The following is a 550,213-nucleotide window of genomic DNA, read 5'->3' as shown; positions in this document are numbered from 1 at the left end:
CATTTTTTTTCGTATAACCAAATTTGTATGACATATATATGACCTGAGGCACAATACTTTCAAATTGAAGCATAATATATACATGCAGATGGAATATATTCTACACATTTATTTGTTGTCATCTTCCAAAATCAGATACATATATATATACATATACACAATCTGAAATAAATAAAATTTTTATCATCATTTTAGATTTTAAATGACAATTTCCCTTCTAAGAAGAAGAAGACTAAATTTCCTTTCAATGGGATGGAGTAATTTACTATATTTCTCTAATCTTTTAAAGTCTTGCTGGTCTCTTGATTTTTATTTTTTTTTTTCTTAGCACTTCTATTAACTGTGGAAACATCAGATTGTGCAATTAGATGCTTCAACAACAGTTTTTGTGTTACTGTTTGAAAAGAGAAGTAATTCCGGAAAACACAAAGTCAAACAGATGGGGCAAAGAAAGAGAATTAATAAGTAATACTTTGCAGCTCTAATAACATCAGAGTTGGAGCTGATTGAGAAACCTCAGCCAAAAGATTTTACAACAATTATTTAGTTCATGTAACAAACTCTTTATGTAGAAACATTTTCAATAAGATTTTCATCCAATGAAAATAAATCATTGGATAATCTGGTTCATGATTAATTTTTTAATACAACAGAAGGGAAAGCGACTTCGCACCACCTCAGTAGTCTGGTGGATAGACTCACTTGGCAGCTTCAGAATGTCAGAATCTCAGTTAGAAACAGAAGGAAATTAGATTCTCTGTTACAAGTGAACATTTTGACTAACCTAGTTTGTATCTCCCAAAATACCTTCACCTCATGCTGGTGTAGAATAGGATTTTTAGGCTTCAAAATTTTTGAGAAGAGAGAAAATCTTTTACAGCCTTCTCTGCTTGAAATTCCCTTGCTGAGACAACTACTTACATCTTGAATTTTAAATCACAAAAATCTAGGACCACGGTAGATAACTTTTATATGAAAAATGTTGCCAAAAAAATCCACCTATAACAATAAGATAGTGGTCATTATCTGAACTACATAGTAGTTACAATATTGAAGAAATATATGATGGACTATATGCAAGCAGAAGTGAATAATTTGGAACGATTTTTGGTAAATTCTTTTGTGCAAGTTGTTCACTTACACTCTTTGAAGTTTCTCTAGTTTTCTGACACGTAAGGATGTTGATCTCAAACAGTGCTCCTATGTGCTGCATTTTTATAATACAGGCTGTCAAAGGCTAGGGACCTCAGGGCTGAGGCTGAAGAATGCATCAGATTTCATTCAGAACCACCACAGAATGCTGATGTAAGTCTACTGAAAGCCTGACATTTTTGTTAAGGTTTTCATCTTTAGGAAAGAAAGAAAAAAAAAAGTGTAGGGGAAAAAAATCCTGACCAACTTTAGTCTTGGTATTTTTTAAATAGCAAAAAATATTTACTTACAAAATGTGAAAATAGATGATGTGGAAATGTTAAATGTTTTTTGTTGCTACTGACTTCATTTTGAAGAAGTGTTTCTAATTAAGTAAGGAAAAGAAGCTTGACAGGAGGAAATGTAAAGAAATATCTAAACAGAAAATGGATTTAGAACATAAAAATAAATCTATAATATTTTAATTACAGCAAAAGAAGCAGAAATACTGTGAAATGAAAAATATTTCAGTAGCGCTAACTTGTATTTTAGACAGGATTCAAGTCCTCAAATGGAGTTTCTGTCCATCATAGACAAACCAAGGCAAATATGAATTCAAGATAATTGACGAGGAAAGAAAAGCTTTTAAAGTTGATGGACTGATAAAAGAAGACACTCAAGTCTTTAGATGACAAGGAAGATCACTGACTTGAAATAACTTCTCATAAAAGCAGATCATCTGGTCGGTGGTATAAGATCATTTATGATAAGAAGTCACAGGTAGAGTGCTGCTAGATATAAAATACATATCTTCAGATGCCTGAGGAGAAGCTATTGTATATCTGTCAGTTTTGAAAGCAAAATAAATCGTCCTGTACTTTTTGCTCATTTTTTCTAGGATTCCGAAACAAAAAGAAATGTTCTTATATCTAAAAAGTGTATAGCTTCCAATAGCAATGTTTTAATCCTAAACAAGACAGTATAAATCACTTTCCATCACATATTGTTTATATAAAATGCAATTGCTAATTCCAAGATATTGACACAAAAGTAACTTTTTTCTCTTAGAATATTTATTCACTAGTTAGAATTGTGCAAGCAGTTAATTTATACCCTAAGGTTCCCTTGACTTCAAAATAATGTATTATCAAGAGGCTGGAAATTGTTTTCTATGTTCTTCTTGCTAATAATTTTATAAAAAAATAGGAAGCTGATACAGAATTTCTGACCTTCAGGTAGTAACTAAATTTCCTCATTTTTCTCTGAAGCTGTATTAATATGGAGTCACTGGTGAAATATATAAACTTTGGAAATATCAAGAGTATATATATTACGGTTATGAAGGTGTCTGTCTCTGGATAACTACTTTTCTCTAGGTAAAGTGATTCAGCTATTGGTCAAAGAAACTACCCCAGCATCCTACAACAGCAAGTACCTCAGAAGAATGGAAGAATCTAAGGAATGACCCTCTCCTCACCTGTCTTCCACTGCTCACTTGGACTGCCACTGCTACCTGATGGCTGCTGGGTGGTACCACAGAAGCAGCTGGAGACAGGAGAGCCTGGAAGATTTTTCCCAAACCTGATACTCTGGAAAACTGTTCTACATGGTGTACATCACATAGGCTAGTACTGCCTGCATCTACATTAAATTATGGCAGTGCTGTTGATTTGAGGGCTCGTCATAACTGATATGATTAGGAATGACAGAATGATGGGCATTTTTAGATATACTGGAATAAGCTAGCTCAATTCTGCCTCAGGTGTCTCCAGCCCTGAATGCCTCCACACAGAACAACTGCAATTTCTTCAGTTGTTTGTGTGCCTTTGCCATTTTAAATATATTTAACGAAAACCTGTAAAATGGTTTGATATCTTGCTGAGCACCTTTTGCAGAAAGGAATACAGTCACATAAAACAGCAACATATCAAGATTTCTCTTTTCCTTGCATTACTAATTCTTTAATGTGTAATAGGAGGTGACCAGAAATATATTTGAATAATGATTCATATTCCTTATAATCACAGAACCATAAAATTGTTTGGGTTGAATGGAACCTTAAAAATCATCTAGTTCCAACCCCCCTGTCATGGACAGGGACATCTTCCACTAGATCAGGTTTCTCAGATGCCCATCCAATCTTATTTATAACCAAACAAGTTGGGGTTTTTTCCTGCTACCTAAGCAACAATAGAACCAATCTTCCATGATAAGGATTGTAAAGTGTGGTAGGTAAAAAAATAAATTAAAAGAAAAAACAAAAAAACAAAGCACAAATATTTCCCAGAGGCTTTTCAGTTATGTCCCTGAAAAATACTGCTACCCCCTACACCTCTTGCTTCCATAAATAATGGTATGTACAATAATAGTCACCTCTCAGATGACCTTTGCTAGCATAGATACAAGTGTGTTAAACTATTAACAAAGATAAAGACCAAGGTGCTTGCTTAGAACTAAATCCAAAACCAAAACCCATAAAGATATTGAGCTAGGGGCTTGAGTAATGAATAAGATTAATCAGAACTGTTTGTTTACATGAACATACTCAATAGAATTGGTATTGCGGCACCCTTGTGAAATTATTTGCATAACATGAAGAATAAAATGTAATTTATTTAAAAAGGACAGAGAAAGCAAAGGGAAGCAGCACTCTATCAAAACAGTATTTGGCTGTTATTAACTGCTAGATTTGGTTGATTTAATGTTCTTCAAAGTAGCTGGTATGGGGCTGTGTTTTGGATTTGTGCTGAAACCTTTGTTGATAGCACAGGGGTATTATTGCTGAGCCAGCTAGCACAGTGTAAAGGCCTTTTCTGCTCTTCACTCACCCCCACAGTGAGGAGCCTGGGGGTGCACAGGGATTTGGGAGGGGACACAGCTGGACACGGACCCCAACTGACTAAAGGGACTTTCTGTACCATATGGCATCACACTCAGCACATCAGACTGGGGGAAGAAGAAGAAGGAAGGAGTTCAGAGCGACGGCATTTGCCCTCCCAAGTCAGCACCGGGTGTGATGGAGTTCTGCTCTCCAGGAAATGGCTGAACACCTCATGAGAAGTGGTAAATGAACTCCTTTTGCTTTGCTTGTTGCACGCAGCTTTTGCTTTACCTGTTAAAGTGTCTTTATCTCAACCCACAAGTTTCCACACTTGAAATTCTCTCCCTCATCCCCATCAAGCAGGGGGTGGAGGGAGAGGGAGAGCGAGCTGTGTGGAGCTCAGCTGCCTGTCGCTGTTAACCCACAACAGTTATCCACATCTGACAAGCAAATGATCCTTGAGAAGATTATGAATCACTATTCAAATGCATAACAAAGGTTCAGAGAATATTGATACCAACTCTTACAGTCACCTACATAAGTAAAAGAAGTGATATCACAGCAACCTTTATTCTCTTTGAAATGTGTTTCACCCTCTTGATACAATTTATTTCACCAATCTATGACTTATGTGTTAATCTCCTAATTTAGGAACAGTTTTGCCTAATTGAGAGAAATTGCAAGTCCATTTAGTTACGATCACAGAACTAAAATGACTTTGTAGCAAGTGCTCTGGTTTTGAATATATTTGCTACGTGAAAGCGGAATAGGAGAGTAAAAGTCTTTATGTACATTTTGTGCTTAAAAATCTCATTTTCACAAGTCTAACAGGTAATTGTAAGTTAAATCAGCTACTTTCATGAACAGAAGAATGTGAATTTCAACTAAAATATTACATTATATATTTCAAAAATTTGTAACTAAGAAACTATAATGTTTGCTTTGGTTTAGAGACGAGAAAAAAAATCCAAATCAGACATTATAAGTAATAAAAGGTAACATATAGTAAATGAAGGCTGGAATTTTTTATCAGTGACAATAAAATAAAAATTAGGGAAGGAGGAAGCCAAAAGATAAGCTGTCTCACTATTAACTTATAAAGCATAAGAAAATATATTCTAATACTGATGAATGGCAAATCTGTTAACAGAAATGCAAAGCACATAGAAGTATATAATGAACATAGCTCATCAGTATTTGGAAAAAATGTGGTGATAAACACTCCACATGAAATAAGAATTATCTGCCACTTCATAAGTAATTTCATATGGCAGTGCACTTCCTTAGTTTAGCAGTTTAAAAATTATGATTCAGATTTTTTTTACCTGAGCATTTGAGAGAGCATTCTGTATCATAAATACAGATTCTCGATAAGACTTAGACCTTTGCAAAATACTTATTTAGCATGAGACTAGGCATTGAAATTAAAAATTAATGTAAAATAATAACACTGTAAACATTGGTTGAAACCAATTTTCAGAGCATTAGGGATTTTCAAGTGTTACTTTCAGTCAGATTCAACTACTCTATTAAATTCAACAGAAAGGCACTAGAAAATTTTAGAGGCACTCTCTATCTCCATCATTGTAGCTCCTTACCTCATGAAAGCTTCAAAACCCTCTGAGAAGATTAAAATCTGTTAAAACGTTCAAAATTTTAAAATGTAAAATCCAAAACCTTGCATTTAGGATTAAAAAAAATAATTATGTGTTGTCTTACATTCCATAGTCTATAAGCAGAAGTTTTCCATGAAAATGATACTCGCATGGCTACGATTCTGTAAAAAATATTTTCATTGGAAAAGCATTTTTGTATTTGTGTTAAACAGCATCTGCCAATAATTAATCCAGAGAGATTTAAACAGTATTTTTTGCCATTGCTTACAGCAGAAGACAGGGTAACCACATGGCATAAACTGTGACGTGACATAACTTTGCGATCATGAGCTTGTAGTGACACGGCTGACTTCAAATATGGCATGCTACAAACATGCTAGTGATTGAGGCAGCTGCCTGTCATCCTTGTCAGCAGCCTAAGCTGGCACCTACTTGTCTTAACATGAAACAGTCTTGGTGATATGGAGTTATTTTCTCCCTGCTTTTCTGTCAGAACTTTAAAACTGATCAATTTTTACTCCATTGCTTTGTTATCCTCTGTACTCACTGCTGCCATTACCTCCAAACCTTTTTAGACCACTCAAAGTACAACATCTTTTACTAACTGCTCAGACTCCTAGATTTTTCTCTAGTATCAGGACGAATTCATCCTTGTGCTACAAAGCAGTATGATCTGGGAATTGAAGTTATCTGCATGTTTTGTAACTATGTGTCATGGTTTAGGAATGGTACTCCCCAGTTCAGTGCCCCCAGTAAGACTCTCCCAAAAAAGGAGCAACGCACTCTTCCCCCCTGCTTCCCACTCTGGGGATGGAGTTGAGAAAAGACGGAAGTAATGAGTTGAGATAAGAATGATTTTACTGGAGACAGCAATGACATAAGAAAATTAACAGTAACAGCAACAATAGTAATAAAAAAGTGCACAAAGAGAGGGTGATTTACATGCAAAATTCTCACCAGGCCTGGGAAAATGAAACAATGGCAGATGGACCCTATTCCCCCCCAGCTTGCTCCCCCAACCAGAAAGGGACTGCTACAATCCATGCCCACGAAGGTGAGGGTAATCCAGGTTCTTGTTAATAGGTTTCTTCAGGTGGATTAGAGTGAAATGACAGTGGATGAATGATGTTTGCAAACATATACACTATGGTTTATTTTTAAACAATATGGTAGCAATGGAAAGCAGATATGTAACCATTTTGGTTATTATTATTATCTATAGTTACATAGCACATGAAAGCATAAAAATATTGCTTTAGAAAATGTATGGGGAAAAGATAGAAAAAGAAAGAAAGAATAAGAGTAGAAAGATACATGATCATCACCCACGGATCTGTGACAAGGCTCTGTTGTTGCAGCTGGGATGTCCATTGGTCAAAGCAGGGGTTTTAGTCAAACTGGATCCTTAGGGGTGGGTAAAGAAACCCACAAAACACAAAGTCAGATGGGTTTAAATATGCCCAGGCTCAGTGGGAACACCCAGGAACCTCCCCAGGGCAAGGAAGCTTTCAGTCCTCTGGCCTTAGAAATGAGCCTGAGGGCTCTTTGAGGGTCTCTGAGGGTTTGTGATACCTTTTCAGCTGCTGAAGTGAGGAATGCCCAGTGAGACCTTCCTCAGGGGAAGAGAGGGGAATTTTACAACTGAGCAAGTTGTATTAGGGAGGGCAATTGTCATGGTAAGAGGCACCATCTAGCCTTGCAGGATTTGCCTCTTACTGGCATAGAAGTTGGTTTGTAGCCTCCATATGGAGACAGCTCATTACCTTTGTCATGTGCAACGAGCCATTACACACCCAAAAACTCAACTCCTCCCTCGAGGGATGCAAACCTGGCCTCAGCAAAGCACTAGAGCAGTTCTGAAGGATGCAAGAAATAATGCAATGTCCAGTTGTGTAAGACACGGGGAAAGAGTTCAGCCTGAGTCTAAAAAGTGACTATTTAACCACAGGACCAGTGACAATTTCATGTCTGGGCTCCTAGTGTGTACTCCTGGATCTGTTGTGGCTTGCCTTGATTGGACTGAGGAAGCTTGACAGAAACAATAAAATTGAACTATACCTAAATGTCAAGATATCTCAGTTGTTTTGCACTAAATAAAAGTGGAAACTTGAAAAGCTGAGGGAAAATATTAATAATCTTAGTAATTCAAGCAGTTTTAAAAAATGTATTAATGGCAATAGGCAGTGCAAAAATAATATCAGCCCATTCCAGATGAGGACTATATTAGTTCAGCCTCTGTCCTACCCTTATCACAACAGCAGCTCAAATTCTTGTTGAAAATTCAGCAACAAAATATCAGTATGCAATCTGCTTTATGTGTTACCATCTTCAAAATTCAGATCCAGTATGAAATGTGGAGTGGGAAGAGAACTGGATAAACAAATGGGTGGAGAAGAACACCATTAAATGTAATATGTACATTGCACCATGTTTAAAGACGTAACACTTTAAGACAACTCAAACAATAAAAAAAACCCACCAAACCCATAGCATAAAGCTACAGGAGGTGGACAAACACTAATTATGGCTTAGAGATACTGCAACTGAAAGATCCCAGGCAAGATACTTCACACCTTTACCCCTAGTTCCTTTCTACTTCATATCTTCTCCTTAATTTTTTGATCCTCTTGACAGCAATGGTCACATACCACAGCTTTGTATAACAAACAAAACAGAGATGCTTCAATTTATTCCCACTGCTCTCATTAGTCCTCTTGCTAAAACAAAACAAACAAAAAAAACCACCCCACATCTTGAATTCTGTCCAAACTGTCTGCTACCATGGAAATTGAAAATCATCTTGGTATGAAAATGTTACATTATGTCTACTAATATTTCAGTCAAAGTACAGTCTACAGTGGTGGAGATTTTGGAAGAACTTAATCCCATGACCTGAGAACTGTTCAGTACATCCTGTCAGATAATTAAGGCTCTCAATTCCTGCACACTGAAAAGCCAGAAGCTGAAAGAGTATGTCACTTTACAGGAAACATTCAGTACTTTACACTGTTAAGTCTTGGAGCAATTTCTAAGAAACACCTCTTGTTTCCTTCTGGTAACATTACCTTGCATGTTAAGGACATGCAGTTCTTACTGTTGAAGACATAAAATAAAAGCTCAATCCAGTTTAGAAAATAGATTATTCTTGGCTGTGTTCAAGACAGAATACCTTTGGAAGGTCTGGAACAAGCTGTTGAATTAATTTAATGAGCCATAATGGGAATTAAATATTTCATTGTTTTTCAAAATGAAGACCTTCTGATCATTCAGTGGGCTTTGTATTCGTATTTCAGACTAGACAAATTCAGTTTGCCTACAATATCTCAGATGACCTTTTTTCTTTTTTTCTCCTTTACATTATATCAGCTTGTACAACAGGAAAAACAGAACAGACATCTGCTACATACTACTCAGGTAATGTAGGACACAGAATTATTTCTAGCATTTTGCATACAAAATGCTGGAAACAGATATAAAGAACTAAAAGTTCAGAAGAGTAGAAAGTATGAAGTAATGGTAACATGTCAATTGCAGAAGGATTATAAAGTAGGAAATACATTTTTGCAGACATTAACCTATTGTTTTAAAAGAAAAAAAGTTTTACAAGGGCATGAAATATATAATTTAATGTCTTTTTGCCCTTAGTTTCACTACACAAATAGACATAAACCTGTATTTCAAAATATTTATAGATCTTCAGAGGAAGTATTTGTTCTTTCCTGCAGTCTTGGATGAAAAAGAAATCTAAATTCCAGACTTCTATTTATTATTATTCCCATTTTAATGAAGCTAAACGAAAAACATTTGCAATCTAACTTTTGAAAGCTGCAGGATTTGTCAAGCTTCCAGTATTTTACATCTCTCCTAGCTGCCAGTACAGGCAGATGTAAAACTTTCCTCATGTTAGTTCATTTATACTTCGAAACAGGCAGATGTCAGGGGAAAGCATGAGGGCAGAACTCATAATCTTGCTGACAGCAATGCTAAAATTGTTCCAAAAATTCAATATGAGCCTAATTCTGCTTCCATTAAAGTCAGTCAGATTTCATCTCTTGACTAGAACAAATGTAGAAATAGAGCTTAGAAACAGGCCATACAAACAGCTCTTGGGGAAACACTGCCATTTTAGATTTTGAATACTCACATGACTACTCATTGTGAAATGAAGTAAGTCTCTTTAGATTCTACTAGATGCTGATAACACTTTATCACACACCGCTTTTCACAGATGATTATGTCCACTTATTTGCTGAAACCAAGTTTCACATTTCCTATTTAGAGTACTTCCACATGCCAGCATTTCATAGCACAGACAGAACCAGTCTAGTTCCGCCTTCCTCCTGATGCCCTCAATGTGGCAGCAATTCCCAGTTCCTCTACTTGCCTCCTTCAGCCAACTTTGATGCAAGGCAAAGAGGTTTCCTGAACAGTGTCAGTTTATAATTATGCTCAGAGTTTCTGATACTGCTTCAGCCCAGGATTTTTAACCATGGGGGAGCAACATATGTCAGAAGTAGACATGAAAAAGTAGGCATTTGGAAGACAGACTCCTATTCATTTCTATATAAATGTAAAGTTTGATCTCTAGCTCCTCATGACTCGTGTTTGTAGATGTAAAAAAGCCTTGACATGGAAGATATCTTGATATAGAAGGACCTTTAGGCTTCAGGTTTTTCTTTTCCTTTTTTAGTGGGCATTTTACTCCTGCTATTTACCAAGGTTTCTGCAGGAAACTTTCTTTCCTCAGCATGAAATAAAATCTCTAATTAAGATCATGATACTTAATGCTTCTTCTCTCAACTGGTTCTAAGGAAACCATAAGAAAATCCTCTTCAAGAGGAAAAAGCACTGTCATTACACTTTCAGAAACAACTTTGTATTTCCTTCTCTCCTACTCTTTTCAGTTTCACATCAGCAGCCAGCCTAAAACCACAGTGGTCCTCAACCACCTCCTGCCAAGTGCAGTCTGTAGGCAAAACACTTAGCAACCTCCCTACATTACCAGCTAATTACACATACGGGGAGAAAAAACAATTTTTGCTGGTCAAATTGGAGTAATGTAAAAGTAAGTGTTCTCTTTTGCCGGTTTCGGTGAAGGGAAAGTTTCGTGCCTGAAACTTGTCTCCTCTCTTCATCTGAAAATATCTGTAAGACTTCTTCATATTCCAATTACCAAATTCTTTATGCCAGAAAATCAGCATGCCCTCTCCCAAGTACGAGCGCCCGTGAGGCTCAGACCAGATCCTGAAAAGCCAGCACAAAGGTCATCGGAAGAAATAATCTTTGCTACCAAAACTAGGAGTCATCCCCAGACTTTGTGACTTTTCAGAGAAAGGAAAATCCCAGGTTTCATTGAAATTCTACTTCCTTCATTAAAGACGAAAGAGCAGAACAAGTAGCTTCTATTTTTATATTCTTTCTAAAACAAACATCCTTTTCTTATCTCCTTTGATTATATTGTCGTCCCATTTACCCACACAAGTTAGAAAAGACTAATCTCAGACACTTGCGAGACATCTTCCTGAAAAAGTCACACATTTTAAATGGGTTCATCTTTAAACACTATTGTGAGGTAGAAAAAGAAGATTTAACACTGTATTAAATAGGAAGTTAAGCAACAAAGGATTTACAAGGAATGGTTACTCTTGACATAATTGACATTAATTATTAATCAAGGCAGAATATTAATTTGGTTTGGGAATTCAGTTGCCTTAAATTCAGTGTTTTTATCTGAGGTTTCAGTGCCGATGGTTCAGGTTTGCAATTCATAAAAAAGAAGTCTTATGGTATCTGCACAGCACTTGCTTAAGTATTGGTTAATTGTAGGAATAGGCAGGAGACATCTATTTTCTCAAAATTTGACAGATTGATAACACAGGAACTATCACATTATTTATTTTCTGATGTTGACAAATACTGTATAAGACAGTTTTCATTTTTTTTTTTAAAAATACATACTTTTAAACTTTATGCGTTTGCCTTCTATTTATTTCAAATATTTCATACATAAATATGAAGTTCTTGGCTATCATGTAGCTTGCCTACAATGAAGCACTACAAAGGATGCTTTCAGAAAAAGGTATATTATGGACTGGAAAGTGCTCTCCACTTGCTGCTTTGCAAAATTTGTTCATTGCAATAATTATTCTAAGGTATCACCCTGAAGCATGACAAAATCGCAATATGGAAATGTACATCCATCACAACTGGTTTGAGTCACTGATAAGACTGAAACTGATACCACAAACGTGTCACAATGAGTCATGTTAAACAGCAAAACAGCACCTGAGTTTTGTTCTCCTAGCTTTGTTCAATTCTTACTTGCTGATATTCCCTTTACAAATTTCATTTGTTATGAATTTTCCAAGTTTCTGCTGAAAACTCTGTGCCAAAGAATTGCATAGAAGTGAGGGGGAAAAGAATATTTATATGATTTTATAGATTGTATCTCTCAGGCAGGCCACTTGAATTTGCTTTCTAGAGAAGAACCCTTCAGAGGTCTCCTCCCAAAATTTACCCTAAACCAGGACAATCGGGAAAACATGAAAAGGGACATCTGCAGGGAATATTAGAGAGGAAATGAGAAATAAAGTGGGGTGCTGGGGTAGGGGAATTAAATGTATTAACACCTATATGAGTATAAAAAAATATATATATTGCTAGGTATGTATAAAGTTGTCAGTGTTTTCATATACCTACATATAAAACTGCAAACTGGTACAAAACTACAAGAGAATATTTGTCTAACATGACATCCAGAAAATTGGCCTAGCAGTAATATACTACCAGGTCATTAAGAGATGAAACTCTATATAGCACATAAATGTATAATGCCTCCTTGAGTCAAATATAAGACATTTTCTCAGACAAGTATAAGACATTTCTTATATCTGGGCCTAAATCCCAGAATCTGGGAAAAAGAATAAACTTCATTTTCAGGATTGTGACCTGAATGAAGCACAATGAACAAAGTTATTGGGTAGATGACAAACCTGAAAGCTTGGGTATATTCTAAGGGGTGAATGATGCAGATCAGTGTTCACACCATTTTATAAATATATGTGATATATGTGATATGCCAGAAATATGTACATGAAAAAAAGATTATGGCCCCATTGAAATGACATCTGTGTTACACAAACTGCTCTTGGAATGGACAAGACAAAGAAATTCATCTTGACATTCATATCAATTAGCTACAGGTACTAAAGAGGAATCCAAACAAAGGGATTCCTTCTAAGGCTGAAGTTACAGATGCTAAGGAGGGTAAACAATTGTGTCTGAGATAACGATCAAAAGATTTTAAATTCCCAGTTAATCTGAGAGGGTCTTGGAATTCCAATGACGACATCACTTGCTGTGATGATTTCAGGAAGATTAATAAAAATGTATCTCAGTGGTATATCACCAAAGCAAACATTTGAGGTACTTACTTCACTACAGCACCACTGAATTTTAAAAAGCAAGGTAGCAAACAAAAAATCACCTTCATTATACTTGTTTTGGTTTAGCTGTCTTCATTATTTTATGGAAAACTTACTTGAAAAAATTTCTCAAACCTTCTATCTATTGCTACTTTTCCCCTGATAAATGCACTTATGCCCTTGTGCAAAGCTTCAGCAATTATTTAGAAGGCGAGAATAGAAAAACAGACTGTCTGTGATCCTGACTTGCAAAGTACATGGTTCAGCTGTCAACTCATTGACTGGTCACCTCATGTGGGGTTTTTTTTTACACTTTGATCATTAAAGCTCTCCCAGTGGCCTCAGGTAGATGTTCAATCAGAAAGGAGACAGAATTAGCCTTAAAGACAGAAACACCCAGAGTGAAAGAAGATAATCTCATCATGCTCCAGCAAGTTCTACTGTTTTACAATGAGTTATTCAGCTTTACCTAACTCTAGATATCTGTGCTGAGTCACACCAACCCATCAGCCAATGGTTTTGCACAGCAGTTTCAGAGATTCATAGCAGACTGAAAAATACTCACATTGACAATTCAGTCTTGTCTATATCCCTGAGGACACTACCCATCAAAATAAACACCATGATATTTATGTTGCTTAGATTAGGATTGAAAGAGATCCAAAACTGTAATGTGTTAGGAACATTTGCATTTGGCCTGGAGGAAAAGAAGAATAGCTGTAGAGAAGACACATTCCCCATCAAAATGTGGATGAAAAACCCATGTTGATACTAGCTTTATATCCTAGTTCACTAGAAACGGTTACAAACAATTAAATGAATTTAATCAGAAAAAGGACTTCAAATTGATATAACTAAAAATAATCTATGCATGTTTTCAGATCATCAAATAATATCTGTTATATACTTTCTGGAAAATAAAAACTGAGAGAAGTTCTGCACCATCATAAACCCAAACCAAACTGCTATTACAAAGTAGTCACATTTTAAAAAGGGATAGCAATCAAAGACAATTATGCTCACAATTTGTTCTGATCAATCCTGCTACCTATATATATACATCTGACTAATTTTTTCCCCCTCTGTCAAATTACTTGAAATATATCAGCTGCTCCAATCACACTGCAACCACTTCGTTTTACAATGCAACACAGCACGATGCAGTGGAACCCAAACAACTCTGCAATGTATGTCTACACAAAGTAGTGCTATAGTATTTTTCAAAAGTGGGCCTTAAAGCCTCCAGAAGAATCCATCTATCCTTTTTGTTTGCTTCCTCTCTTCCAGGGCCATTCATCAGAGAGAGATTCTTCCCAACACCAGGAGGAAAGGACAAGACACTCTTCTCCTGCTTCAAGCAGCTGTACTTCCAAAGTGAAAAAGTCCTGGTTCTGCTGGACTGAATTATTTAGTCTAAAACAAAGAGGTTCTATACAGATGGAAAAACATGTGTGTTGAATGACAAACAAAGTCTTATTTACTGAATGTATTAAAAATTGTTTTTCCAGACACATTTCATCAAAGCAAAGCTCCATCCTTGGGAAAACAGCTATATTCACAATCAAGACAGATGTACAAGTCATGTGAAATAAGGCTGCCACTGGACTGAATTATTTAGTTGTTTGCTAGAGACTTGATCAAATTCAGCCTCTGTGTAAACATACAGAATTAAATGGGACACAGTTTGAGATGTTCTGCATCCTGATCCAATTTGATCATCTGTGTGCATCAGATCTTTGGAAATGCTAGTGTAAAATGTAAAAATGTCCTTCTAGTAAATGCAAGCTTGTGGGTATATTTTGGATTAAATAGTCCATAAGACTCAATAGCATAATTTAGAAAAAATGCAATAATCAATCACACATGCATGAAGGAGTTTGAATTTCCAATGTGATCAATTCTGAAAGAGTCTGTCTTCTGACAAACAAATGCAAGTGGATTTTCAAAAACACACTTTTTTCTTGGAAAGGTGAAGACTTATTCTCATTTTACATCTAGCCCTGAACAATTTCCTTTCTTTAACATTAACTGTCTTCTTAAATACACTTCTAACTTACTGACTGTAGTCCAGCTTGTTGTTCCAACAGATTATTCTGTAGTTTAGAAAACTGCCTTTTCTGTGACACCTATTCACGCAGTAACAGAAGATATTGGAGAAACTGCTCACAGATTATTAGAATGCTTGCGAAGCATAAATGTATTTAAAGTTTCCTAAATATGATCTCTAAACAATATCTAAATATAGTCATTTCATATTAAGACACCACATTATCCTGTTGGAAATGAATTAATGGTTTACTGCTTTGAATAGCCAGTATTTTATTACTGTTGTAGATTTTCATTACTTTGTGTTGACAGTTGCAGTTTTTGTACCACATACCACACAATTTTATTTGTGTGTGATCACAGGAATACATTATTACTCTGTTTTAACAGAGTTTCAGATTTAGCTCTTCATTAGCCAGATCATAAAAATGCAATGAAATAAAGTGTGAAACTCTAAGTGTCTCAAAATATCTCTAAATCAGTTTGCTTAACTTAGTAAGAAACTGAAACCATAAATATCAAAGTTTTAGATTAAAATATGACTCCACAAATTTTATATCATGCTTAAAAGATTTATAATAATAGTGAAGGATGTATTGCACAACTGCAGTTGTTGCTAAGCACTAAGAATATTGTTTTTGTGAGGTTTTTACCTCAACAAAATGTATCTGCTTGCATGAAAGCAAGAACCATGAATGAGCCTCCCAATTTTAGGAAAACATTTTGAGGATGAAAACTGCAATTAAAAGAGAAGCGTGCTCACTAACCGGTGGTCTGAGCAGATGTTAATCAATTGCAATGTCAATTGATCTATCTCTTATAAAAAAAGAAAAAACTAAAGATGACAGAGGTCCTGATAACTAAACCTGACCAGAGGCATTAAGTAGTTATAGAAGTAGTTTGCCAGTAGTGTTTCACCAGAGGAGACTGGTGCTCAGCTGAGATGCTGGGATGAAATTTCAACAGGTTTTCCCTGGAAGATCACTTGATGTAGCTCAACACAACAAGATGAAGGGGTGGGCCTGCTGCCCACCCAGCACCCAGCACCAGAACAGGGGGGTTGCAAGAGGAAGGTGGCATTTTGTATGCACACTAATTCTATCACTTTGCCAGTAGAGAAAGTGCAAGGAATTGTTTGTAACACTGTAAAGTTCCTTTGCAGGAAAATGGGTTGTTATTGCATTTAGTAAACCAATATCTGTGAAGCTGGCGAAGGTTAGCAGGAGAACAAGCAGAAATGATCCCAACAGCACCTTTCTCTGTAGACTTAGAGGCACCAAGTTCCTCCAGTTATTAAAAAAACTGTAAATGGATGGAAGCTCTTCCCCAACTGTGGTCTTCCCCTCAAAATAAAAATGCGGATGTATCTGGATAAAGTGTGGAAAATGGGTCCTAACTCTCCACAGAAACTGGGTAAGTTCCTTTAGTCTGCACAGGAAAGCCTAAAGCCCATCATCTAATCAGTTGAGCAGGGAGCAATGTACAAAAGCCAAGAGGACAAAGCAGTTTACCCTTGTCCTGAATTGTACAATATTCCATATTCAAATTGTGTCCATAACACAAGTAAAAGAGGAAGAAAACAGAAAGTGTATGTATAGAAATTTTAACCATGTTATTGAGACTTATTCAATATAAAAGTGCTCAGATTTCTTTTTGTTTTCTTCTTCATAACAATTAAGTTTCTTAGATTAGACTCTTGAGATGCCAAATAAGTTAAGAATCAATTCTTTCCTTAATATAGGGACAGTACCTTTTGTCCGAAACAAGATTTTGAGTTTAACATGGCCAAATAGTCTGGTAGACTGTGTCAATGGCAGAAAGTTGTAGCACAAGGAATAAACATGACCAAAGATTAATATAAATCAATTAATTTCAAGATTTCACCATGCTCAAATCAGGGATATAAAGTATTAATAGAGAACTTGAGTGACGAGAGCAAAAGTTTTTGAACTTTAACATCTACCAGAAAAAGGAAAATTTCAAAGGAATTAGAGTTTATGTCCTTATCAGATAATCTTTAGCTAGACCATCCTATCTGAGTTACCATAAAAAAACAATTAAAGAAGAACTGAGTGGTTGATTTTCCAAAATTACAATAAAAATTAAAATATATATAATATAATATATAAAATATAATTTAACGTGGTACAGGTCTTACATCATTGCCAAAAGTGTTTTGAAATAATGCTCCAAAGTCAGTAGTCTTTGAGAGTCCATTAAAGTAAAGAGAATCACCTCCCTAAATTATCACCTCCCTAAATTAACTTGACACATGTAGTGTGGAAACATGGTAGGTGACTCAGTCACTAATGTAGCAGAAGGACACATGCAGTTCTGACTATAATTTTTAGTCCCAACAGTGATTATCTGGAGCTGTAAATAGTGACAAAATTCAGTCTCTCATTGGCCAGAACTTTGAAAATCTCTGTAGTGTTAACAGTATGTACAAACATTCTAGTTAAAGGGAATGCAATGCTTCAAAACTGAGAAGCTTTTCCAAAGCACCCATTTTCTCACCATGTGGTAGACAAGTTAGTTCTTTTACAGAAGTTATTCTGGCACTATAGATTGCCTTTAGCAAAAGGATACAATATCAGTTATGAAATTAGTTATATAAAATACCAAACACCCCCTCAAGGTCAAAATACCACTGAATATGCTAATTCTTGATGTACATTAAGCCAGACTGTGACCAGGCTTTCACTATGCTCTTTAAAGGATGACACTGTTGCCTCTATTTTTTTGTCATAAAATAAAATTGTCCTGAGAACAGCACAACTGCTGTGAGGGAGGGGAATAAACATGATTAATACAGCATCACCTACTTAATATCTGCTATTCTGCATTACTCTCTACTGTGCATGAAGAAGACTGTTCAATGGAAATAATAATTAGAGAAACTACATTTAAAACCCAGCATAATTATATTGTATGTATGCATTTTTGTATCACCAATGGATATTTTAACATCCCAGTTAATTTATTTTTCTGTCATCAAGTAGAAAACATCCAAGTTACATGGCTTCCTTTGGAACCTACTCCATAGCCATAAAGCAGTAAGTATTTCACATTTAACACTCCATTTACACAAATAAATATAGAAAAAAATGTTTTTCTAAAAAAAACTTCCTAAATTACAATAATTTTAATGGAAAAAAATTGTAAGAAGTTTTAAGTCTAATTGCCAAAAAATAATTTTGTTTGTCTTTCTTGAAACTCCTTCCTATTTCTGCAACAGTCAGGGAGGGATTTGTAATTACATGTACCAGGTAAATCAAATCTATACCACCTATTATTTCAAATACACTTTAAAATCATGTAACCTGTGTCATTATATGTCATAGGCCACTTAACATATTTCATTATAATTACTTGTTTCATATCATCCTAAGCGATTAATTTTTGTTTCCATGTTTAGACTCTTTGGAGTACACACATAAATGCATAGTGAGGTCTACAAAACACTGCCTGACATCAAACACCTCTCTATAGAATCCTAAGAGAAGTCAATTATAGGGAAAATTGACTGGTATTTCACCACCTACTGTTTTTAGTGGGGTGCCTTCACAAACAAAATTCATAAACAGAGTCAGCTTTAACTGATGTATCACAAGAGCTGTAATACTGGAGGTGGCTTCAGAGGATGCACTTCTCCTAAGACAACCATTCTAATGGATTTTGCATTTAAATTACCTAATACTGCCTAAGGGTGATTTATACCATCTTGGAGGATCAGACCAATGCATACAGACCTAAAACACTGTCATAAAAGTGGCACAAGAGAATTGTGTACACATCTTAATCCTCATCACTGGAAATACAGAGAAACAATATCAAACAACTATTTCATCTTAATAGCATTTTCTTTCATATAAGAATTTTAGTTAGATTTACTAGGTCCTAAGTGCAAGAAACTAGGTTTGCCAATGGAATTAGATGCCATTGTGCTATTATCACAAATTTTCTGTAAATGACAAAAAGAAGACAAGAAATCATTAGCATAAAATGAGATTAGGTAATAGGCCCTAATTTTTCCCATATCAACTTTAACATAAAAAAGTAAATGCTTACTAAAAACCTGAAGTTATCTAACAATACCTAATAACAGATTTCATACCCTCTTAATATAAAATTATATTGCAGCATAACTAGGATTTATCCAACCTTACTATAATTTTATTAAGTTAGGATATGGCAGCACATCAGCAAGTAGTCTAGAGCTATGGGATCTGTGAAGAACTGGCGATTAGAGTTAAGTCCAGAAGTGGCTCAGGGTTGTTTCAGGTGGTGCCCAGCTTCATTTCACCTCACAAGAATTTAATCTATATGCTTTGGGACCTTGGGGCAGTGTGTATTCAAGTGAGAGCTATGTGGAAATTCTCTGTGAAAATGGATGTCTGTTCTGAACCAAAACACTAATGTATGTAATTTAAACATGGCACATCCCATGGCCTTGGAAAACTGTTCTTTAATTCTTCTTAATAACCTAGCCCTTAGAAAACTAGACCTGAACTTAAGTTTACAATACCCATGGTGACCTAACCAACAGATTGCCAGATTTAAAAAAAGAGGAGATTCACCAATTCATCCTCTCCAATAGTTATAATGGTCTACTATTGCTGCAATACTTAAATTTAATCTATTAACCACGTATCCCAGAAATTAAGTTCAGATGTGATTTATCCTGAAAGAATGTAAACTAAGCAAATACTATACATCCCTTGAAATTACACAGTTCCTTGAAGCTGCCAAAACTTTGTCCCCATGCCTGTACTTGGAAAGTGCTTCTCATTAGACTGTACTAGTAGCTGGTAAACAGATATAAATAGCATACACAGTTGCAGTAAACAGCTATATGCCAGTATACTTTGACTGGAGTTACAACAGCAAAATCCACATTAGCCTAAGCATGAACTGCCAACAATTGGATTTTCAGTTGTTGAAGTAGTTGCCAGCTATATCAAGTATATGAAATCAGCAATATTATGTGCCATGAAAATTACAGTACAAAATAAAACCTCTAGTTGTATACTTCTTATATGTAAAGAACGTAAGGAAATTGGGACATAATACTGGTCTTGTAACTGGAATAGTGGATACTGTACTACTTTGTGGACAGAAAAAATTGATGCAATGTTCCACAATCCAGTAGCTAGTTTACTGACACAGATCACAAACATTGTGGTTTTTGTTATTCTTGAACAGTGTTTTTTTATCCACCTTTTTATTATTGTGTTCTGCCTATAACAAATAAAATCTGTGTAGGAGGGAAAAGGTGATTTTCAAACACTTATGTATCAGCCACACAAAAAAAGCCACGATTATGACCTGGTACAGGACTACGCTTACAAGAGAATCATATTGGGGCCATCTGTTATCTGTGCATACACTGAGCAGGCAGGCTGCTCTCATCTCTTACTGACTTGTAGTTTTCTGCAATTCATTATATAGAGGCCTTTACCTAGGCAAAATCAAACTTCTGCAAAAGGAAGAGGTACATAACAGACATCAGTCTATGCCTATTATCAACACACGAAAATCAGAAGAACCAAAGTAATCCAGAGTGCTTCCTCATTAAGTATAGCAAGAATAACATAAAAATAATACATTTCACACATGAAAAGCTTGATCTGCACAGAAAACAGTAATATAATACCATGTTAGTAATAGAAATGCTACACTTCTAACTACTTCCATTTCAAAGACTACACACAAAACATTGACCAGGGTGCTAATTATTAAAGAATAAATTCATCTTGAGCATAACAACACAATTGTCACAGAACTCGTCACAAGTTGTCACACCAGATAAATTTGACTGAGCATTAAAATGCTCATTACTGTAATTATGATTTTTCTTTATAAAAATTCATTGAGAATGATCTGAACAAAATTACTCTATGGCTGATTACAGCTCATGAATTTACATGACAATCAGCAGGAATATTTAGAGCCAGTTAACAACATGTAAGTGATTACATTGAAAAATAACAAAACTTAGTAATTGGTTGTACAATGCAGGGTGTTTCAGATTTAAGAAAGTTTGGGCTGTTTTTCTTATTTGTAAATCATGTGATAAATACATAACTTTCTCTTAAGATAAACATATTTTTCATTATTGTGGAAGCCCTTAAAATGTCACATGTTGAAAACATTCTTTCAGCACTGTACCTACTTTTATATAGAAAGAATCAAAGAATTCAGTCTTCAAAAAATGAAGATGAAATCCTCTATTTGAATGAAAATGTTATATTCATTAAAAAATGTCCAGGTCTATTATCAGTCTTTATCCCTCCTCAGCTATAAAGGTTTGCAAACACTTCAGGTAATATCAGTCCTTAGCCTCTCTTGGTGAAGTACATAATTTGATCATTATTTGTTTTGGCTGTTCTTTATTTAGCTCAACAGAAGAGTTCAATCCTATCTCATCCAGGTTCTCAGCACTCTAATAGTGACATTTCTTTCTGAAGTTCAGTGAGCAGCCTGATTATACCTGTCAGGTGTTGCTTGTTTTCCCTCATATTGAATTTTTTTGTTGCTGCTTTACTTATTTATGATGTGCTGTGATTGACTTATTGACAAAAGAAGAGTTGCCAAGTTTCTCTTTACAGCTGCAACAGAAGGAAATGACTTTTCATGTTTCATGATTTCTAAGGAAAAGAAAAGAAAATTCTTCCTGTAGTTATTCCTTAGTTTTAGTCTCAAATTCAGATGCCAAGTATCCCTGTACTTCAGAGATGCAAGTATCAGGGACACCTTCAAGTTCAGCACTCAATTCCATGAAGCCCTAATATGGGCTCTAGAAAGGACCTAGTTCACATCCAAATCTCCCAAAAATGTTGGATGGGTTCCTGATCAAAACATCTCTCCTAATTCCATATTCACTCAATCTCAGCCTAAGTTTTGCATGCAGTGGTGTTGTTAGGATTGCTCACAAGAAGAGTAGCTCTCCCTTCCCTTTTGCCTCAAATTCTGAAAGCCCTATCATTTTGAGTTAGAATTAATCAAACATCCATCTTTGGCAGTCATGGTTGACAAATAATACCTTTATCTTCATAATAAATCTTAAAAATTAAGATATTCATATACTACTTCCTTTAACTTTGAAAGTATAAACCTCTAATGCTCTGAATCTTTCATGCAAGAAGGTACAAAAACAGGAATCAATCCCACTTTGTAGGGAAACCTTTCCAAGTCTTCATTTTCTCGAGACCCTGGATCACTCCCCTATTCCTTTTTTTAATCCATATATTTCTATTAAACACTGGCAGAAAAAAAAAAAACCTCATTTAATTTTTTAAAATGAACAAATAAAATAATGGTAATAACACAGCTTCTTACATCTTATATAACTGGTTCTTCTTACATCTTTAGGGACAGCCACCAAAACCTCTCCATGTCAGAGTATACTTTGAACATGAACTTTCAACATCCACACATTAGAAAAAGTTTTTGGCAATGTAATACTTTCAAGGTCAAAGAAGTGGCATCACATAGTATATAGATTAAATCAGTGTATGAAATTAATAAGAATAGTAGGACTTCTTAACATGCTATACAACTGGGATGCATCAATATATGAAGATCCCAAGTCTGATAGGAAACTATTCCATCCTCTGAGTACACAACAAAGCGTGATGGACAACCTGGACATTTATAATTACAGCTTGTGTTAGCTGAGTCTCCACATCATCAGCTGAAGCACAACCATTCCTCATTGTAACCAGAACCTTATCTATCCCATAAGTTCCATGGGCAACCCAAATCTGTTTCTTAACGTGTATTAAACGGATGCAAACCCACTGCCCATAAGTGTCACAAAGTACTTCCATTGGCAGCAGTTTAATTATCTCCACATGTGTAACAAAGGAAGAATAGATCTTTTTTTGTTAATTATCTCTAAATCTGTAATAAAGAAACATAGAATAGAAAACATTTTGTTAAACAGACTCTTTAAAAAGAAACAGCCACTGCTGTTGATTAAGTGCTATCCACTGGAATTCTTTGGGTTGTAATTCTTTGTTGTAGCCAAAGATTATCCGCTCAGTGATTTTCATGAGCTTCATAAATCCTTGCTCCATTTTTTATCTCATACTCTAAACCAATTTTTGTTCTTGGTGTAAAATTAGAATGTAAACACACAGAAAACCTCACATAAATACCTTGTGTTTCACCTTGATGAAGTGCAGCTGAAGGGTCCCCAAAAGAATTTACTTTGAGTTCAAATATCAAGGTTATTTGAGACCATATTCTATACCCTCTTCTGAAAGCACTTGTAACGTTGCATGTAAACATTATTGTGTATAAGCTCATAACATGAACAGTTGCAAGATAAAGCCTCTAAACTACCTGCAAAAAACTCCTGCAGTTCCCAAATCTACAGAGTTACCCAACACCACATATAGGCACCAGCTTGGCACCACCCTCAACAGCTTACCTGCAATACACACACAGACAAAACTTAAACAGCCAAAATAAGAATGAAATCACTGGCCTTGATAACAAAATACTTTGTTATCAAGGGATACTTTGAGCAAAGATGCCCTGACAGATTATTCTAAGCAGGATGCTATCCATATCTCTGTTCTAAAGGTAGAGAAGATTAGGTGAAAGGATATCTGATTTATTTTGATGATTCTATTTTTCTGAAAGTAGGCAGAATTATAAACAGTTTTGGTTTGGGCTCTCCCCCCCCAACCACTCTCTTAATTAGCTGGAGAAGGCAGGACTCCACATGAAGATCAGAAGGGCAGGTGAGCAGTTCAGGTTTAAGACTAACTACTTAAAAAACAAAAGATTGAAGAGATGTGGATTATTGCAAATACTATGGTTAAACGAAAGTTGTACATTTTTTAACACAATGATGAGAAATAAAGAAAATATTAAATGAAAGCTAAGCTACTATTAATACTAACAACATGGATAAAGTGTTCCTGCTTTGGTACAGTGTTGAACTACATGACCTTTTGAAGTTCCTTACATCCTTATTCTCTATAAATATTAAATTAAACTAGAAATACATCAGGGCAGTGACTCTCAGTATTGAATTGGTTATAAATCAAATTAGCCACCAATAATAATCAATCCTTATTTAGTCTAAAGAATCTTCTGCCTCTCCAATTATAAATCCTAACTAAAGAATTCTATCAAAGCAAGTAAAAGTTGAAGTTTGAATTGGTAAGTAAATTAATAATGGGACCAAATCACTTAGTGTCTGCAATACAGCCAGATCTTATAAAGTTAGAAATTATAAAGTCTTTTTTTTACACACCAATCAGTTTTCACAGGCACATCTTTCCTTTTCTTTTAAGGTAAAAGACTGCTCTCTTTTCTTTGCAAGAAATCATATGGAATAATGGTTACAGATTTAGGACTATAGCTAGCATTATTACAAAATGATACTTAGGAACAATTCCACCTTCATAATTTTTCGTCTTCCTTATTTGCATTTCAAAGAACACATAAACAAGGTAATTTAGGGGCAAATTCTGGTTTTATTGTAGATAACTACCTAATTCATATTGACTCCTTTCATGATTTCAAAGCATCTTTACTATTCTTGGATCTTTGCAGAAAATTATACTCCACAAAATGAAGTGAAAAGTGGATCTATTTTAGCTCCACAAGAAGTTGTCCCATAGTTCTATACACTATAGTTTATATTACATCTTTATAGAGCACTATTTGTAGATTATACCATAATTTATCTCATGTCCTAAAACATGACTTCTGCAGCAAGATGAAAGCTGCAGCTTGACTAATGTTTAGTGCCTCTTTCCCTTAGCAAGTTTATTCCTATTTCCCTTCCCTTCCTTCTTATTAAAATCATTTTCACTTGTACAGCTCTTGTAGTATCAGCCACAACAGAACACATATCATGCCCCATGGTTTCCATTTTAGAAGCAATTTAAGGATTCAAACACTACTATTTCAACTATATTCATGACATTATCTAAATTGCCACTGTGATTTTGCAGCCCTGCTCTGAAACCAGCCTTAATAGTAGTACCAGGGGGCTGGTTTTACCCTGGCTGACAGAGAACTAGTCTGAGGGATGGATGTGTTACCATTCAAGTCCTAAAATCTGTTTTTCACACTTATTTTTTCAGGTAGAGATATAAGAGTGCAATTTTAGATTGACATCGGTATCTGCTTTGAAAGAGCACCTTGCAGATACCACAAACAGAGAATAGCCCAACTCCAGAAAAAGTTTGTTCACAGAGCTCAGGAGTTATAAAATGAATCTCTTTCCTCAGGTAACTTGAAGTGAAGCCTCCTGGATGGAGTAACACAGTAAAGTAATCCCTTCTTCTCCTAGAATCTGGTTTTGTTTGAAGTTCAGATATACAAGCTGTAGGGAGAACACATGCTATGTTTCATTTGAAGGAATGGGGAGCTTAAATCTACACTGAGCCCATTTTAAAGGAGTGTGTCAAGATGACTGACAAGTATGGAGGCTAGCAAGAAAACATCAGGGCCCCTGAATGACTGTCTATAGAAATAATGTCATCACTGGGAACATTGACTGAGGTCATTGATCTACAGCGCTGGACCCAAACTGGCAAACTATTTCCAGGGGCAATGATATGAAGTTTACTTTTTGGCTGAAAGTTTCAAAAGAGGCTTTCAGACCCAAAACATAATAAAGGGCAGAAAAAGTAAACTGCTTGGAAAAAAGATGCATGAAAAGAAAGTAAAATTCCAGGATGAGCAATGGAATCCAGCTACAAAATCACTATCCTAAGGTGGTCCAGAGAGAAACCTGAAGCACTAGCAATTGCTTTTACAGTGGTGCTTTAAATTATCTCCGTTTTGGAGAGATAGGGAACTTTTGTTCTGACTCACACAAAGCAGCTGATACAAAAGGACATGTATCCAGCCAATATAATTTCCTCAGAAAGAGACATTCAGCAATAATAGCATTTTCCTTTGAACTGTACCAGGAATTTTCTTCCTGGTACAGTTTTTACAGGAATAGCTGATTGAAATTTCACAGAAATTTCTTACAAGCACTGAAATATGGTAACTTGGAAACTTGGAAGAGTGGGGGAAGAGTGCTACTTCTGATGTGAACATTGTGTAGTTAATGAACAGCCTGAAAAAAAAATTCACATTTTTCCATATACACATCTGCCTTTTGTTTCATTTTAGCCACCACATATTCTAGTTATTTCCACAGGATAAAGAAAATGCTATGCCTAAAATAAAATAGGAAAAAAGGAACTATATGTTATTGCTCCAGAGCATATGATTTAAAAGTTAATCAATATGCAATAGGGGTAAAAAGGAATATGCTTACTAATAACTTTTCCAAATGTGTTTTACAGTTCTGAACAGTGACACTAAGCTGTTCATAACACTTGCACAATTTCCAGTATCCTCTGCCACATCATATTTATTCTAGGATGTTGAACCATTTTGAATAATTTCATGCATATCAATGTCTGTAATTATTTCAGACACTCCAGTAGCACATGCTTCATTACTGGGTCTTGTTAATTTAGAGAGATTGTTTTTTGTCAGCACTTCTTCCACACTGGATAGTTGTGAAGTGCACCATTTATTTTCATTATTTCACTGTACACTGACCCAATCTTTGAAGAGTATACTGTTTTTTTAAGTGAAGCAGGTTAATGGTAACCCTACAGCATTGTTTAAAGGTAGCATGCTGCTTGTTAGCACACTGTGTCATAGTGTCACATTTCCTCGCTTTTGTATCTCTTTTCACACATTATTTGAGGAAAAGAAGTGGTGGCTAACATTAGTATAGACATTGCAAAATTGGTTTTTGTGCAGTAAGTGTCATGAGGGCCAATTTGATGCACAAATGACACTCACTTGATGCTTACTTGGTAGAAAAAATGGAATTGAAACATTTGAAGAGTTCAAGCTCACAACATGTGCAGTAATTTTAGTTTCTTCTGTCTTCCAAAATTTAGCAACGTAGAATTTCCCAGCTATCCAGATCAGAGACAGTATTTCTCATTTGGGTTATGCCATCCTGTCAGATTCAGAGGATTAACTCCTAGATTTCTTATCTTCATCATTCCCTCCTGTAGATCTTGCTTTTTTGATCAAGTGACAAAGAATCTTGCATTTGTTACCACATTTACTACCACATCACTAACATCTGTTTGACAGGAGGCAACAGCATGTTGTACATCTGTGCACTGAGAGCCTCAGTACACCAGAGCTGTAACACAACCACAAAACAGACATACTACTACATAATATATGTACATACATATCCCACATGCTGGGTAATCTCAACTACAGCACACACAGTACTGCATTTCTGAGTGTCTTATTTACACACATTGCATAAATATAGAGTCAATTCTGAGCTTGCCCCGTTTTATGCTCAGTAATTATCAACTTCAGCTAAAAAACTCATGAATTTGATCTCAATAAGTTCAGCAGAATTGGCCTAAAATGTAAATTTCTTGTATTTCTTTTTGTGTGTATGTGTTGATCTGTAGCATTTCTGTTTAATCTTTTTCCCACAGCAACTAAGGCTTTAAAAAATGCTGAAAAACAAAGTTTAGCAAATTACAATAAAAAGACAACTTACTGAAAAAAGTCTAATCCTGGCAGCATAGATCTCCATGAGAGATAATCTGATCTGGAGAGTTTTATATGACAAAATTCTTCAAGTGTCCTAATAGGCTTATGTTGCATATCTCTTCACTACACAGCAAAGGTATCCTTATGACACGATGATAAGAGTCTGTAAAGAAAATAATAAATGACAGATGGCAATGACTTCAGAAAAGATTACAAAATTGTTACTGTCAGTACACTAACTTCTGCATGAAAGAGACATTTTCCATTCTCTCTCCTAGTATTCTTAAGTCTTTACTTTGATTGCTTTTTCCTGGGGTTTGTTCAGACTGTAGTGACAAATGCAGTATCACTTAAGTATCCAGGCAAATGAAAGACAGATTGAATAGGTGCAGCAACACACAAAATGAATCACAAAATCTGCTCTCACACCTGCAAGGAATCAGTGGATCTTCTATCCTAATGAAGTCTTCGTTTTCAGTCACAGGGAATAAGGCAAACAGGGAACCTCTGTGTCTTATTAGAAACAAAAACTGATTCCAGCACAGCTCATCAGTGTTCAAAAGCAATCAGTTTAGTATACTGCCAGCTCTGCCTTTTCTTTTTCTTTCATGCTGAACTGACAACTTTTACTCCATCCATAGAGAAGCTGACAGGTGGAGCAGCAGCTGAGCAGCTGCAGGCATTTGGCTGCCTGTGGCTTGGTGCTGATGGCTGAGAACTTCTCTTCAGTCTGGTGTTCATCCCTGGAGAACTCTGGAACTCAGAAGCACAAAGCTAAGTCCTTTCTACTGCAACTGCCCCAATAGCACAAAAGAAGGCAAAAAGGTTAGAAGGTCTTAATCTATAGCCCATTATTTCCAAAATATGGATGTGCATGTCTCCCTCTTGGACAATCAGGATTCTATTACCTCTGAATGGTTAGACAAGAAAGAAAGGATATTGAAAGTCTACTTCAACCACAGGTTTGAAAGTAACATGTGATTACTTCATAGCATTAGCAACCTGGTGGATAACAATGGTTATGCCACTTTAAAGCAGACATCTGTTTTCAAAACTCTGGACCAAAGCTGAGGACCCTGCTCATGTTTTCTAGCATGATAACTTCACTACTCTACCTCTATCTCCAGTCTATTAGAGAGATAAAACATGAATCCCAGGAAGTAGGAAACAAAAACCCATGGCAGTCCTGCTGAGAGCAGTACATATGATATGCCCTACATACAGTGGAAGAAGCTGGTGCAAGCTACATGGATGTGGTGAGCAAAAAGCAGAGGCTGCATCTTTCATCTTCGCCAACCTCAATGCACTTTGTGCTATCTTATTCCTAAGGTCTTATTACAGTCCTCCAGGACAGTTATCCATTCAATCATCTATGACATATGAGTCTATTCATTTCACTTGCAATTATGCAATGCTGACAGAAATAACTGACTGTCACAATATTTAGTTGCAAAGTGAAATGAAACAATGTCAATACAAGAGCTGTGCTAAAAGATAGCACAATACATTATTTAATGTGTCTCTGAAAAGAAAAAATAATTTTATATTCCAATCAGAGCAACATGCATAGGGCTGGCAGACAGGAGGTTCTCTCCTTCTTTCCATTTCTGACACGCCTTATACTTTGTTGAAGGAAGACTCCAAGTATGAACAAGCTTCTCTGCTGCAGTTTTTCCTTACAACACACTAGTGACCTACTTAACTCCCCATAATCTATCATGTAAGAAGTCAGTTTTATGTATAGTTCCTGCAGTTTGTAACCTGTCTGGAGATCCACAAAAAACATGTACAGGGAGCAGAAACTGTGAAAATGTTTACTGGAGTGGTAAGGGAACGTCCTGAAACATTATTACTGAGTGCAGCAATTGTTAAGATTTCACTTGGAGCATGTCAGAATGGATATCAAGCACCATAGCAGGTTGCCCAGGGAAGTGGCAGAGTCACCATACCTGGGAGGTATTAAAAAGACATGCAGATATGGCTCTTAGTCACAAGGCTAAGTGGTGGATGTGGCAGTGCTGGGTTAACGGATATGATGCTCTTAAAGGTCCTTTCTAACCTAAGTGATTCTGCGATTTATCTCACCTCCATAAGCCAACTTCTGATGGCTCTAGAGCTAGAGAAGGATAAAGTTTAGGTAAATCCTCCAAAATATCTATTCATCCAATGTTAACAGAAATTATAAATTTAATTCAGTCCAGCTATGTGTTTTCATCCATTTTCACCGTCTCTGCACTGTTTCCCACATTAGTTTATATTTGACCCATTCACACAATCAGGTGAGACTCAGAAGGTATTCACTTCTCTCTTCTTATCTAAACTTCTGCTAGCCCCAGTGCCAAACAAAACAGTTGTTCTGTCTATCTCACTGTGCCCATCTGCCAGGAACGGGTGTGAGTAAATCTGTCACTTTCAGCCAAATCTAAAGGTTGAATTTTAGAAGTAACCAGACTAGTAAATTAGTACAAGGTTTATGAAAATCCATAGGTGAAGAGAGAGAACAAAACTCACATGCACCAGAGAGAAAAAAAACTCAGTCTTTGTGCCTGTTAGCCAGCTACTGGCGGTAATTTCCCAAAGGCAGGCCTGCCAAATGGCACATGAGCAGCTTCGGCAGAGTAAAACTGCTTCCAGAGATTCAGCGATGGAAATCTCACAGCCAACTTCCCAGGAAAGCCCTGCCCCTCTTGCTATTACATTGCCCCTCCCTAGTCCCAGAAGTCCTTACCATCTCTAAGTTACTGTGTCCCATGGAACTCCACCTGTTTCTGTCTTTGGGGGTCTCTGTTGTGTGAAATCTCCTACCCCATGTGATCAGAGTTTCATCTCATTTGTCCATCAGGACCAGCTGCCCCTTCCCACTTATCCAGGAGGAGGGCCAGCTTGGGAAGCCCCTTCCCTATATGGACACAGGTGTCAGTTTATGGTTGTGAGCAACAATTTGTAAATATGTCAGCCATTGTGCTTTCATTTTTATCCCTATTTTTTGATTCTGTTAAGCTTTATGGTGACCCTTCCCCTTTGGTTTATCAGTTTCTGTTACCCATGTAATATCATTCTTCTTTATGCAAGACAAATTGGAAAAATGTTTATCATTGATAGAACAGATTGAAACAAGTTTGTTGAGTAATAAAATAAGTATTTCTTTAATTTTTAAATAATATTCTAAGTGTTTCCCCTGTGAGTTGTCATAGTACCCTTTCACTGACAGTCCTGCTACATATTTGTCAAGGTCTGCCTTACTGGCTCATCAGAACTTTATTGGTTTCAATAGAGATGCCACCTGACCTCAGATAAAGATCTCAACACAAGTTCCATATGCAGCGTTTCTAGTCAGGAGTGGCAGCTGCCTCTTTCCTCAGGTTAGCAGCATATTAAACACTGGCATATAGTAAATACAAAGTTTAGTTCACAGATCCTTTTAATGAGAAATTCAGGATGTCAAAGGGAAAATTTTGAAAGAATCAGGCAGATATTTTAAATTAGTTTATAGGAATAAGTAGAATGCTTTTCCCACATGACTCTACCACAGAGCATTTCATTTCATAGCATACATGGAAACAACTTCACAATTCATGTAAGGCTTGTATATTTTGCCTTACATTCTGGTAGTACTGTTCAGCTGGAGGAAAAAATGTTTCATAATAGGAAAAAAAGCCTATTCAAATATTTAAACATCAGACAAAATAATTTGGAATGTTGTTTCCAAACTATGAGTATGGTCATAAACATCTAATGGTAAAAATGTAAGACTGTAAGCCTTGAAAGATACTTAAATTGCATAACTTAAATTGCATAACTAAAGAGTGATAGAGCAACCTCTCCATGCCTTTGTATTGATTAAGATTATTGTCTTTCATGTCAGTACTGAAATGTCATCCAATTCCAGAAACTAAAGTCCACACAAAGGTAAAATAAAAAAGTCCACTTTTACAAAGGTAAAATAAATATATAGTTAAAAGGTGTTCAATAGGCTTCTGAAAATCTCTAGAATATCTCTTGTACCTTTACAGCCTAGAAGAAAGCTTAATAGCAGAAATATTTGTCAGACAAATGGAAAATCCAGTTTTCAGAATTGTTACATCTTAATAGAATCTTTTGAATCAGATACCCAGGTAAAGGAAAACCTTGTTCCTGGTCAGACACAGCAGTGTAACAGAATGAATGTAAACTTCTTATTTCCATCTTGTCTTTGGTGACAGTTTTCTCCAGACAGGATTTCCGTATTTGCTGAGGAAGAAATTAGTACTTCATTACTTTTCTTAGAATGTAAAACACTAAGGAAGGAAAAAGCACTGAATGGTAAATTGCGAAGCAACTGAAATCACACACAGGAAGTTTAAAGCGTTGAATAGCTTGAAAGTTTATTCATTCATATTTCTTCCAAAGTCAAGAGTACGAATGAAAGTAAAGAATAACCTGTACGTGATTTTTGTGTGAAGAGGGGAGATTTACTCAAACCCTTAGTGCTGATGAGTCTGTCAGCACCCCGGGAAAGCTGTGACCCTTGTGCCTGACCAGTCTGTCAGTATCCTGTTGTGGGCACCCTTCACTGAGCAGGTCACTAGATCTGAGGGTGGCTCCACTGACTTGTTCAGGGTCACAGATCTAGGAGAGAAACCTCCTCTTGGGTCTCCACACCTCTACCCGCTGCTGGCAACTGCCAGTGCCCCTGGAGGACTCACTAACAGTTTATAGAATAGCACCCTTTATTAATAAAATTGTGACAGGTTAAGGTTTGAGAATTGTCAATAATAGTCAATAGACTGCAACAATATATTTAAAGCAATATATTAAATCAAAGCAATGTACTAACAAGCTCTAATTCACAATAAAAGCTAGTTCTTGATAACCATTGAGCATGCATAGAGAATAGTTCTTATGCAATAGGCCTCCTTATAGAGGAGAAGGCAGGTTCAGCCCATCAAGTGATCCCAAAAATTACAGTAGAGTCCTCCCTCTCATTTCTCTGCATTTTTAACTCACTTTTATGCTATTTCTTTATGTTTAGTTGGAGCTTGAGGGATTTTGGTCATACCTTTTACCTTGGGGGTAAGCACCTCAGGATAGTACCAGAGATAACCTTGGGATGGAGACGTGTCAGTCCAAAGAGAGTGATTCCACCATGGTTGCTGGTTCAAGAACAGGACATTTTCCCTTACCTCCCTTGCTCTTCAGCTGCTGTGGGGCTTAGCAGCTAGAAAGTACCACTGAATTCCCTCTTCTGCAAGGGTTTTGACAGAGCCTGGCCATAGTGTCTCCGCTCCACTCCACCCTTCGTTTAGACCCCTGATATTGCATTATGTGTGGGAGGTCACATATGCTGACCACATGCCATCCAGAGACTAGCAACAGTATTTTCCCCCATAATTCCCAGACCATTATCTTTTTATCCTTGGTCATCTTCCCACAGTGCTGGAGAAGCATGTGTTCTAATAACTGCTTTCATCAGAATAGTGAAGGTATAATTATGTTTGGGTTTTACCATCAGTCTTCCTGACCAAAATCACCTCAAATAAATCTTACTAAATGATAAAAATATTCACTGGTAATGTGTAGAAATACAAACAGTATTTTTTTTGTGTAGAAAAAAAATACTGTGTAGAAATGCAAACAGTATTTTTTTTTGGTGATCATTAAAATGTGAAGAAACAAAATGAAAAATAATCATATTAATAAAGCACACAGTTTCAGTAGTTCTAAATATATGAAAAACATCAATATTTACAAGAAGAACTCAATGTTTTATTCACTTCTAATCCTTTCTCTTTTAAAGTGCGATTATGCAGCCTTGTGTAAGCTGTAAGCATTCAGGTTTCTTCTTGCCTTTGGTTCAGGCTATTTCTGTTTGGCTTTTAGCAGCTTCTAACACAGCATTTATGTTCCTATAACTTCCCACTTTCACAGGGGCATATTGAACTTTTAACAGAAGTAGTGGCACAAACATGTTTACCAACCAGCAGCTAGCATGCATGTGTAAGAAAGGAAACACTGAACCAGAAATTTAAGTCATGAACAAAGAGGGTATGAAGGCAGTTGGTTTCTTCTCAGGCTTCTCCAGCTTTTTTCCTTTTATTTTCTCAAAGATTGGTCTTTCTTCTGTATCTGTTCTCCTTCCTTTGATTGCCTTAGGCCCAGACAGGAAGGTGAATAGACTGTGGCACACCTCAGTCAATTAGCTGGAGTTCTTTAAACTCTCTAGAAGCTGATTTTCTTAAAGATAAGGAAACACACATGGTACCAACCTGCACTCTGTACATGTAAACTCCCTACAGCCCACAGGGGAAAGGGAGCTCACCCCACCACCAGCACCTGCCTTTTCTGTGTGAAACCTACCTCAAAATACCAGTTTCTGGAATTTCTTAATCAGAAATTTATCAGTGGCTACTATTTTCCTAGTTCACTTGGGAATTTCAGGAATCACTTTGCATTTTTTCCTTATTGTCCTCATTTACATTCTCTCCTGAAGCTGAGAATTTCCAATTGCTCAGGTAGTGTTGCTTGTGTCTTGCAGAAAGATGCAAAGCCCCAAACTCCACCTTAGTGCATGGCCATCCTAACAGTGGTCTGGGGCTGGATGCAGGGCATGTTGGACCAGTTTACTGCATATCTCTGCTTTGCACGTAACAGGAACTTGCTGAATTATGGCTCCATAGCTTTCGGTGCATGCCAAAGTGCTATGGAGCCATAAGGCTACCCACCCTTCTCCCAACCCCTCTCATGAACTTTCCCCCATCCCAACATGTCAGAGCTTGTTCACCAGCCTTGTAAAATGAGAGGCATCATGCTTGCCTGATTCATTTTATACGCTGTGGAGAGTTAGAATGTAAAAAAATAGCGCAGAAGGTAGTCTCACCCCTGAGGATTTGCAGCTGTACTAATCACCAAAGATTAGGAACAGGCCTGCCTTTAATAGACCACAGCTGTGTCCAATAAGAAGAAGAGTGCTACAAAAGAGTGGGTTAGCTGGTGGTGAGGAGAGTGTTGAAGATTGTTGTCTGTGCTGTGAAGAAGAAGGAGTCAGTGCTGCTGCAAAGAGATGCCCATGAGAAGTCACCGAGAAGGTATGGGAACTTTGCAGTACAATAACAACAAAATGCCAGTTGTTAATTTTATTCGCTATTATGAAAGGAGGTTTTGCACATGATGCATGCATAGAGAATGGTGTGAGAGCGTCCTTGCAGAAAATGTACCTACGTTTTCAGGTACGTATTTTTTGATGTATGTAACTTTGTGTGTATGTATATGTACTACAAATATGCACATTAAATGTAAGTATAAAGAAATTGTATGTATGTTTATTCATATCTCCACACTCTTATATTTTAACTTCTATAGAGAAATAAACTATTTATAAATGTGCATTTTTCTCTTTATAGACATTTGTGGCCCAGATAGGCAGCCAGTCACAGGTCATGACCTTTCCAGAAATGTCACCTCCCTGCCGTAAAACATCAGCTAGAACAACATTGCAGCCCAGTGTATTTTGTGAAAGGAGAATGGTGATGGCACAGCATCATTCCAGTGCAGACAGACAAGGAAGTTTGTCCTGATGATGAATCTTGGCCCTGTCTGAGATTACAGGGGGCATCACACTGTCACAAAAAGCCATCAGCCAGTGGCAAGGCCATGCAAACACGTCATGGGTTACACACCGTACAAAATGGCCGCTCTCTGCCGTCAAATGGCAGCTGAACAAAATGGCGGCCCCATGTGTGCCACAGGAAGGGGCCTGATGTGAGGTAACTCTGGGTTAGGATGGAGCAGCTCATCCTACCAGTAGTAGGGCATAGGGCCTACAGGTGGGCTGCGAGGTCACAGAAAATGGAGACACCCTGACAGAAGGACATGGTTGAAAGAAAGCACATCACGGGAAGAGGGGAGGGACATTTTTATAGGAGACCATGTGAGGGCCAGCAGGGGCAGAGCTTCCAGGGAACATTTTTGGCAGAGACAAGGACATCTCTCACTTCTTCTAGACAGTTCATTTGCTGCTTACTTAAGACAATCCATTCCTATTTCTCACTTCTCAAACCAAAAATAAGGTAGACTGGGTGGATTACTTGAGGAATGGGAGAGGGGTAGACTTTAGAAAGAAGAGCTCCAAATAGCACAGAGGTAAAAATGCAGGAAAGCACAAAACACAGATATTTTGTTCTTTCTTGTTAAAGCTATGATGCAGTAAAGGACTTATTTCAGGAGAGATAAAGAACAGGCTGAACCTTTTCTTACTACAAGATTCAAGCCTGTCTTCTATCAAAGCATTAGTTTACCATTAACATTATTTGGTCAAGTGGGACACATATTGCAAACCCCTCTCTTTGGAAGCTAGAATCCAATTCCTGAGATGGATCTATCACACCTTATTTTTTATAACATATCTTAGCAAATTAGGGACATCTTGTTCTGTGGAGCTTCTTTTCTTGCTCCAAGAAAAAAACCTATTTCTGAAAAACAGATCAGACATTTTAACTTAACAGTAGTACCCTCTTTTTATTTTGCTTGCTAGCCAGAAAAATGGGACTATATTAACATATTAAATTAAATTCTGTGTTTCAGTGTTAGTTAAAGTTAAAATAGAGTAAGTTATAGTTAAATTCACTTTCATGTGCAAACTTTATTTCTAACTATCGTACAATATGCTGAAATTTAGGTGTAGTCCAAGCAATAGCTAACTTCCTCTAAGTGACAGAAAAAGTTACAGTACAGTAATTACTGTACAGTCCCACAACAATTCATTATATTTATCTTAGAATAAATCTGTGTTAGCCTTTACTAATTTGTGTACATCTACTACTGTATTTCATATCTAGCTGCACTATCCATATGGAAAGTGAATGAATTCTTTGTACAGTGATTTCAATATTATATACTTAAGAGGGAGATTTTTGAATATAGCATACTCTGACAAACTGAGACCAAAATTATTGATTATATTGAAACCAAACCTGAAAATCTCTGAACAGGTTTTTAAATTTTATTATGAACTGAAGTAACAGATCTTTTGTCAGTTCAATTTGATGCTGTATCAGGTCATATTGACACTGGAACTGCCGTTACCAACAGTTGTCTACCCCAGGAAAAGGCAACACTGATTTCTATTTTGAAGCACTATACTTTCACTCATTTTCTTCCTGATTATGACTGTAAAACTAAACACTTTTGCATATATTTTAATATACAAATACTCTATTCAGTGTAAAATCATATACTAATATGGTTATCAATGAACGAAAGTGACTTTATCTGATTTTATAACTGATGTGTTTTCTACAGATTACCTACTTATAAGCCCAATTGTGTTTTCCTCACTTCAAAGCCAGCCTACAAAACTTATCCTTTGAAAACAATGGAAATTCTTTAGATTCATATAACACTTGAGAAGCTTTGACTTAATGCTATGACATAGTTGAGAGTCTTTGATCAAAGAATTTCTCAACCTAAGCTTGTAAAATATTCAGACCAATCTTTTTGTTTTTTCAGTGCATTCATTAGTCCTCTGCAGTGTTAGAAATTTAGACTTTTTTAAAGCATCCTCTTGATTCAAAAAAGATTTTTTTTTTCTTTAAGAAATCATAGCTATCAAAATCACAGAGATTTTGAATAGGAAAACTGTAATATGTCCATATTATCTGGTTTGTCAGTAGCTAGTAATTCGTTTAAGAGGTCTAAACAACATGTTTCTATCACTCAATTTGCTGAAAATATTTTAGCAGTGGATTTTCCACATATTTGGCCTTAGCATTTGGTCAAATTGATTTGGGTTTGGGAATTTTTCTATAAAACACATTTTCCATTGTTTATATGTACCATAAAAGATATATTTTTCTTTAGTTCATTTAATGTGCTTAAACATGAAGCTTCACAGCTAACCAGATTTGTTAAAATACTTACCCAACAATACAAACAACCTGAAATGGAGAAAACATACAGAGTATTTTTAACATTTTAAATTGTCTGAGGTTAAGTTTTCACCATAGGTCCGGCCAAGTATATTGAAAAAATAATTAAATGTCTCCCAGATTAAATTAAGGAGCAATAATAATTAGTAGAAAACATATCTATGACAGAAATTTGGAATAAAGCTTCTGGCCACTAAGAAATTAATTTCCAGGGCAGTTTCCAAGATAGCAGGAGAAATGAAGCTAAAATGTTTTAGAATTATGCTTGGGTGGCATATAGAAATGATTGTGACAAAATTGGAATTACAAGAAAGAGCAAATTAAGCTAATTAGTAAAGTAATTATGTTTATAGGTTGATTCAGCCTGACTAGGGTCACCCATAACCCTTCTCAAAACACATTGTAGTAGGATGTATCAGTTTTGTTCTTTTCTGTTTTTCTTTCGATGGCAACACATGGTTATGGAATTTTTGTTTTATTTTCAGCCGTATGTTTGTTAAATATTGCTGGAGAGGATTACATGGCCTTGGCTGGCTAGCATCATGTAAAACAGATGATCTGTGTAATTTTATGAATCTGCATAATTGATTACTCAAGCAACACCCTAGACCCAGGCAGACATCCCTTCCAGTCTTCAATCCCAGTGTCCTCAGCATATCCTGCATTAAGACTTCAAACACTGCTCTGTCCAGCGAGTGTTGTTGGAGAAAGGACTGAGAAAGTTAAGATGAAGAGAGACAATATAACATTATGCCATTACCAGCTTCACAGGGTACCCATATCTGTAATGTTGAGTGAAAATACCTCATAGCCAGATGGATTTAGTAGATCTGCAAAAATTTCAAGGGAAAAAAGATGATCCAAGGCCTACAAAGTCTCCTATAAAGGCTTATGATGTAAGTACTCAGCCTTCAAAAAAGAAAATAATTTTAATCAATTATTCACTCCTTCTTCCAATTTAAGAACCATGGGCAACGAATTACTCCATCAGACAGTAGGCTAAGGCAAATCAAAAGGCATTTATTCACTCAATGTGTAGCTATATGGTATATGTCATGGTTAAACCCCAGAAGGCAGCTAAGCACCACACAGCTGCTCACTCACACCTCCTCATTGGGATGGGGAAGAATATCAGAAGACTAAAAGTGAGAAAATCCATGAATTGATGTAAATACGGATTAATACATAAAAGAGGTGTGCATTAATGAAGAAAGATGAAGAATTCACTCCCTGCCATGGGCAGGCAGGCGGATGTTCAGACATTTGTAGGGTTTCATCACACATAGCAGAAAGTTGGAAAGACAAATGCCATAACTTCAAACATCCCCACTTTCTCTTTCTTCCTCCTCACAGCATTTAGTGCTAAGCACACCACCATATGGTATGGGATATTATTTTATTCAGTTGGGGTCAGCTACCCTGGCTTTGTCCCCTCACAACCTCTTGCCCACTCCTACCCTACTCGCTGATGGGGCAGTGTGAGAAGTAGAAAAGGCCTTAACACCGATCAATGCTGTCTTGGTGACAAATCCAAAATACAACAGCATATTATACCCTACAAAGAAAATGAACTATCTTCAAAAGCCAGTACCATATAATATGTAGAATCTATGTCACAGAATGCTGAAAATGGTGGTGTCATGAGCTGGACAAGTTCATGAGGGAGCCAGCAGAGGCTTTAAGTATCTACCAGCCATTTCTAGTGGTAGAAATTGCCGAGTAATGGGACAGAACTCCAAGAAAGGATCAGATATGCTTTCCCTCTTCTCCCCTTGATGTGAACAGCCACTGCTGACCACTGCTGGAGGCAGGACAGCTGAGCATGAGTGGCTTTCATCTGACACAGAGTGATCCCTACTATAGCAGACCTGCACAAAACATTTGTGAGCAAATTGCAGTCTTAAACAATGACATAATATAATAATTATCTCTGCTTAGTTCTTTATTCCTAATAAATCCTAGCACAAATGACATCTCAATTACCACAGTTCATTATAACTCTTAGATAATTCTCTTTTTTCCCAGCTGAGTTCAAAACATGGTTTAAAGTATTCTTCATAACGAAGTAAAGTGTTTTTTTTTACAGCAGGATGACTCAAGGGGCGACTTGAGATCCAGTTAAAAAAAAGGAACTAGTTACTAATAGCAAATACTTTAATTAAGTGAGATCCGGGTTTTTTTGCTTCCTGGTACTGTTACTATGTTCTTCAGTATAATAAACTTTTATTAGAACAAGCACGCCTCTCCAATCCTTGCAGATAAAACAAGGTCAGAGCATGGACAGTTGTAACATCTGCATGAGTTAGCACTCAGGGCTCTGGGATGTGTGAATTGCTTAATGGGTTGTTAACTCAGATGTGCATTGATAATAACTGAAAGATCAACTTGTCAACATTACTTATTTGGCCACTGATCAAAGCACTATAAGAGGATGAGGGAGATAATATGAAGGTCAGAATAATTTTCTGGGAGAATTTCACTTAGGCGCAGGAATATTGTTACTCCCTAATAGGTTACTGAGGGGAAAAATACCCAAAAACCAACAAACAATTGTGAAACTCAGGGTGAGCCAATATGTGGAACACCATTCCAAGCAGAGAGGTAGTCTGAGCCCATGCTGCATTTAAAACTCGCTGGTGAGCCCAAGGAGTCAAAGGCACAAGATAAAATCTTGTTCAAGGCTCTGAACAGGTTCTCATTTTAGTGTCTCATATGTGTGAAACCTAATTTACAATTCCTAGAGTTTCTTTGAGTTCAAGACTTACTATCCTAGTAACATTCACTAGAGACATCCCTATGGCCCAGATATGCAAGGAACTCTGCAATAGAATAAAACAATGGCTGCCTGGGAGAGTTTCATCTAATATCTTATATTGTTTTGAAGGCAGGCATAGAGCACAGAAGAGAGAAGGTTTCATTTAGTTTCAGTATTCCAAGGAAATTACTTAAATTATACCAGCTGAATGTTTTTGTTTCATTATACAGGTTCCTGTCTTCATTATATATCTTTTTCTTTTAATCAGAATTTTGTTCTGAAAAGATCTTCTTGAAAGAAAAATTGAAGAATGCAGACTATGAGGTCTCAACCTCATTGGGGCAAAATTATCCACAAGACTCTATGAACTGAATGTGACAATGGATGAAACAGGCACAAAATTTGCATGAAATAATTCTGTATCCTGCAAGCTTTTCATTATCATTCTATTAACAGAACATCAGAGTTTTTACAGTTAAAAAGTTTAAAAGTGCACAAGCTTTGTAGTAAACATAGGACCCAAGTAAGACCTCTAACACCCTCTCTAATAAAAGAAAATATAAAACTAAATCTGCTATGTTGCCAAGCACAAAACCCAAAAATCTGCTATATTGCCAAGTACAAAATCTGCTATATTGCCAAGCACAAAGCCCAAAAAATAGAAAGTAAATTCTTCTTCACTGTCTCAGTGGGTTCCATCAGTTACCTTTAAGGAAAGAAGAAATTAAGGCAGAGGCCAGTAATAGCAACTTATCTATAAATGGGGTCTTGTATCTGTCAAGGAGGTGTTGTATCTATTCCGTTGTTCTAACTGGAAGACCATTTAAAGTCTCCTGTATTAGTGGTTTAGCTATTCTTAGATGACTTTGCCAGAAGACACTGCAATTCTGCTCAAGTATACTATAGTAAATCTATTTTTTTTTGGTGAAAGAAAAATTATATATTCAATGTGTCCCCATATATTTAATTCACGGGCCATAAATGAGCAGTTACAAGTTTTAGACATTTCTAGGAAGACTCAGGGTATGTGGTATTGAGTTGTATCTGTCACCTTGAATCCCTGCAGCACCAGGCTTGTTATAACAAAGCTCCTGTCCTGCCACACTGCAGGTTCAGCTGTATCTGAACAGATAAATCACTGTAATACAGAAGCACATCTACAAAACATGGTTGTCACATACTGACATTTATTAAGCAAAAAAATGGCAGCAAAAATACATGAAGCTAATGCCAGTCATTGGGAATATGCAACTATTTATATATATAAAAAATATATGTCAAACTAGAAAACACAGTGGGATCTGGAATCTTGTTACCAACTGTAACTTAAGCAAAATGATGCAACATTACCCTCTAATAAGAAACAATATTTTTAAGCACTGGAATTACAAGGTGTTGTTCCATCATCACAAGTTTTCTTTTAAGATAAGAGTAAATTATTGAAAACTTGAAAACAAATCTACTAACCTTCAGAAGACCAGATTATTCCTGCCAAAAAGGATTTTTCCAGGAAAAAAACCACCTCAGTCTAAAGATATTGGCTACCTACTGTTTCATTGGCCTATAGTGCTGTCCTGTGGATGCTACCACTGGACTAAAAATGAAGATACCCAGGGTGTTCTTGCACCACTATTTTAGTTCAGAACATGAGTGTCTTTTATTGCAAATTTCTGATCATCCTTACTTACATTCATATTGTGGAAAAGCCTTGGAGCATAGAAATTTTACTGCTTTCATGTGAAACTGAAACAGAAGCTGTGCCCAAAAGTGACAGACAGAGTGCATTCAAACAGGAACTGGTGTTCAGTGCAGTACAGAGATAGTCTGAAGTAACACAACAGCCTGCAGATGATTCTGATGTGGGCTGTGAGGCCTTACCTTTATCTGGTTTTCTTTCTAATCTGCTCCAATTACACCATTTGCTCATGTGGATGTACTCTCAACCAAAATGGAAGTACACAAACTTACATATTTATTGTCCTATATGCTTGCATGGCCCTAAAACAGTGTCACAGTAATCTCTATAACAATAAAATCACAAGTGCAACCTTGTACATGTACATTTAAGTAGTTCTGTAAGAAATGCTGGTACACTGCAAATTTAAAAACTAACATTAGTAACATGATAGGACAGAAAGCCTATCTCTTTTTGTGCTCACTTTTGCAAATAATGCTGATGATACTACTGGAATGACCTATTTAATACAGTCAGCTCCTTACAAAGTTGGAGTTGCAGTATTTCTCAGATTTGCTAAAGTGTTTTACAGACTAAGAGAACCAATCAGTTTGCTTTCACACAAACTAACCCTGGGGAGGATTTTTGTATACTGATGCCATTTGACTGCACATGCTCACAGAGGACATTCTGCAATGCTCTCACCATGCTTCAGTTTTCCTGCAGAGTTCACTAGAAATAGGAATATCCCTCTACTTTAGGTGTTACAGTCTTCTTCAGATGGACAGTGTAGACTTGGTCCAAACCAAGGTCTTTGATTGAGACTTTGGCCCAGCGGAGATTTTAACCCACTCAGTAACAGAGAAGCCAATTGCTATGGCCCACAGGTCCCCCACTCTGGAAGAGAACAGTAAGGAATTATTTAGGTCATATCTAACTCATCTTAGCAATTAGGCCAGACTTCCCACATGCAAAGTGCTTCCAAGGTTATGCAACTTTTGATAATCAAGACTCCTTTCTTTTAAGCCTACTACCCAGCCCAAATGTGCCTAATTTAATCTAGCTGAGTTCTACACTTTAAACTCAGTGGAAATGATTAAAGGTTTGAAAAAAGCTATAGAATGTGGCAAAAAAAAAGACGTAAGAATGAAAGGATAATGGACTTCCAGATTACCAAGTTCTTCTAAATAATACTTTGAAATTTTAAGCACTAAAGAATTTGAGGACTATGAATAATATCTTCCCCCAAATCCAGTGTTTTACTTAATACAAAAGCCTTAAAAAGCCTTAAAATAGATGCCTGGGATTTATTTTAGATTTAGAAGTAAGAGTGCCACCTAGTGAGTCACTATTACCACACTGTAGTTCCTCGTCGAATTTATGGGAAATCCCTCGCCAGTAACTCTGAAGTGGGGGGATGACGTTTGGGAGGGATCTTATTTTTCCTTATGCTGTGTATGTAACACAAACAGAAGTTACAAGCTTGAGGCAGAAATCACTGTGAGGAGATTCTATAGGCTGTGTTATTCAGGAAGGCAGACCAGGTAATCACTAACCATCATGGTCCTTAAAACCTATTGAGGTTAGTCATTTCAGCTGGCAAGCTCTGACAGGCTGGAGAAAAAGGATATTCAGCACTGATGTTAGTATGTATTCTGCTTCTCCTACATATGTGCTAGTTTTAGTTCATCTTGTGAAATTCAGATAGTCCTTGAGGGCAGGCTCACATTTCTCCAAAGATGTAGTTAACCCAGCTGGCAAGTCATTCACTCATAGCACAGATGGGAACTGTGCAGATGCTCTCCGATCTAACTTAAATAATAAAATTCCTGTGGAATCTCATCAATGTGCAACACATAAAACAATGTGAATTACTGTTCATTATTCCTCTGACAACTACAATCAGTAATGCAAAATAGTCCAAAGTCTGACTAATATTTGTAAAGAAGTTTCTACTGAGAAAACAGCAGTGTATATTCTGTTCCTAAGGGACAATATAATCCTTGATTTTTCTGTTTCATCACTTGGTTTTATAAAATCTATTTTTAAAATTTCTACATACTAATTACTAATCCCCACATTAACTATCCTGGAGATGTCTCAAGGATGGCTTTTTCAGCTAGTCAGAAAATCTTACAACAGCAGATTAGGTGACATGGGAGTAAACAGAAGAAATGAAGGAAAGCAAGAAAAGGTGAGTCAAGACCACGCCCTGCAGGATTCCCTTTCCTCCCTTGCTCCACTGACTTCATCTTCCCAGCTGTTTCCTTCCTCCTGCAGCCACTTCCCTCTACCAATTTATATATACCACTTGCATCACCCTGCTAAGGCTCCCAGAGCCATGCCAAAGGCTGTGGGATACACTGGAGGGAATGCCTTTATCCATAGGAAGGAGCAAACCCAAGGTACTGCTGAGGGAGGAGCAGTCCCCCCCATACTTTTCAACCCCTCCCTTAGCAGGGTGCAGCCTGTGATGGTAGCAGAAGGGGACGGATCAGCTCTTGCAATCCCCATCTGAAGGACAGGCAGTGCATTACTCTCTGCATATTGCTGCCCCAGTCAGCAGCCCAACTGCCTTAAGCAGTTAAATCAGTTAACTCTGATTTTTCCTCCCATATAAGCACACACTGTTCAGATCAGTTCTAATAAGCCTACATCACACTGATTTTTCTCCTAGTAATCATTAGTTTCATTTTCTATGTGCTTATGTGCATTCATGTCTCTGTCATCCACTTGGATTTATTCCCAAAACTGCTTTTCATTTGAAAGCCATTGTTTTCTGTAATTTTTATACCTTGTACCCCTGTTTATATTAGTGCAACTTTTCTCTGTTGTATGCCCAGTAGGGCCATTTACAAAAGAAGAAAAATATCATTATCTTTGTTTAACAGCTAGTGAGACTCAGACACAGAGGTTAAGTGACTTACCAAGCAGAAGTTATTGGCTGAACTGAAAATAAGTCTGTTATCTACCCTCTGCAAACATCCTATCTTCTAGACTGAATAAAACCAAGTGCTGATTGCAAAGGGAAATATAAAATGATAAATATCACTTGCTCCAGTTCTATTACACTATTAAGTAAATCTTCACTTGTCAGGTAAAGCCATTGGTAACTGACTGCCATTAGTTTCAGCTCAGTGCTTACAGGCTGTAGGAACAAAAATACTACATTGAACATCCATTTAAAAAGCAATTCCATAACTTTGAAATGCCACTGGATTGCCATCACTGATTTTGTAATTATTTCAGATAATTTCATAATATTTAGGAAAAAGTGTCTAAAAATAATTTTATCACATACAAGTTCATTTGAGGAAAAGAGCTACTGAATACTGAAGCTGTTTCTTCTTTACTAAGATAGCTCTTTTATGTGTAATTTTCATTAAATGGTAGTGGTCAGACAGATATTCAACATAAGCTCAGAGGCAAAACAATAAAAAAAGGAACAATACAGGCTGCAAATCTCAAAGCAATTCAAGCAGAGAATGATAAATGACAGATCTGGTGGTTTCATTAGCTGCTTGTGCTGTATGTAAGTCATATTAATACAAGTGTAGACTTTTAAATATGTTCACCGAGGAAAAAGTCCACTAAACAAATCAAACAGATAAAGCCTCACTCCTGCAATCTGATAAATCAGGCAACTTGAAAATCTGATGGCTGGTTTGGACCATTAGCAGCAGATGCCCCAGAAAGGATATTTGGGCATTGGGAAGCAGACCCAGGAATCACAGAGGTCCTTTGCTGCTGTTGTGTTCTTTTGGGGGTTTTTCTCCCAGCACTCTACATGTAAAAACTAGAACTGTCCAACTTCTTTCACCTAAATTCAAGTGGTCTCCTGTTAGAGAGGATGCCCAGCAGTAATCAGGAGACAATAAATGATCATATTATCAAAAGATTACTCTGCAAAGAAATTTATCCCCACAAGTTTTTCTTAAGTTATTGGTTACAGATGCCTGTTCCCCCTTTCTTTGCTGGATTTAATGTTTTCTATATTTTAAACTTCAAAGCTGTGGTAAAATCATTGAATATGCCCTAGGAAGACCTCCTTTAAGGTGAAATAGAGGGAGGCATGCCCTGGATGGGATATATTACCACAAATTAATGGTGTGTTTTCCTGGTCTCTCAGAAACACAGATCTAGACCAGAAAGGGGAGATGAAATCAGGGAAGATTAAAGGTTCACTATTTTAAGATTTTGAAGGAAGTCTTGGTGAGAAATATGGACAGATTCAAAACAAAAATTACAAATCTTATTTTTGCAAGCTAAGCTTTTATTCTCAAAGGTGATTTTGTATTGAAGAAATTGACATTTTTAGAAAAAAGAAGCAAATAAAATATCATTGACAGGTAGAAAAATTGATTATAAATGAACGATTATTTTTGTTATTTTAATGATCTTATATATTTTAATCAAAGATTTCTTAATATTGCACCCCTATATGAGATAAGGTAATCACACTTCGTAGTTCCTAAAGGTAGCTAAATGAAGGAATAATTATTCTGTTTAGCTAGTTAGGACTGATAGAAGTTTTTCCTTTTGATTTTTATTTTGATAAAAATCAAAACTTTCCTTCCAATGTGATAATCATACCCTGATACACTTAAAAACAGACAATGCAAGCAAAAATGCAAGCATGATTTCATAATAAACATGCCTGAGCCTTACTTGTACAGTTTCTTCCCTCTGAAAAAAGTGATGTGTTTATTACTTCCCAGTAGGTTATTAGGTTTACTTACTAAGGCCATCCTCCAAGAAAGCTGACTTTTGCAAGAATACTGAGTAACTGACAAAAAGTTTCAACTGCAAAGTTCATATGATATAAATAGGCCTGGTAAATCTGGCAATGTGAAAAGTACTTGATTCAACTGAGCAGTTTTCAAAGTCAACTACTCAAAATTACATAATTGCTACAAAATTACACATGTTCTTTACAGATACTATACATGAAACTTCAGGTATCTCAAATGTAGGTGTTGACCTGTGAAGTGTCTATGCGCTTCCTTTATCATGAATGTGGATCTACTCTGTGCAAACATTTGAGTATCAGGAGGGCCCAAGGGCAGAAACACAATTAAGAAACACATGTGCCCACATATTGGTTCCTCTGGGTCTGGATTGAAGGCACTTGAGACAGTAATTCATGTTCAGACTCAAGTGTTTATTATTTCTTATCAGTAAATCAGTCTCACTACTGTGAGTTCGGCAGCTTTTCAATAGCAAAGCACAAAATGGCCAACAATCTCTTGTTACAAGGTCTTTTAAGACTAAACTAAGAACTGACACCTGGATTATTCTCCCTTTTAACCCAATAACTGATCCCAAAGAGCTTCAATGCAGAATTTTCTGCCCAATTACAAAATGCCACCCAAACCCATGAAGAAGAAGGAAGAAGCAGCATGAAGAAGAAACCCAGGACAATACCCTCTCCCTTCCATCTTGCTTTCATTCACAACATACTAAAAATCCCAAAACCTAAATTTCTCACCAAGTGATGCGCCTACACTTCTCTCTATTATCTATTTCAGACTTTTGTGGATTCTGGTCTATCCTGAAGTCTAGGAAACTTTCTCCATGAATGAGGGGCAAAGTCAGTGCTCCCCTGAGGGTCAGGGCACCCCAGAGCAGCAGAGAAATATTGCTGGTGCCCTGGGTTTCCACACCCATGGTCATCTGAAATGTTCTAGCAGACCCAAAATACAATAGAGGAAGATATTCATGGGACTTGGGGAATGCTTGCGTGTTTTGGTGTGACAGGGAAGATGTAGAACATTTGAAGGCATGCTGAGTGATACCAGAAGTATAGGTTTAGAGGCAGTGTCCTGCCCAGAATCTCAAATGTGGGATATTCCTCCAGTACTGTGTGCCTGGACCTGCAGGTAATGCAGGCAGGCTTGTAAGGCACTGCTCAGCCCAAAGTCCTGGGGAGCTTTCACAGAAGGCTCTTCACCCGATCACACAAATTGTCCTGCTCCTTACTGGCCCAGAGCATGTCACACAGAAAATAACGCAGTATCCTGTTTTTTCCTGAAGGGTAGCCAGGCACACCAGCTGTACTATTGCCAGCTCTTCTTCCACGCATACAGAGCATGCCTGGTGAATGCGTCCGTGGGTGGGAGAAGCTCAGAACCATGATCAGACATGAATTGTTTTCCAATGCCTTGCATGTACCCCACACCTTGATCATGGCCCAAGGTCAAGAGAAAGCCCCAAAAATAATGTGCTATTGTAGCAGAGTGGAAAGAAAAGAAGGGGAGAGTCTGCAGCTGGTGTTTTCCCAGCTTCATGCCATGCAAGGATGATAAACTGCAGGCCTGACAGAGCTGTTTCAGATAATACACAGGGTGTAGGATGCATTCACTGAACGCAGTGTATCATTTCCCTGCCAAAACTGTAGTTGGTTTCAACAGAGGGAAGGGAGGGGGAAGCCATGTGCATGCTCTGATAAAGATATCTAGGAAGGACAAATTTCATCATGTGGCACATGTTTATTTCTTGATCAAAATTATGATCATTTATGTGGTCAATGGAGAGCAGTCTCATAATTCTTTTGCTAGCTGCAAAAACTTTTGGAAATGATTGCAGGAGCAGAGAACAGCCTGCTAACAAAAACTATAAGCATATTTGCTTGCCAGATCCTATAACAACTCCATCTTTTATATTTTATTTTAGAAAAATATTTACTGATGCTGCCTTTATCCCTTAAAAATAACAACTTACCTTCCTATAAGATTCCTCTTATTCATGCCTATAAATCTTTGTATTTGTAGAGATATTTATTCATATTTTTAGAGCAAAAGTTCTAGTGAAATAGACTGGTGGATTGATTTTGATTTGTCAAAATCACTTGTAAGACATGCCCACATATAAATATTATAATCTTTAAATGTTCTGTATGAGGATTTTTTAATACAGGAGATTACAGTTAAAATACTGTGGAGTCTTGTATAAGGTAAATATACAGCTAATTAAAATTTATACCAAATTCTATCTAACATAAAAAGTCTGCTGTAGTCCCACAGAGCCCATATTAGTCTAGAATCACACTGGTATATTTGAGAGAAGAATGCAAGGGTAATTTCATCTTCCCATCTGTCAGCAAACCCTGTGCTCAAACATAACAATACATAGACCAAACTATAGCACTGAAGTTGACAGAGGAGCAGAAAAAACATGGTAGGACTATCAATAAAGGAACACCAGAATAACATCTCCAGTTACAGCTTGCTTTCTCTATGTGAGTGTAAAAAAATATTTATATAAGAGTTCATTGCAACCTTCTGCAACATGGAAGAAACATACCCTGAATAAAATGACAAAAATTGATAGATACAGAGATAGAGAAAAATAGATAAGTATTTAAGAGCTATAGATCTAGCAGAGCAAGGCCAGTGAAGGGCCAAAAGGATGATGAGGGGACCAGAGCATCTCTCATGCACAGAAAGACTGAGAGCTGGGAATTTTCAGCCTAGAGATGAGAAGACTCAGGGAGAATGTTATAAATACCTGAAGGGAAGGTGCAAAGAGAGCCAAGGCTCTGAAAGTAGTGCACAAGAGGCAATGGCACAAATGAGACATAGGAGGTTCCCTCTGAACTTCAGGAAACACTTTTTTTTTTACTATAAGGGTGACCAGGCACTGGCACAAATTGTCCAGAAAGGAGGAGTGTCCATCCTTGGAGATTTTCAAAAGCCATCTCAATGTGATCCTGGGCAACGGGTTCTGGGTGCCCCTGCTTGATAAAGGGTGTTGAACCAGATGACCTCCTTTCCATCGTAAACATCCTGTGATTTTGTGAAAATTTCTTGCGAGAGATTTTTTTCATCCTATCCTATCTACATTTTAGAGTAAACTGTAAGGAAACAAATTAAAGATAAGATATATATTCTACTTTCAAGTTCTGTAACTAATTCCTTCAGTCTGAAAGGCTAAAGTTAATCAATATTTTTTCCTGAGCGACATTTGCATTCAGATGCAACCCTTCAGGTGTGAAAACATGCTTTCTTCCCAGAGGTTTAATACCACAGTCATACATTATTCAGTCAGTATGCAGTGAATGAAGCAGTGCTAAATCCAGCAGAGATGCACTTCTTTCAGTATACATCATCAGTCTTGGATATTAAAGATGTACTCATGCAATCCACCTTCCTGTAGAATTTTCTCAGAACATACGCTCTGTTCCTAAAGAAACCATATATTTTATTCTCTACTTTGTTCATTACTTTTATCCCAAAATGTTAATTATGTAAACCAGGCCCAAAAAATTTCTTGCCATGAGGTAAAACTTTGTGAGCAATGAGCAAATGACAAAGCCCTTTAATTGCACAAAGCCCTTTAATTTGTTGTTGCACACAACAAAAATTAAAGAAAATAAAATATCTGACTACAACTATATTTGTTTCTGTCTTAGTGCTTTAGAGGTCTAAAATCTAAATCTAATATGTTTCACATGTAAGTACTAAATAGATAATGCAAAATTACCTTATTTTTTACTGCAAGGAAATTTTGAAAGTGACACTTCAAATACAAATATGCAACTCGTTAGTCTTCACTTGAGTCAGTTTCTCTTGTCTGTCCTTTGCTTGAGCATATTTCTGCTGTTAACCAGCAGCTTTCCTGAATCATGGTGTCCACAAAACTGATCATAATGTTTCAGCGTTTCATGTAAACACCACTTTATTTACACAAATAGTGTGATGGTTTAAATTTGACAGGTTCCTACTCTAGTCTTTGCTTTCAAAAATATTTTTGGAAGAGAGGCTCAGCTATGGAACAAAGAACATCAATTATTTACATGACTATCCAATTAGTCAACGACTATCAAATCTAATGTCTTGGCACTTCAGGGCCACCAGCTCATCTGGGATAGCAACCACATTGTTTCACCTGCACAAAGGAAATGTTGACACAAGCAGCTGTGACATCTACTCCCTGCATAGACAGAGATACTGAAGATCAGATGAAGTGAAATAGATTATATATTACTTGAATGAAGCGAGTGAAAGAAAAAAACACAGTGAAGTTTGACACTGAAGTCATAAACTAAGTGTGAACAGAAATCTACAGAGAGAAGAATTAAAGATCTGTTGCTTGAGAAGATCTTTATAGAGAAATAGTGCTAAACCTTTTGTTGTAGATGATTGCTATGACATGATTGAAATAAGCTAGACTTAAATAGCATTCAAATAAATAAAATGGTGGGCAGTACATTTATTTCACATGGTGAACAGATAATCTAAATATTTTCTGAGGAATAACTTTCCTACATTCATATTTTTTGTTGAAAGAGGTTCCTCCAAAAAGTAAGAGGAAAAATTACAGAAGACATAAATCATTTGAACATAAGAAACTCTAATCTAAAATAGAATTCCCTATAAAAGTGACGGGTGCAATGTAAATTTTGAATGTGTAAACATTATGTGAACCAAAGCAGCAGTGATTAATTCCAAAAGCAACTTGGGGAATGGCTTTTATACTTGTTATACCAGCTACTTGGTCTTGAACATTAGAAGTACAAACTCAGAGAAATCTCTCTCTACATCTGTTCAGAGACTTAATTTTGCTTTTGCATTTGCAAAGCTTCTGTGGCTTGAAATACAGAGTTATGAGCATCTCTGGCTTCCGCATTAGCTTGTGTTTGAGTTGCCTCTGGGCTGTGTGTCTGCTGCAGGCGTGTGCCACACAGCTACTGAAGCACAAGTCTGCACTTGAGAGCTTCCCATCAAGGCAGCTCTGCAAATCTCTAAACATGTACTGTGTGTCAGCTCACTGCAGCACTGCAGTGTAGAGAGGACAAAGTGATGTGGCTGATGGTATCACTGAGGAAAATACTGAGGGATGCCTGTGGGTATTGGAGATTCAATGGTAGAGTATCAGCAAATGTGGCTCAAACACTTGGAAATTTTCCAAATGCCCCCAGACTGATGCTGTAGCACTTCCCAGTTGTTATTCTGGCAAAGATGCAAATTAAAACTAGTAGAGGTTGTTGATGTAGGCCAAACTGTAAAGGGGAAGATTAACACTTGCAACACATAGATGATAACCCACATACTGACAAAATGTTTTCCAATAACATGAAAGAAAGTATCACTGCCTTAAATCATGTGGGATGAAGCGGTTTGTCCCCAGCATGTAACCAGTCCTGCTAAAACTTGTCAGTATGAAACAATCTATGTATGAACACTCAAGAGTTCCCAGAGGCTGGAAAGTACTCTGGGAACTTGAGGCTCTGATTCTCCCTATATAAGGAATGCAGTAAATGCAGTAAACTACATCTGACTTCTGGAAACAGGAACCAAGGTCATCTGGGGTCCCACTCCAAAAAGAGATGTACACTTAGAAGGAAATTTAAATTTAAGATAATTACCCTTCAAGAAATATATGACAGCTAACCACAGTATCTACAAGAGTAGATATGTATGAGCTTATATTTTTCTGTTTTGAGGACCCTGGCAAAGATAACAGGTCCTCAATGTAAAGAAAAAGATTCAGTTCATAATTTTAAAAACTCTAGTAAATTTTCTGAAAGCACATGAGCTGTCTAAGCCCCTGTTACAATTAATAGATATTGAGAAAATATAGATTGTGAGTGTGATTCAGGTGATGAGCCACTAGGTGACTGCCCTATACAGGGCCAAATTCTTTTCTGAGTTTCATTGATGATATTGAATATATCTTTATTGACTTACTGGAATATGGCCATTGCTAGCCATCTAGATTTTAAACACAAATTAAATCCTCTGAAGTGATATCTTGTGCTAGTTTTGTCTGGGGTAGAGTTCATTTTCTTCACATGGGCAGGTATGGGGCTGTGTTTTGGATTTGTGCTGAACACAGGGTTGATCATACAGAGATGTTTTTGTAATTGCTGAGCAGGGCTTAGACAGAGCCGAGGCCTTTTCTGCTTCTCACACTGCCACACTGGGGAGGGGGCTGGGGGTGCTTGGGAGGCTGGGAGGAGACACAGCTGGGACAGGTGACCCAAACTGACCAAAGGGACATTCCAGACCACGTGACATCCTACAACCTCCTGTTGAGGTAACATGGGGTTTTTTCTGTATACTTGTCATGGATAGAGCCAACTCCGTGTCTTTAAACCTTAGGTTTACACAAGCCCCCTCTATGCATAAATTACTAGATATGTTAACCTGCAATATTTATAATTTCAAGTAAATATTAAATCACCTCACAAGCAAGATATTATCACATAGCATTGCTGAAGAGATCGATAACAGTTAAATGACAGAGTTTATACTGCTGGAAAATAGTCTGTATCTTCAGTAAGCATATTCTCTTTGAACTGTTTTGCCTATTAACATTTGGTCAGATTACTATCTGGCAATAATGATCAATTCTGCATCACACTGAGGGATGAATGCTGAAACCATTAACATTTCAGTGAAGTACTATCTGTATTATTTTATTATATTAATATGACTATTAAATCTCATCCTGAGATTGAAAAATTGAAATATAGTATAGGTATATGACTGCTCATCCAAAAAAATTAAATCTGGGTGTGGTTTGAGAAGCTGTACCACCTTTGCAAATATCCAGCTCATTCAAACTGACACTCACAGAAATTGCCAAGAGCACCCCTTATGACCTCAGTCATCTTCAGGGTAATACAAGAATGAGGAGTTGAGCCTCTCTCTAGGCAGATGACCAACACCTCTTTTGACAGAAAATTGATTGCTCATCCTAAAACATGCAGGAATCTGTCTAGGACCAAATAAATCTTTAGCAGACACTAGCAACTTCATCAACTACTGCCAGCACCTAATCTTCTGTAAGCAAGCTAATAAAGAAACAAGCAATCATTGTCTCCTGTCACCTGCCAGTATTCTGGATAGATATCAGGAGACTGCACAGGGGCAGCACTCTCCACTTTGGGAGCTGAACTCCTCCAAGTCAGAAACAGAGGTAATAATTCTTAGTTATTCTGAAATTTTCAATATCACTGAATTTTTAGCAAGTTCATTGTTACCCCAGGGAGAGGCAGGAATACATAGGCATTCCTTCAAAATAACTGTATGAATCCTTCACTTCATACTCAATTTTATAGTTCAGTCTTCACCAAAAAAAAGTAAATAGGAAAAATATTTTCAGCCCCGGTAAAACTCTGCGTGTATCTGTGTGGGTGTGCACACAAAGATGTTCAAAAAGAGGTATGAAAAGTAGTGTATCACTTTGTCATTTACACTCACTCATTAATTCCTCCCTGACTAAAATACTTTTAACAAATAGAAATATTCTACTCCCTTAGTAAATAGTGCCAGGATGCAGTTTAGTTTTACATTTGAAAGCAGCTTTAATCTTTAAATACTTTCTTCTTATCTTGCATCTTACTCATTTTATTCTATTGGAAGAGCAAAATCTTCACATTCCAGTGACATGCAAAGCCATGGGTCTCCAGTCTCACCTCTAGTCTCCTCTTGAGACAGGAGACACTTGTGTTTGAAATTGAGATATTATTAGAGACAGAAAATTAGTTCTAGTTCTTTCTAAAAGTTTTTTGTTTTTTGGTTTGTTTTTTTTTTCGGTTATTTAAATTGTATTGACTATAACTCTTCAATCCCTCAAGACCTTTGAGCTGGGATCATGACAGCAAAGACTAAATGACATGAGGATAATAATATATCACTCTGACCATAGAAATCAAAATTTAAACTTAGATTGATTGCTATTTTCACTTACAAGGCAAACAGAACAATCTAAACAAAACCAACATATTAAAAAAGTCATTTTTCTGTGCTTTCCCTTCTTTCTCAAAGAAAACTTCTGTTCAGACATCTGATTTTGCATTTCATGCATTTGAGAAAAGGAAACTTTCTGAAGAAGATGTGGGATGAAATGAAAATCAATAGACAGTAGAGGAGGAATGGGGAACAACAAGTTGTTCTGTAAAAAATTCTTATGTTTAAGCTTCAATTCTTATTGAAATCTGCAAGGCTGGGATCAAATTGCTGGAAAGCCCCTTATAGAGAAGTTTGAAATAATTTTAAACATTTTCCTTTACATAAAAACTCTCTAAAATTAAAAGACCATGCACACAAATGATGTTATAATTAAAACATATATTGGAATACTACCTGTTCAACGGAGATTGAAAATTATTTCAAGTGATTTTATTACTAAGTTGCATAGCAGTCAATTTAAGCTATTATTTACATATTAGCTATATGAATATACAGATTATAGTTTACATATAGAAGTTGCTTTAGAATCAGCAGACTTGTTTAGAGCACCTAAGAACACCAGATTTTTGCTGAGGAGCATCTGTCTGGCTTGCTGTGGTTCCTAGGGATTTTGTCTAAGCCCATATCTACAATGGCTTTTTGCATTGCAGAAGACACATAAGACACTTGCATTTGTAGTTTATAAAAGGAGAGGACAATTGATATTGTCACCTCTAGGTAATTTGAAATAATTGTAGTTCCTCTGGCAACATCAGAGAATTGTGCTGCTGTTGGTTTTCAGGTTTAGACATAAATAACAAAATTGGAGGCAGAAACGCCATTTTTCCCCCAAGTTTTCCATAATCTTTTGTAAACATCTGCATTTTAAATTCTCCAAAAACTAAAAAGAGAGTCAGACATCATAGCTAAAAAAACATGGAAGAAGACATATAAATAAAAGTTTGAGTGAAGAATGTACACAAAAATCCATGGGGAATTTATTTGTAACATGGATGATCCCTAGAGCCTGACATAAGTGATCCAGTAAAGAAAACTAAAATGCTGCAATGCAGTTTGCTCAGATGGTCTTTAAAATCCTAACCCAGTTAGGCTACAGGACTAAACTGTGGAAGGTGCTATGTCTGTGTATCCCAACAAAGAAGAATCCCAACGAGGGCAGGAAAGGTATAGTCTTATAAAATCTGTGTAAGGGAGTTTCTATGCTGAACAGTCTCTGATCACCTGTGTTCTTGGTAAGTCCAGTTCAATTGCAGAAAAGCATATAAGCCCCAGGCAAGCCCTGGGCCACGAAAGCATCCAGAGCTACATCAGGTACCAGGAGCCCTTGCTGCTGTCTGTAAGAGACATTCTAAAGTACCAGCTTGAGGGGCTACAGCCCAACTCACAGCATGAGGCCACTTCTGAAGGCAGTGCCCAGGATGGAAGTGTAGATGCTGAGGAGACAAAGTAGGCAGGAGTGATGCAGACAAAGCAGGCTTGCCAGAAGATATTATTTCAGTGGATTAAAAGAAAAAAGGGATACCTGGTAAGCCTAAAAAAGATAGGACAGGTACAGCCAATATTAATTGCCCAGCAGCAGTTACACTTTTCAACTCCATTTCATGGGCTTCTATTTCTGTGAAAAAAACAGTAAAACCAAAAAATATTATGGTCTTTTAATCATGAAACATAGTGGAGCTTTAAAAACTGAATCCTTTCCCACCCCCTCCTTTTTTTTCTTTTCCATTGGCTCATTCATACATTGAGACAGTAATTAAAACAAGTGTATTTATTGGTCTGAAAAGTGCCTCCATTATTCCAAGAAATTTGCCTTAAATCAGAAAGGAAAACTGGCTTTCCTGCATGCACACAGTACTATTCAGTTGTTTCAAATATTCAGCTGGGAGGGTTTGAAAACTTGGACACATAATTCTGCAATGTCTTGCTTCGTGCTTTTTATATTCCTACCACAAAGCATGAGTTCAGTCCCCTCCTTTTTTTTCAGAAAAGATCCATCCCCATTAGAATGTAATGACTTCATTTAAGTGGAAATTTAAATGGGCCAGCTGCACATGGGCTGCTTGGGCTCCTGAGATGAGAAGGGGATGGGGAGAATTTTGCCCTTTGAGGGCCCCAGATATACTCTGGGTATTGGTACCTTCATTTGTTACCAAATCTTTGTCATTTTGCCAGGCTTCCCAGAAATACTGTCAGGTCTCCACGTGTTCCTAAGGCCAAAAAACAGCAAATGAGTAGGTGCTCCAGTGCCAGTGTCTGAAGGAGAAACTGCAGTGCAGTACTAGAAACTGTATAAAATGACCCTATTTGTTTTGTAGACTTAAAAAGAAAAGGCTATTTACAATAATAAAACCACTTTTTTTAAACAACAGAAATTTGAATTTATCTTATGGAACTCAAGAGTAAGTTAATTACCTACAGCCTTCTTTTAAATATGAAGCAACTTATTTATTTTTACATCTGATCTGCAGAAACTTCTGTTTTTAGTGTTTGGCTAAATAAGGCACCAAAAAGAAACAGTTAATCCTGTCAACAGCAGTAGGAAGCTAAATGTATCCATTAATGAGTTTTATGACCTGATGAGCATAAAAACCCACACTGATTAGCTGATCACCTCAGGAGTGCTCGTTACATTTATAATGAAGCAAATCAAATAGCACAGTTTGTATTTGGAAAGCTGAAAAAGCTGATCCAAATAGTCACTGATGTGACCTGGCAAAAATCAATAGTGCTAAATTTGCACTTCTATTCCTCAGTGGCTGTAGATGGTCATTTGGTTAAAGTCAATTACATTAGTTAAACTGATCTACTGCACCAGTGACAGCAAAAGTCAGAACCTGTTGATTTCTAAGTTGTGCTGGGTTTCACAAATCCCTGTGTGAAGTCAGCAGCAAGCATATGTGAATTCTCAGTGATGGTAGTACTTCCAGTCCTTCTGACTGACAAGTACCAGCCTACAGGAAGGTGTTTTGTTACTTAGTTGTCAACAATCTTTTTCATAGATATTACTACACTGAGTTTTGTCATGTGTAAAAGTTTATGCCAACAGCTCAGGAAAACGAGGTGGAACACTATGACAGAAACAAAGCAAGGATAATGAACACTTCTATCTGTTAAACCAAGAAGTCTCATGATGAAGATCTGGGATTCTGATGATGACAGTGCTGCTACTGAATATGAAAATGCATGCAGCCATTTAATCTCCATGACCACGGTAACAGATAAAGAGAACTTTGTCCCTGGATATTTCTGATTAATATTACCAATGAAATAGAATGTGAGTTGTAAAAAAAGAAGAGATTCTGCCAACAGTAAAAAAGAGAGAACAAAAGGTAACCACAGATAAGCATTTTATACATATACTGAAGAAAATGTTTCTGAATGACAAGAAAAAATTACCATGGCTTGATTTATTGTATGACAGGGATTTGAGAAAAATAAAACAATTAAAAACTCCAAACAGAATATTCAGAGACATTTAAAGAATGATAGGGATGTCATCTCAGCTTAATGACCTTATTCTTCAAAAAAAACCTGCATGAAAATTGGCTTCTTAAGCATTTTTTTCTTGTTCTGTGATGAATAAAGCAAGCTGTAAAAATTTAGGTGCATAGAATCTGAATGTGTAATAAAACCAAAAGAACATTTCTTCTTTCAAGACAGATGGATGAACAGAAGAATGCTAAATCTACGTTGGTTTTTTTATTGTTTTCCTTAACTTCTCAATATATATTTTAATAAAATCTTTGGAGGGGTGTTGCTTTTTGATATTTGTTTTGTTTGCTTAGGGGGGTTTTGTTAATTTTGTTGTTTGGTTTTTTGGGGTTTTTTTTGTTTTTTTGTTTTTTTTTTTTTTTTTAATTTGGCTAGTTGTCATGCTTCAACCCCAGCCAACACCTAAGTACCATGCAGCAACTTGCTCACTGCCCTCCAGCAGAATCCAGGAGAAAACTGGAAGATAAAAAGTGAGAAAACTCACGGGTTGGGATAAAGATGGATTAACAGGTAAAGCAAAATCCGCATACTCAAGCAAAGCAAAAGAAGGAATTAATTCTCCACTTCCCATGGGTAGGCAGGTGTTCAGTCATTCCCAGAAGGCAGTGCTCCATCATGTGCAATAGTGACTCGGGAAGACAAACACCATCACCCTCAATGTCTGCTGCTTCCTTCTTTCTCCAGCCTCAAGCTCAGCATGATGCCATATGGCATGGGATAGCCCTGCAGCCATTTGGGGTCAGCTGTCCAGCTGTGTCCCCGGACAGCTCCTTGTGCCCCCCAGCCCTCCTCGCTGGTGGGGTGGGGTGAGAGGCAGGAAAAGCCCCGATGCTGTGCAAGAGCTGCTCAGCTGTAACTAAAACATCCCTGTGTTATCAGGACTGTTTCCAGCACCAATCCAAAGCATATTTGCCCATATCAGCTACTATGAAGAGAATTAACACTACCCCAGCTAAAACTAGCACATTAGTTTTACACTGTTGGATAATATTTAAGTATAGTCCTTAGTGATCATTCCAGTCCTAGAATTGCTGCTGAGAGCTTGGTTTGTTACTGTTCAGGGAGAAGCAGGTATCCCTGGTCCTACAAAAGATGCCCATACAAAATCACCTTTTAGAAGAGAATGTATCAGGTATACAATTCAGTAACAGACATACTGCCTTTTCACACAGTGATTCTTGAAACAAATCAAGTTCTTTCAACTGACACCAGAAGAGAAAGTGGCATCCAGAATTAAGGAGCATTTCCAGATACTGTTTTTCCACCACTAAAGCCTGAGAGTATTTAACTATTTCTCATGTACCAAAATAACGCAGAATAAAAACTGTGACAGCTGTGGCTACAACTCCCCAAAGAACTAGAGAAGTAATGGCCAAACACAGACATAAACCAGAGAACGCACTACTAAAACAGCCAGAAGAAGTTGGTGTTTGGAACTTCTCTGTTTCAGCAGCACCCACGTAACTACTAACAACTGACTTGAAGATGTTTCACGGTAAATTTCTCTTTAGATGATTTAAAATTGTGGTATACTAACTTGAACCAAGTCATTAGGTAACAACATTGTGGTTTTTTCTGTTTTCACAGTACTAAACTGAGAGTTTTTAATGTTGCCATGGAAATATTAGATAGTGCATTCAAAAAGTAATTTTATTTGCTTGCTTGCTCTTAGCAGAAGAAAGCATTCTGAGACAAAAGGCAACAATATCTCAATCTACCAAGAAGAAATCCTCTCCGTTAAATTACTTTAAAATCACCACTATTAGAGTCAGTCAAACAGAACCTAATACACAATCATCATACAATGGTTCAGGTTGGAAGGACCTTAAAGATCATCTAGTCCCATCTCTCCTGTCATGGACAGGGACACTTTCTAGGACAGGTTGCTCCAAGCCCCATCCAACCTAACCTGAACCCTAAACCCAACCCAACCTGACCTCGAGCACTTCCAGGCATGGGGAATCATCCTGGCAACTTCTCTGGGCAGCCTGTTCCAGTGTCTCACCCCCTCACAGCAAAGTTCTCTGGTAAGCTCCCTTTGGGTACTGGAAGGCTGCTGTAAGGTCTCCCCTGAGTCTTCTCTGGGCTGAATAACCCCAAGTCTGATCGCCCCTAACACTGACTTGTAAGTAGCTTTCCCTTGTAATTTCTAGCACAATATTTTAGCCTAGTAAGGTCTCGTAACATTGCTTACACCAGACCACAGACTTAGGGTTAACAACACAGGGGCCAGGACAGGTCAAGCCTTGTGCAGGCTCATCCTGGCCTGCCTGGAGGTTGGCTTTACCAGATAACAGAAATTGCCCAATGACCACGGCAGTACCACAAAGTCTGTTTTTTTTAATTTCTACTGAGCTTCAAACAATTGTACAAATGGCTTCTATTGTTTGATACATTTTGAAACTAATACATTGTAAGAGCACTTTATGCTTATCTAATACCTTATCCATGACCCTAGTGTGAAATACTGTGTTGAGGAGAATGAACAGCTAATGATAGTGGGAACGTTAAAATGACCGGCATAGGAGACAGCAGAGGCCACTTGCAATAAGGAATGTCATCTTAGGATTTTAGCTTTCATATTTTTCATGTATTTGTAAGCCTGTAATTCTTTAGTGTATTACTCTAGACTCCATACACAGTGCTAGCTACCATCTTTACATTTTGATCAGACAAAACAATTCCTCTCTAAGCCTGGGAATCAAGGTCACTTCACTGTCTCAGGCTCTGAGAGAAGTAAACAAAAGTGAGTTCGGGGGAACAAACTTGGGGTAAAATGACTTCATTACCTGAAGCTGTAAGTGGAAGATTAACCCCCAATATGCGAATGGACCAAACTTATAAAAGTGTGAAAACCCAGGACCAGCTGTTCATTTTGGGTGTAGCCCCTGTGGGGCTTTGTCTGCCATAAGTGTAGCTGAAGACCTTCAGTAAATATAACTGCTTTTTATTCTCTTCATTTTGTCTGGCCTCTGTCTCTAGGTGAGCCTGAAAAGACATCAGTAGCAATGGTCATCAATTACAGATTTTCAAAGTAATGCAACATTCAGAACTGGCCAAAACCAGTTTCAGGTGTGAGAGTAAAGAAAAAGTATCTAAGACATATAAATGACATCAAATAAAATGAATTTGGATCTAAAATTGCCTTGAGGACCAACAGAGAAAGAGCAAAGTGGTGACTGCTTTAGCAAACATAAAAATAATGCTAAGTGGATTCTAGAGTGATGCAGAAGACTTCATCATCATACTTCTCCCACTGAGATACTTGTGAAGCTCTAAGACCCAGAGGCACACCAGAAGGTTGAACATAACATGACAGAATGGGGTAGATACTTGAAAATTTGTGGATATTTTAACTGTCTGTAATTTGAACTATAAGTGTCTTACATATTTATAGCTTTCATTGCTGGTTGCATTAAAATATCTTTTGTTTTATGGAATGTAACTTACCAAGAAATTTAAGTAATACAGGATAATTCTAAGCTCTCTTTATTTAACACTGACAAATTTTCAGTTTCAAAGAAGTGATGAAACATCCAGTAGTGTCAGACCCACTCTCAACTCTTGCAGAACACCTCACAGGGGTTGATTTCCTTTTGATAACTACTTGTTCATAGGTTATTCATTAGTCAGTTCACAAGTTCATTAAATGCATAGTTGTGTAGTACTGACTTTGCAATCAAGATAGGATGCAAGACAAAGTCAAATAATTTATAAAATTAAAAGTATGTTACAAGCAGCTTCTTTTAGCAACCAAATCTGTAATCTTAATGAAGTAAATCAGGTTTATTTGACATTACTTAGATTCAATAAATCCATAGTGATATACATTCCTTAATTTTTTTAATAATTGACTATTAAAGCACCTCCTTATTCATTTTTCTTTCAAGAACAAAGTCTCTTATTTAGTTATGTCACAAAATATCCACTTGTTTAGTCATCTGGAATGTATCAACTATTCCAAGATTTCTTAAGAGTGCACATCAGCTGGTCAAACATTCCTTCAACCATATCTTCTGAAATTCCATCCAAACCACTTAAATTCAGAATTTTCTGTCACAACATGTGTTTATCACCTTCTTAGTTACTAATGGAAAAACTTTATGGCCCTCCTATGAAATAAGCCCTTCACTGCACTTCCTGCAGAATGCAGGACAGACATGTTCAGTGACAATCACCAGTGAGCCACGCATTGCATTCATACTCCTTGATTGGTTTTCCATACCCTTAAAAAACCCCACTCTATTAATGTTAGCACAGCTGTCATGGATCTTTTCCCAATGTTGTTACTTTCCTTCATCTTCTTTCTTACAATAATTCTACCAGGCAGTTCTTGGTATCTATTTAGTATTTCATATGCTGCATATTGTGATTTATGTCTAAATTTCACTTTACTGGTGAGGCAAAGGGGGCTTGCCTACACTGTAGGATGAAATAATTTTGGTCCTCCAGTAAATTTTCATCAGTCCTTTCTGATTAATGGAAAACACTCATAGAATCATAGAAGCTTCTGAATTGAAAGGGGCCCACAAGGATCAAGCCCAAATTCTAGCTCGTTTGTTTGCCAGACTGCATATAAACCTAACAACTAGTCTTGATTCAGGCCAAGTCACTAAAGCATCTTTATCTGCTATAATGGTGACCAAAATAGAGAAATAACAACTGGGAGCACAAGTTTTCGTGTTAGAGAGCAGTCATCTATCATGTTTAAAAGAGGCTAAAGGAGGCTGTTTTAAGACCTGTACGAGACCTCAAATATGTCTCTAAAGATTACAGCATTAACTGACAATTACTAATTTTTCTTCACTCTTCTGGACTGTGCTAGTTATCACCACAAAGTTTCTTCAGTGTACTCTGTTACCTCTTTTGACTATTTTGTTCTCCTTAAGTAGGTAATAGCCACTGATTTTAATGTTCTAATCATGCAAATCAACTCATCAGCTTGTAGCAATACTAGTTATATCAAATTTCTTCTAATCAGTGAGAATTTTCAATTCCTCCTGCCTGTCTTCTAGCAGCACCATATAGCAAATGATATATATATTCTTTCCACATCTGTTGACCTTGATCACAACATCCCGAGTTTGTGTTTATACCACATTTGCATTCTTATAGGGTTTTCTCTTTTATTTTTGTGTTAACAGCCTCATAGTTGCTCCAGCTAATCTCCAGTGGAGGAGCTTATCACCATTATTTTTTTGTGAGAAGCTGTAGTATTCATTATCCAACCATCTCAGGATAAATGTTTGACAAACTGAAACCTTCTCTTTCATACTAGTTATGCAAACAGTGCTTCTGTCTGGTATCTTCTGCCTTTTCAGGGCTACTAGAATGAGTGTGAGAAGATTACGTTGCCTTTTGTCTTCTTCCTCACTACAAGGTAATGGAAGGTTCCTAAAGTGCATAGATCCACGTGAGTGTCAGGTAACTAATTTCAATGTACATCATTCCTTACAAATACCTCCCTAATGCCTGGTGGATTCTCTGTCTTCTGGTTTCAACACTGTCAGCAGTGATGACTTCTTGCCTTTCTGGGGTACCTGAGCTCTTCTGTAGCTACTTGCTTCATTAAAAAAAGAATAGAACTCAAAATATTCAATAGGCTTTTGTTCTATTCTGCCAGAAAAAAATAGGACAAGTTGCTGATCACCTGACGATCTGGCACTTATAAAGGAAAGTGATGACCTTCAAAGTAAAAAAGTGTGCTATCTATTACACTACCATATCTTACATTACAATGCAAATTACTTCAAAAATCTTATTCATCATTCAAGGAATGCATTCTTGTAAAAATGTGTAGTTTACTTGTGAGTAATACAAGACTGTAGTTAAGGAATTACACCTAGAAGCTGTTCTGAGGTCCCAGTCTCCCCAGTTGCTGGCACCTGATGCCCCAGCCCCACTTTAGCTGCTGATACAGAGCCCGGTACTCACACATACACACATGGTTGGGACTCCCACAGTCCTCAATATTTAACTCTCCCTTGGACTCGCACTGAGAGGCACAAATGGCTCGCTGGCCATTGCTGGCTCATCCAGCTTGGTCTTCACTATTAACACATTCACAGGCACCACAGACACAAACACACATACCTAAGAACAGGGTTGGAAAATGGATTTTGGTAAGAATATAGGACAGACTGAGCAGATAGGGCATGGCCAGACAAGCGTACTTATCTTGTTTACCTGCAAGTGGCCCCTCCAATCCCCTTACCCTTCTATTTCTCTGTGATTGCTCCTCCCCAAATCACCTAGATTTATTTCCTTCCCTGCCTTCTTTCCTTCCTCAAATGTCCCATTAAGTTTCCTGCAATGACAAAATGTTTCTTCCCATGCACCCCATAACATGTCCCATACCCTTATGCAGGGACTGCCTCCATCTGCAAGGTGCTCTGAGACTCATCTTGATGGGTGTCACCCTGGCTGAAACTTACCTGGGATGCCCTGGAAGGAGTCCAGGCAAGATAACTTCCAAGTCCATAATTCTGGTAACTTTGCCAGCTACTGTCTCTCTATGCTCCCTTCTGTGTGTGCAAACCAGCTTTTTACCAAATAATCTAACAGAAACGTGAGCACGTGACAAAAAAAACCCAATCACATCCCTCCAGTCAAACTAACTGGTAATATTTTAAATAGGACCATTCTGTCAAAGGGTTTCAATGTTCAGTTCACACAACAATTGTCCTCTCCAATACAAGTAATTGGTTCCCTGAAGAGTCTTCAAAAGGGGGAAGGGACACAATGATCACATCAAAACTCATACTTTTTATCTGTACTAAAGGACACTTGGACAATCCTTATGTATCCTTTATGAGGAACAAAGAAATAACCTCAGCAGGGACATCTCAACATCTTTTTTAATAGAAGTACTTTGAAAAGTCTTTTGGCTAATAGAATTCCCCAGAAAAAATACATGAAAAATTCTGGTGTCCATAACAAAAGACTTACCATTCAAAATTCTATTTATTGATTTCTTTCTGCCAACCATCCTTTGTCAGAAATGAACACACCAGCTTCAACAATTTACAAAGCACAAGATATTAATCATCTTGTACTAGGACAGCTCTGTTGTTTAGTGTCCTCAGGCAGCAGTTTTCTGTCTCTCAACTTCACTGTTTTTCCTTTTCATTGACAAATCCATTTCCAAACAGGGCAATGTTGACATTTGTGTCTGATTTGATATGTTGAAATATTCTCTATTTTTTTAGCATCTTTTGAAATTATTTGCCTGAAGTCATTCTCCAAGTTAGTGACTAAGCAGGACTTAAAATGTCCTTGCTAGAAATTATCATGCCTCTGGTGCTTCTGCTTTGCGGCTGGTAGGAATGATCTCCTCCTACCCTGCAGTGTATGTGACATGAATCCCTACAGCACTAGCCCATCTTGTGTCAGCAGAACTTTCAATAACACTCTGCATTTCTTTTGATACTTAAGCCTCTGAGAAGCCTCCTAGTATATATTAGAAAAAGACACTACAATAATCTAGATATCTGAAAGAAACTTGTACAAAATCCAGAGGTTTTTTCCCCCCTCTGTCTACTTATACAAACACATACACAAGTCAGCAGTTTGTGTAAAGAGTGAACCTTCAAGCTACAGCAGATCCTCACCACTTTCTAACAGCTACCAATCCCTCTCACATATTCATTTCTGAAACAAGCCCTTTAATCAACCTCTTTTTCAGGGCACTATGCTCAGTGATACGAGTCAGAATGGCAAACACATAGCAGCAGAACAGACAACAGCCTAGCACCTGGCATTGCAAAAGATGCTCCACTTTCAGCAGAACTCACAGGGATATCCTGCTGTGAGGCTGTGGTACTTTGAAGAGGTAAGCAGAAAACAGAGTTCAGATGGCATTTGCAATTGTAGCTGACAGAACAAATTCTGATTATGTCCCACTTTCAGAGTCTGGCAAAAAATACTGTTGTCTTTCTCCAGATTTGATCCCTCAGGACTTGCCTTAAGAGGATCAGTCATCAGTTACAATGAGAAAGGGATGTGCCAGTCAGTTCCTGGCTAGAAAAGAAACCTTTTCTTACTTCCTTGGGAAGGTGCACTATTCTGAGGTGATTCTAGATGAATTTGGTCAGGTCTAAGTAAATACCACCATCAGACTGCATAACTTACAACACAACCACCTTACTTTTGAGGAATGTATCACACTGGAAACATAGAGGGCATAATATTTTGAGATAAGTAACACAGAAGAATAAACCTCAGCATTCTTGGCTTGAGAGTACAAACTTTCATTGACATAAGGAAGAAGGGGAGAGAGGCCTAGGGAGGCACAACAGGCACATAATGATATTGCTTTTTGTGGTATTTTCCCCCCAACCATGTGAGTTAATCCCTTATGCTCGCCTTTCTTCAGCATTATCCAGTATGTAGAGACAAGATATTGATACTCTCATCGACAAACTGCCTCCTTCAGTGTCACAGTTGAGACAGCCACAATACACAGAGTATCATCACACAATTTCAGATAGCTACAACCCATACAGTAACACCATACCATTGCAGAATGCTTCAGGCATCTGCCCGTACAGCATAACACCATACTACTTCAGAAGGCTTCAAGCAGCCACCCTTGTTGTGCTTTAGCCCAGCCTTTTATAGCCCTGAGTGTTCATGCATTGCACCTGTGTGCCCTCTGTTCCCTTTGGTGGCTGGTCAGTGCCCCTGGGCACTCTGTGTCTCATTACCTTCAATGCTGCTCACCTGCTTCTCACAGCTGTGGCCCATTAGGGACGAGGGTCAGCCACACCCCCCTCCCAATTACCCAATTACCCAATTAGCACAGCTGCTGTGCACCTACACTGCAGCAGCTCTTCTTTAACACTTTGTTCAAGGAAACACAAAGAGCGTGAATCATTGCAGAAATACAACTGAGAGGGAGAACCAGTTCTATCGCTTTTTCAATATGCTACCAGGGTATAGAGAAACAGGTAAGGTTTACCCACCAGGTTCCAAATGTGATTCCATGTTATTAGCAATTAATATCAGCCTGAATGGTTATGAAACCTGTTGACCCTGATGATTTAACTTTTCAGCTCAATTCGCTTCAGCACCACATTGAAATTTTCTATGTAAAAGAATTATTTAATGTGCATTCTTTCAAAAACACAAATGAAGAAATGAAAAAGAAGTAAGAAATAAGACACTGTCTATATTTGGATTTGTATTTCTGAGCAGGTCCCATTTTCATGACACACACATGGTTTTTTCTCAGTTTATAAATAATTTTTAAAATAAATTAACAAATGATGAAACATGGAATTCAGTTCTAGCCTTCTCCCTGGGTTTAACTGTTTTTAATAGTTCTATAGTTCATGACTCTTTAGTGAAAATATTCTCCAACATATCAGCTCTCTGGCAAGATAGTGTCATATCAACATTAGATAAGTTATGAGTTTTCAAACATATTAATATCTCTCAGAAAGACTAAAATCTGGCAATAATATGTCTGCCAAAAACATCAGTTGCAATTGTCTTCAAAGTTTTACTCTATCCATTTGCAGAAGTGTAAATTGGGAGAGGAATGGATGGGGAGCCCTGAAGAGGGCCTGGGGATGCAGGCTGGCAGCAGATCCAGTAGGAGGCAGCTGTGTGTCCTGGCAGCCAAGACAGCAAGCCACATCCTGGGATGCATCAAACACAGCACAAAGAGTCAGAAAAGGTGAGTGTTCCACTGTATTCAGCATTGGTGCAGCCTCACCTGGTGTGCTGTGGGCAGCTCTGGGCCTCATAATTTAAGAAGAATATCAATGTCCTTGAATGTGCCCAGAGGTGGGTAACAAAGCTGGAGCAAGGGCTGGATGTCATATCCTGTGAGGAGCAGCTGAGGATGTCAGGTTTGCCTGTACTGGAGACAAAGAGGCTGCTGAGGGGTGACCTCATTGCTCCCCACTTTAGCTTACTGAGGAGGGGAAGTGGAGAGGAAAGTGCTGAGATCTTTTCCCTGGGATTCAGTGACAGGATATGTGGGAAGAGTTCAAAGATGTGCCAGGGGAGGTTTAGACTGGGCATTGGGAAGCATTTCTTTACCGTGAGGGTGGTCAAACACTGGAACAGGCTCCCTAGAGAGGTGGTCAATGTCCCAGTCCTGTCAGGGTTTAAGAGGCATTTGGACAATGCCCTTAATAACATGACTTAATTTGGCCAGCCCTGAATTGTTCAGACAGTTGGACTGGATGATCATCGTAGTTCCTTTCCAATTGAAACTATTCTAGTCTAATCTAGTCTATCTATTTCTACTCTATTTTTAAACTGCTGCATATGGTGATTTTCAAAAAAGAAATGTTACTTGTTTCATGTTCCAAATGAATAGACATTTTTATTTGGTTTACTTTATTTTTTCATTTTCCTCTGATAAAGAGCTGGCAAATATGTCAATGCAAATTCACAAAACATGACACATAGAGCATTTCTCTTGAAATTATGCAAGCATCAATCAGATTCAACATATGACCAAGGTACAGAAACATGATGGTGAAAGAAGACTCCCAAAATTATTCTCTAAATCAATATTGGGAAATATTTTTAAAATATCTATGATGTTTTCTAAGTACAGGATTCTTGTTGGATATAATAGCATACATTTTCTATTAGATTATGATGTATTTATTTAAAAAAGAAAATAAATCACTTTTCTTAATGAAAGGTGCTTTTTTTTTCTTTTCTGAAAGAAAAAAGAGCAAAATTATAATGTTTTCCTTATTTAACTGCTATATATTTAAAGTCATTAATTATTAATTCTATGAGAAAGAATTAAAATTGTAGTGGTGGGGATTACTAGGAAACTTGTAACTGTTTAAACTTAGGCTCAGCAACTGAAATAACAAAAAAAAGAAAACAAAGAAGACTTGTCCACTACCACTCAAGAATTCTGTCAAATTATGATAATGTGTATTTCTACATCCATACTGTGAAGCAAACAATCCTGTTGAACTTATAAATACACTTAAGAAATAATAAATGAAGATTAACAAGAAACATGTTTTCCATTCTAGCTACATAGCTATTCACCAGCAAAGAAGTATCAGACTGCTTAATTAATTTGAAAAACCACGGACAAAATTTAAGACTGCTTTGAAAACTCACTGCGCTAAAGAAAAGCAGCTGGGGGTTAAATCCAGGTACATTCATATCCAGTAGAAGATAAGAGAAGTAGATTGAAGTCAGAGAGCAGTGCATAAGAACCAGTAATAATGGAGATGATACATCCCCTTCATGTAGCCTGCATGACATTATAAAAGGCTCAGGTCTCAAGGAACAAATTTGAATTATGAATTTTTATGCAGCGGTAGATACCTATTTTCTTATTCATATCTTCCTCAGCAGTATCTTCTTATAATACACTGTGTATTCAGATTTAAGAACTTACAGACCACTCACAATATCTGTGCAACTGTATTGTGTGGCCCAAGTTTGGTAATGAGGGGGGGAGTACAGGGTTAGGCTTCTGTGAGAAGCTGCCTGAAGCTTCCCCTGTGTCTGACAGATCCTGTGCCAGCCAAGGCAGACCCACCCCTGGCCAAGGCTGAGCCTGTCAGTGTTGATGGCAGCACCTCTGTGATAACAGACTTAAGAAGACAGAAAAAAACTGAGCAAAAGCAACTGCAGCTGGAGAGAGGACTGAGAACATGAAGGGAAAAGCTCTGAAGATGCCAACATCAGTGAAGGAGGAGGGAGAGGAGGTGCTCCATGCACTAGAACAGAGATTGCCTGGCAGCCCATGATGCAGACTGTGGTGAGACCAGCTATCCCCCTGCAACCCAAAAAGGTCCACAGTGGAGCAGCACAAGGAGGAACCCACACCAGAGCAGCTGGATGTCCAAAAGGAACCTGTGACCCTGTGGGAAGCCCAACTGGAGCAGATTTGCTGGAAGGACTTGTGCTCCCACTGGGGGTCCCACACTGAAGCAGTGTACAAGGCACACATGCTGGAGCATTTAATGAAGAACTATGAAGCTGGGAAGGTCTCACCTTGTAGAAGTTTATGGAGCTCTGTCTCATGTGGGAGGGACCTCATGATGGAGAAGATGATGGGTGTGAGGAATCCAACCCCAGAGAAGGAAGCAGCAGCAGAGACAATGTGTGATGAACTGGCTGCAGCCCACATTCCTTGTTCACCTGCACAACTGACAGGAGGAGGGAATCAAGTTCAGCTCAGAAAGAAGGCAGCAATGAGGGGAAGGTGTTTAGGATTTGGTTTTATAGCTCATTATTCTACTCTGATTTTGACAGGTAATAAGTTGAACTTATTTTTCCCCAAGTTGAGTCTGATTTGCCTGTGACAGTAATTGCTGAGTGATCTCTCCCTGTCCTTATCTCAACCAACAATCCTTTTGTTACATTTTCTCTGCCCTGTCCAGCCAAGAAGAGGATTGACAGAGTGACTTCAGTGGGCACCTGGTATCGAGCCAAGGTCAGTCCCTCCTCCCGGTGACTTTTAAATGAAGTATTAAAATCTATGGGAACAAGATGACTGTAAAGAATTACAGCTCATTTGAATAACAGCACCTCCAACGCACTGACTTTTGCTAGCATTGCAGTTGCAGCATGATATGATTACTTTGTAATCACAGGCAATAGAGATTTGGAATGTTTTCTGAGGAACCTGCATTATTGTCACATAATAACATTGATTTAAGATTTTTCTCCCCGTGTTGGTTACAGTGACATCTGCAGAGAGCAGTTAGTTTTGAATGCTTGATACTCTCATCACAGCAAAGATTAATACTGATACAAGGACATCTGCCAGGTTCGTTTTACAATCTCAACAGAAAATGAATTTTTTGATTTTTTTTTGTAAGACAGTGATTTAATAAGTTTTCCATTGTCTAAATACAAAGTTATTTTAATTACTAATCTATTTCTTTTCTGAATCTGAAGTACTCTTCAAGTAACTAAAATTCATGGGTCATATATTAGAATTAATGTTTAGCTGTTAAAAAGAAACCAAAAGAATCAATTCAATAGTCCACAAATTGTAATGCATTTGCAGACAATAATTCAAGTCAGTAATACCAGACAGTAATTCAGGACAATAATACCAGCTGGCAGTACTCAGTGACCATAAACTGGGATTGGGTCTTGTGAGTGCCCATTGTTCTCCAGGTGAACAACACTGGTTTGACTCCAAATAAAATATCACTTGGTTAACAAACACGTGAAGTGAGAAGTACAGTGGTGAATTAACTCCCGTAAATTTCCAGGGTGTTTTGCAAACTCAAGATCAGGTATGTTTCTTGCTTCTCAGATTCTACAATATTGAGCCTGCTTGACTGAAACCTTTTTTCTCAAATTTGAATTAGAACTTCTCATGTGGCTATGCCAGAAGGATTTCATGCAAAAGATGGAGAAATACATAGCAGTCAAATAAAGGACAAGACAGTAAACAGTATATTTACATAGTAATGAATATTGAAATGCTGCCAAAAATCTGGTATAACACAGAAGAGAATAAGCAAAGGATTGTTTAAGATGTGGACATCAAACGTCATGTCTTCCAAAAAAATTCATACATACTGAAGGAAAGGAGAACAATTTTTTCCTGAGGCACATATTAAGTCTACGTTATGGCATCTGCATTTGAAAAAATTAATTCCATGCAATGTCTGGTATTTTTAGTCCACTGAATATCTGGCAGATAATATTTTTATTGAAAATTTTTTATTGAAAAGCATCACATTACACATAGAGTGTGTGTGTGTATATATATATATATATATTTATATATACACACATATACAGCTGAGGACATAGGCCACTTATTTAAAGAGCTTGCTTCAAAAATTATACAAGTGAATAAGTGGAAAAGCTCTAGAGGCCACACCGAGGTAGACATATCGTTTGGCAAGAATAACTTGTGCAGGGGATGGATGAGCTGCTAAAGAGCACTGAGGCTGAAGGCCACCGACACCCACATCCAGGAAAGCCCCAGGCACTGACACAGGAGCACAAAGTCTTATGGGGAGAGGCTGAGAGATCTGGGGCTGTTGAGCCTGGAGAAAAAGAGGCTTAGGAGGAATCTTACTGCTCTCTACGACTGCCTGAAAGGAGAGGGTAGCCAGGTGGCGATCAGCTTCTTCTCCCATGCAACCAGCCACAGGACAAGAGGACGGTCTTAAGCTGTGCCGGGGAGGTTTAGTTTGGACAATAGGAAAAAATTCTACGCAGACACAGTGATTAGACACTGGAATGGGCTGCTCAGGGAAGCGAAGAGGCACCGACCATGGAGGTGCAAGACTGGACGCGTCACGTGGCGGCATGGTTTAGGTTGCACGGTGGTTGGTGTTCGGTCATACGTTGAACTCGGTACAGATTGCGTCTTTATACGCGTAATTCATTCTGTGATTCTGTGAAATACTGCTGGGCGCTGCCCCCACGGCGTATTCCACGCCGGGCATAACCGGGGCGGGCGGCCGGGCTCAGCAGCGGCGGCACCTCGGCGGGACGCGTTTGTCTGCACCGAGAACGCGGCGGAGGCGCGGCCTGCAGCCGACGTAGGCCTGAGCGCGGCGCCGGCTCGGCGGAGCGCGGAGACCCGGGCAGGCGCCAGCGGAGGCCGGGGGCACCGGGACAGCCCCGCCGGGGGCACCGGGGGAGCCCCGGGGGCCGCGCCGAACACGGGCCCCGCCCGCTCGCCGTACGGCAGTGTCGCGCCGCGCCGGCTCTTGGCGGCAGCGGAACCGGCGGGCCGTAAGGCAGGTGCGCGGCGGGCGGGGGTCGGGCGGGCGCGGCGTGGGGGCCGCGGGGAGGCCCCGGGCGGGCGCTGCTCTGCGCCAACGCCGGTGCGGAGCCGCGGTCCAGCACCCCGGTGGGGAGTGGGACCGCCGGGACCGGCCTGCCCAGGCGCGGAGGGGCGTCCCGCCGCCGCTGCGCAGGTCTCTGCCCGCAGCCCTCGGGGCAGGGGCGTCGCTGCGCTGCTGGCGGGGCGCGGGGCTCGGGGCAGCCGGGCCCCGGGGTTCGGGATAGTCGGGCCGCTGGCCGGTGCCACGCGTTGCCTCCGGCGGGCAGGGCAGGCAGCGTGCCCGGGGCTGGCAGCAGCGGGGCCGGGGCTGGCGCAGCGCTCGGCGTGCCCCAGCCCCGGCGCGCACCGCGGCCGGTGATGGCAGGCCGCTCCTGAAGGCCCTGGTGCCGGGGGCTCCCCCCTGCATGCCGGGCTTTGCTTCTCGGAACGGCTTTGCTGGTGGGAGTGGTCAAGTAGGAAACGCGCCGCTCTCGAATGTGCTTTCAGTACTTATTAGTGGTATTAATAAATGTAGAGAGCCAGAAGTGAAGAATGAAAAAAGCATGTGGTCACGTAGAGTGTTTTTTCCTTTTGGGTATTGCTTCATTTTGATTGGTAGTGGTAAACTGACTTCTTTGCTTATAAAACACTTGAGAGTCTTGTAGCGACCTAAGGCTTCCTCTTCAGGTGCTTCAGGAGTGTGTATCGTATTGGAAGTTAAATAATGATTTTGCTTAAAAACTTCTATGAGTAGTAGTTTTGTTGTTGTTCTTAAAATACTAACATTGGTGTAGACTCTAAGTCTTATGGCTTTTTGAACAATTGACTGTAAGGTAGTTCTGTTGAAGTGAAACCAGTAAATGTAATTTCTGCAGAGAAGAAATCTAATAGTCACGCTTAGTTACTTTCCAGAAGATAGACTTGATTTGAGTCTAGCCAATGACTAGAAAAAAATATTGGAAGTTTCAGACAGTGCAGCAAGAGTTATGTATGTTCACATGGTAGGTTGCAAAGCTAAGTTTTTAGGAGGAAGAAAACCAAGCCAGCTGTCAGGTTAGATGCAAACTGTCCTTCATCTAAAAATGGCATTGATGATAACAGTGAGGTGGTGTGTCTGATTAAACACATGCTGCTTTTCAGCAGGTGCTGTAGTAAAATGTTTTCCTTTGGATCTGACTTGCTTCTGGCCAGAGGAGAGTAAACTTGCATCGTCTTAGAATTATATGTGTAGATTTTGGAAGAACTCTCGTCACATTTGTGTGGGAGTACAGACCAACTCCCAGCTGGGGACTTTATGCACTGTATAAAGGCCTGTATATACTATTGTATGTGTAGTTTACATGTTAGACCTCAGTTTTCTCTAAAAGCTAGCTTGGCCTTTGGAAGAGGTTAGGTCACGACTTCCACTGAATCAGAGAGAAGGCAAGAAATTGTCAAACAACAGTGTTTTAAACTGACAGTTCTGTGTTTACAGAACTTGCTTTGAAGCTAAACCTGAAGCTCCTGGAGCAGGTCTGGTGGAAGGTTATGAAGATGATTAAAGGACTGACACGTCTCTCTTATGAAGAGTGGCTGGGAGAGTTGGGCCTGTTCAGCGTCAAGAAGAGACAAGTGAGAGGAGACCTCATAAATGTGTATAACTGTCTGAAGAGAGAGTGTCAAGAGGATGGATCAAGGCTCTTCTTGGTGGTGCCAAACACTAGGACAAGAGACAGTGGGGAGATGTTCATGCACAGGAAGTTCTGCTGGTACATAAGGAAGAACTTCATTGTATAGATGACTGACCACTGGAACAAGTTGCCCTGAGAGGTTGTGGAGTCTCCTGCACTGGACGTACTCAAGAACTGTCTGCACTGTGCCTTGTGCTTTAGGATGGACCTGCTTGAGCAGAGAGGTTGAACCAGATGATCCACCATGGTCCCTTTCAGCCTTACCCATTCTGTGATTATGTGATCAAGACTATTGTAATTTGACTTCTAAAGTAGTTGCAGTCCCTTGCTTCTCAGTATAATTTTCAGTTTTCTATTGTGTAGTGTTAATTCTGTTTTCAGGAAGAACATTTATAGTTGAAAAATATTTTTTTACAGAGTTAATAGATCATCCTTCTCCAAAGGCTGGTGTATATTTCTGCAGGTCCTGGTTTTGTCTGAAAAAGTTATCCTTTATAAATACTAAACTGAGCTCAGGCTGATCCATGTTATTCTTGCATGTTTCATTCCTCTTCTGTTACAGGAGCTAGTTACAAATAGTTACAGGAGCTGCTAATGGGGTGTGGAGGTGGTTGGGGGAAGGGAAGACACATGTTGTCTTTCTCTGGTTAGTTATAAAGTGAAGTTTATTTGGAAGCTGTTAGAGGTGGGATTAATACCAGCTCCTATGGGTGTTTTGAGTGCTGAACAGGTTTCTTTTCTCCCTCCTACAAAATTTCCCCATAGAAAATTGAAGTCCTCATTACTCTAAATAACAGCTTACTGTTTTCCTGGTAAATTGTTTGTAGTAACAATTGTTGAAGTTAGTGTTGAGCACTTTCTAGCCTACACATTTTCTTATACTGAATTATGCTTTAATGTTTGAAGAGAGAACTGAGACCAAAATCTACTCTGTAGTTCAGATAAACTTATCTAGTCAAAAGCAATTTAGCAAATGATCTGTAATGTGTAGCTGGATGTTAGAAATATAACAGCTGATGTCTGAACTAAAAAGAGAAGGAAACAAGGGTAAGACCCAGAAACAGACTGAGAGACATTAGACTCCTAAATCCCAAATTGTAATCCTCAGAATCTCTGTTATTTCACCCTGTAGCTTTGTTTCCAAAGATGTTTGTCTAGTGTCTCTCTCCTGTAGCAGCCAGTGGGAGGTGCTTAGGTGATCTACTGAAAAAAAAGGGAAGACGAATCCAATTAAGCCTTCACTTTCATATTATGATTTAAGTGACTGATTACCACTTTCTAAGCTATTGAGTTCAGAGGCTGCCAAGGTATTTGATGTCCCTTGATTCATCTAGACATACCTGAACTTTTAGTCTTTTTGGCATCTTGTGGCAATGAATTCCCAAATTCAATTCTGTTCTTTGTAGGAAAGGCATTGTACTTGGGATTATTTTCACCTTAAACCATTAAGTTTTGTCATGTACCTCTGTATTCTTACATTATAAGCAGTAGTCAGTCATTGTGTATTTAGCCCTTCTGGCTTTTTAAATACCTCATCACATCACAGAAAGGAGCAATTTTGTGTTTATTGCAAGCACAACCCATAAGAAAATGCACAGTCAGGGCATTCTTTATGCTCATCTCTCTCTGAGGAACCTGATTGCCTCTGTTTGAGCAATGCCAATGTGAGCACATTCCTAACTGGGTTTAGGAGTTAACTTTTGTCACAGTAGAAGTGCTTGAGATTTGTGGGTTAAACAGTGTTGATAGCACTGCAATGTTTTGGCTGCTCCTGGCCTGCACAACATCAAAGCTTTCTCCCACCCTCCCTGCCCAGCAAGTAGGCAAGGGGGTGGGCAAGAGGCTGTGTAGGGACACAGCTGGGACAGTAGACCCAGACTGGCCAGTGGGATGTGCTGTACTGTGTATTGTCATGCTCAGAAATAAAAACACAGGTAGAGGAAGAAGAAAGGGTGCGTTTTTTGCTTTCAGGATGTCTGGTTTTTGGAGATTAGTAAACTGGAGCTTGTAGCATTGGTCACCCTGTGGGATGTGGTGAGCATTTCTTTCCTTCACTTGGGGGTTATTTTTCTTTTTCTTCATCTGTTAAACTGTATCTCAACCCTGTAAGTTTTTTTTTCCCTTTCTTCTTCCTATTTTCTCCCCTGCCCCACTGTGGGGGGTGAACAAGCAGCAGCATGGCTGCTGGCCAGGGTCAAGCCACCCCAACACTGCACAAACACATAAAAATGTGATTGAAGGAAACAATAGGAACAGCGGCATCCTATGGTTCTGTGGTAATCACGCTCACTGAATTAACCAGTGTTGTGAAAGATCCCTCTTCTGGGTGTTTCTTGAGCTTATTCCAGATACAGATATTCCTCTTGAAGTTGTACATGACTGTGTGTAGTTCAAGGAAAATTCATGAGACTGGACTGAAGCCAAGAAAGAGTTAGGCTTCAATGTGGACTGTTTGAGTATTGCAGAAAGGGCAGTAGGTGTTCTCAGTCTTCTATTCACTACATAAACTTGTGGGCTAGAGTTTGGTGGCCAACCTGTTGCTGAGTGCAGCTTTGAGATGCAAAATAAAACTTGTTCTTTTTCTGTGTCATTAAATCTAGTGTGTGGTGGAGAAAAATAACTTTAAAAGGAAGGTGCAGAATGTTTTACCTAGTTGATATTTTAGGGATTGAAGAGTTGCTGTCTCTCCCCTTTCATTGTATGTGGAATTTATGGGTATAAATTATATTCTTCCTTCGACTTTACTGTTCTAAAGCATGAGCTTACTCTGAGCCATCTGTTACTCTTTTTTGTCCAAAGGCATGTTGGATAAAACATAGACTGAATCTGATATTACAGGCCTGCATCTTAAACATAAAGAGGTCTTACAGCAAGAATAGATGATTGTGGAATGATAGGTTGGTGATTGAAGCATTTGTCAGGTGAATTGTGGAGCAAATTTCAGTTTTCCAGTTGTAAACTTGCTTCTGAGATGTTGTCAGATTAAGTAGATGACTTTGTACGGTTGTGACATCCTTGTCTGCATTCAAATACTCTGTAAACCATACAGCCATTTAAACAATTGCTCCTTTCTTTGAAACTGGTGAGGACTGCTGAACTGTGTCACTTAGGGAATTTCTGTTTGGAAACTGGATTCTGATGAATTTGTTCAAGAAATAGGAAGCCATTCATCTTAGCTGCTGCTCTGAGGGGGAGCAAGTGTGCAAAAAATGAGTAGACATGGCACTTCATGATACATTTTAGTGAGCATGGTAGTATTTGGTCAAAGGTTGGACTTAATGATCCTGGAAGTATTTCCAACCTTAATGATTCCATTATTCTAATGTGTCCTCTCCTTGAAGGATTCAGGAAGAGTAAAGAGGATCTCTGAAAATTGTCTCTTCTGTTTCTTATAATAAATTTATTACTTGTGGTGAGTTGACCCCAGCCAGTAGCCAAATGCCCCCCTCACCTCTCACTAACTCATTCCCTTTGGCTGTGAAATGGGCAGAAAATATCAGATGTCCAACAGTTGCTTGGGAAGACAAACCCCATGAGTGTGGATGTGTGTCTTCATTCCCCACACCCCTTGCTTCTCCTTTCCCAGAGCTTTTACTGCTGAGTGTGACATCATATGGTACACATCTATGTTGCTTCCAAAACATGATATAAATAAAATCCTTGGTTATATAATTTTCATTTTAGGGTAGCATTTTTGTTTCTGAGGTTTCTTTAAAAGTTGATTCTGTAAGTCTGAGCAGGCATCCTATGTGCCATGCTAAATACTCATAATAATTATTCAAAGGCTTTTAACTGTTCAATGGGAGATTTTTGTATAATATGTACGTATGTATCAGCTTACAGTACCATTTTCTAAAATATTTTAAGAAATTTTACATACATTCTGGCAGAATATGACTATTACTCGAGAAATGCAGCCATTTAAAAAATGTACAGCTGGAAAAACCCTGTTTTAACCTCCTCAAATCACTAGAGACATAATGGGGCCATTTTCCTTTTTATTATATTTGCCAGGAATAATATTATGCCTCAATTGATGTTCCCCTCATTTTCTTATGTGATAAGCAGACATGTTTGCAAGCTCTGGAAAGATGGTTTGGGATTTCCTCACTGTAGGAAATTGTGCAGGTGTTCTTCTCAAAATATCCTCTTGCATATATATGACCAGCATTATAGACAGCCCAGGAAGGATCGGCAGCATTTGTTAGTTTTAATTCTAATTTGCACTTTTAACATTGCAGCTGCCTTTTTTTAAGTTCTAATTCTCAACTGCAGTAATGATGAATTATCAATTAGAAAGCTGTTACTTGCTAGTCATCAAATAGCTGGTGTGTTGTTTGAAGTGCCTGTGTGGCATGTGAGCTCTGAAGAGAAGACAAGGGATCCTGCCTTTAATAAAATTACTCTATGTGACTATGTATCTATCCAGTAGTTGAGTCTTGCTTAAATGTATTTTTAATTAACTTACTTTTTTTCTTTGTAGAAGAGTCTCTGCCTTGAAGTAGACGTTTTCAGGCTGTAGGGGTATACTTATAATGCAGGACAGACCTTGAATTAATTTTTTGGCATAAATTTTAGGCTGAAATTTTGACTTTTTTCACCCCTGTATCCTACCAATGTTAAGTAATATTTAAGCTAAATCGAGTGGACAGTGGTCTGGCTTGGGACAACTCATTGTGTGTCTGTTACAGCCTTGGGTTTCTTTACAATTCTCTTTGTGGAGGAGGGGGTGGTATTGCCTCCAGGCAGCAGGAGGAAGTTCTGAAGGGAAAGGCATCCCCAAAAGGCTGCTGTGATTTGGACTGAAAAGCTTGTTTTGGTAGGTTGATTTTTGGGACTCTCTGTGCATCTCCACTGCATGAGGTCAGTGAGCTGCCTTATGAATGTGCCTCTGTCTGCTTTTCTGATAGGAAATACCAACTTGTAACTTTTTAGCCACTGAGCTGGACTGAGCCTTTAGTGTGACAAGGATCCAGTAGGGATAAAAGGACTGCTAGACCATGAGTGGTTCATTTGTATGGACATACCTTTGGAAAAGTTGCTATATATGCCGACAGAGGCTTTTAGGAGCAGTGTTAGAAAGATTGAGGGGCAGTGTAGTGTATTCAGAATGAAAACACTTTTTAGAGGAATTATGGAGAAAATGCACAGCTTTTGGGTCCCTGTGTATTATTGGAAAGATATAAACTAGAGAGTTTTCTGCAAACTCCATCATGGCTTTCTGACTCCTTCCCACCTCAAAAATTATGACAGATATCAAATAACATACTGAATTATAGAAAAAAAGCATAAAGGACATCTTATAGAAAAGCTTGCAAACATTATATAAAAATTAAATGAATGCAAAAAATCCAAATATGACAAAATGTAGTAAACACTTAAAATTGCACAATACACTTGCATTATTTTAATTAAATTGATGCATTTGTGTGGACATTGACATCTGGTTCTTATTTTATGTAATGAGTCATTTTCTACGTATTCCTGTATTATTTACTGCAACCACTGGTAAAAAGTCTGACTCAAAAGCTGCTGGAAATAGGATGACTTTATAGTTTGGGAAACAGTTTGTTTAGTGATAGGCGGAGTTGTCCAGAATCTGTGTTTCTTTTGAAGGCTATTTTCATCATTTTAGTGCATGACAATTAAATTAATTTTCTTGTCTATTACTAGAAGGGCTGTAGAATCTGCAGCTTCTTTCTTAACTGGTCTAAAACTCAGCATTTTTCAGTTCTGAAAAATAATTCTGTAGTTTAGGTACTTGCAGGTTTTCTGTTTCAGATTGCCAATATTACCATTATTATTACCAGTTGTATTGATAAAATTGCTTAACACGAAAAAAAATTTATTATTTTCTCTAAATGAGAAATCCTGCTTCAGTGCTTTCATAGAATAATTGTTCTGTAAGATTAAACGTGAATCTTGGCATAAGTTGCACTGTGCTTACACAGCTACTGTGCGTTGTCTGCAAGATGCAAAGACCTTATTAGCCATAATTAATTACTAAAGAAATCCTCAAGAAGGAATCTCAATGTTTTGCAAGATAATTAATTCAGAACTGACATCCTCCTGTCTTTGCAGGTAGTATGAACATTGCTAATGACTTTGCTGTAAAGAAAGCGTATGACTTAGTGGTTAATAAGAAGTAAGACAGGAATCCTACTCATACCACCTCTCTTTTTTGATTTGACTACTAATGTACAGGCAGGGTCTTAAGAATTAGTGTACCTGGCTTAGTCTTTTATTATATTGCACTTGAGATCCTTTGTAAATGCTGAAATATGTTATGTTTTTCTCAAAAGAGGTGTTAAGTGTTTCCTTCAGAATCATTTGGGAGAATGCTCCAGATACAAAATGATCCAATACCCAACTTGAGGCTTATTGAAACCCTATTTTGAAGGAAATCAGGTTAATTATGAAGGATAATATGGTGTTGAGTGGCTAATAAGCATCCAGTTATTTAGAACTTGGGGATAATTCAGTATTTGAGGCATTTGTTTAGTTGTCTGTAAATATGGTAAGTGATTTGAGTGCTTGAACACATCTCTGTGAGACTTAAAAACCTTGTAATGGTGAGTAGTTCACTCTGGGGGCTTTATCCTTGTATGCACTTGCTGTTCACTGCAGGAGCATGTTACAGAGACTTTTTTTTACTACCATCTGAGCAACTTCTCCAGCACACTCTTAGCCCAGCAGCCCAGCAGTTCTGCAGTTATGTGTTATACATGTATTGTTTTAGCACTTATATTTGCTGAAGTGCATCCCACAGCCATCCTCAGTGAGATGCAATGTGTGTTACCTAGCTGTCATTAGCTGAAAACTTCTATTTTTCTTCCTCCCTTTCCTTCCTTCCACCTACATCCCTATTTACTTCCCATACATCTCTTCCTTTAGTAACAAGCCTTTCTAGAACAGAGTAAGATGAAGCCCCTGAGGTTGTTTTCAACCTCTGTTGATGGCATGGTGTGTAACAGAGGCACAGAGTGCCCCCTATTAAACTTAAAGCAAAACTAAACAAGTAACATCTCCACCGTCCCCATCTTGTATTTGTGGCTTATGCCTAGTGTTTAAATGAATATTCATGTTACGTATGTTGAAGTTGGAAATTTGCTTATAGTACATCTACACATGTAAGGCAAGTCTGGAAGTTTCTGTAGCTTGGGATACAGTTTATCTCTCGATGCAGGGAAGTTAAAAGTTAAGGCCATGAGGTTTAGAACTACAGACATTTTTTGGTTTCACAACTGAATTACATTTTATGTTCTTGGAAAAGGAAGATGAGTTATTCTGAAGAAAGGGTTGTTTTAATTTCTTTTTCTTTTTTAACAACAGCAATCCTCAGTAGCTATCTCAAAGTACATGTAAAATGAACACATTATTGAGCCAAGCCACATGTTTGGCATCATCCCAGAGCAGTATCAGGCATAATCACAGGAAATGGTTCTCCAGCTGATGCAAGCAGATACAGTGTTAGGCAGCTGGCGATCGCATGTGCATGGTTAAGATTATGAAAAAATGTGGAAAGGGTTAATACTGTATTGAATGAATGACTTGTAATTTCATTATTTGATTTTCTAGGGTTTTTGTTTGTTTAGTGACTTCTGTAATTAAGATGTTGAAATTGTCTTTTATGTGAACAGTGGCACACAGAGGCACTGTTGTGCCTTCTTGTTATGCTGAGACACTTGTCTGAATTTTGGTATTCGCTGAGGAGAATATTGTGTGTCAGGAAGCCACTGTTTCTTCCTGAGTACATATTCCTTAATCTTGCCATCACCCTTTTAAAGATTGACCCAGTCTAGTCTGGAGATCAGTAATATTTGACCCAGACAACTTGAGAGAATTCCAGGGTGATGTCTGGGCCTTTTGTAGAAAGTGAGACGTCTGAAAGCGTACAGTTGGTACTGCATTGGCCAGCACTGTTTGTAAAGGTGCAAAATACAAAGTCTGAAAATACTGTTGTTTTAGTGTCATGCTATTTCTGATTAATGTCCCAGACATTCTTAAACCACTATTATCCCTGGCTAACAACTTTGTTGTTAGGTGTATTTGTACTGTTGACATCAAACATGCTTGGATAAGAAATTTTATTGAATCTAATAAAAATGTTCTCAGAGATCCAAAATAGCTTTTTTATCTAATGATTTAATTTTTTTTCTTTATGTGTTTTCTTTAAAACATTTTTCCTTTGGTGTATATGATTTAGAAAGGATATATACGGAGTAGAATGTGTTGTTTGGTTTTTTAAAATATTGAGTCTTATTTGTAAATAAAATATCAAGTTTACCTTTGTGTTAAGGAAGTTGTTGAAGTTAATTGTAACTATTCTAAAATGTGTTCGTATCAGTAAAGTTTAATGTTTGGGGATTTATTTTTAGTCTTCTTACACAATAGCGTAAAGTAAAATATTGTATGTATTGATAAATGGTCTCACAGTTTGAATTATATATTTAAAATATATGAAAAAAGCTGCAGTGTCCCTTTAGCTTTTGTATGGCCTTGTGGGTGGGATATCTTTTGCCCTTTCAGTTTACTTTTCATTTGAAATGTTTCCACTTTTTCAAATGAAAGAGGAAATGTTGTTTGAAATACTTTGTGGTCAATAGCAACCTGCTATTCACTGCCACTGCCTAAAAGCCTCTTTTTCTTTATAATGTTCTTTGATTAGATTAGTTACTAGTAATAACTTCTTTAGGTTTTATAAATTGCAGGTTTACATAGACAGCAAGAAACTTATTAATAGCTGGAAGAATTATAGGTAATACAGGCAAAATCTGGGAACATGGCTTAGTATTCCTTAAATACTTTAAACAGAATCACTGCTGTGAAGTCTTAAAGGACAAATAAAAAGTGAAATATTATAGACTACTGAAACTGGTACTTTAGGATCTTGTAGCTGTGGATTTTACCTGTGATTTTTAGCTGTGTTGATGCTATGTTATTCCATCCTTTGTAAGGAAGGAAAGATTTCTGTTCAGCTTGAACATTGACGTGCCTGATCTGAGCATTCACCTTCTCTTAGCCCTACTGGGCAGCTGGCTTGATCTGTTAGAGGGCATAGGAATTCAGTAAATTTCAAAAGGAGCTGTCTTTTACAGTAATCTCTTTAATATTTCAGCAAAGAAGAAAAGAAATGGTTCTGTTATTTGCTTGTATTAGAAACATAGGAAGGCCAGTACTTGGACAAAAACCTAAGTAGCTGGTGAAAATATGAAATGGAAAACTTCTCTAGAATTGTTGTTACCTTTGTGGTATTGTTAGAAATTTTTTTCATGTTTCACTTTAATGAGTAAAAACCTGCTGAGATTATGATTCATGTTTACTTTCAAACAATAAACTTTGAATTGTTGTTTACCTGAACTCTGAGTATAATCTGTCTTTATGTTTTATTTTCTTCTATACAAAGTTTCAGTGTTAAAATCACACTTGTTTCTAAAAGAAGCAAAATAGACTTTAAAAGTTACCTTCTCTCATCTTCACAAAGCTTTAGAAGGGTGGATATTGCTCTTTCTAATTTACAAACAGGCTTGGTGGAATTTGAGTGTTTTTTAAAAGAGGCAGGAAATCTGAGATAGTTCTAGGAATAATAAGCAGAATGTACCCAAAATGTCCTTACTTGATTGGGGGTGGAGGAGGAGAAGAAATCTTTTTACCATGTAAAGTCACACTGATATGAGGGTTAAATTCCCATTCCATTTGTCCTACAGAAATGATTTAAGATGGTACCTTTCTCACACCTTTCTTTAGGGAGAATGGCCAGAAGGATGGCAAAAATTCATCTTCTGTATGTGGTCTGTGGAAAAGAGGATTTAATTGCCACTGCCTTTTAGGTCCTTGTTTCAAAACTAGCAGATTTTAGCAGGATCATTTGGTAGTTCAGTTGTTTCGCATCCACCTCTGAGCAAACAGATACATTTCTTGCAAACCAGAAGGAATGAGTTACCCTTTTGATGGCTGTGCAATGATGAGGAGTAGCTGATCCACTCTAAAGGCAGTGTGATGCGAGCAGGTATCTACATAAGGAAGCTTTATGTGAAGGCAGGTAGCATATTTTTTAAAAAACAAATATAAATTTACAGTACATCTTATAGGGCCACATGATTTTTGATTTATTGTTCAGAGCTGGCTCTGATATGTTGCAGAATAATAGCTAAAGTTTCTAAGTTTTAACAGCGGAGTAATTAATTGCACTTGTCCCCTGCATTCTGTTTACTAGCTGGTTTTGGTTTTTGTTGATGCCCTGCTGAGAGTGGGTGTGTACCAGAAGCAAAGGGGGGTGTGATATTTGACTACAAATGGGATGCAGAAGTTCTGCAAAACCAGCCTCCTCAGACACCTGCAAGTTCTGAAAGCACACAGGCAAGTGTGGGGCAGCATTTACTAGTACAAGATCAGAGTTGCAGGGATGGATTTGGCTCTTTGGCCACGCCTGTGGTCAGGACAATGTGCCCTTTCTTGTTCTCTGGTGTTTCAGGTTTTCTATTTCAGGAGCTGCTAATAAAGAAATTGAATAAAAGAGAAAGAAATATCCATTTAAAATTCAGTTTCCTGATAAATGAGCCTGCTGGAGATGTGTTGAAATTTATAAGTGTGTGTGAAAAGTGAACTTTTTATAAGTATGTTCTAACTTTCATAAATTGATGTGCATGGTATTTCAGAAAGGACAATTAAAGTAATATTAGAGTTATGTTGTTGCATTTTTTTATATATAAAGGCACATAATGCTACAGAAAAGGGTATTTAAATGTAGGTATAAAATAAATAGGTAGAATAGACCCAATAGCTCTAATAGCTAATGGCAGTTCTGTCATTAGAACAGTGTGAGAGTGATGTACCCTCAAAGTCTGGACACATTACTTCCCTTCTAATAATGGTTGCTAAAATGTTTAGAGACCATTTCACTAGGAGCTATGCTGGTATGAGTTACATGTCATATATTCACTGAATATATCAAAAGAGCTGCAGTGATGTTTTTCTCTCTCTGCTTCTAGGCTTGAATACATGCTCTCATTGCCCTTCACAGTTAAAGATTTTGTATTTCCAAATTTTGTAGCTTTATTGTTATAACATTTGTCTCCAAAATATCAGCTGTTGTAAAATCATTCTCAAAAAGCATCTTAAGGCAAGGTGGGAAAACAAGCAGACCTGACAAGTCAGTGACATTTCTCTGTTTGTGACTGGAATGCTGCATCTGGATTTCTTTTGCGCTGTATTGCAAAGCTGATAGCTAAAATACAAATGCAGTCATTAAATAAGGAAAAGTGTTAAGGATAATTGGATGAAAGCAGAAAGTTCTGTGCCGTATGACTGGGGGGGAAGTAATTCTATTAACTCTGTTATGAGTTCTTTAAATTCTGGATGGACGTTGATCTACAGGCATGCTAAGAATGATGCAGATCATTAGGTTTGTAATGGTATCATTAATTGTTTCAAAAATAATCTAAATCTGTATCTTATCTACTACCATCAGGAACTGTAGCTGTGTGTTAGGGTTCATTAAACAATTCAGCTGTGGGCACCTTTTGAAATTAAATAACTTTGAGAATAATTTCAGTAAAAGGCTTGGAAGAAGTACAGTTTCAGATGGAGAACAGCTGTGTTTTGGTGCATAGATATGAGCCTGTTCCACAGAAGAAATAAAACTGCATGGAAATTAGCTGTAGTTCTGAAGAGAGGCCTGCTCTAAGTGTGTGTGCACTCCCAGTTGTGAGATGAAAACATCCCAAGGCATAGTGTGTTCAGTTTTCTGGTAGCCTTTTTTATTCCCTTTATTTCTTATAATAGTTCAATGCTATGCCTTTGACAGTCTTTATTTCCTGTCATAATTTTCTTTCCCTGTGTTGCTGGTTAAAAATGGCTAAGCACTTGTCGAGAAAGATGCCTCTCTCTGCATCAGTGCCAGAGGCTGTTAATGACCTGAGAGCTCCCAGCATGGGCTGGCTCAGAGGAAATCTTCCCGTAGGTTGTAATCACTTACTGCTATTGGGAGCTAAAGTTCAGTTACATAGATTTCACTGTAATACTCAGTGTTAGGGGTGCTAAAGAAATAATTGCCACTTTGCCTCATTGCTGGTAACTTTTATTTAGGGAGGAAAGAAAAGAACTACCTGCTGAGTGACCTCTGCATGTTCCCATATCTTGCCTCTGCTCTGTGCCTTTCACCTCCTTTTGTTTAATTTTGATTATCATTATTTTAAAAGATCTTTTTTTAACTGGCTTAATTGAAGTTCCAGCCAAGTGCTGCTAGCTCGAAAAGGTCTTTCAAGTTTATGATGCAAGTTTGTATTTATAACATTAATAAAGCCATGTTTTGTTCTCATCTAGGTGCTTGAACTGGGATTTGATTTCTCATCCTATGGATCACTGAATGAGTAACAGATGGCCTTGCCTCGTCTGACAGGCGCTTTACGCTCCTTTTCAAATGTCACTAAACATGAGGATTACAGTGAAGAATTAGCTGACTTAACGGTAAAGCTTTTTTTCTTTCACAAAGCATAGCTATAGTAAGAATCATTTGTTTTCTTCATTTACATTGATATTTTATAAGAGTAGGTGAGCAAGCAGGGCAGAGTGTGTAAAATTTCCTGTACATTCCTTCATAGCGTCCTCACTCAAAGTCAAATTTGCTGTAGATTTGTGATTTGTATTTAGCCCTTACAATCATATGGCAAAGCTTGCTTGGTTGTGTTAATTTGTCTTTCAAGAAGTTGGACAGGGCTGCTTTTAGCTCTGAGCTTACATAGAGCTGGGAAGCCAAACATTTCCCTTCTAATATTAAGTTCACTGAATTTAGGTACTTCTTTTTCTTCCTGAGAAATAATGCATTAAAGCAATAGATGCCTTGTGGGAACCTGTGAAATGACTTTGGAATCTTGAGAACTGTAGGTCTCTTGAAGTTGCAAGAGTTTGGCTTTATAGAGGATTTTTCTCTGGAAAGAGTAAATTAGTGAGAGTGTTTGCTTTTGTGTATCTTTCTTTCATACAGTTAGGAAAGAGTCTAAAGATCAGGCAACAGGAAAAGTGCTTCCAGTCAGTACTATACACTGACTGAATGCAATTGGAAGGAATTGATTTTATCTGATGTTTAATTTTAAAGCAACCCTCATGTATTAATTTGAAATAAATTTAAAAACCCAAATATTTTGCATTTTCAGACTAAAAGATCAAAACTACATGCCCAGTTGCTGAAGTCCGATCTTACTTGGAAGAAGATAGTAAAGTTTGTTGATGACAATTTGGACAAAAAAGAATACCAAACTGTAAATGGTGATTTAAAAACTATCTTACAAGCTGCAAAACAAATAGGTATGTTTCTGTTCTCTAGTAGTCTAATCATACATTGTTTTGTGTGGGGGTGGGAGCAGGTTCAAGTTGCTTCCTGCCTGCATACTTTACTGGTACAGTTTTGGTTCTACCTCGATGCCAGTTTTGCCCTATAATAACTTTGAAACTCCATTTAATCTGATACACATATACACAATTTGGCCTTCTGTTTTATTTTAAGATTCCATTGTTATATGGATATTCTTACTTGTTTGATAGTATTGTTTTGTAGAGTGTGGTATGGTTTGTGATTGACAGTTATTAAGCAAAACCAACTGTTTCTTTTGGAATAGCAGTACTCTAAGAAAAGAACAATCCTGATGTTGTCTGCTTTAATTCTACATAATTGGTATAATGAAAAATTGGACTGCTGTGCAGGCAGATAAAAATGAAAGAAATATTTTCTCCTTGAAGTGTTTGGTGTTGAGGAGAGAAATAAAAATATATTGCACTCATCTGGAATTAAACTTCTAATACTGAAATACACTATGACAAAGAAAGTGTGAAAACTTAGTTTTGATTGGAAATTTAGTTTTTGGTTGACAGACTAAAGCTAATGCAGCTTTTGCTTTTAGCAAAATTTAACTTCATCAGCTCATAAACTGAGTGTGTGGCTCAAGCTCTTGCAGTCACATATTCAAGGATCTTTCCTTTCAATCTTTTTCAATCCTTTCAATCAATATTTTCTCCTTTTCTGATTGTTTTTTCAAATATCTTTAATAGAAACATTAGTAAAAAGACAGAGAGAATGAATGAAAATAAATATATTTGCCTGGTTTTGGTACTATAGACCAGAGATTTTTATTACAAATATTATATACAAATGTTAACCTGCCCCTCTTGTACTTCTATTTCTTGACCATTTATTTGGAAATACCTAGTAAATTGAGAAAGAAAACAATGTCTAAACACAGGCTTTCAGAAAAGGCTAGGCAAGTTATTCATGTTCAACATGTGGTGGTAGTCAATTGTGCTATACAGTTGCAGAAGATGCCTATTAAAGCTATTAATGGTTGTAAATGAGTATTGCTTTTTTCAGTCATCAGAAGTACATTTTTGAGTATTTCTCAAATTACTGGCAGTTTTAAACTCTGGTTAGTACCTTTAGTAGACTTTTAACCTCTTTGGGCTGCAATTCAAGCATGTGGCTGCTGTCTTTCTGAGACGGGCCCTGGGGGAGGGCCACTCTCTGCCCTAACTCAGGTGCCTCTCCTTCAGTGCACAGATTTCAGCTGGCACTTGCAACACACAAGGCTTGAGGGGAAGTCATGCAAGATGGGGATTGAGTTTGTAACAGCTGTCAGTCCAGAATTAGTAGAAGTATCTATTATCCATCTTTATTGATAAGAGATATTGATTGAGAAAGCTGTTTTAAATATCCGCTGTGTCACAAGTGGTACTGGACTAAAATGCTGGCTGGCAAACAAAACAAAATACCAAAAAGAGTAGCTTCTAGTAGTGCATCTCTTTGCCATCTTGTCTGGTTTATTTTGTTGAGATGGAAGGAGTAGTATTTTCTCAAGAGATGCTTTCACAAATAGGAGATGTCGATAATAAAGGAGAAATACCACATAGTAAACCTAAGAGATTTTTCTCAAATGCTTCAATTTCTCTTTCAGTTTAGTAATCTTTACTTCTGTTCTGAGACAATTGCCTCTAAATAATAACATGCATTTTTATGTTAGGAATGTATGAGTGAGCTTCATGCAGACAAACTGCAAGTTTTTAGGTGTAGGGGTGTTTTTTGTGCTTCCTCTATAGCTAATGCTAAAAGGGAGGGGCTGAACCACCTTTTTCCTCTGAGACCTGTTTACGTATCTATGGTATATGTGTGTGTCTATGTCATGTATCTTCCATATGTAGGTATCTAATTATCTTGTAAATATCACCTCCAGTCCTCTCCTGGAACTTCTCAGATTTTCAAAGTGCACCACAGGAAGATTCAAGCTAAATAGTGAATTTGTAGCCACCTTAATTTATTTATATATTGAATTTCTAGCTACTTAGCCTTGTTCCATCTGCTTATGCTAGAATTTTTTGCTCTTTCCTGTTAGACTGTGGGGAAGAAACCCCTTGCTTTTTCTGGTGTTAAACCTAATCTAAGTTGAATCAATCACAAGTAAAAAAAAATTTGTAAGTTGTCCTCATTTAAAATGAACAAAAGCCCCAGTATGCTGGCTGATTTTGTTTAGGTTAGGCTTGGTGACTTTAAAAATGTTGTAGTAGTTACATATTGGTTCATCACATGGAGTTTTCCTTATGTTTTCCTCGACTACCTTTGTGAATATTTGTGTGAGAAGTAAATTAATATTTTTGTCTAATAATATATTGTTTATTTGCATAACATGGTATTTTGTCGATGGAAATCCAAATTCTTACATCTATTTGCTTTAAATTTTTTGAGCAGTTTTTCTAACTTAGCACATACTCAGAAATAATTCTACTGAGAATTACCACAAGGATTCAGTAATCCCCAGCTGAGTTCTTTATATTTATTCTGTTATGAATATTCAGATTAGGCAGTGAATAAATAGTGAGACAAAGTGGAAATTTGTTAACATTAAATAGCTTATAAATATACAATTGTGAGTTTAAGACCTCTAGCATGTTTTTTTCTCCAGCTCAGAAAGATAAGAAAGCATTGGTAATTCTTACTATAAATTTTTAGTATGTAGAAGGATAATGAAGACAGATGCTTTATTACCATATACCGTTTGTAATTCAGTACCTTGCAACAATTCTTACGTGTTGTGATCTTCTTTTGATATCTCTGCTGATGAGACTTGTGGCAAGAATTTGAATACAGTTATGTTACAGGTAATGAAACACTCTTAGTATTAAGTGTATTCAGTTGCATTTGTTTTTGTTAACAGTTGGAGCTGAAAATGGACAAGAGGCGATTGAAAGTGGAGCTGTTTTTCTTTTTAAGACATTTCATGGGAAAGAATGTGTTGGCCATGATGAGACAAAGGTGATCAAGCAGATGTTTGGGCCATTTCCATCATCGTCTGCTACTGCAGCCTGTAGTGCCACGTCTCGGATTGCTTCTCACTTCCCTGAAGAACAGCTTAGAGCCCTCATACAGTTGGCTGAAGAGCAAAATGGTGATAACAGAGTGCTGTTTGGTAAAAATATAGTGTTTTCATTTGACATGCATGATTTGGATCACTCTGAAGAGCTGCCTGTGAATGGTGAGACTGACGTGCAGAAAAGTATAAGCTTAGACTATAACAAGTTTTTGAATAACCAGCTGAATCACTTACAGAACTATTGTGATGAGAAATCTAATATCAAATCTTTGGAAAAAATAGATGATTCTTTTTTATGGTGTGAAGTTGGAAAGTACCTGAAGGAGTCTCAAGGAGGTAACCCTGGAGGGCCAACAACAGAAGACCTCTGCTGCACTTTGTATGAGATCCTTGCTTCTACCAAAAGTGCCGATGAACTTCAAAATGAGGTACACTAGCACAATAACTGTACTGCTTATATTTGAATGCCACAGAAATAGACAATAATTTCATATTAGTTTATGCCAATATATTTTTTCCAACTGTTGTCCATGCTTTTTTAAAAAAATCTGTCTTGAGAAAAATCTCATGGCAGTGTCATAATTTACTAGGGAGAAGGATCTAGTATCAATTTTATATGAGTAATCTCTTTCCCCCACAAAAGACAGGATATTTTTTGTGGCCATTTGCTCAGAGTCTCCATTCATTCTTTTTAAGCAGAACCCAGTTTAAGCTGCCTATAAAAGTGTGAGGAAATTGCAAGGACAAGCTGAACTTTTTTGGACAGGTTTCATCTCAAGTTTCAGAGCCTCCCTGTTGCTGGAAGGCTGAGCAGGTGGTGCTACTTTAAAATTTTGTCATATGACATCTGTTCCTTTTGATGAGGAAAGGAGGTGGCTGGGTTTGTTACAAGAAGGACAGAGAAAATGTGAAGGAGAGGGAGCAGTTGATGGGGTTGAAAGATAAGCATAGCAATAGAAGGGGGGAAAATTTTGATTAAAGCTGGGAGAAGATGTTTTCCGAGTGTGTGCGCAAGAGATGATTGGATTAATCTAGGGAAGAATTCCTGCAATTTGGTAATTTTTTTTCTCTCTGAACTTTTCTGTTATGTTTACTTTATTTTTCCTAACTTGCCTTGCTTTCCTTCCCTGAAAACATCCAGTACTTAAATTCTCAAACTGAATTTTCAGAAAGACTCTAAATTTGCTACCAAGATGCAACTGATAGTAGGAATAGACAATCCCATGAAAGACAAGATAGTGAAAGTTTTCAGGAATTTTGCCATTGCAAATTTTTATTTTTCTTAATAAAAACAGTAGGAATTAGATAAGAGAACGTGTGTACTTCATTTTAGGTTTAGATAACTATGTATGGATATCTAATCAGTGGACCATATTTTGGCTGTCCTTTGAGCTTTCTGGACATGTATGTTTTGTTACAGATCCCAAATATAAATGGAAGTTGATCTAATTTCTTCTGCATTGAAGTATATTTGAAAAATAATACCTTAATACGTGTCTGCAAACAGTTTCATACTTTGGATGGTAATATTGAGTGAAGACGTGAAAATGGAAGGCTGAACAGGTCTTGGATAGGAAGATTGGATAAAAAACTTGCATGTCAAATGAAACACGAGAAAAGTATATTTGGGAAAGGAACCTGTAGTTTATTAATTTTACAGTGATAAAGATTTCCAATATCATTATTGGGTATGCAGAAATAATTCCATGCTTCTGCATAATGCCTACTTAATGCCTAAGTTTAATTTGTAAAATGTTAAAGGAAAAGCTCTAAACCTTCGGCTTGAAGCAAGAAGAAAAATTTTTTTTTTTTGCAAATTTATGATCATAATGGATTGCTAAATCATTTGGCAGAAAGTTCAAGCTATCAGTTCTTATGTAGGTCACCAATAAAGACTTCCTTTCCATTAGTTACTGGAACAAAGAATTCTTGGCAAAATATCTGATTTGATGGCTTTACAGAAGTTTTAATTTGATAATATGAAAAAATTGTTTGCCAGTGAACTGAAAACTAACTTAGCAAGAATAGTTTCTTCAGTTTGCAACATTAGAGAGGAAAAGAATTTCTTCTCTGAAGTGTCTGAAAACTGCATTTTATTTAGGGTTTTTTAAAACTCCAAGTAATAAAAGAAAGATCTCTCATTATTTTGGCCCCTTTGTTGCCTTTCCTTGCAACACTGGTATTTTATTGTTCATTACACAATGTGGGGATCAAGGAAGGAGTACAACAAACTTGAACCTGATCACCTTTTGTTAAATGCTAGCTGGCATTTGAATTGTGCTCTCTGTAGGCATAGTCATGACTTGAAAATGTCTTCTGGGCTTTGGATTTTACTATCACTTAGGGATTTTTTTTTCCTTATTACAGTTATTTTGTTAGTGCCATCATTAAGAGCAGATGGTGCTTTTAGACCTGAAGATAACCCATTTCTAGAGCTATGTCAGAGACTTGCCTTGTGAGATGGCATAACAAGTTGATTGATCATGAATTCTGAACATCTGACATTTCTTGGTGGAATGAATACACGCTAAACTGTCTGTGAGCTATAAAATATGTTTTTTCTTAATAAATAAAATACCCTAAAAACAAAAACAAAACAAAACAAAAAGCCACCAAAAACCAAAACAAAAAAACAACAAAAAACCCCCAAAACAAAAAATTAACCTATTGATATGAAAGGATAAGTCTTCATAAATAAAAATCAACATCTATAAACCACATTTTTATGTCTGTTTGCTATTAAACAAGAAAATAACATGATTGTGGTGATTCTATTGGCAAGTGGACTTCTGTAAGACAATTTCATTTGATCCCTAAACAAATGTTATTGAGGTGCCAGATCACATTAAGAATATGAGCAGTTTAGATAATTTATGAGGTGGCATTCTGGTTTGTTTTATTTTTTTTTTTGTAGTGTATGTGTAAGCACACATATACACTAGTTAGGTTTTTATCTACTTAATGAGCTCTACAAGGAATTGAAATTAGTTGCTTTCTCCAGCAGTGTATAGTTGATGTTTAAAATGGTTGGTGAGGTAGAAGAAATACTTTATTTTTTGTTTTCACTGTTTGAGAACATTCCACTCTTCCTTTGGGACAGTTTGTTTATCTGGCATATCACTGGTGACTCTTAATTACAGGCAAATTGATTCTTATAATTGGAGTGATATGGGAGTTATAACTTATTTTCTAAGTGTTTGGGACATGTGCTTTTCATTGGGGACATAAAGTCTAGTAGAGCTAAATGACAGCTACACTCTTTTCACAGTGTCTCAGGTTCTGTTGATGAGCATATGTATTTTGTTGATGGTAATGATGCGGTAACAACATCGTTATTTAAAAAGAAGAAGAAAAAGCCAATAACCAGCTACAGAGTTGGGCCAATAACTGTTGTGAGTTTTTATTTTTATATTGGATTAAAACTTAGTATTCAGTGCATTCCTGAATTTCTGAGAGCCCTCAGTTTCCAGTATATGATAAATGAAGACTGGAGCCATCTGAGAGCATTTTAGCAGCTTTGCCACCTGGTACCTCTCAGAGTAACTAGAAAAAAGTTGGAAGAGTTTATTCTCTCTGATTAGACCATGCTATTCTTAGAGGACATGGGTCTTTCATTTGTGAACCCTTGCCTAGTTTATCTGCAAAATTTTTCAGAATTTTGTTTTGGAAATAATTGTCTTTATTTTTACAGTAAGGCAGAGGTACATTATCTCTTAATCATAACAAAACAAGGAGATATTTCCTGTAAAGATAAAATAACTAGGAAAAAAACGAGATGTAATCGGAATTGTGTTAAGATCTTATTAATACAGCATCTATTATGAAAAACTGTGCATTTTATTCTTCTTGGGACAAGGCAAGAACTTTGCCCAAATAAAATTAAGAATATTAATGTCACTTAGAAAATTAGATTAAGTGATGTTTCCCAGACAAAATCACTTTAAATGCTGTATAAATGGCCAGAAGAACACTAGGCTAAGATATGAAACAGCAGAACTGTTTCAAGAAAACTACATTGTAAGCAGTAGTTTGAGTATTATGTAATAGTAGTTATATTTACTTATCTCTATATATAATGCATTTAATTGCCCACTTAAAAGGCCAGGCACAAGGCTTCTTTCATCTGCTTTATGGTTGTGGCTGTTTCCAGCTCTCTGCATTAAAAGGTTAGCATGTACACATACTATGGCATCCAGGGCTTCTGTCAGTAAATACAATCCACCTGCATTGCAAATTGTCATGGTGTGAAGAAAACAGTTTTTTTGTTTCATTCCTAAAAATAATTCAGTATTCATCACTCCTAGCAAAAATGTGAGATAAGTTTTCTTCCTTGTTGTCATAAGCACCCACCTGCGAACAGCCAGGTAGTAAAAACTACAGTAAGAGGCCAGAAGGTAATAATGTGGAGTTTGAAGGTTCTCAATCCTTCCTTCAAGGCTGAAAAACATTAATTTTGAATCAAAATAGATCTGAAATCAGGAAAGTATGAGTAGTGTAATATAGGTTTTATATGACGAATAAAAAGAGGTCATGAGTTGGGCAGCACATCTTCCTGTATGTATTCCTTGTTAGTTCAGTCCAGTAATGTGCTCTTCCTTGGAGCTAAAAGGTTATTGCTTTATTACTGGAATTAAGTTCTTTTCATACTTATTTCAGAATGGAATTTAATAGATTGTTTTTGTTGTTTCATTAAGTAGGAATTTTTTTTCAGTATGGTGTTTGTGTGCCTCTGAATGCTTGATGTAGCAGCAGATTTTTGGGCAGTTTTCCCCAGTCTCTTCTAAGCGAACCCCTGTTGTCTCTCAGGCTTCTGCATGTAAGTTTTCTTTAGCTGCCTTTGTCACTGGTAGCAAGATAATGATTTTTTTTTCTCCACGTGAGTTCATCTACATTGCTTCTGTTGCTTCACGTTAATCCCACCACAAATGTCTGCCAACATGCTTTGTTGGTTGAACCTGTAGATGCTCATGGGATCAAGAACAAGGGGAGCTTAACTAATTTGTCAATTCAATGAACTGACAGGAAGCTCCTCTGAGTCTGCCACCAGCCTTTTTGCAAAAGTACTGGAGAGTAAAGGAAAGCAAAGTCTGTTTAAACTTTCACAGACTCTAGCGGGCATCTTTTCTCTCACTGATACAGTATCTTCCCCTGAGGAAGACTCATTAACAAAAGAATGTGGGAAAATTCATCCCAACTTCTCCCCTGAAGACTACTCCAGAGTCTTGTTGCCTGCCTGTTTAAAAAGAACCCTTGTTTTTTGCTTTTTGACTTTATTGAGGGCTGGTTTTATGATCACTTTTCCTGTGCTGTATACAATTGTCCCTTTTTTTTCTTAAAGCAGTTTTAAAAATAAGCACCAAAAAGCTGTGCTTATAGCTTCCTTTCCAGGTGTTCCTATGCCTTGTAAACACTTCCTTTCCTTTCATTTAGCCTTCAGGCAGTTATTTGCCAACTTTTTAATTCTTCTATCAACACTCATCTTCACAAGTTTAACAAATCCTCATGTGGAAAATTGCAATGTTTTAAATGAAGTCGAGATGTGAGACAACTGCTATTTATTAATTTTCTATAATTCATCATTCTATTCATGATGTATCATGAGTATGCCTGTGAAAAACGCCAATCACTTGTTTTAAAAATTTTTAAAAGTTTAATAGTAATAAAATAGTTATTAAAATAGTAACACAATTAGAGTAATAACAATTTGGACAAATTGAATTAAGACAATATGAGACAATAAAAACAAAGAGTTACGGAGGTCTGGGTACCTTTTTCTGGGCAGCACAAGCCCAAAAAAGGACACCCATTAACAAAGGATTAACCCTTAAAACAACAGCCTGTTGCATATTCATACACTTCACACATGATGCATAAATTCCATTCAAACACAGGATTCTGTCTGGTCAGTGTCAACTTCTTCCTTCTAATCCTAACAGCGCCTCCAAGCCGGGAAGAAGTTTGTTTCTTCTGATAAGAAGGCAATAAATTCCCTTTTTCTGAAAGATCTAGGTGTCCTGTGGCTGCTATCTCCCTGCAAGCCCTTTCTGTTAAACAAAGCATCCCACATAGCATCATTTCTATTTTAACAATTTTTATAACCTAAAACTATATTTAACACCGTACTTAAGAAAATTAATACAGTATTATTTTCTAACACAACACATATAATATTCATTTTAATATTTGTGAAAAGCCAATCATAAAATACATGCATTTTTCACAATGCCCATGCTATGTTTATGCCATTTGCCAGTTAGCTGGATGTCTTTTTGATTCTTTCCCAAATACCTTTAACTTATCTCCAATCATATTTTCTTTTGAAGTGTGTTACTGCCCTTGTAGATGTGTGATCCCTGGCCTACAATTTCATGTCAGTTTATGAAGATTTATGAAAGATTACATTGCACTCAAGTTGTTTTAACAGTAAACTCTGAATTTCATATTTCATTCCTAGCTTCGGTGCAATCATTTTTATATACACACTCTTATCTTTAACCACTTTATCCTTATATCTAAAATAATATTTTAACTGTAGAAAAAAAATTGAATTTTAATTTTAAAATTGAACTGAATTAAAGTATTGTTAGTAACTTTGAAGAGTCAAAATTTTCCTTTCAAAAGGGAAATCTGTACTATATGAAGGGACCTAGAAAGTGAAGTCAGCTGGTCCATGGAACTCAAAATGGAAAACATGCCTGGAAACCTGCAAAGGAAAATACACTAAAATTATTTCCTGATGTGTGGACATGAGCCAATAAACAGAATCATAGAACGCTGCTTGTAAGGAACCTCATGGATCATTTAGTCCAACCATTCATGGCAGAGGTGTGATCTAGGCAGGATGGCTCTGCAGCCTGCCCACCTAAATCTTAAAAGTGCCCAATGCTGGGGAATCCACCACATCTCTGGAAAGAATATTCCAGTGACTGATTTTTCTTATGGTGAAAAGTCTACCTCTTTTGTTGAATAAAAATCTTTCCATCACTAACTTGTACCTGTTTCCCTGTCCTTTCCATGGGGATCCTTCTAAAGAGGATTCTTGCATCTTCTGTGCAAGGCACCCTTTACGTGCTGGAACACAGTGATGAGGTCTCCCCTCAGCTTGCATTCTCAAGGCTGTACAATCCAGTTCTCCCAGCCTTTCCTCACATGGCAGGCTTCCCAGTCCTTGGATCATATTTGTGGCTTTTCCCCTGACTGTCTCTAGCCTGCCCACTTCTTTTAATATGGAAGGGACCAAATCTGAGCACTGCATTGGTGTGGCCTGCCAAGTCCCAAGCAGAGTGGGAAATTGACTTCATTTTCTGTGCTGGTAATGCCCTGGTGATGCCACCCATCATCCTGTTGGCTTCTTTGCCACAGCAGCAACGTTCACTCACTGAGCTTGTTGTTTACCAGGATCCCCAGCTCCACTTGTACAGGTTTGCCCCCCAGATGCATTGACCCCAGCCTGTGCTGCACTCCTGGGCTATACTTGTCCTTGTTGATCCTAGTAAGATTCATGGATTTCAATGTGCTTTCTTGATACTTGAAAGCTAAGTTGCATTTCTTAAACTGTATATCCTTCAGCCTGCAGCAATGATGCTTTGTTTTTAAAAATTCTTCCTGTCTAAACCCAAAAGTAATGGACAGATTTGGCAATAGGAGTAGCAGCCTTCCACTGCAGCTTGCAAATCATAGGGCACATCAGTCACAGTAAACTGGGACTGGTCTGTGTTGTTAGTTCTGATCAGAATGGTACCTAAAGAGCCTGACAATGGATTATATTGTTATGGCCCTTCAGGTACAGTTGACCTTTTTTTTTCCAGAAAGCTTTTTATCTTTTAATATTGAGCATGGTACTCTAGAAACTGATAAGTTGTTAAAGATAGTAAGAGCCCTTAAATTTTTCTGCATAATGTTCACTGTTATGTTTGCTGGATATTTTGCAGGGAAAACTCTACTTGGTGTTTCACAGTGCTTGCAAGGAAAATTGTGTGTGGTAAAGCTGGGTAAATAGCACCTTCCCCTGTCATAATTGTCTTTCAAAAGCCCCACAGTTCTTAGATTACTATTACTTACTTTATCTGACGCTGTCCTTTCTTATTTGAACAATACACATACACACCTTGAATCTGAAAAGATTTTAATTAAAAAAATGTTGATGTTTCATCTCACATGGCAGTCTGATCATGACAAAATGTGTGTCTAGGCTTTGATCAGTATTTGCTTCTTAATCTGGAGAATATATGGATTCCCATATCTTTTCACATTATTATTTACAGTATTTTATTCAGAGGTATACTTGGTTTGGTTTGCTTATAAAATGGAGAACAAACACAAAGCAAAAGCTATGAAAACTGTCTGTAGTTAATACTTAAATATTAGACTTTGTTAATTAACATTACACTGCTATGCATTTTATTGGCTTGGCTTTGAGTAGTAGGATGAACAAATAAAATCTGAAAGGTGTAGAGTGGTGTCCAGTGTGGGCACACTGGACTGAGGCCAGCAAAGGCCCACTGGGATGATGAAGGGACTGGAGCATCTGGTGTATAAGCAGAGACTGAGGATGCTGGGGTTGCTTTGCTTAGCTTGGAGAAAGGAAGTCTTGAGATTCTGATCAGACCTGGTAGTGAAGGTGTGGTGAAAATGGAGCCAGGCTTCTCTTGGTGATGCCCAATGGCAGAACTAGAGACATTGGACATGAATTGTATTACAGGATATTCCACGTAGACATAACCTTTTTGTCCCTGTGAGGATGGTCAGACACAGGAGCAGTTTGCTCAAGAGGTTGTGGAATCTCCAGCCCAGGAGACGAGATCATTTCCAGAGGTTTCTTCTAACCTCAGCCATTCTGCGATTCTGTCATCTCAAATGATAAAATAGAGGTAATTGGAGAAAAATTTTGTGTTATATTTATACCTAATCCCATATTAATTTAAATCTTCACTTTCCCTGATTAATTTCTTATCAAAATGTCAATCCCTTACCCTGATATGTTTGGGTGTGTTAAAATTAAAAGCTTGTTGTTTTTTAACAAGTTTGTTGCCAGTAGAATCTCATAATAAGCAAATGGAGTGTGCCTCTTTAAGTATTTATATTTTAACCTTATGTGTAACTTAATTAATGAATTATGGTATACAGGAAATAAATAGTCCTTGTGTTGCAAGCAATCTCAATTAGGTTTTAAAGTGACCTCAATTTCAGATGTGTTAATTTGGTCTCCTAAATTAAGTCTCTATCTAAATAACAGACATTTGTTGTCCAGAAAAATCATTCATTTAGTTTGTTGCATTAAACAGGAATCTGTAATGGTCATTATTCTTGTAAGAGAATATTATATAAAGTCTTAATTCACATGACTAAATTTCTAATACCCTTTAAAAGCCTGACATTATTTATGTGAACATTTAAATTTTTTTCTATGTGTAAGCTAAGACAAATTAAAGACTCTGAGATAACACTGAAATACAGTTCAATAAGAAAGAGGTATTTTAGAGCTCATAAGGCAAACCAGCTACAAAATATTTTTTTAGTTCCTACACACTTATTCACTCCCTCAGGTAAATGAATGGAAGAGCTTACATACAGCATTGCACAACATCACAAGCATTTTGTTTTACAACAAAACTTGGAAAGTGTGTGTAGATTTTGTTTCATGCTAATGACTTAGGGGGCTTGTCAGTAGCAAACACTGCAGATGCTGTTCTCTCTTTATATCTTGCTTATTGCTTTCCAGCGTAACCTTTGCACATAAAAGCTGTATGTTCTAACTGTAAGTATCCAAAAGTCTGTTGACCTGAGAAATACTTAGTTTACATTTCTAAACCTGAATTCAGTTCAATAATTCTCAGGTCTGTATTGAGAGCGATTCCCCGAGCAGTCTGAATATGTAATTTATGTTAAGAGCTCTGAATTCTTCACAGTTCACCTTATAGCATAGACTGCGAAAAGTACTTCAGCATTTCATTTTTTTTGCAGACAAGGTTTTTCTTCAGGTGCTAGTTTTGAGATCATTCATCTGACATGCTGTGCAGATCCGAGCAAAAGTGCTTTCAAGAAACAGGCTTCACTGTCTGTGCACAATGCAATTGGCTCTGACTCAATATTTGCCTAATGCCATTGCTTGGCTCAGAGGGCAAGTGGAGCTTGTTTGCATGTTCTGTGCAGCCATTTCCCTAGCTACAAGCTAACCTTCACCATCGGAACTGTGCGGTGTGCAGGTGTGAAAGTGGATGTTTACTTTGCTTTTCTTAAGCAAAATAGGACCTGAAGTGTCACTTTCTTGCTGCTTAATAGAATGCCAAGTTTTGGATTTTGCAAAGGCTTGGATCCTCCAAATGCTCTGATATGAGAAATTCAGTTTTACCTGTCACTAACTCAGCACATCAGTGTAATTGTGTATGCTCCATTGCTCCCAGAGGGTCATCTGTTCCCTGTCAAAGCCAGAGCTTGCCTTTTCTGCTGCTCTTCTCTTCTGGCATATGGCTCCAGCCACAGCCTCTCTGGCTCATCTGAAGCAGAACCAAAGGTGCTCTGAGACCCCAGCACAAGGCTGCTATTTTCCCTGCACAGTTTGCATTAAGCCACTATTAGGGGAAGAAGGTCAACTTTGATGTAAAAATGCAATTTGAAAGAACTTGAGGAAAATATAAGTTTATATATATAAACTTTATATATATATATATATAATATATATAAAGTATAAGCATTAATACACAGTTTTTACAAAATTTAGTGGGATGCACTGTCTGAAATATAATAAATAGCATTATGTACTGAAGCATAAATAAACAGTACAGTTTGTTAGGGAATGAGACATTCAAATTAACCAGAAACTGAAGTCAGTGGTGAAATAGCTGTTGAGATTGTCCAAAGTGTAAGAAATAGGAAAATTTAATCACTTTTAAAATAATAATTATTTGCATATAAGTGCAAAGGCAAAACCTCTGGGATAAAATATGAGCATCATTAAAATCTGTTGGAGATTTTTTTTCCCTTGATTTCAGAAGGATTTTTTTTTTACTACTTGTACTAGTCTGAGCATATGTTTTAACTTATTTCACAGAAATGATTTCTGAACCCAGCTGATATTATACACCCACAGCCAACAAAATAGCAGTGTTACAAAATAGGATTGCTCTAACACGTGTTTCTGCATTGCTTGGGAAAATTTTGCCACTTAGAAGATGTATGGTACTGTGGCAATTTTATGAGACTTTCCCACAGAGGAACTGGGTATCTGGTTAAACTGGTTAAACTGGTAAATACTAGTTAATCTGCTGAATTTTACACTGTTAATAAAATAGCCTTGAAAAACTGATGTAAGCAGGTGTAGTAATAATGACATAAGCCATTTAACAAACACTGAATAGTCGTGTGAACAGAGAATAGTCATACAGCAAGTTTCGTTCAAAAAGCAAAATAGATTTGGGGGGTTTGCAAAAAAAACTTTGCCTTTGGTTTGGAGCATAAACCAATTTTTTTAAATGAGCTATTGCATTTATTATGGAAATATAAAAGGCATTGTGAAACAGCTTTCCAATATTCATTAATACAGGGAAAATTTTGGATATTTGATGTTAAAACTGAGTGTCTCGTGTGTATTTCTGTCATGTTGCAGAAGTGCTGTAGGCCTCTAAGCTTAGCATGTTAATGCTGTGCTGGAGCTAGGTATGAGCTCTGCAGAAATGCAACAAATGCAATCATTCCATGCTTCAGAATCTTATATTACTTGTTCTATTAGTTGTATTAAATACAGTATGAATGCTGCGCACTGTATAGGTAGGTATATATTACTATCTTGTATTAATCATCAGTGTTTCTGGAAGACCTTACTTTGTGATGATTAGATTTGTGGATACTTTCTGTAAGAATGGCAAAAAATTGTGGTACTTGATTTTGTCAGTAGAAGTAATGATTAAAGCTTTCTGTACTCATGTTAAGTTCATTAGAGGACAAAATAAAACTGTGGAGATGAGCTGAGTGGAATTTGCAAGTGGAATTCTAGAATGAGTCTACTGACTCTCCTTGTTCTAAGTAATCAAATTAAATGTTAATTAGCTTGACATGCTGCCTAAATTGTCATTCTTTAAAAAAATGCAGATGCTGAAAACATAAAAATATTCATCCAGCAATGTAGATACTTACATTAAAAGCCCCCCAAAATGAGAAACACAGTTCTATTGTGACAGAACATATTTTAAAGACATCAACATTTGTATGTTTATATCACATTGTGAAGACTTTAAAGGTCTTCATTGTAAGCACTGCCAGATACTTTCAGTATTTCAACTACATTTTTAGTTGATTTTAAGTGGAGAATGTGTTAATACAGAAAGCTTGCTGGTAGAGAAAGCAGTTTCAGGAGATGACTTCATCATTACTGTATATAGAAGGTGCTGAAATAATTGGAAAAGGATTCACAGGAGGTACATCATGTGTGAAATAAAGCATGGAAAACTGAGGAAATGTGAAATAAAGCATGGAAATAAAGCATATGAAATAAAGTGTGGAAACTGATGAAATGAAATATGAAAAAAATAATTTCCAGTCTGGTTTGATGTGAAGAAGTAGCAGTAATGCAAACATATTTAGTGTGGGAGGAGTGCATCAGTGGACTGTGGCTTGCAGGAAAAGGCACTCAGAAGGAGGGAGGGAGAAAGCAATAGACTGGCAGCATAAAACAAACGTTTAATGAATGTTGTCTGTTCATCTTACCAAGGAACAGTCTCGCCAAGAGTTTCAGTTAACTTTCAAATTCCAGGGAAGTTGGTTTCCAGTTCTGTCACAACTTTTGCAGTAGCCAAAAAAATGCACATGAGAGTCATCTCTCCGAAGTCTTAAACACAAAGCAATTGTCTACTCCTTGTGAGATGTCCTTCAGGATGCTTTGAGATACCTAATTGCTCCATTTGGACATGGCTGTTCAGTTTTCTGTAAGGGCTTTAAGCAGCCACTGACAATTAGAAGTCGATTAGTATTTTTTCAATAAATATTCAATTGCCAGTTTTGTGTAGGCCATGGCTAGACTACTAGCCCTCTTTAGTAATGGTAATTTTCACAAGTCATATTGATATCTCTTACATACTTTCTGCTGCTCATACTATTTTTTCATTATTATTGAAACACTGTTCACTGGGTAGCTTGTTTTTGCAGTATTGAACAAAGTCTGAAGTGATAGTTAAAATGTTATCTGAAAATCATATAAGGCACTTTAAGGTTATAAATAGCTTATTTTTGGAAAGAAATGGAAGTACTTATCTGATTTCCAGAAATGTTCATCATTTCCTCCTGAAGAAGAACTCTTCAGCTAGCCCTTATTGTGTTTTTTACTAATCTACCCACGACCATAAAGTTAGCTGTAAGTTTAGTAAACTTATCTAGAATCCTTGTCTGAATGCTTACAAGTTGTGAATCTCTAGCTTAGGTATCAGAGATAAGAGACTTATGAGAAAACATGGAAGAGCAATATGTAGTAAGTTTGTTAAATATCTGAAACGTAATGAAGAAGAGGAAGTGCTCATAGACATGGCAACTTTTTTAATAGTAATATTTAATACTTTCTATTCTGTCATTGTTTGTCTGTGTTCTTCCTGAACTCATCTAGAATTTCATCTTCAAACCTCTTTGAAAACAAGGTGGCTTCCCTTTTGTCTTAAGACAATTTAGGTTTTTGCCAAGGAACAATCCTGAGGTCAGACTAAATTTCTGTTGCAATTGTATTCCTTTCATATAACTGTTTACTAATTTGTGAGGTTTATCTCTTAATAACTCTTCACACACAAGATTACTATAGAAATTTATACACAGTAGAAAAGTCATGCTGTTCTTATAAATTTTTATTAATTAAAATCAATAAGGAAGTGGAATAGCTCTTGTTGTGAGGCTCCTTTGAGAGAACATTTCCAAAAGCTACAGTTTAACATTCCTTTTCACTTAAAACCAGCTAATTTAAACGTTCACTTCTATGTGTATGCAGCACCACATGAAAACTTCGCATATGATAATATATTGATTTACCTTAATCTTCATTTTTCTTAATGTACCATGAAATTATGACATTAGCTTTTAGTTTTGTGTGTGTGTAGCCTCGCATGACATATGATATTTTGATGTCAAAGCAACTTGTCTCATAAAACATGTTTGGTTTTAAGTGTCAAAGTGGCACTTCCTTTTGTTCAGTATAATGACTTTCTAGCCCTAACAAATTAACATATCACAAAGCTTATTCCCCATTGCCTCGTCCATAAAAGAGTATCCATTTAGGGAAAGTACAGGCATATGTGGATCACCCCTGTGGTTTTTTATCTTATCATCAAAGCTTCCAACTTGGCATGAGATTGGCTTTTCAAGCTCATAGTTTCTTTGTAATTTTATTAAAATTACCAAGAGTTTTATATTCAGACAATAGAAAGCTTGTGTCTCATTACTCTTTACCATAGAGCTTATCTGCTCCCCTTTCATGTAGAGAAAATAATCCTTATTTTGGATACATTTTCCCCTTTTTTCAGTTTGGGCTTCTTTTTTTAAATCCAGAAGTATACAGCTTTGTTGTTGTCCAAGGACTGTTGAAACCCCACAGACGATAGGAGACTTTTTCTTTTTATGAAAACAGAACCATGCTGTCTCCCTTCATAAAAAACTTAAATGAATGGCATTTGAGTGCTGTTTTTTAGGGATGGGACTTAAGAAAAGATGAAAGAGCCACAGAGAGGGACAAGAAATGGTAGGCTTAATCCTGGTGCTGAGAGCTGTTCACTGTCCTTCCTGTCAATAACTTTTCCTCTTTCCTGTCAACTCTTGACTTCAGTTTTGTACTGAGAGAAAGTTTGTTGTATCTTTGAGCCAGTATGAGGCTTGATCTATTAATGATACCTTTTGAATCACTTTCAATATATTATTAAACTTAATGAGATCTTTTTTTAGAGAAAGCCAGTCTGTAGTGAATGGAACTTTTCCCTTTTGATTTTTTTTGATGCTGAGTTCTTCTCACATCCACACGGAGACATAAGGAAATACGAGTTCTGTCAGAAAGGCAGTTAGATGGCACCTGAAACATTAGGGCTCTCTAATTAACTGGGCACAAAATTGCTTTCCTCCAAATCATTTTATGGAAGGTGGGTAAATGAGCCTTAATTGGTCTTTTCCTAGGCAAGCTATGACAGCTCCAGAGCTCAGCCCCCAAGGGGACTGAGTGCCAGAGGCCAGCTCGCTCAGACCAAGGCCGCAGGTCAGCCCCTAGCAAGCAGGGAACATTCAGCTCTTAGTGATTAGCCAGCTCATATGATTTCAGCTTTGCTTGCTAGGTAGCTTCCCTTGGCTAGAGGCTCCAGCAGACGGTAGAGAGAGGAGAAGGAGAAGACGCCGGCTGTTCCACCTGTATGGCTTTATTGGAGGGGTTCGTGAAGGCTCTCAGCACTTCTTCTTCCGAGTTAGTAGGGGTACAGTGTGCTACTGTTATAGCCTTGGCCCGGTTCCTATCCCGACCAATGGCAAAGGTTAGAGGGACCATAAGTGACCGATAGTAGGGTTAACAAGATATTGCCTTACATGGCTATAGGGATAGGGTATAGGATGGATGTCCCTGGAGTCAGGAAGCTTCTTTGCTGCTGTGTCAGCATTTCTATTATTCAGATTCTCCACGGGGCCCTGGCTAAAACTTGTAGGTTTCACTGCAGGTGGGGAAGGGAAAATCCCGCACAGAAATCCGTAGCCCACAGCTGCCTGATCTGTGGAAGTGGCAGGGCCAGGTTTGCTGCAGGGCTGGTTTCTGTCACGCCGCGCCTGCCGCAGTGCGAGCGCTGCAGCTCTGCAGGCTGAGCAGAGTTTGTGCTCACTGGTGCTCACTGGGGCTGGGCTGGTGCTGGGCTGGGCTGGTGCTGGGCTGGTGCTCACTGGTGCTCACTGGGGCTGGGCTGGTGCTCACTGGTGCTGGGCTGGTACTGGGCTGGTGCTCACTGGGGCTGGGCTGGTGCTGGGCTGGTGCTCACTGGGGCTGGGCTGGTGCTCACTGGGGCTGGGCTGGTGCTGGGCTGGTGCTCACTGGTGTGTGCCAGTGCCACCGTGCTCCTGCTGCAGCCTCCCAGGGAACAATGGCAGGAAGCACAAAGAGCAGTCATTCAGGTCTGTCTCCACTGCTGGTCCTGAACTCTTCTGTCTCTCTGTCAAAACTGGGAATTACTGAGGAGGCTTAACACATGTTGGTTCACACACTACCAAATGCACAGTGATGTGGTAGTCCTGGTTACCTGGGAAAGCTAGGCTTTAAAATCTTCCATTTTCTGAAATAATTTTTCAGGCCAAAGCTTGCCTAGTTTTCTTCTCACTCACTCATATGTGTGTCTGCCAGGGTGCTGGAGTTCACCGCCTGGGGTTGGTAGACTTAGTCTGTTTTCCTGGCTAACCCTGTTGGGTCCAGCAAAGAATATTAAAATTCTGGCTTGACTATCCTAATTGGGATAAAACTAGCTTCTAGTATTAGGGTCCTGTGCTACTCTTCATCATTCATTGCTGTTAAACAACATAAACCAACTCCTTGCCTTACTGGTATTTTGCTTTACTCTGTCAGTACACGTTGGGGTAGCGGATCCACCCTCAGCCAAGTCCTCCTTCTGAAATGGGCAGGTTTGGGAATTGCTGTCCTTTGAGATAACCTGCGGATTTTTGCCTCTTGCAGAATAGAATTCTGTGCTAACCACTGCCATTTTAGAAGTTTCTTAAACCCTCATCCCTAAAAAAAAAATTAAATCAAATTGATTCTGATACAGAAATCACTTCCATAAATGTATGTTTTCTGCTGGGTACTGTCAGAATTCCTTGCCCTTGTATCTACAAGTAGGAAAAGTTGCAAGTCCTAAAACATCCAGTTTCAGGACTTTTTTTAAATGTCAAAATCATTTAGAGCTTATCCCAGAATACTTCTGAAGATAAACAGCAGTTTAAGGAATCATGTAAAAGTGAGGTTTTCTACATTTCAATTTGTCTTGAGGGTTTTCTTTTCATAAGGCAAGTCAGTACTCTGCTGTTTGTAGCTGCTGTTTGACATTATTTCTAATTGCCAAAGTCTTCAGGCTGAACAAGCTGGTAGAAGTTGCCTTGTAGCTATGTATTTGAAATTTTCAAAATAAGTGTATCTGTCTAAGTTTCTGATTAGTCTCTGTTAAAATATTGTTGATAGTGACGATGATCTCTCCAGTCTACTTATTTTCACGCAAAAATATTGAGAAAATTTGCTATGATTTGTGATTTTGTGCTTGTCTCTTTTTCAGATATAGTAGGTGGTTTTAGGATTTGCACAAGGAGCTGGTGGAAGATTTTCATCAAATTCAAATTATGCTGTGACAGATTGTGCTATTTTTTAAGACAAATAGTAAAGAATTATATGCAATCAAAACTGATAGTAAAATAAATAGGTTTAGGCCTATTAAGCAATATTTACATACACTTTCAATCTGATAGTCTGGTTTTTAAGTCTTGTTATAAGAAAAACATTTTTTTTCCCTTTAACTGATCAATTTCAGTGTTTTAACTATAGATTTCAATTTGATTTAAAAGAAGCCTTGAACCTGTAGGCTTAGTCTTCTAAGACATTTGTTTTGATGTTTTAATACTATTTTTGAAGTTTTACTTTTTGAAGTTTATTCTTATCTATTTACTGATGTAAATACTAGTTGGAGTAAAATTTTACAGTCATCTGTGGATACAGAAATACTTAAAAATAGAGTATAATCCCAATATGCTGAGGAGAGATGGTATTTAAAAGAGTAATTGTCCATGTCTTTGTCTTCTGGACTAAAAACGTGTCCCATATTGAAGACCAGGTTTCCATCAGTTTTTGTTGGACTGCAATGGAAGAAGTAAACAAATGCTGAATGTTGAGTAAGAATTTGTTACAACTTCATTATCTTTGTGCAGATGTCTTCCTCAATGAAAACTTTTCCATCAGCTTCCTTACTCAGCCTTCTATCATATGCTTCTAAATGTGTTGGGGGGATTCCTGCAATTTTGCTGCTTTTTTAAAATCTATTTCTAAATTTTTATTTAGTTAATTATTTTCTTCTGATTGACAACTGGTAGTGAAATCTAAAAATTTAAAGCTAACTAACAGACAGATCTTCAAGACTTCTCTGATAAGAAGGAGTAATTCATTCATCTTCTTGAAGCTGGTGTTTGATCCCACTGGAGGCTGCCTGAGAGCCAGATGCTCCTGGTTCCTTGGAATTAGAATATGGCTTATTCTGCCTTATCTGATTCCTGTGCTCAGTGAGATTGCCATGTGAGAGAACTCCAGGAACAGCCATCAGAAAAGCACTGGGCATATATGTGGGTTATCAACAACTTCTTAAGAAGGCTTGAAGTGTCTGGTTACTGTTCTGTTTGTTGTGAGACCACTGCGATTAAACTGAGCTTGCTTAAATTCTGCCAAGTCTCCTAGGTGGTTTGTAGGGTTGGAAGATCATTTGTGTGTAGATGGACTAAATGTAATAGGTGTTTTATTCAAAAAAGCCAGGCTTTTAAAAAAGAAAAACAGATCTGAGGGCTGAATTCCTTTCTTACACACTTAATACCTGCTATTAACAAGAATGGTAAGAAATGGTATATCTGGCTTGTCTCCTTTAAATCAACCTGTAAGAAACACAAGAAGACAAAACATCTGAGATTTGTTTTTAAACCAAGTGTTCTTCTATAGTCTGTAATTGTTAGAGGGGATGATAGTCTCTTCAGCACAGCAGTAATTAGCAATCAGTGTATATATGATATCCGTAAAGTTTGTGTTGATTTTTTTATATTTAAAAAAACCTCTATCTTCAATGTCCTTGTTTTTGTTACTGAATCTTTGTAAGCAATATACAAGGTGCTGTATTCAGATAGGTTTTCCAATAAGCCTGTAGTCCAAGAAAAATGTTCTATTTACCCCATATTTTTTTTTTTTAAATGAAGCAATCATTTCAGTAGCTTCAGAGCTACTAGGACAGAAGAAACTTGAGATCTTGCTATGGTGATTATTCTTCCACAGCTGTTTCAAAACTGTTCCTTGTAAAGCAATATCATCTGCAAACAAGCCACAAAATGCAGGGGTAGCAGTTGATTGTGTAGGTGGGACTCTGTAACCAAAACCTGCTGTTGGGCTATAAGAGTACAGAGGACAACCACTGGTTGGCTGAATTTGGGTTTCTGTTTCATTTATTGCTGTAGAACAGTACTAAGACTCAAGTGAGGTACAAGGACTGTTCGTAGTCTATTTTTGTGTGCACTTGTAAAACAAAACATTTTCTGAGATTTATAGGGCTCTTTCCCACCTCAGGGAAGATGTAGAAGTCAGGAAAATGCCCTTGTGATGGCAGATAGTTTATGATGTCAAAGTATTACTCACAGTTCCGTGCCTCATATTTGAGGACCTCCAAAGCTCCTTGTAAATTATACTTTATAGAATTGAAAAGAGAATAGTACCTATTTAACATTCAGAGTAAAATCTTGTTCCAGTCTTGAACATAAAGATGTACTTTTTTATGTCTGAGCCTTACTTGAAAAAATTTGCTATGTCATGTGTCTCATTGGGGTTGAACTCCTTTCTGGTAATTCTAGCAGATAGACTGCTGTCTATATGTAAGACTCTTGTCTGCCTCCTTGCCTTTTCCATAAAGCTGGCATTTATTCAGGAGAAATCATTTGCATGGGGACCTTGCCTCACCTTTCTAATGCAATATGACACATCTTGTCCTTTTGTTCCTACATTGATTACTCAATATGCTTTCTTCCAGTTATTAAGCACATAAAACGAAATGTAACAATCACTCAAAAAATATCAGTGACATATATCTCACTCATCTGTGTCTTCATGGTTACAGAGCAGTAGCTGAAGTCATGTGGGACCTTTGTTAGTGAAGGCAATCGGGGTTGCCTTTTGGGCATAATCTATTACTGACTTCAAGGAGTGTAATAATTTGGCTGGGATTCAAGAAACTGCTGATTGACACACAGCCTCTCCATCTGTTGGCCACTGTCTAGTTTATCTCATTATAACTTAATCAACTATGAATATTTACCAGATTCCTTTGCCTGCTCTCAGGGTCTTTGGTGTTGATTATTCAGGCCAGAATATATAATAACATGTCAAATCTGAAATGTTAGTGCCTACCCTGCTGGATTGGGTTTACATGGCCAAGCCTTGCTAGGGGAGGCTGCTTCAAGGATGGCTTCAGTGAGAAGCTCCTAGAAGCTTCTCCCATGTCTGTCAGAGCCAAAGATGGATGTGCTATGGATCAAGGCTGGGCCAGATAGAAATGGTGGTTATGTCTCTGTGATAACATATCTAAGAGGATGAAAATTTATCATGCAGTTGACTCCTGGCAGGGACCTGCACACCCATGGAGAGAGAGGCCCATGCTGGAGCAGGATTCCTGGTAGGACTGGTGACCCCATGGGGAACCCATGCCAGGGCAGCCTGTCCTTGAAAGACTGCACTTTGTGGAAGACCCACATGGCAGCAGTTTGAAGGGATCTGTTGCCTGTGGGATGGACTCACAGACTCTTGGAGAGCTGTCTCCCTTTGGAGGGACCCCACGGTGCAGCAGGAAAAGGACTCCTCTCCCTGAACAGTGGGAGAAACTGCCAGTGATGAACTGACCATAACCCCCATTCCTTGTCTCCCTACACCACTGGGGGAGGAGGTACAGCTGGGAAGGAGAGAGGGGTGGGGAGAAAGTATTTTTATGAGCTTCTTTTACTTCTCATTATCCTGCTCTGATTTTGATAGTAATAAGCCTCCTGCATGGACGTGTTTTCATAAGTATCAAAAAATGATAGGGTAAAGAATTGTACTTCAAAACAGCAGCATTCTGTGATAGCTATTAATACCTTAATTAGAAAGCAATGGATTACTCCTACAGTATGAACAAATATGAATATTAATAATATTTTGGTCTTGCAAGTTCTCAAGTTTAGTTATTTTTGGTCTTTGCAAACTTTTTCTAGCATTGTCAGTATTGCTGCCATCAGTGGTAGGTGGTGAGAGATCTTGCTGTGTGACTTTGTCTCTCAGTACTTCTGCTTGGTTTAGCTCTCAGTTGTTTTCCACCCAGGAGCTCTGGCAGGCTTCTGGTGAGCATGGGAGACATCTTGTCAATAAGAACGGGTCATTGCTTCTGATCTTCTATATCCTTTTGCTTTTCCCCTCATTCTTGAGCAATGAGCTTACTGTGGCTTAGCTGTTTAAAATGTCCTGAAAGCCTCCTTTATATTCAGGAACACCAGGGTTAATTAGGTGACCAAGCCAGCTCTCAAACTGCTGGTAGCAAATGAATATCTGTCCACCCATCAAGATGGCAAAATGGAGTGACTTCACCACACAGGTGTTGCAGAGTCTGGCATGGAGTATTGTATGGCTTTTGCTCTCTCTGACTGGTAGGATGGCTGGAGAGTGGGATGTCCAATTTCACCTTGGTGCTCTTCCTTTGAGCCCCTGTCTCAACAGGGCTGGAGTTTTTGTTTCATGATGTCTGACCATGAAGCACAATGTATTGTGTAACATTGCTGCTTCTTTTTGAGGTTCTGCTGTTCTTACTGGGTGAAGAGTAGGACATGAATGGTTTTTGTTTCAGAATAGGTTGGGAAAAAAGGGGAGGGAAAACACTGTCCTGTAAAAAAAAAAAAAAAAGGATGGTATCTATTTCCCCAGCAAATACCATCTTTTCTGACTGATGCTTTTCTAGATTGTTGTTAACAACTTCAAGTGAGAGAGATGTTTTGGAGTCCTGTGCAGAGACAGAGATCTACATTGGATGTTTTAGAGCTAGTGTGTTATTTGTCTTCTGATGGTGATGGTGGTGGTGTGAGTTTGAGTTTGGGCATTTTGGGGGAGTAACACACTAAGTCAGAATGTGCTTACATTGTGTCTGCTGCCTTGATGAGAAATTAGTGTTTGAGCCCAGATCTGGTTGCATTGAAAGAATTTAATTTCCCTGTGTTGCTGGTATTTCACATTCAAGAAATCATTAGATAAGTCAAGACAAGTTTGTGTTCAGTTCTTTATACAATTAAGCTATTTCAAATACATTTGTTTTTTTGCTGCTTCAGTGATTATTTTTCTCTCCCTGTCTTAATACCTCCTCAAACTTACCAGTGCTAAATTGCCACTTTCTTTTGAAATGTAAAAACAAGGTCATCTTATAGCTTCAGATAATATTAGTTAAAATGTGTCTGTAAAGTGACAGTAAAGAGCTATGCAAAATAGAAGAATTAATGATCAGTGCTAGATCATTAAGTGAAGGCTGGATAAAGGGAAATCCATCATAGCTTGAGATCCCTGACAGCAGAATTGATGTCTGACCAGCAGTTCTCTGTTCTGTATTTTTGTAGTATGTTAATTTTGAAAATCTTCTATTTGTCCACATTTATTGAATTCTTTTATTTTGTGGAGACTGCTTCTCCAGCTTGCCATCACTGGTTAGTCTAATTAAAGAAATACAAGCCTTTATACCTTTCAGCTATTAGTTCATGGTCTCTGCAAACTGCACCATCACTGTACTAATTTGCAGAAATCTTATGTTTTCCTAGAAACCCCTGAGGGCCTGGAGTAACACTCTTTCCTTTTTTCCCCCTCCCTTATTTTTAAATGACAGCTTGTATTATGAAGTACAGATTGACCTGAAAAAAAGGGATCATTGATTTGATGCCATTGGCACTGTTCAGAATTTTGCAAATATATGAAGAGGTAACATAAAGTTTTCTCAAGGTGTTCCCCAAGGACAGTAGTCATAGAGAGCCACAGAAAAATTCTTTGTTAAGGAGTTGGCAAATTAAATACGGGACAGTAAGAGACCTCTCTCTCCTTTTATGGTTAGAACAGAAATGCTTGAACCCTACTGTGCCAAAGTCTTACTCTTTCATAGAACATCACATCAAAGTACATTACACATTTTATTCTTACCAGATTGCTGAAGTTATATGGATAATATTAGCAGCAAATTCAAAAAGCACTAAGGAGAAACTGGTCTATTTTCCTTTTTAGAAATAGAAAAAATGGAGATAAAAAATTGTTTTGAGCAGTATTAAAAATCAGAAATGCATTTTGAGTAACTTACTGCTTATTGTAATGATTTGATTTTTGACAAAATAATTACAGCTAAGATAGAGATGAAAGTACTTTTAGTGGTTTGGGTTGTTTTTTTTTTTTTCCATTTCCATTCCATTTCCATTTCCATTCCATTTTTTCCATACGGTATTAAGTGGAAAATGGAACTTTAAATAGGGAACTGTATTTGTCTAAGCTGCTACAAGAGAATCACTTGAGTAAGAGTATCATTGGGCCAAAATACCACTTACTGGTACAGAACTCTTTTCTGATGTACGTCACTTACCTTATGTGTTCAAATTGCACACAGGATTATATGTACAGGTACTGAAGTCAGTAGTGGTGTCGTCTTAAATGTTTCTTCATATTCTTGCTGTACTCCACATCTATGATTTTTTTTTTGGTAGGACAAGCCTGTGAAAGTACAGTAGGCTACACCTCCTGTTGACTATAAAGGGAATAACTTCCTACATTCCTGACTTTCATGAGAAAGCATTGGTTCTCTTGATTCATCTGCATAGATTATGGAGAAGTAAATTTACAGCATATGTAAATAACCACTAAGACACGTAAAGTTTAGCCTTAAGAAGAGTTAAATTTTATATAAGAATCCCCAAGAGAAAGTGAGTTTTACTTAATAGACAAAATTCACAAATTTTTAAATATTTCCAGCTGAAAAATTCTCCCTTGTTGTAATAGAGAACCTGGTATTAGAAATTATAATTTCCTTTGGATTAAATTACTGGGAAGTGAAATTCATTTATTTTTTAGATATTGTCAACAGATATGATGTTGCCAAGGACAGAAATATTGCAGTCCTATTTAAATTTAAAAATTTATGTACGTTAGGATATGACTTTATGACTTTATTTTCTTTTTAGTTATTTGAGCTGCTAGGCCCTGAAGGTTTTGAACTCATAGAGAAACTCCTACAGAACAGATCTCTGATTCTGGAAAGATCTTTGACTTGTCCAAATGATAACAGATTCCAGGCTCTCCAAGGTAAGTGACTACAAAATTTTTGTTCCGAATCAGATAAAAAGTAGATTTCTAACTGTTCTGTTTTGTTTCCAACAGTAGTACTGTCCATGTGTAATTTAAAAACAAACAAAAAAATCCCAGGAGACAATTAAGGAATGTATTTCTGGGCTTAAGCAAAGAAAGTCTGGTTATACAGAAGAAACAAATATAGATTGCATATATTTATTTACTTTTCTGCACTGCCTGTGGGCATGTGCAAATTTTGAATGTATTAACAGTTGCACTTTTCCTGTTTTAATGGATTACTCTGGAAATAATCTGATCTTCTATTATTCCTCATTTGCTTTCCTGCTTCCTCTCTACTTTGTACTATCATCTAATGTAGGCCTTGGGGAAGAAAAGCACAGTTAAAACTTCTGAAAATAATAGAGTCAAACTTAAGCATGAATAAGCGAGAGGGTGAAAAAAAGGAATTCAGGTTTTGTTTATAAGTTGATATGTCTGCACCAAGTAATTATTTTAAAATAAGTTTTACAGATCATTGGTTTAAAACAAGTCTTATAAGTTTCTTTGACAAAAATAAATCTGATAGCATATGGGTTGTGACTTGGGATAAATCTTACATGGACATAGCACCATGCAGCGCACTGCGTGTTACAGCATATGGAGTTGGAAAATGTGAATAGAGCCAGAAATGGCGGACTTGTGTATCTCCACAATAACTTTAAAATGCAACTGACCCCTTTGTAATGTTTGTCTTCATTGAAACATTACATAAGCAAGCGTTCAGAAGTTCATCTCTTGCTGTGCTAATGGTTAGTCTAAACTCATCAGAACAACTGTTAGTTTTACCTTTCATGATTTCAAAGATAAATGTCTTGCTGTATGACAAGGCTTTGTATCCTGATAGCTTTCCTTTCTTAGGTCATCAAATAAAAAATTAAAATACATTCAGTATAAATTGAATTAATACATTTTTCTCCTGTGTACAGAGTTTAGTTACAGGAGTATTTTCTTCTCACTTAGCAGAATTAGTATTTTGGAAGCTTTTATGAAATTACTCTTCATTATGCCATCAGTAAAATCAATCACAGTAATTTCAGCTAGAATGTGGAGGAAGAATATTTTCAATGTTATGTTTTTCAGACAATAGAAAAGCATTAACTGATTTAATGCTTTTTTTCACTGATGAAAGAATTCTTTCTTTAACTGTGTAAAAAAGTCAGTGATATTAATTGTATTTGCTCTGAGATTGAAGATGCTCTTGGCCCTGTGTTCAGTATTTTAATTTTAATAAGGTTTTATTCTTTTTAAGTTGATCAAAATGGTATTTCTAATGGAGAAGTCTTATCTTTCCAAAATTTCACTTGGGGAAGAGACTAATTTCTGTCTGCAGAAATTTAATAAATTCTGAGTAATTTGTGCCTTTAAAAAATTAGCACAAGTCGAGAAACTGTACATGTACTGCTTTTTTGTACCATGCTGTATTATTTGACTAATTCTTATGTAATTTACTTTCATGACAGTAAAGGGGTTTTGTGGTGTTCATCAGACAAATCAAGTAACATTTCTGTGCCCTGGTGTGTTCAGTCTGAATTAAATTTGGTCAGAGAATTGTGTCCATTGTTGTCCCCTTTTAATACAAGAGAGAGGGAGAGAGAGAGAGAGTTAAAAGCCGCAGATATGATGGTATTAATGTGGACATTCTGACAGTTTATTACAATTTTTTTTAATGCTCTTCAATGAGTTATTGTTGCCTTATCCAGTATGCATGCTGTGAGATGTAGGAGTTTCACTGTTGCTGTAGGTGAAAACTAAGCAGCACAAATTGTTCAAAATGTCAGTCAAGTGGGTTTATTTGATGAAAAAAGGTTTTCAATTTTTTTGCTTCAGAGTTTGGCTGCAGAAGTTCATATGAAACCTAACTGAGTTAAGTATTTAATATGCAGTCAAACCTATATGAACTAATTATCTGTTTGCAGAACTTTGAAAAATGACATTTAAAACCACCAATATTATTAAAATGAAAACAAAATAAATCTCTCCCAGCCTGTCATATATAAAAGACTTGGTTGTGTCTTCAGTTTTAGCCAGTACTTATCTCAAAAACATGAATGTAACAGCTTTTTTGGGTCCCCTGCTCCCCTGGATTTATTGTTTACTGTAATTGTTCTGTGGTTCTGATTCTTCTTGATAATCCTGCTGCTTATTGACATAAAAGAAAGGAGTCCTTGTGATTGTATAGAGTAGGATAGATTTCCTCACTTGTTCAGGGAAATTGCATTGTGAGTATGCTTTCAATACAGTCATGTTATCTAGTTTATATACACTAATTGTTATGTGAAGAGGCTGTTTAAAAAAAAAAAAACACCCTGTTTAATCTGTTGTCACCCATCCTGCTTATCAGTGCATGTATGTAAGAGCAGTGATAAGAGGCAAAGTGGCCCTTCCACTGTAGATGAAGTTGTTACAAGTACAGAAAACAAAAAATGTCCTTCCTTTTGCTGCTAGTCCATCCCCTTGCTTTGGGATTAAGTGTATTTTAGATGTCCTGCCTTTGGGACATGACCTGGTGGTACTTCTGGATGTCTTGAGCCCAACTGCTGCACAGTCTACGTAAAGTTCAACTATTTTTAAACACAGAATACACTCACACATGCACACACAAACCCCCCAAAACAAGCATGAAACCCCCAAACCTTTAGAATGAAACTGGGGGGGAAAAAATGGAATCCAGTACTTATGGAGATGCATGTCTGTTATCATATTGCAGAACAGTGCAAGAAGTTTATAGGAGAAAATGCTAAACCAAATTATGGTTGTCAAGTCACAATTCAGTCTGAACAAGAAAAGTTGTTAATGAAGCAATATCGTCGGGAAGAAAAACGAAATGCCAGAAAAGAAAAACAAGCTGTGGAAGATGGAGAAGGTTCTGGAGAAGGACAAATGTGCTTTGATCCCAAAGAGCTGCGGATGCAAAGGTAATAAATCCCAAAAGTTGAGAAATGCTTCTATTGTAATTGGTACTTCAACATATCATAACAGTTTATTTTCTTTTAGCTTGCTTTGGTGATTAGGTGATTCTGACTTCAAGTCACGTTTTATTACAAGCGTAGAATTTTTTTTAATATGAAAACCTAATTTTCAGGAAAGAAAGCAGTGATTTGCTTAATGAGAATCTTCTTGATCTCATCTCTGTGGGCTGGAATTGCAGATTAGTAGGGTAGGCTATCTTTCTTAGTTCCTGTATGCACACTGCTTGCTTAGGATTTATGAAGTCTGTACTAAATCTATCAGAACTATCTTTCTTTTTCTCTCTCAAGATTAATGGGTACTATTTTCCAAGTTGACAGCTAGAAGGTAGTGGGAGGAGTAGAGGAGGGAGAGAATAAGGAGCAAATAAGCTGTTGTATTTTGTATTGAGAAAAATATAGTGAGAATGGTATCTAACTGTGAAATCGTGTTGCTGTGTTGCTTAAAAAGAGTCAAAACTGCTTTTAGGAAAGTCTTGCACTTGTTGAATTGCACTTCTGAATTTTATCTAAACCGTGTGTTTTAAGGTTTTGGTCTAACTAGCGCCAGAGAATAATACTGTAATTTGTTTTTTTATTTCATTTCCTCAAATCTTGCTCTGACTTTAATGTACCATACTCAGTTTTTGTGATGGCAGCTTGAAATGGGCAGAATTACTGCAGGTATTTTTCTGCCCACAGAGAACTAGCGCTTCTGAATGCTCGGAGTATGCCAGTCCTAGGTAGACAGAGAGAGCTGAGCGTTGAAAAAATTCATTATCCACATGTCTATGACTCCCGAGCTGAAGCTATGAAAACATCAGCATTCATTGGGGGTGCAAAGGTATGTTGGTGCATGACCCTTCTTGAACAGTGCATCTTTCCCCATGAGTAATGTGCAGCAGGGTTCCCTTTGTTTCCTTAGTCTCCTCCTTCTCGGAATCCAACGTATGAAGCGGTGCTTCTTTGCAGAGGGTTTTAAAGGCTTTGATATATTCTATTTTTACTTTGATTCTGAAAGAAATAATATCATTTTCAACTGATGTATTTGCTTTTATTTCTAGGGTCATTTAAATTCTTAAGATATTATTTTTTTCTTTTGGATACCTTTGAATTTACTTTAACAAAATAAATGCTTTATGAAATTCTAGACCTAATGGATTCTGAAATTTAATAAAACAGAATTATCTTTTTTGGGGTTTTGGGACTATTTTATGAGTAGTAAAACTGATTTTTTTCCATTTGGGGGGTTCAGTTCTATCTATAAAAAGGGTGAGATTTGCTTTTGGTTTGGATCCATTTTTTGGAGGAAAGTGATAAAGCATTGTTCAAAGTGCGTTATGCATAATGACACTTTCTGTTTTCATACTTTTAATTAATTTTCCTGTAATACGCTTTCAGGTGTTCTTACCAGAGTCAGTTCAGCGAGAAAATAATAAAATGTATGAAGAGGTGAAGATCCCCCATAGTGAACCAATGCCTATTGGTATTGAAGAGAAAATTGTTTATATTAAAGACTTAGATGAGGTGAGTGTACCATTTCAAAGACATTAAATTAGTTTTTACTTTGTATTATCAAAATTTAACTGGAAATATTGCCAGTTTTTCCAGTGATATGTGATAGGTAAATGCAGGCAGTTAATTTCTTCACTACTAATTTGAAGAATATTTATTGGGGAACGTAGTTCAGTGATACAATCCCTTTCATGTTGACTCAGATTCAAGGAATTGTTCATGAGTTGCAGTTCTCCATTCCTTTGGCATTACGTTTTCAGTTTTTTATGGTTTTGAGCTGTGATCTGAATCAATGAAATGAAAGCATTACAGTGATTCTGTTCTCTTCTGAAGATCACAGGAGAAAGTGAGCCTGAGCTTCTGTACCTTGACCTGTACAGGTTGGCTTCTGACTGCACAGCCCTATTCTGCACCAGAGTTACTGTGTGATGCAGCTCAGGGGTGTTGAATATGGTGTTATGGACTGTGTCATGTTATGGGGTGCAAAGTCGTCTCAAAATGTGCTTTGATGATAGAAAGTGAAGAGCAGAGAGGAAAAAAGCGGATAAAACAAATGTTAACATTTCAACTTTTAGTGATTTAAAATGGTGAAAAAGCTGAGTTCAGGGAACTTAATTTCTTGTTTGTTATTTATAGTCTAGAACTTGCAGTACTCCATCACAGGTACCTTTTTACTCCTTGTTGTATATGTCAAATCTATTGAAAAGGGGAAGATTTGGTATTGATTTGAACAGAGACATAAAAAGCAAGCTCTGTGTACAGAGAGGGTTTTATGTCTCTTAGTTCTGCAGCATATAACATGGATACGTTTTTCCACCTTTTTCTGTCTGGGAAAGCAGGAAATGAGAATATATGCAAGGAACTTTATTGTGATTATGAATAAAGATTTAACTCTTTCAAAACAGAAGACAGTTTTAGAATCTGAATCTATTATTTTCTGCTTAGGTGACAGTGTTGTGTTTATGAATTGACTGACAGCCCTTAACCAGATTGAAAAATACAGAAACTGCAGCTATTGTCATTTTATATGACAGTATTCAGCATGACAGCTTTCTGCAATAAAATGTCTTTTTCCTAAGTTAAATACTACCTACTAATCTGTAAACTTTTTGGAAGAAGTACCAATATTTCAAAAGGCAGTAAGTGGTTTCAGAAAAAATATGGTTCAGACAGAAAAATACCTATCTAAAATGAATAGTTTGCTGATTTTTGGACATGCAATATTTAAAATAAATGTTTAAAAATTCATCAGTAATACAAATTTAATCGTAATTGTCTTTTGTAGATTGTGTATCATCAACAAGTCTGCTTTTCAGTTTTACAGTGAAATTTTGAAACAGAAGCCATCTTCTTCAGAACTTTATTCTTTGATATGATTCTTATTACATGAGATGAAATAGAAGTGTCAACAACAAAACCAGTTTTGATTGTTTGAACGCATATGTGTAATTCTTGCTCCTAACTTTAGTATTGATTTGAGACAACAGATGTGAATTTTATGAAGTTTCTCCAGCTGTAGGACTTCTCAGTTTCTTGATTTCACTAATGAGACTCATAGATTTGAAATTTGTTAAATAGAAATTTTTTATCAAGGAGCTAAAAGAGGCTGGAACTCCCAATGAGTAAGTTTGTCAAGATGTATCTTTGTTAGGGCAAAATTATTTTCTTTTTGTTTTCTCTTCATGTCTATTTTAAATCTCTAAGCTCAGAAACACCTTGGTTGGTGTTTCAAATTTTGCCAATTAACAAGTCAGTTTAGAGAGCATGAAGATTTTCTGTCAATATGTTTTATTTTGGATTAAGCAGTGTAAGCAAAAGCAGAAAAATAACGATTTTCAAGTATTTCCTAGCATGTATAGGTGCTCATAAAATGGCTCTGTTGTATCTCTGTATGGATATTTTTGCAGGATTATCTAAAATTTGAGTATGTGGTCAAGGAGTAGAGATTACAGTAAATATAACTAGATAATTCCTAACTAGGAACTTCTAAAGGCATCCTGAGGAAGCTGACAGTTCTGCTGCTGTTGACTACTATGAGGTGCCATTAGTGATAGAGTTTTGATGTAAGACATTTAGTCTAGACATAAAAGTACTCAGCCTGTTTGACAAGTCAATATGCATGCCACCCATAACCCCAGGGGTGAAAAGGCACAGAACAACCAAGCCATCTATTGTTGCTGGGGTTTTGAGTATTGTATATAGAGCTTTATAAGTACTTGCTATTCTCTGAGGAAATCTTGATGGTATTAAAAATTATAAATATTCTTCTTCCCTTTCTTTTTAGTCTGTATGTTTTCATTTGCACAAAAATAAGTTTAAGAACTCACTATTTCTCATGAGGTATGTGATTTTGATCACATTGTCAGCAGTAGAGTATTTGTGTAACATTTATTGCAGCATACACTATTGCATTTCAGCTTTGAAACTCCTAAGGTCAGAACTGAGTTCATAAGGAAATAATTCGTATTTTGGACTGTTGATCAGAAGTTAAAGCTCTGCATCATATCAGCTGGAAGTAATCTTATGTTTAAAATTATTTAAAGTATTAGTTAAGGTTTAGATTTTCTTATTTCCTGTAAACCCAGGTTGAGAAGAGATGAGAGAAGTGTATTCCTCTAGACACTAATTCTAACAAACCACATTTTAAGCATATATATGCTTCCCTTTTTAATAGTTTCTTATGTGAAAGCATAAGGCAAAATGGCAAAACTTCTACGAACCAGCACCAAAGGCAGCAGCAATGCCTTAAACCAGGACGGATATTAACACAGGGTTCTGTTTTATAGGATTGGCAGTGTAGCCAGGGTGCATCTGCCACTGCACTCCACAGTGAAGAAATAACACATTTAAGTTAGTTTTAGTACTATATTATCTGAAATCTTATGTGTGGTATTTTCAAGGTAAGTATTTAGTTTAGTGAGGGCCTCCTTGCAAAGGGTCAGAGTTTTCCTAAAAAGTTTATGACTTCATGATTAGTGAAATAACTGCCTGAAAGAACGCAGGTGCTAAGATGAAACTCAGATGAACTGATAAAGGTCGAGATTTTTACAGCTACCATTCCTACTTAATCCCATTATGCACTGCAAATATGAGAGCAGGAGTGACTGACCCTGCACAATTTGGCAGCCATAAAAACATTCCATAGCCTGTCATAAACAGCTGGCTTCAGCACTCTCGTGCTTTCTGTGGTGTTCCTTTTTCAGCTTTGCCTCCTACCTTTCTTTCTCCATTGTGGTCTGAACTGCTGTGTCAGTTCCCCCAGCAATCTCACTCCACCTGTGTTGTCTCATATTGTTTATTTCCTGCCTGTGCTGGGTTGGGAGCAGGAGCTGGTGGCACGGAGGGAGCTGAGCTGCTGCTCAGGAATGTTGCTGATGCTCAGAGGTGGAAGGGTGCCTGTGTCCCATGGAAGGAGTCTCAACGGGCTCTTACAGAAAGCCCACAAATCCCACCCCCAGCCCCCTTTGTGGATATCTGTTTTTCTTGACATTTATTATTTCTCAGAGAACTGTGGTTTTACCGCTGTTCAGGCACAGGTGGTTCATAAGTAGCTGCTTGGTCTCTCCAGTTTAATCTAAAGTATTATAATTCTACTATTTGTACAAGTGAACATGCCAGCTACGTTGTTTCAATAATGAGAATTTTAAAAATTGGGAAAGCACAAGCTTAGCTGTATTATCTTTGCTCAGCTGACATGCAGCTTGACCATTAGTGAAATATACTTTTTGTATTTATTATAAAGGTGGTTTTGTGCCAGGCTTTTTGCCAAATAAATGTACCTTTAAAGTCATAAAGTCAGGCCAGGGAAAGTTACTCTTCAAGACTGTGAAAACAAGTTTTATCTAAAAAATTGCTGATGGAGAAAAATTACTGCAGCTTTTTACCTAAAGTGGGTGTTCAGGGTAGGATTTATTTCTTTTCTTCATGTTATTTCCATTTCCTTTTACTAGCACTGCTTAATGATCTAAAGAAAGGTATTTTTTTTCTCTCTGCATTATGTGAAGGAATTATTACAAAATCAATATGCTCTCTTTTCCTGTAATGTTTTCTTGTTTTTAGAATTGTACAAGGTAAGTCTACTGAATTAAAGTATGCATGTTTTTGGATAAATTACATTTTTCACATCCAGAATATTGGATCATTAATTCCAAAGTTGATCTTAGTGCATATTTCAGTTGCTTATTTTCCAAACAGCAATTGATGGTTGAACCATACAGAATAATTTAAAAAAATGTTTTGCACTTATTGAAATCTTGTCATTTATCCAATGAATTATAATCAGAAATTGCTCTGAGGAGAGTTTAAAAGTTCTGTAATCATTAGCCCCAACTAAAGACAAGGAAAAGCATGTATGTCAAGGTACAATTGCTTTAATGGCTGGTAGTATATATTAGGGATTGCACTCGGTCTGCATATTTCAGGGAGGGGGTGGCCAAAGAGGGTTGAATATTTGCAATACAAAGTGAACAAAAATATTGGAGTTAAGATTCAACACTGATGATGATCTTAAAGCCTACAAGTTCTGGCTTAATTTTCTTCAATATATGTGTTAATGGTATTTTCTCATTTTTTTAGAACTTCAGATACTATGTAAAATTTCTGCATCAAATTGTTTGAGTATTTCTCTTACTCTTAAATGAAGCTTTTAGGCATTGTTTCATTAAAATTCTAGGAATAAATATTATTGCTTTGGCTTAAAGCAAGCAAAAATATGTGCTTCATGCTGAACCAGCAGTTTATTGTCCATTTTGTACAAAATTATCATATTTTCCATTAAGAAAATACTGTTTCCTAGTAGAAACAGTTTATTAACTCTTCATCAAAAAGATCTGTAACTATGATGTGCAAGCTGTAAAGTGGTATTCTGATTTAAAAATTTACCTGTAATCTCATCAAAAAGATCTGTAACTATGATGTGCAAGCTGTAAAGTGGTATTCTGATTTAAAAATTTACCTGTAATCTCACGTTGCAGACATGCAAACACACTCTGTGACTTGCTACTGATTCACCTTTGAAAGACACTTGCTGTGCTTGAATATAATTCATTGAATGTAATATTTTTAAACATGTGCCTTACTTGACTGCAGCTTTCACTGCAGATAGATGTGACTATATGATTTCCTAAAAGCTAAGAAGTTCTTTTTTCTTTCAGCAATGGAGAACATCTTCCCGTTATGATAAATCAAAAAGTATTTTGAAAAAAAAACCTCTTACTTTATTGATATAGCTTTTAATACTAGAAATGGTACTATAACATTTTTCTGGACTCATAAAACCTTTCTACTATTCTAATTTGCCTTTGACAGTAAGATGAGTTTTTTTGTGCAATAGGATCACTGATTTTAACGAGTGCCAGATCACTAACTTTTTGTTGTGTAACACCTTTAAAACAAAAAAAAAGTTATTTAAATAGATTAGAGGAAAAGAAACCTGATATGGTCATGTGAAATAGATCTGATGCTGTATTTGAGGTACAGGTACATTGCAGGGATAGCAAGGCTTTATGAATGTTATAGTACAACTTTGAATTAATTGCATAATAAAATGTGAAGGTCTGGACTCCTTGATTTAACATGACAAGAGGATATCTCAGCTTCAGTGAGGCAGAGTTCTTAGGAGCACAGCTTGGAGGATCAACAGTTACAGCCACTCTCTAATAACCAGGAGTTTGACAAGTTGAAAGCTTAACACCAATGGAGAAGATTAGTAATGAAGTAGGGCAGATAGAAAGGAATAAATACGTGATTAACAAATACGTGATTAACAAATACATTGTTTCAAATGTAGTTCCACCTATGTCTACTTTCTCCTAATAGGAGAATATTTTTTTATCTGTAGTTTGTATCAAAATATATAAAGCAGGTTTCCTAGAATATCAGAATAAGAGCTTGAGCTAGTGCTGAAACAAGAGAGAAAAGGATGAACTGTCTCAAAAGAGCTGTACTGACCGTAAAGATTTTCTCTTTTAGAGTAATGATAGTAAAAGATCAAAAAAATTGAATAGTTTTATATTTTTCATAGTTATTGTTTTAAAATTATATTGCAAAATGCTTGTCAGTAAGGACTGTAGTTTTCCTTTAGAATTTGAAAACTGTGATTTTTGACTCACCAAAAAGCTGTTTGATAGTATTACAGTCTTTGAGAGGACCTGTCTCTTAATGCAGGATAAGAAATTGAAACTATTTTCTCTGAAGCATCTCCACGTTTGGCAGGTGTGACTTCTCTGGAGTCTGTCATCCATTCTTAGTCCAACGTTATCACAGACTTAAAAAAGACAGTAATATATACATTTTACACAGTTAAAAATATCTTTTTAAACTTCATCTGTATATATGAAACACATATGTACAGCATGCATATGGGGTATGTGTATATATATATTTCCCACTAAGAGCTGATTATTAAAGTAGCAGAGGCTTTTAAATAGACCACTACTTTATATGTCTTTCTCTATGCCTCCCTCAGCTTGCCAGATTTCTACTATTTTATTTTTAAGAAAGATCTGTATGCAAAGGAGATAGTCAAGCCAATCTCTGTCTTTATAAGAGATGTATGTAGGATGCAAAAAAAATAGGGAATGATGAATAATTGGAGATAGATGAGAACTGAAGCATGATCTGATGTCAGATTCTATGAAAAGCAAAAGACGGCTTTCACTGAGCAGCAGCCTGCACTTACTGGAACAATATGTGTCTATCCACCATTGTGGAAGTAACAAACAGTTCACCTCTTTTGGGATAGGGAGGAATGAAGGTAAAGGAAGCAAATATGTCACATCTCACATAAGTTTTGGAGCTAGGCGTTATATAATTGATCAGATGTAAGCCTGTATTTGCTCAAACTACATCCTCCTTGGCCTATTTATATGATGTGGCTTTTATTTTTGGTATGATGATGTGGATCAAAAATCACTGTAATGTGGCCTTTTTAAAACAGACTATATTTATACAAACTGGAAGTATTTTCACCAGAAAAGTGTAAGGAAAACAGGCTTTTATTATTTTCCCATAAGAATGGGGAAGTATTATAGATACTTTCTTATCATTTTGGTTTACCACAATTACTGATGAAATTGATAAATAACCACTTGCACCCACAAGTCTTTCCAGATTGTACAGTATATCTCTGATTTAAAAAAGCAATCAGCACAGCAGTTAGCAATGTAACTCTTTTCTTATTCCAAAGTAGTGTTCTCTTTCTACTTCTGCCATAAACCTGTCGTTTGGTAGACTGACAGCAGATTTATTTCCTTTGGTTTGATACTGGGCAAGTTGGATCCTTTTAGAATCAGACTGAATGAAGATTTCCTTTGCAGCATGTGCTGTCTTAGCTTATCTACACAATTTTTTCAGAAGACTTTTCAGTGTAAGACTATTTTGGTTTTTTTTGGCCAATGGGCTTCTCCTTGTTTTCAGCTGTACAATAATGCCCTTACCTACCTTGTAGTGCTAAAATGGAGTGCTTAAAATATAATCTTTCAGTTGCATTTGTCCTAGTCTCATGTGCAGTTTAGTTCAAGACCCTTTGTAATCTTGTGCTTTTAATCCTTTCAAGATTACCAAGGCATTTATCCTTTTTCTTTAAAAATCAGTTTGCAGGTGCTGTAAGGATACAGTAGATTGCATAATACTGAGTGAATTGACACATACAGGTGATCACCAAACCACAGCTGCCATGCGAAGAGTAAATTTATTTCATTACCTCGCCAGCAAGGCTGGGTGGCAGAGACACACAGAGACACAAGCCCCCTTAGGCTTGGCTCATCCCAGCAGGCAGAGCCACAGAGACACAGGCTCCCTTAGGCTTGGCTCATCCCAGCAGGCAGAGCCACACAGGGACACTGGCTCCCTTAGGCTTGGCTCATCCCAGCAGGCAGAGCCACAGAGACACGGGCTCCCTTAGGCTTGGCTCATCCCAGCAGGCAGAGCCACACAGGGACACTGGCTCCCTTAGGCTTGGCTCATCCTGGTGGACAGAGGGGCAGGGGGAGGTAGCAACCCCACTGCCAAACCCAGTATGTCACAGGGCTTCACACATTGGAGTTTATCACAAGGCTGTGCCTTTATGGTCTCTCTTGCAGCAGGGAGCTCAAGCATGTCTGTGAGAGGTCTGTGGGAATGTGTTGTCTCAACACAGGAATCTTCTCAGAATACTTCTCAAAACAGGCAGAGGATGAACAACGCTAGGCACAATAAATGGAGTTCTCCCAGACCAACATTCTTAGCAGTCCCAGCCACAAAGGCACTTTGAGCAAAACTGTTGCATCCTTGTCTAATCTTCTGGTTTGAACCCTTTTGTCCCAACAAACACATTTTTTTTGTGTCAGCTTATTTATTTACATACTCATAATAAGACCCTTTTAACATCTTGTAAGTTTGATGGTGTTATATGAACAAACCACATTTAAGACACTGAAGACGAGAGGGGCAAGGATGCTATTAAAAAACTGGTAAATATGCTCTTTGTTGTATCAGTCTGGGCTGTGCTTTTATGTACACTTCTATTTTCAAGGGCTTGATACTAATGACAATAATATTGTGAATAAAAAAGAATGTTTTCTAATGTCCTTTCATTAGTGAGGTTGTAATTGAAACTTTAACAGACCCTCTCATTTAGAGAGACTTTGTTTATTCTATGTACAACCTTTTTTTTTTTTTGAAGAGCTCTGTAAAATCTGGCATTATCTCTTCTTGAGCAGAGAAGTTCAAAGAGAGGAGCAATTAACTGATAATATGGGTCAAAGTCTAATAGGGGCATCTGTACTGGTGAATATAGAGAACTTCATTTGTTTTAGTCTGTTCTTTAAACTAGCAGGGCTGTGTATAATACACAAAGCAAAAATTGCTTTAAAATATTTATTAGCTACTGTCTTGTAAGAGTTTCATATATTCTTATAGTTGTTTAGGTTGCTCCTTTTCATGCAAGTAGTAAATATGAATAGGGAAATGGACTTTTTAATATTAACATGAGATAAAATTGACTGCATCCGATTTGAATAAAATGTTAAGTCTTTTTCATTTTCTACACAGCTGCCAAGTGTGTTTATATTGTGTAGTAGTGCCTCTGAAATAGTTGAAAATCTGATGGGAACACTTACAAAGGCAAACCAGTAAAGGGCAGCAGCTGCTGAGAAACACCTGCTGAGCCACTGTGGGAGTAGATGCATCTGCCTGTACCTAGAAGTAATCTAACAAAGTACCTGCTTTTACCTGTCAGGATTTTAATTTGTGTATAGATTCATTCAGTAAAACTGGTTCTGAATACTTAAATAAAGAAAAAAATAAGGCTGTTTTTTTGTTTTGTTTTGTTTTTGTTTGTTTTGTGCAGAAGAGCACCACTTCTGAGCAATTTTCTCATTCTTATAACTAGTTAAAGTTATTCTTTTAATAAAATACAAACCCAGATTTGGCAGTGTAGTGTGCTATTACAGGATACAGCCAGTCTGGAGGAGATCGTGCTATCAAAGATGAGGTTTTCAGTTTTTGTTTGGCTTAGTTTGAGAGATGTATCTCAGGGGGATTTGTGAGAGTATATGTTCTCTTTTTCATTGTAGCATATTTCATTCACTGTTGATGGTAATGGACAAACAAAGAGAAATTTTGCAATCAGAACTAATTAGACAAATTTTCCAAATAGCTTTTAAAACTGTTGTACTTTTTGTCTTTTGGTACTTAAACTTTTATTGTTCCCACATGTTGGTGACCCTATCACACAAGGTCATCATCCCTCACCTATTTTTTATTTTCCTGTGATAGGAAAACTTCTGTGAACGCTGCTAAGTTTAGCTGCAATTCATGAAAACAAAATAGCTGTGTTCTTGTAGAATACTGACTATGCTTGTAGTCTTTTCTTGTAAAATTTAGGAAAAAGTCTTCTAATATGTATACTGTAAAACAGGGCTGCCATCTTGCATAACAAAAGTGTCAATTTAAGTGAAATGGGGAAGAAAATTGAGCTGAAGAAAGATTATGACAGCAATAGTTAATCCTTGGGGAATATTCTTCTGTTTGCCATTTTTTCATTTTTACGTGATGTGTTAAAATTATTAGTAATTTCAGCTAAAATTACCTTCCAAAGAATTCTGATAGTTTTTCTGGGCTTTGTTAGGTTTTGTAGGAAGAAATAGTTTGTTGCATTAACATAAGCTAAAGTAAATAATTCGAAAACGTTATTCTGAAGTGCCTTCTACATTAACAGATTAAATATTCACTTCTACATGAACATTTAGAACTAATGCCTTTGCATGCATAAAATAATATTGAATTAATAAGGGGTCATTTAAAAATAAAATACTGAAAGAGATCTGTGCTTCAAAACTATACGGTAATATTAAATGTTCTTACCCTGCTCTTAAAAATAGGGTTCCTTGCTTTCAAGGAAGATAATTTTGTGGATTGAATTTTGTAGAATAAAACCAATGACCAGTAAAAATTCAAGAAGCATTTCAGGTGGACATGTCCTTACACAGTGCAGCTGCATGCAGCTCAAAAGAAATGCAGCTTTCTGGTTCACAGCATTCTTTTCCCCTTGTACTTAACCACTGTAATATTTGAAATCCAATTATGTCTACCTGGTGACTTTGCAGCTGTTACAGTTTTTTTTTTTTTTGGCCTCATTAAATGATCATAACAAGTGAAATATTTAAATTGAGAAAGCAACTTTAAGTTAATTTTTCATTCTTTAGTCATTGACTCGAAAATGGACTTTAGTATAAAGCACATGCAGAAATCTGAAAAGTTTTTAATTAAAACAACTCAAAGTAGTTTCAGTCGTTGTGGTAATTAAGACTGGAGAATGAATAATGTGTTCTGCTGCATCCTGTTTAGGGAATAGCCGCTTCTCAGTGGAATTTCACAGTGTGAGTATGGAAGAATGCAGTAGTCTGCTTTACTTTGATAGCATCCCCAAAGGCAGACTTTCATTCTTAGGAGTATTCAGTCTTCATTTAAGGTGAAATACAGGATAGTATCTTAAATTCTAATTCAAATTATACCAAAGACCAAAATTGGTTTTAATTTTTAAGAAATGTAATCTCAAAGTGGGAATTTTGAAATTCGAGGGAGGTATATGCTAGTTCTTAAACACTGCAGCATTTAAAAGATTAACTCTCACTCAAATTAATTTAGACAAGTTATAGTTTGTCTGATTTTAATGTTGTCTTTAATTAGCACAAATTTCTGTATGCTCCTTAAGAAATGAATCTTTTATCTTAGATGAGGATGGGCTGTGTCTTTCAGTGATAGAAATGGGACTGAGATGGTTGATCAAGGCATTTACTTAGAAATCACCAAATAAATGTTTTTTAAAGATTTTGGGGTAGAGGAGCTATATGACTAGAAGATTGACTTTATAACTGATGGGCTATGTTAGTAGTGAAATTTTTTCAAAACTGCAACAAGAAGAAAAAGGATAAATTTCTCTTGATGTGATGCAGTTGTTACAAAATTCTTCCAGCTAGTTCATAAATGGTGATTCATAGAGGAATTCAATTACCAAAAAGTAATTTTTTTGTAGTTTTGTAGCATATCATAATCTCTTTACTTGGGAAATGTTAGCTGAAATAATTTTATATTGGTCAGAAGAAAAGACTTCAGTTCCTTTGCTGCATTTTAATAGGCTAACTTTTTTTTCAGCAATAGCCAGAATGTATGTAGTTACTTTCTCAATGCCTTCATTCTCTTTCCTTATTATTTGTTGGGTTTCTCCCTTTGCCTTGCAGTGTCTATATTCTTGAAAAACTAGGAAAGGTTTTTCTATATTAAGTCTTTGATTGCACTTGTTGTATTTAAGTATAAGAAATAATGAGAGTGTTCTCTGAATTGGAAAAAACCCCAACAAAACCTGAAGAATAAACTGTAGCATATGAACATCAGCAGTTTCCTTGTAGAAAAGCTGGGGAGATAGTGGAGATAGATACAGCTCAATACATAGCAGGCCAGGACATCTAAAATGTTTCTTAAAAAATTGTAGATATTTTGAATGTAAATTTTAAATATTTTTTAAATGTGTACAGCTTTTTGTGTTTCACTCTCCCGTAGTTTTAGCTTTGCACAGCATATTTTTTAATTTTATAAGGAAAAAAGCCTTTATTTGGTTACATTTAATATGGATGAAATGTGATCAAATTCATCCCAAATCCTCCTATCCTCATAAGACTAACTTCTGAAGTTATTAGGAAATGCCACAACTGTTGCCAATTTTCCTTCAGCTGCATTAGTTCAAGGTAATTTTTGTGTGTAATTCACAAATGGCATCAGAAGGCTCCAAGAGGAGGCTGTGTTCTGATCTCCATTTCATTGCTATAATCTGGAATAATTCTCTTGACATTGGATACTTTTGAGTTTGCAGCAGTGTCACTGAAATCAGAATCTCTCCTGTGTGTCTGTTTGGATGCCAAAACTTATGCACATTTTCTGTAGAAAGAGTTGCTTTTATGGAAAAATCTTTCTGAAACACTTTGTTATCCAATTCCTCAAATCAAATCACCAGAGGGTACAATCACTCTGTCTATAATCTTTTGTCACATTATAACTAGGTTGATAAACACGACACAGTTCTCCCAGCGAGGGGAGGTGATCCCCCAAGCTGTTCCAGTTTTTGAACTCAGAGCAGTGAAAGTCTTATAGTGGGGTTCTGTCATGTCCTTCAAAATTATTTGGGATATACACATGCAGATGTCTTTGGATTTAATCTGTAGAATTGAACCCAAGAATATTTCACCGTGATGTCTTTTTACAGAGTAAGTGGTTCAATAATTCAGAAGTCTGTAGAAAAGGTATGACTGCTGCAGTTGTTTGTATAGTGTTGTTCATCAGTTTATAGAATAGTTTATATATAACAAAGTTGGTGACAATGTAACTGTAGAATTACAGGGATTTTTGTTGAAATTGCTTCAGGCATGTAAACTCTTAGCTGTCATATATGAAGGTAAATATTTTCCCTAAAACCTCTTGATTTTGAATAGATAGGTTTTCTTTCTTCAAGAGTGCAGAAGACAGGACTCATGACAAACAAAGCAAACAAACAGAAATAAAAAAATAAAAATCAAAGAACCAAACAACACCACAAACACACAAAACAAGAGATAGAGGCTTTTTTTTTTTGACTTGTTTTGGTTTTCACTTGTTCTTTTTTTCAAGGAGGACCTGTTTCCATAGCTGGTAGGAGAATATTATACTTCTAAATTTTGCTGCAATTTGTTTTTTAATGGAACTGTTCTGGACTTCTCTGGATGGAGTCTGGATCTTCTTTAGTGAAAGTTTGTTTCTTGAACAGCCCTCACTCTTATTAATTGCCCAGAATTTTGACATTTCTGAGAATTGAGTAATTCAGTAAAACTCTCAGTGTTTGGCAAAAGTATAAAAGCTCTGGAGAGGCAATGTTTAATAACGATTTAGAAGCAGTATTCCAAAAAAAGCAAAATGGTAATAATTTTCATAGTTTTTGTGTTATGGTGACTTTTTTTTTGAGCTGGAGTGATCCTTTAATATAGAGTGAATATATAACTTTGTTTTCCTCTCAGGATAGTTCCTTTTACTCTAGTGACTTCTGTTAGAATCCAGGAGAATTATGCAGTGTTCATTTTGAGTTTAAAGATCCTAATATAGCTTGAAAGTATGGAAATTCCCCTAGTTTATGATGGCCACTGCTACTTAAATACTTACTGCATTAACCAGTGAATGTGGAGATAATTTTAAAATAAAGACTCCAAAAGATTATGTTTAATTCCAATTAAGAACATATTTAAAGAAGTCTTATATGGGCTCCTCTGTTCTAAAATATCAGAGTATCATTTTACCCTTGTGGGTCATTATTTGTTGTTTCTAGGAATTCTTCTGATTTCTTAATCTTATTAAAGGACTGGAGCATCTTTTGGGTGAGCAGAGTGTGAGAGAGCTGAAGAGGAGGCTCAGGGGGAATCTGACGAGTGTATAAAAATACCTGAAGTGAGAATGACTAACAAAGAGGGAGCCAGACTCTCACCAGTGGTGCCCAGTGGCAGCACCAGAGGAAATGGGTACAAATTAGACACATGACATTTCATCTGAACAGAGGAGAGTAATTTTTTACTGTGAGGTGGGGGAATACTGGAACACTTTGCTGAGAAAGGCTGTGAGGTTTCCATTGGCTGATAGTTGAAATGGAACTGCATAGGTGTAAATGACCCTGCTTTGAGCAGAGGGGCTGAACTGGATGTTTCTAACTTAAATGATTCTCTGATCTGTGGTTACTGCTATCAGTGACCCCAATAGCCCACACCATGCAAGAGTTGCTTTCAGTTCTGGGCTAGTCAGGTGTAGCAGGTATGGTGCTGAAATAAGCTGCTGGTTCTCTGGTGTTCTTTGTTGTTTGCATCTGTCTAAAGTGTTTTACTCCAAGCTTCCTTTATTTCACATAACTCTTCAGGTACTCCACTCTGGATGAGCTATAATTTGTACTTACTTGAAGAAATTGTAATGCTGATTATGGCCCAAAGCCAGTCGTAAGCTCTATTTGGTACGCTTGTATAATTTTCATATCTCTGTGTATGCTACTTGTTCCTGCAAAAACTGTTCCCCTAAGTCCAGTGAAATCTCACTGATGTGATTTGGTGCTAAATGGAGCAGATCCAAACATCATGCAGTTTTTCTTTTACGTGTTATGAGCATTTGCTTAAAATTTATATGCACACTTTGAAAGACAACATTTCAGTCTTTGGGGCAGACAGGAAATTATATTCTCAAATAGTTCTCCTAAGATAGTGGAAAAAATAATTTTAGTTTTATGCTATTTATATAGTTACATTTTTATTTATTTCTCTTCCTAAATCTCACAAGCTACCACTTTCTCATGGAAGTAGCAGAATATGAAAAGTATCATCAGGAGAGGGAAGCTGTGGAAGTCCCCAGGTGTAACATCTGTGTTTATTTCTGGGTGTACCTTCAATAACAAAATAGGATTTACACTGGCACAAAAGTGCTTTAAGTGTATAGATGCATAATTAGAAAGCAGGGGGAACAACTAATTATTTATAATTCAGAAGGACAGGGGAAATGTATTTATTAAAATGTGTATGTGTATATACATACATATAAAAGCATATGTTTGTGTGTGCAAATGAGTATATATGCATAGATATGTGCTTTAACCAACAACATTCTAAGGGACAGTGGAGAGGATGGATGACCTAGAGATTATTTATGTGTCAGAAAAAGGAACATCAGAGCTTCATATCCTGAATTTCATGGGTTTTACGTGAAAAAGCATGGATTAGTCATACTATTACCAGTTAGACCAATTAGCTTTTTAACTGAAAGTGTAGTAGAACAGCTGACTGCAAAATGGGATTTGTTTCACCTGAGATACATAAGGTACTTTGCATAAAATAGTTCTACATTAAAATTAAGCCAATGAGTAGGGAAAATACTGAAAGCTCAGCCTTGGCTTATGGGTGCAATGGATTATCTCTAAGATAAATGGGTTGTAATCTTATTACTTTGTTATAATATGACAGAAGAAGTCATCATTACAGAGCATTTCTACAAGGTCTTGGTGATGAATTGCATGACTAAAACTCTATCTTAAGTGCTGATGGTCTGTGCTATTCAGAGCAGATGCTGCCACTACTGAGTTGCTAAAGCAGTTGTGTTTCTGAGCTGAGGCTTGCCTGCAGACTGAACTGTATGGACTCGTTCATGAATATTAATTTAATGACTTAAACAAATTTGTCCTATTTTTAAATTGCTGTCAGAGCACCAACACACAAATATCTTTCTGATGAAATTTCTGGTTTAGAATATCTTGATTAAGTGTAATTTTATTTATTCATAAATGCATTAGTTGTATCAATAAATTCAGTGGGAAAGAATTGGAAAGCTTACTGAAGTAAAATCAGGGGATTTATTCATTCACGTCACAGCTGCTTTGAGCATCATCTGGTTTGTGGAAAGCGTTGCTTCTCGGTGGCTTTTCATATTGATTCATACTTGTGTAAAAATGGCATCATCTTAGGCTTGAAATCCTGTTAGTTGAGAGTAACATTCAGATTATATTCTACTCAAACTTCCTATGGTTTGTGTTGAATTCTAGGGATAAATCAGCTGTAGAAGGCTAAAGATGTTGCATCTCATTCATTTTCAGTAAAAATCACTTTCTGCCATCCAGTGGCTACCAGTCCTTTAAGCAAGAAGAGGTTTCACTGGATATCTGAAAAGGAGTTGGTCTGTAGAAACCATGGCTGATGTTTATGTGCCAGAGGGGAAAAAATTGTTTTCCATTTAAAAAATATGTAGTATGTGCAAATGACAATTTAAAAAAGCAAATCTTCTAGTACCTTTGTCAAAGTGTGGACTTCCATGCATACTGTTGCATTTCTGTATGCTGCCTTACTATTTAATAAGGGCAAAACTACTGGTTTCAAATTATGCATTTGTACTTACTTCATGGAATAAAATGGAATTTTGAGGAAAGACAATATTTTTTAAGTTAATGGGGACTTAGTTTGAAAATGTCTTAAGATATTTTTTCCTCTGGAGGTACTTTCTCTTTTAGCTTTTTTAATCCATAGTATATTCCTGCAGAGTGAACTTTCAAAGATCATTCATTGACTGTTTTGATATTCTAAATGTTGTATATTGATTTGTGAGTGTTGGCTTGAAAATTAATTGGTGTTTTGAATAAAAAATTAGCTTCTAGTTCAGAACACCATTATTTTTAAAAAGTACTTCTAATTCTTAACCAGGCCTTTTTTTGGTTTTGGGTTGTTGGTTTTTTGGTTTTTGTGTGTGTGTTGTTTTTGTTGGGTTTTGGGTTTTTTTTGGTTAATCTTTATTCTGCTCTTAATATCCCTGTTTCAATAGGCTTAGCATCTTTCTAGAAAACAAGCTGAAGTTAATTTTTCTAACTTGCTATGCAGCTTCCTCTATTTTTTCTTGGAACATCTGGTTTTTTATTGCTGCTTACCAAGTCAGTCTTAATCCATGGTGTTAAAATTTTCCAACAGGAAGAGAGGCAGGAAATTATTTTTATTTTTCTAAATATGTGTTTATTTTTGCTTACAATTGCATATCCTAGGGCTATAGTATATGTAATTTCTGCCAAATGTAGAGGAAAGGAAAAAAATATTTTATGCTGCGCACTTAAAGTTTAAGAGAAGCTGGAACAGCATATTTTTATGGGCAGTAGTTTAAGAAAACTAAAGATATATTTAAGGGTATCAACAATCACACTGCTGTAAGGTGATCTGTATGTGTAAAGCCACACAAATTCAGCTGGATGACTGTGAAAAATTCCTGTCATCCATTTCTAAAGATACTTAGGCTGGGCTTCATTTAGACAGCAATGTTTCTGCTTTTTTTAAAAACTGCTTCTTTAAATAATGTAATATTGTGTGATGTAGTATTTTATTAGTTCAATTCTGTAATTACCAGTTGTATTTGTGAGTTTCTCTCTGTAGATCCTTTGTTATAAACACTCTAAATGGTTTCATCAGTGTGAACTTCATGCAGTGTTTACAATAGCTTCTAAAAGCAACTCGATGGAATGGGAGGGGACAGGAAAAACACAACCAATTACAAATGCCTGTCAAGAAATCTCAAAATGAATAACAGGCAAGTTAGAAACCTAAAATGACTAAGGAGGCTATACAAGTAGCTGATTGAACCCTGACAGCACTGAGATATTCAACAGGTCTCCCAGAATCCTTTAATATTTTGAGTGTCATTCATGAAGATGAAATGAATTTTGAAGATGACATACAAAGTACACATTATGTATATGAAACTTGGCGTAAAAGAAATAAGCTTTCTTCCTGTGGTGTTGCAAGCAGAGCAAACAGTGCAAAAACAGTAACAGTGAAAATTGTTGTGATCTTGAAACTCAGCCACTAAAAATCTGAAGAAACTTGATGAAAAGTTCTCAAATTAGTTGTGTTAAATTCTTTATTTTTCTTCACCAAAGACAATGGTTTAAAATAGATGTTTGGATATATCTGAGATTTTTTAAATCCAACAAATACAAATGAACTTCATGATTTTAATGGTGCATGCTCTTTCAGTGGGGCATAGGAAGTTTTCAAGCCAAAAGCTCTAAGACAAAGGCATTGTTAAATTGAAAAGGACATTTTTCAAAAAGAAAGTGTGTTGATTGCATAGCATTTTCATTGACTTCTATATCAGTGAATGTTGTTCATTCATATTCAAAGCCGTCTAAAATAAAACTACAGTTGGTTAGTCATTAAGTACATCATTCCTATAGATTTAAAAGTAGAGCATTTTCATTTTTTGTGAAAATGGTCTATTAATCTAAATTTGTAATTTGTATTGTGGGCCCTCACATGAGGCTACTACAAGGAAGCTGCACCATAATGATTGACCTAATTTTGTTTGTTGCAAAATTAAGTGAAGTATTTGATGTAAATGGCTGTTGAGGCCCTCATTCCTAAGCTTGCATTACCTGGGGAAGCCCTGCTCAAATAATTGGTTAGTATTGGAATGAATTGGGAAGAGTATTTGGTATTGGAGAGGCTTTTACCATAGAAAACCACTGTACATTAATTCAAGCACCTAGAATAATGGAAAAGAACTTCAGAAGATTCTTTGAGGTCTGTTCTTTACTGTACTTTTGTTCCTACAAGTAAAGCAAAAATTAGAATCTTCAAATATATCAGTAAGATACTTTTCATTCTTTGTAGTAGAAGCAGTGCAGGTAATTAAATCTGTAGAAAGAAAATAATTATGTACTCTGCAGTCTATTTTAAACATCTATGAAAAGTAACTAAGAAAAAGTAAGTTTATTGGAAAATTAATTTCATATTTTAAGGGCTGTTCCTCATTTGCAAAGCTTTTATAATCTTCAAATGCAAGAATTGCCACTGTCTCTGTACAGTGGTTCTTTCCTAGTAAAAATGTAATTTTTCAGAGAGACCAACGGGACCAAAGTATTACTGTAACTGATGATTTGTACTTTATAAGATTTAAACATGCATTAAATTCTTATAAGCATAATTTCCTGTATCAAGTATAAAATTTAGTTTTTCAAAACATTCTCTTAAGTTTTTTTTTGGACTACACATACAAATTGTATGTTCCTTTTGGTACTGCAGCTTGTTGTGAATATTGTTGGAGAAAGGTCTGAACAGGGACAATTGCAAGATGGAGATCTTTTGAGATGCAAGAGAACGCTTTGACTGAATTTGTGTGTCTGTGTTTGCAAAATTGAACTTTATTGAGTTCTGTTGTTTTGCTGCCTCCTCTTCCAGTAGTTTTTCATCTTAGATTTTGAGGTGTATATTGGTCTTTTCCTATTAATGCTGTTTTACTGATGTTTAGTTACTAATAGATCCCTATTTTAGTAATAGTTTTGGTGCCAGTCTTCAGTAAAAAAAATGGGTGGTGAAATAGTGTGAGGCTAAAGATTTTGATTAATTTTACCAGATATTATGCTGCTATAATTTGTTTTCTTTATTGATTCCCTATTTGAGGGTTTAAGTGGTACCCTCAGAATAAAAAAAAAACTTGGAATAATAAATATGATCTGAAGGTATGTTTCCATGTGTTCTTTTAATATATGCATAGATACACAAACACATGTACAAACATCTGTGACAAGATATGTCTGGTTTTTGTTTCAACAGATTGGACAACTTGCTTTTAAAGGCATGAAAAGGCTGAACCGAATCCAGTCCATAGTTTTTGAGACTGCCTACAACACAAACGAGAACATGCTGATCTGTGCCCCCACTGGAGCTGGGAAGACTAACATTGCCATGCTGACAATCCTGCATGAAATTCGCCAGCATGTCCAGCATGGTGTTATCAAAAAGGATGAGTTTAAGGTAGGAGTTTAATGAACCAAATAACAGCTTTTTAACTTGTAAGGTAAAATCTATTATATGTTGTACATGGAATATGAAATCAGGAAGTTCTCAAGGATATTAGACTTTTCCAAGTTAAAGATAAGGCTAGTTTTGATTTACTTCATTATTATTAAAGCTATTCTTATTTGTGTTCTAAAAATATTATTATGTGAATAAAAAGCTATGAAAATGCATTTAGCTTTCATGCAGAACCAATTTTCAAAGCGATGAGGCTGTATAAACAAAATCCATTGTCCTTTAAACAGCTGCACACTTATCCAACAAAGATAACTACTTTTCATATATCACTATTAAGATTTTTCACTGTAAGTGCCTGGCATCATATTTCACAATAAATTGTGATTTGTAATGGTTGCCATGAAACAAACGACATTGTGGGGCTTGCTCATTTATCAAGTGAGTGTTGTTTTGGTGCAGATTGTGTATGTTGCTCCTATGAAGGCTTTGGCAGCTGAAATGACAAATTACTTCAGCAAGCGTCTGGAACCACTTGGCATAACTGTGAAAGAGCTGACTGGTGATATGCAACTGTCAAAAGGCGAAATTCTGCGAACACAGGTATGCTTACTCCTTCCAAATACTGTTCTCTGTGTGTGTGTGTTTGTACCTTTTCATAGGTACACTGCTCTTCAAACTCCTTGTAACAGTATTGGTTAATCAGCTGAAGCATTATCACTGCACCTTTAATTACAGTGATTATGTACGCTGATATAAGTTCAGAATTCTTCAATAAAAACCATCTTCAAGAAGTTTAAAGTTTGGTCTGCGAATTATAAGTTCCAAATAAATAAGAATGCTATTATAAGTTCCAAATAAATCCAGAACAACAACATTGTTGCAAATATATTAAAATAACACTTACCTTCTTTTTTCTTTAAAAAAACAACCAAAAAAAACCAACCAAACAAAAAAAACTAGCAACAAACAAAAACTGTAGGTTCCTGCTAATGGTTGACCTTACTGTTCCTCATTTGTCCTTAAAAAGTAAAGATATTGCTAGGCTAAACATTTGAACATTCATAGAAATTAATAAAATTTGTGGGGTTTTGGCCTCTTAAATAGGATTGTATGAATTGAGATTATTTTGTTTTAGCAGACACTTTTTGCCATATTTATTTCATGCTGTTTGTGTCAATGAAATATCATTTTTCTAAAATCTTAAGATACTTGCATACCTGTTATTGTATACAGTTCCATGTGATTACCTTTTCCCCGTCTGCCTGGTCCAAGAAACAGAAAAAAGAACTGGTTGTATTATCAATATGAACATTTAGAAGTATAATAATTGTTGATCCAGATGAGTAATATTTTAGCAGTCTTAGCTTTGAGATATTTAACAATTTTATGGTGAGTGGAGAGAAAAACGCTTCACATGACAAGAATATGTGTAAGTATGTAATCAATGATTATGAGGACCACTGCAGTGGTTATCCAGTATGAGGTTGTGAATAGCAATCAGGAGATGTACATGCACACATATTGGTACATACAGTCACAATAATGTCGTAACCAATAAATAGCAAACCAATATCAATGAGCGACAGTAAAATCTCTGGTACTTTATCAGAGTGACTTTGCAACACCATCTACCTAAAATCCGAGTTTACAAAATTAAAAAAGTTTGGTAGGAACTTTTAGTAATTGAAATTATTTAGATATACCAAATTACCATTTTAAATTGCTTCCTGTTTTCACAGTACTTTTCAGCTAGGGCACATAATCAAGTAGATCATGGTTTTAATAGAGAGAGAGATAATGTGTAATCACTGCTGAAACTGAAAGTGACAGTAGAAAAGCCTGCTCTGAATGTAAGGACAAAGCTGGATGAACAGAATGAATGTAGAATGGAAAAGTGCTATTTATGCTTGCTCTTCTAGTTAGCAATATAATTCCTACAATCTCATCTCATTATTAGTACTCTGCTTATATCCAGCAAAAAAAGTAAGGGGACAAAAGAAACAAAAAAATATTTCAGGATTTATTAAAAAATGTGTATGGGAAATAGTTTACAAAGCTGAAATTTATTACTCTTGTAATGGGAACTTATTAATATATACAGAGTATTAACTCAGTAACTTGAGTGTAGAAAAGACTATCTGGTTCATCATGCTCTTTTATTTAATCCAGCATGCCACTACTAGCATAATTCTTAATTTTGTTGTGGAGAAGAGGCTAAAGCAGATTGATGTATAAAAATCAAGGAGAAATAGAAAAGGGAGGATGTGGGTAAAATATATTTTTTTCCCTGCCATGGACTCATTTCATTGCTTTGAAATTAGCTTTTTTTTGCCTGAAACTTACCTTCAAGGGATTTCTACAGTTTCCTATATATGTCTTAGTATAGAAACACTAATCTGAAGTATATTTGTATTTTTGAAACATCTAGGAAGAGTGGAGGTAAAAGAAAAATGATGTCCAGAAAAGGAAAAATTTGGAAGCCGTTGTATTTGTGACCCAAAACTCGGTTCCTACATTTTCAAAGAAACTATAGTTAAAGTGTTGATTAATTTCAGTTTTGCATGTACTCAATTTTGTGTCTTTGGTCTTCAAAACATTGGGAAGGTTAAAAGGAAAACAAAAATATATAAAGGCTAAAATTCTGGGACAGTGAAATAACAATTTTATGTTTTCTCTTGTTTGTCATATCTAATCAGTCTTATGATTAATCAGAAATGTGGAAGGTGAGGATGAGAGATTCTAGCAATACAAGAGTTTCCAGTGTAATTGCTGCTACTGTTCTTTAAGATTCTGGAGCCCAGCAGTGTGCAATGTTTCATTGCTGCAAAACAAAGCAAATATGTGGCATGTTAGAAACTGAGCAAAGAGCATTGCTTGTGCTGGATCTTGCTTATTGTTCTGCACACATACTGTTTTCTATCAAAACTCATGAGCTTTCTTTGCTCAACTAGGCACTTTAAACCACTTCATCCAAGCAGGTTTCTTTCACCATTTTTTACCCTGTATTAAATTGATTCTTGCTTCAAAACTTCATTTTACTTGTCAGCCTCTCTAATGCACACATTTCTCAGAGAGGAATACTCTGATAGGTGTTGCTGCTTTCTTTGTAGTTTCAGATTTGCTTTGCCAGTCATTGCTCTGTTTTCTAGCCTTTAGTAGTGTAAGTAATGAAGGACCTTTGTTTAACAGAAAAACAGTTTTTCCTGTAAGAATTAATGGTACAGCAGGTAGATGCACACACACAATTTATGTATATATCATATATATATATTGTGTATACATATGAGGCAGTAAAAGGCAGAGGGCAGGATAATCAGCTGAAGTAGATGCTGATACCTAAGGCTGGATAACATTTTCACAAGATCTCAGCTGGTACTTCTAGGCAACTGAAGGCCTGATAAATATCTCCTGTGACAGTAGTCTTCTGCCTCTTTTCTGAGCAGTTGCACTTTCACTACCTTTATTTTTGTCCTCAGGTGAATCAAATCAGTCACGATGAAAGATGTAAAAATAAGGTGATTGTCAGGTATTAGTTAGAAGTAGTGCTTAAGTGACAATCCTGATCATTTTCTGCTTCCTTTCCATCCTGCTTGCTTCATCCTTCATACTTTGCCTGTGTATATTTAAAGATATATCTTTTCTAAGTTATTACATGAAGCTCTACTGCTTATCCTCATGAGGAAAAATTGCTTTATCTGACAAATTTGGTAACTGTCTCCCTTCTCAGGAATGCATCCTTAATGTACAGTGGGAGGTACCACTATTATTTTTTTCTACAAATATTTTTAAAGGATATAAATGCTAGCAAAAAAAAAAAAAGTAACAAGGAATTTACATTTTCATTACCTTTGTGGTGGAATCAAATCTTTTAAATATTTTTGAAAACTTCCAATTAAAAAGGTCTATAGGACATTTTTCCAGCAATAACTCTCTCTGTGCTTTCCATGCTGTCATTTATACCCATCCAGAAGGCAGCCATGTTTCTTGCTGCTCCATACTTCTATGGTATTAAACATTATATGATTTTATAATGCTATTTTTGAATATTAATTAACGTTACTGTATTTCCAACACACTTCATAAGCTTTTAAAATAAGTTATTTCTGACTTAACCAATAATGAAATTGATTTAAAAAGAAAAAGGAAAATAGTTTTATTGACTCTTCAGTCAGTTTTCCAACCTGCTCCCCACATCTTATGCCTTGAAAGCCACAGTTACAAGTTTAATGTGGGATGTGTGTTAAAATTCTGAGACAATTGCCATTCAGAGAATGGTTTGACCTTGCATTTGCAACGAATACAATGTAGTTATAGTTATCTTTTGAAAGTTTGGAGAATACAGCTGGAATTGGAGCAGTATAGATTTATAAGGTAATCACCAGGTCTGAAAGCAGTGCCTTGCCCTGGGCACAGCGTATTGTGAGCTGATGGATGAGTGGCATCATGCCTTAGCTTGTGCAAAACAGTGGTACAGAGTGCAGAAATGCCTTCTGGCCTTAATACAAAGTTAGTGGGCATCAAAAAATGTAGAAGATAATTTCTTTTTAATGTTTTATGTGAACATAGCATAAAACAAAGTTAAGATCCTTAGCATACCATAGTAAAAGCTTTTCAAAGTTTCTTCCACCTTTATAAACTTTAAATATAGTTTTTGAAAATTACCCTGTTAAATATATTTTATTTTCTTTTTAAAGAAAATTATTTTGATGTTTTATCGCATCTTCAGTTAGTGTGAATGTTTCTCACCTTTGAACTGGTACCTCAGCAGTTTTGTATTAGATGCATTTTGGTATAATCATTGCCAACAGCCTGCATTCTAATTCAAATAAGTACATGTAAGTGAGACTGACATTTTGAAGTTGAAACAAGTTTTCTATAATGTTTTTGCTTTATTTTGTGCCTCAGACCTGCAGTTGCAATCATAATTACTTTTATTGGTCTTAGATCTCTTCTTTTGTTTTGAGGAGTGCCTGACTGTCATGAGCCTTACTTGTTACAGATATGTGTTAGTATTAAGGCCAAATCATAAGTACTTCCTGTGTTGCTAAAATTATGTAGTAGTTGGAAACAAATCTGCTTTCAAATTTTGAAAGCAGGCTAATTTCCCCAGCCTATAAACCTCTACATATCTCTGTTCCTTCATTCAGGGATTCAGACAGCAGGACAAAGAAATTTACTGTCTTTTAAATAAATGTTATGAGAAAATTAATCAAGCTGTAATTGTGTGAATAGTCCTGATTCTGCCACTTCTGAACCACTGAATATTTTTTTAATTCTATAGGAATATAGATTTTTTTTAACAAAAGAATTTCTATTTTTGTTATGGTTCTTCTTGATCAAAAAATTAATTATACAGAAAGCAAGGTCATTCATTTAAAACATGTTATTGGATTTTCTGTAACGTTTACATAGTACTCAGGTACTTAGAGGTCCACAGAAAGAGCTGTTTGTAATTTACTGAACTGCAAGGTTGTGTCTGTCAACATGGGCCTGAAGGACATCACAGAAACAGACATCTCCAAGACTGCTGGGCTTCTGCTGGACTCCACATACCTCTGTCTTTTTTCTGATACAGATTTGATAAACATTAATTTCATGTCTGATTAAAGAAGGGGGTATCAGAAGCAATTCAGAAGCTCTATATCACCTTAGTCTGCTTTCAACCTAATGTGCTTCTAAAACATTCTTTCTTAATGAAGGCACAAAATGGAAAAACTATAGGAGCATTCACCCATTAAAAAAAAAATAATAATAATAATAAAAAAACCCCAAACACATAAGAGCAAACAAACAAACAAACAAAAAACTCCTTAATTCTTTAGGATCTCTAAAAAATTCCAAGAATTTGAATTTAAAGTTTACATTTTTGCTGTCATGTCTGGGTAGTGAGGAAAGTCCTGCTAAATATGACTTGTACCATCATTTAGAAAATGGGCAGCTGGCTGTCATATTTGTTCTCTTCCCATCAACCTGTATAAATGTAAGTCACATTGCTTTCAGAGCTGATTCTTAACAATGCTCACAGTTTATATGAGAGCTATCTTCACATTTTGCTAAGAAAGTATCTAAACCATAGGTTTAGAAAAGATGCCACTTTAATTTGCCAAACATGTTGTTGAGCAGTTCAAAAATGTGAATGATTTCCAGGCGCCTGGGTCAGAGCAGAAGGAGGGGAGGAGGTGCTCCAGGCCCTGGGGTGGAGATGTCCTCACAGCCCTTTGAAGGCCGTGGTGGAGCTGATCCAGGTCCACCCTGCAGCTCTTGGAGGACCCCACACTGCAGCAGGTCCGTGGTGCAGTAAGGGAAAAGGTGGCCCCTGGAGAGCTGGTGCAGGAACAGCTCCTGGCAGGAATTGTGCCTGTGGAAAGGAGCCTGTTCCTGTACCCTGTGGTAGGGATACACAGCAGAGTGGGGAAAAAGTGTGGGGAAGGAATGTGTGAGATGAAGTTGTGGACTGACTATAACCCCCATCCCTGAGTTGTAGAGAACTTTGGAACAAAGCAGTAAAGTTGAGCCAGGGGAGAAAGGGGACCAGCAGGAAGAGGTTTTTAGGTTTTGTCTTTATTTCCTCACTTTTGTACTCTATTTTTAGTTTGCAATAATTTTTTCCAAGTCTGTTTTGCCCATGACAGTAATTGGTACATGACCTTCCAGTCTTTTATCTTGACCCATACACTTTTCTATCTTACTTTCTCTCCCTGTCCAGGAAGGGAGGGGAAGTGAGTGCTTGGTTGGACATCTGCCAGCTGCAGTGGTTAACCTGCCACAGTTACTTCTAGCTCAGTTAGTTTTAGTTTGGGATTTTTTAAAAATAAATTTACTGCTTTCACTGGTGATTTAATTTTGGTATTTAAAATCCAAGTGCATTTTGTTTAGTTTATTGCAAATGTGATTAGCTGGTTATTTTTCTATTTAACTTTACCCAGATGTTTATACTTGAAATAAGAGTAATTTAGAGCAAAAGGGCAATTGTTATTGAAGAGCACAAGTAATACAACCGCATTGGTGGTGTCATTGTAAACAGTAGTGTTGTAAATGAAAAGAGAATTTGTGTAAGCTGCATTTGCATTGGCAAATACATTTGTCTGATTACTGAAAATAATGCTTTTCTTGAAGAGGGGAAATAGCCTGAAGGACCAAGTGTATTTTGACATCTCAAAGATTAGCTGATTAATTGTACTTTGGATGGCAAGGCAGAAGTGAGAAGTGAAGCAGAGACCACAAAAGCATCAGAGCTGAATAGGGCAAGTAGTTCTGAGAACAACAAATGGCATCAGGACCTCTGAGTGATATGGATGGTCACTCTGATAGATTCTGTCAGCCAATAGACTCTGATATTAAGTCATGAAGGCTCTATTCCCTATTGGAATCTGATACTAATAAAATGGAATAATGCTTTTTTCTCAAGTTCTTAACTGCAATATAAAACTAATCAAGTCCAAAACTATTTGAAGCAAAAGAGGGCTATAAAGCTGAGGTGCCTGATGTTTCATCTACAACTTTATTTTTCTCATATACTGTTTCTCATTTCCTGCACTTTAATAGGGTATAGAGATGCTTCTAAGTAAAAGCAAATAGTGAAGTTGATTCCTGCTACTTTTCCTGTGTACATTTTATTAAATTTTAGAGCATTATATTCTATGATATTCTGCAAGGTATGTGCTACACACTTCACAGATATACAAAGCCCACTGTTAGAGGCTGAATATGCATAAACTGTGACTTTTCTTATTCCTATAGTAAATACATGAGATAATGATTCTTTACAGTAATAAAGATGATGTTATCTTGACATGCATATCACACTCATTCAAAAATGTTTCAGTTTATGAACAAGAATTATGAATGTTTTTAATTCAGAATATCGACAGCTCTTCTCCCATAATAGTAATTCACAGGATATTGTATTGTACTGCATTTTAACAGAAATCAACTGTAGAACACATTTTTTTTTGAAGGTTGATTTGTCAGTTGCTATCCCATTTATATTACCACAGCATTTTGTGAAAATTATATTAAGAACTTCACTGAAAAATGGTGTAGAATGTACAGTCTAAAGTGTCTTTGAAGGAAGATAGTGCTATTTCATTTTCTTGTCTCTTGGTGCTTTGTCCCTATCTAATCTCCTTTTTGCTTATTCTGTATATTTTGTCCATCCCTTTAAGCACTTACTCTGATGTTAGTCTTCTGCAAATGGCCTTCATTTCCTATTGCATGCCATTGGTTTTTACTTGGAGCTGTTGCAAACATCTGTGTTACTCTTGACTTTAGATGCCAGTCTATTTCCTTCCAGAAACAAAATTATGCTTTGGATGTGTTAGATGAATAAAATCTAGAAATTTCTTTTGGTATGAGGAGTTAAACTTTCATGAAGTGGCCTTCAGAAGTGATCCAGCAATTAGAAAGCTCACAGACTGAAAAACCTTCTGCTTTTCAAGTTGTTCATTTCAAAACCAGAGTTTAACCTGGTTAATAATCTCTCTTCCAGTATGCCTTGAATGTAAAGTAGTGCTGGATTCTGTGCACACCCCTGGTTTCAATAGTAGAATATCCTCTTTTGATCAAAATTTGGACTGGGACAGGAAGATATCAAAAAAGGAAGGAAGGAAGGAAGTGTCGGAAGGAAGGAAGTGTCGGAAGGAAGGAAGTGTCGGAAGGAAGTGTCGGAAGGAAGGAAGGAAGGAAGGAAGGAAGTGTCGGAAGGAAGTGTCGGAAGGAAGGAAGTGTCGGAAGGAAGTGTCGGAAGGAAGTGTCGGAAGGAAGTGTCGGAAGGAAGTGTCGGAAGGAAGTGTCGGAAGGAAGGAAGGAAGGAAGGAAGGAAGGAAGGAAGGAAGGAAGGAAGGAAGGAAGGAAGGAAGGAAGGAAGGAAGGAAGGAAGGAAGGAAGGAAGGAAGGAAGGAAGGAAGGAAGGAAGGACGGACTTGTGTCTATTTTGAGCAATTCAACTTCATGAATGTTCCTTAGTACAACCTTGCTGAAAGAAAACTTTCTTCTGGATTTTCAAAGACATGCACAATCTAAAAAAAATCTTTCTTTCTCTAAATGAGGTTTCAAATGAAAAAAAAAAAACTGAAATACTTAGAACAGAAGTCCTTGCTAAAGTGGATGTCTGAGTCAAGAAGGATCAAAATCTTTTTTATAGTGTAGGATTTCTGTGTCCCAAAATCATCTCCACGTCACACTGTTGTTTCCATATGTATTTCCATTGTTTTAGAAGTTCTCATAGTGTGCAAAAAAAATTTTGCTACCTGATTCATTGATCATGCTATCTTCAGGCAAATGTGTGTTTAAAAAACCTACTATCCAGGATCTCTTTGAGGCAAGGAGGCTTGATGACATGCCACAGACTGTTACGCTTTTTTTCTGTCTCACTTTTAAATTTTTTTCTGTAAATGTTAATTGTAATTCTGAATTAGTGATTAGTTCTGAAAGCAAGATTATTAAAATATTATCAGAAGGGATGTGTCTTTGTACATCTGCAAGATTTGAAATGCTGTGGAGTGTTTTAAAGTTCTGACTGTGGCAGTCTCTTCACAGTAAGCAGTGTGCACTCCCAGTTGATAGCAGTCACACTCAGGTTTGTGACCAGCAACACTCAAGTCCTCAGCTGGGCTGAATTAATCTTCTTCAGCTTTTGGAGGGAGAAAATAGAATCCTAAAAGTATTTCAATGGATAAGCAGAAGGAAGAAAAGTTAAGGTTACTCTCTTCAGAGATCCAAAATAGGAAATAACAAAAAGGAAATGAAGACATAACCTGGATTAGATGAATCTGCATTTACTTACTTGCAGCTGAGGCAAATCCTTATATTTGAAGCTCACTTCCTTGCAGGTTGGGCTCATTACTGTAATGCTGATATGCCCATCTACCTCACCTCAGAAATGAGTTTCCAGGTTTTTAGCACTGTAGTGTTATTTCCTGACCTTTAAAGACAAGGAAGGAAATTTTCTGTGGGTGCCATTTTTATGAAGTCTATGGTTTTCCCAGTTTTCTTACTTCCTTACACCAACTTGGGCAAATAGTAAAGCAGGTGAAAAATTTTCACGTTAAACAGCAGAGAGGTAACTTTGGGCCTCTGATATTAATTCTAAAGGGTGACTGAACTCACCCTTTAATCCTCAAAAATAAAGGCAGTAAACTCTGTGACATCACGTGTAGGATTCTTGATTGTCTCTGCTGATGAAACCTATTAGGAAATAAATGAAGTTTGAATAAGAAATGAAGTTTGTATAAGAAATTGCTGGATATTTTTCCAGTGGGTTCAGTTAGTAAGCTTGTTGTTTGGTTGAAATGTTGTCTGCATTGTTTCTGTTGTTTTGTTGCTGGAACAGCTACATTGCTTTCTCAGGCTGATGTTATCAGTCTATGCTTTCAGCACTGGACTGCCTTTTTTTTTTTTAGCATCAGTCTTCCAGTATTCTAGTGAAATTGTTGGAAGTCCTTCTGATTTATGACCCTTCCATTAATATATGTGCCTATGACAGCTGAGATTTTGCCAGTGGGGCAAAGTACTTATACATCATCAAACAGTAGCAGTTTGAATAAAAAATAGTAGTCCTTTATAAGGAACTGAAGGTTCTGTCTGTGACCTAAATTAGTTTCTTCATTTATGACAGATTTTACTAAAATCAATCTTCCCATGCTTCAGAAATTAGAATCACTGTTCTTCAGACATGCATTTACATTTTATTTGAAATAATTTACTTTTGAAATAGACAGACACAGTTGTTTATTTTGCTAACATGCCTGTTTGCTTGTAGTAATTGCATAATCTGTAGAATTTTAGTGCATGGTTTGACTAACCTACTTTGTGATTAATAATCAAATGTCACATACAATGATAAAGTGTGTAATTGACTGGCATTCTTTGCTATGACTCACTTGGCTAAAATCTCTTTTGACTGGGCGGAAAGGTGGGAGTTAATTTTTGGTTTAGCAGTAAAAACCTAGTTGAAACAAGGCCAGATAAAATTACAGACATTTTGAACAACAGGAAAAAAATTGGTTTATGTATTCTGTAGCTAAAGGATATAAGGTGGAGTTGCTTTGTAATTGCATTCTTGGTAGCGTGTTCCCTTTTATTGGAAATAATTATATTCATGCCTGACTTGGCTACTAGAAGTTTTTTTAAACTGCTTTAAAACCAGAATTTTTGAGTGTTTTTCTTTTTTCTTCCTCTATAAGTAATAAACTCTTTGGCATTGTACTTCAGCACTTAAATGTACAAATACAAATACTCGATTTGGATGAAGAGCCCTTGCTAGAAGTATATACTTTTGGTTTTTTCCTTTTCCTCTCCAGTGGGTACATTTTTTCATTACTTTAGGCTTTATCAGAGCATATTCAGTTTTAATATATCTGTACTTTATGCACTTTCATAAATCACTGTCTATGAAGGGGTTTGATATTAAAATTTGTGCTGGTTTGGCTGGGATAGAGTTAATTTTCTTCATAACAGATAGTATGGACTGTGGTTTGCTTTTTTGCTGGATGCAGTGTCAATGACACAGGGTTTTTTGTTATTGCTGAGCAGCACTTTGAGAGAGTCAAGGCCTTTTCTGCCTTTTTCCCCATCCCACCAGGAAGGGTACTGGGGGTGCACAGGGAATTGAGAGGGGGGCACAGCTGGGACAGCTGATCCCAACTGACCACAGGGATATCCCATACCACAGGCTTCCTCCACAGAGCTGGGGGAAGGAAGGGGGGACATTCAAAGGGACCGTTTGTATGCCCAAGTCACTGTTACACTTTGGGGTCCCCTCATCACCTGCTGCCAATGGGAAGTGGTGAATGAATTCCTTGTTCTGCTTAGAATGCCTCATATGCACCTTTACCTCTCTCTACCCTGTATCTCAAGCCTCACTTTTACCCCATCCCACCAGAGGGGACTGCACAAGTGGCTGTGTGGGGCTCAGTTGCTGGCTGGGATTAAACCAAGACACAATGGAACTGAAAAGGACTAGCATAAAAATATAAAAAACAAACAAAAAAAAAAAAAAAATTTATGTTTTGGAAACGCCATTGTTCCAGACCGCAGGAATGCTGTTGCTCTTTGGTTCTATGGCTAAGACCAACAGTGTCACCTACAGGTGAATCAAGTAGATTTCTTAATTTTTCAAACTGATATATCAGACACTCAAGATAAGTTAGTTATTGAAAATAGGAAGTTCTGATTTAATAGTTTTTCATTTAATATCTTGAATAAATTTTTCTGCTTATTATTGTTATGAAATTAAATGCAAATACATAATTCAAAATATTTTTATAAGCAGTACTAGCTAAAAAATTTTGAAATTATATTTTAATGTGTATAGAAATGATTATTAGTAATATTCTGCCTATTTGCTATTTAAAGTCAAATTACACTGAAAATACATGTAATTTATGACATTAAAGTACATTTAGTGTATGTTTTTACAGAGGTCAAAATTCATTGTTTGTCAATGATTCATCTCAATTCATTGTGGCAGAATGTTGCTGAAGTGAATATGAAATAAAATGTTAAAGATATGGCATTGAAAATATCAAATTAGTAAACATTATTTAAATCTGTAAAAGATTGCTCTTAGATTATTGCATCTGTTTCTTCAGTACAACAGATATTAACAATGCTGAAGTTTTTCTGAAAATAGACCATACAAAATTAATGTATGTTAAGAGAGAGGACTCTTGTTCTTCAGCCTTTTTTTAGGGGTTCAGCATCTTCCTTTCTCTGTTGTCAGGTTTGTAATCAAATTATTACTTTTTAAAGGACCCTTCTTTACTTTTGCATGACTGGGACTAGTTGAATCAAATTCTGTCCTGACTTGATGGATTTTTAGGTGTATTGCTGTAGTGATGTGACCATCCAGTGACACTGAATCACATGAGTTGCAAAGTATTTGTAATGTTTTAAGCTAGATTAAGCATATTTTCATCATAGAGAGGCTGCTGTGTAATAAGGATGTGTGGCTGTGAGAAGAAGAAAGACTGTTTGGAGCTGGTAAGTTGCTCCAACTTCTGCATCAGAATGAATAAAGCTCCTAAGGGGAGGCTGCCTTTAAGCTTTCTATTCTTTCTATTCCTATTAAATTATTTATTTCCTTATATATATATATTTATATAAATATATATTTATATATTTATTTATTTCCTTATATATATATATGTATCTGTCTATATACATATATATATGTATGTATGTATGTATGTATATCCCAGTCTTATGGTCTGAGTTTAAAGAGATTTGAATGTTTTTGTGTAGATTCTCATGTCAGCTGTTGCTTTTAGAGACCCCAGTGTTAGGTGGTTACCTTACATAAGATTCAGTAATAGATTTGAGACTGTTTCCTGTGCCTTCATAGGCACCAGTTTTGATGTGTGCTGGTTTTACCGTGGCTTTTTGTCATTTAAGAAAATACTTAAGACAGTGACAGTGAAAACCAAATGTTATTTCTTCATGTCAAAGGCACAATGCTAAGCACAAGATCTCTTTACTGCTCCTTCCATTTACTTTGTCTTTCTTTACTGTGTTTCAGACAGTCCATCTTATACTTGCCAAGTTGTATTTGCTGCTACATCTCTCAAAACAGATAAATGTAACACTGATTGGGCAACCTTTTATTGGGGTGGGGGAGGGAGGGAAGAATTCATTGTGTAGTAGAAAGTTTCAAAGACTTTTAATTCAGTTGTATGCTGATATACAAAAATCATAGATCCAGTTTTATAGCTGTAATATGTTCAGTTAGCTCAATACCTTTGTGTCATGCAGCATGATTCTTGAGTTGGAGTCTTCACTTAATGTCCTTCAGAAACTGCATTGTGTGTGAGGATATTATATGTAATGTAGCACGTTACAGCAATATTTTCTGCACTCCATTGTAAATGGCCTTGCAAGTGAATGAGTTCAATAAGCTACTTCAGTATTTTTTTAATCTAGATGGAAACTCAAAGTCTTTCAGACTTTAAAACTCTCTAGCAATCCTTTGTACGTTGTATTCCTGCTCAATGCCTCCAAACTCAGGAGTGGCTCATCCTGACATCAGCAAGTTAGACAAGAGTGTCAGGAGACCCACAGGAGGAAAACCAAATATAAAAAAGGAAGCATGCAAGAGGTGGATGCAGGAGCAGCTGACCTGGAAGGATTGTAGTTGTGCATGTTGAGCATGAAGGGACAGGATTAGGTAACAAAAAGGCCAGGAACACATGTGAAGGGCAGCAAGAAGGGCTTCTGTACAGCAAAAGAAAAATTGGAGAAAACCTCTGCTAAATGGAACAGGGTGCCTGATGCCAAAAGGCATGTAAATGGCTGAGGTGCCTAATGCTTTCTTTGCTTTGGCCTTTATGGTTAGGCCTGGTTTTCAGCAATCCCCAGCCCCAGAGACAAATGGGAAAATCTAGAGAAGGAAAATGCAACACTTGGAATAAAGTCAGGTTAGGAAATGTGCAGACAAACTGAGTATGATACAAGTTAATGCAATCTGATGATACTTTCCCACAAGTCCTGAGGGACCTAGTCAAAATTACCATGAGGTCATTCTTGATTACCTTTGAAAAGTCATGTTGATCCTCTGTGTGGAAACAAAGCAATTTTGCAGATGGCACAAAGCTGGAAGGAGTGGTTGACAGATCAGATGTTTGCACAGTAGTTTAGAGTAACTTTGGCAGGCTGGAGAAATGGGCCAACAGATATCTCATTAAGTTCCAGAGTTTATGCCACATCCTGTGCAGGAGTGAGGGAGTAATTTTATGAACCCATCCAGGCTGGGGCTGGTCAGATGGAAGGCAGCTTCCCAGGAAAGATAACAGATATTCTGGTGGAAAACAAAACTGATATGAGCAAGCAACATCCCCTTCATTCTGGGCTGCATTTCGGAAGGGTGTTGCCAGCAGCTCAAGGGAGGTGGCTGTTTCTCTCTGCTCAGCCCTGGTGACACACATCTGTGGTGCTGGGTCCAATACTGGGCTCCCCTTTATTGGAGGAACAGGGACATTCTAGAGCAAGTCTGGCAAAGAGGCATGGAGGTTATTGAGCGATAGGACATCTGTCACAGGAGGAGAGGGAAAGCAAGTTGGAGTCATTCAGTCTGGGTATGGAAAAGCTCAGATAGATAGATGTGATGTGAGTACATTGTGTATTTATGCTTAAAGAAGACTAAGCCAGACCTCAGCAGTTTGCAGTGAGTGCAAAAGAGGCAGTGGGCACACAGTGCAATACAGGAAATTCTCTGTAAATGTGAGACTTAGTTTTTTTTCTTGTGAGGGTGGTCAGACACTGAAAGTTTTTCTAGACAAGCTGTGGAGTCTTCAAAGACTTTGAGTATCACCTGAGAGGTACTGGATCCATCTCTGTGTGCAGTGTTCAGCAGACTCCTCTAGGTGACCCTGATCTGAGCAGTGGGTTGGATTGGTGGATCTCCAGAGGTGACTTCCAACCTTGTCCTTGCTGTAATTCTGTGAAAACCAAAATTAGTCTATTTTGATGGAATTGCCTATCTGATATTTACTGCCCGTATCAGTAAAAGTAAAAGATGAGCAAGGAACATTTTAGACACTATTCTGCCTGTTAAAATGTACCTGTGTAATCATTGAAGATGACATTTTGTCAGAAAAAGTTCAGATTTTCTTTCCTAGTGATGAAATGCTAATAAGCATTTTTCTTTTCATGTTTTTCTATGTAACATTAAGACTAAAATTCCTTAAAATACATTGTCTGAATGTTAAATTATGAAGTGCAATGAATCTCAATAAGTAAAAACAAAGAATGTCTCAATTTAAGTTCTTAAACTAATACCAGAGAACTGAAATAGAGAACTGAAATTGAAGTACTTTGTGGTATGAACTAACTGCTCATCTGCATATGATTAACTAATGAACTTATTAAAAACACTAAATAAAATATTATAGGTTTTGTCTCAGGCTTTTTTGTCACTGAAGATCTTCAGTAAAAGTTGGAGGAAAGTAATTTTCAGGAGTCTCTATTACCATTAATATTTTATCTGTGAAGAATTTAGAAGAATGATTTACTTCTGTTTGGTTTAATGGCCTTTTATAGCTGAAAAGGTTCTGTGGAAAAGGTGTCTACACGTCTTTAAAATTACTTAGTAACTGTTTTGCACTTCCAAATACTTTTTTAAGCACAGTAAATTTTACAGGGTGAAAACGCACTCTTTTATAGTTAATGCAAATGATGCATTAAGTTAGACCCTTTTCCCAGAGTACAATTTAAATGTACTCAGAAGTCCAATTATCTTTGATTTAGCTGTAAAAATTGCAGAATAACAGCTGTGCCTGCTGAGTGAATATTCCTCTGCAAAAAGATAGCTTATTTGAGCAGAGTTGAGGACAGGTTGCTCAGGGAATGTTTGCCTCTTTTGGATCTTTTTCAAATTTAACTGCTTCTGGTCAGTAGAAAATACAAGTAAATTACAAAAGAGTATCAGGGCAATGGAGAGTTTATGTCCCTTAAGTTGTCATTTTGCACATAACAGAATATCTTTAATTTGTCTAGTATTTATTACAGTTTATTTATCTTGATTGTCAAGCATTTATTGTGATTTATTTGTGGAACAAACCCCAGAGATTATATTTCAAATTAATGCTTGCAAATAATTGCAGATAATAATGCTAAATTTGATGGCATTTAGAACACAGCTTTTTCTATACTACAGCAAAGAAAAAATTTAAGCACCTCTGACACAGAAGAATCAGTTTACATGCAATAACTATAATAAAATGTAGTGTAATTTAGAATAAAAGTAGAATATATGTAATAGTAGTATAAAGAATTCTTATTATAACAAAAAATATGTTGTTATTATGAAGTTCCTATTGGTTTATATTGTAGCATGCAGTACTAGCAGGAAATGTATTAGTAGCATATTAAATTACTAATATAGAGTAGAATATATTTTCTAGGCTATATGTTATACATAGTTACCTAAGTTACCTATAATTGAAATTTGAAATGAGTTTTTTAATTTAAGTTTTTGTTTACCTTGTAAACTGATCTTAAAACTATACTATAAAGTAGTTTGAGAATTAATCTAATTTGTCCTTCTGAGAACACAAATGTAATATATATATATATATATATTACTGTTGATAAATATTGCTCAAATATCATTTTGCAACACCCTGATCATGGAGCTTTCTTAAACTTCCCATTAAATCTCCTTCAGGGCTTATCCCTCTTCATTTTTAAAAAAGGTTTGGTTTTTTTTAGATGGAAAACTATTTTCAACCTAAATCCTAATCAAATTTTATTGCTACTCTCTTTACCTGAATGTGTGTCTTCCCCAGTCACCACTATTTGCTTTAGGAAATCTCTTGCAGTTGTAGTTATCTCTGTTCAGACACATTTATTTAGCCTAAGCATCAGTTTATTTAAACTTTTTGTAAAGGTCATGCTTCATTTATGTTTAGTCATTCTCATTTTTCACTTCTGGACTCTCAGTTGGTTTACACTTCTTGAAATAAGTTGCCCAGAACATAACGTATTGCCCCAAGATCATACTGCTGCTGAGCAGAGTGGAAGCTTTATTTAGCACATCCAGATAGCAGCATTTCTGCTCCAAGGTTTCAATTTTTGCATCAGCAGAGCATTTCTGGTTTATGGGCAGACTCATCTGCTCTTTCTCTTTATGCTGTCCAGCTACTGCCTTGCCAGTTGTTTTGCATCCTGCATTTGTTGGATAATTATTCCTAAGGATCAGATTCATCTGCTTTGGCTTTAGTCATGTAAGAGTTAGGCAACTGGTCTAAACTGGTTGCACAGACTCGTAGGGAGAACACAGTAGAGAAAAGACTTTTAAGGCTGGTTCATACTTGGATGGATGAAATGAACCAGCTAGAGGGAGCCTAGACATTAATTTGAGGGTGATTTAGTAAGTGAGCAGGTAAAATAGGCAAGATAAATCCTATCCTCTGTGTAGAATCTTGAAATTATTTTACTGACTCATGCATTAATGTATCTGTTCTTTAACTTATTAAGCCATTTTAAAATTCATACTCCATCATGCAATGTGTTTGTAACACTGTCCAGCATAATATCAATGTAAAGTTTAGTGAATATAATCTGTAGTCTGTTACTAGGATTACTCATGAAAATATGCAGTGATTTTGAAGTGCATAGACTCCTGTGGAACTCTGTGTGATTTGATCCTTTCATTAGAACAGCAAACTGTTGATATTTCCTCTTGGTGCTTGAAGAATGCTGCTAAAATCCAAAGGGGATTCTAGTTCTTAGTTAATGTAACCAAAGAATATAAATCTGACAATCTTGCTGTCTGTTACAATAACCTTCAACATTGGTTATCATTAATATTAGAAGACATAATTTTCTCTGGAGTGTAAATTCGAAAGGAAAATTTCGTGAAATCACGTTTGCACGCAAGCAAATGAATTGGTGTTTGAGTTGTCATTTTGTAAACTAGTGTCACAAAATTGACTTCTAATGCAGTTCTGTTTAATATCAGCATCTCAGCTGAACCAAGGCCTTTTTTTCTTCGTCTTACATTTAGTATGCCTCCATATCAGTGATTGCAGTGATTGGCTTGCATTGATTCTTGGAAAAACCTGATTGGTGACAAAAACATGGCCTTGTTCCCTGTTGTATACAAATCTGTGATAGAAAATAAAACTGTTGAGTAAAGGTGTGTGAAAAAGGATATTTGCAACAAAATGTCTTTGTTGCCTTTTGGTCCTTTTTCACATAAAGTTGGGTTAATCCACATCTTGGGGTAAGGCTTGACAGGAGCGGAACAGGGGGGAAAATCTGGGTAGTCTTAAAATATAAATAAATAAATAAAAGATTATCATTATGTCAACAAAAGTTATTCTGAACCTTTTAATATTTACAGTTAATGAGATATGAAGGACCCCTGTGATGAGTCTTAAAAGCATACCAGTATAAATAAATTGAAAAAACTGGGAGCTGAGCTAGTCTTTTATCTTTGTCTCCTGAAGCTGTGCAACCAGAGCCTAAAGTTTCCTTGCAGAACAGAGGAGTAATACCTTTGAAACCCTTTTCCTTGCAGCTATGAAAAAAAAGAAAAAGGAAAAGAAAAAACTTTAAAAACCCACAATTATCAGACAAAACCACCAAGCAAGCAACAATACTGGGTTTCTCAGAAACTTCAATTTCCAAGAAATTTCCTTGTTCTTACTTTTTCCTTGTAAATTCTTAAACAAACTAGCAATTTTATCCCAAGTATTGCGATAATGATATATAAAAACATACGCCAATGTATTCTACAGTCATGTTTTGTTGTTATTCTGTTGTATCTCTGTTAGATATGAAAAAGGGGCTAGGGGAGAAGGAAAGGCAAAATAACACTGTGCAGATTTGAAAACAAGCAGGCTGGATGCAGTGTCTCAAGAGACAGGCACTTGCTCAGAGTTGTCAGATTCGATTAAGGGAGCTTTTGGTATCAATCAGACCTGACAGTAGCATATCAGAGGTTAGTAAAACTATAATTGCTGAACTGATTAACAGCAAACAGGAAAAGAGGGTAATGCTTTGGATCAAACTACTTTAAAATATTTAGATCATTATTTAAACTTGAAGTCTGAGTAGCTAATTATATATCTTACAATATAAGAGATTAATTTCACAAAATCATGCAAACTGTTCTTCCTCGCTATGGTTTTTAAAATAAGGTTTGTACTGACTTTAAATAGACTGTTTTATCTGGGGAAAAAAGAATACAGAGAGCAGGTGCTCATATCCTATTACTCAGTACAACTATTGTGATTCTAATATACATTGTTTTCTGTAGTTTAATCTCAGACTAATGTAACTACTCCGCATGTAAACGACTCCATATTCTTTTACTAAGACTATAAAAAACTTAAGGTAAGGGCTTTCACATCAACAACAAAAGGAAATTACTATTCCTACTGTTTTATCTAGTTTATTTTTATTGTGTCAGTGTCTGTTGTATTGAGGTCTAAAAGTAGTACTGGAACTTCTAAATGAACTTTGTAATTTCTGGGACATCCAGGATTGTGCTGAAAGCATAAAATTTTAAATCTTCACATACAAACTTAAATCTGTTAGTCATAATTGTGAAACTGAACATGCAACAAATAAACTAATATTGAAAAAAATCAATTCAACAGAATGTGTCACAAGTATCTTGCTCTGCTAAGTCAATGTGCTGGTACATTGACAATCACATGCCTTTTCATTAGGTGGAATAGCTGGGTTCTGTAAAGGAACGAAAGCATTATGCCTTCCTAGGACTCATTATAAAATAAAACATGCTGAACAGAGTTATGTTGCTTCAGTTAAAAAGTCATTGGATATTCTAAGATCTGAGTGACAGCAGTTACAATCCCTTGTTGATTTCTGTTGTTGATTGACAATTGCTGTTAGCTTTGGTGACTTACTAATTGCTTCTAATATGCATCAATATAATGCTCCTCTTTTGTAAGTCTTCCTAGCGTGATGAACTCAAGTCTTTTATGTTAATACTTCTTGTAAGTGTAGCCCTATTATTAAATATTTCTAAGATGCATATACATATATAAATCTTTATTTGCGTATATATGGTCTTGTATTGACATTACTTTAGACCACAAATACATATTCAGATTTGTTAGAACATCCTCTTCAACTAAATGGGCATACTCTCATCTGCATATCTTTGTATGGTAAGGAATCTGCTTTACTAGAAACATGATTCTGTTTTAACTGTGTTAAACACATCATCAGATAGTTGTTTCTGATCTATGAAGAGCAAAATACTTGCATTCATTATTTATTACTTCCTACCTCAGATTCTTGTTTTGAATTGCTGCCCTCTGCTTTACTTTCTGTATGTTTATTCAACTCCCTGCCTGAGCTCCAGCTCACATGAGGTTTTTTAAATGCTTGAATAAATCACAGAGTAAGCGTGCAATAAAAGAGGAATAAAACCAGCATTATGAAAATGACTTGCAGGTTGCTGCTCTTGTAACGTGTTTTGATGGAGTTTTACCTCAAAGAGTGCCAAACTGGTAATGAGTCCCTCATGGGGTGTGATATCAGCTATCTAATATTAAAAATTGTGAGAAACTCCAAAGTATCACTTATTAGAAGGGAAACATTTTCAAATTTATGAAGCCCCAGAATAGCAGCTCTGCCTACAGAATTGCAGAACATGCTGCATTCCAATGAGTGTCTGCTCTGGGTGTAGTTGTGTGCAGTTTTACATGTCTTGATTTTTGCAGAAGTTAAGATCTGGCAGTGAGTTCCCTGCCAGAACAAACCACCAAGATAAATAGTTACAGCATGAATTGAGTAAACTGTGTAGGTTGCCCCTGCCCCCTTGCCAAAAAGCTGTCAGAAGATGAGGAGTGCTGGCTGTGACTGAGCAAAGCTTCCCCTAGGATGAGGTAAGGGGAAGTTGTAGATGTGTGTAGAGGAGCAGGAGCGTAGGGAAGACCAGTAGCAAGGTGAAAACAATAAAGACAAGGAAATTCTACTAATAGAAATCGACAGAAGTAGATCTTTGAGAAAGTGTCTTTGAATAGTAACAATAAAGCAGCAGTGGCTAGAGCAGAATTCTTTATTGCTATCCATTCATGGTGAATCACTGTGCTGGAGACAAATTTAATGCAGGTGAGCATAGAAAGGGGCTGGCTCCCTGCCTTCCCAAGCACTTAGATCCATAGGGCTTGTATTTCATACCTATGCTATGTTTTTTCTTTACCTGTATATACTAATGAATTGGGCCTTACAATTGTTTCTTTTCCAGCATCATTGAGACACTTCAGAAAACAGTTCTGTTTGAAATTCCCCTACTTTGAAATATGCTTGATTTCATCACATTTAATTTTAGCAAGAGAATTCCTTCTAATCTGCAAGTGATAAAATTCTTCCCAGTAGAATCTAATCACTGTTGCATGTTGTTAAAGGGCAAATTTCTGAAATACCTGGCAAGCATTTTCCAGTGCATAATAAATATTTCAGTTAATTCCAGGTTATATTTCAGCTGCTTCTGTCTCTGCCTCCCCTTAGTTTTGGCTGTCATGTCTTCAATGAGACTTTTTTGTGCTAATAACAAAGTGAATAACTCCAGCATCATTGGTCACTGAGCAGGAGGAGCACAGGAGGAGGCCTTTAGAGAACAGATGCTCTCGTAGCCGCAGGCATCAGAGTGGTTTTTTGTGTAATAACATTCAGTTTTCTTTTTTCTTTCCTAAGGATACTGGTATATTGAGAGTTACTTAATAGAAACTGGGAAAGGTACAAAGAAATGGTAATGCAAAATGAATAAGAGGCAGCTGTTAAGAGGATAAAGCAAATAAAGGATGAAATTACAGTAGAAACTTGTATTTCTTGCAAATTTAATCCATGTTTTGAGAAGCAATATTGTGAACTTTACAGAGAAATATAAAATAAATTAAATGTTTGCTGTTTATTTATCAGAATTTGGATGGTTTCAAAGAGGAAATAGTGCTTTTATTTAGGTATCTTAAATTTGAAAATATCTTTATTGTGCTGCAGGTGAGATGGCATATGGTTATGATACATTTCTGGATCTTGATCCAGCTTTGGGAAGATAATTTCATTTTGGAAACTTCCCATAACATACAACCTTTATTATTGTGATCATTTGGTATCCACTGTATTTTCCTGATGCAAAGGCCTCTGGATTTGTTCATAAGTTTATTCTACAGTTTCTTTCTAGAAAGAATGATAGATTCTAATGCTCAGCGTGTATAATAATAGGAATTCAAATTTATATGTCAAATGTTTGAAAGTGTGTGTGAGAGAGAGTGTATGTGTGTGTGTGTGTGTGTAGGTACCCTTTTATTCTATGTTTTCACTGTTTTGATATAGTAAAGGAACCCATATTTCCATTTGGTGCACAGTGAAGGCACTGTACTGCTGCTGCTCTGTTTTCAGGATGGTAGCATGCAGGCTTATTTTTGTAATGGTGCGGATTCTCAGAATACCCAGTCTCATTACAAGGTACTTTTGTACTTTTTATGTTACAGAAATCTGTGTAATCACATAATTAACTGAGCATCCTCGAGCACAGGGCATGGGGCTTTTTCCCATCATCCAAGCTGATGCTTAAGCTGAAATCTGAGTCAACCAGTACTTTATACCTGGTTTGAGGATTATTTGGCACATAGGAAGAGTGATCCAAGCCTTTTCTGATTATTTTATGGCAACTAGAGTAATCAAGAAATTGGGGAGGAGGTAGGGTGTGCATCTGAGTTTTGAGTTATTGTTGTGTATATGAAAAGGGTGACAGGTCAGATGAGTGACAGACGAAGGCTGAAATGGCTAAAAACTGTTCTTAAAAATGGTCTTGAAGAACTTAAAAGCAGCAAATTTTGTAGTATGGCATGCTATAACTTTTTTATGTAGTTTGTTCTGAAATCTTTACGTATGTGGTTTGGACCTGTGGGACTGTAAATTTGAGGGAATTAACAATAGTTTTTCTAGACTCAGAGTGTGTCCTAATTATTCAAGCAGAAAACAGATACTAGTCATGGGCAAAATGTATTTGGGAGAACTTAAAAGTAGCAAAGAAATTCAAATAATTGAGAGTAAGTTATTGAAAACATAAACCTTCCAGGGTGTGCCAACTGCTAGAAATGAATGTTGGCCCCATAGAAGTTAATGGAAGATCATTTGATTTTAGTAAGACAATAGGCCTTTTCAGATTAGGAAAACCCTCAAACAATGACAAATCCCAGCATTTTCAACATGTTGATCTTCTGAAACTGTGGTGAAAATGTAACTTCCTTTCACCATGAAATCTGGCTTCACAGGGGACTGAAGAGAAGCTGACAAAAATAATTAGCAAATCATGCAATTGTAGAAAAATGCATTTTCACTGTCTCTTGAAATTTTGTAAATTGGTGTTGAAGTTATCAGTTAGTGTTGTCCCTCTTGACATAATTTTTCAAAGTGAAATAATTAAAATTTTTTGTTTGAGTTCTTACCTGAAAATTATGTAAAACTATCTAGGGTTATGTTAAATAACCCCAAAGCTAAATGACCTAATTTTGAGTTTAAATACTTGGATTATTTCTTTTAAACAGGTAACTCCTTTGGTGTAATAGTGAAATTGATTGGCAATGCTCACTTAAGACTGAAGACTGTAAAAAGCCCATATTTCCCTAACAGAAAAAGTCAGTGTAGAAGAACAAACAATAATCATAAATACATTGGGAAAAGAGAAGTCTGTGCATAGAGAACCTTAACATGACAGTAAAAATATTGATAGTTAACCCATTTCTATTCAGCCATATCCTGATACAAAAACCAGATTGAAATATCTTGCATGAGTTGCAGTTCATTAAACAAATGTGACACTTTATTTTCTAGCTGTTTCCATACCGAAAGAGGTGAAGTGGTGAAATAGCAATAAATGAACAGACTTCTCAGTGTGCTGAGAACTCAAGTCCATGTAAAAGAAAAAAAAATTTAAAAGATTTTTTAATATTTGTTTTCTGTGTCCTTGTCTTGCCCCCAAACAAAAAGCAGAATCCATTTCTGGAATCTGAGTTTTGGTTCTAAAGGATAAAATATATTGTCTCTGAAAATTAATTATGAAAAAAATGCCACTACTGCATTTAAAACTAATAATGAGATGACTCATAATGCTGTCTTATTATTTTAATTGAAAAAATCTTTGTTAGTCTTTGCTGATAGCAATTTCTTTTAGCTGATATTTTTAAATAACATTTTATATATTTGAATTAAATTTATAATTTGCAACTACAAAGCTTATCTGTTTGGGTGGGGTTTTTTGAGAATTTTTTTCCCCAACTGTTATTTCTGTCTGAAAAATAAATGTAGTATTCTCTAGCAAAACATTCTCTGGAGATCTCTTTTCTTACTTGATATACAGTCTCATTTGGTATAGCTTTTAATTCAGGTCATTGCTTTGCATACATTGCTATTTTAAAATAAGATCAAAGTAAAACACCATTATAACGGATATTTAGTCATCACTCAGAAACAGAAGAATTAATGATACAATTTTAAATATGTGTCCTGATAACATGACTGACATTAAAAAAAAAAGCTGTGATCTGAATGTTGTCAATTTAGATTTAGCAAATTAGCTAAGTAGCTTGCATTTGTAGTATTTCACACCTTAAAGCCTTAATATGCATTGCTAAATATATTTCCTCACTGTTTGCTAATTAATGTTCTGTGGAAGTACAGCTGCTAATATTTTGTGGTTGATATGGCTCATTTTAAAGTGCTAACAGCTGCATCTGTAGTAGTTTTACATTTCAGTTCATAAATTATGGACATACATTTTTACACGTACTATTTTGTACAAGCACTTGAAAAATCTCTATTTGCTAACAAAATGCACCCAGCAATATTTAAACAAGCCATGAAAAACCCCCCCGGATACCCCCACTCCCTGAGATAATAGTGACTCAGTGAGTCTTTCATGTGTAAAGTTTTAAATGTTGCAGGAAATGAACATCTTTTTTCTGTAATATCACAAAGTGTCTTCAGGAGTAGCTCTTGGTAATTAGTAAAGACTGATATATTCTGATGGTAAAATAATTGGACTGGAACAATATTGTGTGACAGTGCAGAGAAAAATATTTTTCTGAGGGGAATAAATAAACACTATCAGAATATATCTTGTGGAGAAGACCAAGAGAATAAAAAGTATTTATAAATGTGTTTTGTAAGAAAGATTTTTTTTCATATTTTGTAAGAAACATCAGCACAAGCAATCCGGGAGGGTCCTGGAGTGCTCTGATGAGAACTTCTCCCTGTGTAGATAGGACTTGGAGGAGAGGTGCTTTGCTGCACCTCATAAAGAAGGAGGAACTTGTTTGAGATGTCAAAATTGAAGACAGACTTGACCATAGCAGCAATGAGATGTTGGAGTTCAGCATCCTGAGGGGGAGGAGGAACAGGTCAGAAAGGAAGCTCACCACCCTTCAGGAGAGCAGAGTTTGGCCACTTCAGAGATCTGCTTGGAAAAGTCCCATGTGATAAAGTCCTGGAGGGAGGAGAGAGTTCAAGAAACCAAGAAAGCTGGTTAATATTCTTGCAAGTTTAAGACCCATCCCAGTGAATAGGAAATTGGGCAAAAATGAATAATAGGAGCTTTGCCTGCAGGAATGAACAAGTTGCTCCAGGCTGGTTATACACAAAAATGAAGCCAGCAAAGAGAGAGATAGAGCAAGGACATGCAGTCTGGGAAAAATACAGGGACATTGCCTGGCCATCCAGGATTTAAGTTAGGAAAGCTGAAGTCCAGAGTCTGCTCAGGAATATCAAAGAAAACAAGATAAGCAACAAAAGGAAAACTAAGGACAGTCTGCAGCTGTTGCTGAATGAGACAGGGGGCCTGTGAATGGCACAGGACACAGAAGAGGCTGAGATAATGAATGCCTGCTTTGCACAGTCTTTACTAGCAAGGCCAGCCTTCAGGAATCCTGAGTTCCAGCAACTGGGGGAAAGTAAAGTGTACCCTTGGTGGAAGAAGATCAGATCTTAAGAGAACAGGGGACACATATGTCCATAGTCTGATTGATTGATTTGCATCCACAAGTGCTGAGGAAGCTCCTGTCATTGCAGTGTCACTCTTGATAATCTTTGATCAGCCATTGTAACCGGGAGAAGGGACCAAAGACTGGAGAAAGGCAAATGTCACTCCTGTCTTCAACAAGGGCAAGAAGTAGCACCCATGGAATGCCTGGCTGGTCAGCCTCATGTGGGAAAGCGATGGAACAGCTAATCATAAAACAGTTTGCAGGTACATGAAAGACAAGAAAATCCTGTAATGAATAGTGTGCTTGGCTTCAGCAAGGGGAAGACATGCTTGGCTAGCTTGATAAATTTTTATCAAAAAGTGACTGATCAGATAGATGTGGGAAAAGCTGTGTATATTGTCTACCTAGATTTTGGCGAAGCTGTTGATGGTGTTTTCTGTAAGATCCTCACAAAGAAGCTTGTTGATGTGCGGGTTGACTGAGCAGGCAGGAGAGGCTGATACACCAGGGGACTGTGCTCTCATGTGGAGGGACACTGACAGGCTGGAGAAATGGCCTGACATATCTACATGAAACAATCAAGTTTGGAAATTACCATATCCAGGACTGGTGGAACTTGTTCAATCTGTTTTATCAGTGCAAGGATTAAGCTATCAAAAGGTACAATTTGAAAGTATGACTTAGGGAGGAAGCATTTCATAGGCAACTGGGAGCTATCAGGTCAAGCTTAGGTATGAGGGGAGGGTCTTAGTTGTTTACTGTGCTGTGAAGAGGGTTGGAAATATTTTATCACAGATTATTTTAGTGAAACACAATCATTGAATAATTATATAAGTAGTTCCTTCTGGATAGCTGTTTCAATGTTTTCATGTGGAAAATGTATACAAATGGGGCACAACTTGAAGTTATTATTTGATATTTCCATATAGTTTTCCATACTGAATTCTGCTAATCGCTATCCAACACATGTAGATGCAGCCAACTGTCTCATATATAAAATTGGTAAAACTTAAGATAACTTCAAGTTCTACATTGCATTTACTCTGCTGTATGTTAAATTACTATATTTTTATAAATTTGCATATGCTTAATATTTCTTTTTTTTTCCCTGCTCTACTAGATGCTTGTGACTACTCCAGAGAAATGGGATGTAGTGACAAGGAAAAGTGTTGGTGATGTAGCCCTCTCTCAGCTGGTAAAACTCTTGATTCTTGATGAAGTTCACCTACTGCATGAAGACAGAGGACCAGTACTTGAAAGTATAGTAGCACGTACTTTACGACAGGTAAGAGTGAAAAAATCCTTAAAATAATTTTGTTTTGGTCAAGAATAGATAGATGTCACTGTAAAAGGTAACATGCTTAGACAATTAAAGAGAAATGCTTAGGCAGTTTGCAATTTATTTTACAGCTGTTCTGTTTTAAAGCTGTGTGTGAAGAATGTGGATTATTTTTGTCTTCTACTTTTCTTTCTGTGTTATAATAACTGTCAGATTCCTAAGAAGCATAATTTATTATAATTCAGTTCCTTATAATTTATTTGCCTAATTTATTCTACTGTACAAGTAACAAGAAAATTAAACATTTTTAAGCAAATAATAATCAGGCTAATGATTTAACACAATCAGAATTGAAATTATTTTCTTGCCAGGAATGCTTATTTTCAATTAGCAGTTTTCCTAGTAGAATTTCTTTTTTGTTTTAATTAAGAATAGTGTCTTAAATCTAGATAAAACTTTCAGCACTGCTAGAAAAATACTACATAATTTTTAGTCTAGCATAAATGGTCCTTTTTTTTCTCTATGATTTAGTGATATTTTCTAAATACCAAGATTAGAAATGGAAAAAAGGAGAAAAGGGATTTTTTTCTTGAATCTTGTACAAAAGAAGAATTCAGAGTTAGGCAATAAATAAGGTTGGCGTCAATAGTGGGATGTGCTTCTACAAGTAAAGTAAAATATGGAATTTGAGGATAAATAAAAAGGAAGGATTTTGGAAAAATAAATAATGGGACGAGGAAGGATTGAGTGCATTTTTATTTTTTTTCATGAACCGCAAAACTCTACCCATACATGTAACCTGTAGCAAATTAAAATGAAACTAGGGTTTTTATGGCTCTATTTGTTGCATATTAAATGTTTAAAGCATTTTAGCTTTCAAGATACTTTTTTCCCTTGGTAAGGCTACAGTAACCTTGTTAAGGCTTTTTGAATCATCTGATTCCAGCTCTGCTAAGAACAGAATGAAATTAATGTCTGCTCTAATCTGGTACTGCAAGTGTAAAGTTCCTGTGTAAAGAACAATATAAGTAACAATTCTTTAGAAGAATCTAAGTTTAGAGTGCCTCAAAGATGCTAAACTTGAGGTGTTTGATGTTGTATTTTCTTTCTTAAATGGTTTTGATAACTTTGTTTTTCCTTAGGTGTCTTCATAGTAAACCCTCTCAGGTTTTAGCTGTGATGATGATAATCATTTTCTTCACATCAGATTGCAAGATTTATTCATTTCTTACTGTGAAATTTTGTGAGACTAGTAAGATAGGCTTCAGCTGTCCAAAATAGATGTTGAGAGCCATTTTATCCGTCCTACATTACTCAGCTTGGCATTCCATTTCTGCTTTGTTTGGACACAAATCTCCCTTAGATCCTTCCCTTTTGTGTCTGTCAAGCCTGTGTAGGTAACTTAGGGGACATAAAATCTGAGGCAATTATGGTTTGGGTGCTGAATCCTATCTATATGCATTTAATGTAATACAGCAGTATCTTGCTTCTGCACTCATTTAAAAAATTAGCTCTTTTAAAAAAGGATGTTTTAATCTCCTAGGATTTCAAGGTTTGTTTTACCTACCGAGTTGGAATTTAATTCATCTGGAGCTGAAGCTACCCAGTTGTAACCCTTCCTTAAGGGAAACAGTTGGGAAATTAAGCAATATACAAGTTTTGAAACTGACCATCTCACTACCTTATTTATTCTAATTTGATAAGAAAAACAGTAATGGAGACCCATATGTATCTTTACAAGTAGGTACCTTAGGAGAGGGAAAATTTACAGTATAAAGGTACACTAAAAAAAAAACACAGTTAAAAAGAAAGCAAAATTACTTGTAGAATTTTTTGGAATTGTGCCGTAGAAAACAATCGCTGACAAAAATATTTCAAATGGCAAGCTTCCCAGAGAGCCCAGGGACAAAGAAACGGGAGATGTTTTGTACAATTGTTTTGGTTTTTTAATATGAAAACAAATAATAAGAGGATTACTTTTTAAAATTACACTGAAATGTTATACTTCAGCATCTGAGCTTGCAGGCATAGTTCTATGAAGTTTGCAGTATACATCCACAGCTATGAAGTTACTGGAACTTTTATGCAGTAAATAAAGAAAGATAACATAATGTATCTGATTTCAGAAGAATTTTCCTGGAGTTTAGTGAAAATACTGTTATATATGCTCAAAGTGTAAAAAAAAAATCACACCTAATGTTTTAATGTTACTTTGTGAGGAAAATAAATATATTGTTGTGTTTCCTTGGTTTTGTTCCTTGTCCATAATTCCATTTTATTGATAGTATTTTGATAGAAATTCATAAATGCCCCTGGAGCCTGAAAAAAAGCCAGGATATTTAGCCCATCGCTGGAGAATGTCCTTCTGTCTTCAATGATTTCAACCTCCTCTCCAACCTTCCTGAAAGTTGTTATAGAACTTACTTTTCATTGATATCTATAGAAATATCATACTTGTTCAGTATTCATGCACACAGGAAGTAAGAGTAATTGTTCACTTCTTGAAAAACAAAAAATACCCCAAGGACAATATTAATCTGAAATGTCCTTATGTCAATTACAGCACTGTTGTAATTGCTGAAATCAATTACCTGATTTTTATACTGGTTTCAGACATCCAAAATATTGACTATTTTCTCTTCATGTGTAGTAGAGGGACAAGTAATTCAAAAGAAAATCCATTGCAGGGCAGTAGTCACTAGATCAGAACTGGAGGCTGTAGTAGCTGAGATCTGTTCTGGTAAATATCATTGACATTTTCCCACTTTCTTTTGGCTCCTGCAGGAGACAGTGCATTCAAACAGTATAATTTTGATCTGACCTAAAACAGTCATTTCTTTTATCTCTTCCATGATAAACCATGATAAATTTCTTGAATACTACTTCAGCCTTTTCCATAAATCACTAATAACAACTCTAATAATGCATGTACCTGTAGTTCCATCTGAATCATACTTGCCTGGCTTGTATATGAGACAGTGTCATGATTCCTGTGCAGGTCAGGATGTGCAGTGTGGTGCCTTTTACCTTTGCTGTGTTTGTTATCCTGTCTTAGAGACAAAGCATCTCTCTTGTTTCGTTGGAGGTATGAGGAATATTTTGATAAGATGGTGTACAACAGAAAAAAAGACAGTGGATTGGGGTTTTGTCTTTTTAAGAATTAGTATTCATCTAGATACTTGGGCCTACAACTGTGGCAGAAAAGAATATTTTGAGATCTGTATTGATATGAGGTAAGAATACAGCTATCCAAATACATTCTTAAAGCAGGAATATCCTGATGCATTCACAGGTCTGTCCTAATTTGTACCTCAAAATACTGGAATGATTGATGTAGTTTCCCCCAGATGAACACTGAGTCACACCACTTACTGTAAGACTTTAACACGCTCATTTTAACTTATGGCATTTTTTAGAATTAGGTTTTATTTAAACCTGGAAGGAGCATATATATTGGAATTGCTGACAGTTTTACTCATAGCAGAATGAAGGGCATATTTGTGCATGTTTGCACTTTTCAAATTTTAGAGAATGTTTTTGCAAGTGATTTAAATTGACTTTGCTAAACATTTTGGTGGGAAAATTGCTCTGAGCTCTGTTATATACTGTAGGTATAACATCAAACAACTTATTTGAATCCAATTTATAGCTTTGATGTTTAAAGTTTTAGTCCAGAGCATAATGCAGATGTAAAAATGAAATGCTTAAACTTTTTAATCAAACTTTTCACACTACTGTAATATACTAAGGTTATTAGCTTGAAAGAGAAAAATTTACAGTTTTTACAGGCCACTGAAGTATTTTGTTATAATTATTCAGAGATTTTGATTACTTCCTTGCTGCTTATGGGTATTTTTCACAAAAAAAGCATACTGAATATTATGCTTGAGTTATACACAAGTTTAATACCTGTTCTCAATATGTGAATGATAAATTAAATAAAAGAAAATCCATATTAAGAACTTTCCCAGATTTTGGGATACCAAAGTTGCCATCTTAGACAGACAAATATTGTTTCTCAGAACTGGCTCGTTTTCCAATTAAAGTTTCAGTTGCTTTATGTCTTTCTATCAGATCAACAAATTTAGTATAGATGGGCTAACACAGCAGTACAAGGAATCGAGGAGATTCCTGGAATACCTTGATGGGAAAGGCCTCCTGCAGGCAATAGAGGACTCCACAAGCAGAGCTGCTGTGCTGCACCTTTTACTCATCAGGAAAGGAGGAGCTTGTTGGGGAAGTGAAGATCAAAGGCAGCGTTGACTGCAGTGGTCACAAGATGTTTGAGCTCTTCTTCCTCTGGAAATTCTCATATTTCCTTTTTGAGCTTTCTTTCCTCATGCTCCCCTATTTAAGGAGCTTTTCCCTTCAGTTATAATATAATTTTCTTTTGTTTTTCTTTGCATTTTCAATATCTGTAGTGGTTTATTATTTCCTCTACCTATTTTTTTTTCTGTCCCTTTCGTTCACTCTTTTACCTCTTACTAGAGATCATTGGCAAACAAGTTCAGATGTTTCTCACCCAAAGCCAAATGTCTAATTGTTATCAAATTAGGAATTTTTATGTGCTTGGAATCCCATTCTTGGCTTTGATAATTTGATCAATTTAAAAAAAAAAGTCAAGATTGATAGCTAATGACAAAAAACCAGCTGCTTAGATCTGTCTATCTTTTATGAAATGATGGCCCACTGTAGTTCCTATAAGTGTCTTTTTGGGACTAGAATGACCACGGCATTTCATTGGGTTCTTCAGTTCTCTCTTAAGTGACTTCTGTTAGTCTTTTGTCTCTTTGATATTCCACATATAAACTAACCAAGTTACCTAGCATCTTTTATTAAAGGATAAACCAAACAAGGTTACTGAAGCCTCCTGCAATAATTTATCCATTTCAAACTATAGTGTTGTGGGGCTTTTTTTCATTGGACTTTCCTATATTCACAATTGTATTTGTAAAACATGGCAGCAGAACTGGATATAGATAAAACTTTTGTGTTCGTTTGGTTCTGGCAGATACAGAGGTAGAGGGATGCCCTTCAATTATGCATTTCTATCCCTTTTATACCTTTAAGAACTGCATGTATTTAATTTGTTCACACATCTTCAGAGCTTGCATTCAGGTACTTGTTTGTTAAATCCTCAGACAAACCTCTTAATAGCTGCTGTAGGATTAGCTCGTTGATACAAGAATGTTCCCTGAGAATAGTGTTTCGTTTTGCAGCTATGGCCTGTTATAGAATGAGCTAAGTGAAAAGAAATTTAATTTGAATGGGGCTGTCAGCCTAGATTTATCTGTATGGCTGAGACACACATCAGTTATATTAATTCTGCCAGTCACCTTCCTTTCTTGTTGCTAACACTTTCTTGTTTTGTACTGCATATCATCAATAAAATTATTGAATAGTTAGGCTTAAAAAGCAATTAGAGGAATCCCTTTTTAATGGCTATTTTTCAATTATAAGTTCTTTTAAAATCTGTCAGTTCATCAGCTTGTGATAAATTTAATACATGTTTTCTTGCTACTCTGTGATGCTATTTTTAGGCAGTATGTCGTGCAGCTGTATGTCTAAGGAGTCTTACATGAGTCTATCTTATCTTTTGTTGTGTAAAAATTATTTTTAAAAAACTATTTATTTGAAACAAAACCTAATCTCCATTGTTTGGAAAATAGTTATGTATCAGACATTTTGATTAATCTTCAGAAGCTTTTCTCTTACTGTGCATGGAAGGGATGTCAGGAAGTCATTCTGCATCTCATTTTTTATTACTGATAGGTTACTCTTTTCCAATTTAGTGACACACCTGTGGAGTTTAAAATGTAATAGTGATTCTCATACATTTTGTGGTCTTTCATATTGTGGTAAAGCAGTGAAACTAATTTGTAGAAAGGTTCAGAGATATTTTTTGTTTCTTAGTTTAGGAAACAAAACAGTAAGCAGAGCATGAAAAGGCATTCTGTCAGTCAGGAAAAACTGACACTGTGCCAGGTATAGAAATCTCTTAATAGATATATGCAAAATGTCATTTCTTAAAACAAAGTAATGCATTCCTAATATTTTGCTGAGGGAGAATAATATGGCTTCTAATGGTGCTTTCTGTGTGGTTACATTTTTTCAGAACCTCTAGATTTTAAAGTATATTCTAAATGGAGGACTGAGATCACAGTATTTTCAGGGTTCATTGGATGCAGAGTAAAACTAATAAAATTACTTAACTAGATGGTTGCCTAGTAACAAATGCATTCTGTGCAGAGTGAGTTGTAGATAACGTCCTATATAGAATCTTCAAAACTGTATTAGTAATTACATTTTTACTATGTACTTAGGTTTTGCAATTTCACTGGTTTTTTCCATTTCTGTTCTTAAACATAGACAACTGCACCTATGTGGACTTATTGACAATTTAACTCTTTCATTACTAGCAAACAACAAACAAATAATCACTGATGAAGCATTCTAACAAACTTCCTGCTTAGTAATTTTGAAGCATTAATTTTTTTTTTAATGTCTGAGCCCTACTCAATTCTTTTTCCATTTCTTTTTCTCCTTTTTTGGATCAAGAGCACAGATCCTGTGAGCCATTCTGTGTGTAGGATAGTATCCAACTCATAACTAATGTGAACCCCCATATGTAGTACTTCATTATTACTACCACTGAACAGGGGACCTAATTTAAGGTTCATCTTCTTGCACATCTGCACTACAAGCTAAGACATGCTTGTGTCTGATTTTCTGAGTATCTTGTCTTTAGTGTATATCTGAAGGGCATAAAGACTGACTGCAGAGGGTGTGTTGAACTCATCCTGGGTCATCTGAGTATCAGATTAATTTCTAACCAGCAGACAATTCTTCAAAGATTAAAACGTGTAAACTTGTCTGCTGCGCTTAATTCTGTGCTCAAGTTGAGCAATCAGAGGTACGATTTCCAGCTTGATTGTAATTCATTCTGTGAATGTGATATTTTAATATATGGAAATGGGAAGACTGCCAAGATGACAAAGTGCAGGAAGAACTTTAGAAGTCAGATAAAAGAGTATCTCTATGCACACACTGTATGCTCTCAAGTGGTGGCTGTAATGTAACAATATGCAAATCTAAAAACCTATTTGAAGGAAATGATCCTGCTGTGATCAATTTACAATCCAGAGAGGCACTTCCCATAGCTGATCCTTTATCATTTACAGCAAAAACGCAGATGATGCTTGCATGGAAATCGATACTGGGATAGCTGTCTCCTGATTATTTTTTCTGCATACATGGAATTTCATGGTGTGGTAATTGTGTTCTGTGAATGCTGTCAATTCTCCACATGCCATCAAGAATGTTTCTGAATTAGATATACTAGTTAGACATGTCAATTAAATATAGCAATGTCAGTTTTATTTCTCACTTCCAGTGTGACATCAAGCCAGTAAAACATAGCGAGGCTTTTAAAGAACCTGGTGTGCAAATACTGTGTCAGTTCAGGTTTACATGGAAAGCCTCCGAAGTTTCAAATGGTGCTTATTATAATTAAACACAAATAAAGAATGAAATGTTAGAGGCTGAGTTTCAGTAGTGAAGAAAAGGCACTTAGCTGCCTACCACCACTTCCAATATGCAATGTAAACAGAAAATTTTGTCATCCTAATTGTGTTATCAGTAATTTTCTGCTGCCATTTCAGGAAAAGGCTGTGGGTTCATAGTTTCTTGTATATGAAGGTATAACCTCTAGTTGAGACTTCTAGGATCAAATAATAAGTGATCCACTAGTTGAAAAATACTAATTTTTGAATGATCTGTATTTACAAAAGACATCTGTACACTTTCAAGGTTTAGTGTTCTTTAGAAGCACCTCAGAGTAAAAGATGTAAGTGCTTGGTCTTTAAGGGGAAGTCAGAAAAGTAGTTGAAAAATGTATGCAGAGAACTCTGTTATAAAAATGTGCTAGAATTCTAAAAAGTATTATGGAAAATCAGGTTTCTGTAGTGCTTGGATAGATGAATAATAGCTACATAGTTGATACTGAATTATAATCACAGAGAAAATGCAAAAAATAAATCGTGTTATGGTTGCATATTCAGGTAGTCTTGTTTTTTTTGTTTTTTAAGTTTAGCCAAGTTTTAGTCACTGCTGTTTTTAAATTGCCATGTGTAATTAAAAGAATAAAAGCCCTTGTTCTCTATCAGCATGCAATGATGTGCATAAACTAAACACATAGGTTTGAATTTGATCTGTACTTAAATAATTTGAAGGATTGTTATGATACACTTTTTATTTTAGTGTAAGTGTACCTCTTTTTATATCTTGATTATTTTCTATATTTATATAAATTATATATATTTTTGATGAGCAAATACTAAAGTAGATGGTAAAAAAATAAAGGTTTTTTGTTTTTATGGCCTCAAAAGAACTTAAGGAAGTGCATGGAATGATTAAAGTCTTATTAAGATGGTTAGAGGGATGGAGTACCTTCCCTTTGGGAAAAGGTGGTGAGACCTGGGAGTGTTCAGCCTCGAGAAACGAAGGCACCTGGGTCATTTTACTACCTCTCAGTAGCTGCAGGGCACTTAAAATAAAGCTGAAGAGGGACTTTTGACAAGGGCATGTAGTGATAAGACAAGGGGGAATGGCTTAAAACCGCGAGTAGGTTTTGTTTGGATATTAGGAAGATGTTCTTGACAGTGAAGGTGGTGAGGCATTGGAATAAGTTTCCCAGAGATGTGGATGTCCTATCTCTTGAAGTGCTGGGGCTCTGAACAACCTGGTCTAGTGGAAGGGGTTTAAAAAATATGCTCTAAATTTATTAGTAATCTTAATTACTTGCTTGTGTTAACTCTCAGCTTCAGTTGTCATGTGGAGTGTTAATTCAGGGTTTTCAGAAAGATCTTTAGCTCCAGGGTCACCTGCCAGGTCAGTGACATTAAGTGGCTTCTTTCTTTTACTAAGGTTTTGAAAGTGGCAGCTCTCAGGAAATTGTAACTGTTCTCTAGGCACTGTTTTTATTTTAAAAGAGATCTTTGAAAAAACATCTTACATTTAATTGCTGTAAAAATACATATGTCCATGGTTATTAAGCAATATTCTTGTTAATTGTTTAAATACTTTAAATACTTTAAATGCTTTCTTGCCTTCAGATGGAAGCAAGCATACTTTCAAACTAGTGCTTTCAGGCTCTTAGGAGATTTGAAAAAAAAATATTGTTATTGAATTTAGCAAAATCAAGTAATGTTTTCCAGATGGGAGCTCAGTTACACTTTAAGATTGCTGTACTTATTAGGCAATTGTGAACAATCTACAGGGTACATATATCAGCAAGTGGTAATTGTGCTTACAGCTCCAAGCTTAAAAATAGAGTGTATAAGCACTGAGTGAATGAAAATCTTTGCACCACAGATGCCCAGATGTTGGCTGCAGTGTGGCTGTGGGGAGGGATGGCTGGGGCTCAGTGAGCCAGATGTGGCCACTTAGAGGGGGCTCCAACCAGCCAGAGGTGGTGGCACCTCTGGTAAAGCATGGTTCAGACAGGGTAAAAACAGTGTGCAGCCATTGGGAGGGAAAAAAAAAAAAAAAAAACAACATGAGAAACAGCCCTGCAGACACTAAGGTCGGTGCAGAAGGATGTGATACTCCATGGGACCATGCCAAAACCAGAAAAACCCAAACAGACAAAGGAGGAAACAACTCACCCTGCAAACCTCCCCCACCTCTCAAAAAAGCCCCAAACCTCAAACACCTCAAAACTGTGTGCTTGATGATGACTGTAGCCCTTAGGTCATCACGTAATCCAGCCAAAAAAAGTTGTGTAAGAAGTGAGAAAACTTCCTTGTGCTCTTGAACACTGCTTTTGTTCCCTGGAGATGGAAGACTTCAGAAAATGAAATCTCATTTGTCCTAGTTTGCATTTACATATCATATTTTATTGTACGTGGATGGAGGTTTTCTTTGGAGAACTGCTCTTGTGCAAGTGCAGAATTGGTCTGCAGCTTTTCTATGTCATTTAGTTGTTTGCAGCCACAGTTTTGGTGTCCAGAATTTTGCCCTAGAACATGTCTGTTACCAGGCAATGTAATGGTTTACTTGGTCTGCTCATTGTCTGTGGTGTTTGGGTCCATGGTTCATTTTGAGACTTACTTTAATATTTTGGTGTGCTTCCTATTCTTCAGGTCTGGGTTATGGTGTGGTATTATTTTGTCTTCCTTGAGAATGCTCTCCATTTATTTTTTAGTCATCTATTTTGAAAACTTTTAATTTAACTGTTTTAATTGCATTCCTTTCACTTGAACTCAAAACAGGTGGGTAAATCAAAATCTTAAGCCTCATATTTTTGGACTAGGATTTAGCCAGGTGGAATTTACCAGCCTTACTCATCTTGAGACATTCACCCATTTGAGACTACTTGAGAATGTTATATATGGCTTCAGTTACAGTGTCTAAAAAGGCTTTATAATAAAATTACTGTGAACTCTGGTTTTAAATAATTATTCTGGTTGTGAGCCAGCCTACGCAGCTCCTAATGTTCCAGAAGGAAATGGGAAAATTTTTGTGTACTTTTTTCATTCAGGTCTTCTGTGTGTTTTCATTCTTTTTGAAAATTACCTGAAAATACATATAATATGCAGGCTCTTGTATGGAACAGAACATTTAGTTGTAAAGCACCATTTCTGTCCCTTATTAAATGGGAAGGCGTGTAAACCAAACATTTGAGGAATTAAAGGTTTTTAAAAAGAAGAAATTAGAATAAAATGCCAGTTACAGAGAACTAGAATACATTGTCTAAGAGAGTAGTGGAAGCAAAAACCTAAGACGGAGGAGTGGCAAAAATTAAATTCCTTTTTCTTTCCAGAACAGTGGTCTGATGTGGAGTAAGGAAGAAAAGACACCAAATCATGTGTCACAGTTTTGCTTATCAATTGGACTACTTAACAAAGCCAGTTTCCTGCTGTTGTTCCTCTATGTCATTTAATGACTAGCTCACCTTTTGGAGGACAAAAGTACAATAAAATGAAAAGATGAATAAGCAAGATTTGATGGAATTGCAGAATGAACCGGTTTCTTCAATACAGGATAATCACCAACTCACATGTATTGTTCACCTTTTGTGGAAAATGTTATCTGTTTCTTTCACATTAATGTTTTATAAGGGATGTTTTAAAACTCTGTGCTTGATTCCTTGGCTTACAACACTTGGAAAATTTACAGTTTTTCTGATTTTTTTAAATAGGTTGAATCTACACAAAGCATGATTAGGATTTTGGGCCTTTCAGCTACATTACCCAATTATCTTGATGTTGCTACATTCCTACACGTCAATCCCTACATTGGATTATTCTACTTTGATGGCCGTTTCCGACCTGTACCTCTGGGACAAACCTTCATAGGGATCAAGACAACCAATAAGGTAAGGAATTGTGAAGAAAGGGTTGCTGTTTGTGGTCTCTCTTTGATCATGCTTCGTGCATGTATGTGTATGGGCCACTTGTTTATTTTACTACATATTTTCTTTTGTATAAAGATATACATAACTGAAACATGCTTTAAGAATCTTCTTTCTTCAGTTTGCCATACTTGCAAGCAGGCCTTGTTGCAGTTGTATACAAAGTTATTTAACTTTGCATTACCTCTTCTTCACTTGCTAAATTTTGCTTGGTGAAGAAGAAATTTTGCTTGGTGAAGAAGAGAAATCATCACCTTAACTGCAGAGTCACATTAGCAGCTGATTATTCTGCCTCTTTCATTTCAGGTTTCCATGTGGTGCATATATATATATATATATATATATATGTAAATATGTAAACACAGCATGCATTAATACTAAAGTTACTGATGAAAACCTTACCATGCTAAGCCATTAATTATCATATGTACATACTTGATAGAAACTGTATTTAAAGTAATCCCTAAATAAGCTTCTTTACTCTTTGTGCTATTGGCCATTTTGGGAAGCATTTAGAAAATAGTCAGGTATAACATTCTTATTAAAAATCATTAGTGCAGTGACACTTGACGTGTAAAATATAGTTCTTTAAATACAGGACTTTATACAAACACTTTACATAGATTTCCCATGCATCTCAGTATCTTATAATTAAAGTTTATGTAGTTAAACTTTTCAAAACGTATTGTTCACATGTGATTTAAATTAATAGATACCAAGACATTTTCAATCAAAAGTTAATTTTGTGGCTTAATCAATCATAGCATTTTATTTCGTTTTTGTAAAAATGGACATTGACTTTCTTACTAGGTTATTTCAGTAGTCATTCCATCTGCAGTGCAGGAGAGGAATTTATTTTACAACTGTGGGGATATGTTTCAAATCTATATGCATAAGACTAATTTACCATATGGTGCTTACCATTATTTGCATATTTTAGTCTTCATTAATTGCTTTTAATACTTTCACTCTTACTTGCTGTTACTTTCAATTCATCTTTCACTGCTGCTTGATTCTAATATTTAGTTTATCTTTGCTATATAGTAAGAAAAGAGAAAATACTCCTTTTCTTCCAACTCACTTTAGAATGCATCTAGGATTCAAAAAATCAAAAATATAAATAAATCTTCTAAAATTTGAAATTATTAAAAACCAGTAATTTTCCAAAGAAGCATAAGGAGATGAGGAAATATTAGGAGGTAATAGTTATTCTGCAGACTGTAGTAAATACCTGCAGACTGTTTTGATAATACCACAGCCAGGAGATCTTCTTTTATTTTTCAGAAGATTGTCATTACAATTTCACAGAGCAAAATATATTTTACAATGAAGATAATACACTTTACAGCAAGCAGACAGTAGAAGTATTAAGCCTCTTTGAAAAAGGATTGTATTCAGGATAATACTAGTACTAAAGCTGCCTAATTACTGCCAATATCAACGTCCTTGTGGTCTTCACGAGAGGAGGAAAGCAATGTAAGGAAGTCCAGGATGAAAAGCTGTTGTTGCAGACCATCAGCAAGTGCAGTCAGTGCTGTGTCCAGAGGCACTAATCAATTGCAAGGAGATAGAAGACTCACTTTTACTTACTTTAGGTAAAGGCTTTGCCACAGTTTGCTGAAATCCTGCATCCAAAAAAAAGACTCCCCCAAATTTTGGAGCTGATTATCAATTTACAGAGCCACGTGCAAACTGTAGGCAAGCTTTCAAAGGCAAGGACAGCATGATGTATTTATTATGCATAGAAGTTATCCAGAAAAGCTCTTAAAACTCTGTGTTGAAATTCTTGGAGCATATGGCACCAAGACTAAGGTTTGACTTCTTCAGTGAAGGTCTGTTAATGTCAAATATTTTTCTTTAATATCAGTCTTCTTTCTTTAGGCATGTTTATGTTTTTCTATTTAGGTATAAATGCAAAGAATATGTAAAGTTAATTTTATGGTATGTGTATGTATGTGTATATGTTCATGTGTCTTCATGCACTGCTCTTGTCAGTTTCTCCTTAATGATTTTCACTTGCTGTTTCTTGAAAAAACATACTTGGTAAAATGCTGACTTCTCGATTTAGGAATGATTAGACTGAGTACTTGTCTTTAGCCCATGTGCCCATATTTTCTCATCTTTTTATTAATATATTCATACAGTTTGAAAGACAAATTTCTCTTACCTATAAAAATGTTTTAAAGGTTTTTTTCCCAGCTTTCATATATTCTAATATTAAGTCCAAGTATTAAATTCCCATTTTGAAATATGTACCTGCTTTGCTTATGTAGAACATTTCTTGTGCCAAAACAATTTGGTTGTAAAACACGAATGCAAAAACGAAGAATGGAATTATTGCTATGATATTGGACTTTATTTATTTATTTTGATTTGTCACAATGTTAATACTGAGGTGCATTCAAGTAGATTTATGCTATTTATATTTTAATACATTTAAGAAATAGAAAAAAAATTTTTGGAGTAGGTTGAAGAATACTCTTTATTTCGACTGGAATCTTTCTTAAACATTTTATTAATCTGTAATTGAAAGCTGTCTACATGGTACTCACAATGTTCTCTTTGCATGACCCAACCATGAAGAAATCTCATATGGCAAAAAAACTATCAGTAATTTCCTGGAGATAAAAACATACATATGTATGCAATGTAAAAACTATTTCTATATGCCAAATAGAAACCCTTAATTCTAGATAAGGTATATTAAATTGATATTTCCTCAAAATCTCGTAGAAGTAAGATTGCTTAATATGAAACAGATAAATTTAAGAACTGGGTTACTTCTCTTTGGTCATTAAAAAACACTAGCAAAGTCACTTTATAAATTTGTATTAACTGCCCTTACTCATACTTTATCTATGTATTTTCATGTTTTATTTCTGAGTTTAAAAGCAAAATGCTATTGTTGGCATGGGAATTGATATACTGTAAATTTAATTGCATAATCAAATTTATCTTTCACAGATCACTCTAAACTGCTTGATACATACTAGATAGTCTGTAAAGATAGAAATTATTTTAATATGGATGTGATGTTTCTTTTTCAGGTGCAGCAGCTGAATCACATGGATGAAGTATGTTATGAAAGTGTGCTGAAGCAAATAATGGCTGGACACCAGGTACCTGTTTTTTAGTTTACTTTCCATTCAGAACATACGTAAAAAAGTTAAATCATCACAGTGATGTACTGAGAATTATTCTTTTATAATATGTCACTTCAGAGGTAGCCTCTAACCTTCATAGAATCAGCATGCAAGAAAATGTAAACTGACTAAATAGGGTTAGCTTCTAACAGAGGTCAAAATTCCCAGTTCTTTATATATCTGTAAAGTAATTATTGTGTATTTATGTCTCTTTTTTAAAAATTACAAGGCAATTTAGGTCAGTACTTTAGCGACCTTACAACAGGTACATGTAAAGATTAAAAAATCAAAAATGAAGCCCTTAATAATTCTTCTTAGCTCTTCTTATATCTTTCAAATTCTTGTCTTTTGTGTTGGAGATGAGAGATGAGAATTACTCAGAGTTCAAGACCTGGTTGTAAGGGCTCAGCATAAGTCATTTGAAATATCCTGGGGTTTGTGTTTTGTTTTCTTTTTAAAGGAAGTAATCCTTCATTTTGCTTTACAATAGAGGTTTCTGCAGTGAATTTTCAAGTCTGACATTCCCCTCAACTAAGAATATGGGCCTAATTCATTTGCCTGAATAGTTTCTCATTCTGTTATGATTGTGGTCCTGAACTACTCCCACACAAAGTCTCATTTTTGTTAGAACTTTGCACGTAAAGCAGGTATGGCACCTCTTCAAAGCAAGAACAAATGCTAGTGCTCTATGATGGTTGAAGGGCCTTTTCAGTAAATAACATTTATATAAAAGAGGGAAACTTTGTCCTGTACAGTTGCTCTAAGAAGTGCACATTTTTTGCTTTTTACAAAAAAAATTTATTGTGTTTTTTTAAAGATGAACAGTTAGTTTATGACTTAGGAAGGGAAAAAATACTTCAACAACAGCCTCCTAGTCCTCCTGTCCCACTGCCTTGCTTTAACTCCATTCTTCCACTTATCTTCTCTTGTTGATATCAGTTATTGTTGTTACATTCAGAAAACTTTCATGAAGATTACTTATGGAAATATTGTTATTTTCCTGAGTGAAGACTGTTAATTAAATTTTTTAGCAGCACCAAGGGAACTTTTGTTCAGGTTCTCCTCATTGTCGATTATGCAAAAACATTACCAAATTCCTAACACTGAAGTGCATTTATTTTCTTATCTTTCATTTCTTGTTTTGAGTTTGTCTGCAAGTGGCAGAGTCTTTAAATCAGTAGTGTCTAAGTAATGTATCTTGGATTCCCAGCAGGGAGTCTGTGGGCTGCTTTGGCATATTTACTGCACCTTTCTTCCCCTCTCTTTTCTTCACACTGAGGACAAAAGTGACTGCAAACATGTATGATATTATTTGAAAAGATTCAAATACAGTAAGTTGTTCAATTCTAGTGGGTGATGGTTTTGTAGCTTTTCTTGAGAATAGTTTTGATTTTTGTGCTAGCAGCTGAATGCATGAGTGCTTTGTTTTAAGGCATGAGCTGCAGTTTTAATAGGTGAAGAGAACTGTTAGTCTACTTAATGTTACAGTTTCAGCAAAGGACACTGTTGCTGATCTCAATTTCTGAAAATCGTGTTTCAAACCAACAGCCATATAAGTGTAATTTTGGACAAAGCAAAAGTGTGGTTTCTCTTGCTATATAAATGCTGATTTGATTTAAGAACACTGGTTAATTTGATTCATATGGTTGTAAATTTTCTGTGTTTGCAAGTGTTCATTCTGCTGTGTTGCAAAACTCTCATTTAGAGCATGTAAATAGCAGCCAGTTACACTGGACTTTTCTTGGGACTCTTTAATTCATATTGATCTTGATATTTATTAAACAAAATATCATAACCTGAGATTAATTATATACAAGTGCCAGTATACAGGCTTTGACCATACAGAATCAAGCACATCAGCTCATTGTCTAATTATAATATGTACCAGATGAAAAATTCAAGTTTTCCATTTAATGAGTCTGCTATGACAAATGATCTATCTAATCACTAGACCAAATGCAGATGTTTAAAAAGTGGAAACAAAAAAAAGGTCATGTGGATATATTTACATTGAGATGCCTATCCCATAGTGGAAGATGAATATTGTGAGCAAATATGATTAATACTGCACTAGAAAGCTTTTCTTCAATGTCTTTTCACTATTTTGAGAATGCCCTTTGATTTTCTAGCTTTCCAGAAACCCATCACCTTGTGTCCTCGTTCACCATAGGCTGTTATCATCATGCTCTGTTACCTTTCTTAGCTTATGTTATCTGAAAAACTTGTATTTATTAACATTACATATGTGCAAACTTCATATGCTTTTTAAGAAAACTGTGGTTGCTTCTAAATACATTTCTTAAAAAGATGTTTTCATCTCTTCTCCCCAAATACTTAAGAAAAAATTACCATAGGTGTTGTGTATCTGTATGACATTCAGAACACAGTTGAGGTTTTATACCTATTCAGGCAATAATGTATGACAGACACAGATCTCATTAGCAATGCTCTAGAGAGCCTAAAACTTCTGTTCTGTTTCATGCTGAATTGCAAGGAAGAAATACCAGAACCAGAGAAAAGCACTTTGCCTCACTAAAGTTGCTTGAGTTAATATAGATCTTCCTGTGGCCATCAAGTTTTCACAATGTTGGGTCTTTTAAGATTCTTGATCAGAGTCTTTGAAATGTCTTAATGAATTAAATTGAGCATTGTTTGTCTATTGTTCTGTTCTCAAAGAATTCTCAAAGATTTCTACCATGGCAGAACTAAATAATTTACTCTTATGGAATTCATGCTGATATGTCACTGTCATATTGTAGGTTGCAGTGTGATGTTTGGCTAGAGTTACATGTCCATGTGTTTTTATTAGATATATGTGTATTTTCATTTTTTAAGGCTGAGGTTGGTAGGAGTAGTTGCATTCTATAGGCATGTGTTTTGACAGATGGAGAGAAGCTTTTTATGTTGATTTTTCAACATTCATCCTCTGCAAGACTTCCAGCTCTTCCTGGCTACTGGGAAATTAAGAATTGGTGATTCAGTCTTTAATTTTGATCCATCTGCTCAAACTAATGAGATATCTCATTTGTAGGCTTCACTTTGAATTACCAAATGCAACTGAAACAATAACATTTGTCTTATAGCACAATTCTCCTCTTGTTTAAATTGAGGAAGTTTGATAAATGGCTTGCCCTACTGACTTTTCTGGGGTTTTTGTTACAGAAACTTCCTGTTGTGACTAAAAAAGATCAGAAAATGTCCCAAAGGTTTCCAAGTACTTTTCAAATCAGTGTGCTCATTTGGAAGGATTGCTAACAATATGGAAATCTGTTGGAAGTTTTCTCTGGCAGATCCTACATCCTAAGACAGCTTTAAGTGAGAACCTCTGGTGCAGTTAAGTCTGCTTTTCTGGGGCTGTCCTTCCATGCTTGATATTAGTTGGTGAATATTTATTTTCATGTCATACTTTAAATTTGCTATGTTCTGATATAATCTAAAAAGATGTCAGATCTTCCTGGACTAATTTGCACTGTCAGAGTTTTATTTCTAACACTTAATAAACCAAAGATACTTTAAATTAAGAAAAATATAATGTGTGCCCTTTTTCAGAAAATATGACTTCATGCTCAGTTGCAGGTGGAGTACTTTTCCAGCATTACTCTTCCAGGATGCTCTTCACTTAAATCTAGGTCAAGGCTAGGTGACTGAAAATTATCATTCCTCAGTGTTATTACAGCTGTATTTTTTTCAGATAGTCACCAGTAGTGGGCCACATCAACCAAAAGAATTATTTCAACTACAAAGCTGAAAAAAATTAACATTTTACAGCCCTGTGAGAAGGGCATCTAATGGCAACAAGTTCAGGGGTGCAAGTAGCACCTTCCTGAGACAGCCTGTGGAGAATCTCACGAGATCAGCAAAGGCAGTGACTGAAGACTGCAAATGCCAGCATAAATTCTATAATTACCTGAAACATTGCATTACTGGCTGGGTGTGTGTTGACACAGGTAGATGGCCAGAACAATCACAAACCCAGGCTGAAATGGGAAGAGTTAATTTTTTTTCATTACCTCGCTAACTGGAGGACCCTGAGGCAGCACCTGGGCAGCAGAGACACCGGAGGGGCAGCACAGGCACTGCCAGGCTCAGCCCTTCTGATGGGCAGTGGGGCTGCTGTTTGCACCCATTTCCCACTTGTTGTACCACCCTGCTGTGCTCTTCATGTGCTTTTCATCATTTCTGAGCTTTGATCTCTCTCTCAGGACAGCAGTCTTAGGCTTGTCCATGAGAGTGCCTCCAAGTCTCTGTGAACACCTATGTTATCTCAGCACAGATATTCCACTTCTCAAGCCAGAGGATGAACAGCAGTAGACATAATATATGAGATTTCCCATACTGTTAATCTGCAGGCCTAGGCAATCCCAGCTGCAAGGTCCCTTGAGTGAATCTACCATCCTCCTCACCATTCTTCTGCTTTTAGTCTTTTCCTTCCAATAACAGTTTAGGACAATGCATATCATACTGTATTTATCAACAATTTATGACAATAACATGACACCCATGTCATGTTATGATTTGAGAAATTTCAGAAATTTTTAGGAGTTTTGAGAAATAACATAGTATGTTTACAATTTTGGGTATTCCTCTAAAGCATATCATGTGAATTTTGATTTAATGTTAAATTCCTTTATCTAATATATTGAACTGCTGCTCTCTTTGTCAAGGTTCAGTTGTTTAAGTTGTTTAAGTTAGTATCCTAGGCAGTTAACTATTTTTCACTTTGACTCATAAATTCACATCCATTATGTCTCCTGCTGTTACTGAGCTTTTGCTGGTTTATCTCATTAGCTTGGTTACCAGGAGATGATCTCACATTTCTCCCATTGCCCCCATCACCTCTTAAATAGTTTTGCTGTTATGAGTTTGTCAGAACCTTACTCCTTGCTGTCTTTTTTTCTTTTTTTTCTTTCTTTTTTTGGTCTGAAATTCTTTCAAGCTAAAAATCCCAAAAATTTCTTGTATTATCAATTAGAAGAGTTGTTGCTGAAGTCCTTGAAAGCTTTTGAAGGAGGTTCTTCCTCAAACTGCAGTCATAAAACTCTTCTTTCACCACTCTCCTCAGACTATGCACCTCTTTTGTTTTTCCATTTTCTTGTTATTTTTTTTCTTATAAGTGATTCTCTTTGATGTTACTTAAACCTTCAAAAGAAGTCCTGTGTTTTCTTTGCCCTTGGTGTTGTTTTAGCAGGTCTCTTAAATTTTCCCTCTGCACCTTATTCTCCTGTATGGCTTTTTCTGCTGACTTTCAATACTCTGTTACTCATCTTCAGTCACAGGTATCTAAGTTTCAGTCCTGGTTCCAAATCCAATGCACTTTGCTCCATTGCCATTTTGTCTGTTTATGACTGTTTTAAACTTGGAGTGCCTTTGGCTTTCTCTTATCTTCTGAAATCTCGTTTCCTTTTTAAGACAATAATTCCTGTTTTCCCATTGCTTTTGGGACTTTTCTGTGTAAGTCTGACATGACAGTATCTTTTCTTTCCCTAGCTCTGGTATTCAGGGAAACTCCAGGAGCTGAACCCGATGATCCATGACTGTGCCTTCTGGCTCAGCTTTTTCTGTAATTCCTTGAAAGTTCATTTTCTCACTGAGCTTGGTGTTTTCAGTTCATAGCAAAAACTGGCTGTTCTGTAGGAGCTCTGACACCTTTCTGAGGTTCTCATTCCCTCTCTGTTTATGGTTCAAGGTGTCAGTACATAGGTACACTGAGGTTCAAGGTGTCAGTACGTGAATACTGAGGAGACATCATGGCTTTGCAAGAAGTGGTTTCACTATGCAAGGAACAGCTTTTCTAGTGGGGAAAGATGTCAAATTGTCTGTTGCAAAGAACTTAGATTTTTGAAATGCTGTATAGTGTTGAAAGCCTCAACACAAGAGGGAATGCAGTAGTAGTAATTGTACAAAATTAGCAGCAACTCCACTTAACTAAAGCTAATAACTTCAAGCCAGTAGAGATACAACAACCCTTTTTTGAATTAACATGCTAGAAATCTCACTACTGGGATGAAAAATGTGGATGAAAAGTAACAATGGACAGCTTTATACAAACCATCTGTTCTTGTTGAGGCACTGGGAGTGGTGATTTTGAACTGCCCATTTTGTGCTTATTTCCATTCAGTTTTTTTAACCTTTTGAAGAAAGTGCTTTTTGAAGTACATTGTTAGTTTCTGAACTTTTACTCTTCTCCTTTGAGCTAGTTTTTTAGGTTTAACTGGACTGTATTCTCTTCTGCTTTTGCAGTATTGTCTCAACTGCATCTGATTCACGTCATGAGCTTTTACCTTCTATCTATTAAAATTAAATGAATGTGCAGAATAGAGCCATGTATAGTTGTAATATTTTTAATTAGTCTATGCATTGGGTGGTTACTGTGCAGTTGTCTGGAGATCAAGATTGTTTTATCAATTAGAATTTATGTTCTTAATTAAAATGTTGTCTTACACTACTGGTCCGCATTTAGTTCATTAGAAATAATTTTGAGGTGCAATAAATTTTTTAAATGTTTTGGAATAATTTTTAAGTGTCACCTTGCACAGATTTTTAATAGTTTACTCTTTCAAATCAGGATTTTTGTTGTCTCAGGTCAGAAACAAATTGTACTCAAACTTATATAGTCAGAACTGGTTCTGTGATGTATATTGCACTTAAAGCATTCACTTTGTCTGTAATTGCTCTCTGTGTACAACAATTGACTTGAACTTTGCAGTACTTAGAAGTGTCATCTTGTTTTTCTGAGCTATCTTAAACTAAAAAAGAAACAGAGTAGTTAATTGAAATCTATTATATTAAATTGTCAGCAGTGAATTTGACAGGTATTAATTTCATCCGTAAAAATGATGGATTAAATTTCTTTATTATCAGTTTTCCAGCTGTTATTTGGCTGCAGAAGCCGTGTGAAGATAAAAGTTTAATAAGCTTAGTTACTGGAGCTGTTGACAATGCTTTTATAGCCGTGTCTTGAGATAAGATTTAATAAAACATTATTTTCTTCAGAGGTCTTTCTGGGACTTAGTACCTTGAGAATTAAGCTTGTCTTAGTACCTTTTTCTTGGTGAAATAGTGTTTATAGCATGCTTTGGACAAATGAGTCTGAGAATTTGCAGAGTTTATTAACATGTATTCTTCATCTAGATTGGGGTGTTTTTCTAGATTTTCATTTTAGAGCTTAAGGAGTTTATTTCAGCCTGAGTTTTTGTACCTCTGTATCTGCACAGCTTGTTTCTCTTTCATCATCAGGTGTAGCTTATTTGCATATATATGTGTATATATTGCTTCTACATTTATATGTGTGCACATGTATGAATAAAAATAGACAAATACAGAAGGTAAAGTGACCTGGCAGGATGACTAAATTATGACTGATTTTAAATGTAATTTCTCTGTCAATGTTAAATGTTATATCTCTATCAAATGAAGAATTGAGGTTTTGGATCATTTTCTTTTGCAGTTTTTGCACAATTAGGGCCCATTTCTAGGTGTGGTTCCTTTAACAAAATCACAAAGTAATTCAGTGATGGTGCACTTTTTTTATATTCTGCCTCTTCATCATTTATTTACACTCTTCATTTCCACAATAACTGCCTTTTCAACTTTAAGGATATTATAGTTAATATAATCTTCTGCCTGTTTAAATGAAATTTTGTCTCTTACTTTAATTGAAAATAGTATATTGATGTGCTGTGCACTTCAAAAAGTGCTTTATACCAGATGTTTCATATTATTGTCAAATGATATGTATGTATTATTTTTCTCTATATTTTCTGGCCAAATTCATTTGACTTTCAACATATACCTTGTCAGCTGCCTTTATGAACCACTGAGGAAATTGCTGGAAATGGATGCCATAACAAGTTATGTGTATAAAACCCCATAATTCTTTAATTAGGGAGCCTTCTAAATGTTTATGTGCAATGTTTCTATGCAGTATGCTAATTTCTGCTTGTATGCTTGTATTTATATAACAGTTTGTCTGTATATGTGCACTCAGGTGTTCACAATGAATTTATGTAGACCAGAAACACCAATTTAATATTTTCTTGTTACTTATGAGTACATGAGGTGTTCAGGTGATGTCTGCAGTCCTACACAGCTACACAGTGTTGTCAGTATTGGTATTTACAGCTATCTGAGGTAGCAATGTCTACTGTTTAGAATTATTCTTCTTCTGATATTATGAATTTGCATTGAATCATTAAAACAAAACAAAAAAAAATCCAGATGAGCAACTTCTCATAGCCTAAAATTTTAGTTAAATTAAGTAATTGATAGTTGCATCCTGAGCCAGTTGGCCTCTTGTGGATGACCTAAGTGTTGAGTTGCAGATTTACTGCATGCAAGTGTGGCAAAGGCAGGTTGACCAATCTTGCATCCATGTATGATGAGTTTTAGTAGCTCTGTGCTAAAAGCTGCTTTTCAGATATGACACTGCAAACCATTAGCAGTCTAGAAGACTGTGGGAAGTTAAGTTGGTGCTTTTCTGTCAGCTGCACATTATTTTTCTCTAAGAATTCAATGGCAAGGTTAAATGATACTCCAGAAGATACGTTAGGCATTGTCAGTGGTTCAAAGCTTTTGAAAATTATTGCCCTATAGCTCTGAAAGAAATGGATCTGTATGCTTAATTTATCATCATAGTATCAACTATGTAAATAAAATATCTGATTTTTTTGTCAAAACATCCGTAAATTTATTACCAAGGCAACTACTGTCCACCAACACTTTATGCCTGTCACAGTGTTTTAACAGATGTAACCTGAGAATCCAATGCTAATGTCTTTGATGGGTTTCAATTAGAAATACACAAAAACATAGGTTGTAGAAAATAAGCATTTTGCGGAACCCATGAGGATGGTAAATAAATTTTCACTAAGTTGCATCAGGAAATTTGCTTTATACTTCTAATCACTTTCCAGACTATGAAGTTTCTCATTTTTGTAATCATGTGGTGTTGAGAGTTTTCTTTGTGGCTACTGAAAAGGTGATTCCAGAATATATTACATTTGGATAAATAGCATGCCTTTTAATCATGAGGTATTTATGATATTCTTATTTAGGCTAGGATATTTTGAGAAGGACTAGGTATGTAGCATGTGGGTTTAGGAACAAGATTTGATTTATTCAAGCACAGTTTATTACCATTAACAATAAAAGCATCATTTAAGTTCTTCATAACTTAATAAGTTTCATGTGAAAAACACTGCTTGTCCTTGAAAGCAGTTCTATATTTTCCTGATAATATAGAAAACCTGTTGATTAGGAGCAAAAATATGGATAAAGGTCTGTCTTTAAATCAGTGTTGATAAAAAATAAGTTAGAAATCATGACTTTTAGTCATGTTCTTTTAGTTGTTTAGTAGGTTTATGTTACCAAAACCAGAAGATAGAGGTGGCAACTGGCAACATGGCAACTTTCTTAATCTTTTTTTGCTTAAGTAAAAGTAACAGGAATAGATATAAAGATTTCTCCAGTATCTTCTATGTTCCTTTCCTTCAGTAAAGCTGAATGGAATCTGCTTATGACTACTGACTCCTGGGTCATTTTTGCATATTATGAATGTTAGAGATGTGAGTATAGGTTTGAAAACATAAGAGGAGACATGGTGAACATGAGAACTCTTAATCTAGAGTGATATTTGTTGAAAATATAGTTTATTATACCACAGAAACATATTTTGTTATACAAAGTCAAAATAGTTAGTGTCAAAACAGGACAAAGGGAAATGCTTGAAACAAATTATTGCATGATCTTGTTTTTCTAAAAAAAGATACATTGAAAAGCTGCTTATAATTTTGAATAATAATTGTCATTCAAGTCCATTGGCATCTGCAAAAATGCAATTGTTAACTGCCTAATGACATATATTTGCATAGTAATAGACTAGCTATTCTTGCTTAATTTTCTATACAAGAATAGTTATTGCTATTTCTATTTCTATCCTGTCAATTAAAATTCAGAATAATTTCTACTACCTGTAGAAGTCAGTAAAGTATTGTTTGTTTCTCTTATTTTTAATTCACCCTCTGCTTTAATTTTCACTCTATTCATTTTTCCTCTGCAGTTTGTGATATATTTGGCTGACGCTACAAATGGAAGATAGCACAGATCCTATTATAGTGTTCCCTAACAGGTTTTCTTTAGCAGAAAATGTATATAGCTGTTGTTTAAAGGCAGAGTTGTCAAGTTTCATGTGGGCAAGTAATTTTCACTTGAATCATCCTCCTATAAGTACTGCTGTGTGAACACTGGCCGTTCTCCATTGTAAAAGTTTGATGTCATGGGAGTTTCCTATTTTAATGCTGGAGGCGTAGTATCACTTAAAGTCCACAACTGTTTTATCCATAGCCTCGAAATACATCCATATATCCATAGCCTGGAAATGACAGCAAACCCCTTCAGTTCTACATAGTGGCAGAGGATGCAATGTCACATTTTACATGGGCATAGCAGAGTGCCTCTCTGAAATGCCTCTGTATTGCTACATGCAGCATACAGAACAAAAGGGAGAAATTAGGGATTTGCATCCCTAATTGCTGAGCTAAGATGTTATTGAGATCAGAGATGTGATGTGATGCCTCACATGACTGAGTGCTGCAATGGGTGGAAACAGAATCTTGAGCAAGGTCAAGGTTAGGGCAGCAGGGAGCTTGTGTGTGAGCACAGCAGGGATACCTGGAGCTCTGCCTGGGGACGGATGATGAGCCAGCTGAGAGCTCAAAAGGAAGATTAGCCTGTAGATAGACATAAGCAACGTTGATTTTGCTACAGACACTGCTCAGGAATAAAGTAAATGAGGACAGCTAGAAGAAGCCTCATGTTTGTAGTCCCTGGTCTTCTGGGGAGACTTTACCACTGCAATGTCTGCTAGAGAGACAGCGCAGCAGAGCGAAAGCAATCCAGTGGTTTCTGGAGTGTGTTGATGACAATTTCCTAGCATAGATGATTGAGGAGCTGGTGAAGGTTGATGCTGTACTGTACCTTGTATTTACAAAAAGGGAAAGACAGGGTGGGAATCTGAATGCTGGGAATGTTTTGGCTGCAGTGACCAAGAGATGGTGGAGTTCAAGTTTTTAATGGAAGGAACAAGGCAAAAAGCTGCACTGTCCTGGGCAAAAAGCTGCACTGTCCTGGGCTGCATGAGAACACTTTGTCCTTTTCAGAAATCTTGAAAGAATCCTATGACAGGTGGTCTGGAATAGCTAGGGGATTTTCAGGTATCAGATCTTCCAAGCTCAAGAACAGTCCATCCTGATGTGCAGAAAATCAGGCAAATGGCCCAAGGCAAGTGTGGATGAGAAAGAAACTCCTGACAAACATGATAAGGAAGCAGACAGGAGGCTGAAACAGGGACTGAAGACCCAGGAGTAATATAAAACCACTGTCCAAGCATGCAGAGATAGGATTAGGAAAGCCAAACTCTGTTAAAAAAGTGAATCTGTCAGGGTGTGTGAAGGGCAGCAAGAGGGGATTCCACAAGTACAGCAGCAGCAGCAGGAAGGCAGCTAAGGAAAATGATGGCTCTTTATTGAATGGGGCAGCAAACCTTGTGACATAAAACATCTGTAACACTGAGCTATTCAATGTCCTCTTTGCTTGGGTCTTGCTAGTAAGATTTGCCTAGGAATCCCAGAGTCCCTGGCACAAATGGGAAAAATCATAACAAAAACTTATCCTTAGTCATACCCTTACTGTAAGAGAAATAAAAATTAAGACATATGATCGTATTTCAAAATTTGTGTAATAGAGCATTTTTTTTCATGGATAGATGTAAAACACACAAGGCAAAATGAAAGAAGGGCTGATAGGAAGATAATAAAGAACCTCCAATATAATGTCCCTACCAGAACCCTTTACATAGTTTCATGAGTGGCATGAAGATAAGCTGGGGGAGGTTTAGGTTGGACATTAGAGAAAGATTTTTCACCCAGAGAGTGTTTGGGCACTGAAACAGGCTCCCCAGGGAAGTGGTCACAGCACCAGCCTGACAGAGTTCAAAAAGAATTTGGACAATGCTCTTGGGCACATGGGATTCTTGGGGTTGTCCTGTGCCAAGCCAGGAGAAGGACTGTGATAATCCTTGTAGCTCTTTTCCAACTCAAAAATTCTGTGATTCATAAATAATGAAAAAATTAGATGGGACTGTGCAATAAAGCATTCACTAGGGTAGTCACTTTTTAAGTAAATATACATTAAAAAAATCCACAAAAAAAATACAGAAATTGAAATGATAGGGCACATGTCTAAACAGTACTATTATTGCAGATAAATAAATAAGTGCACAATGCAATAGTAAAAATATCTCTACAGTGGAGTAATTACCCCTTAAAACCTAGTATATCAAAATAGAAAGGTAGTTAGATAAATAGTGATGATAAATAGATTTTTATGAGATTATATAGAGTGTTTTGAAAAATCCTAGGTTTTGTTTTAACAGAGATGATCAGAAGTAATTTATTTGAGTGAATAAATCAAAATTTAGAGAGTGATTAATGGCAACCTATCAAGACTTCAAAATTTATCACCTTGCTGTTTTGATTAGCTGATAAAACATTATATATTTCTTTGTTATTAATTAATATTTTCTGTTAAAATATTGTATGGTATTGTGCAGCTTTGTTCTACAGCACAGTTTACTAAATATTTCTCTTTAATTTTATTTAACTTCTCAACCTTGAATGAAAATTCATATATTCCAATCAACATTATTTAATGTCATGTGATGAGTAAATGCAGTCTGCCTTTAAATTGTGACTTTTTTTTTTGTAGACAAGGAAGGATATAAAAAATGTCTCATTAACACTAGTTTGTAGGCAGCTTAGTAATCCTTCAGTTTTCCATAGTAAAAGATCTTAGTACACATGCAAATTATATCAATATTTCTTTTAAATACAAGATGTACTAACATTAATTAAAGTAATTAGAAAGCAAATTCAAATTCTCTTGTTGCCTTAGTAAGTGACAGCCTGTTCAGCTCTTTCCATTCCCATGGTGTTGTTTAATGTGCAGAAAGACTTTAATATGCAAAATACAAAAATCTGCTAAAGCAAAAATAAGATTTCTAAGTTAAACTTTTTAAGCTTTAGTATAGGTCATCTTATGAAATTTCTTATTTATTGCTGGTTTTTTAGTTATAATTTCTGGATAGTTCTTCATGAGTTACTAGATGAACTGGGGAGAGGAATGGGAAATCACATTTATACACTGCTATGTTATCAGTTAGATCTGCTAATCTAAAATATCCTGATTTAGCATCATTTTTGATCAAGAGCCATTAGTGAGCTCTGTGTGTGTTGTTTTCATGTATATTTTGGAGGTAATATACTTTCATTCTTTCTTTCTTTCTTTTGGGCAAATGTTGGGCATTGCAATTTTGAACTGTATCTTGGCAGTTAGGGAGAAATCACAGCATGAGAGAAAAGTTTTATTAATCTTTAGAATTGGGCTACATGTTAGAGTTTTACTTAGTCTGTAAGGTGGTTCTATTTAATGATGTGGAGGGAAATGTTTTTAACATAAATAGATGTCCTTAGCAGTCCTTGGGGAAAAGCATTGAAAGTTTTTTAGGAATTGAGTTTTGTAAAATACTTGGGGAAGTTTTCATGCTGACCTCAAGGCAGATGATGTTTGGACAGATTAATCTGTTGATCAATATCCCTAACTGTTCGTTTTCAGTAGAAGTAATACCCAGATCAAGAACCACATAAAAGAACATGTTATAAGGATTTAGCTGTGTGAAGCCAAACAGTCTGGAGGCTAAAATATAGATGCTTGTTTCTTTACCACATAATTAATATCAACATTGAATTAAATAAATTCATTCTTTAGTCTTAGTTTCTTTGAAAGGTATGATGGAAAGTGGCTGGCAAAACCTAGGCCTTCTCTCATCAAGGAGAGGTGTTCAGGAAGAGAATTGCTGAACTCAAGCATTCAAGTGACCAGCACTTTTAATAGGAAGATGGAAAGATAACTGAAAGAGTCAGCATGTTTCCCCAGAAAAATGATGCAACATTTTAAAGCTATCATAGAGCATGTCAGTTTGAGATATGTATTTTCCAGTAGGAAAAGTTAATCCAAGCATCTTTGCTGTCCAAGGCAAAAGAAATGTATTTCAAGGTATTTCAAGTACCTGATTATACATTTTTAGTAATAATGGCACACTTCTCTGCACTTTGGTGATGCACTAACATCTTTCATAAAGATTAAAACCTGGAATATGCAACTCTTTGGGGAATGCAAGCAGTTCCTGCTGTGAATTTTAAACAAAGTCTTCAGTAAAAGGTTTGATTTGTTTTATACTTTGCAAAAATTCTGAGGAGGTAACCTAGCTAGAGAGATTTGCTTTCTCCTTTCTTGTATATTTTTTATTATTTAAAAGCTTTGGTTTCAGGAGAGCAGCAGCAGACGCTTTCAGCACTAGGGCTATATACACCAGAGCTGGCTTTGAACTGCAAAGTACAGATCTAATTACACAGCTTGTAACTGTGGAACCACTTCTCTCTATTCTAAATTACTTTTCCTAACTTATTTGCATAATGTAATGCACAGAGATTTTGCCACTGAAATGTAATATTCTCTGACACAGTTAGGACAGGCTAAATTAACCCTCCTAAGACTATATTGCTATCTGACAGTATATTTGACTGTTTAGTGACTTCATTGGGGAAAAAAACATCCAACAAAATGTTATATGTCAATTTTTAGCTAGGGCTGGTTCTTTAAAAACATGTTGTGATGTACAGAGATTACAAGATGTAACAAGATGTACAGAGATTGTTGTCTGTCTGAAAAGTTCTGTTTTTTTAGTCAACAATTTTGCAATCACTGTAAATTTTTTCAGGTGTTGATATGTCATCATTTAACACATAAAAGCCAATGAATCCAGCTGTACATTATTAAATGAGTGGCAGATAAATATCATAGAAAATGCTGCACATCTGAAAATTAATCTATAAGAACTGTGGAAAGGCTTCTGGGTAGAGGACAGTTGCACAATGCTTGTTTCTCAGTTATTGTCTGCATACTAAGGTCTTACTGAATGAATGATTGCTGTGGTGTCAGAGATTGCCATACATGTAGGCAGAAGCTTTAGAAATCATAACTGAAGTTTTATTCCAAGCCTCTGCAACTGAAGTTTTATTCCAAGCCTCTGCTAACTAAAAGCAGAAACATGTGCAGGTTTTTTTGTTTATACTTGATGAATTTATTGAAATTTATTGAGTATAATTGGCAGAAGAGAAAGGGAACTCAATGTGGTCCCAATCCATCTGTCCCATTCCAGTTCTTGAAGCATCTATACTGAGTGCCTCCGACTAGCAAAGTTTCTGAAGCCCACAGGGTTGTTTGTAGACATACATGATGGCAGGCAGTAATAAGAAAGAAAGAAAGAAAGAAAGAAAGAAAGAAAGAAAGAAAGAAAGAAAGAAAGAAAGAAAGAAAGAAAGAAAGAAAGAAAGAAAGAAAGAAAGAAAGAAAGAAAGAAAGAAAGAAAGAAAGAAAGAAAGAAAGAAAGAAAGAAAGAAAGAAAGAAAGAAAGAAAGAAAGAAAGAAAGAAAGAAAGAAAGAAAGAAAGAAAGAAAGAAAGAAAGAAAGAAAGAAAGAAATTTTAGTTGTTTTTAGGTAAAAGACTCCAACTCTTTTTTGAGATCTCTTGACATTCTCAACAGCGTGAAAAAAAGTAAAAATATTTCTCTCAAACAGTTTTCATGGCTTTTGAATATTGCATTTGTGGTCCTGCTGTTAACAGTGGTAATATTCTTGTGGGCTTTTAACTGTGAGCCTTGCAGAGTAGTTCTCTTCTGTTTGATTGGTTGTTCTTTTCTCACGAGCCAAGTTGTAGCATCAGAATGTTTATCAGCCCAGTATTTGTTTCCAAATCATTTAGGATGTGTCAAATAACACAACTCCTTACATCAGTGTTAATCTTAGTACTGTGTGAACATGAACTATTTATGGCCAACAATTGTTCTCTATTTTTAAGGACTTAAGAATTTTTAAAAGATGCAATCTCTTCAAAAGCTCTTTGAAAATATTCAATAACAATGTAGGCAGGATCATCCTTTAATTGCCTTTGAATGGCATTAGTTTTCATCAGTATGTCATGTATTACCTAGTTTTTGTCATTCCCATAGGCAATATTTTGTAATTAAAGAGTTTTCATTATTTGATTAAACCTTTGTTATTATTTCTCATTGGCCCTGTTTCTTTCTGTCTAAAGGTGATGGTGTTTGTTCATGCTAGAAATGCTACGGTACGAACTGCTATGGCTCTTCGAGAAAAAGCAAAGAACAATGGTCATATTTGTCACTTCTTGTCACCCCAAGGGTCAGAATATGGGCAAGCTCAAAAACAGGTGAGTGAATCATTTACACTGGTAGTCTTTGCAGTCTTGGAATTGATATTTTTTACAAGACAGTCCCAGCATGGGAATAGATGCAGCATTTTTCAGCTTCTGGGAAGATTTTGCTTTGCAAAGTCATGTGAGGTTGCTGAATTGAATAGGGGAGCAGAAGGAGTAATAGCAAAGGAAGGGCAAAGTCTTGTTATTTTCAGTTTGTTAAGATAAAGCTGATAATTGTGTTTCATGCAGCTTGTACTACTTGACAGTAACTTTCGTGTTTGCAGCTAAGGAAGTCTCTAAACCACCAGTTTCAAGGAATATGCCATTATATCTGCTGAAAGAATATTTCCATAACAATTCTTAATTCTGTGCTGTATGTGGCATTTATATTTGGTGATATCAACTGAAGTCTAAAGATTAGATTTAGCCGTGTCTTTTTAAGATCCCATGAAAAATAAGGTTCTTTCTCTTTCGACAATTGATTTCTCCCCATGAACTTAGAGAAGATACTTGCTGTAAAAGTTTTAATACATATGGGAGGTACTTTCTTGCACTGGCAAATATATCTATAAACTCTTCAGTATTTTAGACCTGTGAATTACAATCTTCTGATGGTTTTAGGTTCTTGCATCTGTTGTTAGTTATAATAAAAAATGTTACTTTATTATATACCTCTGAAGAGAATGTGAAAAGATTCATTCAGTTTTAGTAATTATGAATGGAGCATAGATGTTACGGTTGGCAGAATCAGATTTCTGAAACCTGGAGAAATCAGGATAAATTATGTTCTTTTTGGCAAGATGCTTCTGAGAGCTATAATAAATATTTTAAAACTATGCTCATGTAAGTTGATATCATTATATTTCATAACATAGCATATTTAAAAGCCCCTCTTTTTCTAGTAGATGCTCGTATCTGCTATATTATAAAAAACATCAAACTTGAACTTGAAGACCCCATGTTTCTACTATAGCACTAATTAATGCTGAACCTTTTTTCATTAGATTTCTTAGGAAAAAAAACTGAAACTCTTCATTTATTAAAAATAATGTTAGTTTTTTAATGTTAATACAAGAAAAAATTAAGCTATTGAAAATACTAGTACTTATTTAGACAGTCAAAATTATTGCCAAAGAAATTAAGAAAAATTTTATGCTTATTTCAGCAGTGCAAATTTTGTGAGATATCTGTCAAAGAAGTATTCATCCAACTCACTGTGTATGTGAGTGAGAACAGCTCCTGTGTCTTTAGTTTTACTTTTCTGTAATTAATTAAATTAGATATATTAATTAGAAAGCATATTCCTGTGTCGATGGAAACCACAAAACTGTCACAGAGGAAAGTTCTAAACCTGTTTGGAATATGTGTGATATGAATGTGGTTTGATGTGCTGTAATGCTTATTACTTGTGGAAATAGCAGTAGATTCCATCTCTGAGGCAGTGCATCGAATGCACCGAACTGGAAAGCACAGACAGGGAGGTGGAGGAGAGGGAGTTGAGTTCTCTGTTAGGTTGATCTTTAACTGTGCAGAGCCCCACAGTGAAAACTGGACATGTGCAGCTCCTGTCTGCTTCAAGGTGGGAGCAGGAAGGAAGGGACAGAGAGGTTCTGGTTGAGATCTGTTGAGGATTATCTGTCCAGGCAGACGTAGTGGTTCTGACTTACTCTAGTGGATACTGGCAGAAGTCTTCCCACTTCATTTTCAACCATCATCTGGGATAGTGGCATTATTCAGGCCACTCATGAGGTTCATAAACTACACTTTGGGACTGCTTTTGAGTCCAACCGGGCCCCTACTTTGCTGCTCAAGAATTGGTGAAAGCCATTTCCATAAGTGGCAAATTTCATTGTAGTGACTGAATTCAGTGTTCAGAGGAAGGTTGTGATGGTAGACGGTGAGACTTAGGACTTGGGAGAGCAGTCTTTGGCTTATTTAGAGAATTACACAGTAGAATCTTCTGGGAAGCTGCCATGAATCAGACAAATCTCTCTGCTTTTACACTGAGGAAATGGCTTGAATAGAGAGGCTGAAAACATCACTGAAAAGAGTGATGACTTGGCATCATGATTCAGGAAGTGAGGAAGGAACTGGGAAAGAGAGAGGTAAATGAAAATGAGTACTTAAATTGTAAGCTTTACATGCTAGTACTTAAATTGTAAGCTTTACATGCTATTCATAAAAAATGCAAGTAAAATATTGTCACTATATAGGTTCATGTGAAATGTACTTGTTATTCTAAGCAAACTCCCATGAGAATTTGAATTCTTGTGTGGGAATACTACTCTTTTAATATGAAAATATAAGCATCATCCCTTTTTCAGGAAAAGCTGTAGACAAGATCAGTACTAATGGTACACACTTCCAAGTGTTCTTACAGAGAAACTCGAGGCATGAAAATGTAATGTGCAAAATTATGGAATCTTTCCCAACAGAATTTTAAAAATTCTTATAAATCAGTACCTAGGAAGAGTGTGGAAGATAAGGCAAAATGCACTTACAAACCAGGCTGGTGATGATTATCTGGAAAAGCAAGAACAAGAAGTGTGACTGTCAATAACAGAACAAATTTATAACCAGATAAGAAGGAAAAGGCGTGAAGACCAGAGTGTCCTGGTTCCAGCCAGGATTGGGTTAATTTTTTCAGTAGCCAAGAGAGGACCTGGAGATTATTCTGTACCAACTCACATCATTGCTGGGGTCTGGGGGCAGAGGGAAGGGGGTGTCCTCTGGGCAGGAGGGGGTCCCTCTGGTCATGTAGGAGCAGCAGAGTAGTCTGGTAACGCCAGTTCCTGCAGCCACACGTGAATGGTTCCCCTCTGTCCTGTGCCCTGTGTCATCAGTGTTGTTCCTATTACTGTTTGCTTTCTTCCCTTACTGCTGTTTCCAGTAAATGTTTCTTATCCCAACCCATGATCTTCACCTTTTTGCCTCCAATTCTCCTCTCCAGCTGCAAGGGGAGGCTTTGGGAGGGGGAGAAGCAAGCAAGCAGTGCATGGTTTGGAGACTCTCGGGGGGAGCAGTAAATTAGGGAGTATCACCCCTAAACCACAACATATAGCAATGAATGAGAGGGAATTGTGTTCTCAACCAGGGATCACATAACCTTCTTGTGTCTGTCTTGAGTCTTGCAATGGCTATGAAGAGACAGAAGAACTTGAAATTCTTCCAGTGATCAGCATATATCATATGCACATATTACATGAGGGTAAATTTGGAATATTTTACTTCTTGTGCATGTAAGTGTGATCTAGATATTGGGGAAAAATATTATTTTTTAATACTGTTGTGAGTATTTTACACAGATTAGATACTGCAATGTACTTAAGGTTTCCTTCACTGTCACACATAAATAAATCAGTAATGAGAATACTAAAAATAGAGTGAAGGCCTAGTCATACTGAAATCAGTAGCAAAACACCCCCAGTAACTTTTCCCAACATACTTCCATTTGTCTTCTTTCAGGATCCATTCAACAAACAAAGCTAAATTATATTCATTTCATTTACAATAAAAATTAATTACTTTGTTGATTCCGGCTCTGTTACCTAATAACTATTGTCTACAAAAGGAGTTTCCAAGATATTGAGGGAATTTGTGGTTTTATGTTCTCTGTTCATCAGAAACTTGCTGTTTAAACTAATATGAATATACTGTATTGAAATAATTATGTCACAGCATGTATCTTTGAGACATATTTTTATTTATATACAGTTAGCACAATAAAGATAGTAATCAAATAAGATATATAGTCTGCCAAAGCAGCAACTGTGCATAAACAGCCATCAATAATCATAAAATGAGTAATATGCCAGCAACATTTCTCTGAGCAATTAAGGCTCTTACATATGAAGACTTATGAGTACACCAAAGATTTCAGTGATTAGAGCATGTGGTGGGTTGTTATTAAAACTATTACTGTTCAATCTAAATTTTCTTTTTCTTTCTTAGCTGTAAATATTTCCAACAGAAGTAGCTATATTAAGAGCAGTAATGTATGTGCATCTCACCAAAGGGTTTTATCATCATGTATTTTGTCATAGGAGCTTTCAGTGCCAGTATTTTTAAAGATTTCAAAGTGTAACAGATAAAGAAAGACACAAGGCACAGTGAAGTCAAGTTGGATATAAAGAAGTTAGTTATTTTCCTTAACTTTCTGCTTTCTTTCCAATAACCCATCCTGGAATTAGACACCAGAGCCTGGAATAGCAGTGCCTGAATCAAGTACAGTGCTGCATTCAGGTATCCTGAAAGTGCAGAAATTTTCTCCTTCAATGGTAATTCTAATGCTGGAGGGGTTTACTGGCTAAGCTACAAACTTCAGTACCACATAGGGGTACACACGTTTACAGGCTTAAGTGACTGTCATCAGGAATTGTATATGTACAGTTTTCTATCATTGCAACTGTTAGGAAAAAAAAAAAGAAAATGTTACTGCAGAAAACTGTGGTTCTAAACAGAACAAATCAGAGCTGTAGAAATACTGCAGGGACACACTAATGGATTCATAGTTTTTGTGTACAAGAAGGACCAACTGTTGTGAAATGTTTATAATGTGATGTAGGGAATTGAGCAAGGCACAAAATTCTGTTTGAGCTCCAGTAACAATTTCTAAAATGTTTATAGCCTTGACATGTGTAATTCTTCATGTCTGAATTGGCCTGCCTAGTGCTCTAGACCCAGGATCTTATGCTAGTTCTCTTCATTGACTTAAATTTTTTTCCCTGAGAAATTTTTTATTAATTGAAATAGCAAATTATTGTTGTTAGAGGTAGATCAAGCTGCTCAGAAAGTCTTCCAGTGGCAAAGTTAGAGGGGCCAAGAGATTATACTGGGAAGAGCATTCACACTCCTCTTCCTTAGGCATTTGCTGTTCAAAGCAGCTATTGCTCTAGACAGACTGTGTCTGACCTGGCACAGCATTTCTTACACCTTACACCATAAATCAAATACATTTTATGCAATAAAACACGACTTTTAAGAGCTTTTCTAGGTTCTTTTTAAAATCTATTCTCCAAACATGGCCTGGTTTCTTTGTTCCTGAAACCTCCAAGTTCATCTGTAGGTGGGCCAAGGGGTGGTGAGGAACTGATCTGTACTTGCAAGCACTTGTCATTATTTCAGAGTGTTTCTATTTCCAAACTGTACCTTTAATCAGCATGTTCATGTTTTAAATTTTTGATCACTGGTACAGATATTAAATATCCATAGGTCAAATTGGATCTCTGAAGACATTGACATTCTGTCATGGGAAAGTTCCTGTATACAATTAATTTCTTCAGTCATCATTGCCTGATTTTAATGTCTTTAATAAATGAAATTAATTTTATATAGTACTTAATTCCCAAAGCTGCATCATATAAATGAAATTTCTGACAGAAGTTTAACTGTATTATATCACTGCTGTGTGATGCAGAGTGATTAATCTAAGCTTCATAATGATAATATCATGTTTGTCTGACAAGAGCTATCTTGTATAAATGGATGTTTATTGGCACTGTTCCCAAATTTAGCAGACTACAGGCCATTCAGTCTTGCCATTTCATTTGACATGAAATTTAGCAATACATGGCAGAGAATAATCTTGATAATGTAATACAGTCCTTATTTTGTATTCTCTATGTAGTTTTTGCTGTAATGGATAAATAACATACTTAGAATCATCTGAAATCCAGTATATGACTTACAAGAATAAGTAATACTCAAACAGTTCTAGTCTAGACACAGCAAATGGAAGTAAAGGCTACTTCACAGGATGAACTGAAAAAGTAGAATACTTAATAGCATTGCATTCTTTACTGGCCTTAAAAATCCAAGCAATTACTAATTCTCTTAATTATCTGTCAAACATTTTTAAACTATTAGAAATTAATTTTTAGAGAGTATTCATCAAATATTTAATGTGTAATCATTTGCCTGACGTTTAATTATTTCAGAGCAATCCTAATTTTATTTTTGTTTTACTAATAGCATATCTAATATTTGATATGCCATTAAAAAAACTATAAAAATAAAATGAGGATATGTATTCAAATACATTAGCTATAATAAATGTCAAACATATATTGAAGTTTCCTATTTGTTTTATAATTACTATATTTTTTTATTTGTGAAAAATATTTGCTAATTGTATTTCAGAGAAGGAAGTGAAGCGCTCCGTATTTCTTTCATGGGATATTTTATTCAGTAGTCCTGCTTGAAGGTCAGAGAGAAAATTCACAATAAGATGTGATCCTAAAAATTCAGGTGTTAAAGAAAAATGTGCTCTGTATACAACAATTCCACTGTTTTAATGAATCCTGAGCTGTGGAATTTAGCATTGTTATTCAGATGGACACTTTGATTTTGGGGAGGCCTTTTTACAGAGGGATATATTGTGAGCAATAGAAAAATATTGCCTTCAGTTTTTTTAGCAGTATTCCTAGATATTAAAGCTAAGTGTTAGCTGTTGTAAACTGAAATAAAAAGTTGACAGAAACAGTAAATTTCTTTTTGCTTTTGCTTTTCCTGACCTTTAAAAAGGAAAACCGCTTGAAGTTTGATGTATATTTTTGTTATTATAATAGTTACTTTTTTATGTGTCATTCTGGAAATTGTATTTGCACAGCTTTAAGTTTGTAGTTCTACTTTCAGCTTGATGCTCTGTGTAGTCCTGTGTATTGTTTACAGCCTGCTGGAACTTTCTAGTGTTTTTATTATGAATCAGAAGGTATAAACTATATGGTATAGACTGAATTCTGTTATCAGCTGTATTTCTGAAAACCAGTCTCTTATCCAAGGATTTCAGACTTCTTGTCTCTCAGGCTCTGATGGTACAGCACTGATGTAACAAGTAACAGTGTTCTGCTATCCTGTGAAAAAATAAAATGGACTTTCCCCCCCACTAATCTATGGGCTTGATTGTATATTCTGTTTTATCTATCAGGAGTGTCAGCTTGATATGCAACAATGCTTAGTTTCATCCTGTTTATCACTGGAAAGCCACCTCATGAATATTTGTTCTACTTCCAGAAGCTGCACTGCATTAGTAATGGATCTCCTACAAGAAAAATGGGTTAGCAAACCTTTTTCTAGAATGATCTCTGAGGTTGCAAATACAGCTGACAGGGGTGCTGATGTTTTTCTTCAAGGAACTACTGAAAGAGGTTTTATGCTTTTGTACAGAGCTTCTCAGCTATTTCAGAGTTATTCAGGTTAAAATCAGTAATGGATTTAACCACTCTAAATAAAGGATTTAATGCCTTTTCTTTCTAATCCTCCATGGAAATGCTCTGATAAACTCTGGGATAATGTGTTGCCTATAGCATCCCCTTTCATTGTTGACAAAATTCCTATTAAATACTAAATGTGCTTAGTAAGATCATTTGAAACTGTTGTCATATTTATAACATGATTAAACATCTCCTTAAATGAAGTCTACTGCAGTCTTCTGCAAGGTAGTGCAGTCTTTGCATTCAGTAAATTCAGACCTTAAGGAAAATAAATTTGTTTAAATGTTTTATTAGTGCTTCAAAATATAGAAACTGAAATTCAAAGTTATACTGTTTAAATTAAAGAATGTCTTTAATAGGTAATTCTCTTTAAATCTAAGACTTTTAAAATATACTGAAACTTCTTTCTCTGTGGGGTATGGGAAGAATATTAGGCTAATAGAGGTTCCTTGATGTCAGGCTATGGCATTGCTTGCTGTAATGAGTAGTTCTAACAAGTTGATGTTGCAGTTACAGGGGTTTGCACAGTCAGTAGCAGCATATGTGTATTTCTTTTAAAATCAGCATAAATGTTGATGTTACTGTAAAACTAACTGATTTAAAAAATGAATTTATTAAAGCTTTAATATCTCTTCCTATTTTCCTATGCATTCTTAGCTATTTCTTATTTTTTGCATCAGCAATTTTGATCTCTTTGTCTTTCCTGAAATTTTAACTTCATTCTGGACACTGAGAGAGAAAAGCCACGCAACATTCCTTTTTCCCTGGACTGAGAAAATCTCCTTCAGTTTGCTATTAGGATGCTTTAACATGTAATCCGGATCAAAAAGTTTGCTGTATCTTTTCGCAGTAGTTATTAATCAACAGCTTCCCTGGATAAGAGGATTTCAACTTGAAATCTCATCCATTCTGTCAGTATATTTGGATATTGAATAGCTGTGCTAATCATAAAGAAACAAATTATCAACTTCTGAGACATTTGGGAGGGAAAAGCGAAAACAAAACCAGTATGACTGTTTTAATTTTCACAAGTCTGGGGACCAGGACTGCATTCTTTGTGTACTTCAGTAGCACAGCCTACTACTCGCTTTTCATTTCTGCCAGCACTTGTTTTCACCATGTGTAATCAGGTCAGGTGTATATTAAAAGTATGTGAGGTATGTTGAATGGATAAAGCTCCCTTTTCTTCATTTTATTCTGTGATTTAAGGCTAAAAGGCAGGCAATACCTGGTTAGAGGTGAGCACTCCAGCAAGAAGAAATTATAAACAGTCAAGTCAGCATAAGTGCTGCCTACCCTAGCCCCTTTTCAGCCCAAAGAGCTTGGTTGCTTCAGCCAGTTTTCAGCTGCTTTCAATCCCTAGACCCCTAGGTCTTGCTTGCTTTTCCAAAATGTGCCATTTAGTTCTAGTTTGCAGTGTGCAACCTTATGCAATATGTTCACAGTAAGACTGCAGAAAATTTTCAGGCACCTTTTCTTGTAAGATGCACCAAACCATGCTGACAAATGATTCTGATCACATGCAGTTTTAGTACCTTTGTATGGAAATCATATGCTGACTAAAAAATAGTGTTTAAAGAGATCCTATCTACTTAGCAAATCATTTGTTAGGAAATAGTGTAGCTACAGTAATTATTAGCAATGAAGAGTAATAATTGAAAGTTAATAACAATTGGGAGGGTTTCTGCAGTGCACACTGACAGTCAATGCCTCTTGTTGATCAGTTGTACTTTGTATTTCATGGTGATTACATTGTTCTCCAACAGGCTTGATGCTGTTCAGTGATTGACATTCTTTTAGAAAACGTTTCATTTCTTCTACAGTAAATAACGAAAGTAAACTTTGCAAAGTCCGATGAATTGTATTTTATTTTAGGGTTTTTTTCTAGCAATCACACTTGACTTTAAAAAGTTCATCACAAAGTACTATTCTTCAGGGTTGTAAATGAGGGATGCAGTGTCTTGATTTTTTTAAGTGGTTGGAGATTGCTTTAAACATTCAGGCCATCAGAGAACACCCTTTGTAGTTGTCTTTACTGAGCTAAAATTCAGAACAAATCCTGTAGTTCACAGCTATCCTGTAGAATAAATATATGTTCTTTCTTCTGGAATTGCTTGATGTTTTTCCTTCAGAGTATCGCTGTTAACTGACTGTGTCCCCTATGCTCCCTGAGGATTCATGTAATTTTCTTTTGTATTGTAAAACAATGAAGGTATAGGATAGCTTTGAATTGTTATTTTTTTAAAAATTTAAGGGCTGACCCATTATAATTGAAAAATACATTTTCATAAACACATAAAATGACAGAAAACATCACTGCAATATTGGAAACTGTCTCACACTGTCTCTTTAAAAACATGATTAGAATCAGTGCAAATAATTAGATTCACCAAGGTACGTTTAGATGCTTGATTCAGGTTTTCATTTTAAAACCATTTTATTAACAAGTGGAAAACAATATTGAATTTCAGTTAATATTCTTGATTTCATTTATTTTCAAAATAATAAAGTTTTTCAAATATTAGTTTCATTGTGGTTTGGTGGCATTGTTTAGGTCTATATGTTGACTATTTCAGTTGTCATTCACTTTCTACTTCCAACTCCTCCAAATACCATTGTGTAGGCAAATTTCATTGGGCTTTATAACTATTCCTTTAGTTTATTTGCACAAGATATAGAGTTGTTCAGAACTGGGCAGATGTGGTTTTCCATTGAAGCTGGCAATGACATCTAATTAAGATGAACTGGAAAATGGGCACACACTTTTAAGACTTTTAAATGAAAAAGTAATTGAGGAAAACATAAAGAGGGAGTGATTTCAATTTGATCCACATTCCAGTAATTCCACATACTGAGAGCCAGAGGTGCTTTGGAGAAAACAAAATAAGTTAAAAAGTAATTAAGCATACTTCTGAAAAGTTGTGGAGATTCATTTTTAGAGAACTGCCAAATATTTATTGCCATATATTTCTTTCTGCAGTCTAAGTTTGATTACGTGTATAGTCAGTCTCTGGTTTTTAGAATATCTGTTATATTTTTATGGAAGCCTCGGTATCTGCAAGATTAGTTGTATCTTCTTTTATCTTTGGTTGTTTTGAATTCATCTTAAGATCCTTTGAACTGGAATTTCAAGTCAGACAAGAATCAGAAGAATCCCTGCTTGCTGGGAATCATATTGTTGTAGGAAAGCATTTTGTTGTATAAAGCCACAAACTGCTGCTCTTTAGAATGTACAGATACCATTGCATGTCACCTTTACCAAAGTCCAGTTAGGATTTTGCCTAAATTTGCCAAATCTATTTTGAATAACTCAGTTATTTCAGAAACCTTTTTATTGCTGCATCAAAACCAACAGAACCTGATTATAGAGTGTTTCCCAAAACACATAAAAATCTGAAAACCAGCATTTTTTTCCCCAAAACTAAGATTTTTTGAATGAACATCATATAAATATGCATTTGGATAAATCTTTCTAAATGTACAATGTTGTAATTTTTGGCTTATTTGAGTAAAAAACTAGAACTGGAAATTATGTATTATGCTAATGGGAACTAGAGTAACAGCATCATGTTTTTGACAAGTGTAGAGTATTCACAAGCTGGGCATGAACTATAATGAAAACTGGTAGTTGACAAAATTAAGCTTACTGTGTATTGTGAAATGAAAATAAAATTGCTAAAAATATGGAAGGCAAATTTGGAAGTATGGAGTTTGTGAGAAGATGCTGGAAGAGTGCAGATAGGCAGGTTGTCAGTATTAGGGGACTTGTGAATTTCAGTGCTGAACTATGAATTCTTAAACAAATTATTGTTCCCCATTCCACCTATCAGACCTTCACCTCTGGACAATACCAATGCAAGTAGATAAAGAATTAATTTTAGCCAGGAAAGCTAAAAAATGAAAAATTTTTAAATTTTTAGAACTTGAGAAACATTAGAATATTGAAACATGTTTGAAGCATTACTGAAAATAGTTATTTTTATGTAAGTTTTGCTGTATTGTAGTGGTTTGCCACTTCTGGAAGAAAACTAAGGAAGGGACTTCAAAGTTTTTTGTACAAGTCATCTGGTGAGTCTTTTCAGTGACAGAAGGTAGAAATTGTGAAAATTTGAGTCAATGTATGTCAACATAGGCCAGCCAGAAAATTCCTTAAATATGGGAAGGCTTTGATGAAGCTTAGAAAGGGGTTCTAAAAAAAAAATTAGCAAATTGTCCATGTTCTCCAGTAGATACAACAGGACTAAAACTAAAATAAAGTTTTCATAGCTAAAACTAAGGAAAAAAAATATTTTTCCCTAACAATCAAAAAATATCTTCAGACAAGAAAAAAAAACTTGTTGCCTGTGGAAAGATGTTATGTGTACATCTGCTGATTGCCTGAACTCAGCGAGAGCTGAAATAATCCACCCTGCACAGCAGCAAAATCCTTGTGACCAGCAGAGCTTGCAGCATCTTGGTCCTTTGAGGGCTGATGTTTGCTGGTTGCTGCTCAGTTTTCACTTATAATGGGGTTTGTTTTTTTTTTCCAAATAAGGAAATGTAAGATCTTGTCTCTTTGAATAAAGATCTTGACCAGCATTTTTAAGATGCCTTCTTGATCTCTGCTAACTACTCTGAGGATCTGTCCTCAAGAGATGAAGTTTGAATTTGCTGTCATTATTGCTGTGTTTAAGGTTATGACCTCTACTTAGTAATTAATGTGCTAGGGACTCCTCTCTGTCTTTTTTTTTTTTGTTTTCTAAGACAAAAACCATGACTTGCATATTTAGAAGTTCTAAAATATTGAGAACTGTTGACAAAATGCTAAAAACCTAGTACTGGAGGGCAAACCCTGAGGTTCTTGAATTTGGAGTATCAAAAGCATTGCAAAAGCCTTTCAAAATTCTTTGTAATAATAATAATAAAAGCTGGGGAATCAAAGGCCATTGCATCAAGGATGAAAAATGCTGCAAATTTTCTTTCTGTGAGGGTACCTCTGTCTTTGATATGCATGAATTTTGTAATCAAATGTAGAATTCTAGGACAAAGTCTTTGATTCTAGCGATCACTTTTTCCAAGTATTGTGCTCTGTATGTTTATCAAGGACAACATTCAGAAATCTGAAATGTTTGAAACTGTTAATATTGTATTTCCCTGCTTTCATTTAAACTGTGGTATTGCTGAATAATGGAGCAGAGCCGTAGCTGGTTTACAGTTGAAGGATCTCATTGGAAAACATACTAAAACTAATGGAAAATAGACTGTTGGCTTTGGAGTAAGCCCTGAGGACACAACTTAATACAGCACAAAATAGTGTTTCATAGAGAAAACACAGCAGAGTGTTTAACTTTTTGCAGGTGTGGATATTCTGCAAGCTTCTGGAACTGAAAGCAATAAGAAAATGCAAATTTGTCCCAGTGATTCAAGGATTTAAAACACTTATATAGATGCACCATTATATAGACACACCAGTATTGCTTTTAATTCTTTTAATGATCCCTTACACTCAGAAATTATTTTCTGGGCTTTTGTTCGATTGTTATAGCTTAGTTAAAAAGTGTTTTTACTGCTTTGTAACATTGAAAACATACCCAGTTTCTTCCTCCATTGGCCTGTAGTTACAAAACAGCTGTAAGAGTTATTTTCAGGTATTCCCTTAGATTTTGTTCCTCTGAAGGGGCATATTCCTTGAACTAACTACCAAGATCTCTTGTCTGAGGAAAATATCCAAGATGATTGTCCTAAGAGACTCCTGTACTTTTCAGAGTGCTGTACAGGTCTACAATTCTTTGATTCTGCATCACATATTTATTGAGTACTGTCAGATTTACTGAGTTGGCAGTCATAGCCCTATTCATTAATTTTTCCTACCTGTTCCAGTTTCTTTAAATTTCAGATTTTCACACTTGTGAAGAAAAGTGATATTGAATAAAGACAGATATTTTCATAACAAACATAATTAAAGGGTGAAAGATAGCCAGAAATACCCAAGACTATTAATAAACCTGTAAAAAGGATACGTGATAAAGTGATATTTAACAACCTAAATAATATAGCTAGAGCATTTCAGAAAAAAAAAAAAAAAAAAAAAAAAAAGCTCTATAAGATGATGTCCATGCACAAATTCATGTTCTAGGTAGAAGCTTCATAGTTTTTCATCATGAAATAGAACTAGTGTTAGTAAATATTAGAGAACTAATTTAATCAAAAGAAGTATATAAGGTTATTTCAGTTATGTGTATATGAATTCCAACTATAACAAAGGCTTTGGTTTGGGGAGAAATAAGAGACTACAGGAAAATTATGCTGTTATGGATTGAGCCTAGAAACCTCTCGGCCGGAATTTAAAATATTTTCAAAGCATTTTCCTAGTGTGGAAATAAATGTGTTCTGGAATAAGGGAGGTGAAACATATCAGTTACAATTTTAAGAAAACAAAGCAAATGGAGATTTTTATTTCATCTTTTGAGTCATAGTTTTCAATCCTGAGTATTGAGAGCCACCTTGTGGCAGTACCTTTTAATGCTGATAAATGCCGCTTTTTTGTGGTCGGCAAAGGCCCTTGATCCTTGTTTCACTTCTCTGAGCATTTTGATGACTGAGAATTAAAGTGCTTTCGACTTCCAGGCATCTGCCTGAGGTGCAGCACTCTTCTTGACTTGGAAGACGGATTCTTAACCTTTGTATGAAATTCCTAAGATAATTTTTTTCTTATTCCCCTTCTTTAGTCTTTCCTTTTTCTCCTCTGGCATCCATTAATAGATGTTATTATAAACACAGAACAGATAAGGTATAAGTGAAATAATTATAATGCATAATTTACCTGCATAGTACATATACATATTTCTGTATAGTAATGTAATACAGGCTGCATTCACTTTTTCTTAAAAGATATAAAAATTCTTGACCAACGCATATTTTAGGAAGCTTAAAAAATTGACAGTTTTAACATTTCTTTCTTTATGTCTTTTAGTCATTGTTTTGATTACCAGAATAACACTTAATAGCAAATAGGAAAAGTCAATATTTGTATCTTTCAAATTTGTATTTCCCCTTTTAAAAGATATGTGTGAAATTAGCTTCTGGCATCAGAACAGGGATTAGATGGAGCAAACGCATGAGGATTAATTGATTACACTTGAACACACATTTGTCAAAGGGTTCTATGAGTTTCCATCTTTTTTTGAGGGAAAAATATCTTTTATTGGGACTGTAAAGGGGCTGATGTAAATATGGGAGTTCATGAGTTAAAGCCATAATATAGATTTCCTTGAGTTCAGTTTTCTGTTCTATAAAGTATATACTGTGTGTAATGGTAGAGGTTGAAAGAGGGCCAATACCCTACAAGGCATTTTCTTTTGGGATTTTGTGGGGGTAGGAATGAAATTCCTCATAAAACTTTTATTTATTTCTGGTATTAATGGAAATCCCTCTTCCTCCATGACTGAATTTATGCTCAAGAATCTCAGACAACTTTGGGATTTTACAGTTAACTCATTTCATCAAATACAAAATAGTCTGGAATTTTGCTCTCAAACTAAAAATTACACCAATAACTGTAGAAAGTTGGACAGATAAGAAAAAAAAATCACTTAGCAACTCTTATCCTTTTTCTTCTTAGGGAAAAATTGAGATTAAGTAGGCATTTAATCCCATTATTTATCTGACCACAGTTTGGGAACATTTTGGTTGGAGTTTGTTCTTATCAGCTTTGTCACATGGAGAAAACCTGGCCTTTGTCATACTTTCAAGTACAACAAAGTAACATTATGACCTGTACTGAGTCTGGTGATGCCAGACTGTGAATTTGTGCATCTGATTGTCCATCACAAAGGAAGGGCTGTAGGAATGTTATTTTGGGGTTGCATAATTACATTTGGGGGATCTAACAAGTCTGAAGTGAGTTTGTGATAAATAATGTCCCCTGATTAAGTTGCCGTTGTCATCAATAGAGAGGATGTAAAGTCTCCATTCCTGCTTTTACTATGATGTTCCTTAGTTCTGTTATGTTCAGCATTTAAAACATAGGATGATCTGATTAATTTTAATGTATGAGTATTAGAATAAGCAGAGATTAGTGTGAAGGCAGATAATTTAAGTTCCAATTTACTTGGAATATTGAGTGATAATTAAGAGCTATTAGTGATATGTGCCATCTGGGAGAGTTGGGAAAATGCCACCTGAGTCAGTTACAATAGAAATTTGTTGCAATGGAAAGTTATTTGAAGGTCTAATTTGTCTTTTATTCTTTCCAGGATAATTCTTGTTCATTAGCCTAAATTTGAAACATGGAGTGCTTTTCCAGCTGAGATTATAGCACGGGGGTTTTAGGAGCCTGAACATGGTAACTGCAAACTACAAATGTGTGATGTGTGTGAGCTGCTGCTGCAGTGGGTGAAGTTCAGAGTGCTTCAGGCACTGGAGCCTGAGCTCATCCATGAGCAGACATGGAGGGAGCAGCAGCCCAGCACAGCTCTGCTGCCTGGCTCCCACTGGCTGTGTTTTAGCAGACAAACCGGGTGCCCAGACTCCTCCTGCAGATGTGCAGATCTCTGTGTATACACCTGCCGAGTTTCAATCTCAAACTGAACCCTGCCATACCAAGCTGATGTCAAGTGGCCTGTCTCAAAGGGTCACTCAGTTGCTTAGCTTCTGCTTAGAGATTTCTCTGCACCAGACAGCACTAGCCAGCCCTCTTAGCTTCCATACTAGCAGCCTGCAAATGAAACAAGTATGATGAAGTGAACTTCTTATCTTAAATGATGCTTTCTCAAAGAAGAAATAGAGTAGGGAGTATGTTCGAGGTTGATCTCATGAATGAGAATTGCCAAGAATTACAAGTCATCCATTTCTACCGGTACTATCTGAAATACTGTCTGATAATATTATAGAAAACAGGCTCAGCAAGTTTCCCTCTAGCAAGTGGTCACTGGGGTTAGCAGAGATACAATCAGTGTTACAGGTCAGTGTGGCCCCTCTCTTTCCATTCCGTGTAAAATTTCTTTGACAACAGAATTGGCAATTCTATATTTGGCACTCAAAAATCAATTTTAAAAAATAGCTGATATGCAAACAAAAAATGAACAGAAGGATATACCTTTGTTGAATAACTTCTGACATTTAGACTGGAATTCACAAAGTAAAATATTCTTTGATATGTAAACCAGTTCCTAAAGATAAGTGATGATATGATATGATATGATATGATATGATATGATATGATATGATATGATATGATATGATATGATATCCAGCCTTGCTTTGCAGCATGAGTACAAGCCAGCAGTGTGCCCAGGTGGCCAAGAAGGCACCCTGTCCTGTGTCAGCAACAGTGTGGCCAGCAGGGCCAGGGCAGTGATTGCTCCCCTGTACTCAGCATGGTGAGGCCACACCTCAGATCCCATGTTCAGTTTGGGCCCCTCATTCCAGGCAGGACATTGAGGGGCTGGAGCGAGTCCAGAGAAGGACAACAGTGAAGGGTCTGGAGCACAGGTCCTGTTAGGAGCAGCTGAGGGAGCTGGGGATGTTCAGTCTGGAGAAATGGAGACTTGGGAGGGCATTATTGCTCTCCACAACTGCCTGGAAGGAGATTGTGGCTGGGTGAGAGTCAGCCTCTTCTCCCAGACAACCAGTGATAGGACAAAGGAAGGTGGCCACAAGTTGAAAAAATTTCTTCACTAAGGTTGCCAAGTGCTGGAACAGGCTGTCCAGGGAAATGGTGGTCTTATCATCCCTGGAATTATTGAAAAAATAATTGGATGTGGCACTTCACAATGTGGTTTAGTGGGTATAGTCATATTAGGTCAAAGGTTCAACAATGATCTTGAAGGTCTTCTTCATCCTCTCTGACTCTGTATTACTTGTGTATTACTTGTAATATTACTTGTACATTATGTTGTTTACATCCATTTTATATACAATATAGCATATTTTATGTGAGTTTTCAAAGTGTAAAATGAGAAAATCAAGTGCAACTATAAGTCTTAAAACTATGTGTCACACTGATTCTAATTAAAAGTTTGTTCAGAGGGCAGGAGTCAAAGATTCTTCACTCTTTTTATTTTGATTTTAATTCATAATTCAGTATTACCATCTTGAAACCACCGAGGACTGATATCCTGATGATAACCCTGTAGTATGCATGTTTTACATAATGCCTCAAACATTATATTTGTCTTGGCACTGAACCATGGTGTGTGGTTCAGTTCTGTATAGATCAAGTGGTTGTCTTTATCTAGGAAAGCTACTGATATGTTTTGAATGTGTTTGCAGTGATATCTATAGAAGTAGTTTACGTAAGTAGCATTAGCTTTCAGTCTTAAAGTAGGAAAATCACTTTTTTTTAAAATGTGCTTTTACTTCAGTCTCGGTTATTTTTTCAACTTAAAACAATAAAAAATATACTCTATTCTAAAATGTTATTACTTCAAGTGATAAATTATTTGGGCTAATATATGTACTAATAAATATGTACACAACACTTCCTTAAGGCAAGGGTTGGCATTGTCTGCTATTTGCCTTACGGGGATTAGAGGTTTCCCCACCACAAATACAAAATGCTCCTGCCCTTGGCTGGGAGAGCAGGGATGCAAACCTGGCCAGAGCAAAGCCCCCTGCCAGCTCCACAAATGGCCAATTGCTCTGAATCACCAGCCTTTCACATTTCAGTCTCTCACAGGCTGCTCTTAAAAGAAGGTAGAGTTGTGAAATGAAAAGCGCTTTTAAAAAGATTAAATGCATGAAGGATGTAATGATTTTAACAGATATGACTACTAATTTTACAGAAGAATGTTAATATAATTAAAATATTAAAGAAAATTAAGCTCATAGTGTGGCATCTGACACTGTTGAACAGTCATTAGCACTAATGTATGCAAGATAAGTAAACAGAGTGTGAAAAATGGAAATTAATGAGGGTTGGAGAGGGACTGTGCAAGCAATCAGCACAGCAGCTCTCCTCTCACCTGTTTTGTGCTGCTATGTACTGTGTCAAGTGAGAAAGTAACAATCTCCTTACCTCTTCCCATGCCAGATAATTTGGTCTCCATGGTGTGTTTGATATGTGAGATATGTTCTTATATTTCCCTGGAGTTTTACCTGCTATGTAAGACAATTAAAGTTAGTTTGATGAAGAAACTGTATATCCTGCTTTAAAAGAACAGTAAATAAATTGCTATAGCTTAACAATTGCAAGCTCCTCAGTTTTGCAGAGGGTTTCTAATCTTGTTTATAAACCCCAAGGCAGATGGATAAATTAAGATCAATGCAGTATTTTTTTTCACCCCAAATCTCTGTAAATATGTTATAAAAATTACTTGAACAAGAAAATGAAGTATTCCTTTGCTCAAAATATCAGCCTTGGGTGGGAGGTATACGTGCTAGGTTATGTAAATGCTTAAAGAACTGTAGATGTAGAAAACAGTCTTTGAAAGCCATATTTAATTATACATAAATATGTTCATCTCTGTGGTTTCTAAACTTGACAAAGCAATTATCTTGCAGGCTTCATAAAATATCAAATAAAATGTTAGTAGAAAACATAAAATACTGGTACTATAATGGCTGAATTTGAGGGGAGGGTTTTTTTAAGAGAGAAGAGTAAAAAAAACTGATTTTTTTTCAGTAGAGTTTGAATCTATAGGGGATCTTGCAACTTAGCAGAGGTCTGTGGGAAAGTACCCTACATTTGAACAGGATCTGGGGGTAAAATTGAGCTGTTTGGAGGTGACTGAACAATGCTCATTTGTTGCATCTGCTGGTTTCCTCTGGCAGCAAGCCTAAAGCTGCCTCATTTTAGCTGACAAGCTGACTCCAAATTCCCAACTCTGCTGGCCATAAGAGCATAGTAATAGAATCCTTCTTGTTCTGTCACTTATTAGGTGCTGCTTTTGCACCCTCTCACTTACATAAAGACTTCATTACCTTTAAAACTGATTTTGAATGATGTTCAATAGTCCACAGTCTTCACAGTTGTGCACTGAATTTGCAGAGCTTGAGAGTAGTCTGCAAGTAATTTGGAATTAAACCAGTAAAAAAGACAACACCATTGTCAAAGGTGTTAGTAATAACTGGATGGCTGTGTTAAAAATCAGCATAAGCCTTACAGATGCCATTTTTAAGATGTATTTTTTTGTCCTGAGGGTGCAGTGGAAAAGTTTATGAAACAGTAATGCAGTGAAATAATTCTGGGAGAGATGAGGTTAGGGAAACCAGATGGAGCTAGCATTTGAGTTGGGCCAGAGGCACAAGGAATATAAAATTCATAGGAAATCAGGTTTTACTGGTCTCACCACTTAAAAGTCTATCAGTTTCTTAATAGATTTTTTGTTTGTTAGTTCTGTATCAAATAAAGTAAGTAATTACCACTTAATATAATTAATCAGGTGTTACTATATAAACATTGCAATATGAAAAGACATAAACATGTGTGATCCTTCAAATCCTTTAGAGAGTTCTCAAAACTGCATTTCTTGTGAGATTCAACATTCAGCAACCCTGAACTACAAAGGTTATTAAGGAATCCCTGAAATTCTTCTGTAATGGCAAAGGCACAGGAGGAATAAAATGTCTTTAGTTCTGAGACTTGTTTAATATTAGCATACCAATTCAAAAGAAAAAAAACAAAACCTTTAAGTAATGCTAGTTACATCATGAATTTCCTTTTCATATTACACTGGTAGCAGTGAAAAAAGCTTGGGTTTACAGTGCTGCAGATGGTCTGATGTTCCAGTTTGTTTCTTTTTTTTTTCTTGTTAAAATTTAAGTTACATAGTTCAAGATGGTTAATGAGTGGCAAATATAATTGTAAAATTTTTTAGTGCAGGAATTTCTGTCACTTTTACTGACTTCCAGGTTTTTTTATTGTGCCTTCATAGTATTGTTATGCTTGTCTTCCATACTGTGCAGGACAGAAGTTAAAAGAGTGGAGAAACCAAGCCACAATGCTTAATCAAGACATTTAATATTTAATAGTGTTCATCTCTCTAAAAATTACTTTCCTGGTTTAAAATAAGGTTCAGCTTTTCATGGTGATGTGTAATGATGCCAGTCTACAGCTATTTGAAAACCATGTAAACTGTTAATCCATACTGCACATTTCCCATTACCTGTAAGAATTGTGAGAAAAATTCCATTCTGCCAGAGAATCCTCAGTCTGTCACTTTACATAGCTGTGAAGTTTAGTGGACATTTCTGGCTTAATTATGGCATGAGAAATATGCTTAATGTTCACAAAATATTTTTCTTACAGATTTAATAATGTCTCAGTCAGTATAGCCTTTGAGGAGCAGTTGCAGTAAAAATAGTGATGATATGTATTAAGTAAGGTGCAGCTGTGTTGGAAAGAACTTTAAAAGACTTTCTGCCTTCGTTGTTTCTCACTGAAAATGCATTCAGTTTTGTCATGGCTCAGCAGAGTGGCAATTTTGAGTATTGCAAAGCAAAAGTTGTGTTCTCAAATATAACAAATGTTTTTATAGACACCATGCAGTATCACTTTCCTGTTGAGGCAGAAATATTGAAATCTTTGCACAGTTAAGCACAGCAACAAAAGGTTTAACTAGGTCTCCAGAGGTTGTCAGTATTCAAAGTGAAACCAGTAAAAATTCATCCTTGCATGTCATCAAACTCTCTCTCTATCAATTTCTTTCCATGCTGTGTATCTTCCCCACCAGCTAGTTTTATAACACCATACTGAAAACTTCTGCTGTCAGCAAAACAGACCAAGATTGATGTTTTTGTTCATCTGTGTACTCCAAGTGGTTATCAAATATGGCAACAGGACTTATTGTCTCAAAGACTGGAGACAAATAGATACTTTGCTGTATTTCACACGTTTCATACTTCTGTTCCCAGAATGAGAGTGGTTGAATTCTAAATTGATGAGAAAGAAAGAAAGATTTTGACTAGAATTATTTTGCATGCAATTTAAAATTGTGATGTTATATCATTAATTCAGTATTAACTGATGTGCATTTTAATGTTGTTGTTAAACTGTTTTGACACTTGTCTTAATAAGATTTGAGATTATTTAGTCACAGATTGGTGTCACAGATTTGAGGAAGTCCAGATTTTCAACACACTGAAGCAGTACAAAAATTTCTCTATGTAATTTTATTTTACTTGCTATGAGAAATATGCTTTTCATTGTAAAATATATGAAAAATGTTGTTATCTTCACTGAGAGGTGGTGCTTAAACTGGGTGATTATAGTGAACGTTTCCTTTCTGTCTAAATCTTCTGCTGGAATTGTTTTTCAGTCTAAGTTCTTAAACATCTTTATTTGAGAATTATTTATTTATTCACTTTTAAGACAGACATTTCAGTTTGGCTTGAAGTAAAACATTAGGTTACTTTGGTCCATGTTATAAAATTCTGGCTGAGGTTGAAGTAGTGTATTGTCTATACAAATTGTTCCTTTTTTTGCTTGATGGGTGGTTTTTTTAGGCAGTAAGTGAGGTAATTGGAAACTATGCCTACATCCTCAGTGACTTGTCCATCCAAAATCCATCATTTGTGCGTGGTCTGACTTGCATTCATATTTCTTTCATTATTGACTTGTCTGGCTGGCACAAAAATGCAACATTTTAAACATTATACTACATTTCCTTAGCTTCTCTGATCAGCGAGGTCTGTAAACACTTCTGTCTAATGCATTATAGATTATAGACCTGAGGAATCAAAGATTACGCTAAATGCTCTTGCACAAGTTTTAAAATCTGAAGGCTGTTCCTCCTTTTCCCACGGAATAATTCATTCTCTATGAACCATTAAACTTTTCCAGTGAAAAAAAATGGGGCTGCTGTGATGTAACAGTGTACTGTAAAAAGAACACACTGAAAAAAGCAAGACATTTCTGGACACCATGCCAATCCCTTCTTTCACTGGTAATCATCACTCCCTAAGGTACCAACTGGATGAAACACAGCCTTATGCGATAAATGAGTTAGGGTCAGTGGTAAGGACAGGACAATAGAAAAAAATCTGCCAGAAATTCTGCCTTACACTTCCTTCCTTTGTGAATCAAAAAGAGAATCAAAGTATAATTTACAGGAATTCTTTTTAAGCTGTTCTGATTGGAGCAGTCCCGCTACTCTCTTTCCTTCTCCTTCAGAGGTGTTTTTAAAGCACTTTACAGAATTAACTGAGGTGATATCAGTAAATTGATCAGACAGTAACTCATAGCTTTAAAAAATCCTAAGTTTTATACAGTGAACTTAAATTGCCAGAGGGAGACAATTAGATTATTGACTCTTCAGGAGAGATTCAAACTGATTCACATTTGTTTGTTAGAATTGCCATCTTCAAATAATGTCTTGCCAGGCACCAACTAATTATATCCCAGTAAAAGAGTAAGTGTTGAGCTGAGTTACTACTTCAGGATAACTACACAAAGTGAATAGTTCGATACATTAAAAAAGTGAAGGTGTAGAGAATGAGCATGCATACTTCTTAAGTCGACTAGCATGTTGGGCAGCCTGCATCCCTCCAGAAATGATCTGCTAGGTCATGAGTGTCATCTTGCTGAGGAGAGCTCTCAGTAGTTTTTGGGTTCTTCACAGGACCCAGTTGGAGGGTGAGCAGTCAGTGAAGCTAAGGCCTCTGTTCCCAGGAAAGAGCAAGGCAAGTGATCTTACTGCTGCCCCAAAAAATGCTGCCTTATCCTTGTCCTAGAAACAGCTGCTGAAAGCTTAATTGTTGTGCAGACAATACAAGTGGAATGACAAAAATAACAGTTCTAATTCATTAAAGAACAGTACTCAAGTAAAATCATTGTACCTCAAATGCTTAGCCTTTTTCTCCCTTTTGACTCAAATCTGTATTTGTCCATACAATTGTTGTTATAAACTCTCAGATACTGTTACTGCTTATCTTTCATAGTATTTTCTCTAGGTTTCATGTACTTCTCTAACTGCATAAAAAGGAATCTCATGTTTTTCCCTATAACAAAAAATTACTATATTCTGAAGTCATATTTTAAAAAAAAACCTCTAGTGGTTTTATTTATGCCATCAAAGATCTCTCCTTTGAAACAGAAGTTGAAAATAAAAGAATAAAACTTTTGCATATATAGGTAAATTAATATGCGACATGGATGTAGTAAGTTCTGAAGAGCAAAAATGGTGAATGATCATGCAATCCTTTGATAATTTCTTTTTGTTTCTCTCATACTTAGTTCTTTTATATTTATGAAACAGCAATAAGCCCATGGATGGACTCTTCAACTTCCCTTTTTTCATTCTGCTTCTGTCAGACGACCTTTACTTCTGCAGTAGATGGACACTTTTTACATTCTTCCCTGATCTCATAAATTTTGAAAGACAGTATTTTTAAAATGAACCAGCAGAGCAGATTCAGCAGTTTCAGTAATATGAATGAGGCGGAGGAGACTTTTGTCTTGTTCCAACGTAAACAATTTAGGTCAGCCTACAAATTACATTTTTGGATGTCTTGAGCAAAGTTACAAAATAGTTACTTGGGTGTATTTGACCTGTATTCATCACACAGTAGGAGTACTAATGATAATTGCTGTTCATTGAAGGCTGCAGCAAAAGATTCCTTACTTTGTTTGGTATCTGTGATGTCTGTGCTATCTGAGCTCCAACACTCATCAAGGGAGGCTAATGAGGCCTCAAAATTAAGAGCTGCCACTTTGCAGGGTGTCAGGACAGTGCAGAGAATGGAGAGTGGCAATAAATTGCTCAGGATTGCTCAAACCAGTGAACAAATATAATGGTGCATTCTGAACCAAGGGCAAGTGCTGCCCTATAGTGAACTCCACAGAAAGGAAATTACAAAGATTGAGTCATATGGTCATGAGCATGAAGTTTGCTGTAGTAAGGGGATCGTGAGAAAAATGCTAGAATAGTCTGTGCCATTTTTGTTATTGAAAGAGAATACATGTGCCAAAACCTGCATTATTAGTGGGAAAACAGAATATCGTAAGAGTAATTTTTTGTTACAGGGAAAAACATGAGACTCCTTTATATACAGTTAGAGTCAAAAAGTGCATTATTAGTGGGAAAAACACCCAAATTCAGAATTTCAAGCAATATCTTAAAATGAGCATGCATAAAAGAAAAATGAGTAATCTACAGAAAGAAAAAAAATTATCATAGCAAGTAGTGATGATCTAGTTTCTTTGTCCTAGATGAGGATAGCAATTGGAGATTAAAAAAAACCAACAAAACAAACCATAAATTCATGTTTCACGTATCGAGAAGCAATTTAGTGGCAGCTGCTTCTCATAATCAAGCCTTATTGTTCTTTTTCACCTTCCTTCTATATAAAGTAAGAGAAAAAGGTATCTATAGGCCTCCTAAAATTTTCATTCTTTGGTTCACTGTATGAGTATTTCAAAGAGTGTACACCTTATAGTTGTTATGAATGATGATTCCTTTGTGATACCAGATGCATGAAAGTAAGGAAGAGTGTTACCTTTCATAAGTCTTAAGTAGAAACATTAGATTTCTTTTTTCCTGATATGTGTGCATCATTTCTCATTAAAATTAAGCAGGACATTTTTCTGTGTCTAATTGTGGCATTTTTCATGTGTCTTAATCAAGAATTGCAAGACATTTAAAAATTCAAGACATTTAAAGGAGAAATATAGGTGGCAGCAAGCTAAACTGGGAATTTATTTAACACATACTGTTTTAGATGCACACACACATGTAAGCAAAGGTCATGAATCTACAGCCCTCTTGAGCAATAAGGGAGGGGAAAGAAAATCAATTCTAATCAGGAGACCAGTGCTATACCTCATAATAACAACTTCTCCATACACCTGAGGCACTTAGTAACATTTTGTTTAAATTTTAAGTCAAACCTCTTAGTTTTATTCTGTAATAGAAACAAGGTGGAAGCAATATAACTTTTTATAGGTTCAGGTCCTTTATTTAGTAGTTCTTGGTTTTGTTGTCTCAGTAACCATTAAAATTCAGGTTAAATACAAGAGCCATGCACTTCATTTTCACAAGAGTTTAAAAGGTTTGTTCAAAAGCAAATATGCTTAAATGATACATTGTGTGAGCAATTTTTCTAGGCATTGCTGCAATATGGGAATCGTTTTTTTATTTTATTTTCTCAAGTGAATTTTATAAAATTGAATTATCTCATTGTTCTTGAACTAAGTTGCCTTGTATCTTTGTAATCTTAAGTGAACACAGATTTATGGGAAGAAAATAATTTCCATTTCTGTGTAGTTAATAGAATCATCCAGAATAACTAGCAATTTTATTTCCTCAGCATTTGGTTTTTCTCTATGTCAAAGGTGAGCTGTGATTTTTTTCATTTAAAAAAGTTCATCATCTTCTGTCATGGGAAAAAAAAATCATGTATTTCTAAACCTGTTAGCTGTATAGACTGGAAGTCTAGCACTTCACAGATTCAATAAATGAACCTGTACATTTTAAATATTTCAAAGATGTTGTTTTAGAATGTGTGGTAGATTTTAGAACTAGGTTTTTATTCTTGTAAAATGCAACATGTAAGTGTACCTATGTATTTTTGAACAGTTTAGATTAAGCTTAAGCTTTTCAGTGTTGAATTATAGTCAGACTAGCATTGCCATTTCTTTATAAGTTTTCTGTCACTAATCTTTCTCCTTCCTCTTTCTTTTTACTGTATTCACAAGTTCCTTTCTTATAAATTGATAAAATTGTACTTCCTAAAACAATGAACAAATAGTTTTCTTCTATATCTAGTACACAGTCCTACTATTCTTAGCTTTCCATTTGTATATTGCCCTGTCTTTCCTTACATTAAATGACATAAGCAATCAAATTACAAAGGTATGAAATTTTTAAATTGTGAGGACTTCAGAGCAAGATTCTGCTTTTTTAGCTAAGATTATAATATTTAAAATGTAATGTTTTTTATGTTGAATAATTGTGGTTTTTGAAAAGTAGATACCTTAATGCATATAAAATAGGCATGTGACACCAACACAGAAAATTCTTCTAAAAAAGTGAATTTTTTGATGGTTGTTTAATCACTTATTTAAGAAAAGAGCTAATTCATACTTAAATGCTTACACCAAATTCCAGATGTAATCAAGAGCTATCCAAATTTCTGTGTCACAGAAGCAGTTGACGTGAATTTTCCACAACCTTCTATGAATTTTGTTGTTGATAGTCAATAAAGGCAAACCTTAGTGCATCTGTGCTCTTTATGAAATATTTGGTTCTATTTGTTAGCTCATGAAGAATAAGCTCCCTGAACTGCAGGGCCACTTTATCAATTTATTATTTATTCATTTTTAGGCACTACAGCAGTTAATTAAATTTGCCAAAAAGTCATGTGTAGTTTAAAAGCTGAATTTGATTTCCTTTAAACGAATAGCAAATAATTACTGCTAAAGCGGGAAAGATCAGATATTGAAAAGCTGGATAATTGAGAAACTGAGAAATGTGCTTTTCCTACAATATTTTTCTTTTCATGTCCTCCTTTTATAATTGCATTGCCATCTCCCTATTTATTTCTGTGTTTGCAGAGATTTATTGTTCATGTTTGGCAGTTTGCCAGTACTGCGAACCATGTTTTGCTTTGCTTTACCCTCTCTGTATCCCATAAATCAACTTTTCGGTGGCTGTGTGTCAGGAAATGGTAAATGTGAAAAGATAACAACATCAACAATAAAACCAATAAAAATCTAATTTTATCTAGAACTAATTCACTGTAATACACATGGCTGAAAGTGAGAGTTAAATACTACTTAACCTTCGTGTGGTTTGGAAAAGTGGAAATTCTCCATGGGCAAAGATAAAGAAATCTGGTTTAGAAAAATATTCGAATTGTCATTACCACAACCCTTTTGGTCTCACATTTAGCAGCAGCTGGTTTTGGAAGGCAGTTAGTGCAGCAGGTAGGAATGTGGAAGAGGCAGGCAGCAAATCAGGAGTGTTTGTGGCAAATTAGGGAAGTATATTAGTTTCTCATAACTTGGAGTCAGTGTTCAGTGTAGATGAAGCATGATAAAGCCAGCACCCAGAAATAATGCTCACAGAGCTCATACCCTGCAGGAGGCTGGAGGTTTTGCAGACTGAGATCCCAGCCTCCTGCCTATGGAAAAGGAAAATGAGGGGTAGATGAAGCATTTGATTCCGTACCATGAATTTATTGATTCAGGCTGTGCTGCACCCATACAATGGCTGGTGATGGGGAAGGGTGTCCCCTCCTTCATGGTATATATAGTGTGTGGCCCAATGCCTCAAGCCTGCCCAAGTTGTCTCCACATTCTGAAAGAGTTTATTTTAAGGAAAAATTATAGGAGAATTCTCAGTTTCCATGTACTCACTGTTGGTTACCTTGAATCTCCATTTAAGTGAAACTACACTTTTGTACACAGATTAAACTTCTTGCAGTCTTGTATAGAATTAAGGGTATTCTTCAGAAAACAAGTATTGAAATACTAATTTATAGAAAATCGTCACAAACTGGCCTTGATGGAAAGTCCAATCTTAATAGAAATAGTTTCTTTCTTATGACTCATAATAATATTCAAAAATTTTCCTTTATTTTTTTTTATACCATACTTCTTGTGCTGTAATTAGAAGTGAATTTAATTGTTATTCTCGCCCACTCCAGGTACAGAGATCCAGAAATAAGCAGCTGCGTGAGCTGTTTCCAGATGGATTTAGTATTCACCACGCGGGAATGCTGCGGCAGGACAGAAGTTTGGTTGAGAACTTGTTTTCTAACGGGCATATCAAAGTCTTGGTTTGTACAGCTACACTTGCTTGGGGTGTCAATCTGCCTGCTCATGCTGTTGTTATTAAGGTAAGAGCTTCCATACTCTGCAAGGGGTTATCTGTCTTAAAAGAAACCTGTGAAGAAGTATAGATAGCAAGATTTCTTGTGAGTTTTGGGCCTGGAGGGGAAATATCTGATTGACTTGAAATGTTATTTATATCTCATTAAACTGATTCTCTCCAGTGGGAGTCTAGTTTGTATAGTAAAGATTTAAATATATCAAAGATTATGAAAGGATTAGTTAAAGTACACTTCTGAAATCATACCATATTTGCCTAATTTCAGTATTCAGCTCATCAGGATTATATTCATGTGTATTTATGTTAATTTTTATTAACTTTTCCTCAACCAGGGAACACAAATATATGCTGCAAAAAGAGGCTCCTTTGTTGACCTTGGAATTTTAGATGTCATGCAGATATTTGGTCGAGCTGGACGGCCTCAGTTTGACAAATTCGGAGAAGGCATCATTATTACAACTCATGATAAACTCAGTCATTACCTGACTCTTCTTACACAGCAGAACCCAATTGAAAGCCAGTTTCTTGAAAGCCTTGCAGACAACTTAAATGCAGAGGTAACCTTTGATTTGTTTAGAGAAACTAGCAAACTTTAAAGGATTGACATTATTTGAAACAAAAATGCAATATTCTCACACTTTATTAAATTTTCATTGTCCATATTTTATTACTGTTAGTGTGTAGGTGTGTATGTATAAGTGAACTGCTACATATGTGAAAAGGAGGGGTCTTTTACAAAATATAGTAGGTATTCAAAGTAGGATGGAGGGTCAAAATACCATTAAGATAAAACTGTAGCAATGCAGCATTTACCTTTTAATCAGAAGTGATTTTTTAGAATTTAGTAGGTGTTCTGTGTAACTGAGAAGTAAAATCTGCAAAAAAATTAAAGCCTGTCTTTCTGTATGTAATCAAATTCACATATTTGACAGCAGGAAAGGAAGAAAAATGGACTTGGCTTTAACTTTTTTTTTCAAAGGCACAAGACATTTTTTCAGTTGAAGTCAAGCATTTTAGCTGAACTTAAATGTCCAGTGACATAAAACTGCTTATCATTTTGAAAGATGTGAGGTTTATTTGGTCTATTGAGAATAGCCTTTTAAAGATGTTTGTTATTTTATCTACACAATTCTTACATATTTACTTATTTTAACTTTTCATCACTTTTGCCATTTTCCCATCTCTTCTACCACAAAAAAAAAAAAAAAGAAAAGAAAAAATAAATGGAAGGCATACTTGCATTGGGCAGATATATTGCTCTCAACCATTCAACCATTTCCTTTTGACAATACTTAATGGTCCTGGAAATAGACACCTCTGAATATTCTCTAAGTGGATGGATATTCAGTTATTTAAAATTGCATAGTAGCAGCTTACACATTAGCAGTAAAAATTTACTTCCTGAAGTTGGTTGTGAAAGTCAGGAATATTTGTGGTTATTGTTCAGCACCACAATAAGTCAGGAGAGAGTGGTCTGATTTTGGGATACCATGTGCCTTTTCACTGGACAAAAATCCAGCCAGTTTTCATAGAAGAGCTTTGTTCTTATTTTGAGACACAGGAAGCAGACAGTGAAACAAGGGTTGGGTGAGCTTTCCTTCACAGCAGAGGAGTTTGCTACATTTTATAAAATACTAGGAAGTTAGTCTTTTTTTCTGATTTTGTGTAATGTTAGTGATCTGAAAAGAACAGTGTACTCATGGCTTTGAAATTACCCCAGATTCCATTAAGTGATACAGTTACAGAAGCTGAAGATGCAAGCAGAATTTTGTTAATTGCAGTGATAAATAATTGTTAGTAGAAATAGCAATGAAGCACAATAGTATAGCAAGGGGCATGAAAGCAACATATGTGACATTACTTATCCTCCTGTCATAACATGGAGAAAAAATTGGTACCTGCCAGATTACAGGCAGCCAAATCTATGAGCACTGGCAAGGAGCTATTGTGCCAGCATTTTTCGGAAAATAACTTCATAACATTTCCTTATAATTGGAGTCAGTCTAAACTTCTATGTATGCTGATTTGAGCTAAGGTAGTAGAATTCTCTGAGAAAGATAGAGATGATTTAGAAGAAATTAAGTTTATGTGGAGATGAGTATTCCAATATGCTGCACCAGTCTGGAAAAAAAACCACATTTTAAAATATATGCCATCATATGATAAAGTATGTAGTCTTAGGAAGCACATTCAATTTTTGTCATCTTCTGCCCTTTGGTAGTGACAAAGCACTGTATGGATACAAAATATATGGGTTTTGACTGATGTGTTGCAGAAATCAAGACAAGTGTGTTGATGACTACTGACAACTTCCCCATAACAGAGCCTGTTGGTAGCGCCAGGAAATCTGCACTAATGGATAATAAAACATATTGTAGGAGCAGAATCTGCTCTCATTACAAGTAGTTCAGGAAATGCAAATGCTTAATCTCTAGTTGTAAAGAGAAATAAATTAAAGGCAACAGGCACTGCTGAATTGTTTAAATTCTCAATTTGTTATGGACACACCAGTAGCTGAAAGAAGGGCTGATAAAATGAAGGCAGCAGTTGGAAGTATGGAAAGACTTCATGTTTCCACAATAATGTGAAATTGCTTTTATCTAGACCAGGTATCTTGGCAGAAATAGGTGGATGTTAAGAATGATTCAGATATTTATGGTAATATAACATATAATCCTGGCCACAGAAGTGCTAAGTGGAATCCAGGGCCTTGAATTTTGTACCTAGACTTATGTGGTGCAGGAGAGAAAATTTGGGCAATAATGCAAAAACTTGCAGTTTATATCCATATCAAAGATAATCCTCTAGAATCAAGAAATTTTCAGAGAGGATGGGCAAAGGAATAAATCTGTTTCAGTGAAAGGAGCCGATCAGTTTTTCTGTATGCTTCAGGAGAGAACAAAACAAATCCAGATTATATGACAGAGTTTTGTGAAGTAATACATGAAGTAATATGGCAAAAGCCTGCATATTTCCTGGGACAAGAACCAGGATGTTTTGGCTGCAATGAGCCAGTGGCAGGTTCAGGAAACAAAATTATGTCAGCTGGGTGGTTAGGTAGTGGAACTCTCTACAGGGGTCTATTTCTAAACAGAAAAGTACTTGAAAAACTGTCCACAAATGGAATAAAAATCCATTTAAAGATACCAAGTACGAAGCCAATGCCTTTAACTAAAGACCTTGAGATGCAATAGTTAATGAGTTTGGGAGAAACGTCTATGATGCTTCTTCCTCATTGTTGCATTTTGCCCTTCAGCACTTGCTGTTACCTGACCTCAGAGAGAGCTGATCTTGATGCTTCAATGCTTTTGTTCTTAGGAGAAGGGGAAACCTGAAATATATCCAACTACATTGAGCTGAAACAAAATTAAGACTTTGAATGGGTATATCAGCATGTCAGTCTGCTGTTAATTCTCTTCTGGAGATCTGAGGTTTGCTCTGGTTTTGTGGAGTTTTTTCCTCCTAAAAATTAGCAGGACAGTAAATAAGTGATGATCAACAAAGGCATGGAGATGCCCTTTGCCTTTTTTTCTTGAGATTTTGCCAGTGGGCATAATGGGATGTAAAAAGGAATAAAACAGCTAGTTAAGGTACTTAGTTGAGAAGAGCGAGTCCTGGGGCAGTTGACCAGCTGGCAAACAGAAAATACCTATGGCTGTCTTTTCTGGAAATGCGGGAAGAAAGATAAGATGCAGGGGATATGGTTTAATTAGACCATAAGCTTCAACTTATCTGGGAGCTATCATCAATAGCTCATACAATGCAGGTCACCATTCCTTCCCTAATGGTTTCCACCTGAAAGAGCCCTCCCTGACAACCACAGCTGGACTCCAGCTTGTTTGCTGGGCTGACTCCTTTCCCCAAAGAGCTTAGGAAATGATTTGCAGTGCTGGACAGTGGGCATACCTTCCCCAGGGTGTGTGCCTTCACTTGCATGTGCTTGCCATTTTCCTCTGAAGGCAGGAATGTAGAACCTGGTGGCTTTTTAAATCTGGACAAACCTCTTCATCTTCTGCCTTGAAAGAAAGGGTTCTCAGAAGAGAAGAAAAATTCCTTCAGAGTCCTTCCTAAAAGAAAAAAATCACTCAGGAGCTGAGTGACTGAATGGCAGATCTGTGTTTGGGGCAAAGCACAGGAGATTCTGTCTGACTTGGGACAGTTCTACTAGCATTAATTATTTCAAAAGCTTCACAGACTAAGACCATAGTCCTACGGGGCTGAAATAGTAATTTAAAGTCCACTGGTTTCCAAAGGAAACAGAAAATTGCTTACTCGGTTGTAAGAAAGGTTCCTTGCTCTCTTACCTTACCAACAAATATATATATATATATTGAAATTTTTCTTTGTGTAATCAGACTCAATTATATAACAATAACAGGTAGTATATTTGTAAAAAAGGCACATGTATGTAAAAAAGAATGTATTATGCTATATAATAAATTCAGTATATATGATGGGTAATATTTTTATGCCATTTTCTAATCATCAGAAATATCAGAGAAAAAAACCCTCATTTTTCAAGAGCTGCCCCACAAAAGCCGTGCTACTTATATCTGTTTACACTTTTTTGCAAATCAAAACCACCTCCTCTGAAATATCATTCAGCTTGATAAAGTTTGTGGTGTAGCATTTGTAAAAAAAAGGGGGGGCAAAAAGAAAATAAATGACAATAAATGCTACTAGGCTTGTAGCTCAGTGATGGCAACGTCAGTCACTGCAAAATTAGTTAAAATTGTGTGATGCTGCTTATTGCTGTAATTTAAAATTACACAGTGAGTTGGATAAAAATAGTACTTAAAACTGCATTCTGTGAGTGATGAAACACCATTGTTATATTTGAGCTATGAAAAATCAAAATTGCTTTATCAAAACTGGTGCAATTGGACAATGCAATGTCAAGATAGTAAATATTTCTGCTCACCAATTATTCCATCTGTAACTAAATGCCTAATACACCGTTGAGGAAGTGCTGGAAACTTGGATCATTCATACTGTTTAATGTAGGATAAATTTTCAGTCCCTAAGAACTTTACTTGAGCACTAGATGGCAGCAAATATTTAGAAATTACTCTGGGGTTTTTTTGACTGCATATTATTGAATTTGTGGGAAGAAGGAAAGCACAGTATTAGATTTCAGTGCCATATCTGAAACCCAACTGTATTTCACAATTGCTTTTTTCCTCAGTTTTGCTTTTAACTTATTAAAATTATTTACTAGAATAGAATAGAATAGCAGTAGAATCAGATGTTTGAACAAATGAGGCAAATAAAAAGTAAGGCATGTTTTGTTTTGGTTTTTGTCAGACTTCATTGTCTTCAGTAACAAGAATGTTATGTTTTCATGATTGTGAAAGTGGTTCTTGAAAATGCTACTATGTTTTAAGCTCTTTCAAGTTCTGCACTGGCAGATATCTGAGTCATGCAAAGAAACCAAATGCTCCAAATAACCTGTGTACAAATCAAGTAATAGTAACCTGTGGGCTCTATTCCATGTTGTCCCTGTAGCAGTCTGTGAAGAGCTGAATGCTTTTTTAGCTACTTCTGTGCATTATGTGGCTATTGCCTTGAAAAGCAATACTATGGGACTTCCCCCAATCTCCTTATGCTTTTGAACAACAAAACACCACTTGAAAAGCGTGTTAAGCAGAGCCTAGGGTTACTCCATGCTATTAGACATTGATATTAACAAGGTTTTACAGGATTCAAGTTTACTCAAGGCAGATATGCCTTTCATTGTTATTTTTAACCAGATATTTATGTTATTTGCAAAAGAATGTCAGAATTATTGTGTACGTCTAGGTACTTCAGTTTGAACATGCACATGTACTCAGTTCTATAGGCTTTTTTAAACTATTATTTCTGCCAAGTCACGTGGAAGATTTATATTAAATCCAAACACCAATAAAATAAATACAGCTTTAAAAATGCAGCAATGAATCACAAAACTTTGGAAAGAGGGACTTTTGCTTGTTTTAACAACCAACAACAACTAAAAAAGGTTTGTTCATGGGACATGCAGGAATATTAAATTCTTCTGGTAAAATCAGGTTAACTGGAATTAAGCAGTAAAATGTTTCTTGTGAGTGTAATCAGTACAAAATAGAGCTGAAGTTATCAAGTAAAAGTATGTATATGGTCAACAATTTGGTGATAAAAGTACTCAATTTTCAGGAAAAAAAAGCACTCTGTACAAAAAATTGTTTGGTACAGCTGATTTAGCCTTGAAATATAAATAAACATATATATGTATATATGTATGTATATATGTATATATATGGAGAGAGACAGATATAGATAAATATATATAGAGATATATATAGATAGTTATATATGGATATATAAATATAAAGTCTATTCAATTTTGTTATATTTTGATATACCAAAAATATGACAGATACCTGTATGTTTGACTTGCAGCTACAAAAGAGAAAACTATTTATAAAGACTGTGTATAAAAGTATTTCCAAGTATGAGGAAGAAAAAACCTAAAGATTCTTGGTATCATTTTGCTCAGGACCCAATGGTGCTCTCACATTGGCATGATGAAATTAATCTTTTAAATGTAGATTCTTTTCTTTTCAAGTACTTGTCTTTCTATTACCTTGACCATATCCACTACAGAATAATTTTGGTTTGTTTGTCTTTTTATTTTTATAACAGTCTAGCTCAATAATATCTTTTAGTTGTAAAAATTGTAAGTGATGTATGAAAGATCATTTATGGTCACTGTATCTATAGTATCAGGTCAAAGCAACCCATGTTATTACATGTTCACAAGATAAAGTTGCATAAATTAGTCAAGTTATTGGTTTAGGACTATTTCAAAATTATATGCATTCGATATATCCCAACACTTTCTTTAATCTTGTGCTAATACTCTGAATTCCATGTGTTTTCAGGCAAGTACTTATGTACAGCTGTAACATATATACTTAATTTTGTCTCTTCTCCTATTTCCAGATTGCTCTTGGCACGGTAACTAATGTGGAAGAAGCAGTAAAGTGGATAAGTTACACTTATCTTTATGTACGGATGAGAGCAAATCCATTAGTATATGGCATCAGTCACAAAGCTTATCAGGTATAAAATGCATTTTAAAAAAAATCTGTAACCTGTTCTGAGTCTCTAATCCTTCCCTGATGTGAGGATAAATATTTGCTATTTCTACTTAACCTGACATCAGCAATTCTTTTAAAGTGCTTAGAAAAAGGAAGATATTTTCTGTAGCAGAGTGTTTTTAACACTGAATTATGAGGCCCCTTCTGTTCACATAAAAATACATTTTAACTGGTCAAATTATGCTCCAAAGGACACCATTCATTCTTATCACACAATTACTGTAACTTAGGCTGTTTTCAGTGTTTCAGTTTTGTAGACTAGATAGAAATGATAAAAGAAAGCATTTTTGAGTTGCTTGATTCCCACTCACCCCATCAGTTTTTGTTTTAGAATGTTTCCTGGTATAATAATTTATAAACTAGAAAATAAACATTTTAATTGGGTGATATTTTCTATCATATGATTTATTAATTATAAGATTTTTAATTAATTTGTTTGGAATTTTTTGTCATATTTACAAGCATTCTGTGCTGTGATACGAATCAGTGCACATTTACAAAAGGGGGTTTTTTTCAAGTTTTTTCCGTTATCTGTAATTTTTAGGAAGATTAATAATTTTTAGGAAAATAAATTAAAAATTAATAATTTTTATGAAGATTTTTACAGATAATCTAAATATTATTACCTTTTCCTTTGTACAGTTGTTTATAGCATTTAATGTAAGCATGGTTAGACACAGTTAATTGAGCCTAATGCAGGGCAAACTCACAAGATAACTCCAGTTTATTTCACGTCAAGGATCCGTTTTGTGACTTTGTAATTTATTTTGACATTGTGAGCAGCAGTTTGTTAGGTCATGGTGACATGCAGAGGTATATGTCAGCAGACAATTGTTTGATATTTTTTTGTCTCTGGTAGTGGAAACTGCAGTGGAAATAGGTGTGCTATTGCTTAAGGAAGCTTTTGAAGACACCTTTAGACCTCTCGTCATCTCAAATTTATTTTCTATAAAAACCTGTGTAGTGCATTACCATATGTTAATATAACCGTATATAACACAGACCACAAAGTAATAGATAAAGGAGAATCAAAAATTGATTTGCTAGTGAGAAGAATGTTGTTGTCCCACTAATATAAATTCTGGGTTTTGTTTCACTATCAAATTCTAGATTAAAAGAAATGTAACTGTGGTAATAATAAGTGGTGAAAATATCAGTAAGAGAAATATCTTTTAAAAATTTTAAAAATAATGAATAGGAGTTTCTCTCGTTCCCCCTGCTCTAGTATTTCTGTTCAGCTGCTGAGAAAGTGAGAATTGTTCCACTAACCTTCTTTCTACTCCTTTGGATTTGATGTGCTAGTATTAGACATTCATATTTTTGAGTTAAGGCAGTAACAAATTATATCACTGTGAAGTGTTACCATTCATGTCCAATGCAAATCCTCTTGTTTCCTAGATAAACCAGCTTTAAACATCAAAGCTTATGATGTGATAGAGAGTGTATGAATGCTCTAGTGCAGGTATAAGCAAAGATTTGGTCAATTAGACCATTCCAGGCATAGGTATCCAATTTTCATAACTGGTGTCTTAGTGTACTTTAGTAATTGCAGTATGCCAATTTCTGTCTCTGTTTTCACTGACAGTCGGTGTTATCCATTCAGAATCCCTGTATCCCTTGTGGATCACACTTCCTAGCTGTTTGTGGAGACTGAGATCATGCAAACTCGTTCCCCATTCTCTTTCCACTGGCGCTCACCACATCCAGTAATTGTAATTCAGGGCACCCACACAATAGGGTGCACATCTTTGGAACCCCACATGTTGTCTCCAGGATCTTTCTGGGCTACACCCCGGAACAGGCTACTGCAGGTCCAATGCTTCGATTTGTGATTTTTCAAGTTGTTTGCCAGAAATGCCAATAATGCCTCTTACTGATTCATGAAAATGGCCAAAATTAATGACGAGCAGCAAGAGGAAAAAAAAAAAAAGAGTGGAAGGAAAAAGTGGAGCAAATGCAAATGTTGTATTAGTGAAGCCAGTAGTATGAATTGCAGGCATTTTCTCATACTTCTGGGGTTCCAATGAAAAGGTGCCTGGATTTAAAAAAACTTTCTTTGTCTATTTTCTCCTCTTTTGGTTTCATTCTTTGGTGTTCCCACAGTTAAGCAGAGCTTTTTACCACCATGAAATTTATGTCTAGATATAAAAATTACAGGAGCTTGTGCCCAACATTTCTCTCAGTAAGTTACAGGAAAACAGTGTGGATAATAATGTACTTTATAATGGATAGTAATGTACTTTATCATGCATTCTTAAATTTCCATATGTATACTCCAGACCTGCTCAGTTTCTTACTGTGGACATGCCAAGGCTCATTTTAAAGAGAATGGCTTAAAGCTGTTCTAGGCTGGATCCTTTATTCTGAGGACTTCTAATTATGCAAGTTCAACAAGAAGGGTGCTAACCATGGATTCTCTAAACTCAAATATTGTTTCATAGTTTTTTCAAGTTGGTGACCTTTCCTTTAAAGTTAAAACTTTTTAAAAAATGTTAGTGTGCTGTTGCAGCCTCAGCTTTTTGGAAGGCAAAAGATTGGTGGGTACTTTGGACTGCCGAAGGAATAGGGGAATAGGAAGTTATTTTGATTTTTCATTAATTTTTCCCCACGATAGTTTTAAGAAATATTGAACATCTGGCATCTAGATCACTTTTTTTTTTTTAACAACTCTGCTCTGAAATCTGACCTCAATGCATGACTTACTATTGAGAAAAGAAGTCTAGACCTTTGCCTCTTAGCTTTTGACTTGAAACTAAGGCAAGCCATAACTAAGGAGAAACAGCTTCAGGGTAACTGGCAAACATGGAATATTAGGAACAAGTCTCCAGCTGCTTTGTGGAGATTACTGTGTTTGTCTGCAGCTTCACCGACCGTGGGATGATGTCCTTCTGCACAAAGGTGAAACTGAATCCTGGCCCAGGGAAAACCAGAGCAAACCAAGGCACAATAATTCTTATAGCCTGCTCCTTTTTGCTGTTTTGGCCGTGTATCTCTGTTTCAGATTTACCCAGAGAGCTGGTATGACTTATTCTGTAAGAAATATGAACTATACACGAGCCCTGAAATAAGAATACTGCCTGTGGAGTAGAACAGTGTTTCAGTCCTTAAAACTAATTATTGCTTGTGCAATTAGAGCCATATCTCAGGTGCACAGACTGCAGAAGGTTAACATAACTATGAATCCTTTTCACTCATCCCTGTCAGTGTGGGTATCCCAGGTGCCTGATGTGGAAACACATAATTATACAGCAGTCCTACTCAGATGGGAGTTTTGCCCAGCCTTTTATGTACTAATGAGACAATGTGCATTATTAGTAGGACAAAATGTCCAAGTTCCTGAACTTTGATATGAATAGAAGTGATGTTGGGCACAGGAAACTCCTTTGTGTGATTTTAACATGAATGTTACTGTACATCTGTAACTCACTAATTAGAATATCCCAATTAACCTACCAAAAGCTTTTGGGGATTTTAAAGCTTTTTTTCCTAGGAAACATTTAAGCCATGCAATTTGAAGCTTAATCTATTATCTATGCAATTAAAGCCAGTCTCATGTCAGCTACACAGAAAGGTGTATCTTCGGCCATTTTTATGAACAGAAGGTGCCAAAAGATGACATGTTTTTTTGAAGTAATACAGTAATGATAATTTAATAAAGAATATGTTGTCATTACAACATCTTTCAAAATTTTCAATGTAAATTTGTTTCATAATCATACTAAATTTGTTTCATAAATAGTATTGGTCTCCATTGTAATGATAGTCCCAAATAATTGTAAAAGAAATTTTATTCTGATTATTTTGTCCTGTACATACAGGTTTTGGTCAGTAATGTCAATATAATTGTTATTAGTGAGATCGCAAGAAAATTATGACTTAATAACTGTACCTTCATTTTATCAGATTTTTGACTTTGTGTGACTGGATTACCTCAAGAAAATTATATATTAAATAATTCTTTCATGCAAATAAATGTGTGTGTTTCGTATTTAGATGGATCCAGCTCTAGAAAAGCACAGAGAACAATTGGTGATTGAGGTTGGCAGAAAACTGGACAAAGCCCGCATGATTCGCTTTGAAGAACGGACTGGCTTTTTTTCTTCAACAGATTTAGGCAGAACTGCCAGCCACTACTATATTAAATACAATACTATAGAGGTAAAAGATGATGTCCTGTTTCTGGAGGGTTTTTTCCTTTTTTCTTTTTAACATATGCCTAAAATAGTTGTAAGATATTACAGAATATGTAGCTGATTTGTTCACTGTATTTTCAAATCATATTTACTGAAATGGGGGGAGAGGAAATAGGAAAAAGAAAGAAACTAAATATCAAGCAATACTGAAAATTTAGACTCAGTGTGAGGTGAGGTTTAAATTTCTGTAGTCTTTTTGACTTGTTGTAGAAGAATTATAAGAAACACTTTGATATTCATGGTGTGTGCAACCATTAGTACTTGATAGCACATTGCCCTGTAGTGTCTGATAACAGATGACCTTCTCTGGCAGAAAGTCCTATCACGTTGACAACCTTGAACAACTTCTGGCGCTGTAATCAGATTGTGTTGTAAACGTGTTCAAAATTTTGTAGTATTGGAAACTTGATTTGATGTACACATTCATCTTAAAACATTTTCATTCTTAGTGAATAAGTGTTTTTCTTGAATAAAAGCTAAAGATTCAGCATTAATAATTTTTAACTGTATATTGTCACTGTGTTAGTCTCACTTAAGTGGCCACGTTGCATGTCTCTTGTTGTTGGAGTGGCCAAGGCACTGGGAGGAATTGTTTTTTTAAAACTGACAAAAAGTCATTATGGAATTCGTTCCTGTTTAAATTGCAACACCCTGGTCTTCCAATAACTTGCATTTTAGCCTTGTATGTCTTTTAAACTCTTGGATAAGGTTTCTTTGTTTCCTGCTATATGTGTATTTTTATTTCCAGTGACAAATCAATTATTTTTATTTTTAATAGACTTTCAATGAATTGTTTGATGCTCATAAAACCGAAGGTGATATTCTTGCTATAGTATCAAAAGCTGAAGAGTTTGAACAGATAAAGGTAAGGTTAAAGAGTTTCTTGAAGCTAGACACTTCTTTAGTACTTAATAAATACTGTCTACAGACACAAGTTTTGTTAAATGCTAAGCACCATTATAAAATGTTTTCTGAGTAAACATAATATGTTCTCGCTCAAATTTGTACGTAGTTCATCTTGAACTGTAATGCACATTTAATAGCTAGTTATGGATCTTTGAGTAATTCTTTAAAATGCTTTTAACAACTTTTCAGCTCCTTAATTATTATCGGGTGAAGCTAAGTGTCCATCTGAATAGTGTGCCGAGGGATGAGATAGTTTCTCTGTTTGAAGTTCAAGGCATTATTGAATGTCTTCCTGAACAGTTTGCTTTATCAGGAGTGAGGCAGGACTCACGGAAGTGAATTCTGATATCTTTTCTGCAAGGAACAATATTAGATTGGCAGAACGATAAATTCTCATAAATTCAGATCTGAAATCTAGAAAGTTGTCGTAACAGATTTTACACGGGCTAGAAGATTTCTGCTGTATTGTACTCAGTTCAATTCCAACCTCCCTTTTTTCCTCCCGTGTGGGCAGGACACAAGGCAGCACATTCCAAGCTGGCATGAGCTTGTTTGCCCATGCTTCCATCTCACAGAGGTACGAGCCAGACTCCACAGGGTTTGTTAGCTTGGGCTCATTGCCATTTTACCACAATTATACAACTTGCAGATCAGAGCTGGCTCTCATTCACCTGGCTCTGCGAGCTGACAGCGTGAATCCCTCACCATCTACATATTTACATATTTGCACACATTGTCTGGGTATTACCATCTCTTTATCTAATGGAGAAATTCTATTTTGCTGTAATCTCTTCTATTATAGAAGATAATAAGCAGTGAGGTTTCACAGTCATACATGGAACATTTTCCAAGCTAGAAGGGGTTTTTTTATGACAGTGATAATGCTTGACTAGGTCTAAATTTAGCGTAATTTAATATTTAAAAGGAAAGCATATGGAAAATATCATGTGATATGTTTCTATATTTTAATAAAGTTAGTAGTGATGCTTCTTGACTAAAGCACAGTTTTTCTAGTTTACTTTCTCAGATTTATATGGTATGGCATCAGTGCACTGTCATTTCCAGATTTTTGTGATTCATTTGCTGTGCAGCTCTGAATGTTAAAATGAATAACTGGTTTTCACAAGAAGAGCTCAGGATTTGCCCCTCTGTGTGATAGAAATTGTGACTTTTGATAAATTAATCACGTTTCCATAATGCCTTTAAAAATTCTGAATTTTGAGATATGTAGCTCACCAGTAGCTGAAATTCAGATCTGGATAAGACGTGTACTTGTGCTGTGCAAGAGCAGAAAAAAATATCAAAAATGCTGTTGTTAGCAGAGCACAGTATTCCCCTGAAAGCGGATTCATTTATGATGGTTTTATACTTCATGTCTTTCTTTCCTGTGGGACTAGTCACTAGAAAGTTGGGGATTTTAACCCAATTGTCTTAGGGTCTTTTGTATGTCAGGTATTCAGGTCCAAATGAAAATTACTTTCAGATGGTTCCCTGCAGGGACCAAACATTTACCCTCTTCAAATAAGTTTTACACTAACAGACTATCAGTAAGTCAAAGAATATGTAGATTTATGCTAGTTTTGCCATGTAAGGGTCATCAGTTAGAATGTGAAATGTTATGCATTATTCAAACCATAGATATTAATATTTCTTTACTCATATTAAGACTTAATCTTATTAACAGTGGAAATTTTAATATGATGAATCATAGTACTTCACAGTTTTGAGTTTAAAAATGTATTACATCACATGCAAACTGTGTAACTATAATGAGTACATTTAATGTTAATTCAAGATTGCCCTAATCCAGATGGACAGAAGTTTTACTCTGGTCAAATAAAAAATAAAATCTCATCAGATGAAGGATGACAAGGTCACAAGATTCAATTTTTGTGGCATATCAAATTTTTGTATGTCAATGGCAACCTTAATAGATGGTGATGAATAACAAAATGTAATTGTGTCCCTATTAAGATAGTTTCAATTATGGTCTATTAGCTACATTGTGGAAGATGTGGGTTTACTGCTTTTTTTCTTCTTTTTTTTCTCCTTAAAACTAGAGACTCCATTTAAAAGTAATATAACTATGTTATAAGGAAAATTTGATTTCAGTGTAAAAATTTTCATCGAATTGCTTCATCCTCTTCATAATGTATAATTGTGTTGTAGGTAAGAGAAGAAGAAATAGAAGAGCTAGATACCTTACTAAATGATTTCTGTGAACTCCCTGCTCCAGGAGGTGTGGAAAACAATTATGGAAAAATTAATATCCTCCTTCAAACATACATTAGCAGAGGGGAGATGGACAGCTTCTCCCTTATTTCGGATTCTGCATATGTTGCACAGGTAAAAATAGTATTTTCTGCATATTTGTTGCTGACTTCTGCTGTTTTAATTCTCCCAAATATTTACAATTATACAAGTAGGCCCCAATCTACATCTTTTTTGTACATTTTTGTGCAAATTTCTTTGAAAATCAGAGCCTTGTGTTTGTGCATGCATGTGAGCCATAACACTTGAGTAGAAAAGTTTTGCAAAAGGCTACCTTGAGAGACTATGGCGGTTTTTGTTAATTATGAATGCCCTTTTTTTGTTTGTCATACCCATAATCTTATTCTGCTTAGTTCCTCTAACTGTGATTGCACAGAAATTATATTCTCTAAATTTCAGGGTTTTCTTCTAAATGTGAAAAACTGTTGTAATCTTTTCTTATGCTTTATGTGTTTTTATACTTTATTCTGCAAAACATATTTTTGATGTGTTTGATTCATGTGTTTGATTCACATACCTTGGTTTACTCATGAAAAATGTGCTATTGTAATTCTGTTGCTGGATGTAATCCAGCAAAAAATGTGCAGATTGACATACCAGTCTATTTGTTGGCTTCATTTGACGCCTAAAGGGTTGATTGTAACACAGCATGTTTAATTACCACACATGGGCAGGTACAGAGGGGGACATGACACAGAGATCTATTTAGACAATTGTGAACCCAAAAAATGGTCCCTTTTAGCCCTTCTCACTCTCACTCTTCTTTTCTAAATTTAATAGTCAGCAGAGATGTTGCATGGAGTTATTTTTGTCTCATCCTTACAAACTGCTTTGGAAAGAGTTAATCTAAAAGTTGCATTTAGTTGGTTGGTGCTAAAGATGAAATTTAAATATTCAAAATTATACATAGTCTTTAGCAACATTTTCATAGTAACAAAACCTTTTTCAGAAGTGTTTGTATTTTGTAGCACATATGAGTATAAATGAGAAAATGCTGAATTGATTGTACACACCATAAAAATTGTGCACTTGCATAGCAAAATCATTTCCAGTAGGATCCTTTTAATCTTTGCTTTCAAGGCAATTCCTTTTATTTGTCTGTCTCATTTATAGCATCTTTAGTGAGGCAACATGGTCTTCTTCTTAGATCTTCATATACTTGTGGAACCAGTGCTACAAAGTGTGGGGTTTTTTTTTTTAATTTGGATAGTGAGTATTAAGAAAATTTTTCATCCTTTCTAAGTAAGAGGAATGTGCTTCTTTAGTAACATATGCTTCCTATCATAACCAAATAATTTTCTATTTTTTATTCCTGTTGGCGTAGCAGAGCCAGTAGGGAATGATTATATTCTATTCAATGAATCAAGAACATAATTCCTAATCCAGACATAGTACTGGTAGAGGAAAAAAAAAAGAAAAAGAAAAAAGCATAGCTTCATAATGCAGCTTCAAAAGTTTATAAAAGGAATATCATAACTTAGGTTTTCAGGATAAGACTGACCTCATTCAAACTTCTGTTAATAATTATTTTTCCAAGTCCAAAGCATATTTGTACAGTTTGGTTGTACACTATTTTCAGAATATAGTAAATGTTTTTAAACATTCACTACTGTTAAGCTTCTGTGCAAATGTTGTGAAATCCAGTGTGAGATGCAATGCTATTATAGAAGCATAAACTAGAAAATAACAAAAATTGAATTTCCATATAAAGTGAATTTGCAGGTGTCTGTTATGGAGGGGTATATTAAGTGAATTTGCTTCAGAAGTGATTGATACACAATAAATTTAGAATTCCATAATGTTAGCATAACTGTGATCAAAGTTCTATGGCAGACCTGACACTACAATTTTAATTGGTTGCACATGTTTCTTTTCATAATTTCAGAATGCAGCCATGAGGTAGTTTTGTCACTAGACAGTGATGGAAAAAATAATTTTCAAAAATGTTTGAAATCAGTTTGAAAAGAAAAATCTATTGTTATGGTTTGTCAAAGATGAGTCTATGGGATCCTTTTCATTTTACAAAGAGTATTGAGAGAATTACAGCAGTTTTGCCTTTTTTTTTTATTTTTTTTCCTTTTCACTTTCCAGAATGCAGCTCGCATTGTTCGGGCTCTCTTTGAGATTGCCCTGAGGAAGCGTTGGCCTGCCATGACTTACCGGCTCCTGAACCTCAGCAAGGTCATTGACAAGCGGCTCTGGGGCTGGGTGAGCCCTCTGAGGCAGTTCTCAGCGCTCCCCCCCTCCGTCCTCTCCAAGCTGGAAGAGAAGAATCTCACCATCGACAAGATGAAGGACATGAGGAAAGATGAAATAGGTGAGAAGCCAGCGAGGCTGATCTGCCTAAACTATAGAAAACAATGGGCAAGTAAGAGCTGAATCTGAGCCATGCATCAATATTCCCCCTCTGCTCTGGAAGCCACATAGCCACATACCACACATTAATATGGTTTGTCCAATAAAGAAGGTTTTTTCCCGTCTCCACAGCTTGTAAAACGGCACAGCTCTGAGGATAAGGCCAGCCCATGTCCTGGCAGTCACAGAACACAGATGGAAAGGAGATGTCCATTGATAAGTGTTTAGGTGGATGTGTGTAGATATACATATTTATGTTGACCTGTGTGCTTCCCTTTCTGCCCACCTTACCTAACACACTACTATAAAAGGCATCTGTTTACCTTTGCCAGTTGGCACAATGTGGCCTTATTTCTTATTAATATGGAAAAGAATAAAACCAGATTATTACATCCAGATATGCTATCAGTAAATGGCCTTCTTCTGAAAGACTGCATTAATTTTCATTGAACATGGAGAATTCATTGTCACTGGTGTCACTGCAACAAAACCTTAATGGAATTTTTTAAAGGATTTGACAGTCCAATAATGAGAAAATCCACAAGCCTACTGATAGACATAATGACAATTTCCAGTAAGTCTGTATAAACTGTTGTGCATAAACTACCCACCATCTGGTTGAAGTAAAAAAAAAAATCACTTGTAATGCATTTCTTTTTCCTTAGTGTATTTTTTTTTATTTGGACTTCATTTGCACCTGCTATTACCAACCTGCTGATAAACAAACTGCCATTTTTTGAAAAATCTAATTTTAGAATAAAAATACCATTCATACTCACTGCTTAGAAGCTATCACATCTAACTTAATATTTCTTTTATTTGGAGGAGTACTACATTGCTAACTTGAAAAACTTTGTTATGTGCCTAATCTAGGCTGAAAAAACTTAAATAAATATGTAAAAGTTTGAAGAATTATATGCTATATTTTCATTTAATAAGTTAAACCAAAAGGCTATGACAAAATTCTAGATGCTGACTTTACCTGCATTTTAATATAGCAATGTGAAATGTATTAAAACCATTGCATTTTATTTGAAATGCTAGCATTATGGTTTTTTATTCAGAAGTGTTGTAGCACTTTTTAATTCACAGTTAATTTTTTGTGTATTTGTGATGCCTTTTAGTGTTTAGAGTTCTTTTCCATTAATTGTATTAGCGTTTTTTTGGGGGTTTTTTTTTGTGGTTGTTGTTTGGTTTTGTGGAGCTGTTTTTAGTTCAAGACCTTTTTTTGTTTGTTTTTGTTTTGTTTGGGTTTGGTTTTTTTTAGTTGTTCTTTCTCCCCATACCTTCACTTGAGAAGCAGGAAATTTTGCGTAAAAATACAAAGCCAGTTTTGCTTCCTTCAATGTATTGGAACCAGTATTGACAAGATGGAAATGTATCTGTCTGGTTCTGGTTTATGTTAACTTAGTTTGAAAGTAGATGAGACATGGGATTTGACTGTAAAAATAGGGCACTGCTGACCATACATAATGATATTCGTGTTCTTCAGCCTTATAAATATCAAAGAAGGTTGATGTGTGTGTATCTCTGTGAAGTAGTTGCTTGGCACATTTCCTCCTGTCCAGCCTTGATTTCTGAGGCGTGCTAAGGAAGTCACTGTATTTTTATTTCAAATTCTAAGCTGTGTTGAAATGAGGGAAGGCACAACTTCCAGGTACTGCCTTGTTTTCTTACCCCACAGGGCTGGTTTCAGTCTTCTGCTTTTTAAATGTTGTGGAGGCCTTGGAGATAGTGTGACAAAGACAGGAGCTGGCTGGCTAACTCAGCCCATGGCTTAGGGGGAGATGAAAGCATCAGATGGGTGGAGAGCATGTTGTGTGCACAGATCCTGGATTCCAGGGTACCATGAATGGATCAACACCAATCTATGAGCTATTGCAATGTAACCATGGAGTTTCCAGATAGCCAGGAAATCACTGTGTTAGCTGAGATAAACAGTCCCTTTTTTTTTTTTTTTTCACAATGCAGATGACAAACATTTTAGAATAAGCAAAATTTTTTTTTAGACATGCCTATTTTCTTTGTCAGCTTTTGTTCAGAGGGTTTTAATATTTTTTAAATGCCATTGATGGTTTCTCATAATGTAACTATTAAAAAGAAAAAAGAGAGAGCTTAGGGAGGAGTTTTATCACGTTTGGGTAGAAGTTGGGAGAGGAGCCTTATTTTCCCCAGCACATAACTGTAAAAGAGCCCCAGTGCTGTCGAGTACAAACACAGTTAACCTCACACATGTAGATAAAGTGATTTTTGCCATAAAAAGTATACTTCCCTACATGGGTTTTTTGAGTCATATCTTAGAATATTTGTCATCTAGCTTTATTTAACATGATTTCTGAAGTTTTACCTCTAATTGCAAAAGCTAGTCCCTGTGCAAGTATGCTGAAATGCTGCATGTATCATCCAAGTGCACCAACATCAGGGATTTGGTTTTTAATAAACCACTTGTTGGAGGTGCAATTGTTTTACCAACTGCAAATTAAACTGATTAAATTGGTGTTAAAACTTCTGGCTAGGGGTTTGATTCTTAAGCAAGGTCACCATTCATTGCTTCAGAGTATAAAGACCTGTGTGAGAAAAATCTATCTGACAATTTGTTAAATAAGAAAAACTGAAAAGGGAAAGTCAGTATCAATTGTAAAATACCAGTTTCAAGATGCTATGCTCATAGATGTCTTGTAATTGCAAGGAAAGGTTTGTATCACCTTGTCACTTTGCACATAATGCAAATAATAGGACTTCTCCTTTTTTGATTTTTTTTGATTTTTTTCAATGGGTAAGTATGCACAGAACCACATAATCATACCAGAAAATATCAGTAGCAATTGGTAAGGTAGATTTTAACAGGGAGCATTTATGATCATCACAATTAAAATCTAAAATATGCTCCACATAATTACATTACAATTTCAGTGAAAATGTAGTAAATAAGCCAGAAGGTGGAATAATTTCAGTAAAAAAAAGAAATTACTGCTGCAGACTTTCTTTTATATTCAAAATGAAGAGCAAGGGAAGAGAGATTTGAGCTGCAAAATACAAGTAGGACATTTTTCTAAATAAATAAAATCACTTTATTGCCCTAGTTACCATGATTACAATAGAAAATAAAAAATATTGCAACATTTAATTTTTCCTTTGTCTCAGTTACACACTGGTATATTCTCACAGATCAGAGCTGCTGTTAGATGTTTACTTATATGCATTTTTAACCTATTAAGTACCTTTTTTAATTTTATGAAAAGCATTCTGTCTGGTTTGAATCACTACACAGAAATTGTAGAAGTTGAATTAAGTAAAAATTTGGTATTTGTGCTCTGAAAAAGAATTCTATGGCTTGATAAGAGCCTGGTCTAAAAGTAAGTGAAGGAGAGAGAACTAGCTTGGCATAATATTTTCAGTGTGAATTCTTAATAGTTATTTTAACCCCTTAGTTATAGCCAACGAGGGGGTTAATACTGATTTTTCAAGGCTCTAAATTGCTAATTCAAGTTAAGTATTACAAAATATTCAGACATGCTAGGTCAAGAGAGTCAGACATTTACGTAGCCAGGAGCAAAACAAGCAAGCAATAATAGTGCTCTCTGAAAGCCTATTTGAAAGTCAGAGCTGTACGCTTTTTCCTGGAAATGCAAATTCATTACACCTGATGTTTTCTTGGCAGGTCATATGCTGCATCATGTGAAAATTGGGTTGAAGGTAAAACAGTGTGTCCACCAAATCCCCTCCATCATCATGGAAGCAACGATCCAGCCAATCACCCGCACGGTGCTCCGCGTGCGGCTCAGCATCGCGCCCGACTTCACCTGGAATGACCAGGTACAGACTGGGGGAGCAGGAGGCAGGAAGAGAGGTTTAGTTTAGTTCCAGTAAAGGAGATGATCACTGCTTGTCCATAGCTTTTGGGATTTTTTAAAAAGCATTTATTTTAGCTAAAAAACCAAATTTGATAATAGGAATGGGATGATTTTTGTGACTTTTGTTGAAGAAAGCAGGCAAGGATCATCTTTTCATTTCTGTTAAGCCGTGTAAGATTGGGCTGTGTATATAACACATTGTGGCAAATGCTTAACACTGAATTTTTACAGTAGTCACACACAGATTAGAGTTATGTGCCCAGAAAGGAGAAGCAAGAGAAAGGGAGACATGAATGACTCTCTGAACTATGAACAAGCATCAAACACAGAAAAGCTTTAAAATACAGTTCATGTATGCCAGGTTCTCCTGTTGCTCCTGCCTTCACAAATATACATTCGCAATACCAGTGCCTTTTTCTGCTGGGACTTGTCTGAACCAAAAAAACCCTGAGATATGTTTGGAATTATGTTCATCTGTATTTTATAGTGCAGATTTATGTGAAAGGAGTTGTACCAGTTTCACATTTAGCTATACACACATCCTTTGATTCAGAATCTGTTCATTAGATATACATTTAAGATAAATCTAAATGAAACATAAATGTCCACATGGGGGCATTGTATTGTTGCTGTTACTTCTGAAACTTTCTACAGGAAAAAAGATACCTCCATAGGCAAACATAATTTTCTTCTTTTAGACTTATGAAATTTATGCTTAAGATAAATTATTTTGAAATGTGGATATTAAGTATCTGTTCTTTTATTAAAAATTAATTTTAAAATCCCTTAAATTACAATTTTTACCTTAATCATAATTAAATGAGAGGTTTATTCCACAAATATTTAAATTACTTTAGAATTTATTTTCCTTGATGAAAGGTTTTTTAATTTCTTGTAGAAGTTTCATCGAGTTACCTTATAAATGGGATATTAGCAATCAAAATACAGAGTTTGTGCAATCAAAATATAGAAAGTTTGATTTTGCAGCCACCTAGATTTATTGAATAATTGTTTGAATGGATTCCTAACATGAATTATATCATGATTATTTTTTGTTACCTTATTTATGGGCAGTACTTCAGAAGGAAAAGAAAGCATTACTTTTTAGGATTGAAACAAGTTTTTATTGTTCAGTTTATCCACTTTACCTATAGTCTGCTAAGGACAAAAAAATTAGTGTTGTTCATATTAAACTTTATCTTAATACAAAGTAATTTCTCAATCCCTTGTTAGGTTTTTCTAGAAAACCTAGGTTCTGTATCTTTACAGGTTAGGGATCCACACAAAATTATACTGTTGCTTTGATTCTGAACTTCTAAATTTAGAGCAAAAGTTTGTCACAAGTCTATTTTCTGCCATGACCCCTTTACACAGTTTTTCTGAGGATTGCTTTAGATATATTATGATTGTTGTATCAATTAAGCATATGGAGATGTTTTTATGTGAATTTGTTTATGGGCGATCATAAAAACTTGGAAAAGTGTTTTTGTTTTTTTTTTATTTCTGTAATGTGCTGTTGATTTTCGTGTTTCTTCAGTAAATGAAGCTTTTATCACCATAAATAACTAAAACTGTTAAATTTTAATAGTTTCTGAAAATGAATAGCTTTCTCAAATTCAAGCATAGACACTCTGAAACTGCTTCTCTATCATCACATTATTTTAACAAGCCTCTCAGAAGATGGCTATAGAAACTTACCGGTATACCTGTACTTGGGAGCTCCCCAGTCCTTGAGAATCATTACTGGAGAAGATGTTGTTTCCTGTTCCCAGATTGTCCTGCTTACCCCATGCAGTTTTTTCATGGGACTTTCCAAAATTAGGTTGCTATTACAGTTAATAATAAAATTTCTGAGCTTTGGACTTAATTGCCTTCCTTAGTTCTTCTTATCTCTCTTAAATGCTCCTAAACCCAGATGAAATAATAGTCTCACTGTCACTTTTCAAGATGTCACCTGTGTGTCATTTCAGTTTCACTGCTTCAGTTCCTAATGAAGCTGCAAGTGAAATTCAAATGTAATAAAAATAAATTACAGTCCATCTATTTGTCTATTGTGCAACTGTGGTAAAAAAGAAAGAAAAGCACCTTAATTTTATTCTTTGTGCATAGTTTTGTCTTCACAAACTAGTACAGATTGTTTTCTGACACAGACACAGTAATGAATTATGCTGAAAATAATGTGTACTGTGTGAATCAATACCAGATTCCTGGAGCATTAAAATTGCCATTAGAAGCAACTATGCACTTTGACTTTTTTTCTATTAAGTTTAGGAAAAATTCCAACTTTTTTTTCATCTCCTGGTTTTGCAGCTTATCACAGACCTCATCAGAAACATCAGAAATCTGCATTCATTTAGTACTGTGTCTTCCGTACTCCTTTACCATGCATTTTTCTTATTTTCCGAAATATTTATGTAAAATACCTGTACTTTGGCAAATGTTATTTATTCTGACCAAAAAAAACCCAAAAAAGTCTTAATTTAGCATCATAACTAGCTATGATTTCTGCCATTGCAAAGTAAGGTACACAACAAAGCAAACCAAAGTCTAGGTTTAAAAAGACGTTGCCAGGTGTCAGGGAAATCATCAAGTGATGGCTCTATTTGTGTTCTTCTCACTTCACCTGTAACAATGGCTACATCTACAGCCTTCTGAATGCACTTGCTGTATCTCTTTAGAGGAGAGGGATGAGAGAGAGGAGAGCAATATCACAATTCCTTGTCCAGTTTTTTCCTGAGAGAATGTTTGTGACTGAAAAATGAGCAGACAGCTGCAAACAACAATCTTCTATACAGAACCTAAAGGCAAAAGTACAGGGAGGAATAAAGAGAACATGTTCTTTCCTAGGATCCTAGAAGGAACCCTTGGGATTAAGTGAATTTATAAACAGCTGAGGCACTACCTTCAGTTGCATTTGTATCATGTCCATTTTTATTGTATGTACCTTAAGCAAACTCTAATTGAAGCATAATCTTTAGGCAGACTCATCTGATTAAAAATGTTATTTTTCTGTTACCTCTGATTTCTGTACTTCTGTATTCCTTTATGAGCCTGTGTCATTTAGAAATACATCCACTATTTGTAACAAATCCAGACAATCTAAACCCAGAGAACTAAAAGAAAACTATCTTTTCTGCTCATAAAGGTACATGGCAGTGTTGGAGAGCCCTGGTGGATTTGGGTAGAAGACCCTACTAATGATCACATTTATCATTCAGAGTACTTCATCATTCAAAAGAAACAGGTAATGGACTTCATCCAGAATCTCACAGCAAAACAAAAACAAAGTTAGTGAGATGTGGATTTGTCAGGTCAAACAGTATTTTGGCCTAAGCAGATTTTCAAATCAGCAGTACAGATTTCAAATTCAGATGCACCTGATCAGCTTAGACTTCCACAAAAATGTTTTCTAAGCTCAAATGTCCCTTTTTCTCTTCCTCCTTTGCTGGGACAGTTATTTTCAGGTGATGTAGAAAGATTATAATGGTTTTGTCTGTTAAAGAACAAGATGAAAAGCCAGCGTTATTTTTCATCTTTGGAAGACTATGGAAAAAAAAATCATTCCAGACAGTAAAATATTTTATAAAGATGTAAATATTTGCACACATACTCTATTGTTTTGTGTCAGCAATGCTTATGGAAGTGAGGCAAACTGTGATTTTTCAAGTTACTGATTTTTCTGTGCAGTAATTATTCTCTACATGTTTGCACTAGGTCATTACTAAAGAGCCTCAGCTGCTGGTGTTCACAATCCCAATTTTTGAACCTCTTCCTTCTCAATATTACATTCGAGCTGTGTCTGATAGATGGTTAGGAGCAGAGGCTGTATGTATCATAAATTTTCAACATTTGATTCTTCCAGAGAGACATCCACCCCACACAGGTAACTTCAAATTTGATAATTTTGCTTTAATTAATATTGCTCATATTGGGTTTTTTTATGGTAGTGCAATAAGACTTACTTCTGCTTCATTGCAGAATAATGTCTGGAATTTCACTTTGTGATATTTCTTCTCCAGCTTTCTAAGCTTTTCAATTCCTGAACAAAATGAAAGAATTTTGGTTTCATCTTAGTTATTCCAGATTCTCTATAAACCATAAGAAAACTGAACCTGTTATATGAAACTAAGCAAATCTCTGTGTTGATATGTCTTAGCTTAGTCCTTGCAAGCAATACCTTTCTTCTGGACTGGCTAAAAATAATCTTAGACTGTCTAATAAATGGTGTTCAGCAAAGAAAAAACAAAGAAAATTTTGCAAATATGAAACATTTTTCTACTTTTGCTAAGAAATGTTTATCATAGCAAGAACTGTTGCAGCACTGAACATGCATTTCATCTCATCAAGTGGTGTCCCTCCCCTCCCCCTCCTTTTTTAACACTTGGCACAGAAGCATATGTTTGTGTTTTGCTTCTTTTTTTCTGGATACATAAATTGCTTTTTACATTCATTGGGGCTGATGTCATTGTAAAACCTTTCCTCTGTAATTACACTTGGCTCATCTAGCAGTCTGCTGAGTGCCTTCAGAAATGCACAGTTCTCATACAGTGTTGTCCTTTGGCGTGCATAAATTCACATGTGTTTGTGAAGTGTTTAGCTATTGTTGTACTGTACCTACACTGTCTGGAAAAGCATGTGTAACCTTTTTATCTAATTGACTGATCACTGACTACTATTCAGAAGAAACAGAAAGATATTTACACATCACCAGTTATGGAGACTCCAGGATTTATGGTAATTGATTTCAATTCCCATCTGGTTCCCACTCAACAATGAAGTACGTAGAGGCTCTGCTAGGCAAAAAAACCCTTCTTTCTCCTCAACAGAGCCCAAGAAATCACTGTTTCTGTGGGAATGATAAAACAGCCATAAGGTATCAGTGAAAAGCATGTGAAGAATATTAGGCATCATTGCCTCAGTAGGTTTTATGACTCCCATATCATACCTTAATGTGAAGCACCCTGAAAAGACAAGGAGACCTCCAGCCACAAAAAAAAAAACCAAACCCAAACTTCAAAGCAAGCATCTGCATAGCAGAATCACTGCAGTCTCCTTAATTTGGTAGGATTCCAAATTCAATCTGGTTATATATATCATCTTGCAAATTCCACAATCTCTAATTCTTTGGATAGCAGATGCCCTCAAGATATATTGAGAATCATATATTGAAAAGATGTTTGTTTATTTATTAAGATTATGTCTTTAATTATATATTTAAAGGATAAGATGCAAAATTTAGCTGTACTCATCTGATTTGTATTTCTCCATCAACTTGGAAACTCCAAAGAATCCTTCCTTCTTAAAAAGATTTTTTCCCTTGAACTTGAAATACTCCACATTCTGTTATGATAAGAAGCTGGACATACATATAGTCTAACACAATGAGTTTAGAACTTACTACAAGTGGAAAAAAAGAAAACGGGTATAAGAAAAAGATGAATATGCTAATAGCTGGTACACAGCTATCAGATTTTCAAATCAGATTTTCAAAATTACTTGCAGAATTATTGCAGAGCTATAAAACAACTTTTCATTTTTCTTCATCAAAGTAAGCAATTACCCAAATGTGTACTCTCTGTCATATGAGATACTAAGTAAAACATTTTTCAATGTAAACTGTTTTTCACTAAATTACTGTTTAATATATTTATCTTCATAACAAGCTATGTCATGGCATGGCATCTCTTGTCATCCACTTACTATTATTTTGTGGTTTTAGAGCTTCTGGATCTTCAGCCTCTGCCTATCACAGCCTTGGGACATCCTGAATATGAAGTCCTGTACAAATTCACACACTTCAACCCTATTCAGACACAGATATTCCATACCCTCTATCACACAGACTGCAATGTTCTTCTTGGAGCTCCTACAGGTTCTGGAAAAACGGTTGCAGCTGAATTAGCCATCTTTAGAGTTTTTAACAAGTATCCCACATCAAAGGTTTGTAAAACAGGTTTACTGGAATCATTTTGTTATGAGCATCTCAGTAATAAACGAGTCTAGAAGGACTGTGGGGAACTGAATTTTACTTTCTCCAATTTATATATGTGTGCATACAAAATGGTAGTGCATTGTGTGCATTATGCTTTTATTTTAACTATTTATTTTAATCAGTTGACAGCCAGAGTTAAATCTACAAAAATGACATGCAGGCATGCTGGATTTCCTTTTCTTCCTTACTTAACAGCATTTCCTGCTTTAATCTCCTTATACTAGCAGTGGTATTGTTTTATAGGTATTAGTTCCCTTCCATGGGACTGCAGCTCGCCCAGTCTCTCTGTTATTTAAACAAATAAGTTGCAATTAATTACTACAAGCCAATCTTCTGTTCCAGCTCCCCCCTGTGTTTTAAATTGCCTAAAAGCTGAACAACTCAGCCTTTGGAGCTTTCTTTTCAAAGTGAATATATATCTGCTTCTCAACTTAGCCATATTGTCTTAGTTAACCACATTTTAGATTTAAAGTCTTTAAAAAATCTTTGTATCTGGCTGGGAGATTTTTTTAAAAAGTATAACCTTTCCATTAACAGAAATTCTGTGCATAAATTCCTTAATCATCTTTGAATTTAAATATCTTCATGTAATTTCTTAGTGCAATTGAGGTAAACAAGTCACTCATACACTTTCAACTTATCTGTGAGACATAAAAAATAGACAGTTCTTTAAGGAATGCATCTTTTAGGTTTTAATAAAGCTTGAAGCCTGGCTATATATTTCAAAGAATGTATGTGAACTCTTCATGTAGCAGTTTATTCATTGTTCAAGAGCTTTAGAATTTTTAACCATAAATCTATAAGTAAATATGTTTTGTACATGTAAGCATATTCCCCTCTGCACTGCAGGCTTCTTTGAGAAAAATATTGTGACATTTTGCTTAAGATAATCAGCTTTTTTACTTAATTGGTATTTTTTATTAATTTAATGACATAACTAGAAATCAGGTAGGATATTGCTTGCCAGAAATTCAGATTATTTCTGTTCCAGAATTTTAACGTGCAGATTTTATAGTTATAGCAACAAAAGCCATTATTTACCTAAGTGGGTTTTGGATTTTAAAAGGTGTGATAAATACTTCAATTTCAAGAAATTATTCCTTATCTAAATATTCTTAATTGCTCAGGAAAGAAACCATTATTTTCAGGCGTTGTGTCTGTTTTAAATATAATCCTGATGTAGGTCATTTCAGGAACTCAGACCTTATTTATTTTATGGATTATAAGTATGTTCAAATCTCACAAATATCGTGTGTTTTAGGTACACTTTAATAAAGGTATCTTGTTTTACTTCTAGTTCTGTGCCTTTTCTTTTGCAGGCAGTGTACATTGCACCCTTGAAAGCGCTTGTCCGTGAGAGGATTGAGGACTGGAAAGTCAGGATTGAAGAAAAGCTTGGTAAAAAGTATGTTTCTCCTTACCTAATCAGAGAAATGAGAAACAAAAGAGCAGCTCATCTCGTATGAGTAAAATCTCAAAATACTTATGAGTATTTAAAAAAGGGTTTTGGTTTTATACTGTCGTTCAAATTTCTAGTACTTGAAAAGCTCTATCAATGGTCACTGATAGATCAAAACTGAGATCAAAAATGATAGATCAAAATCAGAGCTAAGAAAGGGATGCACTTTGATACCCAGCTATTTTCGTTCTCCTTCCTTGTCAGTATAAAAAATACAAAGCTCAGATTTCACTCCACAATATCCTTGGAGATTGAAAATGTAAGTCAAACTAAGCTCTCCTTAGAAACCTCAGCTGCAAGGAACATACAGGACTTGCATGAACTGTATAATAGTAGTCACACTATGTCCTTCATATATAAATTAATATAATTTTATTCCTTGGTAACATTAATTTCTTGCTGATCTTCCCAGGTGTTGAAGTTCAGCCATTACTTTATGATCTATAAGGTATATCAGTCATGTTGATGCTTTCCAAAATTATAGTGTCCTGAATTAAAAATTTTATGCATAGAATGCATTATTTAGGGCCTTCAACTTCTCCAAATATAGACTTTTTCCTAAGTTAAGCTCAAAGCACACCACAAGAGAAAGAGATGCTCCTCTGTGTCCATGAAATTATCAGTAATATTCCTGTTGTTATCACAGAAATGAGATAAAATATTTTATGACACTATTTCTTTTTTTGAAATTTACAGTTACTTGTGACTATAATCTTTAACAGAATATACACATTACTTTTAGGAATTTTTGTTTGATGTTCAGCTGGGTTTGGAATGTGTCATTGAAATGTCTAAAACCCATTATAATGGATCCATCTAAAATGATGGGTCATCACAAATGCTGCAAACAATTGGAAAAAATCTGCTCATTTTCTTCACAAAGTAATCTGAGGCTAATCTCTGCACCAGTCTTAATGGACCTTCACCAACAAATGCAATCCACACTGCAGTTTATCCTTATTATTCAAACCAGAGATCTATGCAGAGCAGCAGGCAGCAACTTGGTAGCCTCCATGAAAGCTTTCATCCTGTCTGTGACAGGATGTTATGGTTCACATTACATCATACCAGTATTATGTTATCTTCATTTTGAAGAACTAACTGTTGGTTGGGACTCATATTCTTCCTCTTCTTTCTATATGGTTTTGCTAAGGAATGATATTTGCTATTTATACAGTATTTACTAGGAAAACAAAGAGGCAGGTTTATTTACTTAAAATAATTTTGAAAATCCTATTAAATGTATTTGACAAAAAGGAAAATTACTTTGCTTAATTTTGTTTCTCCCCTCTTTTAAGAATTTAAGTTAAAATGTAAATATTTTAACATTAAGATGTTGTAAAGCTTTGTGAAGCCAAGACACTGTCCTCCTTAATTACAGGGTTGTAGAATTGACAGGAGATGTGACTCCTGATATGAGAGCTATTGCCCAAGCTGACCTGATTGTTACTACCCCAGAGAAGTGGGATGGTGTCAGCAGAAGCTGGCAGAACAGAAGCTATGTTCAAAAAGTTGCCATTCTCATCATAGATGAGATCCATCTTCTAGGTGAGCATGTTTCACTGCTTTTGATCACAATCCCTGCTAAATTTGAAGGTACTTATGATGTGAATATACTTCTTGACATCTGAACCTTTCCTTTGTCTCTGTTTTTCCATTTACTTTTCATTTCCTAGGGGATGAGAGAGGCCCAGTGTTGGAAGTCATTGTGTCTCGAACAAACTTTATCTCATCTCACACTGAGAAGCCAGTGAGAGTGGTTGGTTTGTCCACTGCTTTAGCAAATGCCAGAGACCTTGCTGACTGGCTAAACATTAATCAGGTATGAAAAATGTTTTCGTGCAGGAAAACAAAATAGCAATTGGTGAGAGAATTCAAGGTTAAACTTGAACAAAATCTTCTCTTGTAGATGGGTCTGTTCAACTTCCGACCATCGGTGCGCCCAGTTCCTCTGGAGGTGCACATCCAGGGCTTCCCTGGCCAGCATTACTGTCCTCGCATGGCCAGCATGAACAAACCTGCTTTTCAGGGTAAGCAGCCAGCTCCTAGACCTTTTCTTCCTTTCTCTAAAAGAAAAAGGGACTTTGCACAGTTCATTTGCAGCACATTTGCAACATGTGTTAGTGTATGTACTCTTGGCGTGTATTGGGAGAATCTGCTCTGCTAATGGCCCAAAGATATTTGTCTGAAACATAAAGTGTGCTGCAAATGCAACATGTGAAAGAGGAATGTCATGTATTTAGAACAGAAGAATAAAATTAGTGTTAGGGAAGGGGAAATAAATTGTGTTTTCTCTTAGTGTTTGACACCAGAAAGAAATATTTGTGTAAAAATATTGGAAATTTAGAAAGCAATAAAATCATTCATATTATTAATCTGCTGAGGTATTTGCATATGGACCACTGCATGTTAGCATTAAAAAAATTGTGAACAGAAGTTGCAAGTCAGGCTAACCTCCTATAATTCTAGTTTCAAAGCAATAACCATAAAATTCAAAATTTGTAGTGCATCCAGATATGCTTCTGTTTCCAATTTTTTATTCTTAACCAAGCTGGCAAGCAGTATAGATTTAAGAAAAGCTCTCTTGTATTTTATTTGAACATGTTTTGTTTTGGTTACATAAGGAATATTTATTATATCAATTAAAAATAACCTCCAAAATAAATTTTGTGGTGTGAACTGCTGTTGATTGTGAGGTGACATTTGTGAGGGGACTTTTTAGCTGCTTTAATTAGCCTTATGACAGAAGCAAAGTATTGATTGTGGACTAGAGACCAATCTTGACAGCTCGGATTATTTACACCTCCACAAGAGCGTTGTACAAAAACACTAATGAACAATAAATCTGTCTTTGGCTGTTCTGCTACACCTGTTCCTGGAGCAACAAAAATCCATTAGATGTTGGTCTTTTAAAATATTTAGATATATTGGCATATATAGTTGTAAGATATAAATACACATGAATTTTCCCATTTCAATAATTTCTCAACTGCACTGTGTGTGTGTATGCAGGAGCACATGCTGGGTAGTGTTCATGAACTGAGTAATAATATGTGCTGGTGGGCAGTATGAAATAGTGTTCAGAAATTAACAATACATAAATTAATTTGCTTGAATGAGAATTACATGAGAAAACACACAAATGGATTTATAAGTGGTTTAGAGGGAGTATTTGAAATTCTAGGTACACCTGTTTATACTTCTAGTGCTTGTTGATGTTAGAAAATCTGTATAAATATGATTTATTGCACGCTCTGTTCCCAACTTGTTTGACATGATACAGTCAAGGTTATTGTAGCATTTTCATGGCAATACTTATTCCTGAGACCATAAAAATTTCCCTGCAACCTGAAACTTTTCAAAAATGGGCTGAGCAAGAAAATGCTATTAAAAAAAATCCTAAAACCTAATTGGTTTCAATATATCATAACAGGTTTAAATATATTGGACTAGTTAGTTGGCACAGAAACCAAGTTCTCTTGTACTGTAATGCCCACTTTCACAGCAGCTATTGAAAAGTCATTTTCTGCTTTTTTTACTTTTTCTGATATTGGTAGATTGAAGTGATCCTCTGTAGGCTGGCATGAGTTTATGCAGCTCGAGCTCTGGGTCAGGCAGAAAGCAAATTTTAGACCTTCATGGCACTGAGTCTGAGACAACATCCCCCAGCAGTACAGAAAAAACATTAACATACTTTTTAGGCTGAGATAGAAAAATTCACGAGCTTGAAGTCTCGACAGCTTGTCTAGATTTTGTGGTGCTTTGTTGGGTTTTTTTTTATAGCTGCTTCTCTTAACTAGCTTAGAGTGTTCACTGAAGTAGCTGAAGACTCAGCTACATGTAGTTTTATGGCCTTTGGTTCAGAGGTGGTATATTCTCACCCCAGCTGAATCCATCCAGCAGAATAAAGGCTCAGTAGACATACCTCAGTGTCATCTGCAGGGAGGTCTATCAGTTGCCATGGGATTGCAAAGGGAAACTATCATTTTTGTCATTAAGGGGTCTAATTCTCAAATTCTGTTTTGCTCAACAGCAATTCGGAGTCATTCTCCAGCCAAGCCTGTTCTAATTTTTGTGTCATCCAGACGTCAGACAAGGCTTACTGCCTTAGATCTCATAGCTTTCCTGGCCACAGAGGATGATCCCAAACAATGGCTGAAGATGGATGAAAGAGAGGTAGAATCATTTTACCTTCCTCATTTGTGCTTTGCTTCCATCTTACTGATGTTTGTTTGAAAAAAAAAAATTCATCTGAAACAAAAGAGTCGTTTGAGGGTAGATCTTGAAAGAGTTGTGCATATGCTAAATTTCCCTATGTATTAAAAGTAGTGACAGCATTAAGGCTATAGAAGCGTCTGTGCAAGAGCTGAACTTCAGAACACAAACTCTTTTATCTTTGTTTTTTCCTGCATATCTTATTAATGCTAGTTCCATGGTCCCAGACAACATATATCACATGGTGCAAGTCTTTGATACCAAGATAAGACAAAGACTAAAAGAGAGGGCTAGTGCTCTCTAAAGTTTACAGCTGGACATCTGTGACTTATAGATGTTAAGCTGAAATCTAAACCAAATCTCTTTCGGTGTTTTAAGAGAAAAATCATCCTTCCCATCAGATGCATTAAGTATATGTATTTGCATATATATCTGTGTGAATATATGTACCTATGTACATACATGCATCCATCTATATTCCTAGATAGATAAATATACTGCAGAACCAATCATTTAGCAATGCTTCAGTCTTGCATATCAATGAAATAAATCAATAATATAAAAAAGTAAAGAAACCTTCTGCCAAGATTTTTTTACATATAAAGACTGCAAAGTCAAACACTTAGATGTTAAACAATGCTAGCAGAAAGCATTGTTTACTCTTTTTCAAGAAATATAGTCTTTAATTACATTTTCTTCTTTTTTTAAATCTTCTTTTGTTTACTGCAAAATGTGAATGATGGCTATATAATAAACAACCTTTCAATATTCTCTTTTATCTGTATTCTTCAAACTGTATACCAGATTATATTTAATTCACTCAGTTCAGCACCTGCTCTGAATGCAGTATTATTTATTTTACTCTGCAATAACGGTCCTGATTATAGTATATCATTGCTGCAAAGCAGGTTTTTCTGATCAATACTCAGGTTTACTAGATTTTGGATTTATTGCAAATCTTCTACTAGGAATTTCTGTGATAATTTAGGATCAAAACACAGCAAAATGCAGGAATCATAAATATAAAATCCAACTTGAATACTGTATGGATATTTTATGTCATATAAATATGAATATAAATATATCATATAAATAGATCATTTATATATAATATTATACAATTATAAATATTATATATCCAAAAGCATAAGTTTCTAGATTGTATTATTTGTGTTTGTTTGCTCTTTGCCAAAAAATGAAATGGGATTTCCCAGAGATAAAGCATAACATCTTCATCCTTTCTGTTTTGGATGGATTTTAAAATAGAAAATGGCCATCTTGGCTGATAAACCACTCTTACTAAAGCATATCTCAACTTGATGGTGCTTTTCTAGCTGTATAGCCTCTACTTAATGTTTTCTTGAACCTAATAGAAACATTTCATACCCAAGTTGTTATTATTACTTAGTGGAGTACTCTAGTACCTTGTGCTGGTTTACTGCAGTAATCTCACCCAGAATTAGAATATGCACTGTGCAGCTTGCCCTAAATGACTTGCATTATTATGAACAGTTTCCCCATGTCCTGGGAGCTACTGCTATTCTGAAAAGAACTGTAACTGAAGCTTCTTCACTTGCTGGAAAAGGGTTTTCTATTAGGAGTCTTTGAATTTCATGTTTCAGAATAAGCCTCTGAAGGTTTTGAAATAGGAGCCAACAAGGACAAGCAGACTTTGCATTTATTAGTTTAATAACATTTGCATATGATTTGTATTTGAATTAATAAGCTGAATGTTTGGAGCATGAGATACCTACCAAGTTACTCAGTTCTGATTACGTAAATGTAAAAGACTGAGGATTAAGTTCTAAGTTGTTATATCTTATCACTATTATGCAGAACACAATTCTGTTTGAAGTACCCAATTTCAAGTGGACATTTCTTTGGGCAATTATGGGACTAGTTTGTAGTTTTGTGTTTTAAATGAGCATGATTAGCCTGAGTTTCATTTGACATTGAAGCAAAGGACAAAGCTCTAGTAGTGCTACATACATAGTATATATCCTACCCAATTTTTTATAATAATCTAATAATAATAAAAACTGATCATAATTTAGGGAGTTTAAATTTTAAAATTTAATCTCAAGTAATATTAAAGTCAGAATTAGACAGGAAATAGACAAAATTCTCTCCAGACTACTATAAAATTTTTAAGTTTGAAAAGTAGAACTAGCAAATACTTCATAGCAGGCATTCCATGTCTTAAGCACTTTTCCAAAATTTAAAATTTGGAAATTTTCTCAATTTTGGAAAGTTTCTCAATTCCATATGGGACTAAAATGGACCAGTCAGAAGAATTAAATTTTATTGCCTTTTAAACAACATTTTTTTTCCTGTCAGTTTTTCAGGTTTTTGTTTTTTTTTTTTTTTTTTTTTGCCAACCACCACTATTCCTGTAGGGAGACTTACTTTTTCTTCAGTCAGCCTTATTATACATAATGCATATTATACATAATGTTAATTTTGGCTGGCATAAGATTCCTTTGAGAACTTGTTAGTAAGTTTTGTTTAATGGTGTAATTGGGTTTGCTCCATGATGGCTAAAAGTTCATCTGTTTATGTGACCTTCCCAGTAGATTTCTTGAGGCTTCTTGAAATGTTCTCTAACAATGCCATCCATAATAACTTCTAAAGGACTGATGTTGAGGTAGAGACAGATTCTTACAGCCATTAAATACATTTTTTCTTTGTTCTTCTTTGTGATGGTATCAGAGAGATTCAGGCCTTGTGGGGAAGAGACTGGAATGCAGCAGAGACCAGTACTGACTCTTTGTTAATGTGTTGTTAGCAATACTAGATCTCTGTTTATCAGCCATCACGTTAGCTTCACTCATCTTCTCTGTAGAGATTCTCTCTGCGGTGGTAAACCAGGCTCTTGTTTGAAGCTTGTGATGAATGATTCTGTTCACAAACGTCCAGGCTGCTTTTCACAGTTCTCTCAGATAGCAGGCAAATCCACTTCCAGCTCAAAATATCAAATTCAGGCAGCATATCAATTAGTTATATTTCAAATGACATGAACTTGCATGAACCTTCTGGAAAACATATTTTTGTGTATAAGTGACATACAGAAACAACCCTTCAACTGTTGCCACCAAAGTAGATAACAGCTTGGCAGGATCATGGAGGAATCATGCAAGAATCATGCAAGATGTTCTTTCCCTCAAAGGAGTCATTATCTAGCAGGTGCAACTGAATTATTGTCAAGAAGGAATTTTGTTATACAGGCATCTACTGAAAAATAGATGTCTTATAGGCAGCTTCATTAGGTTTTGGGAATGGTTCTTCCTGGACATTTTCCTTGAATTTCATGTCTGATATGCAGGTTTTGGCTCATACCCATTACAATATTCAGAAAGTTGAAAGGCATTCAGAAAGTTGAGACATCAGTCAATCTTCATAAAACTGGCCAGTACTTAATGAAAATTGTTGTTTCCAGTATTGCTCAGTTTTGCAGTTCTGCTGGGCCTGTTGCTGGATTAAAATAGTTAAATTTGTTGCATAGATTCTATGCAACTAGGCTTCAGGCTCTATGTGTGCTTTTTTGTGAAGAAATGGCCACTCAGAGACCTGATGCATTACATATACTTTAGTCTTGCCAGGGAAGTCTCCAATGATGCTTGAAATACCATACTAACCAGGATTTGTAGCTGATGTTTTAACGCTTACCCCTACATTTTCCAACTGCACATGCAGACATTCTTCAGGATTTAAGCAACAGTGCCACAGTTCATCCAGAGTATGAGTGGGCAGTCTCTATGATAAAAAGAATAGTTCCCTTTAGAGCCTTCATGATGTTTTTTAATTCTTCTGTAAGTTGCATTGTCCGCATGGATTCCAAAATTTCTCTCTCTTACAATGTACCCCAAATCTGAGTTTATTTTTCAGCAAAGACTGAAGAAGCAGCAGCAGAAGCTGTTTTCCTTGCCATCTGCAATAAGAGCAAGGACTCTTCATTAGACATCAATCTGTAAAGTTTGTCCTGGTCATGCTTTGAGGCACAGGTGCGTCATGACAAGAAATGTGAATGGGCAGTGCATCTCAAAGAGGAGACTGCATCTGTAAATAGAGTGGTTCTTCATTTCTTTCTCTTGTTCTTTGATGCCAACATGCCCGTGGAAAAAGAAAATATTTTGCTTGCCCTTTTTTTGTATAATCATTAGAGGATTTTTAATTATACACTTACAAGCTAAAATTCTAATTTGGACTTGTCAGCCAGGACTGTCATGTTCAAGCTTGTGAGCCATTACTTATCTTGTTAAAAGGGACAATAGCTCAGATTAAGGTTTTGGAGACAGACAGTGCCACCAGTTCCTGATGGTCAGCTTGGGTAACATCAGTTACGCTGTTCTGCATTAGGAGCTGACTAAAGAGGAACAAGTCCTTCTCTGTCACAAATTGCATCTACATCTGTGGTGGCAGAAAATGTTGCAATCTTTTTACAACATAATTTATTAGAATCAAGTTTTCAGTTTATTTATTTTTCTCTAATGTTTTTACAGCCTTTTGTTTTTAACCTAAAACAAAAGTACAAAAGTAGTATTTATGGTTTATTGTTTGAAGTTAGAATGCAGTTCTCACCAGCAGACAAGCAGGGTGTTTTCTTATTTGTTTGGTGGAGTTTCTTTAAAAATTTATTCCCTGTCCAGATACTTGGATTTATTTTTCTTTAATATCTACAGTGCAAGGAGGGAGAAGAAATGTACCAGTGTACATTTTAACTTTAACCACAATGGTTTTTGCATTCTGCTTTGTGCATCTTTTGGCCATCTGCTTCTTGTTAAGACTGTTCTTTATGAAACCTCTAGAAATAGCTAATATCTTTTAGACAAAGATACCTACAGTAATATTCAATAGCATCCATATCAGGCAATAGTTTGCTTCCACAGAATTCAAGGGCCCTCGAATGAAGGACATTCATTGACTACAGAAGAATGAATCAGACCAATCCTGATTTTGCTGTTTTAGACATGTGAGTGTATAAACATATGTGCAATAATTATGGATTAGTATGTGTGTATTTGTGCACTGTGTGGAAATACACATAGCTGTGTGTGTGAAAGGGAATTAAATTTTACCAATAGTCAGTTTGCATTGTTAATAAAAACAAACAAAGAAAAAACTAACAAAAAACCAACAAAACCAACAAAAAAATCCTAAAAATTCTTGGAAAGACAAAATATGGCTTTTCCTTCTCTAACCTTTAAATCAAACAACCTATTATCTCCATGTTAATGTTTTGAGGTAATGTTGTGCTATAAAACAGGAATAGAAGAATCTGGTCTGTGTCATGAATAGGTATATTGCTGTCATTTAACTGTGTCTTTTAGTGTTAAATGTTTTATTATATTATTATTCTTTAATGTATTATTATATATTATTAAATATTATTTAATGATATATCTCAGCTGCTTAAAACATTTTAAAATGTTCCTTGAATATTATTTGAGGGGTTTTAGGCAGCTTGTTCTGTGTGGGATAGCTCTGTAGTATAAGCCAATTCTTCATCAAAAATAATTTTGTGAGATTTTTTTTCCTGCCTTTAAAGATCAGGAGGGCACCCAAGAATGATTTCTAAGTGTTTCAGTCATTCAAGAAGTTCAAACTTCCTTCTACAAGATGTTGGTTTTATGACACAAAAGTGTGTCATAAAAATTAACATTTAGTTATAACAAGGAGATGTTTTATTTCACTTAACATCTGTAGCAGATGTGAAATATGTAATTATTTTTGTAAAAGACTTCATAACTTTCACGATTCTTTTGTTTGGCAGATCTTTCTTCTATTGGGCATTTCAGACAATTGATAAGCATTATTCAGTGGCATATGGTCTGAGTCTGACGTGCTTTGAAAAGAGTAGAGAGTACTAATAATGAGGATTCTGTGAAAATGGGAAAACCAGCACAACAGATATGCTTTGAGAAAGTATGGGGTTTTAGCATCTTGAAACAATATATCACACTCAAAGGGACAGAATTGGGCTGCACAATCTGTTAGCTCATTCTTGTCCAATCTGGTCTCCTCCTTTCTTTTGGAGCCAGCATTGTCATCAACTTGCTGAATTATACTCTGACTGGAATGTATTTCAGGCACAGGGTAATGTATCTGCTTAAATGGAATCCTATCTTTCTACAAAAGCTTTTTAAGTATAATAAATTTAAAATATTTTAAAAAAAAGTTCTATTAGCTTAAAGTAAATGGTTCAACAGTTTACATATGTGCAGGAACAAAGAAAATGACTACTTAGTAGTTTTACAAAAATCTGGTTTGTTTAGAAATTAGAATAGAAAATGTAGAAATAAAGTTTATTTGAAAATATTGTGCAGTGCTACCAGGTTCCTAAATTGGTTTTCAGGAGATATTTTAATTTGTTCATCAAGAAAAAAAAAAAAAAAGCTATGAAAGATAACCAAACCTTTCAGCCTGTGCCTGATCCTGGTTGTGTATGAGTCCAGGGAAAAATCACTTCCTGGCATTAGGTTCCCTGCATTGGTGTTGTACAGGGCTTTTTTTAATGCCAGTACAATTTTTATTTCCTTATATTATTTTAATTTTTTTTCTGTTCTTAAGATAACATAGATTTCATTTATCCTTCTGTGAGTAAAACTACATGACAGTTGTTTTCAGAAAGATAAATAGTAATTGAGTCATAACAATTCAGAAATGTTAGATTTGCTTTATAGTCACAGTGCTGTGTCTGTTTCTGGTTAATGAACCTATTAATTGTGCCATTATTTCTTAATAGAAATTTATAATATTCTTACACTACACTGACATAAGGGAGTTACATTTTTAAATAAATTGACATGAGAATTTTAAGCCTTGGATTGTGCCTATGGGTAAAACAGTTATGTTTATTACAGTGATTTATGTGAAAGTAAGGGGTCAGCTAAAAATGACTAGGATTCCCTGCTGCTAAAATGACAGGATAGCAGTGCATGTGCCAGTGCTCCTGCTAAGGGTTCTTTAGTTTTCCTGTGGTAAATTACACTGCTTTGCAGGTATGACTAACAGCACCACAGGCCGCCGCTGTAATACGAGTCAGAGGGGAAAAGAAATAACCACCACTGATTGTAAAACCAAGAAGAACATCTTTGAATAAATTCCCAGCAGTGTGAATTTAGGATGTTTTGTGCTGGCAACTCTATGGCAGAAAGGTTTAGCTCAGGTTGTGTACTGGAAATAGCTCCCAGTGTAAAACCGCGTGTGCTGAAGGAACAGTCTAATCACTATAGACTAAGCCAAATCAGCTAATTTGATCCCTGTATTGTTCTAGAGGAAAAGGGTGTTTAGATTCATTGTTTTCCCAATATCACATTCTTTTGATGTGAATAATGAAATTAATGTCTTTGGAATTTGCTCGTTCCCTTACATTAAAGACATAACTATCATAAGGTGCTGATTCGTGGTGGGGAGAAGAAAAATTAATTCAGCCATGTAGTATCTTTTGTCTATTCTTTAATGCAGAAACTGACTAAAATCTAAATGCATTTTTTTTTGTTTTTCACATATTTACCAATTTTATTTTCTAATTTTTTCATCCTAATTTCCTATTCAATGTATACATATAGTTATTATTTCTTAAAGTGTGTACATAGGCAAAAGGAGCCTATTCAGTACTAGTACCTATTAATAAACCTGCAGTAAAAAAATCATTAATAGGTTTGATAATATTTTTAGTATTGCATGTTGATGGTCATAATTGTAGAGAAAACAGTATGTGTGTTCCCATTTACCCAGATATTTTTTAGTCTTAAAGAAAAACTCTCTAAGATGGGTAATAATTCATGTTGTCTACACTGAAGTCACATGTCTACATGTTGACTAGAGAAATCAAAGGTTTGGTGATTGTATCTAGATAGATAAACTTTATCCTTTAACATATCCTCCTTTCATTCATCTCTTTATTCTCTTCAACTTATCTACCCCGCTTCGTGCTTCCCTTTCCTAAATGGACTTATCCCCTCCTCACTTCTCAATTCATTGGGCTTTTGTCTTTCTGCTCCCTTTCTTTTCAGTCTTTCATGGACCCTTTCACTCTTGTAAGCACCCTTTTATTTTATATCGGCTAGATCAGTTTATACAACAAAACTTCCACATCTTACAGTGCAGGAAACTCTCAGGAACATCCAGGCAACTGCATTGCGAGGGGAAATAAAGTTTAGGAGCTTCTATTGACAGATGAAATTGATTGATCTGTCAAAAGTTGAACAATTTCTTGTTTTAATTAGTTTCCCTGTTACTGCCATCAGTTGTGGTTCTGTTAGTCAAGATTACTTCAACAAACAGACTTTTTAAATGCTTTGCAATTTACTCTTCCTGACAAAATTGATTGATTTACAAAATCTTGTTTGTTTCTTTTAAAATCGTCAATATGGGCTGTTATATTCTGTAGATATTTTGGTGCCTTTTAAGGATTCTTTTTCTAATAGTAGCAACGTGTTACTTGCGTCTAGAGATGTGAATCATTTTATTTACATTAAGGTCTGAGAATTATAAAACACAGGAAATACTTAGAGAGGTTACAATCTTGAACATCAGAAGTGAAACACCTCAGAGTCCTACATAGAAATGAAAATATCACTGTGGTCATGTGATGCTATCGTGTCTCAGTCCTTTGGAGAACTCAGTCTGAGATGAGGCTGAACACTGTGTCCAAATTATTCAGTTATCCTGACTGCACAGTTATCCTTGTTCTGCACTAATGTTTTTTCTCTAACCTTGGCTATACCTCCCATGACCACGAATGATTCTGCCCTAAGTATGCAATATCATGATGCCACTGCTGGTGGCACCAGGAAACCACTAATAAGAGCATAAATTTTAAAGTTCCTGGCTACAATTATATTAAAATCACATAAAATAATAAATGGCCTTAGAAATAAAACAATACAAATAATTTTGAAGGGCAGAATCACTTAATAAGACAGTTTCATTTGTTTTTACTAAGAGGCTTTTCACAGAGGTCATCTACAAAAATAAATAAATTTATTATCAAAGTTATGACTTGAAAATGTAGGCAAAAAAGATAATTAAAATTACAGTAGTAGAAAGAATCCCAAGAGCCATTGACATCAGATTTGAAATAATTAGTAATAATAATAAAAATAGCTTTTTATCTGAATTTCTGAAAGTTTCAAATGAACACACTTAATAGAGGTTGGATTCCACTGAGTTTGAGTCTATAAGGTACAAACTCACACTCAAACAAATTTTTCAAATTAATTTGCATTTCAGCCTGTAAATAGAAATCTTTCTGTTTTTCATTTTGATGAATAATTATCAAACTGAGGAATAATGTTCAATGTTCTAATGTTCAAAGGCATTAGAGAGAGCCAAATATATTTTTCATGACTGTTATTATGTTACTGGTTGCAGGGATTTGCTATGTTTTTATACCAGTCCTAACCCCTTTGATACTAGGGATTGCATTAAACAAACACAGAACAGAATGCACAGTATTTGCCAGACCTGTCAAGATATTTTCAGCATTTTCATTTCCTTGTCTGTGTTACTTAGCATGTCAATAAAGTCATGGGCATTTTCTATTCCACCCCCATTGTTAATATAGTATTATTTTAGACAAATCCAGTCTTTTCAGGGACTGAAGAAGGCTCTGATTTCCTGCTTGTATAAACAGCATAAAGCAAATTATCATTGCTACAAAAACAAAAAGCTAAAGGTAAGAAACCAAAAAGTTTAAAATTTCTTAGTCATCTGTTTTAAAGCATGCAATTATTATTTCTGTTACAGATGAATGACATTATAGTCACAGTTAGAGATTCGAATCTGAAGCTGACACTTGCTTTTGGAATAGGCATGCACCATGCAGGTCTGCATGAAAGGGACAGGAAAACTGTGGAAGAATTATTTGTGAACTGCAAAATCCAGGTACGCATGTTCTTTTTGAATCCTGCTGTAATGAGTTTTACATGGAATTTTAAAAGTTGGCTTTTTGCTACATATACCTCATTAATCTTTCTTTTTTGTCTTAGGTTCTTATTGCCACAAGCACATTAGCTTGGGGTGTAAATTTTCCAGCTCATTTAGTAATTGTTAAAGGAACAGAATACTACGATGGAAAAACAAGGCGTTATGTGGATTATCCCATTACAGGTACTCACATAAATTATGGAAATATTCAAATCCTAAAAATGTACTTCAAGCATATGCAAATGACCTCAATTATTTAGTAACTGAATTTGGATAAAGACTAAGATAATGAGGTAAGGGTTTTTTTCTTTGTTTAATGCAAGTTGTAAGAGAACTCTTAAGATTTTCTGCTGTAATGAAAGTGTTTCTGTTTCACGAATCTTTTTCATGCTAAACTCCTTTAATGTGTATCACCCAAAATAGACATTAAACAATTAAAGGGACAGTATAAAGCCTCGTCTCTAGGCTTTATATCTAGTTAACTAGGTAATTGTATAAAAGGAACTTTTCAAGCATTGAGATTTTTTTGATTTCTTTAAACCTTTTCTAAATAGAAACAAATCTTTAACAGTAAACTTAGCCATGGTTTGAAATGCATCAGTTGAATCACACACGTATGAGAAAATAAAATGTATATATAGTCACTTAGTAGTAAATGAAAAACCTTAACTGGCCTGGTATCTTAAGTGATATAAGGGATACTTCAGAAATAAGCAGCTAAATTAAATATTTGAATTTCTGGCTTGATACAGACTTTTGTTGCTTTCTGGCTCCAGTAAACTCCAGTTTTCATAAACAGTTCTGCAGTGTTTTTAACAAGCTGAAGAAAGTGAACCATGGAAGAACTTTTTTTAGAGTTCAGACAGGGAGAATATTTGTCTGGATGGTACTAAGTTTGAAGAATGAGGACAAGCTAAATTTATTCCAGGTTTCCTGTTCTGTTTTCCCTTTCTCTTTTCTGAAGAGAAAGTTTATTATTAAATGCTCCTATTCTACGCTAGTGATGTGTACACCTAAGGACAATCTAAATGGTATTTGTTAGGTAAATACAGAGCTTGCATCTTTTTAGCCATGCGCTGTCTTTTCACTGAGAGAAGTTTAGTAACACAAAAAAAAGCTCAAACTGAAAATACTACAGGGGTTACTTCTTCAAGTAACCCATCATAGAGCTTAATTTAGTGGTTAGTGCTCTGCAGGAAACTTGGGATCAATTTCCAGACCAAACGCTCTTTTTCAAAGGTTCTGGTCTGACCTGGGATCTCAGCCATGCACACTTGTGTTTTGTGGCAGCCCTTGGCTGATATAAACTCACTGAGAGCAGAGTCTGCAGCGAGGTCGAGTCGCGCTCGTGCCGACCGGGGAGCGGCGGCGATCGTTCGTTGCTGAATGGGGAAAAGCGGCCAGGGAAGAAACCAAGGGAAGCTTTAAATTTTGTGTTGAATCCATGGCACTGTCAGAAATCAGTAATAGAGAAAATAATGTATTTAGAGGAAATCAGAGACTCAATAAACAGTGCAGACTTACTATGCTGTTGTAGGAATCTTGCACAAGTTCACACAAAGGCTTCAGGGAATGCTGATACTTTCATTCGTTATTACCGTTTTTAATTCAGGTAACTTCAACACTGGGTGTTGTTCAGTTTCTGAATTTTCAGCAAGACTTAGGACAGGGGAGGGGGTGGATGGAATACCACCATCTGTGATGGAAGCATTCAGATTTTGTTGTCTGCACTGCAACAGAAAATGCAGATTCCTTATTTTATGAAGAAACATGTGGTGTGGTTTGCCTAAAGCATTTTTATTTTTAACTTTCTAGAGAGTATTTATGCATCTGGAACTTCCATGGATAGGTAGTACAGTTTTGCTGCAGCAATAAAATGAAAATGTAATTAATTTCTTTCTGAAATACTTCCAAAAGTTTCGCAGTACTGTCTTTAATGCTGCCCTCAAGTTATACCTTCAATGTTCCATCATGATGTTACTTGGCTTCTCCCTACTGAAGTTACCTTTCTGTGTCAGGAATGCATTTGGCTCCAAGAAAACAGCTGAGGGCAGAATGAATCATTCTGGAGTGTACAGCAATTTCAAAATAAGCAAGAATGCTTCTTTGAGTGAAGTCAGAGGTTTTGGGGAGGACTTTGTCTCAGTTAACAGTCATTTATTTAGTCAGCCAGTTGGATCATATTTAATATTTCAGAACTTAAGTCCAGTGGTTAAAAGCAGCCAAGCAACATACAGTCAGTAAAGAAAATATTGAGTTTGGATAATTACATAGTGGATGTTGGCAAAAATAATTTCCTGACACTTTTTGGTAAGTCCATTTCCTATATGGTATTATGCACAATTTAATTCACCACACAGAATAGCAAGAGATTGTTCCATCACCCTCCTGTGCACAAAACTATTCAGAAGCAGCAGATTTAAACTAGTTTCATTTTACATCCTAATGTCACTCCTAAGCTAACAAAAGGAATAAACTGATAAAAAACATTGCTTTCTCTACACAAGTCAGTACACAAATGAAAATGTGCTACTAAAAACTCACAGTTGGGCTGTCTGTTTCTCCTGTTGTGGTTCAGTTGATGTAGCCCACTCTTTACTTTCTGGATTTTCCTTCCTCAACAGAGCTTTGGGCCAAAAGCTTCCTGATTATTAACTCAAATAAATCACTTCAAAATGCCAGGTGCTGCAAGCCACATACTGGGCAGGTGTAATAGAGCTCATACAAAATACACAAAACATTAAAACTTGTAAAATAAAGATGTAAAACTTATGTATTGCTTTCCACTGTTTCTTCTAAGTTAAATAGCAGTTGCAGGTACCAGAAGGATTCAGAGCCATGGTGAATGAGGCACAAAGCTACCTATGCAGATGCACTTCTCAAATGAAGAGAAAACTAACAAATACATGATAAGCGTGCTTGTCCTTGGGGGCAGGTAGCAAGTTGAGCATATTTCCCATAAACTAGTATTTTCAATGTTTACACAAGTCCTTAATTAGTATTTACAAGTTATGGTGTGTAGGTAATATGTCTGAACCAGCTTTTCAATCTGTATATTATGATGTGATGTAAGGACAACATGCAATATGAAACCATCTCAACTCCAGTGCTAATAACTAATATAACTTGTTTAAGTGGTAAATATAAAACTGTGCTCAGTAATTAGAAGTTGCCTATGCCATTTTATCTCTAAAGTAGTCAAAACCTAGGAAATCATATCTAGCAGAAAAGCCTACATGAGGAACTTGTGTAAGTGTGAAGTCAAGTATTTGAAAATTAGGAAATCATAGACAATTGTCATTGTAGCCTTCATGAGTTCTCTTACTCATCATCCTTAATTGCATGTAATAAAATGAGGGATGGATGAGAAATGGAAGGAGTGTAAAGATAATTTATATTAGACATAATCCTAGATTCCATTGCAATGGGTAATCTTTAAGTACACAAGAAGATTGTCTCTGACAGAAAGAAGTTCTTCATAACTATCTGAGATGGAAAAGAAACCTACAAGTGTCAAAGCCAATAGGGCATACAAAGCCAAAGTAATGCAAAAAACCTATATTGTACATTATGCAGACCTAAATACATTTTTTTATACATCCAAACAAATATTTGGTTTACATATTATTGTCTCTCTGGCAGATGTGCTTCAGATGATGGGGCGTGCTGGCAGACCACAGTTTGATGACCAAGGAAAAGCTGTCATTCTGGTTCATGATATTAAGAAAGACTTCTACAAAAAATTCCTTTATGAACCTTTCCCAGTGGAATCAAGGTAAAGATAAAGCAATCAGAAAAGCTGATCAAACTATGAGCAGTACTATAAATGAGGGATAGAGGACATGACAACAAAATTCCTGTGCTGGATAAGTCCTAAATACCGGGGTCAAGAGGAAGATAATTCAAAGAAAGAAATTATCCATCTTTATGTAGAAAAATTCTTTCTTCCATGAGTTTTGAAGCACTGCTGAGCTCATCACTCCATTAATACCACAAGTCCCTGTCCATTTAGGGGTGTTGTCTCAGACATGTGAAAGCACAAACTGTTCTTCAAGGGCAGTGTTTAGGACAACTATCCATGATCCTCAAAATCCTCTTCAAAATTCTGTGGCAAGTTACTAGTACAAAAAAAAAGGTGAGTTTATAGCACTTTTAAACCTAGAATATTTTATCATTATAGATAACACATTCTTAAAAATCTCAAAAGTTCTAAAAGTTCAAAGTTCAAGTTTACATGGTGTAAACTCTTACTAATACAGTTTTAACATATCTTTCACTATAAAATTGCAGTATTATTGTGAGAAGTGTAGAAACAGCACCTTTTTGTCCTTTTTGTAGCCTCTTGGAACCTAGCTGATGCAAAGTTTGCTGTCCAGCATAATCTAATTTGTGCCTTGATTTTGATATTTTAACTGTTGTTCAATGTTGATATTTTAAGTTGTTCAATGAGAAGCTAAACTGGTTACATTGGTCTCCTGCAGAGGAATGTTTCATGGAGCAATGCTCAGAGATCTAATAAAGCATGAACATTACTGAAAGCTTTTCTCAGTGGCAAAGAATTCACAGTATTGTTCTCCTAAGGAAAATTTATCCCTCAACATAAGTGATAATGGGACCTCTATCTGGTCCCATTATCTGGAGTTTCTGCTCAGGAAACTTGTTGGAGTTTGAGAGTGCAGTCCACCTTTGAAGTGTAGTTGAAATGGGCTGGTGTATTTGGAACTTAATTTCTGTGGTGCACAGACAGACATGCAGTTTTTGCAAACAAAGAATGTGGAAACATACACTTCATTTCCTTAGGAAACCACACATTTTTTAACATAGAAGTTGCACTTAGCACATAAGTCTAGGAGTTGAACTTCAAAATAATAGCTAATGAGTGAAAAGAGTGGTGTGATTAAAATGTTGATGATATATCCAGACTGCATGGCATTAGCATAAACTAAGAAATATCTCTATTCCTTGGGATGTGGTGTTTCTAAAGAAAGAAAAATATCTTCCTTATAACAGTAGTAATCACACCTTTGTTCATGTTTGGAAGACTATAAATACTCTAAATTACTAATAACTCCATTTGTGGTTTTGTATTTACTTTGTAATTCTGATATATTCCATCTTTTGTTATAAAAAAAAATATTTGATAAATTTTCATATGAAGAGTCACATATTAATATCAATCTTGTTAAGTTCTCTGTACATTGTAAACCACATAACTTAGGTTTGTCTTGGCCTCTTTAATGATCAAGTATTTCATATCTTCAAAGGGATACTGGTTGGGATTTTTGGGGGGTTTTTCATTTTGGAATGCTTTCCCATCTGTTTTACCAAAGAGCAGACTTATTAGCTTTGTGTAGTATTTCCAATTTGTAAAAGTAAACTTCATAGTTTTTTAATTAACATTTTTTCTAAAAGCCATTGTTTACATATTTAATTGTAAGACTTGATCACTGAACACATAAGAGTCTTTGTGCTCTCCCTGATTATGGGCCTGAAACACAGCAAATTAGAAACAAAAGAAAATCCAGAAATCCATTTCTGTGGAATAGCAGTTGAATCATCTGTCCAGCTTCTGTTGGACAATCTGTGCAGAATGCCTGCAGTTCTGACCCTTAGAAGCATGCAGTCACCAGTACAGAGCAGTAAAACAGCTACTCATGCCAGATTATTCTTTACTTTTAGCAACAGGAAAAGAACACTGGGAGAAGAAAAAGGATATAATACAAGAAAAATTAAGTTGAACCTTAAGGATATTTGCTATTCTCTGATTGAACTCTAGCCAGGCATGATCTCATTAGATACTCTAATGGAGGTCTTTGTTCTGTTTAATGACTGAGTATTTTATTTTTTAAGAATCATTTTAATGTGCTTTTTTTTATTCGGTTTCTGGGTAAAAGTAGCTGCTCTTATTCTTTTTTTTTGTTTTTTTTCTTTGGATGAAGATGAGGCAAAATCCGGGGGAAGCAGTTTTGATGTAATTTTAATAGCCCTGAAGTATTTGTCAAGTATTAGCTAAGCTATTGCCACTGTTTCATTTCCTGTTTGTCTTTCCATATCATTCTCTATTGGATTAAATCAGCATGGTCATATGGTCAACATACAATATTCAGAAGTTACCACTGAGTAGCTCCATCTGAATATGTTCCATGAATGATTTAAACTTGTGCATTCTTGGTCCAATCAAAAAATAATTTGAGCTTCATTCCACTATCATGTAAAGAAGATGACTGACCTTGCAATTACATTCCTCCTTCTTCCCCTCTTCCCTTTTACTGGAAGATAAATATATAATATTTTCAGATTAAAGTAATAAACCTTTTAATGGGCAACTCTACAAAATATATTACCTGTCTTTGTGATTGTAAAGTCAGCTAAATCCTTTTGTTTCCTGTTCTTCAGCTTGTTAGAGGTGCTGGCTGACCACTTGAATGCTGAAATTGCTGCCGGGACTATTACATCTAAGCAGGATGCAATGGATTACATCACCTGGACTTACTTCTTCCGTCGACTTATAATGAACCCAACGTGAGTACACAATATAAAGGCAATTTCATCTCAAGGTAGCTTGAGGTTAGAGTTGATCCAAAGGTGATCTGTCTGCTGTTGGAGCCTAGAAATACTTAACAGTCTCCAGTGCAGGAGCATTGCTGGCCCACATGTGGATTAAAACTTGTGAGCACATATTTTTATAAATTTTACTCTAAATATAAATTCATTTTTTGGCAGATAACTTTACAACTTAGTTACAGCAATAAAATAACCTTATTGAGAGGGCTACATCAGCATCCCTAAAATAAAATTCCAGATTATCACATTCCTTCAGATATTATATTTATAATGCAATACCTTTTTTTTAGCTACCACATTGATATGTTCTGCTCAGTTTTCTTTAGAAAATTTATTAAGACTTGGACTTTCCTAATAAATGAGAGAATAACTATCAGCTGTTTCTCTGTGATAACGTTTGCTTTCATTAGGGTACCCCGGTGAAACCATGTGTGCAATATTTTCAGTGATTGCTATCATCCTGCCTAGCTCCAGCTGGTATGCAGATCATTCTGAGCTGTTCCACCAGTATAGCCTGCCTTTGCCACAAGGCTGTTTTGGGTAAATGGTGTGTTACCTGTCATGTGATCATTCACCCACTGAAATAATGTGGCAAATAAAGAATTAACCGTTTAGATCACGGAATATTTCTAGATGTACTCCAGTGTGTTGTGCTTCTGAAGTCATGTTAATGTCCATAGCATTTGGCCAGATTTTCTGCCAGGTACTTTATGGGCAAGTGCTGCTAGGACCCTGCAGGTGATAAAATAATTTCCTTTAATCCTTTTTAAGTCTTTTATTAGTTTTTAGTTCTGTATCTAGTCCTATGCTGAGAATTCTCCTTTTTGAGAAACAAAAAATGCAGAGCGTTAGAACAGTAAACTAAAGAAAGCATTTTAAATTTTGTTACTTCGTAAGTGATACAATGCATACAGTTATGGCAAGGGTATTTCTGAGATTTTTTAAAATGTTATATTTTCTACTTTTTTAGTATAAAGAATAAGTACTATTCCTTTAAGATGTCTTGCTCTTGAATTGCTTTGGTAAAGTGCTGTAGTTCATTTGGTTTTGGTAAGCTTTGATCATGTGGTATATGTGGTAGGTACATTTTTTTAAGACACAGCATGTAGGCCAAAGGTAAGTGTGGAATATAGAAATATTGTTTGATTTAATCAGCAATCTCTTCCCAATATAAAAGAAGATTTCCACTTTAGTATGAGGTTGACATGTTGACTGCTGGGAGTCTTGCATTGGAACGCCACACACACAGGTTGGAACAGTTGACAAGTTGAGCTCTTTATCCACACAGGTACTCAGCATTCCTTCTGTACTTAGTCATGCAGGGAAAAAAAATAAGGATATTATTTACTCTGTCAAACAGTTTGTCATGTCATTTCTAGATGCCAAGCACAAATGTAATGGATGTGCACAAATTCCATTCTTTGACATGATTACAGTCTTAAGTTTCATCCAAAGTTACTAAACTTAGTTAGAAGTTTTCCTGGACCTGCTATCTGTGGTATTTTCAGACCTTCTGAAAACCAAGCAAGCAGTTCAAGCGTGGTCAGTGTTTGAATGAGATACATCCAAGGAAAACTGAAGAGTTTTACAAAGAGAAGTCAGTGATTGTTGAGATAACTCTGAATAAGTTGTATTATGGTAATGGAGTTTTACTGTGCCATAAAAGAGCATATGAAATGATTGATATTATCAAACAAAAAATATTTGTGGCTCTTAATAATCCAAAGATTTTACCATTTGGGTTTTGTTGTGGTTTTATTTTTTTTCAAAAGAATAGAAACACAATTTCAGATTTTTGGTCTAGATGGTTATGCAATACTCATTCCTTGTCACTTGACAGAAGTGCTCTTTATTGTGTCCTGCCCCAAATTTTGTTGACTTTCTCTCCACTGTGAAACAAGACCTATTTTCCAGACAGCAGGTGATTGTACCTTAGTGGTGAATAAGTAATTCCCATGTGCATGATTAGTAAAATGCCTTGGGATTCATTGGCGTAAAAGTCATTGCATGTGATGCTGTAAATCCCCAAAATAATGGGCTTAGATAATATGCAGAAGATTTATATTCTCATTTATTGCCAGTTTTAGCTACTTGTATATTAAAGCTGCATAAACAAACATAGGATTGTCCCATCCTATTCCAATCCAGTATCATAAAATGCCTTACTGAATGCCTGCAATTTGTACTAGTGAAGTAATGATAATCTACCTTTGTTGTGGGATAGAGATCCAAGTATCATTTTCCTCTAAGTATCCAGGTTTCTTCTAAACATGAAGTCATCCTGAAAGTTTTCCTGGCAAACTTGAGATAATTTGTTAAACTTCTAATGGTAATTGCGTTAATGATGTGGAAAATCATTGCATGTTAAAATACCCCTTTTCATCAAACCATTGTAATTTTCTTGTTTGATAAACCCCTGCCTCTCAAGCTCTGTGGAATGGGTTATAACTGTCTAGGTAAGAGGTGTAATGGAGCTGTTGCTTTAGGTAAGGAGGGTGGCTGAGTGCTAGTTTTTTTCAGATGCATCACAGCTAGTCACGCTTGTCCTGTTTGGGAGATCACACATGAATGACAGGGGTGGTCCAAATGAAACGATTATCAAAGTGTTTCAGTCTCCATATCCAGAGTTTTTTCCCTGTTCTTCCCTTCCCTGAAAACAGTTAATCCTAAGTACAGAGCTCTTCACAGTTTCTGTACTACTCCAGCCAAGAAGTGCAACATGCACTCCATTCCACATGGAGCTGTAGTCACTATGTTCACTACTTAGGCAAGGTTATATCACACACATCAGCAAAGGGCTCTGTTCTTTGCAAGGGGCTACTTTGACAGGCCCATCCATCTCCATTCCTTGGCTGAAATGCCTTGGGTATTTCATTCTTTTACCCTTATAAAAGATTATAATTGTGACTTTCTATAAAAGAATGTCTATGAGAAACATTTTCTGTAAATCAGGCTATGATGTTTTCCAGATACATGTGCAGTAAAAGAGAAATAGAAATTTACAACACATGTAAAGTTAAGCAGAATCAGCTTTCATTTGGAAAGTTAATTTTTAGATATCCTAAGAGCACACATCACATCACTATTAAAATGTGTGTGGCTATTTATGTATTTATATATGAGAGTGCCTCTGTGTACATGTGCACACTTACAAAACCAGTTTATATGTAAATTCATTGTGAAAACCTGAAAAAAAAAGATATTTTATTATTTCATTCTGAGAATTATTATTAAGAGGTTTTTTTCCCTTGATATCAGTTTTGCAGTTTTTTTGAGTGAATGAATAATACAGCATAAATTATAGTCTCAGACTGATGATGCCCTTATCATACATTTATGTTTTACTTTAAATTTCATTTTCTCATTATGATTAGCTGAGCATGAGAATAAAACATATGAATACAAATTATGATTATATACTGGTCCAGTATATTTTCTGCTATTATGATGACAGGTAATATCATGGTAGAAGTTAGTCAGAATGAAATACCTATGTATTTTGGTGACATAATCACAGTTATTCAGAATTTTAGTGTTAATTTGTGTGTCAGAAAGGAGATCACTGAAGTTAAATTAGCTTAGATTAAAAAATAAAATGGAAAATTTTTACAGTAGCTAAACTAACAGAAGCTAGAATGTGCAAGTATATTGTACTGCAGTGATTACTAAAAACCATATTTTCAATTGGTAAACAGATATTTCACAAAGGACTCTTCCTTTTACAGTGACATTTAGACCTATATGCATGTGCTGATATATATGCATGTATATATATTTAATAAATTACAGCTATAGGCATTACTATGAATGTAATAACAAGAGTTTCTTCTTTGGAATTATTAGGGTCACAGTGATGTGAAAAGTACAGGATTGTAGTTCACAGTATAGTTTTACCAAATATTCAGACAAATAAAGGTTTGCTGAATCTGTCAGACAGGGAAGCCCCAGGCTGCTGAGTATTTGAGCTGCCTCCTGCTTCCCTGTCTGCTGCAATTTTAGGTGAGAATACAAAGCTGAAGATTCCACATCTCTCCATCCAGAAAGAAAATTTACATAATTTTCTTCCTATTCTTGGATATGATTTACCTGTAAAAATTATTTGTTGGAATATATGACATGAAAAAGAAAAATCTTATCAGTATGTGAGTAAATTTATGTTTGGCTATGACCTCTCGTCTCTCATGAATGCATCTTGGGAGATAAACTGTCTTGCAAATAATTAGAAGCACTGATGTGGGGGTAAATACTTTGCTGATATCAGAGAAATTGAACTTAGTTTTGTTCCTCTTAAATGACCACGATGTGCAGTATACTAAAAACTGATTAAAGGTAGCAATGTATCTGTTTCTCCCACCTGGCATACTCAAAGATATGGATACAGGAAAACATGATAGAGGTAAAATACAGGGTGGCATTACTGTCTGCAGCATTTGTGCACTCTGCAATGCCTTTTTGCAGCCCAGTCACGGACTACAGAGTCAGTCAGTAATGCCTTAACAACAGAAGTGGGTTGGTACTTAAGGTCATATCTCTCTCTGGCTATGAAGATTCATCAGTTGTGCCATATACTCTGTACCATTTCCATGGTGCTGCTTGGAGATGGCAGCTGCTGGAGCTGATGAAAGTAAATATAAATGATGACTGCAGTAAAGATTACTATCTGTGCTCCCCCATACTTGTTATTAACAAAATTTTGCTTTCAGAACTGTAAAATCTCAGAAAGCACACCTTCTTGCTATCCGGTGTATGCTGTGGATTTGCTGTTTTGTGCATTTGTTCATTGCATTTGACCTACTGACTAGCAAGGTTCTTCCTTAATATTTTTTGGCTGACTCTTGTCACCGATTTTCATTATGTGTGTCACTATTACCACCGTATAATCTGAACATAAAAAACATGGTGCTGTAACAAATGACTCCACAGCACTGACAGTTATAGCAGGACCATTTCAAGGCTGATGAAAAATTTCCCAGAGAGATCTCAGGTCAGGTTTACATAAGCTAAACAGGAAATGATTGCCACCATTCACATTAAATCCTAAACGTTTTGTGTAACTTCATCTGCATTTTATGTTCCTGCACGTCTCTCTGTCTCTCTCAGCTGATGAAATTCCACACTTCTTAGATTAGAGAAATAAGTTCATGTTTCACAGTTTGTTGTTCTTGCTAAGCTCTACAAGGTTTTGGGATTTAAAATATGTTATTTAATAGAAAATAAAAAGTTCCGTCAGCTTTTGATTGTTTAAATTTTACATACTTGGTAAATTTTTATGATACCTAGGGGTTTGTTACTGCTTTTTCCCTATGGACTACTAATGGAAGTTAGCCTGTCTAGCCCATGTGCTAGATGCTGTTAGGATAAAACTGCCTTTGACTTTCACACCTCTCAGGGGACGAGTAATTGTTGTGTTCAAACAGCCTGTAATTGTGATCCCGCTGGCTTTCTCAGTACGCTTCTGGCTATTAGAATCATTAAACAACTCAGCACCTGTTAACAGCATTGTAAATATTCAACCCTGCTTGTGTGCAGGTTGAGTCCAATATAGGAGAAGGCTTACAGAGCCCAGCCTCATAAATTAGAGCTTCTGACAAGTCAATTATTGTGAAACTGGGCTTCACTGTGAAATAAATGAAATGGTGTGCTGATAAAAAGGTAGGCTGTCTGTTTATAGCAAAGGGGAACTAATGACTAGATGATTCAATGCAGTGAGCATGAAACTGCATTGTTTTTATTCTTTATCTGTAATTAAATAGTTAGGCAATATTGCTTCATAGAGGAACTCACGTATTATGCAGTTTTTATGCTTGGAACATACCAACATGCAGAATTCGACTTGCATTTATTCCTGAGCATTGAAATCTAATGTCATGATACCTCTGTTTTCAGTAATAATTTTAACAGTCTTTCAAGATGAATGGCTTTGATTTTTATTAGGGGAAAATGTGCTGAATGTCCAAGAAGCTCCTGTGGGTGTGCTCAAAATTATATCTGCCTCATTACAGACAGTAGTTAAAACACACTGGTACCACTTCACTCAAGATTACAAACCATTTAAGATTTTTCTTTACATTGTTTTATTTCCATTAGCCAGCTACATATTCATTCCTTTAACTTCAAGTTACAAAGCAGTACATTTAAAATTCACAAAAAAATTCAAAATATATTATAAATTCCTCTGTGACAATGACTTCAGTTAACTGCAGTGAAATACTGCAAATTAGGCAGAGAATAAGAGCACAAACCTGTTTGAATTGGTGTCTTAAATTACATTCTCATGAAAGAATTTCAGTGTATTGCCCATGTTCCTTTTTTTTTGTTTTATCAGTATTCATCATGAGTGTCATGGTACTGCAAATAAAGGTGCTGAAATTATATGGTGGAAGTCTGAATACCGTGACAACAAAGTGCCTTAATTACAAGCATTTCAGAAGTATTCTATTCAGTTTAGAGAACTAATAATGAATCATTAATGGTTTAGGAGTATAAAATAGAAATTCTTTTTCACCTCCTTAAACAACTTATTTAGCTAATTTGCTCAATTATTTTCAGAAGGTAAACAAAACTTGACAAAGTAATTCCTACTAATAACCAGAAAATATATATGATTGATGATGTCAGGCAAATAAAATGGACGGGTAGAAATTTTGACCATTTTGTATTATCCCTGTATCACTTAATTTAAAAGGACACTCATGAAATTCAGGTTGCATCAAAAACACTATTAGAATAATTTTTCAACAAATGAGTTTTCTTTGCATGAGGCTGATAATATATGGCTGGCTACTACTTAAAATGTGTGAGTCAGTACAAATAGTTTGGTTTGGTTTTGGACAGTAGGTGTGGTGTAAGTTTTTCAGATCATCTCAGCGTGAACCATATAAAAAGTCACAGAGTTGAATATTCCACTGCCATGTATCTGTGCTTTATTGTTGTCTCGTGTAGCTGGCTGGTATCAGAACACATGTTTTAAAACTACTTCTTTTGATAGTACTGGTTTACTCCAACTTTACCCAATTATAAGTGAACATTCAAAGCTTCAGAGAATTAATCCCATAATTTGGAGTTAATAGCAAGAGGAAAATATCTGGACATTGTAATACTGCTATTTATCATTCAGGCTTTTTCAGTTATGCTGCTGCTATTTAAAGAGATGTATGGTAAAAACTTTGTTTAAGAAAATAATCATGCAAATCAGATTATGTAAATTAAACAGTTACATAAGGACATTTGTTGCTTATAAAATTTGATTCCATCTTTTGAAATTTGCAAACAGCAGCATTACAATAAATTCTGTAGAATTTAACTCAGAGAATGGGATTCATCTGCCCAAATATAACATCCACAACTGAACTGGTTGTCTAAAGTTTTCTTTTTTTAATCAGTGATTACATTTCACCTCATCCTGAAGTAGATATTTAAAATACTGGAGATGAATAGCATTCTGCAGGTGCATATTTCTTTCCAGTGACAGTGAAAGGAGTTTAAAAAAACGAACTCAGGTGCAGCAGTAACTTTGTAAAATTGGCTAAAATGAATCTCAGCACGCTCTTTTGCAGCCTGTTGTTCACCTCCACAAAATAGCACTGAAAGAACCCACTCTCGATTACAGTGGGGTTATTTCAAGTGGGAATGATGAGTATAAGATCCTAACAATGGTAAATTTTAGTAAAGCAAGGCAGGTAGAACAAAGGAGCATCTTTCATCATTGCGTAATTTCAGTAGTCTATTTCTGTCACAGTATTTGACAGAATTAAATGAGCAATGACTACCTTTTTTGTGCTGCTTTTTAACAATTCAATAAATAACCAGATTTTATGTTTGTTTTAATTCTGCTTTGATATTGTGTGGTTTAATTACTCTGCTTAAATTCAAAATTTTAAAACTTTCTAAGCATGCTCATTACTTATTGAACTTAATTGTTGCTTTCAGATCTGGTGCCTTTGCTGAATCTAGGGACACAAGTGCTTACTGCATTTTTATCTAGAGTAAAAGTTCTCACTGAAATCACGTTGGTTTATATGAGTAAAATCTAATTATACACCTCCAGCTCTACAGTTAAAGAGTGCAAACTTCAGTCACTGTGTCTTTTTTATATGCTAACATAAAAAGAAAATATATTTTGGTCCACTTTATAAGCATTTTCCCTTCATACAGAGAACTAAGCCATTGTGATTATATAGTTTACCTAAACATTTTGTCTGACAGCAAACATGTGAAGGAACCACATTAACAAATACCATATTCCTTTTTTTAGCAATTCTAACTTTGAGAATAAAATGTCACAGAAATATAACAACAAACACCAACATTTGGATTGGTATAAGTTTACTTTTTCAGGAGATGCCACTACATGCCTAGTTTTACTTTCAGAGTTGCAGGATGTAAGGACAGATGCTCTCCTGGATGGGTGTTCTACCTTCATCTTGAAGTTAAAATACTGTGACTTGTGTCAGCATTGCTTGTTTACTTTCTTATCAGGAAAGTGTACCTGTGAAAGCAGGAAAATTTTCCCACTAATAAAATAGAGTCAGTCTAGTTCTGTTTGTATCAAACTTTCTATTAATATATGGACCAATTGCCATCTTTCATATGCTTGTCTTATGTTGATTACTCCCACAAACATTTAAGAATCATGTATTTCTTGTTGATCTTTATAAAGGTCTGTGTTTAATTGTTTAATATGGATATTTGCTGTTTCATGTGCATGCTATAGAAGCCTTGAAGGCTTTCCTAGAAGACACTGTTGTTAAAAATCTTCAGACTGTAAAAAATATTCATGCAATGCATCTGCTCTCATTTTATCTAGTTACTATAACTTGGATGATGTGAGCCATGACACTATGAATAAGTACCTCTCAAGCCTTGTTGAGAAATCCCTGTTTGATTTGGAAGGCTCCTACTGCATTGAAGTTGGGGAGGTAAGACTAATCTGTGCCTTACAGGATTCAGTGAGATACACACTCCTAGGAGCTGTGAACAGCAGGATGCTGTTCATCACACTCCTTGATGGGAGATGTTAGAGTTTGTCAGACTTAGGTTGAAAACTCTTGGGGCTAAATTATAATTCTAAATTGTTTTTGGTGTTCTCTCTTAAAAGTAGTCTGAACATGTTTCACAGTTGTGTAGGAGCATGTTATACTGAACCACTTGGGAGCTCTGTGTTTGATTCCTCTCCTCCTGTACCAGGACAATCGCAGCATCGAGCCGCTGGTGTACGGCCGTATCGCCTCCTATTACTACTTGAAACATCCAACAATTGGGATGTTCAAGGACCAGCTGAAACCTGAAAGCAATATTGAAGAACTGCTCTTAATTCTGACAGTAAGTGCTGATATTTCTTAAAAATACATTTTTTTACTCTTGAAAACACAAGTATTTGAAAAAAAACATGCAAAATAAAGAAGAGCCTTTCTCCCCAATCTCTAACTTGGTTTTTTATTGTTTTGAGAAACATACCTGAATAATTTTTTATGTTTAAAATGTTTCATCTTATCAGTACATCAAAATTACTTTATACACTTCCTTCTCTTCTAATATCCCTTTATAATGTGCAGGATCTATACAAATCTGATATTTGTCTTTCCTGAGTTGAGTGTATTATTAAATGCCATAGGAATGATGCTTACACTAAATCTGTAGCAGGACCATCACTTTGTCCTGGGACAATCTGGAAGATACGGCAGCTTTAAGGGGTAGAGGAAACCTGTGAGAAACTCCTCTTTCCTAAAATGTCTGCTTTCCCTTTTCCCAGCCACTTCCCAGTCCCTGAGGTGACAACCTGCAATAACAGCATCCCCACAGTTGGTCAGGAGGCTGTTTAACAGAGAAGTGCAATGCCAGGCCAAAGACACTGTGTATGATGCACTGTGTTACTATTACATTCTCACCATAAAAAAATCAAGGTTTACTCCATTTTCCTTTTTAAGTACTTACATAGTTACAACTGCAGATTTTCGTTTTTCAACATCGTGTAATTCTACTTCTACAAATATATTTCAAAACTAGAAGTGCCTGAATATTATCCAGGAGAACTTATTTCTACCTCTATATGATTATAGTCTCTGTTACATTAAATACAATCTACAAGTGGCCTAAGTTCAGTAATATTCTGATTTCTAAGTGTTACCTTCAAAATTTGAAGTCCTGTCTTACAGTATTTATATATCTTACTTTTGTATTAATTATTGTTTCGGCATGCTGCCAAAACTTCTCTGACAAGAAATACAGGAAGTTAAAATAGTGCTATTCAACAGTTTGAAACTGAACAAAACCTGATCAGCATTTTATGAGACTAGGAAAACCACTTTTCTAGTACAGAGACTTTTCTTCCTGATAAATTTAAAGCACCTGCTGCAAACATTCAGAGTGTTACAGCTCAGAAATAAAGGCCACAATAATCTTTTGTAATGGAAACTGTTAGACAGCCTAAACAGGGGAATTGCTATCACTGACCCTGAGGTATCTGTTGTTCTGCTGCCAGACAACATTGCAATTACACTAGATGAAATTCAGTGTGTTCAGATGAATTCAGAATGGTAATCTGCAATATCTAGATATGCTGTGTGTAAAACAACTGAAATTTTAAGAAGAAATACCCACATGTGAACAGAAGTTAACTAATAAAATGTTGAGTATTCAAGAAGAGTGCTTTACTCCAGCTGCTGTCTCTTTAAAATGTCTCTCCAGTGAAAATTTTCTGCATCTAGACATGTCAGAATTTTTTTCTTCTGACAAATTTTGTAAAGAAAGTTTGAGAATATTAGCAGAGTTGGCATTTCATAACACTGCCTTAGCTGATGAGCAGAATATGGAGCAGGAATGATGGAAGAAGAACATAGTGCTGCCTGTTTGAATTTGTCTATTTGAACTGTGTGCATTCATGAATTGCAAAAGTAACTGGCAAATATTCTATTGTAGATAAAACTTAGGACCCTAATGTTGGGTAGAGATTGTAAAATTGTAAGTTCATTAATCTTGCTTTAATTTTTTTTATATTTTTTATTTCCTGATAATAAAGTTCTGGAAGTTATCCATTTACAATCTCAAGAGGAATGAGACTAAAAATGAAATTGCTTAGGGGTCAAAATGAGCCATATGTATCAGTTTTAAAGATGAAAAGGATTTACGAGTGCTGGATGCCATTAGAGCTGACAGCTCTTGCTTACTTTTATGTGAATGTTGATTCTCATAATTGCTAGTGGAACTGCTATTCTGCCTCGTTGAAGGTGCAAAATGAAAGGTTTTTTCAATCTGATGTAGTGTTGAAAAGAAATGGCATTTCAACTGTTACTGCCAGGGATGTTTTTCCCCCTAAACACTGCGCATTAATGAGTTTTATAATTACAGCAGTTGCTTCACACCTCTATTGTTAACCAATGACATTACATCTGCCTCACTCCACTGCTGCCCTCCTCCTTCTTATTGAAGCATTTAGCGGTTTTGGCAATAGGGAATTGCATGGCATGGGGTAAGTAGTCTAATTAGGTATAAGTGAAAACCCTGAGGGAAAAGGATGTTTAAAAAGTAATTTGAAGAATCTCTTAATGATGCTGAAACTGAAAGCTGTAGCTATAGTACAAAAAGGCCTGTTACCACTACAAAAATAATTATAATTGTGATTATTCTGCTGATCACTGTGTTAAAGTTTCAAATGTTGGACTGGTTTATTTAAGAATAACTATCCAAGCATTTCTCATGCAGTTGCAGGATTTCATAGATTATTAGTTGGAGTTTTAACTAAGCTTGCAAACCTTTAGATATTTACAAGTTCCTGATGTACCTAAGGAAGGCAGAAGTGAACAATTAGAAGAAAGCAAATCCTGATTTTGATTTTTCACGTGGGATATATATACCAAATATATAATTAACTTGGAGAGCAGCAAAACTTTGTTCAAAACAAACCATGGAAAAAAAAGCAAAATTTTGTTCAAGAATTCAGAAATTTAGGATTGTATTAAGGGGATTAAATCTGAGTTTTATTAAGGGATTTTGAGTTTCAGATTGATATTTTTGCATGCCAAATGGAAGTGGTTAAAATTCAGGGTTGATCACCAGTGAATGATCAAGGAATCTTTATAACTGATGTGAAAAAGTAGTTGTGAGTCATCCAGTTTCTAGTGTTAGTGGATCTCTCAAAAAAGTCACATAATAGTAGGATTTGTTTTCACTTAGTGGAAGACCACTCATAGTCTTCTCCACTATCTGTTCTTTTCTCTGTTTTTATTTTACCTATTCATTTGGATCATCTGCCAGAATTTTACAAGATCAAATGAATTTTTTTCCCATTCTGGTGTAGGGGTTGAGTATTCATAGCATGAACAGGAGCGTGGCACATGGGAACAGCCCAACAGTAATGTTGGAAATATGCAGTAATAAGTGATTCAGATAGGTTGGTGAAAATCCCCTCGTGGTTTCCCTGCTCCTCTCAGTGAATCTGTACCCGAGATGTTTGAGCTGTCTTGGGTTTGCAGTTCGCAGGTGGAACTTCACATTCAGTTATTTTTGTCACTGCCTTGTGCTAGTTGTGGACTGGTAATTTTTTTCTGAGAGAAAATGTTTGATGTTTTTCCATAGAGCTTTCTTTAAACCTTTCCTCACCGTGCTTAGGCAGTGGTAATCCAAATGAGCTTAATCACTGTTGAGTTATGGTGCTTCTTGCATTAACTATTATTGATGAGAAAGTGTTCATGAATTATTACTGACAGGCTGGATTTCCCTGAGGTGCCTAAAGACTGTTTCCTTTAATTCTGAGAGTTAGGTGCAGAGATTAAAGAAGAGGTCTAGGTAAAAAACAATGATAGATACTTTAGGATAATTCTTGTCTTTTTCTGCACAAATGTTTTTAAAATCAAATAGCAGTTTGTTGTACCTTGAGGAAGGAAAGTCTGTCTTTCTGATTGATCAGGGCTGTGACACCTAGAACCACTAGTTTCATGATTTTTGGTGATATTTAACTTATGTTATTATCTGGTTCATATTTACAGAGCAAAAAATTTGTCATACCTGTCTATACCAGACAGTAAAGGGGAGAACATCATTCCCGTTTTTCATCTCTTGTTTTAGCTACATGTTGTCCCTGATTACTTTTTCTTTTTTTTTAATTCTGCCTATAAAAGAGAACTGGTTGGTTTTCATGTGCCTACTGCTGTCTTTCATGTAAACTGTTAATAAGAAAGAGGGGTTTTTCTTAGAAAAGGGAGCTTAGAGAGAGAATATGATATTTTTGTTATTGTGGGGCATCCGTGTCTGTCTCTCTGTGATACAAACATGGACACAGAAGTTCGGTCTCCATGTGCCTCTTCCCATTATTTCTTTCTGAAAATAGATATGGTGACACTGGCTTGTATTAGACTGAGTAATTTGGAACTCAGCAGAAAATCTGTCATTGTTGGAGTCAGAAGGTAGAAGGAGGAAGTTTATGAAACAGGCACTCTCCATTCAAGATACATAGATAGCAAATGAGTAGAGTTATTAATGCCTTATCTGTCTTTCATTATCTGGTAGGTATTTGTACTATGAGAACCCAGATAACTCAATTAACCTGTAGCTTTATTTTCTCTTTGTCATTGTTGGCAATTTCTCTTCCAACCAGGGAAATATGCAATTCCTTGAGAGTATATACACTCTCAGTCTAAAATAATTTTATTTCTGTATGGGGATTCTGTTGCTGATTTGGTCTCCTGTGAAGGGGCCACAAAGGTTTTTGACTCAGTGATAAACCATCTTTTCAACAGGTCTCCAGTCAAACACCAGGGAAGGAGGAATTAATGCCCAAAAATACTGTCAGAAAAAGAAGCTGATGTGATCTGTTTCGTTTAGTATTTTCCCTGCAAGCCATAGCAGAAACATTGCTTTTAGGAATTTTTAAGATATTATATAAAACTGGGTCTCTGTTCTTTAGTCATTTCAGAAGAAAATCAGATCACTCTTCCTAAGTCAGTCAGAGTTTACAGTTAGTGTAAAATTACATTTGCATTTAATTTAGAAGAACGTAAAGGTGCTACTATGATTTTCTTCCAGGCATAAAAGCACAGAAAAACTATATTAATTAAGTTATTCTTTTTGAATATGGCATTTCAGTGTCAATAATTGAAGTATTTTGTAATGTAAAGTTTAAAAATTTATGTCAGATGGAAAGCAATTTATCATATGCTAGCCTTTAAAGAACTTCCATGTCTGATTTCACATCTTTGGTACACTCAACAATGTGAACATCAATGCTGTGGCCTCAGCCATTATTCATATTTTAGTTGTAGAAGAAATATTTTTGTATATTTTTAACAGAAGAAAGCAGTTACCTCTTACAATTAAATCTTTCCTTTACAATAAATCTGTACCCAGGACTTTTCAATACATAAAGTTCATCCTAAACACAGACATTTCCTGGATAATTGACTTAATTTTTGAACAGTCCATATTCTCTGGATTTTAACATGTTAAAGCATTTGTGCTTCAGCTCCCACTTGAATCATCTAGATGGTATCTGTGTGTTTAATAGTTTAAATTTTTTAATTATGTAAAGGTTAATGAAAATAAAACAAAATATGGCTGCATTTCAATAGCATCTGAATTTCATCATCTATATCCAGTATATTCAAAAATATCTTGTACTTAGCAGAAAAAGTACTTATATGGATACTCACACATTTAATTAGTCTTGATTTTTCTCTAGTTCCAGTAGATGGAGCAGTTTTTAACGTTGCTGTAGTACTTGAATTTAGTAATTTTTTTCTAACATCATGACCCACAACTGTTTCCTGGTCTTCTTTTTCCAAATTATTGTTTGAGCTTTAGTTTGAAGGCATAATATGCTGGCTTCCTTTCCAGGAAAGCACAGTCCATTAGTAAATCAAGGTAACAATGCCCACCAGTGACAGCTAACTCAACATGGCCTGAGTCTTCCATTTTTATGGCGTCAATAAGAAAGAATTACAGTCAATACCAGAATATACAAATCCTTTCCATCTCCAGTATGCATGAATTTCTAACCTCCAATTTACAGGTCTCCTTTTTTCCCCATCCAATCTTCTTATTTAATTTCGGTCATCATATGCCTGTTAAAAAAAATACCAAGAAAAAAACCACCAAACCACCAAAAAAACTAACCACAGCAAACTGAAGCAATACTCACAAAAGCTAAATTAAAACAAGAACTGTTGGCATTGATATAGTATATAAATATATATATATATATATTTTTATATATATATCATATATATATAAAATATTTTTTTTCAGGTTTTTTGTTTTATTTGCTCTGATTGCAGTTCAGCATCCAAGGAAAAACTTTTGAAAGTGTATATAGCTGTGGTAGTAGAAAGCAGTAGCCTCAGGCTATATCCCCATTTCAAACACCTGCTTCCGTAACCATTTCTGTCAGAAAAATGAGGAAATAAATTCCTTTACCAGGATGCAGTTATAGCAGCAAAGCACTCATGTATAACAATGGAAAGTATTCTGAGAGCCAGGAGACAGAAGTTCTGTCCTGGTCTGGTGAACATTGGCTGCCATCTGTGGCAAATCAGTGTTTGCCCATGGTAGAAGCAAGTTCAGTGATAGCAAGCTTGGCTTAGCTGACTGCTCAAAGCTGCAATTCAGCCATGGACCACTTATTTGTTTGTCTCTTTTAGCACAAACAGGTTTTACTTAGTGCTTGGCAGATTGTAGCCACCATCATGCAAGGTTTTAAAATATGCAGAGTTGTGTGCATGCAACGTGTTCATACAGTAAATGGAATGGCTTTTTTCAGCAGTCATGTCATGTGGCTGTATATTTTCAAATAGACAATATATTTGTTGAAATACTGTTTGTGTTTGTTGGAGCAGAACTGAAGTTCTCAACAGCATCTTTATTATGGTAAGCTGAATGGTTTAGCATCTGTAAGGCTGCTTTGAGCAATGGCTATGTGTTCTCAGCTCCCAAATGCTCCAGCAGGAATCCTTACAAACTCAGTTTGTATTTAGCAAGTCAGTTCAAGTTTACCTGCTTTATTCCTCCCAGTTTGTAATTGAGGCAGGATAAGCAAATTCAGGCTTTCTGCACTCTGCAGTTCTTTTGTCAAAATTGGCTTCTAGAGAATGCCTTTGCCTTTGATAGATTTCTGGAATTGCACTACAAGTTGTAACAGTTAACAACGATATTGATAACTTTGTTTTCATAGAATGCAGTTCACTTAGTGACACCAACTGGGCCATAGACACTGCTGTTTAAAGGCACAAAAATACTTTTCTCTGTCAGCATAGAAAATATTGCTTGTAAAACTCTCAAGAAGGAGGATGACATTGTAGCTTGTTCTCTGATTTGAACAAAAATTTCAGCATAAGCATTGGTTTGACTGAAATGATTACATCATACAAGATTGATATCCAGCATATATTGTTCCTTTAGCATAGTAGTTAAAGGGGAAAAAAAGAACATAAGAGGATTACTGATCAGTCATTAATGAAGTATCTGACACTTGTATTTTCCTATTTGCATTTAGATTCTTTCTTTGTCTCATTTTCTTTTTATTTTTGTTCCTGATGGGGGTCTGTCTGGCTTCAGAAATTGCATTTTACTTTAAATCTTGATGTTATATATTATCAGAGATGAACTTTTAAGAAATCAACCTGTCCTATTTAGAAATATTTAAGAAATAGGCCTCTCCAATTGCCTAATATTTACAAGATGTTTTATTTCACAGGGAGGCTACCTGTAATGTTAGAAGAAATTGCAGAGGGATTTTTGCTACCAAGAAGCCTTAGGATTTTAAAAAATCTGAAAGTGTTTGAAAAAAATTGTATATATATTTGGAAATTTCTCGTGCGATAAGGTTGCTTCTAGAGAACAAATTGCACATTTTCTGCACCTCTGCAACTTAATAAATGTAAGACAGGCATCAAGCAAAATATCAGAATTTATGTATGGGAAAATTGTCAATGCATGCACTTTTATTACTACTTTTTACTGGGGTAGTGCTCAAATTCAGCTTTCCTTAATTTACAGTAGGCCATTGTCCTCTTTCCATGGAAGAGCCAAATCAGACATCACCAATTTGATTGGGTTGCCCACATTCCAATTTCCACTTCCTCCTCCTTTCCTTTCTGTCATCCAGTAGAAAAGAGTAGCAAGCCAGCAGAGATTACCTGAGCTACTTGTTTTCAGAAAGAGAAAATATCTCAAATCTTTTATAGAGTGAGAAAATAGCTAAAATTCCTCACACAACAGGCCTCTGAAATGTTTCTCCAGGCAGGATGTCACCATGCTTGCTTACAAAATGAGTGCATAAATGTCTCTTGACAAAAGATTTTTAGGTACAACTGAGGCATACAGTATTAGGAAATTGTGTTTTAAACATATTAAATCGTTGAATGCACATAAGGAGATTAATTTCAACTGGTTTATCATTCACTTAAGACAACAAGCAATTATAAACAATGTGATGTGTAGATAATAGATTATTTTTTCTTTTATATATGATTGTCTTAATTTACTATATGCAGTCATATAAGATGCTAATTTTTAATACTTCTTTAGCTATAAGAATGCATGTTTGCTCTCTCTTGATTCACACAGAACAGATGGATGCTTGACTGCCTGCTAATCCACAGCTGGAATGGTTTCAGCGGTTTCCACGTTGCTGGGTTAGAGTGGCTTTTCTAGTGGACTGAGAGGGCAGCAAGAGAGGGATATCATTATTCATCAGTATCCCAGTGGGATCGCTGCCAGCAGAGATTAATTTTTTCTGTTATGCTTGTAAAACAAGCTCAGGTGGAGTCTCTAATCCTCAGGGCACGGGTGGCAGATCAAGGAAGATGCTACAAAGCTAGTTAATTTTCAGATTCTAGGGGAAACAGAAGCTCTGTTAGATGTATAAATACATGATTGCAAATTTAAGTAGCTCAAATCCAAATGGGATCTTCCTAGACATCTGGTCCTGAAAATCTCTGTTTTCTTTGTCTTTTAAAAGAAGTTCTTAAAACTTTATGCCAGAGGCAAAATATCTTCAACTCTCTTAATCATCAGTTATCATTCCACTTTTTTTAAATACAGATCTTACAGTGTATTTTACATGGCTCTTTATTTACATGTAGGCAAGTGTAGGAACACTGTCTGTGTAGGAACACTGAGTTTACAGTGTTTTCACAAATTTGTGTGCAGTGACAATCACCAAGAAAAATTACTACTTGCCATTGAAAAAGGATTAGATTTGCCTTAGTAATGCATGGTACATCCTATTTTGGTAATGGCATGTCCTGTTAAGGTCCACTGTGGTACAATGGCATTCTTCCCACGTTATTCTTGGTATCAGACCTGTTGTCATTTGTAACAGAAATGTTGATAGAACTCAAATTAAGCATCCCAAAAAAATCACAAGTTGTCTATTTGTATAATAGACTTCACATATTTTTCCTTTACTGACCTTTTTGTTTCCTCAGTAATTACCCTTCTTTCTCACTCTTGTAATTACCAGTGGTTTCCATCTATGTATTTCCTTGTAGCTCTTGAGTTGTTCAAAACATTGGGTTAGATTTTCAGGCAATGTTAATTCACATAGTTACGCTGAAATGAATGGAGATGTGCCAGTTTTTATCAGCAGGGAACTACCCTTATTGAAATTTACTTACAACAGCTGTCATTTCCTCTTAGAGTTGTGGGTTTTTATTATTATATTAAACTATTTTCGTTTAAAAGTGCTCAGAGTGAGACCAGTAGCATTGGCTTGCTGAAAAGACATTGTGCATGTAGGCACCTTCCAAGTTTCCCATATATTTCTGCCAGTTTGTATTGTTCCTCTGTTATTCTGGGCTTGAGCCTCTCTTGAGCACAGGCTGCTACTCATTTCACCACATGATGACAGGTATTCACGCCTGTGAACTTTTTATTCCCTTTTGTCTCTGGCCACATAGTAGTCTAGATCCGGAATTTAATCCAGTACAAAAATGCAGCAGTGTGCATTTGTGGCTCCCCACTAGGGGACCTGCCACAGGTCAGCAGATTTGAAATCTGGTTTTCAGCACACAGAGCTTTTACAGCTTGCCATTAACATATACAGCAAGTAGGGGCCCCGTTTCACATCAAGAATTAGTAGCGCTCGCTCCTGTCCCCATGCGGAGTGGCATTAACTCAGTGCAGGGATCTGTTAACTTCTTCCCTGGCTCTGGGCTCTGCACTGAAAGATCCCAATGGAGGATCAAAGCCAAAGATGGAAAGTGACTGATCGCTTTCCCAGGGAAAGCTGTGTGCCAGGATTTGCTATTCCAGTTTTTATTGCTATCATCATCTCAGCCAGCAGTTGGGCCAGCTGATTCAGCCAAGCTCAATTTCAAAATGCGGACAGACTTCCAAATGGATCTCAAGTGGAGTTCTTGTGACAATGAGACTTTTGAATGTATACTCAGAGAGATTTTCCCAGTTTCCTGTTAGCAGATTACTGAGTTCATGCACTGAAAAGCTGTTCTGTAGTAGTGCAATACAATTCGTTTCAGTAGAGCCAAAACCAGTCAATTTTAAATCTTTTCTGTAATATGACTTGAGATTGCAGGGAAAGTAAGCTGTGGGTCACTGCCCCATCTAGGTTTTAAGATGAAAAAAATAGAGCATGATAACACATTCAAAATGTGCAGGTTTGAAGCATTCTCATGAGAAATAATCAGAAAAATCAGGCATTTTGGAGAGGCAAAATCTCTAATATACCATTTACAGCAATAAAATGTAGTCATTCTCTCACATTATGAAAATTTATTTTATAAATGGAATTCCATTTATATTTATTTGCTGTGGTCAAAGTATCTTATTCTAGGTGAATAATGTGTATTCAGTACCAGATGTTTGCTCTTCTTTTTGTCCTAATTTAGTCTTCGTCTGCATTTATTTTTTTGTAAACTGTGCAAGTATTACAGGAATGCTTATGAGCAATAATTTCACTTGAAAACCTAAGAGCGAACTAAGGCCACATCTATGGAAGTTGTACAGGCTTAATACTATGAAAGTACCTATACATTCAAGGAAAATGTATTTTTAGGATTGGTTTTATTAGGACTGGCCAGAAAAAGTAGGACTGAATTATGACTGTGGTAATAACCTTTATGAAATAAGGAATGTGAGAGGTAGGACTTAAAATCATGAATTCATTCCTTGTTGTAATGTTTTAGTAAAGTATGTAACTTAAATAGGAAAATTTCCTGAAATAGAATGGTTCTATAAGGATATTATTAGTAAGAAAATTACAGTGATTGTATTATCTATTACTGTATCTTCCCCTACACTGAAACTCAGCTTCTCTAGTATGCTTAGGAAGCTAGAGGAAAAAAAGGAAAATCAACTTTCAAGTTAATATAGAAGTCCTAAGAGCTTCTTTCCCTTGTCAAATCATGGTTACTTTATAATAATCCTCCCCCTCCTGTATGTTAGCATGCTTGCATATTATTTTATGAACTCCATGCTGAAGCAGAGGTCTGTAATTTAACTTTGTAGTTTAGAAGTTCCCAGATCTGCCAGGTCACTCTCTGCTACTGGTAGCGAATACTGCTGACCTCCTATTGCTCTGTGAGCAGTGGCAAAGGTCTTTGAGACTCCTGACCCCTGGTCATCAGGAATGTCATCAGTAGTTTGTAGTTTGGATGTTTTAAGTAAGAGGTGGACTTGTGAAATCTAAACCCTTTAGGGTGTTTTTAAGTGATCACTCAACTGTTTCATTGCCCTAGGCTGTGCTTTTTATGATGTCTGTAATTGTAAAATTTGTGGTGTTTATCATACACAGCTATTTAAAAGCAAAAATCAAGCACTTGTCTATTTAAAGTATGAGAATACAATTAATATATTGCATATTAACATAATAATAGATTAATTAATAATTAATTTTTCTGACCACTAACATGAGGACTAAGAATTGTAAAAACTTCTAACTTGTATGTTCTTAGAAAATATGTTCGTAGGTCTCGTGGTGGAAATGGGCCCATTTTAAATCATGAAGGATAGTTACAAATTAATGTTTAAAATATAACAGATTTGCATAATTGCATGTTGATGGGTTTTACAACTTTCTCTCTTTAACTTCTCTTGTCCAGCTGGAAATTTCCAGTGTTTGTTCTGTTGAGTCTTAAATCTTGAGACAGAGCCCAGAGTAGTCCAGCTTCACTGCTTTGCTCTTAGCCAGTTATTTGGGTTAATGTTACACTTCGAATTCATACCTTTTTTTTTAATGTATATCTGTTATCTCTAAAAGTGCATTAAACACTAATTGAATAAATTTTTTTAAAAGTTTCTATTTATTTTAGAAGATACTGAGCAGGTCTTTTTCCTCGGACAATGCTGTCCATTGTATGCATCTGTTCTCTCCTTTTCCAGAGGGTGAAGAGTGGTCTGATGGGGTGCTTAAAAAGTGACTGGAGCATTTTAAAAATGCTCTTAGAAAAGTGCCTGGAGCATTTTCCTATAACCTGAGCTGGCGTGGAGGGTGAGGGCAGAGAGAGCCCCCAGTGAGTGTCCCCAGTGCCGAGAGGGGACCCCCTTTCCCCAGGCAGGGACAGCTGCTGCCCAGGGCTGTGGCTCTGGCTCCCCTGTGCCTCGGGGCTGGCACTGGGCTCTGCCTCCTGCCTGTCCTCCCTGGCAGCCCCCAGCCCTGGAAGGGGAGCCATGGGAAGGCCCCAAGGGAAAGGAGCTGCACTGCAGGGTTGGCTCTAAAGTGCTGGATGCAGTTTGATACGCATGCTGTTTATGGGGAGATGTTGCACAATATATGAAGACAAGGATTTTATTTGTAAACATGGTGTCTGTGATGAGTGACAGTATCATATAGCAAATATATTTTAATCTTGCCTGAAAAGTGTTGTTGTCTTCTTTTGAACCATGTTTGCCAATTTTTAAGATCTCTACAAAGCCTCAGCCTGCCCTGTGGTTTAGCAGAGGCTGCCAGCCTGCCCTGAAAATCTGGAGCATTTCTTCTGAAAATTTTGTCTTAAAAGTTTCTTTTTACATGCATAAAACAGAGTGAACTGGCAGAAATGAATTTTCTTTCCCTTTTAGTCTATAATATGAATTTTGAAAACACATGTTGTGCTTGTTCTTAAAACTTATAACTAGTAACATATGGTTGTAAGTGTCTTTTAACTGGAATATTGTCATAGACCTTTTATATCTGTAAAAAAAAAAACATTTGGAAGTTTAAATTATGTGCCATAAAACTGAGACCAAAATGCATACATTCAGAGGCTACCAATAAACTCCCTAAAACAGGAGTTTATAATGGCATCACTTACAAAGATAAACTTTTCAGAGCAGTAATTCTAGCAAGTGCTTCTCTGATTCTGTTTCTGAATCTACATTACTTTCTTATATGAGCTGAAAAACCACTTGTAAGTTAGGTTTGGTTTTGTTTTTTTAGCTTTTCCCCCTCTTTTTTAAAGCACGTTTCCTTACTTTTATTAGTTTCTGAATATAAATGTAAGCTTGATTATCTTCTAGCTGCCAGTCAGGATACATCTGTGTAAATGTAATGTCTTTTCTTATAAATCAAACTCACACTCGAAAATGTGACAATAAAATATACTGTGGATATGTTGGTTAATTTAAATAACATTCACAGTACACACTTGTACCACTCCTTTGTCACATAATTTGGTATTTTTCTCTTGGGAAAATCATGAGCAAAGGAAAATTAGCTTTAGAGCTTTAGTCAACCAATTTCTTAAATTTTCCTTATGATATAGGTAACAGAATCAAATGAGATTTCTGTCAGCACATGAGTGGAGATACATATGTGTATATATTTATAAAATTAGAAATAATTTCAAATGGTTTTAAGTACAGAAGCTCAAGCATTCTCAGAGTAAAATTTGGAATTTTTGAATCATTTATAAGTCAGATGTTACCTAGCTATTCCAAATGATCAGTCCTTGGTCTATTTTGACCATGCTTCTTTTCTCTATCCTATATTAGAAGTAAGTGGTATCACCTAAATGAGGATAAGTACAGGCTGCTTCAAATTTTGTGTTCCAGCATCTTCCTATACAGAGTGGCACAATGTAGCAGGTCAGGATGCTGCACTAGAGTGCTCTGTGTCACTTTGTACAATGAATCCAAATACAAAAGCCAATCATAATATTACTGTTGAGCTTATATTCACCTATCCAGTTTTCCAAAGATCAACTTATTTTCACTTGGGAAAATAAGTTGGATATTGGCATGCCATTGTACTTCTGGTAGCAGAGAACTAAAATTCATAATGCATTATTAGTGTTAATTGCAGAACAGCTGTAAAAAGTCACCCACATTTATTTATTGTAGCTTATTAATTCTATTCACAAAATATCATTTTTGCAGTACTTCAGCATATACTTAGACTATTAGAGAAGTTTATGTAATTTAAATCAAGTTTCAGGTAAACAGAATGGAATTACTGAACTAGCTAAAAATGATCCTTGTCTTTTCTCTTTTTTATGTTAGTATTTAATTTTAGTGCTGGTCTGCTGAAATATTTTTTTATAGTTTAGTTTAAAAACTGTTTATTTTTATAGCAAAATGTTCTAAGAATTCTTTTGTTTCTTTAGACAGCAGAAACTTAAAGGAGAGCAAAATACGTTACAAGTTTATTAAAGTCGAAAATATGGTGAGAACCCAATATACTGATTGGGTTCACAGTGTCTATATAAAGGAAAGGAACATACAGACAGTCAATTCTAAGGCAGTTTCAATAACATTGCTAAAGAAAAGACTGCTGGTTCAGCTCTGGAATGTGAGAAACTATTTTTGGTTTGGTTTAGACCCTCATTGTTACAAATTAATCAACTGCTCTTTAAAGTCTAGAACTCATTAACTTTGTAAGTTTTACTGTTCCCATGACTGAGCTTCACTTAAAATATTCAAGTTTGCTTTAGTAGCTCACCTTGATTCCGTTTCTCTCTGTAGTCCACAAGTATCCTCTCCTGTAGACAAAGTGGCCAGATGTACTCATTTGAGATTTAAAATATTTTAGAAGATCTAAATGTGGTATAAGTTTATAGCTCAGCTCTCATTATAAATCAGTATTTTCAGCCAAATTTCCACTTTTTGTAGGTAGAAAGAAAATCTTGGAGCGGTTTAACCCCGTGGACTCTGCGGAGCACAGTACTGACAATGTTGGACACCTTATTTAAATTTTAGTTTCGTCTGGCTCCTCAAATGCCTGATAGTACCACAAAACTGCAAAAGATATCTTTTAAAATAGTATGAGTTGTTTCCTTTTAGGACTATTCTAACAGCTCAAATAAAGGGTGATGGTAAGCTGCATATTTGGAGCATGATGTTGTAGATGGGACTTTGGGATGATTCTGTGGCTGCTGTTATGCAGGAAACAGAATTCAATTACCAGAATAGCCCTTTGGCCTTGTAAAATGTAACTGTTGAGATTATGCAGGTCTGTGTGTGACATTTGTCACTGGCAGTGCAAGTTACTGTCTCCTATACGAGCACCTTGTGTCGCATGCAGGTTGAAATGTAAGTCTGAGATGACTCCTACACCCTTGAAATGATGCAGCAGTCTCTAATGCCCAAAAGGAGACATTATTGGGAAAGTCCATCACAGAAATGTAGGAGAGAGAGATGTGACATGACTACCAAATGCATAATTGCAGAATCTGTAGCTAAAATTCCTGGTTATCTCCTGGTATACACCAAGTTATGCTTAACTGTGTAGGTGCTTGTAAACCTATTATTGTACATGGCCTGCAACAGCTCTGGTTTAAGAGGAGAAGGAGGGAAAGTGAAAAATGCACAGAAGCGTTTTGTGGTTTAACTATGAAGCTTGTATTAAGTTTCTTGACTTTAGAATGAAGATTAATGATTGATATGTAGTTTGATCTGTTTCCTCACCCATGGAAATAAGAACAGCATTCAGATATGATGTACTAAAACAAAATATATTATATGTTGTGTGGAATAGTTGAAGCTACAGCCTTTACAGAGCAGATTGAGATTTGCAATGAAAAGGAAAACTAAAATGAAAAAATATTGAGTGAACAGCAGGGCCCATTTGAGGTGATTACAAAGAATGTTTCTTTATTCTGTCTTTTCTTATGCAACCTGAAAACAGTAGCAGGGGGTTACAAGCAGAGTTCATCACAAAGTTGTCAATCACTGTCATTTAACGTTTTGCAATGGAAGATGTCTTTATTCAAGGACAGCTGGGCAAATCAGAGAAACAGATTTGCAGTTAGTAGTCTGTCCAGCCTACACTAAGCAAACAAGGACAGGGCAGACATACCAGCCTCTCACATAAAAATATAATGGACTCTGCTGACCTCGGTGCCCTCCATTCAGCTTCATTCTCAGTTGTATAAAAGCTTCACTACCCATTCTCAATTTCCTTTAATTACCTACATGATGCAGATAAGAAAATGAACCTCACTTACTTACAGTCAATGATCACAAACAGGAAATTAAGTAGGCAAGTTGTTTAAAATAAGAGGAGTGTTTTGGATGTAAATAAAACCTGTGCTGGGGAAGAATTAGGGAAAATGCATTTTCAGGGGTACCAGTTGGTCTGGGCTGACTTGGCTGATCCTCCTTCTTTCTGCTACTTTACACTGCAAAGCAAAACTAAGTAAAAAATCTCCTTGGTAAATATTCTTTAAAATATCTTTGAAGGAGAAGCCAGTTAAATAAAAAGAGTGAAGCAAACATGCAGCCTTCTATAGGGCTTCAAAAGATTGTGACCTTAGGTTCAGAGAATAAATGACCACAGTTTTCACAAGAGATCTAGCAGAGACATCCAGGATTAAGCAGCAGTTGTCTTTATTCAGTCTTCACTTCTAATCTGCAGTTGAGATATGAAATAAGTTAATGACATTCTGGTTTTCTTTCCAAATCCTAAATTGTTGAATGGTTACCATTCCTTTTACATTGATATCACAGTTTAGACATAGTTTCCTTGTACCATTAAAAAAAATAGAAAATTTTGTGCTGTCAGTTGCCAAGGAGTAAAACCAGCTATCTAAATGCTTTTAGAAATTGTCAGAAAAGGTTCTATGTCTTAGGATATTAATGAGGGGATATGGTTCTTTGTAAGTCAATTAGGTAGTTCAGTTAGGTGTTCTAAAATTGCCATTTTTCTTTACCTCACTCTTCACTGGTTACTGTTGTGAATATTTCATTAATATGGATTTGCAGGAAGTCTAATGAAATTGAAGACTAAAGTGCAAAATACTGATTCTATAGTTTAAGAGGAATATAAAACCCTGAACACTTTAAATTAATGGTCTCTGCTAAGCCTGTAGTTTCAAAGACATTGCCCTTCAGGCTCCCCAAATGACTTTTTATTTTATGACAAAAGAAATACTCATAAATGGCAGATGGAAAAGACATCACATATTATAAAACTCTTACCTTACTTGCAAGTTTTATAATTCAGAAAGATAGTTCTCACTCCAAGAGATATGTACACACGTACATGCACAAGAGGATTTTGTGGAGGGAAAGATTGCAGATTAAGTCAGTCACAAAACTGATTCTTTTCTTAGGATTCCATTCTTAAGATGTTTCTGTTGAACCTTTATTCAAAGACAGTGGATTTCCCGAGAGGAGAATTGGCATCTCTGCCTGGGATACCTAAACAGTTGTACTTGCTCCTCTCGGCCACTATCATGCTGCTGTTTATAACTGCATTTAGCTTACATGTTGGTGAGCAGCTCCTTTTTGCAACAGTGAGAAAGCTCTTACACAGCTCTCATTTTAGAATGAATAGCATTAGTACCACTCTGGAACACAGAGAATGTTTTCACCACCTGCTTAAAATGTTGCACTTTGTTTTGATCACTCATCATCAGTTGCTTAGACACTGACTGCTCAAAATATTGAAAAAATATTTGAAAAGAAGCATATAAGAGCTATTCCAAGGCTACTGGATTTTGAATACTAAGAGAAAAACTCAAAATATGAAAATTGAAAATATGAGGTTTTGACTTCTTTATAGCTAACGTTAAAATGTTTTTGTTATCCAATGAGGTAGGATACCTGTGGGTCATCTTCTACTACTGAATCCATCCAATGAATATATTTATTTTATTACATTTATTTTTCTCTTCTCTAATATCAGCTATATGGAAGGAAAAATATTTAAAATCTGTAAGTGTGTCAGTATTTGAAAATATTATATTAGTTATTGTTTTCCCATGTGTGATTTTGATAAATAAGTACACTTTCTAAATATTTAAATGCTGCTATTTTTGTGTTGAAATCTAACTGTAGTAAATTAAATGCATATAGTTTAAATGCCTCAGTAAGCACTAATAGTTATTCTGAAGTTAATTACAATGATTAATTTTTATTTTTACTTTTTTTAAAGAATGCTGATGAGTACACAGATCTGCCTGTGAGACACAATGAAGATCAGATGAACAGCGAACTGGCTAAACACCTTCCAATTGAAGTCAATCCCCATTCATTTGACAGTTCACACACAAAAACACACCTCCTGCTGCAAGCCCACTTCAGTCATGCCATGCTGCCTTGCCCAGATTATGCAACTGATACAAAGACGGTGCTGGACCAAGCAATCAGAATATGCCAGGTATTGTGATGCATTTCAGTATATAAATGTTTATTGTTAGTGTTCTCATATTTTGAATATAGAAGAATCTGAAGATTTCTTGCAATCTTGTGGAGAGCTGGTACCACAGGATATTATAGCACCTTGTTTAGGGAGGAGCTGGATGCCCAAAATGGTTTCCACTTTACAGAGCTGGAGGTGAACAAACTTAGAGTAAAAGACAGTCCTCCTCTGACTGGAAGCATCTACTGCCATATAATGGCCTCTGCTTTCTTTGCAACAGCTTTTTATCTCTATATTGAGGAATGTTGTATGAGAATCATTCTGGCATGGCTGTGGTCCCTGCAGATTGTTATGCTGATACCCAAGAACCTCTCTCCCCCAGGTACTTCTACTTTTCTAGCACCCAAAAGCACTATAGTCACTCCCAAGCACAAATATAATGTGTTTTGAAATCTGATTCAGGATGAGATGCAGAGGTTTTTCCTAAGCTCATCTAGCTAGTATAAAGACACATCTTCTATGTCCCAGTGATCACAGAGTCAAAGAGCACGTTTTTAAATGCAGGTTTTAAACGATTTTAAACGCAGGTTTTAAACTCACCCTGGAGACTTGTGAGTTTTTACAGTTGTGAAAACTGCAGTTGTACTGCAGTTGCAGCCCACAGAAACTAAACTGACCATGGAGAGTACTGGCAACAAGCAATCACATGCACGGCTGCCAACTCAAAAGAATTTTAAAGCAGCAATTGGAGTTTGGGATAGAGGGCAGCCATATCTGAAAAGCTCAGTTACAGTTACAGCAGGAAAGGTGAGCTCTAGCTGTCACAGGAAACATCTGACCCTCTGAGTCTCCCAGGAATAATTCTGCTCTTCAGCAGAACTGCACAAGGACTCATTCACAGGTTCTGGAAGATCAGGCAGCCTTCAACAAACTGCTGTTTTTATGTTTCTGAGTTTAATATCTGCAAAATAGAGCCTGTATTTCTTTCTTCCTACAGTTTTTGTTTACTCAAATTTTAATATCCTCAGTGATCTGTTTGTCAACTATCAGAAGCTTTGCTCTTGTTTGAAGCCTGTTGGCAATACAACATTGTGTCAAGCCTGGCAGTTTGTAAAACTGCTCTATGAGAAACTATTAATCAGTGCTCTAGACAGATAAAATACTGTATGCAGTCCAGTCCTGCAATTTGGATAAGGCTCATCCTTACACTAATAAAAACAAGCTTAAAATACTAATATCAAATTAAGCAAAACTGAAATTAGGGAATGTAAGAAACAAATAACACCACAGATGTTACGGCTACACAGTCCTAATCTTGGTAACCAGCAGTGCTTGGATGCTACTCTGTTTCAAATATTTCAAATCAATAAAATCATGGTGCTGAAAATGTAGAAACAGCTATGCCATATATTCATTTATTAACAGAGAAAAGCATCACTTGCCCAGGTTAAAAAATTCACCTTTGTTTCAAAGAAATCACATACTTAAAGTTCATTTAGATGTTTGTGAAGGAAGCATTAGGGAGTTAATTACATATTTGGGGCAAATTTAAATTAAATACTATTTTCTGTAATTATTTTGTTCTGTTTTGCTAAGAAATGTATTTTCTTAATCCTGCTACTGCATGATATGTATTTCAGAAACAGTAGTCACTTAGAAAAAAAAATCCAAAGTATTCAAGAGTTCCTTTAAACTGAAGTAGGGTTCAGAAAAATGCCATTCCATAATATGCCTTGGCACTCCAACCTTCAGTTAACTACTATATCATGTTATATGTACAGTCATCTTAAAAAAAAAAAGGAAAAAAAAAAAAAAGAAAAACATGCGAGCAGTTTTGTATTTTAAAGTTGGCACATGGTTTACATCTCTCGGGAGATTATTGGTTCCATCTTATTAGTCACGCTTTCCAAGGGGAGGTTAAAGTTCCCAGAATCCAAGCAATAGACAGGGTTACACTTTCAATACTGGTTGTTACCTTTTTCCTTAGCACTGACCTGCTGATGAACTCTGGGTCAGCAGAGGTAGAAAAAAGAAATGTTAGTTATGAGGAGAGGAAGTGAAGCCTGGAAGGATCCAGTGATGAGCAGATTCAGTGGGTGCTGCTCTCTGTGTGAACCCGCGCTCGCGCATCGTCAGACGTTAAACGCAGCAGTGAGGCGGGAATTGGTTTTTGAGTTACGTTGAAATTTTTTTTTTACTTATAAATTATTTTAGTGTTGAGGTTGTATAGCTAACCTTCAGATTGTGACCTGAACATAAACTTTTCTTTTTGCTGGTAGATACAGGAATATCAGGGGGGACTTTTCGTATCAGCATTACTTTTCTATTACATGAAAGAAAGATGTTTCAAAGAGCTTTTATAGGTGGTTATACAGCAGGTCCCCTGCAGTGCAGATTTGCCATGATATGTAAGCAAGCCTCTTTCCACCACAGAGTATTAAACTTCTCCAATCTTCTGTGGTGTCATTCATCTGAATCAGCCTTCCCTCCCATGACTCCTTTCCTATCCACATCTTTCATTCTATCTTCCATTCCTCCAACATCTTCTGGGTTTTTTCATTGCTTGCAACTTCAGGCTGAGTATTGTTACTGGTCCAGCAGAAAACCATGTTAACAGCATTACATAGGTAAATGTAGCTGCTGGATTCCAGGTAAGATTCCACTATACTTTATGAACAATTATAACAACTCTTTTTCATGGGTGTCTTAAAAGTTTTGGCTCTACATTAGAATTTTCTTGTTTCTAATTATGGCGAAATATTCAAGTCTTTAGCATTTAACAGAATTTGAGGACTTACAATGCTGGCTTAATAGGGGAATATAATTTTTAGCATAAAGAAAAAAGAAGTATATTTTGTTACAGTTTTCCTATGGTTAGCCTTTGTTAGCTATAGGTGGAGTTCATTACAGCAAGATAAAATTTAGTATTTATATATCTAGGATGAAATGCAGAATTTTTTCCTTTTATTGCAGAAATATGGGGAATAGCAGTATGTAGCCTTTTGGAATGTGAATGCCTATCTGCTCCCACTCCCACCTCTGTAATGAATGGCCACTGAGGCATTGACTAGGCTAAAGACACTTTCTCTGCACTGAAAACCTCAAGTTAAAATCTAGTTTGTTATCAGTGACAGGCTCTCACAGACAAAGTGCAGGAGGTTCCCATGGCTCAAAAAAACTGCCTTAACTTCCTGTGTGACCTTGGCCAACTCATTTAATTTTTATTTACCTCAGATACCATTAGTACAGTTACAATAGACAATATATTCTCTTCAAGCCTAGTACTCTCTGTTTTTTTACTGAGAAAAGCTAGAGGTGTCATTAAGATGGTGCTGAACACTCCAGTAGCTTCTCAAAATCAAACATTTCTCCATTGCTTTCAGGAGAATGTACATTAAATAATAAAAATTCTAATGAAAATATTTTTCTAACATTTGTATAAGATATAATTATTATTGTAAAGACTATACTCCACCTTTTTTTTCCTATCTTATTTAAGAATACATGAAACTAAATCTAATCTCTTTTTTTGCTTTCTTTGTCAAGCCTTATATTTTGTGACTGTGTATTCAGCGATCAGTTCTTACTCTGCTATTCCAAGACTATTGCCTATATTTGCATTAATTGAAATGGATAATTGAGGCAGTAATACCGTCACTCTCAGATTCAGCAGGGCAGTCTCTTCTCAGAAATAATGTGACAGTTGTTGGCTTTGCATTGGAATTGGCCACAAGCCTCCACTTGTACTATAATCGTTGATAAAATATTTTAAAATTGCCAGGAGTAGAACTGCCATGGAGCTCAGCCCTAACCTTTGAGAAGTGTTTACCTATGGATGTGTTAAACACATCTCAGTAGGGTAGCTGGGCATTGAGAGAAGGTGGACATGAAAACAGATTCCAAACTGCAGAAGAAAGGGTACTCTGCATGGGAAATGTGCCTATCCCTGTAGCAAGGACCTTGCAATGCTATCACTAATGCCCTGTCATTCCCCCTCATGTTAGTCCTCTGGAGAATCTGATTTTGGCAGGAAAGAAAAATACTCTTTGCTTTAAGCACTGTGTTTCCTTAGCTAGATGGTGATGAGTATAATACTGCTTTAGCCATTCTAAACCAGTTAAAGTTGTTTCTGGTCATTTGAACTGCAACTTTTGCTATAGTTCTTATGAGGATCATGTTTGTGGTATGTGCTCAGAGCTGTCAAATATTGCACAAATATGCTGCCCAATTCAGCTAAGAGCTGGCTTATGTACAAAATACTTACTGTACTAAACTGCAGCTGTGCTGGGTGGTGGTGGTGGCTCCTCAGAAGGAGAACACAAAAGTACTTCTGGCCATGCAAAGGCAAAGGAGCCCCTGTTGCCATTTTGAGACTCAAAGAAAGAAAATGTCCTTTGAAGTGTCCTTTGTCTCTGGACTTCTCATCATCCCGAAATCTCCTCGGTTCATAACAGCCACTAAAACTATTGATTTTGAGAGCCAAGTCCTTTGGATCTTTTGTTTTTCTGCTTATGAGGAAGTGAAGAAGTTTTTAAAAGTCCTAAGAGTGGTTTGGGCTCATGTATTGCTTGTTGGTAGTGCAGGTGTGCCAACTGCTTGCTGGCAGGTAGTGGGAGTTACAGAAAAAGCCTGTTTTACAGTTGTGTAAGTAAGACTTGTCCAGAAGTGTCCAGGGAAGGAGTTTTTGTGTAATGGTTGCGCTGGCAGCTATAAATAAATGGGCAGCTTCACTGAACGAAGGGAAGAGAATCAAATTAACTCGAGAATGCAGAGGATTACTCAGAAACAAGTGAAGAGCAGAGGCCACATCTCTTCAGCTGCTACACATATTCTTTGTGTATGCAGTAATATTCCAGTGATAGCAGGATGTTTGCAATTTTACTTAAATACTGGCTGCTTTCATGGCTGTATGGCTATTATTGCACATTAGGAGTGTGGAAATAATAGAATAATAAAAAAATCTTGTCATGCTTTTTCTGTGTAGCAACGCTCACTTATAGATACTAAACATAAATGGATCACTTTGTAGGGAAAGTAGCTGGACATGTTGGGCTGGAAATGTTTGTGTTGTGTAGGTATATCTGTGGGAGAAGGGAGGGTTACCTTTGTGGTGCTGGAGTTTTGCTTGCTGTGGATAATCAGTGATGTGGTGTGTGGAAGCACCTTGGTGACGGTTTAATGATGATTTGGTGCTGCTTGTGCCTCATCCCTCCCCCACCCTTGACAAACCTTTTCCCAGTTGGGGCTGGAGGAAATGAGTAATGCTTAACCCATTTGTGTGATCAATTCACTTAAGCAGCTACTGTGAAATGTTAATCACAACTTTAATTTGTGCTGCATTAGCATTTTGATTAACTTGTAGGCTTGCTAGCACACTTGAAGCACTTTTACTCATAGTTACAGCTCGGAAATGACTTTTTGATTAATTAAGTTTGTTAGACAGCAGCTGAGCTTCCTGAATGCTAACCTTAAGGGGCTAAAAGTTCAGGAGAAAGTTACTGGGAATAACTGTTGCTGTTGAAAAGGTTTCTTGTGAATGTACTCAAAAAATTTTGATTATTGGCAAAATATTACATACCTACTTTGAAACTGACTTTAAACTGTAAAAAGAACAGATTTAATATGGGAAAGATGCTGTGTATCTTTCATGGTTTTGGTAGATTTGTGTAATATTTGAAACAAGTGCTGACATTAAGACATTGTTTATGTTAGGAAATTAGGATTTATTGCAAAGTGATTCTTATCAAAAACATTTTTTCTTTTTACAGTTCGCTGGTATAGTAGAAAATATCAATTTATTAATTAGCAGTTTGAAAATAAATTTACTATTGGGACTCAATGAGTTCTGAGTGATCGGTTCTGCCCTACCAAGTTTACATTGCTGATATCACACTCTGTAGCTGCTTTTATTTCTGTAATACCATTAAAAGAAATCAGTAAGAACCCAAGGGTTGCACTCCACTAAATGTAGACAGTAAATGGTTTGTCCTTTCTCCAGTTCTGAAAATACTAATAATGTTACTTTGGAGGCTAAAGGATGAATACAGGGATAGGAATCTTGTGAAGCAGCTAGGAAGGTTGTAATTTGCATACATCAGTGAGACCTTTATGATGATGGGAGAATGAAGAATTAGTCTCTCATAGGGGGTAGCAGAGCATATGGAAGAGAAGACTGAATATGCTTGTAAAAAAAATGTGAAGAGAAGTAGGATACAGAGAGAGGGCATTATGAAAGGAGTGCCTCCTGAATAGGATTAATTACAACTTATTCACTATATCTCTGATGAAGTACAGGGGGGATGTTGTGTAGGCTGAAACCACGCAGCTGTGCAAGGGTGATTTAATTGATCTGAAAGAACTCCCCCTCTCCCCAGATTAAAACATTTCTAAAAAGTAATTTTGAACTAGACCTCTGAATTTCAAAGGTTCTGTAGATACCTGTTTTACTGATATATAACATACCAAAGGTAGTGACCTTAAACTCTCTGTAATACTTCTTCAAATGAATTCCAACTTTTCAAGTCAGTTGCTATTTCTGAGCTATGTAATTGAAGCATCATCATCATCATTTATATAAAAACATGAAACTTAAAGTACATGGCATGCTTTAACATCTGAAAAAATATTTTACTTCTATTAGCAGAATATCAAGTCACACATGGATCATAATATAATCTTATGTATTGGAAGGCTTCCTACATTTGAAGCAAAATGTAGGAAAATAATAAAAATAAAATAATAACAATAAAATAATAACAAAAAAATTGTTATTATTCTGAATTCATAGTTTTTAAAAAATAGGTTAAATGCATACCCTTTTGTCTATTATCTATCTGTCACATAAATGCTGTAGTCTTAAACAGCTGTAAGTAGGCACAATTCTAGTAATTTTAATAGACCTGTGGATTTAAACTCCTACATGTAACTGAAATTTAGTCCTAGACTAAACTTCAAATTCATTAATAAAAGCACTAAAGAAAGTGTCATAGACTTTGAAGCTAAGACTAATCTTTTGAGAGTAGGTAAATTTGAGCCATGTAACTCACCCTGAGTACATCTGAAGTTTTAGTCCCTATCCACAAAGTCATTGCCACCAATGGCATCACTGTAGGCACTCAGCTTCTAACTGAGTAGTCACAGGTGTAATTCTTCACTGAAATGGCATTTTTTACAGTTCTTTACCTTCCCTCTGTATGCAGAGCAGTTATCATTATAGCTTCATTGACACGTAGCTGAAATATAATTTATCCACAAAATATTAACATTTATGTTTACAGGATTTAAATCAAAATGCTTAATATATTCAGAGTTATAGGACAGGTGACTTCAAAAAGAAGAAGAAATTATCCTGAGCAGTATGCAGGCTCTGTTAATGAGATGCAAGCTCCATCACTTTTAACACTTCAATAGCTTATCTTAAAGGAAAAAGCTATTTAAGTCATTTGGGTAGATCAGAAATTCTGCTAGTTTTATTCTGGTCCCCTGCCACCTACCCAGTCGTACAAGAGTGATCCCGAGTATCTGACTTTCTAATGAAGGATGTGAAACTAATACCAAAACCAGTGTTCATAAAAACTTTGTTAAAAAGTCTCTAGAAGAAAGAATTTAGCAATCAGGATTTTTTAGTAGCCTGAAAAATCTCCTAAATGAGTGGGGGTGAGTGGGGGGTATGTACATTATGGAACAATTTAGTGTTCCAATTTATTTTGAGCACATATAGGGAGTGCTTAATAACACCAGAGAAATGCAATGTTTTGCTGTCAGTGAGAGTGCCACACACTCACCTCTTCCACATCCTGCCTCCATCTTTGCTTCCCCTCAAACTAGGGAGCTATAAACCATCATTTAAATTCCATCCATCAGTAATAACTTTGGCTAGAAAGAGACAGACTGTTAAATTTCAGCTTCATGTCAGACCAGAAAGGTACAGTTTGAGCAGCTTAAATCATTCCATACCTAAGGATAAGCAGCTGCTGCTCCTGGAAAACAGAAGATGAAAACCTGATTGTGGATGCTGATGGTGTTGTCTTAATGCACTCCTGGGATGATGACAGCAATAGCAAGATTTTGATCCAAGCTTTTTGACACTCAATTCCGAATACCATCAGAATGAGAGGTTTTGCCATACCTGACAACATCAGTGAGCTGCTGATCACTGGCATTTTTGTGCTGCCCCAGCCATAGGTCGTTGCATCCCACATTGGCACAAGCCAAGCTGGTTTTGATAGTAACAGACAAAATGTAAAGGAGGTGTCACAAATTGCTGTTACTACTTTGCAACTGTCCAAGTATGACATTGGGAAGGCTTAAGAGCTGTTGCCTGAATCTTTCATGAAAACCCATCTCAGTGCAGGCATCTGCTTTTAATTCTCCTAAACGCAGAAGGAGCCCCAAATAAGAGGATGGTAAACATATTTTCTGTTATAACAACCAATAATTCCCTTGACTCCATCTTTTTCCCCCCATTTATTCTACTTCAGGTAAAAAAGTGGTGGGCTCAGAGGGGTGGGTTTTGGTTTGGTTTGGTTTTTTATTATTTAATTTGTTGGTTTACAAAAATAGACATGTATTTTTTTTTCTGTAGTTAAAGTATCTTTACTGTTTCCTGTTTCACTTGTTGCACTCACTGTCTTCTTCTTTTAAATTTCTGTCTGTGATGAAATTATCCCATATTGCTTTAAATTCTTATGGCTAGAAAGGCAGGTAACCACTTTGTGCCATTTCCCAGTTTAGAATAATACTCTTAATCTATTCCAATCTTACCCACTCTAAGTTATTTAGAATTTATTTACTATTTTGCAGAATAAGAGCTTAAAAAGCCATAAGTTTTTTTTAAATTATACTGGTTATACAACAAGCTAAACAGATAGCAACTAGATAAACCAGAGAAACTAAATATATTATTCATCAGATAATATAAATATTAAATACTTTAAAATTTTGTGGTTTGTATTATATTCTTTGTTTAGTTGCTTATATTTACATTTGGAGATAGGGGAATAACTCAATTTGTTACCTTGAGCATTTATAGGAATTTCAGTAACCATTTAAGTATCAAGCATCTCCATGTTTTACACTTGGAAGAAAACAAAATGTGTGGAGGTTTCCAAGGCAGCAGATGAAACAAGCCAACTTTACCATTGTTCTGACTTTTTCACAATGTCACTGTCTTGGATTTCACATCCAGATAGAGATGCTGTGAATAAATTCTATGGGTAAAGAAGCAGAAAATAAGGAGGAAAAGAGGATTTGCCGTGTGGATTCATTATAACAATGTGGAACACAGAGTCTCACACACACAGGCTTTCCTTACTCCCTACGGGATATCTGTCTGTAGGCCTCTATCAATTTCTAGGAGATTTTCTATTTGAAAGGATCCTCCAGTTAATTTCAGTATAGCTTGTTTTAGATTTATCTTTCTCTTATATCTTCACTCTTCCTTTCCTCTTTTCAAACCTCTGTTTAAAAGGGGGGAGAGGGATAGATTAAAAAAAAAAAAAAAAAAAAAAAAAAAAAAAAAACACACACCAAAACAATGTAAACAGTGTTATGTGTGCATCTCCAGAAGCATTCTATGAAATACCACTGCTTCATGCTGACTAAAAATACAACTTACTGTGTTCTTCTTGTTGCTCATGGAAAATAAAGATATTTGTTCGCTGATTCTTCTCCACATACGTACAGCAGCATCATCACTGGGGAATATGATGTTTCAGGCTGTCAGAATAGCAGAAAAGAACAAGAATCAGGTAGTGGAGAATGGGAGGCAGATACCAGACTGTCTCAGCAACACAGACTGCTCAGAAACACAGACTGTACTGTAAGGATAGTCTTCAATATGCTTTAAAATGTGAAATCGGGTAAAGAGCAATTCACCTTGTAAGTTTCAAAGACTGACTCCAGTCTGATGCTGAGAACAATTCCCTCCTTATGCAAGTAAATACCATGTGAACCAACATATAAATCTGCAGGCCACAAAGCTTCTCCTTTCAAATGTGATTTCTAACATAATTTTATTTTCTATTTGGTGAAAGCAATCCTACATGGAAATCACTTTGGCAAGCCAAGTGGAAACAGAAAATAGAAACCAGTAAGATTGTGTTGTGAGGTACTAGTTTTAGGGTCATTAGGAATGTTAGAGACTTTCAGGATGCTATGACTCTTCCTCCAAAAAATTAAATATTAAATCTGGATCTTTATTAGCTGAAAGGCCCTTTATCCACAATTCATGAGAAATGAGACAACATTTGGGTAATACAGGGTAACACTTCAAATATTTTTCTAAGTGTCACTGATCTTCTCACCCCGAGCTGGAAAAAAAAAACCTGTTGAAATTGCATTGTAAACTGCTAAAATAAACTGTGTGACTCGGCCAGGAGTGAAACTAACTTGTGTCTTTAAAGTCAGTATTTCTCCAGAATCAGTGTAATTTAATTGAAATAGCTCTGCGTGTGTAAACAACTCCTTTGTTTAAAGAAGATTTCACTGTTTAGTTTGCCTTAAGTAAATGCTGCCTTTTGTTTGTCTGTAAAACATTTGATTAAATGTAAAGACTTACACAGACAGCTTCTCCTCATTACACTAGTGGATGGAAAATAAGTTAAAATGGTGCAGGTATCTGCTGCCTAAGTAAGTATCAAACAATATTATTTGTGTTTACAAGAAAAACCCATGGAAACATCCGAAGTCTAGTCATAAAATCAAAGTGCAACCCTCCTAACACCAAGATGATATTTAAAAAGGTGTTGAAACTGTTCAGTACACCAGATTCAATATATCAATGTTCCTTGCTTTCTTAAAAAATCTATTTTCTAGTATTTCAATCAAATATTAAATTCCCTCCATGGCGAACTACTGTTAAATATATGACTTTCTACTCCAATGTGAATTAGAGTGTTTTAATATGAGGACCCACGCTTTATTGTGATCATAATGTTATTGAACAACAAAATAAGCAAGACAACTAATACATTATAGCATTATTTTTTTAACCAGCTGAAATGCTTTCATAAATCATAATAATTCATTCAATGTACTATAGACAGAGTGGAAAGTATGTTACATATCCAAATAGCTGCGTTTACTATTTTAAAAAGTTGAAACCAAAAATTCATGTTTCATCCTTTTTCCCTTGGAAGAACTCTTAAATTCACTTTCAGACTAACCAAACAGAGTATAAGTCCAGTCAAGGAAAAAAGCAAGCAGAACCATTTTTTCATGTCCATAGGGCCATTTCCAGTGCAAAATCCATACTGAATTAGCTTTAGATCTTTATACAAATAAGAAGTATACTGTTAGTAAACAGTGTACCTCTTATTTGTACTGCCAAAACACGGGAAGTAGAAATGGAGCAGAAATTCATGAGGCATGGAAGGCAGGATGATTTTTAAAACTTTGAAATCTGATGTATAGCTGCACAGAGGGTTTTTGTTTGTTTGTGTTTTCTGTGTAATTTGGGGAAGCTTTTCAGGATCAGGATCGAGATGCCAAAGAGACAGCCAAATATCCTTCATTCTCAAGACAGTCAACTGTTCGCAGTGCAAAGGGTGAAATCCATTTTGTTTCAAATTGTTTTATACACCATAGGTAAAATATAAGCTATTTTGTAAGCTTTCTTCAAGATTTCAACTTATGTGTCTGTGTTGAACGAAACCTCTAATATGCTATTAAGCTAAATTTTAGTGCTTTTATCTAGTCCAATTCCAGGGGGTTTTTTTAAGTACTTAGTTCAAATGGAAATAATAATTGCTACTGGTAAATGACATTAGTATTAACTTTTGAACAAATGTAAATATATCGGTGTTGTTCTTAAATAGTTCAAGGATTTTTGAATAGTTATGTAATTCTGAGAAAGCTCTCATGTCAAAAAATAAATAAATACTGCAATTAATTGTAACGTTTTCTTTTACAGTAAATGTTGAGGTTTTTTTCCCTTCATTCTGAGTTGTGCCAAAGAGCAGTTATTTGTAAGGAAAAGAGTCTACCTTCAGTTCTCACCCCCAAAACCATTGTGTAAATTACCTTTTTGAGAGTAAGAACTGATGACAATGATAGAGGATTTAATTCATCTTTTTTCAAGGTTAATTCCAAAAGTGCCTAACTGCCATCAATAGTGGTTGAAGTAAATTCTTATGTTAAGGCCTAGAAATCACTGTATGCTAAACATTAATCACATGTTTCTCCTTGGATGAACCAGGTATGCAATTATATTTGTGGGGGGTTTTTTTATTATGTGTCTCCTTTGCTTAGGCAATGCTGGATGTAGCAGCACATCATGGCTGGCTGGTGACTGCTCTGAACATAACCACCCTGGTGCAGATGGTGGTTCAGGGTAGATGGATACATGACTCATCCCTGCTTACTTTGCCAAATGTAGAGCTCCAGCATCTTTACCTTTTTCGGTATGTAATTCTTGTAAGCATTAGCAGGTTTCCAATTTATTTCTACTTCCTGCTGCTGATGGTGTCTGAATGGCATTGTTGTGCCCGAGAATCCTCGTTAACAAATCAGAAGCAGAGCTCTGTCTTTCACAGTGATGCTTTCCCAAATGGATTTTCTGTTTCTGTTTTCAATATTCATTGATTAATTAACCCCCACAGATTATTTTGAGAACCGTGATTCCAGACAAATTAACAAGAGACCACTGGAAGGGTTCCAAGTCCTAACAAATCTAACTCTGTATGTTAATTATCTCTTTATTTTAATCCATTATAAAACTACATTAGTATCCATCTTAACATCATAGATAATGCAAAGCTCTATAGATACTTAGATGATGCAGTAATTAATGCTAACCACAAATAAATGACCACCCTTTAAAAACAGAACACAGTATTGAGTTTTACCACCAAAACAACTGAGTACAAATGTTTGCTTTCCCTCCCTGGGCATATGTTTTGCTGTCTGTATCAGGAAGTGGAGCCAAGGCCAAAGGAAGAGTGTGCATGGAGGTTACCAAGGACCTATCGAGTGTCTTCCCGAACTAATGGCTGCCTGCGAAGGAAAAGAGAATGTTTTTGCTTCCATTGTGGACAGTGAGTTGCCAGCAGCACACATTTCACAGGTAACACTTTCTATCTGTGACCATTATCATTGTGATTGGAAAGGAAGAGTAGTTGGGCAAAGAAATATTCTCTCTCCTTCAGTAAATACTATGTGATGTTCAGTATAAAAGTGCAACACATTCATTGCTCTAATTTCAGGGTACTGCTGGCTTTACAGAAGTTCTTCTCTGCCTGTTTTCTTAATATTATTCTCACTTATTCCCTGCTAAGCAGTAACAGACTCTAGTTTATGGATGATATTACCACATCTCTCTGCTCTAAAGATGCTTCTGTAGGTCATTCAATCTGCTGAGTGTTATCCACCTTTTCATAGCTCTGCACTAGGAATACGTGCATTGCAAATGTCATCATAGCTGGCTTCTGAAGTGGTCTGTCAAACACCATTTTTTCTGAGAATACTCTTAGTAAAAGATCTAGCACTCATTTTATGTTTGAAACAAAAAGAAGATTAAAATTTCATACTTCACCGGGGAGGGAAAATAAATACTGTTCCAAAATGTTGAGCTGCTCGTTTTCAAGGCATTTGCAGCAAAGGATAGCTATATTCCGTAGCATTCATCACATTCTAAGCCTATTGATTTCAAATAAATATAGGAAAGATGAAAACTTCAAAAGTGATACTTCAAATGTTTTTTATTTGAGTGTTTAAAAGGACAGTTTGACTGTTCAGCTTCAGTTAAACCTTTTACTGATATGCAAACAAGAAGAAAAGTACTTAAATGTCTGTAACGGACATCTGCATTTGTAACCAAATTAACATCAAAATTTTGAATTAAGAAGATGTATTGACATCAAAAAAAGGCTTCCTTTAACAACAGATTTCTAACATAATACACATTGATTTCAATCCAACTTTCAGATGTGATAAAAAATTAGAACATTGTTATAATTAGTTCAGGGAGAACTCAGAAGTAAACTTACTTAATTTATTTGCATAAATTGCCATTCTGTTATCTTTAAAAGCAAATGCAAATTGGCTCTGTCTGATATGATGATGGTTATTTGGCTCAAAAGTGCTTCAATTTGCGTAGCAATCTGGTGTCGTCTCTGCAGTGAGGCGATCCCAGGTAACATACAAATCCTGAATTATTCCAGAAATTAGTATGTTTAAAGCATCAATTTAAGTGCTAATTGCAGTAGTAATGAGAAAAAGCAGTACTACTGTGAGATTTGCATCTACTGCCCCATCAGTATGCCTGGAACGGCTGCTGACTGGCAGAGGATTTGGCTGCTAATTAAATAATTGTATGCATGGCAGTGTTCTCGTCTGATTCAATAGATGAAGATTAATCCTCAGATAAATATGTTTGGCTGGTATTGAAATGTCTTAGCAGTTTCTTCAAAAATAGCTTGCGTGTATGTGGTGTGTACGTTCACACTGTGAGTGACTCTGTGCCTCTATATATCTGTGTTTGTAAATACAGATGCATATAAGAGGGAAAAACATAATGTCTTCCCATCATGTGAGGAGAAACTTTCATTTCCATGAGCGGGGAATGGCTGTATTGGGTACAGCGAAGCCATGACTGTGTTGTACAGGGCATTAAAAATGTGAAAGCTTTATACCAATATGTTATATTCCTTGCAGTATTTTTTATAGAAAAAAAATGTTTAAAACCGTTGTAATACCTTGAAGAGAATTAAAATTCATATTGAGACTGCCTGTTGAGTCTTCACATGTAAAGTCTTTCAGTGCTCACATAGAGAGGGGCCAACCAAGAGAAAAATTCTTCAGCATCTGTATTCTATGTTTTCTATAAAGAAAGAATATCAGACTACGGAGTTTAAGCTTAGCCTTCTGGCACCAGACATGAACAGAGCCAAATAAAGTGGTAAATATGACACTAAATTGCCAAAACCATTCTTTTCCTGAAAAACCTTTTACTTCTCACTCAAAGTATATTGAACCCATACCTTAAAGCTAAAGATTACTAGCAAGACACTGGTAAAAACAGCTTAAGCTTTACATAAATTTCAGGCAGATGGGAAAAGGAAGAAGTTTTACATTTGAAAAGAAGAAAATGCCTTTTAAGCAGATTGGTAATTAATTTTTAAATAGCAGCTCTTGAAGCTGCTCATGGGTTTGGAATATTAGGTCCTGGGGAGACAGATTATTGGCAAAAATACTGATGATGTTCCCAAAGGTTTGTGAAGAATTTTTCATTTGATTATAATTTGAATCTATGGGATTGGTAGATAAATGTATATTTATAGTATGTGTGTGCATGTATTCATTGGATATGTTGATAGATTTAAAAGGAGCTGATATGTTCTTGTGTCTTCCTATATGGCAAAAAAACCCGTTATAATTGTCAAAAAATACCTAAGCCACATGGGAGCCTGAGTTTAATTTTACAGAATTTAGTATTATAATTCCAAACCTCACTGAAAGTCAGGGGAGCTTTAAAAGCTGACAACCGAAATTCAAACTATTTAGACTAACCCCACACTTTGGTCAAAGCTCTATGTTTCAGTGATTCATTGTGAATCATATTTCTTTAACAAATCTCTTTCAGTTTCTAACTCATTTAGGCATTAAGCACCTTTTAAAATATTGAGTTGATATTGATGTTTTTGAAAGAGAAAAAAGAAACTTCAAGATTGAAAATAAATAAATATTATCTCTACTTTAGTATAATCTACTTTTACTCTGGAAGTACCTGTGTTCCTATAATCTTTTTTCATTTTCACCTGCTACTACTTGACTTTTTTCCTTAGTGAGAAAAGCATTTCTTCCTTTCCTTCACATTGCATGCATGATAAAAAGGCAGCCTGCTGTGCATATTCTATCAATGATCAAGCAGTACTAACTTTGCCTATAATTTTCAAATACACAAGACATGATAAATCAAGGAATCATAGAATCCTTTGGGTTGGAACAGACCCTTAAGATCATCAAACATAACTCTCACTAGCCCTCATAGGATGACATTAAATCTGCTTTCTTACGTAATTAAAAAGTTACTGAGTTACTTTAGTTTGTTTGTGTTATGAAAACTGCATGATGACATGACAGCCTTTGACAAATAGATTGTGTTGGGATTGTATGGTTTAAACCAGCCCAAATCATAATCTTCACCAGACTATGGTGAAGCTAACAGGTAAATGCCACTAAAGGAGTTATTACATTATGATCTCTGCTGAAATTAAACTTTATTCTAACATATTTGTAACAGGTCTTGTCCTTTGAGATGCATAAAAGCTTTCAAGCTTTTATATACTTTTGATACAAATGATATCTGAAGTACAACCAAAGAGGTGATTGCCAGGTAGGTTACTATCAGGGTGCCTGTCCTGATCTCAGCAGAAATACCCTGCTTACACACAGAGAGGCACAGTGGGTCTATAGAGTTCCTACCCTAAGTTTCTTCTTAAAAACCTTTACATTAAACATAAAATCATTTTCCAGAGATGTTCCTACTCAAGTTATCATTCTGTTTGATCTGGAAGCAGGTTTAGTGGTCTTGTGTATTATATGTATCAAAATCCTAGCAACAATTACTTAGTTAAGAATGTCAGCAGTATTTTTTTCACCTTCTTCAAAGTGCTGTCTTTCTTTCCCCATTTTCTTTCAGAGCTGGGAAAAAGAGAGACGTAATAATTCCTTAAAGTCCTGCCTCTTCAGTTTCTGTTACAATTTTCCTGTCATTTCGCAGCTAAGACACCACTAAGAACATTGGTGCAATTCATCTGTGTCCCCTGCTTTTACACTGCAGTTCCTGAGCGCTCACAGCTGGCCCTCCCCACCTTGTGCACTGAACAGACACAGCTGTTCATGCAGTACACAGAAGAGGAGAGAGAGAGAGAGAGAGAGAGAGAGAGAGATTAGTTTGTAGCTGAAGGCAGTTTTCTCATTTAGTTCAGGCAGGCTCTGGTAATGCAGCCATTTTAACCCAAATGAGCCTGTGCTGCAGCCGAAATGGGCAGTGCTGCCCTCCCCGTGCCGCTGTCACCTCCCCTGACCCAGCTCACCCACAGCTGCACAAACGCTGTGTCTGCCTCGGGCAAGGAGGTGGGAATGAGCCTCTGGGGACAAGGGGAGGAGGAGGAATCCTATCAGCCCTCTCACTGACAGTCAAAGTGGCCCGTAGCCAAGTGACTGCATGAATGCTTGTGCCAGCAGGGGAGGAGGCTGGACCACTTCTTTCAGTGGCACTGAAGGCTCATGCTTATTCAGAGTTGCAGGATTAGAGAATATGTTGCCACAATCAGCTTTAAGCTGATCTAAGTTCATGCTGTCACCAAAATGATTAGCAAGCTGATCCATCTAGCTGCACAATCCCAGCATGGCAATGCCAACATGCCAGGGATGGAGACAGACACAGTGAGAGAGAGAGACAGCACCACCTTTCCTAGGGCAGCGTGACCTTAGGTCTGCTTTCCCTGGCTGCTGTATCCCTAATCATGCATTGACATACACTATTATTGTCAGTATGACTCCATGTGCTATTATTGTCAGTATGACTCGTGGCAATGATGTCTGCAAAAAGCAAACTGAGCTTTCATTAGGCCTCTAGGCCTTCCAGCACAGAAAAAGTAATCAGACACATCGAGACAATCAGACACATCAGACACAATCTAAATGAAAATACATTTTGTTGAAACACTGCATGGTCAAACCCTACTTGAAAAATAAAATATGCTTTAATCTTTTTCCAGATAAAACATTTCTGCTCCATGCCCATGTGACTATGCCTACCCTCTTCATTCCCACAAGTTCCCATTTTGGCATCTGATGGCTCTTTTCCAAGACCAATATTCTTATTTCCTTCTTCTCCTTCCCACCCTCTAGCTTTTCATATATGCTGATTCCTGTTTTTTTCTGGGGATGGAGGGGAAAGATGGCAGGGCAGAGGATGATTCTTGGTCTTTAGTTTTTTTCTTCTAGCGCCATCCTCATCTATCTTTGTCAGCCATAGAAAGGCCACAAATCACTGCCTCCATTCCACAGCCAATACCATTTCTTTTTCCTAACAAATTTCATTGCATGAACGTGCTGATTTTCTTTTTTACTAAATGAAAGCCTACATTGCTCCTTTCCATTTTTGTCACAGCTTCTCAGAGCTACTTTTCCTAGTCTGATAGAGACCAAAATGAGAGAAACATAGGGCTGCATGTTCACAATGCCTTTTTAAGATTATGAGTGTCATGTTGAGCTACACAGATTGTATCCTCTGACAACAGTTCTCTGCTCAAGGATGAGAAAGTTGAGGACCTGTTGCAGTTCAAGGGAGACTGCAGAGACTTAAAATTCCTCAGGAAGCCTCTAAGAAGGAGAGTTCATGAGGATTGATGCAAGAAAACCTCAAAAAAATAGGGATAACTTTGGATATGCAGTTGAACTTTTGGTTAATTATCTGAACTGATCCTCTGAACTCTCTGAGGTTTGCCTATTGCTAATTAGCACTGCAGTGACTTGTTCTTTATGGATTATGCTAAGGAAGTTTAATTTAAAACTTAATTATACTAGTTTTTAAGTGGCTTATAAGGAAAAAATACTTTAATCGGGAGCAGTAAGGTATTTTTTCTCTGTTCAGACATCAGTAATCTTAGCAAGGCATGTGTAACATGCTTGAGGAGTTTCACATTTGTTTTATTTGCTAGGAAGAAAGTAGCATAAGAGGTTAATGAAAAGTATTTTATGCTTATGATTGAGAGTTGTACAATTATATATATTCTAATACACAATAAAATATTATTATTATTATAGAATGAATATGTAGACTGCACATTGAATTGTTATTGTTAGAGTGGCAATGATTGTATAGATTATCTCGTAATCCATAGGGATCTGTTTTTTCTACAGGCTTGGAATTTCTTGTGCCGTTTGCCAATTCTGAACGTCAGTCTGAGCATTAAGGGCAGTTGGGATGATGCAGTTCAGCCACAGAATGAAGTTCCTGTTCCTTCTTGGACAACAGACACACGAGATGACAAGAGATGGATCAAACTGCATGCTGATCAAGAGTATGTGCTCCAAATAAACCTGCACAGAACCCAGATGGGCTACCAGGTACACTTATTTATCATTTTCGTCCCTGCACAAGTGTCCAATAAGTCATTTACATCATCAATGATGCTTTATACAGTATAATAGATTTTTTTTAACTTATGTAAGTTATAAGCACTTTCTAAGCCTTTTCTTCATAGTGAAGAAAATGTTTTTTTTCAGGTTGCAACAGGGTAGTAAGTAGGCTTTTAAGGTAAAATCCTAGACCAAGTCAATGAAAAAAAATCAAACTAATTTTTAAGCTTTCCAGTTATTTTCACAGGTGCTTCCAAACTGTGTACAGACTCACACCTATAAATATGTTTCTATTTGTAACACATCCTCAGGCCTTCAATGAGAATATTTTCCTTATATTTTACATCTGATGCTTTTTTGACCAGCTTCTAGAACAAATTCCACATACAATTCTTTCCCAGTACATTTGAGTCCCAGCCCTTTGCCCATTTAAAGCACATCTCATTGCCCTCTGGGCTGGTCAGCTCACGGGGCCCTCAGTAAATCTTGCTGTGCCAGGTCAGAAACTCCAGGAGCTGCACTATTTTCCAGCTGCACTGCCCCAGCAGCAGCACCTGGCTGTACCTGTATGTCAGATCTGAAGAGAGCTGGACCTACCTTCATGTCAGGCACTGCTGACAATGGAGCTGTCACTCACTTATCCAGACCTTTCTCTGTCATTTGCATGCCATGAATGACGTATGGACCACCATGGTTATAATTTTGGAAATTAATTTCTCTATCATTTCAAATAATTAAGAATTGTAATTACCAGCATTTTGGTAAGATGCAAAGAGACGAAGATAAAAGTAAAGAACAGTTTTAGGTGTTAGTTCTGAGACTCTTAAGACAATTCCATTTTAATAATAGTGGAGATACATGTGTGCTGTTGAAAATCCTGAAGTTATCTTACATTAGTTAAGAATTATATTTGAAAAGTAGTCTTGTTTCTCAAAAGACTTTTTTTCATTACTACAGCAGATTCACTATAGTTACAAGGGGAAACTGTCTTATTTTAGGAGGAACTAAGGGCCAAAGCTCATCCATACATCATTCTTTTTGCTGTGCCAGTTATGGGCAGAGACTTTTCCTAAGCATAAGCCATGGAAGTGAAAGGAGCAGAATCATTTCATGCAGTGATCACTTTTTTATAAACCTCTCCTAGAATTTGATCCCTCTTTTGTAAAAAACAGCTGGATCAAACTGTTCCTAAAGCTTCATTGCTGTGGTGGTGTTTCTTCTTCCATATAAATCTTCAGTAAAACCTTTCCCTTTACAAAAAGAGAAATGAATGTTGATTGAGTGTGCCTCATTCTGTCTTCAGCTTCCAGCAGTAAAGTCACTGTCTTAAAGAATCACTAAAATAATCTTTCCTTTTTCTATACCAAACTCAAATAAATGCTAAGTGTTGTTTTTGTCTTTATGTTAATCTTGAATAAAATGTATTAGCTTTATTTAAAGATGCTAGATTTACAATTCATGTTTCTGTGTTTGGAATATATTAGATAAAATTACAGAAAGGGAATAGTATTTCCATTGAAGTTTTAGTAGTTTACAAAATAAGTAGAATAATATCTTCTATTCTGGATTTTTCTCTGTGGATTGTGATTTTTTATTTTACTTTTTAACCCTTCTTCTGGAAAGAAGTAACACTATTTTAGTCTGGCTACATTATAGCCTTACCTAACAAGTGACAGCAATATGGTTGTGAGGTGTTTCTCATTCAAGGAAAAATGTCATTTTGGAAAGGTGATTTCTAGTTTTCCTAAACTGTTTCTTCTCCTCAACAGGGAAAGCAGGACAGTAAAGCAATGGCTCCTCGATTCCCCAAAGTTAAGGATGAAGGATGGTTTTTGATATTGGGAGAAGTTGATAAAAAAGAACTCATCGCCCTGAAAAGAACTGGATATGTCAGAAATCGAAATACTGTTTCCGTTGCTTTTTATACTCCAGAAACTCCTGGAAAGTATGACAAACTCTCAAATTCTCCTAGTTATTACATTTTCCAAGCAATTCAAGACCCAATTCCCAAACTAAAAATGCTGGTTTTACTTTTCAGGTGTATCTACACCCTGTACCTCATGAGCGACAGCTACCTTGGCATGGACCAACAGTACGACATTCACCTGAACATTGTAGCAGCACAAGGCACCACGGAGGGGACTGAGGCCAGGAGCCACCTGGCCCTCAAGTAAGGCTCTCTGCAAAGTCCACTCAGCCAAAAGAACTGGTCCTGCAACTAAGACATCTGGTCATTCTGGGACATCCAAAAATGCATCTGCCTTACTGGAACCAACCTCAAACCTCAAGACAACGGGGACACCGAAAGTGACTGCTGTATTAACTCTGATGACACCGAGTTAGCCACAGTGGCCTTACTCCTTTATGAAGATTTGTCTTTTCTTGTTTTATCTTTCTTCTCTCAGAAGTCAGATTGTTAGTTGAATTTTAAAATATCAAAATAAAAGACTGAACAGTACTGTAATTTGTGCAAATTCAGGGCTATCATCTTCATTTTGAAAAGTGTTATATAGCCTGTCTATTAATAGCATTTAAATAGTCAACTTTTTTAATTTATAGGGGAAAATACAAAATTTGATCTAACAGCTGCTGAAAATATTGATGGATGTGTTATATTTCATGTTTAATAAAAATATTCCCAGAATGTTTTGCACTGTATTTGTAGGTGTAAAATATGGGAGATGAAGTTAAAAAATCCTTTTCATGCATAGTACATTTTGAGAATGATACTCTAAAGAAATATGTCACAAATTTATATTAATTATATGAGCAGTAAATGTAGTTATAAGGGCAAGCTAAATCATAAATATTTCCAGTATAGCAATGATGCAATTTATGTAGATAATTATTAAAGTTTACTCTTTATGTACATACATATACACATATATTACATACTTGCAATTTCCTTACCATTTTTTCTTGAATTTTGTAGGACTAAGGAATATAAAATTGGGTGTCCTGTTCTAGGGCTCAGTGCTAAAGTGGGTGACCAACTTCTGTAAATAAGGGGGCATGAGGCTCCAGTAAGGGGGTTTGCAACAGGAGGCATGATGAGCAATGAATGGTTCCACTAGGCAAAAGAAATTTTAAGAGATGGCCAGCTCTGTGACAGTACCTGCAAGGCATAAATCTGAAGGCAGAAGGCAGCAGCATCTATCTTGTGCTCACATTCTGAGGCCAGTCCTCAAGAGGATTCAAGATGCTGAGCAAGTACTTGGAGCCAACATACTTAAAGAAACATCAGTGCATCTTCATTCAGATAGACTAGACCTTAAACTGAATATTAATATTTGCACTTGCTCAGCTTTGCATTGAGCTGATAAGCATTGCCTCTCCAAGGGATCATTTTGCTGTCATTTCTATTGTATTTCACCAGATGAAAGGATACAGCAGAGTTGTTACTAGAAGCTTTCCAGGAAAAAATGGCACTGCTGATGCTGCACCTACACAGAATCACAGCATGGCTGATTTTGGGAGGGGCCTCTAGAGGTCATCTGGTCTAACACCTTTCCTCAGGCAGGGCCAGCTAGAGGCCAGGAACACATCTCCAAATATGGAGACTCCACCACCTCCCTGGACCACCTGTGCCAGGGTTTCGTGAGCCTCACAGTTAAAAAAAGGTATTTCTTGCAGTTCAAGAGGGACCCTTCTGTGTCACCAACAGGTGTGCCTGTTGCCTCTGGTCCTGTCACCAAGTACCACTGGAAAGATCCTGGCTGTGTCCTTATCAACGTCCTCCATTCAGATACCCGCTGACAAGATTTCCCTGAGCCTTCTCCAGGCTGAACAATCCCAGCTCTCTCATCCTTTCCTCATGTGAAAGATGGTCCAGCCCCTTCATCATCAATTTTGTGGCCTTTTGCTGGACTCTCTCTAACAATTCCGAGTCTCTGCCTCAAACCAGACATGGTGCTCCCCCACTAGTGAGGCCTTACCAGTGCTGATCACCTCTTGACCTGCTGGCAGCACCACACTGCAGCAAGCAGAAGGCTGGCTGATTTCAAGGGCTCAATAGTTAACCAGTAATTTATTTCATATCTGGCACCTTTAAATTGTGGGAAGCAATTTTAAAATGAGCAATTCTTTACTTGAGTGTACGCATGCTCTGATCATATTTAAAATGTTATATTTCGTTATTATAGGTAATATATTATTTATAGAAATGTGCCTGAAAACATGGGAGGACAATAGAAAAAGTTGTCACTAAATTTAGAGATGGATAGATAATACAAAAGCCACCTTTGCCATTTAGACTATATCAATGTAATATGGTGTTGGGTCACAGAAGAAACAGATTTTTTTCAAATTGTTAGGCAATAGTTTCGCAATAGTTTGTTACTCACACATTGTGTTAGACCATTTTAAAGAGAATTGTTTCATCTAATTTGGAAGTTTAAATTTTCAGAGAAATTAAGTCCTTTCTTTGGAAAACTTGGCTGAAACAATACATTGTCCCTCAACAATTTTAATTAATTAGGCAAAAGAACTATGCCACAGTCAAACATACCAACATAGTGATGCTAGCTCTTGTTGCTTTGTAAATGCACATCACAGCAAGTCTAACTGCAGAGTAGCAGACAATAGCTTTAGTATTCAGTATTAATCAATTAAAGAGTTTCTGCAATGTCATTTGTGCCATCTGTGCTTTGGTTTGGAAATACTGTATTTCCTAGTGTATTAATTGTTTTTAGAAATAGTTTGGTGGCATTTCTAAATAACATATTTGAATAATTTTTGGTTTTTTCTATGAAAGTATTGGATTCATGATGACAAAGTCTAAAGTAATACAGAATTGATTTAAGCATATTGATTAGGATCAGTATTTAGCTGAAAAATCCGAAAGAATTCTGATACATTTGTAAAAGCTGCTTAGAAGAAACAATGAATGTGTTCAATCCAGTGATATGGTGAAAAGTGAGAATAGCTGTCTAACAAAAGTATGAATACCAAACAGAATAAATAAATTATTATTATTATTATTATTATTATTATTATTATTAATAATAATAATAATAATAATAATTCAGTGATGTAATAATCACCTTTATGGATAAATGAAAGAAACAGCACATGGAGAAATTTTTAATGTTGAGTTGGTCATTCTGGTTTGCAAGTAGGTTTATATTTTTACTGTCCTCTTCCCCTTCTAGGAGCAGCTGCAGTCAGTGCATGCCTGTTCTGGTATGAGACTTCTTCCAAAACTTGGAAAGCCACAAACAATAGGCACATCTAGTACATCAAGACATATTTAAGTCTGCCTCTGTGACTTCATCTTTTCCCATCATTCCTGTCCTAGTCTGATTACAGCATCGCAGCAGTGCCCAGCAGGAGCTGGAGGAGGTTTGGGTATGTCCCACCATGCCCCATCTCTTCCGAAGGAGCTCTTATAACACAGTTTGTTATTTAGAACCTTACTTAAGATTTCTGTTATGGCCCAGGTACTGAATGTGTCAGTGGCAGCGTGAAGCCATCCTCACTAATGCAGGTCTTTTTCTGTTGTAAATTGAATCTTTGAAGGACTAAATCTTACCCAGATGAATTCAGGAGTTTATGCTGATGACCCAAAATTCCTCTTCCCAAAATTGCTTCTAGAGATCACCTCCAGATGGTCATCCTGGAGATAACTTCAGGAAGTCTCTTATCAGCCTTCACCCTGGAGCCTAGTACAAGACTTCAACACTCACAGAATAGGATGCATTCAAAAAGTAAGTTGTGTAATTCAAATTTTCTAGTTCTGGGGAACACACCTAAAGAGAAGCATCCAATGTGCATCTGCCCTTACTCATCTCAGCCTGAGTCCAAATTCCTATGTTTCTCCCTCAGTCAAGAAAAAGAGTCGATGGTATTTTTAAGACAGTTTGGTTACTACTCCAGGAGGCATCAGTTCTCTAAGAGGCTTATTTATGAACAATGGGTTTTGAATCATCACTCTCCTGTCTTGCCTCTACCCCTCCCATGTAAGGCAACCTTCTCTTTAGCTCCTTCCTCTACCTGTAAACCCTACAACTTCACCCTGTTCAGAGATGTTATCCATATTAGTGGCAGTAAATTATCACAGAAGTAATTATTTAAGATCACCTTTCTGTGATATGCTATGGACACTATTGTAGCCTATGTAGTAAGTACTGAAACAGAGAAAAGTAAGGCAATACAAGCAAAGTGTATATATTTTTTCCACACTCTAAAGGTCTCCAGGTAAATTGCACATTTTGGCCTTGGTTTAGTTGATTACATGCAAAGATCTAGTGCCATTTAATACGAAATATCTCCTCTGGCCTCTACATTCAGCTCCAGAAGAGCATACCCCAGCTGCAGAGGGTGTGAAATGTAGTGCTGATGTATCTTCACCTTCTGTGGATGCCTCATGTAACCCAAGTCATCTGAAATAGCATTTGATATCTACATTCAGGTAACCACCTTGACTCCCTGTCACATTAGACAGGTTTGCAATTCAGTTGCTTAACTGCATCTAATGAAATTTAAAATAAACAAAAGATATTTTGGTTGCCACTGCAGAAGACAGGAAGTCTTTCATAGGTCATGCGTCACTTCTGTCATCCCCATGTCACAGAGGCCCAGTAGTATGAGGTGGATGGATTCAATTTTAATTAGCTAATCAAGCCCATGCTATTTTGCAAGTGTTCTAAATTCTCTCTTCCAAGCAATTTTATGAGAATTCTCCGCTTCATGAGAAAAAGTGTTTTCTGACAAAAGGTTTGGATGCCATAGGATGCCCAAACAGTCAGGTGAGCTACAGAAAGGTTAGTAGGGCTTCTGCTGAGAGGGCTTCTTCTGTCCCTTTCTACTTATATACCATGTCTTTTCTATCAGTTATGTCTGACTCCCACCTGCCTTTCTAAAAATGGTTCTTGTTAAATGTCATGCTTTCTCAGCCTGCACTGCATTCAGCAGTGAATAAACCAAGTTTGTTACTGCTGTCATACATGGGTAGTGGTAAGAGGTTAAGCTGCTTTCACATGTAGGGTATGAAAGGAAATTCTACATTAAAGGAATTTTATTAAGTTGGACTAAATGGGTCTCTTCATAAATAATTCCTAGCTCTATGGTAAAGGGATCCTCCACAGTGATTACACCATCCTGCAATTAAATATGTTTACAATATGTTTTTTCCTTAGATCTGCTAATGAGCTCCATACTGCCTCAATGGAATTTGAATCCATGGCTCTCCAAGTCTTTCTTCTGCGTATCTATTTCTAGAAAACCACAACCTTCTCTATTAATATGCCTCCTCAAAAATCTGGAGCATTGAAGCTTCACTAAGACCATGCATTAGCCTTCACTGCTGCTCTTCTCCTCCAGCTTAGTCTTGTCCTACCAAGACTGTCAATAAAAATGTGCATTTGAATATGGAGGGGAAAGGAAAGTAAAAGACTTTTGCTATTATTCATCTGCTAGAAAACGCATGAAATAAAGAATGAAGAGTGTTCTGGGATGAATATTATCATTCCAAGTCATAATATTCCCACTAATTGTAATGACAGCAGAGGTGAATTGGGCATTTTTTTAAATCACACTCTCAATAACATGATATGTGTACAAATAGTTACAGAGCTATTGACTAGATGCTGTTAACTACTGGTAGAAAAGGGAGTCTAGACATATCACAATCCTTTTCTTCTGCACTCTAAATCTCTATGTGAAATGTGATGAACCACATTCTTCACACAGTAGCAAATTTGCACCTTGGATTGGAAATAACTCAGTTTATCTCGGGCAGTGCTAATGTGGGAAAATTAGGCTTACGTTCTTGACAGCAGTACTTTCTTCTAGCTAACAGGATGAAATTGTTTCAGATTCCAGTAACACATGGTGAGTCCCCATCATGTATTTTTCAGCAAATCCAACTAATTAGGAACTAATTACTGATTGTGGTAGCACAGTAAGATCAGGTTCTGATAAACTTTCACCTTTGTAGCTGTGAAGATTCTGCAATTAAGCCTTATTTTCTCAAATGCTAACAATGTCTAAAGGAAGAGCTGGGAAAAACATCAAGATGATTCTGTCACTTCCATAAAAAGACATTTGCATTCACCCATGCCAAAACAAGATTAATCCCCCTTTTTTTTCTTCTTTTTTTCTTTTTTCACCCTATTTAAAGTAAAATTCTACAACACTAAACTGAGTGACTATTTAACAGTTTAGCCCAGTTATGGGATGTTGCTATTTCCTTAACATGCTCCTGCTGTGTCCCATCCCACCCTCCACTTCCCTCCTCACAGTCTCCCACTGTTGCCCTTGCACTAAGCATTCTGGGATAGGACCTTCATGGAAGTTTCATTCTCTGGTTATAGGACACTGGTTATAGGTGCATTATTAGGTTCCTGAAAGATACAAGCTATAAATAACCTCATAAGGCCCTACTGTGCTAAACTCAAAGTTTGACGCAATGTTACTTGAAGAACTTATTGAGCAAATAAGACAGGTGCAAAATATGCATCAAAGTTTGCTGTATGACTGAGGCAAATGACAATTTAATTTTAGATTTTAATTCTATGTGACTTTATTCAAAGAAGGGATGAGCTAATCTGGGAAAAGAGGGATGTGGAGATTTCTCAATTCTCCTTGTTAGTGAAATGCTCACAGCTGATGAAAGTGAAATAGTTGTAGATTGTATCCACACATGTGATACAGATCTGGTCAAGTAAAAGCCCTGCCTTTGTGCCTCTCATACATGGTTATTTTACTCCTATGTGCAAACACTGACAATATCTTGCAGCCTCCTCCTTGCAGATATTGGGAAAATACATGCTCTCCTCAAGAGAGGATGGTCTCCATTGTTTACACACAACAGAATACATATCAGGGAGGCTTCACAGACATCTCAGGAAAAGGTTTAGAAGTTGCAAGACATGTTCCTACAGCATTAGGACTTTGCTTTCCCCCAGTTACGTATAATTACAGTGCCATCTTTTGCAATACTCCCCAGCAATGCAGAAGAAATCACAGCTAGGTAAAGCCTCTGAACCTCAGGAACACTCTGAGAGGCTGGCACTACACATTCAGTTCCCTATGTGCTTTACAGGAGGTGATCAGTCAGGTGCCAGCCAGGTCCTGGGCGTTGCACAGCCACTACAGAATTTACAGAGGAAGTTCATATCCCTTCCTGAGCCTACAGATCCTACAGAAGGAGAGGAGTGTCAGCCTTCAGCTTCCTTCACTGGCAAGACAGTATGCCCAGAGTGGTGCCCTGATACACTGCTTTGGGATGGGAGCTGACATTTCTATTCCAAACTTAAAGGCACTTCAAATAACTGAACCATGCCCCAGCTTTTCTCAGGACCAGAATCTTCAGGGAATGCTGACCATAAAGGACCAATCCCTTTAATAAATAAGGGTGTTCTTTTAGAATGGGTCCAGATGGATTGCTAGAATATTCTATTATTCATAAACATGAAAAAGGGAGGAGAAATCTCAGCATGAGGATACTCACAAGAAATCCAATTGCTTTGTTTCTTCATTTTAACAACATGTAGTTCCTACCTAGTTGTCTGAAAGTCTTGGGAAAACAGCTAGATTAATTTAATTCTATCAGTGAAAACCTTTTGGGACATTTGGGTTCTTCTCACAAAATGAACAGAACCTGGAAAGAAATTCCAACAGTAAGTGACCAAAAGGCACAAGGAAGTTTCTTTTCTCTTGGTGCATTACCCTTTTCTTCAGAGACTGTAGGATGAAATACATTCCCAACATATATTATTAGTAGATTAAATTTAGTTTCTGCTATTACTTTCAAAGGATTTGGTGAATAGACAGCAGCATTAGAATTATCTAATCCTTCACTCAAACCTAGGACTCAAAGATTAACAGCTGCAAATTTTATAACATTTCTAATTCAGGGATAAATTGTATTTTCTTGAATTGGATAGGTAGGTAATGTCCTAAAGTTATTTAATTCTTAGGAACCATTGACTTTACTGGAAGAGACTAAGAACTTATGACCATTAAAAGATGAAATTAGATGAAAAAATACCCCTGATGAGGAAAACAGGATAAGAATCTCCTTTCCAAGGAGGGACAGAGCTTTAGTCCTGCAGTGAGGCAACAGTCCTGTTTGGTTTTATTCTATTATCTCATCTGCTTTCATTACTGACAATAATTTTGCATGATGGCACAGCTTCCACAAAAGTATCCTGCAGTATTTACCTGGTGATGGGGGCACACTAGGGGGAAATGTGTTCAGAAAAGAGAAGAAAGAACCGATGGAAAGAATTCTGTATAGGAACAGATGGGATGGTGGAATGCAGCCAATTTTTAAACAAGAAAGCACAAGCCCTATGCCTCATTCTGAAAGACAGCAAGCCTTTATGTTCAGGGGAAGGTTCCAAGTAACATTCTAAACAGACAAGCATATGTCTGTTAGTCTTAGGCAACATACCAAAGGTAAGTTACATTTCTGTGTTCCATCTCTGTGCTATGCTTCCCTCTTTGTGTGGAGTTATCCCATCTATTTTGAAACACCAAATTTTACATATTCACCAGTTAGGGGTATTTAAGCACTTCACATCTTGAATTCTGTTCTAGGTGCATTTGGGGCAAGACTCTTGCTGTTTCAAAAGCCCTTCTGAGTTATATCCCTGAAAGTGTATAGTCTTAATTTTATAAACTGCATATGCTCTTCTTCCACTTTACACGACTGCAGTTGGAACTCTCATGTTATATTAGACCAACTTGATGTTAACTGGTCTGCATTTAAAAATGATCCATTTCCTTGCATTTGGAAATATGGCATGTGACATTAATAAAATAGAGTCAGTTACATCAACATTTCTCCAGGAAGGAAGAATAGATTCATGGTAGGAATTTGTATGTGTCTATATAATATACAAAATATTTTAGGAACATGAACGTGTTATTTACTAATATGAAAATAGCAAGCCATTGTAGTTAGCAGTTACTGATGCCACTGCTACTGAAGGAGGGCAAGAAGCCATCAAAACTCACTTTCAGAAAAGAAATATTGCTTTGATCTTTTGAAAGAGCAAAAAAGATTAATGCCTGGAATCAGATTCCTGCCTAGGATCAGGTTTATGCATAACTGCAGAAGACAAACACATTTAAAATTAACTTCTACTGCTTCATTTCTTTACTTGCATCCTTTTATTTTCCTGCAATTGAACAGTCAATAATAAATAAAATAAGCAACAATATTTTGTCCACAATCGTGATTTGATTCTTTTATCTGCCAATTTTATTTTCATGTAAGAATACTGGTCCAGCTCAGATCATCCATGCAAAATTGTTCTGCCCTCTCTAACCCACAAATCTTAAGATTATGAGAAACATCAATGTAAGGAGGTACAGAAAGAAGAATAAGTAATTCCCTGTTTGAAATTTCTATTTTTACTAATTGTTCTTCCTTTCCCATAACTATGGCCTCTCTTCTGTTTTAGCCTTCACCTCACCTCCACTTCCCCATCTGTCTAGTACTGCTTTTATTTTATTTATATCCTTTCTTTTGTCTGTTGTGTACTTATTTCTCTCTTGTGGGTAAAAATAAAGACATACAGCTACACAATTTAAAATTATTTTCTCACTGCTGTCACTACTCAGAGCACCTTTCTCAGGGCTTTCTGTATTTTCCATTTCTATGCCTTTATCACCAAATTGATTCCCAAAGTAGCCTTACCTCTTTTTTTTTTTTTAATCACATTTACTTTATGATCAGTTATAACCCTTCTGAGAGTAGTTTGGTTTTGATCCCAAGTGCTAGTCACAAATACCTTTGAGCCAGATCAGGGTCTCTGTTCAAGCAAGTCTTTGCCAGCATCTAATTTTAAGTTACACTAAAAGATTAGCTATACCAAGACACATTTTCTACCGATGCATTTAGTATATTTGCTGACCAATATTCCCTGTTTTGAATGATTACTCTGTGTTTTAGACCTATCTTATCTCTATGGACAGGAAGGCGTAAAAAGCACTCCTTTCCTTGGGCAAAAATTAAATGGTCTTAGACACCTTCAAAAGGCAGCAATATTTAAATATAAATATTACCAATAACACTTAGCAATAGGATTAGACTACTCCAGACACTTTCATCTTTCTCATTTTGGCCACCATTTACTTCTGCGCCTTAGAACACCCTCTGTGATTGCACTTGTCCCTGATCACAAAAACAGGGCTTTTTTCAGCCACATTTTCTTTGTTCTTTCACTCATACCAAAAAGGGATAAACAACACAAACTTGAATCAGTTTTTATTTGACCACAGGAGACACATACTTTTTTCCAAGCCTAGACTATGCTCTTCTACCATCTGAGACCCTCAAGCAACAGCTGGCTAAGAAAACAGCCAGGCCACAAAGCATCCACAGAATTCTTCATCTCCAGGGTTAATTTCAGCTAATGTTCTCTCAGTCGTGAAGTAGTACTGAAACAGTCACAGGCAAAGGTTGCTTATCATGTGACAGTTTAAGAACAGATTTCTTTCAATTTAGGTATAAAATAGCAGGTACTAATATTCCACACTCAAACAACAGCAGTTGTCAGGCCCCACACATGCACTAGACTGGATCATGGCAGAGAAGAAAATAAATCCACATTCTTCAGCTCATAAATCAGTCAGACTGGCTGACAGGATGCCCATAGGACTGGGTTACTCTCCAGCTGCCCCATGACAAGATTCCCCTGGTGCATTCAGCACTGTGAGAACCAAGATGCTGGTCTGATTCAATTGGATCTTCTTGTATTATGCTTCAAACTGTTGAATATGGATATCTCATGGCGTTAAAGCATGCACAGTTCCATTATTCTGTTCCTATAAAGCTCTTCCTCTGACAGATCAATACCTTTCCCAGCAAATGTTATTTCTGAAATAATTTTTTAAAAAATTAAATCCATTTCAAAACAACTTGCCTGAACACACATTTGAGGAAGACAAACTCATAATATTTCATGCTTATTTTTGGATCTATATTGAAAAAACACCATCCTACTGTTATTTTGCTTTAAAATAAGGGGAAAACCCTATAAAAAGATCCGATCTGGGGTACAAGATAACACAGACAATTTCGAACATAAATGCTAGTTATTAGGTGTCATGTAGAGTCAGGAGTTGCCATGGAATCCATTTGCTTCTAAACCAGCTCCTCCTGCTGGAATACTTTCTCATTATTATTTCTTTCAGTAGCACAAAAGGAGCTGGCTTATAGCAGAAATGTTACTTAAGTGTAAAGTTTCAACTGTGACTGCAATAAGACATGAAATTAAAATCTAAATTTAAATCTGTATTTCTGTTTCAAGTGTAAAGCTACATTACTGTGGTCAGAAGAACTAAGTCATTGTAGACTTTTTATAGGTGCAGTAAAGCAGAGAAAACAAATTTTAGCTAAAGCTTTCCTTTCAGCTGTCTTCCCATAAGTGAAAATGTGTCATATCTGAAGTCCACTGTTTACATTTTTCCTACATTATTCTCCCATTATGCTTGACTTTTAACATTTTCATACTGGTTATTCTACACAACAGCAGCTTCATTACCAGCTTAATTACTGATGTCCTGGGATACAGAACAGTGTGTGCATGCTGGACACAGGGTTTATTAGGCCAATGAACTTACTTGTTGTGATGTCTGTTTCAATAGACGGATTTCAAAAGCAAAAATGTGATCATGCCTTCAAACCCTTGACACGCCAATTATTGGGTTTCAATTCTTTTGTATACAATATACTGCAGTGAGGCTGGAGGACAATACTGGAAAGCAACCAGCAATATTGGAAAACTATGCCAGTGATTTGTAGCTTGGCATGTTAATACTTATTATTAATATTATTGTTTACTATAGACATTGACTAGCATTGCATCTGGAAGCCCTAAACAGAAATAAGACCCTATTGTGATCGGCACTGTATGGAGATACACACAGCCCTTGCCTCCAAGAGCTTATATTGTATGGTCCCAGCCTTGTAAACTGATCTGGGCAGAATCATTCTTGCACCCCTGTGGAGCCCCCCAGCCCTCCAAGGCAGTCAGAGCTTCCTGCACAATCTTCCTATATGGAAAATGGCCGGCGAGCTCTGGGTGCAGGGAACGTTTACCTTACAATCTGTTCCACTCCCAGCCTTTAGCAGCTGAACTATACCCGAACTTAGGCAAGTCAAACATCTCCTGCAGCTTTGGGCCCTTATTCACACCTCTCCAACTCAAAGAATGTGCTCCTTCTAGGGAGTCAAAGGAAGCTCTGTACCAGGCAACAGCCTTCCTTCTCCAACCCTGTGTTTTCTAAGGTCCCAGAACTGCAGGCAAGCTCTTGGAGAGAACTGGGGCATCTCTCAGGAAGGTCCCCAAGTGAGTGACAGTTTCTTAGACAGGCACCACCCTTAGAAGAGCAAAATATAGACAAGCCCATTAGAGACAGAAAATCCTTTGCCCTAGAGGGAAAGCAGAAGGGCCATTGCCACCCTCTAATGATAAGATGCAGCCCAATGTCAGTAAACAACAAGGGCTGGGCTGTGGGGCTGGGAGAGGGAACCACAAGCCAAGTGTGACAGCCAGGACATTCCTCACTAGCCAGGGCCCACCCCACATTACCTGAATGAGGAGAACGGGGCTGGCACAGGGGTGGCAGCCAGGCTGAGGCCAGAGCCAAAGTCACCAGGTGAGTCCATGGCAGCAAGGCAGGGCCAAGGTCAAGGTGGGAAGTCAGTCTGTGGGTCAGGGTTTAGAGCAGCACAGTGCACAGTGAGGTACAGGCATGGCTGCAGGGGCACTGGCACAAAAACCCCTCTGGCCTGGCTCAGGAGAGCACTGAGGGTGCAGCAGGGAGCTGTCAGGTGAGGCTGGTCAGGGCTGCACTCAGGAGCCTCACACCCAGGGTATTCTCCTCACTCTCCTCTGACAAGGGGTTGGGCTGTGCCATGCACCAGGAGCACTTTGTGGTGAAGCCAAAATTAAAACTTGACTCCAGAATATCCTAAGGCTTTGCACATTGCAAATATATGTCATTGACATCACTAAGCTACTGCCAGAGCAAAGAAATACTAATTCCTTTTTTATCTACCAGCTAGCTAAGTCTTATAGTATTTACACAGAGCAAGCAAGTCCTGAAACTTCCTTCAGCTGCAAGTAATGGACACTCCTCAGGAGAGGTGCTGTGGGGAAGCTGTCCTTTGAATGGGCTCTTGCTTCAGCTGGGTACATCCAGCCATCACATGTAAATGGAGTCCCACTATCAGTGAATAATAGTCAGAAATCAGGGTTTAGACAAAACATTTCAACAATGAGGCAAAACCTAAAAAAAAAAAAAAATATTAATCACAGGCATATGCCAAGCTTTGGGAACACCCTTTCCCTCAGCAACAGATTTAGGATAGTCTGAACAGTCTGCAAGCTGGACTCATGCTTACAAGTCTGGTGCTGTTTCCCTATGCCCCCTCCCAATATAAGCAATTGATCTCACAGTGTTTTACTCAAAGACATCATCTCCTCCACATTATTTCTGAAGGCATCTATTCACCACGTGGGGAACGCAGAGGAGAGTAGTGACAGGATTGCAAAATGACCAAATAATTCAGAAAAGAGAGGTTTTTCTCAGCTTAGCATGCAATGCTCATAAAAACAATTAAACTTGCAACCACAAATGGGTATGAGACTAAAACAAGAAAAGATCCTGTTAAAACCCATGCAGGGAATGCTCCCCACCTTGCCTTTCAACAAAGCTATAAGCACCATAATGATTAGGATATACACCAAGCGGAACAGGCACCAGCTCCAGAGCTGTCAGGCAGCCTCACTCTGCATCCCTCCTTTTTTGGTCTGATCAAGCCTATTCTCTGAAGCAATAGGAGGCTGAAGACAAGAGTTTCAGAGCAACAGAAGGGGGTGGTTCCTCTTGCTATTGATTTCATCTGAAACGGGCGTGTGTTATTTCAAAGCGAAGTGTGTCCTCAAGGCGGGTTAAGCTGCTCTCCTCCACTGAAACAAAGCAGTGATACAAGTCTATTTGTGACCTGTTAATTATCAGGTTGATAGTAAGAACAGACTGTGGAACGGATCCCACTATTTTAAGCATTATTCTTTGGGGTGCTGAAATTTAAACAGGCTTCTGCTGACAGATTCCCCCCCGACTAATGAAATAACTTCTTTGCTAATCAAAGCCAGGCCTTGGGAAAGGAGGATTCAGTGATAGCCAGGGTGCAGAGGAAGCCTGACACAGCTCCAGCTCCATCAGCATACACAAACAAGTGCAGGTCCCACGCTGTACCAGGCCTGGGGCAGCCCACCCTCCCCATAACGGTTCCCCCTGCCATGAGGCAGCTCCCCTGGCCTGCCTGCCGTCAGCCAGTACCTGGGCAAAGCCCCCACAAGGACTGTCCTCACTGAAATCCAACGTGGCAAACCAAAACAGATAAAACAAGGCGAAAAGGACGTTTCCTCCCCATCGCCCCCTGCAAAACTCAGACCGCCTCTCCTTTGGACGTGAGGAGGGCTGGTTCGACCCCAGGCAGGTGAAACCACAAACATGAGGGAGGGGGGGACGAGCACCGGTGCTCGGCAATGTGCGGGCCCCTCCCCTGGCCTCGCCGGGCTCCCTCGCAGGTGAGGGGACAGTGCCCGTGGGACAGAAACAGTGCCTGTGGTGGTGGGACAGTGCCTGGTGGCGGCACAGGGACAGTGCCCGTGGCAGCACAGGGACAGTGCCTGTGGCGGCACAGGGATAGTGCCCGTGGCAGCACAGGGACAGTGCCTGTGGCGGCACAGGGATAGTGCCCGTGGCAGCACAGGGATAGTGCCTGGTGGCGGTACAGGGACAGTGCCCGTAGCAGCACAGGTATAGTGCCTGGTGGCGGCACAGGGACAGTGCCCGTGGCGGCACAGGGACAGTGCCTGTGGCGGCACAGGGACCGTGCCTGTGGTAGTGGGACAGTGTCTGTGGCGGCGGGACAGTGCCCTTGGCGGTACAGGGACACTGCCTGTGGTAGCACAAGGACAGTGCCTGTGGCGGTGGGACGGTGCCTGTGGTAGCACAAGGACAGTGCCTGTGGCGGTGGGGAGGGGACAGTGGAGGCACAGGGACAGTGCCCGTGGCGGTACAGGGACAGTGCCTGTGGCGGCGGGACGGTGCCTGTGGCGGCACAGGGACAGTGCCCGTGGAGGCACAGGGACAGTGCCCGTGGCGGTACAGGGACAGTGCCTGTGGTAGCACAAGGACAGTGCCTGTGGCGGTGGGACGGTGCCTGTGGCGGTGGGACGGTGCCTGTGGCGGCACAGGGACAGCCCCGGGTCTCTGCAGCGCGGCGCGTGCCCGCCGTGAGGGGCGGCGGGCGGGGAGCGCCGCGGGGAGCGCGCTCGTGCCGGGGCTGGCGCGTGGGGCGCGTGGGGCGCTGCGGGTCCCGCGGCCGCGGGAGGGCAGGGGCGGAGGGCAGGGAAAGCGAAGGGGAGCGGAGCGCGGGGAGGCCGCTGCCGAGCCCCCAGAGAGCCCGCAGCCGAACAAAGCCCTCGGCAGCCGGGAAGCCTTCCCCGAAACGCTCGGCGGGAAGGAAGCGCACGGGCACCCCGGCCCTGCCCTCCGCGAGGGAGCGGCGGCGGACCCGGGGCCCGGCCGGCTGCGTCCCCAGCTGCTGCCGCCACCGGCCCTCGGGCCCCCGCCTCCTTCAGGGAGAGGGAGAGGAATAGCGCCGTAGGGATCTGGAGGGGAGAGGGATCTCAGGGGAGGCGAGCCTTGCGCGGGGGTGGGCTCCAGGCGGCGCCGGCAGGGTGCGGCGGGCCCCGAGGGGCGCTGTGAGGGAGCGCGGTGCGGTCTCGGCTCCGCCTCCGGCCGCGGGGAGTCCGGAGCAGGTGAGGAGGGGCCGGACAGCCCCGACCGCCGGTACCGTCCCGGAGCAGGAGGGAAATAAAGCACACCGGTGCAGCAGAAAGCACTATCAGAGCTGGGCAGGATGTCTGTGAAGGCACAGGGAGGGCAGGAAGCACTTTCTAAAGTTTGTCATTTCATCGGAGTTCCAGTCCAGGGTCGTTACCGAACCTCTCATCCCTGACAAGGGCGTTTCAGCTCGGTTCGGGCGTTCAGTGTACCAGGCTCCTTTGGAAATGCAGAAGATAAGAAAAAATGTCCCTTGGGATAACTGTTACTAACCATTAAGTAGATTTTTTTAGTGTTTCTTTATATTTAGTTTATGTTTTCATTCGCTGCTCCGTGCCACAGTAAGATAGCTTGACTTCCAATCATTAGCAAGAGTGTGTTCAATAAGATAAGGGCTAAAAGGTACTGACCTCTGCCTCCCCTGGAAAAATGAATATAAATCATCTCGTTACATTTATGCCAAAAACAATAAAATTGAAAGGAGCGCGTAGTCAAGAGAAGTGTCTCTCCTCCCTGCAAAGTATCTTTTAACAAGGATATATCGCCAAAAATTGTTTGAATGAGTTGCCTAAAATAACTAACAATCACTAGTGGTCAGTTACTCAAATTTTGCAATGTTTCCATAATTATTTTTAATAAATGCATTCAGAAACGCTTATATCTGAGAACTGGTATCCAAGGGTCTGTTAACTATTTCCTGTGTTGGAGAATCTGCTTTCTCCTTGTCCTGCTGCCCTGAACATCCTAATAACATTAGCAAAAGAGCAGGAATAAAGTACCTAGAGCATGGCTTGAATCTTGAAGGTTAAGATCTAGATCAGTTAAAACATATTAATTACTTCTGAATGGTCTCAAAGAGCATTTGCCGTGTATATTTATGTCAATAAAGCCTTGATGAGGGCATGGATGAAAATTCACATCACACTCCAATTCACCAGGGTACCCAGTGCGTGTATCTGAAGTTACTGGGTTCTGAAAAAGCAGTCTCGGTCTCCCAGCGCCCGCTCTTCCTCAGGCACCCCGGGGCTGAGCCGCAGCTCAGGCAGAGGTGATGCTCGGCGGGGCGCTCCCTTCGGCCGTGAGGCTCCTTGCGAGGTGGGATCCCGCTTCTCGCCGGGGCAAAAATGAGGGAGGCTCAGCGTGTGGAAATCGGCCCGTAGCTAATACCAGGCCGAATTTTCATTAGTTTGTTTTTTTGGGTTTTTTTTTTGGGGGGTTTTTTTTTTTTTTTTTTTTTTTTAAGAAATCGGGAGAGCGATCCTCATTAATTCACCAACAAAAGTGGTGTGTAAGTGATGGCTTACGTTCGAAGAGATTTTTCTCCCTGTATAAGAAATGGCCACCTTGTTCTTTAGGGGAGATTAATAAACCCGTCCGAATTCATAATCTAATAAATACATCAGAGTACGCCGGAATGTGCTGAAGAAGAAACTGGATCTGATCTGCCCTATAGGGAAATGGTCCGGTAGGGTTTTTCTTTTTTTTTTCCCCTTGCTTTGATTTGTACAGTTTTCCCCCCTCCCCCTCTGCACACACACACGCTCACGCACACATGCTGCAGTACACGCTGCATATTGTGTCTGCCTACACAAGTTTTCTACTATAGTAGGAAACCTGTCTCTGAAACGCTTTGTTTTCGCTCAGCCTTTCTTCAGATACACCATTTTATTATGCGCCTTTTAAAATCAAATTGCACTGCAGTACCTGTTTATTCAATTTTCCATTATTATCTCTTTTTTCGGGAGATTCTCGCCCGAGAATACCTGCATGCGAACTGAGCGCAGCCCAGCACAGCCCCGCAGCTCCAGGCTGCCGGAGCGGCTCTCCCGCCTGGAGCTGCCGGAGCTGCCGTGCGCCCCGGGCGCGGCCCCTCGGCCCGCAGGTGTCCGCGCCGCTCGCTGCCCTCAGCTCCGCTCCCACGGCTTGTGCGGCCCAGGGCTGCCTCCGCTTCATTTGCTCAGCAGCACCATGCACCCTTCTTTCAGGGTAGACGGGCTTCACCGGGCTCGGTGACAGCGGGCTCTCGGCTGACATGAAAACCACGAATTTAGCTGCTGCGGGCTGCCTTTGCCTGTACACCTGGAACGGGGCAGTGCCAAGTCTGATCTTCGCTTGCAGTAGTCACTTGTTTTTGACGAAGGAAAACAAGGTTAATATCTCTGAAACGGCCAAATTCTCCCATCATTCGGGAACTGCCTCTTGAAATCTTCTGGGAAATATCCCCAGCGTATTGACCCCGCGCTAGTGGCTCTGTGGAGAGGTGACTTTGTCCACGATTGCTGTAACTTCCAGAGCTGAGTGACTGCCCTTCAGCCGCTAGTCCTTTCACATCTTGTACTTTATCTACCGCAGCATTTACACATTCAAAATCTGCACAGGGGCTCGTCGAGCCCGAGCCCTCGGGCCCCGGCCGCGGGGAGAACCGGTGCGGTCGCTGTCACCCACCCGGGCTGGAGGGAAGAAACCGAGTCCCAGTACACCGGGAAAGAATCCTCGGTGAGCTACGGGCTTCGATGGGGCTGTGCGGGGTTGGTAAGGCGGATGCTCACTTTCCCTGGAATAAATTAGCAGAAGTGTATCCTACTGATTTATTTACTTTTCCCAGGGTGTTATAGAAGACATTCTCTCTGGCTCTTGTTGACAAATAAGTCGTGAGCTACCTGACAGTGTTAGTCCAGTTGTTGGCCATATGTCTAAATACCCTCCTAGAGACGTCAGTGCCGTTTAGGAAGAGAATTCCCTCAAATGAAAACCAGAAGGAATTTTTTTTTTAATCCTTTTCTTGTCCCCCAAAGCCACGTTACACCTGAGGGCTGTAACATACAGGGATGATTTTTGTAAAATCAGTATCACCTTCCCCCACAGCAGCGATCGCTTTACAACATGACTGAGTGTGGGGAAGGGTGCTCTCTTTTCCATTTTTTTTTTTTTTTTTTTTTTTTTTTACTCTTACCTTCACTAAATGCCTTCCGTTCGTGTTTGTTTAACGACGAGTCGCTTCGGCAAACAAGACAATCAAAAGAACATTTGAGACTACGTGGATACATTTCTCTGATGCTTGTAGACGCCTGGACACCCAGAGGAGTTGTTGAATGCCTCTCTTTCCGTCTTTCCTTTATTTACCCAAATGAACTCAGGGAAAGCTTTTAACCGAGGGGAGATTTAAGGTGATAAGCAGCGAACAGACGGTCTGCGCTGCAAGCCTGCGTTTCGAACTAGAGCCGGCCAAGGAGCAAAAGGGATTAGATGCTTCAAGGGCTAATTTTTAAAATTTTTTTTGTTCATGTTTTTCTTTAGAAAACTGAGACCGTTTCTTTTTCCTCGAAATACTCCGACTCTTGCCTGCCAGCGCAATCTCATTTAAGCAGTTATTTTAGCCGAAGTCTCACACCGACTGGTTTGGCAATTATGTCAGGGTTTTGAGAGTTTGCTATGATTTTGAAATGACTCTACAACCCTTCTACCACCACTCCAGGCACTCTCTCTCTGCTCTATCTACTCTGTTCAGGAGCCAGCAGTTTAAGGAGCAGCGTCATGTTTTTAGGGTTATTTTCCCCAGGGGACGCACGAGATTAGGAGTAGTCCCTCTCCCCGAGAAAAAAAAGACCCCACGTCCACTTTGCAGGCAGTTTTAAAGCAGCTCTGTCTCCTAATGTAGGAGGATTTGGGGTTGAGTTTCTCCCTTTCCTTTTTTTTTTTTTTTTTTTTCCTCTTCCCTGTTCGTGGGATTGTCTATTGTTTTGGTTTGGTTTGGGCTTTTTTTCCAGGGTGTATCAAGAAAATAAATTAAAATATTTCTCCACCCTTCTCCCCTCCGCCGCAGGACCCGATTCACGCTGTCCCGCAGCGCCTCAGCCCAGGGGAAAACCGTGCATGGTTAAAGTTGGGGGTGTCAGGGAGGGGGGCAGCAGGGGACGTGACTGCAGCTTATTTCTCCCAAGCGCGACCACTTCGGTGGGCTTTGGGGTGGGGAAACGTGCGTGGCTGTGTAAAACTGCGGCGATCCTCCCCACCCGCAGTCCCGCGGGAGCTCGGCCGCTCATCCCCGCTGCCTGCGGAGAGGCGATGGCCGCAATGTACCCACCCCAACGCCAATAATCCCCCAACAGGTAGCGGGGAGAAGATGTGTGTGTGTGTGTGTCTGTGTGTCTGTGCCCGTGGGGGTCTGTGCGTCCCCACTGCCCCCGGCGGCGCCGCCAGGTCAGAGGGCGGACGCGGGGAACAGGGGAGGCGGGAGAGGGGCGGGGATGTGCCCGCCTGACGCCACCGCCCCTCCGCCAGTGGGGCCGGCCCAGGGGCGGCGGCGGCCAACGGGACGCGAGGCGGGGCCGTGAGTGGCGTTAGGGGCGGGCTCGGCCGGGTGGGAGCGAGGGGGGCCAAGGGGGGAGTTGGAGAGAAATGAAGTTGTGCTAAAAGGCTTTTAGCCATCAAGAAGTTATTAGGCATTTCTCAGCCGCAAATTAGGGATTCTTCATTAATACCAACCTCGCCCCCCCACCCCACCCTACCCCACCCCACCCCTCGTTATGTGAGACGGAGAGCCTGAGAGCCGATAAAGGGGATGGGGAGGCGGCAATGTCTGTCTGTCCATCGGTGCGAGGAGCAGTGACAGGCGCAAACTTTTCCCCGTGCCATTAATGAGCCAATTAAAGAGTTGGGCTCCTCACCCCGGGAGAGCTCTCTGCAGGCTGCCGGGCTCAGGGATTCAAGGTAGGTGAAAAGAAGATCACAACCCACCACAATCTGCCAGCCTCAGCAAAGAACCGCAGTAATGTGCGGTGCTAGGCTGTGGGTCGCTTCCCCACGGTGAAAAATGAGGAGGAAAAAAAAAAAAAAAGATAATTTGGTTGGAAAAATGTGATGTTTGGGTGGATTCCGGCTCGGGGCAGGGCTGGGCAAAGCGTGCCTCCCCTGGCTGGGGTGCAGCTGAGGTAGACATCCCCGATCCCAGCTGAGGAATGAGGACAGTAGCCGAGAAGAGGAGAAATTCAAAAGAAAGAAAGAAAAAAAAAAAAAAAAAAGAAAAGAAAAGAAAAATAAAAAGGAAAAAGAAAAGGAAAAACAAGCAGAAATACTCCGTGGTTGGAAATGCGTCCTTCACCGAGGGTCTGGCAGCGCGGAAGGCGGGGAGCTCTGGCCGCGGGAGCGCGGAGGGGCCGGCGCAGCCCCAAAGCCGCTCACGCCGGGAGCCGGGGGCTGCTCTCCGCTGCGCTTTCGTTCCGGCCATGCAGTGCACACCTGGGCTGGGAAGTGAGAGGGCTGTGGGAGGAGAGTGCGGGGCAGGCTTCTCCACGGGCGCGCTAGATGGGAAAATACACTTTTTTTTTCTTTCCCCTCTGGTGGGAGAAAATACTACACCCGCCGGCGGATGGTTGTTGATTATTATTTCTCGCGGCTCCGCTGCGGCGCCGTGTACCGACTCTCTCACTCCAGGACTGCTCTTGTCTTCACAGAGAGAGGCTCCGGGGAAGTCACCCAGCGTCCTGGGAGGCAGCCCGCGGCCGTGCGCTTCGGCCCTCGGATTGACAACGGATCACGGGAAAAAACGGGATTACTATGACCCTCTTCCGAGGAGCTATTCTGCCCGCCATGAGTAGGAAAAAAGGCCAGAAATACATCGTTTGGTTGCTGTCTGGTGCCTCAACCTTCTAGCTTTTTTTTTTTTTTTTTTTTTTTTTTTTAATGCAGTCGCTTGGAGTGCTGAACTGCATTGGATAAATGCCTTCCCCATCTAATTGACTCTGCTTTTCAGAGTATATTTACTTTTTTTCTTTTTTTTTTTTATTATTTTTTAAAGAATATATTTACTCTTCAATGCTTGTTTGCATTTACGCAACAGAACGGTTTTTCTGAGTAATGGCCGCACTCAGAATCACAGCCTGATGCTCCGGAGAGATGAATTGCCGATGAGTTTCCCTTCCACCTTTGGATGAATCTCTGGAGTTTAAATTGTAGCAAGGAAGCGGGAAAAAACCAGGATGAAAGAGAAGTCCAAAAATGCTGCCCGGACTAGACGGGAGAAAGAAAACAGTGAATTTTATGAACTGGCTAAATTACTACCCCTGCCCTCCGCTATCACCTCTCAGCTGGACAAAGCATCCATAATCAGACTCACTACCAGCTATTTAAAAATGAGAGTGGTTTTTCCGGAAGGTAGGTGAGAATGCCTATTCGTCTCTATTTTCGTTCTGATCCAGATGTCATTTATCACTTTTACGGTGAAAAGAAAAAAAAAAAAAAAAAAAAAAAAAAAGAAAAGAAAATAATAAAAAAAGGAAAAGGTCAATCCTTTGGAGTGTGCTTAGAGACAGGGTGCCCTCCGCTGTCACTTTCCTCTGTTGTAAATACTTTCCCTTTAGCTCCTATGACAGGTTTGGTTGGAGACTTATGGTGCTTTTGTCAACACCTGAAGGCACTGAGCTCTGCTGCGTGTTCTGCTACAGCAAACCCGGGTTTCCTTTTACCCTAGACTTCCAGTCAAATGTTCATCCCCCACCAAGCTCACGCAAGGCCTAAGAGGGCATGATTCACCCCTATTTATAGTAATTCTGTGAGGGCGAGTTAGTATATGGGTAAATATTTACATAAGTCTATGCAAAGTCCTAAAGCCTCAGTTCGGCTCTCGAGGAAAGGTGCGGTGTACAGGTACAGGACACGCGTGCAGGCGTGCTCACACCCAGGCTAAATAAATAAGTCGAGCACAGTGAGTCACATCATGTGTGTGAGTGCGTTGTGTCTCGTTCTGAGGATCACCAGGGCACTTTGAGGGCTTTAATCGACCTCGGAAAATTTTAGCAGGAGTTTTGCACCCAGACGTATTCAATCCCGCTGACCACCCAGTGCGGCCCAGCCTAGACACGACTCTCCTCGACAGGCAACAGTAAACTTCACGTTGACTTCCACGGCAGCAACAGCCCGCCTGTCTAGCAAAAGAAAACTTTAGCGTCCTGAAGTGTCTCTTGCTTTTAAATAGTATCAGGATCTAAAGCGATTGTCTTTGGTCTTCTAGATCGGCTGCCAAGAAAAACAAACAGAACAAAGTTAAGAGAGTCAGAATAAAGTTCTTCCATGTTCTCGCTCTATTGATTTTATAAGACGTAGGGGGAAAAAAACTAAAAAAAAAAAATCACGAATCTTTTATTTAGATCAACTTGATGAAGTTATGATCTGCATGAAAGAAAACGTATCAAGAGGTTTTTGGGGTTTTTTTTCCCTGACCTAATATAAAATTCGCTGCATGTTTTGTTGAAAAGTGAGTGTACATAGAAAACAAGGTAATATGTCCCCACGAGTTTTCTGTAGCTGTATCTCGACTCGGTTGGCCTATATTTTTTACAAATTATGAGCATGTATATGACCTAGTTTTGTTTTGCTCTAGTTTTGTCTGATTTGGTGATTTGAGAGGTTTATAAATTTTTTTCCCCAGTTAAATATGTGGACTACTGGTACTAATTCTACTTTTTAAAATAAATACGCAATGTGGCAGTCATTTGGATGGGGGAGGTAATCTCACACCCCCTTCCCCGCCCCAGCTTACAGATGAACCTTTATACCTAAAGTCCACTGCAGTCATTTTCAATCCAGTGCATTTTACAGTGATTTCTTGAAATAACTTTCCATATCATCGAGTCACTTATAACCAAAGAAAGGGTTAAATGAAACCTTTAAAAATAATAATTAAAGTCTTCATCAATCCACTTTCTTCTTCTATTTGCTCTGCCACCTTGAAGATCATTATGCGGGACAATCCCCTGTTTCAAAGGAGACGGAGTTGTCCTTTATGCTGTCAGCGCATACTTTATAAAAATAAAGCTATTGCAAACCCTGATGCCCATGATGTTCCTAAAAGGATTATTAGCAATGATTTGTCAACTCCTGCGGTCTCAGTAGGCTACCTTTCTGCGTGATTTCGAGCAGGTCTCGTCAATTACTGGTGCCTATGTAGCGGGTTGTTTGATCAGAAGAAGCATATGGTGTTGCTTGTAGGCTGTGAGTAATCACGGGAAGAGAAGAATAGCTGATCCCCGTCCCTCGGTGGCAGCGCAGGATGCCTGAATGCCCTGGGGAACCGTGCGGCGAAGCGCGCCGGGGCCGGGGCCGCTGCCGGCCGCAGCAGATGCTAATTTGAGCGCGGAGGCAGCGGGGGCGGCTGAGCGGGGCTCGGGGGGCAGCGGAGCCTTCGCAGCCTCATTAAAGGCAAACTGCGCATTAGAAAGAAAGGCAGGGAGCAGGCTCGGAAGGGCTCGCCCCTCCGGGGCGCTGCCGCGGGAGGCCCGGGGCCGAGAGGGCTGCGGACCCACGGGGGACGGCCGCGCCCGCATCCTCAGGGCCGCGCATCCCTGCGAGCTGGGCACAAAGGCCGGAGAGCGGGAGCCGCAATGTGGCGCGGAGCAGGGAGGCTTCCCCGCTGTCCCACGCCGGCTCCCTCTCTCTCCCACGTACTTCCGAGGAGGCGGCGAGCGGAGAGCGGCGCCCGGCTCGGCCCCGGCCCTGCGGGTTTCCCTGCGCTCGCCCGCGCCGCTATTAAATACGAGCGAGGCGCCCACGAGCGGCCCCGGCGCTGCGCCTGTGCCTGGCCGGGCCGGAGCCGAGCCCGGGTGATTTTCCCCGGGACCCCGGGGGACGCAGTGGGCTCCGGGAACGCGGCGGAGCAGCTTGGGCTCCCGCTGCGGGTGTGCTTGTGCTTGTCCGGCTGGTATGAGTGTAGGGAGGCAAGGAAACGAGGGGCTATTCTGGTTTTCCAGTGCCTCCACCCAGAGGAAAAAAAAAAAAAAAACCCACCAACAAAACCATCGCTTCTCTGGGAAAGGAGAACAGGTAGTAGCAGCCAGGGAAATGACGCACGGAAAGGGCAATTCTTTCTGAACGGAGGAGGCAGGGCAGGGATGTTGGATGGATGTGCTGGGGCTCCTTTCGCTTGTATTTCCCTGGGGAGGAAAGCGATACATGCATAGGGACAGACCCGATGAGTTGGCCGAAACACTGGAGATGGGTGGTAGGAGGTACATTTAAAGAGATCTTGAAGGAGTCAGGGTAGAGAAACGTTGTCTCCGTAAGAGCGAGCTGCACTTTCAGAGTAACTCATATCCCCTCTCCCCGGTACAAGAGCGAATTTCCATCTGCCCATAGAGTGCTTACATAGAGTTGGTTGTAAATAATCACGTACAGAAAGATATACACTCCTCATCGCCGCGCACACGCGGGGCAGGGGACAGGGCGGAGAGAATCGGTGTGCGCTTGTCTGCATATTTTTGTGTCTGAAAGATCCCTATAGAGAAAGAAGGTGGGTAGATTTTGGGTTCATTTTGGAAACAAGAGTTTTCTGGGAAACGCCAGGAGAGTCACGCACTAAATAAGCACGTGGGGTTTCCTTCTTACCCCCAGACATCTAAACATAAGGCAGTGGCACTGGACAAACTTGACAAACCGAACAGAAATTTTGCTACGGGCTTTCTCTCGTAATGGTTGTGCAATTCTCACAAGTTATTGAAACGCTAGGGTTGTTCTTTCTGCCTCTAATTTCACTTCATTAGGTCTTCAGCTGATTAAACCTGCCAAGGACACAAGCGCAAGACGTAGATTTCTTGCATCGTTTCATTATTAAAACACTTCTTTTCAGGAGGAGAAAGCGTATAAGACCTATACTGCTTTTCGGTGATCAGACAGCTTCGGAAAGAGTGAATATCTGCTAATTTTCTGAGGACATTAAGGAAGAGATTTAAGGGTTGTTTGTTTGTTTTTTTAAAAGCGGAATTAATTAATTAACTCTTGATTCAAGGTTCATTATAAATAAATACAAATATTTTAATTTAAATCGCTAATGTAAGTAACGTGGACGCAAAAAATAGGTAGAAAAATCTCCATGATGTCAAAGGACTAAAAGACTTTTCCACCAAAAACGATGCGATCACTGGTACAATAGCGGGGTAATTTTTCACTGACCTTCGGCAGTATCCAGAAAGGAAGGGAGAAAAAAAATAGTAAAACCCAAACAAAAAAAAAAACAGGTGGCACAATAAATAATTTTTGTTTGGGTATTTTTTAGTTGGGAATGTTTTAAAGGTCCTATTCTCCATTCGCGCCCAGAGATGCAAAAGGAGGGTTTGCAGTCTGTCCTTAGTGGGAAGGGATCGTTTTGGCGCAGAGAGGCGTTTGCTTTTCGAGACAAAAGCAGAGACGCCGTTTACATAAACTTTCGCCGAATCAGGATGGTTAACATTTCAATATTGAAACCCTTAACCTTGTTTTATTTTAAAGGGGGAAGAGATCAACAGGAAAAAAAAAATCCGTTTCCCACGTGGATAGGTGATTTAATGCTGTTTTTCTTGCTGCAAAGGGAAATGATTGAGCATTAGGTTTCAATGTTTATTTTCTTACAGAAGTTTTTCTCATTTAAGCAGCAGTTTACTCTCCATGCTGAATCTCTGTTTAATTCCAGTTTTGATGTGAACTTAAAATGTGAAGAGCAGAACTAAACTACTAGCAGGATCGTTGAAAAAAAACCCCAGAGATTTATGTTTTAGAAGGAATACTTAATGAGAAGAGCGGGGGGAAAAAAATCGTATTTCTTTTGGAAACATACAACCGTTTTCACGTTGGAGAATATTTTTCAGCTTGCATATAAACTGCGTGTGCGTTGGCGCAAATCCTTCGAAATAAGGGCTACTTGAATTTGAGTCTTCTGGAGAAATGAATAAGTAGTTAGTGCTCGAAAATGCCCTGATTTTTTCCCCTCTTTCCAATTTGGACATGGTTCCGTTTGTTTGCATTTCAAAGCGCAATTCCGCTACCTCGTGTTTGCCAAAATCCTGGTTTTTCTTTCTATAGTGAAACAGCCTCAGCATTATTTCCACTACTATTTTCTTGACAGGGATGTTTGTTTAGTCAACAGGGTTTTTCCTTCCTGTTATTATTATTTTTATAAAGAAATAGGGATGCTAATTTATCTCTACTTCAAATGAATACGTGTGATTTACCGAGATAATAAATCTTTACAAAACCTTGCTAATGGCATCCGCAGGCAGTGGAAATGAGCAGCTTTTTCTTTCTTTCTTTTTTTTTTTTTTTTTTTTTTTTTTTTTAACATAGCTTATTCTATTCCATCTGAACCCTCCGACGGCGACCCAGTCCTTCACGGAAGCCTCATTTGGCCGAGATTTTGAGTTATCATTAACCACTGCCTGTTAAATTAACTGGGAAATCAGCTCTGTCTGGCGTTAGGCGATGGCAGAACGGAGCGCTGGCGGCAGACGATTTAATTAAATGGTTAATCGAATCAAGCTAATTCCTCGATACAACATCCAGTTGCCTTTTGGCTTGCCGGTGACTAGGACGTGCAGGTTCTGCTCCCGCGACTCCCGGAGCTGTTTGTCATTTCCCCTGGACAGAGAGAGAGAATGACCGCGTGGGCGATGGGGACGGAGCTGTCCTGTCTCCCTCTTCCCAAACAACTCCCGCGCCCCGCTTGTCCCTTGGTATTAAGGAGGCAGCAGTGCCGAGGGGCGGTGGGAGGCAGGAAAGGAGCTGCTTGAGGAGCCGCTCACAAGGTGACATTCTCGTCCTCCCTGTAGAGAGGCTTTGCTGGGCAGGTTGAACGAAGCCGCTGCCCGTGACCGGGCCGAGCTTCGTCGCCGTCCTGCCCAGCACGGAAGGGGCGAGCCCCGGGGCGGAGGTGACCGGGGGTCCCGCACCCCGCGCCCTTTGTGGGGTCAGCATCCACGGCGCCGGCGGGGGAGGGTTGAGCTGCTGCTCGTCCTTTTTTAATAACCATAAAGCGGCTCTTGAAAAGGGCAAAGAAAACGCAGCGAAACCAAAGCGTGCGGAGACGTCCCCGGGCCGCGGCCCCCGGGAGGCGGCGGAGAGACCCGGGAAAGCGGCGGCGGGGGCCGCTGCCCAGAGAGGGAGTTTTGAGCAACTCCTGGAAGAGAAACCCGCGATGGCCCTGCTGGGACCCGACTTAGGGAAGACTCCCTGCGGCTGCCCCGTCGGGCGGGCTCCCAGCGTTGTCCCACAGCAGCGGGCTGCCTCCAGGAGAGCCCCCCAAGCCTCTCCCTCTGCCCATCCACAGCAGCAGGAAAGAACTCCCTGCCTCCGGGGCTTCGTCTCCGAGCCAGCTTCCCTGGGCCTCGCCCGGCCGTGAGGGGCGGTGCGCCAGACAGGGCAAACGCCGGAGGGGTACCCAAGGGCTCGGAGGGAGTCAGCCTCAGGGTCTGGCCCCCAAAGAAGCGGCTCTGGAGCTCAGGGTGGGCTCTCCACTAGGTGTTTTTAAACGGGGGCGTCAAGTCGCCTGTTACAGTGAATCCGGATTGCGCTGAGGTTTCATGACTGCGAGCCCGCTGGGGAAATCGCCGTAACTGCTTTTAAAAGCCGGCAAATCAGCGCAAAGTAGATAAGGGCTTGCATCTTCTGGCCACCCCACCCCCACCGCCACCCCCGCCCCCCTTTGCTATTGCCAGACAAAGGACGGGGTCGAGATGGGCTCTGCGCTGCAGATGCTCACAGAGGGACAAGTAACCCGGAGATCAACCGGGGCCAAGGAGCTGCCCTGGCTTCTCGGAGTCTCATTTCCCTGCGCCTGCCTTCCTCCGTCTTTGTCTAGATCAAATTAGAAACGATTCAGGAATCTCTTCCCCCTTCTGTGGGACAGAGGATCTTCTTGAAACAGTATCGCCACTGGGTAGGGACGGTGCCCACCCAGCCCCTGGTTCCATTGGCTGTCGACATCAAGGCTTGCATCAATCAAAAGATGAGGGGAAGGCAGGACAGGAGCGGGGCAGCGCGGCGCGGCAGGTCTGGCTGCGCGCCCGGCCTGGGGCACAGGCTGGCGGTGCGGAGCGGCTCTCAGCGCCGGCGGTGGGCGCGGCTGGGTGGGAGAAGGCATTTCACAGGGACCCGCCTTTGTAGGAGCCCATGAAACCGATGGACATGCTTTTTGATGTGGAAAGCACAGTGGCTTTCCACTGGAGAGTGCTGAGAGAAACGATGAATCAGCACGCTCGCTCCGCGCAGGTTCCGCGCACTATAGGTGAAGGCTGTTGCGTAACGATGAGTGATAGTCTGCATAAAATACTTTTCTTTTCTCTTCTTTAAAAAAAATAATTCTTTTTTGCTTATTTTCTTTTTTGCCTTTCCCTTCCCCCCTCACAACAGCAGACAATATCTCGTGGCACAAATAGTTTCTCTTCTCAGGAAAAAAAGTTCATCGAGTGAAAGAGATTGTTAAATAGGAGGAAGAGTTTTTTAGGCAGGAGCATATAATCCATATTTTGGCAAGAGTATCAAATTCATTCTGAAATAAAAGCTCGATCCATTTTTTAAAAAAATATTTTTCTGCTTGAATAACACAGCTGGGTGATGCCTTGAGCTTATGTTAGACGGTTGCTCATCATTCATTCGCCAAGAACTGACCTAAACGGTGCCTGTGGGATTAGGTCAATTTTAGTGGATCTACTTCGCCTCATTTGGTTACTAATTGGTTTCTTGTTTTATAAATCGAAATCTCATTTTCAGGAAATTACAAAACCCATGCAGCCAGTCCATGGAGGTAATCCGTGAGTCGGGGGTATTTAAATGGAAATGGTTCTACAATGCATCAAGTATTAAGCAAGAGTAAAACTTCCCCTCTATTTCCAAATGAAATGTGATCTCGCTAGCTCCTTAGATCCATAATAGATACATCCCTTCTAAGGCTACTTATGTAAATATGATAAACCAGACCGCCGTGGGGGAGGGGCCGCAGGGAAGAAAGCAAATTTTATCTGCTAAGGTTAATGTGGCATAACTTGGAAATCTTCCAAAATAGATTATGTTTTGCTTTGTCTTCGGCCACTTTAGCTGGGAAAATCCTTTGCCTAAAAACGATTTAGTTATCCTTCTTCTCACAAAGCTGCTTGTTTCTATTCCAAAGCTATTATGCTGTTGGCTCTCCAAATTACAAGAGAATCTTTAGATCTTGTTTCCAAGCATAATCCTGGAGCAAAAGGGAGAGCTGATTTCCTTGTTTTGTTTTAAATAGACAATCAAAGGATTTGCAGAATTTTCTGCGGTAGGTCAAGTGCAAGAAATCACAGTTTGCCCCCTCGATAAAAGGAAATTGGATGTTAAAGGGAATAGACGGAGGTGGATGGGAGGGAAAATTAGTGGAGGGGGCTTTCTCTTATAATCTTTGAAAACAGTATTTAAGGGGCATCAGGAGAGGCAGTCGATTTGGGAGAGGCTGGGATTGGCAACGTTTAGAAAGAGTCTCCGACTTGAAAGTACTGAAAACATCTGGGCAGCACAAAGGATCGTCTCATGTGACAGGATTTGAAAAAGCCGGTTCAGGTAGACAAGTGAAAACGTTTAATTATAAACCATGAGCCGACAGAGCCCAGCAGCGCGGGGTTTCCACCTGAAACATACAGAGGAGCTCAGTGCGCCGTGAAGAACCGCCTTCCCGAGGGAGGTTAACCTGCAATGCCCGTGAGCTGTTCATTAACCCGCTGGGGTCGGGTTATTTTCCCTTTTAGGAGAAGAATAATTAGAACCGTAAACTTAGATTAATAAGCAACTTAAATCATAGGCGGGCAGTGCAGATTTAGTCTTGAATAAAGAAACCTGTCACTCAGATTTCCCTCCGGGTGGGGGACGTGGCAAGGAGCCAGCTCAGCGCTCACGGGCCATCCCGGCTCCCCAGCAAGGAAACCTTCGAGGAGTTCGGGAAAAACAAATATACCGTGGGGTTTTCTCTCTTTTCCTGGAAGCTGTGTAAAATTTGCCAGCTCCTTCCTGATACAGGGGGCGGAGGTGATCCTCCATCCTCGCGGCTGGCTCCCCCTTAGTTGGCGTGGAGGAATTAATGGGAAGGAGCCTGTTTCTGACTGGCGACCTGCTACATGCTGATGCTGCAGGATGAGGGACGGGCCAGGGAGAATCTCCTGCCTCTGTAGGGCTGTGAAGTTAAGTTAGAAGGAGAAAAGTGTAGGGGTGGTGAAGTTGTTGTGAAGAGGCAGAGGAGGAAGGGGGAGAAGGAAGCGAAAGGCGGGGACGAGCGGGGCGCACGGCTCGGGCGGTGGGGAGGGCGCGCAGGGGCCGCGCTGGGATGCCCCGTTCAAAGAGCGCGGGGAAATCGTTAGCTCGGCTCGGACCGGCAAAGAGCCGGGTGAGGCCTCTCAATAGCGAGGGATGCCCGCGACTGCCTGCTGCCAGCACCCCGTCTGTTTGCCTCGAAATAACTGGAAAACGAGGCCTTGCCTTTCCCGAACCCGCACTGCGGGAGTGAGCACATCCCGCCGGCTCGGGTCCCCTTGCTACCTGCACCCCAGCCATCGATCGGGATTTGTAGGTTTCCCCTCCGTTTTGCTCTATATTACTGCTAGTGCGTGTCGGAGTGAGACTTATTTCATGGCACAAGCCTCAAAGGTTTTAAGTGACCCGTTTAAATTATTTCAGCAACAACACCGTGAAAAGACATCGTCCATGAATAGCTTTACTCCGGTGAAGTAACTTCCACATGGCTTTTATTACTGCTCACTTTGCATAGGAGAAAACAAGATGCGTGTAAAACATAAAAAGATTAATTTCTGGAATAGGCTCTACAGAGGCACATCACCCCTCCCTGCAGCGGGAGCCATCCCGCCCACCGGAGCAGCAGGAAGAGAGATGGAAGGGATAGAGGTGAATCCTGGAGGCAGACTTGGTGGGGCAGGAGGGAGGGCGGTCCGTGCCGTTGGACAGTGACGAAAACCTCGAGGTTAGGATGCTTCCCCTGAAGTTCAAGGGGGAAAGTTCCCAGTAGCCGAAAGCAGCACTGAAAAGCACTTGGATCTGGCATGCTGTTATACTTAGGTCTTAAAAGTTAACTTTACCGTTAACTCAAAATAACTATTCAGGTATTTTTCTCTCTGAGGAATTAGATATTGAAAAAAAGAAAAAGCACAAATGAGGCTTTTATCCACAACGAAGTCACATCTAGTTTTCCAAAGATTGTATGTATGTATGTTTCAGAGTGTACACAAGGAAAAAATGTTCCCCCCCCCCCCACCCCTCACCCCATCAGGCCCACACGAGTCAATTTTTCATCTCCTGACCTTACTTTCCTTTTTTATTTGTCTTTTTTAAATAATAGGACTTGGAGAAGCCTGGGGCCACTCCAGTCGAACCAGCCCACTGGATAATGTTGGACGGGAATTGGGATCCCACCTTTTGCAGGTACTGGTCTGGAAACGACAGGCATATGGTATTAATGATTAAAGAAATAATTCCCTCTTCTGAGCTTTCAATTGCCACCTTGACTAATTTTTAACCGTTCAAGTGTTTAATAGAAAGGTAGGCAGGAGGGGAACCACTTCAGAAATGCAAACCACTTTGATTCAGTGTCGTGTGTTTTATTGGTGGCTTGGTCCCTCTGGGTCCTTTGCCTCAGAATCATCTAACACTGCGTCCACAGAGAGGGATCTGCAGTGTGTCCCAGCGTGCCAGAGACACAGGAGCACGACTGTTCCCCAATTTATTAACAAGGTGACACACATCATCAATGTTGTGAAGCCCAGAGGGGTGTGGCAAGGAGAGGCTCAAGCGACAGGTTAGGGACGGCTGTTCGGGACAGAAGGGCTCAGCGGGCACCCACACTAGCAGAGACACAAATCAGGGAGGACAGATCTGAAAACTCACAGCGCTCTGAAATACTAAAGAATATTAGTGATGACCATCACCACGTATTTCTGGTGGAACCGTGTGGCCTTTGGAGAGCCTATTCTGCTCTTGCTACACCCAGAAGTCCCGTCTGTGTCTGCTGAAATGTACCTGACTAATTGTCTTATTTACACTGTGGAGAGTTTTAAATTCTCTTTGATCGCCTAAATTCTCCTTATAAAATTGGCAAGTACTAAACCTCCGTGACATTTGAAATAGGATAGAGGTATTTGGGATTTCTGGGACCCCCATATTTATCACCAGATAGCCAGGACCTCTTCTTTAATACTTTCAAGGCACTTTCAAGTTGTTACTTTTGAGCTCGGCCCCTCTGAGAAGTGGGTTGTATCTCAGGGGTCCAGGAGCTTTAGAGGGATTCTTGTCTAAGATTTGCCCATTTCCTTCCAACTTTTTGAATAATCAGAGCCTGAACATCGATGCCTGTTTGCTAAAATAAATCAGAGGTTCAGGTATATAATGGGTCTATCTATTAATTTAATTATATTCCCTACCCTTTTCTGCAGACTTTGGACGGTTTCATATTTGTTGTGGCTCCGGATGGCAAGATCATGTACATCTCGGAGACTGCCTCGGTGCACCTGGGCTTGTCGCAGGTACGCTGGGGGGCCTGCTGGCCCCCGTGCTGCCTGAACCACCCCCGCGACTGACAGGAGAGGGTGCGCGGTGCCGGCCAGGAGCCCCCCTACTCCTCCTCCTCCTCTCTCACAGGTAGAGCTGACCGGCAACAGCATTTACGAGTACATCCACCCCGCCGACCATGACGAGATGACGGCGGTGCTGACGGCGCACCAGCCTTACCACTCGCACTTCGTGCAGGGTAAAGCACACAGCCCCCGCCCCCGCGGCCGCGTAGGGAGCCGCGCAGAGCCCGCGGAGCCCCTGGCTCACCCCACCTCTGCCTTTCCCCCTTCCCAGAGTACGAGATCGAGAGATCCTTTTTCCTGAGGATGAAGTGCGTCCTGGCCAAGAGGAACGCGGGCCTCACCTGCGGTGGCTACAAGGTGCGTTCCCGCCGCCAGATTCCCCCTTCCCCCCGCACCAGCCTGCCCGTGTCCCTGTGCCGGCAAGGCTGCGAAAATGGGGAGAGAAGAGGGGGTGAGACCTCTTCTCGCGGGGGTTTTCCCAGCCCAGGGCTCTTTCATGTGGTCCACTTCTCTCAGAGTTTCAGGTTGAAGAGTACAAACCACAAAACCAAACCCAAGCAATCGATCTCCCCTTGGTGTTTGTTTGTGGGCTTTTTTTAGCTTTTTTTTTTTTTTAATTATTATTTTACTGTTTGAACTAAACCTCGCACAACCTCTGATGTTCACAGCGACAGCTTTCAGGTGATAAAAACGGAGCCCTGGTTAATTTATTTCTTAATCAGGTAATCCGTTAGCTGCAGAGGCAGCTCCCCCAGTCAAGGGTTTTGACCAGGTGCTTCACAGGATTCTGCTTGGGGCTCCTCAGTAAGGACAGCCCTGCGCTGTCTCTCAACTCCTCGCTGCTTTGTCAGCCGCACGACGCCGAGGAGGGGGTTGCACCCATAACCCAAGGAGATGTCGTGTCACGATATACCATAGACCAAGAACACCTGCTGAACCCCAAGAAGAACCATCTTAGTAATAGAGAAGTAAGAGTAGAAGTGGGCAGCAGTTGTCTGCAAGGATACGTTTAGGAGATATACTTAAATCAAAGGTACATTTTGGCGGTGGATTGCGCCTGCTCCATCCATATAACAGAGGCATCTTACACATGTGACAGATGCACACATGTAAGCCCTTTCTCACGCGCATACACTCTTCATTACAAAGTCGTAACTGGATTGGCAGTTCCGCGTCTCTCCTTTTCAGAAGAATAATAAAAGCGCAGTTAGGAGGTGGGCCAAAAACCACTTAAGCCAGTGGGAAAAAAAAATCTTGTTGACTCTAATGGGCCTTAGATCGACGCTGAACTCTACTATGGGAAAAAAACCCCCTCAATCCCGACAGAACCGCAGAAAACTCCCAGACGGTGTCGCTTTGCCAGGGCGGAGACGCAGGTCAGCGGCTCCCGCGGGTCCCGCACCCGCACCTCACCGGGATGGGGGGAATTGTCCGGGCCCTCTTCGTGGGGAGGGACTCAGCACGCCCTTCCCCGCTACTGAATAGCCGCCAACCTTTCCTGTGTCTCCGGCAGGTGATTCACTGCAGCGGGTACCTGAAGATCCGCCAGTACAGCCTGGACATGTCCCCCTTCGACGGCTGCTACCAAAACGTTGGCTTGGTCGCCGTGGGCCACTCGCTGCCGCCCAGCGCCGTGACGGAGATCAAGCTCCACAGCAATATGTTCATGTTTCGGGCCAGCCTAGACATGAAGCTCATATTCTTAGATTCCAGGTAGAGCTGGGCTTATTTCCAAATCTATTCCCCTAGCCCGCCCCTTCTTCCCCAGGTCTCCTCTCCTCTCCTCTCACCCACTTACATTTGCTGCTTATGTCTCTTGCAGGGTAGCTGAGCTAACAGGTTACGAGCCCCAGGATCTGATAGAGAAGACCCTTTACCACCATGTCCATGGCTGTGACACCTTTCACCTGCGTTGTGCACATCACTTGTGTAAGGAGATGGTCTTCTTTAAAACCCTGCCCCCATCCTGTCCCTTTTCAGAAGGACTTTGGGGTTTCTGGGATTTACCTCTAGGTCGGCTCGTGAAAATCCAGCTCTCTGGAGGGCAGAATAAGCAAAATATTCTTCAGGTTTTAGTGAAACAAGGTTAGATAGAGACTGAACTCTGGACGCAGGTGGCAAACGGAGGGGATTGGGAATGAAAGGATATTTTCCATCCTTTTTTTTTTGGTTGTAAGACTGCCCTGCACAAATCTCAGGCGCTATTGTCTCTTCAAATTCGTGTTAGGAAAGCCCTTTTTTTCCTGCTCTAAAAAGCCATACCAGTGAAATATCAATACTTTTATTTCACTTCCACCAAGTCTCACAAACCTTATCTGTATATCTAATTTCGACTGCAGTAGTGAGCCCGATCCGGCGAGATGTACTTTATTCTATTTTGATATCACAATGACATTAATACACGGATAGATGAATAGAAAGAATACCAACTTCCGGTAAGTTTCCTTACAGAGAAGGTAACGAGAAGAGATAAAACTCAAAGACAGATTTATAGAACAAAATCTCCATGATGATACTTCAGGATGGGGTTGTGCGGGGTTTGGTTGCCGTAGACGACCACACACACACACTCCCCCCGGCCCTACCAATCTCCCCTATTAGCCTGTGATAACGATCTCAGGTACTGAGATAAGCCCTGCCTGGGGGCTCCACCACCCTTGTCCGTATGTACCGCTGAGAGGTTTCTAACCCCTCCGGCTAAGAGGTTCCTAACCCCTCTGGTCGCCCACAGGGCTCCGGGGGGAGTGTGCGCCTCCTCCCGGGGCTGATCAAACCGCAGGCGGGAGCCACGTTGAGGCTCTCCTCGCTTTGTCCCCGCAGTGCTGGTGAAGGGCCAAGTGACCACCAAGTACTACCGCTTCCTGGCCAAGCACGGCGGCTGGGTGTGGGTGCAGAGCTACGCCACCATCGTGCACAACAGCCGCTCCTCCCGCCCGCACTGCATCGTCAGCGTTAACTACGTGCTCACGTAAGTCAGCCCGGGGCCGCTCCTGCGGCGGGGACCGGCCGGGACCGAGCACCGGGCGGGCACCTGCGGGCGCGCCCCGCTCTGCTCGGCCGGGGCCGCTCCTCCCTCCCTGCCTTCCTCCTTCCCTCCTTCCCTCCCTCCTTCCCTGCCGCCGCCTCCTCTCCCCCTCCCCTCGCCGCCGCACTGACCAGGGCAGGCTCTCCAGGTCTGCTAGGAAACACATTGTGCGCTTTCATCCAGATGAAGGGTTTCCCGTCTGCCTGTTTCAGTCTCCTTCGAGAGAGGAAAAGATTTAGAGGTTTGTCACCCACATATTTTGCTGCCCCCCCCCCTTTTTTTTTTTTTTTTTTAGTTAAATGCACCCAGCATTAAATAAAATTTAATGCGGCGTAAAAGAAGTAAAAGAAAAGGCTTCCACGTACGGAGTTATTTATACTCAACAAACAGGACATCTGTTTTTCTTTTCAAAAATCTGGGGTTTGAAGTTCTTAATTTCATCCAGAGTCTCTATCAAAGCTCGGAGATTTCTTTTTTGTTCTTGGAGAGCGATCCTTACAGTGAACCACAAAGAAAGTTGGTGACCAGAAGGGTCAGTTGAACTTAAAAATATATTAAAATTAAATAGGAAAAGAAATCAGAGTAAGGGCTGAGATACCATATATCTCGATACATCTCCCCGCGTTTTGGAATGGCTGGGTTGTGCCCCAGCTATCCTGCTTGTACTGAAACACAGAGGCCCAGTGAAGGAAGGGAAGCTCGGCTGGACTGTTTTTAAGTGTTTTCATGGTAGTTATTACTGTCCCCTCTGGACATGGCAGTAGCTGTTGCCAGCAGCACTGATGCTTCATTAGGATCATAGGACCAGTGGGGCCTGTGGTCCTTCATTGATCCTTGGGACTGAATATTCCTCAATTCTGCCTTTTTTTTTTTTCCTGTCTCTGGAGACAAATGTAGATATTGGAAGCATCTGAGAGGCACAACTCTCCCCTTTCCTAAAAGAAATGGTGGCAGCATCATGATCTTGCCATCATGGCTTTGGTGCGTGCGCAGGTGGAAAGTGGTTTGGTAGCCCAGTTTAAGGAGTGCTTCCCAAAATGAAATGGCTCAACCATGGCTCTGGTCATGTGTGGAGGGGCTGCTGGTGGAGTGGGAAGGTGCTGCAGATCACAGCACCTGCACTTTCCAGGGCATAATCCCTTTGCTATGTAAGGTGATAACGGGTGTCGTGTTCTAAGATGGGACATTGCACCTGCATGAAAATACATACATTTTGGTCAGCGACCTGCTATAGTCAGTAAACTGCAATTCCCCTTTAAAAAAATTTATTTTACTCTATTCAATATGGAGTGTCATTTCCTCAGTAAGGATGAGTATCAGCAGAGATGTTATCACTTCTGTTCTAACTATTCTGCACATTTTTATGTCCTTTTCCCTATACCAGTCCCTCTCTGTATTTTTTGTGGTTTATGCTTCCCAGTTAAGTCCAAGCACCTGCTTTGGGTGAACGGGGAGCAACAAAGACAGAAGTTTGTGCATTGTAATGCTAAGAAAAAAGGAACCCCAAGGCAACTAGCATGTTGGACTGGTTTTAGCTCCAGAAACGCTACGGTTTTCTATGATAATTTGAGATTACCAGTCGTTTCCCTCTTCTTTAATCCCCAAAGCGTGAACATCACTCATGGAATTCAACCTCAAATGATCCGAGTTGAAACGAAGCACCCCAGCGGACCTGCTGAAAGCACAGCTGGGCATCTGGCAGGATCTGTCCCTGGCTTGCCATGGCACGGGAATTTCAGGCTGGCATGGCAAGCAGGGAGTGCCATGGTTCGCTGTGGGGGCTCAGACAAACTCATCAGAGCTGTGCCCCAGCACTGTGACAGGTTGTACCGTGTGCCGGTACACATGTGCCATGTGCTGTCAGCCCCCGGCTGTTCGTGCACCTCCACAGCCCCGCTGCTCCTTCACCCGCGGGGGCGGCCCCCGGACAGGCCCCGAGTGTCCTGACAGCCCCTGAGTGTCCCGACAGCCCCTGAGCGTCCCGACAGCCCCCGGAGCGTCCTGACAGCCCCCGAGTACCCTGACAGCCCCTGAGTGTCCCGACAGCCCCTGAGCGTCCGGACAGGCCCTGAGCATCCTGACAGCCCCTGAGTGTCCCGACAGCCCCTGAGTGTCCCGACAGCCCCTGAGCGTCCGGACAGGCCCCGAGTGTCCTGACAGCCCCCGAGTACCCTGACAGCCCTCGAATGTCATGACAGGCCCTCAGCCCCCGAGCGTCCTGACAGGCCCCGAGTGTCCCGACAGCCCCTGAGCGTCCGGACATCTCCCGAGCGTCCTGACAGCCCCCGAGTACCCTGACAGCCCTCGAAGGTCATGACAGGCCCTCAGCCCCCGAGTGTCCTGACAGCCCCTGAGCATTCGCGGCTCCGGGTTCCGGCAGGAATCCCCGGCAGTCCGGGAGCTGCGCTCGGAGTGCCCCATCACTCTCCTCCCCGCCTCCCAAAACGGCCCCGCAGGGAGGACGATTTCCCCCTCAGGAGCTCTACCCTAACAGGGTGACCCCTTCTCTGCTGCTGATTTATAGGAGGAGGCAGAGTCTTTACGCTTTGGTGCATGTATATGGATTTTCAGAACCTGCTTGCGGCCAAATTGACGCGTGGGAGGGCTATAGCTGTGCTTTCAAGATTTCCCTTAGAGAATGAAATTACACCACAGGGCAATTTCCTTATGCCTTGGTGTAAATCTCCAAGTCTCTCCTTGCACTCTTGGCTGAATTGCCTTGAGTGTGAAGGACGGCAGGAGGGCAGAGAGGGAGCCAGGCTGGCTAAAGTAGGGATGCTGAAACTTGGGAGGTCCAGCACTGGCTGCAGCAACTGCTGTGTGCTGCTGACAGCTGCAATGTAGACACTGCCACTACATAAAAATCTAGTTTTGATATGCTCAGGTCCTCAAGGTCTCATTGAGCCTGGCTGGCTCTTCACTAGGGCTCTGCAGAAGAGATTGCATTCTGCTTACTTCTGCAGCAGGACTGCCACTGCTGAAATTGCTGCCCTGCCTCCAAGAGATGGGTGTAGCTTCCACTGAATAATTAGATTATTATTATTATCATCATCATCATCATCCTTATTCTTCTTGGGCTAGCCAGCCATTCAGAAAATATATGTGAAGACCAGGCCCTTCCATTTGCCAGGTGACTGTGAGCACAGAAAGGTCTGGTTTTGAAAAACTGAGATGAAGTCAGCCTCTGAAACAAATAACTTGAGGAGGAGGGAACGGTTAGGGGTAGGCTGATGGTGGCAGAGTTGGCCAGGGGGAAGCTGAACTCCCACCTAGAGCAGGCTTAATTGTCTTAATGAGCTATTCAGAGTCAGCAGTATCACTCAAACGAGGAAGGCAAGTGGGGAAGATATAGAGGAAAATGTGAGGTTACAGGGACTTGTGGTTTTCCTCTGGTATGAGGTAGGCTCTACTGCAGGAGGGCTGGATGGAGGTCCTGTAGCACTCAAAATCTCCAAGTGTTCAATATATTTTATGCCAGTATGAATCTCATAGAAACTGCTGTTCTTTAAGGATGACATTGGATTTTTCCAGCAAATCAAGAGAGTCTGAGATGAGCAGTCTGTGTGTGCCCTCCTGTGCTTTTCCCACCTGGCAGCAGGTGTGTGGCAGAGCCCCTGGTGCAGGTCCTGGCAGAGGGACAGGAGTGGGTGTACCCACTGCAGCCAGGTTGTCTTATAAACCCAGGAGACAAAAACATGCTTCCAAAAGAGAAATACAAACCTTTCCATACAGACTCTTTCATGTTTAAGATGAGGAGAAAGCAAAAGAGGTGCAAATTAGTGCTTTTGAGTTTTGAAATAATCGATTTGCAATCCCACACATTTGAGGTTGCAGGGTAGAACTTGAAAGGTGAGATGGCTGCTGTTGAAAAATCATTTGAATATAGGAAATTTTGGTCTTTTTAGCGGGCTAATCAGAGAAGGAGTCATAAGTTTTGGAAGATGCAGTGCAAGTTCTTGGCCTGCTAAGTCTCTGGACCTCTCACACAGTAATTCTTCACTTAGGTAAAACCCCACGTTTGTTTTTTTTTTTTTTGTTTTGCTTGGCCATGGGATAAGGAGCTTTTTCTCACTATTGAGAGGAACCTGCGTTCTCTGTTTTGGAAAAGAGCAGATACTGAGTGCTATGTACCCAGCTCCCCTGGGTAAGAGTGATGATGAAAAAGAAAAAAGATGAGAAAGATTTTATGGAAAGAAGGCCCACGCATATCCCAGTTAAGAAAATTAAAAAGAGGTGATTTTATATCTTCCATAAATCTCAAGTTTTGAGAACATGAATGCAAGGTTTGAGAACTAATGCTTGCAGTAAGTATATATGCTGAAATAAATAATCATGGTGGCAATGGAAGGTGATTTTTTTGTCTAATAGGAGTGTATAAAAAGTTAATATAAATGACCTTTAAGGACTCTTCCTTAAAGCACATATATTTGATCATCATTATATTCTGTTTTGGATATGTGAGTACAGACATGGAATATTTGTTTCTTCTCTTATTTGTTCTGTACACACAGCCACCATATCATTGATTATTAGCTGTGCATGTTTATCACATAAATGGACTCAAGTATGAGTCAATGAATAGAGATGGAAAGTGCTGAAGTTAAGTTTATATTTAGATTGCAAACAACCTTCCTTTAAACAAATGGCTAATGCAAAGTCCAAATCCTTTGACTTTCTGAGCATGAGCAAATATTATAATAATTTGTCCCCAGAGAAAGCTAGAGAAGCTCTCCTACATACATTTTGTTGTCCTTTAGCATTTAAAAGAATAGCAATGGTGGTGTCATATACAGATAACATGGATTAGGTACATAATTGTGACTAATCTCTGTTCTAATGATACATCATGTATTTGATATAGTTCCAGTTGACCTCTTCATGTTACATTGTGTAACTGGCTGATTAGAAACACAAATTGAATGCAATTTATTTGAACAATTATTTCACAAATAACTGTCTTATTAACAAACGTTTTACCAAACAATGTGATAAATACAATTTAGAATAAATTAGCCATTAATTGTGTCTGCACACTTAATCTTTAAGTTGTTATTAATACTATTCATAGCTTTGTGTACTACCAGATTTGAAATGATGGTGTAAGAAAGGTGCTATCTTTTTGTGTGATGGCTCAGACTTCAAAAATGTCCTGGCATATGTCCTTCCTGGCATATTAAGTGGACTTTAGGGAATTTTGTGTTTCACGTGCAAAAGCTTTCCCCGTATTTGTGGACAGTTACAGTTATATATTTTCATAATTTTTCATAGAAATCCTCTTTTTGTCATGTCTCTGGTATATCAGGTCTCACCTCTGTCTCTTCCTAGTCAATGGGAGAATCCAGAAACTGCATTTCCACACCCACAGTGTGGGCCTCCCCTTCTTGAACGTTTCTCTCAAACTGACCCATTTGGAACTGCCACAGAGTTGTTTCCTCAGTCATCGGGAGACACTTGTTTTCTTGTACCTCTCAAGTGGGTGATGGAGTAGGTAAGACAGGGAATACCCTGGGAAAGTTACCCTTCCTCATATTATTAGTTTTATCAGTTGCATGAGTAAGCTTAGTCATGCTTAAATGCTAGAGGTATGGCTTAGTGATTTCACCTGGATAATACTCGGGGTTCTTTCTTAAATAGTTGTAAAGAGTAGCAACAAATTTGACCTGCTTCTTTTCCTTTGTATTTGTCTGTATTAATGGGAACTTTTGTGCACAGAGCTGGGTCCTATTTTTTCTGTTTAATCTGCAATGTGCTTTTCCTAAGACTGGAAAGCCTACCATCATTGCCATGATTTGAATAGCAGTGTAAAAACACAGACAAATTGTTTTAATAAATCAAAATGTTTGGGGAGCATATGTCTCAAAGAAAAAAAAAATAAAAGGACTCCTCTTGAACTACTCAGAGCAGTATTCTGTTTGTTCACCATTAGTTTTTATTACAGACTTGTCTCCCTGGAACATTGTTTATATATTTCTTGCAAATAGGAGACAGGCTTTTCCAGGTGTCCACAATACATTTCTGCAGTTCTTCTTTGTTCATGTAGGGGATTTCTCAGCTACCTTTTGTTTAATTCACTCCAAATTTCTATGCTTGTATTTAAACCAGGTGACTGTAATGGCCAAGGCACTAAAAGTGTGGGCCAGAGCTGAGAGTCACCGTTCATTGAAGAGTTTTATTTGCTAGAGTAAGGATTAAAGGATTGCAGCTGAGACCTATGGAAAAAATCCCCCCAGTTGTTAGTTTAAATGCATGCATGCTGAGAGTCTCACATGGCATGAAATTCAAGGTTGCAAAAAAGTGTCTTTATTCCAAGGAAGAAGAATGACTTCAAATGCTTTCCACTTCATCATTTCCCCATTCAGTGTGGGCTGCTCCAGGCCTTTGGAAATACCCTCCTCCCAAGCACTGAGTTACAGATCTTGTAAAATGTTTGTCTGGGGCTGAGACACATTCAATGGCTGAAACAATTACTATCTCCAGCTGTCTGCCTCACTCCACTGATGAAAGGTACAGGGCTTGCTCCAGGGACTCTTTTTCCTAAAATGCCATGGTTTATGGTTTAAGGTAAACTGCCACAGATTTTACTTTACATTGGACTGTACACTGTGGCACAACTGTTCTTGCTAGAGAGGTTGTTCACACTTTATCCTAACTCTGCCCTTCTGCAGTCTGAATGGCATAAATGTGGCTCGTGAACATCACACCAGCAGCTGGGTGCTGCAGTGCTTTTTGGGGGTGTCTCAGTGGTCTTTCTATGTGGCAGAGCAGTGAAGATAGCGAACCATGGAGTTAAGGGTTATATTCACTGCTCTGTGATAGTCCAGAGAGCTGAAGAGGCAGCTGGAGGAGTGCCTGCTGGTTTTACTACACCACATTTGGAGCTTGTCTGTGGACTGTGTTAGTGGATGTGCAGGAGAGACATGCCAAGCAGTCCACTGCTATCAAAGGATTCCCCTCCATGCTCCCACCCTCTTAATACTCTGCATAAAACCGGATGCAGAACTGGCTCCTGCTCTCATAACAATTGCAGTGTGTTCCTTACGTAGGCTTACAATTTTACTAGCTCTGCTTCTGTTTCCTTAATCCGTTGCATGTTTGCTCTTGTTGCTCTGTGCTGCATCTTAGCACTGCTGCCATTTCTATGTTGTTTCACTGTAATTATCATGAGGTGCAACAGGTGTGATAAGTTACTAAACTTTGAGGCAAAATCTTCCCGCTACATTATGTTGTTCTTGCTAGGTTTTAATTCGTACACAAATGTGGCATTTCGACACAACCTAAATTAAGTGTTAACAAATAAATCTCCTTTGTCCGTTCAACAGTGGCAAGTGTCTGTTTGAAATCTAATTCTCCTTCCCTCACCTCTCTTTTGTACTTTACAGTGTGGGCCAGGCTCCAGCACATATGTTCGTACTCAGTGGGTTACTTCAGAGGCAGCCCCTTTCACTTTGATGACGCTATTTATGGAGGCAGGCACTGCTCTGTGTGAACAAGGGTACAGCGTCTGACCCTTCGGAAGGCTTGGGATGGCTGGAGTCTGGAGTCAATCTCACGATCTTTAACACAGTTAGATGATTTATTCCTGTTGTTGTCTTTTGTTATCATCCACTTAGTGCAATTAAATTGCAGAAGTCCTGATTTACTAAAGCACTTGAGAACATGTCAGGCTTTAAAAGTTCTTAGACATAACTTTCAGTGCACGATTATATCCTGGTGAATTCAGTTCTGAAATAAAAAGCCCCTTAGGCACATGAGTGGAAATAAGAATATTCCTTGGCTTTGCCAAATAGAGATGGCTTGAAGGGTGCATTTTGTTACTGTGTTGAATTGGGGCCTAATAGAGAACAGCCGTAGTTTTTCAGCTACAAACCACTGTGTATAAATCTTGGGGACAGCAATGTTGAAAATAACAGCTATTATCTGCAGAAGCTTCAGTGCCGCTCTGGAAACTCAAATGCCTGGCTAGCCAAAGTCTGGCTATACCCGTAGCATTGTGCAGATATTTTGACATAACCTAGAGTGAAGACCTTTAAAACCATCCAGCATTCAATGCTCTTACATGTGTGCTGTCAGGGACGAAGAGAACATGCCCTGAAGGCTCACTGTTCCCAAGTAGCCTGTAGCTTTGATTGTCTCTGTACTATGTTTGGCAGCTGGTAGCCTGGGCTGCTGCTGTAGAAAACTCTCTGACTTAGGCTGTGGATTGCTGAAATTCATCCAAAGGCATTGCATGATATTTTTTTCTTGCTGTTTCCAAAGATTGTTTTGCACACAGAACAAAATAATAACCTTTAATGACTGCTTTGTTAGGCCTATCTCAATGGAGTATTTGCTCACAGAAACACTGTATTTGGGGATAAATAATCTGATAGTATCCTACCCTTTGCAGCCAAACTTCTGAATGGTGTTTGGCTGCAAAATAATTCTGTTGATCCTAAGCTTCTGGCAGGATAGTTAAACAGTTATCTTTCAAAAGATAATCAGCCTCTTTAGTGTGTGATAATCAGAAAGATAATGAGCTCTCTGGTCTGTGAAAAACAGCAGCGCGTGTATGGACGTGGCTTCACACCAAAGAAAACTGCCTGTCAGTGTGACTGCAATGGTGTAACATGAGAGCATGCAAGTGGGGCTTCCATGGTGCTATCTAGTTCAGGAAAGCAGTAGGAGAGAAGGTGCACAGCACAGTTTGCACAGTGTGACACTCCTGAGTCGCTCTATGTGGACTACAGCAGTGGCCACCACAAGCGCAGCAAATCTCATACGATGCTGTGTGCTGCACTCTGCACTAACAAAATCAAAGGTTCAGTTCCTTCAGCTGCAGAATGGCTGTAGTGTTGGTTGGAGGATGGTTGTAGGTTGGCAGTGGAGTTGATCTGCATGAATGCTGCTGCGGACAGTATTATGGGAACAATAAGAGTGTCTCTGCTCAGTCAGAGACAGTCCTAAGCGTCCCAAAACCCTTGATGAATATGCATGTGGAGCAGTGACAACAGAATGGCTAAAGCCAACTAAGGCCCTGACTGCTCCAGTCAAAGCTATGACCAAGAGGACAAGGTACTAGGCAGATTAAGATTTCTAAAGAGGACCATAGGTAGATATTATTGTGTTTTATTAAATTATTTTAATTTATTTTTGAGAAATTTTAGATCTTCCTATTAAGTATTTGACTACCCATAAACACTCAACCCACTGGAGACTTAGATAAGCTGGATTTTTACATGGGCATGCATTTCTTGAACTGCACATGTTAATGTGGAGTTTTTGTTATAATTGTCATAAAGCAATAATTGCCACTAAAAAAGTCTTCTGAATTTCCTAGAAAATGTGGGGTAACAGCAGTAGAGCAAGAGATGATGGTTTAACTTATTTTGTGGTCCAGAGAGTCCAGGGAGTCAAACAGGTTATCCAGTACAAATTTAAATGTTTAATGGACCCACTTAACAAATATAACCATGTATTATGAAGACTTTGAGGAGACAGGCTCAGTGATTATTAGGAAATTATCAAATAATATGGAGACTTATGCATTACATTAAAACCTCATTATATTTTCTTGTTATTTGCCTCCTGTTTAATCAGCATAAAAGTCTGCATTGTATGTCTATCAAAGCTGGATGACCAAGCTGAGTCCAATAAGAGCAGAGACTTAGACCCAAGTGGCAAGTAGTGTGTGTGGGATCTGGCTCCAGTAGAGGTTTGGCTGTGGATAGGAAGGAGTTTAAAAATGGTCTGACTCTGGTCCAAATAATGAAATGAGAAAACAGGTTTTAATTTGAAAAAAAAACAACCCCAAAAAAACCCATTCTCCCCAAAAGCCAAAATTCCAATGCAAATCCTTGCCTGTCTTCCTCCCCTTACCTATCTTAAAATTTTAGCAAAAGAAGGGTGAAAAGTGGTTTCCAGTTGAAAAGTAGTTATTAAGTATTATAGCACATTTTTTTTCTTGATGGCAAGTGACAGCTCTCAGAGGCAAAGTGCCCTCCCTTGGCCAAACCTGAGGAACTCTGGACTAGTGAAGCAGAAAGATTTTTGTTGTAAAAAAATACTGGTCCTCCTGAGGAAGGTGAGAGTCTTACAACAAGACAGGACTAATCTGATGGAAGAGGAAGGGATCTATTGTAAATGGGACACCCTACCAGATGGAGTTCATGAATCCTTTTGCACTCAACAGGCCTCTTCACTATGGGGTGTAGCTGATCAGAAAAAGCAGTGTGGAATGATGAGGAAGTTCATTATGCTGCATGCAGATAGAAAATTTCCCAAAGAGGAATAAATAGAGTGAACAGTAAATAATTTTTCAAGCTCATTTTCTTTTTCCCTCAGATAATTTATTCCCAGATCACAGAAGCTTATCCAGAATGTCATCACAGAAAAGCTAGTTAATTTTTAAGTGCTCACCTTAGGATCTTAGGAAGGTTGTCACTACAAAAGCTTTAATTATGGGGAAAACAGAGGAGATTAGAAAACCTGAAACATCACAAAGTTTTAGAATAAATTATTAAAAGTAATGACAGCAAATTTTCAGGACCTCTCTTCACAGTTTCAGAGGAACTGGGGTATGAAACTGCTTAACTAGTGTGGTATAGAGTGTAACATAAGAACAGTGACATGGAATCAGACACATGTTGATAGTGACTATGGGAAATACTTTGGAAAGAGATTAAAAATAGGACAAACATGCAGTCCATGTATCCATGTTTCCCTAGCACTTTCTCCCAGTCTCCAAGAAATTCAAATGTCTTCCAAGAAACATATGACATCTTTGAATGTATTACTTGTCAATGTTTTGTGGGGTTTTTCCCCCCGTAAACTCACTGGTTTGCTTTTTGACACCATGTTGGCTTTTGCCAAGGTTAAGTAAATGGGATAATAAAAGCCTCCTTTTTCTTCATTCATTTCATAGCCCATAATTCTTGCCTTAGAAAAAGAAGTGAAAAACTGCTTCCTACTTGTATCTTCCTTCTCTTTGCCACTCACAATTTACTGATCTTATTTTGTTCTCCTGGTCACCTCTTTTTTAACCTGAGGAGAGTCCTTAATTTTTTCTCACAAAAAGGCTGTTCCAAGCTCATCATCATACTTTCTTTCCCATTCCGTGCTTTTTCAAGTTTTCAGATAAGATGGTCAGAGCATACAATGTTTGAAATGTCAGTGCATGAGGGGTTTATGTATGGTATAATTATGCCATGATGTGCATTTTCTTATACACAGGACAGCCTGTTATATCAGTGACCTCTCTGCAATGTGATGCTTTTTTTTTAATGAAACTCCCACACAGTTTATGTGGTGAATCATATAGATCAGAGAATTGTTCAACAAAATTACTAGTTTTAGAAAGAAAAATGTGAGAGTGGAGTTTTCTAACTATAGTTAAGCCCTATAGTTAGGGCTTAATGTTATATATCCCCCTAATAACTCATAGTCTGTAGCTACATAATTGTATTTTGTGGCTGCTAAACACCCACATATAGGACTTGTATCCACTTCTGTGCCAGCTCTTCAGTTACTGTTACAAAACATAGAGCAGCCAATCTTCAAAAAACATTTTTGTGGTCTCCCTTGCCATGAGGGGACAGGACTGGTATGAAGTGCTTATCTCTAAAAAAGACCTTGGATTGAAAATGACAACATCCAACAACCTTCATGAAAATCAAGAGGAGCTCCTACTGGTTCTTCTTATTACATCCCTTAATGGGATGTAGAAATTATTAGCATTTGAAAACTGTTAATGTATAATCTCTGCCAAAAAATCATCAGCATCCTCTGAAATCCCTCATCACAAGCATATCATACATCTAATGTGCTATTTCCAATAATTTCTGCTTAGTTAGGTGCACAATAACAATGGTATTACATGTATTCAGTCAAATATTTTCATTCATAGAATACATATCAAATTTATTTTAGCAGTTTAAATATGAAAGTTTTATGTCTATTTAGTCAAGCATTACTATAGTGAGGACTTCAGTAGATTAGAAATAAATTAATCCAATTAAAGAACACGTCTGTGAAATGTGATATGTCATAGGCATGAATGAGCTGTTTGCACAGCAACTGTAAAGAAATCATTAATGATTAACTATCTAGACGAGGTTTAATCAAGGATAAATGGTATAAGGCATAGTTAAAAACATTTACATTGCATACATGGAGATTCTGATATAATAAAAGAATGTTTTGCACCAATAGTGACACGGGTATACTCTTGGGAAATGTATTTTCTGTTATCTGTGATGAAGAGCAGCCAGGGGCTGAAGCTGAGTGTTAGCTTAGTAATGTTAGCTATTGTGCATTGATAGAAGGAGGTTGTTCCTTCCAACAAAAAGATGAAATTTAACAGGTCAGACAGAAAAAGATATGTTATCAAATATGTGTTAGTTACAATAGCATATTGTTATCCTCATCTTCAGAGCTAATATTCAGCAAAGCTAAGGTAGGGATTCTCAGAAGCAATCAGTGCTGGGCTAAATGTGACTCTATCAAAACAAGAAGTTCCCTTGGCAGCCTTGATGGTAAACTCAGGGAAGTGCCAGGTGCTGAAGTCCCAGGATATGTAATTCATCCAGTGCAGCATCAGTAGCCTGTGAGAGGGTTGAGAATTGATCCAGATAATTTGGCTATTGGATCAGTGTCTGGTGGGTGTCATTGGTATTCAAGGTATATTTTTTTAGCACATAAGAATATTAAGAATTCTGAGATATGAAAATCTAGTCTGTATAAGAGCAGTCTTTTGCAATGTTGCAGTGTTGCAGTGTTGTCATCAGACTGGCGTTCTGTAAAATGGGAATAACTCTACAGGCATATGAGAAAACTTAGATTTATATGACACTAATTCCTAAAGATGTGCTGCCTAATTGCGCTTGCTGATGCACTGGGGTGACATTGATTTAATGGTCTAGTAAATAAAAGCAAATACAGGTCTCCTTTTTGGAGCCAAAGGTGGTAAGGCATGTGGTTTAGAATGACAAACTCTACCTTCAGACTGCTGAAAAATCTGCCCCATCATGATTGTCTAGAGCCCCGGATGTTTTATATAACTTCAACTGGCAGTTAGATGAGTGCATTATGAGATGAGAAACCAATCATTGAATATACATAAAATTTCTCTTACAGTAGTTGTCTAGAGGAAATCCTCAGACATTTGTGTTAAGTGACCCATACAGTAAAATTGGTGCTTCAGTTTTTCTGAATGTATAAAATAATTAGACGTCCTGGGTTGGATTGCTTTTTATTTAAAAGCAAATATGGAAATATGATATTGTGTAAGTGAATCTCATGGCTGGACAAGTTGTAAACTTTGACTCAACAAGATGTAAACAGCCACTGTTGTTTGTGCTATTTATGGAGATAAATGTGTGCCTGGAACTTCATGAAGGGATCTGATACACAGAACTCATACTTCTCTGAGTAGACATTAGGTGTGCTAATAATAAGCAACCACTTGAAAGATTTCTGGAAAGTTTTTCCAATTGCTTTGGTGAGCAGTAGGTCTGGCCTATATGGGACTATTCACTCAAGAAGTTTTAGAAAGGAGATTTGCTAACATTATCCCTATTACTGATGGAACAACTGAGGGGGGGAATAACTTTGAGGTTTCACAACTGAATGTCAGCTTAATTTCATGACAAGCAGTGAGCTTCAGTAGCTTTTTCCTTACTTTGTCCTGAAATTTGGCTTCCTGTACAACCTCAGGGAAACCTTATTCTGACAGGATAAATCCATAAAGGGATTGCATATGCTCCTCCTCACAAATCGCGTGAGCAGACCGAGGCCTTTGTAAACATTTCTGAGACACATTGTACGTGAACCGAGGACACGGCAGATGAGGAAATTGTCTGTTTTGTTGTACCATCTGCTGATTTAGGAAGCCATGAAGATGACAAACAACCAGAATCTGTTCTCTTTTCACTCATCTGCTGAATAGTGAGTGCTCTGTTAGCATTGCATGAGCTGGAGTGTGGAAATGTTAAAAGTCGCAGGCAATGTGTAAAAGTAGAAGAGTGATATATTGCAGTATTGTGGTCAGACATTCATGAGAAAGTGTCTGATTTTTACCACCTTCATGTCTGATTTTAGCCAAACTGCAGTAACTCAGAAAAATAGACTGAACATTATTGACATTAGCACCTCTAGTTAATCTCACAGTTTTTATTGTAAAACTGGCAGAACATCTGACAAATACAATTTTCCTAATTTTTAACTAAAAGAAATTAAGAGTGTGTATGACCCTATCCATAGATTTTTCAAGTAAAACTAGAGGAAATTAAGAACATTTATCTTGTATTCAAGAGAAAGAATAGTGCAACCAATTGTAATTAAACCTTTTTCATTGTCATGAACAGTATTTTCTGCTTTGCTTCAGTCAGGTGAATGATTGTATCAATGATGTAAGAATCTGCTGCACTAAGATCACATAATGCTTTTACTCTCAACTTGTACTTCATTAGTCATTTAATATGTGTAAGGAATAATGTGGATGTAGGTTATCCAGTGTTTGTCAAGTCTTGATGTTCCCATCACACCTTTTCATCCAATGCTGTAACTCCATATATGAGTTATATGAAATTTATACTGAATTTCCTTGAAGGTATCTAAATTCAGTGTCTTTTGAAGGAATTAAATGCACAGTAAATGTCTGCCTCTTTGTTGGTTATCTGTGTATTCTCAGTTACTGTATGTGTACCTTTCTGGCATGTAGTGTTATTAATGTAAAAAGATGCTTTTCCTCACAGTTTTGCAGAATTTTCCTTGAACTGAGCATTTTCTCTTATTTTCTGAAGATTTTTTTCTTATTTTGAAAGTTATGCTGCTTATAGCTCTGGATATATAAGATCTGTATTCTTCTGAAGTACTTTTGGATGAATCTGGTTATTTATTATTTACTAATGAGTGTCATGCTTTCACTTCTTCTTCAGAATACATCTTATTTATCTTTTTTTGTTTGAGAGCATTTTTCAGGGCTTAAGTTCTCTTCTGTTCCATAGCCAACACTGTCTTTAAGTAGGGAGTAATAATATCTTGAAAATTATTTGTGCCTTTAGCTGTCTAATGTTAGTGTCTAGTCTCACTTCCATGGTGAGCTATAGTAGTTCCAAACATCTTCATATTAACCGAAGAAACACAATTATAATGAAAGCCCAGCTTGTCTGTAGTTTTAGTTTGTTGTGAGCCACTCTGGACCTCTGTCTTCCCAACATTATTTCTGTCATGCTGATTCACCCTTTCCTCATATTTTTTCCTTCAAAAAGCCCACATTAAAAAAACCCTCTCATTTTCTTTTCGTTTTGATGGTGAGCTCTAACCACATGCTTAGTCACTGTATTTGTGCAAACTCTCCTGTTTGCTGAGAATTCAGGTTTTGTGGTCCTCTGATACTCCCTTACTGTTTTTTGGTTTGTTTTTTTTTTTTTTTTTTTTGTGTCTGTTTGCTAGTGATTCATTATCTTTTACTCAGACTTTGGTTAGCTAGACTATTGCTACCTTTTTCATATAGTACATTTTGGCCATAGTAGTAGGGAAAAAGTTCTAAAGCTGAATTTTGAAATTTCACATAAGTGTTGGAGATTCACTTGGCATTCAAGTCATGTACAAACAGATTGGCTTCCTCTTCCAAACATTCTGCTCCTTCATCCCTTGTCCTTCACCATCTTTGCAGTTTGCTGTAGCTAGATGTCTTTAGTGAAGAATGTTTTGTACTCAGCTTTCAGATGCTTCATTGCAGAGAAATGCAGTTGGTGCAGTCTTTGATCCTCAGTTTTTCATGGTGTACATGTAGTATACCTATAAATGCTTTCAAAATCAGGTTCAAGCTTTATAAACAGCACTGAAAGAGCCAGAGGCATGCCATAGAGTGGAAATGCTTCTGGGAGTTAGATCTGAGAAGACAATGGGAAACAGCATATTGTAGCAAGGAGCTTTTATGCTTTGTCTTCTGAATTTGCTTACAGTGAAGCCTGGCATTCCAGTCTGTAGGTGCCTGATACATTGACCATACCAGCCAGATTCTCATATGGGGAGGAACGACAAGATAGAGGAAAAATAATACAATTTTTGAACCACGTGCTACCAAAAGCATATGCATTCATGTCCTCTGAAGAGTCAAAGAGGACCTAGAATTTCCATCCAACTGTGGAAAGAATTGCTGTTTCCCATCATGAAAAGGTGGAGGTCTTCAATGTGTTTCCCCTTGCAAAGAAGCATCACTTTGGTCTTGTCTGGATTCAGTTTGATCCATCTGTTCTTCATTTAAGAGCTAATTTCCTGTAGTTATTCTGATGTTTTATAGTGATGATAGTTGCATCAGAAAATGAGATAAATACTAGATTGTCAGCAACATACTGTTAGCAATTGAACACATGCCATATCACTCTCTCTCAGCAGTCTCATGTAGATAGATGTAGATTGTATGGATCCCTGTGGGATCCTGAAGGTGAGGACCTTGGAGGAAGAGGCTTGTATCCACCACTTTTTTTTTAATTATGCATAGAACACAAGATGCTGTACTAGTGTGTGGCTGTGACTGTGTAATAGAGGATTCAGGAGTCTGAGAATAAGAATGTGGAGATTATAGTTCCATGTTGGTGAAAGTTTTATAAATTCCTCTAGGAAGCTGTTGGAATTTCCATCTGTAGTTTGTATATCACTAGGAGTCCTGCTTTCTCTAGTCTTTTGTCTCACAATGCATATGGATATACTCAAAAATGTTTTCATTTCTTAGTGGAACATCTTTTGCATCTGATATTGAGGACATTGGACCCTTCCTCCATGTTTTCTTTCTTTTTTAACTTCTGGTACTTATCTTGTGCAGCTGCTTGATAGTGTTCTGGTATCTCTCTTGGTTGCTCTGAAGGGTAGCTCCTCTAGGACAGGGTTGAGATGGTATTGAATCATCACTCAGTGATGAAAAAAGTCCAGTATTTCATCTGCAAAGAGAGCACAGGAGTCTTCTTTTTCTAAGGGAAAACTTTGCATCTAGCAGCAAGAACTTCAGGTAGTTTTTTATGATCATTTTTTGGATGAAGTTACTGTTTAAGCAACTGGCTGCAAATACGAGCTTGTCTTGTTTATTCTAAGGTGTGGTGTTCTGGGAGGGTGAGCCCTCACCATAACAATACAAAGGATGTAGAAAAGTAACACAGAATGGCATGCAAGGTTTTGGTAAGTCTGGTTTGACTCTTTTGTTGGGGTTTTTTTTCTGGTTCCCACAACCTAGAAACATTGTAGAGAGTAGTCTCTATATTCTTGAATGGTTGGCCCTTACACATATAACAGCAGACAAGCAGTGTTGGAATCACAGTGTGGTCTGAATACCAGGGTAGCATTTCTCCCAGGGTTTTAAAACTTTTTCACTGATACAAGACAGCAGCAGATGTTTAGAGGATGGAAAAAAACAGAGATGGGGAGTTAATGGCAGGCGCACAGAGCTGTGGGTTCTTCAGCAAAACCAAAGGTAAAAGGGTTGGTAGGCTGAAAACCAAAACACAATCCCCTAAGGCTCTGAAAATGTACCTACCTAGTTTTGATTATTTTTAGTTTCTGGTGGTAATATTTTCTACATCTGACACTGAGAACACAAGACCCTTCCTCTTATAATTAGTCAGGGGGAGTGTGTATATCAGGATGAGACTAATAGTTTTTTTCAGGGCTATTGATAGAACCTCATGCATTGTAGCATTTATTAAGACTGTTTGACATCTCTTGTGTTTCATATAACATGGAGATAATTTCCTAGGAATCAGTCATGGAGACAGATGATTTGCGTGTCAAGTCAAGGTGTCTGGATGACAATTTTGAGGGTAACCATGGGAAAAATTAATGCTTTCAAAATATGTGGATGAACCATACCTTCCAAAGAGGGCAAAGCAAATCCCCGCACTCAGACACTTTCACTGCAGACAGGATATTTCAAATACAGGTATTCTTGCAGAGACCTATCTCTATTAAAGCCAAAATTTGAAGAAATTACCTCAAGAACTACCTCACTAGAACTACCCCAAGAACTTACCTAAAGAATTAATTTTGCATTACAAAGCACTATTTATACTTGACAAATCTCTGTCTGCTGTGGACTGGAAACAGCACAGTCAGTGCAGTTCTAATGTTAGGGATTTACTTTCATGTGTTCTATATACACAGACATATATACATTGTCTGCATTGACAAAAAACCTAAACCTCTTCTTTATCAGAAGAAAAAAAAATTGTAGAACTGTGATAAATTAATCTGTTGGCTATGAAGGTTTATCAGTGATTGCTCAATGGTTCATCTTATTTCACTTTTTTCAGTGACTTAGCAAGTTTATTCTTCTACTCCTGACTTTCATATGAAATCATTTCAGTCTACTAAGCTGTAATATGCTTAGGCTGTGATGCAGTTTCTTTCTAAAAAAGTTAGACTCTTATGGCTTGCACATCAATATTTGTGTGATTATAGATATTGTTGCTAAAGCTAGGTAAACAATTTATTTTAACTATAATTGATTTATATTTGTATTTAATCTTTAGGTTTGGGTGGGGTATGGGATAATGTGTGAATGAATATGTTGCTTCCCTGACTGCTTAAGAGAAGCATTTTTCTTCCCTTATCCCTTATTTCTCTGCTGATAATACAAAGGAAAAAAAATGAACCCTTCCTCTTTTCCTCCAGGTAGGTAGGTCAGGAAGAAGCTCTTGCTTTGCTCTCTTTTAATAAATCATTGTCAGAATAGGTTCCGTATGACTACATGAAAGCTGGAGAGCTCATTTGTTACTCCCCCGGGTATCAGCAGACATGCAGATGTGTGCAGAGGAGTGCAGTCCAATGCATATGCCCTCATTATGCTTAGTAAGACATTGTGAACACTGCCAGTTTTCCTTACTTTTATGTATTCATTAGTTTGAAGAAACTAATGCCAAACTTCAAAAACTGTCATTATATATAGCTCCCCATAGAAAATGTCTATTATTTTGTGGGTGAGGGACAGGCTATTTAAATCACAAGATTTGTATTTATTTAGCTGTTTTCCCTGACTGGTAAACTGGTACAAGAAACTAAAAATGGATGAATAAACACTCATAAGACCCATAGAAGAAAAAAAAACCAACAAAATTTACACAATTGCCTGAAACTTCTTAAGCAATGAAAAATACAACCTTAGAGATCAAGTGTTTCCCATTAAAAATTATTTTGTTCAATTTATTTAGTCATCTGTCTAAGCTGTTATGTGCGCCTCACATACACACATGTGAACACACACAAACACATATAATACATGCATGGAAAGTTTGTAGTCATATGGTTAAAAGAGTTGTGAGGAAAATGTATCCTATTTACTGCTCAGCTATGTGACCAATGTAGAACTGTAATACAAATCTCAGAAATATCCATCCCATTGCTTTTTATTACTGAAGAAAGCAGATCAGGATGATAACAGCTGGATGCAAAAAGCAATCATATTTTCAGTGTAAAAATACTGCTATTGCTTAGTAAGCTATACTCCATAAATGTATTAGGGGGTTATACTGGCGTGCCCTGGATGGTTTTTATTCTTTTTTCTTAAAAAATCTTCCATTTTCACCCCCCACTAAGAAGAAAGGAATGTTTCCCATCAAGACATGAAGTGAGTTTGTTTTTCACTTTTGCCTTTCATATAGGGACACAGAATATAAAGGACTACAGCTCTCCCTGGATCAGGTCACTGCTACCAAGCCAGCGTTCTCATACGCAAATGCAGCTCCGACCATTACAGACAATAGAAAAGGAAGCAAATCTCGCCTCTCAAGCACAAAGTCAAAATCCAGGACATCACCGTACCCACAGGTAGCTGTCTTTGGAAAACTAAATTAAATATCTTTGAATATCTTGATTTTGGCTGCTACTTTACCCAAATAACTAGAATGGGCCAAAGAACATGTTACTTGAAGGGAATAAAGGACAGCAGCTTATATGAGCTTGAGACAGGAATATGTTTCTTTAAACTGCTTCTAAAAAGCTGGAAACATTTATGTTTCAGCGTGCATAATAAATAAATCATTATCAACAACAATAGCAGCACAGGGCTCAGAGTTAATGAGAAGCCAACAGAAGGACAAGTGAAAATGTTGGTTTTGAAATACTTGATTTGAGAAGACTGTGAGTTTTGCCATTTGAGAAATCTTGCTTTTTCTTACTTGGTCTTTACTAATTCCAAGAAATCTAGAAAGCTGCCAGATATTAGATAGCAGTTAATACTGAAATTGTAGTCAAGAGGAATGAGTTTTGATGAGGGAAAGCAGTCAACCAACTCGGTGAATTGGAACAAGAAAATGTGAACTTTTCTGTGTGTAAACCTTTGAAAGGAAGAAAGCAGTAGGAGGTGGGGAAGTTGCAAGGAACATGTCCCATCTTGGGGAATGGACCAGAATCAATTGGGTCTTTGAACTGAAATTTACCCAATACGTTTATACAACTGATTTCTGCAGGCAATGTCATAGCACTTCTATCCTTACAGTATCAAACTTTTAGCTCAAAAAACATGTTTGTTTAAATAACTGTGATCTTTACTGATGATACAAGTCCTGCTGCTCTTATGCCTTTACATAACAGGATATAAATGGATATATAAACAAACTGGATATAAATGTATGAATTCAAGATGTAAGATTGAAGAGCTATGTATTTTTAAAGAGCCTAATATTTAGTAGAATATTTAAAGAACCTCAATATTTCACTGATAATGACCTTAATAACTACAGTTTCTCTGCAGGTGCAATGTTTTCTCAATAGACCTCTAAGAGAGGCCCAATGTGATCCCGAATATGTACATCACTTCCTTGTTTTCTTTCTTTTTCCTCTCAAAAGTACCAAGGATAAGAATTTCAGTTAAATGACATCTGCTTTTGGCACAGGAAGTATTTAACTGAGCACCTAGATATGAATTCCTAATTTTGAGAATCTAACATTTGACAGAGGTTATTATAGCTCACTTGTTCATGCTCGTCTCTGTGAATTTTTAAAAAAAGCCTTTTTCCTGGATGCACTACATCATTGTAACAATTGTAATCAGTTTAAAAGAACTGGGGAAGATACATACAAATAATTCTAAATTCAATTTTTATGACTGTCTTTGATATATTGTAATTACAGTTCATCTTTCCTTATGCAGTCTCTTCCAAAGTATTCATTTTCTAGCAGGACAATCCCAGCTGAAGGCTTGTTATCCTTCCACATCTATCTGATTTCTAAAAGTATGACCTCCTTATTCTTTCTGTCACCAGAGAAAAATACTGAATGAGCAATGCAGCATTGTGGTTTATCAGGGATTGTTGTATGCTTTTGGTTTATCAGGGATTGTTGTATGAAAGTCCAGGGTGCTTAGTCTCCACTTTCATTTTGCATCCTCATTACCAGCTGCCTGATATTAAAGTCACATATTTCATCATTCAAAAAGAAGCAGCCATGTTAGTTGCCAGTATCTTGAAAAATGGTCATGCCATTCATTGCAGCCCATCACCACAAGTAATGCTGGCAGCTTGGCTTTGCCCCTCTGTCATCCTTCTCCACCACTGAATAAACTGTTGAAAGACTAAGAGAGGCTGCTGTGAAGAACATGCAGCAGGTGGTACAGCCTGTGTCCCTCAGTCTCCTGCCCATGTAATTTGCCAGACAGTAGAGGAGAATTAGAGTGTGACTTAAAAGTCACAGCTGAAGAGCGAGATCACGGGTTTTGGCTTACACAGGAGCCTGAGCTGTGGTGAGGAAGGAAGCAGCAAGTTTATTAGTAAAATAATGGCAGCAGGGAAAGTACTTCTTAAAGTCAAGGACACCTATGAGATTTTAAAAGTACATAATTTGTTTCCCATTTTCCCCTTTTCTCTTGCTTTCTTATAATTTACTTAGCTTCTCTCTTGAAGAGAAAAAGAAATCATATGCTTTATTGGATGCTGACTGAGAATCCTTCACCTTGCCAGCTGTGTGTCCCTAAGATAGGTACATGAGATGTGAACAGTATGAAAATTTTACTAATCAATCTCAGCTGAATCTTTACTACAAGGGCAAAAAGTGGGTGTTTCAATCATCTAAGACAGTGTTGATGCTTCTCCTTCAATTTTTATGCAAAAGTAAATATAGCATAATGTGCATCTTGCAGACTCTTGAGTGAAACTGAGTTCATCGAACTGGAGGCATTGATCATCATCTGATTAACACAGTGTGCTGTTTGTACACTGGGCTAGTGGGTTCTGTGAAACCAGCCTCAGGCAGGGGAAGGGGAGCAACCTCCTCAGCAGAGAGGAGAGCAACCCAAAATTTGTGGCCCAGCTGCAGAATTTTCTCAGAGAGTCTGAAGAGTGCTTTTCTAGTCCTGTCCCACCAGAGAGGTGCAGAGCTGAAAGAGATGGTGGGGAAAAAAATAAAAAGGCAGATGAAGATTTGATGGATATTTGCAGAAAAAGGAAATAATGAGTTGGTGAAAAGATGCCTGCAGTCTTTCCCCACAACATCATCATCATCATTATCATCATTGTGAAGGTCTCCCAAAATCTAGCCCTGCACCTTTGTACTCCCAAAAACTAGCCCAGGACCTCATTAATTCCATACGCAGGCAATAGCAGCAAGACTAGAAAAACATTTTAATTATGATCATCTGAACTGCTTTGGAGTTTAATGCCCCATTAATGATGATTGTATAAAAAAATGTTTAACTTGCTTGTTGTCTGCCCCTGCAGTGGAAATGTTTCATGGTGAGATCTGGATAAATGTTTATTGCTTCATATCTCATCTTAGTTCTTGGATAAAGATTTTATATATACATATATATATATATATAAAATGAAAACACACATACAAGTAAGGATGTACAAAAGAGCTGTTGAATGGAGGTATAGGTATATATTAATGGGTAGGTACATAGGTGTATATATTAATGCATCAGGTCTCAGAGATATATTAATTTTATATCTCCTTTAGATGGATAATTTGGATTAATTCTGCAATTCATCACTATTTGGGCACATCACCAAATGGAATAAAGATAACAGAATCAGGAAGAATTCTAGCCAGTCTGGCTTTTGTTTTGTTTTAATTTCTTCCTGTAGCCTAAAGCTTTGGCAACTTTTAGTGTGTTCAAAAGCAAAGCAAACCCCTCTTTTTATAGTAAACATAACTCCTGGTCTGGTGAAGAGTCACCAGCAGTGGGGGTTATTTTAATGGACATGCTGTATTACTTTAATCTAAGCCTTTCACCATCTGTTGTGCCTATAATAGTGAATGCGAAAAGAGCATATTTTTCATTTCAGGATTACATTAGTAAAATGTAAGATAAAAGTGATTTAAATCATGCATATGTTCTTAGTACAATGCAGCCTGCATCTGTGATGTTTTTTTCCTCGTGGTTCAGACACAAATCAAGAGAAAAGCTGTTAATGCTGATGTAGTGAAAGTTTTTCATGGAAAAGAGGGCTCTGTGAGGGCTTCACCATGTATTTAATGTTTATAATGATAAAAGCCTGAGTAGGCTGCCAGAAAATTATATATCTATAATGTGTGCTGTTTGAACATCTGGGGTGGCATGTAGAGCAGGCTGATGTTGCTCTGTATGACAGGACAAGTCCTCAGGCCAGTGAGACACCTGTAGGAATAGAAGGGCAGGCAAAAAGAAATCACACGAGAAATATTAAATTGTCTACTGGCCTAATACACTTCCCTGGACTCTCATAAAGTAAGTTTCCTTAGACATGGAATTTATATCTTCCTATTTCCTTATCTCTTTAACCCTCCTGAAGTTTTTCTTCAAATGAAAATGCATCAATGATGGCCCACAAACCTTCTCTTTGTCAGTGCTAATCCTGCTGGTGCGCTCTCACTTTGATTGTATGCTGGATTACCACTCTGGAAGACATTTCTAATTTTCAGAGGTGACAATTCAGGTTCCAGGGACCAGCTGGAGCACCATTTAATTTATATTTTGTTTACATTTTTTATGCCAGATGACAATTCAGAAATCACCTGAAGGGAATTCAGATGTTGCCAGTTTGAAGTTCTTTATCACTATCTACTGATTAAATTTTGTCAAAAACTCAAAAGTAATAAATTAGTTTTGCCTTCTGACTCCTGATAGTAGTCAGAGAGCAGAAATTAGCAGAAAATAAAGTGTTTCTGCTGAGACATGACTGAGACTGACAAAAAGACCCAACTGATTTTAATTTACCATAATTTTCATTAAATCGTATTTAATTTTTTATGGGTCTTTCATCACTTGACATATGGGAGCCTAATTCTGACTTGAGAGATAGTGTTTCCACTTCCATTTCAGTAAAGCAGTATCTTTGATCACCCTTTCATTTCTCCCCCATCAACATGTCACACATGCCCATATTTGAAGTCTCCACCTGTCAGCATCAGATTCCCAGAAGAGGCAGTGGCTGGACTGCAGCAGTGGAGGCAGCCTGAGGATGCCAAATAGAGATGTGGCTGGCTTTAAAGGAAATTAGACATATTTTTGCCCTGTGTCTGCTTATGTTGCACCTTAGGAGTAAATACTCATATCAAACCTTGGCAGAAAATGTGGACCACAAGCAATTGACTGTGTTAATTTAATTCTGTCCATGGCCTAACACCTGCCGCAGGTCAGATCTCAAATAATCTTCGTTCACATCAAGTAGGAAGAAGATGAGTCAAGTGTTGTTGGTCTTGATACATGGTTGTATGACCTCACACAGTGCATTTCTGAGATACTAGATATAAAACATATGAGATAACTTCCCTTTCTTTAGGAGAAGTGCACAAAGGCCTTTTGTGATTAGGTTCAAGATAAAAGCAGAAATTGCACAACTTTTCAGTTAAATGAAGATATTCCCTTCAAGAGAAGCTATGTTGGACACTGAAGTGTCCTTAGAAAAAGAGAACTAATAGAAGAATATCTAGTAGAGACAGGGCAGGAAATGAGGAGTTTTCAGTTTGAAAGATTTTCTGGCATTTATTATCATCATAAATAGTCCAAAAAGAAATTTCATTATAATATTATTGGAAATTAATTTTCCTTGTCCTTGTCATGAAAGAAATAGATACTAGGAGTTTTATTTTTAATAAGAAAACAAATGAACTCTTGACTTTTCTATATTTGCATTTAGGCTTATGCTGTATAATATTTCTGCTTAACTTTTAAAATTAAAAAAATCTGGTTTATACAAGTCAAATTCAAACAGAGCATTAAAAACAGTTCTGAAATTAAAAACAGATTAAAATGTATTTTCTTCTTTTTTGATTTTTCTTTCTAAATAAGATTTAGTAACTATTAATCTTGTTAATAATTTAAAATTTTTTAAATTGGAAACTTAATTTTATCACATTTTTTGTAAACAAGCTTACAGTACTTTTTGTTTTGTAAAAAAGCTTACAATACATTTTTGTTAAAAAGCTGACAATAATTCAGCTGTTATTTCTGAAGGTGTCTTTGTGATTAAGCAGTTTGTAAATGTTAGGTCTGAAAGGATAATAGAAAAGACAGATGCTCCATTTGATGAAAATAACACTGTGGTGACTGAACAAAGTTCCTAGTTAGTGTATGTTGAGTTGCTGGCATTTAAAAGAGCTCTTTTGTGGCTCTGTAACTATCTAACCTTCATGAAAATTCATGTTCTGCCTTTCATCTCTAAACCTTTGTGATGAGTATGGTGGCACTAACTTTCTGACCTCCTCCACGTCTACTGGTAGGCTTGTTGCCTATGGATACTCTTCTGACAACTAATAACAAAATATAATTGACTTCTTCAAAGCCATGACCCTTTCTTTGTTTCCTTTAAAAAAATCTATCATGTTCACAACCTAAACAGTGTTCACAAATAGAAACTGGAATACTGAAGCAATGCCCAATTAAATGCCAAAAAACTCCACTGATGTTGCACACATGGTTTAGGTTTCTCTAAGTCAAACATCTGGTAAGTACTTTCGATTGGTAAGTGCATAAAACCTTGATCCTGGCTGATAATGAGGAGTTTCATAGCAACTTAATCTAATGAAAAGGAAGGTAACCTTATGTTAGGCCTATTAAAAGAAAAGGCAGAGTGGGCATATGGAAGGTGAGTGATGGAATGGGAGAATTCCAAGGTTTCATGTTGTAATACATTGATTTGTGACATGAGTGTGCAGCGCTGAAGAGGTGAGCGTGTGCAGCTTTGGTCTCATCCCAGCCCATAATCACGGGTGAAATTGATTTAAAAATGTTCCGTGAAGTTTGACAGTTCCAATAAATAAAAAGATTTAAAAATGAGATAGCTAAATCCTAGGGGGTTTAATAAACATTCTTTTCCTTTCCCAAAAGGTATCTAAAAGTTGGAAGTATATGAATATGAATATCTAGAAATCTGTGACATTTAACTTAACCCTTACGTCTCTCTAAACAAATTCTCATGTTCCTGTCCTGACTAATTTTCCAACAACCTACTAGTTGCTTTTCTGTGTTGGGAGAGCCCTGCTTTAGTGAGGCCAAACAATGCTCATTCTGCCTGCTTTGGTTAGCACTCACCTTTACTGGCAAATAGTTTCTGGATTTCCTTTGTTCCCATACTGCAACAGAGCTGGGATTTTTAGCTTCCTACCTATCTGCCATCACTTTAGAGCTTTCAAAATTGTTGGTAGTGCCAACTTTTCCTTCCTAATAAGAGGAAATAAGTTCAAAGATACAACTCCAAGTAAGAAAAAAATATCAACAAACAAAATATGAGAAAAAGAGAGTGAACCCTTAGAAAAAATCCTTCAAGTACATTCGGTTTCAATTTGACATGGGAGAATGCTCCAGGAGCAGTGTTATTTCAGTTCCTTTTGGAAGTGTTTTGCTGAAGTGCATTGGAGCACCTTGGCTGAGCATAAGCACAGCTTTCAAAGCAACAAGAAAAACCTGGACATACTAAAAATATATTGAATTGCAACATTGATGTTTCTGAGCCTAATATTACACATCATAAAGGAGATGGCTGTTAAGGGCCGACATGGGATGTTTTAGATTTTCATGAGGTCTGTCCTGTCATCTGCGAGCTCATTACAGAGTGTTGTACAGGAAAGGACCAGGAGCCCAATCAGAAGGTGCAGACACGCTCACAAAAAACACACTGTCACATACACACCCTGCCTCCCCAGTGCAGTTACGTGCAGATTTCACCCAGGTGTGGTAATTCCCGTGCTGCTTCTCCTGTTTTGCAGTATTCCGGGTTTCACACGGAGAGATCCGAGTCTGACCACGAGAGCCAGTGGGGTGGGAGCCCCCTGACCGACACGGCCTCCCCACAGCTGCTGGAGCCCGCGGACAGAGCGAGCTCCCAGCACCACGACGTCTCCTGTGCCTACAGACAGTACTCAGACCGCAGCGCGCTCTGCTACGGTTTTGCCCTGGACCACTCCAGGCTGGCTGATGACAGGCATTTCCACAGCCAGACCTGTGAGGGAGGCAGATGCGAAGCTGGCCGCTATTTCCTTGGCACGCCGCAGCCGGGAAGGGAGAGCTGGTGGGGCTCTCGCTCAGCCTTGCCTCTGACTAAGTCGTCCCCTGAGAGCAGAGAAGCGTATGAGAACAGTATGCCCCACATCACGTCAGTGCACAGGATTCATGGTAAGACATAACAAGGATTTGCAGAAGCGACACCGTCTCAGCTAAAGCAGCATGACAGAGACACAGCTGTTTATGTGAAAGATGGAAAATAAGATGCTTTTGGTGTATGTGCTTGTCTGAGAGATCACATCTGCGGAGATGATACTTAAAATTCAAGCAGAGCAGAATTTTATAGTCTGGTTTATATGAATAAAAATATAGTTTTGCTCTATTTTCATTGTGAAATTAAGGTGGAAAAATGTGACTGAGGAGATTTTAAGCATGATCTTAGAAATATAAACAAAATAATTCACTTGATAGAAGAGTGGTTTTTATTAGACTTAGGATCAAGACAATTCAGATGGAATATATTTAGCAAAAAATTATAGGTAAATCCAAGCTAGATATTAAAAAATCTTGAAGGCTGTTGGAAAAATTGTTCTCTGAGTGACATTTTTCCTTATTGGTTATTATTAGATTCTGCATGAGTCGATGTTTATTTAAAGTTGGCTATTAAAATTGACAGTAGATTTTGGTTTCAGACATTTATCCTCGGTGATAATTTTTAGCCAATTTGAATCTCTCCATCCTTTCAGCACAAAGCCTGAAATTTTGTTTAGTTTCTGACAGGTTGCAAACTCAGTGCATTAGCACATTTTCAGAGGCTGAAGCTAATAAAAAAACACAGTGAAAGCCTGATACTGGGTTTGGAAAAGTCCAAAAGGTCCTTGGTTTTAAAATTATAAGCTTAGTCTTGGAAAACAGAAGCAGGCCCTAAGGTCAGAATTCATGGTTTTAAGGATGGCTGCAAGATAAAAAAAAAGTTTTTCCACAAAAGAGTCTATCAAAACAAATGTTGCTTCTAAAGAACTCATAAAAGCAGATTATATTAGTACTATTCCATTGATCTGTGGAACGAGGCTTTGTTAACAAAAAAAGCTGTTCTGTTTTGCTCCAATCTGAGGAAAATTATGTTGAGATTAGAAAAAATTATTAAATAGCAAGTTCCAGGAAATAGAACCAGAGGAAAAACCAGAAAATTTTGCTGATGAGAACTGTTCTCCACTTTTCCTGTGAGACTGCCCTGTTTGAGCTTTTCTAGCTTTTTCTTCTCAAATAAAGAGAATCTAGCAAATTATGATAACCTGTTGGCAAATTTTATGAATGATAATTCTTGCTGAACACAGAAATATCATAGTGAGGTACAAATGGAAAAGTGTTAGATATTAATTCCATATCTCTATCAAGAATAATTAACCCAAATGGGTAACATAATTTGGTCATAGTGTATTGTTTGACTTTGCTGTAATTTCAGATGCTGCAGGTTTGTTTTGTTCGGTTTTTTTTTATGTCAAGTGTTACATATTTCAGTAGGTCTTCAGTCTGCGTGTAGCTTTGGGGGAAAAATCTGACTAGCCCTGGCATTTTGGGTCCAAATGAGAATGTGAAGGATAAATTCATGTTCATGATAGCCCACAGTGCAGTACTTCCTCAGCAGTGGCAGGATATTTTTCTTGCAAAAGCCCATCACTGATTTTTCTAGTGTACTCTGCAATGCGATGGTATTGGTCTGCAACCCAAACAGATCTGTATGCCTTGACCCAACACAAAACAGGGGAAACTTCATGTGCTAGTCTGAAAATGGGTTTGCTTTGAGGAGTACGGTCAGCCAACCCAAAGTGTTCATCCCCAAAGAGGACTTCATGTGTGCCAAGGCAGAGGCGTTGATAAGTAGCACGTGCAAGTCCCACACAGGCCCTCCTGCAGGAAAGCATCTCAGCAAATCAAGCCCTTTATCATAATGTTGACCATTCAGGTTCTGGGGCCACTCACTTTCTTTCTGGTGAGGACTGACAGGTATGATTCTGTCCTTTCAGCTACTTGCAAGCTGAACACCTTTTCTGATATGTATATGGGCCTTATTTTTTTAAGAGAGGTAAGAATGCCATAATATTTCCCATTTCAAAAACAAATATTTATGCATGGGGATATGACATCACATTTTTACAGGGTCTCGGTCTAACAGCTATGGGTTGTTGAGCTTTTGAAGAAGAGTTCCCTTACCACTTGTGGTTATTTATTGCTGTGTATCCTGCATCAAGTCTCAACATAACCACAAGATATTTCTCAATGCTGTCCCTGTTTTAACTCCTGGAAGGGCTGGAATGTTGTACACCTGTAATTCTCTGAGATTTTTATTTTTACTATGGACCCAATCCACTCAGACCGACCTTGTTGGTGCAAAGAGGTAGTAAGGGGCCAGGGGCCTGAACACTGGCATTGATGGCACTTTGACATGCCCTAGGATATCCTGCCTGGCCTCTAGCTGCTCCAAAAGAGTTGCTTTCAAGTTGCTTCCATACCTGCAGGGATTATCCAGGTACTTGGGTACCCAAGAGTATATCAGGCGACACCAGATACCTGTGCTGAGGTGCTTAGGTCTCTTTGCATATTATCAGCTGTGTTGCTTGTTTCAAGTGGAGACACTGGAAACTAGAGTTTGTCACTGAAAAGCAAGGGGTCTTTTTTGCTGACTGTTATGACCTGCCTCTGACTTGATTTTCTGTGTGTGGAATTAGGTTCAGATTCATGTTCTCCAAGATCACTTAAACCTCAGTGCTTGTCTCCTTTCTCTCTTTCCTAGGAAGAGGACACTGGGATGAGGACAGTGTTGTTAGCTCACCCGATCCTGGCTCTGCCAGCGAGTCAGGCGACCGATACCGTACCGAGCAGTACCAGAACAGTCCGCATGAGCCCAGCAAAATTGAAACTCTCATTAGAGCCACCCAGCAAATGATTAAAGAAGAAGAAAGCAGGCTACAGCTGCGGAAAACCACTCCTGACCCACTGGTGTCCATTAATGGCACAGGGAAGAAGCACGCTATCTGTTTTGCAAGCTACCCTCAGCAGCAGCTGGCGGCGGACGTCTGCCGCGTGCCAACAGTTGCCAACACTCCTCCCTGTGAACACATCCAGCAGCGGGATGGGAAGATCATGAGCCCACACGAAAATGACTACGACAACAGCCCCACAGCACTGTCTAGGATAAGCAGCCCCAGTTCTGACCGAATATCAAAATCTAGTTTGGTACTTGCTAAGGACTACCTGCATTCAGACATGTCTCCTCAACAAACCCAAGGAGATCACCCAGCAGCCTCTCCAAATTATTACAGCTCCCACAGGCAGTACTTTGATAAGCATGCTTACACACTAACTGGATATGCCCTGGAGCATCTATATGACACTGAAACAATTAGAAACTATTCACTAGGCTGTAATGGATCTCACTTTGATGTGACTTCTCACTTAAGGATGCAGCAAGATCCAGCACAAGGACACAAGGGAACATCTGTTATAATAACCAATGGAAGCTGACGTTTTTTTTTCTAAAAACTTTTGCGCTTTAAAAAATAACCTTTGAGATCTAATTGGAAGATATTCTATGTTTTCACGCCCTTGTCCTTACCAGCATTTCCCATACCACAGTGCACTAGAAAGAAGAACCTAAGGTTTGGGGGGATAAGTTAGTTAAAACACATTACTTAAGGAAAAAAACCAAATGCACTGGCATGCAGGGTTAGAGTAAATGGAGTTCAATGCAAAGTTGGTGCCATGCATGCTGAGAAGGATAGAAGAGGTTCAGGCAGGGAGTACCTGTGGCAGAGCAGTTTATCCACATTGTGTAAGAGGTGTTGTTTGGAAACACTGCCAAGGGCAGATCTTCTGAACTGCATAGGTACCAGGCAACAGAACTGCTATGCACTCTTTTTACACAGGAAGCTGGGATGTGTTCCTTCAAAATACACAACAAAATGTGTACTTCTGGTGATTTGTTTACTCCCCAAAGGCCAAGTATGGTATGCTCCTGTATGGTATAAAACATCCGTGGCTGACTAATATAAGATCAAAAAAGGGAGAAAGAAGAGAGAACTCCTCGAATTGTTGTGTCCCTGTGTACTCACAAACATAGCTATTTACATATGCTTGATTTGAAAAGAGTCCTTATGATTAGTATGGTCAAATGTTTACCTCTACTGTATTAAAAAGAAAGGGGTATTCTCACTGTAGTTTTGAGAAACACAAAGGGCTTGCTTGTCTTGCTGTAGAGATGGTTCTCATGTTTTTGTAAGGTTGCCCATGGTGGCTAGTGGAGTGAAATGGAAAAAAATTGCTTGGAGAAACAGGGAGAATAGACTGGAATTAGGAGTGGTCCAAGGTAAACACTTCACCCTGTAGCTAAGTATGCCATTTAGTAATAATTATAAAATAAGGAAAAGTGGTTGAATAATTAAGAATTAATTTAAAACACAGAAGGAACTCAATAGAATCATAGAAATATTGCTGTAAAATACAAATGCAGTTGCATAAATGTAAAAATACATGAGTCAAGAATAGGTAAAAACTCTTTGGCAGTTTGTCTAACTTCTGATAAAGTTTTGGAGTAAATTAAGAGAGTATAGAATATCATAACTACTCTGTCTGAAACTCAGTGAAGTAACAGGCATGACCTTGATAAAGAAATATAAATTCTCTTCTTGATTGCAGCAGATAATTTAATGAATATCAGAAAATATTTTGGATATTAAAATCAGCCATATGTACATAAAAAAGTAGAGGGAAATCAGTGTTCCAAGGAATTAAATTGCATTAAGAACGCTGGTATATCAAGGCCTGTCCTGGAGTTATACAAGACATCAAAAGAGGCAGAGGAACTTTTTAAAAATGTTTAATAACCTCATGAACAAAGAGACTGATTAATTGGAAAAGAATAAATGCAAACATATGCTAAAAATGTAAAATAGGGCATTTGTAGTCACAATTGCTAGACCCATCCTTTTTGTATGGCATTTATATGATCCCAAAGTTGAGTGCAACAGGAGGGACCACTGCTCCCTCTTATGCCAATGTGGAGGAAAGGGGACCTGAGGTGGTTACTAAAATGAGATTAGCTCTAAGACTAGCTTAATTTGTAACATTCAGAAGCTCAACATATGGGACTGAGTCATCAATGGGACTAAATATAAACCAGCATGCTATGAGTGGGTTAAAAATACTGTTTCCAAATAAAATTAATCAGAAGCAAAAGCTAAATAATAACATTATAAACCACGTAAGTAGAGACGTACTTGAAAGCAGAGGAAATTACCTCTCTGAACTTGGAATACTGTGTAGAGTCCTGATCACTCCAAAGCAGATTGTGAATCTTGAATTGAGTAGTACCTTACTCCAGAAGCAACCTTTGTTGACTGCAGTGTGATCGCTCCTGGTGAAATGCACGTTGGACACAAGGGAGAACAACACAGTCTGGTCTTTATTATCTAAACCTCGTAACAATAAGGTGGAGCAGAGCTCAGCAAAAGATAAAGAGACTGAAAGATCTAATAAAAGCTTTAAATAAACTGGGTCTGTCATCTTTGTAAGGGAAAGGAGTAAGGGGTAATGTCACTGATGTGCACCAAACTGCACAGAGGAGAGATAAATAATAGTCTAAAACTTTTTGAACTAGCAGCAGAAATGAGGGACAGGGCACTGAATGACAGCAAAGGCAAAATGAGAACAAAATTATTTGGCAAGAAGTTTATTTGACTCATTGCCAAATGGATAATGAAGGTCAAAAAGAGAAGCAGATAGAGATTTGTTTAAGATAACAACAAGGCAAATAATTGAAGGGAAGAAAAGCATTGACAACTGTTAACTCAGAGGAAGAAATGGACCAAAATGGACTTCTTTCAGCCCAACAATTGTATATATTCCTTAAGCATAGGAATAAGAAAGTATTTTTGATAAATTTAGTTCTGGATACATATTTATTTCATTTGTTCCTATGAATGATATGAATAAACTTGTACTTGGAGTCTCATTTTACAGTATTAAAATACAATTTGCAAAGCAAATTAGAATAGAGGTACATGGTATCACACTATCCCTACAAGTACATATAAAACCACACCTAAGTGTCAATATTACTTTGTACTTCAAAAGAGTCTCCTAAACTGTTTGAATGAATGGGGTTTTCTCAGCACTCAAATTCCTTGGGATCACAAAGCTTGCTATCAAGCTTTTAGTTAGAAGGCAATGGAGTTCTGCAGACCAGCTGCAGTTCCCTGGCTGTGGTCTAAAGGCCACAAGTGGCCAGGAAACCACACTTTGGTGACTGCTGCATTTGCATTTGACAGGCACCTTTGAAAAATAGAAGACTTATAAGACCAACAGGCACAGCATAAGATGCTGCAGGACTTTACCTTGGAAAAGAGGCCTGTGTGCTATGCAATAAAAGTCCCCCATCCTTATTTACAGTGATCCCAAGACTGTAGTTATTTATTCATATTTTCAATAGCTCCAGTCCACTACAAAGGCAAAAAATGCACTGTAATGAATGGGATAAATCAGTAGAGATGTCTCTACATGCAGCCATGTTGTGCTACAAGCAAAGGCTGAAGCTCTCTCTCCTCATGGGATTCCAGCAACCAGCAGTCCTTAGCACTTCAATAGAGTATGCTGGAGATGGATGTCTTTTGTCAGCTTGTTTGCTAATCTGCTTCTTTAGATAGCCAGGAATTTCTTCTTAATTGACAGAAAGCATTGAGTTTTGCAAACATAGACTCTGCATGCTTCATGCTACATGAAAGCAAGTCTGCAATCTTAATTATAGCATATAATATCTCTGCAGCTCATATTACATGTGCTTTTCAATATGGTATAAAGCTTATTTTTTCCATTACATATTTATGTAATTCAAATTTTTATTTAGTATCCTTCAAGGATATCATCTCTTTTTTTATCTTTCTCCCTTTCCCAAATCAGATGGGAAGAAATATCTTGCAAAATTGAAAAATGCACAGCATTTGAAGCAAATAAGTTTTAAATGTATCACATTAGCTAAAGGTTATAATTTTAAATAAGATATATATGTTGTGTTTTGGAATAGAAACAATATAAATTGCTGTATTGCATCATTTCTCTAATACTATACTGGTTTGCTATTAACACAAAATTAATATTTTGCAACTACTGCAAATACAGAGTGACCACAGCTCTTTCAAACAATTTCTTATTCATGTCAGTGGATGGTGCATTATGGTTTTTGTGCATTACAAACTTAGTACATCTCTTTTGTTTAATGAAATAAAAAAACCCCTAGTCTTTACATGAAACCTCACCCCATGGGCATAGAGTTTGTGATTCTGGACAAATTTGCAAAGCAATTCTCAAATTGAAAGAAGAACCTTACTCAGCAATTTGTCCCATTTATTCAAATGGGAATATTTGTGGATTAAGGTACTACTTAGCATGTGCCAGGGGAGGAAAGTTGACTTTTATAATAGGTTTGAGGGCTGTTTTGTAATTCTGTTTTCCTTAAACCTCAAGATGTGAGTATGGAACTATGGAAGATAATAACTCTAATGGCTGTGTTTCTATAAAAGAGGTTATTTATGTTCTGAAAAAATGAGTGCATTTCTCCTAGCTGAAGAGCCCCAAAAGTATTTCTTAAGCTTTAAAATTGGCTTTTGTTGATCTGTCTGCAATTTTGCCGTGGGTTACACAGTGAAATTCTGCTCTTTTAAAGTCCTTTAATCACTGTTATCTGAACCTCATTTTTGTCTTTACACATGCAGCATTTATTCATTAATGTCCCTAAGTATGTTAACCACCATATGTTCATTTATGTGAGCATGCTGAGTGAGTTGGAAAAAACAAAAGGTGGCATATAATTTCTGGGAAAGGCACAGCCACCCCAGAAAATCAGCCTGGATGTTCCAAAGGCCAGACAACCTTTCAGTCAGGGAACAAGGCTGTGGCAGGTGTGCTGGTTTCAGACCCTCTGCATACAAACCTGTATGTAATGGGGATTACAGCACACAGTTCCAGGATCAGACCTGGCTATGTCTATTTTAAGGTGGCTGTAGTTAATGGCTGGCAGCAAATGGATTCAGGCCCTGCTCTTTCCTTGAGTTGCAAGTTTACTTAAAGCACCTAAGAGCCTTAAGGCAGTACAGGCTTTGTTATTAGGAACAATGATGGATGCAAATGCTTTCCTGTAGGTATACTGGCTTAACTCCAGATAACTCCACAGTGTGGAGCATAAACTATTTTATTTGCAGTTAGTATTGATGGTTAAATATTTCAGCTCTGTGCACTGAGAAGCAAAAAAAAAACCCCAAACCAACAACAACAACAAAAAAAAGCAAATAAAAAATACCCCAGATTTCTGTAACCCTTCAGTTTGGTGTTTTGAAAGTCTTCTAGAGGTATAGCTGAAGATTTAGTTGTTATTTTGAAGACCAGAAAAATGAAATAGTCCTCTGTTCAAAACAGTGAGAGTACTAGTGTGATTCAATTTCACATTTCCTTAGGGCATTTATTAATAAAAAAATCAAAATGCTGTGAGGTTAAACTTCACTGCAGCATTTAGCTTATGTATACAAGAGTTCTGTGGATTAATCTGGCTCTAAGTTTTTAGGAAGATATCCCTTTTTGAAAAGAGTAAATTTATGACTCCACCTATAAAGCTGTATTTGAAAGGAAAGATCAAATATAGGATGAAAAAAGATTTTTTTTTTTCCTGGTTGCATTCCCTGTTTAACTCCCCTCTCACAGAAATTTCTCAATCTTTCCTATTGTTCTAGGATTCCAAATATAATTTTAAACATTTTTATTTATTGCAATTTGGACTGCATTTATTATTTTCCTTTTCAGCTACTGATACATTGGGAAGTTTCAAAGTGTAAGAAACAATCTTTTACACACAATACAAAATGTTGGCACCTTTACATTTTAAGGAAATAAAGTCTATGAGAAAAAGTATGTTTAGGGCACTGCAACTTTTTCCCAGGGTAAATATTTCAATGCATAAAATATACTAATCTAATAAACAGAAAGCACTTGAGACATGATGAAGAATTTAATGTTTGCTTTAAACCAATGGTTACATTTAAGGACAAAAAGACTCAGATTGCCAGTGTTTCAAATACCATGCTTTGCAATGTAAAGGGTCTAGTGACATTGTAGCATAACATCTGTAGTTTTCCTTTGGAATGTAATGTAGAAAATATAATTTAGTTATGTCAACAATATCTTGCAAAGTGTTCCCATTTATAATTATTTATATTGTAAATAGCTTTCTGAAGTAAATTTGAAGTTAATGTGCATAAGATGTATTTATTATGTGAAGATCTTTTTTGTTTGTTTAAAATATAGCTACCAATATGCAATTTTTGTCTGTTTTTTCTAGATTTTTAAACTAAAGATTGTCCTATATAGCATAAATTTTCAGGAATTAATTTTAATTAATGAGAGTATTTCTTAGCATTGGGAGGGGACAGGGTAAAGTAATTTATTTTGGTTCCTGTGAATCCTAAATGCTCCCTGAATTTTGAATGGAGTTTATCAGCTATGAAGAGACACTGATAAGACACTGCTACCTCATTCAAGATGCCTCAATCTGCTCAAATACTATTCTTTAAGGAAGAACTTAATTAAGATTATTTGTCTACTTTGTGAATTATCTCCCTTATTTTTTGAAGGCATCCTGAGTACCCCCATTCCTCAGCTAAATCACTTGCTGACTTGGAGCATGATGCCCATTAGGTGCTGGAGGCAGTGTGCTCAGAGAGCAGTGCTCTGACCCAGGCACAGGTCAGGATTTGTTCAATTGCCCTCAGGCCTGCGAGCTGGCTGTGACCTGAGGGTTTGCCTTGGATATCTCAATCGACCCAGAGTGACAGGAGCCAGCCTGCAGCATCTGAGCTGCTGTAACCCTTGCCTGCTCTGGGCTTTAGGTCCTTCCTGGCTCGAGTTCCTAGTCACAGATCTTACTTTCTAGGGCAGTTTCTGAGCCATCAAACCCTGTCCTCTCTGACACTGTCACTGAGTCTCTTCCCTGCTGGGGACAAATGCAAGACAGATGGTCTCAGAGAGTGACACTGGTGCTATGGTCAGGTGAGAGAGCAGCTTTCTCTGGAGAGAAAGGGTTTGTCCACATATTTCCCACTCACAAGACAGAGCAAGTGCATGAGCATCAGGGGTGTGATGCACAGAAGAGTCAGTTTTGAGTCTCAGGGAATATGCTGCAGCATTGAGTTAGAAGTTTAAACTGCATTCATGATGTTGGCATTTCCTTTGGGCTAATTTAGGCACTTCCCCTCTCTTTGGCCTGGATTTTGGTCCTGGTTCTCATGCAGGTAGGAAATGGCATTATCTTTTCACCAAACTATGCTGTTCAGCAGCGCAATACATGCCAAGTGTCTTTCTTTCTTTCTTTCTTTCTTTTTCTTTCTTTCTTTCTTTCTTTCTTTCTTTCTTTCTTTCTTTCTTTCTTTCTTTCTTTCTTTCTTTCTTTCTTTCTTTCTTTCTTTCTTTCTTTCTTTCTTTCTTTCTTTCTTTCTTTCTTTCTTTCTTTCTTTCTTTCTTTCTTTCTTTCTTTCTTTCTTTCTTTCTTTCTTTCTTTCTTTCTTTCTTTCTTTCTTTCTTTCTTTCTTTCTTTCTTTCTTTCTTTCTTTTTCTCTCTCTCTCTTCCTTCCTTCCTTCCTTCCTTCCTCTCTCTCTTCCTCTCTTTCATTCTTCCTCTCTTTCTCTCTTTCTCTCTCTTTTCTTTTCTTTTCTTTTCTTTTCTTTTCTTTTCTTTTCTTTTCTTTTCTTTTCTTTTCTTTTCTTTTCTTTTCTTTTCTTTTCTTTTCTTTTCTTTTCTTTTCTTTTCTTTTCTTTTCTTTTCTTTCTTCTCTCTTCATAGGTGAGGGGTTTCAGAAATGTCCTTTTTTGGCCTACCTCACTCTCTCTGAAGCCCACACTAATATCCACAGGCAGTCATGAGACCACATTGTCCTCCCTAGGACAAGAGTAGTCCTAGTTTCTTCATATAAAGCACTGCAATAAATCTGAGTGTCATCCTCAAGTCTGAGTACTTCAAGTCCTGCCCCTTCCCTGCCTGCTCCTCAGTCTCTTTTCTGGTGCCTGAAGGTGGCTATTGCCCACTGGCGTCCATTCGCTCTTGATTTCCATGCTCATTGGCAAGTTGTTCTGCACTGAGGAAATCTGCTGTCATGGCCATTGTCATAAAAGTGTGCAATTCCATCAGGAACTTCCTCTATCCACATATGGTGGCCATCAGAGGCTCCAGCATCAGCAATTTCATTTGATACCTTCTCTGACTGTCAGAAGGTCACAGATAGCCTGCTGTGTGCCTGTGTGAGTGAAAGGGGCTGTCCACCGCACCACAAAGCCTGATGGACTACATGGCTTATGCATGCATGCAGCACTCTGGACTGTGGTCCCCAGGCCAGGGCCGAGGCTGGGCACACATGGAAAGAGCTTGGCCTCACCATTACCAAGATTTCTCTTCCTTGCAGACACCTCTCTCTATCACAGTCTGTCATTGCCTTTCTCCCACAGTCTGTCACCTTGATTTTGTCTTTCATTGAAATTACCTGTTCTATTTCCCTTTCCTCCCTTCTGCCTCAAGCCCTGGTCTGTGATCTAGCTTGCTCAGCTCTAGATTCTTCTCTTGATCCTGAAAATTGTGTGTTGCTTTTGATGAGGAAAATGGCTATATAGCAACAGTTTCCATTACTTGCTTTCCCTTTTCCATTTTCCTCCTTTATGCAGCTGGTGTCAATGTCATTCTGAGGACCCTGCAATCCTTTTCTCTCAGGCATTAGTTCTGCTACAAGAAAGCTGCTGGTTGAGGGAATGGAGGTGATGAACTTTTCAGAAAATCTACAGACAAAAGATGATAGATGCCTTCAGCATACCAAATATGCAAGCTACTTTAGCTGCACTGCAAAATGCTGTCATTTCTGGCCTGCAAACAGAAGGTAAAGATGAAAACTGAAACCAGAGAACATACACCTGTATTTGAAAACAACAACAAAAGCTACAACCAGGTGCGTCTGAAAGGGAAACTTAAAAATTGGATCATTTTCTAAATGCGCATTAAATAACATGCAAATAATTAAACATTGATAATTGCTGTTCATCTCATCACTATTTTTCATTTATACATTATTATCATGAACTATCATCAGTGTTGTCATTTTTGTCATGTTATCTGTATTTTTCCTTTTTGATCTACACCATTTTTAAATCTAGAAATAAAAGTATTCTATAATAAAAGTATTAATATAAAATGCAGAGCAGAAACTGACACCTGGAAAATAGAACCCAGAAAGTGTCAGCATATTTCAAGCTTTCAACTGACTTTCAGCTCCATGATTTTGTGCCCAGTGTATCAGGTGGTAAATTTCACATGGGAGCCACTTTTCACATCGAGCAATATTGCTAGGAATTGTTAGTATGACATATTTCAAAGCTATGTCAATGATCTGTTCCAAGTAGATAAATTTGTACGTTATCAAATGTATTACATTTTTTCATCTTTTTTTTTTACTTTTTCTGACAAGGAGATGTGAGAATATGGTGATAAGAGTTTAAGGCACTTTTTCAAGCTGGATGCTTTCAATTTCCCCTCAAGATACATTTCCAGAGAAAATCTCATTCACTTTCAAAGGGCAAGCTGTAATCTTTCTATAGCTTCTTCCATCTCCCTTGAAGCTTGAGGTAGTTCTGAACTGTCTGTACACTTGGGATCTGCTAGAGCAGCCTTGATGCCACACTGATTTCTGCTACCCACCATGATTGCCTGCCTGCCTGTTCATCCCATGGAAAAGGAGGTGGCCCTCTAGCTTGTAGAGAGTCTTCAAGGGCAAGAGAGCTGAATTAACAGTGAGCACCACACCACCATATAAAACCACTTTTTTACATTAGCATTGTCTATTTTATGAGGTAAAGCACATTAGGCTGCCACCCTTCTTCTGTGCTATTATCTTCACAGCTGGTAAGAAAACCAAGGAAGAAGGTATCAGAAGATGTGAAACTATACATTTTCTCCTATATCATCTAGCAAAACTCAGTGAAGATGCAAGAGATTACTGTCATCACACAGGGTAAATGCTTGCCCAGTGGACTCCTGCCTCTGTGCACCAGGTAAGGCAACTTTGTTGGGAATGCTCTGCCAGAGCTGGTGACACTGTGCTGGTGGGTACAAGCTAGCCAAAATTCCAAGTGTGAATGTCAGTGTTTTCGAAATTGGTGATGTGTCCTGTCAAAAGACATTAGGATTGCTGTCTGCTGAGCCTTTTGCTCCTTTTCTTTTACTATTGCATCCAATTGAAGCCCAGGATGGGGAGAACCGAGACTGCAAACAGCTTAGACAGTTTTGACAGGAGTTAGATGCATTTTTCATTTGAAGCTTCTTGATTCTGACACAGGACATTTCATCAGGTTATGAATAATTTTAACAAAAACAGAACTGTGTTTTGTCTGTCTGGTTTCTCTGTGGGACAGTTGTGCCATTTTTTTTTGAAGAATACCAGCGAAAGGCATCCTTTGTGTTTTCAATTTGGAGAACACTAGTGAGGTGAAAAATACAGCCTAAGTGTTAAGTCTATTTTCATCAAGGGCACAACTGTGCATTTTGATGTTATGTTTCTGACTTCTCTCTAATCATAAAGGCAGAGCCTTTCTTCTGTGCTGCTTTCTATTTAACCTCCAAAACAACTGCAAAGTATTAGAATGACTCCAGTACCCTCTTCAGCATGAATGTTTCTTGAGCTTAAGAGAAATGCTCATGGTTTCATTAGGCTGGTTATCTGACAGGCTGCTCATAGAAAACAGCTGATTCTTATTTTTATTTCTTTTACTGAACAGCTTTGGCTTCCTGCAATCAATCTTCTTGGCTACAGCAGTAAATATGCTAAACTGCAGGTGCCAACAAGCTTTGAGACAGATTCAGGCTTGAATGTTAACCCATGGCTATGTTTTGTGTGTCATGAAATAGCCTACCTTGTGTACAACTATTTGGTCTATTCGTTGACTTGGGGTTTTAACTTAAGATGTGCTTATTTACTTACGGAATTAGATCCAGTGTGGGAGAGATGCAAAGCAGCCAGTGGTTTAGGAGTTTAGTAAATAATCTCAGCTTTGTTCAGTTTTGCTCTAGGTCAGATTGCTGCACGGAGTAATTCCATATGGAAACCTGATTTGAGCTTACTCTAAGTAAACCTTGAAACGGATTTTGGCAAAACCCATCCAGACATCAGGAACCCATTCTCAGTTTCTGCTGAGGATTTCCTGATCGCTTTCTTAATTTAAAAAAAGCATCAACAAAAAAACAACAGCAAACGAGAAAAACTTTGAAACTCTTTTGCTGTCTGAAATACTCGTTCCCCTCTCCCTGACCATTAATCTCAAAAAGCCCTTTAGGCTGCTCTAATTTATGCCTAGAGCTATAGAAGTTAGGAGGTGCAAACAGGGCTCAAGTGACTTTGCCTCCCCCGTGTGCTTTGCTCAGCGCCGTTGGTGATGCGGGGCAGCCTCTCATGGGGGAGAGCCAGGCTGGGGCTGAATTTCTGCCCTTCTGCCCTGACTTCTGTGCCCTGGGGCAGAGCAGCAGCTGCCTGGTCTCTGTGCCACTGTAGTGTGTGGGCCACCAAAGCCTCTGCTGCTCTGTTAGGGATGAGAGGGAAGCACGGGGTTTGAGCGGTGAGAGCCTCTGTGGGCTGCCTCCAGTGCTCGAGAGCCTGCGGTACAATCCTGGCATTAATGAAGCTGTTGACAGAAATACTTTGGTCCCACTGAAGCATGGCCAAAAATGTAAAAACATTTTGAAAACAACACTTGAGGCAGCTCAGTGTACCTCCCTCAATAGAGCGACTGAAAGCATAAGTAAACAGAAAGATTTACTTGTGTTGGGAACAAACATAATTTAAAAAAAATGTGGGTAGGGAAACAAGTACACACAAAAAAATCCTCTCCTGTAATTTGTCTGAACGATGTCAAATGTGAACAAAAACCCCGAGATAAAACTTGGGTTAGAGAGTAGAAATTCTGGCAGGGCTATTTTGAAGTGGGACTCTTAGGAAAAGCTGCTGATTGAAATCAATACAGCAAGACCGAGAATCTGAAAAGACCTTTTCTGAGATCGGAGAGGGTCACTGAGCAGAACTGTCAGTTGAGAGTATTGAGGCTGCAATTGCCTTCACCAAGGTGCTTCAGTGTTTGCTTTAGTGACTTCTTGCAACCAGTGGCTGAGCATACATTTAACATCCCACCTGAGATCACCCGGCTGCGGGAGGGAATTTTTTAAAGACTTCTATAGCTTAAACAACTCCCTCACCAGCCATATCACCACGTCACATTTTCTGTATACCAATCAATAATGTTCGATTAATGCACTGAATCAGATTAATTGAAGAAGTTACTATTTATGGAGACAAAAAGGACTGAAGTTCTCTGTTTTCTGCTTCTGTTTTTTAAAAACATTCATTTGAATTTTTAACAAATTGTGATTTATCACAGGAAACATTTTTAAGCAGACCTTATTCAACATTATCATTTTCAAACAATATCAATAGATCATTTTGGTTTGAGTTTATTTACCGGTTTTGTAAGACTTGATTAGGTAATGGCTTCACAGGGATAGGCAAAATACAGATACTCCATAAAATTGCAAATTACTGTGAGCATATCCTGGTAGTTTATCAGAAGGTGATGGAAATAAACAGAGAAACTGCATTTCCATTTTTTTCATGGCATTGTTTTTTTTGCACCAGAACGCCGCTGTTACAGAAATACTATCCAAAAATCAAGAGTGAGAACTGAACTTTTTGTTTATGCCTTAAAGGGATTAGCTGCATTTTGATTACAGGGTACATGTACAGTGACTATTTTAAAGTGTTGTTTTTAATGCGCACTTAAAAACATGCTACTTTATGAACACATGAATAGTTAATTCAAATTCAATTACACTGGATTTGTATGTCAAGGAGGTGCAGAGGAGAGAGAGCATTCAGGTGGAGTTTGCCCAGCCCAATATTTCCATTTTAATTACTATCTATTTTTAGCACTCAGCTTCTCAGTAAGTCACTTCAGTTCACTGAGATAAGTGAGGCTGTACAGACTGGTTCCAGCAAAAAAATCTCAAAATCTCTCTTTCTAGCTGTGATAATTTCCTGAGAGAATGAAGCTCACGCAACCACTTGTGAATCTAAATTCTCAAAAATTTTGTAAAAGTAGGATGCTGCAGAGAAGCAAGAGACCATCTGTGCTACAGCTCAAATAAAGTGAGGCATAAGTTTTCTTTTTCACAACATCAGAAGATGGAATCCTAGGTGCAAGACTCCAGACCTTAGAGAGTGAAATTCTGTGGGTTATCTTCTCACAGAACTGCTTACTTTATTGTATTTATCATTACTATCCATTCAAGTCTATATTGTAGATCACTTCATGTGCCTTGAAAAGATTAGATGGTCTACAGCATCAGGAGATGAACTAAGATTAAAAAATGTCCTATTACAAGTGGATTTGAATCTGTAAAATTATTTAATATTTTAAAAATAATAACCTGATTTAGGACTGTTTTATTGAATATTAATAAAGTTAGAGAAAAAAAAAATGTGTATTTTCAAGCAGTGTCTTTACTTTTACTGTAATATTTCCGTTCAGCTGATTTTTGTTACCATGTCTTGGAAATTATTTGGGAAGATAGTGAAGACTGCTATGAAAATGTATTACACTGTCATAAACAGTTCATTGTCATAAACAGTAAACAGCTAGTTTTAAAATCAAAATATAACTGAAAAAAGGAAATGCATTGTGCTATCAGACATTGCTACAATGAACACATAAATTCCATGAGGTGAAGAAGGACAAGGAGAAAGCAGGCAAATTTAGTGGCACAATGCATTTGCAATATGGATTGCACTTATCTTTTTATTTGCCACAAACATGTAATTTATGTGTAACAGAGTGGAGATGCATGACACTATAAATTACATGCTGGAGGAAAGAAGACTTTGTCAGTATGTAATTTAAATTAAATAGTGTGAAATAGAGAAGTGTAGAGGTCCAACTACATCTTGGTGTAAGTGTATTATACATATAGGTTTTTCAAAAACACTCTTCCAATTCGCTTTTACTGTCAGTCAGAGGCAATAATATTAAAATAACAAGCACCTGAGGTGACCTGGGGTTTTTCAATGTTTATATGAATGTATCCAGGTTTAGATCCTTAGTGTCTCTCCCACTATACCATATTCCATATTTCCCAGTTGCACACCTCCACTCCCTGGAAAGTGGTTACCCATTGCTGAACTGCTGCAACTGTGAAGGATCTAGTCACTGTCTTGGTCAGTTTTACTCCCAAAACCTCTGGCAATCTGAGAAAACATCTTGGTTTTCCCATAGATTTTAATTCATTTTGTTTCTATCCTTGTACAAAAATCAAAATAAAAGATATTTCAGAAGGCAGACAAAAAGAAAAATGGTCAAGGCAAGAGTTATTCAGGTTCTTACAAGGATAACAAAGAGGCACACAGATCTACAGAATAAATTTCTGTCTGGAAACTGATGGATGTGTGTAGAAGGAACACAGACACAAGACCACAAAATTAAATTGGCAGGAACATAATTACCTAAGCTTCCTCCAACTTAAAAAGAAAGATTGAGAGGACTTAATAGCAACTAATCTGCTTTTGTTTATCTGCATTGGTTGATTTGCTATCTTTTGCATGAGAAAAATAACTTTAGCACTATAACAAATCTGCCCACCTCTACATACCTCATTCCAAAAATATTTCAGGGAATCCAGCAGTGGTTTTCTGTGAGTAATCAGTGACACACCAGATCTTCAGTGAAGAGAAAAGAATAGATATGGGGTTTTTAAAAATGTCTTTTTCTTGTATCTGGGACAAAACACAAGGAGAAGTGCCTGTGAGTCTGGTCACTAAGGAAACAGAAGAGAAATAATAATTTCTCTTTCCGTCAGAGTCTGTGATTCAGATTCTGATATCATTTACATCTTCATTAAAATCAGGTTATTCTCAAACAATCTGGAAAGACAGATGTTTGGGGGCTATTTATGTTTCTATATCCTTTTTCATGCAATGATAAGAGAATACATACCATCAATATTTTTTTCCCCCAATGGCCTTGTGGCTAGAAAATAGTGAAATGAGACATACAAACTTGTTAACCTTGACAGGGCACCAAGTTTGTGGTTAAAGACCAGTTTTGAAGTCCTTGTGCCTGATTCCCACGCCAGCCATTGCAGCACAAGACAGGAGGTTGCCTTCACTGCAGTCAGAAGATGTCCACCTTGTACAGTTTTACAGCAGACTAATAGAGGCAAATAAAGAAAGTATTCTTGAATCATAATGGTGTAAGAGAGAAAGAGAAGGCAAAATGAGCCTGTCTTACAACAATATACACTGTTCTCACGGATTCTTAGATGTTGTTATAAACAAACAGCAAGTGGTTTTAATTGAAATTATCCTCACTAATTTTTAAGCTGTCACAGACAGATCTAAGGCAATTTATTGTGGTCTAGTTGGAGTGGATTGCTTTTTTTCCTTGGAAATGTTCAAATGTTCAAATTGTCTTCAATTTCAAGTAGAGGCATCTTCCTGGCCCTGCCTGAGCATACAGGGCTTTGAAAAAAGCAAGACAAAAATTTATAAAATATTCCAGGAAGATCAGGTCGCGTCTTCCCCAAATGTTCCTTAACGTCTTTTTTAACAATATCAACGATAACTTGTGCAGGTTTTGACAAGTGTGCCAGTAACAGTGCAAAAAAAAAAAAAAAAATCAATGTCCACCTCAGGCACAGAGCTATTGCTCATGAACAGATTGATGTGTTCACACACAATTGCTCTGAGAGGCCCTAGACATGTTGGGGTCAAATTGGCAAAACAGGTAGCAACTGGCTTCTTGCAGCAGCCTCTGAAAGAGAGAGGCAGATGTCTACCCTATCTTGCAAACACATTCTTTTACAATGTGTTACTTCATCTCTTTTATTGCTCAAGAGGAAAGTGGGAGACAGAGAATCAAGGATAACACTAATGATAGGCCATATGGAATACATAAACAACATTGTTCCAGAGTAAGATGGTCTTTAAAGGGGCGGGGGTCTCATTGTACTTGGGCCAGACATTACCTAACTGCTCAGGTGAAAGAGGGAGAATAGGTGAGAATAAGGAGCAGACGTGGAAGCATGTGATTCAGCTCAGAGCAAGCTTTTCTGGAAGACATAAAGAGCAGCCTAAACCCCTTCAAAGGTCTGAGCTCCACTGTATTGAAATAATGTACTCCTGCTCACTGGGAGCTGAACCTTCCTCAAAAAGACTACTGAAGAAAAGACTGTTTTGAAACTGGATTAAAATTTGGCCTGGTCATGAACCACTTAGGAAATCCTGCAATTTATGTGAGGACATGGGGACCCTAAGGAAGCAACTGAGAGAACATCCTCGAGTACAAAATGCCCTTTCTTTGACAGAGGAAAACGAGTTATAACAACAAAAGCTCAGGGCTGTCTTAAAATAAAAACAAACTGGGACCTGCCACTTTTACTGTTTTTAGAGCTCATTTTGGATAGCACTGTACTTGGCAAGCCACTCTGCTGGAAATAGTAATTGCCCTTGGTGTTAGAGCCTGAGCCAGCCTAGCCCATGGGCCAGCAAATGCCCAGCTGTCTGTGGCAAGGATGCTAGAGGAGTCAGATATTTCTCTTCATATTGTGTGTAACTGGCCCAAGTTTTAGCTGCATAGGGAAGAATGACAGTATCTGTCTCCCACAGCATATGTGAAGATTTCAGGTTTTGGCCTTGCTGTATTTGACCTCATTTAGGACAAGAATGCTTTTATCTAAATCAAAGCCAATTTCTAGTATTAGTCTGAACTTGTGAAGACCCCCAGTGAACAAAAATATCACAGGAATTAGGCAATATGTTGAGAATGCATTTTGAAGTTTTAAGCATGTGCTTAAGTGCTTTTCTGGCTCTACTTTAATGAAAGATGGAAATGTAATGTGGAAATATGACCGAGAAATTCTGTTTCATTAAACTTGGAATGAATCCCAGCAATGATCAAAACTCAAAATGAAGTACCGCTCTGAGATTTAAAAGTAGTTTCTCTTTGTATTAATTCTCTCCATTTCACTCCTGGAGCTCATGGAGAGAACACCACAGCAAGCCTGCTTGCTACATTTCAAAAGTAATATAAAATATAATACAACAATTATTGCCTAGTGGACTGTCACACTAGGGCATGCTGGAACCACAGCACAAACAGTGGCAGAGGAATGAAAGCATAACAGGAGATTTCTGATTGCCTGACATCCTTGAAAAAAGTATAGACACAGAAATGGGTAATATTCTGTATTAAATGGTTTATAAAGAAGAAAAAAAGGCATTTTTACTTTCATTTAGTCTTTGATGTAATTCCATAACATTTTTAGTAGCAGCAAGAAAAGAGAAGCAGGTTGAGGGAGGGACCTTCATCTGATGCAAACATGGTAACTGTGCTGACTTCTGCATGCTTGTTTGGGGCAGGGCACAAATACCCAACTTGAAGTGTCCCCAAAGGGTTTTCTTTTAGGGGGCCTGTGTCTTTTCACAGCTTTAAACAGGTGACCAGCAGAAAGCAGTCACTCAGCCATCTCACCCAAGGCCAAAGAGAGGAGTCAGAGCAGGGTGTCCTTTCTGGTGTCTCAAAGAGGCAAAAAATGTCTGAACAAAAAGGCAGTCAAATTCCTGGGGAAATAGTAAGGGATTTTAGGAGGAACAATACTCTGTTGTTTATTTCAGGATCTCCTGGCACGATTACAGAAGAGGAGTCTGGGTTTTGTCTCTCTGCACAAGGGGAAGTGACAACTCGGGAGGAGGTAATTGTGCGGAGACTTGGTGACCCCCTGTCCTGGGAGTACCTCGGTGCTCAGCACACATCTTTGCTGTGGGGATGGTGGTTTTTAGCAGAGTTTGTGAGAACAGTGCTACCACTAGCATGGCAGGCTGAGCAGTGTGTGATGAAGGCTGCTGCTCTGGGTCTGAGCTCAGTGGATCACTGTGTGTGTTGACAGGAGACTAGACAGTCTTCCTCTTCTGTATTTCCTAGAGCTATAGATTTTGACTATAAGCCAAAAGCTAAATGGATCCAAACTGATGCAGGATAGGTCAGTCAGTTGCTGATACATGTGATGGTCTGGATGCAATCTGGATGGTGAGGATGGTGGGGGGGGTGAAGTTTGTCTTTGTGCTCTGTTCCTCACATGAAGCCATTGGCTGTTACTGTTGTAAGATGTGACAACACAGTCCAGCCTTTACCATTAGTCTTGAAAAAAGCACCTCATAGTATCAACTTGCCATACTTCTTAATTTATTAATTTGATACAAGATAGACAGCAGCATCTTTTAAATGAAAATATTGCACAGTTAAGGATACTGTAGCACAGTAACATGAATCAGCAAATTCATCTCTGAATACAATCAGTTCTTTTTTAACATGCATACCCTGGACACCCATGAAAATCCACTACGTTATAATGGGGAAATACATGAAAGAAAAATGGACTATGGAGATGATATATACTGAAATTTTTCCTATTGTGACTTTTAGTGGACTTTTTCATGGCTCAGCAGGACACCTGAGCTATGCTGAGCAATTACCAAACAGCATGGCAAATTAACAAGTGCATTTTCTGTATGTTATCTCCAGTTTAGTGGAACTTTGGAGGGCAGCAGCCCACCAGTAGATCACAATTCATTTTGGCAGGCCATTTTGTGTGCATTATTGACCTTTACTTGCTGTCCATAAATCCTTGACAATGCCGACGCAGAAACGCACCAAGTGACCTTTCAAAAAATGTTGGAAATAATCCGTTGCAGCTGCAGGCCGAGGACACTGACCATACTCAAGTATAAATCTCTTCATCAGCACCATGGACTGCTGGCAAGAGCATCATACCTACTCCCCAAACTGATTCTCCACACCAACAGGCCTGATGTCCCTTATGAGAAAGAAAATTCTCACTAATTAAGAGTAACAGGAGAAAACCCCCGTTTTAAAGCTAGCTATGTGAGAAAAATTTAGGGCAATGTTGGTTTGACCTTCCTCCAGAGCTGGCTAGCAATCAGAGCATCCTCCTTTGACAGCTCTCTGTGCAAAATGTTCTTAGCACCAGTAAGATTCCATTGACCTTAGCCTCCAGCCCAGAACAAACTGTACTTTTCCTGCTTTTTAACAGGCATCCTTCCATGTTTCAAGCACAAGGCTTTCCTTACAAAAGGATTTGAGCTTTGTATACTCTCCATTTGCAGGGTGAAATATTAGTTTTATCCTTTCTTCTCAAGGAAAGAACCTCCTTGGGAGCTGAATCTTCTGCTGTGATGAATTCACAAGAACTGCAGTTGTGCAGGGATCCTCATGAGCCTGGGCTCTTGAACCACCTGCCTGGCTTAGCTCAGCTCTGTCAAGGACCAGTCACACAGGGCTTACTGTCTGTGGGAATGGTCTTAGCTTGGGGTCAGCAATGGATAAACTGCTTTGAAGGAGCTCTTGATGAGCATTTCCTGTAGTCTGAGAGCAGAGTAAGTTTGCAGGTGGTTTTACCTTGAGATGCTTTGTTCAAATCCCTAAATTAATTTGCTTTGACTTCTATCTAGTTAGGAACTACCCCATGGATTTTCTATTACATTGTGATAAAATTAGTATATATGTTAGATAAATACCACATGCTTCCAAATAGCTGTGCAGACTTCTGCATTTCTTTGGCAGGAGGTGCACAAAGTTCTCTTTCGGGGAAATTTGTGTGCCTCTGTGTAAAACGTGATTTGAGTAACTGAGACGCAATCTAGAGCTGAAGCACAGAGGTTTGTAACAAAGTGGCAGAGATCAACTGTTAGCCATGGTTGAAAGATACACTGTCTTTTTATATCATTAACAGGGGGCAATTATGAAACTAAAGGCTACAGGATGGAAGATCAAAAAATCTCTCACACTGTCAAATTACAAAGTTCTTTAACTGCCAAGGTAAGGGTAAGGTGATGATGATGGGAGAATCTGAATGTTGCAAGGTGACTTTGAAATGCATAGTGCCAACCTCTGTCATATATAAGGGAAAGTTCCATTTAGGTAAACAGAAAATACAAAAGCCACATATCTATTTGCTTCAGAACAACAGTGAAAAGAAAATCTCTATCATATACTCATTAAAGTTACAAAGCTCACTGGATTGTTACAATGGATACTAGTAATATTAATAATATATCAAATTTCCAGAGCAATGTAATTCAATCTGTTTCAATTTCTTTCCAGAAAAATTATTCATATGAATAGCAGGGAGAAGAAAGCTACATAAATAAAGGTAAGTGTGGAATGAGCATTTCTTTCCTTCTGTTTCTTCCCTATTAAATGTCTTGGGTATTGTTATCAAAATGGTAATTTTTCCAGCCCTTTTTTCATTATCTGTTTTCCTTTGTCATCCAGGGACTTGATTAATACAAATTTACCTTTACTAATGTGCCTCTTCCTAATTTTTTTTGTGTTTAATTCTGTGAAAGAAGTAGTAGTAGCATGTTATGCATGTTAAAGTGCTTCACATTTCTTTTCCAGCTGCCTAGTATATATTTTTTGTAGTTACTGTTTCTACATTTGTTTCAAACTTCCCTGCCTCCTTGAAGTAAGGTATAATAGTTTTGAGAAGCAGAGCATGGTATTAAACTCATCTGTGTAAAAGGGAATTCCAAAAGCTTAGGTGAGATTCTAACACTTTTTCTCTTTCCTCCTGTAAGGCCAGGGACCATGTAATGATGGTCTATATAAAACCATAAACCTCACCATGACTCCATAGATTATTTTCATTCTGTACTCCCTGAGTTCAGTGTAATTACTAAGCAATGGAGAATCTGATAAAGTTCTTCTGAAAAATCAGGGTTAGAAAATTTCTAAGAAGTCTAAAAACTGTACCTTTTATTGGATATGCAATTAGCAGAAACTGTTTATAACTGTATTTAAACCATTGGCCAAAAAAAAAGACAAAATAACTTAATCTACAATGCTTGAATATTTTGAAGCATTTGGCTTAAATTAAAACAAGGATTTAAATGTATTTTTCTGTTGGCAGCATAGTTTTTATGGAGAAAGTTTCAATACTGTTTCATCAGCTCTAGATCTGTTTCTTTTTATAATGTCCTTTAGATATATATTACTTATACTTGCTGTTAAAAAATTATTTTTTCATACTGTGGTTGTATGTCTTCAGGACTTATATGCTCTTGTGGTATAGGAGATTTTTAAATTCAGTTCCAAAAGGTCCTCACATAGAAGGAGCTGGAGCTTCCTCTAAGTTAGAATTTCACGTGTTCCAAGGAATTTGCTTTGGTTTACTTCATCACCTCATTACTGAGGATACTGAAGACAGTGGTTGTGAGCAGCAGAATGTTTCCACAAAGCAAATACAGAGGTTCCTTTCATCCTCTCTATCACTCATTCCTCTAGTGGGTTTGTAAAATTCATGGAAACAGGTGACTAAATGTGAAAAGAATTCCACTAGTAGATCTGCTTAGTGGAGGATTCCCAAGTACTACTTTCACTCTTCATGATTTTGTTGACCAAATTTTAGGTACCCACAGCATCTTTGATGTCAGCCTCTGCTTCTATTTCAGCTTCACATCTCTTTGTTGATCTGCGAAGAAGGATCCAGGCTGGAGACCTGGTTTTCTTGGAAAGCCATGTAAACCAATTCCACCACATTTCACCTTCCATATGCTCCCATCTCAAATTCCAGTAGCTGAGGTAGCAGGGAAGGAGTTTTCATGTTTTTCACTGTTCATTCTCAGTCTCAACCAATCATAATGCTGATGTCCCTAAGAGTAATCACATGGAGTTGTCACTTCTCCAGATAAACACTTCATGACACTATTGGGATTTGGGCAAGTTTGTAATGTTGCATTAACCTGTGCTGAAATAAAATGCTTTAGCTTCCCTGATAAGAATTCAGAAAAAGAAAAAACAGAAAAAGAAGAACAAAAATATATTAATCAAGCACTTGACAAGCACCAATGCTTAAAAGAGCTTAAGAGCTGCTCCTGTCCTTTCATAGGTATCCCTCTGCTGGAAAACCACCGAGAGAACTGAATCAGAGCTGGCATTTGGCTGGGAAATTACCTATGTAAGAAAGTTGTATTTCTACTGGATCAGCTCCCTGGTCCTGCTCACTGTGAAGCTGGTAGAGGAGAGAGAGGCTGGTGGTGCAAGGTGCAAGCACCTTGGACAGAGATTGCCACCATTAGCAGCGCTATCAGAGTGACAATGCTGTCAAAGAAATCTGTGTTTCCAGACAAAACACTTTTGAATGGCAGTCTCCAAATAAAACCCCTTCTTACACCACAAACTCATGGCCAACCTTGTACCAACACTGTGAAGGTTCTTCTCAATTTTGTGAGACAAAAGAATTATTTGTTGGGATATTGAGTTTGGGGATGAAGTGACTCATCTGGCAGAGCATTCACTTCAATTAATTTGTTGTCCAAATAATTCTTTTGAAGGAATTATAAAGATGGTTTGTGGAAATCAAATTCGTTCCAGCCATCAAGAACTGATGAAAATTGTTCCTTTCTGTGGTAAACATCCTAAAAGTATGTCAGTATAAAAGAGGAGTTTCTTAAATCAAGACATCGCTAATGGATTTTTCTGGAAAGTGCAATAAGATAACAAGCATGGGTTGACCATAACTAGAATGATAATGACAGTCTTTTAATTGTCTAAAATCTACTTAGAGATTTTTATTCCATCTAGATGATGTGGGTTTCCCAAATATTTAAATTTGCATATTTGTCTATAACTCTTGACACTGGGCAGGTTTTTGTGAGTGTTTAATGTTCAGTACAGTAATAAAGGTTTTATATACCTAACTTAAATGGTCCTTTTAGTAATTTGAGGAAAAATAGATTGCCCTTTCTTTTACCTCTCAGTTCTTCTGATCTAACCACTCTGTTTTATAGTTAGTACAGTGAGCAATATGCTTCAGATTAGACACATACAGGCAACACTTTGTTAAGCATAAAATAATTTTTTGGTGCACTATTGTTCTTTTAAGGATAAATTCTGGAACAATTTTATTGAAATATGGTTCTAAAATACTGATACCCGCAAAAATGACCTTTCTTCACTGGATAGTAAAATGTACACATCTACTAGGAGTATAATGGGGTGGGGTGCAAGAATTTGTAATTTCCTAGTAGCTAAAATTAGTGGCAGACAATACAGATGTTATTATACCTAATGCATTATCTTTAGCCTCATTATAATCAGAAATAAGGAAAAAAGAAAGTCAGTATTTAATAAAAAATGCATTCTGACCTTGAGGAGTTCAAGAGAATGTAAGCTTTGCCCAAGTTGCAATTTTTAAACCTAATGTAAATAAAATTGTTTCTCATGTAGGACCAGCAATACCATCTATTGGGAATGTGTCATCAGCATCTACTCTCTCAGATTTTTTGGTAAACACTTCCCATGAGCCCACAGGTTGGTTTGTTTGTTTGTTTCTTCACGTTCTTTGATGGAGACAGCAATCTCCAAACTCTGTCAGACTCATCTGATTGTCCAGTTGAAGTCAGAAACTCTAGGTACCTTGACCAATAGTCTGAGTTTTGAAGCATCCAGTAGACAATGTTTCCATGTTTATGAATTCCCAGGGCTGGATTCTAGGGTTTCTCCTCTTTTCAGTGGAGCAGAAGAAAGTGAAATAATGGAGAAAAAGGAATTCCTTTCCACACCGAAAAGTTTGAAATTACTGTCCTTTGGAATGAAACAAATAAAAGTTAACTTTAGGCACTAAGAGTATGAAGAGAGGGGATGAGATTTGGATTTCCTTCTGAGAATTCTTTTCACCTGTAAAACTTCTAACAGTTCTAGGACCAAAGGTAGGGGTGTTGTAAATAGAGTAAAAAGTTTGCTTCCAGAAATAAACAGGAAGGGTTCACCTAGAATACTAAAGGCCTAAGTTTTATAAATTAAGATCTCTGGTCAAATTCTGGCTGGCCTTTGAGTCACAAACGAATCTCAGGGAATGAGACTCAAAAGACATGGTCACTGAATTAATGCCTCACATTCACAGAACCCAAAGTGACTACAGAATAACTCTAGACTCATTTAGCTGAGAATGATTTCATATGATTTAGGAAAAAAGTCAGATTGAGCCCACTCAGAGAATTTAAGTGCATTCGTATGTCCTACCTGTACTAGTGCAACTTAATGTTAATGATTAGGTAACAGAAGAGACTCCTTTGTGAGGCAGCTTTTATTTGACATTGAACTCATATTCATACCAAGTTCCATCTGAAAGTGCAATGACACCTCCATTTCTTTGCAGAAATGTAATTTACATCAGTTTCTTATCACCTAAGGCTTAAGCAGGATTTATCCTTAACAAGCTGCCCACTTGGTTTTTTCTAACATCTTAAAATTTATAATAACTTCTGAATTATATTTTCTTTTTTTCCTAAATTAATTATGCACATTTTAATAATTTTTATTATGTATTCATTTGATGAATTTTTAAATTATTTTCTGTAAAGTGCTTTGTAAACCTTATTTCTTTAAGAAGACTTGGTTTCTTGAAATCTATTAGTTCTCAGCACATATATGTGAATTAAGAGGGTACTCAAACAGGGGCAAGAGACACAGGTTCAGACTTAATGTTCTCATTCCCCTGTCTCTCTGGGAGCCACAAGGAACAAAGGAAATATTGAAATCAGCAGGCTGTAGGGCTTTGAAAGAATTGTCTTAGTCACTAGGCTGGAGAGGCAATTATTCTATCTTGGGAACGTTTTACCCTGTGTAGAGTGAGAAAGGGGTAGGTTCTCATGAATGTTCCCTACAGGCAACTTGTTAGAATACTTCTACTAAGAGGTAAACATAAAGTGGATTTTAACCTCATGAATGGTGTGGCAAAAGGCCAATATGTCATGGAGTGAGCCAAGTAATAGAGAAGATATTGAAAATCTAAGGTGGCCCTTTCTTTATTGCTCCTACTGGAACTGCCCTACTGCATTTGAACTGTTTTGTTTTTTTTTTTAATGTCCCCTGAAACAATATTATGTTTTATACAATATTTTTAGTCATAGTCCATGAACATTATTTCTAAGATCTTATGTTTCTGTATTGGCATTTTTCCCTCTGACCTGCCTCCCATCTGTGGGACTAAAGTGGGTTTCCAATGAAAAAAAGTATGGCATACTGCCCTGGTGTTCCATGGAATTGGCTGGCTATCCTGGGCTCAGTTCTTATCAGATCTTCATACTTTTCTAGTGAAATAATAAGCCTTCAAAATAGAAATAAAGTAGGATCAACTAAAGTCCAAATAGAAAAAATAGCTGTTGACTTCATTGTATAAGTCAGCAATGAGTGATCTCAGTTGCACCAAAAAACCTGATCTATGTGGGTTTTCTTTTCCAGTAAAAATAGATTGACTTAATACTGCTTCCATTCATTTAAGGGAGAGGGAAACACCAATAAGAAAATTTAATAAAGGGTTTTTCTAAAATCCTGTGAAGAGTTTATGAGACCCACTAAACAGTTAACACAGAAACTCAATGCAATTTTGTTCTCAATTTTGTAATGATTCATTGAGATGTCTACTAATGTTTTATGTGTCTTATCTTATTGAGAAATAATTCTTCCTTTGTTTTGGTTCAAGGTATAAAGAAATGTCCTGGTCAGAGAAGGCAATCTGTGCTGTATTACAGTCCTTTCTACATTAAAGTTAGTTAAGAGGTAACTGAATGGCAGCAGAGAGGAAATGGGACTGGATGGGACAGATTTTTCTGCTTTGCAGTTTTACCTGTAGCTTTTTAGCAAGAAACGCTAAAAAATGCCAGCTTAATTTTTTTGCAGATTAATGCTTAATCCTGGATAGTCTGTCATCCAGTGGAAACCTGAAGTCAGGTACCTAGCAGCAGTGAACTAGGAAGGAGCCTTCTCATTCTATCATGAAAAAGCCAAATCATTAATTCAAAAATTAATTGTTTCTTGTAATTAACCTTTTATTCTTCTGTCTGGAATTCACTACCCAATGCACAGAGCTTCTTCCTGGACCTGAGCAGAGAACCTGAATTTCTTGTGCACGGAACAAGGAAAAAGATGTAGAGGGACATGGAGTGTTCTGCAATTACATGTGTTAAATGCTGTCTTATAAAACTCTTTCTTATCTGTTCCCTTGTGAGAGGATTCCCAGAAGCAATTCCCTAGGCAATCATTTAAAACTATTTAGTATGTTTAATTACAATTTTTGAAAAAACTTATTTGTTGATATTTCCAACTGAAGGTCTTGGAATTTGAGTTAATAAAGTATCTGTAACTTATTGCTGAAAATGAAGGCAGTGGATATCTTTACTAAATCAGGTGATGAGCACAACGGGCAAGCAGAGAAGCAAGTAAATATGTCTGTATTCTGGGAAGGATCTGGGTGATGAATACAGAGTCATTATGGGAAAACCCCAAATAATTTGTTTAAAACAGTGTTTGATGAATTATGTACCAAATAAATACTGTCTATATTGTGTATCATGTGAGGTTAAATGAAATAATGATGCAGTTCATAAAGACTATCTTATAATGTGTATGTGAAAAGATTTGACACTAAAATTGCACAAAAATATTTAGAACAGATATCTTCTGAATTCTGATTGCTTAACTCAGAAATCTTCTGCACTGATTAAACAAAGTGAATTCCAGCAATGGTGTCACTGGACTAAGGAGCCAGGAAGGCAGAATTCAGACAAGACTTATTTTTACTTTGGGACAACAGAGCAAAAATTAGAACTTTATCCAAGGGGAGAAATCCATCCTCATCCTGCCTGAAAAATAATCAGCTTCAAAATAAGAACAAAATGTGAGAAGAGGTACTGGATTTAAGGTTTAAGTAAGAGAATATGGGTGGATAGAAAGATTATTAAGCAAAGGAAATGACATTCTAGATTTCATTAGGTACAGAGTGAGCAGTTAAAATTATAAGATAGCAGAATCTGAGCCAAGTTAGACAGCAGAAGGGAATTCAAAACAAGGAACAAAAGGTTCTTTCACCTTGTAAATAATATGAGGGTGAGGGAAGAAGGGAGACTAAACTGCACTTGGAAAGGATAGGAATGATTGGAAGGATGTTCCACCACCAAAGTAATACTATGTTTCAATTTTTAATAAATTATATGAATTAGAGGTGAGCAAGGGCAAGACAGTTACATGAAATAAAAAGATTGATATTACTCTGTTTATGGGAGAATAAACTTTGAGTTTCATGTTCTTACCAGAGTTCTAAGAGGACTAGAATATGAAATTGTAAGATGAGTGTCAAGATATTTTAAAAAAAATTAGCCAGTATTACTATAGTATCAGAGATGAGATGCATTTCTATAAAGGATAAAAAGGTATGCAGTGCTTTTAAAAAAGTTTGGGAAATGCATGCACTAGTCATTTTTACAAGTTAGGTGTAGTGCGTGTAATATATCTCAACTTGAGTAAGCTGATATTGTGCTCTGTGAGAAATTACTGGTATTTGTAGACAGAACACATTAGAGTGAAGATTATGTTGAGTGAGTACTAAGAGATTTTGGAATGAAGAAATAAACTAAAAATATACAAGTAAAAATATAATGAACTACCAGCCTGGGTTATAATAACCGAGAAATGGCACCGAACAGAGAAAATTACAAATTTGTGTCTGTGGGGGTTAATAAAAATTAAAAGGTCATCAGTAGAGGAGTAAAAAGATTTTGCATCAGTTATTCAGAAAATGGCTATAATCCTCAGGTGGGATACAACCATAGGAAAGGCAAATTCCATCTCTTGATTTATTATGGAATGGTTTTCAACAGAAGTGAGGAGGAAATTTTATAGTTATCCTGGGTACTCTTCCAGAATGTTGTGCATGGATCTGATTATCCATATTCTAGAAATCTACAACTCAACTAAAGATTCAAAGTGAGGGTAATAGGATGATCAAAAGATCCAGAGTTATTGTGTGACAACAAACTAGAGGAACTGGCTTTTTGTCGCATAGCAAACCAAGAGCTGGGGGAAATGTTAATTCTGTCTCAAAATGTGTGATGGAAACAAGCCCTAAGGAGAGAAAGGAATTATTTACAGTAAAGAATAACCTTGATCCAGGAGTGTACAAGACAGCAATGTTCTAGAACAATGACAATTGAGGAAACAATTAAAATGTGTGGAAACTTGTGAGTAGTTATGATTGCCTGCAGTAGCAGGTGAGTAGGCTGGGTGATTGAGATATTTTCCAGCCTTATACTCCATATGTAGTTTATATATATTACATGTAGTCATTAAGTACTCAAGATATTGATTCAGTTTTCTTGGATAACAGAAACAAAGTCTGTGACAGCACTCAGATAGAAATAGTGATAGACAATAGTAGTAGACAATAGTGATAGGTTAAATTGATCTCATTCTTATGATCACCATTTTCCTTTAATTGAAATGACAAAACAATATCAGAACAGATTCCTCAAAATCTTTCAACTGACCCTACTTCATAAATCTGTCAAAGAGTTCTAAAAACGACAATTATTCTATTATATATTTATGCATTGACTCAGAAATCATGAGTCATCTCCCCATGGTTTCTCAGAATAACACAGGTGAAACTGTTTATTTTTTCATGGTGATGATTTATTTCTTTTCCAGGCCTCAAAGTGTTTCCCATTTGGATAAAAACTTCTGGTTTGCTTTTTGGTGGATGAATCCCTATAGTTTTAGCGACCTTCACTGGATATTTTTCACCCCTATTAATTATCAATTTAATTGGTAAACATCCTAAATATATATTTTTAATTATCTTTCAATTTGACAAAATACTATGGGAAGTCCTTAGGGTACCTGATGTACAGTTTTTAAAATGAGTTACTTTTTTTGAAGTCCATGTTATATAACTTTAACTGCTGTGGAATGAAAAATTTATAATAATATTTTACACAATTCAACATGAATTCTCACCTCTTTTGTTTAATCCTCCTAAAAAAAAAAGAAATATATAAATCTGCACACAAGACCTTTAAAATACTTGTGAAAACTCGACATAAGTATTGCAGAGCAAAGCTCATCTGTAGGAGAGTTGTTATCAGGTTGTGTGAATACAGAGGGAATAAATTATGTACTGTAAGACTTTGCATATGAGCAGACAACTACTAAAACTTGCAGAAGAGGGTCATAGTGACATATAAAGGACTGAGACAGTGATGGAGTAAAGTCAAGAAGGAGACTAAACCTGAGGAGGTTAATTCTTCAGACACTTCCAAAAGTAACACCTTTTACAGGTCGCATATTGTGCTTTTGAGGCTTCTCTTATCACAGGTGAAGAACATTAACTGGAATGAGTTATTCATTGATTATCACAGTAGAAACAAGTTGGTCTTGATGAAAGGCAGCACTTGTGTAAAGGGAGAGACAGGTTCATCTTCTTAAGTCCTTTCTATCTGAAATATTTTATGATTTAATCTCAACGTTTTTCATTTATTTTTCAAGCTTTACCAAATCTGTTCATATTTGCAAAAAATTTCTCTTATTCTTAGTTAACTTTCACTGTATACATATAACTGTATATGTATAAACTGCCAGCAATATCAGCAGGATATTTGGAAACATCAGTCTGTATAGAGATCTTCATTCGTGGGGAGTACAGAATAGACAGATAGAAAGGGTATAAATTTTTTTGTTAACTATATTTCTTTTTAGGAATGAAACTGCATTTATTATCTGGAATAAAAATCTTTTTACTCAATATACAAATTAGATAACCCAAGTGCCATGAACCAACAAGTCTCCCAGAGATGATGTGGATGTCCCAACCCTGGAAATGTTCAGTGTGGGCAGTAAATGCAAAAACTTCTACAGTGGCTTCATGTTTGAAGAACTACTACTTTCTCTAAATTGTATCAAAGCAGAAAATATTATGGGGCAAGACAAAGAAAAGCTTTGTTGAGAATGATAACATTTTTCCTGCCTGGAAGATAAATGTGGGGTTTATGCCAGGCAGATAGAGGCAGAGATATTCTGGCTTTTCAGAACAGATGGAGACAGAGAAGTTCTGGGTTTTCAGGACAGCTGAAGCCCCTGTCCTGTTGCAGAAACTGTCTTGTGTTTCTGTTAATGTGGATCACACAGAAAGAAAAAGACATAATGATTTTCAGGGACTTAGCCTTGCAAGTAGGATATTATGTTTTCCCAGAACCTGTAACATGGCCTATGATAGATCTTTGTCTTTTTGTCTCTTACTACTGAAAGCACTGGTGCAGATTTTACCTCAGGCCTCTCAAAATCTCCTTTCCTCCCCCCACAAGTCTACCTGCCTGTCACAGCATCCTGTGATTTACAGCAGTTATACTGATATCTCCTTTTGTCTGCTCACCTGCTGTTGTTTATGTATGGTGTCCTTGTCTTTTGTCCACCAGCTGCACTTTGCTTATCACCTCTGCTTCTGTGTGCCTCTGTGGAAAGCCATCAATGCTTGCAGGTTTTTCATGAGAACTAACTGTGACACAGGCAGAATTTTCTTCTCTTTCATGCTCCTAATCTCCATTTCTGCTCAAGAGAGAGCGTGTTGTGTTGGAAGGACTGCAGAGCATGGTTCAAACTACATTCCCATAAAAAGGAAAAATGAAGGTTGGTGTATTTTCCTCTCCCCTAAATATTCAGTCTTTCTTTAGTTTCCTGATACAGGTGGCTACCATTTGTAGAGCTATCAATTTCTTTGCCCATTTTAAAGCAGCTATTATTTATGCCAGTCCCTGCTTATCATCCTCTTTATTCGTTTAGACAAGAACAGCTACAAAACATTTTAAACAGCTTGAGATAAAGGTTAAGCTTAAAGATCACGTTATCATGCACAGCTTCAAAATAATGGGTTAAATCTGCTTCAACACAATGTTCTGAAATCATGCCTTTAATGTGCATTTAATTTGTGCCACTCTTTCAGATGTAAGAAATGTGAAAACATGAACCAAGCTAAAAAGCTATGGCCCATAAAGAAAATCAGCTGCAGTAGCATAAAAGGTACATGCTGGGCTTTTTTTCACCAGTCTTCATATGCACAATCATACAGAACTGAAAAACACACCTTTCTTCAAATGACTTTTATGACTCTTTCTTTTAATAATAGTATGTATAAGTGACATATATCTCACCAAAAAAATGTGATTGTTGGAAGTTCTGCATTTATGCATTAAGTAACTTTAGACGTTTTTGCATTAGAATTATTGGTAGACTCACAGCCCTAGTTACAAACAATAAATTATCACTACATGTCTTGCTATTGAAACAGATTACTTAGCCATTCACCATTTGCCATGGGATGCTCTCCAGATGTGTTGCATCTGAATATCTCTGAATTTTCACTTGAGCACTATGAAGTTAATCTGTTGTTTAGCACACCAAAAGAATTGTTAAATACCTGCTAAATATTATACCAGTTTGCAGTATTCTGGTGTAAGGATTCTTTTATTTTCTTTCTGTCCTCTCTCCATTCCACTGATCTTCAACAATACTCCACTGTTGCAATGCTGTTCTTTTTCCTTCTTCAAAGTATAATTTTATGCTAATCCTTGAGCTGTTGAAGAGGGCATTAGCTTTCAGCTCATTTTTTGCTTTGTTGTTCTAGGAAAACTTTGTTACTTACAACTCAGCACAACCTGAACTATCCACAAATTGCCTATTACTTCCATGATTTCAACATTATTTTATAGTTTGATAGAGATTACATGATAAGGATGCATGGTCCTGTCTACTGTATATCTCACAATCTAATTGCTGAGAGGACTGCACTTTCATCTCTATGTTGGAATATGGCCCAGATTCTGGATTTCAAAGCAACTAAAAGGAAGACAATCATTAAGACAATGTTCCCTCAAATCCTAGTTCAAATAATCTCAAAGTCCTTGCAAAACACAAATGTTGACCTCGCAGAACACCCCAACCTCCAGAACAGTTCACAAAGCTCTGAAAACACATGCAAACATATTTATGAAACTTCTTTTATTTTTATTGTGGGCAAAATATCCCTTGGTTGCCATTAGTTTTGTTTAAATCCGATGGAAATATTCGGAGCTTCCCAATGCATTCACCAATTCAGAAAAGTGGCTCATCACCTCAGTTTAGCTCAGTCTGAACGATTGCTTGTTTACTTAGTCTCCACTTATTTTTTTCAGGTTCACTATCAGGCTAGACAGCTCTGTCAACTCAAGAAGACATGCTTTTTTCAATCTATTGATCTCTGTTGCTCTTCCAAATCCTTTAGTATTGGCTCTTAGGATTACTATAATGCTATAATCATTCTGTTAAGGATTCAGATTTGTGGTGGACTAAAAGATGGTAACATCAAAAGGATTGAAATGCCCTTGAAGCAATCAATTTTTGTTCATCAAATACAAATGCTGAGAGGCTGCTTTCAGCTAATAATTTATAACTGAATTAATGACACATGGCTTCCGTCAGTAATGGTCTCCTCTCTGGAATCTCTTTTTTCCCTTTCTGTGATCTGATTTCATATTCTGGGAAAGGAAATCAGAGTGCTACAGAATTTAATCAGAAATGGGAACTGTCTGAAGGTAAAAGCTTAGCATTCTTGCTTCAGATTGAGTGCTGCTGAAATCTTTATCCTTCAGTTTTGGAAAATGTGTATTTTTAAGCCAAAGCTATTCATGTGGAATTGCATTTCAACTTCTTTTATCCTACTTACAAAGAATCATAGAATTGTGGGAAGCATCTTGCAAAAATTTTAAGTCACTTGGAAGTGTAAGTTTTCAAATACTTTGGTGAATGAGAAGTTTTTCATATTAATAAATGAGTGTCAAAAGAGGGCCATAGGCAATTTACCTTTTCTCCCACCAGCCTCTTTCTTCTGCTTCTATGCTGGATTCTGACAACAGGTTCAGAGTACAACTGCTAGTTCTGTAGTCTAAAACAAACTTAAAACAGTTGATTCTCATTTCCTATCACAGTCTTATTCTTCCTTTTCTACTTTTCTGGTGATTTGAGATAAGTAGGTTTTTTTTCAGAAAAACTATACTAGACTTTAATAACTGTTTTTCTTTTTTCTTCCTCCTGAAATTTGTGTGAAAATGGAATATGCCCCAGACTCATTATCTGTCCAAACATTCTAAATAAGCCTAGCATTAAAAAAGCCAGATAGAGTTAGAAAATAAGGAGAGGGGGGGAAAAGGAAAAGAAAAAAAGCAAATAGCCTTTATAGAGGAAAAGTTAGACACCTGAATAAGTGCCAAATTATTGAGCATGTGCATAAACTAATCTCAGCTTCATGATGTCTCCTCTTTGCTAAAGAACAGCCTAATAACCCCAGCTGTGGGATGAGGTTGCTTGGTAATGTCATTCTGTTATGGTGTGGTCCCTTTTTATATCTGTCTGATATGTCACTCAGTGCTTTGCAGGGAAACAATTGCTGTCGCAGCAAGGAAAAAATAAAGGTGCTATCAGCTTTATGAATGAAACATCCCATTAATCTAGTTACAGTCCCTTCCCATCTCTTTTGTGAAGCAGAGATAATCAGAATCAGCGAAGTAACTTCATTAGTGTTGTTTACACTTTTCTTACATGTGTAGTGTGGTGAGATTTACAAGTAATCTTGGGTTATAAATTATTAGCAAACATGGCAGGTAGGATGCCATGTCTCCTTTAGATCTTTGAGATAACATTAGAGATATGTTTGCTTTCATACATGTGAAACCATCTGTTTATGTCCAGTGAATCCTTTTCTCCATTTCCTTTCTTCTTTTCCAGTGATCCCATGCCATCTCTCTCTCCCCCCCCCAAATCCCCGGCAGCTTATAATTGGTTTAGAATTAGATCAAGTTACTTATATTAAATAGCTGAAAGTACTTACTTAGGATAATTCTTTTATGAAATTCTGTATCCAATTAATACCAAATCTTCAGTCATAAAAAGCCTTCAACATAGGTCTTGCATAGGGACTTATCTGTGGTGCTTCTGTATTCAAAGTGTATGTGGCATGGCTGTCATCACACATCATTCTTAATGTGTCAGTTTTCGGAATTTAGAACCTTCATAAAGAGACAACAGAAGATTCAGTGTCTTAATTTGTTGATTCTCAATTAAAAACAACTAAAATTTTGCAAGGTGCCCAGCACCTCATATGAACTAAAGTTAAACCTCAGGCAAAACCCTGCAAAATCAGATCAATAGATTAAAAGCAAATACAACCTTAAAAAAATAACTCAAAAATAGTCACTGACTGTTGAAAGTAGGTACAACTTTCAACTACAACTTACAATAAATGGAGCCTGCAAAGTACTCACACTTGATAGCACTTGAAAAAATTATGTAGTTTTAAAAAAATGTTTCAAATAAACTGAGACTTATTCCAAATTAAAGTTACAAAATAACTGAAGAAGCATAATAAAAAAGATCAATAAAAAAGCTTTTAAACTAATTGAAAATGTTGTAACATTAAGCTTTATGACAATCCTGCTCTTTTCCTTACACGCAATCTCTGGCAGGCAAAATTTTGTTTAAAATCCTCTCCCACTCTGCTGTTTGATGCACTCCAAATGTCTTCACTACTGAGAATGGAGCAAATATAAAATTTCTCTTTATAGAGATAGTCCCAAAGCTCATTTATGACAAATATCTGAACTTTCTCTAGTTTTGTCTTCCAACTCAGAAGTTTCCATTGTCTTTTACTCCCTTTGTGTTCTCTTCTGTTAGTTTTTCAGTGTTTAAACTGAGATGAAAATATGCTAAAAAGTTACACCTCATATCCAGCCCTGTGGAAGAGGCTTCAAAGAGTCAACTCTTCAAAGGCCTCAAAGATATTAAGCAATGTTTGGTTCCAGAAAAAAGAGAGAAATGTCTGTTTCTTCAGCAGGATGTACTGTAGGCCTTGGTTCCTTTCATTTGCAAGGTATCAAGCTCTCTTTCTCTTTACTGGCATCTCAGCTCACTACATCCCAGTGACAGTGCTGAGAACAGCTACTGCAACCTCAGGGACACAAAATCTTAGCAATTGCTGCAGCAACAAGAGGAGGAGAGCAAAGAGCCCACAGGTGTTCTTTTGCTTGATTCCTAGAGAAGCTGCCGTTCCAAAGTGCAGGAGACAACCCTTGTCAGAAATAATAAATCTGGCTCCCTGGGTTGTCCTTTTTTCACTTTTTGTTACAGAACCAGCTCCATCCTGAGCCCTCAGATTAGCAGAAGGAAATCCCATACTACCAGAAGCTGGCTCCAATTACCTTTAACCAAGAGGCATGAAGATGCTGAAGCACCATCATCCTACAGACACATGGGTGTGAAACTTGAAATCTGTGACCAGCTTCAATGGAATGGTTCCCATGCCTGAAGGTTCAGTTAGGTTCAGTCATATCCTCTGCTGTGGGACATGTCCCTGACTATAAGAATCTGTGAAAGACTCTTCATTCAAAATTTGGATTTTATACTATTTGTTTGGGAGGAAATTGGGAAAGGCCCTAGAGATCTACCAGATTGCTTACATGTTCCTACTTAACATGAATAAGTTCATACTTAGGATCTGCAAAGCATCCTGTTTCATAAAAATGAATTCCAGGTTCATACAGTCAGTGCTTTACAGGTTCCCATTTGCTAAGCAAAAAACCCAGAGAATACTGGTAGAAAGAGAAGGAAAGAAATTGTACCCACTTTTTAGGAGATAATTAAATGCTGCTGTTTCATTATATTAAATGTGATTTTTCAGACTAAATTACACCTGGGTAAACAATACTTGCCTTGCCAGGGCAAAATTCCTGCAGATGTACTGACTGTTTGTTATGATGGCTATGTCTGGATTCTTCTAATAGATATAATTTTCTATTGCATTTCAATAAATCAACCTGAACCTATTGCAAATACTAATGTAAGGCTATTTTAGAAATTCTTCTTTGAGAAGCAGTGAGGTAAAACGTTTAAAATACCCAGGTGCACAAATTGCATTTACCCCATCTTTGTTGGGTACAGTCTAAAAAAACCAAAAGTGTCATTATTTTCAGATGGATGGCCCATCTCTACAAGTTCTGCATCATGTGTAACAAATAACTTTTTCATCCAAGAATGATAGCAAGGACTGTGATATCTAAGCTGGAATAATTTTTATGGAAAAAAATATATCTAGAAAAAATCTATAAAAATATATTCAGGCATAACATAAAAGTCCAACTCAGAAGTTTTGGGTGAAAATGTGAAGTAAATTATATTAATTGTTTCAGAGACTTTAAATTTTTTACTGTTATTCTTTTTTGTCATACACTCAACAACTTAAGAAAGATGATTTAGTCTCATATCTGCTTCACACAGGCAGCAAGAGGTTAGTATAAATTTAATATAGTGAGAACACAAAATATGGAGCAAGTAATTTCAAAAAACTATGACACTTTTCCCCTTGAATTCTCTTTCTGAATTTACATATTACATAGAGGTTGGCTGGAAGTGGAGGTGTCAGTATTAATATGGAGTCTGGTAAGGTTCCTGAACAGCCAAGGCAGCACTTTTCAGCAAAGGAAGCATAATTTATCTCAGCATTGTTGGGAATGCACAGGGGGTGGGTGATGTCATTTTCTGTCACATGGGATGGAGTCCTTCAGGCTGACCTGAGCAGTTCCTTGTGTGCCTCTCACTTTGTCACCAGCTAACAGAAGCTGATGCACTGAGCTGCAACAGATCCACCCCTTTGTAAAGCAAGCTGTGCAGCTGAAAGCCAAGACAGTGCAGGGCTTAAATCCTCCTGGTAGCACTTTAGCCATCGCTCATGTGGGTCTGATTTTCCAGCTTGCTTGCATTTGCTCTGAGTTATTTTTATAAGGATCTCAACATACTGAGTTCATTCTTTGTATTTTTCTATTGATTTTTCCAAAACTGATGTGAAATAGAAGTATCTTTTAGGCTCTTTGTTTAACTGCATTTCCTCATGTTTTTCCCCTTAATCTTTGTAAACTTAGGTCTTCTTGAGGTTATGGCAGTGTGTTTGTTATCTCTTTGTGTCACGTGATATTTATCTAGCTGTGGCTCTGATGCTGCTGGTGTTTCTGAAAAGACACTGGGTTCCTCTGTTATCTTTCTGCAGGTGTTGGATTTGCCTCTCTCATTAAAGTTTGGTATCCTCAGTAATAGCTGACAGCCTTTAAAACCAGCAATCCATTATCTTCCCTGAAAGTTTATCTCCTGATAAACTGAATTACTGTGACAGAATGAAAATATACCCAAAAAGTGAGAGGGGGGAAAATTGCTTACTAAATTTTTGCCTCTTGATTGGCTAACTCAATTGCACATTTCAAATCCTGCAATGCAAAATGAGATAATCAATATAACAAGATGGGACTTCACCATTTCAGTTGCTGGATATTTGTCAGTGAGTACAATTCATCTGCTTAAGATTTTGTCTTCAAATTAATGTAAAAAATATGGACAATCAGATTTCATATTTTTAAAAGCACAGTCTGACTTCTCAACGTGAAGGGTTTATACAGGGGAAGGCATTTAAAAGCCTTTGCTTTTCATTACAAGTAGGACATTTTACAGAATAAAACCTTATGTGATTTTTTTCCTGAAGTGTACATGAAAACTTGTAAGTTGACAGCCTCAGGAAAAAGAAAAAATTAGTTACTTACAGGAGCTGACCTTTACTTAGAGCCTGAACAAAATGTAATCTTTGAGAATCTTAGAGATGATTGTTTAGCTGTGGGTGTATTCTGCTGGATTTGCAGCTGACAGAAATCTATTATCTACCCAGAACTATGGGTTTCTCTTTTTTTGATGCCTGAAAATACAGTAGCAGCAGCAGCAGCAAAGTTTACCCAAATTGCAAACTTTGGAAATACGATGGAAGAAAGAAAACATCCAAATTGTGCTATTTTGAAATGGTCTGACCTTCTTGAATAGTTTTCAAGCATCAAAGGATTGTGTATTCTGTCTGCAAGTTAGTTTTCTGAATAAATTATTATTTTGATTCATCTCTTCATCATCTATTTTTAGCCTTTTGGGAGAATTTGAAAGAAAAAGGTTTTTGTTTTTTTTCTCCTTCCTTGGTTTGGATCATATGGTTCAGAAGCTTGGAGTTGTTTCTTGCTGCCAGACAGATTCTCACGCAATTACCCTTCCAGAAAATTCACCCGTGCTGGAAATTACTTCTTAGGCATTCCTCCAGTGCCCCCTGCACTTGTGGATGTCTGTAGATTCTGCTGATCAAAGACTGTTCTTCTCCATCCACTTATCAAATGTTTTATTTTTACATAATGTGCCTGTTGACACCACAGCTGCTTTTCTGAACTGGGGAGGGGAGAACCACTGCTGAATAAAGATTACCTTAAAAATAAACTTTACTTCTCTTTGCACTAACTGCAGAGCTGTAGTTATGAGGGATAGTAGTGTTAAAAGCAAAGGTAATTTTCTGTCAGGTTCTTGGGTTTCTGAAGGAGGCAAAATAGGCCCCTGTTCCTCTCAAATTTTTTCTTGAAGGTGTGCTGTAGACCATGCCAATTTTTGAATGCACCATAACTCTGCCAGGGCCCAGTCCCACAAAAGTTTCCATTTCTTTAAAATTATAGGATCAGACTTGTAACACAAAATACAAGTTTGGAATTGCTTGTGTTTCTCTGTCTGACTTCCATTAGTTATGAGGCACATAATATAGAGACTGAGACATTCCCTCTCAACTCTGATAGTTATTTGAGCTCACCTATAAACCAGAGATGTGCTGTATCCTGCCCATGAAATATGGACAACTTTACTGTACTTAGAGAAATTTAGAAGAATTTTCTTCACTTTATAAAAATTGGATTAACAACACTTCCTGGTACAACCAGAATTTTGCATGCTAATTACGTTGTAATTTTAATTTTTGCATGCTATGAATTTATAAAGTGTTTTTCCTTTTGTCTAATGTCAAGTATTATTGCCCTGTAGGAAAGTCTAGTTAGAGAAATGTTTTTTAGCTTTAAGGATATACAACTGGAAGAATAAAATTGGTTGCTTACTGTTTTAATGCACATAATAGCCCCTTTTATAGATTTTAAAGGCTGATGCCTACATGTTATGTGCCTTTCTCTCACAGTTACATACTTTGGACTCAGGGAAATACCAATCACCCAAGTGTCCAAAGTCTGTCCAAGTCCCTCAGGAAACTATGCTCCCAGGACTGTTTTCCCATTGACCAAACTCCTCTTTGCTTACCTGCTACAACCAGGACACAATCAGCACAGAAACCAAATGCATTTTTGAGAAAATAGACTGCAAAATAGATAAATCTTACTTAGAAAATATCCAGATTTTCCATTGAAATTATAAGTAAATGAAAAACTCACAGGAAAAGAAAACTTTCAGGACCATTAAGGTCTTTGTACTTTTTTAAGGTCCCGTGAGAAATGTTTGTATTCTTTGAAAGCAGTATAGATTTATATGTCCCCGACTCTTCAGTGTGAAAAACAGAATGTGCTTCTACATCTTGTAAGCAAAATCCTCAAGAAATTATGCATCAAAAATTAAGATTGTTGCAACTGATTATGCAAAAGATTTTTTTAAAGGATAGTTAAATACCAGGGGAATTATTGTTCCAAAAGTCTTGTCATAATTCTATAAACTGCAAGGCTGAAATTATCACTTATTAAAGTACTGGCATAAATTGTAAATGTCAGTACTCTGCAGAAGCATGAAGCAAAAGGAGGCCAATGTAGGAAGAAGTATTTGGAGAATGTGGTTCAGGTAGAAAATAAACAACCCCGTCTCTCATGCCATTTTATCTTACGCTGTCATGCACATGAATATGCCTTGTGCATTTCCAAAAATCTTTCTTCTTTTATCCTGGGACTTTAGTGCCACTTGTTTCTCACTGCACTGACTTCTTCACCAAGAAATCCTTCAGCCCTTCTCTGCTTGCAGAAGATTGCTACCAGCTCCCATGGGATCTGTGTAGGAGAGTTCACTGGTTCACATTTTCTAGGCAATGTTTCTTGAGTGAGGAATGGCAGCTGATGCCTGTCCCACTGCAGGCTGAGTGAAAAGAGAGGGGTTTCCCTGCACTTTGGCACTCATGTTGTTGGTTTCTCTGCTGTTTCCCCTCCCTGTGCTATCACTTAGTTTATTTCTGAGCTTGAAAAGGTGTAAAAAATGGTGAGAGTAGTGCTTCAATTCAGGTATTTCTGCCTTAGCTGGGGATCCCATTACCCTGCATGGCTGCAGTCCCACCAGCACGATGCCCAGCTGTGTAGTGTATATGAGTCAGAGTAATTTCCTTTACTTTCATGCTCCACGTCTCCATCTTCACTCTTGGTTTGGGGCTCTGCTGCTTAGGGGCACCTTGTTGTGAGGTTAGTGAGTTCCCTGCTCCAGAGCTACAGCCCCAGAGTCACACAAGGGGAAAAACCACAAAGAGATGAAGGAAATGACTTTATCCAGCACAGACTGGCAAATGCTCCTCAGGCAGCACTCAGCCGCTCTTTGCTTCTCTGCTTTGCTGTCATTACGAATATGAAATTTTGATCTGGGGAAAGTTGCTTAATCCCTTGCCTATCTCAATTTCTTACCTGAGAAACACCAATATAACAAAAAAGAAAGTCTGCTGTCAATATAGCTATTCTTTCAAACCTCAATAGCTTGACCTTTTGTTATTCTAGGCTGTTTATTTGGCCTTGACTGCTGGTGAAATTCAAGTTTAAAAACTTGCAGCATGTATTTCAAAGCCTGCAAACAGTCAGCACTTTGGTTTTCCCTCTGACCAGATTGTTTCCTAAACTTTCCAGTGTTCATGTGTTATTTTGCTATTCAATCAATCACTTTTTCTCCCTGAAGCATGTAACCTACTCAAATAACAGTGATTATACATTCATAATTGCAAAGTCAAAATAAAAGCCTAGAGCATATGGAAATGATCAGAATACGGTGTAATAGCAGCAATGCCATTTACTGTATATAATCAATTTAGCACACCAATAAATACATACATATATAAACCTCTGACAAGCATACTATTCTTTTCTATAAAACTTTTCATTTAAATTCTGGTGCCCTTGTTTTGGAATAAATTTTCTTGTCACAAAGATATGGCTTTTTATTTGATTCCATCGTATTGCATCATTAAAATATTGGTATCTTTTATGTTTCACAAACATTTGTGGACACGCCATTAACCAACATAAAACACAATGCAGTAACAAATGCCTGTTTTATGACTGCTGTCAGACTATATATACTCTCTAATGGTCTAGCATTATCAGCAATCTATGACTAAATTATCACAAGTTAAGTCTGTGAAATACAAGACACATATATAATCTCCAGGAGCCAATGTATTGAAACATTAGAATTAAAGGTTCAGACAATCGATTCAGCCAAAAATGCAATTTTGTTGAGGTATTTTTCATTCAAGAAACAATGAAGGAAAAGAAAGGGAGCAGCAAGTTATTATCAAAAAGATTGCCTACACGCAAAGAAGATATAGTTTCTCTGGACATTTATGTACTGTGAGCAGGAGGAATGAAAAAAAGATGAGCTAGACAAAGAAGAAAGGAATTTAATAAAGGTCTAGTATTTATGTCTTTATCAGTTTTCTTATTAATACATTTTGATCAATTAAATTATTCCTTTGCCTGTTTGTTAGATTGATTTGTGTTGCTCTCCAACACTTTCTACTTGGCCTGAGAATTTTACTGTGTGTCTATAGGAGCAGAAGAATTTAAGACAAGAATGATAAATTGCTAGCAACATATGGTTTGTTCCAAGCAGTGTGAAAAAACCTGTGCTGCTGGAAATGCAACTAATGAAAATGTATCAGGGACACCAATTTAGAGTGATAAGGTCCATAGTGTTTTTGAGTGTATGGCAGGGTCAGCTATGGTCCGTGGTGAACACCTACAACGAATGAATTCGCCTTTTGCATGATGACAATTCAAAAGTTTGGGTTTTTTTCATCTCCTGAGTAAATCCTAGAAAAGAATATTTTCTTTTGGTTGTCTTCTAATCTAAGGTGATGACAGGATCAATTTCATTAGCTTAGCATGACAGTATTAACCACGATGGCCTGTCAGCATATATAATGGCAATATATATTGGAGAAGCATCTTGGCAGAATGAGCTCCATAGTATGAATCTCCCTTTTATTGTTGTCTTTGACAGCAACAGTTTAAAGGGTAAAGAGAGTTCTAAAATCTTGGCACCACAGACAGACAATGTCAAGTAAAGAGAAGCAGAGAGGAAGAAAAGCAAACAAGTTTCAAAGAATGTGTCCAGACTCTCAAATGCATTTCTAATCAAACAGCAAAGCAATCGTGATTTAGAGAGATTCTAAAGTATGCCATTTACTCTCCATCAAAAGGTTTGTGGGGTTTTTTTAACTTTCCTTTCTAAACTCAAAAGGTGGAAGGCACACAAAAGTCTGCTACCTAAAATGGTTTCAAAATACAAATGTTCTGTGTTTAGTTTACTTTTTGGATTAGATGTGTCAGTTCCAACAACCCCAACTAACCTTTGCTCTAGCCTATCCTCTGTGCATCTTGTTCTTCTTACAGAGATTATACCTCATCTATTAGGATCTTTTTTACTTTTGTTCCCACTGCTTCCACAGACTTTCTCCAAACACTTCGCTACTTTTGAAGATCTGCATTCTTTGTTGTTTGTTTGTTGTCCTCTAATGAAAATGTTGGAGTTGTTTGTGGAATACCAACTAAAGCCTTTCTACTCCTTTCCCTTTGGAAATTAAATGGAAACACTTCCATCGACTTTAAGAAAAATAAATGGCATGGAGCTGATTTATCTTATTCACAACAAAACTTGCTAGACATCATCGTCTCTTGCCTGCTTTCATTTTCAAGACTGCATAACAGTAAACATAATCGAAGAAATATTTTTCTCTATAAACTTCAATTTTCCTAATTATACATATACATAATACATAAAAATTGTGAAGTATTATTATGGTTTACTATTCTTTACATTCTTTTTGAACTCTCGGGCCTTTGCAATGATTTATTCAACTGTGTTGTGCTTCTTTCTCTTCCTTTTCTTTCTGTGGAATACAACATTTCATGGAAATTATAATAAGATTTATTATAAAATGAGAAAGGGAGTTTTTTCATGAGTAGCATTACTGTACTGCTGGTCTCGGGAGATGTAATGGTTTTATCTGTCATTAAAAATTTGTAGTAACTTAGAATACTAAGAGCAGTGTGATCCATCATGGCCTAATTCTCTTTCAGTTGTACTGAAAATGCAAGCACAGCCATTGCCCATTTTTGTAGGGAAACTACAGACATGGCATTCAATATCCTCCTAGACTAGACACTTACAAACACTAAACACTTACACTGCATTTATGTAAACCCTCTTGAATTCATTGGCTAATACTTATTTGAGTAAGGGCTGCTTACCCAAGAAAGGATTTTCAGGCTCAAGCCCTGCTTCGATATTCTCCACTTTCACCAGGCAATTATCTCACCTTCCTGAACAGATTACAAATTATGCAAAACTATAAACAAGGTTGAAAGAGCAAGAGGAAAATAGAGGTAATGTATGAAGTATGCATCATACTATTAGAATTCCTAAAAGCAGCATGACTTACAATTTGGATACAGCATAAGCATTAACGTAAAGATGAATAAAAGATTCTTTGCTAGTTTGAATATTGCATGTGAGACTTTAAAAATGGAAATACAAAATGCATGGGGAAAACCAGAGGCACTCTGTGCTACATTATCCTCAATGACAGTTTTTGTGATTTAAAAAAAATGACAATACAGTATACAAATACAAGAGTTTATTGAGAAGGAGAAAATATTATATATTAAAATTTCCACGTATTCATAAACTTCTCTTTCTGCTGTGTTTTAAAGGGCTGAGATCAATTCAGGGATATGTGAAAATCATGTGAAAGCAATGATACTAACAAACAGAAATTGAAAATTTTAGGATGTGGCATTACAGAAGCATTAAAAAAATTTCATATCTCCTGATGAATAAAAACAGGAATATTTTTGTCGGAAACATTGCTGAAGCAAAGTGGGGTCTTTCACTAATGAATGAACTTCTTAAGTTAGATACAAACACATTAAAAACACTCAGAAGAACTGAAATGAACATAGTACTGGCAGCTGACCAGAGAAAAATCAGTTTGTGAAAAGTTGGTGATCAGGAACTTGCCAAGGAATATGCTGCGACAGTACTCAGGTCTCATCCATCAGGCAGACGTAAGTGGTTTTTTTTCCCTTTTTTACTTTGGAAATAAAATTATGCTCTTTCTTGAAACTGCAGCTGGACTCAACTAAAGGTAGATTTGAGGGGAAAGAATTGTCCTTTTTTTTCAATTTATTTATCTGTTTCATTAGACATAAATAGCTTTTGATAACTCACATTGTAATAGCAGAAACTTTCCATAGTAATTCCAGGTAATGAAAAACTGATCTTCTTGTCCCGTTTGTCTCATACATTCTGAGTTAAAGGTGCTATTCATAAATGTTTAAAACAAAATATTTTTATTTTGTCCTGGACACTTTCTGCAATGCAATTGCATGCAAAGGATTTCGTATGTCAATTACCTGCATAAGATCTTCTGGAACAAATTTACCTCTTGGCACCTACATCTTTTTTAAACCAGAACTTTTGAAATAAAATCTGAGTTCTTAATGCTGTTTCTCAGGTGTAGGGAAGTCAGTTCAAAGACAATACCTTGCTAATTAATACAGTGTGGGGCAATTTATCTTTTCAGTGCAAGCAATTTTCCTTGGTTATCTTTTTCAGTTTCTGGGTGAAGTAGTCTCCAATGCAAAAGAGTTGAATAATATTTTGGTGAAAGACTGCTTCATTTGTACACATTTAATTGTATTTTTTAATGTAAAAATTGAGTATTACTTAAGTAATTTGATACATAGAGTTAACTGAATCACTCTATATGGTCTGTATGCCTGATTCTCAGATTATGTTCCTTGTTTTTTACAAGAACCAGCCCCAAAATATTGAACAGATTTCTTCTTGTTGTCTGAAATTATTTAAACAGGATTTTCCTTAAGATGTATGCTGATGAACAAATGAAAACTAAAACAAAATTAGAGTGACTACTTTTAAAAAATATTCTGTAAGAGGTTTGTTATGTTCCTCACCCACCTCTAAGATCTTTAAGTACTGTGTCTTGAAAATGATTCCTGATTTCACCCCCAGCCCTCTTTTCTGAAACAAAATATTGAAATGGAGAAGTTATTCAGACTTACTGTTTCTGGAAGGCTTTGTACGCAATAAAATTACTACAGTTCTGCTGCCTACAGAAGAAGGATGTGGGTAACAGTGTCTCTGTTCTGCAGATGTGTTTCATTTGGGCTTCTCCAACATTGGCTGCAAGAGTTTTTGACAGACATGGAATATTAGAACAATTAGATCATTAGCTACAACAAGGAGCTTGGTTGCTTCCCCCCATCTCCTCAGTTTGATATTGTCTTGTTATTTACTGTATCTTTTACAGATTGTATTACTGAAAAGTTGAAACAGTTTTTATTGGGGTTTTCTAAGGGATTTTCAAAGTTCTTTTTTAAGTAAGAATGCCTTATTCATTCATTGCTCACTAGTAACAGATCTTTACTCCATGTGGGATCAGCATACACTGTCACATCAGCATACACTGTCAAAACATATCTCAACCCCAGCTGTCCAAACTAAACAATATATGAAGCTCTCAGAAAGACAATTGCAAATGAAGTACCACCAGTATCTACACTTGCATCATCTATGACCCAAAAAATCTGGTTTTAGCTTAGCTATCATGTTAAATCTTATTAAAATTCATTACAAAAAATGATGAGGAGATTTTTTTTCAGATCTAGAGTGAATGTGATATAATATGAAATACCATTTACAGTTAGAAAATGTGTCTTTGGCTAAATGAGGGAAGGTACTGCATTTCATAAACGGCTTGAGAAGAGGGGAGTCTAAATGCTCCACTGGCAAGTTTCCTTTTTGTGATATGTCTGTGGGGTCACTATATATGGCTTTAAAACTTAGTTTTAGAGGCTCATTATGATTTACTTTAAAAAGCAGAGAAATAATGAAAAGCAGTTCTCTTAGCAGACCATGGTAGGTTTTTTTAGACAGTATTTTAAAAAGTGTTCATGCACAATTATTTTGAGCTTTAATATTACGTATTATCTAATTTCACTCAAATTATATTTTGATGGTTTCCTTTTCTCTGTCCTGTTTTGAAATATGTATTGGTTGGACTGGATTTTAGAATATTAGATTTCTGGATTTTTACACTGCTGTATTTAATGCACGGTTTGTTCTTCTTTTGTGCATATAAGATATTTAGTTTATTGTAAGGATTGTATCTTAGACAATGAAGATAAGAAGAACTGGGTGAAGAGAGACCAATTAGGATTTTTTTCCTTCATTTTTAAGTCTTTAATTTCTTGTGAAAGTATGATGATGCTTGAGGACTTTGAAATTTCTCTGAAAGGGTATTTTATGTATAGGTTTCTATATATTTTATATATAGGTTTCTCATTCAAAACTATTGGCTTGTAGTGTGAGATTTCATCCATGACTATCAAATTTTTTATGTATCCCAAATATTGACTGTCAACATATCTAGACATTTTGCTTTCACAGATTTTTTGTGAAAATTCTGCAGGAGAAAGTTTAATATTCCACTGCCCATCATTGCATAGTAGAAAAAGCTGACTAACCATGAATATCACTGGGATATGGCAATCTGACATTCTGATACTACAGTTGGAGAACAGGCTTCTATTTTTTCTGTTTTCAAATGTGCATTAATATTCCCATAACCAAGAACACTCGGCTAAAAAAGGGCAAATCAATATTATATCAAAATTCTTTTTTCTTGAAGGTGAAAAGCCATTGTCCAACCTCCCCACCTAATCTTCAAAAACTCTAAAATTCTGTTTAATGCTAATGATACTCTGTAAATTTTGAACTGGACTACTTAGTTTTGTATTCATCCGTGCTAACTTTGTGTAAAAGGAGATTAGGTGCTGCTTCAGTTCAACCATAATGTATAAGAAACTTTTTAGTGTTGATTGAATTTCAAGGCTTACAAAGGGAGAGAGATTCTAACCTGGTGAATTATGGTATCATACAATTTTAGAAGCAATTCTCTATAAATTATGAGCAATTTTCCTATTTAATGAAGCATTAACTATTATAAATGGAACCCTGTCTTTCTGTTAGGGAAAGATATTGCCTTGAGCTTCTGGACTTGTACAATAAGAAGAAGTAGCATGTTGCATACAATAATCTCCGTCCTTTATTATGTAATGAATTTAAATAATCTTGATGAAATAATTTCAAACAAACCAAATGCATTTAATTATTTCTGCTATTTCTAATGATTCTAAAATGGCTTGAATTTTTGCATTTGCATTTCTCAGCTTTATTTTTTTCCAGAGTACAAAAGAACCATATGTGAGTAAATTAGCTCCTAAAACTGGAATACTAGATTGATCCAAAAAATCTTTCAAATACTATGTGAATCTGGAACTAAATTTTGATAACTGAATGACAACAACAAATAAAAACATTCAGTGACCCATATTTAAGTAATTAGTATGCTCTCAGAGTATTATTTACAAAGACTTACTCTACTGAACTGCTTATTTATTTGTTCTTCTCTGGAGGAAAATGTCCAGGGACTGAAAGTCTCAGTAAAGATCCACAGGTCCAAGTGACTACAACCCTTGAGAGACTTGTGAGACTGAAGCCATCAGCTGAGAATTTCAGCCTCTAAACTTTTTAAGTGATTACAGTGACTACGTTTTTTAACACAACTGATTAAGATTTTCTCTCTCTTTTCATTTTAACAGCTAATGGACTTTAATTTTTTTTTCTTTCACTAGCAAATTTAGAGATATTGAGAGCATGGAAATAATGTCATCTATCAAGAGAAACAGAAGTCTCACATTTCAAAAGTCTGACCAGAACTGTCGCAAGAGAATTTCTTTACTCTGGACACTTGAATTCATACTTGAGAGACAACACCCATGGTCCACACAAGGACAAGTCTTTCACAATGAATTTCACAGATTTTATAAGACATGCTGAAGAAAAACCAACAGGAGAAAATTGGAAAAGTGCAGTCATTTAGCTTTATTTCTCCTAATCAATGATTTCATGACAAGTCCAGACATCTGCCTCTTGGGAGACTGTGGGAGTTACAAATTCAGCTTTACTGAGCCATTACTAGTAAAAAATCCCCCCTCCCCATTTTTTTATACCTGAGGCCATGGATTACAACTAGTTATGTGGGAGGTTTTAAATGATTGCAAAAGTTCACATAATGCATTGCTGTGCAAAGAAATGGAAGAAATGTTCTTGGAGGAATATTTTGGTGGAAAAAAAAATCAGTGCAGTTAGCTGGTTGGTCTGTAGTTTCATCTGAAAAATGCTCTATGTGTAAAACTTCTCAGTGAGATAAACTGGATGTCTTCAGAGGTTATGGACAGATCAGGGTTTGCAGAGAAGTGCCAGAAACAGGATGCCTGGAAAGAACAAAGAGCTTTGGGAAGTACCACCTTGAGAAAATCTGAGATGTAAATTTTGCGTCAAGTGTTGTCTGAAAAACCAGCTTGTATATGTGGGCAAATCAACTGTCCCCTGTCTGAGCTCTTTTAGGACTTCAGTTATGCTCTATAAGTAAACAGGATTTGGTCTAAGATCACCTTAACAGAATCAGTGTCTCCTCTGATCACAGCACGTTGTGAAGTTGTTAACTTTGGCTAGTTGTTCACATCAAAGGAAGACAGGAATATGGCTTTAAGTGGAACAGCATCTTAATTTAGATTGTTTTTTTAATCTGTACATAAGTTTAGAGTACATAGAATGAAATGCTTGGTCCAAAGTTACTTTACTGTCAACCTTTTTGATTACCAGAACAAGGAAGTTTCTGCTACATTCAAACAATTCATTTTGCTCCACGTTATTTTTTTCAGTGAGGAATATTATTTGTGAATGTTCAGGAAATTGAGGAGAAGCGTCCCATATTGTCCTTAGCTTTTATTATTTCATACAAAGATGAGATAAATACACCATTCGGTGATCACTGAGCATTTAAACATTCCTGTGATACCTTTGGCTGCTTCAGCCAGCTTGCTAGTGTGGGACTCTCTTTTTCCAGACAGTTTGATGGCCTGATTTTACTCTTAATGTGAATCAACAGACAAATGGCAGGGAACTAACAGTCTTGGAAAAAGTACATGTTCATCAAAGTCATTCTGGTAAACAAATTGTGGCAGCTCTATTAATCATGTCAGTTTTATGCTTCCTTCTTGCTACCTTCCCCCCACTCAGTTCAGTTGTCACAAGCCGTGTTTGCCTTATGTCAGCACAAGGATATTGGAATGAATACAGAGGTAATATATTATTTAGGTAATTCACCTGAACCCCACACCCTGCATGGCTCATGGTCTGTAACCATGTCAGTGAATGAGGACTGAGCCATTTTTTTCCACTAAACTTGATTTAAAAAGAAATTTTAAAATTACAGTTATTTTTATTTCTGAGCTGGTTTAGAAGTTCCATGCTAGGCTGTAGCTTCAGTATACATGTGAGTGCTGCCTGTGTGAAGTAGCAGTATTTTATTTTACACCTGCAAATTTGCATCACTAGGTAACCACATAATTTCACACGTGTAAATAGAGTTCCCATAAAATCTTACCATTTGTACACACGGAAACATTTGTGGGAAACTGCACGCTGATTTTACAGTCTACACTCCTTTTTTGAAATTAGCTATGTGACAGTAAGATTGTTTCCAGATCTGTAAGGTTTTCATTTTTTTAAGAATACTGTGACCAAAATCAGAAAATAAATCTGTGGCTTTTTCTGTATGCATTCACATTTTTCCATTTTGCTATGAAAACAAAACAAATAAGGTTTAAGCAGAAGTTCTGGAAGAAACCTCAAATGTATAACCATCTGTTTTCTTGCTAGCTATTTTTCCCTTGCAGTTGGGGTGGCTTCTTTGGCTTTTACCAGTTGTCAGGCTCAGGCCTTCCGCCCTGAGGAATTGCACACCTTGCAGACAGATGTGGGTATGTAAGAATCAGAATGACCCTCCCTCCCTTCCCTACACATACTCATATCCCCACACACGAGTGTTTTTAAGGGGACGACTTTTATGGCTTTTTAACTTTGTCCCATTAGGAACCAGTGACTGAGCTATTGGTGTAGCACAGCAATTTCTCCAGAGAGAAATATGGTGAACTGAGAAAAAAATATCTCTAGCAAAGTTTAGCTGGAACTATAACTGGATTTATGCTAGTGATTCTCTGTGTGCATATAAAAATTTTGGTATTGGGAAAAACCTCACAGTAGAAAACAGCTACTTGAATTTGTATTTCACCCTATCTTAGGGAAACTATAGCTGTAAGAGATCAAACATAGAAAAAGCTAAGGACCCAACTCTCATTCCTGCTTAAAGATTTTCATTCTATCATTAGCCCAGAGAAGCTGTGGCTGCCCCATCCCTGGAAGTGTTCAATGCCAGGCTGGCTGGGACTCTGAGCAGCCTGGTCCAGTGAAAGGTGTCCCTGCCCGTGGCAGGCAGCTTGGAATGAGGTGATCTTTACAGGCCCTTCCAACCCAAACCTTCCTATGATGTATTATCAATAAGTGAGAATTAGCTTGATATGCCTCAAGCTCAGAAAAAACAAAATTGTCAGCAGTTTGGGTTAAAAATTATGTTAATTCTTTTAAGTCAGACTCTTTTTAACAGAGTCCAGTTGTAGTATTCATATCCAAGCTTCTGTGGCATTCTGTAGTTGGAGCTTGTCTCTATCAGCTCTGATAAGGCTGAGTAGAAGTTAATAGATAAATAAGAGTTTGAGAGTTAAGGCAGCTGACTTGAATTAGTGTATAGATTCAAAGTTGTACAAAAGTAACCAATTAATATTACAAAAGACCCATCTGGAATAACAATTGGTGTGTGTTGCTGCCATTTGCAATATGTATAGTGCAAATCTAGCCTGCAAAATTAGTTACATATTTTTACACTTTGACAATTGATTGCAGAGCATTCACCATATTACTTCATTTACACCTTCTTGTTATAAAAGCAAAGTATTAGTGAATTGTTTTTTGCTGGGATCAGTTTTATAATGTTTCATCTGGCATTCTTAAGAAAGGAAATATGATGCATCTACAACATATAAATTCTCTAGGGGCTAAAACCACTACTTATCCTGTGTCTTCAATAAAATAAGGAAAATAAAGAGGCTTGGTTTATGAACTGCTAGGATCATAGACTAAACTAAAGATTAGGGAAATTTCAGCTAAATCCCAAACACACTGGAAGTAGTAGGAAAATTTCATTCAAAACATGAAGTTGTTTAAAATAATATTTTAAATAAAGTAGTAAGTAATTATGATTAGTAATGAAATCCTTCAGTAGCAGCACAAACCAGCAATGCAAAACATAACAATAAGAGGGAACATTAAAAATCTAGAAATTCAGATAAAATAAAATACCCCTTTACCTCTCTGAAGATACTATATCTGGCAAAATAAGCCTGGTGACTATTGATGAGACAGCACTATGTCTGATGAGCAGAATAAACACATCTAGCTAATAGAACAGTATTTCAGCCAAATACAGTGTTATAACTTTTGGGTGGAGAAGATTGACTTCATGGAGTATGTTTGTAGAGCCTGCAAATTTCTTGCTCAAGTTCTAAGGATTTTTAAGCAGTATGAGGAAATATTTAGTGCCCAAAACTAGAACTTAATCCAGAGAGTTACTGGTTTTTTATAACAGTGTTCAACAACTTCTTTTAAGGCCCTGTTCTTTCTTGAAAATTCCTCTCATTATTGGTCTCTCCTATTGAAGTCAGGAGCAGACATAACTCATAACTACCACCAAGAGGACTCTCACATGTCCTTTTATCTTTTAATTGTGTCAGAGGGCAAAGAACATCAGAGGATTCTTTTTATAATAATAAAAGAAAGGTAGAGACTTTTTCATAGGCTGAAACATAAATAAGGTACTACAACATTTGGGTAATTCATGAAGGAACAACTACCAGAACCAGATTATACTATCCAAATGACTTTAAAAAGTACTGCAAGAGGATGTAAGTTTTAGGTGCTTACTTTTAACTGTGTAGAGCTGCAAAGGCCCGATTCAGCCACTGCCTAATGTGGAAGGCAGAGTAAAGATGAGAAGAGACTGCAATTTCTGAGTTTTATAGTCTCTGTGGACCTGGGAGTATCTTAGTCTCAGCAGCACAAGAGCTCAATTCCTAGACAAACCCCTCTGTGATTTACCAGATTCATGCCTGAGGTGCTTCCTCAGCTGTCTCCATAAGGGATTAATATGTTGTGCACACTGGCCCTCAACACTCAAAAACATTGCAATGGTGATGCCTCTTGCTCTTTCCCTGTAAATGACATCATATTGTCTTATTAATGAGCCCCACATGGTTCCCCCAAGGGTAGGTACCCTAGATTTCTGTTGTGGCCTTGATCCATTGTGAGTGGGGTGCTGGGAACCCTGCAGAGATGGGAACCTCAGATCTGGCTTTGCAGCAGCCTCCTATGTGTGGTTTCATCTGACTCAGGAAATCCTCCTCTCCCCCCAGTTTTCTACTAGAGGAATGAGGACTCTGGGGTCACCACTGAGCACACTGAAGGACCACTTGAGTGTTGTCAGGTCTTCCAGAAATCTCCACTGTTCAGGTCATCCCCCTACCTGAACAGTTGATCTACATAGTTTATACCTTTCAGTTCTTCATACACCTCATGTTTCTGGATGACATGAGCTAATCACAATTAAATGGCAATTATATGCCTTGACCACTTACTGAACACAGTCCTGGTTGCTGTTTGATTGCCCTCTGCACACTCCCTATATCCAGAAGAGCTATTTTCATCAGGTCTCAGCATTTCCTACCTCCAAAATGTGCAGTTAGGTTGTAAAACATACAAGCTTTGTTTGCCTCAATACTCTTTTTCTATTTCAGCTTTCCCATTTTTCCCAGCCCAAGTTCTGCAGTGGGAATGCAGGCATGTGGCAGAAGGAAGAACTACCTTGATATCAGAGATGCCCAGGACTCATGTGGTTTAGTCTGGGAGTGCACATCTTGAACTAGTTCAGGGCAGTGAGCATTGTTGTAGCAAGTCATTGATGTTTTTTGGGGACAGAAACCCAAGAAGCTCATCATTCTGCTTTTCCCCAGTGATTTACTGATTTTGGCGGCCCCTACCATGGTGAATACTTGTTGCTTTTGTATGTTCTTCTCTTCCTTGTGGATTTGCACATAGCAGAGCTCGCTGGGGTCCAGACTGAAGAAGGATAAGGCTGTTGGGAAGCACTGGGAAAAGAGCTTCTCAGTGAACCCTAAAAGGTGCAACATCCACCCTACTGGGAACACTGTACAATGCATTGTTATATCCAGGGCAAAACTAAGGTGCTACGAATGTTTAAGGTGTAATAAGTGTGACCCAAACCATTGTACAATGTACAATCTCTTTCCGAAATCAACTGCTACAAAAAAAGTGCTACTTGCAAAATACCCATATAATATTTAAAATGTTTTATTTATGTGGGCAATAACAAAAAAAAAAAAAATAAAATGAACTAAAGTCAAATCTGAAGATTCTATATCAGACCAAAAGATTGCTTCCTCAGAACCTATGAGGTATTTTCTCCCATTAACCCCCTTTTGCACTTCTGGGTATCTTGTGCACTTTTGTGGAATATGTGACACTGGCCACAGCTGGATCAGGATGCAGGATCTCCCATGCAGCTCAGACCAAATTTCTGCATTTCTCAATGAGGATTATACTCCTCGTGGTTATTGTCAAACCTTGATATATTTTGAGGAGTCTCTGTGTATGCCTGATTAGTGACTAACTTCTTATGAGGAATAACAAATATGCAGTACAGAAAAAATATTTGCTAACATAAATGGCCCAGACAGCAGTGGCTGCTCTCTCTCTTCCACTAATGAGGAACCAAGACCAAAAGCAGAAAAAATACTTGCTTTTATGTGAGAAGCCTGCAACTGAGCAGAGATCTGCAGTCTCTGCTGCCCAGTCCTGAGTAGGTTTAGCCTGCTCTGCAGGTTGCTCTGTAATGCAATGTAATTGATTAGTAACTAATCTGGATTGTTTAAGCTTTTTTTTCTCTTATTCCTGGTGATTTTTAATTTTTTTCCACCAATAATTCCGGGTAAGCCAAATAAAAAGTTTTTCTAATCCTGTCTGACTGATCATATTTCCCTTCTGGCATTAAACACTTTTTTTAGTTAACAAGACATTCTTTTTGCTTCATATCTAAATTAACTTTTTTGGCATTTCTTTGGTAATACAAGCAGGAAATCAACCAGTGCAAAATATCCTTTTTTATAACCAAAGCTTCCATAAGAAGTAATTTCTCGTTATAGAGAACTTAATCTCAAAGATGTGAAAATCAAACAATGCTCCCTTTTAAAATAAATATTGAAGTGAAATTCCTGAAAATAGATTTGCACAGTAGCTCAGAAGTTGGATGCAATTTATGAGTTTGTTTTGGCTTATAATGTAGATGCTGAGATTTTGGAAACTGGAAACTATAACAGAAGAAAATAAACTTTTTGTGTGTGTGAAATTAAAAAAAAAAAGTGAAAAAGATGTTTTTTCATTGCTCCACATTTATGCTGACTTGTTGGCAGGCATAATGTTGTGGTGAACTGAAACACATGACAACTTTGAGAGTAAGAATTTTCCTTAGCAGGAAAAGAATAGTAAAAAATGGTAAAAAATGTTGGCAATTAAAGTTTTCAGAGTATGCTCTGTAAGCTCCTTTGCTCTCTGCCATATCTGTAATTTGGATCAGACACCAGGACAGTGTGTACTTGAATAGCAGAAAAGTGCCAGCAAGGCTCAGGGAAAAAGCTCTGCAAATTGCTGGCTCACCTCTGAGCTCTGGTGTGGATTATGGGATCAAAAGCCATTACAGTACAGGCTTTGTTTGCTTTTGTATGAGTGAAAACAAAGTTTACTGTGCCGAATGTTTGGTGGCTGGATTTTCACACAGAGAATTGAACAGGCTTGTTCATATTTCTGAGTGACATTTCCAGAGAGGCAGAATTTGTTTGGATATATCCCCATAGTTGTGGGTTTGTAAATTTAGCTCTTCACCAATACAGTAATGAACATGGGTAATTTAATCATAACTGCCTTTTCCTGAGCACAAACCAGGCAAAGAATGCAAACATTTCCATTTCCTATGGCTGTACAAGACTTTAGAGTCTGATATATTTTACTGGAAAAATTTCTGGTTATTCTCAAAATCACTCAGCACTTTGCTGACTATGCTCATCTTTGAAATTAAGGTAGAAAAAATCAGACCAATATGTAATACTTCAAAAGTTTATCCTTAGAGTTCACTAGGTATTAAATTCTGGTGAGTGCTCTGGTCTTCACAAAGAATTATCTCCCTCATTCCAAATTATGCCATATGCATGACTTCATGGCACCTTCAAAGTAGTAGTTAGGGATGAAGGGAGTGAAGATATTTATAGCTATTTAAATAACAAATGCACATGAAATAACAGAAATAAGTCCTGGGGAAAAGAAAAAAAAGTCAGCATCAGGAAAAGAATGTAAAATAAAGTAAGCAGAAGGGCCACAAAAATGTTTTGGGTTCAACATGGAATTTTTCTAATCCTTACAGCAAAAGTAAAACCTTCCTGACTGACTCTTGATGAGAGATCAACCTGCAGAATCTCTGTAAACCTATTAGAAAAAAAAAAAAAAAAAAAGAGAAACCAAATGCAATCAATCTAATTATTTTAGTCTTATAAAATACCTTGATATTTCAGCATGAAAGAGATTTTCATTCAAAGACCAAAGCTTTTATTGTGATTTTTGTAAAAAGAAACCCCATACGCATCTTTTTGCAAGCAACCTAGTTCAAAAACATTATGGCTCTAATCAGAAGAGTTTCATTACTGCTTTTTAATCCCCTAAAATAATGTGTTAGTCAAGACAGCCTTGTCTTTTCTGCTATGAAGCACATTTCTGGTGAAGATACAAATTTAGCTGATAGGGTCAAATTTTGAGGGAGATAAAAAATGGGGTTTTCCCATTCACATTAAGTTTTTCACACTATTATCCACATAATTTTGATGCTTACCATTCTCTCTACAGTTAGGTGCCAAAAATGTGGAAAACCCAGTATCATCTGACACAGGGGATTCATAACACAAAGACTAGTAATTTCTTAAGCAGATGCATAATTAATAAAGATTAACACCTCTGGGATATAATTCAGATCTTAGGGACTTTGAACAACATTTTGCCCTTTCTTTATTGACTCCAGAAGAAAGTTAAGAGTGCTCATGCCTACTCTGAATGTATCAATCAAAATGAATTAAAGCTGAGCAGGAAGAACACAGGTTCACATACGTGGACTGTGAAGCCTTTGAAATCAGTGTGCTCTGTGACTTGCAGGTGCTTCTTAGCTGAGCCATGAAAAAATTTTCTTTGTTTGCTGGGGTCTGTGTGCTGCATGCGGGGTTTGATATTTTTTCCTGGGTGCTGGCTAGCACTGAAAGGTAACATAGCCTAAAAATTAAAATTAATCAAACAGCATCCTTTTGGATATCTGAAGGTTAAAACTCTCCATGATTCATTGGAAACACTTTAATGTTTCTGTTTGGGAGCATCTCTGAGTAAATTATTTTGGTTTTGAGCTACTACTGCAGACTGTATTATTTGCACATAAAGCAGCTCTGGGCCTCTTCCTTTAGTTCTACACCACAACTGGTTTAAATTAATGGAGTTACTTGAACAAGGACTTACTGCTGAGCCCAGAGATATAATTAGTAGAACTTGAGTTCCTAGGCCACCTACATCTCTTTTAGAAAAGACCTCCCTTTGTCTTTAGTTATGAGAGAGAGAGAGGTAACCATCTTCTATCTGAATTACTTTTATTCTTAAGAGTCATGCCCATACAATGCACACATCAATCTTGGCCTAAGACTGGAAAGACAGATAATTTTTTTCTTCATTTTACTGCAGCAAATAGCTACTGAAGAGCTGGAATAAATAGAGTCCCAGAGAAACAAGAGAAAAACAACCAAACAAGTTGCATGCACACACATTGAAGATAAAAACTTGTTACATAACAGGTAACATAAATTGTCAAACCAGCCCAGTTTTTCCTCATATCAGAGTCCTCTAACACAGAAGGGAAGGATTCACTGGTTTTGTGTTGCACTATGAAGATGGATCTCCACCTGGCTGGTAGTTCTGCAGAAAAGAAGAGCTAGAAATGGGCAAACTGAGCATGTATTCTCAATGTTTAACTTCTGTCAAAAATATTTTTTAAAAAGGGAACACTGTATCAGGATGTATAAACATGAGTATTATATGTAAAACAGCTGCTCTGCTGAATGCTGGCCTCAGCTGGAACATTACTGCATCCAATTAGAGGCACCATATTTCCAGAAGTTTGTGGACCAAAAGAAGGGGAGAGCAAAGCAAAACAAAAGAGCTGATCAGAAATCTAGAATATGTGACCTTGAAGAAAGGGTTGGGGTGGTGGGGTACAAGGAATAGAAAACAGAGGGGTCAGTGTAAATCTTTGAATATCTGAATGGCTGCTGCTAACGTGAGATTGCCAAGATGCTCTGCAGGCATCGTTTAGGATTTTGATCATTGAACTTTAGGGCAAGAAATAGCAGGTTAAAATGCAGCTAGGAAGATTTAAGTTTGACAAGACAAAAGATTTTCTATTAGTAAGGATAATTACACAGTGGAAGAGATTTCTGAGGGTAGTTATGAATTCTCAATTGCTGGAAGTTTTAGGAAAAATTAGACAAACATCTGCCAGTGATGGTTTAGGTGCGGTTGATTCTACCTTTAGCTAACTCTGTGGTCATGACTGTTTATCCTGAGTGATTTGTAAAATACTGCTTTAAAGGTGATAAGGTCAAATGTGGTGGATATATTGATTTCCCACTGTCACCGGCTAAGCTGGGTGCTGGTTGGAGAAAGGATGAGCTAAATTGACCAGCAGTCAAAGGAGACAGTAAAAGAGGGCAGAGTCTTAGATGAGTACCAGGGGTAATTTCCTTTTCCTCTCTTGACCTCCAGTTTGAACTTAGCTGATGGACTTGCCATCTGTACCTGCTTCTTAAAGGAGCATGCTTTCACCCATGTGCTGCAGGAAACAGCATTTCCAAGTTCAGAACTGATCATTTCAAGTGGGAAAACAAGTAGGGTAAGAGAGCATTGTTAACTAAAAATGTAGCAGGGAAATAGCTGTTATATTCAAATTTCAGTAACACAGATCAGAGACAGAAAGTGGTAGCTCACTATTCAGCAGTTTAAGTTACAACAATAGGTTATTTGAACTTTGATGGAAGGGGGAACATGCTGAATTTGGGATCTGTAGTGAAAGAGAAGCTGGAATCTCACCCTCCAAATCATGAGAGATTGTATCAGATGGTCAAACTGTATTTTTAAACTGCTCTCATTGCCCAAAAATAAGAATCCTCCAGTAATGCATTAAGTGGGGTGATTTATATCTGCCAGAGGGGTTTGTTCTTTTGATCAGTCCTTTTCCTGAGGGGCATTGTATTGTTCTGGTTTAGGAGTTTTTTAAATGGTATGACTGATTAAAAAAATGTTCCCCAACACATGACTTTGATATTCATGTTTCATTCCCAGGAAATCTTTAGGATTTATCAATCCAGCCATGTGAAGCTAGTGAATTTCACTTGGCTAGGTTTGTTATTTCATTCTGGATGTTTCTGTAACTACACAGAGTCTACCATGACTCCTAAAATTACAATTTTGGGGTCAGAAATGTGGAAATTCCTATATTAAATACTTCAAAAGCAGCAGTATGTACAAGGTAATGTAGTATCTAAATTTGGGAAAAATCTAAGAAAAGTAGGAAAATAGGTTTCCATTTGTTAGGAACATTTTAAAAAAGATACAAGCTAGTGCATTATTCCCCACTGTAATGTTAAAGAGACAATGCAGATGTTCTGTAGGTCATGGATTGTCTCTTTGTGTGGCAGATGAACAGTTTCTGTGGGACTATGCAACCTGGCATCAGCTGAAATATGTAAATATGTGATCAAAGAAGTTCAGATTTCTGTGGGCTTCATGTCCTTTCTAGATGAAGGACTACAAAAACTGCTCCAAATATGGACTTTCAAAACCGCGTTTTTTTACTGCCTTCACATGGCATTAATCTCTTTGCTAATAAAAACAAAAGACTTGGTTGTTTTAATTACTTTTTACAGTAACAGTTTCATGAGGACTTTAATATCAGGTCTAACTAATAAGTACCAGACCTTGGGGAAAGTAAAATTTTGGCACATTTCTATCAACGGCCACTCAATTAATAATTTCTGACATATTTTATCCCCATCTCAAAATATTTACAAACACTGCTTTTCACCAGTCATTCAAGCTTTGCATTTGTCAAAAGCAAATTGAATTACCTGCCTTTGCCTTATTTCCCTTCACTTCATACACACACATTGCACATTGTCAAAAGACCTTTTATTCTTCTGCAGTTTTTCAGAATTCATATGCTTGGATTCTGATGCTCCTGCTGGTTTAGAGAAGAAATGCAACACTAATAAATTATAATAAATTGTCAGTCTCAACGGGTCTGTGACCTTCAGTCAGTAGGGGGTTATGTGCAACACTTCATTTCCCCTTCTTTTTGCTCTGGCTGCTTCCCTTGCTGCTAGGCAGTGTCCTTGATTTATGGGTGGGCCACCAGCAGGACATCTCACCTGCAAAAATAGTTCACACTGTGTTGTTTATTGTACTAAGTAGGCTTCATGCTGGCTGAGGGTTTTTACAAGGGAAAGGAGCTGCTGTCAGTCTTTCTATCATTTGAGCAAAGCTGGCTGAAAAGTTCTCTCAAATTTCTACATGAAGTCTAGGAAAAAGAAACCAGAGTGAGCTATTGCCCCTCCTTCAGTATTTCAGTCTCTTCTGGCTTTCTTGACTGGAAGTTCAACAGAAGATGAGAACAAAACTACTGAAAAACAGGGATAAAATGTAAAAAAAAAAAAAAAAAAATTAAAAAAAAATCCCATCTTAATTTAGAGCAAATATTTAATGCTGCCCACATAATTGTATATATCTGATTTCTTCTCATGGTAAATTATTACCTGCTGTGTGACACATTGCCATTCTTCTGATTAAAACAAAAGTTTCTTATTTGCTGAAGGAAAAAAAACAACCATAATTGTCCCTGTGCAAATACAGGACAGAAACATTAGTTACATAAACATGAACTAGGTGTCAAGAAAAGCAACCAGTAAGTCTGTAGGGTTACCTGTATGTTTTCTTTTTTCTCTCTTCATATTTATGAAACTTTCTAAGAAAATATTCCATGTTTCACCAAGGCAACATGAAAGTAAGGAAAGGAAGTAGAAACACTGGAAACACCTATTAATTTTGGAAACATCTATTAATTTTGCATATATTTACATTGTTACACTCTGCAATAGGATTTCATATAAAGACTCCCTACTGTGTCACTCCAAAATTAGTAAAAGTTCCAGAGATTAACCACATTTTTGGAAGGATGCTAGCTCTTAATGGCAAAAAGATTATAGAATCATAGAGATTTTTTTTTTGGAAAAGGCCTCTAAGATCCTGAAGTCCAGCAACCATGATCATTATCTACAATCTAGAAATCTCACTTTTCCATTGTGCTCCTCTGTAGCTGCTTGGTGCCTCTATGGTGAGATGCCATTGGGTGGGAATTGGTTTGCCTGCTCAGTTTTGCTGCATCACCAAGGGTGGACTGTTATGTTTTCCATTATGGAAATGTTTATCAGCTGCTAACATACAAAACTGAATTCTTTGTTGACCGGTAGGAAATACATGACTGTATGTCCTTTATGAGCACCAGCTCAAGTGCAGCTATGGTGTGGTGTCATGGTGGCCCTTTTTGTTGCTGTGTGCATTTTTCTTGCAAGTCTCCAGCTATTTCTAAATCTTGCTCCATTTCTGGTGCTGTGCTCTGTTCCACACAATTGAATCAAAAATAAAGGTAGATGCTTTTTTTTTTTTTATTTGTACAGATATTTTTGGGTTTTGAGCATGCAATTATGGTTCAAACAAGTGGAAGTCAAAGGGAAAAAAATCTTACCACCACATCAAAAAATTTGGTTGGGTTTGAAGCATCCTAAGACATTGCATGTGAATTCGTGCTGCTTATCTCATTAAATGAGACTGAACTGGCATGTTAGCAAACATGCAATTAGTCAGCATTTCTGAAGCTAAAAGCACAGGTTAGAACCACGAATCCTGAAGATCAGTAAGTTATATGTTGACCTATGCTTTCTGTAGGTGCTCTGAAGAAAATGAATAATGATACCCTGGTTTTGCACATCCCCTCACTGTCCTTCCTTTGTTGAAGTAGATGTTTTTCACCTCAAAAATATTTTTGTGGTTCTTTCAAAAAAGATCTAGTCAAACTGAAGCAGAAAACTATCTATCTATCTATCTATCTATCTATCTATCTATCTATCTATCTATCTATCTATCTATCTATCTATCTATCTATCTATCTATCGTCTTCTATAATTTATAAATTTTCCCAGTACCTACCTACCATGCCACTTTGCTGAGAAAAACTCTTTTAAAACCATCAGATTCACTACATTAAATAAAAAAGTATAATAATGAATACAATTATTTTTAAAATACCATTTAAAATCTACTTTTTTCCAGGAAAAAAAAAAAGATAAAATGAAGTAAAAAAGTATCACCTCCTAGTTCTTTGCCCAATTCTTTTTTCACATGAATACATTTTTTCTATGCTGAATTATAATGCCATTTTTGTAACTCAAAAGAAAAAAAAGAATGAAAATTCCCTAAAGTGATGAGTCCTCTGTGTTAAATGAGTACCATGCTAAATGTGTGAGATTCTTATCATTTATTTTGGAAAGAATGCAAACAGAAATATGATTACAGATTAATTCAGAAGAGTGATTTCAAACATTTTTTATCTGGAAACATCTTGATAAAATGATGTTTCTGAATTCACTTTTTTCAGTGTGAATAATGAAGCTGACTTATGTTAGTCAACCTTCTTTTAAATTTCTCTCATTTTTTATAAGTAGTCAATAGATCACCGAGATGATCAGGTCACCTTTTCAGAAATATTTACTATCCTAAGTAGAAATCATTCACTTGAAAAATTATTGAGGTACAGTTTTTTCTGTTCCCAAATAAGCTTAAATAATAGTTAATTATTAAGAAAATTCTGCTCATTTGGGTCCCTGCACTGATGCATAGACAAATAGCAACAGTCTGTGATCCAATTTTTTTGAATGTAAATTAAATGTAAAATGAAATGAATCTTTAAGACTCTGCTTTCTGGGTGAATAAAGATGTCTTGTGTCGCACAAATTTCAGTTGCAAGAGCCCTGACTCAAAATGAGAGCTCATTGTCAACAAGCGATGACACACGGCTGACCTGATCTTGAACACAGAGGGATTTTCCACTTCCCAAAACCTCCTGCAGCTTGGCCTGCCCTGCTCAGCCTGGGAGACACTCTGCAGGCACTCAGGGAGCTCTCACATTGCCTCGTGAGTTCTGTCTGGCTCTGCTGTGGCACGGCTACAGACACGCTGCTCTCCTTTCAGCAAGTCGTTGATTTGCATATACACAGTCCAAATATCCAATTTGTTCTTTCTTAGAAAGAGTGGACTTGGCCTGCCAAGATTATGGCAATGTCTATTAAAACACTGACTCCTTCCAGACTAGCTGAACTCTTCAGCAGCTCTGTGTGATGCATGTGTATTGGACTATGTGTATGGTTTAAAGCAAAACACAGTTCCAAAGTCTGATGCATCTGCCCATGCCTGCTCATGAGTAAAAGGAGTAAACAAAAAAGGGTCTGTTTGGCTATTCATGGAGGTGGCAAAGCCACTTTCTCTTGAATGATATTGGAGGATGGTGTGTGATTCCTTGACCACTGCCTTCTTCTGACCTGTCTTGCAGAGATGTCAATCTTTTCTTCTGCCACTTCTCCTCTCAGGTCCAAATAACACATGCCAATCTGAGCATGTAAAGTGATTTTCCCTGTCCCTTCTCCTGAAGAGACCATGACTGCCTTAGAAACTTTGTAAAGGTTTCCACAGTATGCAGTCCAGCTCTTCTGTATCCTTCTTCAAAGTCTCTTACCCAGTCTTGGGGTTTAATGCATCTACTTTCAGTTTTCCTAACACTGAAGGTCAATGTGTCCACTTCTGTTCTTGATCGCTTCCATGGCTTATCTCATGCCTCTGCTCAGACAAGTTTTTCTCCTTAAACAAAACTGCAAAGTTGCTAAGCTGCTTTCATTTAAATCCCTTTCTGATCATCTCCGCTGGACGCTACAAGTAATCGGCCACGGATGACAGACAGGCAGAACTGCAGTTGTGGATTTTTCATTTCTTTTTGAAAATAAACACCCTGCTATGTTCTCTTTGTCTCTTTCCTTGAACGTGTAGATTTTCCTGGCATCAAGTAAGATGGGCTCGCAATGCCTATTTTCAATTTGATTTATATGATATAACTACAACAACAAAAAATTGTCTTAACCAACTGTGTAAGTAATATTAAAGTTTGCTTTGCTTGCTGACTTCTTAAATTTCAGTCCTTATATTTGCTTTTTGCTGTTAACAAGCAAGCTGTTTCCATCCCAGTGATAGCTTTCTATCCTTGTCCAATGCCTATTCACAGGGTCAATGGAAACTAGGCATTGGCAGCCAAGGTCCCTGTGCTTGGCTTGTTCTGAGCCCCAGCGAGAGCAAACGTCTGCTCGTGTAACATCAAGAACCATGTTTACGATATGAAGAGAAGGAACAATCTGCTTAGGAATTAACACTTCACTTTCATCACCTCTGAAACTCAAGGGTTTTAATTTTTTGGAAATTTGCCTGAAAGTGGTTTCGTTAATGTTTGTGATTTGTGCTGAGTAGTCAGTTTTGTAAGAATGCTGAATGGATTATTTTTTTATTAATTGTTAGAGATACTCGTCACTTTTGAGCTATGTATTCCAAAGTCTTTGAGAAAGAAAGTCAATATCATTAGCCCTATTGAAAAACATTTTCTTTTGGCTGTCTTTCCTCCAGACCCCCTGAAGAATATTTGGCTCATAATGTTTAATATTTTACATAATATTTTACTTATTTTCCTCTTGGCACTGAAACAACAGTCAAGTAGGAAATCTGGAATATGTTCCACATTTTTCCCTTCTGCCTGTGATCAGTAAGCTGCAGAAGATGAAAGCGACTGTGATTTGAATGCTTCCTTTCTGTATTTTTTTGAACCCTGAAAATAGTTCTGTAAGAAAATAGTTCTTTTTCATTCACTTATTTTTCTGTTATTAGCATAAATGAAACTGATTGAAAAAAATTACATTTCTCTTCCAAAAAGAAAATTATTTTTAAAAATTGATACTGAATCAGAGGAAAAAAGCAATATATAATTTTTCTAGGGGTGTGATATGCATGATATCTTTTGGCAGGGTCTAAAGTGAGTTGTACATCCTACAAGCCATAATATTACACCTTAGGAGAAAAATGTGCAGACTCTATTTCTTGTTGGATTTTTCTTAAATTCTTCCCTCTTCTATTCAGTTTTATGTACTATTGTGGCCCATTAAGTAAATCAATGCAAAGTAGACACACTGACTGCATATATTAGTGTCTATGTTGAAGTATGATCAACCTGTCCTCTTGTAACAATCAACAAAAAATGGCACAGACTTGAAGAATTATGATTTAAGTCTCATGTTGTATAGTTGTAGCTATAAGTACCAAACTGTGATCAGACAGATGTGTGAATAAATCACATAAATGACCATATTTACAGAGACATTATTAAGTATATATATAACATATGTAATTAATTAGATGAAAGTGGTTTGGAAATCAGATTTTTACTTCAAGTAAAAACGCATTCTTCAGAAACATAAAATATACTGGAAGTCAAATATATTACATGTAGAAATAACAAAGAAATATGAAAAAACATGGAAATATGACCAAAGCTTGGAGATGAAACATTAAATGCACAACATATTTAGAACAAACTAAATAAATTTTATTGTGTCTTTTATCTTTCACTGTGTATGATATTGACTTTTTAAAAAATTTTTATTTTTTTGCATATGAAATAAAACAGGAAACAGCAGTTCTAATAGTTTTTCCATTGTCTTAAAGCTGAAATGGAAAGAGGTCCATCAAAAACCACCCCTCCCTGCCCCCCGACCCCCTTACTTTAGAATAAACATATCATTTCCCTAAAATTGCTCAGAGATAACAGCATGTGTATCTGCAACCTGCCTGGCTATGTGCCATCTCCAGCACAGGGCTGTGCAAAGGTCTGCCTTGGTATTTGTCAGTCACTTCTTGGTGATTTATAATTGAGCTGAAGTCCTTCCTCTCCCTCTCCCCCATTCCCACTACTGCAGGAATTTGTGATGAATAGGATGGAAAATCCACAGCATGCATATTAGTTAACAGGAGGCTGTGACTACAGTTTAAATCTGAAAAGAAATTGAGAGGTCTCCAAGGAATTAAAGGGGTTTTAATTCATTTAAACTGACCAGCCCTGCTTTAACTACTCTACAATTGTGAGCCTTTATCATCTAGGATATCTATTACACTCTGCTAAGCATGAGAAAATATACATATTTTTCTTCTTTACAGCAAAAATTATTAGCCTCCTTATTCACCTACATGTCAGGCCCTTTTTGAGTTACAAAACCTATATCCACATAATTCAGCTGAGATTTAAAAGCAGAAAATATCTATTTAGAGAGCATGAAAAGTTCTTATGAAGGTACCATGAAATATTCTGACTCTGTCTGACCAAAAGCCAAAATTAAATATTATGTGCAGCAAATCCTGTGACACCTGGACTGAGTCTAGCGCCATCCTTGGAGTTTTCCCTTCAACCAAAGATGCTTCCAGGAGAAGGCTGTCTGTGCATGTCTGGAATGAGGAGCAGGCGGATTCAGCAGTGTGGATTGCCCACTCAGTTGCTCTCATGTTCAGGTCCAAGAAGGTGGTGCTGTGCATTGTGGCTCCCTCCCAGGGAAGAGGGTTTGATGCCCCTCTCAGCAAGAGGAGAATCACTGGGAAAAGGGACAGGACATTCTCCTGATCCTCTGAGACCATATAATAATACTGAAAGAGACAAAATATTGCTTAGTGAACCTAAAACTAGACATATTTCGTTCATTGTACCTTATAAAATTTAATCTAGAATCAAGATAATAAAGTCCACAAACAAACATGACTTAGAACTTGAAAGTCTTCCTAGGCATTTTATGTGTTGTGACACAGAAAGTAAAGCTTGGCAAGGACAACAGACACAAAACACCAGTGGGAAAACTAAAGACCAGCACCAACTACTCTTTCAGGCTCATTTTTTACAGCCCTATGTGTGAATAACAGGTTGTTTGCAGTTCTTTAGTTGCCTATTCTAAAATATTTCAGTGTAGAACTGAGGAAATTATTATGGGAAGCCTTATGATGATGTACTCAAAACTCAGAAAGTATAATCCTGCACATATTTGACTAAGTGAATTTTAAATCCTTTCCATGGTTAAAAGAAATAAATATTTGAGGGTATTTCCAGGCTTTGGCATGCCAAATTAGGGTCTCACCTCTGGAAGATGAAGTAATTTTGTGTGCTGTCATAACTGTAGTGTCACAGAGGATGGTTTCACTGCTTTCAGGAGCAAGATCTGACTGCAAATATCAAACCAAATCAATGCAGGCTGTCAGGGTTGAGGGGTTCTGCATCAGTGATGGATTACCCCTGGATGCTGGTATTCACAAGTGTATTTTTTCTTCAGGCTTGGCTGTTTACGTTCTGTATTTTCAAATGCTATGGGGTATTTTATATCCCTTTGCAGCTTGCAGCAAGTCAAATAAATATCTTGAATTGGAGGCTGACCAAGTTCCTTGATTATCCTACAGTGAGGAAAGGAGCTTTCAAGCTATCTAATTTATCTAGCTAATGTATGTCTAAAGTACTTCTCACATTTAGTATTTCTCTTGAACTGGCAGTTGACCAAGTTCCATAAACATGTCTTCATACCAAAAAAAGAATTAAAATAAAGGAAAATATGACTTATCTTCATTATGTCCAAGAAACTAAAATATTATTATTTTGCTAAGTATTAAAACAAGCTGAAGATCTATGAACAGCCCTAGTGCTAGAGCAGCTGCTGCTGGACATACAATAATAATGCATTTAAGTCACTTCAGAGCATCACTCTACCTCCACATTTCATTGTTGAGCTGAATGTCACAAAGTCATCCATGCAAACTTTGCTAACATCAGACATAAGTCTACAGGAATATGTGAAATCTCTTCTCACTGTGAACACAGGGACTTGCTGTGGCAGTGCTGCAGCTGCAGTTTCTTCACTGCTGGTATAAAGCCTCCAGTGAATGCAAAGCAACACAATAACCCATGGGCCAATGTCTCCAACCCTCTTACATCTCCAACCCTCTTACATCTCCAACCCACTTACATCTCATGCTGAAAAGCAGCTCCACAGAAAGGGATGTGAGGTCCTGGTCAGTGGCAAGCTGAACATGAACCAGCATGGGGTTGGTCCAGCACCAGGCACAGCATCACCAGCCAGGAAAGGGAGGAGATTGTCCGGCTCTGCTCTGGGGCAGGCTCACCTTGAGTGCAGTTTTGGCCATCACATTATAAGAGAGATATTAAATTTTTAGAAAGGGTCAAAGGAAGGCTACAAAGATGGTGAAAGGCCTTGGGGGGAAGCCACTTGAGCCGCTTGGTGTCTCAAATGAACACACTTGGTGCGTTCAGTCTGGAGAGGAGACTGAGGGCAGACCACACTGCAGTGACAATTTCCTCATGAGGGGAAGTGAAGGGACAGACACTGATCTCTTCACTCTTATGATCAGCGGCAGGACCCAAGGGAATGGCCTGAAGCTGTGTCAGGGGAGGTTTAGGTTGGATTTTACAAAAAGGTTCTTCCCCTGGAGGGTGGTTGGGCACTGGAACAGGCTCCCCAGGGAAGGGCTCACAGCACCAGCCTGACAGAGTTCAAAAGCTGGGACAGTGTTCTCAGGCACCTGGTGTGACTCTTGGGGTGTCCTGTGCAGGGTCAGGAGTTGACCTTCAATGATCTTTATATGCCCCTTCCAATTCAGGATATTCTGTGATTCTACAATTCTGTATTTTAGCACCAATATCTATAGAAAAGATATATAATAATTACATCCTATGTAGGTCTGCTATCACAGGTTTGCACTATGGCTTTCCCTGTGAAAAAAGCATAGCACAAAACAACCTAAACTAACAAGACTATTGTAAAAATTAGAGAATAGGAAATCCTTTACCCGCCTAATAGGAATGCAATGTCAAGAAACAGTTCTACCATGTCATCTGTTTGAAAAATATATTATCAGAGTTACAGCTGGATGAAAGGTATAAAAATATTTAAGAATAGCAGTCAGTCTTTAAATGATTTATCTTTGTTTGTTTTGTCTTGCTGAATGCTATTGTAAATGATCCTGTCAGATCTGCAGAGAGGAATGTTTCTAAACCAGTTAACTGCTTACTCCAATCAATAGACTTAGTACTTTCTGCTGTATTTCTGAAAATGGACATCATAAGAAAACCCTAAATTACATATGGACATTCTGTTGCAAGGTAATTGTCAAATTATGTGAATCCAACTGCAACTATTTGGGCATTAGAAATGCAATAACAACTGTTTCATAGCAAAAGTTTGAAAGGGTCAGAACATTACAGCACTTCTGTGACTAATAATCACTCTTAGCTGGAGAGAAATTCCATTAAATCAGTGGTAAAATCATTGTAATAGAAAACATACATTTTCATTTGAATCAGTGTGAACATGATTAGGAGGCTCAAGTCAGTATTAGTTTATACTTACTTGCATGTCAAATCAGAGCATTACATAATTACTTTCTTATGCTCTTTTGTGCATGTTTGCCTACACAGACAGTAAATTTTCTTTGCCTTCCCTTATAATAAATTCAACCTTGTTGTATTAAGTTCCCTGGGTAAGAAAAATAGATTAGATTTGTATCTATTCCCTCTGCAAAGCAACAAAAAAATTTCTAAAAATGCCATCATCCTGAACACCAGAAACAGAAATTTCTATCAGAATTTTTATGTGAAGTTATTTGTATTCCTATTTTAATGAAAATTTTGGCTATTATAGCAATGTTTGTTTCTCATGGGAAAAGTAAATTACAGAATCATAGAATAACAGAAGGACTGAGGTTGGAAGGTACCTATACAGATCTCTAGTCTGAGTTCCTTGCTCAAAGTGAGCTCAATTGCAGCATGTTGCTCTGAGCTGTGTCCAGTTGGATTTTGAGTATCTCTAAGTATGGAGAACCTTCAACCCCTCTGTTCAATTTGTGTCACCTCCTCTGCAGAAAATTTTATTTGTGCTTACATGTAACTCCAGTTTATGCTCACAGTCTCTTCTGCTGGCCCTGGGCTGCACTGGGAAGAGTCTGGCTCTGCCCTCATCTCTCACGTCCCATCAGGTATTTCAGCACATTGATCAGATCCCCCAGAGCCTTCCATTCTCCATGCTGAACAATCCCATCTCTCTCAGCCTTTTCTCACAGGCATGTGATCCATTTATTCATCTTTGTTGGCCTTCAGTAAGGTCATGACAGACTTGTACCAAGGAGGCCAGAACCAGGTCCCTGGATCCTCTGCACAGCTGTTTCCTGCTTGTTTAGCAACTTGTGTTTATTAGAGCACTGTGAGGAGCCATGCTTCCTTTGACTATTAAACAAATGCTATTCTAAGATGTCTCTTTGCCCAGAGGTGTTGGCCAGAACTTACCACAGGCACAAATATACTGCTATGGGCATCCAAAAATATATTAAAATGAAACTGAAACTAAAATACTGCTCTGTGCAACCACATCTATAAAAATTACAATTATTGGTGTTACAAATCTTCTTCATATTTCATCTACAAAGTGATTTCATGACAGGTTGTCCAAAAGGTGTATGATGACAAAAAACCCCTCAAAAACATTGGTGTAGCTCTACCTTTATTTTCTTCTTTTAGGTCTGAAAAATACTAACTTTTTAAGAAGTTCCAACTAATAGCCAGAACTTGCATGTGACAACTATTACTGCTGCTATGCTGAGTTTCAGAAATCAAGAGTCAGATTAATCTCACCCATCTTTGGGGAGATTGGATGTGCACCCCACAGCTCTCTGTATAATCAGCAGAGGGAGAGGCTGTGACGGCTTATTCCCCTCTTAAATAAAATAGATAAAAATAAAAATTGAGGCATCAATAACTCTTTCAGTCTGTATTAGAAAATGACTCATTTTCCGGCTTAAAGGACATAATATTTTATTTCTTCAGGTGTAAGTAGATACATACGGTGATGTTCTTTTGGATCGAGATATGCCAATTCTAACACGGAAAGAAAATTCTCACTGTTTAGTGTGGAATGGTGGATACATTGTCTTTACAGCCTTCAAAAATTGCAGATTCATAATGACCAAAAGTGACACCTGTTTGAGGGTCAGTTGTAACTCTTGCAAGGGGCTGCACTCATGCCTGTAGCATTTAAAGTACCAGTGACTAAAGAATGCAGTAGCACCAAAAACTTCTGTTATTTTTGACATGCTCAGAACAGACCTTGGAAACACAAAATACACTCAGGTTTATAGTCACACAACCATATTTACATCAAGTCAGCCAAATGGGAATGTTTTCTGTTTAGCAAAATATCTTTCTTGTCAAAAACCTGAGTGACAAACAGCAAGATGGCAGAGAAAGGAGTGAGTAGATTCACTCCATATTTTTTTATACAGGTACCTAAATTCTGCCTTCACTTTATGTGTGAAGTGTATTGGGTTTGTGTGGCAATGATTTTGTAGTGGGACTATTACAGGAGTGGTTTCTGTGAGAAGCTGCCAGAAGCTTTCCCATGTCCAAAATAACCAATGACAGTTGACTCCTACAGGGACCCATCATGGCCATGGCAGATCCATCAGTGATGGTGTGGTATCTCTGGGATGACACAAAAGGTGTTACTGGGCAGGACCAATTTCAGAGAAGAGAGGTGTGAAAGGGAGGAGAAGAGAAAAAGAAAGCAGAGATGGGGGAGGAGGAGCTCCAGGTGCTGAAGCAGAGATTGCCCTGCAGCCCCTGGTGCAGCCCGTGGTGTGGCAGCCGTGTCCCTGCTGCCCATGGAGGCCCGGGGAGAGCAGAGTTCCACCTGCAGCCTGTGGAGGAGCCTGTGTCAGAGCAGCTGGATGCCCAAAGGACACTGTGACCCTGGGGGAAGCCTGTGCTGGAGCAGCTCCTGGCAGGATCCACGTTCCCATGGAGAGAGGAGCCCACACTGGAGCCGGTTTGCTGGCAGGACCCGTAGCCCTGTGAGGGCAGCCAGTGGAGCAGCTGCTCCTGGAGGGCTGCACTCCGAGGAGGGGACCTGGACTCCAGTAGTTCATGAAGACCCTGTGGGAAGGATTTATGTTGGAGGAGTTCATGGAGAACTGTTTCCAGTAGGAACAGCATTGGAGCAGGGAAAGAGTGTGAGGAGTGCTCTCCCTGAGAAGGAAGGGGCAGTAGAGACAGTGTGTGATGAACTGTCCACAACCCTCACTCTCCATCCACCTGAGCCACTGGCAGGAGGAGGTAGAGACCCATTGATAAAGTCACATCTGGAAAGAATTACCCAAGTCTGTCTTGTCCATGATGGTATTTGGGGAGTGATCTCTCCCTCTCTGTATTTCAATGCATTTTTATATCTCCTCTCCTCTGTCCAGCTGCAGAGGGGAGTGACAGAGTGGCTTGGTTGGTACCTGGCATCTAGCCAGCATCAATCCACCACACTTTGTTTCTCCCAATAAATTAACATTATGGTTTTTATCTTGACTGCTCTCCTGCCAACTCTTGAGATGAAGACGTCACTTATTGTCCAAGGGCTGACTAATACAAACAGTGATGCACAGGACATGCAGTCTCTACTACAGCCCTTTCTATCAGACTTTTAGCTTGATATTCTCTATGGTTTTGGTCAAAAGCACAACTGAAAGCTCCAATGTGAAGGTGAAAGCATGAGTTGAAAGTTTAGATATAGCAAAATCACTGGACTCATGAATCTATTCACCATTTTGCCAGAAAAAGATGAAGTAGTTTTCCATAGAGTTCAAAGTAGGAACACAAGGACAACATATTTGAGAAGCAGTAAGAATAAAGCAAGTAAATCCTAACCAGAAATTGTGGAAGAAAGTAGCAGTTCACAGAAGAGAGCTGTGTAGAAATAAAATACATACACTGCCACAGACAGGTGAGAAATTACCATAATATGATTGAGGGAAAAGCTAATGAGGCCAACTTGGTTGTTAGTCTTCTTTTGACTTCAGTGAGAGTTACGCACAAACCTCTTAAGAACCTTCATAATGAAACATAGCATGGGTGGAAGAGCAGTCTCCCCAAAACTGAGGCCAACATTTTTTGCACTGTGTTGCCCCAGGGATGTGATATAAGTCCCTGTGGCAGGAGGCACTGGCACAAAGAAAGGGTCTTTCTCAGGTAAAAAGCTCTGGCTCATGTCTGGGCAGTCATCTGCTTGTGGAATCCTGACATGTCTGGCAGCAGATCTTCCCAAAAATCTCCTGCAAAAAAAGTGTTTGTCCAAATCTTACTGAGATTTTCTGTGAAAAGATTTTCTGAACATAACTTCTTTCCTAAAAACATCCAATCCCTACTTAACTCATTCCTGTGTTTTCACCAGCAGCAGCTATATATATTTTTCTCTATAGTATCTCATGTTTCTTACAATATAGGGATCATTTTTAACCCCTTTATTTAAGAACCCATCACCCTGTCCTTATTCAAAAGCCTGCTAAAGCACTTCTTCTCTTAAAAGCGCAGAAGTGAATTTAAGAGTGAGAAAAGAAAATCTTCAAACCCAAAATTTCTAGCCTTAGCATTTTCCACTGGCTCCAATCCCCTGTGTATCTGAATCAGAGATCAGAGGCAGGGAACACCTCTATTTGGGTATTGTCTTATGAAGGATACTGTTAGTATTAAGTAACTTAGAGCCAATAATGCTAAGAGATTACTTTTACACCTGTCCATCCTCTATATTGTATAATGTTGACAGCCTCATTTCTCTTCAGCAATGGTCTCCTGGAGTTTGTATATGGTTGGGATTTTTTTTCACTGTTACAAAATGGTTATCCACTTTTTGCTTCCAGCTGAGCCTTAGTATGGTTTCTTTAATTTAAATCAAATGTGCATGCTGCTTTTTTCAACACAATTAAAGACTAGCTCCTGATAGAAAAATAGCATTAGAATGAATCAATTGTTGGTACTTGTTCGATACCAGATACAAAGAATCTGGTTTTAATTAAGTGTCCCTCTGGTGAAAATGCTGTGTTATAAAAATGACAACTCAGCATGCATATGAATACTGCATTATAACGTCAATGTCATGTTTGCATAGTTTACTCTTTTATGAAATGTATTGCTGTGCTCTGCCCTACTGGAATTGAATTAAATTATGAAACTCAAGCTGGCAGAGAAATAATGGTCTGAGGATGCATACAGCACTAGACTCTTCCCACTCCTCCTAATAACAAAGAAATCGAACTGTCATCTGGTTTGATTTTTTGGAGGAAGTGGGACAGTTTAGAGAAGTCAGGAGGGGTGCTCTTATATGCTTTAATACTTGCATTGCACAATGATGTAAAATTCTGAAATAACTTTTGCCTGGCTGGAGGAACATTCAGGGAAAGTGCTTCAAACATAACAAACAAGATCTCTCTTATGAATTTTTTTTGTTTTGGAAAAAAATATACTACAGCACTGTCAGTGCAGCTGTGACACTATAATTCAGGACAGAAAACAGTGGAAATATATTTCTCCTTCAAAACTGAGACTGAGCTCTCAAGATCAGTAAAGGTCCAAGAGCCTTTTTACAGCTGCAAGTCTTTAAGTTGGGGTGTCCCAGCTATTGCAAGTGAGGAGGGTTTTCTGCTTATCTGCTGTCTTCCCTCATTCTCCTAGCTTGCATGTTCTGCTTTTCTTTTCATCTGCTTCTGCACATGAAATTGTTCTTGAACTTCCCTATCCTGTTTTTAGATTCGTGATCTGTTTTCAGCAAGGAAAGTAAATTATTTTCAACTTAGTTGAAAAATGATGGTTTCATGCGTGACTATCTGATGCTTAATGGTCATTTCTGAGGTACTTACTAGTGAGTGAAGTGTTCCACTCACTCAACTAAACTTTTGGAACCTCAGTGTTTTGAAGTTACTCCAAAATAATAAAATAAGAGTGCTTAATATGCATGAAGGGGTTTTTTTTCTGTTTTGTCTCAGAAAAAGTAGTTACAACTTTCCTGGAAGGAGTTAGGCTATATTTTAAGTGATGTAAAGGATAACCAAGGGTGCATGTCAATTTTAATTGCCTAGAAACGCTGTATGACTTGCCAGAAATTGTGTTGCTGCTAAAAAAGCATTTCTCTAAATCACTGATCATTTTGTGGTTCAATAAATTGAATTTAACTTACCAGTCATCTGTGTAGGAAATTTATTAAAACATATGAAAGATAAAACTGTCACAGAGATTTTTTTTCCTTTTTTTTCCTTTTTCCAGTTAAATGCAGCATGTTTGATGAAATTGATTCTTTTCTTCCTTGGGGGGGAAAAAACTCTGAAAGAATATCAGGGATAAGAAATGTCTGTGGCATTTCTTTAGAAGGCTGTTCTGTGTTTTCATCATCAGAATGAATGCCTACCTTGGTAAGCAACCTACGAATTGCTGCTCAGCCATCCCAGGAAAAGCTGTCTTCTGTTTCAGGTGAAATCCTGTGTCTCTAGTCCACACTCCATCCCATCACCACCTGGGAGAGCATTAGTAAAAAGAGAGAGTATCTAAAATGTTCCAGCTGACTTACAGGACAAAAACATATTTGCAACATTCACAATCTAATCTGCCACACTGAAACCATGCATGGAGAAAGTTAAAATTAAAAAAAAAGGATAAAGGAAAACAAGAGTAATAAAAATGAGTTTCTTAGTTCCTGTTTTTGTCCTTAAGCTGTGGAGGTTGCTATGAGGAGTTAGGCTATATTTTAAGTGATGTAAAGGATAAACATGACCCTATCAGAGGCTGATATATCAAGTGCACATTATAAATAACCTTGATCAACTTACTTATTCTCTGTTGACCATAAAGAAGGTTGAGATAATGGCTTAGACAAAATACCTAACATTTCTATGGTGAGACAAATCTACTCAGTATGATGAGCAAAATTTGAAAGGAAGAGATATATTAACAAGATAAAAAAGAGTATAGGAGGGGGAAAGAAGGTAGTGTGAGGGAAGGTGATCAGAAATCAAACAAACATAAACAAATGAACACAAACCAGGAGGAAAAAGTACAAGAGGTTAACAAAGGATGAAGACCATACGAAAAAATGTAATAATTAGCCATATGAAAAACAAGAAGAAAAAAACCTAGCTGATATCTCTCCATATTAAGTGCAAATGTCTACAGTTTCAGGTTCTGAAAAGACTCAGCTGCATTCTCTGATACCTGATGTTTCCATTCCATTTCTCAGGAAAAGGTCTATGGAGAAGGGCCTTTAATGTGAATCATTGAGTGCATTACTGCTTAAGACCGTGGTGAAGAACAGTGGAAGCATTCACTGATATTAGAAACAAGGTAGAACTCATTTGCACTACAGAATAATTGTTTGGATGCTTCCAAACTACAGCAGCAACTTACATGCTACCATTATATCTTATGATAATTTGTGCACTAACATTGAAAAATCTAATTGAAGCATCTGAAATTTGAAACAGCATTTATGTGTGACTAGAAGTTTGGCAAGAAACAAAAGAGGAGTACATGCAGTAAAAGTGTTATAGAAGTTTTTAATATTGTGTTACACAACATGGTGGGTGATACACAATAAGCACAGATCAGGCTTCCACTTGGGTAAATAAGTAAAAAGTTTTAACAGCTTAAATGATTACAGCACCTGATAGGAGCAATAAACTGAATCATTACTTCTTTAGGTATCTTTCCTATTGTAGGAAAGGTTCTGCTTCTATATAAATGGAAGCAACAACAGTTTTCACTCAAGAAACAATACTAAAGAAATATTTTAAAAAGCCTCACATTTCATCCAAATGGGCAATTATTTGCAAATACCCACATCAAAGTTGAAGATAACTTAATTTGGACTACTCATGAAATATACAATCACTGTTCTTTCATGTTTTTTCATTAAGTTGGTTTGACTTCCTATTTTTGGGTCTTTTATCATTGCAAATATCTATAAATAGGATTGATAATAGAACCATAAAATGAACAAAATAGGCTCAAAATATGGTACTTTGAAGTTATCCATAGCCTGTTCATGTTCTACATATTTTCTTTCTGGAGATTCTACTGCTTTTAGGATATTAGTTTCTCCTGGATGTCATTCTTCATTTTATATTTTTTATATGATTGGCAGGTTGGCTCCTGAAAAAAAGAACTGCTAAACCATAAATGAGCAAAGACTTCCTTATGTTTAAAATTCTGCTTGGTCACAATAGCTGTTGCTAATGTTAAATGTTATTCAGAGAAGCACAACAACATATCCTCACATATGGAAAAGGGTAATCAATGAAAAAAGAAATTGATAGTGGAGAATCAGGGATGTATTAATGAGCTAAAACTGAGCAAAACTGAGAAGGTAAATTCTTTCAGGGTCACCATAGCAGCCTTGATGTTGTCTCATGCAGCTATAGCAGCAGATTTTCTGGCTTGGTTGTAAATTAGGCAGATTTACAGATTGGGTGAAGACTCATCTTCCCTAATTTAGATGTTAAAAGTTGCTTAAATTCAGGTTAGACTCTCTAGAGGCCATATCTAGTCAAAGAGAGAAACAAGCAATTTGTTTAATCTTAAAGTGGTTGTATTAAGATAGGCCACATGAATTGTTTTCTGAAGTTATGTGTTTTCTTCTTAAAAAAGATCTTAAAGAAGACCACAGTGACTTGGACTACTAAAAAGAGGAACCTTACATTATGGAAGATGAATCTCAGTCTGTGTGTATTGCTACAAATCAGTTGGTATTTGAGTCTTTCATCTTTATTAGGAAAAAATAGCCTTGCAAATAATAGTTTTATTTTCATATTGCATGTTTAAAATTTTTTGTATGTAACTTCAGTAGCAGAATATTTTTATTCAAGACATCTCTTATATTGTGGTAACAAACAAAAGGTAACAGAGATAAGACATGCAAAAAAACTTTCAAAATTAGATTGAAGCTTGTCATTATTTATCATTCTCTGGAGGATAAAATTAAGCCCAGTCTGTTCAGTTAAAGATTGCTTAACAGTACCACCAGAAAGAAAGGTACAAAACACCAATGCCTGCTAGTTAAACAAGTCATCTTCTAGGAAGTCTTGAATGCACCTAATGATTGGCAATGGTTTTTTAGTCTCAAAAATATGTTTCTATATTCAGACACAATTGCTGGTACAGTGGTGTTATCTGTTCTTGCTATGGTGAATATACCTTGTAATGTTTGACTCCTCCTCAAAAGATTCATCTTGAGAATACCAGTGATACTATTCTCTCCTTCACTTTCAGTTGCAGGAAATTTCCTTTTGATAGCCAGATATAAAGTCACAGATTATTGATCAGCAATGCCAATACATTTAAATATTCTGTTTTAATTTTCTTTCTGTTTCTTAAGAAAATGTGGATGCAAAAAAATCCTTGACTTCCCTAAAAAGAAATACAGGTAAGTATAGTATGTGGCATTTCCACAGGTGTGAACAATTTGATTTCTCTATACAAAAACATTTAGCATACAAATGAGCATGAAAACCTAAAAGCATCAACACTTATTGCTTTTATTTCTGTGAAATCATTTAAAGACAATAATCATGGAAGAATTTTAAGAGATTTAAGGAAGTAAGGTATGTTTTTAATAAATTCATGGTCTCATCTTTCACAGCAGTGACTAGGAGAAGGCGAAAATACTTTCACTTAAACAAAGCCTGACAAAAAAGCTTCCATATATGCTTTTAATGAAACTCTAGTTCTTACTTTCAAAATGTAGCAAGGAGTTTCATACAACTTTCCACACTACTCACTTTGTCTCTTTTTCCCCAGAATACCCGGGATATGGAAAGGAAACAAAACTTTTCTTTATTATTAGATCATCCTTCAAGAGGTAGGACAGCCACTTGTTCAAGGAGGCTGTAGTCTTCTCCCAGAGTTCTGCAGTTTCCATTCTGGTATTTGAAACCAGAGTTCTGCTTGATGCTGACAGCATGCCACATACCTATTCACCAGCATAGCTGGAAAAAACTTTCACAGGCTGCTGATAGCTTGCAAATTTGCAGAATAATTGTGCCTGGGTGTAATCATCCAGTCCTTTCCACAGCCAATGTGTGTTATATTCTGATCTTTGGTGGCAGTAAAGTTTTGTAAGATATAGTGAACAAGATAAAAGAAGAAAAAAGAGATTGTGGAACTGGAAAAGTTACAGAAAGACAATAAACCAGATGTCAGTGGCTGAGCAACCAGTTTATGTAAGGCCATACTCTGAGATGTGTGGTAAAGATGATAGCTGAATAGGCAGAAACTGTGAGAGGAAAAAAGAAACTCACATTTCATATGTTTAATGACTGGGTGAGGCATTAGTTTAGTTGCAACAACACTAGTATAAGCAAACATATAGGCAGTTAATTTCAGACACATTTTTAATGATCACTTATTTCCTTATGCTACAGTAGAATATCAGTTTAGGAACTTGTTTTTGCTGAACTTGTCTTAGCAGCAAGGCAAAAATACTAGCAAATATGAAATGTGGTGGTCAAGTGTACTGATGGATACAATGAATAAACACTCTGTTACTGAAAAAGGATTGAGCTTTTTATATTTTTTTTATCATCTTGGTATGCTAAAGCTTTTCTCAGCTATATATCCATGTTCTGTACCTTTCACCACCTTCCTCAGAAACTGCTGACACAGAAGGATCATTTAACGAGGTCCAGCAACAGGTAAATAAGCACTGTATAAATAATAGAATAAAATGATATTTTGTTCCCAACATTAAACAAGTGTGATGCTTGCATTTTTCTTATAATTTCTGGTGACAGTAGCAGTAAGTGATTTCACTGTAGTTTCCTGGGGCACTAGTCATAGGCAATGTTGGTGTTGATCCGGACAATGTACAGAGAACAGAAATACAATTCCCACCTCAGAGCTCACTCTCTAGTTCTAAGAAAAGAGTGAGCAGATGGATAGAATCATATGAGAACCATGAGGTAGAAGTTATACAATCTGCAGTCTAAACAATGTCAAGTTTACTGTTCAGTTTCCTGTATGTATTATGGTAAAAGAGAGTTCCTAAGCCTAACTTAGGATATGATTGCATGTGCAGCTATTTACTTCAGAAACACTTCTTAAAATTATTTGACTTCAGCTGCCTGCTGCTTATGCTGCAACAGATGCAGAATGACACAAAGCAAATCAGTCTTTAGAAATAAGTGGGAATTAATTACTGGTAATAGCAAAATAAACCCTTCAGAAAAAAAAATTTGTAATAAACACCTGAACAGATAATCATATATTGTAATAAAATAAATAAATAAACCAAAGGAAAAAAATGCTTGTAATGAAACATGAAATCTATCACTGACTCATATGGGAAGCCAGAAGTTTAGATTATGCACTTAAAAATTAACAGCCTATATAGTGAAGGGTCACAAACTATTTGACTATACTAGAGCTCATCTGCATGTGATTTCTACAGTAATTGAACTGTTCCTGTATTGTTCTTTTCTTACTGTTCTTCTTATTGTTCAAATTTCTTACTTCCCTTTCTGGGATTCTTTCAGAAAGTGACTGAGAGAAGAGTAAAACACCTTTGAAAGAAACAAGGGAAGTTGTCCCCATAGCAAAGGCAGTGGGTAGGTAATTACTATCAGCTATTGCTGATTTTGGCTTTAAGGTTGGCTTAGAGCTTGGGTTTATATCTGTCTCATCATAAAGTAGTCTTTGAACATTTTTTCAGATACATCTATTTGTTCCCAGAAAAACAACCCACTTTGTCACACTAAGAGGATGTTGGTTGTAATAATGGAGGAATAAATAAAACTGTTGACTTGGAAGCATTAGTGGGAAGCGATTATTGTTTTCAACAGCAATATGCCTTATTAAAATACTAAAGGTTTTCTATCAAGAGAATAAAGTATACTGGGGTTTGTTTGTTAATTTGCTGAAACTAAACCCACTGTATTTCCTTTGTGTCATTTCATCATGGGGTTAACATTAAATTAGAGACATCATCCCACCATCAAGACTACTCGTTCACACCAGCGAGAGTTGGTGTAGTCTCCTTGACTCCTCAAATACCATTCTGCTGAAGCAGCCGTGTTTCATTCACGCCAGTGTGAGCTGGGTTGCCGGTGCGGTGCCCATGCCCAGCGCAGGTGACGCGGGCAGTGATGGGGACAGCGGAGGGCTCAGCGCCATTGGGTGTCCCCATCCCTCCCCGCGCCGCCCAGCGCATCCCTGCTCCGCTCTCCTGCCCCGGTGACTCCTCCTATGCCTTGTCAGGAGAGCTGCCTATCTGATTTTGGAGCTCTGGCAAAAAGCCTGAGCTCATTGATTACAGATCACTGTTAATAAAGAGCGTTTGTAATGCAGCAGTGGTGATACAATCTCCACACGCCAGTTCATGATGGCCCTTCAGTCCCCACAATTAAGTCGTCCAGCAGGCATGCCCCCTGGTACAGCTGCTCTGTCAATCTCATTTTGTACTACAAATGATCTTAGACCCAGTGTTTGACATGGGGTTTTAACACCAAAGAAGGCAATTCTGCAACTTCAAATGAGCCTAATTGGTTGTGCGCTCAGGCGTTCACTCAAGCTGCTTCAGTCCATCAGAGAGAGATTTCCAACTAATTGAACAGCTCAGAAGGAAAAGAACCAGGGAAATCACAATGCACTGGGCTGCTTGAGACGTTTTTTCATGACAAAAAGCCTTCAAAATAAGATATTTTTTTTGTATTTTTTTGTTGTTAAAGCAGCCACCTGTCAATCTAGAAAGAGCTTTCGTTGGCACAGACGCTTAATGAGGTATGACCTAAAAATCAGTGGCTATTAATAGCACAATCTACAGATAAAGGTAATTTTTAAAATTTTTATTTTATTAATTTTTTATTTTTATTTCTAGAAATGTTTATTTCAGATTGTGATATTATTTTCTTTACACTGTAAAGCTTTTCTCACAGTGTGGAGCAATTACATGGTGATGGACAGATACAATACATTTCTTACCTGAGCAATGTCATTCAAGAAACTCTTGCTGCTAAAGTGTGTAAAGTTATTCATGTGTACAAGTGTGGGGACTGGGCTGGGTGAGATTCTGATCACGTAAATATTTGCCCTTTTTTTAGCACAGCTGAATTTAAATGTACATGTTTGTTCTAGGAAATTTTGAATCACATTTCTCTTCTGAATTGCACCCTTTTTACCTCTTGTTTTCACTCTACTTATTTAAATAACTTTCTTTCAAAGGTCAATTCAGAGACTTTTGCCCTACTGTTTACATTCTGCATGTCTAATAATTTCATATCTATTCCACAAGTGACTCAAAAATATAATTTATGTAATATTTGTATTCAACATTGAAGGTAGTAGTTTACATCTGAACTGATGGAACTGAGTATCTAATTTTTTACAAAAAAAAAAAAAAGAAAGAAAGATAGAACAGACTAAATAACATATATTTATTTCCTTTCTGTTAAAAATTGGAAGAAAGTGAAGAGTTCTGCTTCAGTGAATGTGAGAACAGAACTTTATTATTGAAATGATGGTGTGTTCTGGTGAGGAGCTGATTAACCTGCTCTAATAAAGATTTTCAGAAGCTGTTTAATTCTAAGTATATAAGTCCTCTGGTTTCAAACACCAAGTTGCCTTTATTGCTATTTGGATTGTGGTAGTATGGAGGGGCTGAGCCCACCCTCAGGTCCCTGTTGAATGTTGGGTACACTTTGGTCAGTGCTTACCCCCATGAGTACACAAATCTGAAAGTAAAAGAAACAGGTGTGTACATCTACATCTATACACACACACACACACACAGAGATATAAAATATAAAGTAATTGTTCTAGCTTGTGGAAAATTCCAGAGGGTCTAAGGTTTACACCTGTACTTGATTGTTTTTCAGCAGTGTTTACACAATGGTATTCTAAAATAATTATATCTCTCAGTAAAATAAGACCTCATTTGACTTCAGGGAATGCCAAACTCCAAGAAGTCAATAAGAGTGTTTTTTGTTCCAACACGAAGTAGTTATAGCAGCACTTATATATTGTTGCCTTTAAAGCCCAGTAACAGTGCAAGAAAACCCAAAGCAGCAAACAATTTCAGCTGCAGTCTCATCAACAAATATATCCTAACATTTTACAGACATCTATCTGACAGTGATGTTGTTATTTGATTTCAGTGAGAGCAAAATCAAATACTCCAGTTTCATGATCAAAGACTAAATTCTTCCAGTTGAAATGAACAGTGAAGAATAATACCTGCATGTTCAGAATGTACTTTTCCCAATCACCTGAGGTGCATTATTGCTCTGGTGTTGAATCATCACTCAGAATTCTAAAGTTCAAACAAATATAAGGGGATCTAAACATAGCATAGTTACTTAAGTAAAATATCCTTTAATACCAGGACTAGTCACTAAATTAAATTAAAACATCATGATGCTTATCTCTCTGTGGATATGTTCATTCTGAACTATACCCCAAAAATATTTATGTGCAAAATCTAAAGGACCATACTATACATATGATATCAAATGCACTTGTAATACTTTAGTAAAGACAGTAATTGTTAAGTGCCTTCTAAGTCCCCCAACAGTGGGGTGGAGCTGTAGCTATCCTATGTAGATCCTTAGTGGTGAGCTCACAGACAAGCTGCCCCTGTGATTCCAGATGTTTCTCTTTTCATTTTTGGGGGGAGGGGGAGGTGTGGCAGGGGACCTCCCAGAATCAGAATGCCAGCATGTCTGAGGTAGAGAATCCACCCTGTGACACTGGAAACTCAATAGTCCTAACCCTACAGCTCTGCAAGAAATTCAGCTGGATACTCAGGGGCAGATGGGCTAAACAGAACCATGTTGTCAACTTCCCTAGACAATTGCATCTGCCAAAAGTCACGTTTCATTTGTACGCACATACACACATATACACACACATACACACATAATATTTTTTTCAACCAAGAAGGAGGGGAATAAAAAGCCCCCCAAAAGAAGCTGAAAATTTCAGGCAGATAAACAGCTGCTCTCATTTGAGCTGTGAACTGGCTGAGTCAGCCCTTAAACCGAGCCCTAATTAATTTGTGCACATGGTGTAACCAACAAAGAATTGCAACAACCAGAAGAATGGACTGTGTTGAGCGGATTAGTCTCCAGCAGCAAGGGTGGCTGAGAGAGAGAGCCTGATGATAGCTAATTGTTGCCAGGAGGACAAAAATAATGGGCAGTGTGTACGAGAAAAAGAAGGGCTGGTGGAAGTAGTCATCAGGTGTTGGCAGTGATGAAGTTCATTGCCCCAGCTGTTTATTCTGGTGTTGAGCCTTAGTGACCATTTGGAATGGGCACAGCAAGAAACCTTGTTAAAATAATAAGATTTGAGTGTGTAATGTATTGATGGAGTCAGAAGTCCATGCAAATATCTGTTTCACAGGGGTCTTTTGGACTGACTGGCATGTAGGGTTCAGTCAGTGAGCCTTGGAAAAAGATGGACAGCCTGATATTTTCACACAAGGCTCTGGCAGACACTTGTCTGTGCTTAACACAGCTTGCCTTTGTGGCAACCCTTTAGGTGGGTGATGTCTGAAGAGATTTTTGCCCTTCAAGATGTGTTCATTCTGTTAGGATCTGTTTTTTCATCTAGGAACCATGGTGCAGTGTTACTAACCCACAAGTAACCTGGACATAACTCCACACTATTGTTAGCCCACCTTGCTAGAAGTGGAGACATTTAAACATATTTCTGTGGTTCCATTCCTTATAATGCAAACATTTAAGGTTTAATATTTGATAAACATGCAACATATTAGGCTGCCCTTGTGAATATCTTACTAGCTCTTGGAATCACTGTAAATTTGCCAGCAAGAAGTACCACTGAAAATCAAGGCCCTGATATTGTGAGTTAGGCACTGAAAACTGATCTGCAAAATCCTGACTCTCTACTCGTGTTTTCATTGTTTTGCTTTATATATCCTTTATGTCAGGACTGGTTTAAACTTGTTAACTGAGAACTGTTGACCAGTGCTTTCTAGAGAAATTAATTGTAATTCTGAACTAAACCAAAATATTTTCTGTGACTAGAAAGTCATCCCATTTCAGAAAAGATATAGGAATGCCGTGCATCAAGTATATGTAGACATAGAAATACAAAGAAACGTGTTTATGCATATAAGGATATATAAATGCTTTATCCACAATAAATGTCACCAGTGACTGATAACAGGCAAGGGAAACTATCAGATATTTATGAATTAATGCTTATAAAATAACAGAAAAAAAAAGAAAATCCTGCTGTTCATATAGTTCAGAAAGATCAAGGGTAGAACAGCTATCAAATACAATACAAAAACAACTATCAATTCACAAGAATGTTAGCCAAAATCTAGTGCAAAAAGGCAATTTGAATCAGCACAAAACTGAAAAAGCCCACATCTACCATAAATCAAAGTTAACTCATGAATTTCTCGGTCACAATTTTTGTTGTAAGAAACATACACAGTCCTGATATGAAAAAGATAGGGTACTTTGAGTATTCAAGCTGACTACTATTCTGATCAAAGCCATGGAAAAGCTCATATGGTGCATAGTCAAACAACAAATTAAAGTACATTTACATAACCAATGTCAGATAATGCAGTTAAATGTATTATCATATACAATGTAAAGGCTCACTACCACATCATGTTATGATTAAAAATAATTTAATTTAAAATATCATGGAGTTCATATGAAAGAAATTAAACTAGTCTGCATCCAAACGGGGCAAAAATTCTATTTAGGTCCTGACAGGTTGTATTCATGATTGACATATGCTCACTTTCTATCATGATCTAGTAGAAAATCTAAAAGGCAAGATTATGGCTTAGGAAATTATGATAAAAAAAATTGAGTAACAATAAAACTATGAGGAAAAATTGCCTAACAATGAACCTCTTTTGCATGGAATGTGGATTAAACTAAGATCTGAGAATCTGCTTGAAGAACTTATACTATGAACTTACATATCCTGCTATAAAAAAACCCCAAAAACCCCCAAAAATATTTACTTAAATAATTAATTTAATTAATTATTAATTAATTACATTTACTTTAATTTAATATCTAATTTTAATACAAGCTGGCTTTTTTAATCCCCAAAAAACCTAAAAAACAATTATCTTTTTCTCAAGCTGCAATTTTCATCATTACCTCTAACATCTCTCTTCCAGAATATAATTACAGGAAAATCCTTATTATGATGGAAATGCACATTCAGAAGGAACATCAGCCATCATTTTTTCTCCAATTAATTTTGCTAATATAGGACCCCAAAGTAGGCCTTGCACACCAGAAGAGAGACATTGATCTGGATTAGGTGACATGAAAAAGAGCCCAGAACCACAGTAAGGAATCAGCACAAGAATGAATGAGAAATATCACCTGAGTGTGAGAAGAGAGCTCAACAGGCAGCATTACTGAAAGTTATATAGTCCACTGTACAAAAAACAAACTTAAAAGCTACTGAAATTTTAGAACAGTCACCAGAATTATTGGCTCAGCCATTTGTTAACCTTTCCTTGGATAAATAAAACATATTAAATTACCAGAGGAAAACTTTCTGGCCTTGGATTGATATTCAATCTAACACAATCTTTTTTTCAATATCTCACATTCTCCCATACACAGCAAAGCTGAAAATCCATTCAAATTACTTGAAATGTTGCTTTGAAATAGTGACATACAACTTCACCTGGAGTTCAGACATGGCCAGGACTAATTCCTGGCCCCAACAGCAAGCTGCACAGGATAGTTGCATCCGTAACAACAACCTCATCTATACCAGCCTGCCCAGAAACCCTTGTGAAGCTTATTGGGTGCAGATCACAGCCTGTGCCCCTTCCTGAATGTGCCAGTGGACTGCTCGCACCTATGGGGGCCTGGCAAAGCTGTGCCAATGAGCACAGTCAAAATCAAACGTGGAATATTCTGACCCTAAGTCTACTGGGACAAAGATGGACAATACAGTCACATAAAAAAATCTCTTTTTTTTCCCTTTCCACTTTTGAATGCCCTATATTTTGAATCCACTTGTCCTCTTGTCTGACTGACAGCACCAGGAAAAGAGCTAAGAACAGTGTTCTGCTCTGCGGTTTGACATTAACCTGGTGGGTGGCTTTGGGCAACCAAATTAATCTGTTTTCTGGGGCCAGAGTCTCCCCACCTGACCTGGATGTGAAGTGTGCCAACTCTCTCCAGGATGATCCCTTTCCTCTAGGGGCTACACTGCAGTCCGGGGGGAGGCTCCTCACTGAAGAACAGGAACTGAGTAACACAGATCCAGACATCTGTTCCTTGGGTTATTTATTTGCAAAAAAGTTTTTACACCAAGCAAAGGTTCTTAAACAACATCATTTCCTTTTCCAGTAATATGTCATAGTTGCTCTACTTCTAAGGAATTTGTGCCTTGGCAAGTGATCTTCATCACCAGCCATGTCGGTATCCTCTGCCCCACTCACAGGCACATCTCAGAGCTCTCTCTGCCTGACAAACCCCTAATCCAAAGTTTAAGCACAACCAAATACAGCCTCGGATTTCAGTTTCTCAGTTCTCCATTTTCTTCTGCAAAGGAAAAATTTATTTTATATTTGTCCCTCAGCTGCCTTGGCTCAGCTTGAGTCCCCTGGCATATATTGAGCTATTGGGCTTGGGCAGTGAACTTCTTCCCTCCTGCCAGATTGAGGCAGCATCCAACAGTTTGCCCAGCTCTGACTGCGGGATGGTCTTTTTTATGCGGATGTAATGGATGAGGACTCAGGGGCAAACTGTTGACCATTTCATAACACAGAACCTGTGATATGCAAAGGTTTCATGAAATAAGGACTTATGTTTGATTTCAACTCTGCACTCTCTGTCTGTTCTAATATTCTTTCAAATTGTGTGACAGGTTTGAGAGACACGGCGAGAGGAAAGTGCTTTAAGAGGTGTACAATAGTTCTCTTTTTCCAGGAGCAGCACTAACAAGAAAAGACCATGTTCCTGGCACAGTCCCATAGCAGACATTAGTCTCAGCCCTCTGGGATGATAAGGGAATGAGGCACTTGAAGTCTCATTGCCTTTTCTGAGAATTGTTTTTAATAGCCCAGCTAAAATGACAAAACTGACCAAATCATGGAACAGTGCAAGCCAGGAGTGTCCTATTTAAATTGTTATTTCTTTGGATTTTGCTTTCTCTATTAGAAAAAAAAAAAGTTTTAAATCATCTTTCAGTTTAAACATCCTTGCTTATTTTCCTATAGTGCCTGTGCAAACATTTATGAAACACTTGGTATTCTTTTTCCTAATGTGACCTAATGGCAAGAGCTTATCAACATTTCTCAAGAGATTTTGGAGTTAAAAGTGCCAAACCTTTCAATGGACATGCAAGCAATAATTTCTATACATTAGGGGTTTTTTTCCTCCATAGACCTGTAAGCAATGTGATGGTAAAAGATTTATTTGTGACAGCTAGAGGAACAGGCTGCAATTGAATAGAGTGTAAATGTTTTGCGGTTTTGCTATGTTCCCCAAGTCACTTTTCTTTGTCCTGAATACACTGATATTGGTGTTGGTTTTGGTTACTTGGCACAGTTCAAAACTTAGAAGATTATTTTCATTCTCTTGGCTTCTGCCTACTCAGTGCATCTCTTTTGGTGATTAATGCTGTGGACTCCTATAATAAAAACAAAAGCAAAAATCCAAAAAACCAAAAACAAAAACAAAAACAACCAACTCAGCCAGGCTGTAGCTGGAATGAAAAGCTCAAGGTTCTGCCACTCAGCCTTGATCAGAATCAGAAAATTTTAAAAGAGGATTTTCAGTTTCTGGTGTGTATCAGTTTTTCTGTATACATTTATTGCAGTCATTTCTAGAAGGAAAAAATCATGTTGTGTTATTACTGGAATGGTACATGACAGAAATTAAGTTAGAGGACAGAGTGGCTATGGAGAAATAAAAAAAAACATATGTTTGCAGAATAGACCCCAGGGATTCTGTACACACTCAGAATGATATATAATCACCTGTCATATGCATCCTTCTTTTTAGAATTATTAGATTTCTAAGTGTATTCAATACCATTTGTTTTAAAATCTTGGTTTGGTTATTTACTTGGTAATCCAAAATGGAAGAGTCTTGAACTTCATTCATTAAGTGCAAATATTCAAATCAATGTAAACTGTGACATGTACTGAATGAAGTCAACCTCTTCTGCAGGTGATCATCAGTGCACACATACTTCAGGCAGGTAACTACTTGTAAGTACTTTCTGGCACACAAAAAAAATCTGGTTTAAATATTAAAATGTTATTTCTCCTCTAAGCAAAGAAAATATGTCATACAAGAGATACTATTGTTACCTATTAGTATTATGGAAGGTTTTGTGGAGCCCAATACTATTTTTACATATTGAAATAACTTGATGTTATTTCCTTTTTTAACTGATATATAAAGGGTTTTTGTTTGATGCTGATTTTTATTAGTAAATGTTATGACACCTGATGGGACTTACATAAAAGTGATATGTGAGTATATGATATTGTTACTAGGAATCTTGTCAATCAGTGATGTGATTGAAAGATAAAACCAACAAATTATATTAAGCTGTTGGAGAAATCCTTGGGGTTTTAACCCTTCCACTATTTTAGCTTTGGTTTTATCATATTTCTTTGGCTTGCATGGCTTGCTAACTATGTAGTTTCTATAGCAACCTCCATTGACCATTGAAATAATGAAAGCCACAGCAACTCTCCTGCAGTGAAATCCCTCATGCTGACAACGCAACTCCTATTTTCTTTTCCCAGTGTTGTCTTTTACTTACACTGACTCATTTGTCAAAATACTTGAGCTGTTTGCTAATTACTTCTAAATTTGATAATTGCAGACAAGAGACCTAAATTTCAGTGTACTTGCAGATTCTCATTGGAACAAAGAGGTAAAACAGAAATACTTTTTTGTACCAGAAATATAATTTCATAACTGTAGAAGGATTTGAAAAATGTATTGGTGATATTGAGAAGAAATGCATGAATATTGGAAAAAAACCCAATAAAACAGCAAACCAAATCAAATAAATTTCATTTTCTTTTACTTAACACTTAATTCTAAGGTTTTTTTTAACCTCTGGACCGATGTAATTTTTGGCTCCTGAATTTGATTCCAAATTAGCAGCAAGCAGGATCCATACTTGGATGCTAGGCCCAAGGGAAGGATTCAGGAAGTGGTTCTGGTCATTCAGCAGGCAGCACTTAAGCTTTTTTTTTATCTCCATTTTTTATCTTTTTTAAAAATCTCATCGAATCAATGGTTTATCATGAAATCAGTAAGCTGTTTACTGTTGGAGGTGACATGCTCCAGCTGAAATAAAGAACTAACCACTGATGATAACTATAGAGCCTCTAACACTTCATGCACATCTGAAAGAATAATTCATGTTGGTTTGGTATGAATTGTATTTTTTCCAAATAAAATTCTCAAAATGGTTATACCATAGGAAACAGGGCTGAACTTTTCATGGTTTTTAATCAGATGTATCTGTTGCTCTGTTAAAGTGTAGCTTCCAGACTTCATGCTACCTGTAGAACTGGAAGATGGACACCACATACTCTGGGCTCTGGCTATGTGGGTAAAAAAGCCCGTGGAGGCATTTGCTTTGTTCTGCTCCCCCACAACCCAACCCCCTGCAGGCAGAGAAACAGAGAAATCTTTGGAAACCAGCTGTGGTCTTTTGCCTCTGGACTACTTTCCAAACTTTTTTCTTAGCTCTCCGATCTGGGTGGCAGCTGGCAGCATGAGTGCATTGGTGGGAGACCAGGAGGAGTGATGATTGCTTCTGATAAAGTGTAATGATGCCCTGCTTAGCTTTTTCTCTTAGAGTCAAATGCTTTCTTGCTGTGAACTTTCATTTACTATATGTATTTTTGAGCTAGACTTAGGTAAGTAGCACTTACCTAATTTTATAAAATTTGTTGTTGATAAAATGCTGGAAAAATTGTGGAGTAGCAATCAAAATCAAATAATGAGTCCTGATAAATTACAAAGGCCCTGGACAGTTTTCAGGGATTTTGCCCTTTTATAAAGATTGGTTTGAAACCAATCCAGACACCACAAAAATTCTTTATTGTGTGCTTTTATATTTGCTTCAACATTGCAAAATGTGGCTTTTGGGCATTTTATTTGATTGCTGCCATGATTTAACCTTTTTAAAAGTAGCAAAGTGAACAAAATAAAGGGGCATGAGTAAAACCCAAGAGAGTCAAAATACATTAAGAATTTAAAAATGCATAAAATGCTTTGAAAGAGCACAGTTTCTGATGTTATTTTTCAGAATAGCAATGCAAAAAGCAGTGCAGATGAGCGGTACTGTCAGCCTGACCAGCACAAAGCATGCTATTGAGAAGGAAAAATAGAGTGAATGCAATTGAAAGGTTACTCCATGGGATGAGATTAAGTTCTGCAGAAGGTTAATTGATAATACTCTGAATAATAATGTGGGATTTTTTTTTTGTTTTGTTTTTTTCCCCGGTCATATGAATTTCCTTTGTTTATGGAAAGGATAAAATAAAGCAGAAAAGGTGTGGTGATATGAGAAAAGGCAATATTTTATTTGGTCATAGCTGGTTAACTAATTAACTTTGGTTCATCTTCCAGCTGGGTTCATGAAATGCATTAACTGACGGCTTTTTTCAATATGGAAAAGTTTTAACTGCAACTGGCCAGCTTTGAACTTCATAGCTCTTCAGCTCAGCAATGGATATAGGTGGGGAAACAGGGCAACTGGACCTACAGGGAAAACAGAAAATTCTCTAATGGGGCAGCTCCTGCCGTGCATGGGATATCCCAGGTCTTAGAGGAACTCAGCAGAAACTGAGGTCATTCATGAGTCTGGAAATAGCTGACATTAATTTATGAATAAAGATTAGCAATCACTGGCAGACAGTGCCTTGGACATATTGTAGCCAGTGGTATCCTACAAGGTTGCCTAGCTCCCATGAATTTTGGGACCTTGTTCTTGTACTATCCTCTAGCACTAAGCACTGGATACAGTCAGCTTTGAATTCACTTCTGATACATGTGGACTTTTATGAGGCTAAATACCCAAAGTGCCTGGGAGATACTGATTGCTTACTGGATTTTAAAATAAAAATTCTGACCAGCTAAATTTGAAAACGGAAAATGTAGGTACTTCAAGCATGTGGTGTTTTAGGAAGTGGCTATTTGCTGGCTTTTATCATCTCACTGCTATTTAGAAATAGACTTGAATCCCTAAAGTTTTGTGTAGGTCCTCAACTTCATGTGTTTAATAGCAGATAAATCAGAAATGTATGCTTGAATGCATAGAGATCATTTAACATCTGCAGAGAAGAGGAAAACATCAAAATCTGCTGTTATGCACTTGACTGAAAGTAAAAAATTTCTTCTTTGGAGGTGCTCTGTACTTATTTGTGTGTGTCCAAACGTAGCATTTTATGCATTATATCTGCAAGGTGGGACATTTAAATTTTTTCCTGCTTGAATATCATCAACTTCTGGTTTAGCTTTAACAAATATAAAGATTTTTCTGTTTTCGCAGATGACAAAAAATGCATTACTTCGCCTATTGGATAAAATAGCTGGGATCTGAAGTTCTTTATCTGCATTCATGGAAAATAATTTGTTGTCACCTCCTAAAACAATTTCAGATAAGCCTTCCACAGGGGCAAATCAGGTTCTTCAATGAGCTGTTTAGTATTGCTTTAATGCAGTTGATATTTGTGCTAGAGTGTGGTAAGGTCTTAGGAATTTAAAACCCATCAGGCACGTAACATACAAATGTTCAACACACAGCTTTGTACCATCTGAAAAAAGCCAACAGCAGTAAGTAGGATTGCACAGGTGCAATTCACCAATTATGAAACCACCAGCTTTCTTCTTCTGCATCAAACACTCTCCTTAAGGAAAGTCACTCAGTCTCTGGTTTTGTGGTGGAAACAGAGTAAAACTGATAGACGGCACAGGTTCTTCTCAAGGTTTGTGCCATAGTAGCCAAAATCAGCCAGTCCCTTCAAATTATTAATGTATTTGATCAGATGATTGTTCACTTGATTATTTTGAAATAGGAGTGAGCTACTGTGCAGAATCTGTTTCAAGCCAATATCACAGCTTGGATGCTCTGGGTATCAACTTAATAATGGGTACCAACTTAATTGCTGCATGGAAAATTTCCACTGCTGTACAGTTCTTACCATGGTGGTATGCTGTTTTCTGTAATCATCTCTCAAGAGCAGGTTGATGCTCACTTTCATATTTAAATTCATTCCTAACTAGATGACTGTTTACTAGGCCATGAAAGTCAAGAATTTCACTTGATTTTTTCTGATGAGTTTGCCAAATCTGATTATTGCATTGTATAATTTTATTGAGAAAAATACCTAGATTTAATTTTCTATATTCATAGACCTCTGAGCCCTCCCACAAAAATTCAGTTAATGTTTTGGATAGTGAGTTTTGAGGGATATTGTCTGGCGAATCTTTTACTACAGGAAAACACCAACACCACAACATACTCTTTAGTGTAGCATTTTTACATCATTTTTATGTTCAGTTTCAAAATAAGTAATAAACATTAGGAAACTTTCATAATAAAAATAAAGGGGAACTTTTTCTTTAAGTGCATGTCCCTCCTTTACATAGGTTGAATTGAATCTATTGAATAGAATATTACCCATTGAATATTGAAAGTCGCATTTTCACTGAAACAAGATTGCATTGAATCTACAGCAGTTCTGGTGCATCAGAAAGCATTCATAAAGATGTAGAGTATTAGACTAATACAGCTGAGTGCTTCAAACTTGTTCAAACTCTATTCTTACATGATTTTTTGTTGTTCTCATCACATAAATATATTTGTGTTTCTTTGTAGATATATTTATCTTACAGGGAAAAGAGCTGCCAGAAGACACTGAGCACAGAGGCAGACCAGGAGGTTCCTACAGGCTGGGCACAAATTCCTCATGGATGAACCTAAAAGATACAAACAACAAGTTATACACCAAAAAAAGTACTTGCTGTTTAAACAAGGAGGAAGGTAAATGTAGTTTTGTTTTCTTCTTCCAAACAGGGGGAATGTTTTTATAGCACTTCAGACCAAGGGTGCCAGGAAAAACATTGACAAGCTGTTTTCTTAGCAAAGCCCATAGCCTGAAACTGAAGCTCTGTGCTCCACTCCTGGTTTTACTTCACACTGAAGTCGAGTCGCATCATTTCTCAAGCATCTCTGCTTTCCTTCGCTTTCCATAAAATGTGGGTAGCAATGCTATCCTGCAGTAAACCACAGATATGCAAGAGTGCATTAAGATTCCTGTGTGACAGTTCTCATGCAAGTGCTAAATATTCTGTTATGTAATATAGATGTTCTTGCTTGTGGTTGTCTTTTGATGTTAAGCAAAGATTGAACTAGTTTAAATACAGGACAGAATTAAGGATGGATGATACAGAGACAAATGGTGAAGCAGCCCATCTGCTGCCCTCAGTGAAAACACTTTTTGTTTCTGGGAGTTTATTTTTATACAGATTGTTTCCTCACAGTACAAGGTTTTCTGCAATTCTGTAATATAAACTGGATCCAAAATCAAATGGCCTACATTTCCATCCATAAAATGTATTATTTCTAGATTATGAACAAGACAAGCAGTTCAATGACATTGGGAAAAGACAAAGAGACTCTTGAGAGATCTCAGTAGTCCATTCACTAGTAAATTCTGGCCCATACCCAGCTATGAAATGGCTTCCCTCTTGTCAGATTTTTTATGACAACCAATTAAATCAATATGACTGTTGATACATATGGCAACAATAACTCTCTGAGTTGCTGCCCATTACCACTCCAGCAGGAAACCAAGAACATGCAGTATTGTTATTGCTTATTTCAGGGATCCAATAAAGAATATCTCCTTCTTCAATAAAAGATTCACTGTGACTGTGTCAAAGGTGGATGTTATCTGTGGAGCTGCTAACACATCAGTGTGCAGAAAAAGTTCTGCTTTTCTGCCTTCTGGAACCACATTCAGAAAATGTTGTTGGAATCTTCATGCAGATGTGTTCTTCCCAAGATATATTTGAAAATATTAGATATTAATCTTCCTACAGAGAACTCTGTGAGACAAGCCTACTCTAATGTGCCATTCTGGAGTTTCTGCTCCATGGATGACCACATATTCAGGTGTTGCAGAATGTGGTGAGAATTCACTAAACAGAACTTCTTTCAGTGAGCATTTTATAGCAGTGATTTGTGGCCTTTATCATTCATGAATTTACTTTGGAAAATATGCATTTTGCTCTCTGTATTTCCATGTTCTGAGAGATTTTTCTTCAGGCGATGTGTTGGTGGATCTTGGCAGGGAATGATAATGCAAGGCAGTTTCAGTTGAAGGTTTGACTCTGGAATTTCTATTCAGTGCATAAAATGGACATGGTCCAAAGTGTCTAGGGTTTCTGATTAGTCATTTGTAAATAAGGCTAATGACCAAAGAGTCTGACTGGGGATTCCCCCTGCATTTTTTTTTTTTTCAGGAATTATTGTTTTCTTGCTATGCCGTGGGGAGAAAGGTATATTTTTTTTATACTGGAACTGTGATTTATTTGATATATTGCATATGCTCCCAAGGCAGAGCAATTGTGGACACATAAAAAGAAGAAAACCCATGGGATTGCCCTGTATATGACCACAGAGCTGAGACATGGAAAATTGTCGTGGTTTGACCGGAAATGGGACATCTGGGATATGTTGTTTTTGCTGTGGTCACTAACGGGTGTTCGGATTTTAAGATGAGCACCTGGTTTGACCAGTGGGGCATTGGATCCGCCTCTTGAGACCACAAACCCAAGGACTTAAAAGCAGGGCTCTTGTCCTTCAGAGTCCTCTTTGGATTTCTGGCGGGAAGGAGTTGGGTCTCTCCCCCGGCCCAGTTGCTGGCTGGGCGGGGGGAGGGGAAAAGCCATGCGGCCCGGCCCGGGAGAGGTAGGCCTGGCCCCCCCAAGGGTGGAAGGAAGAAGTAAAGAAATGCCGGGAAGCGATGGGCAGCCTGTTCCCCCCTCCCCTTGGAGACAGACAGAGAGAGAGAGAGTGCAGCCTGTGTTTGTGGCCGTTACCTTGAAATTTAGTAAACATGTGCTGGCAGCAAGCAGCCCGGCTGAGGAGATGGGGGGGGGGGGTGTGCAGCCAGGAGTCCAGCCGCCTGGAGGAGTTTTTAACCCCTTCTTGGACAATGAAAACTTCACAGAACATTAACCCTTCCTAGACGAGTGATGAAGGTCTGGATCAGAGAGAGAGAGAGTGAGAGATGTTGGAAAAATGGAGAAGATGGAGTGGCAACTTTGCTGGACTCTTTTGTTGTAGATCCATGGACTGTTTCCTGGTGATACAGAGGCTGCATTGCAGGGGGAAGCGGAGGCTCGGAGCCAGGAGAGTTTGGTGTTGAGACCCCTCGGCCCCAGGGGGTATAGAAGAAATGGGGGGGACAAAGGTCCCAGAGATGAGACTGTGCTCTGCTTGGAACGAGACGAGGCATCCTTAAAAAGGCCCACCCTGAAAGCAGGCCTCTGCCTCATCCCATGCCTGGTGGTGAGAGCACCTTGGCATGGAAAGGAGATGTCACGAGATAGCAGGACTCCGGGCGGCGCTAATGTGACAAGAAGTCCGTGGTACAAGGAAGGACTCCGTCTACTCTTCATAAGCTGAAGATTTGATTTTCCAAAGGGTGGTGCCAGACCGAGTGTGGATAATTTTGGGAAATGTAAATGTACTGGGGATCTGGTAGGAGGAGGAGGGGGAAGTGTTTCTGTGTAGTTTTCATTTTCCTTGTGTTTTTTTTTTTTTTCCCCTTTGTAACCTTTTAGTTTTTTGTAGTTTAGTTAATAAAGTTTTTTCTTTTTTCCTTAAGCAAGAGCCTGCTTTGCTTATTTTCGGGTACCACCTCACAGCAGATGCCAGGGAGAGGGAATTTTCATAGGGGCACTGGCATTGTGCCAGTGTAAAACCATGACAGAAATGCAGCACCTAACCCATTGAAGGGACTTAGAGAGATTATGCCCAGAATTATACACCTGTGCAGGCACCTGCTGCTTTCTAGATATCTTGCTGGTAGTCTCAAAACTTTGCTAGGTATCTTATCTTATACGTATGCATAAATGCTTTGACTTGAACAATTGGGTGACTAGATTCTCCTCAACTTCATCCACCTGGAAAGCAGAAAATCATGAGTATATTACCTCTGAGAAATGCTAAACTCTGCACTATTAATGCTGAGCCTAGCAGAGAGAGAATAAACCCCACTGGTTAGAAAAGACAAACAGCAAAGGGAACACAGCTAAAAAGGAAAAGAAGAGGGTTAGAGTGTGACTTTGTTTTTATACACTGACCTAGTGATTTTAGTAACTGCCTAGAAAGGCAGAAAATGAGTAACAATTTCTTTCATAGCCTGACAATATAAAAAAAAAATTCTACATACTGGCATTCAACCCAGACAGTAGTTCAAGGGAGATCTTCTCATCTGGTTGACACTGGCCACCCTGGAATGCATCAGTCATAGAGGCAGAAGAGCAAACAAGGAGGGACAAGACCTATAGCTGTTGGTGGTGTGATGTCTAGGATATTCAGAATAGTCAGAAGACATCTTAATCCTGGCTTGTGCTCTGAGAACTGTTTCTGTGGGGAGTAATTAAACAAAATATAAATTTCAGTTAAGCTCAAATTAGTTCCATATAGCAAATAAAGGTCTAAATTTTGAAAGCAGAGTATTTCTGCATAGCTCCAGAAGCAAAGGTGAAGGAAGGCATATCAGAGATCCTTTAAGATGTCTTGTGTGTCACAACTATTAAGCTGGTGGTGAAATTGCTTTGTATAATACCTTCAGGCTTTCTTGAGCACATTTCCTTGGAGTAGACACCACAGTAGCAGCCAGCTCAGACTAGCAAGTCTGAAGCATATCTTTTTCAATGTCCTAAAATATAAATGCAGTGTCTAATGTTGAAATTTTGGATTATTTAGTGACATTTAGTTAGACTGTTTTCTGAAGGTATTCCATTCATTCTTTGCAATCTACCTCCATTAATTAAAGTTTTGTATCTGCTTCAGTGTGTTTGAATAAGAGTTTTAGTAGAGTGTTCTATTCTGTAAATTTGCTGCTATTTATAATTACAGGAGAAATTCAAAAGATATTTTAAAGGACACAGATGCTTTTAAAATATAGTGGATAAGAAGCACAGTAGAGACTAATTTTACATGTTTTACTGATTTTTTCATAATATTAGTCAAAGGACAGAGATTTTCATAGCTGTTTAAATTCGTAGCTATTTAAATTTCAGCTGTTAGCACACAGAATATTTTTAGGCAGTTCTTTCTTACACAAAATGTTTTCGACTATGTACTTCAAAAGCAGCACGTGTAAAACATATTTGCCTCTAATTTTTGCCACTGTCAGATCACATGAAGGGAAGGCTTTGTGTTTGAAATCATTGCTTCTCTGAAACTCCTTGATATTCTACAGACATCAGTTTTCCCTGGAGTACAATTCTGATTGTCTAATGCCTTTGTTTCACAAGGGAACCGAGCTGAGTATGGCTTTGTAATTTTTTTTTTCTGCTTGAAACACTATAAAGAAATAGATAATGATCACATGCAGTGTTCAATAACAAATGCTGGTGGTTACTCAAATCAAAACCAAGAATTTCTTTCTTATCCACTGCTTTAGAAAAATACCCATCTAAGTGATTTGTGGAAAAAGGGCATTTTCATAGCATCTTCCTACACATGCACACCTTTCTGTATTGACCAAGCTTAACACTGTTGTCAGTTTTCATAGGTGAATGAGGAAAAATAAATATTTCCACTTATGCTTATGCTTCTAACAAAATATTTATATTATGTAATTAAATTTGTCCTTCCAGTTTCTTTGCCTGTGCCATTCCACCATGAAAATGCCAATATACTGATTATCTGCATTTTTTCACTACTTTCAACACTTTGCCTTGCAATGTGTAACCAATAAGCCTTTGTGCTCCTAGAAATAAGCTACTTACTGCCACTATAGAACTTCAGAATAGCCTGCATCAATGCTGAAGGAATAACTGAGAGCAATGCCAATTCAAATAATGTTAAAATATATAACTGCATATATATTATGCTAAAATCTTATTTCGGCTGTCTTAGAATGGCTCTCATTTTCACCAGAAAGCTTTCACTACTTTAAAGACAGACATTAAACATGTTAAAGAATGAATGAATACATATGAAAAGCACCATCTTTAGATGTTGCATTTTTAATTTTGTCAATTCAGCCTCTTTCTTGGAAATTGTTATGGTAGAAGGCACATCTAATGCTTGTTTTTCATCTCTAATTTAAAATGCTTAATTATATATTGTATTTAGCCTAGTGAGGTGCACCTGAAAGTAAAGACCTTGCTAGAGAATAAAAAAGTCTTTCACTACAGATCAAAAGAAGACAAAATCAAATTTATATGTCTTTCCCTGGTTACAGGAAAATTACTTTTATTTGTTATACATGCTTTTTTAAAAAGAGATGCAGTATGAAAAGTATGTATCTAAAAATTTCTTTCCTCAACAGGCACAGAAGTGCTCAAGAGAGCATAAAAGGCAATCCAAACAAAGCTGGAATTACAAATATGGAGTTACAAAACATAATTTGAAAAAGAAAGAAAGAACAATGAAACTTCTCTTTCCCAGTGTCTTAGTAATGATTTCATATGACTAGTTCCAATACCTCTTTAGAACATGATAGTTTGAGTAAAGAGAAAAAGATAGAGTGCTGCTGCTGCCATAAATACACTTATGATTAATTCACAGTATTTTGGCCAGATGCCTGCAAGAGCTTCAGCTCAAAATGGAAAATATTAATGGTCACTTCCCATTTTTTAATCATTGTTTCAGAGAGCTGTAAAGCAGGAAAATGTGCATTATAAAAAGCGTAGGAAATTGGTTATCTGATGATAAAGAAATTCTAGTGACCAATGAGGAAAGTTCTGGGGGGGGGGAAAAAAAAAAGAGGAAGTTTTTCTTTATAGATTTTGATAAAGACATGGAATTAGGACTTAGAAACTCTCTCTCTCTCCAGACTATGAAATTCCTCCCATTTTCCTCTATCCTGGTTTCATCCAGGACAGGGTTCCCTTTTTACAGAGGGGCCATGGCTAAAGCTCCAGTGTTATTCTATACCAGCTCCCTCCATTCCTGGCAGCAAGAAAAAGGGCACCCCTCTCTTCCAGGGCACCCCTCTCTTCCAGTGAGGAGAAGAGGTTCCTCCTCCTTGGAGGAGGTCGAGAAAATGTGGCTGGGGGAAGGGTATTGTTTGCTGTTTCAGGTTTTCTCTGCAAAAAATATTTTCTTTGTCTTATACCTTTTGTTATTAATACTGTTGCTGTTACTTGTTGATTTCTTATCTTATTGCTGTTTCTACTAAATTGTTCTTATCTCAGACAGGATCTTTGCCTTTTGTGCCTCCAGCTGGAAGCAGGAGGAAGTGAGCAGTGACATGGTTTTAATGGGAGTGCTACCTTGCAGAGCATCCTTCTAAACCATGACAGCCCCTACCATGTAGACAATGTTCTGCATTTTAAGCAATAAATAATATAAGTTCAAGGGAAATGCAATCTCTTTTTGCAGGCCAAAAGGCCTGATTACACCAGCAGAGTTATCTAAAGCATAAATATGTAGCTCTGAAAATCTAAATGTTTACAGACCTGAGAGTATAAAAATGCAAGGACGTGATATCATACAGTATTTGGGCACTGATTTTTTTCTTGGAGATGTGTCTAAAGATTAAAAAAAAAAAAAAGGTGAAAGTTTGCATTTCCAAAAAAATATTGAAATAACGTTTAAATAGCAAACCAAGCTTGGTAGTCCAGCTGTACATCAGAGGCCATTTTTTCAATTAAATTTAGAATAGAATAGAATAGAATAGAATAGAATAGAATAGAATAGAATAGAATAGAATAGAATAGAATAGAATAGAATAGAATAGGACTGTTTCAATTGGAAGGGACCTACAGCAATCATCCAGTCCAACTGTCTGAGGATTGAACAAGTCAAAGTGTGTTTTCAAAGATCATTATCCAAATGCTTCTTAAACAATGACAGGCTTGGAACACTGATCACCTCTCTAGGGAGCCTGTTCCAGGGTTTTACCACCCTCATGGTAAAGAAATGCTTCCTAATGTCCAATCTAAACCTTCCCTGGCAAAACTTTAAACTGTTCCTAGACATCCTATCACTGAATTCCAGGGAGAAGAGCTCAGCACTGCCCTCTCCACTTCCTCTCCTTAGGAAGCTGTAGTATGCAAAATGGTGGCCCCTCAACCAAACCAGACAAGGACTGCTTTTCACACACATCTCCTGCCTCTGTCACCAGCTTTGGAGCCCTCCTCTGGATTCATTTGAGTATGTTAATAAGATGTGTGCTCACATTTTGTGTCATACCTGTCTAACTTTGACAGCTACCTTTAGCTGCTTGCAAAATGACAGTATTTATATAAACACAATCCCTGACGCAGACAGCTGATCCTGAAGAGATTTAGCTGAAAGAAGAGTTGCAACACTAGATTACTGTTCATTCACAAATGCGGCATTTTCAGGAACTTTGTCATAAAGACTTAAACCCTGAATTTTGCAGGCTACTAACTTGACTCAATTAATCCAAATAGTTCTTATTCATTTGGGCTGAGTTCAAAAAGCATTTACACTGCTCTAAATCAATTGGCTTACATGGTTTAAGGCTGCATAAGAAAGGTGCAAATCATTTGGATAGCACTGCCTGTGCAGTCAAGGATATGGCTCCAAACCAGGAGATGCAAAATCACTCCTGATTGTGCTCAGCTACTCTTTTCTTGAGCAGAATGGATAACATACTAAGCACATAGCCTACTCTGTCCCCTAGGTCTGCTGTAGTCTTCCCATGGTTATTCTGGAGACATGTTTCTTTCTACAAAAATACTTTATAAAAGACCAGTGGGGGTTTTTGCAGCATAAAGTTGCAGGTACATGTCTGAGGAGCTCTGAGGAGGTAAACTCATGCAGGTACATGTCTGAGGAGGCTGAAGGTGGATGCTGCCTATATTCTCAGTCCTTTTAGGAATGATGTCAGGGTTGAATCATCTCAGGAACCATGTACAGCTTGATCCTGGGGGAATTACCTGGGTCACTCCAAAAGAAAGCTTGAGAGTAAGTTTAGACAGTGACACAAGAAGAGGGTGAGAAATAGAAGCAAACCACAGAGGTAAAGTATTTGTCAGTGGAGACTGACCACATAGGACATACTAACAGCATGAGTGAGGTCTCAACACGTAAAGGAAAATCCTCTCACCTAAGGTCCAGCCTCATCAGTGGAGGTTTGTACAACTGGTTATTAAGAGGATTGCACAGGAAAAAATAGTGGAAACTCACAAAATACAGAGTCACGAGATGCACTCCTTTTCATTTGACATCAAAGAGATCTGCCGAACAAATATTTTTGGAATGCATAATTATGAGTAATTTCAGGGAAAAATTCTAAAAGATATCATCACCAATGTTTCTAACTGACCTGTTTTTTCCCCCAGGCAAGTAATCAGATTTTTGTAATGGCTTTAAATTGCATGCTTACATGCTACAAATGCTTTTAAATATTTTAAATCTGTACCTGGTTTATATTCAGATTGTGCCTCTCTGTAATTTAAATCTGGTACAGTAATGAGGAAAATATTAAGCCAAATAATGAAAACAAGATCATGGAATAAAAGTGATTAAAGTGAAAATGCAACCTAGCTATATAAAATAGTGCTAATAGTAATATTTGAAGCAAGGATATTTAAGATCTAAGGATCTTGCATTCTTTTTTTATGATCTAATAGAATCTACTATTACAGCACTATTGTTTTGCTATAAGGCCTCTGAGTAAATGGAAAATGTTCTTTCCAAAGAACTTTCTGCAGAGCCTTAATAAGCTGTTTTAGCTGAAAAGACATCTGATAAAAGTTACAGAATTCTTGCGATAAGTTAAAGTTACCTCTTCCAAAAAAATCTCTCTCCTCCATTCTGTCTCACTCTTTTCTTTCCTGAGTAACTGTAAATCCATTACAGTCACATTTGCGTACTGCATGGTAAGAAATTGGGAACTGTTATAAGTTAAAGAACTAGTATTTGGCAATTATGCATGTAACTGAAATACTGTTTCTTCGTGCATAATTTGAGAGTGCTTTTCATCAGCAAGAATCTGTGTTTGTAGTGTGAAATTCCATTAGCTGATACTGGAATGGCCTAATGCAATAGCAGCAGCATGAAAAGGCTCACATCTAATTCATTGCAGCACCCCCAAGCCTCCTCCCTCCCTGATGTATGGAGGCATGATGCTCCTGTTAAAGAATGCTGGGTAGGCCTTCCACCAAAGTACAACTCTCTGGGATGAAATATGGGGAAAGTACATTTTTTTGTAGACTTCAGGTACCCCTAACCTCTTGATCTTTTGTATGTCTCTATTTTTTTGGCTTGACAGACCGCATGCCAACGTGCAGCCCAGAATTCCTCACCCGTGTGATTTATTGTTTACAGCTGTTCGAGTATTTCAGACATGGCAGCTGCTTTTCAGATGTCCTCAAATTAGAATGAAAGTCTCAGATAGAGGTCTTAATGCAAACCTGAATGCTCGCAGAAAGAAAGGGGGAAAGCTGATGAAAAAATCATCTGAATTCTGCTCTAAAAGCTCTCAATTGATCCTAGCCTTGAGGGCAAAGGAAAATGTTTGGTTTATTTCGTAAGCTCATTAGGTGTGGGAGAGCCTATTTGGCATTTGCTATTGACCAGGCCTGAGCAAAAAGTGATCACTGGCAGGATGGTCAATAAGAGATCAATAAAAAGCGTGTGATTGGATTAGCTACTTGATCAATGCTTTGTGCTAATATATTAACAAGCAAATTACCAGGCAGCCCATAAGAGCAGAGTGCTGACTATAATTGCATTACAAACTATCGTGATCTAATGACCCTTGAAGTGCAAAAGGTTATTTATACAGTAAAAGGCTTAAAAGTAGTTTGAGTGATGCTGCATTATTTCAGAAAGCAAATCTTTCCCTCCATTAGCTAGCATCCAATCGTGCTTAAAAGAGGCACAGGTATTTTTGCATTCTTCCAAAATTTTCAGACCAGTTTTATCCCTACCTCTGAGATGGAAGCAGGCGAATGAGTGACAGCATGTCATGGGCAATTTAGAGTGGCAACATTTTCATGAGAGCTGGGAAATAACTGGAGAGGAGAGTGGGGAAGGATGTGGCTCCTTGGGGGCAGGAGAGCTTTACCAAGTTGTGCCCTGCTGCTGAAGGAATTGCTTCAAGGCATCTAAGCTGCAGATAGCACTGTGCAAATACATATATCTGAAAACTGTGCATTGAATTTAGAAATAATACAGAAGGTATTGCAAAAACAGAGCTCTTACACTTTTTGAAGAATCTATGTTGATTTCATTTATCTTCCATGAGACTGGAAAAAAAGCATCTGTTTCTTGAAGTTCCATTACCTAGGTTTTTAGCAAACCAGCTGTACCTTTTAGATTTCTGTAAAGAGTAGATAAGCAGATTTAAAGGTAAGATCACTGTGGGTCTTAAAAAAAGGAGACCAGTCTTATTTTCTGAGTTAAATGGAAAACTAGAAAAAACAATTATAACCCCCCCACAAATATTTGTATTGAGTTTTTACTTTGTTCTCCTCTTTCTGTTTTATAGTGCAAAATGCCAATGGGGTTAATATCTGTTCTTTATAGGCATTATCCCTGATACACAGGAGGTGTAAGCCAGGTAAGCACAAGCATTGAACGAGTATTCAAAGAAATAGGCAGGGATGGAGTTCTGGGCTTCACTTTGTCTGGACAGGCATTTTAGCTGCAAATTGAGATACCCACGGCTTTGCCGTTGCCCTCCCTCTCTCCTGTGCCTTTCGTGCCCTCTGAGGTTATTGTGGGGTGTCGGTGCTGTGACAGGGTTCAGGGCCTGAGGGACGCCCCGGCCGTGTCCCTGGCCCAGGCCCCGGGTCCCCGCGGGGCGCAGGGCCCTGCCCGGGCCGACAGCAGCCAGCCACAGCTGACAAAACAAGCTGCACCCCCGGGGCCCGGCCTGTGGGGAGAGGAAACGCTGTCAATCAATGCACATGCACTGTGCAGGGGGAAACTTGATCACCCACGGAGCAGCGCAGGCGTTTGATGGGTGCTTGTCACTTGTTTCTGACTTCTGGGCTCGTGGAAGGGCCAGGACTGCAGCACCAGCCTGGGCTGGTTCTCTTTGTGTGCATGCAGATAAAATGAGGGTGTCAGTCTACTTTGCTTCACTCTGTGTTGTTGTTGTTGTTGTTGTTGTTGTTGTTTTACAGACGGAGATCCCCACAGATGCCAGGTGATGAAACAGGTCTCTGGGATCCAAAAATCCATTTCAATTCTTTGTTTTCTCTCTCACTTTAAAATTCCAAAGTTAGCATCTGAAAGGTAATGTTTTCACAGCAACCAACGACCTTGCAAACAACTTCAAAGTAATCCCTTTCTTCTTCAAAGACACGTGTTAGGGCTTGAAAAAGTATATGCAGTCATTACTTTAAAGCTTGGGTGGAGGAATTAAAAATTAGATATCTTCTATTTTCAGCTACACTTCTAACTTATTTACCTCAAAAATATATAGGCCCAAGAGAGTTCAGTAAAATTGTCTGTGACAGAGCAGCTCAGTTAATGGGTCTTTGAGTTGTCTTTTATATTTTTTCTCCATGAACAAATTATTCAAAGGAATATTTTGTCACCCACATCCCTAACCAAGTACATCCAAAACCTCATTTTATAATTTTGTACCTCAGTTTGAAGCTGAGGGTAGCAAAGAAGTTAAAGTATGGCCACGATTTCCAACACTGTTGAGAGAGTGAACAAGCTGTCATTTTAACATTAATTTTTTATTAATTCTTAGTTCAAAAAAGATAGACACATTCCTATCACCTGCAGTATTAGGAAAGGAAAATACTTACATCTAGCTGGTAGTTTAGCTAATCCCTCTCTATCCTCTCACCCACACTTGGGGTTATATATATATATATATATATATATACACACACACACACACATACATGTATTTCTCTTTTTGCTTGGGGGGTATTTGAATTACTTGTGTTTGTGTGTGTGCACATGTATTTTCTCACAGTCATTCTAATTGCTACACTTGATAAAATAATTTACTTCTTGTATTCTGGGTTTTCCACAGGTTATTACAAAGAATTCTGATATTTGTTTGCTTTATGCAGCTGGAAACATATTCTAGCATCTTAAAAGAAATATTAACCTTTTTTCCCCTCTAGAAAATTCTCTCTCCCAGTTTTCACAAACAGATTCTCTTCCAATAATAACAGTGGAAATGAAGATTTTAGCTCCTGAGACAAGTTTTATCAAGAGCGGATCAAAAGCATTTTCAACAACAACATATAAATCATTGCCAACTGTAAACCCAAACAATTATGTCACAAACTGCAATATAAAACAAAGCCATAATGTAGAGTTAATCATTATGTCTTCAGTAGAGAAAAAATGTTCTTTACTAAACAGTCAAATCCCATTTAATTCTTAAGCTTCCATAACTCATCCACAGGTTTATCAAATGCTTAAAATGAGCCGTTACAGAAAATTCTACATCTTAGCAAAGTTCCATAAAGCTATTAGCTCCTCCTGTGAAGCTGTAAGTTAATAGTGCTAGGAAAAACTGCTGGAGATGCTTCTTCCTGGAAGAACCCTGACTTCTCTAGTGAGGGTCATCTGGTGAAATCTTCAGTGAAAAAGTATTGCTCCCTATTTCATGCCTGGCAGTGGCTGGTGGTTGGTGAGTCTGGGCTGGGAGAGAGAAGAGGGAGTAACTGTAATGGGACAAAGAGAGGCAGAGAGAAAATAAATAGCTTGACAATTTCTTAACTATAGGCCAAGCTGAGAATAATATGTGGGAGGCTGGGAAGATTAGCAGTATACTGCCAGGCCATTTCAGCAATGCCACTAAGATAAAAGAGAAATTGCATTGAAACCTTCTGACTGGTTTATACATTTAATGACACAGTGACAGCCTTTGAAGCACAAAGTATTATGCTTCAGACAATTGGATAGATAAAAGAGTTGTTACAAGCATGTACTTTTCAAACCCATAACTCCACTCTAGCATCATGGCTTTGGTGTGTATCTAGAGTGATAATAAATGTGTGTCTCAAGACTGGCATATATTCTTCCTTCTAAAAGCAGAAACAGCCATTGTGCCCTGGGAAATTGTAGAAGTAGTTCCATCCTCTTCTGATGGGAAAGAAAAGATTGATGTTCACCTCAACACCTTAGATGAGAATGTTCAGAGCCTTCTTTTCTCCACCTAATACCATGTCATTCCTCACTGCAAGGGTATTACTTTCTGGGATAGAGAAGAAAGCAGTCTTGAGAGTAAAATCCTACTAAGCTGCAGAACATAGCTTGCCTCTCATAGAATTTCTTTCTAGGATTGCTTCAAAACCCATTGCTGAGTTGGTTATAGATGGCTCAAATTTCGACTCTCCCTTAAAAACTGTAGGGAGTGAAAAGATGAAATTTCTTTTGAAATGAAAACTGAGATTGAGATATAACCATATGAAGTCAGGAATTTAGTCTGTATGCTAGGCATAAAGTACCTATGCTTTAATCAGGCCTATCCTTAAACCTAGCTTTATGACCATTTTATCCTGGTGTTTGATGAGACCATTTCAGTGTTTCATTCACATTAAGGGTTGATTTATATTTAGAAAAGTCAACTGTTGGCACTGAGAATCAGTAATGCTGAGACTGAACGAGAATGTGCAGTACATTTAGATGTTTGTACCTTACTTGTGCAGTTGATAGATTTGCTTCCTGTAAAGGGCACAGGAGAGAGTCCACTTTTCCAACACCCTTTTCTTCCCACATGAGAGCAACACAGGTTTCTCTGCAGACAAGGCAGATTGATGATCTGGCATTATGGTAATTCTGCTGCTTTGATGATCTGGCAGTAAGGTAATTCTGATGCTTTGAGACCCTTGGTTACCAAACAGCATAGTTCAAACAAGCAGGTTTAGAGGAACATCTTCAACACCAGTATCCAATTTTCCCTAACCATCTACCTCAGGAGGAGAGGCACTTCTGTTTCTTGGCTCCTTCCCCACAAAGAACCCCCAGAACAGAGGAAATTCCTTTAAAAAGAGAAGGTTAACTTCTAACCGAGCTTCTGGCTAAGAGATTTATATGGGCAACTGGGATTTGATTTCTCCATGTGCTTTGTTTGTTTGTTTTTTTTAGCAACAAATCCAAATGGGTTTTGGCAACAAACCCAAATACCTTTCTTATGTGATTGACCATCTTGTAAGTCCTTTGAGTTACTAAGACAATCTTTTATTGTATTGCCTTTCCTGTAGCTCTGGTTGGAGGCTTTGCTCAGGAATTTCTAGCTTGCCAGTGATCCAGCTCACAGGAATGAAGTCTCCCACATCCCACATGAGTACTCAGGGTGCTATTGTTGTCAAGATACATTCTGTTTTCTTTCATTCTGAATAAAAACATGTTTTCATCACTGTAGGATCTGGAATATTGTTGTTCTCAGTCCCAGATTAAAGCATAGGTCCTCCTAATGTTTTTTAGTGTCTCCAAGTGAATTGATTTCAAATATTTTCCTCTACACTACGGCATCATTTTGGATCTGAACCCTGAGTTGTAAAGTGCTGAAGATAATATTGTGTTGTTGTTATATTGTCCATATAATTAGTTATAGGTAAACAATGTTAAAAATATTTCTAGAAAAACATTTTGCACGTGTTGTGGGTAGGAAAAGGGGAAGAATAAATAGCTGTTAGCATAAGAATGAGTTTTATTCTTTATTGTCTGTAAGATTATGTGTGTGACTTCAAAAATTCTTGGAAAACTGACTATACACATACTAAAAATTAGAGAAACAAGTATCCTGTGTGTCTTTCTTTTCTCCCTTGCTCATCACAAAACAGTTCAGTGAAAGTACCTGTGCCCAGCCAGCTTGGGTTTATTATGAAAGGTAGGTTCTGCTTGACTGACCAGCTCTCCTTCCATTGCAAGGTGACCTGATTAGTGGATGAGGGAATGCTTTGGGTATTGCCTACCTGGACTTTAGCAAAACCTTCAACATTGTTTCCTACAGCAATCTTACAGAGAAACTGGCTGTTTGGATGAGTGCACTGCTCGCTGGGTGAAAAACTGGCTGGATGGATGATCCCAGAGAAATGGAGTTACATCCAGTTGGCAGCTGGTCATAAGTGGGCTTGGTACTGGGGCTGCTTCTATTTAATATCTTTATGAATGATTGTGATGAGTAGGTCAAGTGCTCCCTCAGTCAATGTAGAGATGAGACCAAGTTGGGTGGGAGTCTTGATCAGCTGGAGGGAAGAAAGGCATTGCAGAGGGATCTGGACAGGCTGGGTCAATGGGCGGCCAGTGTCAATGGTTTGAGGCTCAAATAGTCAAAATGCCAGGTCCTGTCCTTGGGTACCAACATCTTCATGCAGCACTACAGGGCTGGGGCAACATAGCTGTTGGTATTCTGGTTTTGGAATAAAAGTGCCTGGTGTGTTGGTTGACAGCCAGCTGAGCATGAGCCACCAGTGTGCCCAGGTGGCCAAGAATGCCAAAGGCATCCTACTTTTAAAAGAAATATCATGTCCAACAGGATCAAGGAAGTGATTGTCACTCCATCCTTGGCTGCATAAGGCTGCACCTTAAATCCTCCCTTCAGTTTTAGGCCCCCCACTTTAGTTGAGGCACTGGAGTTTGCCCAGAGAAGGGCAACAGCGCTAGTGAAGGGCCTTATGAGGGAACACAAGTTGTATGAGGAGCAGTTTAGGGTTTAGCCCAGAAAAGGAGAGTCCAGGGAACCTGCCACTCCTCAAATACACTAAAAGAGGTTGTAGTGCAGTGGTGGTTGGTCACTTCTTCCAAGTAGCAAGCAATAGGATGAGAGGAAATGGCCTTGAGTTGTACCAGGGGAGCTTTAGATTAAACATCAGAAAGCATTTCTTCACTGAAAGTGTGTGCAGGCATTGGAACAGACTGCCCAGGGAAGTGCAGGAAGCACCATTCCTGGAAATTTTCAAAAGATGTGTATGTGGGGCACTTAGAGACATGGTTTACTGTGGACATGGCAGTTCTGGATTAACAGACTTACTGATGTTAAGTCTTTTCTGATCTAAATGATTCTATGATTCTATATACATAGTTTAAGGGGTGTACATCTGCAAAAATACAAGTACTGTAGCATGGGTATTTCTGAGAGTCAGTGGTATTTCTTACTCTTATTAGTACTTCATTAAAGAGAAATTTAATGGAATTAGTAAACATCAAAGTGTACAGAATATCCTTGTGCATATATCAACATACCAAACAGCTTTCCAATGTTGTTAACTTAAGAAAAAACGTTGCAGAGATTTACCAACTCTATACACTTCAAAACAGCTCACTTAAACTCCTGTATCCCTTTGATCAAATACCTGGAAAATATGCCTTAATGCATTGGCAGTCTGGAATAAGCATGCCTTGGTCATTCTGATGCACAGTTAATGTTCAAAATCACATACAGATTTTTGAGATAAAACAACTTCCCTCTGTTTTTTTCTGTTGGCATTGTATTTTGTTAAGGCAAAAGTTTGATAGCTTTGCAAATTTGTAGAAAGTGTTTTCCTGCTTAACATTCAGAAATTATTTTGCTGGTGTTATGAGTACCCTGCATTTTGGTCAGCATTACATCAAGGTTTTCTTGATGAACCTAGATGTGCAACTGCATATGCCTTTCATTCACACCTCTATTTCTTCCTTCCTTTCTTTCTTTCTACATGGCACAGAGTATCCTACAAAACCTAGTTAGATTGTAAAAGATGTAGTTAGGTAATAATGGAAAGCAAAGTCCTACAGTCCTTGCATACCCCAAACTGTCCTTACTTCATGGGAAGATTACAATGTCATAGGAAAATTACAACTCTATAATTGCAATAAAACTTTATTTTTTACTGCACTTTATAATAACTACTTAATGTAATCTCACTGCATATCTATATAACATCAGTAATTATCATTATCAGCTCTATTTCTTATGCAGGAAAACAGACATTGAAGATCTGTGCAATTTGTTCAGACTTACCTCCACTAAATGGAAAAGCAATGAACAACACCTACATCTATCCTAAAACACATGATAATCCTGCCAGACCTGAAAAAGACATACTGAATTCTACGTAATTACTTCTTGGAGCGTGATAAAACACTCACCATTAAACTTTGATGAAACAGACACTTTTAAAGTATTAATGATTGGCCACTACCATTACTTTGTAAGTAACTAATTATGTTATAAAGATGGAATTGTTTCTCCCATCTACTATATGGATTTCTCTATGTATCATTCCTGAATTTCTTTGCTAAGGCAATTCTGCGTGAGAGTTACTTCTAAAGAATTTGATATTCTGAATACTAAACAACTAGTTGCTATATTTCAGACGTTTTGTTCATGTTAACTTCTTCGTTTTAAAAGATTGGATGCCATTATATATTGGCTTAATGCTTACGGTAAATCATCAAACTATTCTCATTATTGCCAGTAGATGAATTGATTAAGTAATTTGTTCTGAGCCTGTTAGTCATCCTGCAAACTTTCCAGTGGTCCTTGATGGAGCCTGCATTTGTATGAACAAAAGTTTTACACACTAATCATTTTTATGGGTCTTTCAGCACCCTGTCACTTCCTGAAAAATCAATAGAATGTGCACACATTCAAACTCATTTCGATGTCAAAAGAGCTTTCATACCCATGATTAGAGGCCATTTTGGAAAATATAGGGGTTTTCTTCTTTCTCAATTCAAACTTGGCTTCTGAGACATGTAGTCAGGACTATGAAGTACCTCCAAAATATTCCCATTGTTCCATGTTACTCTTTTTACAATGTATGTCAGTATTTATTTGTTTGTTTTTACAATGCCTTTAAATGTATGCAAATATGTGCATCAATTTGGTACTGTTTGTAGTATTTTAAAATGTTATTTTATTTTCTGAAAACTTTAACTCGTTCTTTGTATTGTACAATGTACTGCCATTGTGCTACCTCCCTTATTTATGCATAAGCATGTCAGTGAACAAGCTGTAGTGATTGTAGAGGGTCTGTGTATTTGTGAATACAACAATGAAGTAATTTTTCATTTCTAATCTGTATTTGTTGTACATTACCCCAGGGCACAAGATTATTCACAGTATTATGAATTTTGAGAATGGGCTTCTTGCGTACTGAATGAACTATACATCTGTGCTTCAGTAAGGTTGTTTTTTCCTTGAACAGGAAATGCTGCTGATACTTGGAGAATTGTAGCATATAATGGAATTTCCTCCATGGAAATATTTCCATATTTCTCCTTAGAAACATTTATAATCCCAGGTAAAAGCAGTTAGAGTGCAAAGATTGGAAAGTGGAGAATTTAAAATTTGTAAAGACCAAACTACAAGTATTGAATAAAATGTTAACTTTATCCTCTCTACAGAAATATTATGGTAAAGTCTTTGAAGCTGTGATGATGTATCAGCCTCTGTTCAGGTCCTTGGTTTTGTCCAGCCCTGCAATTCAGGGGAAATTATGCAAGAGTGTTGTAGCTCAGAGGTCCTTTATTTCCCTTCATCAGGGGCTGGTCATGTGCAGGGGAGAAAATATGAGATTTCTTAAATGGAACAATGAAAAATTTAGTGATAGAATACTGTTCCATGCTTCTCCTTACAGAATATGAGGGCATGTGAGAAGAATAATGTCCACAGTTTTATGTAAATGATCTTTTTCAGTTAAACATCATGACCCTACAATGGAGTTATACCACTATAAAACTGAAATTATAACCTGGATGAAGGCTGGCTGATAACACACATATATATAGAGGCCAGAGCTGGAAGCATTAAAGTGCCACCTTTGTTTCTGAACCTGTCTGCATTCTTCTTTAAAAGCCATACTATTATTTCAGTCTAGTTTTTATAGAATTTCATGCAGACATGCATACATAGAGATAACTTTCCATTACATACTTTCAGTAATGAAGACTAAAAATGAACAGCAAATAAGCAGTTTGAGGGCACTGTATTATGTTTAGCTTTGTAGATGTTTCTGAGTCTTAAAATAATTTGTACTAAGATCAATCAATATCTTTGGAGTGCATTTGCAAAGCAATTTATGAAACAGTATGCATTGATACTCCTTAAAAATAGGAAGAAATGGGGTTCATATGACCCTGCAGATTGACTGCTATATTCCATGTCCCATTTATTTCACATAAGTGGTACTTTAGGAAAAAAACAGCAAAACCAAAACATAATCAGTGACAACAATTAGGGATGTGGCATAAGTAAAGACAGTGTTCCGCTGAGATGCTGCTTTAGAACAGTGAGTAGTAAACCTGATATTCACCCTTCCACATGCAACATTGTTTTTAACCAATTAATGAATAATATTTAAGTAGATTAAAATAAAGGAGCAGAATATAATTTCCTTTTATGGACAACTAGTAAGAGGGTTAACCAGTTTTGCTCCATTTGACATCACAGAGTAGTAAATTCATATCTTGTTGAATATTAATTTTTAAGTGCTAGAAGAAAGTACAGTTCTAGTCATAGAACTACCATTCAGCCTTTTTATATGAGTTCATCAGTCACCAGCCTTTTGTATTTTTACTTACTTATTTGGTTGTTTTAGAAAATTTCTTCACTGCATTAACCACATTAAAATCCTTCTTTAGAATAAGATCAACACCCAAGGCTAAATTTAAATCTCAGGAAAGGTAAAAGAATCTTTAATTTATGAAACTGAACAAGTAGACTTATCTAAACATCTCTAGGGCTTTAATGGGGGATATCTATAATTCTCTGAATTGTATTCCTTTCACAGTGATATTTTGTAATTCCATTCTATTACCCTTGCTTAACATTAATGAGATAAAAAGATCACATTATGGCGATTGATGTTCTTCAAATTAAATGCACGTTTCCATGTACAAAGCTGTCTGCTAATTTAAAAAACATAGCATGTAACATAGAATCATGACCATGGTCATCACTCAGCTGGGATCAGATAGCATTTTTTATCTATTCATTGGATTTAACAAGGCATGAGATGGAAGCAGAATACAAAGTGTGGGTAGATTATCCCATATTCCCCCTTTTGGCCACTTCTTGGCAATCTCAGCAAGGAAACTGAGGCTTCATGTTGCCATGGAAATAAACCTCAAGGTCAAAGGGGCATATGGAAGGTCAGGCAATGACAAAGGAACATCTGAGAGGCCATCTGGATGAGTGACCTGACATAATTAGTCATTAATCCCACTCTTGGGAACAATAGAGTTAGCCGAGAATGTGTTTGGACTTTGATCGTGGTCAGGGTGATCTCATGGGGAAAAGGGAAGAAAGCTCCACTTGGTAACTAAGCAGATTACCCTGGCATGCTGTTAACTAAAGAAGAGTAGTCAGAAGAGGCCAGTGGGATATGCATTTTACATATGCTCTGTTTTCCCTTCAGTTCCTACAGGCTGCTCTAGAGCCATGTGGCTCCAGGATTAGCTTTTGGGTAGTGATTTTTTTTTTTTTTTTTTTTTTACAGTTTTCAATGCAAAGAGAGCAAGTGTCCCAAAATACTTCACTTAAAATTCCCAGGCAACAGATGGGAAGAGAGCTGAAGAGCCAAAGGCATCAGCCAGCTTGGTTTACAGGTGTCAATATTTACTAAGTAGAGCTGGGCAGGATGCCCTCTGGGAAAAAAAGGGAGAGAATGGCTAATCAGTAAAACAATAGCAATCATCCCTGTTGTCTGTTTTGTACCAAATAGTTAGAATTATAACATGACAGAGTGTGTGGCAAAAGCTCCTCATCAGCATCTGTCTTTTCCTTCCCACTGTTTTCCCTGTCATGTCATGTATTATTACTATTATTGAGACGAGTGCCTTGATGAGAAGATATCCATCACATGTATCTAAGATTCTACTAGTTGAAGAGTTGGTGATATTTGGTGATTGATTGTTTGCAGTGTTGTGGGGTGTGAATTTGATAATGGACTACAGTAAATGCATATAACCCAGAATTGGCAGAAATTAATTTTTCCTTTGGATAAAAAATATGCTCTTTGCTGTGCCATAAAAAGAAATAGATTAAATAGACTAAGAAGGTGGTAGAGTAAGCACAGAGGGAGATTTCAGAGATCTCTTCTTTCTTTAACTAAAATGAAATGCAGCATATTATGTCCTCTTTTTCAGCAAGGGTATATTTGTTTACAATTTTCCTCTAAACTAAAATAATTCCATTATATTGTACAATCTCTGCCTAAATCTATTGTCTTTACCTGTTACAAATGCATTATCTTAGACTAAAAGCAAAAGATAAGCCACTGATTCTTCACTATAAGTACAAGTAAGCATCCAGGAATGTCCAGAGAGAAGGTCAGATACAACATCAGCAGCTGCAATCCCTTGCTGTCTGGTAATGAAAATAACTTTTGCAAATAATTTCTGCCATCTACAGGTTCCACATTTTAAATTAAGTCTTTAATAATTGACCAAACCAGGAAGAATATGTGCTGCTTCGCTGTAACTTGTACCTAATTTAACAGTGCTTAGAGGAAACCCAACATTGCTCCTTTTGTTATCGAGATTTTGACACCAAACGCTACTACTATTTCCTAAACCATATCATTAGTCTGCTTTATTAATAAACAGTGGTTGCACTATAGGAAAATATCAGGTAAAATCAACAAAATCCTTGAAAACTGTAGATTTATCATTCTCTACATTGTTTTAAAATTGCCTAGTAAAAGACTGACAAAAATGTATTGGTTTGTACTTTTAAGAGCTATATGGTGGTTACATTATGAAGATGTAAATCCTTTATCCAATGAGACAGATTATTTTGCTGTTGTGTTTTTGTTTGCCTAACAATTTTTTACAAACTATAAGAAGTTAGAAGGTATACAATCCTTCCAGAAAGGAAGGTATATAATCTCAGGAAAAGTTGTTATTCCTTGAAGAACCAGTATCACTAATGGATTGGAACTTGATGAGTAGACTGTATGAATAAACACAAACCAAATCTTGTCACCTTGATAAGAATATGAACAAAATTTTGGCAAAATGTCAGCTTTATTCTTGAAGGAATAATCCATCTGATGTGATCAGTAGTGTTCAGACAATGGAAAAAGTCAAAACTGTAGAGGATGCGGAAGAGATTAATTTGCAAAAATCTATGAGCAACAAATGGCCTCTCTACTTTTTGTGAAATCATCTTGTTTTCATTTGAGAGAATCATGTTATACCAAATTTATTACGGGAAAACCATTTCCACATTGTCCTATTATATTTTTTAATTATTTTTTTAAAGAATAAAAGTGGAGAAGAGGGGGATTATGTAACATGCTGGTTATTGTGCATGACTTTAGTGCACAATTATATTCTCCCTTCAGTATATTCAAACACAAGCACTTGACTCCAATAACAGTATTTTAGTCCTCACAGCTAATAGGTGCTAGCATAGAACCACTTGAGAGAATCACAGTATTCCCAGGGATGACCTTATTAATGTATGCATTCTTCTATTTCCTATTATTTTACTATTTTAGTAAAAATACAATGTTTTCATAGGACTCCATCCAAATTTCGTGTACCATGCTACCCATGAGTAAGTCAGAACAGAATGACTGAATGGGGATATAAACAGGCCATTGTTTTATAGCATTGTTGGATTGCTTAAGGTTTGACTTGAAGTTGTTAAGATATTGTGTTTCAGAATGACTCATCCCAGTGAGTGTGGTAAGAAGCTGCATTTGGTTTCATTTATCAGTACTACCAAATAAAATACATCTTCCCTGACCCCATTGCTGCCTAGTCCTTAGACAATACTCAAACGGACAAGCCCTTTCCTTCTGTGGAGTTTAACAATGCTATATCATACAGGGTTGTGGTTTTTCCATACTTTTCAGTTTATATCTTGGTTGTGTATAGTTTTCAAGATAAGACCTTCATCTCCTTGTTTTAATTAACATTTGGGGAAATTTGGAAAATGTTTAATTGGTGATCTTTTTTTGCCATTTCCTCAGACAGAATCATGTTGCTCTACTGTTGCATCAATGTAAAATTTCTGCCCTTGATGCAGCAAGTAAGAATGACACTAAGATCTAGTCCTGACATCGCACAGGTTTCTTATGTCCCTCTTCAGAATTACTAAAGCTTTGCCTGCAATAAATATGGTCCCTGCATGTGCCATGTGCCAGTGCCTGATTGATATCTTCCTGGTTAATCAAGATGACCCTGAGCCTGGGCTTCTGGTGGCCTTCTGCAGTTGTGTTCAAGCAGTCATCTCATGAAGCACTAAAGAGGACAGAAAGTAACTGCTGAAAACAGCTAAGCATTATTTCAGCTTGCTCTCTTCTGTCCTGAGGGCACCTGGCTGCGAGCTCCTTGCTTGGTCCAGTGCTCCCCCTTTCCCTCATGTCAATGAAGGTGGTGGGGAAATTAAAAAACGCAACCCTTTCTTTCAGCATTTAGCCTCCACTTTCCAACCTGGTTTCTGTATGTCTCAGTGCTGTTCTGGCTCACCAAAGAAAGCCCAGGCCATCCAGAGGTGCTGGCTGGTGCCTTGTTTGGTGTCACTGAGCTACAACCCAGAGCCAGAGATGGCTCTGGTCAGGCTGTGCTTTGTTTTGGGCACTGATTTAGCTGGTGTGTGATTTCACACTGCAAAGTTGCAGGAGGAATGGAGTGTTCATTTCCACCTACCTCCCACAATATTCCATAATCCCTGAGCTACTTTATTTATTTTCACAATACTTGATTGAAAAATGGCTTAGAAATACTGAGAAAATTCTGGTGATAATTGAAATATCGATTGAGTACTGCTATTGATATTCTACCTTGGAAGATTCATATCTCTCTGAGGTTATTTCCAACCCTGTTATTTGTTTTCACAAAATGGAAGCCAGAGGTTATGAGCTGATTTCTTATGACCTAGAAACACTCCAGATACAGACAAAGAAGTTTATTCCTTCTTCTGAATTTGTCATTGCATGTGAATGAGAAAGAAAAGCTCTGAACTCATTTTTTATTGCTTATCTTTGAAGACTGACATATTTGTACAAACGTTTGTAAAGAGAATTTTGAAGCAAGGTTTTTTAATATTAAGATTTTCTTTAAATATTAAAAAAAAGAGAAGAATTTAAATACTATGGATTTACTGTGATAAAGCTTTTCAGCCTGAATGTCCTGAGCTGAGATTCACAATCTTAAAAAGGGAAGGAGAGATTGGTCTTCAGTCTTTTTCCTGAGCCCCTATTCAGGAGCTATCTCTTCTGCATATGTAGGAAAACTGCCTCTTCCTTTATCATTATTTATAGTGACAATTTTGAGACTCAAAGCCAAGAAGCCAAGAAGATATCATTCCCAAACAGCTAAAAAATTATTTGATACTCTCAAATATTCCTTTTGATTAAAACTGTTTTTAAGCCATGCCCTAAATTCCGAAGTTTGGATTTCTTAAGAGTACTTCATTTGAGTGTGGAAAAATGCCCAACAAATATCAATTCATTCACACTGAAATTCAGTGTATTTCCACAGAGGTAGTATTTGGCAAAATTAAATTACAAACATAGCATAATTTGATATACTGTAACATAATTTTATGTATGAGACTATAATCAAGACACCAAGAATGAATGGTACTTTTAATTAATGTTTATACTGCTTATAGCAGCCTCTAAGTATAACTACCTTCCTAATTTTAACCAAACTTTTTAATAGGATATGTGAGTCTGGTTGAAGGAGGAATTCTGTAGAACCAACCTTTCAATATACAAAGAAGAGTAGTTTGCTCTAACAGAACATCTGTCTCGAGAAGTACTGACAGAAACATTGACTGAGTGTAAAATGCTAAAGTGTAAAATGCTAAGTAAGCTGAAAAGCTATTGAACTTGGTATAATGCATTTAAAAAAAATTTAGGTTCATATGGGAAGTGTAGATAAATAGAATAGTGCACTTAGCTCCTAAGAAATCACAGTAGAGCAAAAAACTATAGCTGAATTGTCCTTTTTCATAACAAGAGTAGGGAAACTTTACTTGCTTATAATAAAACTTATGTCTTGAAGCTGATATGTCAGATCAAACCAGTTTGGAATAAGTTTTACTGTATAAATCTTTTTGGGAATTTACATAGCACTTCAGAAAAAAGAAAATTTTGGAGAAAATAATTAAGCTTGAAGAAAGTTTAGTGTGTTAGGATTCATATTCATTCAGTGTTAAGATTCACACAACAAGCCTTAAATTTGCTAGTGAGTAGATAAAATCTTGTACTCATACTGTTGTACTGTCATTACAAAAATCAGAAACAGACCTGAAAATCCTTCTGTTGACTGGTTTAGACAATTAATTAAACACTAATATGCACTCTTTATATATGTATGCAGTGTTCTATGCATGCAGCTTCTACCACAAAAGAAAGAAATAAAAATTTGTTACATTACAGTTTGCTTGAAAGTATACTTGGGCTATAATTGAAATGCTCTGTGACAGATGAACTGTACTAAAATCTTTAGTAAAATAAATATGAACTTTTTGGTCTTATGGCTTGGGAATGTTTGAACAAAGTACTATATACATTCATTCTAATAGGAGAAATAGTTTTCTAATATGGTTGAAAATGGAAGAGAGCATGATATATTAAAATTGTCATAAATATGTAACTCTCAAGACCAATCAATATGGAGCCTAAAACTTCTCATTCAAATGCACAGATATTTTGCAAGACTAAAACTCACAGTGTCTGATTTACAGTGTACTTAAAAGATAAAATTAAACAGCAGTACCAAGCATGTCAGATATCATTCAGAAAAATTAAATATTCTGAAAAGCCAGCTGAGTGATTTCTGCCCAGCTTTCAAAAGCCATCAGTTGCAATTATAACAGCTTTTGCTATTAGGGGTGGGTTACGCAAGGCTGTAGTTAAGTGCCTTCTATTATTACGAATTAGAAAAATTAGAAAAGGTAGAGCTGAAGGATGAGTACTACAACAGGGAATGTGCTCAGAAACAAAACCACCTACACTGAGAATCCCTAGAAATAGTCTTGAAGAAAAGGCATCTGGCAGTGTGTTCTGTCTAACTGACCACATCAGTAAATCACTGAGCTTACTCTATTAGTTCACCATCTTTGCCACACACACACAAAAAAAAATTATTCAGGGATGGAGCACAGAGGAGAATCTGGAGAAAAAAATACAAGTGCTCACACTCTGAAACTGCACTTCAGTATTTTTCCTTTAGAGTGCAGCTGGAGGGAACTTTTGTGCCATTTTTGAGAGTAACGTATAACAGGTTGGTATTTGTTACTCCTTAAGTTTACATTATTGGTTTCTGAAAAATCTATTCTGCTCTGTTTCAGAGTAAAGTTAAAGATGCAAGTTTAAATCACTGAAAGTCATTCAATTTAGTCTTCACCTGTTTGATTTTTGCTTTCAAAGGGAATGCATGCATCCTCACAGTCAGTTATGAGGTCTTACTTGGGAGCCAGGATCAAACAGCTGAGAGATGATAGAAAACAGGTCCACAAACCCCTTCTCACTTATTCCCAAACACATGAGCACTTCCAACCTGCTTGTTTGATTCTGGCACAAGGCAAGTTCAACTTCAGTTTTAGTCTTATGTTGTCATCCTGACTCTGCCTCGAAAAGGAAATGCTCCTAGAGGTATTGCTGGGAAGCAGTTTAGGAAGCTGCTCCTTGTTGCCTCTCAGCTGTACACTAATGGCTTCCAGCTGAACCAACTGCATCCCTGCTCCTCCCCCAACCTGTCCCCCTGCAAGCTGCTGCAGGTGATGGACACAAGCCCAATCTGTCTGAGGTGTCAGGGCCAGGAGCCACTGTTTTTAACAGTGACATTCCTGCTTTCCTGCAACTCTCCAAGTGAGTCCTTGTCTCCAGCTCTGCTCCTTTAGTGGTCTTTGGCAAGATGGGGTTAGCACTCCCCTCAGCAGTGTCTGTGCTTCAGCTGGGAGTCATTAACTGACAGCTTGTGAAATTGCAAGGAACAATTTCCTAATTGCCTGTCAGCTGTAGCAGCCTGAGGAACTCTTCCAGCATGTGTCACAGCAAAGTCAAGCAGGTTATTCTGGTTATTTTGAACAACCCCCAGCAGTGATTTAGACTACTCTGGTTTCGTTCTTCGTGATGGGATTGTCCAAACAAATGATCACTCACAAAGTCCAGTGATGGAGGAAGCCATACATCCTTTAAAAACTCTCCACTTTCATTTACTTGCTCTTACCCAGACCCTGCTATCCATAATCACACAAGCACATTCCATGCACATGAGGCACAGATTTAGAAAGCCCCCTGTGACTGCCTGGGGATGGAGACTCTACACACAAAACCAGGAAGGTTTGGCAGCAGCTCAGGGTACACCCTGGACAGAAGCACAAGCATTTCAGACCTGTGTATAACTTGATTGCTGTTTTATTTGGAATGCAGTGGAAAATGTAGTTTGCATGGCAGCTTCCATGAAGGATCCATGCAGCTGGAGAGACAGCTCCACCTGTGTTAACCACTCCAGCCTCAGTCCAAATGGCTTTAAAGTCACATCTCACATGAGAATGCTTCCCCTTCTACCAAGGTAAAAGGGCAGTCTGCACTGGCAGATGCTTCATTATTACTTTATTTGATGTTCAAGATGAACATCAGCAGAGCCAAGAGTGCAAGGATCTTAAGGCCAGAAGAGGAGGAAACAAACAAGCCTCATGCCTCTGTAGCCTATTTGCTAGAGCTAGAGATGTCAGACTGCATTTATGTTCCTTTTTCCTGAAGCACCTGTGTATTTTATCTTAGGCACTTTTATATGATGTTGCCCCAGGAGCTGAACAAGTGGGAGTTAAATTGCATTTTGTTTTAGGTTTCAGTTGTACAAGTTCCGCAGTCAGGGATCTTGTGGTTACAGCAGTCTGAACACAAAGGAAGAGAATGATCGTTCAAAATACATCAGACTTATCTCACTCAGGGCAGTACATGGAGGAAGAGGGATTCAGAACTATAATTTTGCAAGTTATGAACTCACAGAAACAGAAACACTTCTTCTATACCAAGACCCAAATGTGCCCTGATGGTTCTGAATAAAGAGAATGGGCTGAGTCAGGAGGTAAAAGAGCAGGATTTCCAGATCTTCAACAACAGATCTTCATCCAAGAACTGTGCATAGTATCTACATGTTAAAGCTTAAAAGCAGCCTTTCTAACTCTTGTCAGCCTATGAAAGCCTGATATTTTTTTTCCCTTTGTTTGCTGAAATTGCTTTTGCTGCTTTTGGGTAGAGATTAAACAAATTAGCAGACTGCTGAGAATCAGGCCCTTGCTTAAGACACCAAGAGGTTTCCAGTCTGGCACCCAAGTAGACAAGTGGCCAGACAAAGCTATTTTTGAGATGTAGCTGTTGAGTTTCATACATTAATTTAGCTGATAGCTTAAAAACCTGGTTCCATAGATAGCTAGGTTTCCACCTCACTAAGAGGTACCCCTCAATAGCAATCTTAAAAGTCTGAGAGCTGAACCTCAGTCTGAGAGCTGAACCTCAGTCTGAGAGCTGAACCTCACAATCCAGTGCATATATGTTACACTGCCAGCTAGAAATTCAAACCCCAGACAGTTTTGTGCTTCATACTGCAAAAAAGACCTCTCTGATTCATTGGCATATATTGAGCTTCAGTGATGAAATCAGCAAAAGAAATCAGCTGCATTAAATACCGAAAATGTCTCATTCAGAGGGCAAGCCATCCGTGGCCCACCAGAGTTCCAGAGCTGCAGTGTTCTGCTGTAAAAAAACCCTTGACTATTGGGGAAGATGCAGAACTCTTAAATTCTTATCTCAAGGACAAGGTGGTTTTTTTAAAAATATGTCTTTAAGCCAGAGCTAGTTCTGCTGGAAAAGGAAAGAAGTTAAGGCTGGTCACATGAGTGCTCAAATTGCCATAAAATAATGGATTGTGCCATGGTTTACTTGGCTTGTTCACACTCAGTTCTAGGTGGCTCTTTCAAACATTCCTGTTTCAGTATGGTTTCTGAGGAGAAGCAATATTGGCCAAACATGTAATTGTTAACTTTCACATTGTCTTGTAAATAAATGCCTTGAAAACATTTGTGGACTGAACTTTCTGTTGCTGGTTTCTTCCCAGGCAAAAATTTATGATTTGTGTAGTAAAACTCTAGCTATTCTAAATTTCCAAAGTTGATAATAAGCCAGTGTCTAACTCATGTCTAACTCGTTATAGCTACATATAAGTCAAATATCTTTTGAGACACGGCTAAGAACATAGCTTGTGTCATATGACTAGTGAATAATGGCAGCTAATTTTGATTAGCCAACTGACTAATTAAATACCTTAAATTAGATATGATGAAAAAATCCCTATACATTTTGAGTTATTTGAAATTAATTTGGTTTTGTCTGGCAAAAAAAAAGGCATGAAGGGCATTGTAATGAGTTTCTTGCATTTTCTTTTTTAATAAAGGTTTCAAATTATGTAGATGGCTGAAAGAAGAACAGATCCAAAGTATGGCTGCTCAGAACTGCCATCCAGACTGACACACTTTTTTTCCATTGTTTGATATGAAAATTACAGAAAACTTAGCAAGGTGCACTTCTGTAGAAGTTTGGACTAGATGACATCTTATGGGCCCCTTGTAGCCAGAATTAGTTTATGGTTCAGAAGGTAATAAGTAAAGACAGAAGATATAAAATTAGAATAATAGGCTTTCTATACCGCTTTCCTCAGTAGTTTGTAAGAAACTGCAACATTATTGTGAATTTCAAGTTATCTTTGACTGTGAGCAAGTCACAGCTACATTACGGGAACTGTATTCACTTTTAGGAGAAGCTACTCCTGGAAGTTAATCTGAAAGCCCTGAGCAGGGTCTAACTCCTTCCTTCTGAATGGATGGATGTCTTATCAAGTCTTTTTTGGTTTATAGGAACAGCACTAGGAAGAAGGGACCAGGTCAGTGCATGTTTGAAAAACGTCTATGATCTGACTGGATTGGAAATTTGGATGAATAGGCTAAAGTAGGATGAAATGCACTGCTGCTGTCACCTGCATTGTGACTACCCTGGAGTAAGCACATAGGAACAGAAAATTTTGTACAAAATGGTTGTGATAAGGATGAGTCCTGACATGGAACAAGGAATAATGTTGAAACTCTACATTATCTAACTCACATGCTGCTGAGGTCCTAATCCAAGGGTTTTCACAAGCTATTTTATCCTGTATCTCATTTAACAATAATTATGACATTGCAACTGAGGCCTGTCAAGCAAAGATATACCCCCAGTCTCTTATTGAGACTGTCAGGAGCAAAAAAGGAAGAAAAGTTTAATAGGATGACATTTTTCATTGTTCTCAAATTACATCCAGATACAGTGGAATTATTCCACTGCTGGTGCATGTGTTCAGTGGTTACACTCATGGGCAACAGTAGAAAGCCTGTGACAAATAGATGGTGATTACTTTTGAAAATCTCAGCCTTGTTTTTAGCTGAACATTTCTATAAGGAGGTTCCTTTATGCTCTGCATGCAGCATTCAGTGCAGGAATGTAATAGTATTGCAGAATGTATAACATTTATATGTCATTATCATCATCATTATTATCATGATGTGTTATCTATCTGGCAATCTGCTTGCAATATGAATGACAATTCTTCATATTGGTCATGTTTTTCCATGAAGCATCTAATTACTGATGGCAGAGAAAGGCAGCTTGGATTTAAGAAGGCACCAGATGTTGGTAAAACTGTTTTTAAATTCCTCTTTGTTGCTTCCTGGAGCTTGCAGCATACAGAGAAATTGCAGCAATTTGGTAGCCTAATCTCTTCAGATGTTTCTGTTATGTTTTAGCACCAATGTCTGTGTCATGGATACCCAAGGAAGACAGTAAATTTCATCCAGATCTTCCCTGTGGTCCACTGGTATTAATTAAAAATATTCATGGCAGCCAGTATCTACCTTATTAAGAATGACCTTGAGTGGGACCAATACCAAAGGATACCTCAACTTGAGGTAAGGAGTTGGAAAATTTGAAAATCAAATGTCTTTTCTTTTAGAAAAATATTTTGCATTGAGTTTTAGCAGCATAGAGTCAGAGGTTTCACTGAGTGTCCATTTCAATGTCATCTTTTCAAGAATATACATGTTTGAAACCAAATATGAGCTTCAGTTTCCCACTTAAGAGACTGCTGCCACTTGTCCAAGGCTTGTATTTTCCATGGATTTCCGTGGATTTAACCCAAGGTTCACATCATGTAGAGGCAAGTAATTCCTCAAATGCTCCCGAGTAGAGAGGCCTTCAAACATAATTTTCTTACAGATTTAACACAATGGAGTTGGAAAGGGAAATAAGGAAGAAAACCAACTGGACGGAATCTTTGCATGAGTGTATGGTCTATGGCAACAACCAGTATCAACACACAGTATTACACAAACAATAATTGATGGATTTCAAGATGTACACATTTTCCATTATTGTTTCTTTATTTTTTATTGTTAATTATTGTTTTTATTATTATTAATTATTGTTACTTTATTTTTTTCTTTCTTCTCTTCTCTTCTCTTCTCTTCTCTTCTCTTCTCTTCTCTTCTCTTCTCTTCTCTTCTCTTCTCTTCTCTTCTCTTCTCTTCTCTTCTCTTCTCTTCTCTTCTCTTCTCTTCTCTTCTCTTCTCTTCTCTTCTCTTCTCTTCTCTTCTCTTCTCTTCTCTTCTCTTCTCTTCTCTTCCTTTCTTTTTGTCAGCTTTCTAACTCCCAAAAAATGAATGACACCACTTATCTTCTTGGAAAAAAGCAGTCCTTTAGCAGTTAGCTGAAGGACCTTTTTTAAATTTTTAAGAGAATTACAAATCTCTTAATGTCAGAGTAAGTTTCTTTTAAAGATCCCTTGGGTCTGATTCTGTCTTTACAGACACTAAATTACACAAGTGTGATTACTTTTGTGATATTTCACTGGAGATACTCCCAGTCCTTCAGCTGTAAGGCAACAAAGAACCAAGTATGTCAGTTCTCTGGGTTATGTTGGTATATAATGCAAAATCGGCAAGGAGAGAGTCATTCTAAAAATAAGCAATTCCATTTTCACCTCATCAAAGAACAAATAAAGTTCTTCAAAGAAACCATATTATCAAGCAATAATTTGCATTGATGAAATATGTGGCTATCCAACTGACATAATGATTTCTATAACATTTATAGATAGTTTATTCGTGGCAGAGACACATTAATGAGCCAAATCCTCAGCCAAGACAGGCCAAATTACCTTCATCTTCTGTATGATCATCAATCAACTGAACATCTTACCATCTGTAAGTGGAGAAAAGTTTAGTGGAAAGAAAAGTTGGACTGTTAAAAGCATTAACATTTCATTATTTTTCTTAATAAAAATGTCACATAAAATGTCTTATACCTAGATGCCACGATCTCGTTTTCTAAAATGCTCTGTCTAAAAGACAAAGCTAAAGGTTAAAATTAAATACAATTATATTCCCCAGGAATAAAATGGATATACATTAAAAGTATAGTTAGTTTGTAAATTCATTTAAGTTTTTAAAAATTACAAAGGAGCATATAAAATGCAAATTAAAGGAGAAAATCTTATTTATCTCCCCTGTTTGTATGGTAATTGGCTCCTTTTAATGAATTAATCTCATGCACAGACTCCTGCTAAATTAGACTACCTATAATGTACTGTCTTCAAGTAACTTCACATTCTCATTATGGCCTCCCTAATTTCTAAAGTAAAATTAATATAATTAGGGAGCAAATCAATACATATTGATCTTGAGTTACTTCAATGGAACAAAAGAATAACAGATTAAAAGAAGATTATTTTTGTTAGCATTGATTTTGTCAGCATGCTGGAACAACAGTGCTGAAGAATTAAGTCTTAAAATATTTTCCTTCCCTGAATGATATCCTCTGGTAATTTTATATTCTCTATGAAGCAAACATGGCTGTGTTTGAAAGAAATGGAAAAATAATTTTTTCACTATCCACATTTTGGTGACTGTTTATGACATAGTTTTCCTATGGCAAAAGACATTAAGTGTATTTTATTTTCTTGGGTTGCAAGAATTTCACCAATCAATTTCGGGTTGCAAATTATTTCACCAACTGATGTTTCCTTTTCCAAGTAAATTAAGGTGGATACATGTTGACAAACACCACCTGAATAAATAACTGGTAGTATATTGGGATATAATGAAGCATATACAGTGAGGAACTTGAGGGCCATAATGAGAAATAATGGATGATTCGCAGAAATCAAAGAAGCAATGCTTTCTACATACCCACTGACTTATTTCATGTGGAAGAAAATGATACTCCCTAGCAGAAGAAAGTTCTTTTTATTGTATTCAGGCAGACTTATCACTATCTAATGTATTTAGACTGACGTTTATTTGTAGGGTGTGAAGGAAAAATAATAATATGGTGCCTCAGAAGCTGAAGTTCATTCTCCACGTTGCTGCTGGGGATGGAGAAGCCTCAGGCAGTTCTAGACAAATGCTTGTGCTGCTCCACGTTTTTCCAGAGCCTCCACAGGGCACCAGGCTGCTGTGGAAGGGAGGCTTTGCCCAAACTCATAAGAGCATGCTGATTGAAGTCAGGGGCAGCTAATTTGCTTTTCACATCCTATAGTCTCTACAGAGCATAAACCTTTTTTCCTAACTCCTATTTCGTTTCACTATTTCACAGCAGCTTTATAATATGTGAACAAATTCCCTTGCTGGGTGTGATAAATCTAAATTTCTTTGCTTAAAAAGGTAATTAATTTAGAGTTTTCCTTTCAATTTTCACACCATATGAACATGAATAAAGCTTTTCATGGTGTATAAATTTATTTATAGTGATTACCCAAATGAGTGGCAGAAACAGCTGCACCTTAAATCTTTACACTGAATATTCTGATTTACTTGAAACTAAATTGCAGGTTCTGGTTGCATTTCACACATTTGTTTAAAAATAGTTTTAGGGAAATTGTAGTAGGACATATAAAGATGCTATAAATATTAGAGGAAGAAGAGCTTTTATGTGTTATTTGTAAATATATAAAAGGATTTTCACTATAAAATTTTACTAAAAATGGGGGTTTAATGGAAGTATGGTTATTTAATTATTTAACATAATTCCCTATTAAGTTATATGTGGATACAATTCTAATTCAATTATATATGCAATAATCCAGAAGTAAAACATAACTGGCCTTTTACATGATGGGTGAGAAAACTATTGTTTGGTATTAAATTTTGTCATTGAAAAAATTAGAATATTTTAACATGAAACCTTAGTGAAAACAATGTAAATGTAATGTAGAGGCTGCCATCATTAAAGGAAAATGGGTTTTTTTCTTACATTAAATACAGTCCCAATCTAAGTTGTCAAAGCCGATGGTAATGGCATTCTAAATATTTTTTTAATTGTTATTTTCAGAAAAATAATCTTTGTTACAATATACAAAACAGCTACAGTTACAAAACAGTATGAAATTACAAGGAAAATTGAAAGACTTCCTCTTTTCTTCTCATGGAGCAGTATTTACTTTAGATCTTGAGCCTTATTTGAACAAATACAGTCTTGATGGTAGCCTATTTTGACTTGAGGCAACGTCTGGGCGTCTGTGCTGGAACCAAAATATTCCAGCCCAGTCTTGCTGGAGGACATTTATCTTCATTTCAGTTTCCATATGGAGCCCCCTGAAAAAGCTTCAGGGAAAAAGATGCCATTGTCAGGAGCAGACTGAACTCTGAGCCCAACAAATAAATGGCACTTATTGTACCTTGAGACAGAAATCAAATTTGAAGAATATCCCCTGAATAGCAATATTGGAGTCCAAGGATACCCAATTACTACCTGAGATCCTATTTCAGTCTCAGGTTTGTGTTCTCTTAAGCTGAAGTGAAGGACATGGAGAAATTTTTTCACTGAGTTCACTGACAAGTAAGCAGAGTTACAAGGAAATAAAGATTTTGGTATTGGAGTTCTTTTAAGAAAGATTTTTTTTTTTAGGATCTTAATGGCAAGTGATTTTTCACTTTTCTTTCCACCCTCTCTCTTTTCTTCCACCCCCTTTTTGCCTTCTTTTCTCCCTTCATTTTCCCTTCTCTATCCTCCTTTATTCCATTTTCCCTCTTTTTTCCTGTTTGTTCCCTTCTCTTTTCCTCTTTTTTCTAGTTTTCTTTGCCACATCATCAGTAACATTTTCTGACAGAACGCTCCTTTTGATGTCACATGAAGACTCCCATGACAAAAGCAAGAAACAAGTCTCCTCTTCTTCCTAGAAGTGGAGAACTGTCCTTTGTGGATAGAGCATGCCCAATGTGTCATGCAATTGCCTAAAAAGGAAAAGAGGTGGAAAGAGATGAGAAAGTGTGGGTTTATCCAAAGGAAAAAAAAAAAAAAAAAAAAAAAAAAAAAAAAAAAAAAAAAAAAAGAGAGAGAGAAAGAAAAAAGAAGAAAAAAAAAGAAAAGAAGAAGCAGCAGAATTTATTCCAGAGCCATAAACTGAAGGAGAGAAGGAGAGCTGCTGGCTCCAGGAGTTTATCCATGTTTGTGCTAGGTTAGGGCAAGGTCTAGTCATTGATGGTAATTTCACTCTCCTGTCCCAGAGATGATCTCCTGATTCAAAGGAACCCAATTCACATTTGGCTAAGGTGATTATAATAGTATCCTGGAAATGGGGAAAAATGTTTCCTTTTGTTGTCTCTTTGGTTCCTGATTTTTAAGCTATGGCATATTACTTAGCTGGAGAAAGAGGTAAAATAGTCAATGGCCAAGACCCTGAGAATAAATGATAATCCCCTCTCAGATCACATACAGCTAGAAGACAGAAAACTTAATGGAAAAAAAGCTAAAAAAGAGATTATCATCCTCATTTCCATATCGACACCTGGATATATTTCCATTCCAGAGAACTGTTGTGAAGGATATTTATCAAGTTAATTTTATTTAAATATTGGGTAAAACACTGTGCTGGGCTTAAGTTTGCTTTTAGACTTCTAAAAGCAGAAGAAGTCCTTTAGCTTGCTTATAACATCTCTCACAGGATGCAATAATAGATTTTTTAAAATGTTTTTGTGAGCCTTGCTAGTTCATTGAAAAAAGCTTTATAACAGCCATTACCTCATGGAGTGATAGAGAAAAGATACCTTTAAAATGTTGAATGAGAAAAGGGGAAAGAGAATATATCTGGACATGGTGAGAATTAAATTAAGGAATCTAAAATGAATCACAGACATGGAGAATTATGGAAGATGGATTGAGTTCAGTGGATTTGGTAAAGCTTATTACTGACACTCATACACAGATTATACTATTTTAAACACAGAATTTCAGAAAATGTGGTTTTAGAATTTTTATTCTGTTTCAGCTGAGAAATAAATCAAATCCCTCAAAATTCATCTTTCCTGGGAAACACCAATATTTTTTACAAATACCTCATTTATTGCAAAAATGATAAAAATGTAAGAGGAAAGGGTATCTGGAGGCAAACAAAGACTTCCTGAGCTCTAACAGCAAGACATGTCAGGGGCATTTAATGTTTAAATGTTGGTAGGATTCTCAGAATAAGAGTTCTGTGATGTATCCCAACATAGCCTGCATATAATATTAGCAATTACCTTACTCACATAATACTTTTGGAGTAGCACCAGCCATACAATTATTCTGGCAATATTACTAACATAACCTTAATACCTAATAAATATGAGGGTACTCAATAAGTTCACAGGACCAAAGTCATCAGAGAGAAGTAGAGTACACCATAAAAAATTCACAATTCACCTAAGAAGGGATAGCTTCCTTCTGAAATTGAAGTATTCTGTAAATGAAAGTTACTCTTAGAAGTAAGAGATGGGTTAATAGCCAAGATTTCATAAGAGCAGCCCTTTATGCCCCATATGCAGAGTTCCTCATACAAACCTGTGCAGCCTGTCCAGCATTCCTCATTCTTGCCCAGAAGGCAGCAAGGACCCCTGGTTATTTATTGGCTCAAAATATTCATCCCCTCATTTGTACACGGCTAGGCTCCCCTTGCAAGCCATAATAGGATGCAAGTATGGCCCTTAGGTATCTGGTTAAGATATTAATCATTATTTCTTCTGTAATGCTTGAATGCCCAAATTATAAGGATTGGTAGTATCTCACACGTTGAGTGAAAAGACAAGTGAAATTTAAAATTGCTGTTTGAAAATCACTATAATGGAGAAATATAAAACTTAAAATAACAAAAAAAACCCTTTAATACAAAATCAGAATTCCCCTACAGAAAAATTTTCTCTTTGCCAAAATTGTGATATTTATAGGAAAGCTATTCTTTGCTCTATCAGTTTTAGTGTATTGCTTTGAAAACACAACTTATCATTGCATTTTCAATCATTTGGTAGAATCTCTCCAAAGTTTCATCTGGATTTTGTGACAACAAAAATTTTAAATCATCATTTGAAATTCCTTCACCAAAGCAGATTTACAGTCACTGTGGGCAAAATACAAATTTTGCTACCTATTGCTACTTTTATTTTGTAGACCACTTAAGTTATTCTGGTAGGGCAAAAAGAGTGGATGACCATAAAGTTTGCTTTGCCTCTTTCATCTGTCCTCTTTTCTGATGGCATAGGAAGTTAAAAATTTTATTTGACAAGAGAAAAAACAAGCAAACAAACAAACAAAGAATTTTAAAAACAAAGAAACAAACAAAAAAAAAAAACCAAACAAAAAAATCCCCAAACACTGCAAGTAGCCTATTCTCAAAAAAATCTTCAAAACTGAAATAAACTTGAGTGCAGAACATCAAGTTTATATAACCAAAGTCAAGAAAAGTCAAGAAATCCACTAAGTTTTCAAAAATTACCAATCATAAATACTCCATTCCTAATCCTGTTTTCTTGTTAAATGTGGAGCCTAACAGATTATTGATTTTGCTGTAAAACCTAGACCATAAAATATACAAGATATGCGCAGAGGTAGCATCAAGGTTGCTCTCGTAGCATTAACTTTTATGTTTCCTGACTCTCTGGATTTTAACTATAGCCCAAAATATTACAGTTTTGTACTAACAGTTCATGTAGCTCCCACTAATATAAATTGCAGCTTACCTTTAGTATTTATCAACAGACTAGAAAAGTAAGACAATGGTCTTTTTATTCCAAATTTGTTGTGACAGTCACGACAAACATATGGAGAAAAACAGTCTTACAAGCAGGATGCTTATCTGTTTTACTAGTTCAGAAAGGTCTGATTGATGTGAAAGACCAAGGTCTCTCTAAAGATAATTTAGCCATTTCCATACAGTTTACGCTTGTGTTAGCTGTATCCTGCAGGGGGACTCCCAGAGGGATTTTCTCTGACCTTCCCTCTAAAAGGTAACATATAAGAGATTCCTAAAGGAACCATCATCTAACAAGACTAATGATAGCTTCCATGCCTATTATCATTCAGTGAGAGTGAAAGAGACTTTAAAAATGCAGTACCACATTCCTCCCTTGATGTTTCTCATGATCTATTAAGGTATTAGATGCCAGATAAATTAATCATTAAAAACTTACAGTTAAGTCTTTACAAATAATAACCAGGTGTACTTTGATTATTTTTTATCTCACTATATAGATTTATATATTCCTGTCACTAAGCACAAGTGATAAAGGACAATTTGTTTATTAATGAGTAATGGCTGGCTACAGTTCAGAGAAAGACCTGTATTCTTCAGCTTCACAGTGCATTAGAAAGTTGGGAGGATTATGAAAAACCATCCATTCTTCATTTCTGAAGTAGCTCATGATTTGTCATTAAACTGTGCCTTCATGCAATTTTAGGGAGTGTGAGCTATTGTGCTGACTGTTTATTAGTGCATATAACCTACCAGTTGATTTATTTTTTCCTGATCAGTACTACTTTGCTTAAAAGTTTCTCCAGTTCAGTTTCTACACAGAATTTTTTGGGAAATAGTTTTTCTGAAACATATTTCAGCTAGTCTTCCCTAGCTTAGCTTTTTCTTTAGTGTAAAAGAGATTATCTGCATTTACTTTTAAACTATTGGCACCGTAATATGATCATTGACATTTTTTTCCTGATAGCCAATGTATTTTTTAAATAAAATAAAAGCTCTTTCAGAGCAGTGATGACTTGTTGAATTTCACTGTTGTCATAAAGATCTATTTATTTTCTTCAAAGTTTGCATTCAGTTAGTCTCATGGGGACCATGTGCCTGCCTTTCTCCAGTGACCATGTTGCTTTCTAGAGATTGAAAACTTTTACTTTAAAACAGGAAATTATTGACCTGTATGATTGGAGCTTGTTTCCTGATGGGAACTACTTCAGCTCTACTTCTAGATCCCTAGGTAAGCATGCATTTGCACTGACTATGGATAATTCTTGCTGTTTCTCCACTGGAACGTAATAAATACAGATGCATTCAACAGAGTAACTTTAAAAACATTTTTCAATGTTGAAAATGTATTCTGAAAATGTTGTTTGTATTTTATTTTATTTCATAAGCCAGTGTGTTTGTATTTTTCCATATGATGCCTTAATATGCGCCTAGTCTTATTTTACTAAAACTCTTGATTGCTATCATGGATATTTGGGAAAGTTGCATCAGAACCTAGACTATTCATTTCTTCATTGGCACAAGATCTCTCAGCTATAACAGATTCTTGGTATATAATAATAGTAATAATAAAAGTATTTGTGATCTCCTGGATATTTCTAGTGGATCTATGCCTGCCACAGATTTAACAACGTTTATGAAAATCCCTGATAAACAACAAGATGGATTGGCAGAAAAGGCAGTAAAGGTGGTAAAACACAGCTTGTTTTGGAAGTGGTTGCTCAGCATGGAAGTTAGGCAGAAAAGCGGGCTCGTGTGGAAAATGTCTTTTACCACAAAACTAATTTTCCCCCCAATCCACTGACGTGAAACATACAGGAATGTGCTTCATACGTAAAGAGCTGTAGTGTGCATGGCATCCTGGAGAATATTCAGGAAGAAAGAGACACTTCCTTGATGTCCTTCATCCATAGCCAGACAGCATGACAGAGGCTCTGCTGTGCAAGTCTGTATCAGCCAAAAGACCCTGCGTGCTTGGTGCTCACTCCTGTGGCTGTGCCAAAGCTCTCCTCTGCTTTCCTTACAACTGTCCTGATGGCTCTGGCAGAGACAGTGCTAAATACACACCTACAGCCCAGCTATCCACATCTGTGATGTTAAATGACACCTAACAGCAGCTCCCCTTTCCCAAGGCTGCCAAACTTAAACAGAAAAATGAGAGGAATAGGATAGGATAGCATAGGAATAGGATAGGATAGGATAGGATAGGATAGGATAGGATAGGATAGGATAGGATAGGATAGGATAGGATAGGATAGGATAGATAGAATAGAATAGAATAGAATAGAATAGAATAGAATAGAATAGAATAGAATAGAATAGAATAGAATAGAATAGAATATTCCATTTCAATAGAAAAGGGAGATCAGCAAATGACCATTAATGCATTAATTAATAATTAATTTAAATAACTGTAGTTCCCTGTTCCCCTCCCCCCCCCAATTATTTGAACAAGAACTTTACTTTCACATCTTCTTTGGCAAGATTATTCATTAGTTCTGGGCATAATCCATAACCCACTGAATTAATACACCTGAAATCCAAAAAGATTCTTTTTGTGATGTAAATTTAAAGTGGTGAGCAAACATATGAGGGTTGAGTTCTGATCTGTATGCTCATTAACATAACTTTAGATTTTACTTTTCTGGTTTGTTTTAAATATTTTGCTGTTTGTTTCAAGGGTTCACATCTTCCACTCCCCAGTAGGGTTCCAGTGCCAGTAGGAGATTCTTGGTGTTACAGTAGCACAACAAAGAGCATACAAAAGGAAAAAAAAAAAAAAAAAAAAAAACAAAAAAAAAAAAAACCAAACACCAAATATTTTCTGGAGGATATTCCTGGCATTACACTTAATTCGTTACTATATTCACAGAAAACATGAGAAATTATTGACAAACATTAGAATACCCTTTAGTTGTAAAATCTCAAGGAGGAGGAAAATCTCAAGTGGTAGAATATTCTGCTCCAAGTGGCATGAGGTGGGTAACTTAGAACATACCTGAAAGTTAACTACAATCAATTTATATGTTCTGAATCAGTTCTCATGCTAGGTGTAGGTTTTCTAAGAATTCTAAGACTCTACCAGAATAACAATGTAAATACCTGAAAATATTTTTGCCTGATATATTATGAGCCACTTACCCACCTCTACCACTGGCACTTGAACAAAAAAAAGGAGATGTAAAATACATTCACAAAAGAGCTGTCTTTAAGACTATATGTAGTGGAAGAGATAAGACTCCAACAACTGTTGCACTGCTTCACAGACATTCCTCTCCTTTCTTCTAATCCATTCATTTAGACAATAAGCTGAAGTGCATTTGTGGCAGTGAAAATGTGTGATACACAAGATGAATCACCAATAATATTTACACCTCCATCAGGGGGCTTCATGTACCTGCATGACATGCCTTCCCTGAGGGGGAGATGGCTTGTCAAATATTGGTCAGTAAAAGGAACAAAATATAACATATTTTTCACATTGTTGAAAAGAAATACTGAAAACTAGGAGTTGTATAAACTTTAAATCAAAAAAGTCCTTACCTTGAAAATCTGTGAGACAAGAAAAACAAGTGAAAGACAAAATCACACCTAGAATTTTGAGAGTACCTACAATAACGTAATATCAAACAAATTATAATATTAATCAAAATGGAAAACGTTGGTGAAAGCACCTTTTGTTTTCTCTTTTGGACTCTTCCAAAGCTGGACACTCTCTTCATCCCATGCCTCTCTGGACATTTGCCTGATTAGGAGTCTGATCTGAGGGTAGCACCAAGTACAGATCAGGTCTCAGGGAAGCTGAATTGCCTTTGAAGATGCCTTTCCCTCTCTCTAGTAGGAAATAGCCCTAAAAATAGAAGCCTTATTTTGGCATTTATTCCCACAGAGGAAATTGAATAAATGGAAAAGAACAACCAAAGAGTATCAATCTGTTATCTCCTTCAAACTGGGTTCAGGTGCAATGGTCAGCTCTAGGATGCCTTGTTTCTTATTTGGAGAGATGAAAGAAAAACTTTGGCTGTTTTTCCTTCATAGAGAAGGATGAAATGTAGCTCTAAACATCTCAGGGATTATTACTAAAGTTATTACACACTGTCTATTCGAGCTGGACACAGCAGTGAGGAGGCTCAAGAGTAGTGCAGCGTGGTAAGAAAGGCAAGAGAGAGAGAAGAAATTCAGCATATTTTAATGCTGAATGTTTTTCTCTAAACAGAAAGAGTTTGATGTTGAAGATAGCACTGCATACCCAACATTTTTCCTCTCATCTCTGTGCAAGTATTCTGTGCATTGATTAATTAGTTTTTGGTAACCATGCTGCCCTTTCTAACATTTCTCATTTTGTTTCCTAAGTACCCTGTTGAAGACTTATGTTCAATCCTATTAACACAGAAATTAATAATAGCCTATAGTGTTAATGAGTAATAAGGCCTCTAGCATAACATTTATAAAAGGCACATGGGAATTGAAAAGTGTAGTATGGAGGAGATGTGGAATTGTTAGTGTGGAAATGATAGAGATACAGAGCACTGTCATAGGAAAATAATGTTATATGAACAAAGGGCAGTGAGGAAGTGATAGAAAAGCACATCAGAGAACCATTCTCTTGCTCTGTGGCCTGGCTGTTTCTCAGCATAATAAAAAGGAGATACAAGGGTGATAAAATTCATGCTAGACACATCTCTAAAGAGGGAACTGACTGAAGAATAAAAAAAGCACTTTCCTCCTAAGTCTTAAATTTGCCAGAGTGTATTCACCTCCAGCAGCAAGGTACAAAGGTACCACTGGTCCCTAGCTAATTTAAGGTATAGACAGCTCTGTAGAAGGGCAATGGATGCACAGAGGAAAAACTTTAGGGCCATTCTGAGGAACAATTTTTTCTGCTCTGTTCCTTTCACAAATGTCTGTATTTTCACTAAATACTGTGAGTAGTTTAGAAAGAGATTAATTTGGGATGTCTAGAAACTGTGTTTCAGAACTTTTGGATGTCATCCTTAGTGTCAACAAAGGGTTTTGATCAGGTGATTGTGCCTTGAGTTCTTCACTTTATTACAAAGTTTAACCTCATGTGTCTGTTAATGTAGCATTATGCTTTAACTTCAGCTTCAGCAATAAAAAACACCATGTAGTGACAAGTTTGATTTGCTATTAATAGTAAATAAGGATTTTTTCCCGTACTCTACATTTGTCTTCTCTGTCTCATATCTTGAAGCTTGAAAGTTACTTACAATGAAAAGTATGAATGTGGAGAAACTAGTTTTCACTATGTCCTTTTGAAGAACTCAATCACTTGTGTGTAAACACAGACATGTGGAAAGTGTTCTGCAGCATCTCTCCAGCAGACAACTGATCCATCAGCCTTAGCTCTCAGCCATGCCTTGACCCACAGCTCCTGCCTATTGCTTAGTTTCAAGGACTGCAGAAACTGTATGGGGATAGCAAGACAATTATCACAGAGATTTAAAAAGAAGGAACAGAACACTTACAAGTGTCTTAATGTCATCCTGACTGGAACCAGGGTAGACTTGTGTTTTTATAGTAATTAAAGCCAAAGCCAGTGCTCCAATGAGAAATGCAGCTATTACCATGAGGAGTGTAAATTTACACAAGCTTGAATATTCATACCAAGAATAGCAAAATGGAACAAAACAGACGTGCACCCTCAGATGCACGTTCAATCCTCTATTGGAGGTATGAAGATTTTATTCAAGGTAAACTTTGTAAGGATAAAAGTCAGAAAACTCAGAGGTTGTACATTTCTGTCCTGAATTGCACACCACTGACATGAACTTACCTGGTGTGGAGTTGAAGAGACCTTAAGAGTTTTCAGGGATTTAAAATAATATATTTCCAAAGGAGTTAGATGCCTAAATATTTTTGAGATTTTAGTTGAAGCGCTTCCAGCTGTTCTGTGGCATCTTATTCTGAGAATTACCAAGAAAATAACTGTTAAGTATATATTCTAATAACAGTTGTTTGTATGGTTTCACTGAGGAACTGGAAGTATTCACATAAAAGAGGGCTTCCTTCCTTCCTTCCTTCCTTCCTTCCTTCCTTCCTTCCTTCCTTCCTTCCTTCCTTCCTTCCTTCCTTCCTTCCTTCCTTCCTTCCTTCCTTCCTTCCTTCCTTCCTTCCTTCCTTCCTTCCTTCCTTCCTTCCTTCCTTCCTTCCTTCCTTCCTTCCTTCCTTCCTTCCTTCCTTCCTTCCTTCCTTCCGCCACTTCCTTCCGCCACTTCCTTCCGCCACTTCCTTCCGCCACTTCCTTCCGCCACTTCCTTCCGCCACTTCCTTCCTTCCGACACTTCCTTCCTTCCTTCCTTCCGACACTTCCTTCCGACACTTCCTGACTTTTCCATGGACCTACACACACTTTACAGGAGACAGTCAAGTCCTCTTTACATTGAAGTCAGTGAGAGAAAACTGTACTTTGATTCTAGGGAAGAAAGAAGTTGATTTGGAAATATCTGTAGGAATTTAATTATTAAGAAATTGTTTCAAAATCCTTTACTCAAATAAAAAATCATTCAGGGTGCTTCACCATCTGGAAGACTTGAGGTGACTAACATGTAATTATTAATCTAAAAATATTAGACAAAAGTTAAAAGACTCAAATTAAATGGTTCAGTAGAGGCTGGTGACTCAAAACCATTTCCAGCTTTAGAAGAAATATTTTTCCTTGTCCTTGGTGTAAATATAACAGTTTTGAAAACAACAACAAATACTTTCAAAACCAAAAATTGGTGCTAAAATTCCTGTGTGGCCAACATGAAACTTGTTAATGTCTAAGGTGGCCATGATTTTTATGGAACAATATGCACCATCCAAGCAATAGACCTCAAAATATTACCATTTGGGCACATGAAAACAGATAAATCAAAAATCCTAAGTTCACCAGAAAAACAATTGTTAAAGAGGATTTTTAGTCGAAGTTAACAGAATTATCCATAACTGTAACTCTTAAGATCTTTAATTAGGTGAAAGAAGACATTGAGTCCTGTTACTGAATACAGTGTAAAAACAGGGACTAGTAACCCACAGCATCTCCTCCAGTGGTTCAGGCCTGTGTCATTTGATCCACAGGCTGGGAACTGATTGCACTGAAACAGATGTGCCTGTGCATGCCAGAGAGAAGCAGGAGAAATAATGTGGAAAAACTAAGAGCAGTGGAGACACAGTTACAAACACAGAGCACTGAATGCCATGTACTGCCTTGAAAGGAGCCTGCAATTGCAAATAGAACACTCCTTTCTGTTGCTTGATTCTTGCTGTCTTGAGGAAATAGGTCTGGGATCCTTTAGAAATAAACAGGATGTCTTCTGGGACACTGCTGATGCATTTTTTCCTTCTAATATACAGGCCACAGAATCCTGACTATTGGCTAAATGCTTAGCTGAAACTATTTAAACTAATTAATATTCACATTTTTTGATGATAATATGCCCCATTCAGCTTTTTATTCACATATATTAGATGTCTTCCCTAATGTGCAATTAAACATTTCTCCCTTAAAATATTTGGTTTTTTAATCTTTCTATTGCTTTTTTTTTATATGTCAATAGCTACTCATAGGATGCTTTGATACTTCTGGTGCATGGTTCAAGATGAAAAGGTTGAAATATTAGCCCATATATCTTCAGACACCATGTTTTTGTCACATTTAGAACAGTAGATAGCAGTGGTGTCACAGCATGTGTTAACAATTAGCAGATGATTCATTTTAGTAGCAGCTTCGCTGTAAAGGCTTCAATATTTCTCAGCACAAGGACTGTGTCCTTTGACTAATTGCTTATTTTACTGTCCAAACCAATGCTTGCCCATTTTGGATTTCGTGTTTGCATACAGAATCCTTTTGACTGCAGGTTTAGGAAGTACCAAATGCTTCTCCATCTGGGAAGGTCATTTTAATCCCCAAGATGGACTTGCTGACATGAAAACAACATATTTGGAATCACTGCCAACTCTGGGCTGGTCCTTTGCAAATGGCACTTCAGGCACAGGGCATGGGAAATAGACTTTTATTACCCACACATCTTATTTATAGAAATAAAAATAATTAGTAAAACATACTATTCACTTGTTTTGTCTATTTATTAGTGCGATTTTTCTCTTGTTTCTCACAAAGTAACTTTACACTGTGGAGCAGGATCCTTGAGTAGCTGCCTGCCATCAGAGCTGCCGCTGCTGAGCTATGCAGGGAGAGGCTGAGCCCAGCCTCTGCTGAAGGGAGTGATATATAGGCTCATATCTGACAACAACAGAAAATAAAAACAGGGCTGTATAACCACACAGAGCAGGAGGTTGCCTTGGGCAGCAAAATATAATGGGCTGCAAAATGTTAAGAGACTGTTTACGCACTGGCAGCCTACTGTGCTGCTCCAACACAAGTCATTTCATGCAGATAAAATTGCACTGAAGTATGTAACCTTAGCTGTGTGCAGCTTTAAGGAGCAGGTGAGGTGTCCTATAGCAGCATGCTCTGCTTTTCTTATCACTATTTATTGTCTCTACAGCTTCACCTAGGAGGCAACACTTTCAAAATTGTCTTGGGTAGAGGTATCCATCCACATATTTTTTCCAGCTGGGGAATGTGCTGGCCTTTTGCTGCAAACCGGAAGACCACATATAGACTGTTTAGGGTGGAGCAAATTACAGCTGCTCCCAACTAATATGAGAACTCGTGTTTTAAAGCCACAGCTCCCACCTCAGTTTGATCCAAGCAACTCTGCTAGAATCAATACAGCATACGGAGTGCTGGGATCTTGTCACAGTGGTCTTATGCACCATTCATCCCTTGACTTGTATCCGGCACTCATGGCTGGGACAGCTGTAGAACCCAGAGAATGTCCAGGGTTTGTTTGACAGGGCTGCTGATAAGAATGTACAGTGTGGAGTCTGAGATCAAATAATTGGTTGAAGCTCACCATGTAGAAGGAACTGCTGTTAGAATGGGAACTGTCTTAATCTAAAGTCTCAATAAAGTAGCGTTCATTTGACTTGAAGATACTCATCCACATCTTCAACATCTATACACCTTTTTTATCTATATGTTTGCACCAATATTTCCATCAATTTATCTCATAAAGTTGTGGGGGGATTTGGGTATTGCAGTCAATGCTTAATTTATGGAGCAGTAACCATACAAAATTGCCTATAGCTTCTTGGTTCACAGTTTTTGTTTTAGAGTTTAAAAAATACATGAAAATCTGCAGCAATTTGATTAATAAGCCCAGGGTAAGATTTTAACTTTTTCCTCCTTTCTTTTTTTAACCATACTTTTTCCTGGAGGAAAGCTTTAATTTGAAGTTAGTTCAGCCTTCATACACAGATATGCTTTATCTCACAGGATGAAAAGGTGAAAGGTAAAGTTATGTTTGAAAATGGCTGGTTATCAGCTACATAGTCAAATTTTTAATTTCCAGCAGACAGAAGCCTGAATAAAATGAAAAGACAATTCTAGAGCAATAAAAATAAGGAGAGCTTGACAAATGAGACAAAACTTTTCCATTAATATTTGGTTTAAAATTTATTTTATATGACAATGAATATGCTTTGTGAGTGCGCTGATTTATTGCAAACATTGGAAAAATTGAATTTGAATGTCACAAATGGAAAACCAATTTCAGAAAGATATGCATAATTCCAGACAGAAACAATCCTTTAAATCCACATGCAGAAGTAGTTTGTGCTGGAAACTCTAGGGGGCTCATCCAAACATTGGGAAAAAATCTGTGCTATTCTAACTTAAGTTTTGAACACATGCATGCATATGTGTCAGCATTGGAAGAACCCACCAGTGTAAATTCCCTAACCACTCTACACAAACCTACAAGTTATAGGACAAAACACAAGTCATCTTTAATGTTTATTCTGTGGCTGAGAAAACAATTCATCAGTTATTTAGAAGCCTCAATTCTTTCAGCATCAAACTGACACGGGAAAGATAAGATGCGAAGGAAAGAGGAACCTCCAAAGCAGCTCTTATAGAACAGTCCTGAGGCAAAATAGATGTAAAAAAGTCTCTTCTAGGTTCAAAACATCAGCTTGCTGCAGTGTTTAGCTCCAAACAGATGTTTACTTTTTCACTAATTCTAAAGGTCTAGGACTATATAACCACATCCTTCATTTTGTATTAGTGATCCCATAATTTTTGTTATTTTCTTTTTTTTTCCTTTTTTTGCCATTACTAAAACCCCTCAAGGCTGTATTCTGAAGTTTCAGGAAATCTTTGAAATCCTCTGGGGCTTGTGCTCTCTGACAAGGTATCATGGAGGTATCAAATGAAGGAAGGATAAGTAAAAATAAAGTGAAAAAACAGGATTGGAAAAAAAAGGTGCATCAGCTTTCCTTTTTACAATAGGATAGAATTTTTCAGTCTTGAAACTATGTCAGTCATAGTGTAGTAGGATATAATATAAAAGGTGTGATTTCTCTTCATCTACACCAAAGTGTACAGTTTCATGAATTAATATTTTATAATCTGTAGGTATTGAATAAATTAATAATTTCCTTACTTGGAAAACATTTTTCAAATGCTTTCAAGATTTGGGATAGGACAGCATTTAAAACGGTAAGTGATCAAAATTTAAATTAGAAAATTGTATTCAGTCTATGATTATTTAATATACTAAATTATTATATATAGATTTAAGACTCTTTGTGTGTGTGTGTGTGAGTACATTGATTCTTTGAACAAGGAACATCACAAAAATAAATTAAATATTAGGTTTATTCAAAGCTTATGGAGAAGCAGGGGATGAAATAAGTCTAGACTCAAAGACTTCCACTGAGAAAAATATAGTAATTTGACAGAAGAATTAGGGCCAAATGCAGAGTTATACTAGCAAAGGTAGAACAAAATAGTATTTAAATTTTTTTAAGCTTTAAATTTTACAGCTCAGGTAACACAGTGTAACATCATTTCTCCTAGTAAAAGTAAAGATGTGTTAGCAACATTCACAGTCATTGGCCCATAATTTTAATGTATTTTTTAAAAACCCAAAATTATCTAACTGGAGAGCATTTTGAAAACTTTTTTGTCACTACCATAAGAATAACTGAGTGCACCATCCTCTTCTAAGTCACCTCAGCCTTTGCCAAAGGCTCTCCTTCCCCACAGACATCATCAAATTATTCCACCTGTCTTCATTATTGTAGTAATAGTAACAAATGCTACTGGGACAAGTCAGCATTCATTGACATCATTGATCTGACATGTTGAATTATAACAGTAAATATTAAGTTGCAGTTTAAATTCCCTACATAGTCAAATGGAAATCCCATCACAGCTAAGTTTTACTGAGCAGAATGAAAACAATAAGTAACAGACACATGTAAACTTCCCTGACACCTCTCAGTTCTTAAACCTGAAAATGGGATCTTGGCTTCTGCTCCGCTCTTCTGTCTGAGCTAGACTATTCTCCTTATTCTTCTCTCTTGTCAGACAATGTTGATAATTCTATGTGTAGTTTTTCCTCAAGAGTCTTGAACAAATTATGTGAGGGCTTTTTTTCCCCCTTTTCAAACAGACTTCTCCCCTGAGATTTGAAGTATAATTTCACTCATCATCTGCTGTCACATTCCATTAGAAGTTGCAGATGAGTGTTTTCTGTGTTGTTTCAGCACAGGAAAACTATGGTTTTGCTCAACCTTTTACATTTAACAAGAAATGGAACACCTTGGAACAAACGGAACAAATTTCACTTGACTTTGGCCCTAGCTCAGTGGAAATGCTGAATGTTGTGTGCTGTCCTTCCAGAGTGAGAGCAGACCTGGTTAGAGGTAGGTTTGAAAACAGCTGCTCAAAATTCACTGTACTCTAAAAATGTGAATGCAAAGGCTTCAGGTGACTCCTGAGCAAATGCTCAAGCTGTGTTGGAAACATTTCTTTGGTAGTTCCTCATTTTCAAAACTCACAAAAAAGGTTAGTGAGGAAAAAACTGAGTATCTAGGAAGGCAATGAAACTGCCCAAAGGCAACAGAGCTTTATTTTTACTTTTGTTTTATTTCAAAATGGAAGTTCCCTGAACTCTTCAAAGGTTCATAATTAGTGTCTAGATTTCCATTTCATGTGTGTTCCTGAATTCTGCTTAGTTTAGCAATTGATATAACCAAGCCCATGTCCCTATAAACATAAACAAAGTCGCATGCAACAATGAGTGCCTTTACATTTTGCTTTTAGATTACTCTGGTCCTCTGTTTTCATAGAGAATTTTCCCTCAGACCTAGCTTTGAGATAAATAAACAGTGTTAAAGATGTTCATTTTATTCATTCCAGTATAATAAAAATAATAACACCTCATTATTTTCTTTGGAGGTTGATAACTGGATCCAGATCACATGCATTCTGAGTCTTTCCCTTTGGGAACTTACTTAATTTTACTTATGCCAGCTTTTGGTTTTAATCTCCTTCCATTTGTTTCATGTTTTCTTCCCCTCCCTTTACTCTTGCCTACCATTTGCAATGAAAAAAGAGCACAAGTCAGCTGAGCCATTCAGGTAATAAACTTTTTCAAATTCTTTCCAGCAAAGCCTCTCAACTTTTTGCTCTCAATAGAATTTCAAAACTGAGTTCTTTCCTGATATCAAATTTTAAAATGTCTCAATAGAGCCCAGATTAATTTTTAAATTAACTACTCATTTATAATGGAAAACATTCATCAAAATTTAATTTTGTTGTTAATTAAAGATATAGAATATATTGAGTACCTAAATTTTAAGTAGCTAAATAGCAAATTCAAATAGCTAAATAACAATTCCCAACCTTGCAGTTTTTTAAAAGGAAGCAAAAATGTTTTCATTATTACCATGAGTACAGATTACATTTAAATCTTACATTTAAATCAAATATAGCTAGCTCTTTTTTTAAAAATAATAATCTGATACTCCTAAACCTTGGCATTTTCAACTCCTAATAGAGGCAATAAGAGAAATTAAATCTTGGCTGTACAAAAATATGTTGCATATTTGTATTTTTGCACAAGTCAAAAGGCCGTCTGTGTGTGAGGGAAAGTGGGGGCAAGGCAATGGGGAATCAAAAGTCTTGAAAACTGGAATAAATGACGCAGTCAATGTTGTAGTGGGAGGCAATTGAAAATTATACTGACCTCAATGTTTAAAAATACATCTGTGTAGCAATCTAATTTTATTGGTAGTAAAGAATAGGGAATTTGAAAATAAACCTTAAAACTGGCATAGTAAAAAATACATTTCAGGCAAACTAACTCAGAAGTGGAGAATAATGGTATTTCATTTGTGTGAAATGAAATCTAAATAAGCAGCAGCATTACTAAGCTTTGAAACACAATATAAAATTATTTCTACTCTAAATGGGGAAGAAAGAAAAATCAACTCAAAACCAAAAATAACCAGTGCTCATTCCTCTGTGTGCTACCTTACTAAACAGAACAATTTCAATTTATAGACACCCACTTGGAAAAAACAATCCATCATCCTTGTAGACTTAGACATTCAAAGAGCACAAGAGGAAATCCTGGTTAACCTCCATATAATATTTGTATACAAATGAAAAAGTATACTATTAAGGCAGAAAGAGTCAATGAAAGGCCATATGTAAATTCAGAAGCTGAAGACTGCAATTTAAACCCCTGGAGATATCTCCACAACAGATCCTGCAGGGAAGATAAAGGGATAACCCTAAACTATATCAGCATATTGTTTGTTAATTGTCTGCCATGTGTGGCAAAATCTTTTATTTTAATCTCATAGCAGATGCTGGTGAATATTCAGTATAAAGTAGAGAAGAGTTCATGTTAGCATTCCTAGAGCTGTGATTATAGCTCATTGAATCATGGTTGTAAATGGCCTCTTGGGAAAATCTGTGTATAAAAGAAGGACTCCAGATTGAGAAAATAAATCATTACCAAATATTATATCATTTACACCATTTGCTAACTAAGACAGAACATTAGGTCATTAGTCCATGTAAATAGAAGAACAAATTCACAAAAATGATATCATGGGACATTTGAGCATTCAGCTTAATTTTGTATTTGATGTGATCAATAATAGGCAAAAGATCCATCTTGACTTTTGCCTCTGCGTCCTTTTACCTAGTATGGTGGTATGAAGGAAAGAGGCAGCACTCCATTGCTAACAGTGATTTGTGTGCTGTCAGCTAAGCTAGCCAAGCTACAAAGTGTGCCCCTGCCTCTGCTGCAGTGAGCTGAGCAGATGCCACTCTCACAGCCAGCAGAAATAGCGACTGCCCCAGCAGGCAAAAAAAGCAGCGCCGGGGCACCTGCTGCCTGCGCCAGCTGAGGCCACGGTCACCCATCAGCCAAGGCAGTGGCAATGGGGCCACACAAACCCAACACATGCCCTGCTGTTGTCCTGTCCAGCCACAGCCATGTGCCCAAAAGACAGCTTTCCACTCTTGGGACGCATCCTTTGAATATCTTCCTCCTGAGATGAAGAAAGGAATAGCAAGGTGGTCTGGCCATGTGGGAGAGAGCACCTCCCAGGACTTCAGTGGGATGCCATCAATTTTTGCTAGCTGAGCATTTTGTTCTTATGGAATACCATGAAGTAATGAAGTAAAGACCCTGATGGGCTTTTCAGACCCTGACATAACATTTAAACCTACACAGGTTATTGCCTCTTATAATCTTTCATAATTATTTCTTATGGAAGCAGGGGGATAGGACTAGAGTCCTACAAGTCCTACATCACGTCCTCACTTTCTCAGGATCAGAGGGATGTTTAGCACAAGATTCTTCAGGGTTACAGCTTCTGTCCTCCACCCAAATCTTAGTCTTAGTAACTCTAAAAACCTCTGAAGTTAATACAACTAAATTCTTCCTGTTCTTGCTGTTGTGTGAAAATAACACCAGGTGAGCCTGAAGTCCAGCCAGCTTACCTGATGTGTTAGTTGAGACATTTGGGATTTTTGTCTCTCTGTCAAAGAGCCGAGTGTTTGGGTACCCAAGCATCCTAATTCACACCCTGTGAAGCCAATTCCTCTTTGTCCTAGGAGGGCTGAAAACTATAACTGAGACTGCATTTTCAGAACAAAGTATTTTGATTATGTAAATGTTAGGTATGTCTGGATTTTTCTCTCAATGGAAAATTACCACGGAGTTTCTATATCCAAATTTAGGGGGATGAGTGTTACTTTTTGCCTTTAGTTTTCTACTGAATATGATGTCTGATTTCTGATCAGGCCCTGCAAAAGCTGGTTCCAAGGCATGAGCAGAAGAATTCCAAGCTGTTGAGATAGTTGTTACATTCTGAAAGATGGTTTTGAGGAAGAAAAACTATGATTTTTCCAGTCCCTGAATTTTAAATTAGTCTTTATGATACAGCTGACTGACTTTGTGATACATTTTCCACCATGTGACTGCTTTCTTCTAATATTCAAGACTGCAAAACTCAGGGGAGACGTTTTGACATGTGCTAAATATACATACTCAGAATAGGGTAAAGTTGCTCTGGTTTCTCTCCTTGACACTTTCTGCCTCACTTAAGCCCACTTATAATCTGAATTATTTCTGCAGGGATCTACCTTGCTTCATAGAGGAAGTCACTGTGCTATCTTCCACCGTGGAGTAATTTGTACGTGGTGATACTCATGTGGCACTTGTGCTATTTTTGCAGCTAAATTCACATTGTATTTTTGCTCTCTATGTATATTTGATTTTCCTTTAATATTCAGTTTCTCCCCACATATTTATCCATATTTAATTCTACGTTTCAGTTCTTTTTAATAAATACATGGTGAACATACTAGATTAAAGCAAAAATTTAGTATTACTTGATATAAATACAGTCCTGTGGCACACATCCATTCTAAATTTAGGAAATACTGTGGTAAAAGCAATGCCACAGAAGAGTATTTGTTTACCTTTCAGAGGCGCCCTGGTTATTTAAGTAAAATTAAGTTAGATTCTTCTTTATAAGTTTTTGTCCATCACTGGAAAGTAGTATTGGCACTAGAAAAATTAACAACAAAGCCCACACATTTTCCACTATACTTTTGGAAGAATTTTTCACCCACATTAAGAAACATGACACATTCTTTGATGGTGTTTCAGCTTGCATGGATTGCTTTCACAGCTATGAAAAGGGAAATTGTTAGAAATATGGGTAATATGTCTAGGCTAAAATGAAAATAATTTGATGCATGATCAATTTATTACTAATATTTATTCTTGTGGGAAAGTATCTTTTGGACTTTTAATTCAATATACACTTTGTGAACACTCTTTGTCAAAACATTCAAAGGGTGTCATTAACTGGTGAAACAAAGCTGGTTGAATTATTTGCTTAGCAAAATTTGGCTATCGAATAATTTCCATACCAGGCATGCTCTCTGGAAACAAACTTCCTCTAGTATTTGCCAAAATAATTTCGGTTGATAATTTCGGAAATTTTTTCAAATTTGTTTTCCATAGTGCTAAAGACCTTTCAGGTCTTATATGACTGATCACTTCAGATACATAAAATTGTTTCTGATGTATAGTTTTAACTGCATTTTTCTATTAATATCTGTTTATTGAGGGAGTTCAAAAGTAACACATATTCCAATATATTTCTTTTATGAGCATTTTGTTGAGCAATATATTGGGGTAAAATATGAGCTTTATGATTTGCAGCACTCTAGCCCAGCAATGAAGAGACAGAAAATAACCACACACCATTGGCTCAGAAATTACAGTAGCTCAATTAATTCAGAACAGAAGCATATTACCAATAATTTTTTTTCTTGAGTTTATAAGTACAGACCTATTTTCAATGAACATGGTCAGGTGAATGAGATTCTTATTTCTATGATTTCTCTCATATTTTAACTTTAAAACTTTGATTATATGGGGGGACTGAGAGAAAGAAATAACAGAAAAGTTACCGATCTTTCAATTTTGAATGCGTAAAAATATCAGGTGGTTTTCTGTTTTTACTCATTTTTATTTGCTTTTTAAAAGCAATAAAATGGGATAAAAATATTGCATTTTTTTCAATTAAGTTTGAAATGCAAAATATTATGTTTTTAAGTCAGCAATGCATTGTTTCCAGCAAAATCTGTAACAGAACTTGTTAAAATTTTCATTTATTACATGGGTGACAAAACTATAACCTGTTTCTTCTTAAAACAAAACTATAACTGTTTCTTCTTAAAACAATCTGTAGAAAACACTGTAATACTCAAAATATGCATGGCTTGGCTAGGAGATATCCCTGCCTGAATTCCTTCTCTACCTGACATAGGGCCTGGTCTGAAGAAGGTTTCCTGTACCACTGGAGATCGAGTCAGGTATTGGACTTGTAAATATTTCACTGTCTCTCTACTTGCAAAACTCTCTTGTTTCAAGTCAAGCATTTATTAGAGTATAGAAGAACATAGGAATGAACTTGATGGGTAAGAGCAGAAATTCAAGCAGCTTTGTGACAGAGATCAGCAAGGGACACAGCAGAGAATGGCAGAAGTAGAAAACAACCTTTCCCTGATAGTCTCTCCGATTTCCCAACCTGGAAGATATCTGGAACCATAAGTGTATCAGGCTCATGTCATTTAATAGCCCTCAACAGAGCTTTATTCTTTGATATTGTCTGTCTTTTTGATCTCACTTATACTTTTTGCCTGTGATTTTTACTCAGTAACAAGAACTTCTTTTGGTTTTTTTTATACATGCTATCTTATAATTTCATTTGGTGTCTTCCACATCCTGAGCTATGTGAAACATGGAATAATTGTTTTCCGTTCATCTTCTCTCTGGCATTCAGGATGTTATATCCTTCTTTTGTATCTATTGCCTGTTCAGTTGACTCATTTCCAGACTGATCTGTTCTGCTCTATTTAATTTCTTTTTATCTCCTTGTCATCCCTTTCATCCTCCTCTGTACTGTTTTTACAGTATCCTGTTTGATATGTTGCTGCCTCAACTCCAAGAAGCATTAAGAACTTTTTTTGCTTAGTTGACTATTCTGTCTTCGTAACTTTAAATCTTAGTACCCTGCTTTCTCTTTGGCCACTGATGAATACTGAGGTGATAAAGTCAGAAAACTATTGTGACTATGAGGTCCCTTTCACAAGTGATTTACAGTTCATTGTCTCCTCTCTGGCTCGTTACTTACAGCTAGTTTACCATTACTGCATTATTTTGCATGGAGCTGACACTGCATTTGATCTGCCATTTCACTCCCTGCTCATTCAGTAGCTTCCACCATAGCTCTCTTAGCTCTCACTGCTGCACTCTGACTCTCTGGGCATTGATGAGTTAAGAGTTCACAGAACTTGCTGTACAGATAGGCCAGAAGTCTTTTCAAAACCAGTGCCTTGACAGAGCTAATGACATCTTTGGTAGGTCGCAACTGCCATGACCATTTTGATTCTGACTTGAACCAAAGAACTGATCTCTCAAAATATTAACCACAAGAAGGTAATGGTAAGTGTAGTTTTGGTTTTTACACATGTTCAAGGATAAATATAATCAAAATATGATTAAATAATATTAAAAAATTTCTTATGGAAACATGGCTTTTAGATTAAGGGGACTGGAATGGGAGTGAGAATGGAGGAATGGGCTGGTGAGTGAATTTCAGTTCCAGAACTCCATATCCAGTGATATTGGAGGCCAAGACATCTCACATGGGAGAAAGTTCTTCCAATTACCCCAGGCAGGGAAATGTTTAACTTGGTGTTTGCCTGGCTTAGATACTGAAGTCAGTGACAAGACAGAAAGGCACAGGAAAGCAGGCACTAACACTGGTGGTCACAATATTATTTGTCAAAGTATGATATTGCTAAATTATTGTTTGTCTAATACATTGGAATGTGGAAGTCATATGTGAAGGTTGCATACATTGTTATAATAGCCATGAGTTTTTGGATATTCTAATGACAGAAAAAAATTGATGATGATGATGGAGGGGTGTTGGCTTATAAATACCTAAACCTAGGAGTTAATAACCTGGAAATCTTGATTTCCCACCTCTTTTTTCAGAGCAAAAATTGAAACCAACTGCAAAAGTGCCTTCACCTTATCTGGGCTGACTGTGAAAGGATTTATAACATATTGTTGTCAGAGCATTGTGACCAGCATTGAAATAAGTGTGCCTGCTTGAGCCTCGTGTGTGTGTGTGTCTGTAATCTTGATGCTAAGATTGAACAGCTGCTGTGTACCTGTCAGTAATTTGTGTTTGACAGGGTAAAGCAATCCTTCTTCTCCTGCACTTTCCTCTGCTGGAATGAAACCATCCAAGTTCTGTAGAAAGAAATGTGAAGAAATTAAAATATGTAAATCAGCATCTTGTGAGGGGGCTTATTATGTGAGTAAGCTACTGACATCCTTCTCTAACACTGTTCTCTCTCTGTATTGCTAAAAAATGGGCACTGAGCAGTGGAAGCTTGTATTCTTGAAGCAGAAAATCCACATTGCCCTGATTAAGTTCATGGTGACAACCAGTGGCTCAGTATTCAGAAAGCAGCCTAAAGACCTTGAGAAACAGATCCCAAGTCCTGTAAAAATATTTTAGATGCTTGTAGGGAACAAGTAAGATTCTTATTATTTCAAATTAGGAAAGGAGAAGCTCAAGGAAAGAGAAAAACTCAAACAACTTCACTGCAGATGACAAGGTAACGTAAAACAGCACTGTTCAAGTTTACTTTCTACCCATTATGAAGGCACAACCGGCACAAGTCTGAAAAGAGGAAACTAGTATGTATTCCATGCTGTGAAGTGCATGCTTCCTCTGTGTAAAATTTTTGAACCTAAAGGAAAAGGTATTATCATTTCTATCTTTGGAAGAGACAACTTCAAGCAAAAAGGTATATACACAATGGAGAGGCACTAGTAGAGAAGACCTGGAAGTAGCTAACTGAAGCAATTCAGAACTCCAACAGGAGTTGAAAAATGCTTTATAATAACAAATAAGCAACTCACACAAGCATATAAGGCAGAATGTGCAGTTAGAGCACGAGTGGGAGGTCAGACACTGTCATTCAAATGCCTCTGAGGGAAATCTGGAGTTTGGTTTTCTTCAGCCAGCTGAGGGCTGTAACCACTATAGGCTGCATGATATTCTGAGGTTGCTCTCTTGTTGGAGCCTTAATTCAAAATGCTAAACAGCATGATGATGCTTGGCATCATGATGTGAATTCTAATCTCTTCAGGTAAAAGGGAAGGGAAATGTTCAGAGTGCTTACAACTGGGGCACAGTTCAATGAATGAAGTCTCTCCCTTCCTTCTTCTTTGGTACTCATATTTTGACTTAATTTATATTCTTCATTCTCACTAAATTATTCAATAAATTTGACTTTTATTTGTAGACAACTAAGAAATAAATGAAAACTTTTAACACATTGACTTCTTCTAAAAATTGTTTGCTTTGGCTCTACTTATCAGGATAGTAAGAGTGAGCCACAAAATCAGCAGTGTAAATCAGGGTAACCACATAATGTTATCTACTGGAATGGAAATATGGACAGCAACTGCAGGACTGGAGGGGGTTATGCTGTCATCCACTACAGATGACAGTACACACTGATACCAAAGGCTAAGAACCTTACTGTCACTAAGAACTGCAAGGTTAAAAGATGACTGTGGGAATTTTTGAAGAGTTATGAGAAAGAAATCGAGAAACCAATGATTTGCATGAGTACGAAGACAGGAAAAAAACAGACAGTTATGAGCATCAATTGTGATGGCAGTAAAGGACCACAGAACCACAGTCCAGAGTAAGAGTAGGTGAGGCAAAGAGTGTGGATTGCATCTAATCACAATGATAGTTAATCACACTGGAATATTATCAGAAGCAGCCATGAGAGCATCAGAGTAACCATTAAAACAAGGCTAACACAGTCATGAGTCCAGCTCAGCATGTGGTGAACAAATTGAGCACCAGTTGGAAAAGAGCATAAAATGAAGTAGTTTTGTAATGACTGGTATTACCCCTAGACATCTGAGAAATGAAAAGAAGAAAAAATGGTCTGACAGATGAAAGGAATTTTGATGCAATTGCCATTTTCTGAAAGCTAACTGGACAATTCAAATACCTGGATAGTTAAAATTCCTGGTCATATTCTGTTCAGGAAGTTTAGCATGCATAAAAAAAGGTCCTGAGCTAGCCTTTTATTGTGAGAATGCTGTCACACATTTCATGTGCTCCTGTGGCTTCATGTATTAACTAATGTCATTCAAGACGGGGCTTGGTGGAGGACATGGAATCAAGTCAGAGAAAAGGACCATTTATTCCTTCAGCACCTGTCTGCACCACCTAGAAATATCTGTCTGGGGGATGTCAGTTTGAGCTGGTATTTTCCTAATGTAACAAGACAGATAACTACATCTAAAGTAACTCTACTCTGGATTTCATTACATAGATAGCACAGATTCATTTACTAGATATCTGCGGTTGCTTGAAGGACCGGTGATCTTGAAATCATTATACTGTGGCAAAAAAAGAAAATTACCTCATATAAACTAAGAATAAGATACAAGAAGGCATGAAATGTCATTTCAGTGTATGCAAAAGATACCTTTCCATTGGAAAGTGCCTCAAAGAGAAGACATAGACTCAAAGACGAAGATTCCCAATCTATCAGCTGGGAAGAATTGTTAAACAAAAGTTTGGGAAGTTGGCATGGTGTGCAGACAACTGCCTCTATCAGGCTGATGGGGAATACCTGAAGGCAGGAGGAATGCCTGAACCCTCATTTTTCCCCTGAATTCCCACAACTGTTTTTTATTATTTATTAGGCAATTCTATCCATTCCAAAATTAAAGTAATGTCTTAAGATAAACAGTGAAGAGGAGCTCATTCCTCCAGAGTCTTTAAAAAATACAACAGCGACACTAATCTATCAAGGATGTGACTTGGTCTAGGCAAGTGTCCTCTAGGTTAATGGGCTCTCAGAGAAACTCTCTGTTACAGGATGTTGCCACAACAATGTGCAGGAGAAACTCTCCTCCACATTGGCACCCTAAAATGAAGGCCAGAGTTGGACATGAGTGGATTATTTATGCCTTTACTTCATGGCATATTGACTAGAGGCTTGTTGGATAAGGTAAAAAAAATACTCCTATAAACTGATCCCTGGTTTACATGCTGCTGTTGTTATTTTTTATTGTGTTTTGTATTTTCTTGGTTTTGGTTGGTTGGTTGGTTTGGTTTTTTGTTTGGTTTGGGGTTCCACATCCAGTGTGGAACTAGGCTCTCTGTGCTCTAAGAACCCAGGGAGCTGGTAAATCTCTTGCTGTAGGATGTGGGCCTTAACACTGCACATCATCCCTGCCAGGTAATTTGTGCACTGGCATGTAGCAGCAGTTAAATGAAAAAGCCTTTAAGCAATCCTCTGGAGCTGAAGGTGAAGCGCCTGTTGCACAGGAGGCAAAGCTGAGAAATGAAAAATAAAAATGTCACTGCAGAACAAGTAGATGAAATCCATAATTATTTCTATTTTAAGAAGTGTTACAGGAAAATCCTGCTGGGGGAATAAGCAGGATGACATTTCATAAGAAGCTGGGCATATGTTCCTTATTTTGTGAATAAAAGCTAACTTTATTTGATATTAAACATGCATTTTTTAAAAGTTTGTACATTGATGCACTAAAAGTTATTTGCATGACTCTGAAAACCCCCTATTGCTGCCATGCATAGATTATTTTGTCTCTTCTGGTATGTTGGCATGTTTGGGGAGAAGCATGGAAACCATGCCTGGGAAGACTAATCAGGACAGAAGAGCAGAGTAGACAAAGAAACAGCCTCAGTCACTTGTGGAAAAATCAAGACTTGTAATGTATGGAAAAAACAAGACTTTTCTAACGTACTATGCAGTAGAAATTGGAATTTTAAGTCAAATGGCATGAAACTAAAGAGTGGTGCCATTTACCATGCAAAAATAAAATATATCATGAATTCTAGGTGTTGGAATTTCATTTGTTTCTTTACCAAAATGAAACTATAAAAGAAAACCAGCTGGTTCAATGGTAGGTCATTTGTCTGAGATATGAGAAACCTATTTTTGAGCCTGTCTTACAGGGTGATTCTTTTTCTCAGAAATTAGTCCATTAGCTTTACAGTTTGAATTAATTAGTGTTTCCAGATAGACAAATACTTTCTCAAACATTTTTTGATCAGTCATGACTATGCTAAGAAAGGTAAGCAATCTGTGTTGTATGAAGGGAATTTTCAAGCAAAGACACATTTCTGAGTTATATTCATGTCATCATCATCCTTGGCAGCTAAAATAGTCAATAAAAGGTGAGGCAACTCTGCTTTGGGCCTCTCTGGGTGCTCAGGGCCAGGGTGGCACAAAGCTACATCTGCTTCTGGTTTGGTTCTTCCCTTACCTAGATCTGGTGTTCTACATTTACAAATGTTCTTTCTCTTCCAATGGCGAGAGACCTTATAGTCCCAGCCCATATAAACCTGAAAAATTATGCATCCTTTCTTAAAAGCAAAGGTATGACTCAGGTATTAGGAAATACAGGAAGCATTTACTGTGATTTTCAGAGCACCCATTAGAGAGCTGGGAGAAAAAAAGAGAAATTCAAAATTACGCCCCATAATGAAGTAGCAAATAACAAATTTCTCCAGCCTAAATAATTGTAGATGTTCATAAAACAGAGAGTTTGCAGGACCTTTCCACTTGTTTGCACAAAATAAATGGGCTAACAAATTGGATTTGGGCAGTAAAATTTTGCTGATACCTGGAACTTCCCCAACAGACTATCACACTATTCTAAGAGTAACAAGTGGAAAGTCATGCGTGAGGTTGCCAAATGTGTCTCAGAAACCAAACTGTGCATTAACATCTACTGATTTCTCCTTATCTACCATGTTAGTAATGTCTTCAAACATGAGATCCCTTGCCTGATTTTATGCTTCCCATCTTTAATCAAGCTGTGTCTTCCCAGCTGCTGCCCATCTTTAAGATAGTTTCTAGAGACAAACTCTGTTAAAATACAAACTCTAAGGTAGCAAACGAGGCTGGCTCTGAATTTGCATTTGTGGCAACTTTGCTCAAGACAACCCTTATGAATGCCAAGACTGGAAAATATAAAAATTTTATTATTACCATACCAAACTGATTGGTTTCCAACTGAAACCTTTAGTGTTAAATGTTATCTGCTACTTTCAAGCCCTTCTGAAATTGAATCCTCTGATTAAAAGATTAGTTTAAAAGTGCATGAATTCCCATCTTCATTTTTTTTAAGGTATATGGAGATGAGAAATATGGATGATGCTTTCCCCAAAAACAGTTGGGCCAGACAAGTTTTCAGATGGATTATTCACATGTGGCCAAGAAAAACTAGTATCTACTAAACATTATACCTGTTTGGTGTTTAAAAGAATTAAATGTAATAACAATTTTTCTAGTAGCATAAAAGTAGCCAAATGTGTAACCTAGTTGTTTCTAGTGAAAGTAGAGCATCCAGAAGAATATAAATCACAATATTATTTTTAGCATACACATCGCTTCCACATTTATAGTTAGCCAGATGAAATTTAGAACTATTCAGTTATAATTTTGGATTTTTTGAATATAAAAGGCTATATTGTTAAAAGTAAAACAAAGATTCCAAATGTTTGCATCATTGTTGGTGCCTGCAGGTACTGTAGGAAGCTTTTCTTATTTACAAATGAAGTCATGTTAGTGAAAATAAAAACCATTCATGAAAAAATACTCTCTTGAAACACTCAAAGCAATTTGTAGGATTAGTTCTATACAGGATACTGCACACTTTCAGTCCCTGTATTCATTATGGCTGAAACTGAATTAGCTAGGATTATATTTAAACAATATTAACTGTAGCAGACAACTTAGATTAATGAAGAGCTACTGCATAAAATGGATTTATAAAATAACATGGAGTGTGGTGCAGTTTAGTGCAATGGTTTTTCTGTTGCACTTTGCTAACCAGACCATTTTCCTGAGATATGAGAAGTAGCAGCAACTGAGAATAACAGTGAGAGTGCAGGATTAAGAAAAGCATATTTCCAAGGGTTTGGAAGACTAGCTTAGGTGCACGTTCCCAGCTAAAATTCTATAAATCCCATTTGTCTCGTGCCTATGTAGAAGAGCAAGCCTCAGTTGTGTTCTGTTACACCATCATATTTTTTTGTGTTTTTTTAAGGATGCCTGAATGCACCTACACTTTAAAGTTGATATTTTTCAGGCAAAAAGGAAAGATCAGTGAGTTGATTAATAAGGCATGTGTACACCACTGGGTAAAAAGTATTTTAAGATAAGGTCCACTCAGCAATGCGCTGTTTTCAGGTTGCTGGGGTTTTTTGGAGGTTTTTCCGGTGGTTTGAGCCTGGTGTGTGAACTTAAACACTGAGCCAGTGCTGCCACCTCGAGGATTTTCTTGAAGAATGTCCCTCAGCAGACGTGAAAATTAATTGCACATACTAGTGGCACAGTTTGTGCTCTCATTTGTATATGTATAAGACATACTAAGCAACAATGGCATCTTGAAAATATTTATTTCATAGAAAATTCCCCAGAAAAGATAATAATGCTGTGACAAACACCTATAAACTTAAGCTTAGAAAATGTAGAGATGAGCTTTTTTACATACACATTTTAAAATAACTTTACTTCTCCTTATCCAGCAATCAAGGTAGGAATGCTTTTCTATGCAATACTAGGTACCACTGGCACATAGAAGCAACAGATCTGTATGTGAAATACAGATGGACTTATGAGCTCAAAGGAAGCCTGGATTGGCTACAAGACTAAACTCATTTACATGACCTGGGATTTAAGTAAATTCACTCTAATTATGAAATGTCTATGATTTAGGATATTCATTCTATGATATTTTTTGTTTGTTCCCAGCTGAGACAGGAACTATATCCTGCAAGGGGATCCCCCAGACTATAGTCCTGAATCAGAAAATAACATTAGTCACTGCTGCAGCTCCACACTTCTGTGAGATTTATCAAGGTACATCCAACTGCAGGGTTTCGGGTGTTTTTTCCCAGAACTTTGTCACTATAATGCTGATTTTCACCACAACCAATTTTTTTTGCTTTGTCCAGCAGTAAAAATTCATAGGTTGATGTTAAGTGCCTATGGAAAGAGAAAGTTTGGAATGGAATCCATAACACAAAGTACTGATGAAAGAAAGAAATACATGTCATTATAAACAAAAAAAAGGTAAGGCATCAGGAATACTGTCCTTCTTGAGAGCTGAGTCTACTTTGAGACACCTGAATTCACAGTCTGGAACTTCTTGTGTTTGGCATCTGCATCTGCATCTGCCATTTAGAGACCAGAAGATAGATCTGGCCTTTGGATAAAGAAGGAGATGGTGATGACACTACCCTCTTCATATTGTTGCCCAGTGTCAACCACAGTCACCGAGGAAACAGAAAGTAAGACCTTAAGTCCCTCCTTATCTTGATTTGGAACAACGCAGTGTTTCCTGCTTCCCACCCATCTTGCACCTTGCTACTGGGACTTTTCCCTGAGTGAATGATAGAGAATGGTTCCTCTTGCACCTCTTTTTTTCTGGCATTATTAAATGAGGAAGCTTACCTGTTAATTTCAACAGCAAAGATGAAGAGTGGTCCTTCCCTCCCTATGTTTAATTACATTACTGAAAGACAAAAATTTGAACTTGATTAGAAAAATGAGATGTTTTACTTCAGAGGGAATGCTCTTTTGTTAGAGCACTTATTGCAGTGATGAGTGAAATTGAATAGTTACCATATTTTGCAATCATTTCAGTGCTTAGGCCTGGTATGGTTTAAGAGCAATGATAAAGTCAGATTGAGGAAAGGGTGAAGAGGGAAAAAGGTGAAGGGAAGCTTTATGCCTGGAGATTGCTGTCTCAGCTACCAGTAGGCAGGAACTGCTCTGATCTCAAGGGCAGTAGATTGGAACACTTGCTGAAAAACATTTCAAGAGATGTGAAAATTTCAGTGATGGAAAGTTAGCATCTACAGTGTCCCTGAAGCTGAAGAGATTTGGTGGAGCTGGAGCATCAGTCTTCAACGTTAGCATTCAAATTCTCATCAAGTCCCACTTTGGTGTCTAAATGCCTTAATAAGATCAACCATGTATACTGATTTCATATTTCTTGTTCTCCGGGATAGTGAAGTTCATCACCCTAGATAGACATTGCATTAACAGAGACCATAATTAGCTTAAATTTATTTTTAACTTGGCTCAAAAAGGAGTTCATCATTAACCTACAGCAACAGATCTGCAGGATGTTTATCAGGAATGGAACGTTGCTGATAAGGGGGTGAGCAGATCAATGCTCCTCTTCCAGATTATGAGTACTGTGAGGTATTCTGAATGATTTACTGATAGTTAAAGGTATTAAATACCTGGTTATACTGCATATAGGCTTTGGGTCCAAAAAGAGAAGAGAGCTCTAAAGAAACCTGGAACCAAACCCCTACCTTTGTCTGAGGAGCTCAGTGACACACAAAAAGACTTTGTGGAGGGAAATGATAATACTTCTTAAACTCCAGTTGAACTTCATTTCTTCATGCATCCCAAGGCATAAATATGTTCCAAGCAAATTTTAAAAGCTTTCAATTGCAATCAGCAGATGAACTTACATCTGCTTTGCATCCATCCATTTTACATCACAGCAGAATTTGGCACTACTACTCTACCAAGTTCTTAAGGGAAAACATTTCATTACTGGCATGCTTTTATTTATTTGTTTTTGCTTGAGATAACACAATGATGAAACAACTGGATTTTATTCACTTACTTAAATGCATTTCTTGGGCCACTCATTAAACAATAACATTAAAATAGCAGGGAGAACCATCTGGCTTTTTGAAGTTTTTTTCCAATATGTTACCAAACCACACCAAGTATTTTACCAGGAAATAATGTCTTCCTGGACAGTCTGGATTCTTTTCCACATGTATGGAGGGAAATTGTTTATATTTGTATCCATTTCTCACTTCAAAATAACTGGCTATAATGTGTTGAGGAATGCAGAATTATATTGCAGCATTTTGTATCAGTGTATCTATGGGGAAAACAACTAGTCTGGTTTTGTGTGCACAGATATATAGTCTGGTTTTGTGTGCACAGATATATTCCCTATATATATTTTTATGCTGACTCTGCTTTAAGCTGATTGCTTGCCTGTATATTATGTGGTCACTTGATCAGAGCTGAAGGATGGGAAGAACTCCTGGATTGAATGAGTAACTAAAAATCTCTCATGAAGTCACACAAATCTTGCAGAATCAAAGAGCTCTCCACATGAAACCTTTCAAACCTGGAAAAATTCAATTTTAGTTGCTCTACATAAACAGCAACAGGATAGTTTCTTATTTTTATTCTTAAATGTAAAGAAAAAAAATTGAATTCAGTGCTTTGAGCATTCAGGTAATCATACATACATATATATATATACATTTATTTATTTATTTATTTGTTTATTTATTTATTTATTTATTTATTTATTTATTTATTTATTTATTTATTTTTATATATTCATGTAATATTTTAAGTGGTTTGAAGGGGCTATCACCTAACAGAAAGTAGAGTCCTCCACGAAAACTGACTGAATTTAAGACTGCCAGTTCTCATATAACCTTCTTCTGCCAGAAGATATGAGGGGAGGAAGGGAAGGATCCAATAAAATCTGATGTATTGATCCAAAAAGGGCTTAGTAGGAACATATCCCACATTTATAACAAAATGAGAGATGTTAATAAAATCTCCTGGTTCAAAACCCAAGATCATCATCAAACCACTTCGATCTATTTAAAATAGGAATACATGAATGTACTCACCACCAACATCCTCACCACACTTTCACTTTTCTGACAACTCATTCACCTCAGTGATTCCACGTGAGAAGGCTTTGGAAACAT

At 37.2% G+C, this 550,213-nt stretch overlaps 2 protein-coding genes across 4 annotated transcripts; both read left to right on the top strand.

The window, feature by feature from the left end:
- Positions 1–72,345: 72,345 nt before the first annotated feature.
- On the top strand, positions 72,346–325,925 carry ASCC3 (activating signal cointegrator 1 complex subunit 3). Of its 3 annotated transcripts, none has more exons than XM_063153070.1 (42): positions 72,346–72,446; positions 86,856–86,999; positions 87,686–87,836; positions 90,728–91,311; positions 114,821–114,941; positions 117,694–117,901; positions 118,634–118,775; positions 119,333–119,458; positions 139,060–139,260; positions 139,720–139,860; positions 166,837–167,001; positions 178,196–178,372; positions 181,456–181,527; positions 197,762–197,896; positions 225,661–225,852; positions 226,178–226,402; positions 232,806–232,925; positions 236,957–237,121; positions 237,935–238,026; positions 240,237–240,408; positions 242,425–242,650; positions 246,350–246,504; positions 249,688–249,786; positions 250,257–250,425; positions 252,262–252,482; positions 253,854–253,939; positions 255,375–255,541; positions 255,670–255,815; positions 255,903–256,023; positions 258,027–258,169; positions 267,959–268,096; positions 268,201–268,321; positions 271,781–271,913; positions 274,535–274,660; positions 283,509–283,620; positions 283,889–284,023; positions 302,001–302,225; positions 314,457–314,608; positions 315,120–315,270; positions 321,078–321,284; positions 323,066–323,241; positions 323,335–325,925. In XM_063153070.1, exons 2-42 carry the CDS (start codon positions 86,910–86,912, stop codon positions 323,468–323,470), a joined length of 6,624 nt encoding a protein of 2,207 aa, XP_063009140.1. In that variant the 5' UTR covers positions 72,346–72,446; positions 86,856–86,909; the 3' UTR covers positions 323,471–325,925. The 3 variants fall into 3 exon arrangements, with proteins under 3 accessions (XP_063009140.1, XP_063009142.1, XP_063009143.1); XM_063153072.1 differs by lacking the exon at positions 72,346–72,446 and adding an exon at positions 72,798–72,839; XM_063153073.1 differs by lacking the exons at positions 72,346–72,446; positions 86,856–86,999; positions 87,686–87,836 and having other exon boundaries at positions 91,171–91,311; positions 117,699–117,901.
- An 18,982-nt stretch (positions 325,926–344,907) lies between these two features.
- Positions 344,908–396,175, top strand: SIM1 (SIM bHLH transcription factor 1). Its single transcript, XM_063153069.1, has 11 exons — positions 344,908–345,266; positions 355,219–355,301; positions 356,309–356,398; positions 356,514–356,622; positions 356,721–356,806; positions 357,963–358,162; positions 358,272–358,378; positions 359,270–359,417; positions 379,103–379,268; positions 386,625–387,030; positions 389,654–396,175. The coding sequence occupies exons 1-11, from the start codon at positions 345,092–345,094 to the stop codon at positions 390,382–390,384; spliced, it is 2,301 nt and encodes a 766-aa protein (XP_063009139.1). The 5' UTR covers positions 344,908–345,091; the 3' UTR covers positions 390,385–396,175.
- Positions 396,176–550,213: the final 154,038 nt, after the last annotated feature.

This window comes from Melospiza melodia, chromosome 3 (assembly GCF_035770615.1).
Source record: "Melospiza melodia melodia isolate bMelMel2 chromosome 3, bMelMel2.pri, whole genome shotgun sequence".
Lineage (NCBI taxonomy): Eukaryota > Metazoa > Chordata > Aves > Passeriformes > Passerellidae > Melospiza > Melospiza melodia.
This window is presented reverse-complemented; position numbering and strand designations above follow the sequence as displayed.

Excerpts from the sequence above, each read along its gene's own strand:
- SIM1 (XM_063153069.1), top strand. The coding sequence starts at position 345,092 with ATGAAAGAGAAGTCCAAAAATGCTGCCCGGACTAGACGGGAGAAAGAA. Across the intron at positions 355,302-356,308 it reads TGGGATCCCACCTTTTGCAG|ACTTTGGACGGTTTCATATT; the intron begins GTACTGGTCTGG and ends CCTTTTCTGCAG. Across the intron at positions 358,163-358,271 it reads CTCATATTCTTAGATTCCAG|GGTAGCTGAGCTAACAGGTT; the intron begins GTAGAGCTGGGC and ends TGTCTCTTGCAG.
- ASCC3 (XM_063153070.1), top strand. The coding sequence starts at position 86,910 with ATGGCCTTGCCTCGTCTGACAGGCGCTTTACGCTCCTTTTCAAATGTC. Across the intron at positions 246,505-249,687 it reads ACTTCACCTGGAATGACCAG|GTACATGGCAGTGTTGGAGA; the intron begins GTACAGACTGGG and ends CTGCTCATAAAG. Across the intron at positions 321,285-323,065 it reads GAACCCAGATGGGCTACCAG|GGAAAGCAGGACAGTAAAGC; the intron begins GTACACTTATTT and ends TCTCCTCAACAG.